Source organism: Scyliorhinus torazame, chromosome 28 (assembly GCF_047496885.1).
Source record: "Scyliorhinus torazame isolate Kashiwa2021f chromosome 28, sScyTor2.1, whole genome shotgun sequence".
Lineage (NCBI taxonomy): Eukaryota > Metazoa > Chordata > Chondrichthyes > Carcharhiniformes > Scyliorhinidae > Scyliorhinus > Scyliorhinus torazame.
In genome coordinates this window covers 25,059,542-25,636,257 of record NC_092734.1, presented here as the reverse complement: position 1 = coordinate 25,636,257, position 576,716 = coordinate 25,059,542, and the positions used below count along the sequence as shown (strand labels likewise).

At 48.8% G+C, this 576,716-nt stretch overlaps 7 protein-coding genes and 1 long non-coding RNA gene across 37 annotated transcripts; 5 read left to right on the top strand and 3 right to left on the bottom strand.

Annotated features, from left to right (window-relative positions):
- Nucleotides 1–18,568: 18,568 nt before the first annotated feature.
- Nucleotides 18,569–36,319, bottom strand: LOC140403607 (uncharacterized). Of its 2 annotated transcripts, none has more exons than XR_011938364.1 (3): nucleotides 36,162–36,319; nucleotides 23,099–23,249; nucleotides 18,569–18,821 (listed from the first exon to the last, which is right to left on the bottom strand). It is a non-coding gene; the product is annotated as an uncharacterized lncRNA (long non-coding RNA). The 2 variants fall into 2 exon arrangements; XR_011938365.1 differs by having other exon boundaries at nucleotides 23,122–23,249.
- Nucleotides 36,320–36,430: 111 nt separating this feature from the next.
- tmem72 (transmembrane protein 72) lies at nucleotides 36,431–83,544 on the top strand. Of its 3 annotated transcripts, none has more exons than XM_072491712.1 (6): nucleotides 36,431–36,447; nucleotides 36,684–36,788; nucleotides 77,415–77,481; nucleotides 77,578–77,649; nucleotides 79,869–80,017; nucleotides 81,861–83,544. In XM_072491712.1, exons 2-6 carry the CDS (start codon nucleotides 36,719–36,721, stop codon nucleotides 82,286–82,288), a joined length of 786 nt encoding a protein of 261 aa, XP_072347813.1. In that variant the 5' UTR covers nucleotides 36,431–36,447; nucleotides 36,684–36,718; the 3' UTR covers nucleotides 82,289–83,544. The 3 variants fall into 3 exon arrangements, with proteins under 3 accessions (XP_072347813.1, XP_072347812.1, XP_072347811.1); XM_072491711.1 differs by lacking the exon at nucleotides 36,431–36,447 and adding an exon at nucleotides 36,469–36,604; XM_072491710.1 differs by lacking the exon at nucleotides 36,431–36,447 and having other exon boundaries at nucleotides 36,629–36,788.
- Nucleotides 83,545–126,794: 43,250 nt separating this feature from the next.
- Nucleotides 126,795–454,050, top strand: rassf4a (Ras association domain family member 4a). 22 transcript variants are annotated; one of them, XM_072491693.1, is made up of 15 exons: nucleotides 126,795–126,885; nucleotides 150,748–150,906; nucleotides 197,669–197,803; nucleotides 204,344–204,408; nucleotides 259,583–259,625; nucleotides 298,146–298,243; nucleotides 309,143–309,218; nucleotides 374,043–374,191; nucleotides 376,863–376,966; nucleotides 379,329–379,492; nucleotides 438,565–438,666; nucleotides 447,220–447,271; nucleotides 448,125–448,246; nucleotides 448,345–448,442; nucleotides 452,795–453,344. In XM_072491693.1, exons 6-15 carry the CDS (start codon nucleotides 298,185–298,187, stop codon nucleotides 452,958–452,960), a joined length of 1,092 nt encoding a protein of 363 aa, XP_072347794.1. In that variant the 5' UTR covers nucleotides 126,795–126,885; nucleotides 150,748–150,906; nucleotides 197,669–197,803; nucleotides 204,344–204,408; nucleotides 259,583–259,625; nucleotides 298,146–298,184; the 3' UTR covers nucleotides 452,961–453,344. The 22 variants fall into 22 exon arrangements, with proteins under 22 accessions (XP_072347794.1, XP_072347796.1, XP_072347793.1 ...); XM_072491695.1 differs by lacking the exon at nucleotides 197,669–197,803; XM_072491692.1 differs by lacking the exon at nucleotides 204,344–204,408.
- LOC140403602 (growth-regulated alpha protein-like) lies at nucleotides 166,328–191,635 on the bottom strand. Of its 2 annotated transcripts, none has more exons than XM_072491685.1 (5): nucleotides 191,469–191,635; nucleotides 184,567–184,661; nucleotides 184,287–184,401; nucleotides 176,830–176,910; nucleotides 166,328–167,916 (listed from the first exon to the last, which is right to left on the bottom strand). In XM_072491685.1, the coding sequence occupies exons 2-5, from the start codon at nucleotides 184,637–184,639 to the stop codon at nucleotides 167,811–167,813; spliced, it is 375 nt and encodes a 124-aa protein (XP_072347786.1). In that variant the 5' UTR covers nucleotides 184,640–184,661; nucleotides 191,469–191,635; the 3' UTR covers nucleotides 166,328–167,810. The 2 variants fall into 2 exon arrangements, with proteins under 2 accessions (XP_072347786.1, XP_072347785.1); XM_072491684.1 differs by lacking the exon at nucleotides 191,469–191,635 and adding an exon at nucleotides 186,577–186,720.
- Nucleotides 454,051–459,196: 5,146 nt separating the features above from the next.
- On the top strand, nucleotides 459,197–493,025 carry paox (polyamine oxidase). Its single transcript, XM_072491676.1, has 7 exons — nucleotides 459,197–459,592; nucleotides 476,176–476,665; nucleotides 481,875–482,074; nucleotides 483,816–484,071; nucleotides 489,401–489,513; nucleotides 489,598–489,755; nucleotides 490,546–493,025. Exons 1-7 carry the CDS (start codon nucleotides 459,421–459,423, stop codon nucleotides 490,687–490,689), a joined length of 1,533 nt encoding a protein of 510 aa, XP_072347777.1. The 5' UTR covers nucleotides 459,197–459,420; the 3' UTR covers nucleotides 490,690–493,025.
- A 1,218-nt stretch (nucleotides 493,026–494,243) lies between these two features.
- On the top strand, nucleotides 494,244–528,710 carry mtg1 (mitochondrial ribosome-associated GTPase 1). Of its 3 annotated transcripts, none has more exons than XM_072491677.1 (11): nucleotides 494,246–494,425; nucleotides 498,144–498,210; nucleotides 499,042–499,144; nucleotides 500,346–500,432; nucleotides 501,575–501,631; nucleotides 505,024–505,114; nucleotides 506,560–506,621; nucleotides 509,283–509,379; nucleotides 521,694–521,775; nucleotides 523,790–523,902; nucleotides 524,900–528,710. In XM_072491677.1, exons 1-11 carry the CDS (start codon nucleotides 494,332–494,334, stop codon nucleotides 524,995–524,997), a joined length of 951 nt encoding a protein of 316 aa, XP_072347778.1. In that variant the 5' UTR covers nucleotides 494,246–494,331; the 3' UTR covers nucleotides 524,998–528,710. The 3 variants fall into 3 exon arrangements, with proteins under 3 accessions (XP_072347779.1, XP_072347778.1, XP_072347780.1); XM_072491679.1 differs by lacking the exon at nucleotides 494,246–494,425 and adding an exon at nucleotides 496,001–496,935; XM_072491678.1 differs by lacking the exon at nucleotides 500,346–500,432 and having other exon boundaries at nucleotides 494,244–494,425.
- sprn (shadow of prion protein) lies at nucleotides 528,373–536,380 on the bottom strand. Of its 3 annotated transcripts, none has more exons than XM_072491682.1 (3): nucleotides 536,116–536,380; nucleotides 531,915–532,048; nucleotides 528,373–530,529 (listed from the first exon to the last, which is right to left on the bottom strand). In XM_072491682.1, the coding sequence occupies exon 3, from the start codon at nucleotides 530,508–530,510 to the stop codon at nucleotides 530,055–530,057; it is 456 nt and encodes a 151-aa protein (XP_072347783.1). In that variant the 5' UTR covers nucleotides 530,511–530,529; nucleotides 531,915–532,048; nucleotides 536,116–536,380; the 3' UTR covers nucleotides 528,373–530,054. The 3 variants fall into 3 exon arrangements, with proteins under 3 accessions (XP_072347783.1, XP_072347781.1, XP_072347784.1); XM_072491680.1 differs by having other exon boundaries at nucleotides 531,574–532,048; nucleotides 536,116–536,379; XM_072491683.1 differs by lacking the exon at nucleotides 531,915–532,048 and having other exon boundaries at nucleotides 536,116–536,377.
- A 2,741-nt stretch (nucleotides 536,381–539,121) lies between these two features.
- Nucleotides 539,122–556,692, top strand: echs1 (enoyl CoA hydratase, short chain, 1, mitochondrial). The gene is made up of 8 exons (XM_072491675.1): nucleotides 539,122–539,290; nucleotides 543,529–543,726; nucleotides 547,298–547,425; nucleotides 549,464–549,563; nucleotides 552,557–552,661; nucleotides 554,376–554,495; nucleotides 555,740–555,807; nucleotides 555,892–556,692. The coding sequence occupies exons 1-8, from the start codon at nucleotides 539,194–539,196 to the stop codon at nucleotides 555,955–555,957; spliced, it is 882 nt and encodes a 293-aa protein (XP_072347776.1). The 5' UTR covers nucleotides 539,122–539,193; the 3' UTR covers nucleotides 555,958–556,692.
- The last annotated feature ends 20,024 nt before the right edge of the window (nucleotides 556,693–576,716 follow it).

The following is a 576,716-nucleotide window of genomic DNA, read 5'->3' as shown; positions in this document are numbered from 1 at the left end:
TGAACTTTTTCAGATTAACTGTTAAATTGCTCAGGAAAAATCGCAACATCAAAATAAGCTCCCATTTTCTATTCTTCTTTTGCACGAGGAAATTGTGCAAACTTTGCAGAGATTTGGGACTACTGGTGCCAATATACCAGCCACGCCATTGCTGGACAAGCACACACGGTGAAATTCTCCCACTTTGAGGCAAAGTGCTGTGGCGGGGGTGGGAATATGGAGCGTGTCCCGCTGTGGCGGCCGGCGGGAAAACAGGTCAAACGTTCCAGCCCCAACCTCATTAATTATGAACCCGGATGTTTTACGCCGTAGTCAGTGGTGGGGTAGGCCTGATGCTGCGTAGTTCACAATTGTGTTTGGAGGTCACATTCGAAGGGCGCCCCAATATCACTGGCCCACTATTGAAGAAAGAAGGTGGATATCCTGAAAATGGAGGTAGATTTTCAGGAGCACCCAGACGCTGGTCCTCCTGAGAAAGGAGATGGGTCTCCCGGAACATTCTGAGGCTGGAAGATGGACCCCCTCCAGGACATCTGATCTAGGAGGTCCACCTGCAGATGCTCCCCTCCACCCATTGCAGTGATGTTCCAGGGTCGTGGGCGGACTCCACCCCGAACTCTGGAGGTAGCCCCAAGCATTGATCAGATGAGTCCCGACATCCGCAAGCCATGTTGTTCTTGATTTCTGGGCCTCGCAGAATTCTCCCACCATGCCGGCCATTGAACCCGTTCGCGAAGACTTGGGCGAATTCCGCCCGCAGCCTCCTGTCATCGCTTCTGGACAGAGGACTCTCGAGGGGGAAAAGAAATGTGTTTATCTCTATCGCACATGCAACCAAGCTATCACCTCAATTTAAATTTTACAGAAAATTAATTGTATCCCTAAAATCGTAGGTAAAATTGAAATCGCCCATTATTATCGCGTCATGGTCTCTTGTGCTGGGTTCTGGGTTTGCTTAAGCTCGTATTTATTACACATCATTTATACTCTCAATATTGATTCCTCCAAATTGTTTTCCCCTTCCACGTTGAGGCCATGATGATCATATTGAGTGTCGGAGCAGGCTAATCTACTCCTGCTCCTAGTTCTTTTGTTCTAAGAAAGAACTATTCTAATTCCACCTTCCAGCTCTTGGGCTGTAGCCCTGTAGGTATTAGCACCTCAAGCACAGATCTGATGTTCTTGATGAATAAGGGGATTTAATGAATAATAAGGGGATCAGGGGTTATAGAATCATAGAATTTACAGTGCAGAAGGAGGCCATTCAGCCCATCAAGTCTGCACCGTCTCTTTGAAAGAGCACCCAACCTAAGCCCACATCTCCACCCTATCGCCATAAACCAGTAACCCCACCCAACCTAAGGGCAATTTACCACGGCCAATCCACCTAACCTGCACATCTTTGGACTGTGGGAGGAAACCGGAGCACCCAGAGGAAACCCACGCAGACACGGGGAGGACGTGCAGACTCCACACAGACAGTGACCCAGGCCGGGACTCAAACCTGGGACCCTGAGCTGTGAAGCAACTGTGCTAACCACTGTGCTACCATGCCTATGGGAAGGATGCAGTAGATTTTCGATTTAGGGTTATTGTCATGTGCACCGACGTACAGTGAAAAGTATTGTTCTGCGTGCAGTCCAGGCAGATCGCTTCACACATGAAAAACAGGGCATACTATCAACACACAATGTAAATGCATAGACATCGGGTAAAGCATCGGGTTTATAGTGCTACAACTGTAGAGAAGATGCGTAGAAAGATCAGTTCAGTCCAGAAGAGAGCCGTTCAGGAGTCTGGTAACAGAGGGGAAGAAGCTGTTTGTGAAACAATTTGTGTGTGTTCTCAAATTTTTGTATCTTCTGCCCAATGGAAGAAGTTGGAAGAGAGAGTAACCTGGGTGGGAGGGGTCTTTGAATATGCTGCCCACTTTCCCAAGGCAGTGGGAGATATAGACAGACTCAATGGATGGGAGGTGGGTTTGCGTGATGGACTGGGCTGTCTTGACGACTCTCTGGAGAATGAGGAACATATCAGCCACGATCGAATGGCGGAGCAGACTCGATGGGCTGAATGGCCTAATTCTGCTCCTATGTCTTATGGTCTTCCCCCCATATCTTACCCTCTGTTTTTCCAGAAGGCAACCCTCTACCTGGCCGTAGATTCTTCTTGCATATCACCCTTTGTACTTCAGCACTACTACCAACTGGATATACATCCGTTCCACAATAGGTCATTGCTAATGCTTCTTGCCTCCGGATTGGATTGCACTGAGCTCTGCTATGTACCACAACACCACAGAATCAGACCGCATTTGGGGAGGTCATTCGGCCCATCCGGCCAGTGCCATCCCTTTGGGGAAAACGTCCCACTCCTGGGGCGGGATTCTCCGACCCTGCACGGGGTCGGAGAATCGCCGGGGGGGGGGAGGCGCGAATCACGTGACGCCGCTCCGACGCCGGTCCAATGGCACCGGCGTGGCGCCGGTCGGGGGCCGCTCAACATGGCCTCCCCGTATCGACAGCTGGAGCAGCGTGAGGCTCGCCAGTGCCGTGCTGGCCCCCTGTGCAGCGCAGGATCGCTGATCCTCGGAGCCAGATAACACCATCGTAAAACACTCCGGCATTTACGACGGCGTCAACACTTAGCCCCAGGATCGGAGAAACCCGCCCCTGTTTATTCCCCATTGCAAATTTCTCCCTTCCAAATGTTTGTCCAGTTCCCTTTCGAAAGTAACTCTTGAATGTGATTCCACCAACAGTGCATTCCTTAACGGAATTCACGATGGCCTCTGGCGGGTTTTCTGACAAGCCGTAGTGGGCACCAGCAGAAGATCCGGCTATGAATTCACACTGGCATGAAACTGATTTCTGGGCCTCCCGCCATATTCCCCACAATGCCTGCCATTGTACACACCGAGATCACACCTCACTGTGTGAAAATAAATTCTCCACCTCTCTTCTCTGGTTCCTTTGCCAAGTATTTTCAAATGTGTATTCATCTATTCTACCAAAAAAATAACCTTCTCCACTTTGAACGCCTCGGTTAAATCTCTCTCACCGTTTCTGCTGTCGGATGTGCAGGTTCAGCAACTCTGGTTTCCCCGCAGAACTGAAGCCCCTCCCTCATCCTTGATATCACGGAACGTACTAGAATGTCAATGCTCGCTGGAGCCAATTTGGTTGGAAGTTCGCGGGCGCTCCCGCGGGATCTTTGGGTCCTGCCGAAGGCGACCCACCCCCCACCCCTCCGCCCCACTGCGGGTTCACCAGTGGCAGAGGTGCAAACAGCGGGAAAACCAGTCGCGACGGCGGGACCAGAATATCCCGCCCACCGGCCAATGACGGACAATCGGGGGAATCCCGCATGGATGGGCTGGATTCTGCAATGCTCTTCCCCCTCCAAACCGGCATCATCGTGACGCATGCCTGCGTCGTTTCAGCGCCGTTCGCGTGCTATCGTCCGACCCACCCGTGATGCTCCGCCCCCGATGGGCCGAGTTCCCGACGGCGCGGGCCACGTGTGGTCCCAATCGTGCCGGAACCCGGTGTGCCGGCTGCGGACAGTGTCCAGCGCCGCCACCCTCGGCCGGGATCCGTGCCGCTGGCGCGACCAGTGCAGGTTGTCAGCCGTGCGAATGCGTGGCCAGGGACCCAGCCATTCTCCGGCTGTTTCCGCCGCAGTCTGCGGGAGGTTCACTCGCCGCCGGTGCTAGCCCCTCACCAGTACCGGAATCGGTGAGGGTTTCGCAACAAATTTCCTGTCGTGAAAGTCCACACATGCTCCGCTGGCGTCAACACTTAGTCTCCCAAACGGAGAATCCAGCCCGATGGCTTTCCCGTTAAAATACCAGAGAAACGAGAATCATAACTACGGGATCACGGAGATGAAGTGAGAAAACGAGGGGAAAAAGTGTTTATATCAACAATAGCGCTTAAAACGTGATAACATAACGATACAGTATTAATTTACTCTTTATATATTAAAGAAGCCCTTTTTATTTATTACAAGAAAATGAAAATAACACGGGCTGTGCTTTGTCCCAATATTTGTGGGCATAGCACGACCTAGTGGTTAAAGTAAATTAAACTGTGCTCAAAATGTGAATAAATGGACATGGGAAGGAGTGAAATGACCAGGTTAGTCCTCAATTGAAAGAGACCTTTACCTTGAGTATATAGCTACCCAGGAAAGCCCAGGGCAGATATTAATGCAAAAGTAGCCCTCACATTCGGCTAGAAAGTCAGCTGTTGTTCAACGGGTCGCACACACTATTCTGAGACAAAGGTTTGTGGATTCAGGTTCCACTCCAAGCACCGAACCTAGCCTGGAACCCTATTCAGTACTGGAGGAGCCTTGCACTGTTTTTTAAAAAGAAAATGTTTATTTAGAATTTTTAAACAAAATTTTCAACCATACAAACAAACCCCCCCCCCCCCCCCCCCCGTAACACAAAAGAAAGAAAGCTCGCATAGCAAGGCATGAACATGGCAAGTCAATATGATACAGAACTTTGTACATTGGATTCCTCCCGTACATATCAGTTGGAGCGCTGCACTGTTGTGGTGATGTCTTCCTGATAGCCCGATGGACCCCAGGAAACATTTGAAAGGAGACCAGAGGCGCTCTCCCCATAAGGGTCACCCCTGGCTGATATTTATCCATCAACCAACATCGCTGAAATAGACAAGAGACTGGATTCTCCGGTCCCCCAGCCGCGTGTTTCTCGGAGGCGCGCTGCTCGACAGTGGTTGGATTCTCTAATCCTGCCATTTGTCAATGGGATTGTAGCGCAACAATTACTCACAAGTCGAGAAGTGATGAAGTCAATCGAGGCTTTATTAAGCAAGACTTGTTCCCCAGCAGCTCAGTTACAGAATGCGGCTGCTGGGAGAACCGGGGCTCTTATACTCCACCTTGCAGGGTGGAGCCAGCTGGCGGCAGATCCAACCAGGACCCAGTGTCCATCAGCCAATAGCCTCTCGGCTTCACAGGTACCTTACTACCCCTAATACATACCACCACATTCACCCCTTGTTAAAAAGGAACCCGACGGGGTGGTGGGTCACATGGTGGTAGGGGTTTACAAAGCTGGTCCTGGAACTAATTTCATACAGTGGCTATGCATTTAGCTCAACAGTTAACTATTTACAGGTTTTGTCAGAATTATTTACAGATTTTTGTCACGCGGATTCCACGAGTCGAGCAGGTGCCCTGGTCGTCCTTGTCGATCGCCTCAGCCCCGGTGGTGGTGCAGGTGCTGGCTCGGGCACTGTCGTCTCTTGGAGTGTTGCGCTGTTCGTCCCTGTTTCTTTACTCCTGGGCAGGCACGGGAGGAGGCCCGATCCGCCCTGGAAGGGAGCGACCGTGGGGTGCACCGGTGGGAGGGAGGGGGTGATTGGTGTTGGGGGTATGTGTGTGGTTCCAGCGGGCGCCAGGCCCCGCAGGGAGACCGTGTCCTGTCGGCCGTCGGGGTACGCCACGTAGGCGTACTGAGGGTTTGCGTGGAGAAGGTGAACCCTCTCGATCAACGGGTCCGATTTGTGCGCCCACACATGCTTTCGGAGCAAGATGGGTCCTGGGGCTGCCAGCCAGGTCGGCAGCGACGTTCCAGAGGAGGACTTCCTGGGGAAGACAAGGAGGCGCTCGTGAGGCGTTTGATTAGTGGTGGTACACAGCAGCGACCGGATGGAGTGGAGGGCATCCGGGAGGACTTCCTGTCAACGGGAAACTGGGAGATTTCTAGATCATAGGGCCAGTAGGACGGTCTTCCAGACCGTACCGTTCTCCCTCTCTACCTGACCGTTCCCCCGGGGGTTGTAACTGGTCGTCCTGCTCGAGGCAATGCCCTTGCTGAGCAGGAACTGACGCAGTTCGTCGCTCATAAAGGAGGACCCCCTGTCGCTATGGATGTACCGGGGAAACCGAACAGGGTAAAGATGGTGCCGAGGGCTTTAATAACTGTGGCCGCGGTCATGTCGGGGCAGGGGACGGCGAAGGGGAAACGGGAGTATTCGTCCACCACGTTTAGGAAGTACGCGTTGCGGTCGGTGGAGGGGAGGGGGCCTTTGAAATCCAAACTGAGGCGTTCAAAGGGACGGGAAGCCTTTATCAGGTGCGCTCTATCTAGCCTGAAAAAGTGCGGTTTGCACTCTGCGCAGATTTGGCAGTTCCTGATGGCTGTACGGACCTCCTCAACAGAGATGGGGAGGTTGCGGGACTTCACAAAATGGTAGAATCGAGTGACCTTCGGGTGGCAGAGGTCTTCGTGGAGGGCTTGGAGGCGGTCTACTTGTGCGTTGGCACATCTACCGCGGGCAGGGCATCGGACGGCTCGTTCAGCTTTCCGGGATTTTGCCCCGCTGTGCATTATCGAACATAAAGGCTACCGACCGTTGGTCAGTGAGGAGAGTGAATCTCCTGCCAGCCAGGTAATGCCTCCAATGTCGCACAGCTTCCACTATGGCTTGGGCTTCCTTTTCCACTGAGGAGTGGTGGATTTCAGAGGCGTGGAGAGTCCGGGAGAAAAAGGCCACGGGTCTGCCCGCTTGGTTGAGGGTGGCCGCCAGAGCTACATCGGATGCGTCGCTCTCGACTTGGAAGGGGAGGGACTCGTCGATAGCGTGCATCGTGGCCGTTGCGATATCCGCTTTGATGCAGCTGAAGGCCTGGCGGGCCTCTGTCGACAGGGGGAAGGTAGTGGACTGGATTAACGGGCGGGCCTTGTCTACGTATTGGGGAACCCACTGGGCATAGTATGAGAAGAAACTCAGGCAGCATTTCAGGGCTTTGGAGCAGCGGGGGAGGGGAAATTCCATAAGGGGGCGCATGCGTTCAGGGTCGGGGCCTATCACTCCATTATGCACTACGTATCCCAGGATGGCCAGACGGTTAGTGCTAAAAACGCATTTTTCCTCGTTATAGGTGAGGTTCAGGGCGTTAGCGGTCTGGAGGAATTTGCGGAGGTTGGCGTCGTGGTCCTGCTGGTCATGGCCGCAGATGGTTACATTGTCGAGGTATGGGAACGTGGCCCGCAAACCCTGCTGGTCAACCATTCAGTCCATCTCCCGTTGGAAGACCGAGACTCCGTTCGTGACGCCAAATGGGACCCTTAAAAAATGGTAGAGCCGCCCGTCTGCCTCGAAGGCCATGTACTTGCTGTCACTCGGGCGGATGAGGAGCTGGTGGTATGCGGGCTTGAGGTCCACGGTGGAAAAGACTTTGTACTGTGCAATCCGATTGACCATATCGGATATGCGAGGGAGAGGGTACGCATCTAGCTGCGTGTACCTGTTGATGGTCTGACTATAGTCTACGACCATCCTCTGCTTCTCCCCGGTCTTCACAACTACCACCTGGGCTCTCCAGAGACTATTGCTGGCCTGGATTATGCCTTCCTTCAGCAGCCGCTGGACTTCAGACCAGATAAACGTCCGATCCTGGGCGCTGTACCGTCTGCTCCTAGTGGCGACGGGTTTGCAATCCGGGGTGAGGTTCGCAAACAAGGAAGGCGGTTCAACCTTGAGGGTCGCAAGGCTGCAGATAGTGAGGGGGGGTATTGGGCCGCCGAATTGGAACGTTAGGCTCTGGAACTTACACTGGAAATCTAACCCTAAGAGAGTGGGAGCGCAGAGGTGGGGAAGGACATAAAGCCGATAATTCTTAAACTCCCTCCCTTGCACCGTTAGGTTCGCGATGCAGAACCCTTTGATCTCTACGGAATGGGATCCCGCTGCCAGGAAAATCTTTTGGGTGCTCGGACGAATGGAAAGAAAACTTTCCGTGCTCTCAGAGTCGATCAGGCATGGCGTCTCGTACCCGTTGAGCAGCACCGTTGTTGTTGCCGTTTGGAGCATCCGGGGCCGCGATTGGTCCAGGGTCACCGAAGCCAGTCGTGGTTGTTGCATCGCGGCGTTTTCTTCAAACCCCGTGGAGCCGTCTATGCTGGGGTCCTTGGCTATCAGCCAAGATGGCGGCATCCATGGATCGCACGCGGTCGGGGGCGGACAAAATGGGCGCCCCCATGGATCACACATGGCCGGGGTGTCACAAGATGGCGGCGCGCATCCTCCCCGCGTGGTGTCCGGGACCCAAAATGGCGGCGCCCGCGGGCCGCACATGGATCATTGGGGGGGTTGAGTCTGCTGTCCCCGTTCTCCCCCCGGAGATTGCGGTGACCCCCCGGGACTGACACACCGCTGCGTAATGCCCCTTTTTGCTGCAGCTCTTACAGATAGCTGAGCGGGCCGGGCAGCGCTGCCGGGGGTGTTTTGCCTGCCCGCAAAAATAGCAGCGGGGCTCACCCGGATGGCCCGGTGCTCTGGCCGCGCATGCTTGCGGGGGGGTGGGGGGTGCCAGGGAGTCAGTCGCAACGGGGGCCAACGGAGCCCAAGGGGCTGCCGCGCGGTCGGGGCCGTAGGCGCGGGCATTTTATGAGGCCACGTCGAGGGAGGCCGCAAGGGCCCGTGCCTCTGTGAGTCCTAACGAGTCTCTCTCTAGCAGTCTCTGGCGAATTTGAGAAGAAGCCATACCTGCCACAAAAGCATCCCTGATTAGGAGCTCCGTATGCTCGTTTGCGCTCACCGACGGGCAGTTGCAGTTCCTTGCCAATATCAACAGCGCGCTGTGGAACCCATCTAGCGATTCTCCGGGGATTTGCCATCTCGTCGCGAGTTGGTGGCATGCGTAGACCTGGTTTATGGGCCGAATGTAGACTCCTTTCAGCATGATGAGCGCCGTCGGGAAATCCTCCGCGTCTTCGATGAGCGTATAGATCTCCGGGCTCACCCTGGAATGCAGGACCTGCATTTTCTGGTCTTCCGTGGTCCGGCCGGGGGCCGTTCGAAGGTAACCTTCGAAGCATGCTAGCCAATGTTTAAACACGGCCGCCGAGTTTGCTGCATGGGGGATGATTCGCAGACACTCCGGGGCGATCCGGAGCTCCATAGTCTTTTTAGGTCTGCATAATAAATTGTAGCGCAACAATTACTCACAAGTCGAGAAGTGATGAAGTCAATCGAGGCTTTATTAAGCAAGACTTGTTCCCCATCAGCTCAGTTACAGAATGCGGCTGCTGGGAGAACCCGGGCTCTTATACTCCGCCTTGCAGGGTGGAGCCAGCAGGCGGCAGATCCAACCAGGACCCAGTGTCCGTCAGCCAATAGCCTCGCGGCTTCACAGGTACCATACTACCCCTAATATATACCACCACAGGGATTTCCCATTGAAGCCACCCCACATCACTGGGAAATCCGCAGGCGAGTGCGCTGCCGACAGAAACAGAGATCCCAGCGGCCTGGGAACCGGAGCCATAAAAACAGATGCCTCACAGCGTCTGGGTTCAGTTCCAGCCTCGGGTGACTGTCTGTGTGGAGTCTGAACGTTCTCCCAATATCTGCGTGGGTTTCCTCCGGGTGCTCCGGTTTTCTCCCACAGTCCAAAGATGTGCAGGTTAGTTGGATTGGCCATGATAAATTGTCCAATGGTTGGGTGAGGTTACGGGGATCAAGCGGGGGAGTGGACCTGGGTGGGGCACTCTTTGAGAGGGTCGGCGCAGACTCAATGGGCTGCATAACCTCCTTCTGCGCCGTAGCAATTCTAATTCAGTGATTTGATGAAACACAGAATTGTTACAGCGCAAAAGGGAGCATATCGGCCCATCGTGTCTCCACCCGCTCTCCCAACGAGCATCATGATGTCGTGCCGTCCCCCTTCCTTTTCCCCATACCCCTGCAATTTGTTTCTATTCAAGTAATTATCTAACACCCTCTTGAACGTCTCGATTGAATCTGCCTCCACCACGCTTCCAGGCAGTGCATTCCAGACCCGAGTCATTCGCTGTGTGAAGAGGTGTTTTTCTCACATCAGGGCAGCATCTGAGAAGAGAGAAACAGTTAGCAGTTCAGGCCATGACCTATCATCAGAGCATTTGCTGAAACATAGTTGTTGTTGCTTGTAGGATCTTCCTGTGCGCAGATCGGCTGTGGCAGTTCCTACACTTTAACTCTGGCCACCTCTCAAAAATAGCTTCATTGACTGTAAGACGCTTTGGGCCATTCTCTGTTTTGTTTTTAAAACCACGATAGAAATGCATGTCTTTCCTTTTCATTTTATGCTTTTGATATTTGAAGTGCTCAGCGTTAAATCTTACTGCTTCTCGCCTGATTTAAATAAGTTGGAATTCACGGTCCTCGTGAATTAAGAATGCGCTATATGAAAAGGAAGTAACAGATATTAACTGCAGATAATAACATAATTCTTCCAAAGTTGTAATTGAAAACAGTCTGAATTAAGAAGAATAATGAATACACGTAGAGTGAACCCTGTGGAGTATGATCAAGAATGTGGCAGGATTGTCGCACCACGATTGCCTGGTAATCTACTGGGACTTGCCTTGCATACATTTCTGAAAAATTAATTATGGGATGTGGGAGGAGCAGGGCAGGGGTGGTGCTGTCACTGGCTGGGTTAGTATTTATTGCCCACCCCTAATTGCCCTTGAACTAAATGACATTGCAGGTGGCATTTTAAGAGTCAACCACATTGCTGTGTGGGTCTGGAGTCACATGTAGGCCAGACCGGGTAATGAAGGCAGATTTCCTTCCCTAAAGGACATTAGGGAACCAGATGGGTTTTTACGACAATCAGCAACGATTTTATGGTTATCATTAGACTTGTAATCCCAGATTTTTTAACCAGAGCGAATAGGATCAAACCAATTAAAAGATGAAGAACTATATAGTATATAAGATGTAATCTCCATGACTTGCAGACTGTATGGATGGGTACTTTACAAACATGCCCACGGTCAGGTTTTAGCATTTCTGCACCAAACTAATGTTGCTTTATGTTCGTTATACTTAAAGCTTTCCAGATATTTTGGGGGCTTTTGAACATACTTTATTGGGCATCCGTTGCAGTATGTTGCCCTCTGCAGGGGATCTTGGATCAGTGGGAATACCACAAGTAATTGGATGTCTTCTCAACCAATCAGATTGAAGAATCCTCACAGAAGTGCGCAGTAGCTGAAGCAGGAAGTGTAAATGGGAAGCTCAGAGGGATCTTGGGGTGCTTGTCCACAGATCCCTGAAGGCGGAAGGACATGTTAAGGACAAGGATAGCTAAGAAGGCAGATTGGCCGGGAGTGAGATTGACCAGGTGGTTAACAGTGAGGTTGAGTGTCTTGGGTTACAGGAAGATATCGACAGGATGGTCAAATGGGCAGAAAAGTGGCAGCTGGAAGTTAACCCTGAAAAGTGTGAGGCGACACACTCTGGAAGGAGTAATTTGACAAGTAAGTATTCAATGAACGACAAGACACTGGGACATTCCGAGGAACAAAGGGACCTTGGAGTGTTTGTCCAGGGATCTCTGAAGGCAGAAGGGCAGGTTAATAGGCCGGTGAAAAAGGCATATGGGAAACTTACCTTTATCAATCGAGGCATAGTTTATGAAAACAGGGAGGTCATGTTGGAGTTGTATAGAACTTTGCTAAGTAGTGTATACAGGAGGTGGAGGGATGTGGGGCTGGTCAAGGTGAGGGATCTGTATTTGGAGGAAGGGTTCGCCAGTCTGGAGGAGCTAAGGGAGAGGGTAGAGCTGCCAAGGGGGAGTGAGTTCAGGTATCTGCAGGTAAAGGTCTGGAGGGGGTTCCCTAGGTTGTCGGGATACACCCTGCTGGAGCGACTGCTGCTTACGGATGTGGAAGGGGAGGGAAGAATTGGGAATATATACAAGTGGCTGGGGGAGCAGGGAGGCGAGCGGTGGTGAAGATCAAGGAGAAATGGGAAGCGGAGGTGGGAATGGAGATCAATTGGGGAGTATGGAGTGAGGCACTGCGAAGGGTAAACGGGACCTCCTCTTGTGCAGGGATGAGCCTGATACAGTTTAAGGTGGTGCTCAGGGTGCATATGACTTGGGCGAGAATGAGTGGGTTCTTTCAGGGGGTAGCAGATGAGTGTGAGAGGTGTGGGCGGGGGCCAGCGAATCACACGCACATGTTTTGGGGTTGTGAAAAATTGGGACGATTCTGGGCGGGATTGTTCGTGGTCTTAGCCAGGATATTGGAGGATGAGGTGGTGAAATTTGGGGTTTCAGAGAAGCCGGAGCTCACTGAGAGGAGGAAGGCCGATGTCGTGGCCTTCGCCTCTCTGATTGCACGGCGTCGAATTTTGTTGGAGTGGTGGTCGGCATCGCCACCGGGGGTAGCGGCTTGGTTGGGTGACCTGTATGACTTCCTGCGATTAGAGAAGATAAAGTATGAGTTAAGGGGCCCTTCAGGGGCGTTTGAGGAAAGGTGGGGGATGTTTGTGACCGTGTTTGAGGAGCTGTTCGTCGCGGGGGGGTGGGGAAGAGGTGAAAAAGAGGAAAAATCTGTGCAGACTGTTTAGTTGATTGTTGGGAAGTATGTTTCCCGGGGTGTTTATTTGCTGTAACCTGTTTTGATACATGTTTGTAATACGATGCATTGTTAAAAAAAGATCCACTTATATTGGAATTATTGGACGGCACGGTGGCGCAGTGGTTAGCACTGCTGCCTCTCTGCGTTGAGGACCCGGGTTTGATCTTGACCCTGGGTCACTGTCCATGTGGAGTTTGCACATTCTCCCCTTGTCCACATGGATGTCACCCCCACAACCAAAGATGTGCCGGGTAGGTGGATTGGCCATGCTGAATTGCCCCTTAATTGGAATTTTTTAAATTAATAAATAAATATTTGAATTGTCAATTCCAACTTTTTCTGACCGGAATTCTCCGGCGGTTGGGATTCTCTTTTCCCACCAGCAGCGCACCTCCACCCATGGGTTCCCAAGCCTTGTAGGATGGCTTCAATGGGAAGTTCCATTGACAAGCGGCGGGAATATAGAATCCGACCGCCAGCGAACGGTGCACCGCCAAGAAACACGCGGCCGGGGACTAGTGACGCATGTGGCAGAATACGGGACTTTGGAAAGTAACTTCCTAATTTCCACATTTCTAACTGTGCACACATAAACACCAGAAATGACTGTCCAATTTACTCGATAATAAGAGCCAGCTGATAGCCTCACCATTATTCAAACAGCAAAATCCGAACCAACGTGTCCAATGGCCCAGTGAATAGCACTCTTACCTCTGAATCAGAAGATTGTGAGATCAAATCCCACTTCAGAAACTTCCGCTCAAATTCTAGGCTGACACTTTATTACTGAGGGAGTGCCGCACTGTCAGAGGTGCTGGCTTTCAGGGTGTTTAGCCATTTTCTGGATGTAGGCAACTCCATGAAACTACTTCAAGGACGAGTGAGGAGTTGTCCCTGGTGTTCTGACCGATATTCAATCTCGATTTGCTGAAACAAATTACCTGGTACTTATCGCATTGACGCTTGTGGGGGATATGTTATGCACAAATTGGCTATTGCATTTTCTACAGTACAATCTCAATAATACATCAGGGCTTTCAGATGTGCTGAGGATGTGGAAGTGCTATATAAATGCAAGTCTTTCTAATATGTGCAGGGATTTTAGCAAAATCGCAGCACCAAATTCAGGAGGTTGCCTGTACCCGCAGTTGCAAAGATTCAAGGAGATTTGATTAAACACCGATAATGTACTTCCACCAGGGAGCTAAGAAGGAGCAGATAGATTGAAGGATTTAGTCAGACAGTCTCATCCTTCAATCAGTCGATCTAGCCTCAGTTCCTTGCTACAGTACACACAGGCATCCATTATTGCTTAATTATAACAGTGGAAGACATAGAATGTAATAAAAATTATTAAAGTGATAAATGATACCATTAAAATATTCATTATATGCAATGTACTCCATTCACATCGCACTCTATTCAGTTAATAAAAGTGTCCTAACATCGTTTAGTGCAAAGCTGGATTGATCACATTTGTCTTTTTGATACAGTCCTTAACACTGCCTTGAGGTAAAAGCTTCTCCAGAGAACTACAGTGTTTGAGGTCACCTTATTAAAAAGAACAAAGTTAGATTCCTCCAGTAATTGCATTAAGGGCATCCCTGGTAGTTTAATGCTACATTTGCCAATCCTTTCAAATGCCTTTAATAGCAGTTTTAGATCTTTTTGAAGACCAGCTCAGTGGTATAATGAAGAGCAATGCAGTCTAGCAGAGCACAGAGCAGAATGATTACTCAGTTCTTATGTAGTAAAGTCTTTATATTCTGGGGCCCGATTTTGTATTCAATATTCTGTGGCGTTACCATCGCTGAATCCCCCACATCCTAGGGATTACCACTGACCAGAAACTGAACTGGACCAGACATATAAACACTGCAGCTACAAGAGCAGGTCAGAGGCTGGGAATCCTGCAGCGGGTAACTCACCTCCTGACTCCCCAAAGCCTGTCCACCCTCTACAAGGCACAAGTCAGGAGTGTGATGGAATGCTCTCCAATTGAGACTGTCTGTGTGGAGTCTGCGCTTCCTCCCAGTGTCTGCGTGGGTTTCACAGTCCAAAGATTTGCAGGTTAGGTGGATTGCCCATGCTAAATTGCCCCTTAGTGTCCAAAAGATTAGGTGGGGTTACTGGATTATAGGGATAATAGGAGGTGTGGGCTTAAGTAGGGTGCCCTTTCCAAGGGCTGGTGCAGACTTGATGGGACGAATGGCCCACTTTTGCACCATAAATTCTATGATTCTATGATAAAGTGGCCACGCAGAACGGTTTCCTCCCACAAGTCCCGAAAGACGTGCTGTTAGGTAATTTGGACATTCTGAATTCTCCCTCCGTGTACCCGAACAGGCACCGGAGTGTGGCGACCAGGGGCTTTTCACAGTAACTTCATTGCGGTGTTAATGTAAGCCTACTTGTGACAATAAAGATTATTAGAATTATTATTATTGTGTGATGAGTGCAGCTCCAACAACACTCAAGAGATTTGACGACATCCAGGGCAAAGCAACCCGCTTTATTGGCACCAGCACCTTAAACATTCGTTCCCTCCACCACCAGCGTACAGTAGCAGCGATGTGCACCGTCTACAGAATTCACTGAAGGAACCTTGCCAAGGTTCCTTGGACAGCATCTTCCAAATCTGCGACCTCTACCATCTTGACAGACCTCGAAAAGTTTTTTTTTTAAGCAATTCCCCATTTTGTTCCGCAGAACCCTCAAGAGTATTGACAGTCGGAGAGATCTACGTGTACAGGTCCACTGGTCACTGAAAGGGGCAACACAGGTGGAGAAGGTAGTCAAGAAGGCATACGGCATGCTTGCCTTCATTGGCCGGGGCATTGAGTATAAGAATTGGCAAGTCATGTTGCAGCTGTATAGAACCTTAGTTAGGCCACACTTGGAGTATAGTGTTCAATTCTGGTCGCCACACTATCAGAAGGATGTGGAGGCTTTAGAGAGGGTACAGAAGAGATTTACCAGAATGGTGCCTGGTATGGAGGGCATTAGCTATGAGGAGAGGTTGAATAAACTCAGTTTGTTCTCACTGGAACGACAGAGGTTGAGGGGCGACCTGATCGAGGACTACAAAATTATGAGGGGCATAGACAGAGTGGATAGTCAGAGGCTTTTTCCCAGGGTAGAGGGGTCAATTACTAGGGGGCATAGGTTTAAGGTGCTAGGGGTAAGGTTTAGAGGAGATGTACGAGGCACGTTTTTTATGCAGAGGGTAGTGAGTGCCTGGAACTCGCTACCGGAGGAGGTGGTGGAAGCAGGGACGATAGTGACATTTAAGGGGCATCTTGACAAATACATGAATAGGACGGGAATAGAGGGATACGGACCCAGGAAGTGTAGAAGATTTTAGTTTCGACAGGCAGCATGGTCGGCACGGGCTTGGAGGGCCGAAGGGCCTGTTCCTATGCTGCACTTTTCTTTGTTCTTTGAAATGAAAATCGCTTATTGTCACAAGTAGGCTTCAAATGAAGTTACTGTGAAAAGCCCCAAGTCGCCACATTCCGGCACCTGTTCGGGGAGGCTGGTACGGGAATTGAACCCGCGCTGCTGGCCTGCCTTTGTCTGCTTTAAAAGCCAGCTCTTTAGCCCTGAGCTAAACCCCTTTGTAGAACTACTTGATTCACTGTTGGGATGTGGGCATCACTGGACTGGCCAAGTCATTGCCCATACCTAATTGTCCTCAAGAAGGTGATGATGAGCTACCTTCTTGACCTGTTGCAAGTGTAGGTACACCACACAGCACCAGGGACACAGGTTCATTTCTAGCCTTGGGTCACTGTCTGTGTGGAGTTTGCACATTCTCCCCATGTGTGTGTGGGTTTCCTCCGGGTGCTCTGGTTTCCTCCCACAGTCCAAGGATGTGCAGGTTAGGTGGATTGGCCATGCTAAATTTCTCCCTAGTGTCCAAGGATGTGCAGGTTAGGCGGGGTTGTGGGGTTACGGGGATAGGGCGGGGGAGGGGGTCTGGCTGGGGTGCTCTTTCAGAGGGTCGGTGCAGTCTCAATGGGCCGAATGGCTTAATTCTCCACTGTGGCAATTCTTTGATACTAAGACAGTGCTGTTAGGGAGGCAGTTCCACGATTTTGACCCAGTGACAATGAAGGGAGGGCGATATAGTTCCAAGTCAGGATGGTGAGTGGCTTGGAGAGTAACTTGCATGTCGTGGTCTTCCTGTGAATCTGCTGCCCTTGTCCTTCTAGGTGATAGAGTTCGCAGGTTTGGAATTATTTACAATAACCTTTTAAATGCATGAAGGCATTAAAAGCAATTAGCATTAACGAAACAAAAATCAGGCAAACTAAAATGAATCTGGAGAGGATTGTCAGAACAACGGGGAGTGGCGTATCCAAAGGGTTAGGTGGGGTTACTGAGTTGTGGGGTACGGTGGGCCTTTCCGAGGGTCGGTGCAGTTCCGATGGGCCAAGTGGCCTCCTTCTGCAATGTAGGGATTCTAAGATTTCTATGATGACTAAATTGATGGGGCTAATCGTAAACAGCAGAACTAGATTGAATTTAGCCCCGGCAGTATAGTCAGCAATGGCAGAGATTTTAATCCTGATTTTTGTGGTGAATATTTTCAATCGCTTAGTAGAGCGGACGGGTCAGGGGACGAGGGGGGGAACATTCTACAGTGAAGTGGCAGTCGGTGGCTGGTAACCACAATGGGAGCACAAATGGATCAGCCCATCAGCTCTGATTTTTTTCTGACAAAATTGTGCCTCATGGTTTAATTTGTTCTTCCCCTCAGAGAGGAGATATTGGCAAGGCCGACCGTGTCATTTAGCTTTTCATACTTCTCGGGGTAGGATCTGATTTCAGCAGGGTTTTCAAAAGAAATCAGATCCTCTTTCCCTCTTCGGGCTGCTTTTGTATAAAAGTATGAATACATTCGGAAAGTCAGTTCCTTTTCTCTGCCGTTTAGGCTGATTAATCCTACGCACAGCTGAGCACTTGACAAAGGCCCCATGAAATCCCATGCTCTACCTTGCGTTCAGTCAATCACTGCAGCACTACCCAAGCAGAAATTTTAGCTGCGTAGTATGTTTGTTCAGAAAGAGTATCTTTGTGGACAATTTATGTACAAAGATTGAACTGTATGAGAGAAATGACAGATGTGGGAGTCCACTTTAATTTTCCATTTTCTTTTTAATGTTGCTGTTTTTGCACAGTAACATATGGTCTTAGTTAGGAAAGTTGTTCAATGGCAATTGAGGTTTAATCCCAGTCCCTTAGCAGCTAATACAGAAATGCAGTAAACACAACTGGGGACAAGGTTACATCCCAATGGTTTTCCTTTCCACTTCAGCTTGGTGGAGGGGAACATTATGTTCTGTTAACAAAGGGGACACAACTTTTGCAGTCTTCTTTCATGTTTGGTGTTATCCATGGGATACAGGCGTTTCTGCGTTTGCAATTTTTCAGCGAATTGTCTCTCCCAATGTTTCAAAGGGTTGCCTGCTGTTGTGAAGTAGGAATGCACAGGGAGGGGGGGGTCGCAATTGAGTTAATGTGTCACTGCTGGCTTGTAGAAGTCGGCCGGGGGGGGATGTCAGCTTTCTTACTCATAAGATCTCTGTCCAGTGATCACTGCCATTCCATTGTTATAGTTGGATCTTTGCCTCAGCTCTCAAAGTATGGCCAGCTACTGGGCCACGCAAGCTTAGAAGGCCACTGATATCCATTGAACAATACCCCAGCATAGATTGGTACCTTCACTGAAGAGAGCTGCCAAATCTGAAACAAATTAGAGCAATTTTGGTGCAATGTTTCAAACTTCTGGCGATTGGAGCTAGGCTAAGCTTCCGCAAACAGTTCACGAGGCATTTGGCCTTGTTAGTTCCCTGTACCATGGCTTGCTCAACATGATCTTGGTGTTCTTGGGATCAAATTTCTTGAAAGAATGGTTCAATGGGCCATGCTACGAGAATAAAACACATTCAGAATTTTATCTGAAGATTATAGTAATTGTGCCTCAATCGCGCAATTCTCTCGCAAGTTACTTTGTGCTGACCAGGAGCCCACTGTGCTAATTTCCTGAATTAAATTGAGCCTTAATAATTGCAGTAGCGGTGTAAAGCTTTCTTGTGACTTGCCAGCCAGCCAATTCAGTGTGAACGCCTCAGTTAAAGAACAGAAGATAGAAGGAATTCACGATATTTTTGAAACGACTACGTTTTATTTCTATCAACTCCACAGTGATGATTCATAAAATCCTATGTTGTGTAAAAACAGCTTCATTAGCTCAGGGCATGTGATTCCTGGCGACGAATTAACATTCGTCCTGGAGCACACATGCAATTTTCCAGTATAATTTGCACAGGGCCGTTGCAAGAATATTCATCGCCCTGCGTCCACATCACCATTCACTTTTGAAAATGAATATCGTGTATTCGTATGAATGAAAATTCTGCAATTATAATAGTGAGAAAGGAGAATATTATGCCACTGATTGTGCTGTTCCACACACATTTCATGGGATAAGTATTGAAAGGAATGCACATTATTATGTGTAATGTGGCCCACAAGTTGGAATACTGTGCATTCCTACAACAGTTACGAGATGAGTTTATACACAATTTACACAATCAATAATCATTACGATTGGTGTCGGACATCGACAGTGAGTTGACGGAGAGGGAGGGTGCTCCGGTGGAGGAGGTTAAGAGTAAATAGGAGGAGGAGTTGGCTGGACAGGTGCCGTGCCGTGTAAAGAGGCCTTGCGGAGGGTGAACGCGTCCTCGTCGTGTGTGAGATTAAGCTTCATCCAGTTTAGGGTGGTGCAAAGGGCCCACATGATGGTAGTGAGGTTGAGCTGGTTCTTTGCTGGGGTGGAGGATAGGTGTGGACGGTGTGAGGGGGAGCGGGGGGCATGAATCACGTTCACGTGTCCTGGGCGTGTCCGAGGTTGAGGGGCTCCTGGCGGGGGTTCCCGGATGTGATGTCCGAGGTCCTGGGTGTAGAGGTGGCCCCGGATCCTGAGGTGGCGGTATTCAGTGTGTCGGATGTTCCGGGAGCCCAGGTGGGGAGAGAGGCCGATGTATTGCCCTTTGCCTCCCTGATAGCCAGGAAGCAGATCACGTCGTACTGGGGATACTCAGAGCCGCCGAAAGCGGAGGTATGGGTCAGTGACCTGGAAGAATTCCTGTGTTGGAGAAGGTCAAGTTCGCCTTGCGGGATCGGAGGAGTTCACCTGGAGGTAGAAACCATTCATTGATTTCCTCAAGCGGAATTGACGGGTCAGTGGGGTGGGGTGGTGGGGGGTGGGGGGGCGGATAAGGGGGTAAAATTAGGAAGGCGGGTGGGTTGGGGTGTTGGTATCAGTCGATGCTCGGGATCCGTGGTTTCTGTTCATGTGGATTTTGGTCTTCTGATATTTCCAGGCATATATGTAAAATGCAGTTAAAAGAAATACAATAAAATAATCATTCCGATAGTGTAGGCTAGGTTAAATTACATTCTTTGATATTATTTACTGGTTCGTGATTTTAGAATAGTAATGTAATTGTCCAAATTGTCACTCAAACACATTGAAAAATGTAATATGACATTTTGGGAAAGACTGAAATGCAATGTAAATGCATGGAAATCTATATACCTGTCAGTATATGTGGATTGTTCTGTCAATAATGCATGAAAAGATATTCAGAACTGTGTCTATCAAAACTTGATTCTTTTTGCTCTTTTAAAAATTGACTTTCTGCTGAACCAATAAAGATGGCTGCTGCAAGTCACCTGATCATACAATTGGCCCTTTATTCCGGAAGCTACCAACAGGAGTTGCAAGAACAAAAGAATCCTCCTCTCATTGTGGTGGAATCTCACAGCCAATTGTGACATTAAGGTCAGGGTGCCTCCAATCTGAGTTTACCCCGTCAACACTGCCAGCGAGAACAGAGAATCAGCCAAAACTCCATTCACTGCAGCGGGAGCGGAGAATCCTGCCGGCATGAACAGACGGAGAATTCCGGCCTGTAAACGCAAAACCCCGGCCTCGCAGATCAAAATTCATTGTGCCTGTAGATTTGTTAAAAGGTCCATCTCACACCTGGGACTATCCAGGTTCATTTCATTGAGGGGACAATGGACACCATTTGCATCTTGATAAGCGTATTCCTCTAGCAGAGTCAGAGGGACAACCTAGACAATGGCTTCCTGAGACAAGGACCTCAATGTGGATGGTAACCCTTCCAAAAGCTAAAACTGGGGTGTCATCGGTCCTAAAATCAAAGTCAGTTCCAGACACCAGTTAGGCATCTCTTTTGAAATCATTGTGGTGAAAGGTCACATGGCTCAAGTTGCCATTTTGAAATATCTATATTTCTTTGAGAACTGAGAAATCATCAGTCTGCTCGCTAACACCCAGCCAGTGAACACCATGAAGCAGAACTCCAAATTGAAAAACAGCCTGCTCTTCAAAGTCTGTCCCAGCTGGAGGATTTCCTACCATTGCCTGCAGAGCTGACCCGGTCTCTGTGTACCAACTTGATCTTTCAGTATCAGCACCAGCTGTAAAGAGAGCCCGACAATCCTGGTCTTCAACAAACTAAACTTGAGAGCTCCCACGTGAAAGAACTCTTCAATGGTCTCTGACTCTGGACTCTGATAATCGTGTGAACTGACATTCATTTCCGTGGTTCTTTTACTGTTTCCCCCATAGTTGTAAAATTGGCTTTTTCACTGTGTGTGTGTGCATATGTGTGTGCATGTGTGTGTGCACGTGTGTGTGCATCATGTGTACATGCACTAACCTCCTGAGTTAATCAAAACGTGAGTTTGTTGCAAGTTACTTAAAATTAGATCACATAAACTGATGGTATGGGTAACAGGCCACAGCCCACCTAAAACAATTCAAAAACACCTTCTACTTGGTGAGACGTTAAGGATGTCTTTTTCTCCTATGCGTATCAGGATGTCCATCAGCAAAACCTAGACCTTTCATTCCCATGACTGAAGCCTGTTTGTTTATTTACGTAGTTTAACTTATTCCAATTTTTTGCCGCCCCACAAATGTTAGCCCTCTTAGCCACTGTCTAGTTTGCCTAGTCGTAGAAAAGATTTCACTTTTATAATGAGATTAGATTACAACCCCAAGGAAATTATTTTCTGGTTTCTTTATTGGCAGTCACAATAAGACTTGATTTCAGGTCATGGTTGTAAGTTTGCAAACTGCTTTATACTATAGTCAGCTTACAGCCCAAGGCAACTTCAACACTTGTGTAATTGTGGAAATCCTTGCTCTCTGTCTTTTGATTATTTATATCCTACCTGGATACAGTACTGATTTCAGATCAATGAATCAAGCCACGTCATTCATTTCTGAGCTTGCCAGGTGACTGATATCCTGGGGTAGTGATTTTGATTTCCAGCCGGGCCTGGGGCCCGAGGCAAAGGCTGGTGACCTACCGAGTCCCACTCACCCTCCTTCCCACTCACCCTCCTTCCCACTCACCCTCCTTCCCACTCACCCTCCTTCCCACTCACCCTCCTTCCCACTCACCCTCCTTCCCACTCACCCTCCCTTCCCACTCACCCTCCCTTCCCACTCACCCTCCTTCCCACTCACCCTCCTTCCCTCTCACCTTTCACTCCTCTCACCCTTCCTCTGAGTGCTGGCTGACACCCAGTCTGGGAGAGCCGTTGAAATTCTCACCCTTGTTCTCAAGTCCCTCCATGGCCTCATCCATCCTCGTCCAAAGATGTGCGGGTCAGGTGGATTGGCCATGATAAATTGCCTTTAGTGTCCAAAATTGCCCTTAGTGTTGGGTTGGGTTGCTGGGTTGTGGGGATAGGGTGGAGGTGTTGACCTTGGGTGGGTGCTCTTTCCAAGAGCCGGTGCAGACTCGATGGGCCGAATGATTGCATGGCCAATCTACCTAACCTGCACATCTTTGGACTGTGGGAGGAAACCGGAGCACCCAGAGGAAACCTACGCACACACGGGGAGGATGTGCAGACCACGCACAGACAGTCACCCAAGCCGGAATCGAACCTGGGACCCTGGAGCGGTGAAGCAATTGTGCTAACCACCATGTTACCGTGCTGCCCACTCCCCCACCATATCCCCATAACCCCACCTAACCTGCACATCCCTGGACACTAAGGTGCAATTTAGCATGGCCAATCTACCTAGCCCATACCTCTTTGGACTGAAGGAGCACACGGAGGAAACCCACGCAGACACAGGGAGAAGGTGCAGACTCCATTTACCGAGATATGGGGCAGATGAAGGGACAGTTTCATCGGAGTGCAAGATTCTTTTGTGGAAATAGCCAGTTACACTGGCATGACTTCCCCAATGCCCAAAATCAAAAAGTCACTTTCTCATTGATGAGGTATAAAAATAAAATAATAAGGGGCCATTTTGTGATTAGTATTCATGGTTTCCTGGCTTTACATCTCTCCCACAGGCACGTTTGGAGTCCACAGATCCGGGTTCAGGTTTGTTCAGCTGCAAGGCCGAGAGTTGCTGGACTGGCCATGATTGGCCTGATCCCTGTGACCAGTTACCTTGGGGATGAGAAAAATATCAGCCATGATTGAATGGCGGAGCAGACTCGATGGGCCGAGTGGCCTAATTCTGCTCCTATGTCTTATGATCTTATGGTCTTATGGATACGGCCAGTAATCTCATGGAACTCAAAATACTCGGATCAATTTGCGATTGCATAGAACGTCTTTTCAAACCTTTCTAAAGAACTAGTGCAGACCTCAGGTAGCTAATGCAGCAAGTCCGACGCTCGATCTGCAAAAACCATTGAGAAGGTTGAATCTCCTGCCCCACCCATTGCCAATGGCCTTGCGCTGGCCCAGGCTTCCTTTTCACACATTCCGATATCTGAAAAACACAATGCAGCAATCCAGGAAATGGTGCTCGGCAGCATATTTTCCCTATTTTTAATCAGCCACAGGGCCCGCCGCTCATTATTGTTATTTTCACAGATTCTCAAAGGAAATTAAATCATTTTCCACAATTACAGCAGCAAATTATGTGGCAAGTCCCCAGTTTTTTTCTCTCCCTCCATTGGAGTTTCTGTACTCAGTCCTCCTCTCCGCAGAATGGTGCCTGAAACTGAAAATGAGCAGGAACGGTTTCATCACCCTGCCCTGTTATGCGGGCCTTGACGGCGGGTTTCGGTTGGCCGTTTGACCATGGGGCCCAGAGTTCTTAGGTCAGCTGTTCAACCAGGAGCCACGCCTGAACCTCCAGCAGGGAGGGACCACTGGATCGCAACAGGCATTGTAACCTTTCCTTTCTCGACATTGCGACCCTGTGATTCATAACACACAGGGGTTATAACCGCAGGGTTTGAGAGTGCCAATGGTTGGCAATATAATCCATGAGTTTCAGGTATGAGTCAGCACCTGAATCATTTGCTTTCTCATCCAAGCTGTTGTAAGTTCTAGACTTGACCATTGCAATGCTCTGTCTGGCTAATCTCTCTCGTACTACCCTCAAAGATTTTGAGATCAATGTGTGCCTCGCTGTGTCCTAACTTGCACCAAGCCCAGCACCTTTGCGCTCAATGATCTAAATTGTCTCCCGACGACCTGGCGATTCAACCCTTAACACTGCCGTCTTGGTCAAGCTTTTAATCACCTTCCCAAAAAATTCCTTTTCTGGCTTAATGTGAAATTTGGCATTATAACGCTCCTGTGAACTGCCCTGGATATTTTATTACACTAAAGGCACTATGTATCAATCCAAATTACTCTTGTTTACAGTTTCTAGAAATCCTGTATCTTGAGAGTACCCTGGATCTTATTCATCAAGACACAAAAGGTACATTCAGAGCCACTCAAAACATTCAGATCCACTCGAAACATTCAGGTCCACTCAAAACATTCAGATCCACTCAAAACATTCAGATCAGCTCGAAACATTCAGATCCACTCGAAACATTCAGATCCACTCAAAACATTCAGATCCACTCGAAACATTCAGGTCCACTCAAAACATTCAGATCCACTCAAAACATTCAGATCTGCTCGAAACATTCAGATCCACTCGAAACATTCGGGTCCACTCGAAACATTCAGATCCACTCGAAACATTCAGATCTAACCGAAACATTTAGATCCACTCAAAACATTCAGATCCACTCAAAACATTCAGATCCACTCGAAACATTCAGATCTACTGGAAACATTCAGATCTATTCGAAACATTCAGATCCACTCGAAACATTCAGATCTACTCGAAACATTTAGATCCACTTAAAACATTCAGATCCACTCGAAACATTCAGATCTACTGGAAACATTCAGATCTACTCGAAACATTCAGATCCACTCGAAACATTCAGATCTACTCGAAACATTTAGATCCACTCGGAACATTCAGATCCACTCAAAACATTCAGATCCACTCGAAACATTCAGATCTACTGGAAACATTCAGATCTACTCGAAACATTCAGATCCACTCGAAACATTCAGATCTACTCGAAACATTCAGATCCACTCGAAACATTCAGATCTACTCGAAACATTCAGATCCACTCGAAACATTCAGATCCACTGGAAACATTTAGATCCACTCAAAACATTCAGATCTACTGGAAACATTCAGATCTACTCGAAATATTTAGATCCACTGGAAACATCCAGATCCACTGGAAACATTCAGATCCACTCAAAACATTCAGATCCACTGGAAACAATCAGATCTACTCGAAATATTCAGATCCACTGGAAACATTCAGATCCACTCGAAACATCCAGGTACACTCAAAACATTCAGATCTACTCGAAACATTCAGATCCACTCGAAACATTCAGATCCACTCGAAACATTCAGATCCACTCGAAACATTCAGATCCACTCAAAACATTCAGATCCACTCGAAACATTCAGATCTACTTGAAACATCCAGGTCCACTCGAAACATCCAGATCCACTCGAAACATTCAGATCCACTGGAAACATTCAGATCCACTCGAAACATTCAGATCCACTCGAAACATTCAGATCCACTGGAAACATTTAGATCCACTCAAAACATTCAGATCTACTGGAAACATTCAGATAGACTTGAAATATTTAGATCCACTTGAACATTCAGATCCACTCGAAACATCCAGATCCACTCAAAACACCAGATCCACTCGAAACATTCAGATTCACTCGAAACATTCAGATCCACTGGAAACATTCAGATCCACTCGAAACATCCAGATCCACTCGAAACATCTACGTCTACTCGAAACATTCAGATCCACTGGAAACATTCAGATCCACTGGAAACATTCAGATCCACTCGAAACATTCAGATCCACTCGAAACATTCAGATCCACTCAAAACATTCAGATCTACTCGAAACATTTAGATCCACTCAAAACATAGAACATAGAACATAGAACAATACAGCGCAGTACAGGCCCTTCGGCCCACGATGTTGCACCGAAACAAAAGCCATCCAACCTACACTATGCCATTATCATCCATATGTTTATCCAATAAACTTTTAAATGCCCTCAATGTTGGCGAGTTCACTACTGTAGCAGGTAGGGCATTCCACGGCCTCACTACTCTTTGCGTAAAGAACCTACCTCTGACCTCTGTCCTATATCTATTACCCCTCAGTTTAAAGTTATGTCCCCTCGTGCCAGCCATATCCATCCGCGGGAGAAGGCTCTCACTGTCCACCCTATCCAACCCCCTGATCATTTTGTATGCCTCTATTAAGTCTCCTCTTAACCTTCTTCTCTCCAACGAAAACAACCTCAAGTCCATCAGCCTTTCCTCGTAAGATTTTCCCTCCATACCAGGCAACATCCTGGTAAATCTCCTCTGCACCCGCTCCAAAGCCTCCACATCCTTCCTATAATGCGGTGACCAGAACTGTACGCAATACTCCAAATGCGGCCGTACCAGAGTTCTGTACAGCTGCAACATGACCTCCCGACTCCGGAACTCAATCCCTCTACCAATAAAGGCCAACACTCCATAGGCCTTCTTCACAACCCTATCAACCTGGGTGGCAACTTTCAGGGATCTATGTACATGGACACCTAGATCCCTCTGCTCATCCACACTTTCAAGAACTTTACCATTAGCCAAATATTCCGCATTCCTGTTATTCCTTCCAAAGTGAATCACCTCACACTTCTCTACATTAAACTCCATTTGCCACCTCTCGGCCCAGCTCTGCAGCTTATCTATATCCCTCTGTAATCTGCTACATCCTTCCACACTATCGACAACACCACCGACTTTAGTATCGTCTGCAAATTTACTCACCCACCCTTCTGCGCCTTCCTCTAGGTCATTGATAAAAATGACAAACAGCAACGGCCCCAGAACAGATCCTTGTGGTACTCCACTTGTGACTGTACTCCATTCTGAACATTTCCCATCAACCACCACCCTCTGTCTTCTTTCAGCTAGCCAATTTCTGATCCACATCTCTAAATCACCCTCAATCCCAGCCTCCGTATTTTTTGCAATAGCCTACCGTGGGGAACCTTATCAAACGCTTTGCTGAAATCCATATACACCACATCAACTGCTCTACCCTCGTCTACCTGTTCAGTCACCTTCTCAAAGAACTCAATAAGGTTTGTGAGGCATGACCTACTCTTCACAAAGCCATGCTGACTATCCCTGATCATATTATTCCTATCTAGATGATTATAAATCTTGTCTCTTATAATCCCCTCCAAGACTTTACCCACTACAGACGTGAGGCTCACCGGCCTATAGTTGCCGGGGTTGTCTCTGCTCCCCTTTTTGAACAAAGGGACCACATTTGCTGTCCTCCAGTCCTCTGGCACTATTCCTGTAGCCAATGATGACATAAAAATCAAAGCCAAAGGTCCAGCAATCTCTTCCCTGGCCTCCCATAGAATCCTAGGATAAATCCCATCAGGTCCCGGGGACTTATCTATTTTCAGCCTGTCCAGAATTGCCAACACCTCTTCCCTACGTACCTCAATGCCATCTATTCTATTAGCCTGGGGCTCAGCATTCTCATCCACAACATTATCTTTTTCCTGAGTGAATACTGACGAAAAATATTCACTTAGTATCTCGCCTATCTCTTCAGACTCCACACACAATTTCCCATCCCTGTCCTTGACTGGTCCTACTCTTTCCCTAGTCATTCGCTTATTCCTGACATACCTATAGAAAGCTTTTGGGTTTTCCTTGATCCTTCCTGCCAAATACTTCTCATGTCCCCTCCTTGCTCGTCTTAGCTCTCTCTTTAGATCCTTCCTCGCTACCTTGTAACTATCCATCGCCCCAACCGAAACTTCACACTTCATCTTCACATAGGCCTCCTTCTTCCTCTTAACAAGAGATTCCACTTCCTTGGTAAACCACGGTTCCCTCGCTCGACGCCTTCCTCCCTGTCTGACCGGTACATACTTATCAAGAACACGCAGTAGCTGATCCTTGAACAAGCCCCACTTATCCAGTGTGCCCAACACTTGCAGCCTACTTCTCCACCTTATCCCCCCCAAGTCACGTCTAATGGCATCATAATTGCCCTTCCCCCAGCTATAACTCTTGCCCTGCGGTGTATACTTATCCCTTTCCATCATTAACGTAAACGTCACCGAATTGTGGTCACTGTCCCCAAAGTGCTCTCCTACCTCCAAATCCAACACCTGGCCTGGTTCATTACCCAAAACCAAATCCAACGTGGCCTCGCCTCTTGTTGGCCTGTCAACATATTGTTTCAGGAAACCCTCCTGCACACACTGTACAAAAAACGACCCATCTATTGTACTCGAACTATATCTTTTCCAGTCAATATTTGGAAAGTTAAAGTCTCCCATAATAACTACCCTGTTACTTTCGCTCATATCCAGAATCATCTTCGCCATCCTTTCCTCTACATCCCTAGAACTATTAGGAGGCCTATAAAAAACTCCCAACAGGGTGACCTCTCCTTTCCTGTTTCTAACTTCAGCCCATACTACCTCGGAAGAAGAGTCCCCATCTAGCATCCTCTCCGCCACCGTAATACTGCTCTTGACGAGCAGCGCCACACCTCCCCCTCTTTTGCCTCCTTCTCTGAGCTTACTAAAACACCTAAACCCCGGAACCTGCAACATCCATTCCTGTCCCTGCTCTATCCATGTCTCCGAAATGGCCACAACATCGAAGTCCCAGGTACCAACCCACGCTGCCAGTTCCCCTACCTTGTTTCGTATACTCCTGGCATTGAAGTAGACACACTTCAAACCACCTACCTGAACACTGGCCCCCTCCTGCGATGTCAAATCTGTGCTCCTGACCTCTATACTCTCATTCTCCCTTACCCTAAAACTACAATCCAGGTTCCCATGCCCCTGCTGCATTAGTTTAAACCCCCCCAAAGAGCACTAACAAATCTCCCCCCCAGGATATTTGTGCCCCTCAGGTTCAGATGTGGACCATCCTGTCTGTAGAGGTCCCACCTTCCCCAGAAAGAGCCCCAGTTATCCAAAAATCTGAATCCCTCCCGCCTGCACCATCCCTGTAGCCACGTGTTTAAATGCTCTCTCTCCTTATTCCTCATCTCACTATCATGTGGCACGGGCAACAACCCAGAGATAACAACTCTGTTTGTTCTAGTTCTGAGCTTCCATCCTAGCTCCCTGAAAGCCTGCCTGACATCCTTGTCCCCTTTCCTACCTATGTCGTTGGTGCCAATGTGGACCACGACTTGGGGCTGCTCCCCCTCCCCCCTAAGGACCCGGAAAACACGATCCGAGACATCACGTACCCTTGCACCTGGGAGGCAACATACCAAACGTGAGTCTCTCACGCTCCCACAAAATCTCCTATCTGTGCCCCTGACTATAGAGTCCCCAATTACTAATGCTCTGCTCCTCTCCCCCCTTCCCTTCTGAGCAACAGGGACAGACTCCGTGCCAGAGGCCCGTACCCCATGGCTTACCCCTGGTAAGTCGTCCCCCCCACAAGTATCCAAAGCGGTATACTTGTTTCTCAGGGGTACGACCGCAGGGGATCCCTGCACTGACTGTTTTTTCCCAGTCCCTCTTACAGTTACCCACCTATCTCCAATCTTTGGTGTAACTAATTCCCTGAAGCTGCTATCTATGACCCCTTCTGCCTCCCGAATGATCCGAAGTTCTTCCAACTCCAGCTCCAGTTCCCTAACTCGGTCTTGGAGGAGCTGGAGATGGCAGCACTTCCTGCAGGTAAAATCAGCAGGGACACTAACTGCATCCCTCACCTCAAACATCCTGCAGGATGCAGGAAAACATTCAGATCCACTCAAAACATTCAAATCCACTCGAAACATTCAGATCCACTCAAAACATTTAGATCCACTCGAGACATTCAGATCCACTGGAAACATTCAGATCCACTCGAAACATCCAGATCCACTCGAAACATTCAGATCCACTCGAAACATTCAGATCCACTCGAAACATTCAGATCCACTCAAAACATTCAGATCCATTCGAAACATTCAAATCCACTCGATACATCCAGATCCACTGGAAACATTCAGATCCACTGGAAACATTCAGATCCACTGGAAACATTCAGATCCACTCGAAACATTCATATCTACTAGAAACATTCAGATCCACTCGAAACATTCAGATCCACTGGAAACATTCAGATCCACTCGAAACATCCAGATCCACTCGAAACATCCAGATCCACTGGAAACATTCAGATCTACTCAACACATTCAGATCCACTCGAAACATTCAGATCCACTCGATACATCCAGATCCACTGGAATCATTCAGATCTACTCAAAACATTCAGATCCACTGGAAACATTCAGATCCACTGGAAACATTCAGATCCACTCGAAACATCCAGATCCACTGGAAACATTCAGATCTACTCAAAACATTCAGATCTACTCAAAACATCCAGATCCACTGGAAACATTCAGATCTACTCAAAACATTCAGATCCACTCGAAACATCCAGATCCACTGGAAACATTCAGATCTACTCAAAACATTCAGATCCACTGGAAACATTCAGATCCACTCGAAACATCCAGATCCACTGGAAACATTCAGATCTACTCAAAACATTCAGATCCACTCAAAACATTCAGATCCACTGGAAACATTCAGATCCACTGGAAACATTCAGATCCACTGGAAACATTCAGATCTACTGGAAACATCCAGATCCACTCGAAACATTCAGATCCACTTGAAACATTCAGATCTACTGGAAACATTCAGATCCGCTCGAAACATTCAGATCCACTCGAAACATTCAGATCTAATCGAAACATTCAGATCCACTCAAAACATTCAGATCCACTCAAAACATTCAGATCCACTCGAAACATTCAGATCCACTGGAAACATTCAGATCCACTCAAAACATTCAGATCCACTCAAAACATTCAGATCTACTCGAAACATTCAGCTCTACTCGAAACATTCAGATCTATTCGAAAAATTCTGATCCAATCGAAACATTCAGATATCCTCGAAACATTCAGATCCACTGGAAACATTCAGATCTACTCGAAACATTCAGATCTACTCGAAACAATCAGATCTACTCGAAACATTCAGATCTATTCGAAACATTCAGATACAATCGAAACATTCAGATCTACTCAAAACATTCAGATCCACTGGAAACATTCAGCTCCACTCGAAACATTCAGATCTACTCAAAACATTCAGATCTATTCGAAACATTCAGATCCACTCGAAACATTCAGATCTACTCGAAACAATCAGATCTACTCGAAACATTCAGATCCACTCGAAACATTCAGATCTACTCGAAACATTCAGATCCACTCGATACATCCAGATCCACTCGAAACATCCAGATCCACTGGAAAAATTCAGATCCACTGGAAACATTCAGATCCACTGGAAACATTCAGATCCACTCGAATCATCCAGATCCACTGGAAACATTCAGATCCACTGGAAACATTCAGATCCACTGGAAACATCCAGATCCACTCGGAACATTCAGATCCACTGGAAACATTCAGTTCCACTCGAAACATTTAGATCCACTCGAAACATTCAGATCCACTGGAAACATCCAGATCCACTCAAAACATTCAGATTCACTCGAAACATTCAGATTCACTCGAAACATTCAGATCTACTCGAAACATTTAGATCCACTCAAAACATTCAGATTCACTCGAAACATTCAGATTCACTCGAAACATTCAGATCTACTTGAAACATCGAGATCCACTCGAAACATCGAGATCCACTCAAAACATTCAGATCCACTCGAAACATCCAGATCCACTCGAAACATCCAGATCCACTCAAAACATCCAGATCCACTCGAATCATTCAGATTCACTCGAAACATCCAGATCCACTCGAAACATTCAGATCCACTGGAAACACTCAGATCCACTGGAAACATTCAGATCCACTGGAAACATTCAGATCCACTCGAAACATTCAGATCCACTCGAAACAGTCAGATCCACTGGAAACATTCAGATCCACTCGAAACATTCAGATCCACTGGAAACATTCAGATCTACTCGAAACAGTCAGATCCACTGGAAACATCCAGATCCACTCAAAACATTCAGATCCACTGGAAACATTCAGATCCACTCGAATCATCCAGATCCACTCGAAACATTCAGATCTACTGGAAACATTCAGATCTACTCGAAACATGCAGATCCACTGGAAACATTCAGATCCACTGGAAACATTCAGATCCACTGGAAACATTCAGATCCACTCAAAACATTCAGATCCACTCAAAACATTTAGATCCACTGGAAACATTCAGATCCACTGGAAACATTCAGATCCACTGGAAACATTCAGATCCACTGGAAACATCCAGATCTACTCGAAACATTCAGATCCACTGGAAACATTCAGATCCACTGGAAACATTCAGATCCACTGGAAACATTCAGATACACTCGAAACATTCAGATGCACTCGAAACATTCAGATGCACTCGAAACATTCAGATGCACTCGAAACATTCAGATACACTCAAAACATTCAGATCCACTCGTAACATTCAGATCCACTGGAAACATTCAGATCCACTGGAAACATCCAGATCTACTCGAAACATTCAGATCCACTGGAAACATTCAGATCCACTGGAAACATTCAGATCCACTGGAAACATTCAGATACACTCGAAACATTCAGATACACTGGCAAAGGTGACTGAGCCAATTCAGGCAGCTGTGGACAGGGTGGAACAATAGTTAGAGGTATAGGGCTTGACAATTTGGAGAATGGAGGAGACGGTCAAGGATCATGATGATCAAATCGCCTCCTTGGAGGTGGTGTTGTTGGCAGAGGGACAGAAGACATTGAAGGTTGATGACCTGGTGAATCGCTCCAGACGCCAGATTTTGAGGATCGTTGGACTGCAGGAGTGATAGAAGAATGCTACAGAATGGGAAAGATGTTCAGGAAGTTGGTGGGGGAAAGGGGTCTTCGTAAACCCTGCAGAAGTGGACTGGGCCCACCAGTCGTTGCGACAGATGCCCAGATCTGGGGAGCCGCCACGTGTGATCATAGTCTGCCTCCACCGGTACTTGTACAAGAAAAACATCCTGAAGTAGTTGAAGGAAACACAAGAATGCAGATGGGAAGGTCACACCGTCAGAATTTACCAGGACGTTGGGACAGAATTGACCAAAAGGCGGGCAGGGTTCAATAAGGCCAAGGCGGCTCTTTATAAGAGCAATTTGAGGGTCAGAGTGGCATACCCAACTCATCTGCGGGTCACGTTTGGAGACAGGACCATTACTTTGATACGCCGGAGGAGGCAAATGACTTTGTTTAAAAAACATGGAGGGGGTGTAGTTTGAATGAGGTAGATAGTTTCACCTGACCGGTGAGGTTTTGTTATTTTTCTTGCTGTTTATATTCTATATTTTATTTGTTATGTCTTTGATCTTGTATCCGGGTAATGGGCTTTGGGGGAGTTTTTCATAGTATTGGTGGAAATGGTTCAAAATGTTGTGTGTGGTGTGGGGGGGACGGACGGACGGACGGGGGGGGGGGACGGGGGGACGGGGGGGGACGGACCGAGGGAGTGGGTGAGTGGATGGGTTTGTATAAAGTTCAATGTTAAATTTGAGTTTCGGTAGGGGGGGTTTTGGGGGGGTGGGGCAGAGACCCCCAATCAGGCTGGTTACATGAAACGTAAGGTGGTTGAACGTAAGGGGGTTGAACGTAAGGGGGTTAAATGGGCCAGTTAAAAGATCCCGGGTATTTGCCCATCCAAAGAGTTTGAAGGTGGACGTTGTTTTCTTGCAGGAGACGCATCTGAGAGTTCAGGACGAGACCTTTTACTGGGGGCTGTACATGTCTGAGCCTCCAGAGGAAGACTCAACGATGGTACAGTTCTTGGATGGATTGATTTTCCCAAAGGTGGAGAGGGAAAGAGGGCAGGAACTGGAGGTGCCACTCGGCTGGAGAAAATGTAGAAATGTATCGGTTCTAGGCAGTCCAGGAAGGCACCGGGCCCAGATAGATTCTTAGATGGATTGGTTTTCTCAGTGGTGGAGAGGAAAGAGGGCAGGAACGTATGGGGCGGGATTCTCTGATCCTGAGGCTAAGTGTTGACGCCGCCGGAACCGCCATCACGTTTCTCGACGGCGTCAACACGGCCTCAGGATCAGCAATTCTGACCCCTACAGGGGGCCAGCACGGCATTGGAGCGGCCCACGGCCCTCCAGCTGCTGATCCCGGCGTCAATTGGACGCCGCGGAGTCCGCGCATGCGCAGTGGCGCCGAGGTCCGGCCGGCTGAGAGCAGATTAGAAATGCGCCGCCGGGACTCGGGTGTTTTGCTGCGGCCGCTCAGCCCATCCCGGGCCGGAGAATCGCGTCCCGGTGTCGGAGTGGCGTGGCGCGATTCGCGCTGGTCACGGGGATCCTCTGGGCCAGCCCTGGGCTGAGAGAATCCCGCCAATGATCTGAATGAGTAATTGAGGGTCAAACAAATGGAAGTGTGTGCTGATAAGGGTAGATGAAGTGGGATCAGAGGAGGTTCCCATGGAGGATGAACAACAATCTAAACCAGTTGAATTGAACGGCCTGTTTCTGTGCTGCCAATCGAGTTCCCATGGATGAGGATTGGCAATGGGAGAATACACAAGGCTGGGGAGAAAGGAGGCAGATTCGAAGTGTGGAGAAAAACACCTGAGAATAAACCTCTTCAGTCTCCATTCTCGCTCTATTCTGGTGGAAGCACAACATAAGAAATGGTCGCAAAACATACACTGAGCAAGAGAACGAGTCACCAGTGGAGAAAATATCCTTACGCACAATGCACTTCACCAATCTGAATACACTAATTAATAATTCACAAATTTATTGCCACATTCTACTCTTCAGACAAAACGTTTTTGTGCGCAAGCTATTTGGCACGTACGCACTGAATATTCATTCGCAATGACTGAGAAAGAGGGATTTGATGTTATTCTGCCCTTTCAGCCCTGCTTGCAATGTTACAATACCCTAGATTGTGCACAGGATATGTTGCCTTAGCAGGTAGAGTGTTCCAGCCTAGTTTTCCCTTCATGCATTACTAACGAGGGGAAAATTCCGCCCCGGCCAGGAAAATGGTAAACTTTTCCTGTCATAACCTTTCCGCTCCACTCCGTTCCTCAAACATTATATGTCTCTCTCTCTATTTTTGCAAATTGGATTACGCACATTTGGTTTATCATTACCCTTGTTGTAAAAATACCAACTACACGTGAGAATATGAAGCTTTGAACTGAGGTACAAAAGGATCTATCCATTCGTAAGAAATGAGGATACTAAGAATCAATACGGAGGGCCGGATCATTTTTCTGAATTTAAAGCTTTGGGCTGCAGGGGACTGGTGACCACCGTGGAGCAAGATGGGTCTTCTCCACCCGAACAGGCGGTGGAGACTAGGGGCTTTTCACAGTAACTTCATTTGAAGCCTACTTGTGACAATAAGCGATTTTCATTTCATTTCATTTCCTGAAGTCTACTTTTAATCTATCCATAACAGCAAAATTGCCATTTTAAGTTGGCGTTCTCCACCCTCACCCCATGACTAGAAGTTGAGTCAGGATTCACAATGCCTCACCCGAGTGGGCTTTTCGTCACTTTTACTGTGATGGTAAAGCGATGGTATTGTTGGTAAAGCGTTTGTCCTGATCCATGGCCCATCGCTCATCCCTAGCCTTCAGCCCTCTTGTCCTTTACGGTTATAGCAATACCATCAGCCGAATCGCCACAGAACTTCTGTCGTTGGGGTCTCAGCTCGGACTGCGCCGCCGTGCAGCCTTTTCCCCCACCTTTCAGCCCATTTTGAACACAGCGGCCAATCGACCCCGTAAAGAATCGCAACGGCAGTGACAGAATCTGCTTCCTCCAAGGCCGAATGCGGTGACAGACTGGGGGGGGGGGGGGGTGGGGGGGGTACCATTTCCAATATCAAATTAATGAAATTAGACCAAGACTGCGCAAAGGAATGAGTCAAAATAGAGGGTGAGAATGATTTATAGTTACTGTCAGAAGCATTTCTTTTTTTTAAAATAAATTTAGTGTACCCAATTATTTTTTTCCAATTGAGGGGCAATTTAGCGTGGCCAGTCCACCTACCCTGCACATCTTTGGGCTGTGGGGGTGAGACCCACGCAGACACGGGGAGAATGCGCAAACTCCACACGGACAGTGACCCGGGGCCGGGATCGAACCCGGGTCCTTGGCACCGTGAGGCAGCAGTGCTAACCACTGTGCCGCCGTGCCGCCCTGTCGGAAGCATTACTGAAAGACAAACTGTACAAACCTCCGCCTCGCATGTCGCAAAACACAAAGCATGAAATAGCAGAAACAACTGAGAGGGGATTGTTCTCTCCGTAAGTCCCCTTGTGATCCTGACTGGAGACTTTAATCTTTGAAACCTGGTCAACAATTGCTGAAAGGTTTAATTCACCGACTGAGTGTGCGACAGGGGGGGCAAGCGAATTGCCGCAGGGAGCAATTAACCCTACTTGTACAATGTCTTTGGGTAATGATTAAACAAATTGGATTTTCGAAAACAAACAGTGAAGTATTGTTGCTGTAACCTTGGGGTAGGTTGTAGCCGTGTTAACTGGTTAGGAGTGGTGAAATCCACGGTCTGATGGGTAAACCCCTGAAGTCTCCTTGTTGGCAAAACACACAGTGTGTGCGAGGAGAGGCAGAGGGCTAAGTCACAATCAAATCTTGGGAAGGATATCTGCTTTCAAAGTGAGTGGGATTCTTATGAATTACCGCCTGACTTGTAACTATAGCCACTTGAAGATTGATTTATCTGTTTGATTTTAAGAGATTGCTGGGACAACTGGTAAGATATCGACCCGAATGGCTGCTGCGAGATTTTGGGCAGTGCTGGAGCACATTTGCAGAATCCTTGGGATTGTAACGGCTGCAGGTATGAACAACACCAATATCAGCCATCAGTAACTATATACCAGGGGAATTGAACCTCAGACATCCCTCATTATCTGAGCAATGTATTTCCCGTTCTTTCAGACTTTGTATCGAAATGACAATTGCCCAACACTTCCCGGAAGCTCTGAACTATATCGCAAGTTGTTCCATTTGCACTGATGGCTCCATTGGGACCTACTGTAAATGTCGAAATGTTCTTGCGTCTAACTTTGAGCAAGGAACTCCAGCTACCGAAAGGAAAATATGGCTATTGTCACCAAGATAATTTGACAGCAGCAGACTAAGCGGGGAGGGGCAAGGTGGGGAGAGTAGACATCAGAAACACAATGATCTTACAAACGTCTGGGAGCTTCCCTTCATTCTACTGCCCCTGTCTGAAAGCCTTGGTGATTATAGGTGCCAAAATGTAGGTAGTTGGCTGTGGAATTGTAGGATCGCTGCCTAAGGTCAGAGTAAGACCACGAGATGTCGGAGCAGATCCATTCAGCCCATCAAGTCTTCTGCGCCATTCAATGGGTTCGTGACTAATCTGAAATTATAATTCTCAACTCAACTTTTCCGCCTTATCCCCAGTTCCCTTACTGATTAATAATCAGCCTACCTCAGACTTGAACATATTAAATCCCCCAGTCTCCACAGTCTAGAATTCCACAGATTCGCTACCCTCTGAGAGAATAGATTCTCCCTCATCGTCATCTGCAAGCGTAGGCTGTAGCTGATTTAAGTTTTCTTCATTTCTTTCATGGGATTCAGGAGGGGGGCACAGTGGTTAGCACAGTTGCTTCACAGCTCCAGGGTCCCGGGTTCGATTCCCGGCTTGGGTCACTGTCTGTGCGGAGTTTGCACTTTCTCCCCGTGTGTGCGTGGGTTTCCTCCGGGTGCTCCGGTTTCCTCCCACAGTCTAAAGATGTGCAGGTTAGGTGGATTGGCCATGATAAATTGCCCTTAGTGTCCAAAAAGGTTGGGTTGGGTTGGGTGAAGTTGCTGGGTTATAGGGATAGGGTGGGGGTGGGAATGTGAGCTTGGGTAGGGTGCTCTTTCCAAGGGCCAATGCAGACCCGATGGGCCAAATAGCCTCCTTCTGCGCTGTAAATTCTATGATCACTGGCCAACATTCGTTCCCCATCCCGAACTGCCCTTGAACTGAGTGTCTCACTCGGCCATTTCAGAGACGGGCAGTTAAAAGTCATACGCATTGCTGTGGGTCTGGAGACACATGTAGGCCAGACCAGGTAAGGATGGCAGATTTCCTTCCCTGAAGGGGCAACAGAGAACCAGATGTGCAGCAATCAATGATTGTTGCCACGGTCACCATCAGCGAGAGTAGCTTTAATTGCAGATTTATCAATGCAACGTAAATTCCACAAGTTGCCGAGGTGGGATTTGAACCCACGTCCCCAGAGAATTATCCTGGGCCTCCATTGAGCTGTAAAATATGGAGCCTTAGTTTAAAATAAAGTGGTTCAACAGAGCAAACATACAAAAATGGTTCAGTTCGTGGATCTGAATATAGCGAATGGAGATTGAATAAAGGTGGTGTCATTTCTATCATCACCTATGTGGAGAGAGATGACAATAATTGCTTGCCTATAGTGTATAGTATGCAGACCATGTTAAATTGTCCCTTAATTGGAAAAAAAGAATTGGGTATTCTAAATTTATTTTTAAAATATATAGAGTGGGATTCTCCTTTGCCCGATGCCGAAATCGCGGCGGGCACCGGGTCGTGATGCCCCGCCCCCTCCAAATCAGCGCCATCACGACGCGCGCAGTGGCTACCGCGTTCGCATCTCATTAATGGGCTGCAGTGAATAGTGGGGGTGGCCAGAAGGTGGGCTGTGGGGTCGGGGTGAACAGGTACGCGATCGGTCCAGCACAACAGGCACCATCTTTCCGGGCGCGATCGGTGCGTGTGTGGGGGGTGTAGGCGTAGGTGCGGCTGCAGCCAGGCGGCCCTGCGCTTGGCCAGCACGGTCCCGCCGATTCTCTCACTGTTTTCCGCGTGTTCTGTGGGTGGTTCGCGCGGCGCCGATGCCAGCCCCTCACCGGTAGCGAAATCGGTGCGGGTGTGCCGCCGATCTTTGCGTCGTGGAACTCCACGCATCCTCCGTTGGCGTCAGCACTTAGCCGCAGGAACTAGAATCCAGCTCAGAGTGTGCAGTATATCTCTAAACCCTTTCGGTATCTTTCCTGAGATGTGGATAGGCTAAAGACTAAAGATCCTACATTTCGGAGTTTCTTTGATTCTCCGATAATGGGGCTATATCCCCAGGCCCGCCAGAAAACGGGCGCGAATCACTCCGGACATTTTTCAAAAATTCCGGAGTGATTCTCTGGTTTTAAGAGGGATCGCAGGGCATCGGCTCCTGCTGCCGATACAAGGCCCTGCACCTCCGGCCGCGGGTCCGTGCATGTGCGTGGCAACATGGCGGAGCCACACAGCAGGCCAGCGCGAAGGTAGGTAGGCCCCCCAGATCGCGCAAGCCCTCTGATCGGTGATCGGAGGCCCCCGATCGCGGGCCTGGCCATCATGGAACCCCCCCCCCCCCCGGAGACTGGTTCTCCCCCCCCCCCCCCCCCACCCCCCCCCCCCTCCCCCCCCCCCCCCCCCCCACCCCCAACCAGGACGGCCACCGCAGCCGCGACGCCGAGCTCCAGCCGGGTGGAACCATACGGGAACCACGTCAGCAGGAACTCAGACGGTCGATCGCGGTGAATCGCCGTGGCAGCCTCTTTCAACGGGCCCCGATCGGCGCCGCGTCGACCGCGCGCGCCCGGCTGCGGTGATCCTCCCGTCGCCAGAGGTTCGTGTCCCGGCGTCGGACACGATCGCAGGACTGACGCCCAATTCTCCGCCCCCGCGGCGAGCGCGATTTCGGCACGGAGGCTCGGAGAATCCCAGCCAATGAACCAAAGTCCGTAATGCAGAATGTCACCGTGGGTGAAGGAACCAGGACGGCGGTTATAACCGAGGAGAGATTGGGTGATACCAGACTAGTTCCACAGTGCTGAGGTCCTGAGGAGGAATGAGTTGAAATCGAACACAGTCTGGATTCCAACACAGCTCAGTCGTAGGTACCAGGAGCAGTTGTAGTAGCAACCTTACCCGGAACAGAGAACGGTCGGAGGGTCAGTGCCAACAGTTTTGCCAACAGATTAATGAGGAACAAGATAGAATGCGGCAGAGAAGTCAAAGGCTAGAGATGCATGAGCGATAGGTTGTATATCCAACAAGTTTCCCCTTGACTTTGATCCGAGGCAGAAAAGAGCTGGTGGCTGACTCACTCCAGAAATGGGAAACCTTTTTCAACTTTTGAGCCGAAATGGAGAATATTTACTGAGCGGATTGAGCCCTTGGCAATCCGTAGTGAAGCCAAAACCAGTTCACAAACTTCCGACATTCCACATAAATCTGTAATTCATAGGAAATTCTGTGAAAAGGGAAATCATTGAATGCTAGCTGCAGCGTGTTGACAGCTAAACATTCCCAAAGCTGAAAAACCGCTCGCACACACTTACAAATGCAATAGTATGCATAATTATAAAAAGGTAATGATGTTTACTTTAGCAATTTATATCCGGCTAAAACACTAATGCGTCGAATCCCCTCAGCTCGCTAATTAGGTTCAGCCTTTGTTGAAAAACTTTGTTGAAATCTTGTACAGGAGAATTTCCATCACTGATTTGTCTCATTTTGATCACGCTAATATGGTTATTATTGAATTGGCCCTCTGTATTACGAGAGCCATCACCATCAATATTCCACATCCCACTAATTCCCCTCTCGCCATAAATGATGTGAAGGGTGAGTAAATACATTTTTTTGAAGAACACATTTGCAATCAGTTAAAGGCTCTAATCTAATCTCCAGGTCCAAATAATGTTTACAAGACACTTAAACTTTGCCGTCCCTTTATATGGCATCGGTTGAATTCCATGCGATTGGTTTACAATCCAGTAACCCGGTGATCCATGATCCTTTCATGCAATAAATGTTTGAATAAGATTTCTCCAGTGCTGCGGAGGTTAATTACTTTCTTTAACTCTTCCCTGGCCAAAGGCGCGAAACAGAATTATGCTCACCCATTCAATCCGGTGTCGGAAAGTATGGAGTCTCCCTCTGTCCAAAGTTCTGCATTTGTTTCCTGTAAAATCTCATCAAATAAACCCTCCCCGAACTTGTAAAAAAAAATGAATAAAATAAATGAAAAAATAAAAATAAAATGAATAAATTAAATGAATAAAACCCCCCCCCAAACTTGTAAAACAAAAAGCTGCGACCGTTTAAAAAAAAAAGCGGCCACACTGCGCATGCGTGCCAGAGAATCGGCGTGCATGCGCAAAACTATGCGCGCAGTGCGGCCGCATTCTTTTTACATGTTCACGGCCATTTTGAAGGCCGCCTGCCGCTGGCGTTATTAACAGCCGGCTGCTGCGGCTGTTGCACGCAGATTTGCGCGATCGGGAGCGCCGCGATGGACAGCTCCGCGACCCTCCCGACACCCGCCCGCGATGCCCCCGAGTTTGACAACGCCTGGTCTGAGTCACGCTGCTAACAGAACTGGCCGCACCTTTCATTTTGTGTTCAGCTCCAGCCTTTACACTGCACGCAGTTCAATCTTGTACAGTGCTGTACACAATCTTGTGTAAAATACCAAGTACAGGGTTGCGTACAATTTAGTGCAGATGTGGAATTCTTAGTGAAGGATGTGGGTCTGCAGAGACAGAATGATGGAGGTAACCTACAGTAAAGTACAGGAACATCCAAGGGCAGGTGGGGAGAGAAGTATGCAAACGAAGGATTGGAAATGCTCTTTTTTTTATTGGTCCGTTTGCCCTGTTATATATTGGCTACAATTACTGTCCTTTCATTGGTTTAAAATGAAAGTTCAACTGTGATATTATTGGTGTGTTGACAAGCAAATGAAGGATTAGACTGCAACTGTAATTCTATTGGTTGAAAAAGCTATAAGTGTTTCTGCTTCGCTGGACTCAGACAGAACACTGCCGTGAATTCCAATGAGCTGTTCTCCTTGTGCTCAAATCAATAAAGATTGATCAGAGAGTACATCCGTGTATTCCTTGCAATAATTCTGACATAGACAATGCTGTATGCAATGTTGTACAGTAAACACAGTGCAGTATAGAACAAAGAACAAAGAAAAGTACAGCACAGGAACAGGCCCTTCGGCCCTCCAAGCCCGTGCCGACCATGCTGCCCGACTAAACTAAAATCCTCTCCACTTCCTGGGTCCGTATCCCTCTATTCCCATCTTATTCATGTATTTGTCAAGATGCCCCTTAAATGTCACTATCGTCCCTGCTTCCACCACCTCCTCCGGCAGCGAGTTCCAGGCACCCACTACCCTCTGTGTAAAAAACTTGCCTCGTACATCTACTCTAAACCTTGCCCCTCGTATCTTAAACCTATACCCCCTAGTAATTGACCCCTCTACCCTGGGAAAAAGTCTCTGACTATCCACTCTGTCTATGCCCCTCATAATTTTGTAGACCTCTATCAGGTCGCCCCTCAACCTTCTTCGTTCCAGTGAGAACAAACCGAGTTTATTCAACCGCTTCTCATAGCTAAGCCCTCCATACCAGGCAACGTTCTGCACCCTCTCTAAAGCCTCCACATCCTTCTGGTAGTGTGGCAACCAGAATTGAACACTATACTCCAAATGTGGCCTAACTAAGGTTGTACACAGCTGCAACATGACTTGCCAATTCTTATACTCAATGCCCCGGCCAATGAAGGCGAGCATGCCGTATGCCTTCTTGACTACCTTCTCCATCTGTGTTGTCCCTTTCAGTGACCTGTGGACCTGTACACCAAGATCTCTCTGACTGTCAATACTCTTGAGGGTTCTTCCATTCACTGTATATTCCCTACCTGTATTAGACCTTCCAAAATGCATTACCTCACATTTGTCCGGATTAAACTCCATCTGCCATCTCGCCGCCCAAGTCTCCAAACAATCTAAATCCTGCTGTATCCTCTGACAGTCCTCATCGCTATCCGCAATTCCACCAACCTTTGTGTCGTCTGCAAACTTACTAATCAGACCAGTTACATTTTCCTCCAAATCATTTATGTATACTACGAACAGCAAAGGTCCCAGCACTGATCCCTGCGGAACACCACTAGTCACAGCCCTCCAATCAGAAAAGCACCTTTCCATTGCTACTCTCTGCCTTCTATGACCTAGCCAGTTCTGTATCCATCTTGCCAGCTCACCTCTGATCCCATGTGACTTCACCTTTTGTACCAGTCTGCCATGAGGGATCTTGTCAAAGGCCTTACTGAAGTCCATATAGACAACATCCACTGCCCTACCTGCATCAATCATCTTTGTGACCTCCTCGAAAAACTCGATCAAGTTAGTGAGACACGACTTCCCTTTCACAAAACCGTGCTGCCTCGCGCTAATATGATTCCTTGCTTCCAAATTGGAGTAGATCCTGTCTCGAAGAATTCTCTCCAGTAATTTTCCTACCACTGACGTAAGGCTCACTGGCCTGTAGTTCCCTGGATTATCCTTGCTACCCTTCTTAAACAAAGGAACAACATTGGCTATTCTCCAGTACTCCGGGACATCACCTGAAGACAGTGAGGATCCAAAGATTTCCATCAAGGCTTCAGCAATTTCCTCTCTTGCCTCCTTCAGTATTCTGGGGTAGATCCCATCAGGCCCTGGGGACTTATCCACCTGAATATGTTTCACAACACCCAACATCGTCTTTTTGGATCTCAATGTGACCCAGGCTATCAACACACCCTTCGCCAGACTCAACATCCACCAATTCCTTCTCTTTGGTGAATACTGATGCAAAGTATTCATTTAGTACCTCGCCCATTTCCTCTGGCTCCGCACAGATTCCCTCCTCTGTCCTTCAGTGGGCAAACCCTTTCCCTGGCTACCCTCTTGCTTTTTATGTCCGTGTATGCAGTGCTGTGTGACATTTCGACACAAATAGCCAGTTCCCCCTGTTTACCGACTTTGAGAATTAAAGAGTTTAAGGAAGTAATTAATTAAAACAGGTTTTGAGCCATGTAATGGAAACAAATAAGCTCATACCAAAGAAACCAAGCACGCTCTATTGTTACACTGCTAAGCCATACTAGACTGAAATGGAGATGATGATGGTTGGGGGACCACATTGGGAACATCAGGCATTTCTCACTCTAGTTGTATGCAACATTATGGGAGGAATGCTCTGGCCGTTCGGATTCTCTGTTCCCACCGGCAGCGCACCCATGCCTGGGGGTTTCCTGGTGACGTGGGGTGGCTTCAGTGGGAAATCCCATTGGCAAGCAGCGGGAGTAGAGAATCCCGCAGCCAGTGAACGGCGTGTCGCCAAGAATCACGCGGCGGGGTGAACCGGAGAATCCGCCATTTTATGTACAACTGTTCTTGGTATTCTATACAACATTATCTATAGCACTAAACCTGGCATTACATACAATGCTGTCTATTGCACTGTACTTGATACTCCACACTACATTGTATATAGCACTGTACTTACATTCCATGCAACACTGTACATACAGCTCTATGCTTGCTACACAATATTGAGGTGGAGATGCCGGTGTTGGACTGGGGTGGGCCCAGTAAGAAGTCTTACAACGGACGACTTCCGGTTGCGGCTATGCGGAGCTAAGTCGCACGTTCGGCAGCTCCCGCTAAAAACAGACTTTTGAGCTCTTTTTAGGGCCCGTAACGGCGCTTGTTCGACGTTTCCCGGTGTGGGAAGGGGACAGCAACATTCCCCCGATAGTGTATGGATTGGACCAGGAGTGGGGCGATTTAAAAAAGTGGTATTGAAGCAAAGAATGGTGCGAGGGAGGAGGACCAAGATGGCGGTGGGCGGAGACCAGGCAGCGTGGAGGCAGTGGGCGCAAGAGCAGCAGGAGCGTCTCCAGCGCTGTTTTAAGGAACTGAAAGCAGAGCTGCTGGAGCCGATATAGGCTTCAATCGATAAGCTGCTGGAGACCCAGGCGGCCCAAGGGGCAGCGATCCGGGAGGTCCGGCAGAAGGTCTCGGAGAACGAGGACGAGATCCTGGGCCTGGCGGTGAAGATGGAGGCGCACGAGGCGCTCCACAAGAAATGGCAAGCGAGGTTCGAGGAGATGGAGAACCGGTCGAGGCGGAAGAACCTGCGGAGCCTGGGTCTCCCGGAGGGGCTGGAGCGATCGGACGTGGGGGCCTATGTGGTCACCGGGCTGAACTCGCTGATGGGAGCGGGGGCCTTTCAGGGGCCCTTGGAGCTGGAGGGGGCCCACCGAGTGCTGGCGAGGGGGCCCAAGCCCAGCGAGCCGCCGCGGGCGGTGCTGGTGCGGTTCCACCGGTTTGCTGATTGAGAGTGTGTGTTAAGGTGGGCCAAGGAGCGGAGCAGCAGGTGGGAGAACGCGGAGGTCTGGATCTACCAGGATTGGAGCGCGGAGGTGGCGAAGAAGAGGGCCGGTTACAACCGGGCGAAGGCAGTGCTGCACAGGAAGGGGGTGAAGCTCGGTATGCTGCAGCCGGCGCGTCTGTGGGTCACCTATCAGGATCGACACCACTATTTCGAGTCCCCGGAGGAGGCGTGGCCTTTGTTCAGGCCAAAAAACTGGACTCAGACTATAGGTCGGGGATGTGGGGTCGCGGTGGAGAGATGGTTGGGGATTGTTGGATTGTGTTTCGAGGGGGGGTTCTTTGTTTTTCGGGGGTTGATTAGGCATTGTTTTAATTAGATCCGCCGAGCGGGCTCGGGGGTGGGATAGGTAAACTGCTTGGGGGGTTGATGGTCAGTAGGGGAGATGGGGCCCCGCGGGGGGGGAGGCCTGAGTTAGGGGTAGTGGGACCGGGCCTGGAAAGGGTGCTGCGCCGGGGAGGCGGGGCCGGGCGAGTGGAAAGCGCGGGCTTTTTTCCCACGTTTAGGGCTGAAGGGACGGGGCCGGAGCTGGGAAGTGCAGGCTTTTTCTCCCATGCTGGGAGTGTAATGGGTGAGATCCCGCTGGTGGACGGGGGGGAGGGGAAGTTCCACACTGGGGGGGGGGGGGTCGATGGAGCGGCGGGAGTGACTCATGGGTCAGCAGGAGTCAGCTGACTTAGGGGAGTGCAATGGGGGGAGCAATGCAGCAAGGGGGGGACCTAGCTGGGGCGGGGGGGGGGGGAGGGACCGGGTTGCTGCTGGAATGGCCAAGGGGGAGCTGGAGTTGGTAGAGGAGGTCGGGGCGGGGGTCTGCCACTGTGGGGAACGGGCCGTGCGGGGGGCGCGGGTACGTGGCTGGCCTAGGAAGGGATATGGCTAGTCGGTGGGGGAGAGGGGTGAGCCCTGATCCAGCTGATAACCTGGAATGTAAGGAGACTGAATGGGCCGGTCAAGCGGGCCAGGGTGTTCACGTACCTGAAGGGGCTGAAGGCGGATGTGGCCATGCTTTAGGAGACGCACCTGAGGGTGGCGGATCAGGTAAGGTTGAGAAAGGGATGGGTAGGGCAGGTGTTTCATTCGGGTTTGGCTATTCTCCAGTACTCCGAGTCATCACCTGAAGACAGTGAGGATCCAAAGATTTCTATCAAGGCTTCAGCAATTTCCTCTCTTGCCTCCTTCAGTATTCTGGGGTAGATCCCATCAGGCCCTGGGGACTTATCCACCTGAATATTTTTCAAGACGCCCAACATCGTCTTTTTGGATCTCAATGTGACCCAGGCTATCTACACACCCTTCGCCAGACTCAACATCCACCAATTCCTTCTCTTTAGTGAATACTGATGCAAAGTATTCATTTAGTACCTCGCCCATTTCCTCTGGCTCGCACAGATACCCTCCTCTGTCCTTCAGTGGGCCAACCCTTTCCCTGGCTACCCTCTTGCTTTTTATGTCCGTGTATGCAGTGCTGTGTGACATTTCGACACAAATAGCCAGTTCCCCCTGTTTAACGACTTTGAGAATTAAAGAGTTTAAGGAAGTAATTAATTAAAACAGGTTTTGAGCCATGTAATGGAAACAAATAAGATTGTACCAAAGAAACCAAGCACGCTCTATTGTTACACTGCTAAGCCATACGAGACTGAAATGGAGATCATGATGGTTGGGGGACCACATTGGGAACATCAGGCATTTCTCACTCTAGTTGTATGCAACATTATGGGAGGAATGCTCCGGCCGTTCGGATTCTCTGTTCCCACCGGCAGCGCACCCCTGCCTGGGGGGTTTCCTGGTGCCGTGGGGTGGCTTCAGTGGGAAATGTTGGAAAGGTTCGGGTTCGGGGAGGGGTTCGTCAGGTGGGTGAGGCTGCTGTATGAGGCCCCGGTGGCGAGTGTGGCCACGAACAGAAGTAGGTCAGAGTATTTCCGGCTACACCGGGGGACGAGGCAGGGGTGTCCCCTGCCCCCCCTGCTCTTTGCACTGGCGATTGAACCCCTGGCCATGGCATTGAGGGAGTCGAGGAACTGGAGGGGGCTGGTGCGGGGTGGGGAGGAGCATCGGGTGTCGCTCTATGCGGATGATTTGCTGCTATATGTGGCGGTCCCGGTGGGGGGAATGCCGGAGGTGATGAGGATCCTTAGGGAGTTTGGAGATTTCTCCGGGTACAAGCTTAATATGGGGAAGAGCGAGTTGTTCGTAGTGCACCCGGGGGACCAGGAGAGGGGGATTGGTGAGCTCCCACTAAAAAGGGCGGAGAGGAGTTTCAGGTACCTGGGGGTCCAGGTGGCCAGGAGCTGGGGGGCCCTGCATAAGCTGAACTTCACGAGGCTGGTGGAGCAAATGGAGGAGGAGTTTAAGAGGTGGGATGTGCTGCCACTCTCCCTGGCGGGTAGGGTGCAGTCAGTTAAAATGACAGTGCTCCCGAGGTTTTTGTTCCTGTTCCAATGCCTCCCCATCCTGATCCCTAAGGCCTTCTTCAGGCGGGTCAACAGATCCCGAGGGTGAGAAGGGTGTTTCTGGAGCGGTGCAGGAATAGGGGGGATTGGCGCTGCCTATCCTCTTTAGGTATTATTGGGCCGCCAACGTGGCGATGGTGCATAAGTGGGTGATGGAGGGGGATGAGGCGGCATGGAAAAGGCTGGAGATGGCGTCCTGTGTGGGCACGAGCCTGGAGGCGCTGGTGATGGCGCCGCTGCCGCTTCCTCCAACGAGGTACACCACGAGCCCGGTGGTGGCGGCTACCCTCAAATTTTGGGGGCAATGGAGACGTCACAGGGGGGAGGTGTGGGCCTCGGTGTGGTCCCCGATTCGGGGGAACCACCGGTTTGTCCCGGGGAGGATGGACGGAGGGTTTCTGAGCTGGCACAGGGTAGGTATTAGAAGGATGGGGGACCTGTTTGTGGATGGGAAGTTCGCGGCATGGGTGAGCTGGAGGAGAAGTTTGGGCTCCCCCCGGGGAATACCTTCAGATATATGCAGGAAAGGGTGTTTGTTTGGCAGCAGATGGTGGAGTTCCCACAGCTGACACCACGCGGGGTCCAGGACAGGGTGCTGGCGGGGGTGTGGGTTGGAGAGGGAAGGATCTCGGCAACGTATCAGGTGATGCAGGAGGAGGAGGAAGCCTCGGTGGAGGAGCTAAAGGGTAAGTGGGAGGAGGGGTTGGGTGAGGAGATTGACGAGGGTATGTGGATGCCCTGGGGAGGGTGAACTCTTCCTCCTGTTGCGCGAGGCTTAACCTCATACAATTTAATGTCACATGACCGGGACAAGGATAAGCCGGTTCTTTGGGGGTGAGGACAGGTGTGTTAGGTGCTCAGGGAGCCCAGCAAATCACACCCATATGTTCTGGGCCTGCCCAGCGCTGGAGGAATTTTGGAAGGGTGTAGCGAGGACGGTGTCGAGGGTGGTAGGTTCCAGGGTCAAGCCGGGCTGGGGACTCGCAATATTTGGGGTGGCAGAGGAGCCGGGAGTGCAGGAGGCAAAAGAGGCCGGTATTCTGGCCTTTGCGTCCCTGGTAGCCCAGCGAAGGATTCTTCTTCAGTGGAAGGATGCGAGGCCCCCAAGCGTGGAATCCTATCAGCGATATGGCGGGGTTTATTAAATTGGAGAGGGTGAAATTCGCCTTAAGGAGATCGGTGCGGTGGCAACCGTTTCTAGACTTCCTGGCAGAACATTAGAAGATGGTCGGCAGCAACCGGGGAGGGGGTTCTTTTCTTTCTGTATTTTGTTGTTGATATATTGTGAAAATTTGAATAAATTTTTTTTTTTTTTAAAAGAAGTCTTACAACACCAGGTTAAAGTCCAACAGGTTTGTTACAAACACTAGCATTCGGAGGAAGGAGCAGTGCTCCGAAAGCTAGTGATTTGAAACAAACCTGTTGGGCTTTAACCTGGTGTTGTAAGACTTCTTACTGTGCAATATTGTATACACAGCTCGGTGATTGGTATTCAACACTAAATTGTGTACAGCACTGTAGTTGGTATTTACACAATATTGTATACAGCACTGCACCAGTCTTCCATACAACACTGTATGTAACAACATACTTGATATTTTACCCACGATTGTACACAGTTCCGTATACAGATTGAGGCATACATTAGGGCAGGTTCAAGTAATTGCAAGAATCTGATTGTAGGATTAAGTGGATGTTTTCAGGTTGGTCTGGATGTTGGTAATGATTTGGGCAAACATCTGTTGTTGGGCGGCACGGTGGCATGGTGGTTAGCACCGCTGCCTCACAGCTCCAGGGTTCCGGGTTCAATTCTGGCCTCAGGTGACTGTCTGTGTGGAGTTTGCACCTTCTCCCCGTGTCTGCGTGGGTTTCCTCCCACAGTCCAAAGATGTGCAGGTTAGGTGGATTGGCCACGCTAACTTGCCCCTTAGTTCGGTCGGGTTACTGGGTTATGGGGATAGGGTGGAACCTGGGTTCAAGTAGGGTGCTCTTTTCTAGGGCCATGCAGACTCGATGGGCCGAATGGCCTCCTTCTGCACTGTAAATTCTATCATTCTCCTCTGTGCATCACTATATATATAATCAGGACTTGAAGGGGCTGGTTTAGCACATGGCTAAATAGCTGGCTTTCAAGGCAGGCCAGCAGCACGGTTCAATTCCCGTACCAGCCTCCCCGAACAGGCGCCGGAATGTGGTGACTAGGGGCTTTTCACAGTAACTTCATTTGAAGCCTACTTGTGACAATAAGCGATTTTCATTTCATTTAATAAAAAGAATTAAGGAACAAACCATATATGTATCATTGCACTATCTTCCTCGGACTGAATGATCGGTCTCCTCTGCCACATTAACCCACACAATTACCAAGTGGAGCATCTGATGGTCAAATGGTTTTGGCCATCTTGAAGTGGACTCTGACTATCCAGAATAAAAGAGGAAATTAAGTTACTATTTAACTTCAGGATTCCGAGTCAAACGTCACTATAAAATCAATGAAGGTTTGCCACAGATTACAAGCTGGAGAAGGTGAGTAACTGATTCAGAACCAAGGAGGAGAGATGAAGAGGCACTTTTTAAGCAGCCAGTGTTATAACCAGTGCAAGAAAGAATGGGTGGAGGGATGCAGATTCAGTAGTAAATTACAAAATTGAAATTGAATAAATACTTGATCAGGAAATATTTGCAGGACTGTGGGGAGGGAGCAGGGAAGTGGGATGAATGGCATAGCTCAATGGACTGATTGTCCTCTCTCCGTGTCGGATGATTCCCAAAGAAAAGGTTTCTGCTGAAGGCGAGGGCTGTGACTTCAGGGCAGACCCACTCTCAGCAGCTGGAGCATTCACACCCAAAGCAGATCCCAGACTGCAGTATAGTTCAGGTGCAAGAGTGCGGGGCAGAGTAAGAGCGTGACTGGGATTACGAAACTCAGACAAGTGAAAATGGAAACTAAAGGATAAATAATTCGGCATTTCTGTTCGAGATATTGAATGGAATATTTTTCAGTGTTGTGCAACCCTGCGCTCACAAGGCAACAAATCCTTTGCATTTAAACAGCACCTTTAAGGTTGCGAAGCTTCACAGGAGCACTACCACCAAGAAAGCCCAGCAGCGCCTTTACTTCCTCAGGAAACTAAGGAAATTCGGCATGTCCACATTGACTCTTACCAACTTTTACAGATGCACCATAGAAAGCATCCTATCTGGCTGCACCACAGCCTGGTATGGCAACTGCTCGGCCCAGGACCGCAAGAAACTTCAGAGAGTCCTGAACACCGCCCAGTCCATCACACAAACCTGCCTCCCATCCACTGACTCCATCTACACCTCCCGCTGCCTGGGGAAAGCGGGCAGCATAATCAAAGACCCCTCCCACCCGGCTTACTCACTCTTCCAACTTCTTCCATCGGGCAGGAGATACAGAAGTCTGAGAACACGCACGAACCGACTCAAAAACAGCTTCTTCCCCGCTGTCGCCAGACTCCTAAATGACCCTCTTATGGACTAACCTCATTAACACTACACCCTGTATGCTTCACCCGATGCCGGTGTTATGTAGTTACATTGCATATCTTGTGTTGCCTTATCATGTATTTTCTTTTATTTCCTTTTCTTCCCATGTACTTAATCATCTGTTGAGCTGCTCGCAGAAAAATACTTTTCACTGTACCTCGGTACACGTGACAATAAACAAATCCAATCCAATCCAATATAAAACAAAGTATCACAATGAGACACGCAAGGAGGTATTAGGTCAGATAACCAAATGTTTGAGCAAAGGAGTGTCTTAAAGGGGGACATAAGGAATATATGACACAAAATGCTTACAGGTTTGAAATGAAAATGAAAATCGCTTATTGTCACAAGTAGGCTTCAAATGAAGTTACTGTGCAAAGCCCCTAGTTGCCATATTCCGGCGCCTGTTCGGGGAGGCAGGTACGGGAATTGAACCGTGCTGCTGGCCTGCCTTGGTCTGTTTTAAAAGCCAGCAATTTAGCCCAGTGTGCTAAACCAGCCCCATCTTGAAAGCTGGTAAGTGAAAAGGATTTTTATCCCGAGTATGAATGTCTACATGTGAAGTGAATGAGGGAGCGGTTCTCTCTTGGTTAGCTTGAAGTGTGAAAATAAAACGTCAGTAGACTAAGTCGCTACAAAGTAAACTATATCCAAAAGAAATCAGGAAAATTGAGATAAAAATACTGAACCAAGCTCAGGGGCGGGATTCTCCCCTACCCGGCGGAGCGGGGGGTCCCGGCGGGATGGAGTGACGGGAACCACTCCGGCGTCGGGCCGCCCCAAAGGTGCGGACGTCTCCACACCTTTAGGGGCCAGCCCTCACCTTAAGGGGCTAGGCCCGCGCCGGAGTGGTTTCCGTTCCACCGGCTGGCGTGGAAGGCCTCTGGCGCCGTGCCAGCCGGGGCCGAAAGGACTTCGCCGGCCTGGGTAAGTCCACGCGTGCGCCGGAGCGTCAGCAGCTGCTGACGTTATCCCCGTGCATGCGCAGGGGAGGGGGTCTCTTCCGCCTCCACCATGGTGAAGACCATGGCGAAGGTGGAAGAAAAAGAGTGCTCCCTCGGCACAGGCCCACCCACGGATCGGTGGGCCCTGATCGCAGGCCAGGCCACCGTGGGGGCACCCCCCCCCCCCCCCGGGGCCAGATCGCCCCGCGCTCCCCCCCCCAGGACCCCGGAGCCCGCCCGCGCCGCCTGCTCCCGCCGGTAAGGTAGGCGGTTTAATCCACGTCGGCGGGAGAGGGTTGACCGCGGCGGAACTTCGGCCCATCACGGGCCGGAGAATCGCCAGGGCCCACCCCGCCCCGCCGAATCTCTGGTGGCGGAGAATTCGGGACACAGCGGGGGCAGGATTCACGCCAACCCCCGGCGATTCTTCGACCCGGCGGGGGGTCAGAGAATCCCACCCCATGTTCTTCTTTTTTTAAAAAAAATGCTTTTAAAGTCGCTGATTACTCATTTAAGAAAAAGAGAGGCAGTGAAATCTATAAAATCCCAACAGTGCAGAAGGAGGCCATTCGGCCCATCGAGAGCACCCCACTCAGGCCCATTCCCCACCTTCTCCCCATATCCTCGTAACCCCACCTAACCTGCACATCCTTGGACATTAAGGGCAATTTATCACGGCCAATCCACTTAACCACCCACCTTTGGACTGGGGGAGGAACTCGGAGCACCCGGAGGAAACCCACGCAGACACGGGGAGAACGTGCAGGCTCCGCACAGACAGTGACCCAAGCCGGGAATCGAACCTGGGACCCTGGTGCTGTGAAGCAACAGTGCTAACCACTGTGCTACCGTGCTGCCTTCATCATCCTCAGAGCAAAGACCAACAGAAGCAGCTGTGTAAGGCTCTTCACGTTTTTTCTCAGACATGGACTGCAAGAGGCACATAATGGTGAAAAGAACCATAACATCCTTGTGCAAATCTACAGGTCAGAGGCATTTCCAAACCCCACCTTGGAAAGCTCTCTGAGGTCCTCCCTTCCTTTGAATTAACAATAACTGTGGTTGAAAAAAATAGCGAAAAGTTGCTGCTGCTTTTTTTAACAAAAATTAGTAATGGTACAAAAATGCTCAATGGATAAAAGTAGACAAGCCTATCACAAATTGTGGATGCTGCAGGCAAATGTTATTACAGGGCTTTGTGGAAAGTTGGGACCTCTTTGTTTTAGCTCCTTTATCGAAGATATCAAACCGTTTGCTCCAAGAACAGATACCAACGGCCATTGGGCTGGACTCTCCGCAGCACCACACTGTAATCGTGGCCGGCGCCGGGGCGGGGAATCCAGTTTTGCGACGTGATCGGGCTCACCGCCGGTCTGGCAATTCTCCGGGCACCGGAAATCGGCGTCGTTGCGGAGTACGCCACGCGGTCGGGGGCCCATTGCCCAGTAAACCTACCCTCCCAACCGGCTGAGTTCCCGACAGCGTGGAGCTAACCACCTATTGCCTATCATGGCGTGGCGGCTGTGGGCTCAGTCCGTCGCCGCCCTCGTCGGGGCGGGCGGATCGGAGACCAGGTGGCGGTCGGCGATTAAATGTACATGGTTAGATGCCCGGGCACGTGGCCGATCGGGGAGTTTATTTTTTTCGTCTGGCTCCGCTGTCTGAGTCCGCCATGGAGCATGGCACGGCCGCTGGTCCAGATTCTGTCTTCATCTGAGGTCCAGATCGCCACACCTTCATATGGAGAAGGAACCATGGCTGATTGTAAATTCCCCCCCTGACCCTACTCAGAGTTTTGGGCCAGTAGAACAATACGGGGCTAGCTTAGTGCCCCCCAGGTCAGAACCATTGATGCAAATGGCCCCATTGGAGATGACCACTAATGTACAAATGGTTCATCCAAACTGATGTGTGGAAATATCCAAAGAAAAGTGAATCGTAACCTGGATTGTCTTCTTTAGCACAAGGAGCATCCTGTCGTGCTCACCAGCCATGGAAGATCTTGCCCAAAACTGACGAGTACTATGAGATCCCTCTGCAGAGTCACGTCAGTGCACTCAGATACACAGAGGTGTGGCGAGCAGCCAGAGCAACCCTCCTCAGAGGGGTCCTGTCAATCTCGGGCCCGTGATCGACCCTCTCGGCCAGTCTCCGGAGCACATTCTAAAGGAGACCCTCCAACCTGCTCACCTCTTTGCTCACCAGGCAAGTCGAGGTCAGGAGCAGCAGACTGAAGTCTAGTCAAAGAAAGGGGGAGCAGCCACTTTAACCAGTGGAACAGGAGCTGCAATGTATCAAACTGGGCATAAATGAGAACAACTTCCTTGTTTGGGCTATAGACCCATAGTCTGGATAACTTCAAAGTGGCCAATGTGATATTTGATGCCACAGCCTCGAGATAACACTTTCCATTCCTGTGGTACAGAAGTGAGTCCCCAAATTTAAGGCCGCATAAAATGGATGTACTACCGGGACATTCCACTAGTCTCCGCTGGCGCCCAGCACGGTCTGCCGCTAATAGGTTTGCCCCCCGACTCCAGTGACTTCCACCGCAAGTGTCCTCCTCACTGCCAGTGACAAAGCTGACCTCACAGAGATGAGGGGGAGGAGGGGGGGGGGGGGGGGGGCGCTTACGGCGGGACAGTCCGTACAAAATGGCTGCTGCCTCTGAACGGGAGCGAGTGGGAGTCAGGGCTCCCGTTGGAGGAAACCCTCCACAACTCTCGGCGAGCCCCAGTGAAAAAGAGGCAGCTGTTCTGACGATCCATCTCTGCCCTGTGATCGTTGATTGTGTTCTACTGGCTGAAGGAAACACCATTTCAGGGGGAACTTTCATGAACTGGTAACCCTGCAGGGCTGGCAGACGGAACGTCGCGCCTGGGTGCCAATGTACACCTGTGGCAGACCACGAGTCTATGGCTTGGTCCCACCCCGTACAACATGCTTATTCGCATTTTCTTGAATAATTTCTTTGCCACTTTTCGGACTGGAAAGGGGGGGAGGACCTCTCTGCCCAATTCCAGATGCTCACCTCCCATTTTGACAGAAACTTTGCATAGCGCCCCTGTCCAAAGATGTGTGGGTTAGGTGGGTTGGCCATGCTAAATTGCCCTTAGTGTCCAAAAAATGGGGGTGACTGGTTTACTTCGACGGGACCCTGATATTCCACTGGGCAGGAATGGATGTAAACGCCTGGCCAAAACCTTCGTGTAGGCTTCAAGAGGGTGCTCTTTGTAAGGGCCGGCGCAGACCCGATGGGCCGAATGGCCTCAAGGTAAGGTATTGGAAATCAATATTCTTCATACACGAAGATTTTGGCCATTCCTGCCCAGTGGGATATCAGCGTCCCATCGAAGTAAACAGCAATTTAAATGGCATGGCCCATCCACCAGGGGGAGACACACCACAGCAGGGCCTTAAAATCCTGGCCTTTGAATTATGCTTATCCAAATGTTATTTTTGTCCAGAACGTACACGTTTCAATCCATCAATGGAGAGATTTAATGAAATGAAACGAAATGAAAAGCGCTTATTGTCACAAGTAGGCTTCAAATGAAGTTACTGTGAAAAGCCCCGAGTCGCCACATTCCGGCGCTTGTTCGGGGAGGCTGGTACGGGAATTGAACCGTGCTGCCGGCCTGCCTTGGTCTGTGTGATGAACGGTTACTGCCTTATCATCATGTAAGGTGATGTCCCCTTTAAGACCGGGCTTGGAACCCTGGGGACTCCGCCTCTGGCTCCGCCCATCTGGGAGCCATACATAAAGGGCTGCCTCATGGTCTGTGTAACAGTCAGCTCTCGTCTCTAGCTCTAGCATAGTTATTAGTCTAATAAAGCCTTCTTTACAGTTTAATCTCTAAGCGTCATTATTGAGGGTACCTCAGTCTGCTTTCAAAGCCAGCGATCTTTCAAAGGAAGGTGCTGTTATGTTTGCTTTACATCTGACTGATGCACACTAATCGCCTTTATTATCGAAAATTAGATCAAATTAGAGCAGGACACCCCCTATGCAGCAGAGAATCATAGGATGGTGACAGCAGATAAGGTGGGAACCCTCATTGCCATGCTGGCTCTCCGCAATGCACTGACTGCCACTCCCTCGCTTTTCTCCCCCTATAATGCCCACGTTTTGCAGCTGAGAGGCTTGGTGGATGCAATAATAGAGCAATAAACCCGGAGATTTAAGCTCAAAGTCAAACTAAAATCTCTTGGACTGACCGTGCAGGCAAAGAGATTCAACAGTGTCCCCTGCTGGGCTGAACAAGCAACAGCACCAATAGCATCTAAAACAAGTCTTGACAACCTACGGCATGCACAGAGGCACAAAACAAACTGTGATCTGAATGTTCGACTTCAGTGCTCCCCAAGAATATTGGCACACGGCAATTGCTTTCAGAATCCCATATTTAACGACATCAGAGTTCCTGATTCCCGCTGACAATTAAGTCTTTGCAGCACAGAAATTAGTCATTTGGCTCAACCAGTGTTCATGCTCCACATGAACTTTCTCTCACTCGGATTTGTCTAGCTCGGTTAGCATTTCTCCCTCATGTGCTTATCTTCTTATGACCGCTGAACATTATCAGATGGTTATGTTTTAAACTGTCTCTTTTAATTCAAGGTAAAGCGGAGTAATGGGGAGGAGGTGCAATCTCACACTGGTTCTGCCTGTCAACAGTTTATGTGACCTGGTTGCCGTGGGGACAAGGTACCCAGGTCAAACCCTATTGAAACTCACTACGTGTGGATCAGTCACTCCGTGTGGATCAGTCACTCAGTGTGGATCAGTCACTCAGTGTGGATCAGTCACTCCGCTGGATCAGTCAATCACTGTGGATCAGTCACTCCGTGTGGATCAGTCACTCCGCTTGGATCAGTCACTCAGTGTGGATCAGTCACTCCGTGTGGATCAGTCACTCCACGTGGATCAGTCACTCCACGTGGATCAGTCACTCAGTGTGGATCAGTCACTCAGTGTGGATCAGTCACTCAGTGTGGATCAGTCACTCAGTGTGGATCAGTCACTCCGCTGGATCAGTCAATCACTGTGGATCAGTCACTCCGTGTGGATCAGTCACTCCGCTTGGATCAGTCACGCAGTGTGGATCAGTCACTCCTTGTCGATCAGTCACTCCGCTTGGATCAGTCACTCCGCTTGGATCAGTCACTCAGTGTGGATCAGTCACTCCGTGTGGATCAGTCACTCCTTGTCGATCAGTCACTCCGCTTGGATCAGTCACTCCGCGTGAATCAGTCACTCAGTGTGGATCAGTCACTCCGTGTGGATCAGTCACTCCGCGTGGATCAGTCACTCCGCGTGGATCAGTCACTCCGCGTGGATCAGTCACTCCGCGTGGATCAGTCACTCCGCGTGAATCAGTCACTCCGTGTGAATCAGTCACTCAGTGTGGATCAGTCACTCCTTGTGGATCAGTCACTCCACGTGGATCAGTCACTCCACGTGGATCAGTCACTCAGTGTGGATCAGTCACTCCGTGTGGATCAGTCACTCCACGTGGATCAGTCACTCCGCGTGGATCAGTCACTCCACGTGGATCAGTCACTCAGTGTGGATCAGTCACTCCACGTGGATCAGTCACTCCGCGTGGATCAGTCACTCCACGTGGATCAGTCACTCAGTGTGGATCAGTCACTCCGCGTGAATCAGTCACTCCGCGTGCATCAGTCACTCCGCGTGGATCAGTCACTCCGCGTGGATCAGTCACTCCGCGTGGATCAGTCACTCCGCGTGGATCAGTCACTCAGTGTGGATCAGTCACTACTTGTGGATCAGTCACTCCGCTTGGATCAGTCACTCAGTGTGGATCAGTCACTCTGTGTGGATCAGTCACTCCGTGTGGATCAGTCACTCCGTGTGGATCAGTCACTCAGTGTGGATCGGTCACTCCGTGTGGATCAGTCACTCCGTGTGGTCAGTCACTCAGTGTGGGTAAGTCACTCCGTGTGGATCAGTCACTCCGCGTGGATCAGTCACTCAGCGTGGATCAGTCACTCAGTCTGGATCAGTCACTCAGCGTGGATCAGTCACTCAGTCTGGATCAGTCACTCCGTGTGAACCAGTCACTCCGTGTGGATCAGTCACTCCGTGTGGATCAGTCACTCAGTGTGGATCAGTCACTCTGTGTGGATCAGTCACTCAGTGTGGATCAGCCACTCCACGTGGATCAGTCACTCAGTGTGGATCAGTCACTCCGCGTGGATCAGTCACTCCGCGTGGATCAGTCACTCCGCGTGGATCAGTCACTCAGTGTGGATCAGTCACTCTGTGTGGATCAGTCACTCCGCGTGGATCAGTCACTCCGCGTGGATCAGTCAATCAGTGTGGATCAGTCACTCCGTATGGATCAGTCACTCCTCGTGGATCAGTCACTCAGTGTGGATCAGTCACTCCGCATGGATCAGTCACTCCGCGTGGATCAGTCACTCTGTGTGGATCAGTCACTCTGTGTGAATCAGTCACTCCGCGTGGATCAGTCACTCTGTGTGGATTAGTCACTCAGTGTGGATCAGTCACTCTGTGTGGATCAGTCACTCAGTGTGGATCAGTCACTCCGCGTGGATCAGTCACTCCGCGTGGATCAGTCACTCCGCGTGGATCAGTCACTCAGTGTGGATCAGTCACTCTGTGTGGATCAGTCACTCCGCGTGGATCAGTCACTCCGCGTGGATCAGTCAATCAGTGTGGATCAGTCACTCCGTATGGATCAGTCACTCCTCGTGGATCAGTCACTCAGTGTGGATCAGTCACTCCGCATGGATCAGTCACTCCGCGTGGATCAGTCACTCTGTGTGGATCAGTCACTCTGTGTGAATCAGTCACTCCGCGTGGATCAGTCACTCTGTGTGGATTAGTCACTCAGTGTGGATCAGTCACTCTGTGTGGATCAGTCACTCAGTGTGGTTCAGTCACTCAGTGTGGATCAGTCACTCTGTGTGGATCAGTCACTCCGTGTGGATCAGTCACTCCGCGTGGATCAGTCACTCCGCGTGGATCAGTCACTCCGCGTGGATCAGTCACTCAGTGTGGATCAGTCACTCCGCGTGGATCAGTCACTCCGTGTGGATCAGTCACTCAGGGTGGATCAGTCACTCCGCGTGGATCAGTCACTCCGTGTGGATCAGTCACTCCGCGTGGATCAGTCACTCCGCGTGAATCAGTCACTCTGTGTGGATCAGTCACGCCGCGTGGATCAGTCACTCAGTGTGGATCAGTCACTCTGTGTGGATCAGTCACTCCGTGTGGATCAGTCACTCCGCGTGGATCAGTCACTCCGCGTGGATCAGTCACTCCGCGTGGATCAGTCACTCAGTGTGGATCAGTCACTCTGTGTGGATCAGTCACTCAGTGTGGATCAGTCACTCCGCGTGGATCAGTCACTCCGCGTGGATCAGTCACTCCGCGTGGATCAGTCACTCCGTGTGGATCAGTCACTCAGTGTGGATCAGTCACTCCGTGTGGATCAGTCAATCAGTGTGGATCAGTCACTCCGCGTGGATCAGTCAATCAGTGTGGATCAGTCACTCCGTGTGGATCAGTCACTCCGTGTGGATCAGTCACTCCGTGTGGATCAGTCACTCTGTGTGGATCAGTCACTCAGTGTGGATCAGTCACTCCGCGTGGATCAGTCACTCTGCGTGGATCAGTCACTCCGTGTGGATCAGTCACTCAGTGTGGATCAGTCACTCCGTGTGGATCAGTCACTCCGTGTGGATCAGTCACTCTGTGTGGATCAGTCACTCAGTGTGGATCAGTCACTCCGCGTGGATCAGTCACTCCGTGTGGATCAGTCACTCCGTGTGGATCAGTCACTCTGTGTGGATCAGTCACTCAGTGTGGATCAGTCACTCAGTGTGGATCAGTCACTCCGCGTGGATCAGTCACTCCGCGTGAATCAGTCACTCCGTGTGGATCAGTCACTCCGTGTGGATCAGTCACTCAGTGTGGATCAGTCACTCCGTGTGGATCAGTCATTCTGTGTGGATCAGTCACTCAGTGTGGATCAGTCACTCCGCGTGGATCAGTCACTCCGCGTGAATCAGTCACTCCGTGTGGATCAGTCACTCAGTGTGGATCAGTCACTCCTTGTGGATCAGTCACTCCGTGTGGATCAGTCACTCAGTGTGGATCAGTCACTCCGTGTGGATCAGTCACTCAGTGTGGATCAGTCACTCCGTGTGGATCAGTCACTCCACGTGGATCAGTCACTCAGTGTGGATCAGTCACTCCGTGTGGATCAGTCACTCCACGTGGATCAGTCACTCCGCGTGGATCAGTCACTCCACGTGGATCAGTCACTCAGTGTGGATCAGTCACTCCACGTGGATCAGTCACTCCGCGTGGATCAGTCACTCCACGTGGATCAGTCACTCAGTGTGGATCAGTCACTCCGCGTGAATCAGTCACTCCGCGTGCATCAGTCACTCCGCGTGGATCAGTCACTCCGCGTGGATCAGTCACTCCGCGTGGATCAGTCACTCCGCGTGGATCAGTCACTCAGTGTGGATCAGTCACTACTTGTGGATCAGTCACTCCGCTTGGATCAGTCACTCAGTGTGGATCAGTCACTCTGTGTGGATCAGTCACTCCGTGTGGATCAGTCACTCCGTGTGGATCAGTCACTCAGTGTGGATCGGTCACTCCGTGTGGATCAGTCACTCCGTGTGGTCAGTCACTCAGTGTGGGTAAGTCACTCCGTGTGGATCAGTCACTCCGCGTGGATCAGTCACTCAGCGTGGATCAGTCACTCAGTCTGGATCAGTCACTCAGCGTGGATCAGTCACTCAGTCTGGATCAGTCACTCCGTGTGAACCAGTCACTCCGTGTGGATCAGTCACTCCGTGTGGATCAGTCACTCAGTGTGGATCAGTCACTCTGTGTGGATCAGTCACTCAGTGTGGATCAGCCACTCCACGTGGATCAGTCACTCAGTGTGGATCAGTCACTCCGCGTGGATCAGTCACTCCGCGTGGATCAGTCACTCCGCGTGGATCAGTCACTCAGTGTGGATCAGTCACTCTGTGTGGATCAGTCACTCCGCGTGGATCAGTCACTCCGCGTGGATCAGTCAATCAGTGTGGATCAGTCACTCCGTATGGATCAGTCACTCCTCGTGGATCAGTCACTCAGTGTGGATCAGTCACTCCGCATGGATCAGTCACTCCGCGTGGATCAGTCACTCTGTGTGGATCAGTCACTCTGTGTGAATCAGTCACTCCGCGTGGATCAGTCACTCTGTGTGGATTAGTCACTCAGTGTGGATCAGTCACTCTGTGTGGATCAGTCACTCAGTGTGGTTCAGTCACTCAGTGTGGATCAGTCACTCTGTGTGGATCAGTCACTCCGTGTGGATCAGTCACTCCGCGTGGATCAGTCACTCCGCGTGGATCAGTCACTCCGCGTGGATCAGTCACTCAGTGTGGATCAGTCACTCCGCGTGGATCAGTCACTCCGTGTGGATCAGTCACTCAGGGTGGATCAGTCACTCCGCGTGGATCAGTCACTCCGTGTGGATCAGTCACTCCGCGTGGATCAGTCACTCCGCGTGAATCAGTCACTCTGTGTGGATCAGTCACGCCGCGTGGATCAGTCACTCAGTGTGGATCAGTCACTCTGTGTGGATCAGTCACTCCGTGTGGATCAGTCACTCCGCGTGGATCAGTCACTCCGCGTGGATCAGTCACTCCGCGTGGATCAGTCACTCAGTGTGGATCAGTCACTCTGTGTGGATCAGTCACTCAGTGTGGATCAGTCACTCCGCGTGGATCAGTCACTCCGCGTGGATCAGTCACTCCGCGTGGATCAGTCACTCCGTGTGGATCAGTCACTCAGTGTGGATCAGTCACTCCGTGTGGATCAGTCAATCAGTGTGGATCAGTCACTCCGCGTGGATCAGTCAATCAGTGTGGATCAGTCACTCCGTGTGGATCAGTCACTCCGTGTGGATCAGTCACTCCGTGTGGATCAGTCACTCTGTGTGGATCAGTCACTCAGTGTGGATCAGTCACTCCGCGTGGATCAGTCACTCTGCGTGGATCAGTCACTCCGTGTGGATCAGTCACTCAGTGTGGATCAGTCACTCCGTGTGGATCAGTCACTCCGTGTGGATCAGTCACTCTGTGTGGATCAGTCACTCAGTGTGGATCAGTCACTCCGCGTGGATCAGTCACTCCGTGTGGATCAGTCACTCCGTGTGGATCAGTCACTCTGTGTGGATCAGTCACTCCGTGTGGATCAGTCACTCAGTGTGGATCAGTCACTCCGCGTGGATCAGTCACTCCGCGTGAATCAGTCACTCCGTGTGGATCAGTCACTCCGTGTGGATCAGTCACTCAGTGTGGATCAGTCACTCCGTGTGGATCAGTCATTCTGTGTGGATCAGTCACTCAGTGTGGATCAGTCACTCCGCGTGGATCAGTCACTCCGCGTTAATCAGTCATTCCGCGTGGATCAGTCACTCCGTGTGGATCAGTCACTCCGTGTGGATCAGTCACTCCGCGTGAATCAGTCACTCCGCGTGAATCAGTCACTCCGTGTAGACCAGTCACTCCGTGTGGATCAGTCACTCCGCGTGAATCAGTCACTCCGTGTAGACCAGTCACTCCGTGTGGATCAGTCACTCAGTGTGGATCAGTCACTCCGTGTGGATCAGTCACTCAGTGTGGATCAGTCACTCCGTGTGGATCAGTCAATCAGTGTGGATCAGTCACTCCGCGTGGATCAGTCAATCAGTGTGGATCAGTCACTCCGTGTGGATCAGTCACTCCGTGTGGATCAGTCACTCCGTGTGGATCAGTCACTCTGTGTGGATCAGTCACTCAGTGTGGATCAGTCACGCCGCGTGGATCAGTCACTCAGTGTGGATCAGTCACTCTGTGTGGATCAGTCACTCTGTGTGGATCAGTCACTCCGCGTGGATCAGTCACTCAGTGTGGATCAGTCACTCCGCGTGGATCAGTCACTCCACGTGGATCAGTCACTCCGCGTGGATCAGTCACTCCGTGTGGATCAGTCACTCAGTGTGGATCAGTCACTCCGTGTGGATCAGTCAATCAGTGTGGATCAGTCACTCCGCGTGGATCAGTCAATCAGTGTGGATCAGTCACTCCGTGTGGATCAGTCACTCCGTGTGGATCAGTCACTCTGTGTGGATCAGTCACTCAGTGTGGATCAGTCACTCCGCGTGGATCAGTCACTCTGCGTGGATCAGTCACTCCATGTGGATCAGTCACTCCGCGTGGATCAGTCACTCTGCGTGGATCAGTCACTCCATGTGGATCAGTCACTCAGTGTGGATCAGTCACTCCGTGTGGATCAGTCACTCCGTGTGGATTAGTCACTCTGTGTGGATCAGTCACTCAGTGTGGATCAGTCACTCCGCGTGGATCAGTCACTCCGTGTGGATCAGTCACTCCGTGTGGATCAGTCACTCTGTGTGGATCAGTCACTCAGTGTGGATCAGTCACTCAGTGTGGATCAGTCACTCCGCGTGGATCAGTCACTCCGCGTGAATCAGTCACTCCGTGTGGATCAGTCACTCCGTGTGGATCAGTCACTCAGTGTGGATCAGTCACTCCGTGTGGATCAGTCACTCCGTGTGGATCAGTCATTCTGTGTGGATCAGTCACTCAGTGTGGATCAGTCACTCCGCGTGGATCAGTCACTCCGCGTGGATCAGTCACTCCGTGTGGATCAGTCACTCCGTGTGGATCAGTCACTCCGCGTGAATCAGTCACTCCGCGTGAATCAGTCACTCCGTGTAGACCAGTCACTCCGTGTGGATCAGTCACTCCGCGTGAATCAGTCACTCCGTGTAGACCAGTCACTCCGTGTGGATCAGTCACTCAGTGTGGATCAGTCACTCAGTGTGGATCAGTCACTCTGTGTGGATCAGTCACTCCGCGTGGATCAGTCACTCCGCGTGGATCAGTCAATCAGTGTGGATCAGTCACTCCGTATGGATCAGTCACTCCTCGTGGATCAGTCACTCAGTGTGGATCAGTCACTCCGCATGGATCAGTCACTCCGCGTGGATCAGTCACTCTGTGTGGATCAGTCACTCTGTGTGAATCAGTCACTCCGCGTGGATCAGTCACTCTGTGTGGATTAGTCACTCAGTGTGGATCAGTCACTCTGTGTGGATCAGTCACTCAGTGTGGTTCAGTCACTCAGTGTGGATCAGTCACTCTGTGTGGATCAGTCACTCCGTGTGGATCAGTCACTCCGCGTGGATCAGTCACTCCGCGTGGATCAGTCACTCCGCGTGGATCAGTCACTCAGTGTGGATCAGTCACTCCGCGTGGATCAGTCACTCCGTGTGGATCAGTCACTCAGGGTGGATCAGTCACTCCGCGTGGATCAGTCACTCCGTGTGGATCAGTCACTCCGCGTGGATCAGTCACTCCGCGTGAATCAGTCACTCTGTGTGGATCAGTCACGCCGCGTGGATCAGTCACTCAGTGTGGATCAGTCACTCTGTGTGGATCAGTCACTCCGTGTGGATCAGTCACTCCGCGTGGATCAGTCACTCCGCGTGGATCAGTCACTCCGCGTGGATCAGTCACTCAGTGTGGATCAGTCACTCTGTGTGGATCAGTCACTCAGTGTGGATCAGTCACTCCGCGTGGATCAGTCACTCCGCGTGGATCAGTCACTCCGCGTGGATCAGTCACTCCGTGTGGATCAGTCACTCAGTGTGGATCAGTCACTCCGTGTGGATCAGTCAATCAGTGTGGATCAGTCACTCCGCGTGGATCAGTCAATCAGTGTGGATCAGTCACTCCGTGTGGATCAGTCACTCCGTGTGGATCAGTCACTCCGTGTGGATCAGTCACTCTGTGTGGATCAGTCACTCAGTGTGGATCAGTCACTCCGCGTGGATCAGTCACTCTGCGTGGATCAGTCACTCCGTGTGGATCAGTCACTCAGTGTGGATCAGTCACTCCGTGTGGATCAGTCACTCCGTGTGGATCAGTCACTCTGTGTGGATCAGTCACTCAGTGTGGATCAGTCACTCCGCGTGGATCAGTCACTCCGTGTGGATCAGTCACTCCGTGTGGATCAGTCACTCTGTGTGGATCAGTCACTCCGTGTGGATCAGTCACTCAGTGTGGATCAGTCACTCCGCGTGGATCAGTCACTCCGCGTGAATCAGTCACTCCGTGTGGATCAGTCACTCCGTGTGGATCAGTCACTCAGTGTGGATCAGTCACTCCGTGTGGATCAGTCATTCTGTGTGGATCAGTCACTCAGTGTGGATCAGTCACTCCGCGTGGATCAGTCACTCCGCGTTAATCAGTCATTCCGCGTGGATCAGTCACTCCGTGTGGATCAGTCACTCCGTGTGGATCAGTCACTCCGCGTGAATCAGTCACTCCGCGTGAATCAGTCACTCCGTGTAGACCAGTCACTCCGTGTGGATCAGTCACTCCGCGTGAATCAGTCACTCCGTGTAGACCAGTCACTCCGTGTGGATCAGTCACTCAGTGTGGATCAGTCACTCCGTGTGGATCAGTCACTCAGTGTGGATCAGTCACTCCGTGTGGATCAGTCAATCAGTGTGGATCAGTCACTCCGCGTGGATCAGTCAATCAGTGTGGATCAGTCACTCCGTGTGGATCAGTCACTCCGTGTGGATCAGTCACTCCGTGTGGATCAGTCACTCTGTGTGGATCAGTCACTCAGTGTGGATCAGTCACGCCGCGTGGATCAGTCACTCAGTGTGGATCAGTCACTCTGTGTGGATCAGTCACTCTGTGTGGATCAGTCACTCCGCGTGGATCAGTCACTCAGTGTGGATCAGTCACTCCGCGTGGATCAGTCACTCCACGTGGATCAGTCACTCCGCGTGGATCAGTCACTCCGTGTGGATCAGTCACTCAGTGTGGATCAGTCACTCCGTGTGGATCAGTCAATCAGTGTGGATCAGTCACTCCGCGTGGATCAGTCAATCAGTGTGGATCAGTCACTCCGTGTGGATCAGTCACTCCGTGTGGATCAGTCACTCTGTGTGGATCAGTCACTCAGTGTGGATCAGTCACTCCGCGTGGATCAGTCACTCTGCGTGGATCAGTCACTCCATGTGGATCAGTCACTCCGCGTGGATCAGTCACTCTGCGTGGATCAGTCACTCCATGTGGATCAGTCACTCAGTGTGGATCAGTCACTCCGTGTGGATCAGTCACTCCGTGTGGATTAGTCACTCTGTGTGGATCAGTCACTCAGTGTGGATCAGTCACTCCGCGTGGATCAGTCACTCCGTGTGGATCAGTCACTCCGTGTGGATCAGTCACTCTGTGTGGATCAGTCACTCAGTGTGGATCAGTCACTCAGTGTGGATCAGTCACTCCGCGTGGATCAGTCACTCCGCGTGAATCAGTCACTCCGTGTGGATCAGTCACTCCGTGTGGATCAGTCACTCAGTGTGGATCAGTCACTCCGTGTGGATCAGTCACTCCGTGTGGATCAGTCATTCTGTGTGGATCAGTCACTCAGTGTGGATCAGTCACTCCGCGTGGATCAGTCACTCCGCGTGGATCAGTCACTCCGTGTGGATCAGTCACTCCGTGTGGATCAGTCACTCCGCGTGAATCAGTCACTCCGCGTGAATCAGTCACTCCGTGTAGACCAGTCGCTCCGTGTGGATCAGTCACTCCGCGTGAATCAGTCACTCCGTGTAGACCAGTCACTCCGTGTGGATCAGTCACTCAGTGTGGATCAGTCACTCCGTGTGGATCAATCACTCCGTGTGGATCAGTCACTCTGTGTGAATCAGTCACTCTGTGTGAATCAGTCACTCCGTGTGGATCAGTCACTCTGCGTGGATCAGTCACTCCGTGTGGATCAGTCACTCCGCGTGGATCAGTCACTCCGCGTGAATCAGTCACTCCGTGTAGACCAGTCACTCCGTGTGGATCAATCACTCAGTGTGGATCAGTAACTCAGTGTGGATCAGTCACTCCGTGTGGATCAGTCACTCTGTGTGAATCAGTCACTCCGTGTGGATCAGTCACTCCGTGTGGATCAGTCACTCCGCGTGGATCAGTCACTCAGTGTGGATCAGTCATTCCGCGTGGATCAGTCACTCCACGTGAATCAGTCACTCCGCGTGGATCAGTCACTCCGTGTGGATCAGTCACTCCGTGTGGATCAGTCACTCCGCGTGAATCAGTCACCCCGCGTGAATCAGTCACTCCGTGTAGACCAGTCACTCCGTGTGGATCAGTCACTCCGCGTGAATCAGTCACTCCGTGTAGACCAGTCACTCCGTGTGGACCAGTCACTCAGTGTGGATCAGTCACTCAGTGTGGATCAGTCACTCCGTGTGGATCAGTCACTCCGCGTGGATCAGTCACTCCGTGTGGATCAGTCACTCCGTGTGGATCAGTCACTCCGCGTGGATCAGTCACTCCGCGTGAATCAGTCACTCCGTGTAGACCAGTCACTCCGTGTAGACCAGTCACTCCGTGTGGATCAGTCACTCCGTGTGGATCAGTCACTCCGTGTGGATCAGTCACTCCGTGTGAATCAGTCACTCCGCGTGGATCAGTCACTCCGCGTGGATCAGTCACTCCGCGTGGATCAGTCACTCCGCGTGGATCAGTCACTCAGTGTGGATCAGTCACTCCGTGTGGACCAGTCACTCCGCGTGGATCAGTCACTCCGTGTGGATCAGTCACTCCGTGTGGATCAGTCACTCCGCGTGGATCAGTCACTCCGTGTGGATCAGTCACTCCGTGTGGACCAGTCACTCCGCGTGGATCAGTCACTCCGTGTGGACCAGTCACTCCGCGTGGATCAGTCACTCCGTGTGGATCAGTCACTCCGTGTGGATCAGTCACTCCGCGTGGATCAGTCACTCCGTGTGGATCAGTCACTCCGCGTGGATCAGTCACTCCGTGTGGACCAGTCACTCCGCGTGGATCAGTCACTCCGTGTGGACCAGTCACTCCACGTGGATCAGTCACTCCGCGTGGATCAGTCACTCAGTGTGGATCAGTCACTCCGTGTGGATCAGTCACTCCGCGTGGATCAGTCACTCCGCGTGGATCAGTCACTCCGTGTGGATCAGTCACTCCGTGTGGATCAGTCACTCTGTGTGGATCAGTCACTCCGCGTGGATCAGTCACTCCGTGTGGATCAGTCACTCCGTGTGGATCAGTCACTCCTCGTGAATCAGTCACTCCGCGTGGATCAGTCACTCCGTGTGGATCAGTCACTCCGTGTGGATCAGTCACTCTGTGTGGATCAGTCACTCCGCGTGGATCAGTCACTCCGTGTGGATCAGTCACTCCGTGTGGATCAGTCACTCCGCGTGGATCAGTCACTCTGTGTGGATCAGTCACTCCGTGTGGATCAGTCACTCTGTGTGGATCAGTCACTCCGTGTGGATCAGTCACTCTGTGTGGATCAGTCACTCCGTGTGGATCAGTCACTCTGTGTGGATCAGTCACTCCGTGTGGATCAGTCACTCTGTGTGGATCAGTCACTCCGCGTGGATCAGTCACTCCGTGTGGATCAGTCACTCCGTGTGGATCAGTCACTCTGTGTGGATCAGTCACTCAGTGTGGATCAGTCACTCCGTGTGGACCAGTCACTCCTCGTGGATCAGTCACTCCGCGTGGATCAGTCACTCCGTGTGGATCAGTCACTCCGTGTGGATCAGTCACTCTGTGTGGATCAGTCACTCCGCGTGGATCAGTCACTCCGTGTGGATCAGTCACTCCGTGTGGATCAGTCACTCCGTGTGGACCAGTCACTCCTCGTGGATCAGTCACTCCGCGTGGATCAGTCACTCCGTGTGGATCAGTCACTCTGTGTGGATCAGTCACTCAGTGTGGATCAGTCACTCCGTGTAGACCAGTCACTCCGTGTGGACCAGTCACTCCGCGTGGATCAGTCACTCTGTGTGGATCAATCACTCCACGTGGATCAGTCACTCCGCGTGGATCAGTCACTCCGCGTGGATCAGTCACTCCGCGTGGATCAGTCACTCCGCGTGGATCAGTCACTCTGTGTGGATCAATCACTCCACGTGGATCAGTCACTCCGCGTGGATCAGTCACTCCGCGTGGATCAGTCACTCCGCGTGGATCAGTCACTCCGCGTGGATCAGTCAATCAGTGTGGATCAGTCACTCCGCGTGAATCAGTCACTCCGCGTGGATCAGTCACTCAGTGTGGATCAGTCACTCCGTGTGGACCAGTCACTCCTCGTGAATCAGTCACTCCGTGTGGATCAGTCACTCCGCGTGGATCAGTCACTCCGCGTGGATCAGTCACTCCGCTTGGATCAGTCACTCCATGTGGATCAGTCACTCCACGTGGATCAGTCAATCAGTGTGGATCAGTCACTCCGTGTGGATCAGTCACTCCGTGTGGATCAGTCACTCCGTGTGAATCAGTCACTCCGCGTGGATCAGTCACTCAGTGTGGATCAGTCACTCCGCGTGGATCAGTAACTCCGCTTGGATCAGTCACTCAGTGTGGATCAGTCACTCTGTGTGGATCAGTCACTCCGTGTGTATCAGTCACTCCGTGTGGATCATTCACTCCGCGTGGATCAGTCACTCCGCGTGGATCAGTCACTCAGTGTGGATCAGTCACTCCGCGTGGATCAGTCACTCCGCGTGGATCAGTCACTCAGTGTGGATCAGTCACTCCGTGTAGATCAGTCACTCCGCGTGGATCAGTCACTCCGCGTGGATCAGTCACTCCGTGTGGATCAGTCACTCCGCGTGGATCAGTCACTCCGTGTGGATCAGTCACTCCGCGTGGATCAGTCACTCCGTGTGGACCAGTCACTCCGCGTGGATCAGTCACTCTGTGTGGATCAATCACTCCACGTGGATCAGTCACTCCGCGTGGATCAGTCACTCCGCGTGGATCAGTCACTCCGCGTGGATCAGTCACTCCGCGTGGATCAGTCACTCCGTGTGGATCAGTCACTCCGCGTGGATCAGTCACTCCGCGTGGACCAGTCACTCCTCGTGAATCAGTCACTCCGCGTGGATCAGTCACTCAGTGTGGATCAGTCACTCCGCGTGGATCAGTCACTCCGCGTGGATCAGTCACTCAGTGTGGATCAGTCACTCCGCGTGGATCAGTCACTCTGTGTGGATCAGTCACTCAGTGTGGATCAGTCACTCCGTGTGGACCAGTCACTCCGTGTGGATCAGTCACTCCGCTTGGATCAGTCACTCCGCGTGGATCAGTCACTCCGCTTGGATCAGTCACTCTGTGTGGATCAGTCACTCCGCGTGGATCAGTCACTCCGCGTGGATCAGTCACTCTGTGTGGATCAATCACTCCACGTGGATCAGTCACTCCGCGTGGATCAGTCACTCCGCGTGGATCAGTCACTCCGCGTGGATCAGTCACTCCGCGTGGATCAGTCAATCAGTGTGGATCAGTCACTCCGCGTGAATCAGTCACTCCGCGTGGATCAGTCACTCCGCGTGGATCAGTCACTCCGTGTGGATCAGTCACTCCGCGTGGATCAGTCACTCAGTGTGGATCAGTCACTCCGTGTGGACCAGTCACTCCTCGTGAATCAGTCACTCCGCGTGGATCAGTCACTCCGCGTGGATCAGTAACTCCGCTTGGATCAGTCACTCAGTGTGGATCAGTCACTCTGTGTGGATCAGTCACTCCGTGTGGATCAGTCACTCCGTGTGGATCATTCACTCCGCGTGGATCAGTCACTCCGCGTGGATCAGTCACTCAGTGTGGATCAGTCACTCCGCGTGGATCAGTCACTCCGCGTGGATCAGTCACTCAGTGTGGATCAGTCACTCCGTGTAGATCAGTCACTCCGCGTGGATCAGTCACTCCGCGTGGATCAGTCACTCCGTGTGGATCAGTCACTCCGTGTGGACCAGTCACTCCGCGTGGATCAGTCACTCTGTGTGGATCAATCACTCCACGTGGATCAGTCACTCCGCGTGGATCAGTCACTCCGCGTGGATCAGTCACTCCGCGTGGATCAGTCACTCCGTGTGGACCAGTCACTCCTCGTGAATCAGTCACTCCGCGTGGATCAGTCACTCAGTGTGGATCAGTCACTCCGCGTGGATCAGTCACTCTGTGTGGATCAGTCACTCAGTGTGGATCAGTCACTCCGTGTGGACCAGTCACTCCTCGTGAATCAGTCACTCCGCTTGGATCAGTCACTCCGTGTGGATCAGTCACTCTGTGTGGATCAGTCACTCCGTGTGGATCAGTCACTCCGTGTGGATCAGTCACTCCGCGTGGATCAGTCACTCCGCGTGGATCAGTCACTCAGTGTGGATCAGTCACTCAGTGTGGATCAGTCACTCCGCGTGGATCAGTCACTCCGCGTGGATCAGTCACTCTGTGTGGATCAGTCACTCAGTGTGGATCAGTCACTCCGCGTGGATCAGTCACTCCATGTGGATCAGTCACTCCGCGTGTATCAGTCACTCCGAGTGGATCAGTCACTCAGTGTGGATCAGTCACTCCGTGTGGATCAGTCACTCCGCGTGGATCAGTCACTCTGCGTGAATCAGTCACTCCGTGTGGATCAGTCACTCTGTGTGGATCGGTCACTCCGCGTGGATCAGTCATTCCGTGTGGATCAGTCACTCCGCGTGGATCAGTCACTCTGTGTGGATCAGTCACTCTGTGTGGATCAGTCACTCCGCATGGATCAGTCACTCTGTGTGGATCAGTCACTCCGTGTGGATCAGTCACTCTGTGTGGATCAGTCACTCCGTGTGGATCAGTCACTCCGTGTGGATCAGTCACTCCGCGTGGATCAGTCACTCAGTGTGGATCAGTCACTCCGTGTGGATCAGTCACTCCGCGTGGATCAGTCACTCAGTGTAGACCAGTCACTCTGTGTGGATCAGTCACTCCGTGTGGATCAGTCACTCTGTGTGGATCAGTCACTCCGTGTGGATCAGTCACTCCGTGTGGATCAGTCACTCCGCGTGGATCAGTCACTCAGTGTGGATCAGTCACTCCGCGTGGATCAGTCACTCCGCGTGGATCAGTCACTCAGTGTGGATCAGTCACTCCGCGTGGATCAGTCACTCCGCGTGGATCAGTCACTCTGTGTGGATCAGTCACTCAGTGTGGATCAGTCACTCCGCGTGGATCAGTCACTCCATGTGGATCAGTCACTCCGCGTGTATCAGTCACTCCGAGTGGATCAGTCACTCAGTGTGGATCAGTCACTCCGTGTGGATCAGTCACTCCGCGTGGATCAGTCACTCTGCGTGAATCAGTCACTCCGTGTGGATCAGTCACTCCGCGTGGATCAGTCACTCCGTGTGAATCAGTCACTCCGTGTGGATCAGTCACTCCGCGTGGATCAGTCACTCCGCGTGGATCAGTCACTCTGTGTGGATCAGTCACTCTGTGTGGATCAGTCACTCCGCGTGGATCAGTCACTCCGTGTGGATCAGTCACTCCGCGTGGATCAGTCACTCTGTGTGGATCAGTCACTCCGCATGGATCAGTCACTCCGCGTGGATCAGTCACTCCGCATGGATCAGTCACAACATAGATTGAAGGAAATGGGTCTCAGGGATTTCATTTCAAGCTCGTTTCCTGCTTTTTGTGTTAGTTTCTTAGTGAACCTGTCCATGGTCCTTTTAATGCGTCTTTATGTTGTTGCAGCACTAAATCTGATTGCTTTTGGAACTGCATCTTTTATTATGAGCAATTTACACCGTTTATTAAAATGGATTATTCTGGCTCATCGCCAATACTGTTACTGAACCAGCAGACTCTCTAGATAATTACTGTCTTCATTATTCTGCTATCTCGCTGATTCATGGGTGAAGCAGAATCAAGGGTTTAACCCTCAATGGGATGCATAGGCAACATCTCTTGTTAATTTTGCGTTGCTTCATTTCAATGTGAAATGGAACAGTTTGATTCTCGGCTTGGGTCGCTGTCTGTGCGGAGTCTGCACGTTCTCCCCGTGTCTGCGTGGGTTTCCTCCGGGGGCTCCGGTTTCCTCCCACAAGTCCCGAAAGACATCCTTGTTAAGTTAATTGGATATTCTGAATTCTCCCTCCGTGTGCCCGAACAGGCGCCGGAATGTGGCGACTAGGGGCTTTTCGCAGTAACTTCATTGCAGTGTTAATGTAAGCCTACTTGTGACAGTAATAAAGATTATTATTATTGAAATGGATAATTTGGCACCTCGCTTACAAAGGGAGAAAATGACATGCAACCTCAACCCAATGTGCACTGACCTGTCCAAGGACACATCTGCAGAGCTTTGGGCACGGTCAACAGCTCAAGTAGCTTTTTCCTTAACATCTACATCATCGATGTGTCTCAGAATTCCTCCCCCCCAACCCTCCCCGAGTCCCCATTTCCACTGGATGTAAAGTCCAATTCTCCAAGTCCCTTATAATTAAGGGGCGAGATTCTCCGACCCCCCGCCAGGTCAGACAATACCCGGGGGGGGCGGCGCGAATCCCGTGCTGCCGCTCCGATGCTGGCTGCCGTATTCTCCGCCGCCGGTTTTCGTGCGGGGTTCACGCCACGCCGGTCGGGGGCCGGTGGGAGCGGGCCCCCCCCCCCCCGGCAATTCTCCGGGTCCCGATGGGCTGAGCGGCCGTCGGTTTTTGGCCAGTCCCGCCGGCGTGGATTAGACGTGGTCCCACACTGCGGGACCTGGCAGGTAAGTTGGCTGGGGCACTACTCCGGGGGGGCGCGGGGGAAATCCGACCCCGGGGGGGGGGGGGGGGGGGCCACCATGGCCTGGCCCGCGATCGGGGCCCACCGATCTGCGGGCGGGCCTGTGCCGTGGGGGCACTCCCTCCTTCCGCGCCGGCCCCTCTAGTGCTCCACCATGGCCGGCGCGGAGAAGACACCCCCTTACGCATGCGCCAGAATACGCCGGCGGTTCCGCGCATGCGCGGGATCACGCCGGCCCTTTGAGCATGCGCGGACACGCGCAGTCCCTTCGGCAGTGGCTGACACGGCGCCAAACCCTCCAGCGTCCACCTAGGATTCCGCTACTTCCGGTCAGCCTGAAGCCGGAGTGGTTCGCACCGTTTTTGACGCTGGCGTCGGTCCATCGCGCCGATTCCGGAGAATCCCACCCAAGACCTGCGTGAGCATTCAGCATAGAATCACAGGGATCAAGCCAAGGGTTGGAACCTATGATCATGAGGAAGGTCTTGAAATACTGCAAGAAGTTCCACTTGAGTAGATAAGATTCAGAGTGATTTAATTGAGGGTTTCATTATTCCGAAAAGTGTTGATAGGGTGACTTGGGGAATGGACTACTTCCTCTGGTTGGAAAGATGGTGAGTGATCTTCAATTTAAAGTTGTCCCGGAATGAGTTAGAAGAGTTCTTTCACACAGAAGGTAGTTTGGACAATGAAATGTTTTTCCAAAAGGAAGAGTTGAGCAATTGCCACTTTGAAGGGCAGTCGGCTAAGTATTTGTGGCAGTGAAAGTGAAGGGTTTATGGAGAGGGAGTAGTGGGGGGGGGCAGTGGGATTCCCTGAACCGAGAAAAGAGCTCCAAGCTCCAAAATAATTAGGCTCCATACTATAGAATCCCATGCTCATCACGCTCTGACATCTTTAGAACATATTGTTATCATTTTGAAGGTAGCAGTGTGCCCAAAATTGCATGTAATATTCAAGGATGACCTGTACCTGTGGTCTAAGCAAGACAAGAACTTCAAAGATTCACTTGTTACCATGAAAGAACTTTGAATGTAATTTGTTGGCAGTTCTCCTTCTTCAGCGATCACTCGCTAACGAGTGTGTTTGTCCACCTAAAAAACTCTGTTACTGGTCATGGGTTCTGTGAGTTCTTGCATGGCAGAGGAGCCCAATCCTAGAGCCACATCTTTGACCGCACGCTTGGCAGGTGTTTCCGAGAGGTGGGATCGGTCATTGGACTCGAGATCGCTGATATTCCTTTCTCAGGCTCCTTTTTCCAGATCTCCTCTTGCTGTCCTCGAAGAATTGTGTCCCTTCAACCAGGAGGTTCCTCCAAATAGGTCTCCCCCGAGCAAGCGTCATCCAGGCAGATGTTGCATTTCTTGGGGTGAGCCTTTGAAGTGAAACGCTTCCGTTGTCCTCATCCTGTTCCTAACCCTAACCTTCTTTGAGCAGAAACTTGAATAGAGTGATCAATGTTCTCAACGAGCTTGCCAGGGTAAATCCGATGGGAGTCTTACTATTACTGATAAGCTGAGTGCTCACCGGCAGCTTAGGCATCTGCTCAGAATGCTGGGTTTGGGCTGAGAGTTGAAAGTAACGAGGGGAGCGCATTCTATCGGGGGAATTAATCGCAAAGCACCATAACACACAACCAATGGAAAATTCGAGTTCGTACTAACAAGAGCTGACGGGTACAATTCCAACATTGTAACTGGATTACGACAAATAGGCATCACCGTATAAGACTGTGCTACGTGTAGCCTTAACTTGCATTCTTTCCCATGTCGGCGTTCATTCCTGTTGTCTCCAAGGAAAATATAAAAGGCAAGTCAGAAGACTTCAGACAGGTCCTCAGGAATAGTCTGCTGATGATCTATGAATATTTTGCTCAAGTCTGCAAAAAGACTCAAAGGGTTAATCTAACTACTCCCAAAGTGACTCCATTACCCAGCAAGTAGTTGAACCACTAAGACCTGCCTTGATTCCTACTCTTTGCGAGGTTAATTAAAGCGTTACAATTTGAAATATCGCCCTCGTTCCGCGGGTACATTTAACAGGCTTCGACAGGCTCCTTTGGCCTGGGCTACATTTGAATGGTAAACACTCAAAACAATCCTGGTACATGAGCTCCGGAATGATTTTTTTTCTGATCAGCCTCTGCCATCTACCTGTTGCAGTGTGAAAATGCTACTTTAATCTGTTCCAGTGTAAGAATATTGAATACAGTTGACCATGTTTCTTTTTTGCATGCACTCGTTGGGATTGATTGCAGCCACAGATTTGAAACTCTTGGTCACGTGGTTTAGATGACACTGGCGAGGCTGGTGATTATTCCGAATCCTTCATCGCCCTGAAATGGTGAAAAATGAAAATGAAAATCGCTTATTGTCACAAGACGGCTTCAAATGAAGTTACTGTGAAAAGCCCCTAGTCGCCACATTCCGGCGCCTGTTCGGGGAGGCTGGTACGCGAATTGAACCGTGCTGCTGGCCTGCCTTGGTCTGCTTTCAAAGCCAGCAATTTAGCCCTGTGCTAAACCAGCCCCTGGTAGCTGGTGGGTTTTACCCCTGATCAGCTGGAAGTCTGCTGGGGCCATGATTGTGTTAGGTAGGGAACCCTTTGATTTTGGCCCCGAACCACTGTACTGTTAGGGCGCAAAAGGAAGCCATTCGGCCCACCATCTCTGATCCGGCTTGCCAATCGAGCATCGTGACTTAGTGCCGTCCCCCTGCCTATTCCCCGTACCCCGGCGCATTGTTTATTGTCAAATAATCATCTAACGCCCTCTTGAATGCCTAGATTGAACCTTCCTCCACCACACCTCCTGGTAGCGCATTCCAGACCCCAGCCACTCGTGTGAGAAAGCTTTTTCTCACACCGCATTTGCTTCTTCACTTTAAATCTGCGCCCTCTCGTTCTCGATCCTTTTAGGAGGGGGGACAGTTTCTTCCCGTCTACTCTGTCCCGCCCCCTCGTGATTTTGAACACCTCTATCAAATCTCCTCTCAGCCTTCTAGTCTCCCAGGAAAACAGCCCCAGCCTCTCCAATCTATCCTCACAACTGACGAAATGGGCCAGAAGCTTTGACTGAGTGGCAGTACACATTCAAGCCTTTTATTTTTGAAGTATGCCCTGAAAATCACCTAAATTGCCCGTGCAGAGAGCAGACAGGGACACAATGCAGCAAGTGTCCCCCTATAGTGTTGCAACCATTCTATGATTCAATAATATTATGATATTAGAAGGCCGGATTCTCCGTCGACGGGATTCCCCGTTCTGCCGGTAGCGCACCCACGCCCGCGGGGAATGGGAAACCCCATTGTCAGGTGGCCGGAACAAAGGATCCCGTGGACGGTGAGGACGTGCCGTTGAAGAACACCGGAGAATCCCGCAGCATATCTTGGTTTGAAGTGCCAACTCTGGTGAATACCCTGCCTGCCAACCTTGATGTGAGACCACTGCCCTCTGTAGTGATCGATTGAAGGTTGGCTGGGTTGAACTATACGAAGTTTCAATCTGAATTTAATTGGTAGGAGACAGGGAGAACTGTTTAACTAGCGGTAAATTATTATTAATGATATGCTTTCTACCCATTTAACACAGTGCTTCTGGGAGTGGGGATAGACACGGCAGTTCAAGGGCAGTTCAGGAAGTTGGCTGCTTATCTGCTGTAAGTATAATACGACTCGATTCCCTTCTTATTTGTGGAAGATTTGTATCTATGCCAGGAGAGATTGGGTTGTTGACTATTTTGTTTTATTTGAAGATTTGCCGCAGCAGTCCTCACCATTTTGGAAGGCCCGTATTTCATCGATGCTGTGTTAGTCGGACGTTATCCGTAAGTAGAGATATGTGTTTCGAAGGAGCCTTTAACAATCCCACTGCTACAGTAATCCTGTCTGCCTCAATAGCAGATACTGACAACAGTATCTGATTCCACTCGTCCAGCACGGAACATAAATACTTAGCAGGGAAAAGGTGGGAAAAATGCCGAAGGTCAATGGAGGACCTTTGATTGGGCCGCCATATCCCTCGCAGTGGGTCCCACTGCAGCAGGACTGGAAAATCCAGGCCTGGGTTGGCGGTTCAAATCCCCAAACGACTCTTCTCCTTCGGTTCCGAAGGAGAAGTCAAAACAATACCTCCAATTTTCTCTCGCCCCCACAGATTCTGCCAGACCTGCTGAGTTTTTCCAGCACTTACTGTTTCATTTCTGACCTTTAGTGTCCGCAGTTCTTTTGCTTTCACTTTGCTAGATCTGCTCATACGCTGTGAGTGGCCACCTCAGTTTCAGTAACATCAATGGAAACACTGTTTACATGTATAACCCAGGTTGAATTCCGGCCTCGGGTGTCTGTGGGGAGTCTGCACATTTTCCCCGTGTCTGCATGGCTTCCTCCGGGTGCTCCGGTTTCCTCCCACAGTCCAAAGATATGCAGATTAGGTGGAGTGGCCATGCTAAATTGCCCCTTAGTGTTCAAAAAGGATGTGCAAGTTAGGTGGGGTTACGGGGATAGCTTGGGGGAGTGGTGCTCTTTCAGAGGATCGGTGCAGACACTATGGGCTGAAAGGCCTTCGCCTGCAGTGTAGGAAATCTATGGGATTATTCCATGGTTCTATAAAATGTATTCAATCATATTTAAGGCTCACAGTTAGTGAACATGACCCGATTTCAATCTTTGGACCCACTCATGCGGCCCACTCACTAATCTAGGTGTCCATTACTGCCCTGTGGGGTGGCTACAATGGGAAATCCCATTGGACAGCAGCGGGAACGGGGAATCCCGCTGCCAGTGATGACGCGCCGCCGAAGTCATGCAGCTGGGTTGGCGGGGAATTCACCCGAATGTTGTGAGCAATCACCATGAACCTCACTTCACTTACCCTTGCTTCACGTGCATCTCACTTCAGCCATAATGGGAGGGAAAAAGCCACACGGATGGAAACCAGCGGAATGTGGAAACCCGGCCGCTGGGCAACGGTTAACAAAATGTCTCATGGGCTGCACTCAGAACCCTGACGGGCGCATGTGGCCCCCACCACCAGACTATGGCCTCTGTTAAAATTACACCAGCCAATTGGAAGCTCCTCTCACCCCACCCAACCCCACCACCTCTCACCAAGAAATATCACCCCCTTGACCTTTATTTTTATCTATTTTCATCCTCATTGATTTTTGTCCCCTCATCACAGACTCTGAAACACGCGGGTGGACACACTGACAGCACACATTCAAAGGTGACAAAGCATCATCCAGCATCTTGCCACTGATGCTGTCCGACCTACTGAGATTGTCCAGCATTTTCCGTTCTTGTTCTAAAAGTGACACTTGTGTCCATTGAATCACATCCTCAACACTCATTCACAGTGAGAAAATGCGCACACATTTCCACGGTAAATCCGATCGTTTATTTTTTTCTCATTTATTTTTGTGCACTAAACAACTGTTGACTCCGCACACGCTGAACGTTTCGTGGGAAAGTCCATGGATTAAACAACAGCCAATAAAAGCCCTTCATTTCAGAGGAACTATATAAATAATAATCTTCTAATAATTTTTATTGTCACAAGTAGGCTTACATTAACACTGCAATGAAGTTACTGTGAAAAGCCCCTAGTCGCCACACTCCAGCACCTGTTCGGGTACACGGAGGGAGAATTCAGAATGTCCAATTCATCGGACAAGCACGTCTTTCGGGACTTGTGGGAGGAAACCGGAGCACCCGTAGGAAACCCACGCAGACACGGGGAGAACGTGCAGACTCCGCACAGACAGTGACCCAAGCCGGGAATCGAACCTGGGACCCTGGAGCTGTGAAGCAACAGTGCTACGCACTGTGCTACCGTGCTGCCCCAGGGTATTTACATAGTGCGGTTGCAGTATCTTGTCAGATTGTCCCCTTGGTCTAGGAGAGAAACATCATGTTATAGGGGGAAAAAAGAAACCGTGTCCTTAAATCCACCAGGTAAAATGAAGTGTTTGACTTGGTTTCTTGTGCTGTCTCTTGTCTTGCGCTAATTACTGTAAAATTCTAAATGTTACTCTTGTCCTCTTAGCACGCTTTTTGACAAAATGGACAGCAAGGTTTGGAACATCTGGAAGAAAGCTATGAGGCCGAATGGTTTACAGAAGTGTCTTACTTTCACCTTCTTGTCCGTTGCTTGCTTCTTGCACCCAGTTCTTATCTGGCACGCAACTATTCCAGGCAAGTGAAAGCTATATTGAATTATTAACTTGAAAGCTGAATTTCCAGTTTTCTCTTTCTGACCCCTTGGCATTTTCACGTGGCCACTTTGCAAACCGTGCCGATAACAGGCGGGCGGCAACAAGATTATGCACCATTGTGTTATGATCCCCATTTGGAACCAATAGCTTTAATAAAAAGGTATTTGAATTTCTGTTTGGAAGGATCACACAAAAAGATTGCAAGTTTTAAAAATTAAACAAACTCAAAGTTACATTGCCTAAGCAACATTCAGGTGATGACTTATTCTCTAAGCCACAGCCCATTTAACTTTTGAAATGACTGAAAATCCATCGCTGCAATTATGCCTTATTTTGCCCCTTAGGTAGACAATTCATTCTCCTGGAATCAGTGGTAAATTATTCCCCACTCCCAATGGCCTGCTTCCTTTTTCCTTTCCCAGCTGAGTCACTTCTAATCCCAGCACCGGCTTTCACTCTGAGGGTTACACTGGAGATACCCACCCTTGAACCCAAGCTAGGCAAATCCTCTAGTATCCTTTAAATCCTCACAAACTCAATCTCTTTAATTTGAGTGCAAGCTACAGTCTACCTAGAGAATAATAGGGTCATTAATATAACGCAGAGCAGCAATGTTCTTTCTCGAATGGAATCAGGAGCCTTTCACCTCCACTTGAGAGGACAGGACAGGGCCTTGTTCAACATCTCACCCAAAAGCCTATGACAATGCCGCACTCCTTCAGTGATGCACTGAATGTCAGCTTAAATCATGTGCTCTCGGGACTCTGGAGGAGGACTTGAAGCTATAATCTTCTAACCCAAAGGCAGAAAGGAGTCCTACCGCTGAGCCGAGTCTGGGGTGGGCACATTCCGGGAGATATCAGTGGACATGACTCACGGGAACCTGACAGTGTGGAGCGAGTGGTTTCAAGGTCACCTACCCAGCATCTGAAAACTATCCGCTCCACAGAATGAATTCACAGCCTGTTAGATTCAAAAAGTGGAGAAGACAATCGCGTATCATCACACAAAACAGATATTAACCTGAATGACTAAAACTTTGTACATGCACAGTGTTCTTTTCAATCTAATTTCTGGTCTATGTTATTAATCTTGACACCGTTAATCGCCTTGGTTACTTTTTTATTTGTCTCTCTACGTGATCCTGTTTCTTTTAACTCTCTCTCTGAACCTTTCATGTCTGCGCACTGATGAACCTTGCTGATCTCAAAACTCCCCAAGAATTAAAAATAAAAAGTAAATCATGGGTTTTTTTTTTTTGCCCGGCAAATCTAAAAAGACCAGAGCTAAAATCTGTTTCTCTTATAACACAGAGCTCCCCAGTGCCCAGAGGCACATTAATGCCCGTACTGAGGCTCAGGGTGGGATTTTCCGCAAACCCCTACCCCCACCCCGCGGCAGGTTTTACGGCTCCCCATTGGCCGCCAGTAGGATCTTCCGGTTCCGCCGGAGTCAACTCGCCGCTGGGGAATCCGCCGTGTGGGTAACCTCACTAGGCTGGGGACCCACTCAGCAGGAAAAGTTGCGTGTGCACACAAGCACAGTATATGCACCATGCTGAGAATTGATTCGGAGGACGTGTCCCAAGTGACACACTTACCAAGAATAGGGAATGCTGGAAATAGACAACATTTTGTTCCAAGAAAACGGCATTCCAATCTCCTGGAAGTTGGCAAAGCCTTTCATGGGAACGTTCGTGTTTTATCTGTTTTTCTTTAGTCCAAAAAGAAAACAATATTTTACAGTTGAAACTTTCGCCTTTGAATGTGGCCAGGAACATAGGAGGGTTGCAACACTAATGTTGCCATGACAATCTCTTCCAGGGACCATGTTAATCGTGAGCGGCCTGGCCTACTTTGTGCTCAACCTGCGAAAACGGTTTCAAACAAACATGCCGGACGGCACACAGAGATGTTCCCAGGAGTATATCACTGCTGTGACTCTGACAGATGCCAGTGGGATGGAGCAGACGTACAGCTTCCACCGTGACATTGAAAAGAGAAGGTTCGCTGTTGCAAACTGTGTGCGTAATGTCTTCAAGCTCAACAATGGAAGGCCTCTCTCCGATGAAGGTGTGAGGACACTTCAAGATAGCGTTGCCTGTAATGCAAGCATGAACGTGAAGAGCAGACATGTACCATTTGAGGAAAGTGTGATTAAGATTATACCGTCAGAGCCTGATGCCCTGGAAGAGCAAAAAATGGAAACAGTAGAAACAACATCTGACAAAGCACCAATTTTACCAAAGTGAGGGCATATTTCATACTACAGTATCGTCAAAGACCGCCATTGTGACCGAATATTGACATCAACAAATTGATGACTTCAAAATATATGCAGAAAGAAAGCTTTCTTTTTGTCTAAAGCATTTTTACATCTCCAGGTATCTGCAAGCAATTCAAAGCCACTGTGCTACTTTTTGAAGTATAGTCATGGTTGTTTTATAAGCAAATGTTGTAAGGCGCTGGATGCATTTCAGCACAGCTGAATTAGTCTTTGGAGTCATACATAGGCGAACTGTAAGCCTCTATTGACTCTCAGAACTATCTACCGATGTACAGGAAAGGATACAAGCTGGGAGCTGTCTCCATGCTTGCTCTGTCCAACACTAGACTGATATTGATTGTGGGTCATGTGCCTTCTCACATCACTGTGTGGGCGGTACTGCACATTAACCCTATATGTGCCAGGCCTTTATACTTCAGCGAATAATTTGTGCACAGTAAGGTCCTATAATCAGCTGTAAGGCCAGTGGGCTTTTTTGTCGTAATGTCGGTTGGAGGATCAATGTTCGCCAGGACACATTGAACAAATGTGCCATGGGGATCATTCACGTTTAGCTTACCAGTAAGCTGGGGACTCAGATGAATGTCTCGTTCGATAGATTGCACCTCTGCAATGCAGCTCTCCGTCAATACAGAACACACGTTCTGGTATTATCTTAATGACTTGAAGCATGACTCTCCAATTGCAAGTGACACTGACACCTATAACCAATAGCAATAAATACTTGATTGCCCAAGCATGATTGTGAGACTCACTAGGCCCGGAATGTTGAATCCTGCCAGTGGGGTTAGGGATATGATTGGAGGTGCGGGGGAGTGCCAAGTGGGAGCAAAGTGCCTCCCTCCTGGATGAAGAGGAGGGTCGCAGTGGTGTTATAACTCTGTAGCTGCAATTTCTCTTCTTGTGACAGTTTAAGACAGCACTACATTCATTCAGGAACACTGGGGCGAAAGGGATTTTGCACCGCTAATATATAGACTAACAGAAAAAATATTGTTGCTATCTGTAGCAAAGACATAATCACATGATTTGTTAATGCATTCTCAATCACACTAGTTAGAATAGCTGGAACAAGTCTTATCTCTTGGTTATGTTTCTAACCTAACTATAGGAGAACAACTCCTCGTTGAAGACAATTAATTGGACAAAGTTGGCTGATGATTGAGTAGCTGAGCATGAAATGTATACATTAATTGCGACTAAAGGTCAACATTAAGATCACTTTTATTGGTTCACTTTTTTATTTTTGGCTCATCCTATTCCTTTTCGGATTCCTTGTTCTTCCTTCCCGTTTCACATCCAACAATTAAACAAATTCTTTCAAATGGTTAAAAATAAAACAATTAGCTTTGCTGACATTCCCAATGAGAAGATGGTTCGCCTGGTCCTAACAAAGAACAATACAGCACAGGAACAGGCCCTTCGGCCCTCCAAGCCTGTACCGGTCATCATACCAACCTTTGCCAAAACCCTCAGCACTGCCTTGTGCCGTATCCCTCTATACCCATCCTATCCATGTGTTTGTCAAGATGCCTTTTGAACTCTGTTAATGTATCTGCTTCCACAACCTCCCCTGGTAATGCGTTCCAGGCACTCACCACCCTCTGCGTAAAAAACCTGCCTCGCACATTTCCTCTAAACTTTGCCCCATGGACCTTAAACTAATGCCCCCTGGTGACTGACCCCTCCACCCTGGGAAAGAGTACCTGCCCATCCGCTCTATCCATGCCCCTCATAATCTTGTAGACAGCTGTCAGGTCACCACTCGACCTCCGTCTTTCTAATGAAACAGTCCGAGTCTATTCAGCCTCTCTGCATAGCTAACACCCTCCAGACCAGGCAATATGCTGGTAAACCTCCTCTGACTGGTTTAGCACAGTGGGCTAAACAGCTGGCTTGGTAATGCAGAACCAGGCAGCAGCGCGGGTTCAATTCCCGTACCGGCCTCCCCGAACAGGCGCCGGAATGTGGCGACAAGGGGCTTTTCACAGTAACTTCACTGAAGCCTACCTGTTACAATAAGCGATTAGTATTATTATTATCCAAAGCCTCCACATCCTTCTGGCAGTGTGGCGACCAGAATTGAGCTGGTGTTAACTTGCCTTGATAAACCCACTTGAGGCACGGAGTCCTCCTTTCCTTCCTGTCTCTCTGCCCTGCCACAGCTAGGCCTCATTCCCTTCTCCCATTTTCCGTCCAGGCCAAGGGGGGCTCCCGGAAAGGTGCCGAAGACCAAACACTTTCGTTCCACTGGTTACTCCCATCAGATGGAGTAGTATGACTCTTACTATTTTTCGGTCAAGTCCTCAAATAGTTTCCTGAATAAATGTTGATAGAGACTACTGACAAAGTTCTTTTTTTCTCCAAAAATGCACTTAATTCACAACGGTACATTACAAAATTGAAAATTACAGCAAGTCCCATTAAAATTTCTCCAAACAGTTATGTTACATTCCTCGATGCCTGTATCCAATTGGAATGCTCTTGAAATTTACAATCTACATTCCCTGTCGAGCATACAGCCTGGGGGCAAAACCTTTCAAATTGAAAAAAAATCAAAATGTGAAATAAAATTCAACTTTCCTTCATGTAACGTGTGCCTCTCCCAGGTCCCTCAGCGCAACTTCAATTATCTTGATAACCGCAAAATACATTCAATGTCAGACAAGGTGTCCCATAAAGTTTCTTGATGTGGTGCAAAAGTCCCCAACAAGCCTTTGCAGTGGACGAACAGGTTAGGGTGGTGTAACGTTAAGCAGCGTTTGACGCCCTCAGCAATGATTCATCTATTTTCAATCAGCCAATCACTGTTAGGAGAACGCTTTTGGAAAAAGCACTAGCCACCAAAATGGTGGGCAGCCTCTTCGATGAGTGCTAACGGGCAACTGAATTGTCGGTCAGCCCCCTCAATAATTCTCCAGACAGCCAGTCCTTGGAGCTGACTTAAATTCCTTTGCCAAGTCGCGGGTTAGGTGGGTTGGCCAATCTTAATTGACCCGAAGTGTCCAAAGCCTAGGTGGGGTTAGGTGGATGGGGTGGGGGCGGGGGATTGGGCCTAGGTAGATTGCTCTTTTGGAGGGTCGGTGCAGACTTTTTGGGCTGAATGGCCTCCTTCGGCACTGTAGGGATTCTAGGATTCTAGGATGGGATCTTGAGGGGAAAGAGGAGCTAAACCAACATTGCAGCTTAAGATTCCTTCTTGGCCTCCTCAGAATCTCTTCAGCACCTAAAATTTCAAGGGGATGTCCACCGCCCCAGCCAATCCTTCGAGGTGGCATTGCAAAAAATGGCCGAACAGTTGAAAATAATGTCAATGGGGTTCAAATGGATCTAACTGTTATGGTGGCCACGAAGGACATGGGGGATCTTCAATAGATCTGCTCTGGAGCTCTTGGGAAGGGTGGGCTCACATGGCCCAGGCGTTGAAGGGGGGGGGGTAGGTAGGGTGACCGTCGCTCATTGCGATTTTCAAAGAGCCATCCCTTTAATTGACATGGAGACCAGTTCAGGGGCTCGCTTAGCACACAGCTATATCGCTGGCTTTGAAAGCAGACCAAGGCAAGCCAGTAGCACGGTTCAATTCCCAGACCAGCCTCCCCGAACAGGTGCTGGAATGTGACGACTAGGGGCTTTTCACAGTAACTTCATTGAAGCCTACTCGTGACAATAAGCGATTTTCATTCATTCATTCCTTGCACATCTAAGAGTGGCCATGGGCCCTTGAAGCCTCAAGAGCAATCAGACGCCTACCGGCCCTGATCCCATCTTGGCTAAAATGGTGAGTGCCAGGAATTCTGACATGCCAACCAGCACCCTTATTTTACCTCCCCGTAATTGCTCCCAATGATCAGCCCACTGTACTAGTATAAAACACCCATTCTATGTACTGCTCGGCCTCCTAACATAGGGCTGGAAGCAATATCTAAAGTCCAGGCAAGCCCCTTCTTTACAGTCGTTCAACCACTCAAGTTTATGAGGTTGTTGAATGTTTTCCTCTTCAGTGTTGAAATCGCTTTTACAGGAATATAGAACATACAGTGCAGAAGGAGGCCATTCGGCCCATCGAGTCTGCACCAACCCAGCCAAGCCCTCACTTCCACCCTATCCCCATAACCCCCCCCTCCGCACAGTGACCCAGTGGGGAATCAAACCTGGGACGTTGGTACTGTGAGGCCACAGTGCTAACCACTTGTGCTACCATGCTGCCCAATATGTTTGATTAGTGTAAATGTACCTATTGTAGAAAAATACTCAGAGGTTAGCATGTTAGCAGAGGTTAACACCCTGGTCTGCTGTGACATACCTTTAACCTTAAAGCATATTACAACATGTTCCATAGCCCAGAAATTACAGTTGACGATTAAGGTTTTTTCATGGTGGCATTTGCCCTGGTTAAAGTAAATAAGTTAGTTATAATGCAGATGGCTTTTGTTAAAAGAAAGCAGAGAGCTGCCCTGTGAATGTGCTAAGCACTCATCTACAATCATTTACAGGATGTTTACACGCTCTCTAGTGAGGGTCCGCGGGAAAGTTTCAAGAAGTTCACTGCCAAAGGATTGCACAAGAATACAAAAAAAAGCTGCTGCTTAATATGACTGATCGAACACAGAGTGGTGCTGCCACCTAGCGGCTCTTTCAAAACCTGCAGCAGTAAAGTTCTCACATTGAACACAATTTCAGTCAGCCTCTGGTTTATTCACTTTCAACAGAGCCCCGCGGGACATTCTTCATCCACAACCATGCAGGATTAGAAACTGATCTTCTGACGGTTCCCCCTTCAGGCAATGGGCGGCCTGTAGGATTGGGCCTGGTGATCAAAGAGAAGCAGATTAAACTGTTGTTCGGATTTATATTGTATTTCTCAACATCACCTCATGCCTCTGTGGCAACATGTCTACAATGAAACACTGGGATTCACAGTCACAGAGTGGTTAAAATGCTTTACCCGCAGACCAAAGAAAAGCAGAACGTTCTCCCGTGTCTGCGTGGGTTTCCTCCGGGTGCTCTGGTTCCTCCCACAGTCCAAAGATGTGCAGGTTAGGTTGATTGGTCATGCTAAATTGCTCCTTAGTGTCCACAAGGTTAGGTGGGGTTACTGGGTTATGTTGATAGGGTGGAGACGTCGGGTGCTCTTTCCAACAGCAGGTGCAGACTCGATGGGCCGAATGGCCACCTTCTGCACTGTAAATTCATGGAGTATCATCATCATCATAGAATTTACAGTGCAGAAGGAGGCCATTTGGCCCATCGAGTCTGCACCGGCCCTTGGAAAGGGCACCCTACCTAAGCCTACAACGCCACTTTATCCCCATAACTCAGTAACCCGACCTAACCTTTTTTGGACATTAAGGGCAACTTAGCATGGCCAATCCATCTGACCTGCACATCTTTGGACTGTGGGAGGAAACCGGAGCACCCGACTTGGAAATATATTGCCGGTCCTTCACCGTCGCTGGGTCAAACTCCATCCCTAACTGCACTGTGGGTGTACCTACACCACATGGACTGCAGCGGTTCGCGAAAGAAGCTCACTGCCACCTTCTCAAGAGCAGTTAGGGATGGGCAAAAAATGTTGGCGTAGCCAGCGAAACCCACATCCCGTAAAAATGAATGTTAAAAAAGAAGCAAGTTGTACCAAAAACAACCGTCACGCCCGGAATGCATTGCCATCCACCCCTCGCAACTCGAGACCTGGTCCCTATTTTAAAGAAAATATTTATTCACTATTGGACTCGATTCTTATGTTGAATCTGTATGACTGATGAATCGTGTGTTTTACCATTTCTCCTTACCCTTTATTGGTAGTGAATAAACTTACTCTATCTTAACCTGAGAAAGCCTACATAAGGGCAGCACGGTAGCACATGTGAGTAGCACTGTGGCTTCACAGCGCCAGGGTCCCAGGTTCGATTCCCCGCTGGGTCACTGTCTGTGCAGAATCTGCACGTTCTCCCCGTGTCTGCGTGGGTTTCCTCCAGTTTGCTCCCACAGTCCAAAGACATGCAGGTTAGGTGGATTGGCCATGGTAAATTTCCCTTAGTGACCAAAAAAAGGTTAGGAGGGGTCATTGGGTTACGGGGATAGGGTGGAAGTGAGGGCTTAAGTGGGTCGGTGCAGACTCGATGGGCCGAATGGCCTCCTTCTGCACTGTATGTTCTATGTTAAGTCGGCTCCTTTTTAAACATAATTATTAGATCGGACTGGATTATTGTCATGTGTACCGAGGTACAGTGAAATGTATTGTTCTGCGTGCAGCTCAAACAGATCATTCCGTACATTAAATGAAAATACATAACAGGGCAAACATAAAATACACAATGTAAATACATAGACACAGGCATCGGGTGAAGCATACAGGAGTGCAGTTCTATCCAGAAGAGATCAGATCAGTCCATAAGAGGGTCATTGAGGAGTCTGGTAACAGTGGGGAAGAAGCTGTTTTTGAACCTGTTAGTGTGTGTTCTCAGACTTTTGTATCTCCTGCCCGATGGAAGAAGTTGGAAGAGAGAATAACCCGGGTGGGAGGGGTCTTTGATTTTGCTGCCCGCTTTCCCAAGGCAGCGGGAGGTTTAGACATTTGGGTTTAGACAACTGGGGTTGGTTTAGCACACTGGGCTAAATCGCTGGCTTTTAAAAGCAGACCAAGGCAGGCCAGTAGCACGGTTCGATTCCCGTACCAGCCTCCCCGAACAGGCGCCGGAATGTGGCAACTAGGGGCTTTTCACAGTAACTTCATTGAAGCCAACTCGTGACAATAAGCGATTTTCATTCATTCATTTCATTTCAGAGTTAATGGGTGGGAGGCGGGTTTGTGTGATGGACTGGGCTGTGTTCACGACTCTATAGTTTCTTCACATCACGGGCTGAGCAGTTGCCATACCAGGCTGTGATGCAGCCAGATAGGATGCTTTCTACGGTACATTTAAAAAGTTGGTAAGAGTTAATGTGGATATGCTGAATTTCCTTAGTTTCCTGAGGAAGTATAGGCGCTGTTGTGCTTTCTTGGTGGTAGCGTCGACGAGGGTGGACCAAGACAGATTGTTGGTATGTGCACACCTAGGAATTTGAAGCTGTCAACCATCTCCACCTCGGCCCCGTTGATGCTGACAGGGGTGTGTACGACACTTCACTTCCTGAAGTCAATGGCCAGCTCTTTAGTTTTGCTGACATTGAGGGAGAGATTGTTGTCATTACACCACGCCACGAGGTTCTCTATCTCCCGCCTGTATTCTGACTATTGGGTCTTTGTTCGATCAAACCTTGTTGCAAACCCACCAGCAGAGGGAGGCTTGAGTAAAGACACTGAGCCAGTCAATCCCTCCTCACCCGGGTTTGTGATGCTTAGGGAGTATCCTGACCAGGTCGGGAGAACTCGAGAAGTCTTGCCTGGATCAATGGCCTGTGGGCACCCTGTCTGGGGCTGCCCGTAACGCTTTACACAGAATGGTACTTCCTCAAGATCTAAACTAAACTGATGCAAAACTAAAACTCCAATCGTGACTAAATGAAATTGCTTTTTTTCAAATGAATAATTTTCTATTCACCGTTTCACAGTGAAGGTCATCCAACATTGAATGGGGTAATAATAAGAAGGCCATCGTAAACTATCCAAACCACGCTGCCTGTCTGTCCGCTGAGATAATAATACTCCACCCTTAATGACAGGGAGCGTAGTGAATCCTTCACTATGGTTTTATACATTTCTTACAGATTTTAGTACATATAAGGTATGAGTATCTTTAATTGGGCGGACCAATAGATGCATATTTGCTGCAGGGGTGTCCTCCACAGGCCTTAGAGCTTTCTGCACAATGGTGGATAGAAAATGAATCAAGTATTGAAATAATCTGCCTCCGCGCCCGTTTCCAACCCCGACTGGTCTGACACCCCGAATATGGCCTCCCGAGGACCTGGGTCCAGTTTCACGTGCACCACTTTAGAGATTACCCTAAATACCTCCTTTCAGTACTCATTTGGACAGGACCAAAACATGTGAACGTGGCTTGTGGACCCCCCCCCCCCCCCCCCCCCCCCCCACCCCCCCCGCAACATCTTCTACCTCCTCAAAGAGCCGGCTCATCCTTGCCCTTGTGAGGTGTGCTGTATATACCACCTTCAGCTGTACCAGCCACAACCTCGCGCACCCCATATTCAGGGTGGAAACGGGCGCGGAGGCAGATTATTTCAATACTTGGTTCATTTTCTATCTACCAATGTGCAGAAAGCTCTAAGGCCTGCCGAGGACACCCCTCCAGCAAATATGTATCTATTGGTCCGCCCAACTAAAGATACTCATCCCATTTCTGTACTAAAATCTGTAAGAAATGCACCTCACACCAGACCCCCTCCTCCAGACCCTCTCCCAACTCTTCCTCCCACTTTGCCTTGATCCCTTCCAGCGGTGCCTTCTCCTCTTCCAAAGTAGCCGCGTAAACCACCGACACTACCCCCTTCTCCAGTCCCCCTGTCATCAGCGCCTCCTCCAGCAATGTGGAGGCCGGCTCTACCGGGAGAGCTCTGTATCCCCTTTCTGGCAAAGTCTCAAACCTAATCTAACTCCAAATTAAACGCCACAAAAGGTTACACTTCCCTGCCTTCCTTCGTGACATCCGGAAAATCAGTTACGTCTGGAACTTGAAATGTTGGATTATTACGGCCCTGGGGTCACAGTGAGTAGAGTCTAACTCTACTGTCCGTCTCCTAAGTGGCACCAAGTCCTATTCACCCATTACCCCTGTGCTGTGCTGACTGATCCACCTTGGCTCCCAGTACAGCAATGCCTCAATTATTGCCCTTTGAGTTCAGGTCCCTCCGTGGCCTCGCGCCCCTCTATCTCCGTAATCACCTCCAGTCTTAAAGCCCCCCGGGATCTCTGTGCTCGTCTCATTCTGGCCATTTGTGCAGCCACGATTCTCATTGCCTGGCCACTATTGGTGACCATCATTGGCTGCCAAGGCGTTCATTCAGCTGCCTCACACCCTAAAGCCTGGAATTCCCTCCTTCCTCCTTCTCTCTCTCTCCACCTGTTAGTCGCCTTGGGACATTTTTGTTGTAGCCGTGTTAAAGTTGCTATACAAGTGTAAATTGTTGTTGTTGGATAATCATCAGCGGGGAGCAGTCAGGAGGAGGCCGGGCACTCCCACGGCTGGGGGCAGAGAGGATGCCCAGGAGGCATTCAGTCCATGGGTGGGGGTTTCCACCCCCGCGGGGTGCTTTGCGGAGCCGGCCGGGAGGTGGGATTTTCCAGTGCCGCCGCTACCGACGGGGTTTCCCGTTGACCGCACCCTCCGCTGCCAGGGAACGCGGGGCGGGGGGGGGCGGGGGCGCTGTCGGCATCGCCGGAAAACCCTGCCGATGGGAACGGCTGGAAGATCCCGTCCATTAGGTACAAGGCACCAAAAAAATGGCACCATATAATTATGTGCTGGATTCACAGGGTGATTTACTCTGACTGCAATGGTGCGATCGAGATCAGTATTCACCCCCACTTAATGCAAAAAATTAGCCCCCGTGTGAAACTTGCCGTGCCTGAGTCCTCAGGTGTCCAATTCACCCGTCTCACAGCTCAGCTGCTCACAAAGGGGAGCCTCATTTAAACAGTCCCCCAGCACTCACTCCCTGAATGACAGTATGGGTGGCAGTGTGGGCCTCATTGTAACGGCACTCCGCCTCGGTCTCAGGCCTCCGAATTGGCGTCATCAGCCATGACCTCAGCGGGTATCCCTTGTCCCCCACGAGCCAGCCCGTCAGCCTGGGGTGGTCCTCAAAGACACCGGGGATCTCCCAGGGCCCAGGATGTAGCTGTATTGCACACTCCCGGGATAGCGTGCACACGAGTGCATGATCCTGAGGCAATGGTTGCACAGGATCTGTACATTTTTTTTTTTTATAAATATTTTATTGAAAATTTTTGGTCAACCAACACAGTACATTGTGCATCCTTTACACAATATTATAACAACACAAATAACAATGACCTATTTTATAAACAAAAAATGAATAAATAATAAATAACAAAAATGAAAACTAACCCTAATTGGCAACTGCCTTATCACAAGTAACACTCTCCAAAAATATAATTTAACAGTCCAATATATAATTATCTGTCGCAACGACCTATACATATTATACAGTATATATTAACAACCCTGAGAGTCCTTCTGGTTCCTCCTCCCCCCCCCACACCCCCCCCCCACCCCTGTCGTCGTCCCCCCCCCCGATCCTGGGCTGCTGCTGCTGCCTTCTTTTTTCCATTCCATCTATCTTTCTGCGAGGTATTCGACGAACGGTTGCCACCGCCTGGTGAACCCTTGAGCCGACCCGCTTAGAACGAACTTAATCCGCTCTAGCTTTATAAACCCCGCCATGTCATTTATCCAGGTCTCCACCCCCGGGGGCTTGGCTTCTTTCCACATTAACAATATCCTGCGCCGGGCTACTAGGGACGCAAAGGCCAAAACATCGGCCTCTCTCGCCTCCTGCACTCCCGGCTCTTGTGCAACCCCAAATATAGCCAACCCCCAGCTTGGTTCGACCCGGACTCCTACTACTTTTGAAAGCACCTTTGTCACCCCCATCCAAAACCCCTGTAGTGCCGGGCATGACCAAAACATATGGGTATGATTCGCTGGGCTTCTCGAGCACCTCGCACACCTATCCTCCACCCCAAAAAATTTACTGAGCCGTGCTCCAGTCATATGCGCCCTGTGTAATACCTTATACTGAATCAGGCTTAGCCTGGCACACGAGGACGACGAGTTTACCCTGCTTAGGGCATCTGCCCACAGCCCCTCCTCGATCTCCTCCCCCAGCCCTTCTTCCCATTTCCCTTTTAGTTCATCTACCATAGTCTCCCCTTCGTCCCTCATTTCCCTATATATATCTGACACCTTACCATCCCCCACCCATGTCTTTGAGATCACTCTGTCCTGCACCTCTTGTGTCGGGAGCTGCGGGAATTCCCTCACCTGTTGCCTCGCAAAAGCCCTCAGTTGCATATACCTGAATGCATTCCCTTGGGGCAACCCATATTTCTCGGTCAGCACTCCCAGACTCGCGAACTTCCCATCCACAAACAGATCTTTCAGTTGCGTTATTCCTGCTCTTTGCCACATTCCATATCCCCCATCCATTCCCCCCGGGGCAAACCTATGGTTGTTTCTTATCGGGGACCCCCCCCCCAAGGCTCCAGTCTTTCCCCTATGCCGTCTCCACTGTCCCCAAATCTTCAGTGTAGCCACCACCACCGGGCTTGTGGTGTAGTTCCTCGGTGAGAACGGCAATGGGGCTGTCACCATAGCCTGTAGGCTAGTCCCCCTACAGGACGCCCTCTCTAATCTCTTCCACGCCGCTCCCTCCTCCTCTCCCATCCACTTACTCACCATTGAAATATTAGCGGCCCAATAATACTCACTTAGGCTCGGTAGTGCCAGCCCCCCCCTATCCCTGCTACGCTGTAAGAATCCCTTCCTCACTCTCGGGGTCTTCCCGGCCCACACAAAACCCATGATGCTCTTTTCAATCCTTTTTAAAAAAGCCTTCGTGATCACCACCGGGAGGCACTGAAACACAAAGAGGAATCTCGGGAGGACCACCATCTTAACCGCCTGCACCCTCCCCTGCCAGTGACAGGGATACCATGTCCCATCTCTTGAAATCCTCCTCCATTTGTTCCACCAACCGCGTTAAATTTAACCTATGCAATGTGCCCCAATTCTTGGCTATCTGGATCCCCAGGTAACGAAAGTCCCTTGTTACCTTTCTCAACGGTAGGTCCTCTATTTCTCTACTCTGCTCCCCTGGATGCACCACAAACAACTCACTTTTCCCCATGTTCAATTTATACCCTGAAAAATCCCCAAACTCCCCAAGTATCCGCATTATTTCTGGCATCCCCTCCGCCGGGTCTGCCACGTATAGTAGCAAATCGTCCGCATACAAAGATACCCGGTGTTCTTCTCCTCCTCTAAGTACTCCCCTCCACTTCTTGGAACCCCTCAACGCTATCACCAGGGGCTCAATCGCCAGTGCAAACAATAATGGGGACAGAGGGCATCCCTGCCTTGTCCCTCTATGGAGCCGAAAATATGCAGATCCCCGTCCATTCGTGACCATGGGGGGATCTGTACATTTAACACTCCCTGATGCCCCAGTGCTTGCAGGACAACATGTGTGCCATTGATCGCCCCCAGACCTGAGGCAACCCAGCAATGGCGGCAAATCCTGCATCTTGGTGGGCCTGGTCCAGACAGAAGGTTATATAGTCTGATGCCTGGGTATGCAGAGCATCCATAACCTCCCATGGGTTGATGACTGCGAGATGCCACACAGGTCCCTGCTAGAGCACTGGAATGACCCGGTAGAGTAAAATTGTACGACCATTGAGCCGTGTACACCCTCACTCATCATTGGTCTCCCCTTCTGGCCCCCTCCTGGGGGGCTGGGCGGCTGGGTGGCTGGGCCTTGAGGGTGTGCGGTGGCCCCCGAATATGTCGTGTAGGCTCTGGCCTGCACTGGCTTTGCAGCCTTCGGTGACATCTGCCCAGCTCATTCTGCGCCAAGCAGAAAAATGGCAACCTCCACGGGGTCAACTCCAACATTCACCTTTGTCTCTGGAAGGATTTGGAGAGGAAGAGAGACGGATAATCAGATTGGTCTTCCACCCCCACGGGACCCTCATATCCTCAAGCCTCCCCCACCCTTACCATTACTGTCCCAGCCATGAGTGTGCACAGCCTTCTCTCAGACTGCTATCCAGCGAGAAAGTTGTGCTGGCAATCTTTGCTGTGCACACTCACTCATGGCCAGATCAGGAGCCACTAGACTCCCGACCTCTGCCAGCAACATGAGGGAGATCATACTCAGCTGTTATCCACTCATCCAGAGACTTGCTCTTTGGACGCTAGAGGAGCCTCAGTGGCGGACCCCTTGCTCTTTACTGTTTGATTGTTGGCAGCTGTCCCCATGGTGCTGACGCTCCTTGAGTACAGGCAAGTGGCAGGACATCCATTGCACTAATCATACTTTCATACATGGCACCTATTACTTTGTGGAGGCACTTGAGAATTCAGGGGCAATGAAGTGCTCTCACAACGAACAAGGCAAATCCCTCCTTTGAGGTAGCCTTGAGCTGTCAAGCTAGAGGTTTGATGCCTTCGGTGACCCCAATCAAAGAGGTGTGATATAGGCATGTGAACACCCAAGTACAAAGGTAAAAAAGAAGGCACACTGCAACAGTGAAACCACAGAGCTGCTTGGAACCTCAAGGGAGGAGGTGAAAAGAGTTTTCATAAGACAAGCTGCAGCAGGGATCTGCCTTGGGATAGTTTGGTCGGACAGATAGGCTGCAGAATGAGAGTTCTGCGATAGTTTGGTAGGACAGACAGGCTGTAGCTGTGGCTCTGTCCTGGGGAGTTTGGTAGGACAGGCTGCAGTATAGCTCTGTCCTGTGATAGTTTTGTAGGACAGACAGGCTGCAGACGCAGATGCCCCTGTTATGGGGCTCCACAATATTTAAAAATGGCTTGAATGCCACACATGTGCAAGCCCCTCTCTTCCGGCCCAGGGGCAACCCCTCACCCGGCCCCCTCCAGCCTTCCCCCCAGCCCAACAACCGCAACCTCTTGAAGGGCCCCCCACAGCACTGGGGCAATCAGCTACGGTGCCCTTAAGCTGCATGCCAGTAATGGAGAGGACTACTCACCTCCTCTCTTCCCCGTGGTATCCATGATGGCAGGTCACTGCTTTTGTAGAGGAGTATTAAACAGTGCCCACGAGATACTGATCACACCATCGCGAGCGGACTGGGAGAATGGCAAACGGTTTGGCGCCTGGCACGAGTCCCATTTTTACCTCTCCCGCTATTCCCCCGAGGTAACGGGATAGAACACTGTCTCAGTCATAGCACTTGGGGATATCTCAGCAAAGGCAGTGAAGTCAGAACCGCTGGGCAATGGAAAGGTGAGTAAGAGGGGAGATTAGAGGAGGTAAATGGATGGCAGGGATAGGGTGGTGAAGGAAATTACTGAATGGAAAGCAAATAATAAGGCAGATTGGTTTGAAATGTCATTCTGAGAAATAATGGAAAGGGGTAATTGGGCCTTTCATTGAGTTTAAACCAAACCCACCACAAACAGGTCAAAATCACTATTGTCTCCTGAACAGAGTCTATAAATTTAAGTATCCATTTCACAATTTTGTGGGGGGGGGGGGGGGGGGGGGGGGGGGGGGGGGGGGAACCACAGGAAATAGAATTGAGATCAAATTTGAAAAGATTGGCCTGAGCTGGTATATTCACAATGCTGCTTTAAACAACCTCGGGCGGCACGGTGAGCTTTACACTTGTTCAAGGCTGTGGGAATTTTACAGCGTCCAAAAAAATCCCACATTCTCTAAAAACCTGTTCTTTCTAAATCACACCTCCTGCACCCCTCCCAATTCTGGGCTCCTTGCAGAACGAAAAAATGCTTGTGTTATAAAAGGGATCCCCCCCCCCACCTCCTCCATCCCATCCCCAATTGAATAATTTTAATTCTTCGTCATGGAGAATAACACCCTGGGGGGTTTTAATTCATTGCAGGCGTAATTAACACCGTCTTTAACATCAGAAGACACTCCAGCCCCAGAAGATTTTGCAACCTGTAAATGATTTCCTTTGTTACCTACAGCTGGCATCTGTCCAGTACCCTTAACATCGTCATGTTAACATCTGCAAGAAAATCTTGGGCAATGTTACTACTGTTCTCCACCCTGCGTGAATATAGCGACAGGAACAAATCTACTCCCCCCAACCCCAACCCCTCGAGACAGACAGGAATCACTGAATTATCGCTGGGTTGCTGAGCAGTAATTATTGCTCAGTTCTTCTTTTGTTGCAGTCTGTCCTTGCGCGGATGATAGCTAGGGCAGCATGGTAACACTGTGATTAACACTGTGGCTTCACAGCGCCAGGGACCCGGGTTCGATTCCCGGCTTGGGTCACTGTCTGTGCACAGTCTGCACATTCTCCCCGTGCCTGTGTGGGTTTCCTCCGGGTGTTCCCGTTTCCTCCCACAAGTCCCGAAAGACGTGCTTGTTGGGTGAATTGGACATTCTGAATTCTCCCTCTGTGTACCCGAACAGGGGATTTTCACAGTAACTTCATTGCAGTGTTAATGTAAGCCTACTTGTGACACTAATAAAGATGATTATTATTCATGCATGAACCTTCAGGTGGGCAATGCGGCGGCGGGAACTGGGCAGCATCTTGTCCTCACCTCTCTACCCCAAACAGGGGTCTCCAGACAGCTATCAGAAACAGCCATCAATCCTATTGTGGTGCGCGTATCGCCATCCTGGTTAAGATCAGTCAAGTAGCACACACTGGGGGGGGTGATCTTTCCATTTTAAATACTGTATATTGTGCAGTGCGATTAATAATGACATACTGTAAAGTGTGGGATACCGATCTCAAATTTATAGGCCCCGCACTGTCTGACCTGCTCCTGTAAGGTTTTCCGCCAGCCATGTTGCTGGTCTTGATCTCGCTATACAGAAAGATGTCATTCCACCATGTTCGTATAGCCTTATCTTCTTCCCTCCCCACTCTCTGATGAATCCCTCGTGTAATTAAAGGCTCAAGTTCTTAAGGACTGTAGTTTTGAAATTGTCCTGTCCTGTCCTATAATGATATGTATATAGGTACGCCAGTGAAGGGTTCATTATTACATCTCAGTGTAATTCAAACACCAGAGGGCACCACCAGTTCCCAGTATAAATATCAGACCTCAGGGAATGCTGGGTAGTTAGCAAAGGAGAAGTATTGATCACAGCACGAGGAGTAGTTTAGATTAGAGAGAGTTAACACAACGTCATCATTAGTTAATACTAATTAATTCATTAATTATAGATTAATGTTTGACAGATTCAACCTTACTTTATTAGTAATTATAGCTCAGTAGTGTGTGCGAACTTTATTTAATTAATCGTTATTCAATAAATTAGTTTTGCTTCAATCTAAAGATTGGTGGTTTCTTTTATCATCAACTCATCAGACCATTCTGGATCACAAGGCCATGAATAATGACATATTACCACAAAGTGTAATATAACACCTTTCTCTGTTCTTACGTTTGCAAAAGCAATTGTTCTGTACCGTACCAGTTTGTGTCTTGAAAGTTTGTTGCGTTATCTGCAAAAAATGATTAAACTCTAATAAAAATATATATTTTTTAAATGATGGACAGAAGGTTTGTTAATTTATACTGTTTGTTGCATCTTCAGCTCTGCAGTTTAGGAGGGGGGGGTGGCACAGTGGTAATGTCACTAGCCCCCCCTCCCCCAATCCAGAGGCCTGAGATAATGTGCCATGGACGTGGGTTCAAATCCCACCACGTTATGCATCAGATGTAATTTTATGTCAGTATTAAATTTAACTTCAATTTCATTTGATCAAACACTTCTAGTTTCAATCCATTAATTTATATTGCTGTGTCATTTACAGATAGCAATAAAGATAGTTCAAGCGCTGTCTCTTAATAACTACCTCCCATTTTTCTAATGTAAAGATAGATTTGGATTCAAATCCCATAACTGATCAGGTTGCTAGACAGGCACGCAATTAAGGGGGGGCGGGGGGGGGGCGAGGGGGGGGGCGGGGAGATGGGATAAGGGAACATTTCTTGCTATGTCTCAAGTACCAAATTGAAAACAAAACCGTGACCAGCGCTGGGAAGGATGGTCGGAACCAATCTTCAACCAATACCTGGAATTGGGAACGTGGAGAACAGTCCGTTTCTTAATAAGAATGTGCCAGAGGTCACATTGCAGGAGGCGCACCAAAGGAAGAGTGGCTTCCTTGGACCAGACTGCCAGCTCTTGTCAAAACAGAAGCAGGACCTGCTTGCATTGAGAGAGCAGGGGTCCACACAACCTGGGAACAGGTTTGTTTCATGGTGACACATGGAGTGCAAACGTAAGTGCAGCCATATGTATATATACATGTGTATTCAGGAACACTTTTATCTGCCCAGAATGCATGAGTTGAGGTCAGGTGAGATGTAAAAATGTTTTGAGATCCTGACCTCCAACCCCCTTTGAATCATTGGCTTTTGGAGGCGACAGGGGTGGGGGAGGATGTGGGAGGGGGAGGGGGTCTGGACAGCCGATCCTCGACCACAAGGGCAATTTAAATATTATAATCAGGCTGAGCAGGTTTAGCCTTGGTTGGGTCCCCCCAGGCCTTGGCTCTTCCAAGCTCACCAAGCAAGCTTCTTCCCCACCGTCGCACCTCCCTCTCCTGTAGTGGAGGACCCGACTTCCCCCCCCAACCACCCTCGCTAAACCCCCGGAGCGGGGATCCACCCTCTGAAAAATGAAAATCGCTTATTGTCACAAGTAGGCTTCGAATGAAGTTACTGTGAAAAGCCCCTAGTCGCCACATTTCGGCGCCTGTTCGGGGAGGCTGGTACGGGAATTGAACCGTGCTGCTGGCCTGCCTTGGTCTGAATTAAAAGCCATCTATTTAGGCCTGTGCTAAATCAGTCCCTTCCTCTGTGGTGCTGTCCCCAGAACAGAAATGGGCATGCCCTTCCCCTCCTCAGCAGGTCGCTGGTCCTGCCTGAGTGCAGTGTCACATCTCTGTCTGTGCTGCTGCTCTATCGCAAGTAGTAGAAACGCCAACTCGGCAAGCTCCATGATTCTCCAGAGTCAGGCACTGAAAAGAGAAGAACACCAAAGTGAGCGGTGAGGATTCCTGAGAAAGCCCTGCCCTTCAGCCCTCCACTCTTCTGGGACCTAACCCTATCTTGGCATAGCCCCATAGCTGTCCCTCTCAACTCCACCATGTTTAGGTGCCTGGGCCATCAAGAGTCTCACTGGCACATTTCTCTTGACATTTTCCAAGCCCCTCCCCCACAATCCTGACGGTAGGCAACAGGGCAATTGAATGAATGCATGGGACCCGTGTCTGCATCCTCACGGGGCATCTCAAAGACACCTCCCGTCATGACCTATAACAGAGTGAGTGATGACAGACTTCACCATGAAGCCTTGCATTGGGGCTCATATCAGTGTGTCCTGTGTGATGTTAACTCTGTATGAGCATTGCAGTTCAATGCTCAGACAGTGAGAGGCTGAATAAACTTGGTTTGTTCTCACTGGAATGAAAGAGGTTGAGGGGCGACCTGATAGAGGTCTACAAAATTATGAGGGGCATAGACAGAGTGGATAGTCAGAGACTTTTTCCCAGGGTAGAGGGGTCGATTACTAGGGGGCATAGGTTTAAGGTGCGAGGGACAAGGTTTAGAGGAGTTGTACGAGGCGAGTTTTTTACACAGAGGGTAGTGGGTGCCTGGAACTCGCTGCCGGAGGAGGTGGTGGAAGCAGGGACGATAGTGACGTTTAAGGGGCATCTTGGCAAATACATGAATAGGATGGGAATAGAGGGATACGGACCCATGAAGTGTAGAAGATTTTAGTTTAGACGGGCAGCATGATCGGCGCAGGCTTGGAGGGCTGAAGGGCCTGTTCCTGTGCTGTACTTTTCTTTGTTCTTTGTTCAATGCTTGGGGCTTCAGTGGCAGTGAACTTTAGCTGTGCCGATTTCATTGGTTCAATTGAATTGTCAATGAAGGGTGTCTAGCACATCAGGCAGATTGCTGCCTCTTCTGGTAGTCGAGACACAGTTGATTAGAGTGAAGCCTGCAATTAGCATGACAAGTACAAACCTCAAGGGCACCCTCATTCTCCCATTTCACAGCCTTGCACACTGATTCCTGACAGACAAACCTCCCATGAAAAATAGAATAGAAATTCAATAGAGCTTTAACCCCTTGGTCCTCTGAATGCTGCCTGAGTGTGGGGCTCTACTCATTGTCAGTTATACTTCCCCAAGTGAGAGGGTCTTCATAACTCATGAGGCAGGGATGCAACCTACTCCTGAGAACCCCACTCTGCCCCTGCAGTCTGACTGTCATGGGACCCCACCCAAGAACCTCACCGTCATCCCCAATGCTATCCCTCAGCATTCACTTCCTCCTACCCACTTTCCGACTCCCACTGAGGATGGGTACTCCCTCAGCGATGCTATTGGCCACAAACCCAGCAAGGTGGACACAGGAAGTGATCCCTCCATGCCAGCCTCTAGATGCCCTTAAAGCAACAAGCACCCCCCCCCCCAAAGTGAATGGAGTGTCAGACCAGCTAGTGACCCCTTCCCCGAGATTGTGTGACGGAATTCTGGGTCCGGCGCCTAATTGAACGTATCAGTGTCCCCCTCTCTGCTGCACCCCGCACAGCCACACAGTGAAGACCCTGGGGAATCATGCCTCCTGAGCACTCACTTCCAATATACCCCTCCGAGGTGAGGCAGCCAGGTTCACGCTTTTGCAGACCAATGACATGCTAGTGTATTACATAATAATAATCGTTATTAGTGTCACATGTAGGCTACATTAACACTGCAATGAAGTTACTGTGAAAAGCCCCTAATCATCACACTCTGTTCGGGTACATAGAGGGAGAATTCAAAATGTCCACTTCACCTAACAAGCACGTATTTCGGGACATGTGGGAGGAAACCGGAGCACCCGGAGGAAACCCACGCGGACACGGGGAGAACATGCAGACTCCGCACAGGCAGTGACCCAAGCCAGGGATCGAACCCGGAACCCTGGCGCTGTGAAGCAACAGTGCTAACCCCATTGAGGTTCCCGGGCTCCGGCACTACTCCACCAGAAAGGAGAGGTGAAAATTTGCGAAACCCAATCACGCTGGAGAGAATCATGTTTTTCGATTCTCTCCGGATTTTGAGCCCAGGCCGATTGTCCCATGGGCGGAGAGTGCGAGCCCAAAATCGCCCCAAATCTATTCTCAGTCCTTCTTTCGCTCTTCTTGGAGGGGCTATCCAAGATGACGTGATGAGAACTTGGGCAACGAGGAAGGGGCCACTTCACAGCAAGCTGTGTCATGCAATGCACTGGACACACAGACCACACCACAGGTCTAAACACGGCAGGACATTCAAATAAGTGGGGACTCTGGGTGAAATACTGATCACTAGTGCAGAGGACCAAGTAGTGGAGAGGAACCAAAGCTGCTGATTAAGCGAATCCCCCCCTTTCGTAAAAGTTATCTGTAAGTCAGTCACGATGACATAGGTCAATGGTAACCTTGCCAATAAAGTGGAGTTGGTGAAGGCATTCTGCTTTGACACAGCTATAAATATGGATCACGGGATAAGAACATAAGAACGAGGAGCAGGAGTAGGCCATCTGGCCCCTCGAGCCTGCTCACCATTCAATGAGATCATGGCTGATCTTTTGTGGACTCAGCTCCACTTTCCGGCCCGAACACCATAACCCTTAATCCCTTTATTCTTCAAAAAACTATCTATCTTTATCTTTAAAACATTTAATGAAGGAGCCTCGACTGCTTCACTGGGCAAGGAATTCCATAGATTCACAACCCTTTACGTGAAGAAGTTCCTCCTAAACTGAGTCCTAAATCTACTTCCCCCTATTTTGAGGCTATGCCCCCTAGTTCTGCTTTCACCCGCCAGTGGAAACAACCTGCCCGCATCTATCCTATCTATTCCCTTCATAATTTTATATGTTTCTATAAGATTCCCCCTCATCCTTCTAAATTCCAATGAGTACAGTCCCAGTCTACTCCACCTCTCCTCGTAATCCAACCCCTTCAGCTCTGGAATTAACCTAGTGAATCTCCTCTGCACACGCTCCAGTGCCAGTACGTCCTTTCTCAAGTAAGGAGACCAAACCTGAACACAATACTCCAGGTGTGGCCCCACTAACACCTTGTACAATTGCAGCATAACCTCCCTAGTCTTAAACTCCATCCCTCTAGCAATGAAGGACAAAATTCCATTTGCCTTCTTAATCACCTGTTGCACCTGTAAACCAACTTTTTGCGACTCATGCACTAGCACACCCAGGTCTCTCTGCACAGCAGCATGTTTTAATATTTTATCATTTAAATAATAATCCCTTTTGCTGTTATTCCTACCAAAATGGATAACCTCACATTTGTCAACATTGTATTCTATCTGCCAGACCCTAGCCCATTCACTTAGCCTATCCAAATCCCTCTGCAGACTTCCAGTATCCTCTGCACTTTTTGCTTTACCACTGTGCAGACATAACATCTCAGGTGTTGGCGCACCTGAGTTCCGTCCTTTCACAAACTTGGCTTCCTCATCTAAATGTGGAGTTGCCACCATTGGCACAATGTTGCAACTTTAATTCATAAATTCATAAGTAAGAAGTTTTACAACACCAGGTTAAAGTCCAACAGGTTTGTTTCGATGTCACTAGCTTTCGGAGCGCTGCTCCTTCCTCAGGTGAACCGGGTTCCGGGATCCGGGATCCGGGTTCGAATCCCGCCAGGGCAGATGGTTGTAGCACCATCGATCACACACGAGGCGAGACGTAAAGAACTTCAATCGAGGCTTTATTGAGCAGACTTGTTCAGACTTGTTCCCCAGCAGCTCAGTCACAGGATGCAGCTGCGGGGAGTAAACCGGGTTCTTATACCCCGCCTATCTGGGTGGAGCCCAGTAGGCGGCAGATCCAATCGGGACCCAGCATCTGTCCTCCAATAGCTCCTTGGCATTCATGGTGTACCTTATTACCCCTAATACATACCACCACAATGGTGAAATTTGAATTCAATTAAAAAATCTGCAATTTTTGGTGAAACCATTGTCGATTGTCGCAAAAAACCATCTGGATCGCTAATGTCCCTTTAGAGAAGGAAATCTGCCATCCTTACCCAGTCTGGCCTAGATGTGACTCCAGAGCCACAGCAATGTGGTTGACTCTTAAATGCCCTCAGTGATGGGCAATAAATGTTGACCCAGCCAGCGATGCCCACATCCCATGAACGAATAAAAAAAATTATAAATCTGTCTACCTTCTCCTTAAATTTACTCACTGTCCCAGCATCCACCGCACTCTGGGGTAGGGAATTCCATAGATTCAGGCCGGGATTCTCCGATCCTGCAACTGATCGGAGAATCGCCGGGGCGTGGGGGCGTGTACCCCACCACCCCGCTCCGATGCATGGCCGCCGATTCTCCGGCCGAGGCGCCAGTTGAGGGCCGTTGAAAGCCCCCCCGCCCCGCGGCGATTCTCCGCACTCGACGGGCCAAAAGCCCACCGAGTCCCGCCGGCGTTGTTTACATATGGTCCGACCCGGCGGGACCTCGGCGTTCTGGCTGTGGGGGCCGTCCTGGTGGGGGGTGGGGGGGGGCGGGGTGAGCCGACTCGGGGGGGGGCCTTCACGGTGGCCAGGCCCGCGATCAGGGATAACCGATCGTCGGGCGGGCTCATTCCGGGGGGGGCTATGTTCCTCCGCGCCGGGTCCCTGCAGGGCCCCGTCACGTTGCCCGCAGGCCGGCGCGGAGACGGCACGCACCCGCGCGGCCGTGGCTGGCCGGCTTTCAGTGGCGGAGCAGCACACAGCACTCTGGCGCTGTCCTTGCCCCCGAGGAAGGGGTGGTTGCCTGGGCCTGGAGGCCCATTGAAGCTGGAGTCGCTTGCACCGGTTTTGACGCTGCGTCAACACTTGGCCGGGATTTCGGAGAATACCGGCTGCAATCTTTGCGAAATAAACATATCTCGAGTTTTGTTCAATTCCTGCAAAAGCAAACAACAATACTGGCAAAAAGACATTCCTAACATTACATCCCCCTGGTTTATACACTCACCTTCCTTACACACACCCCTGGTTTATACACTCACCTTCCTTACACACACCCCTGGTTTATACACTCACCTTCCTTACACATCCCCCTGGTTTATACACTCACCTTCCTTACACATCCCCCTGGTTTATACACTCACCTTCCTTACACATCCCCCTGGTTTATACACTCACCTTCCTTACACATCCCCCTGGTTTATACACTCACCTTCCTTACACACACCCCTGGTTTATACACTCACCTTCCTTACACACACCCCTGGTTTATACACTCACCTGGCTTACTCATCCCCCTGGTTTATACACTCACCTGGTTTATATATCCCCCTGGTTTATACACTCACCTGGCTTACACACATCCCTGGTTTATACACTCACCTTCCTTACACATCCCCCTGGTTTATACAATCACCTGGCTTACACATCCCCCTGGTTTATACACTCACCTGGCTTACACATCCCCCTGGTTTATACACTCACCTGGTTTATATATCCCCCTGGTTTATACACTCACCTGGCTTACACACATCCCTGGTTTATACACTCACCTGGCTTACACACACCCCTGGTTTATACACTCACCTGGTTTATATATCCCCCTGGTTTATACACTCACCTGGCTTACACACATCCCTGGTTTATACACTCACCTGGCTTACACATCCCCCTGGTTTATACACTCACCTGGCTTACACCCCGCCCCCCCCCCCCAGGTTTATACAATCACCTGGCTTACTCATCCCCCTGGTTTATACACTCACCTGGCTTACTCATCCCCCTGGTTTATACGCTCACCTGGTTTATATATCCCCCTGGTTTATACACTCACCTGGCTTATACACACCCCTGGTTTATACATTCACCTGGCTTATACACATCCCTGGTTTATACACTCACCTGGCTTACTCATCCCCCTGGTTTATACACTCACCTGGTTTATACATCCCCCTGGTTTATACACTCACCTGGCTTACACCACACACCCCCCGCCCCCCTCCCCCCCCCCCCCCCCCCAGGTCTATACACTCACCTGGCTTACACATCCCTCTGGTTTATACACTCACCTGGTTTATATATCCCCCTGGTTTATACACTCACCTGGCTTACACCACACCCCCCCCCCCCCCCCCCCAGGTCTATACACTCACCTGGCTTACACATCCCTCTGGTTTATACACTCACCTGGTTTATATATCCCCCTGGTTTATACACTCACCTGGCTTACACACACCCCTGGTTTATACATTCACCTGGCTTACACATCCCCCTGGTTTATACACTCACCTGGTTTATACATCCCCCTGGTTTATACACTCACCTGGCTTACTCATCCCCCTGGTTTATACACTCACCTGGCTTACACACACCCCTGGTTTATAGACTCACCTGGCTTACACATCCCCCTGGTTTATACACTCACCTGGTTTATACATCCCCCTGGTTTATACACTCACCTGGCTTACTCATCCCCCTGGTTTATACACTCACCTGGCTTACACAATCCCCTGGTTTATACACTCACCTGGCTTACACGTGCCCCTGGTTTATACGCTCACCTGGCTTACACATCCCCCTGGTTTATACACTCACCTGGCTCACACACCCCTGGTTTATACGCTCACCTGACTTACACACAACCCTGGTTTATACACTCACCTGGCTTACACACACCCCTGGTTTATATACTCACCTGGCTTACACATCCGCCTGGTTTATACACTCACCTGGCTTACACATCCCCCTGGTTTATACACTCACCTGGCTTACACCCCCCCCCCCACCCCTGGTTTATACACTCACCTGGCTTACACACACCCCTGGTTTATACACTCACCTGACTTACACGTGCCCCTGGTTTATACGCTCACCTGGCTTACACATCCCCCTGGTTTATACACTCGCCTGGCTTACACCCCCCCCCCCCCTGGTTTATACCCTCACCTGGCTTACACATCCCCCTGGTTTATACACTCACCTGGCTTACACACACCCCTGGTTTATGCACTCACCTGGCTTCATCCACAACATTGTTTATATACGAAGCTGCTTTAACCACTTCCAATTAGACACTGCACTGGTTCACAGTCTCTTGTTGTGCACACCCCTCTGGTTTTACACTCTCCCCTGGTTCAACACATTCTCCTAGTTTCGCACTCTCACGTTTACAAATTACTTTATTATGCACAGCCTCCTGGATTTAAGCTCCTCAGAATTGATGTATGCCTGTATTGTGTAATTTCCTGTTTTAACGCAAGCCACTCATAAACTCACCCCTGGACAAAGAACAAAGAACAAAAAACAATACAGCACATGAACAGGTCCTTCGGGCCTCCAAGCCTGCGCTGACCATGGTACCTGCCTAAACGAAAACTGTCTGCACTTATGGAGTCCGTATCCTTCCTTTCCCACCATATTCATGTATTTGTCTAGATACCCCTTAAATGCCGCTATCGTACCTGCTCCCACCCCCTCCCCAGGCAGCGCGTTCCATATCTTTACCACCCTCTGTGTAAAAAACCTGCCTCGCACATCAGTTCTAAACCTTTCCCCACCCACTTTAAAACTTTAAACCTATGTCCCCTAGTACTTGACCCTCCTACCCTAGGAAAGAGCATCCGACTATCCACTCTGTCCATGCCACTCATAATCTTGCAGATCTCTATCGGGTCGCCTCTCAACCTCCATCGTTCCAGACCGAGTTTATCTAATCACTCCTCATTGCTAATGCCCTCCATACCAGTAACATCCTAATAAACCGTTTCTCTACCCTCTCCAAAGCATCCACATCCTTCTGGTGTGTAGCGAGCAGAATTGTACACCATATTCCAAATGAGGCCGAACTAAGCTCCTGTACAGCTGCAACATGACTTACCAATTTTCATATTCAATGCTCCAACTGATGCAGGCCAGCATGCCGTATGCCTTCTTGACCACCTTATCCACATGCGTTCAGTGATCAGTGGACATGCGCGCCCAGATCTCTCTGCTTGTCAGTACCCGCAAGCGTTCTACCATTCACTGTTTAATTCCTACATGCATTGGACCTTCCAAAGTGCATTACCTCACACTTGTCCGCATTAAACTCCATCTATCGTTTCTCTGCCCAAGATTCCAACCAGTTTATATCCTGCTCTATCCTCTAATAATCCTCTTCACTATCCACAACTCCACCAATTTTTGCATCATCTGCAAACATCCTAATCAGACCAGCTACATTTTCTTCCAAATCATTTAAATACACCACGCACAACAAAGGCCCCAGAACTGATCTGGGCACGTGTTATCAGCATGTTAGCATAGTGGTTAGCACAATTATGTCACAGCTCCAGGGTCCCAGGTACGATTCCCTGCTGGGTCACTGTCTGTGCGGAGTCTGCACGTTCTCCCCGTGTCTGCGTGGGTTTCCTCCGGGTGCTCCTGTTTCCTCCCACAGCCCAAAGATGTGCAGGTTAGGTGGATTGGCCGTGCTACATTGCCCTTCGGATAGATGGGGTTGCTCGGTTGTGGGGATAGGGTGGAGGTGTGGGCTTGGGTAGGGTGCTCTTTCTAAGAGCCGGTGCAGACTCGATGGACCGAATGGCCTCCTTCTGCACTGTAAATTCTATGATTAAGCAGAAATTGAGTCCTCCACTACTAAATTTATCATGCGAAGGCAGATGAAACTGAATTCCAATGCATCTCAGAAAATAGGCACAACCATAGGACCAACTTACATGTCAGAAGCCAAGCTTTAAGAATCTAATCACAAATGGCCCAAATCATTGGGCTGTTCCTTTGTTTATCTTGTACAGGCCAGGGCAGGAAATGTGAAGGACGCAATTTGGTGTGAAATTTAATTCATACTGCCATTTTGCTGTGATGCTAATGTCGGCCACCAACACACTGGCTGCCGTATCTCTTCCTAGAAACTGAAAATTGGACACCTCTCCGCACACTCACGATGCCAGCTTTTCACTGATGGGCCTCTAACTCCCCCTTGTGGGGGGAGTTTAGAACTGATGGGCACTGTTTAAAAATAAGGGGTCTCCGATTTAAGAGGGGGAGGAGAAGGAGTTTCCTCTCTCAGTGGGTGGTTAGTCCATTGAATTCTCTTCCCCAGAGAACAGTGGAAGTTGAATCGTTGATGATATCCCAGGCACATTTTTGACCGACAAGTGAGTAAATGGGGGGCAGGCAGGGAAGTGGAGTTAAGACTACACGATTAGCCAAGTTTTTTTGAATGGTGGAGTAGCCTCGATGGGCCGAATGGCCTACACCTGCTCCTGTTTGTTCCAGACTATGATCACATCCTTAAAGTGGTGCAAGGTTCGCTGTAATCCATGCATTGAATGAACACAGCTGGATACAGCTAAGAATAACCCGCTTCCTGTTTGTAGTCTTTCTTTAGTTCTTTACACATCCGAAGATTATTGCACTGGACACAGCGAGGAACTTCCTCTCCAGCAGAAAAGTAATGGGATGCAATTTTCAGCTGGCCTCCAACCTTAACAGTTATCCAGCCAAATTCCCCAGTGGGACTGATGCTGATGGCCCCCAGCATGTACTGGGAGCTGGAAATTGCTGCTGTACCAGGCCATATCTGCATTAGTTAAAGCAGTGTTTTTGCCCTGGCTCCATTTTTACCAACCAGCCATCCTTCAGGACCCACGCCGGTCGACCTTCGCGACCCACGGCAGCCGACCTTCGCGGCGCACGCCGGCCGACATTCGCGACCCAACATTTCCACTTACCTTTAATGTGACAGGTGAGCTTGCTCGGTCCTCACGATCTCACTTGCTTTGTTATTCAATGTTACATTTCTGACAATGACTTCAGCTGCTGATTTAAGATCTCACTGCATTGTTGAAAAAATTCAAGAGGTTTGTCCTCGAACTCCCCATGTTTAGTCTTCAAACTAAATTTTTGAGGCTTTCAAGCTTTCATTTGCCAGAGGTTCCCTGCATATAACACACACGAACTTTGAATGCTGATTTGCAGTGGAACCCATACCTCAAGTAATCATCTTTATGCTGCTTTGTTCCTGATTTCAGCTTCCTCTTCATGGGTTGTTCACCAGAGGTCCTGGAGCTCACACCGGCAATGCAGGCAGCGACAAAATGGAGGAATCTTGTCCAGAACACATGACGTCAGTGTACAGGACGCGTGACCTGCTCTCTGCCACCGCTCTGGACTGTGCACTGATGAGGGGGCACGCATGCGCGGAATGGCCGCCATTCCGAAAGCCGGACGTGGCCGGCGTTTTTAAACGCTGGTCGCGCTGTTGGGCACCACCTCCAGCGATTGGAACGCTGTGACGCATGGCCCTGTGACTATCCCAACCCCCGCCCACGACCCACCAGGTCGTAACCCTGGGTTTGAAAATGAGTTAAAGAGACGAGCTGTGAACAGGGCAGTGAAGTAGGAGAGAATGACTTGACGGCCAATGTCCAATTGTATTCCCCATAGTGAGTTGTTAATTTGTCATATAGCTCTGGTGGCCATGACAAAAAGTGTGACTTTTAGCTTCACGCCTCCTGAGGCACGATCAATTTGACTAAAGATGAAAGTTGAATCCAAACTGAGGTTTTATTGGTATCAGATGTGTGGCCTCCCACAGCAGCTGGCGAAATGGCAGCGAGCTGGAGGACACGCATATTTAAACCCCGCCTCCTGGGAAGAGCCAGCAGGCAGGGGCCACAGGCGAACCTGTAGTGCAGGTTCTACCGTACATCCTCTAATATAAATACAACAGTAGTTTACCACATTCACTCCCTGTTAAAATTGAGTCCGGCTGGGGTGGTGGATAACTATATACAATCATGATTTTAGTATTTACATAGCAAAACAAATGTCTCTTGGCGTCCGGTGGACCGGTCAGAGGTTCAGCCGGTCCGGGGCCTTGATGGTCCTTTGAGAGCGACAAAGTGGTGACGGCGATGTTGGTGCTGACCTGGTCGAAGGTGACTCTGGGAGCGTGCCAAAATCTTCTTCATCAACGGATGAATATGGATTTATATGGATGATAATGGCATAGTGTAGGTTAGATGGCTTTTGTTTCGGTGCAACATCGTGGGCCGAAGGGCCTGTACTGCGCTGTATTGTTCTATGTTCTATGTTCTATAACGGGCGTGGGCAGGGGGAGGACGGACGGTCCTGGGGGGGGGGGTGGTGTTGTGAGCGACGGGGGAGGGGTGGGTGGCGCCGGGGGTGGTGTGGGGGTGGAACCTGCTGGTGCCAGGTCCCTGAGGGAGACAGTATCCTGGAGGCCGTCGGGGAACGCCACGTAGGCGTACTGGGGTTTTGCTTGGAGCAAGTGCACCCTCTCCACCAATGGGTCCGCATTGTGGAGTCGCACATGTTTACGGAGAAGCACGGTTCCCGGAGCTGTGAGCCAAGTCGGGAGCGACACCCCGGATGTGGACTTCCTGGGGAAGGCAAAAAGATGTTCATGCGGTGTACTGTTAGTGGCAGTGCAGAGTAACGAGCGAATGGAATGTAGTGCATCAGGGAGGACCTCTTGCCAGCGGGAGGCCGGGAGATTTCTGGACCGTAGGGCCAGCTGGACGACCCTCCATACTGTCCCATTCTCCCTTTCTAACTGGCCGTTTCCCGGGGGTTGTAGCTTGTCGTTCTGCTGGAGGCGATACCCCTGCTGAGCAGGAACTGACGCAGCTCATCACTCATGAATGAGGATCCCTGTCACTGTGGATGTAGGCGGGGAAACCTAATAGAGTGAAGATCGAATTGAGGGCTTTAATGACGGTGGCAGACGTCATGTCGGGGCAAGGGATGGCGAAGGGGAACCGGAGTATTCGTCGATCACACTGAGGAAATATATGTGACGATCGGTGGATGGGAGGGGGCGTTTGAAGTCCATGCTGAAGCGTTCAAAGGGGTGGGAGGCCTTCACCAGGCATGCTCGGTCCGGCCGGTAGAAGTGCGGCTTGCACTCCGCACAGACCTGGCAGTCCCTGGTGATTGTCCTTACTTCCTCGACGGAGTAGGGCAAATTTCGTGCCTTAATGAAGTGGTACAACCGTGTGACCCCTGGGTGACAAAGGCTGTTGTGCAGGGTCCGGAGTTGGTCTAGTCCGCTGGCACATGTACCTCGGGATGGGGCGTCTGGGGGCTCGTTGAGTTTGCCAGGGCGATACCTAATCTCATAATTATAGGTGGAGAGCTCGATTCTCCACCGCAAGATTTTATCATTTTTGATCTTGCCCCGCTGCGTGTTGTTGAACATGAAGGCTACCGACCGTTGGTCAGTGAGGAGTGTGAATCTCCTGCCGGCCAGGTAATGCCTCCAATGCCGCACAGCTTCAACAATAGCTTGGGCATCTTTTTCGATGGATGAGTGCCGAATTTCAAAGGTATGAAGGGTCAGGAAAAGAATGCCACGGGTCTGCCTGCTTGGTTTAGAGTGGCGGCAAGCGCGACATCTGAAGCGTCACTTTCTACTTGGAAGGGCAGTGTTTCATCTACAGCGTACATTGTGGCCTTGGCGATATCAGCTCTGATCCGGGCGAAGGTCTGTTTGGCCTCGGCCGTCAGGGGAAACTGGGTGGACTGTATGAGTGGGCGGGCCTTGTCCGCATAGTGTGGGACCCACTGCGCGTAATATGAAAAGAACCCCAGGCAGCGTTTGAGGGCCTTGAGGCAGTGGGGGAGGGGGAGCTCCATGAGGGGGCGCATGCGGTCGGGATCGGGCCCCAGAACTCTGTTCTGGACCACATAGTCGAGGATGGCTAAGCGGTTTGTACGGAACACACACTTCTCCTTGTTATACGTGAGGTTGAGGAGAGTAGTGGTGCGGAGAAATTTAGCAAGGTTGGCGTTGTGGTCCTGCTGATCATGGCCGCAGATGGTGACATTGTCTAGGTACGGAAACGTGGCCCGCAAACCGTACCGGTCGACCATTCGGTCCATCTCCCTTTGGAAGACCGAGGCGCCGTTAGTGACGCCAAAGGGGGCCCTAAGGAAGTGATATAGACGGCCGTCTGCCTCGGAGGCGGTGTACGGACGGTCCAATTTATGGATGGGGAGCTGGTGGTCGGCGGATTTCAGGTCCACCGTTGAGAAGACCCGGTACTGTGCAATCTGGTTAACCATGTCAGATATGCGTGGGAGGGGGTACGCGTCAAGCTGCGTGTACCTGTTGATGGTCCACGACCATTCGGTGTTTCTCCCCAGATTTAACCACTAGGACTTGAGCTCTCCAGGGGCTGTTGCTGGCCTTGATGATGCCTTCCTGAAGCAACCGCTGGACTTCGGACCTGATGACGGCCTTGTCCTGGGTGCTGTACCGCCTGCTCCTACAGGCGACGGGTTTGCATTCTGGAGTTAGATTAGCAAAGAGGGAAGGTGGGTCGACCTTTAGGGTCGCAAGACCGCACACAGTAAGGGGTGGTAAGGGTCCGCCGAATTTAAGGGTTAGGCTCTGGAGGTGGCACTGGAAATCCAGGCCGAGGATAAGTGCAGCGCAGAGGTTAGGGAGGACGTAGAGGCAGAAGCCGTGGAATTCTACGCCCTGGACCATGAGCGTGACCGTACAGTACCCCCGGATCGCTACGCAATGGGTTCCGGAGGCCAGGGAGATTTTTTGGTTGGCAGGGTGTATCGTGAGGGAGCAGCGCCTTACCGTATCTGGGTGTATAAAGCTCTCGGTGCTCCCGGAGTCCAGCAGGCAAGAGGTCACATGGCTGTCGACTTTCACGCTGGTGGATGCGTTGGTCAGGTTATGCGGGCAAGACTGGTCGAGTGACATGGAGGCGAGCCTTGGTTGGTCGTCGGGTAATGGGGCAGCCGTTGAGTTCAGAACACTGGTGGTGTCCATGTGCTGAGTGGTAGACAAGATGGCGTGCCCAGAGATCTTGGGGGTTACAAAATGGCGGCGCCCATGGAACACACGTTGCGGGGGTGGAGCAAGATGGCGGCGCCCATGAAACGCACGTGTTGCGCGGGGGGGGATCGCGGCCATTGAGCGGGCCTGGCATACTGCGGCGAAGTGGCCCTTCTTCCCGCAGGCTTTACAAAGGGCAGCGCGGGCCGGGCAGCATTGGCGGGGGTGCTTTTGGTGGCCGCAAAAGTAGCATCGTGGGCCCCCGGGGTTTGCTGGCTGGCGTATAGCGCAGGCGTATTGGGTGCCCCCAAAGCTAGGGCGGCTGCCTGTGAGGTCCATGAAGCGTTGGAGGGGTGGGCCGTGCGGTTGGGGGCGTAGGACTGGACGTTGCGCAAGGTAACCGTCATGGAGAGCGCTAGCGTTTTAGTCTCTGCGAGGTCTGGCGTGGCCCCTTCTAGGAGCCGCTGACGTATGATATCTGACCCAATTCCAGTCACAAAGGCGTCCCTCATAAGGAGGTCTGAGTGTTCCTTAGCTGTAACGTCCTGGCAGTCACAGTCCCGGGCTAGTGGGATTAGGGCCCTCCAGAAGTCTTCTATGGACTCACCTGGTAGTTGAGAACGTGTTGCGAGCGCGTGCCTGGTGAAGAGCGTGTTTGTCTTTTGCTCGTAATTGTCCTTGAGTCGAGTCATGGCTTCGGCGTAGTTTGGCGCATCCTGGATCAGCGGGAAGACTTTGGAGCTCAGCCTGGAATATAACATCTGGATCTTCTGAGCCTCCTGAACAGGGGTCGACGCCGCGTTGATATATGCTTCAAAGCAAGTTAGCCTGTGCTGGAAGTCCTTTCTGGCGTCGCTCGAGTGCGGATCCAGCTGCAGGCGATCTGGTTTAATACGGAGGTCCATCCTTCGAAACTGATACCAATAAATTGAGACACGATCAATTTGACTAAAGACGAAAGTTGAATCCAAACTGAGGCTTTATTGGTATCAGATGTGTGGCCTCCCACAGCAGCTGGCGAAATGGCTGCGAGCTGGAGGACACGCATATTTATACACCGCTTCCTGGGCTGAGCCAGCAGGCAGGGTCCACAGGCGAACCTGTAGTGCAGGTTCTACCGTACATCCTTTAATATAAGCACAACAGTGGTTTACCACACCTCCATGACCATGTAATTTGACTGTGGCCACATTGGCGGGCACTCCTGGTGCCCGCAGCCATTTCCCGAGGAAGACTACAATATTGGTAAATTAGCGTCACTTCAAGGTAGAATCGCCCCAGCAAGCGTATCCTTCTCAAATCCCAGGTCTGGGAAGGAGAGGTTGCAAACCTGGCTCGTCAGCCATGGTTAGTGGCAGGACTCTCACCTCTGAGTCCGAGGGTTGTCACCTGAGCTGAGGATCCAGGCTAAGACTTCAGTGCGGCTCTGAGCGAGATGACTCATTCCTCGTTCGAAACCATCAAAACTAATTAGCTGGTTGTCACAGTGCAGTTTGTGAGCAATGCTGTGTGCAAATTGGCCGCCACGTCCTCTACATTACAACAGCAACAACATTTCCAAATGTACTTCATTGACTGTAAGGAACAAAAGCCCATCCTTGAGTTGTGAAAGCCATTATATAAATGTAAGCTTTGCTTTTAAACATCTAATGTAGTATCAGGACACAAATAATTTTACCCAGCTCCGCACCAGTAGGTTTCACAAAACTGCCCCGATGTTGCCTTGTTTCGGTGATGGAGGAGATGAAAAGTTGTTCATTTACCAACCCTAATCTATGGTCTAAGCGATGATGCTCCATTGAGCAACACCATTGGAAGATGTACATTTAGGGGCCTGTTACTTAATGGATAATATAATCCACATTTTACAGTAAAACTGAACCAAGCAAAATTATTTCTATTGGGCACATTACAGCCTTCTGGACTTAGCATTGAGTTCAACAACTTCAGACGATGAAGTCTTTCCCCCGTCTTGACACCTTTTAAAAAAATTGAACTTTTCCCCCCCTAACAGCAGCAGCTCCTCCCCGCGGGGCCATCTTTCACTTAATCTCAAGTTTAGCATTCATGGAGCACTGACCTTCGTTCTGTTATTAACACATTTAGATTTATCGTCACGTGTACCGATGTAAAGCGAAAAGTATTGTTCTATGTGCAGTCCAGGCAGATCACTCCATATATGAAAGCATAGAACATATGATAAATAGACGATGTAAATACACAGACATAGACATCGGGTGAAGCATATGGAATGGACTGCTACAACTGTAGAGAAGATGCATAGAGAGATCAGTTCAGTCTCTAAGAGGGTCATTCAGGAGTCTGGTAACAGCGGGGAAGAAGCTGTTTTTGAATCTACACATTCTTCTATCTTTTTGTTATGCCACGATCAGCACCTTCTTTCGTCTTTAATCCTATCATTAACACTCTCTTTGTCCTGTGGCCAACTACATCTTTGCCAAATCTCTCCAGAGCTCCCACCTATCCTTTGACTTTCTATTTTACTCCACCCGCACGCGCCACCACCCCCCCTCTTAAACAGTACAGAATCCATCACATTTCTCCCTCTGCTTATTTCTGAAGATGTCACAGGGACTTGAAACGTTAACCCTGTCCCTATCTCCACAGATGCTGCCCGACCAGCACTTACTGTTTTTATTTCAGCTGAGACCTGACTCTATCTTAGGGCTTCACCAGGCTTAAACTTTGCAAAAGTAGCCATTTAAACTCTTCCATACAAATTGCACAATCAGGAATCCACACGGATTCGCTTCCCAATTATCAGCTGGGAATTAAATTTTGTGAGATACTGGAATCCATGCCAGAAAGGGAAGAATTCTGCTGACGTAAATAGCCATGGGATCGGGTTCCCCGTTGGACCTTCATTTAATACGTGGTCCTTACTTTGAGTTTCATTTTGAATGTTGCAGTAGAGCACTGCGCTCTTACCTATGGGAAGCTGGCCTAAATCCTCATGTCTCGCATGTGTCTCAGGTTTCCCTCAGAGAAGGCGATCAGCCTCCCAATGTCTGGCGAGATTGGGGGAGGAGGGTTGGTAAACTGTGCAAGGGATTGCTTCTCACATTACTCAAGCAGTTTTTCATTGCCACCACCCAGAGAGATTTCTGTGGCCAGCTCTGCTGGATAATAATGAGAATTGCAGAGGGAGCCATGCTTGGGTAGAGTACAGGTTTTTATAACAAAATCATGAATGTTTGGCTACAGTTCTTATCAAAATTAATTCCGAGGAAGAGCAATTTCACAACAAAATTAATAATAATCTCTATTAGTGTCAAAAGTAGGCTTACATTAACACTGCAATGAAGTTGGTTGATTGATTGATATTTATTTGATTGATATTTATTGTCACATGTACCGAAGTACAGTGAAAAGTATTTTTCTGCAGCCAAGGGAACGTACACAGTACGTACATAGTAGACAAAAAGAATAATCGACAGAGAACATTGACAAATGGTACATTGACAAACAGTGATTGGTTACAGTGGGGAACAAGCCTCCCCGAACAGGCGCCGGAATGTGGCGACAAGGGGCTTTTCACAGTAACTTCATTGAAGCCTACTTGTGACAATAAGCGATTTTCATTTCATTTCATTTCAAGGGCCAAAGCAAATATATGAGCAAGAGCAGCATAGGGCGTCATGAATTATTTAATAAATTTATTAATAACATTTATTGTCACAAGTAGGCTTACATTAACACCCGCAATTAAGTTACTGTGAAAAGCCCCAGTCGCCACATTCCGGTGCCTATTTGGGTACACAGAGAGAGAATTCAGAATGTCCACATTACCTAACAGCAGTCTTTCAGGACTTGTGGGAGGAAACCGGAGCACCCGGAGGAAACCCACACAGACACGGGGAGAATGTGCAGACTCCACACAGACAGTGACCCAAGCCGGGAATCGAACCTGGGACCCTGGAGCTGTGAAGCAACAGTGCTACCTACTGTGCTACCGCGCTGCCCTTACAGGGGACAGATCCGTCCGAGGGAGAGGTGTTGAGGAGTGTAGTAGCTGTGGGGAAGACACTGTTCCTATGTCTGGATGTGCGGGTCTTCACACTCCTGTATTTTCTGCCTGATGGAAGCATCTGGAAGATGACAATGCCTGGGTCGGAGAGGTCTCTGACAATGCTGTCTGCCTTCCTGAGGCAGCAGCAGATGTAGACAGAGGTTACTGTGTGTGCATTGATCATCTAAATTTAAAGCAAACATTTTACTCTGCCATTTCACTGGTATATTCAAAGGTGCTGTTGCATTTATAGCAAGCTATTCTTGGGGAGTGAGAACGCTTTTTATGGCTCTGTCCCTTTCAGCTAATATGCAAGGAAGTCCAGCAGTGGTTTTAATTTACTTATTTTAAGAAAAAAAGAAGTGTGTGTTTTATAATTCCCTGGTTGTCCATCCAATGTAAATCTCTCATGCAGCTTCAGAAAATGGCATGTGCTTTTGTGTTTTCCACCTCCAGCTATCAGTGTGACTTTTTATTACTGCGTTGCAACCTACGTCACATCACCACCTGATCGCTTTGAAGTGGAAAAATGCAAATATTTCAATTCAGCTTAATTTGTGACTGAACTCAATGCTGGTAAATGGAGAATTTGAATAGAAATGGTTAGCATTTACACAAGTTCAGTCCATAATCTTATTTTACTGCTTCCAATATTACAAGATGACGACTTTTAAACCTTTGCAACAATATGTACAGTGGTTTGATAAATTCCCTCGGAGTTCTCTTACCTTCTGGTTAAAATCTGAGACCCAAGGGCAGCACGGTGGCGCAATGGTTAGCACTGCTGCCTCATGCCGCCGAGGTCCCAGGTTCGATCCCGGCCTTGGGTCACTGTCTGTGTGGAATTTGCACATTCTACCCGTGTTTGCGTGGATTTCACCCCCATAACCCAAATATCTATTTTCTTTTAAATTTAGTGTACCCGATTCAGTTTTTCCAATTAAGGGGCAATTTAGCGTGACCAATCCACCTACCCTGCACATCTTTGGGCCATGGGGGCGAAACCCACGCAAACACGGGGAGAATGTGCAAACTCCACACGAACAGTGACCCAGAGCCGGGATCGAACCTGGGACCTCGGCGCCGTGAGGCAGAAGTGCTAACCACTGCACCTCCATGCCGCCTTCATAACCCAAAGATGTGCAGGGTAGGTGGATTGGCCACGCTAAATTGCCCCTCAATTGGAAAACAAAATGAATTGAGTACTCTAAATTTATGGGGAAAAAAATCTGAGACCATTCGATGTTGCTAATGTTATGTTTCGATTTCTCTTTGGTACCTTGGGGAAAATGATGATACTTTTGTGATAGGCTTCTATCGTTTCTACAAAAACAAAGTTTACTGACTTAATTTTTCTTTAACGCTTGTATTTTTGTCAATTCAGTGCAGTTGCTTCAGAAGGACAGTGTACAGTGCAAAACAACGGATGCGCTGTTTTTTATTCTGGTAGCAGCTGCTGTCACTGCACACACTGACTTTGTGTTATTGATGTGTAAGGATGCTCCTGTGAAAGTACTAATGACTGTGAGAGCTTAATCACAGTTAATTAGCAGGAGATACTAGTGGATAGCGTGATTACATGAAAATAATATTGCCCGGAATGAAAGATTTTGTTCGGATGATGACACTTTAAACAGTAAGAATGAAGATTTGAGCATTAATTGTAATCCTGCTCAATTAGAGTGTCGGATCTGACTCTGCAGGGAGCCCCGTTGCCTCTGACACAGCAGGTCATGGGTTCAAGTTCCACGCCCATATATTTGAAGACAAAATCTTGGCTGGCAGTCTGGAGGTACCATCCTTTAGACGAGATGTTAAACCGAGACCCCATCTCTGTTCACAGGTGGATGTGAAAGAGCTTGTGGTACCATTGTGAAGAAGAGCTGAGGAGTTGACCCCACTGTCCTGGACAATATTTACCCCTCAAACAACATCAAACAATAAACCGATTGTCGTTATCACATTGCTGTTTGTGGGAACTTGATGTGTGTAAATTGGCTGCTGTGTTTCCTGTTAATAGTTTGTTAAATAACTACTAAAACATACAGGTGAAGGGCATTGTTTAATGAGGTTCATTGAGCATATGCAAATAGGGGACTAGGCCTTCCGTGCCCAGTGAGCAACGGGTACTGGGGTGCATCTTCAACCATTAGGAATGACATTTTAATTTGAATTAGTTAAGTTTTCTTTTGACATTCTGCTTTAGTTACAGTGTCCCACCAGGGGCTGTCATCTCTGTCATTTTTGTTTAATGCATTAACACCTTTGTTATATTTAAGATAGTATAAATAGGGGGCAATTGGGGCACTGCGTGGGTGAGGGCAGAGAGATGTGTGACTAAAGTCAATAAACTCTATAAAGAAAATCTCAGTGACTTAGTTTTGACTTCACCAACTGGCTTGGATCTTATCCTCCCCGACCCTCACTTTTCTCCCACCAGCCGCCGTGTTCAAAAACTCATCCTCTGTCATTTCCGCCAACTCCAGCATGATGCCAACCACTAAACATATATTTCCCTCACTCCCCCGTCAGCATTCCACAGGGACCGTTCCCTCCGGGATATCCTGGCCCGCTCCCCCATTACCCCCAACACCACACCCTCTTCCCACGGCACCTTCCCATGCAATCGCAGAAGGGGCAACACCTGCCCCTTTATCTCCTCCCTGCTCACCATCCCATGGCGTAAACACTCTTCTAGAGTGAGGGAGCGCTTCACATGCACCTCCTTCAATCTGGTCTATTGCATTTGCTGCTCCCAATGTGGTCTCCTCTACATTGGAGAGACTAAACGCAGACTGGGTGACCGCTTTGCAGAACACCTTCGGTCCATCCACAAGCAGGACCCAGATCTTCCTGTTGTATGCCAGTTGAACTCACCGTCCTGCTCTCACGCCCACATGTCCGTCCTTGACCTGCTGCAATGTCCCAGTGAAGCCCAGCTCACACACTGGAGGAACAGCACCTCATCTCCCAATTAGGCACATTACAGCCTTCTGGACATAACATTGAGTTCAACTTCTCCTCCACCTTCGCCCCATTTTCATTCTTATAAATTTATATTTATTTCTTCCATTGATCTGTTTTTTCCCTCACCATTGTCCCCCCTTCCCCACCCCACTTGGGCCATCCGTTCCCTGTTCCTAGTTGCCCTTTGACACGCTGCTCACCTTTGTTCTGCCATGCACACATTCTAATCTCTTCATGTGCCACTATCCGCAGCCTTCTTGGCCTTTATCACCCCCAGTCATGTTCCTTTTGTCTTTCTGTCCATGACATATTTGTCAATCTCCACCTATCACTGGCCCCCTATTCAGCCTCACCACTCCACCCTCCCCCCCCCCGCCCCTTCAAAAGTATAAATCTGACCCTATTTCCAGTTCTCTCCAGCTTTGACAGAGAGTCATCCAGGCTCGAAAGTTTAGCTCCCTTCTCTCTCCAGACACGCTGACAGAACTGCTGAGATTGTCCAGTAGTTTCTGTTTTTTGTTTCAGATTCCAACATCCGCAGTAATTTGCTTGGACCTTATTAACATTGCCTACTCACTGCAACAACAACACTTGAACAGAGGTGCTTCATTGCCTGCATGAAAGGTGCTACGTAAATGCAGATTTTTTTTAACCCAGAGCTCAAGAAAATAAAAATGCTCCAATAGTAATGCTCCACTGGCAGTTTTATGTACGATGGTAAGGGACCAGGAGCCCCATTAAATTCTTTCTTGATGTCCTCACTGCAAGATTAAATAATGTTATTTTGCTTATTTTTTGTTATTTACAGCACAGAAGCAGGCCTTTCAGCCCATCGTGTCTGCACCAGCTCCCAAAACAGCAACCTAGCGAGTTCCATTCCCCAGCCCCTTCTCTGTAACCTACTAAAGTAATCATATCCAAATATCTCTTTTGAAACCTCCTATGGAATCCACCTCCACACTCTCCCAGGCAGAGCATTCCAACACAACAACTCCAAGACGTTTCTCCGCATCTCACTCCTAACTCTCTTGCTGACCACCTTGAAATTGCGACCTCTATTGGAAACAGAATATCCTTTACCCTGTCAAAATTGTTCAGAATTTTGAACACCTCAATAAAGTCGCCTCTTAATCTTCTCTGCCCCAAGGAGAACAAGCCCAATTTCTCCAATCTTTCCTTGTATCTAAAATTCCTCATTCTTGGTATCATTCTAGTAAATCTCCTCTGCACTCTCTCCAGGGCTTTAACATCTTTCCTTAAAAAAAAGTGACCAGAACTGAACACAATACTCCAAATGTGGTCTGAGCAATGATTTATAGAGGTGTTGCATCACTCCCTTGCTTTTATACTCTATGCCTCTATAAACCCAAGAATCCTTCCTATAAACATTCGTAACATTTGTTTCAACTCGCCTTGCCACCTTCAGAGAATAATGTTCTGCATGATCCTCATAAATGTTAGCTGCATTGCATTACTGGGGAATAATGGTACTTCGTACCAGTCATGGTCCATGCATGGACCAACCATGTAAACTCCCAAGTCTTTGTACAGTTGCATTTCTTGTGCATTCCGAAATTTCACACATACACCCATAGAGTGCGGCACTTGTCAATTTCTTTTAGGTCATCTTAATAAATTAATCTGGTTTCAGTTTAAGAATAAGCGAAACATTTTTCCAAGGCATGCACATTCATGACAATATGCTGCATCAGTTATTTGTTGAATAGTTATTTTGAAACACAGTTATCAGAAAGGATTTATATTGCATTTTAGCCTGTTAAAGTAATAAAGGAAAAATAATTACTTCACTAATGATGGAGCTGGGAATTACTGATTCAGTTGCACAATCAATTTCTTCCTGAAGTTAGATGCTCACTGTGTACACTTCTTACTTGCTTTTTGTTGGTTCTTTTTCGTAGTTTGTGGTAAGATATCCATTTCAAAGAACACACTGGATGGTCCAATAGATAAGGGAGTTGTCTCTCACTTTTAACACTTGGGTTGGGCGGCACATGGTGCAGTGGTTAGCAGTGGGACTACGGTGCTGAGGACCCGGGTTTGAAACCCGACCCTGGGTCACTGTCCGTGTGGAGTTTGCACATTCTCCCTGTGTCTGCATGGGTTTCACCCCCGCAACACAAAGATGTGCAGGTTAGGTGGATTGGCCACGCTAAATTGTCCCTTAATGGAAAAAAAATAATTCGGTACTTTAAATTTATAAAAAGAGAAAAAAAACACTTGAGTTAAAATGCAGCTCAAATGCACAGGATGAAAGTTTTGTCTACTTCTGACTGTAGGCTATATGAAATAGTTTTAATTTGGTTCCTGAAGCCAGTTTAACATCTGCTTCAACACTTTATATTATATCTCCTAATCAGGCAACTATCTAATTCCCTGCTAAAATAATTTATGGATTCTGCATCAACCAATGAATTCTGGCAAGGGATTTCCATATTCTAACCATCCCCTAAGTAAAGAACCTTTACTTATCATCACCGCCCACCCACCCAAGCCATACAACACAAACTTTATTATCCACATCTGTCAACAGATGAAAAAGACCCGTGATGAATGAGTGCAATCATTGCACATGTAAAAAAAAGTAATCTTTTTGATTTGCTTACTTTATTCTTTTCCGTGCTAATGTTCCTTTCACAGAGAAACAGCAGTACCTGACAAAACGACAATGTCCTGGGTCAGGCGGACACAGTTGCCATAGTGTGTTGCTAGGTACCCACCAACTCTGTGAGTGGCTATTCAAACACAGGGTCAAGAAGGGTCATTTTCACAGTATAAAATTAATTAATCAGAAAATACTATTTTAATAAGTGGATTCACAGAGTACGTTGACGTATGCTTAACATTTTCTAAAAATGCCCGGCGCTGAATGGGTTTTGGAGGGGTTTTGCGAGGACTATGTCCAAGGTGGTGAATACCTGGGTCAAGCCGAGCTGGGGATTGGCATTATTTGGGGTATCGGACGAGCCGGGAGTGCAGGAGGCGAAAGAGGCCGGTATTCTGGCCTTTGCGTCCCTGGTAGCCCGACGGAGGATTTTGCTATTCTGGAAAGATGCAAAGCCCCCTACTGTGGAAGCTTGGATCAATGACATGGCAGGGTTCATCAAGCTGGAGAGGATAAAGTTTGCCTTACGAGGGTCTGTGCAGGGGTTCCTCAGGCGGTGGCAACCGTTCCTAGACTATCTCGCGAGGAGATAGGAGGAGGTCAGCAGCAGCAGCCCGGGGAGGGGTTCTTTTGGGGTGGCGTTTGGGTGAAGGTGGGGGGGGGTTTCCCTATTTGTGTTTTTAAATGTTATATGGGGGGTTATTGTATATGGGGGAAATCCAATGTATAATTTCTGATTGTTTGTGTTCGTGTTTCTTTCTTTTTGTTGTGGGTGGGGGTTTTGTTAAAAATTTGTTGAAAAATTTGAATAAATATATTTAAAAAAAAACATTTTCTAAAAAGATATTTTTTGTTCGTGGGCCATGCAGAATAAACTTAAACGTTAAAGTACCCCAGGGTGTAATGTAAAGGATAAAAGTTTGCAAAGTACGTGAAATACAAAATTTAAAATGTCGGGTGATTTTTGCATCAATGTTACTGCAATCATTGCACTAATGCCCCTTGACACTTGGCACAACAGTATTATGACCCATCTTTCTTTTTCAAAGACTGACTAATTTTGTGCATTTCCAGCATTTATCGGATTTTATTTCAGTTTCCCAGCCTTTACAAGTTTTTGAGTTTGGTAAACAAGTTGTTGAACAAACAAATAAAGGTTCTACCAATTACGTTTTTTCAAAATAAGAAGTATTAATTAATTAAAATCCATTAAATTACATGTTTTAACAAAATATGTCTTGATTTGTTTTTCTGCATGCGCCTGTTCATATATAGATTGCCATTAAAGTTTCATCGGAACATAGGCACATCGGAACAGGAGTAGGCCTTTCAGCCCCTTGAGCTTGCCCCGCCTTTCAGATCATGGAATTAGTTTATATTTATCTACCCTGTCTTCCCCTGTTAATATCTTGAATACTTCGATCAAATTACCCCTTAATCTTCTAAATTCTAGCGAAAACTAGAATTTTCGGAGTGCAGCTCCTTGATCAGGTGAGTGCTTTGGTCCGAAAGCTAGTGATTCGAAACAGACCTGTTGGACTTTAACCTGGTGTAAGACTTCTTACTGTACTCACCCCAGTCCAACGCCATCATCTCCACATCCTAAATGCTTTGGGGCATTGAGTTTGTAAACGACAGTATATAAATGCAAGTTCTTTCTTTTATACACTTTGGTGACATAGCCCAAGCATAAAATTAGCAGGTAATAGCCCTGAGCTTAATCTCTCCTTTTCTTCTTCAAAGGCAGTCCCTCAGAGTCGAGGGTGACTTGCTTCCATGTGAAATATGAGTTCTCAGGTGATTGAGGAGTCTAATGCGCGGCCTACAGCCTCTGTCACAGGCGGGGCGGACGGTGGTTGGAGGAGCAGGTGGGGGGGGTTCCACGCACACGCTACCGACGCTTGGATTCAGCTTTCTCTCGGCGATGAAACTCGAGGCATTCGACTCCTTTCTAGATGCTTTTCCTCCAACTGGTTCTGGGCCAGGGATTCCCACCAAGTGTCAGCGGGTATGTTGCACTTTTTCAAGGATCTTACCTACTCTTCCGGCACCCCCGAGGTTATAACCAATCTCTCCCACTGCTTGCCTGATATCGAAAACCTTATGGGCCGAACCAAATATCAGCAAAATGAAGCCACTTTCTTTTGCCCAGCTTTTGTCTCGTTGCTCAAACTGGCGTTTCCAAACTTTGGTGCCACGCTGGTTCCTCGCTCGCATCTCCATCGAAGCCTGGCTGGCCCTTATTCCCTTTCACATAATCATCCGTCAACTCCAACCAACCCTCTGTGCCTCTTTCGTCAACCAGAAGTGAATTTCTGGAAACTGCAACTCATCCACAACAACAACCCAGCCTTTCCTTCTTATTTTCATCAGTGCCAGGTGACACAATGCCCATTTCATCTGCTCGATGTGAACACGAAAAAAGAACATGTTTGCAGATGTGTCAGTGGTTGGCAGGAAATAATGATTAAACTCGACTCATGGTCTGAGAACCAGCACGAATCCCCTCCCCCAACCCCCTCACTTCTTCAGATTGCCATGGTGACAGCAAACAACCCAAAATAAAACGGGGAAAGCGAGGGGCAGTGCAGCTGATGGAGAAAAGGATTGACTCAGGTCGAGTAACCCCCAGTAATCTAACCATGGGGGGGGGGGCTAAAAAAAAATATTTGGAGGGGGGTAAAATAAAAAGCTTTTATTTGGAGGGGGTAAAATAAAAAGCTTTTGTTTGGAGGGGGTAAAATAAAAAGCTTTTATTTGGAGAGGGGGTAAAATAAAAAGCTTTTGTTTGGAGGGGGTAAAATAAAATGCTTTTGTTTGGAGGGGGGGTAAAATAAAAAGCTTTTGTTTGGAGGGGGTAAAATAAAAAGCTTTTGTTTGGAGGGGGGGGGGGTAAAATCAAAACCTTTTGTTTGTTGCTAAGATTATTTTAGGCTGCATTGTGTCACATCCTGACACAGGAGGCAATTCCCTGGAGGAGGTGGAGGGGAATGAAGGCAGCCAGAGATTGAGTGCAGCCATTGAGGGAGAGATCTGCACAACTCCCTGTGGGCAGAAGGGTTTTAAAGTGAGTGTTTCCACATGAAAGTCCCTGAGAGAGAGAGAGGAAAAATGATTGCTACCACAGAACAAATGTGAGAAAGAGAATTTGATACCACACACAAAAAAAGTTACCTTGAGGAGGAGGAGGGGCGGGAGCGGGGTGGGGTGGGGGGGGGGAGCGCTCCGCTTTCTGATTGGCGGAGAGGCGGGGACTAATCTGCATTTCGAGTCCTGATTGGCTGAGGCGCCTGTCCATCAGGTAGCGGGCGAGTGCGCGCGCCGATAGCTTGTGGCAATTTGTTTGCTGAGGCGCGCGCGTGGGGAAGGACAGACATGTCCAAATCAGTGCTGAGCAGGAGATTGCCAATTTGCAGGAGTTAGATGGTAAAGTAAGAGTTATGTGCATAAGATATCATGAATGTGATGGGATTGGGGGTGCTGAGATGGGATGGGGCTGGTGAGATGAGATGAGATGAGATGAGATGGGATGGGATGGGATGGGGGTGTTGGTAATGGAAGCAATATTTATTATGCATTTTACTGTGTTTTAGACCTGACCAGTACATCGCAAGTGAGCCAGGTGATTTTAAAATTGCAGGCAGCAAGGCAGGCAATGCCTGCAGAATTATTGTTCTGCACTTCTAGCTAATTCACCAGCATTACTAACTTTTTTGGGGCAGTTTTTGACCAGATATTTACAACCCTCATCCAGGATAGAGAGGGCAAGAAAGCAGTAGCTTCATTTCTCAACAATGTTTTTAACATCTTCTCCCTGTTGGCGTTACTGCACCTCCTGGAATGCTTTTAGTTGTGCCGAGCAGATAGAGAGAATCTGTAAAGATCAGGCTGCATTTGACATTTGTGTTTGTTGTGCAGTAATTTAAGGGCAGTTTTTTGTCAGCGGTTATTGGATGAAGGCCGCAGATGTGTGAGCTACCTAATTGCCCACAAACTAATTCTGCTGGCAGAGAACAGGTGGAGGATGACCCCCCCCCCCCGGACTGTGAGCTCAGGGTGCCATTCATTTAAGAGAAGGGACCGCTGAATGGGGATGATTGTGATAATTCAGCATTGTGAATTTTCATCTCATTTTGCACCTCGAGAGAGACTTCTGCAGTTGCATAGAAAGTTAATTTCTGCTGTTTGGGCATGCTGCATGCGAGGCACCATGGTTATCAGAAGCTAATGCGTGTTGCCCTTTTTATCCCCAAAACACTGCTGGAAATAAAACAAATCCTTTTCTGTAAAACAATAGTTGTCCAATTTGTTTGTGGAGTGGGAGGAAACACATTACTTTTAGAAATGCTCCACACTGGTGAATTGATTTACATCACTGAATTGTGCGTTTAGAAAACAAGCAAAAAAAAAAGGACCAAACATTAGTTTGATACCATTCACAAATTCACTCCTATTTTCTGACGTTTAGTTGTTGTTTAACCACTCTTACAAAACACAAGATCATTTTTCAATTACTTCAAATCATTGCCTCGGGGACAGCTTCATATTGTGCATAGAGTCTGTTCCTGATAATTCAAACTAAAATTGAATTATCCAATAATTTGAATGAAGCTACGTTGTGTGTTTTAAGGGTACATTGTGACGATGTAATTAATCATAAAAATTGTGGTACAGAAAATCACATCAATAAATTGTTGGTCGGTCAGCCTGCCATTATGTACAGATGTATAGCGCTTGGGTCTACTGCTGATGGTGCTATATGAACTCGCATGCTTCGAAATGATGCTTTAAACCCAATTATATATTTCAGATATGATGATCTAGGCAGTTGATGTAGTGATTACTGAATGTTTGCTTTCATTTGTTTGATACCACAATGATAACCAGGACGGTTAATGGTTCAACATCTTTCCATGTCAAATGTCACAATATTGCATTAAGTGTTTGGCCGTTCTTAGCACACATTAAAGTTAAAGTCAGCCTATTTCTCATTCCATGTTGTCATTTATAAAATCTTACCAAATATTTGTACAGAAAAGATATACTGGCATTGGAGGCAGTCTAGTGAAGGTTCACTGGGTTGATCGTAGGTATGGAGGGATTTTCTTATGGGAAGAGGTTGAGTAGGTTGGGCCTGTGCCCTGTTTAGGGCAGCACGGTATCATAGTGGTTAGCACAATTGCTTCACAGCTCCAGAGTCCCAGGTTCGATTCCCAGCTTGGGTCACTGTCTGTGCGGAGTCTGCGCGTTCTCACCGTGTGTGCGTGGGTTTCCTCTGGGTGCTCCGGTTTCCTCCCACAGTCCAAAGATGTGCAGGTTAGATGGATTGGCCATGCTAAATTGCCCTTCGTGTCCAAAATTGCCCTTAGTGTTGGGTGGGGTTACTGGGTTATGGGGATAGGGTGGAGGTGTGGGCTTGGGTAGGTGAACTTTCCAAGAGCCGGTGCAGACTCGATGGGCCGAATGGCCTCCTTCTGCACTGTAAATTCTATGAGTACTCACTAGAAGAATGAGAGGCGACCTTATTGAGTCACATAGGATTCTCAGGGGGCTTGACAGGGTAGATGCTGAGTGGTTGTTTACCCTTGTGGGAGAGTCTAGGACCAGTGGGCATCATCTCAGAGTAAGGGGATCACCCATTTATTAAGTAATTAATAACTGCTTATTGTCACAAGTAAGCTTCAATGAAGTTACTGTGAAAAGCCCCTAGTCACCACATTCCGGCACCTGTTCGGGGAGGCTGGTACGGGAATTGAACCGTGTTGCTGGCCTGCCTTGGTCTGCTTTCAAAGCCAGTGATTTAGCCCTGTGCTAACCATAGCTTGGATAAGAAATAGGAGGGTTAAGCCACCTGGTCACTCCAGTCTGGTCCTCCATTCAATGGAATCATGGCTGACGTTCTACCTCAATTACACCTTCCTGCACTATCCCCATAGCTCATCGTCAAGTAACCAAAGATCAATTGATCTCTGATTTGGAATTGCTGATCAATTTGAGTATCTGTGTCTTGCTGTGGTGGAGAATTCACAGATTCACAACTCTTTTTGAATGAAACTATTTGCTGCTCGCCACTGCTGTTTTTTGTTAAGCCTGTTATGACCCGATTCCTTCTGTTCAGAAAGTAATTTCAGTCGCCTTGAGCGAAGACAATGACGATGAGACAGTGTAGAAGATAAAGAAAAGCTGAATAAGTCTCAAGCGGAGAGTAGGTGTGAAGTGAGTAGACGGGAAAAGATGGATGTAGGTTTTTTGTAAATTATCCTTTTGAAAATCATTTTGGAAATTGTACCTTGATAAAAGTGGTTGTAAGCTGGTAAATTAAATTAGGTTGGATTTCTCATGAAGGGTTATGGCCGTTGCTTCTTTGGTGAGGAAGAAACATTTACAAAGTTATATTGTGGAGCCATGTGTAATTTTAGGCATACATTGGTCCTTTAAAGAATGATATTTAAATATATTGAACTGTATTTAAATTTGAAGATATTTAAAGAATGGTGGCACAGTGGTTAGCACTGCTGCCTCATCGCGCCAGGGACCCGGGTTCAATTCCGGTCTTGGGTGACTGTGTGGATTTTGCACTTTTCCCCGTGTGTGCGTGGGTTTCCTCCGGGTGCTCCGGTTTCCTCCCACAGTTCAAAAATGTGCAGGTTAGGTGGTTTGGCCATGCAAAATTGACCGTCTGTGTCCAAGACGGGCAGGTTAAGTGGGGTTATAGATATAGGGCGGGGGAGCGGGCCGAGATAGCATGCTCTTTCAGAGGGTCGGTGCAGATTCAATGGGCCAAATTACCACCACCTGCATTGTAGGAATTCTGTGGCTCTACGGATATAACGCAAGGCTTGTCAATTGAGCTGAAAATACTTTCTCCAAATCGAAGCTGTAGCAATGGGTACCCGCATGGGTCCTAGCTACGCTTGCTTTTTTATGGGGTATGTGGAACACTCCTTGTTCCGGGCCCCCTCCCACAACTCTTTTACCGATACATTGATGACTATTTTGGTGCCGCGTCATGCTCTCACCCGGACCTGGAAAAATTCATCAACTTTGCTTCCAGTTTCCACCCCTCCATCACTTTCACCTGGTCCATCTCTGACACTTCCCTTCCCTTCCTTGATCATTCTGTCTCTATTTCCGGCAATAGACTATCCACTAATATCCACTACAAGCCCACTGACTCCCACAGCTATCTGGACTACAGCTCTTCGCACCCTACACCCTGCAAGGACTCCACCCCTTCCTCTCAACTCCTTCGCCTCCGTCGCATTTGTTCCGATGATGCCACTTTCCAAAATGGTGCTTCGAAAATGTGTTCCTTCTTCCTCGACCGTGATTTCCCACCTACAGTTGTGGACAGGGCCCTCAACAGTGTGAGGTCCATCTCCCGCGCCCCTACCCTCGCCCCCTCCAAACCCTCCCAGAACAAGGATGGAGTCCCCCTCGTTCTCACATGTCATCCCACCAGCCTCCGTATGCAAAGCATAATCCTCCGCCATTTTCGCCAACTCCAGCGTGATGCCACCACCAAACACATCTTCCCTTCACTCCCTCTGTCAGCATTCTGCAGAGACCGTTCCCTCCGAGACAATCTAGTCCACTCCTCCACCATACCCAGTACCTCTCCCATCACCCATGGCACCTTCCCATGCAATCGCAGGTGTAACACTTGCCCCGTTATCTCTTCCATGCCTAACATTCCAGGCCCAAAACACTCATTCCAGATTAAGCAGTGTTTCACTTGCATCTCTTCCAATTTGGTTTACTGCATTCGCTGCTCCCAATGTGGTGTCCTCTATATCGGAGAGACCAAACGCAGACTGGGTGATCGCTTTGCTGAGCATCTTCGGTCTGTGCGCATCCAGGACCCTGACCTTCCTGTTGCGAGCTGAGAATACATTGATTTCCGGATCTGGAGATGGACAAAGAAAATGAGGATTTCTTTTTCCTGGGCTGATCAATACCTGATGGAATGTGAGTCGGCCATTATTGGAGCAATTTTCCCCTGGGTGCATTGAACAGAGGTTAGCGATTTTACGCTCTTGAACGATGCCACCATCCAGACCATGGGGAGTCTGTGCCTACCCTCGTTATCGGAACATGACTGTGAACAGATGCATTTCAAAAACGAAAAGGCTTGAAGCAAATTGCACGAGTCACCAGAAGATGCCTGATTTTGTTTCATCCTTTTCTTTTCGGACGTGACCAGATGGTTTAAAAGAAATGATAGAAAGGTTTGGAATTGAGGCTTTTTAGTGGAGAATTAGTGTGCTCAATTATTTGGTTTAGCAGCTGATCAATTGAAGCTATTGCATGCAACATCAAGATGAGAGCTCATCTACTCATTTGCCATAACACTGCAAAATGATGGGCAAGGAAACTACTCTGTGCATTGATTGCCGCTGAACACAGGGATCAGAATGAGGATTGCATCAAATATGAAAGATACCTTGAGATTTTCCAGCCTGAAGGGTGCCTTTTTTGTGATTGCATTGAATGGAATTACTATGTCCGTCTTCACTCTGTTCAACTTTTGCCACGTGTGGACTTTTTCCCTCTCTGAAGTGAGAACAATGTAGTCGGGTCGATCAGTCATGCAACTGAATCCAACCATCTGGAAATACTGCTTGTATTGTTTGTAGGTGGATGTGGCCGTTTGAGGATATGAGACTTTACTGAACAAATTGGAAATACCTGGACTTTAATGTGATGAAGAGTTCAGAACCACTATTACATGTTAAACCAACGCTGGAGTTGCTCGGCTCTTTCATTCAACTCCATGACATTTTAGGCAGCACATTAGTCTCGCATAATCCACTGACCTAATGTACAGGAGTGTACACTGGAGGCTGAGTATTCACCAGACCCTTTTTAAAAAAACAAAAAACAAATACGGTGTTCATTTGTGCTTGTAAATCTTTGTCGAATTGACAGTGAAAATTCTGATCTCTAAAGTGACTTTTAAAATGTATTTATCCGTGAATGGCTCATTTAGACCAAGGTTGGTATGACTGATCAACTCCTGATCTTCCTCACACTGTGGTAAATCGCCATGTCTCGCTGTACAGCACATGGTGGCTTTGAAGGGCTATCAGATGAACAGGGGAGCCTATTCAGTTTGAGCTGCTGTTGTGCTTGATAATGTGAGATATCTACCGCGTACTTGCTTTCCTCCACAAGCTCCGACTGTGAAACCTTTCGTGAAGATTGTCACCTTGCAGTCTACACTTTTTATAGCTGCTGGCTTAAAGTCTTAATTGGAGAGTTGGTACAGCCACTGGGGGATCATAATCGCAGAGTTATATTACCATCATAATGGTGCAGAGAGGCAAAGGCACTGCTGTAAATCAGTCATCAGACATCATAATGATTATTCCAAGCAATTAAGCTACAGGGCCGCCACTGATATTGATTTTGTGGTGGGTATTGACAACTGTGACTGTGTACATACCAATCGATTGCAGCTGCTTTGGAAGATCGAATGCTACACTATCGCTTATTGTTGCCACTGAGGGGAGATTCTGCTTTTGGTATAAGAGTTTAAGGTCGTGTGTCCACCTTTTGACTTGTATTGTCAAATTGTAGTTCAGTCAGAGCCCGACTGACCAATTTAGAAGCCACTTGACAGTTGCAAACAGCCAGGTAGCCACTGAATTGGAGAATTTCAACTAATGCCATCCGGTCTTACAAGCCCCAAGAATTCTACATACCTCCAACACCGGCCAGTTGTCCATCCCTCATTTCCTTCAGCCCACCATTGGCTGCCACGAATGTGCTGCACCAACCCCGCTTTTCTCCTTTAAGATTACCCTAAAAAGTTATCTCTTTCGCAATTATTGTCTGATTACGATGAAGTGGTCAGAGGGGAGTTGATGACGCAGTGGTAATGCCACAGGGCTAGTTATCCAGAGGCCCAGGCTTGGAGACATGGGTTCAAACACCAGCGTAGCAGCTGGTGGAATTTAAATTCAATTAAGACATCTGGAATTCAAAGCTAGCCTCAGTAATTCAGTAGTGGTGATTGTGATACTGACATTGATTGTTGTAAAAACTCACCTGGCTCTGGTAAGGAAAGAAATCTGCCATCTTTACCCAGCCTGGCCTACATGTGACCCTGGAGCTGGTTTAGCACAATGGGCTAAATCGCTGGCTTTTAAAGACGACCAAGGCAGGCCAGCAACACTGTTCAATTCCCGTACCAGCCTCCCCGAACAGGCGCTCGGAATGTGGCGACGAGGGGCTTTTCACAGTAACTTAATTGAAGCCTACTTGTGACAGTAAATGATTTTCATTTCATTTCATTTCGGATGCAGCAAAGTGGTTGTTAACTGTCCTCTGAAATGGCCTAAGAATACATTAAGTTAGGGATGGGCAACAAATTGCCAGCGATTTCCACCTCACCTAAAGACCAAAGAAGAAGTACCTTGGAACACTTTACTATGAAGTGCAAGTTCTTTGGGTAAACTCAACCCAGTAAAGATTGGTTTTGAGTGCAAAGGAATTTTCTCCTCATTTTAAAATGTTGCCTATTGCATAAGTCAATCGGTCCAACTTTGTCAGAGTTGGTCAAGATGCTATCTGCCAATTGATTCCTTGGGAATTAGTTGAAAATGCTCTCTTTGCTACTCCCTGCCAAGCACACATTTACACCAAAGACACTGCAGGAAAGACAACAGACTGGTACAAGAAAGGATTTAGTATTGGTAACGAGACAGACAAGGACAGAGAGATAGAAGGAGAAAAAGATGCCTGTACAAAGAGCAATTGTGCGGCCAGACAGACGTTTACACAGCAGAACTGTACAATGAGAAATGGTATTTGTTTAAAGGCAGCAGATGCAACAACAAATGATTACATTAATAAAGTGGAATTAACAGACAAAAGCGTCCAAATAATAAAACTAAAAGGGTGAATTAGGTGGCATGATTGTTTTGTCACAGTGGTGGAGTTTTAAGGAAGATATTGAAGCAGGTTTGGCTTGCGGGATCTTGCTGGCTCGAATCGTTGTCAGTGGTAAGGAGGAGGGAGACAGGAGACCAGAGTCTGAGGAGTGAAGTATTTTGAGAGAATGGGATGGCAGGGGCCTAAGGAAGCTATAGGAATGGGGTGGGCTGGGGCCAAGTGGAATTTCAGCGTAAGATTGAGAACTTCAAATTTTGCGGCAGTGGGGAAGTTGCAGGGTCCAATGTGAAAGGTGGGAGCGAGTGCGCAGGCAGCAGAGCTTTGGATGAGCTGGGGTTATTGCAGGGTGAATCATGGGAAGTTGGTCAGGCAAGCAAAAGGAGAAAGACCTCTAGTAGTCGAGCTCTTTTCATAACTTCTTGATTCAACCAATGAAGTACTTCTTGAAATGTAGTCACTAATGGAACGCAGGAAATGGCTTGAGGCTGACAAAGGCATGGATGACGTTTCAGTGGTTGGCAGAGAGGTGCCGTTAGAGATTTTGGGGGACATTATGGTGGGAAGAATCTGGGGCCGTCAGCTCAGATAGGCGTTGAGTAGGACACTAAAATCGTGAGCAGTCGTGTTCATCCTGGGTATATCGACACCACATGGACTGCCACGGTTGAAAAAGGTAGCTCACCATCACCTTCTCAAGGGGACGAGGGCAGGACAATAAACGCTAGTCGAGCCAGCGACTTGCCTAGAATGAATAAAAGAAAAGTTGTCTTCATAGATTATCATAGAATTTACAGTGCAGGAGGCCATTCGGCCCATCGAGTCTGCACCGGCTCTTGGAAAGAGCACCCTATCCGAGGTCAACACCTCCACCCTATTCCCATAACCCAGTAACCCCAGCACACACTAAGGGCACTTTTGGACACTTAAGGGCAATTTATCATGGCCAATCCACCTAACCTGCACATCTTTGGACTGTGGGAGGAAGCCGGAGCACCCGGAGGAAACCCACGCACATACGGGGAGGATGTGCAGACTCCGCACAGACAGTGACCCAAGCCGGAATCGAACCTGGGACCCTGGAGCTATGAAGCAATTGTGCTATCCACAATGCTACCGTGCTGCCCGTCTTGGTCACCATTACTGAAATTGAGCTTTATAATTCCACATTTATTAATTGCATTTAAATTACACAGCTGCCGAGGTGGGATTTGAACCCACATTCAATGTTATTACCACTATGCCACCAGCCCTACTCTAGATCCCCCCTCCTCCATTAAGTAAATAAAAACAGACCTATACAAAATCGTGACCATGAAACAACTGGATTGTTGTAAAGTCTAAACTAGGGAAGTAAACCTGTTATCCTTAACCTATCTGGCTGATGGAGGTCGACAGAACGTGGTTGACTTCTGAAATGGCCCAGTAAGCGAGTCATCAGTAGATAGGGAGTGCAATAAATGACCTACATAAGAAATAGAAGCAGGAGATGATCGTTGAGCGCACTCTGCCATTCTGCATGATCGTGGTAGCGCTAGGACTTCAACTCCATTTTTCCTGTTCACTCCCCATATTCCTCAACTCCCCAAGAGATCGATCACCTGTCCACCCTAATGTTAAGTAGAAACAGAGAAAATTGAACAAAAGAGCTAAGAACAAAGAAATGTACAGCACAGGAACAGGCCCTTTGCCCCTCCAAGCCCGTGCCGACCATGCTGCCCGTCTAAACTAACATCTTCTATACTCCCTGGGTCTGTATCCCTCTATTCCCATCCTATTCATTTATTTGTCAAGATGCCCCTTAAACGTCACTATCGTCCCTGCTTCCACTACCTCCTCCGGTAGCGAGTTCCAGGCACCCACTACCCTCTGTGTAAAAAAAAAAAAAAAACTTGCCTCGTACATCTCCTCTAAACCTTGCCCCACACACCTTAAACCTATGCCCCCTAGTAATTGACCCCTCTACCCTGGGGAAAAGCCTCTGACTATCCACCCTGTCTATGCCCCTCATAATTTTGTAGACCTCTATCAGGTCGCCCCTCAACCTCTGTCGTTCTAGTGAGAACAAACCGAGTTTATTCAACCGCTCCTCATAGATAAGCCCTCCATACCAGGCAACATCCTGCTCGCTCTCCAAAGCCTCCATATCCTTCTGGTAGTGTGGCGACCAGAATTGAACACTATACTCCAAATGTGGCCTAACTAAGGTTCTATACAGCTGCAACATGACTTGCCAATTCTTATACTCAGTGCCCCGGCCAATGAAGGCAAGCATGCCGTATGCCTTCTTGACTACCTTCTCCACCTGTGTTGCCCCTTTCAGTGACCTGTGGACCTGTACACCGAGGTCTCTTTAACTTTCAATACTCTTGAGGGTGCTACCATTCACTGTATATTCCCTACCTGCATCAGACCTTCCAAAATGCATTACCTCATATTTGTCCGGATTAAACTCCATGTGCATTCTCTCCGCCCAAGTCTCCAAACGATCTAAATCCTGCTGTATCCTCTGACAGTCCTCATCGCTATCCGCAATTCCACCAACCTTTGTGTCATCTGCAAACTTACTAATCAGACCAATTACATTGAAGCAGGAGTAGGCCTTCTTGACTACCTTCTCCACTTGTGTTGCCCCTTTCAGTGACCTGTGGACCTGTACACCCTAGATCTCTTTGACTTTCAATACTCTTGAGGGTTCCACCATTCACTGTATATTCCCTACCTGCATTAGACCTTCCAAAATGCATTACCTCATATTTGTCCGGATTAAACGCCATCTGCCATCTCTCCGCCCAAGTCTCCAAACGATCTAAATCCTGCTGTATCCTCTGACCGTTCTCATCGCTAACCGCAATTCCACCAACCTTTGTGTCATCTGCAAACTTACTAATCAGACCAATTACATTGAAACAGGAGTAGGCCATTTGGCCCTTCGAGCCTGCTACGCCATTCATTATGATAATGGCTGATCATCAAGTTCAATACCCTGATCCTGCCTTCCCCCCACCCCCTCCCCTCCCCCATATCCCTTAATCCCTTTAGCCACAAGAGCCAAATCGAACTCCTTGAAATTACACAACGTTTTGACCTCAGCTACTTTCTGTGGTAGCGAGTTCCACAGATTCACCACTCTCTGGGTGAAGAAATTTCTCCTCACTTCAGTGCTAAAAGGTTTACCCCCCCCTCTTATTCTCAAACTAGTTCTAGACTCCCCACTATCGGGAACATTCTTTCTGAATCTACCCTGCCTAATCGTGTTAGAATTTTGTAAGTTTCTATGAGATTCCCTCTCACTCTTCTAAACTCCAATGAATATAATCCTAACCGATTTAGTCTCCCCTCTTATGACCGTCTCGCCATCCCAGGAATCAACTTGGTAAGCCTAGGCTGCACTCCCTCCATATATCCGATTACCACATTAACAGCAACGCTTGAGGTAGAGAGGGCGGCATGGTGGCACAGTGGTTAGCACTGCTACCTCACGCCGCTGAGGACCCGGGTTCGATCGCGGCCCCGGGTCACACTCTGTGTGGAGTTTGTACATTCTCCCCGTGTCTGCGTGGGTCTCACGCCCACAGCCCTAAGATGTGCAGGGTAGGTGTATTGGCCACGCAAAACTTCCCCTTAATTGGGGAAAAAAAGAATCTGGTCCTCAAAAAAAAAAACATCGAGCTAGAGAATTCTGAAGATTGACCATCCTTTGAGTGAAGAAACTTTGGCGTATCTCCATTCTAAACCATTAGCCCCTTATCTTGAGACTGTACTGGGTCTAGATTGCACTGGAATGCACTGCCTGGACATGCGGTGGAGGCAGGTTTAATCGAGGCATTCAGAATAGCATTATAGAGCACCAACAATGTGCGAGGTTACGGGAAAAAGGCAGGGGAACGCCACTACGTCATAATGCCCATTTGGAGAATCGGGGCAGACACGATGGCGGTCTCCTGCGCTATATCAGTTCTGAGATGTTCTCGATTCCCCAGCAGTAGAAGCAACCTGTATCTACTCTGTCTAGCCCCTTCATAATCTCTGAATGTTTCAAGGATGTCACCTCTCATTCTTCTGAACGCCAGAGAATATAGGCACGTAGCCTCTCATTATAGGACAATATCCGATCCCAGGTACCAATATCGGGAATATTTGCTGCACCACCTCTAATGCAAGTATATCCTTCCTTAAATATGTGGACCAAAATTGTACTTCCAATCCCCTTGTAGTAAAGGTCAATTTCCTAATTGCTTGCTGTATTTTCATACCAGCTTTTTGTTCCTTGTACAGTATGAGTGCACCCAAGTCGAACATTAACATTTGGAGTTTGCACACCTTTTTTAAAAATAGATTCGGACGACCATACTTCCTTGCATTATACTACATCTGCCAGCCCGTTGCCCGCTCATTAGCCTGTCCACTTCTCTCTGCCACCCCTTTGTGTCCTCTTCACCGCTCGCACTTCCACCGAGCTTTGTATCAGCAAAACACTTGGGGTACATTATTTTGTCTCTTCATTTAAATCATCTTTATATTTTGGAAGTTAAAAGGAAGCGGGGGACAATGGAATTGAAAGAAGAAAGGGAAAAATGATATTAAGGAAAGAAAGAGAGTTGTGTTCAGTTGGCTGTGTGGGGAAGACCCCTTGGGAACAGCTCTGTGCGGCGAGGAGGTGCAAAGTTTCAGTCAGCCATCCAGTCATGCCGGAAAAGCCGCATGAAAGCTGCAGAAAACCGTCTTGTTTCTGACGTTTCTTGGATTTCCACAGAAGAATGGAAGGAAGGTTGTGGGCACGTGTGGCATACCTTTACTATAGCAACAACAGTTTTGCCTTCGATAATATTATTGGATTTTTATCGTTAAACATCGATAAGGGAGTGTTGCCTGGAAGGTGTTTACTTGTGGGTCGGACCAAGTCAGGAATCTTTTGGGGAGGCATTTGTAAGATTAATTTCAACGGTGCAAGTGTAATCTTGAGTGCTTAAGTTTTCTTTTCTTCTTGTTACTAAATCTTTTACTTTTAATTTTTTTAATGCGAAGTGTGTTACTGGACTTCTAATGAAAAATGAAAATCCCTTATGGTCACAAGTAGGCTTCAAATGAAGTTACTGTGAAAAGCCCCTAGTCACCATATTCCGGCGCCTGTTCGGGGAGGCTGGTACGGGAATTGAACCGTGCTGCTGGCCTGCCTTGGTCTGCTTTCAAAGCCAGCGATTTAGCCCTGTGCTAAACCGCCCCTATGCTGCTGAAATCTGTAGGGTTAATGTTCCCAGAGACTTGGGTGCACTTATACTGTACAAGGAACTTTGTGTTTAAAGAATACAAAAAAAGTTATCGTCCGTAAGCCAAGTTTCCCCCTGGGGTTTGGTTTGCTGAGCAATTAACATCTGCTGTGGTCATAACATTGACTCGATTAGTTACATTCCCAAAAATCTCTTCATAAATTTGTTAAACAGGATTTCCCTTTCCTAAAACCATGTTGGCATGTTACAATCATAATCTGCTTTTCTAAGAGCATTGTAAAGTCTTCCTTAATATATACCAGTGATTTCCCAACAGTGGAAGTCCCAACAGTAGACTGACTGGCCTATTGTTCCCTGTTTTCTCTCTTTTTCCCCACCCCTCCTTTCTTGAATAGTGGTGTTACAGTTGCTAACTTCCAATCTTCTAGGAGCATTTCAAAATCTCAGGGAATTTTGGAAAATCGTGGTTCACCCACCATCTCTGCAGCTATCTCTTCGAGGTCATCACCTTTGTGGATTTATCAGATTTTAGTTCCTTGATTTTCTCCAGTACTTTTTCTCCGGTGATGTTAATTACATTAATTTTCTCTGTCTTAACGACTGGTGCCCTCAATTTCAGGTTTATAACTTGTGCCTGTCTTCACAGTAAAAGACGCAATATTTGTTCAGTGCTTCAGCCATTTCCTCATTCCCAATGATAATTTTCCTGTCACTGTTTCTAAAGGACCAATGATTACTTTAGCTACTCTCTTCCTTTTTATATACTTGTAATCTCCCCCTCTTTTTAACAACGTTTTGGTGGCCCGTTGCTGGTTCCTACAACACTCCCAATCTTCAAACTTACTATTATTCTTTGCAACATAAGGGCAGCACGGTGGCGCAGTGGGTTAGCCTCACGGCGCCGACGTCCCAGGTTCGATCCCGGCTCTGGGTCACTGTCTGTGTGGAGTTTGCACATTCTCCCCGTGTTTGCGTAGGTTTCGCCCCCACAACCCAAAGATGTGCAGGCTAGGTGAATTGGCCACGCTAAATTGCCCCTTAATTGGAAAAAATGAATTGGGTACTCTAAATTTAAAAAAAAAAAATTCTTTGCGACATGATAAGCTTCTTATTTTAATCAAATACTATTCTTGACCTCCAGAGTAAGTCACTGATGGATGTTTCTTTCTGAGTTTTTGTTTTTCAATGGAATGTACTTTTGTTAAATGTTTTGAATTGTTTCTCCCAAACGTTTCCCACTGTTTATTTATCTCCATGCCTTTTTAGTCCATTTACCCAGTCAACCGTAGCCAGCCCTCCCTCATACCAATGTAATTCGCTTTGTTCAATTTTAAGATTCTTGTTTGCGATTGGAGTATGTTGTTTTCAAAGCAGCACGGTAGCATTGTGGATAGCACAATTGCTTCACAGCTCCAGGGTCCCAGGTTTGATTCCGGCTTGGGTCACTGTCTGTGCGGAGTCTGCATATCCTCCCCGTGTGTGCGTGGGTTTCCTCCGGGTGCTCCGGTTTCCTCCCACAGTCCAAAGAAATGCAGGTTAGGTGGATTGGCCATGATAAATTTCCCTTAGTGTTCAAAATTGCCCTTAGTGTTGGGTGGGGTTACTGGGTTATGGGGATAGGGTGGAGGTGTTGACCTTGGGTAGGGTGCTCTTTCCAAGAGCCGGTGCAGACTCGATGGGCCGAATGGCCTCCTTCTGCACTGTAAATTCTATGATAACTATGATAACCTTAAAGTGGAATTAAATTGTGTTATGATCGCTATTTCCCAATGGTACCTTTACTGTGATATTACTAATTAATCCAGTCTCATTGCACAATAGTAGATCTAAAATGGTGTTGTCCCTCGTTCGTCCCACAACAATGCTTTGGGGAAAAATGCTGATCTTGCCTGAGTTGCTTACATCCTCGTGATTTAATAAATAAAAACAAAGGCAGTGAGCGTGTGGCGGATTTGGTGGAAAGGTAGATTGTGTGTCGGTTGCATACATATGGAAACTGACCCCATGTCTTTGAATGATGCTGTCAATGGGCAGTATGTCGATGAGAACTAGGAAGGGACAAGGGACACATCCTTGGGGAATAACAAGTAGTGGTGTGGAGTCACGAAGAAAGACATTGCTGGAGATCCTTTGACCCCATTTTTAGCAGTGCAAACAAAAGGGATTCTTCTGTGATTGGAGAACAGAGGAGAGAGATTACAGGAGGTTGGTGCGATCAGCAATTTCAACGCTGCAGAAATATCGATGAGGGATAATACACCACAGCAACGGTCACCCTTTGTAATTGATTAGGACTGTTTCAGTTCTGCGACTGGGGTGGAAAGCTGATTGGAGGGGTTCTAACTCCGAACTTTGGCAAATATTAACATGAAAACATAACAAAAAGAAGCAGAAATAGACCATACAACCCCCTGAGCCCGCTGTGCCGTTCAGCACGATCATAGCTAGGAATTAGGCCAGCCTGTAGGTTGAAGGAACCGAGAGTTCCTGTACTGAGATGAGCAGCACTCCTTCCATTTCTAACAATAAAAAGAAATTGTTCCCATTGCTCCACTTTTATTTTAGAAATATCACCAGGTTAGGCAGCATCTGTAGCGAGAAAGAGAGTTTCAGGTGGGTGATGACCCGTCAGTTTGCTTACCGATGAGTCTGCATCTTTGACCGCACACTTGGCAGGTGTTTCCGGTTGGGATCAGTCCTTGGATTCTAATCACTTTCTCAGGCTCCTTTTCTGGGCCTCCTCTTGCCTCGTCTCCTCAAAAAATTGTGTCCCTTCAATCAGGAGGTTCCTCTAAGTAGGTCTCTTCTGAGCAAAGGTCTCCCAGGCATTAACGTCAATGTTGCATTTCTTGAGGTGAACCTTCAGGGTATCTTTGAAGCGCTTCCGTTGTCCTCCTCTTGTTTGGGAAGATTTTCATTGGCAGTGGGAACTCTGACATCCTGAACACACGGTCGGCCCAGCGGATTTGGTTTTCGCTGATCATGGTCTCAATGCTTGTGTTCTTGGCTCCTTCAAGGATGCTGATGTTAGTACACCTGTCCTGCCAGCTGATGCGGAGAATACGTCTCAGGCAGCATTTATAGTCCAAGTTTCTGTGCCGTATAGAAGAGTTAGGAGAAGACTGCCTTTACACGAGGACCTTGCTGTCAGCATGGATGTCGCGCTCATCAAAGACTCTCGTCCTTGGGCGTCCGAAGGATGAGCTCATAGATTGTGCACATTGCTGGATCCACATCGATGTCAGCCTTAGTTGAGAGGTGACTTCCCAGGTAGAGGAAATGTTCCATGTTTGGTAGGGTTTCTACATTGATCTTGATAGAGGGAGAGTCCGGATCTTGCCCTGCGGTGGGGCGGTAAAGGACCGAGTCTTGTTGAGGCTGAGAACCCAGTCTTTGGTATGCTCCCGCGAAGGTGTCCAGCATGGCATGGAGATTCACTTCTGAGAGAGTGGAGGTGGCGATGTCATCCACGTGCTGAAGCTCCACGAGTGATGTCAGTGTCGTTTTCTTCTTGGATTTCAACCGGTTGAGGCTGAAAATGTTTCCGTCCATCCTGTAGACGATGGCCACTCCACTGGGAAGCTTGTTCTTGACAAGGTGAAGTATGGTGGCGATGAAGATGGAGAAAAGGGTGGGGACGATGACACACCCCTGCTTGACTCCAGTCTTGACCTCGAAGGTTTATGTCTTATTTTCATTCATGAGGACTGTCTCTGACATCTTGTCATGGAGTAGTCGGAGGATATTTAGGAATTTCTATGGAGAGCCGGCATTTAACAGGGTCTTCCATAGCACTTCCCGATTTACTGAGTCCAAACCCTTGGTCAGATCAGTGAAGGCCATGTATATTGGGTTGATGTTGCTCCTGACATTTCTTTGGAAGTTGCCGAGCAGTGACAATCATGTCCGCTGTTCCATGATTTGGTCGGAAGCCACACTGGCTTTCCGGAAAGATTTCCTCCGGGACTGGGAGAAGGCGGTGAGCAAGAATTTGGGAAATGATCCTCCCGGCAACAGAGTGAAGGGAGATTCCTCGGTAGTTCCCACAGTCCACTTTGTCTCCTTTCTTGAAGACCGTGGCGATGACAGCGTTCCTCAGATTGGCAGCAATTTCTTGTCTGTCCCAGATTTTCAGCAACAGCTGATGGAGATGACTTCTCTTCCAAGTTTGAAAATCGTCGCTGGAATCCAGTCCACTCCTGCGACTTTTCCATTCTTCATCTGTTTAATGGCGGCTTCAACTCCCACCATGCTTGATGGGAGTCCAAAATCATCTTTTCTGGGGAGTTGGGGGATTTCCTCAAACATGTCCTCGTCTATGATTATATCACGGTTTAGGAGTTCTTTGAAGCGTGTTCTCCATCGAAGGCTGATGTTTTCTCTGTTTTAAGAGAGTTCCGTCCTTGCGTGAACCGGTTTGCGGCCTAGTGTTTTGGGTCCATATATTTCCTTGGTTCCCTGCTTGACAGCGAAGAGTTGCAGCTTCTTAGCTTCCTCAGTCCACCATTGGTCCTTGGTGTCCCTAATTCTTCTTTGTACCCGTGCCGTGGCTAATTGATGAGCTCTCCTTTTTGCCTTGTTGGTTATGTCGGTTTGCCAGGCGTGGAGAGCTTTCCTCTTCCTGTCAATGATCTCTTGGATGGTGTGGTCATTCTCGTCGAACCAGTCTTGGTGTTTCCTGGTCTTGCAGCCAATGGTTTCTTCACAGCTTGAGATGGGGCCATCTTCAGCTCTTTCCACTTTTCCTCCACTCCATTATAATGGACACTGTGGAGAAGACACTGCTGGAGGTTCACCAGCATCCTTGGCTCTTGAAGCCGGTCAACCTTGATTGTTTTTCTGAGCTGTTTTTTCATCTCCCGCTGCTTCTGGTGCAATTTCATGGACATAGAGGAGCAAATGAGTCAGTGGTCTGTCCCGCAGTCAAGTGCAACATATTGCACATGTTGGCAGCTATTTAACCCTGAGGGCTACATCAACCAAACAGATTGTACGACACTCGCTGATGGACTCCACTCTCTTGTGGACCTGGTGGGAGTGGAGGTTTTTTTTACGTTTTACAATCAGATGAGTTCTTTATTATGGATAGTACAGGCAGAAAGGGGAAATCTAGGTTGCCTTCACCTCTGCGCATCTTCTTGCTCTGTGATTTCCACCTATTTTATAGTTGCGGGCAAGTGCTCTGCTCTCATGATGATGAGGTTGTGCAGCATTCAGGAGACCACGATGAATCTTGGCCACTCGGTCTGCCGTATACCGCAGGGCTCCTGGCCCAGGCAGCAAATATTTCCGTTTCAGCACACTGGATGGTTTAATCGCTCACATTTCAGGTAGTAGTATGGATTTCATTGAATGTCTGCTTTGCATGTGTCCCTGTGTTGTTCACCGGAGTAGCCAGCGAATAACAATTTCCGTCCAGTAGCCAGCCTTTGGTTTGCCCTGGAGGCTGAAGGCATCATTGCTGCCGATAGACATTTGCAATGTGAAACAACTCCAAAAGCGTAGCAACAAATTGATCACTCTTCAGCAACGGGTCCTCCTGCTAGCCCTTTGACGTAATGATCTGGCTGCTTCGCTTGCGTCTGACAGCCATTCGCTGCGTTTGTGCAAACAACCTAACCAGTACGGAATCCAATGTGACTTGCCCGTAACTCCCGTGTATGCAGCGATGTGCGTTTTCAGCTCTCAGCACCCAGAAAAACAGCTGCTAATGGGCCCAGTTTCTTGTCCTAACAGGTATAACGGAGCCAAGGCAGATGGAGTTAAGATCTACGTCAACCATGAGTCCAACTGAATGGTGGGTGGAACAGATCTGAGGGGCTGAATTGCTTACTCCTGTAACTATTGAGATGATCTAACCTAACGTTTAATTGTTTGATACCATAAGACATAGGAGCAGAATTAGGCCACTCAGCCCATCAAGTCTGCTCCGTCTACAAACTTATGAGGGGCATAGAGTGGATAGTCAGAGGCTTTTCCCCAGGGTAGAGGGGTCAATTATCAGCGGGCATAGGTTTAAGGTGCGAGGGGCAAGGTTTAGAGTAGATGTACGAGGCAAGTCTTTTTACACAGAGGGTAGTGGGTGCCTGGAACTCGCTACCGGGGGCAGCAGGGACGATAGTGACATTTAAGGGGCAGCTTGACAAATACATGAATAGGATGAGAATAGAGGGATACGGACCCAGGAAGTGTAGAAGATTTTAGTTTCGACAGGCAGCATGGTCAGCACAGGCTTGGAGGGCCGAAGGGCCTGTTCCTGTGCTGCACTTTTCTTTGTTCTTTGTTCTTTGTTTTTTTTTTGCCATTCAATCATGGCTGATATGTTTCTCATCCCCATTCTCCTGCCTTCTCCCCATAACCTCTGATCCCCTTATTAATCAAGATCCTATCTATCACTGTCTTAAAGACACTCAGTGATTTGGCCTCCACAGCCTTCTGTAGCAATGAGTTCCACAGATTCACCACCCTCTGGCTGAAGAAATTCCTCCTCATCTCCGTTTTAAAGGATTGTCCATTCAGTCTGAGGCTGTGCCCTCGGGATCTAGTCTCTCCTACTAGGGGAAACATCCTCTCCATGTCCACTCTATCTACTGTAAGTTTCAATAAGAACCCCCCTCCCCCCATATCCTTCTAAACTCCAACGTGTACAGGCCAAGAGTCCTCCACATCAGATCAACATTGGTAGAGAAATGGTGCTGGGAAAACTGATGGGATTGAAAGCGGATAAATCCCCAGGGCCTGAGAATCTGCATCCCAGAGTGCTTAAGGTGGTGGCTCTGGAAATAGTGGATGCATTGGTGGTCATCTTCCAGGATTCTATAGACTCTGGAGCTGTCCCTGCAGATTGGAGGGTAGCTCACGTCACTCCGATATACAAAAATGGAGGTAGAGAGAAAGCAGGGAATTATAGACCAGTAAGCCTAACATTGGTAGTGGGGAAAATGTTTGAATCCATTATCAAGGACTTTATAGCAGAACATTTTGAAAGCAGTGGCAGGATCAGTCGGAGTCAGCATGGATTTATGTCCTGCTTGACAAATCTGTTGGAATTCTTTGAAGAGGTAACCAGTACAGACGACAAGGGGGAGCCAGTCGATGTGGTATATTTGTACTTTCAGAAGGTGTTTGACAAAGTCCATCATAAGCGATTATTGTGCAAAATTAAAGCGCATGGGATTGCGGGAAATGTATTGAGGTGGATAGAAAACTGGTTGGCAGAGAGGAAACAAAGAGTAGGGATTAATGGGTCCTTTTCAAATTGGCAGGCAGTAACCAGTGGGGTACCACAGGGATCGGTGCTGGGACCCCAGCTATTCACAATATATATTAATGATTTGGATGAGGGAACAAAATGTAATATCTCAAAGTTTACAGATGATACCAAATTAGGTGGGAGGGTGAATTGTGACGAGGATGCAGGGATCCTACAGCAAGATCTGGACAGGTTGGGCGAGTGGGCAAACCAATGGCAGATGCAGTATAATTTGGATAAGTGTGAGGTTATTCATTTTGGAAGCAAAAACAGGAAGGCAGATTACTACCTGAATGGTTGTAAATTGGGAGAGGGGAGTGTGCAGCGGGACCTGGGTGTCCTTGTGCACCATTCGATGAAGGTAAGCATGCAGGTGCAACAGGCGATAAAGAAGGCTAATGGTATGTTGGCCTTCATTGCAAAAGGTTTCGAGTATAGAAGCAGGGATGTGTTGCTGCAATTGTACAGCAACTTGGAGTATTGTGTGCAGTTTTGGTCTCCTTCTCTGAGGAAGGATGTTCTTGCTCTCGAGGGAGTGCAGCGAAGGTTTATCAGTCTGATTCCAGGGATGGCGGAACTGTCGTATGAGGAGAGATTGACTAGGTTGGATTGTTCTCGCTGGAGCTCAGAAGAATGAGGGGGGGGGATCTCATAGACACTTATAAAATTCTAACAGGACTAGACAGGGTAGATGCAGGGAAGATGTTGCCAATGATGGGTGTGTCCAGAACCAGGGGGTCTCAGTCTGAGGATTCAGGGTAAACTATTTCGGACAGAGATAAGGAGACATTTCTTCACCCTAAGAGTGGTGAGCCTGTGGAATTCAGTACCACAGGAAGTAGTTGATGCTAAAACTTTGAATATATTCAAGAGGCGGCTGGATATAGCACTTGGGGAGAATGGGATCAAAGGCTATGGGGAGAAAGTAGGATTAGGCTATTGAGTTGGATGATCAGCCATGACCGTGATGAATGGCGGAGCAGGCTCGAAGGGCCAAAAGGCCTCCTCTTGCTCCTATCTTCTATGTATCTATGTAACCGCTGCTCATTTGACAAGCTCTAAAATCCAGGGATTATTCTTGTGAGCCTCCTCTGAACCCTTTCCAAGGCCAGCACATCCTTCCTTAGATACAGGGCCCAACACTGCTCACAGTACTCCAAAATGTCCTGACCAGAGCTTTATACAGCCTCAGATGTACATCCCTGCTCTTGTATTCTAGCCCTCTCGACATGAATGCCAACATTACATTTGCCTTCCAAAATGCCGACTGAACCTGCAGAGAATCGTGAACTAGGACTCCTAAGTCCCTTTGTGCTCCTGATTTCCTAAGCCTTTTCCCATTTAGAAAATAGTCTTGCATCCTAAAGCTACGTGAGCAGCTGTTGAGGTACAAAGAGCTGAGCTGTACTTCAACAGATTATTTTCCTCATGTCACAAAGACTATATCTTGGGGCGTATAAATCATTACACTGGAACATATCCTTTCCTACTGTTCAATGTAGGAGGAAAAAAATAAATAACTTAATCACTTCATGAATAGTGTCGAATTACTAGTCAAACAAGCAAATAGATTACTAAACAGTACAGACAAAATAAAAGATTATAAATCGGCGGAGCTCCTGCTTGAACTCGGCAGTGCATTAGTCAGACTGCACCTCGGTGCTTGACCCAATTCTGGTCATGGAGTGAAAAAGGGAGATGCCTGAGCTAACAAGGCAATGCAGAACGACAAGACTATCCCTGACATTAGGGGAAAGACTAATAATTGGCTTTGCAACGTGTAACTGGGACAGGTAAGTAAAATAAATGAAAGATGAACTTGCATTCATGTAGCCCCTTTCATGACTCCGGGATCCCCTGTAGCACCGTGGAGCCAATTAAATATTTCTGATGTATTAGCCACTGCTGTGTCGGCAGTGTGTCAGTCAATTTGCACACAGCAACCTCCCACATTCAGCACTGTGATAATGACCACATTGGTCCAGGACACTGGAGAGAGTTTCCCTGTCCTTCTTTGAAATCGTGAAATGGGATCGTGTACATTCATTTGAGAGGACAGAATTGGTCACCCAATTCCTGTGAATTGACCAAGGTGAATGAATGTATTTGCACATTCGACAAGAGAGGAGGTGAGAAAAGTCACCAAGGAAAGTACTGATGGAACGCAAAGTCGAGTAACTGTGAAGTTACTTTGCAGTTATCCGAGGGTAAGTTGTTGAGTGAATAAGCTGAATGTGGTGTGGTCAAGTATAGCAAATCTAGTATCTGATAGTTCATCTCACTTGTATAATACATTTGGCAATTTTGAGATTGCAGCATGCTTGAGACACCCTTCAACAGGTAGTCCTGCACAAATACAAATGTGTATCATAACTTTTGTACAGGATAACCTCTGAGCTACATGATGTAAAACACAACAGGCCTTCCCCCTGTATTGTCACATTGTTCTTACTTGCATTCCTTTGTGAGCTTAACTGACTTCCTTTGGAATTGGGTAGAGCACCACACACCTGTGACTAATGCACTGCCGAGTTCAAGTTTGAATCTTGTGAGATTCTCTACCGTAGGTTCTCCAGTTGGCTCAGTGGATAACAGCCTTGAATTTAATCTCTGATCTGCATCAAGCTATTTAATCTCATCTATTCTATAAGCTATATTGCAGTGGTGGTGACTCATTGAGGTCTTGAGGTGTGTGTGGTCAGCTTTAACTATTTACAGTTCCAAGTATGGTCTTGCATGGAGTTGTTTTGAGAAGATCAAGTAACCAAGTAAACTAAATCAAATAAACTGAGGCACAAATTAAAGGGATGCTGTCTTAAACAAATCACGAATGAAACTTAAAACGCTAGACCAATACGCGAATACGAGGGTTGGTAATGCACCTCAGTCGCCACGGTGCCCACTGGGCGTGGAACGCCTTGACCATGCTGGTGGACACCGTGTGCTCCCCCTCCAGGGGCACCCAACCACAGATATAGCCACAGTAGAGAGGCAGACACTCAGGTCGGCCACTGCCTGGACCTGTTGATAATGTGGTTGTTACCACTATGCGGACTAGCTGTTTACATGCTCTGTTCCAGATCGCTCCCTGTCCATGTGACTGCACACAGCACTTTGTGGACGGTGCCACTCTGCAGTCCCACATTTATCCCTTGCTCAGCCAAGCATCTTGCATTATGATGCGCGCAGGCACACGTCATCACATCAGCAAGAATGTGGGAACTCAGAAAAGTGGTGCTGGACTAGGAAGGTGAATGCATAGCGAAACTTTATGCTTGTGGCTGCAATCAAGTGACTCGACCAACATCCCCAAAGTTACATTCTCTGGTCATTCATTCATTTATTTGTTCTTTATCGTTCTTTATTGTGTGCAAAAAAGGCTGCCCACGTAACAATCGTGACTACATTCCAAAAGTAATTAGTGCTGCAGACACGTGGACAGATGAGAAGTGGTGATGGACAGGTAAAGGCTATCTGGTTTGCCCAGCTTGCCTCGTACAGTTGTAACTCTTTAAGCAGCAGGAAAAGACCCACCGCACACAAAATATGAAAAGTGCTAAATAAATGTGAATTCACATTTCCTTGCTGGCTCACAAGTTTGTTTGGATGTTGGGAGATAACATGAACATATCTATCTGCATTAATCTCGGAAAGGAGGAAAATTGGGTATGGGGCGGGGGGGGGGGGGGGGGGGGGGGGGGGGGGGTCAGGCTCCAGTTTGAAACACTAGTGTGAGAGACAAGAGTCTGGGGTGTGGGGAGAAATCTATGGTGTGTCATTTCATGAAAAGTTCTGATCCAGTCTGTTTATAGACTTCTCCTACTTAGCCCCTCGACTAATTTCCATTAAATTGTTGGGTTTCTTCCCTCTTGTAAAACTATTACTGTAAATGATTTTGTTCCGTTCTTACAGATTTATTTTTTCCAACCCAAAACAGACTGGTTTCACCCCATCAGAATTTCCTAAATCAAACGTTTTGGGCGTCTTACGAGAGTTGGCTCTGAATGATTGAGTTACATGTAAAGATGGTTCCCACTGAGGTTGTCTGATCTCCAGAATACCATCAATAAGGTATGTCGAGTAAGTGGCAATTTATCTTTTTAAATGTATTTTATTCCAAACACGGGTAAAACAGTAACATATGCAACACACTTCACCAACTCGCAGACCACAGTTTGTACAATGTTTCCCCTTTTATCCCTACCCTCTCTTCCCCCACCCCCCCGCGACGAACAGTTCCTCAAATATTGTCACGAACAGCCCCCAGCATGTCTCAAACAGCCCCCAGCATGTCTCGAAGCCCTCCTCTGACTCCCTCCACTTCCGTTCGGAGAAAGTCATAAAAGTCCCCCAGCCAAGCCGCCACCCCTGGTGGTGTATCCGACCTCCGAATCCGCAAGATCCTTCGCCGGGGAATTAGAGAGGCCATCGGCCCTTTTCCTCTCAAGCAGCTCCGGCATTTCCGACACACCAAAGATCGCCGCCATTGGGACTGGCCTGACCTCCACCCCCGCAGTCTTGGATAACGTCCCAAACACCGCTTCCCAATAATTCTCCAACTTCCCACAACCCCAGAACATGTGGGCATGATTCGCCCACCCTCGCCCACACTTCTCACACTCATCGGCCACTCCTGGAAGAACCCACTCATCCTCACCCGGGTCATATGTACCCTATGCACCACCTTGAACTGAATCAAGCTCATCCTCGCGCAAGAAGAGGTTGAATTCACCCTCCCCACTGTCTCGCACCACAGTTCCCAGCCTATTACCCCCAACTCCTCCTCCCATTTGTTCTTGCCACCTGCAGCAACGCCCCCCCCCCCCCCCCAACTGCCCATATATAGCCTCAATCTTACCCTCTCCCGATTCATCCAGGAACAACAGTTGCTCCAATAGGGTATACTCTGGTAACCTGGGAAACCTCCTCCACTCTTTCTGCGCAAAGTCCCTCGCTTGCATGTATCTAAATTCACTCGAACCTCTCCCTCAACTCATCCAGACCTGCAAACTGCCCTTCCAAATACACTTCCCTCGCCCTCACCCGGCCCTCCTCCCTCCACTTCCTGTACATCCCATCCATCTCCGCTGGCTTAAACCTATAGTTTCCACACAGCAGCATCAACACCGACATCCCTTCCAACTTGGTGTTCCTGATTCCACACTCAAACCGTCACCTGTACCACCGGGCTCCCATATACTTCCTCGGAGCTAGCGGCAGTGGAGCCGTCACCAAAGCCCACAAACTACATCCCCCACAGGTCTCCTCCATTTTGACCCCCCACCGTCTCCTCGCCTTCTTCACATTCGCTGCCCAACAATAGTGCAGCAGGTTCGGGAGCGTCAACCCTCCTTTCTGCCTTTGCTCTGTAGCCGAGGCCTCTTTACCTTCGGCACCTTCCCCATCCATAAAAACTCCAAAATTAGTGCTCCAATTTCCGGAAGAAGGCCTGAGGGAGAAAGAACGAGAGGGTCTGGAAAACGAACCGGAACCATGGCAGCACATTCATTTTTACCACCTGCATCCTCTCTGCCAGAGCCAGGTGCAATGCATTCCTTCTCTTAAAGTCTCCCCATATCTCCTCCACCAACGTTGTCAAATTTCACCTGTGCATCGTCGCCCATTCCTCGCCACCTGAATTCCTAAGGACCTGAACCTTTCCCTAGCTACTTTAAATGGCAACATCCGCAGGTTGGCCCCCGATCCGCCACATTCACCGGAAACACCTCGCTCTTCCCGACATTTAACTTATACCCAGAGAAGGCCCTGAAACTCTCCAAAATTTCCATGACCCTAATTTCCATGATCCTACCCATACTCTCCAACAGGTCCGACACGAACAGCAACAGATCATCCATATACAACGACATCCAGTGCTCCCTGCTCCACCTCACAATCCCTTGCCAATTTACAAACCCTCCTAAGGGCCATCGCCAAGGGCTCAATCGACAGCGCGGACACTCCTGTCTCGTTCCCTGCACAAAGAACAAAGAACAAAGAAATGTACAGCACAGGAACAGGCCCTTCGGCCCTCCAAGCCCGTGCCGACCATACTGCCCAACTAAACTACAATCTTCTACACTTCCTGGGTCCGTATCCTTCTATTCCCATCCTATTCATATATTTGTCAAGATGCCCCTTAAATGTCCCTATCGTCCCTGCTTCCACTACCTCCTCCGGTAGTGAGTTCCAGGCACCCACTACCCTCTGCGTAAAAAACTTGCCTCGTACATCTACTCTAAACTTTGCCCCTCTCACCTTAAACCTATGCCCCCTAGTAATTGACCCCTCTACCCTGGGGAAAAGCCTCTGACTATCTACTCTGTCTATGCCCCTCATAATTTTGTATACCTCTATCAGGTCGCCCCTCAACCTCCTTCGTTCCAGTGAGCCCAAGCTCTGTACACGCATCCCATTTGTACATACACTTGCCACCAAGGCTACATATAACAGACACACCCACCCCACAAACCTCAGGCCAAAGCCAAACCTACCCAAGATCTCAAATAAATACCTCCACTCCACCCGATCAAAAGCCTTCTCTGCATCCATAGAAACAGTGATCTCTGGCACCTGCCCCACTGATGGAGTCATAACCACATTTAACACCCTCCTGATGTCACTGGTGACTCCCTGCCCTTCACCAAACCCATTTGATCCTCAGCTACCACTCCTGGCACACATCCCTCCATTCTCCCACCACCATCCCAGCCAGCACTTTCACGCCTGTGTCAGTGTCTCTGACAACTCCCCCTTCTCCAACGCCTCACTAAACATCCCCAACAAATGTGGTGTCATCTCTTGTCGCAAACGCCTTTTAAAACTCCATTGGAATGCCGCTAGGCCCTGGAGCATTACCCGACTTCATCCCCCGAATACTGTCAGTCGCCTCCCTCAGTCCCAGCGGCTCCTCCAACGCCTGCCTCCTCTCTTCCTCCAGCCTTGGAAACTCCAATCCATCCAGAAATCATCCCAACTCTCCTTCCTCTCCACCCAGCCTGCCCCTGAACAGCTTCTTGGAGTGCCCCTTGAACACCTCATTTATCCTCCCTGGCTCTGACACTACCCTTTCTCTGTTCGCACCCTTAAAATTATGCTGGGTGCTGCCTGCTCTTCAACTGATGGGCCAGCATATGGCTCGCCTTGTATGTGGCAATTTCTAATTAGCCTTCATTGGGATTTGTCTGAATATCGACCAGCTGCTTCCTTGCTAGAAATCCTGCTCTGCGCGTCTCTGTTTCACCTGATCGCCTCTTAGTCTCTCCCTCCCTTGGTCTTTGCCCGACTTTGATATTTCAGCCGCATCTATGTATGTTGAGGTCAGGGATAGGTGTGTGAATGCTCTTGAGAATGTCAATATAACCAAAAAAAGGGGCAGCACGGCAGCATTGTGGATAGCACAATTGCTTCACAGCTCCAGGGTCCCAGGTTCGATTCCGGCTTGGGTCACTGTCTGTGCGGAGTCTGCACATCCTCCCCGTGTGTGCGTGGGTTTCCTCCGGGTGCTCCGGTTTCCTCCCACAGTCCAAAGATGTGCAGGTTAGGTGGATTGGCCATGATAAATTGCCCTTAGTGTTCAAAATTGCCCTTAGTGTTGGGTGGGGTTACTGGGTTATGGGGATGGGGTGGAGGTGTTGACCTTGGGTAGGGGGCTCTTTCCAAGAGCCGGTGCAGTCTCGATGGGCCGAATGGCCTCCTTCTGCACTGTAAATTCTATGTTAATCTATGTCAATCCTCTATTGCACCAAGACAGCCTTCACACGACTCTTATGTAATTCGAAAAATGATGTTTTTAAGATGACCTCAATTTGCTTCACAGGCTTGGACTTTCTGACTATTATAATTATGAAAGTTGGCAGTCACTGGTTTGGGATTGGGAATTTCCTGGAATCTAATCCTATTCTGTGCCAGGAATGTTGAAGGGAAAATCCCAGCTGCATTCTCTACATGAATGACCTTCTTTTCAAAAGAAAGGCATTTTGAATCAACTCCTATTCCTCCATAAGATATCTCTTGTTTTGTTTCTGTTTGCTCCCTTTGCCCGGCTTTCCGCGAATTATCAGTGTCAGCTGTTACTCCTCTGTGTGCGGTCCCTTCAGACGTTTATCTACGCTAAGATCGTCCCGCATTTAACGATAATGATTTGGGGACACAGGATAAAGTATCAAAGCTGGTGCTTTACAACCTTTCACGCAGTGGAGTAGTTTTCGGTCTGGAATGCGCTGCCTGGGATTGTGTTGGAGGCAGCTTCAATCGAGGCATTCAAGACGCTTATGTGCAAGGATTGCGGGGGAAAAAGACATCAGAGCGGCACCAAGTCATAATGCTCATTCGGAGAGCCAGTCGGTACAGACACGATGGGCCGAATGGCCCTCTTCTGCAGTGTTAGCAGTTCTGTGGTCAGCCATTTAGCCATTAAAAATAATGCGAGTATTTAAAGGGACCTCGCAACCATTAACGTTTAGTTGGAGATGCGTGGCCCACTTTGCTGCATCCGAGCCCCACTGGGGGTCCCATCCCCATCCCTTTGGAAAATCCTGACCAATGAAAAGGTGAAGGAAAAAGTGCAAGTTTTAGGACTCCTCAAAAGTTACATTTTCCCCTGCTTTCTGCCGGTTAATCGATGCAAATAAAAATTTTTTAAAAAATTCAAAACGAGAAATGAATCCAACAATTGTTAGGTCTCCCAATAATTACAAATGGAGAGTGTTTTTAGGAGCTATGGGCTGGATTCTTCGGCCGTGTCTGCTGCAAGATTGCCCCAGCGGGACGCGGACTGTGGACAGGCCCGTTGACCTTGGGCGAGAGTTTCCTGTAGCCGGGTAGGCCCGGCTGAAGAATCCCGCCCGATATCCCTTCAGTTTGAATGTTTGTTTCAACTCCATTTAGCTCCCTATGTTTTGACAATCTGATTCATTGGGGCAAAATAGCAAAGTACCGCCACTGTCGGAATCCTGAACTGGAAACCAAATGCTGGAAAGACTCAGCAGACCCGGCAACAACCCGTGGATGGTTAATTGGAAGACCCGGTTGAAAGCAAAACTTGCTGGTGATAGGGAGTTCCCCTCGGACGATCTCGACTCGCCGCATGGTACTCACCTGAGTGCCCCACAGAGAGGTTTTCTCAATTCCAATGGAAGCGACACGTGACGCTTCCTTTTGTTTGCCGGCTCGATGACACTTCCTGCCCCGCACCAACCCGTTCAGCTCTGTGAATGTGGCCAGGAAAACAAAATGTAGCCTGCACTACAGACTGAACTTTCAAACAGAACAAGGGGGAGCCAACCTTCAGAGCTTTTAAAGTTTGAAAAGAAAAACCTCAGCAGACCCAGAGTGTTATAAATTAAAATAAATATGTGATTGCCAGGCATGGACTCTTGACTTGAGGAATGTTAAGGGCCAGAATTTAGAAATCTCCATGGAGTTCACTTGACATACAACTGTTTATTAATTTTGGTTATGAGGAGCATAAGGGCCTACTTTCCAGATTGTATTCAACAGAGGACTTGAGCACTTTTAAACAATACAAAGTTTATTCTACGAATACAGGTAACATTTTATAAACACACAGTAAGCATTTTTTATCAACTACAAACATAAATTCCCCACACAGCTACAGTTCTCTATATATATAATATATATATATATATATATATAAAAGCCCTAATAACTTCCCTTTCAACTGTTTCAATTTGATAACAACATCCAATAAATCAAAAAAACCTTTTACCAAAACAGTAGGTTTGAATTATTTCTAGAAAACAGGTATCACTGTTAAATTATCAAGTGATCTGGACACCTTTTAACATACAGAGAGAGAGAGAAAGAAGATAAGCCTTCTTTGTCTGAATGCAGCTTCCAACAGTGTAAACCGAAAGTAAAAGCCAGAGCCTCAGCCCAGCTCCACCCACACAATGACATCACTGAAGCCATGTGACAAAAGAACGCATTTCTTAAAGGGACACTCGCATGACAGGAAGTTGCTGGAAATATTCACTGTGGGGGAAAACAGATGAGTTAATTTTTCAGTTCCCGTCTCACATCGGGAATATAATTATTTAACTGACCATAATTTCCCAATAAGCCTCCATAAGCAGCCTCACCGTAGGTTTTTATTGTGTGGGTTACCGGGATAGCGTGGGGGAGTGGGCATAGGTAGGGTGCTCTTTTGGACGGTCAGTGCAGACTCGATGGGCCAAATGGCCTCCTCCTGCACTGTAGGGATTCTATGAAAAGAAATGCTGGCTATATCCTGGTTTTGTTAAACACTCCTTTGGTTGAACAATACTTGCGTAAATGTTGATGATTTGTGCCATGCAACCTGTGAGTATTTGCTTTAACAATTACTTTGATCAATTGAGTTAAGTGAATCTTGTGGCTAGGAATTGTCGATGACTATATTCAAATGAAGAAAAAAATGCATTAACTAAATCGTTTTGTCTTTTCACAACCTCAAATGTAATTTTTAAAGCCTAATATTGAGATCCATGTTTGCAATACCATAAAACCAAGACTCCTCTTGTTTAACTCTTCATTTACAGTACCTTGTATGCAATAGGCTTCTCATTCACTTGAATAAAATAAATAGTAAACATCAAGACAGATTGAAATAATCTTATAAATAATCAGTGAGAGCTTAATTTATACAATTTGCCTGACATCTTGAAGAAGGCAACTTTGTCACATTCAAACTGTATAAATCTTGAGTCAGAATGCAGCTTGAATACTTTGCCCAGTTCTGGTCACCAAGACGTGAATGAGGAATTTAAGCCCTAGAGGTATTTTAGAGAAGAGTCATGAGGCTAATCTCCTCCAGAGCCAAAGAAAAATTAGTCTCTCTTTCTCTCCCTTTTCTCTCTCTCACTTTTTCTCTCTCTCACTTTTTCTCTCTCACTTTTTTCTCTCTCTCACTTTTTTCTCTCTCTCACTTTTTTCTCTCTCTCTCACTTTTTTCTCTCTCACTTTTTTTCTCTTTCTCTCACTTTTTTCTCTCTCACTTTTTTTCTCTTTCTCACTTTTTCTCTCACTTTTTCTCTCTCTGTTCCTCTCTCTGTCGAGCTTAAAAATCTTAAAACGAGGCACTGCGAAATATCTTAAAGCAGTGAATGAGGGATTAATAGTGGATCGGTCGATCTGCGACAACACTTAAAACAAAATTGTTTCTCTACTAAGTAGTAACAAGCAAATTTATGGCTAACGTTAGACGATCTTTGTGTAGCAAAACAGACCAACATGGGGCAAGGACCCCCGGGTAAAATTACAGGTGTGAAACCCTTGGAATTGTTGAAGAAGTAGTTGACTTATGTGCTGAGATATTTCTGTCAAACACTTGATTCATGGTGTGAAATTACTTCGAACATGGAACATGGAATCCCTACAGTGCAGAAGATGGCCATTTGGCCCATTGAATCTGCACTGGCTCTTCGAAAGAACACTCCACCCAGGTCCACTCTCCCATCCACCCCGTCCTATCCTCGTAACCTAATCTGCACATCCCTGGACATTAACGGGCAATTTAGCAATTTAACCTGCACATCATTTGACTGTGGGAGGGAACCGGGGCAACCGGAGAAAACCTATGCAGACACGTTGAGAACGTGCAAGCTCCACACAGGCAGAACCACTGTGGCATCATGCTGCCCTCGCACCAATACTTCACCCTGGTACCATACAACTCGAAGCACTCTGTCCAGGTACAAACCAAGTTTGGAGAGAAAAATTCTGTAAGCTAAACTGTGCTGCCGGGCGCTTTTCAATCCATAAGCAACAGCTTCACATGCTCGTCAATGCACTTCACTAAAATCCTGCTGTTTGAGCTGCTTTTGCAAAGCCTGATGTACACGCTCGTCTCTGCTCACGGTTGGCATCTTCGGAGGGAAATACCAAGGACGTACCGCTGCCAACTTCGACATATGGTTTGTATTTTGCAATGAGGATGATTGAATATCTCGTAATGCTGGAGTTACTTTTGGTGCCAGCATCTCACTGGGACATGTGTTGTGGTGAGAAATGCAATGTCGAGCACTCTGGCTGCCGACCTGACCTGACCTCTTGTTGCCCGTAAGTGATTGGCACATGTGTGTTTCTAACTCTGGCTGGCCGCTGCAAATCCTGCCTCTTTTTTTTTTAAATTTGTTTTGGCTTTGCAGGGGTCTGCCTTCCTTTATCTTCCCTGGTTGCCCAGCCAACTCCCGCGTTGTTTAATTGGCAAAGAGTCCAGGAGCAGTCGAGCGTGCCATTGTAAAGCTTTCCCACACTCTGCGCCAAGATACGTTGCAGGTACTGCTGCCGGTTATTTCTCAGCTTGCCTTTACCCAATTTTTTAAAAAAATGACAGCGTAAGTCACAAGTTGTAACATCTCGTCATCCATCGCACAGCAATTTGGTGTTTATCTCACATGATGGTTGAATAAGAATGAAAAATAAACAACAATACTTGGCAATATCAATGTAATTTACACCAGTTTGAGTTTTCAGACCCACATGTGGTTTGATAAATCATTTCCTGATTCTCAGACACTGCTAGTGCAGCAACCCTGTGTCCCGGATATGCCCGGGCTAGTTTCTACTGAAGTCCCACCGATTATTAATGATCCAGGTGTTTGCTCACATGCCGCCAAAAGTAATCAAAAGATTCCAGACTTGAGCTGTCCAATGGCTTAACTGGTCGAGGTAGTGGGTTGCTGAGAATCTCACACCCAAGAATGGCCCACTGTCAGATTCCCAGGCTGGTGCTAAGTCGGCCGATCTTGGGTGGGTTGGTAATCTGCCTGCGTAGTGGACGCCCACACCCATGAGTTGAAGTGGTCAACCAAGGTTCTCACATCTGATTGCTACCTGTGAAAACACTGTTGACATGGCTGCTGATGCTCCCTGTCAATAGCTAAGCGGGCGGAGTACGGACGACGAACTGACACCTGTGGAACTGTACTGCGGCAAGAAGTCAATAAAAGGGAGGGGGATGATAAATTTAACCACTTACAAGGTCAGAGTCAAGAGATGAGTCACTTGCTGCAAGACAGGGACGTTAGGATCCCAGTGGCTTTTATAACTGGAAATGTATTCCTGGCTCAATAAATCACATCTTTTAAAAAATAAAATGTGGAGCAACAGAATCACAGTATTATTAATTCATTTTGACAAAAAGAAAAAAATATTTACTAAACATGGAAAAATTGGTTTATAATATAACACTCCTTTACTCCCCCCTTAGTTTAACAGATACACACGGGTTTACAGATTAATGTGGATTACAAAGTACATCTTAAGCTACAATGGTCTAATTAAGACAAAAAGTCCCTTTTAAGTACAGAAGACTGTGGTAAGATACAGTCCTCTCTGAACCCCCCAAATCCCTCCAGATGATTCTTATACCCTGCGCCACATTATCTCACTGAATTCCGGATTCCACACCTGTTCAAATTCCGCTTTCTAAAGTCACACTTTCAAACCTTCTTTTAAATTACGCTTTCCCCCTCCGCTGCTTCCATCAAGGGTCCGCTCTCGGGTTTGACATCTCTCCTTTCAGATTTCCTTTGTCTTAAACGCTTTTACACAAACTCCAAGGTCCAGCCTCCGAATGCCACAATTATTTCAAATAGTGTCTCCCAAACGGTAGTAATTTCTCGCAAGCCGTAGCACTGCAGTTATCTTTCAGGCCTCTCTAGATCCAAAGCCTTTTCAACTCTCCGTGACTTTACTGAATAGTAATTTGTTCTGGTTCCCAGTCCCCTCTGTTCTGTTAACTTCAGACTGCTTAAAAACTTCTCTTTGTTTCTCTAGTTTCCTTAACTGGCTGGACTTTAGGTTTCTGCCATTTGTTTCTGAAGCATTACCCCATAGTATGGCTTTTCTTCTAGCAAGGCTGAGAGAGATGTTCCCACTTTAGCCTTCTAAAACCAATTATTTCAGCAGGACTGTGAGAGCTGCCTTCTCTCTCACTACCGATCCCCGTCTGCAGTCAAATTAGCTAAACTAAAAAAACTTTTTAATAAATGTTTTATTAAAGCTTTTCCAACCAACGTTTTTACATAACAAAGATAGAAGTACAAATAATAATAAAAATAAACAAGAATTATTAAACAGAACAAGGTGGGTGTTGTCTTCATATAAAACTTACATTATATCAACAGTCCCCCCCCCCCCCCCCCCCAAGGATGATGCAGCTGCTGACAATTACTGCTCCCCTAGAAAGTCAAGGAAAGGTTGCCACCGCCGGGAGAACCCCATCAAGTACTCTCTCAAGGCGAACTTTATTCGCTCCAGGCTGAGGAACCCCGCCATATTGCCAGATCTCCACACTCTGGGGTTTCGAGTCCCTCCACATTAACAAGATCTGTCTCCGGCTGTCTTCGCTGTATTAGCGAAAGGCAGCATGGTTTTGAGAAGGGGAGGTCGTGTCTCACTAACTTGATAGAGTTTTTCGAAGAGGTCAAAAAGATGATTGATGCAGGTAGGGCAGTGGATGTTGTCATGGACTTCAGTAAGGCCTTTGACAAGGTCCCTCATGGTAGACTAGTACAAAAGGTGAAGTCACACGGGATCAGGGGTGAGCTGGCAAGGTGGATACAGAACTGGCTAGGTCATAGAAGGCAGAGAGAACCAATGGAAGGATGCTTTTCTAATTGGGGGGCTGTGACTAGTGGTGTTCCGCAGGGATCAGTGCTGGGACCTTTGCTGTTTGTAGTATATATAAATGATTTGGAGGAAAATGTAACTGGTCTGATTAGTAAGTTTGCAGACATCACAAAGGTTGGTGGAATTCTTTAATCCGGACAAATGTGAGGTAATGCATATTGGAAGATCTAATGCAGGTAGGGAATATACAGTAAATGGTAGAACCCTCAAGAATATTGACAGTCAGAGAGATCTTTGTGTACAGGTTCACAGGTCACTGAAAGGGGCAACACAGGTGGAGAAGGTAGTCAAGAAGGCATACGGCATGCTTGCCTTCATTGGCCGGGGCATTGAGTATAAGAATTGGCAAGTCATGTTGCAGCTGTGTACAACCTTAGTTTTTTTTAAATATATTTTATTGAAAATTTTTTCCAAACAACAATTTTTCCCTCTTACAAAGCAAACGAAACAATAACAAAACAGAAATTTTTAACAATACACAGGTAACAAAACCCCTTTATCTTTGACCTAAACTAAACTAAACCCCCCCCCCCCCCTCCCCCTGGGTTGCTGCTGCTGGTCATCTGTCTTCCCTCTAACATTCCCCGAGGTAGTTGAGAAATGGCTGCCACCGCCTGGTGAACCCTTGAGCCGATCCTCTCAGGGCAAACTTTATCTGCTCCAGTTTAATGAACCCCGCCATATCATTTACCCAGGCCTCCAGTCCGGGGGGCTTCGCCTCCTTCCACATGAGTAGGATCCTGCGCCGGGCTACGAGGGACGCAAAGGCCACAACATCAGCCTCTTTCGCCTCCTGCACTCCCGGCTCTTCCGCAACTCCAAATAGAGCTAACCCCCAGCCTGGTTTGACCCGGGCCTTCACCACCTGCGAAATCACTCCCGTCACTCCCTTCCAATACCCTTCCAGTGCCGGGCACGCCCAAAACATATGTGCGTGGTTTGCCGGGCTCCCGCCACACGCCCACATTTGTCCTCCACTCCAAAGAACCTGCTCAATCTTGCCCCCGTTATGTGTGCTCTATGTAGCACCTTAAATTGAATCAGGCTAAGCCTGGCGCATGAGGAAGAGGAATTTACCCTGCTTAGGGCATCAGCCCACATACCCTCCTCTATCTCCTCCCCTAATTCTTCTTCCCACTTTCCTTTTAGTTCGCCCACGGACTCCTCCCCCTCTTCCCTCCTCTCTCTATAAATCTCTGACACCTTGCCCTCTCCGACCCACACCCCTGAAAGCACCCTGTCCTGTATCCCCTGTGTCGTGAGCAACGGAAATTCCCTCACCTGTTGTCTAGTAAACGCCCTCACCTGCATATATCGCAAGAAATTTCCCCGGGGCAACTTATACTTTTCCTCCAATGCTCCCAAGCTCGCAAAAGTCCCATCTATAAATAAATCTCCCACCTTCCTAATTCCCAACTGGTACCAGCTCTGAAATCCTCCATCCATTCTTCCTGGGGCGAACCTATGGTTGTTCCTGATAGGGGACCCCACCAGGGCTCCCCGCACCCCTCTCTGTCGCCTCCACTGTCCCCAGATATTCAGTGTTGGTGTAGAACCTTAGTTAGGCCACACTTGGAGTATAGTGTTCAATTCTGGTCGCCACACTACCAGAAGGATGTGGAGGCTTTAGAGAGGGTGCAGAAGAGATTTACCAGAATGTTGCCTGGTATGGAGGGCATTAGCTATGAGGAGAGGTTGAATAAACTCTGTTTGTTCTCACTGGAACGAAGGAGGTTGAGGGGCGACCTGATAGAGGTCTACAAAATTATGAGGCGCATAGACAGAGTGGATAGTCAGAGGCTTTTCCCCAGGGTAGAGGGGTCAATTACTAGGGGGCATAGGTTTAAGGTGCGAGGGGCAAGGTTTAGAGTAGATGTACGAGGCAAGTTTTTTACACAGAGGGTAGTGGGTGCCTGGAACCCGCTGCCGGAGGAGGTGGTGGAAGCAGGGACGATAGTGACGTTTAAGGGGCATCTTGACAAATACATGAATAGGATGGGAATAGAGGGATACGGACCCAGGAAGTGTAGAGGATTGTAGTTTAGTCGGGCAGCATGGTCGGCACGGGTTTGGAGGGCCGAAGGGCCTGTTCCTGTGCTGTTTTATTCTTTGTTCTTTGTTCTTGTTCTTTGCTACCAGGGAGGCAAAGGCCAGTACCTCGGCCTCTTTCGCTTCCTGCACTCCTGGATCCTCCGACACCCCAAATATCGCTAGTGTTGGACTCTCCTTCACCCGTGTGTCCAAAATCCTAGACATCACCCTCGCAAACCCCTGCCAGAATTCGTTAAGCGCCGGGCATGCCCAAAATGTATGGGCATGGTTCGCCGGACTCCCTGCACATCTCGGGCACCTGTCCTCCACCCCAAAAAACGTACTCATTCTTGCCACCGTTATATGCGACCGATGCACCACCTTAAACTGAATTAAACTGAGCCTGGCACATGATGAGGAGGAGTTCACTCTGCCCAGGGCGTCGGCCCACAGGCCCTCACCCAGCTCCTCCTCCCACTTGCCCTACAACTCCTCCACTGAGGCTTCCTCCACTTCCTGCAGCTCCTGATATATGTCCGACACCTTCCCCTCCCCTACCCAGATGCCAGACACCACCCTGTCCTGGATCCTACGCGGGGGCAGCAGCGGAAATGGCCCCACCTGTTTTCTAAGAAAGTCCCAAACCTGGAGGTACGTGGACGCATTCCCCGGGGGAAGGCCTTAACTTCTCCTCCAGTGCCTGCATGATTGGGAAAATCTCATCTATAAACAGGTCCCCCATCCTCCTAATACCTGCCCTATACCAGCCTTGGTACCCCCCCATCCAACCTACCTGGAGCAAATCTATGTTGATTCCGTATCGGTGTCCTTCTGCCTGTCTCTCCTCCACTGCCCCCAAATCCTCAGTGCCGCCGTGCCGCCGTCACCACCGGACTTGTGGTGTATTGTGCCGGTGAGAACGGCAGCTGAGCCGTGCATCCCCCCCCCCCCCCCCCCCCCCGGGGCTACGCTCCAAGAATGGCCTTTTAACTCGCGGGGGTTTATTCGCCCACACAAATCCCGTAACAATCCTATTCACCCGCTTAAAAAAGGACTTGGGGATGAAAATGGGGAGGCACTGAAAGACGAAGAGGAACCTGGGGAGAACCGTCATCTTCACAGTCTGCACCCGTCCCGCCAGGGAAAGCGGGAGCATATCCCACCTTTTAAACTCTCCCTCCATCTGCTCCACGAGCCGGGTTAAGTTGAGCCTGTGCAGGGCATCCCAGTTCCTGGCCACTTGTATCCCCAAGTACCGAAAGCTCCTCTCCACTATCTTGAGCGGAAGCTCCCTCAGTCTCTCCTCCTGGCCCCTAGCATGGACCACGAACAGCTCACTCTTCCCCACGTTCAATTTATAACCCGAGAAGCTCCCAACGTCCCTCAGGATCCGCATGACCTCCCCCATCCTTTCTCGCGGGTCTGAAATGAGCTAAACTAATATTTAAAAGCTTCTCTATCTTACAAGGCCCCAGCTGCTAAGCAACGCCCACATACTCTGCTGGCCTATTCATTATTCACGCCATAGCCCTGTCTAAGCACAATAGAAACACATCCTGAACTTAACCAACCCCCACACATATGAACATCTTTGTCCATGATGAATTCAAGGTTCGACATTTCCATGCACAGAAACATCAAATTAAATCCACTTAAAACCATACTTTATTTCTAATGTTTACCATTACAAATATAAATCCCTTAAAACTACCTTTGTTTTCCTAACCGGTAGCAGTGGTAAAAGGGAGTTATTCTGAATCATGGGACCACTGTAATTTATATTAACGATGTAGGGCTTGGTAGCAACACATTGGGTGATCTGGCCTCATCTTGGGAATGTTTCTCGGCAGCAGGAGGCGAGAACAGCCGGAAGATCCCATCCATCGATTCTAAGCTTGCTACCAAGGGGAGATGTTGAGGCGAATAATATTCAATGGTAGATAATCGCATGAGTGAGAATGCAATAGCGGGGTTATGCTGGTTGATGAGGAAGGATGGGAGGAAGTTTGAGTGGATCATCCGTGCTATACATTTTATGCAGTTAAAAATTACATGGCAGACTTCCGGTGACGGGGATGTGCTGAACCGATGCACGGAAGATGGCTCCCCTCCTAGGAAAGTAATTTAGGCACTTTTAAAACAGTGCACCAGAACCGAGGAGAAGAAAAAAAAGCATCCCCTCATCACCCTCTTAAAAACGAAGATCTAAAATATGAACCAAAATGTCGAACAACAGCTGCACCAGAGGCCGCAAGGAAATGAGAGACAACAGGAACCTGGAGAAAACGGTGAGCGGGACGACGAACCCACGAGGTGAGGAAGCTCGGGCCGCACCTGAAGGAGAGCGGCCAACATGCCCTGCAAGGAACTCGTCCCTCGCCGGAGGGCGGTTGGAGAAAGTTCCTCACCAGAGAGCTAAAGGGGGTGAGGGTGGAGCCGTGCCCAAAAGTGCCAGAACTCTTTATGGGGTGTGGGGGGGGGGGGGTGATGCCCTAGCCTTTGCCCCCTATTCGCCTGCTGATGAATTCTGCCCGGCTGGCTGCGATCGGCAGAACCACCCAAAGCTGGCAGACCGCTGGTTGACCCGTCGGAATAAATACGGGAAGCTAACCGGGATTGATTTATCTCCATGTAATATATGTGTCATGATACAACCTTGTTATGAATGATCGGGAAAAACCAATAAAGAAAGCATTCTATCTCATAAAAATAAAGAAGGGGATTTAGGTGCTGGAAGTTATTTCTAATGTTTGGCTTTTGTAAATTGCATTTGGTTGGCACAGATTTGTTCGCTTTGTGTTGTATAAAATGAAAAACTCCAAAATATTAAAAAAAAACTTTATTTGGCAATTGTAGAAACCTCAATCGAAACACAAAGCCGATTTGGCAGTCTGCTGGCACATCAGTCTGTGCCTCCACCTCACTGTAAAAGAGTAGTTTGCAATCCATAATCTATGTCATTGCAAAGAATTATATCGTCACCTGTAAGTTGCGAACTTTGTCGCTTCTCCAAATCGAGAATAGAGTGAAATTGTAATCCTTTATTCTGCTTGGGGAGAGACTGAATTGGGTGCCTAGAATCCAGGATAAATCTCTTGAGTAAATTAAAACGATCTCAGATTCCTTGGTATCATTTGTTTTATTAAACTATCTGTCCTTTCAAATATCAGGCATTATAAATCTCCTTTTCAAAAAAAAAAATTGTGATGCAAAATGAACACCTTGAGGACACGCTGGTTTGGTAATACATCATTTCTCCAGTCCATTGAAAAAAAACTTTTAATGGCTAACGTGACAGCTTGGAGAACTGCGGTGTGCGACAGTGGGGCTTCATTTTCTTTTGCTTCCATTTGCCAGATTTAGCCGTGATTCCCTGGCCGACTCTTTCCCCACAAGGCTAGAAAAGCCTCTTGTGAAGAAACTCTTGCCTACCTAGCAGCCAGCTCCGAGCGCAGTGTTGTGGAGTGGATCCCTCCCAAAGTGAGTGGTGGGGAAATGTACGCGGAGTAAGTCTGTTGCTGTCTAGCTTGACCTGTACAATCTTGCTACTGCAAAGAAAATACATAATAGCAACAACAACAAAACCAGTTTGTCTTGAGGATTGGTGATTTAAAACTTGCCAATTAAAAATGAATGGTGACATGATGAGTGTGTTTAATGCTGCGTCCAAACCGTCACAGTCCTCTTGTTCACCATGAGGCGGAATGGAGGCACAGTGGTTAGCACTGCTGCATCACAGCGTTAGGGACCCGGGTTCAATTACGGCCTTGGGCGACTGCGTGGAGCTTGCACATTCTCCCCGTGTCGACGTGGGTTTCCTCCGGGTGCTCCGGTTTCTCCCCCACAGTCCAAAGATGTGCAGGTTAGGTGGATTGGCCGTGCTAAATTGCCCCTTCGTGTTCAAAAGCATAGTTGGGGTTATTGGGTTATGGGGATGGGGTGGGAGCGTGTGCCCAGGTAGGGTGCTCTTTCTAAGGGTTGGCGCAGATGGGCTGAATGGCCTCCTACACTGGAGGGATTCTAGGAGTCTGTGGCGGATAATAGCTTCTATCCTGGCTCCATTTGTTGCAGTATAAAGAGATGATGTGGAACCTCGGTAACAAACTAAATGTGTAAAGATATATCCATAAACATACGCAGCCTTTTTAAAAAAAAAAAAAGTGGAGCAGGGATCAAAATATATTTTCAAACATTGTAAAGCGCAGTTCAGGGTCAGAGTCCCAGGATTGGCCCCTTGTATTCCATCATCTTCATACGTCGGATAAAAGCATCTGGGATGAAGAGAGCAGAGTTAAAGCTGTTGACGTTTAGACTGTGCCGCTGACCTTGCGCCCTCTTTTCTTTCTTGGCTTCGGAACCTTCTTTGTTTTTCTTTTAATACATTGGCTAATTTTGCATGGATCGTGCTGAATTCTGTAACAGAGAAAAAGAAATACCGCCGGGTGAATTGGAGTTTGCACGTTCTACAATTCGTGCTCGTGTTCGGGTTTCTTGAGAATCGTTTAAAAATCTAACAGTTCTGAAGATGGATGAGAGGGATGCAAAGAGCACTTTTGCCCCATCAATTCCTTTGCTGAGAAGCGCTGCAATGTTGTATTTACGGCCTATTTATCTCTCCTTTCTTCTTGCGTCCCACATTTTCCCCCTGACAACGTGGAGGGGAGAGAGAGATGAGCAAAAGCATCAAAGCTCCTCTGCAAATATTTGACGTTGAGTCTGATCCTAGAATCTGGGCCGGAACAGCTGAAGCGTTCCGGATTAGGATGGCTTCTGCTCGCTTGTATGTGGAAGCCCTCTCTGAAAAGTGTCCGGATGTCTGCGGATTCTGGACGAGGACAGGACTGGGCTTGACTGTGGTGCTGCCACGGTTGAATGACGCATTTGTGCTCATCGCCTTGAGGCCATAATTGAGGAATGGCAAGGCAGGGGATGACTGCTGGGGCTGGAGGAAGACTGTTGCCCTCCAGTACGAGTCGGCTCCTTCAGGGAAGAACTGGAGAGGAATATAGGAACAGGAGTAGGCCATTCAGCCCCTTCAGTTTCCCCCTCCCCCTTTGGCTGATCTGTGGCCTGAGGTGGAAATGAAAATAGCTGAGAACCACCGGGTTCAGAAGCTGCGATCTGCACATATTTTTCCCACGATCAACTGAGATAGATGGTGCTGCCTGCAGAGCTAGGGTGCTCTCATTACTTAAATGTGGAAGCTGCACCTCTACATGGGAAGGGACGATTTCCAAAGGAGTACTCCTGAGCATGGGGTTTCCCCTGGGGAAAAAGTGTGGAGCAGGGAATCACACATTCCCCAAGATTAGGGCAGCACGGTAGCATTGTGGATAGCACAATTGCTTCACAGCTCCAGGGTCCCAGGTTTGATTCCGGCTTAGGTCACTGTCTGTGCGGAGTCTGCACATCCTCCCCGTGTGTGCGTGGGTTTCCTCCGGGTGCCCCGGTTTCCTCCCACAGTCCAAAGATGTGCACGTTAGGTGGATTGGCCATGATCAATTGCCCTCAGTGTCCAAAATTGCCCTTAGTGTTGGGTGGGGTAGCTGGGTTATGGGGATAGGGTGGAGGTGTTGACCTTGGGTAGGGCGCTCTTTCCAAGAGCCGGTGCAGACTCGATGGGCCCAATGGCCTCCTGCACTGTAAATTCTATGATAATCTATCTCCAGCCCGCAGTAGTTTACGATTAAGGGGATTACAGTCATGGTTAGCTGTTGCGCATTGAGCAACTTGGCCTTGAGCAGCTTCAAAGATAGGAAGGAAGTGACCATCATTGATTCACAGACAAAATATGGACCAAGTTGGCAAAACCAGAAGGAAGCTATGCTGTGGGTGAAACCCACTCAAACAGAAAATGCAACAGTTATTCATCCAGCGACTTTTCTGAATTAAAGCAGCGAACGTGCTGTTCTTACTCTTTGTTGTTGCTGCCTGCCATTCAAACTGGGGCCTTGTGGGCGCGGGACGAGTGCACAATGGGTTCAGCTGTTGCCTTGCTTAAAATAAGTTGAATTAATTTCCAGATTAACCGGTGAAGTTATTTCCCGAATCCCGAAAGGGTTGACTGATGTTGAAGGTGTGCACGACCGGCCCAGGAAATCCTTCGCCTTGACCGCTTGCCTGTCGGTGTGTATCTTGGCTTGGATGCCTGAGAAAACTATCCTGCGATTCATTGACACACAAAAAAATATCTCCTCCTATCAAGTTTGAAACTGTTCGTGGTGCAGCAAAGAAATCATACTGTCCTATAATCGGCAGCTGCTAAATGAGCAGCAAGCTTCTAAAAGGCTTTTTCTAAACACAAGCCAATATAATAATCTTTATTAATGTCAAAGTAGGCTTGCATTAACACTGCAGTGAAGTTACTGTGAAAATCCCCTAGTCGCCACATTCCGGCACCTGTTCAGGTACACAGAGTGAGAATTCAGAATACCCAATTCACCTAACAAGTACGTCTTCTGGGACTTGTGGGGGGAAACCGGAGCACCCGGAGGAAACCCACGCAGACACGGGGGAGAACGGGCAGACTTCGCACAGACAGTGACCCAAGCCGGGAATCGAACCTGAGCGCCTGGCGCTGTGAAATTTCTACCTTGCGGGTTCAATTCCCCGACCGGCTGAGTTTATTCATGTAGGCCCCGCCTTCTCAACCTTACCCCTCGCCTGAGGTGTGGTGACCCTCGGGTTAAATCACCACCAGCCAGCTCTCCCTCCCTCAAAGGGGAAAGCAGCCTAAGGTCAATTGGGACTGTGGCGACGTTACCTTTACCTCACAACTGATAAATTGGAGGAATCGTGTTGCCTTGCACATTCTCCATCTACCCCACAGGACAACTTTACAGACAAAAATATCTTTATAGCGCCTCCTCGAGATGTCCCAAAGTGTTTCAAGATGACTGAACCATTTCGAAGTATTGTTACTCATGTGCAGCAATGTCGATTTGCCTCACAAGCAGTAAATTAAATAATTCTCCCACTGTTTTCCGTTACATGATTGTGTTGAGGAATGTCGGTCAGGGTATGAGCAGTTTTTGCTTTTTTCAGTGGGACACCTCGGGCGCGATTCTCCGATATGGAGGCCAAGTGTTCGCGCCGTCGTGAACGCCGTTGCGTTTAACGACGACGCGAACAGGGTCCGGGCCCGACCTATTCTGGCCCCCCAGAGGGGGCCAGCACGGCGCTGGAGCGGTTCACGCCGCTCCAGCCTCCTTACGCGGCGCCAAATGGGCGCCACGCCAACCCGCGTATGCGCAGTTGGGCAAGCTCAATCCTGCGCAGGGAACTTCTTACGCTCGCCGGCCCCGACCCAACATGGGGTCGGTGTTCAGGGGCCGGCGGTGCGTGGGCCAGACCCCATTGGAGCCTCCCCCCCCCCGGTGAAGGAGCCCCCCTCCCCCGAGCCGCCCCCCTCGAGCGTTCCCACAGAGTTCCCGCCGGCAGCGACCAGGGGTGAACGGCGCCGGCAGGACTCTGTCGTATCGGGGCGGCCGCTCGGCCCATGCGGGCTGGAGAATCGGCGGCCCTGGCGCCGTGCCAAATGCGCCGATTCTCCGCACCTCGGGGAAATCGCGCGCAGGCGTCGTGGCGCGGTTTGCGCCGATTCTCCGGCCCGGCTCGGAGATTCGCCCCCCTCATCTATGGGGAAAAATGGGCATTTGACTCTGTGTAACCTCCTCAGTGAAGAATCAGCTGAGGTTAATTTAAAAACTTTGCATGCAAATGTACTTCCTGAACCACTAAACTGTTAGATGAGAATAGCATACAGTGTGGAAAAATCTCAAGTTGCTTGTTCCAAATCGTTTTTCCGACATCCTGTTTCGATGTAAATGTAAAAGCTGCTCTAGCCTTTCCGTGTGAAGCAACGAGGGGACCATCCCCTCTGCGACATCCTGCTTCACTCCTCAGCTGCCCGCCACACCCACTCCGCTTCCATGACACCTCCCCGTACGAGTGTAGGGCATGAAATGTCTGCCTCCTCACCGCCTGAGGAAGGGACCTATTTCTTTCCAGGTACATTCCAGGATTTAGATTGTTTGGAGACTTGGGCGGAGAGATGGCAGATGGAATTTAATCCGGACAAATGTGAGGTAATGCATTTTGGAAGGTCTAATGCAGGTAGGGAATATACAGTGAATGGTAGAACCCTCAAGAGTATTGAAAGTCAAAGAGATCTAGGAGCACAGGTCCACAGGTCATTGAAAGGGGCAACACAGGTGGAGAAGGTAGTCAAGAAGGCATACGGCATGCTTGCCTTCATTGGCCGGGGCATTGAGTATAAGAATTGGCAAGTCATGTTGCAGCTGTATAGAACCTGTGTTAGGCCACACTTGGAGTATAGTGTTCAATTCTGGTCGCCACACTACCAGAAGGATGTGGAGGCTTTAGAGAGGGTGCAGAAGAGATTTACCAGAATGTTGCCTGGTATGGAGGGCATTAGCTATGAGGAGCGGTTGAATAAACTCGGTTTGTTCTCACTGGAACGAAGGAGGTTGAGGGGAGACCTGATAGAGGTATACAAAATTATGAGGGGCATAGACAGAGAGGATAGTCAGAGGCTTTTCCCCAGGGTAGAGGGGTCAATTACTAGGGGGCATAGGTTTAAGGTGAGAGAGGCAAGGTTTAGAGTAGACGTACGAGGCAAGTTTTTTACGCAGAGGGTAGTGGGTGCCTGGAACTCGCTACCGGAGGGGGTGGTGGAAGCAGGGACGATAGTGACATTTAAGGGGCATCTTGACAAATACATGAATAGGATGGGAATAGAGGGATACGGACCCAGGAAGTGTAGAAGATTGTAGTTTAGTCGGGCAGCATGGTCGGCACGGGCTTGGAGGGCCGAAGGGCCTGTTCCTGTGCTGTACATTTCTTTGTTCTTTGTTCTTTACATTCCAACAAGAGGAAAAGGCAGGAGATCCAAAATCGGGGCCCCTTGAGTGAAGAAGGGAGACGGAGAATGTGATGGAACAAGAGAAAGAGTGGACGGTGCGTGTCGGGTGGCTCCTTCAAGTAAGCGCCGGCCCGGATACGATGGTTGAGAGGAAATGCGAGACTGGCATCTCAAAAACCTTTCCAGTTCTGATGATCATGGACCCGAAATGTGAACTCTCCCAGATTGCTACCTGACCTGCATTGTGTCTGTCTTTAACAGGCTGATTTCGGTGTCGATTTCTTTGTCCACAGTGGGGCACTGTTAGTCAAAGTTCAGCTTGCGCCAGCAATCGGGAAAGTTTGTGTACGCTTTTCCTTTTAATAAGTGCTCTGAAAGATTTGTTACCGCGAAGGCCTTGCTGCCTAAGTGTCTTGCATTTCATTGCAACACAGCTTGTATAAATAATGTGTGCCTGTCCCATTTTAGGGATGCGCTGGTACCACATATCCCAGCTTTAGGAATACAAATGCAGCTGTGTACTTAGGGGGGGGGGGACGTTGTTGACTAATGTGTTTCTGCATGCAGACAATAAACTTTGTACAGCTCAAGTGGATGATGTTCATGCCAAGTTAATACATGTGCAGCAGACTTTACCTTCAATAGTGTTCCACCAGTTTGAATATGTTCTGTCGATATCCTCAAACAGCTTTGCATTGTACAGAAGGAAAGCAAGCACTAATGGGAAAAGGTGTCAGCAATGCCCACTCCCCTCACTCCCGCCGGCCTGTGGTTTCGCCAGAAGGAGGCGATCAAGAGCTGGAAGGCAAGGGCAGGCGCCACGCTGCCTCATCGATCAGAGGGCCAGCAGCCACTGCAGTGCCACTGAGAAGGGCAGCAGAGGAAAGGAAAGGTGTGGGCACCTCCAGAGGAGAGGGCTGGCAGAGAATTGTTTATTTTTGGCGGGGGCGGGGGGGGGGTGCAAGGAGAGGGTCAGATGGCTGGGGGATGTGTGGGGAAGAGATCTTATTCCCTCTCCCCGCCTACAGCTCCTTGTGCCTTTTCGCCTGTGATCTCCCAGGCCTCATTGCCTGCCCCAAGAGCTGACCAGAGCGGGGGGCATTCCAATGAGGTCCTCCCACTTCAATTTGGCATGACCCCTGCCTTCCTGGTATTTCTGGGTTCTCTCGGCACAAACACATGTCCTTGCTTCAACTTACTTGGTCTGCTGTAGCTGCTCGGCTGGTCTCTTCGCTGAGAGCCAAAGGAAAAAGATTCTCCCTTGGGTGATACCTCTTGTACTGCAAAGGGCTTCGCACTCTTTTGAGCAGGCCTTGAACTTGGCCTCAACTAAATCGTGTCTTTCCCAATCATCTGTATTGATTTTCCTCCAATAGAGGGGTGGTTCCCGGATCGCTGGGCGTGTCCTGGTGACTGTCAGTCAGCTTTGTCTTAGCTTCTTCTGGCACCGGGGAGTGGGGAGTGTATCCTAACATTGTGTATCTAAATGTTTCCCTTTTGTCCCCGGAGATGGCTCATTAGTGTGGAAATCGTTTGGTGGTTTCTGTCCTGTCTGAGCGTTCAAGGTTCTAATCAACAGCCAGGGCTTGCACCTGCTTGTTTCTTAGCATTGTCCAATTTTCCCTGCAGTCTTTGCAAGTGTCCATTTTGTAATCGGGACGGGGCCATCCCAGATGGCTACAGTTGATATTAAAATGCATTTGCATTGCTTCATAAGTTTTTGTATTCTTTGTAATTATTATTTTTCCTTGGGCTGTGGGTGTTGCTGGCTCGGCCAGCATTTATTGCCCATCCCTATTTGCCCTTGAGAAGATAATGAACGGCTGCAGCCCACGTCATGTAGATACACCCACAGTTGCTGTTAGGGAGGGAGTTCCAACTTTTATTGATCGAATTAACTTCTTTTAATAAAGCATTGCCGAGTTTTGCTGTGGGACATGCCACTGTGTGAATGACCGTCAGTTCAAACCAGAAAGATGCTGAGGTTAATCCAAAGGTCGGCGGAGTCGGGTGCTCCAATTAGCCTTTGCACCAGAGATCTCGCAGGTTTGGTCTGCACTGATGCCAAACCCATGTCGTCTAAATTGTTGGGTCAATCCAAACTGATTCTGGTGTAAACCCTCTCCCTGGATGCGGTTTATTGCCTCCCGGTGTTGCTTTGGGCCACAGAACTGGATCAGGCTGCATTTGGAGTGTGAAAGTGTCTTAAGAGATTCTGTTGCTGCAAATCAGCAGCTAGTGTTGGTAACTGTGTGCATATGAAAGTCAGCTGGGGACCGATGACACTTGGCTGCATGGTTCTGAACCACATCCACAAACCGTGACATTGCAAATCGCTGATGCATAAATGGAGAATGAGTAACTCTCCAGTCTGTGAGTATGGTCATGTGACTAAATAACGGAATGCAGAACGATTCGACACCAGACTCACAAATGAAAAATGTGCCGCAGCGACACACTCTGCAATTATCTGGCTTAAACACCTCCACATAATGTGTGATGTGAAGCAATAACTGGCATTATAGGCATTGTGAGTGAGCCAAATAACTTGCTCCATTCACTGGGCTGGATTCTCCATTTCAGAGACAAAGTGCTGACACCAGGACTGAATAATAATTAATCATCTTTTAATGTCACAAGTACATTAACACTGCAATAAAGTTACTGTGAAAATCCCCTAGTCACCACACTCCGGCGCCTGTTCGGGCACACTGAGGGAGAATTCAGAATGTCCAATTCACCGAACAGCACGTCTTTCGGGACTTGTGGGAGGAAACCGGAGCACCCGGAGGAAATCCGCACAGTCACGGGGAGAAGATGTAGACTCCATACAGACAGTGACTCAAGCCGGGAATCGAACCCGGGTCGCTGGAGCTGTGAAGCAACAGTGCTAACCACTGTGCTACCACGCCGCTCACTCTAAGACCACTAAAGTGGTGCCGGTACTGGAGCATTTCATGATCCGTTAATGGGCTAGCACCGGAACCAGGTGGAACTCGAGCCCCCTGGCCCTGTCGGTGCCTGTGTCCCCAGCACCCATCCCTACCAGAAGGGGTACTGGTGGCCTCCAGCCGGCACCTTTCTATAGGAGCTATCATGGGCATTCCCCTTGGGAGGGCCGCGTGATGTCCGGCAGGCGGGTGGCGTCCGGTTGTGGGCTGGGGGCGGGACATCCATTGATCAGTGTCACTCTGCTCAACCATGGGCCGCGATGGGTGGTCATTGGGCCGTGGAGGAATATGGCTGCAATGCAGGCCGCGGCAATGGCGGTTCATGCCTGGACACTATCCGGTCCCGAGGGTCACCCCGATGCCACAACCCATTCCCTGGTTTACTGTACGTGCGGAGTAGAATGAATTGATCCTGCAGTCAAGGCACTAGAGCATGGCATTCCACCGGGCAGCCGATGCCAGCCACAATTTCCGGCTCATGCACGATTCGCCACCCAATCGCGTTTCCCGATACCGGCGAAGCTGGACTGAGAATCCCGCCCACTCTCTGGACTCGCAGATAGAAATGTTGCTGCATCTGTCGCGCAATGCGAGAAGGGGTAAAGTGTCTCCGAAGATGTGGTTAGCTCGATGAATATCCAACTCTTTGAGGAAGATCTCTGAATTCATTTTCAGATTACTCAAGTTGGTCTGATGGAGGTTATTTCATGATTATTGATGTCCAGAAAGAATTTGGATTTCTGGAATTGGCCACTGACAGTAGGTTTAAACGAGAATGGAACATTTGACTGCACCTCAAGGTGGAGATAAACCATGTCAAAGGATTTAACCCTTTGGCCTATTCAATTAATCCTCCCTCACTCCCGTCCTTCAGCTTAGTGCAAGCTTGACAACGCCATCAATCACTCACTGCACCCTTTACCCTCCCGTGTCAGGTATCTAGGTGTTTCCTGGGTATTTTGTTTCCTGTTGAACATATCTTTCAAGATAATTCTGTTTTGTAACGTTCACAATCGGGCAACCACACCAAGGTTTTCTCCTCACTCAACTCACGCATGAACTTGCACAAGCAGCAAGGAAGAGGTAGCCGGTAACCCTTTCAATGCTACTTTTGGTCCTTCAAAGGGATATGTACAAGGTTGCCAAACAAATCCTCCTTCCCCCCCCCCCCCCAAATCTTGTACAGTCTGAGCCAAATTTGTGCAATCTGTCCACATTAACTTAGCCACCTCGGTCCCCGCCTCAGGAACATGGACTGTCTCTGCTTTGGCCTGGGAACATTGAGACGTAGCTCCTTGCGTGCCCCGTGTAATTCTTAGCGTTGCGAGACCAGCTCGTCCTGCCATCCTAAATTGTAAAACCGTTTTGCGCTTTTTCAGAACAGAATGGCTACACCAGCAGCGTGAATCCTTTTAAGCAGGCTCCAATTGTTATTGGGTGGAATTGAGCCGATGTCCCAGTGGTCAGGAAACATGAATGATTTGTACTGACCTTTCCCAGCAGTCTTGTAGTTTCTTGCCCTGCCTCGCTTCTGGCTGAAGGCAAACCTCTTCATTCCGTCGCACAGTTAATCTGAAAATGAAAGAGAACACTTGTAAGTGCCTTGTTTGCACCCTGCCACGTGCATTCACATGGGACGACGCACAATAAGTGTGTCGCTGACCATAACTCTAAAGGCAGTTTCAACCGATGGGGAAAAAATGACACAAAAGCAGGTCAGCTGGTGCTAACATTCCACTCAAGCCTCCTCCTATCCTTCCTCATCTAATTCGATCAGTATTTCCCTTAATTCCCTTCTCCCTCATGCTTTCCAGCTTCCCTTTGAGTACTTGTCCCAGCTACGCCGTGTGGTACGAGTTGCAAATTTTCTCCACACTACTGGTAAAGAGCTTTCTTCTAAATTGCCCATTTGATTGCTTGATGGCTTACTGATATTTATGGTCCCTAATGTGCTCCACTCCTACTCTGCACTCACTCTCTCTCTCTCTCTCTGATGTCCTGAACCACTTGAGCATTTTCGTCATTGATTCATTTAAGGGATAAGTCCTCAATGAGTAATTCATAAAGGAATAGAGGGCTGATGGAGCAAATACGGAGTAAAGGAGGAGGTGGCACACTGGTTAGCACTGCTGCCTCACAGCACCAGGGACCCGGGTTGAATTCCGCCCTCTGATGACTGTGTGGAGTTTGTACGTTCTCCCCGTGACTGCGTGGGTTTCCTCCCACAGTCCAAAGATGTGCGAGCTTGGTGGATTGGCCAGGCTAAATTGCCCCTTAGTGTCCCAAGGTTAGCTGGGGTTACAGGGATGGGGCGGGGGAGTGGGCCGAGTTAGGGTGCTCTTTCAGAGGGTTGGTTCGACTTGATGGGCCGAATTATCTCCTCCTGCACTGCAAGAATTCTATTCTACTCTAAGGAGGAGGCTGATGGTGGATATCAAGAGAAAAGAATTTGGACAATGGAAATTATGGATTTGTGAGCGCTTGTCCCATTAGGCTGTTGGAATATGCAATGCACACCAGTTAACCAGAAGCTGTGGTTTTAACAAAGTAGTGAAAGCATGCGTTGCAGTAACCCAATCCAATGAATCCATAGTACAATACAATCATGTAAAATTCATGCCGAGGAAATGAATGGTTCCGAATTTTGTTTGAGTAATGTTTATTGGCCAATCTATCAGTGTAAGAGTTGAAACTTGCATGTACCTGTCTGTGTGTGAGAATCATGCTATTGCTGCGGATGAGAGGATAGTTTAACACTTAGTTTTTAAAGATATGCCAAAAACCTCCCCAGGCGTTACAATCTTCAGGCACAAAGCAAGTTGGAAACGAATAATCTATATTTTTCTAGTACAGAAAGACTTAATTTTTGAGATCTGCCTTTAGTGCGATCCTTCTCACATACCCCAACTTATGATCCAGTCTTTATTAGCGGCAATTGGCTTGTATCATTGGCTACATGATTCTACCCAAAACTTTGTGGCGGGTTTTTCAGAGAGTTCCCCGCCCGCTCTGCCAGTGAGCTCCGCACCGCTATTCAATGACACTTGAGTCACGTTTTTGGGCCCTGGGGAGCTTCTCACCGGTTTAGCCCACACTTAGAATTTTTGTTTAGCACTGGGGAGCTGAACTCTGAAATCGGGCCGCCAATTTGAAAGGGTACCCCGATCGCTAAGTACGCTCGAGGGTCCCCCACCCACATAGACACTACCCCACACTCCCCAAGTGAGGGCACCCTGCTATGGGGTCCCTGCCCCCCCCCCCCCCAACCTCACGGAGGCCCGTACTATCCTGCCCTGCACACTCCCATCCTTCAAACACCCCCTCCACCCTGCTTTCATGGGCTTGGCCCCCCTCGGGCCCTGACCCTTGGCAGGGCCACTGTGGTACCTGGGCACCCTTGCACTGGCACCCAGGCAGTGCTCCAGCCAGCTTGGCAGTGCAGAGTGGCAATGCCAAGGTGCCAGCTGGGCAGTGCCAAGGTGCCCATGTTCTGAGGGGTGGGCCAGAGGGCCACCCTGCACTATCTCTGACCACCCAGGGGTCTCTGCTAGCCCGGTAGACCCCACGGGTGGCGTTCTGCCTGGTCCATGTTCTTGTGGACCAGCACTGATCGGCTCCCGGCTGCAACCTCTCTGTGGAGGCCGGAGAATCGAGGGAGACTGGTGGATATCTGATAGGGAGGTCTTAAGTAGATTTAAGACCTACTTCCGTGAATGCCCTTTGGGAATTGGGTTCGCGGGAATTGGGTGAATCCCGCGAGGCGCGGACGCTACCGGGAAGCCTGTGAGAGGGCTCTCCCGGGATTCTCCGGCTACGTTGTACTCTCGCTCGAGTGCAACGTGGCTAGAGAATCGCGCCCTATGTAACTAAATTTTAATTATTGACCTTTTTAATTCTTGCACTTAATTGCTCTCGAGGCATATTTCCATTTTGTACTTCTGGTAAGTTGGACTAAGATAAGAAATTAAGGGCTGGAGTATTTAATCGAGCAGAACCGAGATGGGTTGGGGCCCGGTTGCCTCTGTACCCAGATCTAAGCCTGTTGCGGGAAGGCCCATGGATGGCCTTTTCGCCCAACCACCAAATGAGGTGCTGAAGTGGACAATTAATACCCACTTAAAGACCTCATCCCACTGCCGCTGGTACTCGCCCGGTGGTGGGTGGGAGGGATCGTGCCATGCAAGGAGCATGGGAAGTACAGCCTGGCATGCTTGCTTTTAGACTCTTGAGGAGGAGTGCCTGATTGAGGGACTTGGCATTGGGGTGGGGGGTGAAAGCCACCCACTCCCATGCCCAGCTGTGAGCCTGCACCTCACTCACTTAGGCTGAACCCCCATCCGGCCACCATTTACCTGTATCTGGCTCCCCCCTTGATCTTAGGCGTTGGGTGGGCGGGTGTAGTACCAGGAACAGCTCTCAGTGGGCAGCCTGTCCGCTTCCGCAATCCTTGATCCTGGGGGCAGGCCCACCTCTGGCCTGCCAAGAGCCCGAGTGGCAAAATGGGCCTTCTCCAAAAATGGAGACCTCCACCAGATTTCCTCCAGCCCACACCAGACATTACAAGGGCCTCGAGCAGTCAAGGCTGAACAAACTGTGGATCCTGGTCATTGAACATACATGGGGAGGAATTGTAACCTCTCCGACCTTCTCCCTCCAACCTAACGGTGGGAAAGTTGAGGATGGGGGGGGGGGGAATGGGGGGAGAGAGAGAGAGGTGGCAGGGGTTAAATTGGCATCCACATGAAATCAAGCTCAACCCAATACAAACAGGCCTACATAAATTCTAACTTAGGGGGGACAGGGAGCATCCAAGGAGGCCTAAAATGCAGGAATCCTGGGCTAGATCAGTGGAGACATAGAATATAAAATCCAGGGAATGATCCTAAATCTTTTATAAAGCACTAGTTTGGGCCTCAGCCAGAGTATTGTGCCCAATCCTGGGCACCACACTTTCAGAAGGATGGGCACGATAGAAATACAACACAAGAGATTTACACAAGGTGTAATTTTGATCTCTTTGCCATCTAAAGACTATCTCTAGATCATTTGGTGAATTCAGAGTGATAACTGCGCTCAGTAGAGAATTTACATTTTTGAAAGACTTGGATAAAGTAAATGAAATGATTTCCAAAGGTTGAAGGCTCGATAACCAATGGGCAGGGGTTTAAGATGGTTAGCATAGAGACCGAGACGAGAAAAGTCTCTGGTGAGTTATTAGGAACTGAAATGCAGTCTGATAGGGTGGCGGATACAGATTCGATAGTATCCTTCACAATGGGAGCAGAATACTGCAGATGCTGGAAATCTTAAATAAAAAGCAGAAAATGCTGGAAAAAACCCAGCAGTGTTGGCAACATCTACGGAGAGAGAGAGACAGTTAACGTTTCGAGTCCACTACAATTCGAAGAGAGGTAGAAATGTGGTGGAGGAAAGGATGGAGGGGCAGGTGGAGCAAATTAGATGGGAGGAAAGATTGATGGGCAGAAGGGATCAGGGATCACAAGACTAAGGGAGTGATAATGATGGTATTGTCATGTGAGAGTACCTTTAAGAAATGGGTGTTTATAAAAATAGCTGTAGTGAATGTCGCTTTAAGAAATGTTTGTCTGCTCAAGTGGCTGCAGTGATGTCAGAGTGTGGGTGGAACCGAGCTCTGGCTCAGCTTTTTAGTTTCGCTTTGAGGAAAAGCTTGGGTGTGTCTGCGCTTTTGAGTTTTGTTTTACTGTTGGAGCTGAAGCCAGCCAAAGAAGGTGTAATTTTGATCTCTCTGCCATCTAAAGACCATCTCTAGATCATTTGGTAAATTCAGAGTGATAACTGCTCTCAGTAGAGAATTTAAACCTGTTGTGCTTCTGTAAAAGGGTTTTTTGTCTTATGGATGTTAAAAGGAAAGTTTAAGGATTACTTAATGTTGTATTCTTTGGGGGGTGTATTCAAATTGATGGTTGCTACGATGTTCACTATCTTTTAAAAAGGTTAACTGAGTTCATGGAATAAACCTTGTTTTTCTTAAAAAAATTACTTTTAGATTTCTGCTGTACCACACCTGTAGAGTGGGCCGTGTGCTCCCCATACCACAATCTATTAAAAGTTATGGGTCAGGTGAACTCCATGATACACTTTGGGGCTCTCTAAACCCTGGTCCATAACGGTATTAAAAACTAAAGCATCGCTCCAGAGTCGGTGTTAAGAGCAGACAATCGGTTCAAAATGGGATTGGATGTTTTAAGCTGAGGGGATTTGGGGGATGCGGGGGAATGACATGAACTGGATTGCCTTTCGAAAGAGCCGGGGGGGGCAAACTTGATGGGGTGGGATGGTTTTCTGCTCTGTGCTGTTTGTTCATTTATTATGTGTTTCGCTGGCACCCATGATGAAGCGGGAAGTATCTGAGCGCTTTTAAGCCATTTATTATTAATTTTTAAGTCCATGATCTTCTTGCTCGCTGAGGATATGGCTTGCGGTATTCTTTTGAATTATGCGCTGGCAGTCAGGATTTCAGTGTAAACAGAGAGAAAATGGTGCCAAAAACTGGATAACACTGTGGGAATTTACCAAGTTAAGAGCAAACAGTGGAAAGTATGATGAATCAATTGCACACGGATGACTAAACGTGCCAGTAACGGGTCTAGGCAAGTCATATATTTCAACTCCCCTCGCCTGTTGGCAGCTCCAGAAAACTGTCCCATTTGAACATGGGAACCGAGAACCATGAGCTCTCTTGCTCTCTGACCGACGTTGCTCTCTGACCGACATGGCTACTTATTTTGCCAGTGGAAGTGAGGCACCAACAGAGGAAGATATGAGTTTTTAAAATGAAAGAACTTGCATTTGCCCAGCGCCTTCCATTCATAGAATCTCTACAATGCAGAAGGAGGCCATTTGGCCCATCGAGCCTGCACCGATCCTCTGAAAGAGCATCCGACCTAGGCCCAATCCCCCGCTCAATCCCTGAAACCCCACTTAACCTGCACATCCTTGGACTGGGGGAGGAAACCGGAGCACCCGGAGGAAACCCACGCAGACATGGGGAGAATGTGCAGACTCCGCACAGACACTCACCCAAGGCCGGGATTAAATCTGGGTCCCTAGCGCTGTGAGCCAGTATTTGCCCAACACCATTAAAACCGATTTTCAGGTCATTTATTTCACGGATGTTGGATGCTTTCTATGCCCCTTTCCTGTGTTTTCTGATGGTGAACTATGTTTTAAAAATACTTAAATTAGCTGTGAAGCATTACGGGATGTCCAAAGGAGATTCGAGGCACTGTACGAATGGAAGTTCATTCTTCCTTTGTATGAATTCTGTCCTTGCACAATACTCGTTAGCAAGCACTTCGCACAGTGTAAGGCCCATTGTAGCCAGCAGCCGGAATCTAGCCTACGGGTGACTCCTGGCCTACAGCAATGTGGGTCACTTTTAACTGCCCCCGAAATGGCAAAACCATTCAGTTCAGGGGCAGTCAGAAATGGGCAGCAAATATTGGCGCAGCCAGTCATGTCCACAGCCCATTACAGAATAATTTCTTACTGAACTTAAAATTCCTTTGGTTATCCATGCTGCCAGTTTAATTAACAGTACATGTATTTATTTACATTTAGTCTGCTTGCGTTCAAAGTTCTTTGTGCTGTTCCTAATCAAGTCTGGAAATGATGCAGAAGGAGAGCTTGTTGTGACACCACATGTGTCACCTTGCATCACAGAGAGTCCTGTGACAAACAGTGCAGCAATTATTTGAAAAATGCAGCAAATTATATGATGACATTTAATCATTAGGTGATATTTTTCTCACGTTAACACTGGAACAGAAGGGGAAACTTGCTTCGCGTACTCCTTTTCAGTGCCTCATTTAGTTTCTCTCCATGTTGCCGCCATTCCCACATTCCATACAACCTTTGTCTGACGGACTATTGGTAATATCCCCACACGGGCAGCGCACCTTGCTGAGTGTCACAGTGCCCAACTTGCACGTTTCCATGTGATTGGTCTGCATGACGCAACTCTGCTTTGAATTTACAATTATTCTTCAAGTTCCAAAGTCAGTCCTCGAGTATTCAGGGCCAAGCCCTCCCTCCATCTCATTTCCTGCTCCAGAAAAGAATCTGGATTCGAATTGAACCCAATTCTTGATCTCCACAAGAGAAAGAGATATACAAGATCCAAGCTGACAAGAAAATGCAAGGGGCCTCACCTTGGGCTTGGCACTCGACCTTAGCCCAAAGGCCAATAAGCAACTCTGCAATATGAATTTGGTCTCACATGGCTTACCCAAGTAGAGGAGATCACTGGGCTTCGAAGTGGCTGCACTTTTAAAATGCAACCAGTTTGTTAAAATTTAAAAAGGGATACCATGCTTTCACGGACTGTTTATGTAAAGTGTTGGTAACAAACTGGTCTTCAGAAACATTGTACCCAGGTGAGATGGGAAGTGGACCTTTCCACAAGTGCGTCCGGTATCATGAGGGAGGTACGAAGTGATCAGCAAGCCTGTGCGATTCCCACTGGCGTGGCCGTCACCTGCGTGAACCTGGTGTGGTACAACTGCGGCACAGAAGATTATTCTCCCAAGTTCCTCCCTGATGGGTTGGCAGATGTATCCAGTGAATAGATGGCCTGATGTCGCATCAGGAAGATGCCGGGTTCAGTCGCTGGTCGATGCAGAGTTCGCAAATGCAGCAATGCAGGCATTCCATTTTAAATAGGCACTCCTGGTTTTGTGCGAGTTACCATTCCTAATCATTCTTTGTGCATTTGGATGCCGGGTGAAGCAACCAGCACTGACCGTCATGGGAATAATGGCCACCTGGGCAACTGCAACAGGGCTATGCACCAGACATGACTGGGTATGGGGGACGACAAAAGTGGCTACATGTTTATTTTTGAAAAGCTCATTCTTGATTTAAGTAGTATTAGCTTGCAAACAATGACTAAGACATGTCGTACTTACATAATTTCAGTTCTGCTGCAGTGAGTTGATTTTGGAAATATCTCAAACTTCTTGATCATTTTGGGGGGCACCATGTCCGCAAATTGGAAACACTGACATCGCAATGGTACTGCCGCTGTATCAACAAGGAGAGGCAAAAGAATTGAGAATAGTTTACAACAGGCGTGTGAAAACTGCTCAGGTCATTTACTGGACATTACTTCTCAACCAAAGTTAGGATTGCTCAATGAAATTCAAAGAAGCTATAATTGTAAAAAAAAGTTCGGGTTTCTGTACTCACCCTCACTCACAAAGAAATGTTGAAGGAGAAAGAATATTGTAATAGGAGCCGCAAGCTGAAGTCTAAAATTCATTGTTTTGCAGATGTTTGGCTGGCTGAAGAAAATAAGAAAATAAATTTAAACATGCACTGAATTAGTACAGAACTTCCAAGCAGATTAGTCGGTGGCACAGTGGTTGGCACTACTGCCTCACAGTAAGTGTGTGGAATTTGCATGCTCTCCCAGTGTCTGCGTGGTTTGCTCCCACAGTCCAAAGATGTGCAGTTTTGGTAGATGGGCCATGCTAAATTGCCCCCTAATGTCCAGAGATGTGCAGGTTAGGTGGGGGTACGGGACAGGGTGCTCTTTTGGAAGGTCGGTACAGACTTGATGGGCCGAATGGCGGCCTCCTTCACTGTAGGGATTCTATGAAAGGAAGGAGCCTGCAGCAAGTAGGAGAGGAATTATAGGGAGACATAGGACGGAATTGCCCTGCCCTTCTTGCCAGGGGCACTTTGTGGAGGGTGCAGGCCATGCAAAACCCCACAGACATCGGCAGGACTGGACAAGCCCGTCGTTGGCCAATTTCAGGCTACCTTCGCTATTGAAATTCATGTCGCTGGGGCAGGGGGGTGGGGAAAGAGAGAAGATCCTGCCAACCAGTCCAGAAGGTTGGTTTTGATGAGCAGTTAGGAGACAATATGAAGGATCCAGGAACAGCGTTCCTGTGTCCATGGGGCATGATGGCTAAGGGCTCTGCCACCAATGGTGGAGTAGCTGGAGGGATATGCAATTACCCACAAACGTGTCTATTTGCAGCAGGAGTGGGCCATTCGGCCCCTCGAGCCTGCTTTAACATTTGACAAGATCATGACTGATTGTGGTCTCAACTCTACTTTGTTAAGGTTGAGGAGGGGGGGTTGAGGATGCGGTGAGATTGAGAGTGAACAGATGGAAGGAAAGTTGAGGATCGAGCACGCGTTCCATTTGAAGCTTGAGCAGTACCCTGAAGCTGGGTGAGATTGGCACCAGGGGGGTAGGATTGGTGTCCAAGGCAGGTTTCTGGCTTGAATTGGACAAGGTGGCTACCATGGAGCAAGTTCTGAATCATCCAGGGAGCGATGTTGCACAAACACTTAAAACAGCATAACAGGAGTTGAGGGTCGTGCCAGAGGGGTAAAGTTGATTCCATTAATATACACCTGAAAACAGGTCCTATGTTTATAGATGATGTTACTAAGGAGCAAAAAATAGATAAGGAAAGGGGAGTTACAGGTCAAGCCCAAAGCGACTATGGAGGTCGAGCAAAAGAAAACATGTTGAGAAAGGCAGCGATGAAACCAAGAGAGTGTGGTGCCGTGTAAAAGGAGGATGAGGTGATGGACTGTTCGAAGACACAAACATGAAACTCCATGAACCAGGATCACATCACGTTGTGGGTGACCATGGCGGTCTCAGCACTGTTAGCACAGAAAACAGGATTTGAATAACGTGGGTGGGGAGTTGGATAGAAACATTATCTTCCAGCACCCTAGCGTGAAAGAGCATTTGTTCTCCTCGCCCCTCGGTGAGGTACCGCTCTCAACATTAGAGTTGTTACCTGGGTTAAAGCCGTACCTTGATGGGAGCCTGGAACTGAGATTGAGACTTTTGCAGAGTGGTGAGATGACAGCAGTTTTAAAATGAGCATTGAGGAGATATAGAGGGGTTGCAGATTGGGTGTCGTCAGGCTGGAGAGGGGCAGTCACGTGATCTTGAGGGGCTGAGGGCGTGTGGGGGAACCTCGTGAAAGTGAAACCGAATCATGGGCGCTACATCAGGAATTGAATTGTTGCAAGATTAAGAAAGTTATTGTGCTGAGAGACCCCCATTCAGGCAAAACCGAACACGGGCTTGGGTGATTAAAATTAACGCGTTTACGAAGGGTGCATCATGTTAAATGCAAAAACATATCACAACAATTTTTGAACCACAATACGAATATCTCCTGCTTAACAGTTAACGTGCATGTCAATGTAATAGGAGCTGACCTGTCTGGAGAAACGAGATTGAGAACCGCACGGTCAGCCAGCGTCTTGGGTCCCAGTCGGAAGAATTGAGAGGCTCGCACACACAGAGAGAGAGTTTGATTCTGAACTCCTTATGAGCTTGGCGGGCAGCTGTGTATAATGGGTCGATGATCACATGATTTCTTTGAAATTATCTACAGCCTGGCTTAAAGCCAGATTTCTTTCTGAAAACGTAAATGGATCAGCTTTGTGGCGAGTCGGCAGCAATTAGTGAGCTTGTCCTGCTGCAGGACAACATTGTGGAATTCACCATGACTGCTGCAGCAAAGAGCTGTGATTTTGGAAATTCCGTTGGGAGTGGTGACCAGGCTCCCTTTTTATTGTTACTTTTATAGAATTTCCGAGTTCAAGAACAACCATGGAGCAAAATGCGCTTTTTAAATAAAAAAAAAAATTGGCTGGTCACTTAATTAAGAATCAACAAAGTTACTAAAACTGGTCAGAAAACTTAAAAACAACAAACCGCCGTGAAAGGATAAATGTTTAACTTGGAAATGCAACAAATCCACAGCATGTCACAGCCTTTTGGCTGGTCCACATTTCGGGAATAAATCCTGGGTCAAAATCTAAAATGGAAAAGTTAGATGAAATGAAAAATGAAATGAAAAATCGCTCATTGTCACAAGTAGGCTTCAAATGAAGTTCCTGTGAAAAGCCCCTAGTCGCCACATTCCGGCGCCTGTCCAGGGAGGCTGGTACGGGAATTGAACCGTGCTGCTGGCCTGCCTTGGTCTGCTTTAAAAGCCAGCTATTTAGCCCTGTGCTAAACCAGTACATTAGATTTATTGTCACGTGTACCGAGGCGCAGCAAAAAGTATTGTTCTGCGTACAGTCCAGACAGATCGCTCCATACATGAAAACATGGGACATACGATAGGTACACAATGTAAAGACATAGACATCGGGTGAAGCATACAGTGTGTAGTATTACTCAGTAGAGAAGGTGTGGAGAGATCAGTTCAGTCCATAAGAGGGTCATTCAGGGGTCTGGTCACAGCGGGGAAGAAGCTGTTTTTGAACCTGTTAGTGTGTGTTCTCAGACTTTTGTGTCTCCTGCCCGATGGAAGAGATTGGAAGAGAGAATAATCCGGGTGGGAGGGGTCTTTGATTATGCTGCCCACTTTCCCAAGGCAGCGGGAGGTGTAGACAGAGTTAATGGGTGGGAGGCGAGTTCCCATGATGGACCGAGCTGTGTTCACGACTCTAGTTTCTTACGGTCTTGGGCCGAGCAGTTGCCATACCAGGCTGTGATGCAGCCAGATAGGATGCTTACTATGATGCATCTATAAAAATTGGTAAGAGTCAATGTGGACATGCCAAATTTCCTTAGTTTTCCGAGGACGTATAGGCGCTGCTGTACTTTCTTGGTCATAGTCACGACGTGGGTGGACTAGGACAGATTGTTGGTGATGTGTAGACCTAGGAATTTGAAGCTGTCGACTACCTCCACCTCGGTACCATTGATGCAAACAGGGGTGTATATGTCACTTGGCTTCCTGAAGTCGATGACGAGCCCCTTCGTTTTGCTGACACTGAGGGAGAGATTGTTGTTATTGCACCATGTCACTAGATTCTGTATCTCTCTCCTGCACTCTGACTCATTCTGGTTTGAAACCCGACCCACTATGGTCGTGTCATCGGAGCTGAATTTTGCCACAAAGTCGTGTGTTTATAAAGAGTTTAGTAGGGGGCTAAGTACGCAGCCTTGCGGGGCCCCGGTATTGAGGACTATCGTGGGGGAGGTGTTGTTGTTTATCCTTACTGATTGTGGTCTATGGGTCAGGAAGTCAAGGATCCAGTTGCAGAGGGTGGAGCCAAGTCCCAGGTTTTGGAGTTTGGATATGAGCATGGCTGGGATTTTGGTGTTGAAGGCGGAGCTGTAGTCAAATGAATAGGAGTCTAACATAGGAGTCTGACATAGGAGTAATTGTTTTTAAGATGCTGCAGGGGATGAGTGTAGGGCCAGGGAGATGACATCTGCTGTGAACCGGTTGTGTCAGTATCCAAATTGCAGTGGATCAAAGCAGTCTGGTTTGAAGTTGATGTGCCTCATGACCCATCTCTCGAGGCACTTTACAATAGATGTCAGGCCCACCGGTCGGTAGTCGTTGCGGCACGTTGCCTGGTTCTTCTTTGGCACCAGTACAAGTGGTCTTGAAGCAGGTGGGAACTTCGGAAGGGAGTAGGGCGAGGTTGGGGATGTCTGCAAACACACCTGCCGGTTGTTCTGCGCAGGATCTGAGTGCACGACCAGGGATTCCGTCAGGACCCATTACTTTCTGTGGGTTCAGTTTCAAGAAAGCCGATCTGATTTCTGAGGCTGTGACAGTAGGTATGGGTGTGCCTGAGGCTGTTGGGGCAGTTGACAACGGTTCATTGTCATCCGTTTGTGGTTTGTTACACCCCTCGACAGTATTGAATACAAAATAAAGTGTGGGGCATAGTCCATCTGGTCCAGGTGGCTTATCCACCTTTGGACCCTTCAGTTTTCCCAGAACCTTCTGCTTAGTGATGGCCACTACACTCACCTCTGCCCCCAGAAATTCTGGTCTTCCACCGTGAAGACGGAAGCAAAATAACTATTCAGTTCCTTTGCCATTTCTTTGTTTCCTATTACTGCTTTGCCAGCCTCATTTTCCAGTAGCCCAATGTCTATTCTTGCCTTTCCCTTTTATATAGTGAAAAAAATCTCTTGCTATCTTCTTTTATATTACTAGCGAGCTTACACTCATATTTCATCTTCTCCCCCCTTATTGCTTTTTTTTAGTTGTCCTCTGCTCACTTTTAAAGGCTTCCCAATCCTCTGGCTTCCCACTAATTCTCGCCACCTTGTATGCTTTTTTGCGGTCCATGACTTCTCTCATCAGCCATGGATGCCTCATCTTCCCCTTACCATGTTTCCTCCTCCTTGGGATGAATTTCTGTTGTGCCTTCTGAATAAACCCCCCCCCCCCAAAAAAAAAACTCCTGTCATTGCTGCTCCACTGTCTTCCCTGCTAGGCCCCCTTCCAATCAACTGTGGCCAGCTCCTCCCCCATGTCTTTGTAGTTACCTTTACTCAATTGTAATACCATTACACCGGATTTCAGCTTCTCCTTCTCAAACTGTGGGGTAAATTATACCAGATTGCAGTTACTGCCCCCAAGAGTTCCTTCACCTTAAGTTCCCTATTCAAGTTAGCCTCATTACACATCACCAAATCTAGAATTGCCTGTTTCCTAGTGGGCTCTGTCACAAGCTGCTCCAAAAAACCATCTCTTAGACATTCCACAAATTCCTTTTCTTGAGATCCACTACCAGCCTGATTTTCCCAGTTCACCGCCATGTTGGAGTCCCCCATGATTGTTGTGATATTGCCTTTTTTATATGCCTTTTCTATCTCCTGATTTATTTTCTGCCCCACATCCCGAGTACTGCTGGAGGGCCTGTACAGAACTCCCTTCAGGGTGTTTTTTCCTTTGCAATTCCTCAACTCTACCCACACAGATTCTATGCCTTCTGATCATATAATCACTGCTTGCTATCGAAAAAATGTCATTCCTTACTAACGATACAACCCCGCCCCTGTACATCAGTCTGTCCTTTCTGTAGGACACTGCCTTCGATATTTCGATCTCAGCCCTGGTCCCCTTGCAGCCACGTTTCTGTAATGCCGAAAATAAAAACATCGTACAACAAGCTCAGTTACCTCGTCCGTATACTACGTGCATTTAGGTACAACATCCTCAGTCCTGCATTGACCACCTCCCTTCCCTTCTCTTATTTGTCTCTGCCCCACCCCCCACCTTCCCCATCATCCCTTAGCAGAACCTCTGTCCTTGTTTTACCTATTTTGCTTGTACCGACGTGGATCACGACAACGGGATCTTTACCCTCCCTCTCCAAGTTCCTCTGCGGCCCAGCTGAGATAGCCCAAACCTGAGCACCAGGTCTGCAACATAAGCTTTGGGCTTCTTGATCTTGTTCATAGAGAACAGTGTTAATGCCCCGAACTATACTATCCCCAATTACGACAACATTTCTTTTCACTCCCCCCACTTGAATGGCTCCCTGTACCATGGTGCTGTGGTCAGTTTGCTCAACCTCCCTGCAGTCCCCATTCCTGCCCAGACAAGGGAGTAAGAATCTCAAACCTTGTGGACAGGGACAAGGGCTGAGGCTCCTGAGACCCTACCTCCTGGATCCCTTTATCTGCCTCAATTGTAGCCACACTCTCCTGTCCCTGACCACTGGCTAAATTCAGGATAGCCAATCAAAAAGGGTATGACTGCCTTGCGAGTGTCCAGGTATCTCTCTGCCTCCCTGATGTGTCGCAGCATCCCAAAGCTCAGACTCCAGCTCATCAACTCTTGAGACAGACGTCCTCGAGCAACAAAACCTTACTTCAGACATGCTCACTCAGAACCACTATGGAGTCCACTAGCTTCCACATCGTGCATGAACAACACAAAACCTGACCCTCCATCTCAATTTTATTTAATTAGTTTTTAAAGTTTTAAGATTTTTAAAAAACGTTTTTATTGTAATTCTCCTTATTAACTCAGTCTGAAAGCAATTTATTACCAGTAATTAAAAGTGGGTTTGTGGATCTAGCACAGCTTCACATTTGCCAATAAAATCCAAGCCCCCTTGTGATGTCAATTCAGTTTTTACCCCCAGTCGGAACACTCAGGGAATCAGGAAAAGAGAACATCTCCGGTTAAACCTCCTGCCTTCCTTTGTTGCACTCCGGTTCTCTCCCGATCTGCTCAGCTCGCTCCTCTCTCGAATAAATCAACTTTGTCCATGCCCTTGCTAAAATGATGACTTATCATTCAGTCTGGTTTGAAAAATACCCACCAGGGCTTACTCACCAGTCAGCTGCACTCTTTGCAAACTCCCGGCTCCCCTCACGCTCTTTGAGGAAATGAAAGGAACACCTCACTCCCTCCTCACCGAACTCCCTCAGTCACAAAACTCCCACTTTAGCACTCCAATGCAGCCCGAAGTCCGCACTGCAAGATGGCCCACTTTTGTACTGCCTGACTCTACGCCTCTGAAAACTGGTTGAAGCCAGTTACCTAATTAACAAGTTGCAGCTGCCGGGGGAGCCTGAGTAAACTCTGTTTAAAGCTGGTCTAAAACTCACCTTCCTCCAACCTAAACGGCAACTTTTAAGTTAATTACTAAGTAAAAGAAAGACAAGACTTTAGATATAAATGACCCCTTAATTAATCCTTAATTTCCCTCAGTCACAAAACTCCCACTGTCGCACTCTAATGCAGCCCGAAGTCAGCACTCCAGTTTTTAATCTAGTTCCCCCCTACCACTTTCGGGTGACCTTCTTCCTCTAACACTTAAGTCATCCAAAATTGGATTTACGTTGTGCAGCGCATCCAATCCTATCTCATTGATTGGCTTCAAATGGAAGATTTTCCAAGAGTAAAGAGTAGAGCAGATGGCCCTCTTGATACAAAATTGTTTGCAGTACCTGCAGTGTGTCCTGAAATAAGATCAAAAATCTCCACATTAATCTTGGGTGTCTTTTTGACAAGTTTACCTTTGTCTTTTTGAATGTCCTGCCCTTAGCGCGCATCATGTTGCGTGTGGTCGAGAACGGATGGGATGGAAGGAGTCCAGAAACTCAAGGGGGGGTAACGTCGTCTTATTCTAACCCCATGATTAGCATGTGCCTGGCTGCCACTGGAAGCTACGAACAGGGCTTCAGCTGGGACAGGTCTCCAGCAGAACACTGGACCTGCAAAGGTGCACATCTCAGCGTACACATTTCTCCTACCCAGGAGCCATGACCACGGCCGCCTCTCACAAACATCTCTCACCACGCTGATCAGAAAAAGATAAAAATGCGTTTGCAATTCCTCGTGTTTATTGTTGTTTATATCAACAATCCATCTGGCCCTGACATTGTTGAGTTAACCAGCACAAACAAACTTTGATCCAATGACATGTCCACAGTTAAGCTGCAGATTTGGCAAGGAAACAAGAATGGTAGTTTGTTCATTCTGAAACAAATGTAAACTAAGGAACCATTAGATTGTTACTGGTAGTCTGAGTATTAATCATCATTATATGTTCATCTGAGCGTCAGTTTCTTCTGAAATAAATCTTTCATTCCTTCAACCAGATCGCTTGCTTCATAGAATCTGTACATGCAGAAAGTGATCATTTGGCCCATCGAGCCAGCACCGGCCCTTTGAAAGACACCCTACTGTCATAATATACACCAGTATATTATGGTGCAGACACACACACTGGTGGACATGCAGTGGGACCAATCAGCATACACAACACCGCAGCCAATCACCAGTGAGAGCCCACGCACTATAAAGACAGGGGACAGGAGAGTTCCCGCTCATTCTAGTAGCAGCCAGCTCGGAGCACAGAGCTCACAGCCTGCAACACAGGCTCCACCTCCAAGGCTGCAGCCTGGATGAGGGCGGCCATTTCGCTCGCTTTTCGCGGCCTCCCGCTCTTGTATGCACCAAACGAGGGGACGGTGATGTGGAGGAACGTGATGCGCAGGCGAGCACCATGCAGGACCACACTGCGCATGCGCGGTGGCGCAACGAGCGTACTGACGTCACGATGTGCATCAACTGTGGCTCCGCCCATTTAATGCGGCAATGTCCTGCAAAATCGCGACAATGCCTACAATGTGGCAGACTTGGCCACTATGCTGCCTGCTGTCGAGCAGCTCAGCCTGCCAATTCGCATCGCTTCAGCCAGTCTCGCAGGAACGTTCGGGCAATTCAACCCACGTTCACCGATTCCGACTTCCCGCAGATCAGTGACACCGAGGACCCGAGGGAGTCTTTTCGAGTCGCTGTTATGACAAAGAACAGGCTTTCCCCGAATCAAAACCACCAGCCATTGTCGGTGCACAGCATTGATCCAGACGACGAGTGGTGTGCCACCCTGACGGTAAACCAGAATTCGTCGCCCACCTCAGAGACTTGACTTATGAGTTTTACAATATTGGACTCTTTGATCTGTTCTGTTATCCTGTTTCATCGTTCCAGTAGTTTGTATATAATGTTCATTTCGTTGTTGGTGTGACACCCTATTTCTCTGCACCAGGCACCTTCCCGTGTAAATAGATTAGCCTTATGTACATAGTCATGTAAATAACACGCACACACATAGTCAGGCACATTCACTACACAATATTTATTGTCACACAGGCACATGCTCTTTATATAAAAGGGGGGATGTCATAATATACACCAGTATATTATGGTGCACACACACACACTGATGGACATGCAGTGGGACCAATCAGCATACACAACACTGCAGCCAATCACCAGTGAGAGCACACGCACTATAAAGACAGGGGACAGGAGAGTTCCCGCTCATTCTAGTAGCAGCCAGCTCGGAGCACAGAGCTCACAGCCTGCAACACAGACATTCACCATGTGCTGAGTGCACCACCTGGTTAGGACTAGGCAAGGGTCAACAGTAAGAGCTGGTATTGCATTTACCCACAGTTCAAGTATGGTAATATAGTTCACCTTATAACAAAATAGAGTTGTACCACTGCCAGCGTTGGTGACCTGTTTGTGATCCAGAACACCCAACACATCATCTACCTAGGCCCAATCCTCCACCCTATTCCCGCAACCCTAATCTAGAGAGCAATTTATCATGGCCAATCCACCTAACCTGCGCATCTTTGAACTGTAGGAGGAAACCGGAGCACCCGGAGGAAACCTGCGCAGACACAGGGAGAAAGTGCAAACTCCACACAGTTACCCAAGGCCAGAATTGAACTCTGGTCCCTGGCGCTGTGAGGTAGCAGTGCTGGCCACGTGTCGCCCTTATTTTTTTACACCCCGTCCCTTCATACCCCCCTCTTCATACCAACCCACCCTTCATTCCCCCACTTCATGCCCCGATTCTTCATATACCCCTTCAGGCCTCCCCCTCCTCCCCTTGTCTTCCCTTGCTACGTAGAATGTTTTTATTTTACATGATAATTAATGGTTCAATAATCAACCTATATTAACAAGGCTTATTATATGCGATTGACTTCATGGTATCACCAACGTGAATATCTTACTGCCGAGAAAAATGAACAAAACATACCGAACTGTGACAACGGGCCCAGTTTGTGAGTTTCTTCAACCTGTTGACTTTATTTCAGTCTGCTAAGACTAAAAAAAAACCATATTAGCACTTATTAAATTACGACAAGCTTTTCTACTCAAAGCTACAATGTTATAATTAAGAAACCTTGGGCCCCAAAATCCTCAAGGACTGCTTTACTCCATGTTCTATCGATCCCTCGCCAATTGTTGAGATACGAGACCGGATAGTAACATCTTTCTTAAGAACAGCTTTAGTCACAGGATGCAGCATTACATATTTCTGCTTCTTCGCTGCCAAAATGTGTCCAAGCAGTCCCTCCTTATGGTCTTTTGTGTGAAAACTAATTGCTTCACTCGTAACGCATGGGCAAACCGGCAAGTCAAATTTTAGTAATAGCCCTTTAAAGGGGAACTGTAATAAAAGACAAGAATCTTGAGTGAGTCAGCATTGCTGTCTCACAGCGCCCAGGGACCAGGGTTCAAAATTTAATTTGATGGCGCGAGGGAGCACTCCCGCTCCCATGGTGTCCACCAGTTACGGAACGCTTTAATCGTACTGGTGGGCATTGCATACGCCCTCTCCAAGGGCACGCAGTCTCTCTCCTTGTATTCCTTTTTGTTCATTTTATTCCCTGACCGGGAATTGAATCCAGCCTGCGCCACGAGAGTGTTTAATCCTAACCACTAGACCGTCAGGGAAGCATCTTTATACATTCTTTTTGAGTGCCGGTGGAAACTTCAGAACTAATTAACCAATAAAGAGAAGTCAGCTGAACCAATTGTCGGCACTTCAGGGCGCAGTAACTAAATTGCAATTTATTGTTACTTAAATAATTAAACGAGTGTCATTTTAGGGGCATGGGAAGCACCCTATCCCCCGTGGTGCTAACCGGTCTCGGAAAGTGTCTCTTTATATGTGCTCCAAGTACTTAACTGGACAATGCCCGTCACCTGTGTACCTTAGCCGTGTAACTAACATACCATTGACCCTCCTACTCACCTCCACCTATCAGCCCACAAGAGTTGGGACATTCGTGGTGGAAACTTAGGGGGTTGTCGTTTTCCGGGTAGAAACAAGGCAGTTCCAGCTCCAATTTCTTCCCAACTTGCTGATTTTCACCAGGCATATGCCACGTACACTGAGCAAATTCAGGGAAGATTTATTTGGTAGTAAGGAGAGCCACGTGTAACTTTTATCACAATTATTTCATGTGTGGGCAACACAGGGACATGTTTTGAAACTTGCGGTGTTGTGTATTACGTCTTTCACAAAATAGATTGTTTGCCAAATAGCGCTTTTCCCACAAAGAATCGTTTAATACCACCTTGGCTAAGATGAGCCGATATGGTGAGTCAGTTGTTAGGGTGTTTTTTTCTTTAGGCAGCAGGTGACCTGTTGAGATCAGCAGTGTGTGAATCACTTCACAATGAAAATTGATCAGGCAATTCATTACTGCACAAAAACAAGAACACCTCCTCAGGGTAGCAGACTGGAAAATCTAGTTATGATTTCACATAAGTTGGATGGACAGAGAAGCTCTGGGGTTGAAATTGGAGATTTATTTGCTACCTCACCATTGTTTTGTAGTGGCACTTCACGCACATTCTCTCCATGTTTGCGTGGGTCTCACCCCCACAACCCAAAAAGAAGAGCAGGGGAGGTGAACTGGCAATGCTAATTTGCCCCTTAATTGGGGGAAAAAAAGAATTGGGTACTCTGAATTTATATTTAAAAAAATAAATAAACAAATATGAGGGAGACTGAAATTGTTATTTTCGTGTTCAGTCACACAGCTCCCGAAATGTGCCCTCCTTTCCACTCCCCGGCAACTGCCTTGGAGCTGAGCCAGACTGTTTGTAACCTTGAACCCAAGGTGAACTTACTGATCTCACGTCTGCCTGATCACTGAGGAAGGAGCAGCGCTCCGAAAGCTGGTGATTCGAAACAAACCTGTTGGACTTTGACCTGGTGTTGTAAGACTTCTTACTGTGCCCACCCCAGTCCAACGCCGGCATCTCCACATCAAGATCACTGAGACAACCTAGTTGCACCTCCGTAACATTGACTGATTCTGCTGCTGACGTTTCCGGCCACGCCTGGGTTTGACTATTCTCCCGCACTCCCACATTCGATCATTCATGAGCTTGAAGCCATCCGAAACACTGGCCTCACACCAGGTTTGCAAGATGTGGAGCTGCCGGTGTTGGACTGGGGTAGGCACAGTAAGAGGTCTTACAACACCAGGTTAAAGTCCAACAGGTTTGTTTCGAACCACTAGCTTTCGGTGTGCAGCTGCTTCTTCAGGTGAGTGCTTCGGTCCGAAAGCTAGTGATTCGAAACTGACCTGTTGGATTTTAACCTGGTGTTGTAAGACTTCTTACTAAGTTTGCAAAAATACTGCGGAAGCTGGAATCTGAAACAAGAACAGAGGAAGCTGGAAAAACTCAGCAAGTCCGGCATCTCCTGATAGATGCTGCCGGACTTGCTGAGTTTTTCCAGCTTCCTCTGTTCTTGTTTCAGATCCCAGCTTCCGCAGTATTTTTGCAAACTTAGTAAGACGTCTTTTTACTAAATCCGCACCTCGATCTAGGGCGAGGACTGAGATTTGTGCGGCACGGTCACAGTAGCACAGGGGTTAGCACTGTTGCTTCACAGCTCCAGGGCCCCAGGTTCGATTCCCCACTGGGTCACTGTCTGTGCGGAGTCTGCACGTTCTCCCCGTGTCTGCGTGGGTTTCCTCCGGGTGCTCCGGTTTCCTCCCACAAGTCCGAAAGACGTGCTGTTAGGTGAATTGGTCATTCTGAATTCTCCCTCTGTGTACCCGAACAGACGCCGGAATGTGGTGACTGGGGGATTTTACAGTAACTTCATTGCTGTGTTAATGTAAGCCTCCTTGTGACAATAAAGGTTATTATTATTATTAGCGTTTTTCTATTACAATATATTAATCTTTTTTTAAAAACAGGTCCGCAGCAACTCTTCCCTTGAGGGAGCACATTGGAAGTGCCAGGCCGCACCCTCCCTTTTCTTGGTGCCCGCCCTCTTCTTGCCCTCCCCCTTGGTGCTCCGCCTTTCACAGAGTATATCGGGCCCATCTCTGGTAAGAACTGAGCGTCTACGGATCAGGAGGAGAGGGGACAAATAGGAAATGGTGTTTGTAAAGAGGAGATTGGAAGAAACATGATGGGGCAATTTTCTGGCCGCATTACGCCCGGCGCGAATGCCCTCGAGTCGGGAAAATCTTGCGCGGGGCCCAAAACGGGATTTGTGCCGAGCACGAATCAGTTTGCGATCTTCCCGAGCTCTTCACGCTGACGTGATCCGAATCTCGCCCAGAAAGAGCGAGAACCTGATTAGCACCAATTTAATTAATTTTAATCTCATGAACGAGATTAAGGTCGGATGTTCCGGCCTCACGGAAACTTCCCGCCCACCAGCGCGATGTCAAGCGGACGCCAATTACTACTTGTCTTTTAAAAATGGGGGCCAGTCGCCCTGGACTCCGAGAGGGAGGAAGGAGTTGAGTATCCCTCTCCACTTAGTGCCAGGGTGCAAAGTAGCTGCTTGCCAGATGCCTTGTTGGGGGGGGGGGATCTTGCAAGAGAACTGTGCGTTGGGGGACTCGGATTGGGCTGGAAAGGGCCAGGTCAGGGGCCTCCCCCGGGATGGGGGTTGAGGTGGGTTTGTGAATCCTGCGTTCTTTCATGTTTAACACCCCTCAACGCACAGCACAGCTGCAGCCTGTCAGTCCAAAACTCCTCTCACAGGACAGATCCATTCTACAGGTTGTCTCTTGGAGAAGCATTTCACGCCCCCTTTTTCACTGTTGCAGTATGCCTGTTGACCGTTGAACTTGCTTGTTCATATTCCATTTCACGCCCCATTAACCTTTGGGAGCATTTGCGGTTTAGCCAGCTGCTTTCTGCTTCATGGACCTGGGGAGGTTGTTTGTTTACACTGCATTTCATGCCTCATTAACTGTGCAGAGTTTCCTGGATTGCACACCAGGGGCCTGGCTGAACTCAATGCTTTTTTTTTCTATTCTCCCATTACCACAGAGCTCTGTGGCTCCAAGCAGTTGGCTGAACTCAGACATTAGAGTGCAAGGGTTCTCGAATGGTGACCTTCTCGCAGCCACTGTTGAAGCTTGAGAGCCAGAGAGCTGAGCAGATTTTGGCTGCCAGTGGTCTGGGAGACGAGGGCACCTGATTTGGACGGAATAAGACTGTAGGTTGCCATCCTAAGGGGCTGGCTGTCAGGGCGAGAAGGTGGGACAGTAACATTCTGGGGTGGGCGCAATATGCGATGTGTCATTGGGCTTCAAGTCATACATCACGCAGTGGCTGCCCAGGTGTTAAATGTAAAGGCATGACAGCAATAAGATTGCAAGATGTCTAAACCTGAGTATCTATTGTCTATTGGATTTGCCCTTCTCTGCCTCTGAGACATCTTGTGTCTTCTTACATTCCTGTGATTCATGCTCGCCCAAGCAATTGACCATCATCAGTTATCCTTCACCACGCTCAGCTGCCCTCATTCTCCTAATCAGGGATAGGGGTTAAATCCTTGAGTGTCAAGGGTTTAAAGTTGGGTGCTAGGCATCAGGAGGGAGAGGCTAGCACCTCGCAGCAACGACCACCCGACATGCATTGGGATATCCAGGAGCCCTCAAGGTTCACGTGGGCGCCCACAGGCCACAAGACGTGTTGGAGCCTACTGCTGTTGATGTAAAGGGAGGGAACAAGCAGACGGGAACACGTTGGCGAAAATGAAGGGGCATGGACAGTGACCATGGCAGTTGAAGCGACTATGGGTTTTGAAAAGCTACGAGAGGCGGTCTAGGCCGCGGTGTGGTCTAAGCAAGGTTCAGTACAAGCTTGAGAAGCACCAAGCATCTGGTCAGCACTTCTGCTCGCCAACCCTGAAGAGGAACTTGGGAGTGAGGAATCATGGGATTTGCCTGGTTAAGGTGAAGCTAACACAGGGGCCAGGATTCTCCAACCCTGCGACGGGTCGGAGAATCCCCGGGGGAGGGCGCAAATCCAGCCCCGACGCTGGCTGCCCTATTCTCCGGCACCGTTTTTCGGGATTCCCGCTATGCCGGCCCTCCGGCGATTCCCCGGGCCCCGATGGGCCGAGTGGCCGTCAAGTTTTGCCCAGTCTCACCGGCGTGAATTACTCGCCTCACACACGGCGGGAGCTGGCAGGTAAGTGTGCAGGGGCCGTCCGGGGGTTGAGGGGGGCGGGGACCACCCCCCTTCTCCCCCCCCCCCCCCCCCCCCCCCCCCCCCGTGGGGGTCTTCTTTCCTCCGTACCGGGCCCCTTTACGGCTCCGCCATGTTGCCCGGGGGCCGGCGCGGAGAAGGGAACCGGCGCGCATGCGTGGAAGTACGCCAGCCGGTCGGCGCATGCGCAAGATCACACCGGCTGTTCTGCGCATGCGCGAACTCGCGCCGGCCCTTCGGCGCCGGCTGGAGCTGCGGGAACCACTCGGGCATCAATCTAGCCCCCGAGAAAGTAGGGGTTCCTCACTTTCGGGGGCCGTTGACGCCGGAGTGGTTGCCGCCGGTTTTCACGCCGGCGTGGGAACATAGCCCCATTATTGCCGAATCCCGCCAAGAATCTGAACCATACAAATATGGAAATTCCTGAGACTTGGTCTATTTCTGCTTTGCCTGGGGTCCGCTATGCGATAATACCTTTACCCAACTACACCCAGCTCACCTTTCGTCCAGGTGAATAAAGTTGCCCAGGGTTCCCCATTCTGACCACCACCGTGCAAATCTTACTGAGCACGTGTCCTATGTGCCCACAGATTTGGACTCGGCCATAATGCCCATGAATAAACAGTTACTGGACGTTCATAGTCAAGGTTGCCATGCAGTGCTCACTCAGATGATGTGCCAGTGCGCTGCATGTTTGATTGGAACTGTATTCTGGCATAGAGTCAAACAATACCTTTGGGAAGGAAAAGAAAAAGATAGGATGAGAAAAGATGATTGCAAGCCAGCTCCCCAGGTCAACGTTCGAATGCTGCTTTGATCCACTGCACAAGCTAATTGTTCATAAATTTACTAAAGTATGTATAGCTCGGGGACCTACTACACATTTTAAACTGTTGAACAAAACTTTGCTAAAATGTAGCTGCTCTGATTAGTAACTTTGCAGATGACGCAAAAATTGGTGGAGTTGCGGATAGTGAAGAGGATTGTCAGAGGATACAGCAGGATATAAACTGGTTGGAGTCTTGGGCGGAGAAATGGCAGATGGGGTTTAATGCGGACAAGTGTGAGGTAATGCACTTTGGAAGGTCCAATGCATGAAGGAATTACACAATAAATGGTTGAACTCTTGTGAGTACTTACAGAGAGAGAGATCTGGGCGTGCATGTCCACCGATCACTAAGTGGCAACGTTTGTGGATAAGGTGGTCAAGAGGGCATACGGCATGCTGGCCTTCATCGGTCGGGGCATTGGATATAAAAATTGGCAAGTCATGTTGCAGCTGTACAGGACCTTAGTTACGCCTCATTTGGAATATTCTGGCCTCCACACTACCAGAAGGATGTGGATGCTTTGGAGAGGGTACAGAAGCCGTTTACTAGAATGTTGCCTGGTATGGAGGGCATTAGCCATGAGGAGCGGTTGGATAAACTCTGTCTTCTCACTGGAATGACGGAGGTTGAGAGGCGACCTGATAGAGGTCGACAAGATTATGAGTGGCATGGAAGGGCAGCACGGTGGCACAGTGGTTAGCACTGCTGCCTACGGCGCTGAGGACCCGGGTTCGAATCCCGGCCCTGGGTCAGTGTCCGTGTGGAGTTTGCAAATTCTCCCCGTGTCTACGTGGGTTTCACCCCCACAACCTGTGTAGGGTAGGTGGGTTGGACACGCTAAATTGTCCCTTAATTGGAAAAAATAATTGGGTACTCTAAATTTATAAACATAAATGAGTGGCATGGACAGAGTGGAAAATCGAGTACGAGGGGACATAGGTTTAAAGTGCATGGGGAAAAGTTTAGAACAGATGTGCTAGGCAAGAATCTTTGCACAGAGTGTGGTAACTAAATGAAACGCGCTGCCTGGGGAGGTGGTGGGAGCAGGTACGATAGCGGCATTTAAGGGGGATCTAGACAAATATATGAATCGGGTGGGAAAGGAAGGATACGGACTCCATAAGTGCAGACAGTTTTCGTTTAGGCAGGTACCATGGTCAGCGCAGGCTTGGAAGGCTGAAGGGTCTGTTCCTGTGCTGTATTGTTCTTTGTTTTTGCCAAGTAACTTAACGTCTGCCATTGAGCATGTTTGGACACATCCTAGTGATTAATGCAAGCAGACTTGCAATCTCAATAAAGCATTATATAGAAAGGCTATGAGCTGCAGTGTGGAATTTCGCATGTGTTTTGACATCATTGTTGTCCCGTGATCCCAACCAGACTGGGCCATTCAGTGTAAAGTAATTGTTGCAGTGAATGATTTTACATGAACAAGAAAAGTGGGTCTACCAATGTGCGGGCCACGTTAAGCCTCTCCGTCTCAGTAAATGGAGCAGTTGAGCACCCAACAATGATACACTAGCTTGCTTTCACAACTTAGCGTAGGGCAAAACCTTGTGAACAATGAGATTTGTGTGGCACAATATGCAATCCCTGCAGGTGAAACATCATCACCGTAAGTCAGTAACTATAATTACTGAGGCTCCCATTGCAACATATTGGGTTCGAATGCAAACCAAGTGTTTGTAGCGACATGTACTTAGCAAATATATGCACCTTCCAATTTTAATTTTTCCCCAGGTGCAATAAGATGTAGAAATTGAACAGAAAGCATTTTAACTCCTGTTCATGTAGGTCTAAATGTCAAATCGAATGCCAGATACCCTATTTGATTTATTTAAAGGTCCGTCGTAACTAGTTTATTTGATTTTTTAATAATTCATTTACGGGATGTGGGTGTTGCTGGTTAGGCCAGCATTTGTTGCCCATCCCTAGTTGCCCTTCAGAATGTGGTGGTGAGCTGCCTTCTTGAACCGCTTGAGGTGTAGCCACTGTGCTGTTAGGGAGCGGGTTTCAGGATGTTGCTGCAGCGACTGTGAAGGAACGGTGATACATTTCCAAGTCGGGGTGGTGAGTGACTTGGAGGGGAACCTCCAGGTGGTGGGGCTCCCAGGCATCTGCTGCTCTTGTCCTTCTGGGATTTGCCGATTAATTTTATGTAATAAGCTATGTGAGGTGTTAGAGGATGTAGATTGTGAGTCCAGTGACTGAGCTGCCATAGTGTAGATCTTGCAGGGGTTCGTTGTTGCTGGTAGCTATGATCTGCGAAGTGGACAACGGAGCAATAGGAGGAAATGGTGTTTGAAAGATAAGGGGCGAGATTCTCCGACCCCCCGCCGGGTCGAAGAATCGCCAGGGGCTGCCGTGAATCCTGCCCCCGCCGGTTGCCGAATTCTCCGGCACCGGAGATTTGGAGGGGGCGGGAATCGCGCCGCGCCGGTTGGCGGGCCTCCCCCGCGATTCTGCGGCCCGGATGGGCCGAAGTCCCGCTGCTAGGATGCCTGTCCCGCCGGCGTGGATTGAACCACCTACCTTACCGGCGGGACAAGGTGACACGGGCGGGCTCCGGGGTCCTGGGGGGGGGGGCGCGGGGCGATTTGGCCCCGGGGGGGTGCCCCAACGGTGGCCTGGCCCGCGATCGGGGCCCACCAATCCGCGGGCGGGCCTGTGCTGTGGGGGCACTCTTGTCCTTCCTCCTTCGCCACGGTCTCCACCATGGCGGAGGCGGAAGAGACTCCCTCCACAGCGCATGCGCGGGGATGCCGTGAGTGGCCGCTAACGCTCCCCCTTTTCAGGCCTTCCCATACCTACCTTTCATAGCCCCCCCTCAACCCTCCTTTCATCAGCATGGCCGCCCCCCCCCCCTCAGGCGCTGACCTGTGGCAGTGCTACCCTGGTACCCGGACACACTGCCAGCCTGGAAGTGTCACCCAAGCACCTTGACAGTGCCAGCGTGGCTGTGCCAAGGTGCCAGCCTGATGGTGCTAGGGGGAGAGCCAGGAGGCCACCCTGTCCTGGCCCTCACCATCGGGGGCGTCCAATGGCATGGGAGCACCCCCCTCCCCCCCCCCCCCCCCCCCCAACCACTCCCGCCCAGGTGCCATTGTGAAACGTGGCCCAGTATTAACCGGCGCCCAGCTGGGGTCTCCCTGGGAGGCCTATAGATGCCGGTAGCTGGTTAGATCTGGCGTCAGCACAGTTGAGTGGGTACTTAAACCCACGTTGACATGCGATACTGGAATCCCACCCATTGTGAGCGGGAGCATGACACCTGGCGAGATCTGCTTACATCTCGCAAAAAGCAACAACTGTCGCGAAGCTTGGAGGAGGCCACTCCCAGCCGCTTCACACCCCCTTTGGGGCGGGAGGCAGCTGCTGGATCATGCCCAAGGGTTCTAGAATGTCCTGTTGTACTGTGAGGGACATATGTTTCAACTTGGGCAGCAGCATTCCACCCACAGGATTACCGTAACCCCAGGAAAAAAGGATATCTCCCCGCACCGGCCACCACATTTATTTACGCAGTTCATATTCTACTTTCACAATTGCTGTTTTTTTGTTGCTGACTTCATCCCTCCGTTTCAGTGCCCTGAAGGAAGAATTGGAAGAGCTCAGGAGCTGTCTCAGGCCACCTTACAATAAGGAGGAAGGTAATAATGCAGCAGTGGGCAGAAATGGAGCATGACGAAGCAGGAGGGGAATGGTCAGAGAGCTCCAGAGGGTGGAATAAAGTGGCTGAACAATATTAAAGTAGCCCCTTGTTTCACCCAGCTATGCCAAAAAATCTTATTCAAGAGCTTGAGGATGCTGATGTGGAGCATAAAGACCAACATGGAGCAGATATAGGGCAGCATCTGGCGCAGTGGATAGCACTGGGACTACGGCGCTGAGGACCCGGGTTCGAATCCCAGCCCTGGGTCACTGTGTGGAGTTTGCACATTCTCCCCGGGCCTGTGCAGGTTTCCTCAACCCAAAGATGTGCAGGTTAGGTGGACTGGTCATGCTAAATTGGCACTTAATTGGGGGAAAAAACATAATTGGCTACTCAATTTATAAAAAAAACACTGAGCAGAAAAGCTTAAATATATGCTTTAGATACTATCTAATTATTGCAGAAAATACTGCAAATTCAGTGGTAAGGTAGGCATCTGGCAAGGTGCCGACCGTTTTGAATGTCTCCGACAGACCCAGGTGGGGGGGGGGGGGGGGGGGGGGGGAAGGGCAAGGCCAAACAGCAGGCGAAGCGGACCCCAAACCTGATCTTCCCACCCAGCCACCGACATCATCAAACGCCCCCTGCCTCACTCTGTGCCAGGGTAGGAGGTTCCAGCAATGATTTTTTTACGTCACCTCCGCCAACCCCAAAAGTTCCAAAGGACTGCAGAAGAAGAAGATGGAGGAAGTGTTAAAGGGTTAGGGTGGAGAGTATAGATTTAACACCAGCAGGGGAAAAGTGCCCTGAATATCAGGGTGACAGTGATTTAGACTTTACACCTCCTGACTCTCTCCTTTACTCATCAAATCTCGTTAGTGAGCTATGCAAATATCTTTAAACCCTCAGGCTAGGCGGGTGGCTGGGCCTCTGCTGCAGGATCAGTTGCAAAACAATGTTTTGTCGGCTTGACCTGATCAGTGTTCCATTGTGCCAACTAATTTTACTGTCGGTTGTGTGTGTACATTCCAGACCTGACAGCTTCAAGGCCGACTTGCCTGCCCGGGTTAACTGTTAAATAAAGACACCCAATGATAATTGATAAGATGCTGTCCATTTTACAGTGCAAGTCACACATCAACCACTGGATCACCAAATTAATGTTGTCCCCAATCATTATTTTGAAGAGAGTACTTTTATTTTCCTGCAGGACGGACATAGTTGCCAAGCCAAAGAAGTGATTGTGATGTTTGACTGAAAGTTTGGTCACAGGGCGGCACAATGGTTAGCCCTGCTGCTTCACAGCGCCAGGGTCCCAGGTTCGATTCCCGGCTTGTTGTTCCACTATCTCAAAACATGCTACATAATTTACATAATGGGAGTGTTGAACATTCCACGTTCTCCCCGTGTGTGGGTGAGTTTCCTCCGGGTGCTCCGGTTTCCTCCCACAATGTCCCGAAAGACGCGCTGTTAGGTAATTTGGACATTCTGAATTCTCCCTCAGTGTACCCGAACAGGCGCCGGAATGTGGCGACTCAGGGCTTTTCACAGTAACTTCATTGCAGTGTTAATGTAAGCCGACTTGTGACAATGAAGATTATTGTTATTATTAAAAGAGGCAAATTTTTGGGAAGTTGTTAAAGGATGAGAGTTTGATAGAGATGTTTAGGGAGTGAATTCCACATGGCACAGTCATCACAAAAACTCGAAAACATCTCATTTTAAAAAAAAACACTTTTTTTTATTATAAAACATTTCAAGAAATGCAGGATTGACCACAACAAAACACGTTCAAAACACGTCGATTTATACTTGGCAAAACCACCAAGTTGGAAAAATAATTACTCTGTTCCACAAAACAATTTGGAAAATGTTACTGTTCTATAAAATAACTTCTGTGCAATATTAATCAATATATAAATAAAATAAGGCTTGAAATGAACATCTGTTAGAAGTGCATTATTTTTCAAATGCACAATCGTTTCTTCACGTGCACACTGATCCGCTTGACTCGGTCTACGATTAATCGGTTCAGCAATGCAAACTGCAGCAGGTCTACATTCAGTCAGGCTGAGTTCATTATTTGTGAAGGCTTTGGGCAAGCCTTCGGTTACATATTACCACCGCATGCTATATTATCTGATTTTATATGGTGCCCTAGACAAACCTGACGTGGAAGTGCTAATAATAGTTTTTTTTTAGTATCATTGTACCTTATGGAATTAAATGACAATATATAAATAACATTTTTGCTTCACTGCACTAACACATCCTGAAATTTAATATCAGTAGCCGACTTTTAGATTTAATCACAGCGGATGACAATAGGAGAGAATAATTCTTCGCTCTTGATGCTGAAATGGCTACTAACAAAGTAATAAATCTGAGTACTTTTTGAATTGCCTGTCCCTGTAATGTCAATTCCGTGGGACATCAAAAAGGTCCATCTCCCTTTTTTTTTTTCTTTTAATCTTCTCTGGTGACACCATACTTCCGACACTTCTACTTTTGGGACCGAAATCCTTTGCTCATTATTGGGTCGTTCTCCTTCTTGACACAATGCATTCTCCCTTCCTTGCCAGGTCGTGGCCAATTCTGGATGGAGGAGGAAAAATAGAGCAGAGTTTCAAATGGTGTATATCCAGGACAGCGATTGAGAGTTTGACATGCTTTATCAGATTCCAATTGCCTTAATCCCTCAGAATCGCAGATTACCAAACCTTTTCAATTCTTTCAAATCAACTAAATTATGTAGCATGTTTTGAGATGGTGGAACAATAAGGAAATAACTTTTGTGGAAGCTGCCTTCAGCTTTGGGATTGAGTTTGCAGCATACAAAATGGCTACAAATTCTCTTTTTGTGTATTTTAGATTATTTTCACTGGTTTGCACAAAGTGTCGTACGATTAGGCAAAGAAGTGGGCAAAATATTTGAGATCTAGGCACAGAAAGATATTCCGTGCTCAATAAAGAGGCGGGATATTTTCTTGGGAGTGGTGCCAACAGAGAGTGTTGAATGAGCATCAGTCACCACTCAAATTAAATAATCCTGGTGTGTGGGAAAAATACAGGTCAGGTTATGGATTTACTTTTATGAGGACTTAAGACACTACTCATTTACGGGTAGACATGTTAAAGCATGTCCTATAACATGAGCCTGCACATTTTGCGGCCAGCTAACCTTTGTTTTCTGTTTTGCGAGTGCTAATCTGTTGATTGTGAAATGCTTAATTCTACTGCTGATGCACTGTTACAGAATATAACATGACACTGTAACAGCTAACTGTTCTTTGTCTGATGGATCAAATTTCCACAATAATGTTGAGGCTAAATTTTGGACGCTGAACAACACTTCAAAAGCAATCTAATCCAAATTGATCATTTGGTCTGTTAGCCCTGTGTGTGCCAAAAGCCTGTCGATGGCACTGTCATTCACACTAAAGTATATCTTGTATTTACTCCTAAGCATGAACAATCATTTGTATGAATATCAAATGTTGCACTATTAATATTGATTTTAAATTTCTCTTTTTTCCATTTAGTTAGCCCATTAAGAATGCAGTCTATTCCTGTTGATTAATAGTCTATAACCCCCCCTCCCCCAAGTTTGCCAATTATCTAATATTTGAATTACATTTCCTAATTCAATGCTGAACCTTTGCATTTCTTTGAATCAAGAGGATAGACTGTAATTCACTGTCTCTGTTGCAGTAACCAGTCACTTGAGCTCACCTTTCCCAACATGCGATGAATGCTTTGCCTTGTTTTGCTGTAGGGCTCAGGCACACTTCCATTTTCAAGTTGTCCTTATTGACTGCAAGTCTGAGGGAAGACAATGGATAGAAATGTTAGCGACCTTATCCACGTTACAGGTCTTTGCCATTGAGATTGTGTTGGGCAGTCGACCCATTCAAGTGTCCAAACAAATCAATGAAGTATATATAAAATCATCAGTAAGGATCACTCAGCAATTATCGATAATGCATCAGAATTTTAAACTTAATTGGGCGAAAAGAACATTTGTCTCCTCCTTTCCCCCCATTTTATGTTCTTGTGTCAATGATCATATTGTTGAGCGATCTTGGAATCTGTACGTCTCTTGGTGATACTTTTTTAACCGTTCTTATACACAATCCCAGATCTTTTTAACTTCTCTGGTCATTTCCTCTAACCTGTGAAACACTCAGCTCTCCCAACCCCTACCATTTGGAAAGAAGCTAAGTTCTGACTGAAGATCGTTTTCCTGACTCTTGCAAATCTGCTATTCTGATGCTTGGGCCTTTGTACGTCGAAGTTGGAATGAATTCACTTGTACACAAGCGGGGGGTGGCGGGCGGGGTAATGCAGATGACATTGAGGTTGTGTTTCCATCAGGCGCACTTAAAGTGCTGTGCCTATAGAAGATTTCTAGACTCCCTTTGGGAAATACAGACTGCCAGCAGAAAGCAACAGCAAGCTCTGCACCTCAGAGCTAAGTTATAGTTGGCAACTCTCTCTCTCCTGGCAGGTGGGAGACTTATTGTCTTCTGAGCTCCCCTTCACTATGGTGAAGTGGGTGGAGGGAATCCTCTGTAAGGTTACAGAGCAGGCCACTTCAACTGAAACGTTCCTTTCGTCGAAGACTTCATATTTAGTTACCGTGGGTTCTTTTTGAGCAACATTTTCATTGACAATTAAATGTTAACCCCCCCCCCCATCCCTCACAATTAACCCGGTGAGTGCGCACTTATTTACACTCTTTGGTGAATATTAGAAGCTCTCCTCATCTTCACCACTCCCTTAGCAGTAAAAACTGTGGGCGGCACGGTAGCACAGTGGTTAACACTGTTGCTTCACAGCACCTCGGTCCCAGGTTCGACTCCCGGCTTGGATGTCTGTCTGGAGTCTGCACGCTCTCCCCGTGTCTGCGTGGGTTTCTTCCGGGTGCTCCGGTTTCCTCCCACAAGTCCTGAAAGACGTGCTTGTTAAGGTGAATTGGACATTCTGAATTCTCCCTCAGTGTACCCAAACAGGTGCCGGAGAGTGGCAACTAGGGGCTTTTCACAGTAGCTTCAGTGCAGTGTTAATGTGAGCTACTTGTAACACTAATAAAGATTCTTATTCTAAGAACTCTTCACATTGTACTCACATGATTTGCGTACGTGGGCAGTGTCCTTCTTCTGGGATGATTAAGTAGTCCTCAATGTATCTGAAAGGCACTAATCTAATGGTTTCCAAGCAGAGACATCTCGGTGGATTGGAGGCACTCCCTGTAAACAAGACATTTAAAGTTGTTAGCACAAAGGAGCTAAGTAACGGAACATGACCCATCTGTTTTCACTTATAACTGAACCGGTGACTAATCAGAACTTCATTACTGACCTGTGGGGGTGTTTGCACAGACAAATGCTAGAGCCAAGAGAGTTGCTGTCTGGATTTTGCAGATCATTTTGTTGTTGGATTTGTAGATGTCCCCTGCTGTCCGTAAAACAAGAAGGCACGTGTTAATTCCGGTGCATTGAAAACGACAAAATCCTACATGTGTGGCAGCATTCCCAAACCAATGGGCTGATTGAATTCCATTCATACCAACAGCATTTCTAGATAGTTACGTGAATCACTATCAGCTCTTTAGAAAATTAACTAAAAGTGTTCTTTTGCAAAAAAAAAAAAGGTTTCATCCAGTGGTACTTAAGCATCTGGAACGCACGGTTAAAGGGTGCACTGAGGAAATAGAATAAAAATGGACTTACTCGTAGTGGTTTGTTGGTGACTGGTCCGTATGAGTGCCTCGTTTTAATCTGCTGAATGTTGTCTTTCCTCTGCGAATTGGGCTTGCTCGCAGCTGGAGTCCCCTGAAATGTTTCGGACCAGGCGAGATGCTTGTACTGCTGGAACTTGCAGTTTGAGACCTGTGCCTGTTGCCGCTTTTCCCGGCTTATTTATACAGAGCTCGGCACAGCTGTGAGTCATAAGGTTTCCTGGAAAAAACCCAAAAATGATGAAATCTTGGAGATTCCAGCTCACTCTGGGCCAAAAGCAAGAGCAGCAAGCAGACTCCACAGAGAAGCAACTTGCTGCCTCAAGAGTTACATAATTTAAAAAAAAAAGTAAAATGTAACTTCTCCATTTCAGCTAGTTTCTGCTCCCTGTCAGCTATCTCTACTGATCTCGCCATGTGCCACAGTCTGATGGTCATGCCAGTTCCCTTTTGGGCTATTTAGAGATGGGACAGCGGAGTGCCCACTGGGGTTTCCCCACTGGCACCTGCACAAATATTACAAACACTGATAGGAAGAGGGGCGGGGAATTCATTCCCTCCAGCCTGTCCTATCACTCGGTTTGATCACAGACGATCTCTGGGCTGGATTTTCCGATCCCGCCAAGGTCGGGAACAGAGGTGGATGGATCCTGAAAATGCCGACCCTTTCCTAATTGCCAGACAGTTTTGGCGCAGTGGATGCAGGGGGTGAACTGGGATTTTGTTTTCAGTTGACTTTCGCAACGGGAATTGGTTTAGCCGCCTGGAGACATCACCCGATGGCAGCTCGAGGGGGATGACGGGGAGGGGGTCAGCGTTCTCCAATCCCATTCCGTGCTGACCTGGCTGCTGAATCCGTAGTCTATTTAAAGATTCGGATTGGTGAGAGGGGGGCACCTCTTGTGTTGAATTACCTTCTCTCCCTTACTTACCTGTCGTGACCGCTGACTCGCGCTCCCCTGAAGCTGGGAGCCCTATAATTGGTTCTCCAGCTTCGATTGCCCTGCGGCCTTTGGTTGAACCTGGCTTCTACCTCTGGGCTACTTAAAATGTGGGGGGGGGGAGTCTCCGTGAAATTCCAAGGACTTACTGTTTTGCCCTGGGAGGAACCTGGTTCGGAATCTGGAAAGTGTCCCGATTGTGCCCCCACGAAGGGAAATTTCAGCCCAACATCTCAACTCCATTTACCCGAACTTTGACTTCATGCCTCTTAATCCCGTTAGCTCTGAAAACTTGCCCTTTTGTTTTCGATTTCCACTCGTGTGGAAGGAAATGTTTACTCAAACTCAAATATTTGCAATTAAAGCACGGCCATCTTTCATCACTGATACAATATTCTGTTATTGAGAGGAAAGAGGTTCCTGGTTAACATGGGCTCAATAGGGAAGCGATAGTAAAGAAAGCTTGCCAACGTATGATCCTGTGGTACGGTCGGAATGATCAGCAAATGAGTATGGCCACGTTGACCCTCTCAGGTGAACATCGAAGAACCTGAGGCACTTTTTCGAAGAAGAACAAGGGCCAATAGTCATTCTTCAATCAGCATCACTAAACTATCACCAGATTACCTGCTGTTTATCACATTGCCGTTTGTGGGAGCTTGCTGTGCGCAGATCAGCCGCTGCGTTTCTTGCATCACAGCAGTGACTAAACTTCAAAGTGTTTAATTGTCTGTAAAGTCCTTTGGGACATCTGGGGGTCTAGAAAGATGCTACATCAATGCAAGTCTTCCCCTTTCCTTGCTGTGGGTGGAGCGAGGCGCCATAGAAAATAGGGGCAGGAGGAGGTCATTCACACTTTGAACCCGCTGTGCCGTTCATTCTGATCACGTCTGATCATCCAACTTAGCAACCTGTTCCTGCTTTCCGCCCCCCCCAAATCCGTTGATCCCTTTATTCCCAAGAGACATATCCAACTCCTCCATGAAAACATACAATGTTTGACCTCAAATGCTTCCTGTGATATCGAATTCCACAGGCTCACCACACTGCGGGTGAAAGGATTTATCCCCATCTTAGTCCTGAAAGGTTTACCCTGTATCCTTAAGACATGGACGTTCCCACTATCCTGCATCTCCCCTGTCTACTCCTTTTTCAATCTGTAATCCTAACCAGCTCAATCTCTCCTCGTACTTCAGTCCCGCCATCCCAGGAGTTAAACCTTCTCTGCACTCCCGCTATAGCACGAGCATCCTTCTTCGCATAAGGAGACCAAAACTGCACACAATTTCCCAGGTGTGGTTTCACCAAGGTGCCCCTGTTCCTGCTACGATTAACATATTTTAATTGTGCCCATGCGAGTGTGCTTTTAAACCCTATTCGAAATTACTGCCTGCTGCGCACTTCTCCCAGACTCTCCGAAACCAGAGTGATGAGCTGCCCGAGGTGGATGATTCTTTGAATGCACTTATTTGTCATTCAGGAGTGACCCACACTCCCAGAACCTTCCAGAAAGCCTTCAGCCACTCCATACCATGATTTGACGTCTCGAGCCCCCCCCCCTCACTCCAATTGGTGAGCAGAGCTTCCTTTTCCCCATGGCTGACAGCGACAGTCCCCAAAGGCCCTCTGTTGTCACTTGTTGTCTCTCCCTTCCCTCACCCCCACATCCCTGGCCAAGCTGCCTCTTTGACCAGACGTTCTGATGGCTGGCCGGGTGGCTGGTGAGAACATACCAAATGAGGGCCCGTCTGTAACATCGACAGGAGGTCCTCGTCCCTGGTCGAGTCAGTTTCTTGGCCTGGTTCCTGTGCTCGTCCCGGAGACATGGGGCGGGATTCTCCGCGAACTGGTGGGGCGGTCCACTCCGTCGCCGAGGAGTGGCGTGAACCACTCGGGCATAGGGCTGCCCCGAAGGTGCGGAATCCTCCGCTCCTTCAGGGGCTAGGCCGGCGCCGGAGTGGTTTGCGCCGCACCAGCCGGCGCAGAAGGGCTTGGCGCCACGCCAAACGGCGCTGAAGGGCCTCCGCCGGCTGGTGCGAGTTGGTGCATTCGCGGGAGCGCCAGCGTGTGCTGGCGTCATCGCAGTGCATGAGCAGGGGGGATTCATCTCACCGCCGGCCATCGCGAAGCGTTACAGCGGCTGGCGCGGAGGAATAGAGTGCCCCCGCGGCACAGGCCCGCCCGCGGATCGGTGGGCCCAGATCGCGGGCCAGGCCACCCTGGGGGCACTCCCCCGGGCCAGATCCACCCGAGGACCCAGGAGGCCGCCCTCAGAGTCAGGTCCCGCCGGCAAGTACCTGTTGTAACATACGCCGGCGGGACCGGCCAAAAACGGGCGGCCACTCAGCCCATAGCGGGCCGGAGAATCGCCGGGGGGGGGGGGGGGGGGGGCAGCAGCCGCCGACCGGCGCAATTCCCGCCCCCGCCAAATCCCCGGCACCGGAGAATTCGGCAGCCGGCGGGGGCGGGTTCACGCCCCCCCCCCCCCCCCCCCCCCCCCCGGCAATTCTCCGACCTGGTGGGGGGTCGGAGAATCCCGCCCATGGTGTTCGAAACCCCACCCTGCTGCAGTACTGGCAGAAACGTCTGCATTTTGAATTGCCAGTGGGGTCTAAGATGACCAGCAAGAAAACTGGGAGGGGGAAAAAAGTGCGAACTCAACAAAGTGGCACATGATTGGCATGAAACGTCATGAAAGAGATCACGAGAAGAAAATGATTTATTGAGTGATGCAATAAGTACCCACTGGTTGTCATGTCTGTTCAGTGTCCAGCATGTGAGTGAACACTAAAACCTGAAACTCAGTCACTCCGACTATTAAAATTGAGACAAATGTTTTTATAAATTCAACACCAAGCAGTTTTTCCGAAAGATATACCCCTTGCATCTTCGATCAAGGTTGAATAATGGGAATTCTCGAAGAGATTCGCCGTGGCCATGAACAGTCACTGCAGTAGTCAAGTCAATACCTGGGCACAGCTCTCGATTCTGCTTCCTATTTTTTGCACAGAGGCTCGTCATTGATATCTTTGCGGGGTGCAACCATCAACTTTCACAAACTCTTTTAAGCCCATGTTCTTGTCTGCCGTTTTCACCAAGAGCCAAAGGCGATGGCTCCAGTCCCGTTGTTCAAGGATAGGAAATTGTGGCTTGCCCCGCACAGGATGTTGGACAAGCAGGCTGAGGGTTTGGAGAGGTGGAGCTGTCACAAATGCGCGTTGGGGGAGGGGGGGGGTGAGGGAAGTGCCAAGGATACATTCTTTTGTAATGTCGCAGGGATCAGAAGAGAAACCATTGCTGAAGATGGTTAGCACTGTTGCTTCACAGCTCCAGGGTCCCAGGTTCGATTCCCCGCTGGGTCACTGTCTGTGCGGAGTCTGCACGTCATCCCCGTGCCTGCATGGGTTTCCTCCGGGTGCTCCGGTTTCCTCCCACAAGTCCCGAAAGACGTGCTTGTTAGGTGAATTGGACATTCTGAATTCTCCCTCTGTGTACCCGAACAGGCGCCGGAGTGTGGCAGCTAGAGGCTTCTCTCAGCCACTTCATTGCAGTGTCAATGTAAGCCTACTTGTGACAATAATAAAAGATTATAGATTAGGGGCGCGATTCACCGATCGCGGTGTACTTTGGAGAGGGACTTGTTCTTCCATGCACCTGCTGTGTTTACCTTCTAGGCAGGAGAGATCATGCGTTCAGCAGGTGCCGTGGCAAGTTGGTGCAGGACAGCTTGGCTGTGATACGCACTGCTGCAGCTGGTGGTTGAGGGAGTTTTCAGCGGAGCTGGGTGGTTGGTATTGAAATTTACTGTTGCAACTCAGTGATATTAATGGAGTGGTGGTGAATTTCTGTCACATCCGAGCACTCCTCTCCTCGGTAAACCAGCAAACTAATGATCCTAGATGGAGGCATTTGCATTCCATACCTTTGAAATTCCCTCTCAGATATGCAAATGTCAGCAATTCAAGGGACAGTTTTTTTTCCCAATGTACATTACTTGGTGCGGTTGGCTCTGGTCGTAGTTAGCTCTGGGGCGGCACGGCGGCACCGTGGTTAGCACTGCTGCCTCACAGCTCCAGGGACCCGGGTTTGATTCCGGCCTTGGGTCACGGTCTGTGTGGAGGTTGTCCGTTCTCCCCCATGTCTGCGTGGGTTTCCTCCGGGTGCTCCGACTTCCTCCCACAGTCCAAATATGTGCAGGTTAGGTGGGGATAGGGTGGGGAAGGGGCCGAGGTGGGGAGCTCTTTCAGAGGGTCGGTGCAGACTCGATGGGCCAAATGGCCTCCTGTACTGTAGGTACTCTGTGGTATCATCTATCTAACCCCAACAGCATTGGTGTAAGAGCACCATTGACAGAAGTTTGGCAGCAAGTCCAGTATCTGCTCACTTGCCCGGAGCAATGTAAAAGACGGAGACATTTATTTCCCAGTTGAGCAGGAGGGATCATGGTGAATGGACTGAAACAAAATTATCTTGCAACATTATTGAGATCGCAGCTTTGTGTCACAGTCCCTGGTTAACAAAGCAGTCCTGTCTCTCCACACACAGTTGACATGACGGCAGAGCAAGTCAAAAGTTCTTTTGTAGAGAAAGGGGGGGGGGGATCCATGTTGCATACGAGAGAAGACTGAGAGCCAAGAAAAGCACTTCAATCTAGTGTGCTTTCAGTATTTGGTTTCTGTGGCTAAGAAGATTTGTTTACATTAGTGTGGGAGCAGAAGAAATAATTTCAGTGCTTAAGGAAATGCTTTGCAGTATAGGCGCAAATATTCCAAAATCAATAGAAAAGTCCTTGTTATTTAAGGGTTACGTTTGACGGTACAGGGGTGGGGGGCGGAATGCAGGTTTATTTTCCCCCAAAGTAAATTAGTTTAATTCTTGACCCCACGACAGAAAATGGAACTGAAGAAAGCAATGTGACATAATGAGGCCAAAGTTAATATCCAGATTCTTTGGGCAGAATCCATGGTGTCAGCATGGATGTCCTTGGGCGTCCGAAGGAGGCGCTCACGGATTGGATATGATGACCGGTCACCACATCAATGTCAGCCTTAAAGGAGAGGTGGCTCCCTAGGTGTGGGAAATGTTCCACGTTTGGTAGGGTTTCTCCGTTGACTCTGATGGAGGGAGACACTGGATTTTGCCCTGGGGCGGGGCGGTAAAGGATATGAGTCTTGTTGAGGCTGAGACCCAGTCTTTGGTATGCTCCTGCGAAGGTGTCCAGCATGGCATGGAGATTCACTTCTGAGAGAGTGGAGGTGGCGATGTCATCCACGTGCTGAAGCTCCACGAGCGATGTCAGTGTCGTTTTCTTCTTGGATTTCGTCCGGTTGAATCACAGGCTCGTGAAAGGTATTGCTCTGTGAAGTTGAATGGAGGTTTCGCATTTCGAAGGGTGTCAGGGGATTTGAAGCCCTTTCAAGTGTTGTGGGCTTTCGAGGAAGCTGTTGACGCTTGTAACCGTTGCAGCTTTAAAGGTGTATGGCTGAGGAAGTAAACATGCGGGAAGGGAAAGTGGACCTGCATTGATTCTTCACTGGATTACTCATCAGCTGTCAGGCAGAGCAGTTCGGGCTGAGGAGGAATTAACAAACTCTGACCAGGAGGATCCTGTTGAGCAGAGGGCTGCCTGAGATCACCATGCCAAGGGTGATCCACAGCCTCACCCACCCAATCCACCGTGACCCTGGGGGGGACTACTGTTGGCAATCGCCACCAGAGTCAGCAATAATGTTGCCAATTAATAATGATGCTCTTTAGAGTCGCCATGTATAAAATGATACCACCACAAGGCTTTACCGGATATCAGTCAAAGGACCACACAACCAGTTAGTCAGTTCAAGTTCAAAGATGGTTTATTTACACACAAGGATTACTTCGACATGCAACACAAAACATTACAAGTTAAACTACACCTAACAACTACAATAACCTATACTTAACTTCAGGGCAACCGGCTCTATGCAGATGGACAAGGCCTTTGTCCGGATCTTGCGTGGCTGGGTGGAAGAAGTGGCTCTGTTTCTGCTGGACTCATCCGTCTGGTAGCAATCGTTGGTCTTGAACTTGTCTGTCTGGTCGTTATGCTGCACTTGGGTTGGCACAGGCCGGGGCCAAGAGAGACCGAGCACATGGCTGTGTCTCTTCTTATCCCTCTGGGATTTCACGCTCTTTGGGACAGTCCTTAACTTGGACCCAATAATTCGACAGGCTTCGATCACTGCCTTCGATTTTGACCAATAAAGGGGCGGGTGCCTTGATGGCTGGAGAACCTTGCGTCAGTGGTAAGAAGATTATTGGAAAAGATTCTTGGCAACAGGATTTATTCACATTTGGAAACAAGTGGACTCATTATAGGAAGGATGTGGATGTTTTGGAGAGGGTACAGAGGAGATTTACCAGGATGCTGCCTGGACTGGAGGACATGTCTTATGAGGAAAGGTTGAGGGATCTAGGGCTTTTCTCACTGGAGCGAAGAAGGCAGAGAGGTGACTTGATAGAGGTGTACAAGGTGATGAGAGACATGGATAGAGTGGATAGCCAGAGACTTTTCCCCAGGGTGGAAATGACTGTCATGAGGGGACATAATTTTAAGGTGTTTGGAGGAAGGTATAGGGGAGATGTCAGAGGTAGGTTCTTTACACAGAGAGTGGTGGGTGTGTGGAATGCACTGCCAGCAGAGGTGGTGGAGTCAGACATTTAGAGACTCTTGGATAGGCTCATGGACAGCAGTAAATTGAAGGGGTGTAGGTTAGGTTGATCTTAGATTAGGACAAATGATCGGCCTTCAACATCGTGGGCTGAAGGGCCTGTACTGTGCTGTACTGTACTATGTCTGCACAGCCTCCCCGTGTGTGCGTGGGTTTTCTCCGGGTGCTCCGGTTTCCTCCCACAGTCCAAAGATGTGCAGGTTAGGTGGATTGGCCATGATAAATTGCCCTTAAATGGCCTCCTTCTGCACTGTAAATTCTATGATAAATTCTATGATGTTCTATGTTCTATGTCTATTAGCGATAAGCAGCATGGTTTTGTGAAGGGGAGTTTGTATATCACTATCTTGATCACAAGATTTTTGAGCAAGTGACAAAGATTACATCTATATGGACCTCAGTAAAGCCTATGACAAGGTCCCTCATGGCAGACTGGTACAAAAGATGAAGTCACACAAGATCAGATGTGAGCTGGCTCAGTCATAGAAGACAGAGGATAGCAGTGGAAGGGTGCTTTTCTGATTGGAGGGCTGTGACTAGTGGTGTTGCAGGTGGATAAGGCTGTCAAGAAGTCTTACAGCATACTTGTCTTCATCAGTCGAGATGTGGAGATGTGGAGCGTAACAGACATCTACAGACACTGAAAGATGCCCTCGTACGAACGGGATATTACGCTCGACTCATCGATCGACAGTTCCAACGCGCCACAGCAAAAAACCGCACCGACCTCAGAAGGCAAACATGGGACACAACCGACAGAGTATCCTTCGTCGTCCAGTACGTTTCCGGAGTGGAGAAACTACGACATCTTCTTCGCAGTCTTCAACACGTCATTGATGAAGATGGACATCTTGCCAAGGTCATCCCCACACCCCCATTACTTGCCTTCAAAAAACCGCACAACCTCAAACAAACCATTGTTTGCAGCAAACTACCCAGTCTTCAGAACAGTGACCACGACACCACACAACCCTGCCATGGCAATCTGTGCAAGACTTGCCAGATCATCGACATGGATACCACCATTACATGTGAGAACACCACCCACCAGGTACGCGGTACATACTCGTGCGACTCATACGCTGCAGGAAAGGATGTCCCGAAGCGTGGTACATTGGCGAGACCATGCAAACGCTGCGACAACGAATGAACGGACATCGCGCAACAATCACCAGGCAGGAATGTTCCCTTCCAGTCGGGGAACACTTCAGCAGTCAAGGGCATTCAGCCTCTGATCTCCGGGTAAGCGTTATCCAAGGCGGCCTTCAGGATGCGCGACAACGCACATGAGTGCGGCCTCAACCGGGACCTGGGATTCATGTCGCATTACATTCACCCCCCCACCATCTGGCCTGGGCTTGCGAAATCCTACCAACTGCCCTGCCTTGAGACAATTCACACCTCTTTAATCTGGGGTTACCCCTATCTCTGGATATGTTTTGTAAGGGCCACGAAGAATCGAGCACGCGTTTTAAGTATACAAAGTAATAACATTTATTTACAATAACATATATATATATATATAACAGCAGCAGCAACTTCCCTTGCTGCACACTCCTTCCTGCTGGTTCCAAACTGGCCAGCTTTATTTGTAGATGGAGTTTACTAATGGTTTCTCCGCCCCCCTCATTGGGGAAGCTCATACTCCCACAGGATTGTGGGATTGTCATTAGTCCCCAGCCAATGGTAAGCAGGCAGGTTATAACATCATGTAAACACTTAATTAACAGCAAATGCTCGCATTCTAAGCATTATCTTGCATCTTTGAATTTGTCTATATATATGTTTCTGGAACATACCACTTCATTCACCTGAGGAAGGAGCAGTGCTCCGAAAGCGAGTGTTTGGAACAAACCTGTTGGACTTTAACCTGGTGTTGTAAGGCTTCTTACTGTTCATCAGTCGAGACATTGAGTATAACAATTGGCAAGTCATGCTGCTGCTGTACAGAACCTTGGTTAGGCCACATTTGGAATATAGCGTACAATTCTGGTCGCCACAGAAGGATGTGGATGCTTTACAGAGGGTACTGAAGAGGGTTACCAGGATGTTGCCTGGTATGGAGGGCATTAGCTATGAGGAGAGGGTGGATCAACTTGGATCATTTTCACTAGAACTACAGAGGTTGAGGGGCGACCTGCTAGAGTTTAACCAAATTGAGTGGCATAGGCAGAGTGGATAGTCAGATGCTTTTTCCCAAGGTGGAAAAGTCAATTGCTTGCAGGTGCAAGGGGTAAAGTTTAGAGGAGACGAGCAAGGCAAGTTTTTTTACACAGTCGGTGGTGGGTGCCTGCAACACGCTGCTGGGGGAGGTGGTGGAAGCAGATACGATAGCGCCGTTTAAGAGGCATCTTGCGAATACATGAATAGGATAGGAATAGAGGGATACGCACCCCGCAAGAACAGAGGGTTTCAGTTTAGACAGGTATCATGATCGGCGCAGGCTTTGGAGGGCCGAAGGGTCTGTTCCTATGCTGTACTGTTTTTTCTTCAGTTTAATGTGTCCCATTCTGTATCGGGCCGAAGATTCAGTCCGTTAGCCATTTTACCACAAGTGCACACGACATTCATTTTAAGAAGAGTGTGTTTCCGAAGGGTTAAAGGAAGCGCTGCTTCCGAACTGGGATCAGTGTGTGTATTACTGGAAGACGCAAGCTTTCCTCCCAATTATGTACTCCTGACCCAGAGCTGTGATCCCATCCTGCACAGATTTCACAGCCATATATAAAAATCTTTTTTTTTAAATTGAGCGTTGCTTTATTTTCCTGACCTACTTCAGTCCACATGTTCATGCCTGCGATCTTCAGCTTGCACCTTAAAAACACAAACCCTGGTGTCTGCACAGCTCATGTCAAATCTTCCACCAGCTTTTTGTTGTAACCTGTATCTTGGTCACATTTTTGGAAATTCCCTTTCCACTCTCCTGTAACGCTTCAGAACCCACTGTTGCATGTCCAGGGAAGGGGGGGAAGTGCAGCGTGCACAGCCAAGCTCCAGCTGCAGCTTGTGCTCCCTTGTGTCAATAGTTTACAGCTTTCCTGCCCTTAAGGGGTGGGGGGGGGGCTTTCCAGATTGAAGACTTTCCAGCGGCCAAAACCGTTGTTTTTAAGTTGAGTTTAAGAACTGGTCAATTCAACATCAGCCTAAAAGTGGCAACGTTCTCACGTCAACCAGTGCGGAGCTTAGTGTGGTTTCCTCGCTGTTGTAGGCAGCCTTCGGGGGAGGCATGAGGCATCCGGGGGCATTCAGAGGGCACACTGCGGGCAGCCTGTAAATGTGACACACGCGTTCCACTGAAGACAATGCCACTTTGTGTGCGCTTGTGATTCACCCGTTGCAGCCAATCTGAAATTAAAATCCCAATCTGTTAGTCACAATTGTACTTAACACTTGCAATGAAATATATTTAGAAAGTGCTCAAGGTTCGATCAGAGGATATGTGACATGACCCAATAAACCTCCGACCCATTAGTCTCCGTGACTCACCAGGTAGTGCATTTAGCAGCTGAGATACTGGGAATTGGATACTCGTTTAAGAGAAGGGGGCGGCACGGCGGCGCAGTGGTTAGCACAGTCGCCTCGCGGCGCCGGAGGACCCGGATTCGATCCCGCCCCCGGGGTCACTGTCTGTGTGGAGTTTGCACATTCTTTCGGGGGAGTCAAACGGAAATGGGGGGAGGAATTGGGAAGGGCGGGGGGAGGGGAATAGGGGCCGGGATGTGGGAGGAGGCCCTGAGGAGGGTGAGTGCATCCTCGTCGCGTGCGAGGCTCAGCCTCATCCAGTTCAAGGTAGCGCATAGGGCGCACATGACGGTGGCTCGGATAAGTAGGTTTCCCGAGGAGCTGAAGGATAGGTGTGTACGGTGTGCAGGGAGGCCAGAGAACCATGTTCACCTGTTCTGGGCATATCCGAAGCTGAAGGAGTTGTGTCAGGGGTTCGCGAACGTGGGCCGGGATTCTCCTGCAGTTGGCGGGACAGCCCGACGCCGGCGCCAAGAGCGGCACAAACCACTCCGAAAGTCGCCATGTCCATTTCACGCTGGCGGGACTGGCCAAAAACAGGCGGCCGCTCGACCCATCGGGGCCCGGAGAATTACCGGGGGTGGGGGGGCGGGAGACGGGGACGCTGCCAACGGCCCCCAGCCAGCGCGCCGCGATCCCCGCCCGGAAACCGGCGCCGGAGAATTCAGCAGCCGCCATCGGAGCGGCGGGGCGGGATTCATGCCGCCGCCCGGGGGTTCTCCGACCGGCAGAGGGTCGGAGAATCCCGCCCGTGATGTCCGAGGTGCTGAAGGTGAAGGTAGTCCCGAGTCCAGAAGTGCCAATATTCGGAGTGTCGGAAGACCCGGGAGTTCAGGGGGCAAGAAAGGCCGAAGTCTTGGGCCTTTGCCTTACAGATGGCCCGGATTTTGCTCGGATGGAGGGACTCGGAGTGGGGGGGCATGGGTGAGCGACTTGGTGGAGTTCCTAAGGTTGGACAAAATCAAGTTTGTCTCGAGGGCGTCGGTTGATGTCATGATATGCAAACATGCAACCAATGAACACTCAGAATAGGACACAGCCAATGGGCAGTCAGGACACTCCGAGGTGGCATCACCACAAGGGGGCATGACATAAACACTATAAAAGGGATGAGGCACTCACACCCTGCCTCTTTCCACAGACAGACATCTAGAGAGTTAGACAGGGTTGATCAGCAGCATCACACCCCAGCACGTGGCTTAGAGCAAGCTGGCACAGTTAGACTGAGTTACTACAGTTAGATTAGCAGAGAGTCAAACTCATTTGAGGGGCGTCATTCTCCGACCCCCCGCCAGGCTCCCGCGCATGCGCCGCCCCGACATGTCATTTCCGCGCCAGCTGGCGGGGCAACAAAGGCCGTTTCCGCCAGCTGGCGGGGCGGAAATTCGACCGGCGCCGGCCTAGCCCCTCAATGTTGGGGCTCGGCCCCCAAAGATGCGGAGCATTCCGCACCTTTGGGGCGGCGCGATACCCGTCTGATTGGCGCCGTTTTGGGCGCCAGTCGCCGGACATCGCGCCGTTTCGGGAGAATTTCGCCCGAGAAGTGTGTTAATAGTTCAATAAACACGTTGAACTCATTTCAGAGTCTGGAGCATCCTTTAGTTAAGACTGCATCAAGTAGCAGCCCGTGTTATCCGAAGCAGCATCACACAACAGGTTTCACCCCCACAACCCAAAGATGTGCAGGTTAGGTGGATTGACGCAGCTAACTTGCCCCTTAATTGGAAAAATTAATGAAAAGAGGGAAGGACAGCGAAGAAAGTATGATGGTTGAAGGCCACCTAATAACAATTTGCGTTTCTACGGCTGTTTTCCATGTAGAATATGTCCGAACAGGTGTGATGGTAAATGGACTCAGAACTGAGGAGAAAAGTGACCAAAAGCTTGATTGAAGAGGGGGTCTTGAAGGTGGGGAGTCAATAGGGTTTATGGAGGCGATTGCAGAGAATGAGGCCAAGGCAGCTGCTGGCATCACCACCACCACCAATGGTAGGACAGATGGAAAGGGGGAGGCGGAAGAGGTTGGATTCTGAGATGTGGAGAGTTGGGTGAGGGTGGATGGCTTGCCAGGCGCGGGGAGATGACAGAGGTAACTCATTTGTTAAGATCAAAGAAGGCTTTGGACAAGAGGATCGGAATTTTAAAATGAGCCATTGGAGTGGGGAAGAGGTGTAAGAAGAGGCTGAATAGATCAGCGAAGAGGAGAATGAAGTGAACCATGACATAGTGGATGGGAGGCACGTTGATGTATTTAGTATTCCTCATGTTAGAGTGAGGGAGCTGGCTCCAGGATATTAGTTCAGGTTGGTTTTGCACACGCAACAGAACCATTGTCAGCAACCTTTGATCCATACTTTCAGGCAGGCAAAGGTGCGTGCCACAAGAAAAGCTGAAGCAGTGACAAAACATGTTAAAATAACAAGTATTTCTAAAATTCATAGCCTGCAATTCCGACTCTTCCACACTTCAAATGTAACGAGCACTGAAGTGTTGTTACAGAGGAACAATTGTCCTGACTCCATTGCGATTGCCCATTCAAGGGCAACTCAGTCGAAGAGGGTCACCTCGCTTGGGGGATTAATTGAGACTGAGTGTGGGTAATCACCCCAAGGGACGAAGTCCTCTCTTAGGCAGGAGACATGTAGGGACTGGGGCAGCCGGGTGTGGGTTGCTCCAGGGCAGCTGTGTAGGCTGCTGGCCTCTGTTCAGTTTTTCTTATAAGGAAATACCTTGTGTGTTTCCAGTGAAGCTTGTGAGTGTACGTCATTACATCTGGCGACGAGGATAAAATTATGATGACAGTTAATCTCTCATTGACAAGTTTCCCTTCTTCAAACTCTTATTCTCCTGATTTAATTCTTCACTATTTTCTAGATGCTTTTTCATGGAGCTCACTTATTCTCTATGATTTCATTAATTGCTTGCTGTCAGCCATTTCATCTTATTGTTTTAATGTCTCCTCGAGATCTTTAATTCTTTTTGCTGATTCCTGTTTATGTTCGATAGTTCCTAGTTTATTTTGAAGTCTTTAACTTCTGCCATTCCGAGGGGAATCCATCATGTTCTTACTGAACATACACATTTCACAAATGGTACCTTCAGTTTACTTGCCTTCACTTCAGCTAAACCCTGACTCTTGGGTCAGGTATGTCCCCAATGAAGTGTCGACTTGTTTCCATTCTGCAATTCTGTCGATGATCTTCTTGTGGGGTCTTTCATTGCTCTTCTTCTGGGGTCTCTCATTGCCCTCCTTCTGGGGTCTTTCATTGCTCTTCTTCTGGGGTCCTTTTACGGCCCTCCTTCTGGGGTCCTTTTACGGCCCTCCTTTCAATTGAAATTGACAGTGAGAATCAGCAAACCAGAAAGGGCGATTCCGTGCCAGAACAAGATTGCTGAAATGGTCACGTGAGTGGAAAAGCACTAGAACCTATTTGATAAAACGGTCAATGATAAAAAGATTGAATTAAAATGCTTGAAAGGGAAGAAACTGTATCACCCGACCAAAGTACCGGAAACAGAGTACTGCGACCATTCCTTCACACATCCCCATCTCTGGATCTGTAAAGATTTAATCACCTGCTAATGGTCGCATTCCAAGCATTGTTTGGCATCTTTGAATTTGTCTATATATGTGTTTCTGGAACAGACCTCTTCATTCACCTGAGGAAGGAGCAGCGTTCCGAAAGCTAGTGACATCAAAACAAACGCCGGCATCTCCACATCTTAGTTACTGAAGACTGTATAAACATAGAACATAGAGCATAGAAAAATATAGCACAGAACAGGCCCTTCGGCCCACGATGTTGTGCCGAACCTTTGTCCTAGATTAATCATAGATTATCATAGAATTTACAGTGCAGAAGGAGGCCATTCGGCCCATTGAGTCTGCACCGGCTCTTGGAAAGAGCACCCTACCCAAGGTCAACACCTCCACCCAACACTAAGGGCAATTTTGGACACTAAGGGCAATTTATCATGGCCAATCCACCTAACCTGCACATCTTTGGACTGTGGGAGGAAACCGGAGCACCCGGAGGAAACCCACGCACAAACGGGGAGGATGTGCAGACTCTGCACAGACAGTGACCCAAGCCGGAATCGAACCTGGGACCCTGGAGCTGTGAAGCAATTGTGCTATCCACAATGCTACCGTGCTGCCCTTAAGAACAAATTAATCTACACTATATCATTCTACCGTAATCCATGTACCTAGCCAATAGCTGCTTAAAGGTCCCTAATGTTTGCGACTCAACTACATCCACAGGCAGTGCATTCCATGCCCCCACTACTCTCTGGGTAAAGAACCTACCTCTGACATCCCCCCTATATCTTCCACCATTCACCTTAAATTTATGTCCCCTTGTAATGGTTTGTTCCAGCTGGGGAAAAAGTCTCTGACTGTCTACTCTATCTATTCCCCTGATCATCTTATAAACCTCTATCAAGTCGCCCCTCATCCTTCTCCGTTCTAATGAGAAATGGCCTAGCACCCTCAACCTTTCCTCGCAAGACCTACTCTCCATTCCAGGCGACATCCTGGTAAATCTCCTTTGCACCTTTTCCAAAGCTTCCACATCCTTCCTAAAATGAGGCGACCAGAACTGTACACAGTACTCCAAATGTGGCCTTACCAAAGTTTTGTACAGCTGCATCATTACCTCACGGCTCTTAAATTCAATCCCTCTGTTAATGAACGCTAGCACACCATATGCCTTCTTCACAGCTCTACCCACTTGAGTGGCAACTTTCAAAGATGTATGAACATAGACCCCAAGATCTCTCTGCTCCTCCACATTGCCAAGAACTCTACCGTTAACCCTGTATTCCGCATTCATATTTGTCCTTCCAAAATGGACAACCTCACAGTTTTCAGGGTTAAATTCCATCAGCCACTTCTCAGCCCAGCTCTGCATCCTATCTATGTCTCTTTGCAGCCGACAACAGCCCTACTCACTATCCACAACTCCACCAATCTTCGTATCATCTGCAAATTTACTGACCCACCCTTCAATTCTTTCATCCAAGTCATTAATGAAAATCACAAACAGCAGAGGACCCGAAACTGATCCCTTCGGTATGCCACTGGTAACTGGATCCAGGCTGAATATTTGCCATCCACCACCACTCTCTGACTTCTATCGGTTAGCCAGTTTGTTATCCAACTGGCCAAATTTCCCACTATCCCATGCCTCCTTACTTTCTGCATAAGCCTACCATGGGGAACCTTATCAAATGCCTTACTAAAATCCATGTACACTACATCCACTGCTTTACCCTCATCCACATGCTTGGTCACCTCCTCAAAGAATTCAATAAGATTTGTAAGGCAAGACCTACCCCTCACAAATCCGTGCTGACTATCCCTAATCAAGCAGTGTCTTTCCAGATGCTCAGAAATCCTATCCTTCAGTACCCTTTCCATTACTTTGCCTACCACCGAAGTAAGACTAACTGGCCTGTAATTCCCAGGGTTATCCCTAGTCCCTTTTTTGAACAGGGGCACGACATTCGCCACTCTCCAATCCCCTGGTACCACCCCTGTTGACAGTGAGGACGAAAAGATCATTGCCAACGGCTCTGCAATTTCATCTCTTGCTTCCCATAGAATCCTTGGATATATCCCGTCAGGCCCGGGGGACTTGTCTATCCTCATGTTTTCAAAATGCCCAACACATCTTCCTTCCCAACAAGTATTTCCTCGAGCTTACCAGTCTGTTTCACACTGTCCTCTCCAACAATATGGCCCCTCTCATTTGTAAATACAGAAGAAAAGTACTCAGCCTGTCCAAATCCACATCAGCGGGACTTCGGTCCATCGCGGGCCGGAGAATCGCCGGGGTGGGGGGGGGGGGGGCTCGCCGACCGGTGCACCGCGATTCCCACCCCCGCCAAATATCCGGTGCCGGAGAATTCGGCAACCGGTGAGGGGTCGGATAATCCCGACCCTGAACTCCAGTGGCTATAATCCTCATCAACTTCGTCTCTCCTCATACGACAGTCCTGCCATCCCAGGAATCAACCTGGTCAGCCTTCGCTGTACTCTCTCTATAGCAAGAGCATCCTTCCTCAGATAAAGACACCAAAACTGCTCGCAATACTCCAGGTCTGGTCTCACCAATGCCCTGTACAATTGAGGTAAATACTCAAATCCTCATGCTGTGAAGGCCAACGTACCATTTGCCTTCGTCACTGCCTGCTGTATCTGCGCACTTAGTTTCAGTTACTGATGCATCTCTCTCGATTTACACTCCTTTAAATAATTATCTGCCTTCCTATTTTTGCTACTGAAGCGGATAACCTCACATTTATCCACATGCATATGTCCACTCACTCAGCCTGTCCAAATCCTGCTGGAGCATCTCTGTATCCTCCTCACGGCTCACCCTCCCGCCCAACATTGTATCATCTGAAAATTTGGAGATAATACATTTAGTTCCCTTGTCCAAATCATGAATATATATTGTGAACAGTTGGGGTCCTGGCACTGATCCCTGCGGTACCCCACTAGTCCCTGCCTGCCATGCGGAAAAAGACCCATTTATTTCAAATGCATGCTTGGGTTTTAGAACTTTGTGTCCGCAAACTTGCTGGAAGGGGGAGCTGACGGTAGCACAGTGAAAGGTCATGGGGCATCTAGGCAATCTGGAGACCAGGACCGGCACTGCATCTCTCCGATCAATGAGACTTGAGGGTTGAGCAATAAACACGAGGAAGGACCGAGGAGCAGGATGATTTATTTAGAGTTGGTGAGCTCATTGTCAAATCAGGTACAGAGAGAGAAGTAATGGAATGGAAGTAAACATTTGATGGAGAAGCGAAAAAAGAGAAAGGGAAAGTAAAGGGAAATGTAATTTAAAATTTGAGGTTTTTAAAAACCTGCTAAAAGGAATCCAGAGCCTGAAGGAGACTTAATTTCAGCTGCTTGTTTTCTGGGCCAGATAGGTTGATTGGCAGTCACTAATGATTATGGCCCTTGAGAGGCAGTGGCGTACTGGTATTGTCACTGGACTAGTAATCCAGAGACCCAGAGTACTACTCTGGGGTCCCAGGTTCAAATCCTGCCACGGCAGATGGTGAAATATGAATTCAATAAAAATCTGGAATTAAAAGTCGAATGATGACCTTGAAACCATTGCCGATTGTCGGGAAAACCCATCTGGTTCACTAATAGGGAAGGAAACTTGCCGTCCTTACCCGGTCTGGCCTATATGTGATTCCAGACCCACAGCAATCTGGTTGACTCTTAAATGCCCCTCAAGGGAAATTAGGGATGGGCAATAAATGGAGGCACAGCCTGCCGTGCCCAGTCCCATGAACGAATAAGAAAAAAGTCTACACTCATGCTAGACTTCCATTTCTAGAGTAGGTATAACGGGCAACTGCTGTGCAAACCAAACAACCTTGCGAAAAAGTTCAGCGCAAAATGCCATTTTAACGGACCGGACAAATTAGCCAGGCACTTGTGGCGCTTCACGGGGTTTCTCTCCGTTCTCCCCACAAGTTGCCGGACAGTTTTCAACTTTACGATAATAGTGGTAACCCCATTTGCGTGCCGTTATTTCTTTTCAGCAAAATCTGACCCCTCGTCTCTCATTTTTTGCATCGCTTTGAAAGGCCAAAATCATTGGTGTTTGTAACCGTACAACATGGACCTTCAGCCGTGGTTTACAATAAAGAATCAAGGGCGCGGCCTACCGGCTCTTCACGCTGGCGGAATATTCCGGTCCTGCGCTGGCGCACAGGTTCCCAGGTGATGAGGGGGCGCAGTCACGGGGAGACCCCATTGACAACGCCGGGTTGGTTGCTAAATGCCACCCTGATTCAATCTAACTCCAGCGTGTCCTGAATAATGACAAGTTTTTGAACGGAAATAACATGATTGTTGATAAGAATTTTCTGTAAATAAGAATAACAAATCCTCATGCCAATCAGCTAATTATTGGAAAAAACAAATTACACACTTGGCTGGAGGCAGGAAATGTTAAAATTGGGCTCAAGTGTTCAAAACGCTGCTGCTGGCATGAATTTGGTTAACATTTACCTTGCACACTTCATTTTAAACTTTTTTTAAACTTTGTAATAAATTATTAATTTATGAGATTTTAGGAGGTATAATTTGCATTCGGCTTATCTATACTTAACAGTCCACCCTCCGCAGCCACTTTCCCTCCTTTTCAGAAATACTTTCTTCCCTTTTCTTCACCCCCTACCCATGCACAACTCACCCCGTCCCTTCAAAAAATACAGATGACCTGGGACTATTGTAACCACCCCAGCCCCCAATTCCTCAGTTCATGCTGCGCATTTCCTCCTCCCTTGGCTCACGTCCATCTCTGGGAAATATTCTGCTGCCGGCCAGAATCGCTTTCCACCAAAACCTGGAACTGAAAACTCTCGTCCATGTCCCATGTTGGATCCGACTGAATGGGAGGGGAGTCAGTAACGTCAGAGCTTGGATCAGCCAAACTCAGTTACATATCCAGGCTGGGAAATGGTCCACCGCATTTAGCAGAAACCATTCCATGTGTATAATGATAGCACTCAGATCAATTCTGGGATTCAACTGTCCAGTAAAATGAGCAGATTTGAGGAAAGATAGAGACAGTGACAATAAATCACTATGTAAGGCACACACTACCCTCACTACACACACACACACACGCACACACACTACCCTCACTACACACACACTACCCTCACTACACACACACACACACACACACACTACCCTCACGACACACACACACACACACACACACACACTACCCTCACTACACACACACACTACCCTCATTACACACACACACACACACACTGCCCTCACGACACACACACACTGCCCTCACTACACACACACACACACACACTACCCTCACTACACACACACACACACTACCCTCATTACACACACTACCCTCATTACACACACACACACACTGCCCTCACGACACACACACACTGCCCTCATTACACACACACACACACACACACACACACTGCCCTCACTACACACACACACTACCCTCACTACACACACACACACACACACACTGCCCTCAGGACACACACACACTGCCCTCATTACACACACACACACACTACCCTCACTACACACACACACACACACTGCCCTCACTACACACACACACTACCCTCACTACACACACACACACACACACACTGCCCTCACGACACACACACACACACACTACCCTCACTACACACACACACACTGCCCTCACGACACACGTACCACACTATTTCTTGCACACGCACCCACACTCTTACACAAGTACCCACACTCTTTTCCAATGTAGACCACACACACACACAACACTTTCACACACACAATATCCTCTCTCACACCGCACTCTCGATCTTGCACACACCACCACTCTCCCTCACATACCACCACACTCCCTCTCTCTCTCTCTCTCTCATACCACACTCTCGATCTCGCACACACCACCACACTCTCTCACACACCACCCTCTCTCACACACCACACTCACACACCACCACTCTCTCACTCTCTCACACACAGACCATCCTCTCTCACACCTCCCTCTCTCTGTCTCTGTCTCTCTCTCTCCCTCTCTCTCTCTCCACCACAGTCACTCTCACACACACACCACCACAGTCTCGCTCTCACACCACCACACACTCTCTCACACAGACACACCACCTCTCACACACACCACCACACTCTCGCTCAACACACATATTGCTCTCTTTCTCTCGCTCCCTCTCTCTCACACACACACACACACACACACACCACCACACTCTCTCACACAGACACACCACCTCTCACACACACCACCACACTCGCTCAACACACATATTGCTCTCTTTCTCTCGCTCCCTCTCTCTCTCACACACACACACACACACCACCACACTCTCTCACACACAACACCACATTCTCTCACACCACCACTTTCTCATACACCACTGCAGTCTCTCTGTCTCTCTCTCTCTCTCACACACAAAACACCACACTCTCTCTCACGCACCACCACACACAGTCTCGCTCACACACACACACACCATACACACTTTCTCTCACACCCCACCCTCTCTCACAAACACCACCACAAGCTCATTCTCAAACACACATACACACCGCTCTCTCTCACACACCACCCACTCTTGTAGGGCAGTCCCCCTCATAGTGTTTCCCCTTGTAAGTCTAGAATGAGAGATCACAGATATAGGTTGAGAGAACTGAGATAAGGAGGCACTACTTCTCGCACGGGGTGGTGAATTTGTGGAACTTGCTGCCCCATAGTGCGGTAGAATCTAAGTCGTTAAATGGTTTCAAGAAGGAGATAGATATATTTCTTATTTTTTTGGAAAACGAGTTAAAGGGATCTGGGGAACAGGCAGGGAGGTGGATTTGAGACCAGGAAGAGATCAGCCAGGATCTGATTGAATGGTGGAGCAGGCTCGATAGCCTACCTGCTCCTAATTCCGATGTTCCTCCTCACACACACCACAATCTCTCACACACACCACTTTCTCTCTATCTCTCTCTCACACACACGCTCACACTAATTTCACATACACATCTCACACACTCATCTCGCACAAACTCACACCTGTTCTCACACACTCACTCCCCCTCACAGACACACACCACAGTCTCTCTCACAAACACACACACACACACACACCACACTCTCACACACATCACACTCCACTCTCTCTCACACCTCTCTCTCTCTCTCTCTCTCACATACACACACAACACCACACACGCGCTCTGACACACACTCGCACACACGTGCAATCACATACTCTCACTCACAGACTCTGCTGCTCGATCACTCACTCACCTCACACTCTCACCACACACACACCTACACACACTCTCACACATGCTCTCTCTCTCTCTCACTCACTCTCTCTCTCTCTCTCTCTCTCTCTCTCTCTCTCCCCTCAAATAGCACACAGCTGAATGTCCAACTTGTAAACATACAACAGAAACGGTTTAACGCTCAGAGTAGGATTAGATTCTTCCCAAGCAGAACCAAAATCTTGGGCACAATTCTCTCACCGAGTAGATCAGAGTGATCCTTCACACAATCAACCCACACGTAGAAACCTTTTTTGGAGCTGTGGGTGAACTGCTCCTTGAATGAAGGGAACAGAATGTAAAGACACCGGCAGGCTTGTCTACTCAGAGAATGGGACGCCATTTTTAAAGGGTACCCCAATCTCAGACTAACGTTTCACCCCATTGCTTTCTCGCCAGCAAAGATCCCCTTGCCCTCGCCAATCTGCAGCATCAGCCCCCAGCCCCCACTCCCCCCACTCGCCACCCAGGTGAGCGACACTGTGCAATGGGTTCGCCACATGCCCTGCCCCTTAGAAGCCACCCTTTCAGCTAACCTGGCGGTGCCAGAGGGGCGCGCCAGGGCCCTGGCATGTCTCCGACCACCCAGGGACTACAATGACCCCTGAACCCCATGGTGTGGTCAGCATGTCCATTTGTGGAGACCAGCAGTGATGTGCATGCCGGCCTCACGGAGAATCTGGCTTAAAACAAACCCTGCACACTTAAATGTGGATTTAAATATGCTAATCTGATTCATAAGAACATAAGAACTAGGAGCAGGAGTAGGCCATCTGGCCCCTCGAGCCTGCTCCGCCATTCAATGAGATCATGGCTGATCTTTTGTGGACTCAGCACCACATTCCGGCCCGAACACCATAATCCTTAATCCCTTTATTCTTCAAAACTATCTATCTTTATCTGAAAAACATTTAATGAAGGAGCCTTTACTGCTTCACTGGGCAAGGAATTCCATAGATTCACAACCCTTTGGGTGAAGAAGTTCCTCCTAAACTCAGTCCTAAATCTACCTCTCCTTATTTTGGGGCTATGCCCCCTAGTTCTGCTTTCACCCGCCAGTGGAAACAACCTGCCCGCATCTATCCTGTCTATTCCCTTTATGTGTTTCTATACGATTCCCCCGCATCCTTCTAAATTCCAAAGGGTACAGTCCCAGTCTACTCAACCTCTCCTCGTAATCCAACCCCTTCAGCTCTGGGATTAACCTTGTGAATCTCCTCTGCACACCCTCCAGCGCCAGTACGTCCTTTCTCAAGTAAGGAGACCAAAACTGAACACAATACTCCAGGTGTGGCCTCACTAACACCTTATACAATTGCAGCATAACCTCCCTAGTCTTAAACTCCATCCCTCTAGCAATGAAGGATTCATGCCCAGCGAGGGTGTGAGCCAGATCATGCCAGCTGGAGCAGGCCGGGAACATGGGAAACTTGTAAATCCTGTTTCAGGCCTCGCCCGGAATTCTCCCGACATAGCGGGATTTTCGCCCGAGGCACGCAGCCGAAGAATCGTCCCCTGTTATTGTTCCTATGGTGAGAAGAGCGAGCCCATATCTTTATTCATTTAACAGCCTCTCCTAACAGTGACTGACGGACCTGGGGCGTGATTCTCCGACCCCCCACCGGGCCGGAGAATCGCCGGGGGCCGGCGTGAATCCCGCCCTCGCCGTGTCGCGAATTCTCCGCCACCGGAGATTCGGCGGGGGCGGGAATCGCGCCGGTCGGCGGGAATCCCCCGGCGATTCTCCGATCCGTGATGGGCCGAAGTCCCGCCGCTGTCAACCCACGTCAGCCGGCGTGGATTGAACCACCTTTGGGATTGCGGGACACGGCGGCGCGGGCGGGCTCTGGGGTCCTGGGGGAGCACGGGGCGATCTGGCCACGGGGGGTGCCACCACGGTGGCCTGGCCCGCGGGCGGGCCTGTGCCGTGGGGGCACTCTTTTCCTTCCGCCTTCGCCATGGCCTCCACATTAGCGGAGGCGGAAGAGACCCCCTCCACTGGGCATGCACGCGGATGCCGTGAGCGGCCGCTGATGCTCCCGCGCATGTGCCGCCCGGCAAAGTCATTTCCGTGCCAGCTGGCGGGGCACCAAAGGCCTTTCCCGCCTGCTGGCAGGGCGGAAATCAGTCCGGCGCGGGCCTAGCCCCTCAAGGTGAGGGCTCGGCCCCTCAAGATGCGGAGAATTCCGCACCTTTGGGGCGGCGCGATGCCGGACTGATTCGCGCCGTTTTTGGCGCCGGTCGGCGGACATCGCGCCGATATCGGAGAATCCCGCCCCTGGTGTAAACCAGACATCAATGAGGATGTTGAGCTCCACTTGAAGCCACGATTAGCTTTCAGTGTTGACTCACTGTTCAACATTTCATTTGAAAGCTGGCTCCTGCAACACTGCAGCACTCCGTCAGCCCTGCACTGGACGTGTCAGCCGATCTCTGGAGTGGGACTTGAACCCATGACCTTTTGATTCAAGAGTGCCACCCATTGAGCCGCACCCAACTCTCGCCATCTCTTGCTGCCAACGGCAGAATCCCAGCCAGTGTCTTGAATAGGAGACACCCAATGCACTCGTGTTTGAACCAATTAACCTCGGCATCCTCGGTTACCGCTGGTAGGGAAGAGTCAAAAGAGATAAAGGTGGGTTCACGGTTTTACGGTAATATTAGGGCCAACAATATAATTACTCCAGAAAGTAATTTGTGTGGAGCAACTCCGAGGAATAAGTTGATCTTTACAGGAAATCAAGCGACTTAAATCTAAAAGTCTGATTCACCTTCTAACTAATTGGAGACTAAGGACTTTTTCCACTTATCAGGGAGCTATGAAGCCAGTTGCCTCGGATTACACTAAGAATGAGCTAATCCAAATGCTTTCGACTGTGCCAGCGAAAGCCTTCTACATTCTTGCTCCGTCACAGAATGGGTAAAATAAACATGCTGGAGTTGTTAAATCATGCGATAGCTGTTCAGTGTCATATGCCACCTGCAAGGAGAATACTGCATTGGGAATGGTAATGGAATGGATCTGTAACCCATCATAGAATCTACGGCACGGAGAAATTGGTCCAAGCCAACCAGAAAGCGCATCTCGGCTAGCCCCATTTGCCTGCATTTGGCCCATATCCCTCTCAACCTTTCCTATCCGTGGATCTGTCCAAATGCCTTTTAAATGTTGTCAGTGTCCCTGCCTCACCACTTCCTCCGGCAGCTCATTCCACATATGTCCCACCCTCTGTGTATAAAAAAAAAAAAAAAGTTGTTCCTCAGGTTTCCATTGATTCATTCCCATCATAACCAAAATCTCTGCCCTCGATCCCCAACCCTGGGAAAAAGACTGAGTGCATTCATCCTATCCATGCCTCTCATGATCTTATGCACCTCTGTAAAATCATCCCTCAGTCTCCTACGCTCCAAAGAAAACAGCCCTAGCCTGTCCAATCTCTACCTATAACTCAGTCCCTTGAGTCCTGACAACGTCCTTGTAAATCTCTTTGTACTCTCTCCAGTTTAACAACATCTTTTCTATAGCAAGGCGACCAAAACTGAACACACTATTCCAGTGTGGCTTCTCCAACGTCCTGTACAATTGCAACATAACTTCCCAACTTCTATACTCAAAGCCCTGACTGATGAAGGCCAGCATGTCAAAAGCCTTCTTCACTGCCCTATCTTCCTGTGACTCCACCTTTAGAGAATCGTGCACCTGAACTCCAAGGTCCCTCTGTTCCACGATACTCGCCAAGGTCCTACCATTCATCATAAAAAGTCCTACATGGATTTGACTTTCCAAAATGCAACACCTCACACTTATCTGTATTGAACTCCATTTGCCATCTCTCGGCCCACCACCCCAGCTGATCAAGATACTGTTGCAATTTTTAATATATTTCCTCACTGTCTACAATACCATCTATTTTAGTGTCATCTGCAAACTTTACTGATCTAGGGCGAAATTCTCCCCCAACGGCGCGATGTCCACCGACTGGCGCCCAAAACGGCGCCAATCAGACGGGCATCGCGCCGCCCCAAAGGTGCGGAATGCTCCGCATCTTTGGGGGCCGAGCCCCAACATTGAGGGGCTAGGCCGACGCCGGAGGGATTTCCGCCCCGCCAGCTGGCGGAAACGGTGTTTGTTGCCCCGCCAGCTGGCGCGGAAATGACATCCCCGGGCGGCACATGCGCGGGAGTGTCAGCGGCCGCTGTCAGTTTCCCGCGCATGCGCAGTGGGGAGAGTATCTTCCGCCTCCGCCATGGTGGAGGCCGTTACGGAGGCGGAAGGGAAAGAGTGCCCCCACGGCACAGGCCCGCCCGCGGATCGGTGGGCCCCGATCGCGGGCCAGGCCACCGTGGGGGCACCCCCCGGGGTCAGATCGCCCCGCGCCCCCCCCCCCCAGGACCCCAGAGCCCGCCCACGCCGCCTTGTCCCGCCGGTAAATACCTACTTTAATTTACGCCGGCGGGACAGGCAATTTCTCGGCGGGACTTCGGCCCATCCGGGCCGGAGAATTGAGCGGGGGGGCCCGCCAACCGGCGTGGCCCGATTCCCGCCCCCGCCCAATCTCCGGTACATGGAGCATTTCTAAATCCAAACGGCATCACTTTTCACAGATACAATTCCCTTAAGAGTCACAAAGGCTCTTTACCCCTGGGCATTGAGGACCTGCCATACCACTTTAACAGATCAATTTTCGAAAGACATGAGGCACTGCCTATCCTATCGATACAGACCCCCAACTTGGGAATCGGATACAAGTCCGGTTTGGCGATGGCATTCACCTTCCAGTAGTCTAGACAGAATCGGTTGCCCCATCCGGCTCAGGTACTAACACGACTGGTGAACTCCGTCTACTCTTTCTCGGCTCAATTAAATGATTCTCCGACATGTATTAGATTTCCGCTACAATCTGAGCGTGTTTCTGTGGGTTCAGTCGATATGGATGCTGTTTTATCAGGTTGGACTCACCAATGTCTATATCATGCTCTGTTACGGTGCTGCACTCTACTGTGTCGCTACAAATCTTCTCAAGCTTTTGCTGTAGCCTTATGTGATCTTTATGTTGCTCTTCCAAGTTTGCAAACTCAGTATTTAACTGTTGTAGTATTACCGTATTTGCTTGTCGTGACATTGGAGGGGCCGCTCTGTGAACTGTTGACCTCTTCCCCACCTCACTCTTACTATCTCTGTCCTTTTCTACTCCTTCTACCGCCTGACTCACTGGTTGCTTCCTATCTTCTTCCCCACGGTGATATTTCTTCAACATATTTGGCACAATCGATCCTTCTTCCTACGGGGTGGAGTATCTATCGGGTAAGTCACCTTACCCACCCTCCTAACTATCTTATAGGGGCCGCTGAATTTCGCTTTCAAACGTTCGCCCCGCAAAGGCAACAATACCAGCACCTCATCTCCAGCTTGGAATGTTCGGGACCTGGCATGTTTGTATGCCCACATTTTCATTCTTGCTCCCAAACCTTTAAATGCTCTTGGTCTACCAGACCAGCTCCTGGGAGTCTTTCCAAAAACATGGACACGTAATCCAACATTGAGGATTCGTCTTAGAAACTTCTCTTTCGTTAACTTTAATGGACCCAGTACCTCATGGCCAACCGAGCAACTCAAATGGACTAAGCCCGGGAGATTCTTTCGGAGAATCCCTGGTGGAAAATAGTTTAAAAATCCAATCCCTAATCTCTCGGTATTCACGGCACTTGGCCCTAATCATGGTTTTGAGAGTTTGATACTATCTCTCCAATGCTCCCTGAGTTTGTGGGTGATAGGCGGGCAACATTAACTGCTTGATACCTAAACTACGAATTATACCCTGGTAAATTTTAGACATAAAATTAGAACCCAGGTCAGATTGTACTTCAAAGTGTAGGCCATAGTGTGTGAAGAACTGCATTAACCTTTCCACCACTATCTTAGCTGCAATTGTTCTCAAAGGTATGGCTTCCGAAAATCTGGTGGTCATGTCCATGACTGGAAGAATGTACTGATGCCCTGCCCTTGTTTTAGGCAATGGTCCTACACAACCTACCAACACCCGACTAAATGGTACTTCAAACACTGGTATGGATATTAACGGTGCTGGTTGTAGCGCACAAAGACTCCCGAGAGACGAATAGAGGTGAAGTCGATGAGGCTTTATTAAGCGTGACTTGTTCCCCGCAGTTCAGCAACAGACTGGCCTGCGGGGGAGAACTCCTGGTTCTTATACTCCGCCTTCAGGGCGGAGCTAGACGTCAACAGCCAACCAGGACCTGGGATCTGTCAGCCAATGACATCACGGCTTCACAGTCCCACATGACCCCTAATGCATACTACCACATTCACCCCTTGTTAAAATTGAACCCGGCAGGGTGCTTCGCATGGTGGTAGGGGTTTACAAGGCTGGTCCTGGGAGGAAAAAAAACTTTTGCATGTCATCACAGTGCCCGACACTGGGCTATTACAGGGTTTTTTTGTTTTGAACTATTTACAGTATTCGTAAGAGGGAAAAAAGGAAAAAAATTCTCGTTAAAGTCCACAACATTCTAGCGTGACACCGATGCCACAAGTCGGTCGGGCGGTATGGTCGTCCTTGTCGATCGCCTCAGCCCCGGTGGTGGTGGTGCTTGTTCCAGTGTTGTCGTCTCCGGGAGCTTTACGGTTTCTGCTTCAGCTTCACTTCTGGTCGGACCTGGGAGGAGGACCGATCCTCCCGGGAAGGGGGCTGTCGCGGCGTGCGCCGGTGGCAGGGAGGGGGTGATTGGTGTCGAGGGGGTGTGCGTGTTGCCGGCGGGCGCCAGATCTCGCAGGGAGACCGTGTCCTGTCGGCCGTCGGGGTACTCCACGTAGGCGTACTGCGGGTTCGCGTGGAGGAGGTGAACCCTCTCGACCAACAGGTCCGACTTGTGCGCCCGCACATGTTTCCGGAGCAAGATGGGTCCTGGGGCCGCCAACCAGGTCGGCAGCGACGTTCCAGAGGAGGACTTCCTGGGGAAGACAAGGAGGCGCTCATGAGGCATTTGGTTAGTGGTGGTACACAGTAGCGACCGGATGGAGTGGAGGGCGTCCGGGAGGACCTCCTGCCACCGTGAAACTGGGAGATCCCTGGACCGTAGGGCCAGTAGGACGGTCTTCCAGACCGTGCCGTTCTCCCTCTCTACTTGCCCGTTCCCCCGGGGGTTGTAGCTGGTCGTCCTGCTCGAGGCTATACCCTTGCTGAGCAGGAACTGGCGCAGCTCGTCACTCATGAAGGAGGACCCCCTGTCGCTACGGACGTATGCGGGGCAACCGAACAGTGTGAATATGGTGTTAAGGGCTTTAATGACTGTGGCCGCTGTCATGTCAGGGCAGGGGATGGCGAAGGGGAAACGGGAGTACTCGTCCACCACGTTCAGGAAGTATGTGTTGCGGTCGGTGGAGGGGAGGGGCCCTTTGAAATCCAGACTGAGGCGTTCAAAGGGACGGGAGGCCTTGATCAGGTGCGCACTATCCGGCCTGAAAAAATGCGGTTTGCACTCTGCGCAGATGTGGCAGTTCCTTGTGACTGTACGGACCTCCTCCACGGAGTAGGGGAGGTTGCAGGACTTTATAAAATGGTAGAACCGAGTGACCCCCGGGTGGCAGAGGTCCTCGTGGAGGGTTTGGAGACGGTTAATTTGTGCGTTGGCACATGTGCCGCGGGATAGGGCATCGGACGGCTCGTTCAGCTTTCCGGGACGGTACAAGATCTCATAGTTGAAGGTGGAGAGCTCGATCCTCCACCTTAAGATCTTGTCATTTTTAATTTTGCCCCGCTGTGCATTATCGAACATGAAAGCTACCGACCGTTGGTCAGTGAGGAGAGTGAATCTCCTGCTGGCCAGGTAATGCCTCCAATGTCGCACAACTTCCACTATGGCTTGGGCTTCCTTTTCCACTGAGGAGTGGCGGATTTCTGAGGTGTGGAGGGTTCGGGAGAAAAAGGCCACGGGTCTGCCCGCTTGGTTAAGGGTGGCCGCTAGAGCTACATCGGAGGCGTCGCTCTCGACCTGGAAGGGGAGGGACTCGTCGATGGCGCGCATCGTGGCCTTTGCGATATCCGCTTTGATGCGGCTGAAGGCCTGGCAAGCCTCTGTCGACAGGGGGAAGGTTGTGGTCTGTATTAGGGGGCGGGCCTTGTCTGCGTACTGGGGGACCCACTGGGCGTAATATGAAAAGAACCCCAGGCAGCGTTTTAGGGCTTTTGAGCAGTGAGGGAGGGGAAATTCCATGAGGGGGCGCATACGTTCGGGGTCGGGGCCTATTATCCCATTGCGCACTACATATCCCAAGATGGCTAGCCGGTTTGTGCTAAAAACGCACTTGTCCTCGTTGTATGTGAGGTTCAAGGCTTTCGCGGTCTGGAGGAATTTTTGGAGATTGGCGTCGTGGTCCTGCTGATCGTGGCCGCAGATGGTTACGTTGTCGAGATACGGGAACGTGGCCTGCAACCCGTGTTGATCAACCATTCGGTCCATCTCCCGTTGGAAGACCGAGACCCCGTTTGTGACGCCAAATGGGACCCTTAGGAAGTGGTATAATCGCCCGTCTGCCTCGAAGGCTGTGTACTTGCGGTCACTTGGGCGGATGGGGAGCTGATGGTAGGCGGACTTGAGGTCCACGGTGGAGAAGACCTTACATTGGGCAATCCGATTGACCATGTCGTATATGCGGGGGAGAGGGTACGCATCTAGCTGTGTGTACCTGTTGATGGTCTGGCTATAGTCTATGACCATCCTTTGCTTCTCCCCTGTCTTTACTACTACCACCTGTGCTCTCCATGGACTATTGCCTGCCTGGATTATGCCTTCCTTCAGCAACCGCTGGACTTCGGACCGAATAAATGTCCGGTCCTGGGCGCTGTACCGTCTGCTCCTAGTGGCGACGGGTTTGCAATCCGGGGTGAGGTTTGCAAACAAGGATGGGGGCTCAACCTTGAGGGTTGCGAGGCCGCAGATAGTGAGTGGGGGTATTGGGCCGCCGAATTGGAAAGTTAGGCTCTGCAGATTGCACTGGACGTCCAATCCCAGTAATGTGGGCGCGCAGAGTTGGGGAAGGACGTAGAGCCTGTAGTTTTTAAACTCCCTCCCTTGCACCGTTAGGGTCACTATGCAGAAGCCTTTGATCTGTATGGAGTGGGATCCTGCAGCTAGGGAAATCTTTTGTTTTGCACTGGGACGGATGGTCAAAAAACAGCGTCTTACCGTGTCGGGGTGGATGAAGCTTTCTGTGCTCCCGGAGTCGACCAGGCATGGTGTCTCGTGTCCGTTGATCAGCACCGTTGTTGTCGTCGTCTGGAGCGTCCGGGGTCGTGCTTGGTCCAGCGTCATTGAGGCCAGACGTGGTCGTAGTGCTTCAGCGCCTTCCTCGAACCCCGTGGAGCCGTCGATGCTGGGGTCCATTGTTGCCGCCCAAGATGGCGGCGGGGTTGAACAAAATGGCCGCCCCCATGCATCGCACATGGCTGGGGGGTCACAAGATGGCGGCGGGGGTGGACAAAATGGCCGCCCCCATGCGTCGCGCAGGGCTGGGGGGTCCCAAGATGGCGGCGCCCCTCCCCTCGTGGTGGCCGGGACCCAAAATGGCGGCGCCTGCGGGTCGCACATGGGGCGCTGGGGGGGGTTGGGGAGCGTTTGGAACGCGCAGGACTCCTTCTTCTCCGGGGACAGCGGCGACCCCCCGGGACCGGCACACAGCCGCGAAATGGCCCTTTTTCCCGCAGCTCTTGCAAATTGCTGCGCGGGCCGGGCAGCGCTGCCGAGGGTGTTTCGCCTGGCCGCAGAAATAGCAGCGGGCTCCCCCGGGACGACTTGGTGTCTGAACCGCGCAAGCCTGTTGGGGGGGGGGGGGGGGTTTTCGCGACGGGGGTCCACGGAGCCCAAGGGGCTGCTGCGCGGTCGGGGCCGTAGGCGCGGGCGTTTCGCGCGGCCACATCTAGGGCCCGTGCCTCTGAGAGTCCTAGCGACTCTTTTTCTAAAAGTCTTTGGCGTATTTGGGGAGAGTTCATACCAGCACAAACGCATCGCGAATTAACATGTCCGTGCGTTCAATCGCGTTTACCGGCGGGCAGCTGCAGGCCCGTCCCAAAATTAGCAGCGCGGCGTAGAATTCGTCTAGCGATTCTCCGGGACTTTGCCGTCTCGTTGCGAGTTGGTAGCGTGCGTAGATCTGGTTCACTGGGCGAACATAGATGCTCTTTAGTGCTGCGAACACCGTCTGGAAATCCTCTGCATCTTCTATGAGAGGGTAAATTTCCGGGCTTACCCTCGAGTGCAGGACCTGTAGTTTCTGGTCTTCTGTGACCCGGCCGGGGGCCGTTCGGAGGTATGCTTCGAAACAAGTCTGCCAGTGTTTAAAAACTGCTGCTGAGTTCACTGCGTGGGGGCTGATCCTCAGGCATTCCGGGACGTTCCTGAGCTCCATAGTCCTTTAAGCACGCTTAATAAATTGTAGCGCACAAAGACTCCCGAGAGACGAATAGAGGTGAAGTCGATGAGGCTTTATTAAGCGTGACTTGTTCCCCGCAATTCAGCAACAGACTGGCCTGCGGGGGAGAACTCCTGGTTCTTATACTCCGCCTTCAGGGCGGAGCTAGAGATCAACAGCCAACCAGGACACGGGATCTGTCAGCCAATGACATCACGGCTTCACAGTCCCACATGACCCCGAATGCATACTACCACACTGGTCTAATCACGTGTTGTGGTTTACCTATTACCTGACAGTATGACAGATTCAGCAAACTTGCACTACATCCTTATGCAGTTATGGCCAGGAAACATGCCTGCTAGCTGCCTATCTCATGTGCCACCCGCAGTATTTCCCTGCGAAATCTGGGCAGTACCACTATCTGATGAACAATCATCCATTCCTCATCCGTAGGTTTATGAGGATGTCTCCACTTCCTGATCAGTACTTCTCCTTTAAATATAAAACTTGGGAATGCCGTGTCCCGGCAAGCAGGCTGTTTCAACTTTGAGTCTTCTGCTTAAAGGCACGTCCCAATTATAGGTTCACGGACCAAAATAATAAAATTAAATAAATTGGAACAAAGGAAATAAACAGAAAGGACCCTTACAGGAATCATAGAGAAACACTTGTCAATGTATTTTAGCTCCGTGAGTGTCATAATATAAACTTCCAAAAGCTGGCAGGATAAACATTCTGTATCAGTCTTGTGTCTGGCCAAAAGCTACGGCGCAGTTTGTCATGTGAGAGTACCTTTAAGAAATGGGTGTTTATAAATGGGTGTGTATATAAGTATCTGTAGTGAGAGTACCTTTAAGAAATGGGTGTTAACTACTGCAGTGATGTCAGAGAGTGGGTGGAGCTGGACTGTCTGTCAGCTTTTTACTTTTGTCTTGGGCTGTTTGCTGCAAGGTGTGTTTTAGTTTAGTTTTCAGTGTTGGAGCTGAAGCCAGACAGAGAAGGTGTACTGTTGATCTCTCTGCCATGAAAAGACTATCTCTTAATCATTTGGTGAATTCAGAATTATAAATGTTCTCAGTAGTGAATGTAAGCCTGATGTCTTTCTGTACAAAGGTGTTTTTAAGTCTTATGGATGTTAAAAGGAAAGCTTAAAGGGTTACTTAGTGTTGTATTCTTTGTAGGTTGTATTTGAATTGATGGTTGCTAAGATGTTCACTTTATGTTTTAAAAAGGTTAACTTGAGTTCATAGAATAAACATTGTTTTGCTTTCAAAAATACTTTTCCATTTCTGCTGTACCGCACCTGACGAGTGGGCCGTGTGCTCCCCATACCACAATGTATTAAAAGTTGTGGGTCAGGTGAACTCCATGATACACTTTGGGGTTCTCTAAACCTTGGCCCATAACAAGTTTTATTGACCATATGAGATAAGCGGTATCCAGAACAATACAGCACTCAGCACTGTTTTCAACAGATCTTTTAACTCACACTTTCTCCTAAAATGTTAAAATAATAAAAGACTCCACGTGAGCTGTACTGATGCCAAACGTAAGGAATGACTAACCCACTACCATCAGATTTCAAGCCGACAGTGAAACTTTATCGCACCCCGTAGCATTTCCGGCTTTTCTAAGTGGCCTTCAAAGAGCCGGTGAACTGCAATCAAGTTTCCTTCGACTTTGACTTTTAGTCAGGATCAAATAAAGTTGGCAAACAAGCGTCTACTTTGATGATGTCGGCAATGTTCACTTTGTGTCTTGTCGCTTAGTTGGAAATTATTTCAGTCTTGATGGGCCATCCCCAGAACAAAGGAGGCGATTATGCTCAGTCGTGGTATATTGAAGCTCACCTACTCTTTTTTTCCCAAATAAAATTAATAAGTAATAATATCCCCTTCCATGCAACTGATGATTAAATTAGAATTCATCTCCTGTGTCTTGTGTATTTGTCATCATTGTGAACCGCGGCAGTAACCAAATTTCAAATGACTCCCAATCTACTTTGGCAGACATTTCAAGATATATAGACTCATTGGTTAGCACTGAATCCAAAAGCCACACATTCGTCACTGGGCTCCAGGAAGTGGAATCCTATTAAACATTAATGCCGTGTTTGGTAATGTTGACATTACTTACTGATGTTGGCTGCTGGGTCATACGTTTTTATAGTGAATGCCCATTTTATTCACAGAAGTCATTAAAAAAATATAGTGTTATCACCGTTACCATGGTGACATACAACACAGGAGGAGGCCATTCGGTCCTTCATTCCTGTGCTGGATCGTTGAAAGGGTTATCGCCGAGTACTTGTCCAATTCACTTTCAAACCTATTTAATGGAATCAACATCAACCACACTGCAGATCCCAACAGCCTTTGAGTGATAGAAACAAATTACTGCAGATGCTGGAACCTGAAACAAAAACAGAAAATGCTGGTGGGGGATGTTTGTGACCATGTTTGAGGAGCTGTTCGTCGCTGGGGGTGGCGGGGGGGGGGGGTGAAAATGGGGGAAAAAAAGTTGTACAGACTGTATAGTTGATTGTTGGGAAGTATGTTTCCCGGGGTGTTTATTTGCTCCTGTTTTGATACATGTTTGTAATAAAATACATTTTAAAAAAAATAAAAAAACAGAAAATCTCAGCAAGTCTGGCAGCATATGTGGAGAGAAAGGGAAGCAAATGTCTTGAGCCTGGTTGACCCTCTGTCAAAGACCTTGAGTGAATTTATTTTCCACGTTTCTCCTCGAGATCTGTGATTTTAAATCTAGCACCCGTGGTTACTGACCATTTGCCAGAGGGAGTAGATTTTTGGCATCTACTCAAATACCTTGAAATCTATGTGGTCACATCTTGGCCCTCTCTTTTCCACAGAGAACAGTCCTAACTTTCCATGAAGTGTTTTGGCAGAGGTATTCACAAAGGCAGGAAATGATGGTGTTTAGTATTAAAATGCGCATAAAACCCTCACAATCTGCCATCCTTCCTGTATTTTCTGCTCCAAATGACAGCGACTGATTTGGTTTGTTTCTACCCACCCTGGGAATGGGCAATAAATACAGGCCCAGCCCACGACATCATGAAGGAATTTTTTTAAAACTTTGTTCGGGTTTCCATGCTTCTGTGTTGAGATACCTTTCATAGGTCATCCTCATTCCTGCTTGCTCGCAGGAATATCTTCACTAACCCGAGTGATAAATTTGGAAATGCCTTCAGGAACCTCCAAAATAATGGTGGCATTTTCCACGTGTCCCCCTCCCCATGTGTTTTGCAAGGGGGTAGGCGGCCCAACGTTTGGGGGGGGGCCAGCCGTAAAATCCCGCCCACCATTCTTGCTGATTACTTTGGCTACTGGTATCACCCTCTGTTTCTACAAGGGCCGGGCTCCTCCATCGCCAGTCCGCCCCCTCCTGTTGCTGGCGAAGACGAAGAATTTGGCGCGCCGTTCGCTGGCAGGGGGGATTCTCTGATCCCAGTGCCGTCGATGGAAATTCCCATTGAAGTTACCCCATGCCACCGGGAAACCCCAGATAGGGGTGCACCTTCCAGCGGGGCCAGAGAATCCCGCCGCCAGCAAAAGGCCGGAGAATTCCGGCCAAGGTCTTTTCCCCTATCTATAAAATGTGGAGGACCATTAAATCCAAAGCACGGTAGCGCAGTGGTTATCACTGCGGTCTCACGGTGCTAAGGACCAGTGTTCGATCCCGGCCCTGGGTCACTCTCCGTGTGAAATTGCACATTGTCTCCATGTCTGTGTGGATCTCACCCTCACAACCCAAAAGATGTGCAGGCTAGGTGAATTGGCCACTCTAAATTGCCGCTCAATTGGAAAAAGTTATAATTGGGTACGCTAAATTTATTTTGAAAAATATATATATGTAAATAAATAAATCCTCAGCCCAAAACTGTTTATTTAATAAATTACAGTAATATAAAGCTCAGTGGCACAGTGGTTAGCACTGCTGACTCACAGCACCAGGGACCCGGGTTCAATTCTGACCTCGGATGTCTGTCTGTGTTGAGTCAGCACTTTCTCCCCGTGTCTGCGTGGGTTTCCTCCCACAGTCGAAAGGTGTGTGGGTTAGGTGGATTGGCAAAGCAAAATTGCCTCATAGTGTCCAAAGATCAGGTGGATTGGCCATGATAATATTGTCCAAAGGGCCGTTGGGGATACGGGGATCGGAGCGGGGATTGGGCTTAGGTAATGTGCTCTATCGGAGCAAGGGCTGTGCAGACTCAGTGGGCCGAATGGCCTCCTGCGCTGTTGGAATTCTATGATTCAAATCATATTTGCTTTTGGAATAGAACAAAAACAGGGAGCGATTCTCCAAAATGGAGCCCAAGTGTTAAACACGACGGCGCGAAACGGCACGGGGGAACGGCCAATTCTGTCCCCTACAGGGGGCCAGCACGGCGCTGGAACGGTTCACGCCGCTCCAGCCTCCCTGCCCAGCGCCAAATGGGTGCCGCGCCAACCCGCGCATGCACGGGGGACTTCTTCAGCGCGCCAGCTCCGATTCAACTTGGCGTGGGGGTCCATGGGCCAGCCGCGCAACAAAGTAGGCCCGGGGGGGGGGGTGGGGGGAGAGAGGCCGGCCCGCCGATCGGATGCCCCCCTCGGTGAAGGAGCTCTTTTCCCTGCCCCACAGGCCGCCTCCCCCCCCGACCGTTCGGGCAGAGTTCCCGCCGGCAGCGTCCAGGTGTGAACGGCACCGGCGGGACCCTGTCGTATCCGTGTGGCCGCTCTGCCCGTTTGGGCCGGAGAATCGGCGGCTCTGGCCGATTCCAGCGGCCCGCAGCCGGCGCAGCGCCAAACGCGCCGGCGTAAATGGCGCCGATTCTCTGAACCTCGGAGAATCGGGCGTCGGCCGCGTGGCGCAGTCGCGCCGATTCTCCGGCCTGGCGCGGGGCTCGGAGAATCACGCCCCAGATGTTTGCAGCTTTTCCACTAAACATCATTTTTTCTGAATTAATGTCTCATTGATGCAGTAGGATATCTTTCCAGCTTACCGAATGTAGATTGGCCAGAATGGAGATTAAAATTGTGGAGTTTTTCGAAGAGGTGACTGCTCACTTTGCACCTGGGCGGTGAGTAGAGAATCTACCCCACTGCAATTCTTTGTTTCCTTCATTTTACTCAGCACTTTGCGAGCCACGCTGGCCTCCAAACTAAAATGTTTCCAGACTGATTGATTGATTGATTTGATTTATTGTCACAAGTACGTAAGTACAGTGAAAGTATTTTTCTGCGGCCGAGGGACGTACACAGTACGTACATAGTAGACAAAGAGAATAATCATCAGACAACATTGACAAGGGGCCAAACGAAGCAAATACATGAGCAAGAACAGCATAGGGCGTCGTGAATAGGGAACAGATCAGTCCGAGGGGGAGTCGTTGAGGAGTCTTGTAGCTGTGGGGAAGAAGCTATGTCTGGATGTGCAAGTCTTCAGACTTCTGTACCTTCTGCCTGATGGAAGGGTCTGGAAGAAGGCAATGCCTGGGTGGGAGGGGTCTCTGATAATGCTGTCCTGCCTTCCTGAGGCAGTGGGAGGTGTATACAGAATCAATGGGAGGATGGCAAGCTTGTGTGATGGGCTGGGCTGAGTTCACCACAGTCTGCAGTTTCTTGCGATCTTGGACTGAACAATTGCCATACCAGACTGTGATGCAGCCGGATAGGATGCTCTCTATGGCACATCTGTAGAAGTTTGTGAGAGTCGATGCAGACATGCCAAATTTCTTTAGCTTCCGTAGGAACATAGAACAGTACAGCACAGTACAGGCCCTTCAGCCCACGATGTTGTGCTGATCATTTATCCTAATCTCAGATCAACCTAAAAGTAGAGACGTTGTTGGGCTTTCTTGACTGTTGCATCAACGTGAGGGGACCAGGACAGACTGCTTGTGATGGTGACCCCCAGTTGGTAAACCCATCCCATTCGAACAATTCAACCAATGCGCAGGGCTGTTGGACAAAGGTGTTGGGGATTTTAGTAATGGACTGACAACGGGACTGAAAAAGGAGCTGTCAGTCTTAACTGAGTAATTCACAGCATTATTTCTCTCTCAATTTTGTGCATTGGCTCCTCTTTCAATCCAGTAATTTTGGTGTTACTTGACAAAACCTCACTGTTGCTGTTAATTTAGGTTGGGACAGGAAGTGACCTGGAAATGTGTGTGTCGGTGGGTGTGTGTGTCGGTGTGTGTGTGTCGGTGTGTGTGTGTCGGTGTGTGTGTGTCGGTGTGTGTGTGTCGGTATGTGTGTGGCCAGTGTGTGTCGGTGGGTGGGTGTGTCGGTGGGTGGGCGTGTCGGTGGGTGTGAGTGTCGGTGGGTGTGTGTGTCGGGTGTGTGTCGGTATGTGTGTGTCGAGTGTGTGTCGGTATTTGTGTGTCGGTGTGTGTGTGTGTGTCGGGGTGTGTGTGTGCCGGTGTGTGTGTGTCAGGGTGTGTATGCCGGTGTGTGTCGGTGTTTGTGTGTCGGTGTGTGTGTACCTGTGTGTGTGTCGGTGTGCATGTCTGTCGGCGTGTGTCGGTGTGTCTGTGTGTCGGTGTCTGTGTGTGTCGGTGTGTGTGTGTGCCGGGGTGTGTGTGTGTCGGTGTGTGTGTGTGTCGGGGTGTGTGTGTGTGTGTGTCAGTGTGTGTGTATCGGCGTGTCGGTGTGTGTGTCGGTGTGCGTGTGTCGGTGTCTGGGTGTCGGTGTGTGTGTGTCTGTGTCGGTGTGTGTGTTTCGGCGTGTGTGTGTCTGTGTGTGTCAGTGTGTGTGTGTCGGCGCATGTGTGTGTCGGTACGTGTGTGTGTGTGTCGGTGCGTGTCTGTGTGTGTCGGTGCGTGTCTGTGTGTGTCGGTGCGTGTCTGTGTGTGTCGGTGCGTGTGTGTGTGTGTCGGTGCGTGTGTGTGTCGGTGCGTGTGTGTGTGTGTGTGTCGGTGCGTGTGTGTGTGTCGGTGCATGTGTGTGTCGGTGCGTGTGTGTGTGTGTACCTGTGCGTGTGTGTGTGTGTCGGTGTGCGTGTGTGTCGGTGTGCGTGTGTGTCGGTGTGCGTGTGTGTCGGCGTGCGTGTGTGTCGGCGTGAGTGTGTCGATGTGTGTGTGTCGGGGTGTGTGTGTGTCGGGGTGTGTGTGTGTCGGGGTGTGTGTGTGTGTCGGGGTGTGTGTGTGTCGGTGTGTGTGTGTGTTGGGGTGTGTGTGTGTCGGGGTGTGTGTGTGTCGGGGTGTGTGTGTCGGGGTGTGTGTGTCGGGGTGTGTGTGTATCGGTGTGTCGGTGTGTGTGTGTGTCGGGGTGTGTGTCGGTGTGTGTGTATCGGTGTGTCGGTGTCTGTTTCGGCGTGTGTGTGTCTGTGTGTGTCAGTGTGTGTGTCAGTGTGTGTGTGTCGGCGCATGTGTGTGTGTGTGTCGGCGCATGTGTGTGTGCGTCGGCGCGTGTGTGCGTGTGTCGGTGCGCGTGTGTGTGTGTGTGTCGGTGCGTGTGAGTCGGTGCGTGTGTGTGTGTGTGTGTCGGTGCGTGTGTGTGTGTGTCGGTGCGTGTGTGTGTGTCGGTGTGTGTGTGTACCTGTGTGTGTGTCGGTGTGCGTGTGTGTCGGCGTGAGTGTGTGTCGGCGTGAGTGTGTGTCGGCGTGAGTGTGTGTCGGTGTGCGTGTCGGTGTGTATGTCGGTGTGTTGGGATCTGTGTGTGTGTGTGTGTCGGTGTGTGTGTGTCGGGGTGTGTGTGTCGGTGTGTGTGTGTGTCGGGGTGTGTGTGTCGGGGTGTGTGTGTTTGTCGGTGTGTGTGTGTTTGTCGGTGTGTGTGTCGGTGTTTGTGTGTGTCGGGGTGTGTGTGTGTCGGGGTGTGTGTGTCGGGGTGTGTGTGTGTGTCGGGGTGTGTGTGTGTCGGTGTGCGTGTCGGTGTGTATGTCGGTGTGTTGGGATCTGTGTGTGTGTGTGTGTGTCGGTGTGTGTGTGTGTCGGTGTGTGTGTGTGTCGGTGTGTGTGTGTGTCGGCGTGAGTGTGTGTCGGCGTGCGTGTGTCGGTGTGCGTGTCGGTGTGTATGTCGGTGTGTTGGGATCTGTGTGTGTGTGTGTGTCGGTGTGTGTGTGTCGGTGTGTGTGTGTCGGTGTGTGTGTTTGTCGGTGTGTGTGTGTGTGTGTCGGGGTGTGTGTGTCGGGGTGTGTGTGTTTGTCGGTGTGTGTGTGTGTCGGTGTGTGTGTCGGTGTTTGTGTGTGTCGGGGTGTGTGTGTCGGGGTGTGTGTGTGTCGGGGTGTGTGTGTGTGTCGGGGTGTGTGTGTGTGTCGGGGTGTGTGTGTGTGTCGGGGTGTGTGTGTGTGTCGGGGTGTGTGTGTGTCGGGGTGTGTGTGTGTCGGGGTGTGTGTGTCAGTGTGTGTGTGTGTCGGCGCATGTGTGTGTGTCGGTGCGTGTGTGTGTGTGTCGGTGTGTGTGTGTGTGTGTCGGTGTGTGTGTGCGTGTGTCGGTGCGTGTGTGTCGGTGCGTGTGTGTGTGTGTCGGTGCGTGTGTGTGTGTCGGTGTGTGTGTGTACCTGTGTGTGTGTTGGCGTGCGTGTGTGTCGGCGTGCGTGTGTGTCGGCGTGCATGTGTGTCGGGGTGTGTGTCGGTGTGTGTGTATCGGTGTCTGTGTGTCGGTGTCTGTGTGTCGGTGTCTGTGTGTCTGTGTCGGTGTGTGTGTTTCGGCGTGTGTGTGTCTGTGTGTGTCAGTGTGTGTGTCAGTGTGTGTGTGTCGGCGCATGTGTGTGTGTGTGTCGGCGCATGTGTGTGTGTGTGTCGGTGCATGTGTGTGTGTGTCGGTGCGTGTGTGTGTGTGTGTGTGTCGGTGCGTGTGTGTCGGTGCGTGTGTGTGTGTGTGTGTGTGTCGGTGCGTGTGTGTGTGTCGGTGCGTGTGTGTGTGTCGGTGTGTGTGTGTACCTGTGTGTGTCGGTGTGCGTGTGTGTCGGTGTATGTGTGTGTCGGTGTGCGTGTGTGTCGGCGTGAGTGTGTGTCGGCGTGAGTGTGTGTCGGCGTGAGTGTGTGTCGGCGTGCGTGTGTGTCGGTGTGCGTGTCGGTGTGTATGTCGGTGTGTTGGGATCTGTGTGTCGGTGTGTGTGTGTCGGGGTGTGTGTTTGTCGGTGTGTGTGTCGGTGTGTGTGTGTGTCGGTGTTTGTGTGTGTCGGGGTGTGTGTGTGTCGGGGTGTGTGTGTCGGGGTGTGTGTGTCGGGGTGTGTGTGTCGGTGTGTGTGTGTGTCGGGGTGTGTGTCGGTGTGTGTGAATCTGTGTGTCGGTGTCTGTGTGTCGGTGTGTGTGTGTCTGTGTCGGTGTGTGTGTTTCGGCGTCAGTGTGTGTGTCAGTGTGTGTGTGTCAGCGCATGTGTGTGTGTGTCGGCGCATGTGTGTGTGTGTGTCGGCGCATGTGTGTGTGTGTGTCAGTGCGTGTGTGTGTGTGTCGGTGCGTGTGTGTGTGTCGGTGCGTGTGTGTCGGTGCGTGTGTGTCGGTGCGTGTGTGTCGGTGCGTGTGTGTCGGTGCGTGTGTGTCGGTGCGTGTGTGTGTGTGTGTGTGTGTGTGTGTCGGTGTGTGTGTGTGTGTCGGTGTGTGTGTGTACCTGTGTGTCGGCGTGAGTGTGTGTCGGCGTGAGTGTGTGTCGGCGTGCGTGTGTGTCGGTGTGCGTGTCGGTGTGTATGTCGGTGTGTTGGGATCTGTGTGTGTGTGTGTGTCGGTGTGTGTGTGTCGGGGTGTGTGTTTGTCGGTGTGTGTGTCGGTGTGTCGGGGTGTGTGTGTGTCGGGGTGTGTGTGTGTCGGGGTGTGTGTGTCGGGGTGTGTGTGTATAGGTGTGTCGGTGTGTGTGTGTGTCGGGGTGTGTGTCGGTGTGTGTGTATCAGTGTGTCGGTGTGTGTGTGTCGGTGTGTGTGTGTCTGTGTCGGTGTGTGTGTTTCGGCGTGTGTGTGTCTGTGTGTGTCAGTGTGTGTGTCAGTGTGTGTGTGTCAGCGCATGTGTGTGTGTGTGTCGGCGCATGTGTGTGTGTGTGTCGGTGCGTGTGTGTGTGTGTCGGTGCGTGTGTGTCGGTGCGTGTGTGTCGGTGCGTGTGTGTGTGTGTGTGTGTCGGTGCGTGTGTGTCGGTGCGTGGGTGTGTGTGTGTACCTGTGTGTGTCGGTGTGCGTGTGTGTCGGTGTGCGTGTGTGTCGGTGTGCGTGTGTGTCGGCGTGAGTGTGTGTCGGCGTGAGTGTGTGTCGGCGTGAGTGTGTGGCGGCGTGAGTGTGTGTCGGCGTGAGTGTGTGTCGGCGTGAGTGTGTGTCGGCGTGAGTGTGTGTCGGCGTGCGTGTGTGTCGGTGTGCGTGTCGGTGTGTATGTCGGTGTGTTGGGATCTGTGTGTGTGTGTGTGTGTCGGTGTGTGTGTGTCGGGGTGTGTGTTTGTCGGTGTGTGTGTGTGTCGGTGTTTGTGTGGGTGTTTGTGTGTGTCGGGGTGTGTGTGTGTCGGGGTGTGTGTGTGTCGGGGTGTGTGTGTGTCGGTGTTTGTGTGTGTCGGGGTGTGTGTGTGTGTCGGTGTTTGTGTGTGTCGGTGTTTGTGTGTGTCGGTGTTTGTGTGTGTCGGGGTGTGTGTGTGACGGTGTGTGTCCGTGTGTGTGTGTGTCCGTGTGTGTGTGTGTCCGTGTGTGTGTGTGTCGGTGTGTGTGTGTCGGTGTTTGTGTGTGTCGGTGTTTGTGTGTGTCGGTGTTTGTGTGTGTCGGGGTGTGTGTGTGTCGGGGTGTGTGTGTGTCGGGGTGTGTGTGTGTCGGGGTGTGTGTGTGTCGGGGTGTGTGTGTGTCGGTGTGTGTGTGTGTCGGTGTGTGTGTGTACCTGTGTGCGTGCATGCCGGTGTGCGTGTATGTCGGTGTGCGTGTGTGTCGGTGTGCGTGTGTGTCGGTGTGCGTGTGTGTCGGTGTGCGTGTGTGTCGGTGTGCGTGTGTGTCGGTGTGCGTGTGTGTCGGTGTGCGTGTGTGTCGGTGTTTGTGTGTGTCGGTGTTTATGTCGGTATGTGTGTGTGTGTACCTGTGTGTGTGCATGCCGGTGTGTGTGTGTACCTGTGTGTGTGTCGGTGTGTGTGTGTGTGTCGGGGTGTGTGTGTGTGTCGGGGTGTGTGTGTGTCGGGGTGTGTGTGTCGGGGTGTGTGTGTCTGTGTCGGTGTGTGTGTTTCGGCGTGTGTGTGTCTGTGTGTGTCTGTGTGTGTCAGTGTGTGTGTGTGTCGGCGCATGTGTGTGTGTGTGTCGGCGCATGTGTGTGTGTGTGTCGGTGCGTGTGTGTGTGTGTCGGTGCGTGTGTGTGTCGGTGCGTGTGTGTGTCGGTGCGTGTGTGTCGGTGCGTGTGTGTGTGTGTGTGTGTGTGTGTCGGTGCGTGTGTGTGTGTCGGTGCGTGTGTGTGTGTCGGTGTGTGTGTGTACCTGTGTGTGTGTCGGCGTGCGTGTGTGTCGGCGTGCGTGTGTGTCGGCGTGCGTGTGTGTCGGCGTGAGTGTGTGTCGGCGTGAGTGTGTGTCGGCGTGCGTGTGTGTCGGCGTGCGTGTCGGTGTGTATGTCGGTGTGTTGGGATCTGTGTGTCGGTGTGTGTGTGTCGGGGTGTGTGTTTGTCGGTGTGTGTGTGTGTCGGTGTGTGTGTCGGGGTGTGTGTGTGTCGGGGTGTGTGTGTGTCGGGGTGTGTGTGTGTCGGGGTGTGTGTGTCGGTGTGTGTGTATCAGTGTGTCGGTGTCTGTGTGTCGGTGTGTGTGTGTCTGTGTCGGTGTGTGTGTTTCGGCGTCAGTGTGTGTGTCAGTGTGTGTGTGTCGGCGCATGTGTGTGTGTGTGTCGGCGCATGTGTGTGTGTGTGTCGGTGCGTGTGTGTGTGTGTCGGTGCGTGTGTGTCGGTGCGTGTGTGTGTGTGTGTCGGTGCGTGAGTGTGTGTCGGTGCGTGAGTGTGTGTCGGCGTGAGTGTGTGTCGGCGTGAGTGTGTGTCGGCGTGAGTGTGTGTCGGCGTGCGTGTGTGTCGGTGTGCGTGTCGGTGTGTATGTCGGTGTGTTGGGATCTGTGTGTGTGTGTGTGTCGGTGTGTGTGTGTCGGTGTGTGTGTGTCGGGGTGTGTGTTTGTCGGTGTGTGTGTCGGTGTGTCGGGGTGTGTGTGTGTCGGGGTGTGTGTGTGTCGGGGTGTGTGTGTCGGGGTGTGTGTGTCGGGGTGTGTGTGTCGGGGTGTGTGTGTGTCGGTGTGTGTGTGTGTCGGGGTGTGTGTCGGTGTGTGTGTATCAGTGTGTCGGTGTGTGTGTGTCGGTGTGTGTGTGTCTGTGTCGGTGTGTGTGTTTCGGCGTGTGTGTGTCTGTGTGTGTCAGTGTGTGTGTCAGTGTGTGTGTGTCAGCGCATGTGTGTGTGTGTGTCGGCGCATGTGTGTGTGTGTGTCGGTGCGTGTGTGTGTGTGTCGGTGCGTGTGTGTGTGTGTCGGTGCGTGTGTGTCGGTGCGTGTGTGTGTGTGTGTCGGTGCGTGTGTGTGTGTCGGTGTGTGTGTGTACCTGTGTGTGTCGGTGTGCGTGTGTGTCGGTGTGCGTGTGCGTCGGTGTGCGTGTGCGTCGGCGTGAGTGTGTGTCGGCGTGAGTGTGTGTCGCGTGAGTGTGTGTCGGCGTGCGTGTGTGTCGGTGTGTGTGTGTCGGTGTGTGTGTGTCGGTGTGTGTGTGTCGGTGTGTGTGTGTCGGGGTGTGTGTTTGTCGGTGTGTGTGTGTGTCGGTGTGTGTCGGTGCGTGTGTGTGTCGGTGCGTGTGTGTGTCGGTGCGTGTGTGTGTCGGTGCGTGTGTGTCGGTGCGTGTGTGTGTCGGTCAGTGTGTGTGTGTCGTGTGTGTGTGTCAGTGGGAGGGGGGTGGTCGCCAGCATGGGCGGAAAGGCCTCCCCCTGCTTTTTGTCCCTATGTTCATATCGGGCTTGGCTTTGAACAGGTGAATTACCGACGCTTGACATTCTAGGCTGATGCATAGCTGGTTGGTTGAGATACTATGGGCTACTGGTACTGGAGTACCATGGGTGAAAATGTTTAGATAGTAGATGTGTCTGGCTTAACCATCAGGAACGTAAGTACTGTTGCACCTCCCTGTCGCTGGACCTTTCCAGAGGTGCGCTGACTACTGTGCTGATCCCCTTTGTGTTCTGTCAAGGTTGGTGCGGTTTAAACCGTTTACCAGATGAATTTAGAATTTACCTCAATTAGTAAAATGAGGCATTACCTTAAACTGTGCTGGTACTAATTCCACTATCAGGGATTTGCTTCCTGTTTCCAATTTATGATTCAAATCGGACGGTATAATCTCCCCTCCAGATGTGCTCTGCTTTCCTTTGACAACCTGCTGCAGGAAATTTGTATCCCGTGACCATATACAGTGAAGGTCAGAAGTCCTGATGTTTGACTTTCAACAGTCTGTCATCCTTTCCCAGTGGATTCTTTTGGAATCCGCTCGAGTTCTTGGATATTTTGCTTCACTCATTCCTACTTGCACCTGTTAATAACATCAGTTTCTGTAACTTGAGCTGGTGAGCTGTCCTTTCAATGGATAAATTCCGAAAGAAAATCCCATGCTGCTTCATGATTCCTGGCAAGGGTTATTACAAAACCTTGTGTATTCTTCCTGCATAGATCATGGAATTTACAGTGCAGAAGGAGGCCATTCGGCCCATTGAGTCGGCACCGGCCCCTTGGAAAGAGCATCCTACTCAAGCACATACCTCCACCCTATTTCCGCAACACAACTTTTTCTGGCTACTTCCGGCAATTTATCATGGCCAGTCCACCTAACCCGCACGTCTTTGGACTGTGGGGGGAAACCGGAGCACCCGGAGGAAACCCACGCAGACACGGGGAGAACGTGCAGACTCCGCACAGACAGTGGCCCAAGCCGGGAATCGAACCCGGGTCCCTGGCGCGGTGAAGCGACAGTGGCTCTAGCCACTGTGGTACCGTGCCGTCGCTGCAGTCGGCACTCTTCTCGGTAAATTATGTAAGATAACAATTAATAAATGGCTAAGACGGTGGGATTTACCGGCCTGTTCACGCCGGCGGGATATTCCTTTCCCTCCGACGGCACACGGATTTCCCATCGGCATGGGGTGCAGTCAATGTAAATTCCCGCTGGCGGGCCGCCTCCGCTGCCGGAAAACGCACGGCAGGTTGGTCGGCAAATCCCGCCACCGTGTTTCTGGACCTAATTTCAAAAGAGTATAAAGTGTTCCGGGGGCAGCACGGTGGCGCAGTGGTCAGCACGGCTGCCTGGCGGCGTCGAGGACCTGGGTTCGATCCCGGCCCCGGGTCACTGTCCGTGTGGAGTTTGCACATTCTCCCCGTGTCTGCGTGGGCGTCACCCCCCCAAAAAAAAAAGCTGTACAAGGGAGGTGGATTGGCCACGCTAAAAAATTGGCCCTCCATTGGGAAAAAAAATAATTGGGTACTCTAAATTTATTTAAAAAATAAAGTGTTTCGGGAGTATCTGCAAAACAACCATTTGATTCTAGAATAGACCTGTTCACTTTAAATAAAGATTTATTTAAAATGTAAGGCGGTGTTCAGAGTTAATGTTCTTCAGCAGAGATTTTCCTTCCGTTAATTTTAATCAATTGTATCCAGTTTTGTGGTGACTGCAGCTGTCTTGGTGATTAACACGTTGCATCTTCCACAGACACTCGTGTCAGTTGTGGAACACGGCTCAGTTATTACTCAGTGGGCCACTGAGTCAGATGGTTAGAAGTTCACATTATAACTGAGGGAATTGTCATGTGGTCAGAGGTGCCACCTTTTGGATGGGATGGGGCACTTGCAGGGCCTTCTCGGGTGAATGTACAAGATCCCATCGCTCTATTCGAGGAAAAAAACAGTAGAGTCGTTCCTGGTGAATTTTTGTTCCTCAACCAACATTGCTGAACCTGGTTTACTGGTCATTGTGATATTGCTCTTTGTGGGCACTTGCTGTGCACAAGTTGGTTGACAGGTTTCCCTACATTCATGATGGATTCTCCCATCGCGTTGATGGATTAGTGTTCAGCAAGGGGACGAGTTGTTCATCATCCTGTCTCGTGATCAGCGAGGATACTCGCAGGGCAGCAGAACCCTTTAACCGAGTTGGGGGGGGGGGGGGTGTATTGTTGATTGTGACTATGGGGCGTGGGAGTTGGTGGGCCGATGTGGGTTGGCGCAAGATCTGCCCTTTTTCGGACTTGTGAGGGCCGAAGCGTCCTGAGCTTTGGGCTGAGCGGTCAGCAAACTGTTGGATGACCTCCAGTGTGTGCTACGAGAGTGCCCTGCTCAGCAAACAAGGGCTCACGTGAGGGCTGTGATTGCTGCGTGAGTTGGAGGTTGTGAGGAGCAAATTGGAAAGTAGAGTTGACGCCAAAGGTCAGTCATGGGCAGCGCAGGCTTGATGGACTACCTGGTTCCGCTCCTATTTCTTACGTTAACATCAAAAGTGCCCTTCATGGGGATGTAATGTAAAAACAAGATGTTGATCAAAGAGGACATGTGATGTGATAAAGGGTGGGGGGGGGGGGGGGGTGGGGGGGGTAAGGAAGCGAGGTAAGTGGAGAAGCAGTAGGGCTGGCAGACAGAATTCCAGAACACAGCATCCAGCTGGCTGAAGGAATTGCTGCCACTGCTACAGCAAAGGGTGAGGTTTCCACAGGTGGTCAGAAGAATGTTGCTGAAGAGTTGAAAGGGGTTACAGAGTCTGGGAGAGGCAAAGCCATGACAAGATTTAAACAGTCGGGGGCGTTTAAATGGGGTCGGAGGGCTGACGAGTGAGCGAGACCTGTTGCAGTGCATTGGCAGCAGAGGTTCTCCCCTTAACGTCACACGGCACGGTAGCGCGGTGCTTAGCACTGCTGCCTCACGGCGCCATGGACCTGGGTCGATTCCAGCCGTGGGTGACTGTGTCGAGTTTGCACGTTCTCCCCGTGTTGGCGTGGGTTTCCTCCCACAGTCCAACGATGTGCAGGTTAGGTGGGGTTACAGGGCTAGGGCGGGAGAGTGGGACTGGTTAGGGTACTCTAGGAATTAGAGTCCGTGCAGACTCGATGGGCCGAATGGCCTTCTTCTGCACTGTAGGAATTCCGTGATCTCATTTTCATTGACTGTGCCCAAGGATCCTGGTGCTCGGAACATTGGGAACAGGAGAAGGCCATTCAGCCCTTCCAGCATGGTGGCCTGCACTTCAAGTAGATCATGACTGATCTCCAGCCCAACTCCAATTTCCCACCAATACTACACGTCCATTAGTACCCTTATCTAACAGTAACCCCTCTAACTCTGCTCTGAAAGTCCTATTGTTTCACTATCAACAGCCTGTGTTGTGGAAAGAATTGCAGATTTCTCCGACCCTTTGTGTAAAAGTGTTTCTTGACTCCACTCCTGAGTGGCTTTGCTCCAATTTTACGATGGTGCCCTCTCCTTGAAGACTTTGGATGCAGTGTAAAGATAATAAACATTTTAGCCCATCATAGTATATATCTGAATTTCCTAACCGTGAAAGGATTGTTTTTCAAAAGTCTAATAGTTATTAAATTCTACATTCTGGGGTTGAGGGGTATCATAAACAGGGAGCTGTTCTGTGCAAGCAAAAGGAATATGTTCAAGCCGTGCACCTTTTTTGAATTGCCCAGGAGCTCCGGAAGCCTATAGTTTCCCCCATTGGGAACTCCAAGGGAACCCTCAGCCAATGAGAGCCACCTTGCCATCCAGTGAACGCCCTTTTCTCCTGCAGTATAAATTGCTGTGATTATTTGTTTGAAATATGGTGTTCTTGCATTTGTCCTGATGAGTGCAATATGAAAAACTTCAGCAACAAGTCTCTCTTTACAGCAATATTCTAGCTTCATAATTATGATGGTGGCAATCCTTGTCTGTAGCCACCTGGACTGTCCGTGATCTGAGCTTTTTGTCTCGAGTAAAGTAGTCGGGGCGCATTTTGACTCGAGTCTGTACAGGTTAACTAATCTAAGCTAATGGCAGAGTAGGGGCGAAACTCAAACTTCTCTTTCCTTTTCTCCATATTTCAGAGCGGTTTGGGAGTTTTCCAGAGGCAGCAATGAATATCTAAAAGTGAGTGCAAAGCAGTAATAACACTTACATCCAATCACGCTTTATTGTGCTGTCGCGTTGCGAACCACTTCACCATTGAATTACATTTGCCCAAAGCAACAGCTCTTCAAATGGAGCCTTCCTTCCACCCTAGCCAGGTCCCACACGGGTGAATGAGGCAAGTGGCTGGTCGATATTCTCTCGTTGGATGAACAAGGTGATGGTTTTAAGGATAGGTCGCAATTCATGCGGAATTTAAGGGGAAAGTGCCATTTATAATTTTAAACACTACGCACTAGTTAAACATTAGCAGACTAGCTTGAAGGTGCATCTTACTATAATGCGAAAACATGTAATAAAAGTCTCACAGTCCTAGGTCTGTAATTGTTGTGGTAAAGTTCAGTACAATTAACGAGGAATATATTTGTATTGAAATGATGAAGTCACACCCAAAAACTGCTTGCGGAATAATTTGCAGGTCATCCCTGGCTATGTACGTTTCCAGGATAAATGACTGAAAGGCATTGGTGAATGCAAGATTAGTGGCATGGAATTTAGATAGCACAGAAGCTGGCCCTTCGGCCCATCAGATCTATGTTGGCTGTTTCCTTTTCTGCTTAAAGCGTCTGTTGCCTCTATCTATTCAGAGACCTCAGCATGACATGCCGCCCTTTATATCGCTTGGCCGGTCGCTGATGGCACTTTGAGTTTGTGTAGCCGTTGAGCTTGCAAAGGCACATCCCCGTCTGGCCCGGGTTGTATCTGTGCCTGAAACAAACATTCGAATGTTAAACAGTCATAGTTCACCGACGGCACACCAACAGATCAGCCCGTTTGCTACAAACCTTTTTGTAATTGTCACAAGTGATCATCCAATGCAGCCACTTTGGAGTGGAACAGAACCGGGGGAGTATTCCTAAACTAGATGCTTGTCACCTCCAACCATTGCAAACAGCAGCGATCGACACAAGGTAAAACTACGCAACCGGAACATCAGGCGGAGGAAGTCTTGACTACTGTGTCCAGTTCTGGTCGCCAGGAAGCCTGGCGGAAGTTCCAATACTGGAGGCAACACAGAAAGGATAGCACCACGTCCTGTTGTGATTAGCACTGTTGCTTCACAGCGCCAGGGTCCCAGGTTCGATTCCCGGCTTGGGGTCACTGTCTGTGCGGAGTCTGCACGTCATCCCCGTGTCTGGGTGGGTTTCCTCCGGGTGCTCCGGTTTCCTCCCACAGACCAAAGGTTAGGTGGACTGGCCGTGATAAATTGCCCTCAGTGCACAAAAAGGTTAGGAGGGGTTACGGGGATAGGGTGGAGGTGTGGGCTTAAGTAGGGTGCTCTTTCCAAGGGCTGGTGCAAACTCGACGGGCCGAATGGCCTCCTTCTGCACTAACTTCTATGACTGGAGGTGCCTGAATTTTTCAGACGAGAAGCGAGATGTTTGAAGGGCAGAAATCTTGAAGCGGACAAGATATTTAAAGGAATGGACAGTGGTGAAGTTGGAAGATATATTAAATTGAGTGTGACAAGGGAATGTGGGTTCAAACTAATGAAAGGTAAGTGACTAATATCAGAAAAATGTCCATCCCACAATGAATGATCAGTATACGGAATAAAGTTTGACAGGGAAAATGTGTAGAATGAGTTAACTTCAAGGTCCTTCTTGATAGAAAAATAATAGTTCTCACTCATAATTATAATGCAACCTTGTGAAAACACTGGATTAATAATAATAGCTTACACAGCTTCTTTGCACTAAAGAAAGACTCCAATGACGATAAAATGGAGGGTTGGTCAATCATCTTCCATTTTGAGACTAAAGTTCCATGGCGGAGGCGGGAACGCCCAGTTTGTTCCTGCAGTGGCGGCCGGCAGGAAAACACACTAAACCCTCGGGCCCTGATCTCATTAATTATGCACCCGGATGTTTAACCCCATGTTCAGTGGTGGGTCAGGCCTGGGTGCTGCATAGTCCACCACCGTGCTCGGATGCCACGTTGAGAAGACGGCCAACATCACTGACCCACGGCTGGAGAAAGGAGACGGACGGACTGAAAATGAAGCTAGAGCTCCGGTGGTGGGGGGGGGGGGGGGGGGTTCATTGACCTTCTTTGGCACTTGGGCTGGTCATGCTGCCCGAGCTGACTGCCACTGCCTCCAAGGCAGCACTGGCTGCCCTGTGACGGACCCTCTGGGGAACAGGACATCCCTTCTGGCCTCGACCGCCTCTCGAAGCCGCCCCAGGTCGGCATCCCATACCATGGGGCTGGTCATCTCGGCGCCATGGCTACAGGCTGAGTAGGGTTGGCTGTGCAAAGTGCAGTTGAGTGCTGCTCGACCTTGTTTGCAGGGGGGGCCGACGAATCGGCTGACGAGCCTTCAATTGCTGCGTGAAGCCCGTGGGGCCTCCTTAAATGGACCAATTATCGTCTGAATGCGGTGGCGGACGCCGGGAAGCTCGCATCAGTTCCTGCTCGCTACCACACTTAGAAACCTTTTCATTGAATCGCGCCCTATCTTTTGGGGCTGTTTAGCACAGGGCTAAATCGCTGGCTTTGAAAGCAGACCAAGGCAGGCCAGCAGCACGGTTCGATTCCCGTAACAGCCTCCCCGAACAGGCGCTGGAATGTGGCGACTAGGGGCTTTTCACAGTAACTTCATTTGAAGCCTACTTGTGACAATGAGCGATTTTCATTTCAGTCATTTGGCCCTACGCTGTAGTTTCCCAAACAATTGCACTAATCCACTCTAATCCAGATAAAAACACACTTGTCAAAACATAAAATTCCACAGCACCAAGCCATTTCCCCTTCAAGAGAAGATCCTTGACTGGAATATCTATGAGTAACCGCCACTTCCTACAAACACCAACATGTTAGGACGTTGAATCAGGTCTGGTTTTTCACATTGCTAACTAGCCAAATACCTTGTGCAAACAGCTGTTAAGTTCTGTTCTGTTGCTGCAATATTAGTAGATTGTCATTGAAGGTTTCATGGGCCTGATCATAAGCTACTGAATCACAAGGAAAACGCCCCAATTGTTTAACTTTCTTAATATATATATAATTGATTCTTCTGTTTTATACAATCTCCTTTTACAGCGAGGCTGATTAGAGCGTGGAATTCTTTGTCACAATCTGTTATTGGAGTGAACGCCATAAATCGTTCTAGAAGTCAATTGTGGGTGGGATTTACCTAGCAACCCACCGTGTGTTTTTTGCCGGCAGAGGCAGTTCAACGGGATTCCCTGTTGAATGCCCCCCTCGTCGCTGGGAATCCAGAGGCGCGGGTGCGCCGTCGGTGGGACTGGAATATCCCGAGGCCTGAACAGCCGGTAAATTCCACCCTATTTGCCTCCGAGGAAGGAATGGTAAATGGTGTGGGGCGTGAGTAGGACAGTGTGAATAGACTTGGCAGATTTTTGTATAACTCATGGAGAGTAACAACAGTGTTATCTTGATCAGTTGAACAACCTGTTTCTGTTTGGCAATGTTTAATGATGGGCGATGATCATTTGTCAATGTTGATCAACACGGGCGGCACGGTGACACAGTGGTCAGCACTAGTGCCTCACGGCGCCAGGGACCCGGGTTCAATTCCGGCCTTGGGTCACTGTCTGTGCGGAGTTTGCACGTTCTCCCAGTGTCTGCGTGGGTTTCCTCCGAGTGCTCAGAGTTCCCTCCCACGGTCCAAAAATGTGTGCAGGTTAGGTGGATTGGCCATGCTAAATTGCCCCTTAGTGTCCAAAACGTTGAATGGGATTACAGAGATATGGTGGGTGAGTGGACCTGGGAAGGGTGCTCTTCCGGAGGATTGGTGTGGATCCATGGGCCTCCTTCTGCACTATTGGGGTTCTATGAACACAATGGTCGAACAGAATGAATTTCTGAGCACTTTATCCTGTTTTCATCTTCTATTTCAGTTATTAACAATGCTTTATTATAACTAAAATAGATCTTTAATGTGCCATAGCAAGGAAACTCTCTTCTGCTTACCTTTGCGCACAGGATAGCAATCTCTTTGCCAGCGATGTATTTGGATCAAGACAAGATGGCGTTTTTTCACCCTTCAACCAAACACTGAAAGAAAATACACCATGAGTGGCTTATTTACAACTTTGCTTTAACCTATGATCATCGCTCAACGGGAGGACCGCAGTGTCGGAAGCCAGGACTTTGTCTGGCCGTCCAACGTGGGTTATATAAAGGTGGGAATGCCACAGTTAGAGATTTATTCTGGGTTATCACAACCAAAATTGTTTCATTAGCAGCAGCATCAAAACCCCACGAATGCTCGACCGCTTTCACAGATGGCAAAGACGTTGTTCCAATAACTTACATAGTGCCTCTTTCCGACGAAAGGGTTTCCCCACACACGCAGATGGAGTTTGAATTTTCAGGTCGCGATTGAAATGAAGTGGGCAGAAAATGGAAAGCACTTGGCTAATCAAGGGCGATAAAAAAGTGCGATTGTTGAGTAATCTATTAATGAATCCCCAACAGTATGTGATGGCCCCTGATGAATCCCAAACCAGAATTCTAACCAGCTGGCTACTTTGCATTTACTTGGGAAAAACTACATTTTTCCATTTGCTTTCGTTAGCAGCCCGTCAAGAATAGCGGCAGAAAATGTTTCGTTGATAATTGATCAATGACTGAACAACTGTGCCGTTGTGGGTTTTTTAAAAATTTAGAGTACCCAATTCTTTTTTTTGCCCAATTAAGGGGCAATTTAGCGTGGCCAATCCACCTACCCTGATCATCTTTGGGCTGTGGGGGTGAAACCCACGCAAACGCGGGGAGAATGTGCAAACTCCACACGGACAGTGACCCAGGGCCGGGATCGAACCTGGGACCTTTTAAAAAAATATATATATTTTATTCAAATTTTTCGGCCAAACAAAACAGTACAAAGGTTTTTCCCTTTTTACAACAATAAAACAATATAAATAACAGTGACCGTTTTTAACAAGTAAATAAATAATATATAAACTAAATGGCAACTTCCATAACAAAATTAATAACTCTCCCAAATAATAAAATCAAACAATCTAATATACATAACCAAGTACAAATATCTATACAAAAACCACCCCTGAGGACCCACCCGAGCCCTCCCCCCTGGGTTGCTGCTGTTACCTTCCCATTTCCTTTATCGTTCTGCGAGGTAGTTAATGAACGGTTGCCACTGCCTGGTGAACCTTGAGCCAAACCCCTTAGTACAAACTTTATCCGTTCTAGTTTTATAAACCCTGCCATGTCATTTATCCAGGTCTCCACGCCCGGGGGTTTGGCTTCCTTCCACATAAGCAATATCCTTCGCCGGGCTACTAGGGACGCAAAGGCCAAAACATCAGCCTCTCTCGCCTCCTGCACTCCCGGCTCTTCTGCAACCCCGAATATAGCCAACCCCCAGCTTGGCTCGACCCGGACCCCCACCACCTTCGAAAGCACATTCGCCACCCACACCCAGAACCCCTGCAGTGCCGGGCATGACCAAAACATGTGGGTGTGGTTTGCTGGGCTTCTCGAGCATCTCCCACACCTATCCTCTACCCCAAAAAATTTACTGAGCCTTGCTCCGGTCATATGCGCCCTGTGCAAAACCTTGAATTGTATCCGGCTAAGCCTGGCACACGAGGACGAAGAGTTTACCCTACATAGGGCATCTACCCACAGCCCCACCTCAATCTCTTCCCCCAGCTCTTCCTCCCATTTTCCCTTCAACTCATCCACCATGATCTCCCCCTCGTCTCTCATTTCCCTGTATATATCCGACACCCTACCATCCCCCACCCATGCCCCCAAAATCACTCTATCTTGAATCTCCTGCGTCGGGAGCTGCGGGAATTCCCTCACCTGTTGCCTCGCAAAAGTCCTCAATTGCATATACCGAAATGCATTCCCTTGGGGCAACCCATATTTTTCCGTCAACGCTCCCAGACTCGCAAACGTCCCGTCTAAGAACAGATCCCTCAGTTGCACAATCCCAGCTCTCTGCCATGCTCTAAATCCCCCATCTATTCTCCCCGGGACAAACCTATGATTATTTCTTATCAGGGACCGCACCGAGGCTCCCGTCATTCCCCTATGCCGTCTCCACTGCCCCCAAATTTTCAGTGTTGCCACCACCACTGGACTTGTGGTGTATTTCTTCGGGGAGAACGGCAACGGCGCCGTCGCCAGTGCTTGTAGGCTGGTTCCTTTGCAGGACGCCATCTCCAATCTCTTCCACGCCGCTCCCTCCCCTTCTCCCATCCACTTACACACCATTGAGACATTGGCGGCCCAGTAGTACTCACTTCAGCTCGGTAGTGCCAGTCCCCCCCTATCCCTGCTACGCTGCAAAAATCCCCTCCTCACTCTCGGGGTCTTCCCAGCCCACACAAAACTCATGACACTTTTCTCGATTTTCTTGAAAAAAGCCTTCGTGACCATCACCGGGAGGCACTGAAACACAAAAAGGAATCTCGGGAGGACTACCATTTTGACCGCTTGCACCCTACCCACCAGTGACAGGGGCACCATGTCCCATCTCTTAAAATCCTTCTCCATCTGTTCCACCAATCGTGTCAGATTAAGCCTATGTAAGGTTCCCCAACTCCTGGCTATCTGAATCCCTAAGTACCGGAAATCTCTTGTTACCCTCCTCAGCGGTAAATCATCTATTCCCCTGCTCTGCTCCCCCGGATGCACCACAAACAACTCACTCTTCCCCATATTCAATTTGTACCCCGAGAATTCCCCAAACTCCCTGAGTGTCTGCATTATCTCAGGCATCCCCTCCACTGGGTCCGCAACATACAGCAATAGATCATCTGCATACAATGATACCCGGTGTTCTTCTCCTCCCCTGAGTACTCCCCTCCACTTCCTGGAGCCCCTCAGTGCTATGGCCAGGGGCTCAATTGCCAATGCAAACAGTAACGGAGACAGGGGACACCCCTGCCTCGTCCCTCTTTAAAGACGGAAGTAGTCAGACCTCTGCCTGTTCGTGATCACACTTGCCACCGGGGCCCTATATAGCCGCTGTACCCATCCAATAAACCCTTCTCCAAAACCAAATCTCCTCAACACTTCCCACAGGTAGTCCCACTCCACTCTGTCGAATGCTTTCTCGGCTTCCATCGCCACCACTATCTCCGCCTCCCCCTCTGGTGGGGGCATCATCATCACCCCTAGCAGCCTCCGTATATTCGTGTTCAGCTGTCTCCCCTTAACGAACCCAGTTTGACCCTCGTGGACCACACCTGGGACCTTGGCGCCGTGAGGCAGCAGTGCTAACCACTGCGGCACCGTGCTGCCCCATTGTTTTTTTTTAATTTATTGATTCACGAGACATGGGTGTCGAAGCCAACCGTTTCATTGCCCATCTCTAACTGTCCTTGAAAAGGTGGTGGTGGTGGGGCGTCTTCTTGAACCTCTGCCGTCTACCTGGGTTTAATCACACAGATTGTTCCAAAAGTAGAGGAGTCTAAACCTAGAGGGCATAGGTTTAAGGAGAGGGGGGAGAGATACAAAAGGGTCCAGAAGGGTAATTATTTCACACAGAGGGTGGTGAGTGTCTGGAACGAGCTGCCAGAGGCAGTAGGAGAGGCGAGGACAATTTTGTCTTTTAAAAAGCATTTAGACAGTTATATGGGAAAGATGGGTGAAGAGGGCCAAATACGAGCAATTGGGAGTGGCTTCGTGGCAAAAACTGGGCGGTACAGACAAGTTGGGCCGAAGGCCCTGTTTTCATGCTGTAAACCTCTATGACTCTGTGAATTATTTCTATATGTAACAGAAGGTATTCCCTGGAGAAATCTTCTGAAATTGGGAGGGGAGAATGTGTGCATTTTCCCTAAGGGACTTGAGTACCGAGCAGAAAATTGGGGACACTGCCCATCATTCTTCCTTCGCCTCTCGTTTGTCTCGTTTTTGAAGCTGAATCTCAAGTTCCAGCAACATGTCTCGACACAGTTGAACGTTTCCATTTTTCACACTGGGTGTCCTGGTGGACAATCTGAGTCAGAGCCCCTAGTCCGTGAATTAGTGCTGAATCACGGGAACCTTTTACAGAATGTATGCTTATGCATCATTCGGTATTTGTCACGCCACCATGCAATAGCATCTAGTCTGTCGTGCTTATTGTGTCAGTACTCTGCATCTGTTCAGAAGCACAGACCGCAGAGAATCGCAGGAGGTTCCTCTTTCTGCTGGGTGACTCCCTGCAGCAGTTTTGATCCTGGCGCAGAGTTTCCACTCCACTGCTATTTGTAGTGCAATTCAGACAAAATGGGATTCTCCGCCGGCGGGATGCTCCGTTTAGCCGGCGCCCGGGGGTTCCCCGACGGCGTGGGGCTGCCCCACAACGGGAAACCCCATTGACCGACGGGCGTAACGGAGCGTCCCGCCGGGGGGTCGAGACTGAAAAGTGGCGCGGCGGGGAATCCTGCCCAATGAATGCAACATGCACAAAAGATCAAAGTGCAAACGATGTTCAGTGTAACTTTAGGTTCTGCAATCTTTTGCGCGAGGTTGACAAATAGCCTGCTGCAAACATGCCCCGTGCACAAAATTGACCGAATGGAACATCAATACAGAGTTTCTCCTGTTTTGTTTTATTCATGCTATGGGGCATCGCCGTCTCGGCCCAGCATTTCTTGCCCATCCCTAATAGCCCTTGGGAAGGTGGTGGTGAGCCGCCGCCTTGAACCGCTGCAGTCCATGTGGTGTAGGTACACCCACAGTGCTGTGAGGGAGGGAGTTTCAGAATTTCTCCTCAGCGACTGTGAAGGAAGACAACCACATAGTTCCCACGTCAGGATGGTGAGTGACTTGGAGGGGACCTTCCCCGTGTGTCTGCTGCCCTCGTCCTTCTAGATAGTGTTATGGGCCAGGGTTTAGAGAACTCCAAAGTGTATCATGGAGTTCACCTGACCCACAACTTTTAATACATTGTGGTATGGGGAGCACACGGCCCACTCTACAGGTGTGGTACAGCAGAAATGGAAAAGCATTTTTTAAAGCAAAACAATGTTTATTCTATGAACTCAAGTTAACCTTTTTAAAACATACAGTGAATATCTTAGCAACCATCAATTCAAATACACTGCTGCATTTGGACATCGAGTGCTTCAATGTCTGAGGAGTCGCAAATGCTAATTAACATTGCACAAACATTAGCGAACATCTCCACTTTTGACCTTGGATGGAAGGAAGGTCATTGATGAAGCATCCGAAGATGATTGGGCTTAGAACAATACCCTGAGGAACTCCTGCAGTGATGATCTGAGATGGTTGACTTCCAATCACCACAAGCATCTTTCCTTTGTGCCGGGTATGATTCCAACCAGTGGAGAGTTTCCCCCTGATTCCCATTGACTTCAGTTTTGCTCTTGCGCCTTGATACCACACTCGGTCAACTGCTGCATTGATGTCAAGGGCAGAGAGGGGCGGCATGGCGGCACAGTGGTTGGCACTGCTGCCTACAACGCTGAGGACCTGGGTTCAATCCCAGCCCTCCACACTGTCTGTGAGGAGTTTGCACATTCTCCCCGTGTCTGGGTGGGTCTCGCCCCCACAACCCAAAGATGTGTCGGGTAGGTGGATTGGCCACGCTAAATTGCCCCTTTATTGGAAAAAAATGTATAATTGTGTACTCTAAATTAATTTTTTTTAAAAAATTGATGTCAAGGCCAGTCACTCGCACCTCACCTCACCTCTGGAGTTCAGCTCTTATTGTCTATGTTCAAACCAAGGTTGCAATGAGGTCTGGAGCGAGTGATCCTGGCAAAACCCAAACTGAGTGTCTGTGAGCAGGTTATTGCTCAGCAAGTGATAGCTTTATAGCACTGCCGATGACCCCTTCCATCACCTCACTGATGATCGAGAGTAGACTGATGGGCAGTAATTGGCTGGGTTGGATTTGTGCAGGACATAACCTGGGCAATTTTTCACATGTCCGAGTAAATTCTAGTGTTGTAGTTGTACTGGAACAGCTTGCCTCGGGGCACGCAGGTTCTGGAGTGCAAGTCTTCCAGTACTATTGCCGCAATGTTGTCAGTATACAGTGCATTCAGCCATTTCTTGATATTGCATGGAGTGAATGAAATTCATAAGGGGCTTTTCACAGTAACTTCATTGAAGCCTACTTGTGACAATAAGCGATTATTATTAAATTGGCTGAAGACTGGCATCTGTGATGCTGGGGAAATTCTGAGGAGGCTGATTTAGATCATCCACTCGGCATTTTGGCTGAAGATTGTTGCAATCCTTCAGCATGTTTTCAAGCCTTAGAGGACACGATAAAAATCAAGGTTGTTCTTTTGGGAGCAAAGTCAATAACCGGCAAGATTTTTAAAAAATTTGAATGTAACTTGTTAAAAAGTTACTCAGGGGCTGGTGATACTGCCCGACCGTTACTAGAAACTGGTTCTGTATATTTTTTAAATGCCCCTTCCAGTCACTTAAAATTGAGTTACTCACAGGTGGTGGATCAACACTGACTGAATGCTTATTTTTTGTGATAAACTCATTCCTAGCTTTGCTACTCAAACTATTGACACTGCCCGATTACACTCGTTCATGGCCGACTTTGTCTTCAGCAGTTATCAAATTAATTTGGCTGGAAACCCCTCTGGGTGGGGGAAGGGGGGGCGGGGGTAGACATTTTCAAAATGAGCGCAAATCACTGGCTTGTGTCAAAATCAGAATCACAAACCCACCCGTTTTAGTATCGTGGAGAACTCCGAACCAGGGGCGTCATTCTCCGACCCCCCAGAGGGTCGGAGAATGGCCGTTGGCCGCTGAGAATCCCGCCCCCGCCGGTTGCCGAAGTCTCCGAAGGGAGAAAAGTCGGCGGGGCGTTAATGGCGCCGCTGCCGTCGGAGAATGGCACGGGTCTGCGCAAGGCAGCCGATTTTCGGCCTGCCGATATTCTCCCTTCCGGATGGGCCGAAGTCCCGTCGACGTGATGACCGTTCACGTCGACGTAAATTAAACCTCCTTTTCATCGGCGTGACCCTGTGCTCCAGGTTCACGCCGACCAGCGTGGAGGTGAGTGACGGCCTGGGGGGTTGGCTCTGGGCAGGCGATGGCGTGGCCACAGTCTGAATGTGTGGGGAGAGGTGTGTCTCGGGATGTGTGTGTGTGTGTGCGGCAGGGGGGGGTGGTTAGAGTGGGCTGGGCTCCGGGGGAGTGCCGTGAGGGGGGTCCGTGCCGGGGAGGAGGTTGGGGGGGTCCGTGCCGGGAGGGGGATGGGGGGGGTCCGTGCCGGGGAGGAGGTTGGGAGGGGGTCCGTGCCGGAGAGGGGGATGGGGGGTCCGTGCCGGGGAGGAGGATGGGGGGTCCGTGCCGGGGATGGGGGGTCCGTGCCGGGGAGGAGGATGGGGGGTCCATGCCGGGGAGGGGGGTGGGGGGTCCGTGCCGGGGAGGAGGATGGGGGGTCCGTGCCGGGGAGGAGGATGGGGGGTCCGTGCCGGGGAGGGGGATGGGGGGTCCATGCCGGAGAGGAGGTTGGGGTCCGTGCCGGGGAGGAGGTTGGGGTCCGTGCCGGGGAGGTGGATGGGGGGTCCGTGCCGGCGAGGAGGTTGGGGTCCGTGCCGGGGAGGAGGTTGGGGGGGTCCGTGCTGGGGAGGGGGGATGGGGTTCCGTGCCGGACAGGAGGTTGGGGTCCGTGCCGGGGAGGAGGTTGGGGGGTCCGTGCCGGGGAGGGGGATGGGGGGCGGTCCGTGCCGGGGAGGAGGTTGGGGGGGTCCGGGGAGGGGGATGCAAGGGCAAGTGAGTTGATCCACCTGGCCAGGTGCCAGCCTCCAACAGTTGGACCCATGCGGTCCATGCCATCTGGCTGGGGGGAGGAGGGGATATGGGCAATGATGACATGTCGTCGTTCCCCCCCCCCCCCCCCCCCCCCAACCAGGCCGTCATGTTTTCCGATCATCCAGCGATATTGGCCGCCGTGGCGGCAGCCGCTAATGTCTATGTTGCCCTGGATGAGGAGGAGGAGGAGCGTGCCAGAGAGGCGGCACAGGCTGCCGCAGAGGGACAGGCGGCAGTCGCCCAGGCTGGAGGGACACCTGACCGACAGGACGAGGAGGGGGAGGAGGACGTCGCGGCCCCACGGCAACGGAGGCACCCGAGGGCGCCCCGTGTGTACCGGCCCCGGCAGTCATACCAGGACCTCACGGACCGGGAATGCAGGAGGAGACTCCGGATGAGGCGGGAAACCGTGGCACACATCTGCCACCTGCTGGCACACCTGTCACCGCGTGGCACTGGCGGGGGACACCCTCTCCCCGTGTCCGTCAAGGTTACGGTGGCCCTGAACATTTATGCAACGGGGTCATTCCAGGCACCGAGTGGGGACCTGTCCGGCATATCGCAGACATCGGTGCATCCGGGCAGTGACAGATGCCCTATATGCCATGGCGCACCGCTACATCCGCTTCCCTGTGGACCGGGCCAGCCAAGATGCCCGGGCCGTGGGCTTCTCTGCCGTGGCCGGGTTCCCCATGGTCTAGGGCGCGATTGATGGGATGCACGTCGCCGTGCGGCCACCTGCAGATAACAGGGCCGTGTTCACCAATAGGAAGGGGACCTATTCGATGAACATACAGGTGGTCTGCGACCACCGCATGATGATCCTGCACGTCTGCGCCCGTTACCCAGGGAGTGTACATGACTCATACGTGTTGTCGTGGTCATCCATCCCCGGCATGTACGAGGGACGCCATCCCCGGCTGAGGGGCTGGTTGCTGGGCGACAGGGGCTACCCATTGCGATCGTGGCTGATGATGCCTATACGGAGGCCACGCAATGAGGCGCAGAACCGCTACAATGATGCCCATGTAGCGACAAGGGGAGTGATAGAGAGGTGCTTTGGCGTGCTGAAGGTGCGTTTCAGGTGCCTGGACCTCTCTGGGGGCGCCCTCCAGTATCGGTCTGATAGGGTCGGCCGCATCATTGTGGTGTGCTGCGTCCTGCACAACATAGCCCAGCAGAGGGGCGATGTGCCGCAGGCAGAGGAGGGCGGAGTGGAGGAGCAGCAGGAAGAGGCGCAGTCCTCCCCAGATGATGGGGATGGGGGTAATGATCAGGGCAGACGGGGTAGACACAGGCGGGTGGCTGTCCACCGTTACCGGCTGGCCCAGCGGGCACGGGACAGACTGATAGCCGCCCGCTTCACTGACTAGATGGGCGTGGGAATCGGGTAGTATGGCCACAGACCGCACACCATGGCAACAGCCGACCACCCACACCCCCCACCCATCCACCCACCCAGCACCCTCACCCCCCTCCCCAACCCCACCCACCCCACCCGCATGCACACCACCACCCCCCATTGCCGATCCACCTGCGGCACAACGGGCCGGGCTCACACAGTTGCGGGTGGACACGTGTCTATTGCAGGCCATGGAGGATGATGCCAACCCGCCCTGCGGTGAGCTCCTGGCTCCACATCGTTGGACTATGTCTGACCCATGGCCACAATACCACCATCCACCCGGACCATCCCTGCATGCGGCTGTGACACTGCAGCGCACGGTCCCGTCCTCAGCCCGGGGGGATGTTGATGGCAGCCCAGGGGGAACGGGGCAGACTCACCTGGGGCTGAGGTAAGACCACCCCTCACACACACACTTGCGCTCAACGTACATGACACCCCCGCACGCTTTGGACAGAGCACAAAGGCAGCTTCTGTAGGTGTAACATTGACTTTAATAACCAAAGGAGTTCATGTACGTGCCCTAGCCCCTAAAACTCATCTGTGCCCTGCACCCGTGCCAACTTACTCAGTGTCTAATTGTTTGGCCTTACGGGCCCTTTGACTATGTCTACGTGGTTCCCCAGACGGTACAGCAGAACTGGAGGTGAACTCCTGTGATTCCTGCCCTCTGACACTGGATCCCTTTGGCAGCCGTTTCCTGGGGCGTCCTGGCCTTGATGGGCCAGGCTGCGGCCCGGGCGACTGGGATGGCGAGCTGCCAGCCTGTCCTGCCCGTTGCCCACCCGATGCACCTGGGACGGAAGGGGGGGGAGTCCGCGGTGTTCCCGGACCTCCCCTACAGGGGGAGCCGGGACGGACCACACCACCTCCTCCTCCCTTGGGGTGCCCGATGGCCCCCAGGCCTCTACATGGGTGGGGGATGCGAACAGACTGGCCATCCGACGCCCCCCCCGGCATCTGGCGCTGCCAGTCCTGGAGGCCCGTGCTGGTATCGACAGGGGTCTGCAGGTTTGCAGCCATGGAGCCCAGGGGGTTGGCAAACCCTGTCTGTGACAGTGCGACGCCGGCTCGCACATGGCCACTGGCGCCGATGCCCTCAGCGATGGCCTGCAGAGACTGGGCCATGGCCTGCTGAGACTGGGCCATGACCTGCAGAGACTGGGCTATGGCGTTGAGCGCCTCTGCCATCTGGCGCTGGCACTGGCTCATGGCCTCCTGTGAGAGGGCAGCCATGTCCTGGGCCACAGACGCGGCCTGCACGGAAAGCCCCAGGCCTCGCAAACCGTTCCCCATGTCTGACACCGTCGCACCCATTGCCTCCACCGCGGACGCCACCCGTGCGATGTCGGCCTGGGTGGCACGTATGACCGGCACCACTTCCAGCTCCTGGACGCGGGTGGACTCCTCCACCTGCGACTGCAGCCGCCGCAAGCCGGCCGTCACCCTCTTCGCTCGTCTCCGGGTCGGTAGTTGCATCGGATCTATGTGTGGGTGTGGAAACTCCAGGAACCCGGGATCCATCTGGGCGGCAGATGTTCGCTTGGGCTGGGCTGCCCTCCGACCGCCCGGCCCCTCTGCTGCTCCTACCTCCACCTGCTGTACCGGGACGGCTGTGTTGTGCGCACCAGTGAGTGTACCAGACGCCTCATCACTAAAGTGCCCAACCGAGGTGAGTGTTTCTGCGATGGTGGAGGGTGTTGGTGACAGCAGTGGCGTTGTGTCATGCTCTTCGTCCCACTCTGAGTCCATGGCACTTTGGGATGGGGGTTCGTCTCCACCCATCCACTCTGAGTCACTGTCCGGTATTTCGTCTCCCTGGGTAGTGCTGTCCCGGGTATGGGTGTCCTGGGCAGTGCTGTCCCGGGTCGTGGTGTCCTGGGTAGTGGTGTCCTAGGTAGTGGTGTCCTGGCTCGGATGTGACGGGGGCCTGTGGCTGCTCCCCTCATCGCTGGGTGGTCGATCCCGCACGTGACGGGGGTGTCGTCTCCCTGTTGCTCCAGGTCTCTCCGTCTCCCGTGGTGTGCAAGGGGCATCCTGCGGGCGTCACATGCTGGAGGGTCCGGGTCTCTCTGTCTCCCGTGGCCTCCGAGGGACATCCTGCGGGCGTCGCATGCTGGAGGGTCCGGGTCTCTCTGTCTCCCATGGCCTCCGAGGGGCATCCTGCGGGCGTCGCATGCTGGAGGGTCCGGGTCTCTCCGTCTCCCGTGGCCTCCGAGGGGCATCCTGCAGGCGTCGCATGCTGGAGGGCGCGGGTCTCTCCATCTCCCGTGGTCTCCGAGGGGCATCCTGCGGGCGGTCTGCATCTGCGGTGATGGGTGCCTGGACGTTTGGTCCTGCGATACACAATGAAGCAGGCATGGTTAGACACGCAGGCAGTGATCAGGTGATATGGGGGAGGGGGGATATGGGGAGGGGGGATATGGGGGAGGGGGGATATGGGGGAGGGGGGATATGGGGAGGCTCACCCTGCCTGCTCTGACAAGGTCGTTCACCTTCTTGTGGCACTGGGTGCCTGTCCGTGGTGTCAGGGCCGCAGCGGTGACGACCTCTGCCACTTCCCTCCACAGACGCCGGCTGTGGCGTGGCGCAACTCTGTGGCCGTGCCCGGGATACAGGGCGTCCCTCCTCTGCTCCACCGCGTCCAGGAGCGCCTCCACATCCCGTGACTCGAACCTCAGGGCTGAGCGGCGGCCATCCATCCAGTCGGGTGTTCCGGTCGGGTGTTCCGGTCGGGTGGGGGGGAGCAGCGCGGCCTTATGAGCCGCCACGCCGTGCGGCGCGTATGACGCTGCACGGCGTGAACCACGTGCGCAAGCGCGGATCCCGTTACGTCGCTGCTAGCCCATTTCGGGCCGGAGACATTCGACCCATTTTTCCGACGTGACGCAAGTCGGAATTGCGCCGTTTTTTGCGCCGATAACGGAGAATTTCGCCCCAGATGTTGTTGGAATGTGAAACATTTGCCACCATTTACAATATATTGAGTGTTCACATACGTCCCTCTGTGTTGAGGCTTCAAAACATTTTGGCATTTGCTCCGTCTGACGATGAATAACAGGCGCCTGACTATTAATTTACATCGCACAACGGACTGCATCCTCCAAGGGACAAGCATCATAATGGGTGATGCTCTCTCGTGCATAATGGTGCTTACCGAATTTCCGGGGCTTTGCAATTGACCGTTTGCTGTGTGATGGAGTAGTTCACAATCTGCCTCTGCTTCCTGAACTTTATTGGCTGGTGGCATTGACATCTGTCTGGAGACTGAGCTGAAAGACATTAATGTGTTACGCTGGTGATGGCGTCAGAATATATTGAAATTGAAGCGATAAGACGTTCACTACTTACCGTTGGAGAAATGTGTGCTGCATAGAATCATCATCAGCGTCAAACTGGGAAGCGCGCAATCCATTCTACAGCTTTACGTCCACACCGTGGTATCTAAGAAAGATTTTGCAAAGCATCAGTTTTCATTCTGCGGCGTGAATAGAGTGTTTATAACTGATCAGCTATAGAGCCATTAAGGCACAGACGGAGGCCATTTCGCACATCATCTCCATGCTGTCTCTGTAGAGAAATCCTATCCCTTCCCCACTCTATCCCTATAGCCCCGCAAATTCACTTTTTCAAATGCCTATCTTTTAAAAATATTTTTATTCTCCTCCTTTTCCACTTTTTCATCAAATATACACCCACCCAACAAAAGATAACCAACAATAATAAATAAAATTGCGATCCCCCAACCAGCATCTCCTTCAACATACAAACCCAAACCTTCCCCCTACATCCGAAATACAAAACAAGAAAGACCAAAAGAGAATCCACAGTCATCCCATACATGGTAAACAATAAACCGTACACTCAACTCCCCCCCCCCCCCCCCCAAAAAAAATGTTCGATGGCACCCAATTCTTGAAATTGCAGGATAAACAAGGCCCATGAATTGTAGAACCCTTCCATCCACCCCTTAACTCAATCTTCACCTTCTCGAGCAGTAAGAATGGCTGCAGGTCCCCCCTCCCCCCGCCACGCCAAGGCACAGGGCGGAGAAGCTGACCTCTGCCCCAACAGGACCCGTCTTGGGGCAATCAACGAGGCGAAGGCTAAGACATCTGCACCCGCCTGTAGCCCAGGCTGGTCCGACACCCTGATTGTGGTTACTAGGGGCTCTGGTTCGAACCTCACATGCACCACCCCAGAGATTACATTAAAGAGCTGCCTCCAATACCCCTCCAGTTTCGGGCAGAACCAAAACATGTGAACATGGTTTGCGGGGCACCTCCCACTGCACTCACACACGTTCTCCACCCCTCAAAGAGTCAGCTCATCCTCACCCTCATGAGGTGCGCCCTACATACCACCTTCAATTGTACCTGCCCCAACCTCGCGCACAAGGTTGAGGTGTTTACCCTCTGGAGCACCTCACACCACAGCCCGTCCTCCATTCCCTCCACAAACTCTTCCTCCGACTTTGCTTTATTCCTTCCAATGGTACCTTGTCCTCCCCCAGAATCTTCCCATAAATCTCCCCTTTCTCCATTCCCCCTGTCATCAATGCCTCCTCCAATAATGTGGAGGCTGGCGCTATCGAGAACCTCTGAACCTCCTTCCTGGCAAAATGCCAGAACTGCAGATATCTAAATACCACCCCCTGCCCCAGTCCACATTTCTCCCCCAACTCTTCCACCTCACAAAAAGACCTCCCAGAAACAAATCCTTTAATAAATTAACTCCCCTCTCCTCCCATCTCCGGAATCTCCCTTCCCACTTTCCGGGTTCAAACCCATGGTTCCCCCTGATCGGCATCTCTCTTCATCCCGCCCACAACTTTACGTGCTGCCTCAATTGCCTCCAGATCTTCAACATCACCACCACCACCGGACTCCCTGAATAGTTACCCGGGGCCATCGGGAGCGGCGCTGTGGCCAATGCCCTCAGCCCCGACCCCCTGCACAGACTGTCCTCCATTCGAACCCATTGGGACTCTCTTTCCCCCCCCCCCCCCCCCAACACAACTCCTCACCTTTTCAGCATTTGCTGCCCAGTATTAATACAATAGATTTGTGAGGCCCAACACCCCCTGCCTGCCGTCCTCTCTGCAGCAGTACCTTCCTAATCCTGGACACCTCTCTTCCCCCCCCCAAAAAAAAATAACTGAGGTAATCATCATCTCCACCTCCTTAAAAAACGCCTTTGATAAAAAGTTTGGCAGGCACTGAAAGATAAACAAAACTACAGCAACACATTGATTTTAATCACCTGCACCCGACCTGCCAGCGACAGAGGAAGACCATCTCACATTGCCAAGTCCGCCTTCACCCTCCCCACCAAACTAGTAAGATTGTACCTACAGAGCCGTCCCCCAGTCCCGCTCCACCGGCATCCCCAGATATCTAAAGTGGGTCGCAGCCCTACGGAATGGCAGTCCCCCCCCCCCCCCCCCCCCCCCCCCAACCCCGGCCGGGACACCACAAAGTATTCACTTTTGTTCAAATTTAACTTCTGCACCGAAAAGGAGACAAATGCTCTGAGCAGCTTCACTATACCCTCCATCGACGCACTCGGCTCTGACACACAATAACAAGTCATCCGCATACATAACGACCCTATGTTCCACAACCCCCCCCCCCAACACCCTTCCACACCCCCAAACACCTCAATGTGATAGCCAAAGGCTCAATCGCTAGTGCAAATAGCAGAGGGGACATTGGACACCCCTGCCTCTTTCGCCAGTGCAGAGCAAAATATCCTAAACTCAAATGCCTATCTAATGTATGTTCAAATCATACATTGTCTCTGCTTTCACCATCCTCATCGGTAGCCACTTCCAGGTCATTGCCACTGAACTGCATACAAAAATGGGTTCTTCCTCATATCGCCCCTGCATCTTTTGTCGAAAAACCTAAATCTGTATCCCTTAGTCCTTGCACCATCAGTGAATGGGAATATTAAGCAAATTGATCCGTTTCTAATTCCTTCCAGGTTGAGACTTCTTAATTTGCTCCGGAATCGTAAAACGTGGGCGGCTGGGTGGCGCAGTGGTTAGCACTGCTGCCTCGCGGCGCCGAGGTCCCGGGTCCGATCCCGGCCCCGGGTCACTGTCCGTGCAGAGTTTGCACATTCTCCCCGTGTCTGCGTGTGTCTCACCCCCACAACCCCAAGATGTGCAGGGTAGGTGGATTGGCCACGCTAAATTTCCCCTTAATTGGAAAAACAAAGAATTGGGTACGCTAAATTTTTAAAAAAAAAGAATCGTAAAACATTCGGCAAATTCCTTACAATGTCCAAGACTGGTTAAAAACTGTAACACCTGATTGAGACGGACCTGAAGTTGTAAGAGCACAATTAGCAATGTGAAATTGACCTGACTTAAATCATTCATTAAATCAACAGCAGTGATCCAGCATTTTTGCATGCAACGTATCGGAGAAAAATCTGTTTAGATCACAGAACGTACATCTATAATTGGTTACATTACCTGTTCAATTGCATTTCAGCATTGTTCCAAATTTATTATACACCAACCTTTTAGCTGTGTTTCAGATAGTTAAAGGACTTCACTCTTGTTCTATTGATTGCAGTACATCGTAAAAACGGTGCTATTCTAAAGACGATAGTGGACTGTTGGAGCCTTCTATTTATACTGGAGGGGTTTATGACTGTTTGGTAATGAATAGATGCCAGTCACATGGTCTAAAAATTGCCAGAGCACATTGTGCCCCTGTAAATCTTTTACTGGGGAAAGTGGAGACACTGGGATGCTGGATTCTTTATGTTAATTTTAGTTTTCTTTGATCTATGCATCCTTATGCTATTAATAAACCATTGGATGTAACTTTTTATTTATCATGTTTTTATTAACACTTGTATATTGAAAGCTCCTTGTTAAAAGTGATGTAGCTTCAGACAACGGGAGTGAAAGATCTTTGGTTTACTATTGCAAAAGCTGCTTAGGGTCAGTGTTGAATTAATGATTTGAAACAAAATTATGTCAGTAAACCTCGGTTAGAACATAGAACATAGAACATTCAGCGCAGGAGGACATTCAGCCCATCGAGTCTGCACCGACCCACTTAAGCCCTCACTTCCACCCTATCCCCGTAACCCAATAACCCCTCCTAACCTTTTTGGTCACTAAGGGCAATTTATCATGGCCAATCCAGCTAACCTGCACATCTTTGGACTGTGGGTGGAAACCGGAGCACCCGGAGGAAACCCACGCAGACACGGAGAGGACGTGCAGACTCCACACAGACAGTGACCCAGCGGGGAATTGAACCTGGGACCCTGGCGCTGTGAAGCCACAGTGCTACCAACTTGTGCTGCCCTGATATATCTGACTCTTTCCCCCCCTTCACTGCAAGAAACGTTGGCCGGATTTATCCACACTCTGCACAGACAGTGACCGTGGGGAATCGAACCTGGGACCCTGGCGTAGGAAGCCACAGTGCTATCCACTTGTGCTACCGTGCTGCCCGACAGTGGAGCTGGAGGGTGGAGGTAAAATGATATCGTTATCATCTTGTGTCCAATAAGTTTTGTGCAACCTTGGTTTTGATTTCATTTTCAATAGCTCTCAGAACGAGCCCTGCCCCTAACCAATCTCTTCCAGTACAGCTACAGCACAGGCATCTACCCGACAGTATGGAAAATTGCCCAAGAGTGTCCTATCCACAAAAAGCACGGCAAATCCAATCCAGCCAATTATCATCCCATTCGGCTCGATCATCAACAAAGTGATGGGAGATGTCATCAACAGTGCTATCAATGGTACTTGTCCATCGATGCTTAGTTTGGATTCCACCAGGTCCACACAACCCTTGACCTCATTACGGCCTTGGTCCAAACATGGGCAAAAGAGCTGAAATCCTGAGGTGAGGTGAAAATTACTGCTCTTGGCATCAAGGCAGCATCTGACTGTATGTGGCACCAAGGTTCCTTGGCAAAACTGAAGTCCGTGGGAATCGCAGATAAAACGCTCCACTGGTTGGTGCCATAGCTGGCACAAATGAAGGTTGTGATTTGGGAGGCAATCCTCTCAGCCCTAGGATATCATTGCAAGAGTTTCTAAAAATAGCGGCCTAAGCCCAACTATCTTCAACTGCTTTATCATTGACCTTCTCTCCGTCATAAGGCCAGATAGATAGAAGTGGGGTTGTTCGCTGATGGTTGCACAAAGTGTGGCATAATTGCTACTTGCCACTTAAATGTCAGGCGATGACCCAACAAGAGAAAATGTAGCCAACTGCCCATGGCATCCAATGGCATTACCATTACTAAATTTCCCCACCATCAACATCTTGGATGTCACCATTGATCAGAAACTTTAATGAACCAGCCATCTAAATACTGTGGTGACAAGAGCAGGTCAAAGGTTGTGAATTCTACAGCACATAACTCGCATCCTGACTCCCCAAAGTCTGTCCACAAGGCACAAGGCAGGCGCGCAATGGAATAATCTCCACTTGCCTGGACGAGTGCAACTCCGATGACAATCGAGATGCTCGACACCATTCAGGACAAAGCAGCCCACTTGGTCGACATGCCATCCACCCACATTAATCATTCTGCCGCCACCGGCATAGTGTGTACCACCTACAAAATGCACTGCAACAACTCGCCAGGGCTCCTTCGACAGAACCTTCCAAACCCACGACCTCTACCACCTAGAAAGGAAGGCACAAGAGGTGCACAGGAACACTACTACCTGCAAGTTCCCTTCCAAACCACACCCCTCTTGACTTGGAACAATATCAATGTTCCTTCATTGTTACTGGGTCAAAATCTTGGATTTTCCGTCATACAACACTGCGGATGTACCTACACGCATATGGGCTTCAGTCCAAGAAGACATTTCACCACTACCTTCTCAAGGGCAATTAGGTATCGAAAACAAATGATGGCCTTGCCAGCGATGCTCACACCCCAGGAACAAATAAAAATTACTGTAACTATAAGTGTCAGGATTGGAAACGTTTTGCATAACACTTTTTTTCCTATTGAACGTGTGTGTTTAATAGCTGTTTGCCCCATTTCGTAAACCAGGATTAAGCTCCCCCAACCTTTGGTGGCCAAGAGAGACCTCCATCCCTTGACGCGCATAATTCAAAGGATCTTGTAAGCAGCAGCCTTTGATCAGCTGTAATCTGGGTGGAATCATGACTGCGTTCTCTCTGAGAAGTGGAGATAGAATAATAATCTTTTATTGTCGCAAGTATGAAGTTACTGTGAAATCCCCTATATGTTTTTATGCCTATGGCATATTAGCAACTAAGTACTAATAACTAGACCAGTCAATCTGTCTGCATAATAATTAAACCAACTATGTTAGTCTTACATGTTGGAACAATTCTATGATTATTTTTCCATTGTTGACTTTTATTTGTTCTGATTGCTCTTCGTTAGCTGTCATTCTCTTTGATCATTTCAATTTTAGTCCTTCCGATTTCAGTGTAATTTCACTTATTTTAGTTTCCTATTGCTGTTTTCACAACTATTTTTCTTTCCCCTTACTTAAGCCCCTGGTATGGATAGAGCCTGCTTTCTTGTGACCAGCTATTTCATTTGGACATCTCGGGTGCCTGATTTCCAGCAGTATCCCTCCACGAAGGGCTGAGCCTGCGGTATGCTAACGAAGCTCAAGACATCGGCCCTTCAGCCTCCAGGGCTTCTGACTTGGGCAGAGTGCTACCACCTGGGTGCTATTCACACGTGTGGGTGGAGTGGTGGTATGAGAGTTTGCCCACTTACCGGGCCACCCATGGACCAAATGGGGATTTGATAGAGGTATTCAAAATCATGAGGGGTCTGGACAGAGTAGAGGGGGAAATCCTGTTCTCAATGGCGGAGGAGCCCGGAACCAGACAACACTGATTTTAAGGTGATTGGCAGTAGAAGCAATAGTGATATGAGGAAAACCATTTTATGCGATGAGTTGTTAGGATCTGGCATGCACTGCCTGAGCGTGTGGTGGAGGCAGAGCACAGTGGTTAGCACTGTCGCTTCACAGCTCCAGGATCGCAGGTTCGATTCCCCGCTGGGTCACTTTGCGGAGTCTGCACGTTCTCCCCGCGTATGCGTGGTTTTCCTCTGGGTGTTCCGGTTTCCTCCCGCAAGTCCTGAAAGATGTCTTGTCAGGTAATTTGGACATTCTGAATTCTCCCTCTGTGTGCTCGAACAGGCGCCGGAATGTGGCGACTAGGGGATTTTCACAGTAACTTCATTGCAGAGTTAATGTAAGCCTACTTGTGACAATAAAGATTAATATTATGGGGGGAAAAAAAGAGCTTTGGATAATTACCTGAAAATAAACTATTTGCAGGGCTACATGGAAAAGGCAAGGACTAGGTTGCTCTTGCAGAGACCTGGCATGGACATGACGGGTGAATGGCCTCCTGTGCTCCAGCCATTCCAAAGATTCTGAGACAGAAAAAACACCTGCCCAATTCTCATGGGCGAGTTGAGCATAGCAAATCTGACGTCTCTTGCGTGTTTTGGGTGATGGCGTGCAGCTTACCTGCTGGGTGAGTTGCAATTATCATGCTGGCATTTATTTGCATGGGCACGGCCGGATGAACGAATCAAGGTTGGCACTAGTTTTAGTATAAAACGGACGGAATCGATTCAGCGATTGTTACCATCGAGAGGTAAAGCAGACAGCTGAACAGATGGAAGCTGTTTTACAATCCGCTGAGGTCAAAATGATCCCTCTTAGGTTTTCCTACACTGAACATTTCCTTATACTTATTTACACATTTGGCATAGACACCTTCTTGAGTTCATTTCCCAGGCGTGTGGAGAACAGGTTTGATCGCTGGATATTTTTCTTGCACCAGTGCCCGTTAAGCAGCAAGATGTGACGAGGTGCATCATCTCACCCAATGCAGATGCACCGGGAGCTGAACCATTAACAGGATGGAGCCAGTTTCTAAGCTGGAATAAGCACGTTTACTTCAACTCCAGTGACATTTGTTTTCCATTGAAGAGTACAAGAGATCCAATGATATGGTCAACACCAACAGGATAGAGGTTATTTGGGCAGCACGGTAGCATTGCGGTTAGCACAATTGCTTCACAGCTCCAGGGTCCCAGGTTCGATTCCCGGCTTGGGTCACTGTCTGTGCGGAGTCTGCACGTTCTCCCCGTGTGTGCGTGGGTTTCCTCCGGGTGCTCCGGTTTCCTCCCACAGTCCAAAGATGTGCAGGTTAGGTGGATTGGCCGTGATAAATTGCCCTTAGTGTCCAGAATTGCCCTTCGTGTTGGGTGGGGTTACTGGGTTATGTGGATAGGGTGGAAGTGTGGACCTTGGGTAGGGTGCTCTTTCCAAGAGCCGGTGCAGACTTGATGGGCCGAATGGCCTCCTTCTGCACTGTAAATTCTATGATTCTATGATTTCTGAATCATGCTGTAGATTGCTGCCCAATCCCACTGCCTACACTCAATTCATGCAAAACCTCTGCAGGCAGCACGAGTACGTTCACGGACTGATGGCGTTAGGTTCAGTACTCAGTGGTTTGAATACCTTTTCCGAAATAATTACGTCGCCAATTGTTACGTTTTTCTTCCCCGAACTGATTTGTTCATGTGTTTAGCCTCGATCAGTATGGCAGTGTTGATTGGATCAGTATTACGTCAAACCGTGTGAAAACGGTGGGCAGGAAAAGACCAGCGAGGCGAATTGGACCTGTGGGGTAGACACCTCCCATTCCCCCGTAATCATGGGAGAGGCTCAAAAAAGGGTTTGGATTTTACCCTATTGGAACCACATTATACCAGAGCATAACTCGCAAGGGTTGGGAATTAGTGGGGTAAGAGTGTTATGGGCCAGGGTTCAGAGAACCCCAAAGTGTATCATGGAGTTAACCTGACCCACAACTTTTAATAGATTGTGGTATGGGGAGCACACGGCCCACTCTACAGGTGTGGTACATCAGAAATGGATAAGTATTTTTTAAAGCAAAACCATGTTTATTTGTGAACTAAAGTTAACCTTTTTAAAACATACAGTCAACATATTAGCAACCATTAATTCAAATAAAAACCCCAAAGAATACAACACTAAGTAATCCTTAAACTGTCCTTTTAACATCCATAAGACTTTTTAAAAAAACTATAAAATACAAAGATCAGGTTTAAATTCACTACTGAGAGCAGTTATTAGTTTTAAATCACCAAAGGATCGATTTACAGTCTTTAGATTACAGAGATAGAGACTAATACCCCTTCTGGCTGTGACTGCAGCTATCCAGCTCTGAAAACGAAACTAAAACACACCCTGCAGCAAACAGCCTAAAACGAAAGTAAAAAGCTGACAGACAGCCCAGCTCCACCCACACTCTGACATCACTGATAAACACCCATTTCTTAAAGGTACATTTTTTAAACACCCATTTCTTAAAGGTACTCTCACATGACAAGAGACACCCACTTCAAACAAGCGGACAATTCATCTAAATAGCCATGTGGGATGAGCCTGTCTTGTCCACCATTCTACTAAGCAGTACCTAATTTCTCGAAGTGAAACAGCCATTCAGCATTGCTAGGAAATCGACAATGTTGGTAGCTGATTCAACGGGAATGGAGAGTTGCATTGCATCTTTCAGTCCGTTTTGACCACTGACTCTTGCATCCCGATGAACCTTTGTGGCAATTCTTCAAAAGTCTTGTTTGCCCCAAGGGACCATGACTGCCATCCATTTGTTTCCCAATGTCAAATCCCTCCCGGCGTCTGTAATAGAAATAGAGCATCTGACGAGCCAACCGCCCATGTTGGAGGGGAGGTACTCTGTGCCCTTACCTCATGGCCCGGCCATCCAGATCTGTAAACGTCGATAGCTTGGGGGATAGTTAGTATGTGCGTAGGCGTCCCAAGGGAGGCAGGCACAGCAGGTCCAGATGCTTCACAAGTATACGAGAGCGCTCGACTGGCCGTTTAACTGTTACAGCAGCAAAATACTGCGGCTGCTGGAACTCCTAAATAAATACAGGAAACGCTGAAAAAACGAGTGAGAAACAGTTTGCTTATCGGATTGATGTTGGATACCCTAGTTGCAGTGTGCAAGGGGGTTGTGACAGAAAACAAGCCAGAGTGCCCACAAGTGGTGTTCCATGATCAGATACACTTGCTAAGAATGGCTTTAATAATGTGCCTGCATCTTGGCATACCTACCTGGTTGTGGGTAGGGTCAACAGTGGGGCAGGCCACAAGGGCATCTGCAACTGAAAAATTGGCATGTCCAAACAGTGCATTCTTTGTGTGCAAATACAGAATTATTGGCAATCATGTAATGTATCTTTTGCTGCTATTGTGCATTAATGCTGGACTTGTTCTTTGTGATGTTACATGAATGAGTGAGCATTGAAGGCACTTGCAACAACGAGAGAAACTCAATGTTATTGCAGTGTTAAACTAGAGCTAAACATGCATAGCCACTTTCAACGATGAACAAACAGGAGCTTTTATTGCAGCCTTGAAAATGATCATAGAAGATTAGACAGAACAATGAACGCTAGCTTTGCTGTGTTACCCAACCCCTGTTGCGGGGACAGAAGTACAGAATGAGATTCTTTATTGAGTATAGGGCAATAAAAAGTTTAATAAAGACAGCCATGGGTGCCAAAAGAGATAAGGTAACTAAATGAAAAATGAAAATCGCTTATTGTCACGAGTAGGCTTCAATGAAGTTACTGTGAAAAGCCCCTAGTCGCCACATTCCGCTGCCTGTTCGGGGAGGCTGATATGGGAATTGAACCGCGCTGCTGGCTTGCCTTGGTCTGCTTTAAAAGCCAGCGATTTAGCCCAGTGAGCTAAACCAGACAATTGAAAAAGAACAACCATACAGTAATGTAAAGATGGGCACAGACCCTGATAACTGGGACACAAGGAGGAACAAGTGTTGACAACACAGTGAGAGCTACAGAAAGGGAATAATGAAAATAAACTTAGCAAGGATATCAAAATCAACACCTATTAGAAAAAAAAAGAGGGTGGCCTGGAGAAATGTGGGTCCCTTGACAACAGACAAGGATGACAACAATGTACCATCCCCCCCCACCTTCTCCCGGAATCCTCCACATTCTTAATTCCTAGTTTAAAATAAAAAATATTTGCGGGATGTGGGTGTCACCGGCTGAGCCAGCATTTATGACCCATCCCTAATTGCCCTCGAGAAGGGGGTGGTGAGCTGCTTGCTTGAACGGCTGCAGTTCCTCTAGTGTAGGTACATCCACAGTGCTGTTGGGAAGTGAGTTCCAGGATTTTGACTCAGCGACAGTGAAGGAACAGCGATATATTTCCAAGTCGAGATGGTGGGGTTCCCAGGCATCTGCTGCCTTTGTCCTTCTAGAAGATAGTGGTTGTGGGTTTGGAAGGTAGCGGTTGTGAGTTTGGAAGGTGCTGCCTAAGGAACCTTGGTGAGTTGCTGCAGTGCATCTTGTAGATGGTACACAAGGCTGCTATTGTCTGTCGGCGATGGAGGGTTTGACTGCTTGTGGAAGAGGGAGCAATCAAGCAGGCTGCTTTGTCCTGGATAGCGTTGAGCTTCTTGAGTGTTGTTGGAGCTGCACTCATCCAGGCAAGTGGGAAGTATTCCAACAGACTCCTGACTTGCGTCTTGTAGATTGTGGACAGGCTTTGGGTAGTCAGGAGGTGAGTTACTCACTGTAGGATTCCTAGCCTTTGACCTGCTCTTGTAGCCACAGTATTTATCTGGCTAGTGAATAACTATCTAATTCCCTTCTCTAAGTCTTGATTGAACCTGCCTCCCCCACACTCTGGCACTACATTCCAGATCCTAACCACTGTAGCTAGTAGAAGAGACATGCTGTCAAAGCCTTTGGTCGTGCACTCATCAGGATTGATATAAGAATACCAAATTTTAAAGAAGGTACAACAATTTGTACCTTTTCTCATGGAATAGTGTCTGGACATAGTCCTCTTGTCTGCGGAGGACAGGTCCTTAGCATATGTCTACATCTAGATTCCAACAAGCTTACTTGAGCTATATTGTGAATCTGGCTGCTAATCCTAAATTGACTGTTACCTTAATTATTAGCACACTTAGGGTTGTTCAGCAAATATTGCCCAATCACCGAATCGCATCTAACGTTAGACACTGTTTCGACCAATCGAAGGCAACTTACGAACAAGTTTCTCTGTGTCCCACAGTCCATAGGAATCATAGTACAGTGGTTAGTGACTTCCATCTTAAGTTGGCTCTTGAGTCGGACCCCTTCAAGGCCCACCACCATAACAATGAAGCATCTATTGTTCTGGTGGTGGGCAGGAATGTGTTGTCGTGTCCCGGAATGTCATCTAAGAGCAAGGTCGCTTTGATACAAGTGAAGGCCTTTTCTTGGTGTGTGTCCCAGCACGGTGCCTGATCGTTCTTGAGTAAGTCCTTCGGGGATTCTGTGACCTGCGCCAGACCTACAGGTCCAAAATCCAGAATGGGTTTGGGAACTCTCTGATGGCTTTTGTTTTCTGTAGGTCCACTCCTTCCTCATCTCAGTGGGACAAAACTATCCAGCACTCGCAGCAAGTGCTCCTTAAACAACCCCCGCATTACTGTTATGCATTTCCCTGACAGCATATGTTCCCAACTTATGCTCCCCAGCTCCTGTCTAATAGCAGCATAATTTCCCTTCCTCCAATTAAATACCTTTCCATACTGTCTGTTCCTATCTGTAGCCACCTGAGTTGGCCAAGTCCTGATTTAAAATGGCGAACGGCAAAGGCTGAAGGGAAATTCAGCCAACACAGGCAGAAACCAGCAGGTGCAGGTTTGCTGTGTATTTAACTCTGCAAAAGCCCAGACAGCATCAATACCAGCGGCCATCAGCATAATAATGTAGCAGCCGTCTACGTACTAATGAGCAATCCCCGGGAACAATAGCAACATTTGGGACACACAAAACTAAGCCAGACTCCCCGGCGCCAACAGGAGCCAACACAAAAGAGGTTAACGAACACCTCAAGACCGCCCATCGATCAGGGAACCGCTCCAGTATTGGAGAAATCGAACCAAGCGATTGGAACAAAGTCCAATCACCTAGAACCAGGTACGGGGTCCGCCCCGAAAGGCGGGAAGCCCCTGGGGACTATAAAGTTAAGCCCCAAGTTCAAATCGTTCTCCTTGACCGGGTCACTCAGCAACGCGAAGCAACCCCTGAGAGTGAACGGTCCAAGCTGCTGCATCCCTGAAGTAAGTCTCAAGTCAACGCTCGCTACGAGATAGGCGGTCCTAGCTACCAGTCCATACCGGCTTTGAATCCCGCAGTTGCAGTTTCCGAACGAAAGGCCATTCGTTTCCCTGACCTGGTGGGCCAGTCCGAAGTTAAGTATAGGCCTGTTAGTTGTAGAAATAGCTTAGACGTAGAATTTGTGCATGAGTAGCGATTACTGTGTATAATAAATCTGCTTTAATTTGAATCTTACTAATTGGTGTGTTGAGTTATTGATCATTACTTGAGAACTTGAACCTCGTGGCGGTATCATAAAGATATCTGGTGACTCGAGAGCAAAGGTTATAAAACAGAGCCAATTGAACCAACCAAAAGTTAGCAACATATCCCCCTCCATGACTATGGTAAAGGTCAAGGAGCTGTGGTCACTTTAACCAAAATGCTCTCCCACCGAGACATCTGACACCTGGCCTGGTTCGTTGCTAAGCACCAAATCCAATACGGCCTCCCCCCTAGTCGGCCTATCTACTACATATTGAGTCAGGAATCCTTCCTGGACATGCCTGACAAAATCTGCTCCATCTAAACCATTTGCACTAAGGAGTTCCGGTCAATATTAGGGAAGTTGAAGTCACCCATGACAACAACTCTGTTACCTCTGCACCTTTTCAAGATCTGCCATCAAATCTGTTCCTCCATCTCTCTGCTGCTATTGGGAGGTCTATAGAAAACTCCCAATAAAGTGACTGCCCCTTTCTTGTTTCTGCCTTCCACCCATACTGACTATGGTAGTGGGGGTGAATGTGGTAGTCTGTGTAGAGGTATTACGGTACCTGGTAATGCTGGAACACCATTGGTATATATTGTATGTTTCCTATTGGTCAAGCTGTATGGTAGCTCCACCCTGCAAGGCGGGGTATAAGAGCCCGTGCCGCCCCAGCCGCCTTCATTCTGTACCTGAGCTGCTGGGGGAAACATCTAGCTTATTAAAGCCTTCAGTTGGACTACAACCTCGCTTTAGTGGTCATTGATCGTGCATCACTGACTCAGTAGACAAACCCTCTTCGACTACCTCCTTTTCTGCGGCTGTGAAGCACTCTCTAATTAACAGTGCCACTCTCCCTCCTCTTTTACCCCCCTCCCTATTCTTCTCAAAACATCTAAACCCCGGAACATCTAACACCCATTCCTGCCCCTATGAAATCCATGTCTCTGTAATGGCCACAACATCGTAGTTCCAAGTACTGATCCATGCTCTTGAGTTCATCCCCCTTGTTCCTGATACTCCTTGCATTGAAACAGACACACTTTAACCCATCCCACTGAGTGCAACTTTGCCCTATCAACTATCTATCCTTCCTTATAGACTCGCTGCATGCTATTTTTGCCCGTTCAACAGCCACCCTATTTATGATGCGGATAGGAGGAGTATTGTGTGTAGCAATCGACCCCGGCCCCGGGTCACTGTCCGTGTGGAGTTTGCACATTCTCCCCGTGTCTGCGGGAGTTTCACCTCCAGAACCCAAAGATGTGCAGGGGAGGTGGATTGGCCACACTGAATTGCCCCTTTAGTGGAAATTGTTTTTGATAAAAAGGATGGAAATGTTTTGTGTAACACATTCGTGTTGAACATGTGCGCTTTGGCAAGCTGTTTGTCCCATTTTGTAAACCAGGATTAAGATCCCCCACCTTTGGTCATCAAGAGAAATTTTTTATCCTTTATATCCTTTTTCCTTTATCCTCATAATTCAAAGGATAGTGCAGCGTGGGTGTCACCTTTGATCAGCTGTAGTCTGGGTGGAATCAATGGTTGTGTTCTCTGAGAAGCGGAGATATGATTTTATGACTATGACACATTAGTAACTAGATACTGTTGCTCTTATTAGCATTCGTTTTATTAGCTCTAATTCTGTCACCTTTGCTCACGAGTCGCCTGGTATCTTTCTGATACCGCCACGTGGTTCAAGTTCATGTTATGATTAATAAGTCAGCACACCGCTTAGTAAGAATTAAATCAACGGTCATTTATTATATACAGCAATTAATACTTATACAATAATCCTACTATCTATATTGAAACCTACCACTACTGGCCAATACTGAACTTTAGGAATGGCCCACCAGGTCAGGGAAACGAATGGTCTTTCGAATTGGATCTGGCCTGCGGGATTCAAAAGGCTGATACGGGTCGATGGCGAGGAGTCTCTATCGGGTAGCAATCGCTGGAGTCAAACTTACAGTTTCTTTGTCGAAGGTTCTTGCGAAGGTTGCGAGCAGGAAGAGAAGGGTCGATCTGAACTTGGCCCCTATTTTTATAGTTCCTAGGGGCTTCCCGCCTCTCGGGGAGGGTTGACCCTGGTTCCAAGTGATTGGACTTGGTCCCAATCACTCGGTTCGATATGCTCCAATAATGGGGCGATTCCTTGATCGGGGGGTGGTTGCCCACCTTTCTTTGTGTTAGCCTCTCTTGGTGCCGAGAGGTCTGGAGTAGCTTTACAAATGCTAATGTATAGCAATTGTTCCCGGGGATGGCTCTTCACTATGCAGATGGCTGGATTGTTGTGATGTTAAATGGCTGCATGATTTGATCTGCCTGGCTTCCCCCAGAGGGGCTGTTTTACCTGCAGCCGTCCGTTTGAGTCCTGTTTGCTGCTTTTCCCATCAGCCTTTTCGGTTAGCCATTTTATATCGGGTTTTGGCCAAATTAATCGGGAATCAGCCATTTTAGGTGGCTACAATACTTAATCAGGCAATCTGTTAGTCTTGCAATGAAAAATTCTTTGATTCTTTTTCCATTGTTGACTTATTTTTGTTCTGATTGCTCTTCTTCAGGCGTCACTTTCTTTGATCATTCCAGTTTTAGTTTTCCTGATTTCAGTATCATTTCACTTACTTTAGTTTCCTATTGCTGTTTTCACAATTATTTTTCTTTTCCTTTACTTAAGCCCCTTGTATGGAGAGAGACGGCTATAATATTATTAGTGGCACAAGTAGGCTTACATTAACACTGCAATGAAGTTAGTGAAAATTCCCTAGTCGCCACACTCCGGCACCTGTTCGGGTACACAGAGGGAGAATTCAGAATGTCCAATTCATCTAAAAAGCATGTCTTTCGGGACTTGTGGGAGGAAACCGGAGCACCCGTAGGAAACCCACGCAGACACGGGGAGAACGTGCAGACTCCGAACAGACAGTGTCCCAAGCCGGGAATCGAACCCGGGCCCCTTGCACTGTGAAGCAACAGTGCTAACGACTGTACTACCACGCCGCCTCTCTTGCAACCGGCTATTTCATTCAGACATGTCACGCGCCTGATCTCCACCGCTAACCCTCCAGGAAGGTTAAACTTAATGCCCAAAACTTAATGCATTCCCTGAGGTGTCTTGTGTTCTACCTGGATAAATCATTTGGTGCTCAAGCCTATAATATGATCAGCTTTACTGGTTGCGCTTTTGGTGTGGTATCCACTGCTGGGGTGATTGTCTGGGTGGGGGTGTAGGAGCAGTTTCAAGACCTGTGTATTGAGTCAGCTTCCAGGTGGGGTTATTCCCTGTGACTCAGCTCAGTGCAGAGAGGAACAAAGCATCACAACCTGGACAAGATGGCTTATTTAATCAATCTTGTTACGTGTACACAGAGAACAGATGTTGATATCGTCCAAGATCTGTTCTGCCGAACAACGTTCAAATTGGGCGCGATCCAATCCCTGAAGCTGCTACTTTTAAACGTACTAAATAGAATTGCAAGCAGTGTTTAAACTTCACCCAATAGAATCGCAAGCAGAGCATTATTGATCCTCATCCTGACAGTTGTGTACAATCCCAGCAGCTTGCTGACTGTGAGGAACAGAACAACAGAACCAGCACCCTTAATTTTTTTCACAAACACAAGGGGCGGGATTCTCCGACCCCCCCGCTGGGTCGGATGTGGCGTGAGTCGTGCCGCCCGCCTCGGAGAATGGCAGGGTCCGGCGCGACTCAATGGGCCCCGGGGCCGCCCAAATTCTCCGGCCCGCGATGGGCCGAAGTCCCGGCCGCCTGTAGCCGGTCCCGCCAGCGTAAATTGGGGTTGGTCCCTTACCGGCGGGACCTGGTGGCCGTGGGCGGCCTCCGGGGTTATTGGGGGGGGGTCGCGGGGGGATCTGGCCCCGGGATGTGTCCCCACGGTGGCCTGGCCCGCGGTCGGGGCCCGCCACTCCACTGCGCCGTTTCTGCCCGTCCTGCCGATTCCCAGAGAATCCCGCCCAAGATGTCAGAAGTAATGTCCTTTTGGTCAAGTTCGCTATCCTAAATCCCATTTGATTACATATTACTGCTACGTCCTAAAAATACATGTTTAATGGTTAATAATGATTACACAGTCCGATAATTCATCGTTGAACCCCCCCCCTTCAGCGGGTGGTTTAAGTGTGAGTCGCTCAGTCCTAAATGGGGTCTGAACGCCTAACCTTGTGACTCCGAGTAAAGAGCACTGCCATTGGTAACTCCTGTTTGCAGACTGAACTGAATGAAAAATGTCAAGAGTTCATCCAAGTTAAACTGGTGAGATCGTCCAAATGTATTTAAAATAATGCAATTAGTCCGTTAATTATCATAAACATTGGGGTTTTAACTCGCAACCTTCTAACTCGAGGGAAGACTGCTACCACCGAGTGAGTACTTGGTACTTAAGGGAGGAGTGTTGACATGAGAATTTGCACAATTCCTGTGCCATCTCTTCTATGATGGTGATGAAGACAGAAAGGGTACCTGACTGATTCTCTGGCGTGAGTTGAGCACAGCAGGTAGAATGATGCCTGTCACAGCTGGATGAAAGGCGGAACCTTCTTATGACAAAATGCCTTTTTTTTATTTGTGGGACAGGGGTATTACATTTACAGCTTAAGAATGGATCACTTGCCCTGAAACAAGTCTCTTTTCACTTTACTTCATCTCACCCCATCCAATGGTCTCTTAGAATATAGAATCTACTACAGTGCAGAAGGAGGCCATTCCGCCCTCAAGTCTGCACCAGCCCTTGGAAAGAGCGCCCTACATAAGCCCACACCTCCACCCTATACCTGTAACCCCACCTAACTTTTTGGACACTAAGGGGAGAAAGTGCAAACTCCGCACAGACAGTCACCCGAGCCGGTGGTTCCATCTTGATTCACTGTGCCTGAAAAAGAGATGACTAAATGGTGATTTTGTTTGAAGCGAGGAAATGAAAAATTTCCAATGCACTCAACAAAATGTAACCATTTGACCAGTTAACGTGGGCACTGTGTAATGTGTAATATATCAAACCTGCCGTGTTCAGAACTCGTCCATGGTTTCTCTGCTGGCTGGCAAAGGAAGTGATTTATTATCCTGTAGGATTGTGTCAGTCTCTATTCAAGCCTACCTTGGATTGATGTTGCCTTTCGCCTCTAGTTGCTTCGGTTGGCTTTTCCTCCAGCTAGTGCAAGCTCCCTTCTTGATATTAGATTGATGTGGCGATGTCGGCGTTGGACTGGGGTGAGCACAGTACGAAGTCTTACAACACCAGGTTAAAGTCCAACAGGTTTGTTTCAAATCACTAGCTTTCGGAGCGCTGCTCCTTCCCCAGGTGAATGAAGAGGTATGTTCCAGAAACATATAGAGAAATTCAAAGATGCAAGACTATGCTTAGAATGCGAGCATTTGCAGTTAATTAAGTGTTTGCATATCCAGAGGTAGGGGTAACCCCAGGTTAAAGAGGTGTGAATTGTCTCAAGCCAGGACAGTCGGTAGGATTTCGCAAGCCCAGGCCAGATGGTGGGGGATGAATGTAATGCGACATGAATCCCAGGTCCCGGTTGAGGCCGCACTCATGTGTGTGGAACTTGGCTATAAGTTTCTGCTCGGCGATTCTGTGTTGTCGTGCGTCCTGAAGGCCACCTTGGAGAACGCTTACCCGGAGATCAGAGGCTGAATGCCTTTGACTGCTGAAGTGTTCCCCGACTGGAAGGGAACATTCCTGCCTGGTGATTGTCGCGCGATGTCCGTTCATTCATTGTCGCAGCGTCTGCATGGTCTCGCCAACGTACCACGCTTCGGGACATCCTTTCCTGCAGCCTATGAGGTAGACAATGTTGGCCGAGTCGCACGAGTATGTACTGCGTACATGGTGGGTAGTGTTCTCACGTGTAATGGTGGTATCCATGTCAATGATCTGGCACGTCTTGCAGAGATTGCCATGGCAGGGTTGTGTGGTGTCGTGGTCACTGTTCTGAAGGCTGGGTAGTTTGCTGCAAACAATGGTTTGTTTGAGGTTGCGCGGTTGTTTGAAGGCAAGTAGTGGGGGTGTGGGGATGACCTTGGCAAGATGTTCATCTTCATCGATGACATGTTGAAGGCTGCAAAGAAGATGTCGTAGTTTCTCCGCTCTGGCAAAGTACTGGACGATGAAGGGTACTCTGTCGGTTGTGTCCCGTGTTTGTCTTCTGAGGAGGTCGGTGCAGTTTTTTGCTGTGGCGCGTTGGAACTGTCGATCGATGAGTCGAGCGCCATATCCCGTTCGTAGAGGGCATCTTTCAGTGTCTGTAGATGTCTGTTACGCTCCTCCTCGTCTGAGCAGATCCTGTATATACAGAGAGCTTGTCCATAGGGGATAGCTTCTTTAATGTGTTTAGGGTGGAAGCTGGAGAAGTGGAGCATCGTGAGGTTATCCGTAGGCTTGCGGTGAAGCGAAGTGCTGAGGTAACCGTCCTTGATGGAGATGAGTGTGTTCAAGAATGCAACTGATTTTGGAGAGTAGTCCATGGTGAGTCTGATGGTGGGATGGAACTTATTGAAGTCATCGTGTAGTCGTTTCAGTGATTCTTTGCCGTGGGTCCAAAGGAAAAAAATGTCATCGATGTATCTGGTGTATAACGTCGCTTGAAGGTCCTGTGCGGTGAGGAGGTCTTGTTCAAACTTGTGCATGAATATGTTGGCGTATTGGGGTGCCAATTTGGTCCCCATGGCTGTTCCGTGTGTCTGGATGAAGAACTTGTTGTCGAAGGTGAAGACGTTGTGATCCAGAATGAAGCGGATGAGTTGCAGAATTGCGTCTGGAGATTGGCAGTTGTCGGTGTTGAATACTGAGGCTGTTGCAGCAATGCCGTCGTCATGGGGGATGCTGGTGTAGAGTGCCGAGATGTCCATTGTGACGAGAAATGTTCCTGGTTCAACTGGTCCATGGGTGCTGAGTTTCTGTAGGAAGTCCGTCGTGTCGCGACAGAAGCTGGGCGTACCTTGTACGATGGGTTTCAAGATGCCCTCGATGTAGCCAGAGAGGTTCTCACACAGGGTCCCATTGCCTGAAATGATAGGACGGCCTGGTGTGTTGGCCTTGTGTATTTTCAGGAGGCAGGAGAGATCTCCAATGCGGGGGAGTACGTGGGATGAGAGCACGTAGGGTGCTCTGAAGGTCTGGATCCAACGTCTTAATCAGACTGTTGAGTTGGCGGATGTGTTCCTTGATCGGATCTGCGGGTAACTGTAGTGTTCCTGTAGTGTTCCTGGTTGTTGAGTTGCCGGTATACTTCTTTGCAGTAGTCCGTTCTGTTCAGTATGACGGTGGCCCCTCCTTTGTCTGCTGGTTTGATGATGATGTTGCGGTTGGTCTTGAGAGTTGCGTTGTGGTTGGATGACGTTCGGGGCTGTCTTGTGAATGCGACTGATGAATCTGGCATTGACGCGACTCCTGACGGCCTGAGCATACATGTCGAGTCTAGGGCAGCGGCCTTCCGGAGGGGTGCAATTCGACTCTTTCCTCTCCGGTTGTCGTACCGCAGTTCCAGATCGACAGTTCCAACGCGCCACAACAAAAAACCGCACCGACCTCCTCAGAAGACAAACACAGGACACAACCGACAGAGTACCCTTCGTCATCCAGTACTTTGCCGGAGCGGAGAAACTACGACATCTTCTTCGCAGCCTTCAACACGTCATCGATGAAGATGAACATCTTGCCAAGGTCATCCCCACACCCCCACTACTTGCCTTCAAACAACCGCGCAACCTCAAACAAACCATTGTTTGCAGCAAACTACCCAGCCTTCAGAACAGCGACCACAACACCACACAACCCTGCCATGGCAATCTCTGCAAGACATGCCAGATCATCGACATGGATACCACTATTACACGTGAGAACACCACCCACCAGGTATGTGGTACATACTCGTGCGACTCGGCCAACATTGCCTATCTCATAGGCTGCAGGAAAGGATGTCCCGAAGCGTGGTACATTGGCGAGACCATGCAGACGCTGCGACAACGAATGAACGGACAATGCGTGACAATCACCAGGCAGGAATGTTCCCTTGCAGTCGGGGAACACTTCAGCAGTCAAGGGCATTCAGCCTCTGATCTCCGGGTAAGCGTTCTCCAAGGCGGCCTTCAGGACGCGCAAGAATGTAGAATCGCCGAGCAGAAACTTATAGCCAAGTTCCGCACACATGAGTGCGGCCTCAACCGGGACCTGGGATTCATGTCGCATTACATTCGCCCCCCCACCATCTGGCCTGGGCTTGCAAAATCCTACCGACTGTCCTGGCTTGAGACAATTCACACCTCTTTAACCTGGGGTTACCCCTCTCTCTGGATATGCAAACACTTAATTAACTGCAAATGTTAGCATTCTAAGCATTGTCTTGCATCTTTGAATTTGTCTATATATAAGTTTCTGGAACCTACCTCTTCATTCACCTGAGGAAGGAGCAGCGCTCCGAAAGCGAGTGTTTGAAACAAACCTGTTGGACTTTAACCTGGTGTTGTAAGTCTTCTTACTGTGATATTAGATTGAGCAGCTATAAGAGAATTTGCAGCAGCTTGCTTCCAGATGAAGAGTCATTTCTGAAGAAGATTAAATTGTGGGTAAGGTCCTTAGCCGTAGGCCGTGAGTGGTCCATAGGCATCTCCCTGCATTGGAGAGAGACGATTGGTTATATGCGGGCACCTCTCCGCAATTGTGGGGCAAGGTGAGGAGTTGGGGGCATGGCCTTCATGAACTATCACAGCTGGAATAGGGAATTGAGCCATTGGCAATATTCTGCATCACACTCTAGTGACCTAACTAAGTTAGCTAACCAACCCGTAGAAGATTAAATTGTTGTCAACAGGCAATAAGTTGCTCGGTTCTGATGAGTTTTCTTTTGTTTCAAGGCAGACTAATTTTTATGAGCGAGTCCAAGACAAAGAGATATGGAAGGAAATCAACTCATGACTTCTGTGAAAATCAGTGAAGGCAAACGTATTTCCAAGTAAGTATCGGCGTGCAGAATTCTCCTTTTTTGAAATGCAGACTTGTGTTTTTGATCTTCAGCATTCCACCAAGAACTATTCGTTGCTTTCTTGAGCTGGGAGAATCTGATTCATGAGCTTTTTTTCTGAGCATTGCTAATACGGATCCACCAGGGTAGACATGGGTAGACATGGCCCAAATCAACAGACCTCACCGATGAATCTTCGTTTCCATTTGCTTTGGTGATGCGAGGACTTCGACCTAGTAGCCTGATGAAATAATCTGGATTGAATTAAACAGGAAATAGTCCTGGGTCGTTCTGAAAGGCAAACTAAAGCCTTCTAAATTGTCGAGAAAGGGGACAAGCTCTTTAACCTGTCCAGAACAGTAAAACCAGGGAACATGACCTGACTTGAAGGGAGCAGATTTCGCAAAGTAACCTACAAAAACAGTATTTCATTGAGTGAATTCTCAATGTCTTTATCTGTTACATTGTTAAAGTTTGTTAACGTCAATTACATTATTGAAAAAAATGGGTGATGGGTATTTGAGCAAAAATAAAAGGGGGCAGCTGGGTGTGTGGAGTGTTGATACTGAACAATGTCAGTAAACCTTCTCAACACGGAAGGGCTCTGTGTCTTAGTTTTGACCTCACCAGCTTGCTGGGGTCCTGTGAACACGAGCGGTCAATCTGTGGAACAGAATCCCTGAGGAGATGCTGAAAGCATTGGTTAAATCAAGTGCAAATTAAATAGACCAGAAGAAGATGATATTTCTTGGTAAATTGAAGCATAATATTTGTGGTGAGTCGTGGGACAGATGCTTCCTCTTGTGGGGAATTCTAGAACGAAAGATAATTTTCTTGGGATAAGGGGTAGCAAATTTAAAAGAGATTTGAGGAGAAACTACTTCTCCCAAAGGGTTGTGAATCTGTGGAATTCGCTACCCCAGAGTGCAGTGGATGCTGGGACAGTGAGTAAATTTAAGGAGGAGTTAGACAGATTTTTATTTGGTAATGGGTTGAAGGGCTATGAAGAACGGGCAGGACAGTGGGGTTGAGGCCAGGATGGGATCAGCCATGATCAGACTGAAGGTGTTTAGGCTCGGGGGGCTAACTTGCCTACTCCTGCTCCTAGGTCAGGTGTTCCAGGGAGGAGATGCTCTGGCTGATCCAGCCCTTGGTCTGCAGTATTGATATTTATTGTCACGTGTACCGAAGTAGAGTGAAAAGTATTTTTCTGCGGCCAAGGGAACGTACACAGTACGTACATAGTAGACAAAAGAATAATCGACAGAGAACATTGCCAAATGGTACATCGACAAACAGTGATTGGTTACAGTGCGGAACAAGGGGCCACACAAAGCAAATACATGAGCAAGAGCAGCATAGGGCGTCGTGAATAGTGTTCTTACAGGGAACAGGTCAGTCTGAGGGGGTATCATTGAGGAGTCTAGTAGCTGTGGGGAAGAAGCTGTTCCTATGTCTGGATGTGCGGGTCTTCAGACTTCTGTACCCTCTGCCTGATGGAAGGGTCTAGAAGAGGGCAAAGCCTGGGTGGGTGGGGTCTCTGACAATGCTGTCTGCCTCCCTGAGGCAGCGGGAGGTGTAGACAGAATCAACGTGAGGGTGGCAAACTTATGTGACGCGTTGGGCTGAGTTACAAAGAACAAAGAACAAAGAAATGTACAGCGCAGGAACAGGCCCTTCGGCCCTCCAAGCCCGTGCCGACCATGCTGCCCGACTAAACTACAATCTTCTACACTTCCTGGGTCCGTATCCTTCTATTCCCATCCTATTCATATATTTGTCAAGATGCCCCTTAAATGTCCCTATCGTCCCTGCTTCCACTACCTCCTCCGGTAGCGAGTTCCAGGCACCCACTACCCTCTGCGTAAAAAACTTGCCTCGTACATCTACTCTAAACCTTGCCCCTCTCACCTTAAACCTATGCCCCCTAGTAATTGACCCCTCTACCCTGGGGAAAAGCCTCTGACTATCCACTCTGGCTATGCCCCTCATAATTTTGTATACCTCTATCAGGTCGCCCCTCAACCTCCTTCGTTCCAGTGAGAACAAACCGAGTTTATTCAATCGCTCCTCATAGCTAATGCCCTCCATACCAGGCAACATTCTGGTAAATCTCTTCTGCACCCTCTCTAAAGCCTCCACATCCTTCTGGTAGTGTGGCGACCAGAATTGAACACTATACTCCAAGTGTGGCCTAACTAAGGTTCTGTACAGCTGCAACATGACTTGCCAATTCTTATACTCAATGCCCCGGCCAATGAAGGCAAGCATGCCGTATGCCTTCTTGACTACCTTCTCCACCTGTGTTGCCCCTTTCAATGACCTGTGGACCTGTACTCCTAGATCTCTTTGACTTTCAATACTCTTGAGGGTTCTACCATTCACTGTATATTCCCTACCTGCATTAGACCTTCCAAAATGCATTACCTCACATTTGTCCGGATTAAACTCCATCTGCCATCTCTCCGCCCAAGTCTCCAGACAATCTAAATCCTGCCGTATCCTCCGACAGTCCTCATCGCTATCCGCAATTCCACCAACCTTTGTGTCGTCTGCAAACTTACTAATCAGACCAGTTACATTTTCCTCCAAATCATTTATATATAGTACAAAGAGCAAAGGTCCCAGCACTGATCCCTGTGGAACACCACTGGTCACAGCCCTCCAATTAGAAAAGCATCCCTCCATTGCTACTCTCTGCCTTCTATGGCCTAGCCAGTTCTGTATCCACCTTGCCAGCTCACCCCTGATCCCGTGTGACTTCACCTTTTGTACTAGTCTACCATGAGGGACCTTGTCAAAGGCCTTACTGAAGTCCATATAGACAACATCTACTGCCGTACCTGCATCAATCATCTTAGTGACCTCCTCGAAAAACTCTATCAAGTTAGTGAGACACGACCTCCCCTTCACAAAACCGTGCTGCCTCTCACTAATACGTCCATTTGCTTCCAAATGGGAGTAGATCCTGTCTCGAAGAATTCTCTCCAGTAATTTCCCTACCACTGAAGTAAGGCTCACCGGCCTGGAGTTCCCGGGATTATCCTTGCTACCCTTCTTAAACAGAGGAACAACTTTGGCTATTCTCCAGTCCTCCGGGACATCCCCTGAAGACAGCGAGGATCCAAACATTTCTGTCAAGGCCTCAGCAATTTCCTCTCCAGCCTCCTTCAGTATTCTGGGGTAGATCCCATCAGGCCCTGGGGACTTATCTACCTTAGTATTTCACCACACTCTGCAGTTTCTTGCGATCTTGACCATTGTAGGTAACAGATGAGGAACGTATCAGCCATGATAGAATGGCGGTGCAGACTCGATGGGCCAAATAGCCTAATTCTGCTCCTAAACCTTATGAACTTGTGAACTGATTTGCAAAGCTGTCCACTTCTGAGGCTTTCCCCAGTTTATTACCAGATTTTATGTACACCAGTTGGTTGCCATGATTAGTCAACAACTGTGTCACCACTGTGTCATGAAACTAGCAGAATGGTAGAAGTTGAACAGCGTGATCCTTGGTCATTTTATTGTTAGGCAATTCCTTAGTTTCTACATTAAAAATGAGGAGCCGTGGTCTTTACCAATGCTGAGGCATTTTTAGTCCAAGACTTTGAAAGGAGCTGTTGCTTTATTTGCTCCTGGGGTGATCCGGAAAATCCTTCCTCATGAGAATATATCTGCTTCAGATCAGGGCTTGACTGAAGATTTGCAAATGGCGGATGACAGGAGCCCTTCTGACCTTCCTTCTGCCTTCACTATGAGTTTCTCACTGTGCCGTTGCTACCGTCACATATATGATCAATTCTTTATTGTTTATACAGCTTTTATAACTGAACAACTTTCCTCCGATATCTACAATAAGCATCATTTTTAAAATATTATATCAACTTCAAAAAACACTGCACTAAATTATTTTTCTTGCTAAAGATGGTGAATGCAAATCTTTGCAGAAGGATAGATCTGAGGGGAAATGATATCAACGGTCTTCTGACTTCCAGTTTCCCTATTGACGATGCTTATTTTAGGGCTACGTAATGCTGTAACTGTGTAAACTCTGGAGAAGTAGTGTCTGACCGCACTTCGGACTCAAATAGTGCCAACAGAGAAGTTTCCATTCTTGAAATTATTGTCTATGTGACCGCAACCATTGAACTTTTAGACTGAATGAAAAATGCATTGTCTCGTAAAAGTAAAATCGCCATCGTCCCCAGATGACCATAGGCCGATTACTCCTTTGAGGGGGGAGAGCTGACTGGTGGTGATTTAACCTGAGGGTCACCACACCTCGGGTGAGGGGTAAGGCTGGGAAGGCGGGGCCTTCATGGATAACCTCAGTCGGTACAGGGATTGAACCCGCCGCTGTTGGCCTCGCTCTGCCTCACGGACCAGCTGTCCAGCCAACTGAGCTAAAGTACGCCCATCAACATTAGTACAAACAGCACCTTGCTTGGAAAGTGCGCTTGCTAGAAAGCCTGAAAACATGTGTCCCTTTGGAAACTCGAAAGATGTTTGTCAGACTTCATGAGTGACCCTTTCGCATTGATATTATTCTGGGCAATTCCTGAGCTGAACCTGCTTCGCTTAAGGCATCGCCGAATATGCAGGCGTCGTATGTTGCTGGAGCAAAATAAGCAGGAGGCCTCCCTACCCCCGGGAGAACCCAAAAATCCTGTGGTGTTGCAGGTGAGATGTCGTGGGTGGGGGAAGGTGGGGGTTGACGGAGGCCAAGTGCAATGGGGCTTTGCCATTTTTTGTTCGACTAAGTTATCAACAACTGAGCATTTTCTAGCCACAAAGAAGAGCCAACGTCTTCCCTTTTCACCCTGTGCAAAATAGATCTGTTGGGCGAAGCTAGGCCTTGATGGACCTGATTGCAGGAAGCACAAATGAGAGCCTTGATACAAGGGAAATGGCCTGTTTGTCTTTCCTACTTTGCAGCACATCATTCTGTGTCTGGCATTCACTGTGTCTTGTGGCTCAACCACCTCGCTGATCAATTGTGGCCCAACATCACTTCCGGGTGCGGCGATGACCAGCTGAGTCGCACGTTTCGGCAGCTCCCGGTGAAACGGACTTTTGGGCTCTTGATAGGAGCCCCAACGGCAAGTTTGACGGCTAAAAACACTGTGCGGTAAACCAGAAGTGAATCCCCCCTGGATACGGATGAAAAAAGGAGGAGAAAGTGGCAGTATTGCAGTGGATCCTTTAGAACAGCGGCAAGGAAGGCAAGCAAAAACCAAGATGGCGTCGGAAGGTGGCAGTTTAACATGGGGCCCTGAACAACAAGAGTTCTTGAAATGCTGTGTGGAAGAGCTCAAAAAGGAAATGAAGAAAGAGCTGTTGGCCCCGATACTACAGGCGATTGAAGGGCTAAAGGAGGAACAAAAGACCCAGGAGCAGGAGCTTCGGGTCGTGAAGGCAAAGGCAGCCGAGAATGAGGACGACATACAGGGCCTGGTGGTGAAGACGGAGACGCATGAGGCACATCAGAAACGATGTGTGGAAAGGTTGGAGGCACTGGAGAACAACGCAAGGAGGAACAACCTGAGGATTCTTGGTCTTCCTGAAGGTGTGGAGGGAGCGGACGTCGGGGCATATGTGAGCACGATGCTGCACTCGTTAATGGGAGCGGAGGCCCCGGCGCGTCCATTGGAGGTGGAGGGAGCATACCGAGTGATGGCGCGAAGACCGAGAGCAGGAGAAATTCCCAGAGCCATAGTGGTGAGATTCCTCCGTTTTAAGGATAGAGAAATGGTCCTTAGATGGGCAAAGAAAACTCGGAGCAGTAAATGGGAGAACGCGGTGATCCGCGTTTATCAAGACTGGAGTGCGGAGGTGGCGAGAAGGAGGGCGAGCTTTAATCGGGCCAAGGCGGTGCTTCATAAAAAGAAGATAAAATTTGGAATGCTGCAACCGGCAAGACTGTGGGTCACATATCGAGGGAGGCACCACTACTTTGAGACGGCGGATGAAGCATGGACTTTTATTGTGGAAGAAAAACTGGAATGAGCGGGTTATTATAAAGAACGTTTGAACAAAGTGGTGGGGCGAATGTGGGGGGCAAAGAGGGGGGTTAAAAAGGGGGGAAAGAGGAGTTTTATGTACTAATCCTGCGATGTGGTAACTTTTCTCTCTCCCACAGGTGGTGATGGGGGGAGGAGGGGAGGTGGAGGAGATGGGGCGTTGGCCATTGGGGGCGGGGCCAAGGGAGAAGCGCGGGCTTGGTTCCCGCGCTATGATAATCATGGCGGGAATAGAGAAGCAGGAAGGAGGGGGCGTTGCACGGTGCGAGCCGAGGTCACGGGGGGAAGCCGAGGTCGGCCAGAGTTTGCTGACTTCTGGGAGCAACATGGGGGGAGTAATTACGCTAGCGGGGGATCTAGCGGGGGGGGGTGGGAGGGGGGAATTACTGGGTTGCTGCTGCTGGGGAGAGGGGGGAGCTGGTATGGGAGAGGATGGGCGGGGGGGCACCGCCTGGGGGAGATACAGCTGCGTGGGAACCGGGTGAGGAGCTGGAAAAAGGGGATGGCTAATCGACAAGGGGGGGGGGGTAGGAAGCCCCCCAACCCGGCTGATCACGTGGAACGTGAGAGGGCTGAACGGGCCGATAAAGAGGGCACGGGTACTCGCACACCTTAAGAAACTTAAGGCAGATGTGGTTATGTTACAGGAAACGCACCTGAAACTGATAGACCAGGTTAGGCTACGCAAAGGATGGGTGGGGCAGGTGTTCCATTCGGGGCTAGATGCGAAAAACAGGGGGGTGGCTATATTAGTGGGGAAGCGGGTAATGTTCGAGGCAAAGACTATAGTGGCGGATAACGGGGGCAGATATGTGATGGTGAGTGGCAAACTACAGGGGGAGACGGTGGTTTTGGTAAACGTATATGCCCCGAACTGGGATGATGCCAATTTTATGAGGCGGATGCTAGGACGCATTCCGGACCTAGAGATGGGAAAGCTGATAATGGGGGGAGATTTTAATACGGTGTTGGAACCAGGGCTGCATAGGTCGAAGTCCAGGACTGAAAGGAGGCCGGCAGCAGCCAAGGTACTTAAAGATTTTATGGAGCAGATGGGAGGTGTAGACCCGTGGAGATTTAGCAGACCTAGGAGTAAGGAGTTCTCGTTTTTCTCCTATGTCCATAAAGTCTACTCGCGAATAGACATTTTTGTGCTGGGAAGGGCATTGATCCCGAAGGTGAGGGGAACGGAGTATACGGCTATAGCCATTTCGGATCACGCTCCACACTGGGTAGACTTGGAGATAGGGGAGGAAACAGGAGGGCGCCCACCCTGGAGAATGGACATGGGACGAATGGCAGATGAGGGGGTGTGTCTAAGGGTGAGGGGGTGCATTGAAAAGTACTTGGAACTCAATGATAATGGGGAGGTCCAGGTGGGAGTGGTCTGGGAGGCGTTGAAGGCGGTGGTTAGAGGGGAGCTGATATCAATAAGGGCACATAAAGGGAAGCAGGAGAGTAAGGAACGGGAGCGGTTGCTGCAAGAACTTTTGAGGGTGGACAGACAATATGCGGAAGCACCGGAGGAGGGACTGTACAGGGAAAGGCAAAGGCTACATGTAGAATTTGACTTGCTGACTACAGGCACTGCAGAGGCACAATGGAGGAAGGCACAGGGTGTACAGTACGAATATGGGGAGAAGGAGAGCAGGTTGCTGGCACACCAATTGAGGAAAAGGGGAGCAGCGAGGGAAATAGGGGGAGTGAGGGATGAGGAAGGAGAGATGGAGCGGGGAGCGGAGAGAGTGAATGGAGTGTTCAAGACATTTTATAAAAAATTATATGAAGCTCAACCCCCGGATGGGAGGGAGAGAATGATGGGCTTCTTGGATCGGCTGGAATTTCCCAAGGTGGAAGAGCAGGAAAGGGTGGGACTGGGAGCACAGATCGAGGTGGAAGAAGTGGTGAAAGGAATTAGGAGCATGCAGGCGGGAAAGGCCCCAGGACCGGATGGATTCCCAGTCGAATTCTATCGAAAATATGTGGACTTGCTCGCCCCGGTACTGACGAGGACCTTTAATGAGGCAAAGGAAAGGGGACAACTGCCCCCGACTATGTCTGAAGCAACGATATCGCTTCTCTTAAAGAAGGAAAAGGACCCGCTGCAATGCGGGTCCTGTAGACCTATTTCCCTCCTAAATGTAGATGCCAAGATCCTGGCCAAGGTAATGGCAATGAGAATAGAGGAATGTGTCCCGGGGGTGGTCCACGAGGACCAAACTGGGTTTGTGAAGGGGAGACAGCAGAACACGAATATACGGAGGTTGTTAGGGGTAATGATGATGGCCCCACCAGAGGGGGAAACGGAGATAGTAGTGGCGATGGATGCCGAGAAAGCATTTGATAGAGTGGAGTGGGATTATTTGTGGGAGGTGTTGAGGAGATTTGGTTTTGGAGAGGGGTATGTTAGATGGGTGCAGCTGTTGTATAGGGCCCCAATGGCGAGCGTGGTCACGAATGGACGGGGATCTGCATATTTTCGGCTCCATAGAGGGACAAGGCAGGGATGCCCTCTGTCCCCATTATTGTTTGCACTGGCGATTGAGCCCCTGGCGATAGCGTTGAGGGGTTCCAAGAAGTGGAGGGGAGTACTTAGAGGAGGAGAAGAACACCGGGTATCTTTGTATGCGGACGATTTGCTACTATACGTGGCAGACCCGGCGGAGGGGATGCCAGAAATAATGCGGATACTTGGGGAGTTTGGGGATTTTTCAGGGTATAAATTGAACATGGGGAAAAGTGAGTTGTTTGTGGTGCATCCAGGGGAGCAGAGTAGAGAAATAGAGGACCTACCGTTGAGGAAGGTAACAAGGGACTTTCGTTACCTGGGGATCCAGATAGCCAAGAATTGGGGCACATTGCATAGGTTAAATTTAACGCGGTTGGTGGAACAAATGGAGGAGGATTTCAAGAGATGGGATATGGTATCCCTGTCACTGGCAGGGAGGGTGCAGGCGGTTAAGATGGTGGTCCTCCCGAGATTCCTCTTTGTGTTTCAGTGCCTCCCGGTGGTGATCACGAAGGCTTTTTTTAAAAGGATTGAAAAGAGCATCATGGGTTTTGTGTGGGCCGGGAAGACCCCGAGAGTGAGGAAGGGATTCTTACAGTGTAGCAGGGATAGGGGGGGGCTGGCACTACCGAGCCTAAGTGAGTATTATTGGGCCGCTAATATTTCAATGGTGAGTAAGTGGATGGGAGAGGAGGAGGGAGCGGCGTGGAAGAGATTAGAGAGGGCGTCCTGTAGGGGGACTAGCCTACAGGCCATGGTGACAGCCCCATTGCCGTTCTCACCGAGGAACTACACCACAAGCCCGGTGGTGGTGGCTACACTGAAGATTTGGGGACAGTGGAGACGGCATAGGGGAAAGACTGGAGCCTTGGGGGGGTCCCCGATAAGAAACAACCATAGGTTTGCCCCAGGGGGAATGGATGGGGGATATGGAATGTGGCAAAGAGCAGGAATAACGCAACTGAAAGATCTGTTTGTGGATGGGAAGTTCGCGAGTCTGGGAGTGCTGACCGAGAAATATGGGTTGCCCCAAGGGAATGCATTCAGGTATATGCAACTGAGGGCTTTTGCGAGGCAACAGGTGAGGGAATTCCCGCAGCTCCCGACACAAGAGGTGCAGGACAGAGTGATCTCAAAGACATGGGTGGGGGATGGTAAGGTGTCAGATATATATAGGGAAATGAGGGACGAAGGGGAGACTACGGTAGATGAACTAAAAGGGAAATGGGAAGAAGAGCTGGGGGAGGAGATCGAGGAGGGGCTGTGGGCAGATGCCCTAAGCAGGGTAAACTCGTCGTCCTCGTGTGCCAGGCTAAGCCTGATTCAGTTTAAGGTATTACACAGGGCGCATATGACTGGAGCACGGCTCAGTAAATTTTTTGGGGTGGAGGATAGGTGTGCGAGGTGCTCGAGAAGCCCAGCGAATCATACCCATATGTTTTGGTCATGCCCGGCACTACAGGGGTTTTGGATGGGGGTGACAAAGGTGCTTTCAAAAGAAGTAGGGGTCCGGGTCGAACCAAGCTGGGGGTTGGCTATATTTGGGGTTGCACAAGAGCCGGGAGTGCAGGAGGCGAGAGAGGCCGATGTTTTGGCCTTTGCGTCCCTAGTAGCCTGGCGCAGGATACTGCTAATGTGGAAAGAAGCCAAGCCTCCGGGGGTGGAGACCTGGATAAATGACATGGCGGGGTTTATAAAGCTAGAGCGGATTAAGTTCGTCCTAAGGGGGTCGGCTCAAGGGTTCACCAGGCAGTGGCAACCGTTCGTCGAATACCTCGCAGAAAGATAGACGGAATGGAAAAAAGAAGGCAGCAGCAGCAGCCCAGGATCGGCAGATGGGGGGGGGGGGGGGGGAGGAACCAGAAGGACTCTCAGGGTTGTTAATATATACTGTATAATATGTATAGGTCGTTGCTACAGATAATTATATATTGGACTGTTAAATTATATTTTTGGAGAGTGTTACTTGTGACAAGGCAGTTGCCAATTAGGACTAGCTTTCATTTTTGTTATTTATTATTTATTCATTTTTTGTTTATAAAATAGGTCATTGTTATTTGTGTTGTTATAATATTGTGTAAAGGATGCACAAGGTACTGTGTTGGTTGACCAAAAATTTTCAATAAAATATGTATAAAAAAAAATAAAATTGTGGCCCAACATTAACTGAGCGCAAGCTTCCCCTCCCCTCCCTTCCCCTCCCCTCAGCGGTTGGGGTTAAGTGGGCTGTTTCGCAAGCTGCTAATGACATTCAGCCAGGGTATTAACCCCACCCCACAGTGTAACTTCAACCCTGTTATATTTTTGTACAATAGCCTGCCCTTTATATTTAATAAAATTATCATTATGCTTTGCATTCAGGTCTGAATTGTTGATGCTTCTGAAAACGTACAACTGCTATCAAGAAGGGAAAAGTTTCCAGTTAAGACATCGAGAGGTAAGGTACTTAACTGAACTCCAGATACCTAAAGTGGTTCAGCCGCTGGCTGCCTCCTGTAACCTCACGGCATGGCCAGCGAATAACTGATTCACACTGTGCACTAGTCTTGCCCAATGTTTGGTCACGTCACGTTTCAGATCTGTGGAAATAGTTTCCACACGGGTCTCGACAATTTCAACTGTTTCTTTCCTTCTCCATATCCCAATTTCTGCCATTTGACAGTTTTGGGAAGTGAAACTGTCTAACTTGTATTTATAACCATATAACTGGCAGCGGCATTTATCCGAATTGTCCCCGATACTGATCTTTGTGGAATTAGGAGTTCAGCACCTTGAGCCTGCGGAACCATTTAATTATTTTTTCACCTTTTCCAGTCATAGGCTTATTGGAGTTTTAGTGTCACAGCTATGTAATTGTTAACACAGAGCAGGTGGTCCTTCTCTGACCTTGAATAGGAGAAACATTTCTGCCAAAATGTGCCCTCCCAGGTTGCTTCACAGCGCCAGGGTCCCGGGTTCGATTCCCGGCTTGGGTCACTGTCTGAGCGGAGTCTGCATGTTCTCCCCGTGTCTGCGTGGGTTTCCTCCGGTTTCCTCCCACAAGTCCCGAAAGACGAGCTTGTTACGTGAATTGGACATTCTGAATTCTCCCTCAATGTACCCGAACAGGCACCGGAATGTGGCGACTAGGGAATTTTCACTAACTTCATTGCCGTGTTAATGTGAGCCTACTTGTGAGACTAAATAAGATTATTATTATTATTAGTTGCTTCGACCTGACATTGATGCCAGCAAGCTATGACGTGAGATGTTCTTCTCACATGTTTGTTCGAGAAAAGTCAACACAAATCCATTAATAAAATTCAAGAGCGTTATTAAATTACTGTCTCTCTGCTTTTCTCTTTCACAACCTTCTCTCTCTCTCTCTCTCTCTCTCTCTCTCTCCTCTCTCTCTCTCTCTCTCTCTCTCCCTTTCTCAGTTGTGGGACTTGTCAAGTTGTCCCATTTTTCCTTTTGTTCTCCCCGACCGGTGAATGACCCTCTTGAGAGAAGGAGGAAGAGAGGCGACATCTTGGAAACCGGCGTTCCGCGTGGGCTGCCCGTGAGCGTCTCAATAGTCTCGGGTTGTGCTAAGAGAAAAAAAATCTACAGCCCACCATTGCTCCCCCAGCTTTCCACTCCCCCTGTTGGAAGCCATCGGGTGGTGGACCACCTGTAAATAAAGACACTTCAAACTGACCAATCCATCCCAACCATGCCGAGCGCACCTGCCTTTGCCAGACCTCTCTTTTTCCCAGGTGCAGCTATCACAGTGGCTGCAGAATGGGGAGGGGTTAGTGGTGGTGGCGGGGTGGGGGGGGGGGGGGGGGGGGGGGGGACTGCAGCTGACCTCTTGTTTGAGGGCCCGGCTCTGCAAGGCACCTCTTCAGCATGGGTGGCAGAAGTCTGGGCTTGCTGTGTGATGGACATTTACAAGGGCATTGACGGCAACATGAATGATGAGAGAGGACAGAAGGTTCATGTAGCATGGAGCCAGGCCAATCCCCCTGAGGCGCTGCCCCGCTTCCATTGGAAGACAGATTGGTGAATAGCTGAGAGACCCTGCAAACCCCCGCTTTTAGCACTGGTATCTCATGCGTGACCATGAGCTGAGACCTCCCAACCTCATTCTGAGCTTCCACTGCGGCACTCCGACATAGGGTGGCTTCTGTCTTGTGTTGCAACGAATGCTGAAATACCGGCCATCAGACACTGCACCGCGGCTGAAATACCGGCCATCAGACTCTGCACTACAGCTGAAATACCGGCCATCAGACGCTGCACCTTGTGTCATAAGACAAATCTTTCATCCCAGAAATTTACCAAGTGAATCTTTTTTGAATTGTTCCAGTGTTCCAATACATGTATGTCCTTAAATAAATATGATGCGGAGATGCCGGCGTTGGACTGGGGTGAGCACAGTACGAAGTCTTACAACACCAGGTTAAAGTCCAACAGGTTTGTTTCGATGTCACTAGCTTTCGGAGCGCTGCTCCTTCCTCAGGTGAATGAAGAGGTATGTTCCAGAAACATATATATAGACAAATTCAAAGATGCCAGACAATGCTTGGAATGCGACCATTAGCAGGTGATTAAATCTTTACAGATCCAGAGATGGGGTAACCCCAGGTTAAAGAGGTGTGAATTGTGTCAAGCCAGGACAGTTGGTAGGATTTCGCAGGCCAGATGGTGGGGGATGTGCGGAACTTGGCTGTAAGTTTCTGCTCGGCGATTCTGCGTTGTCGCGCGTCCTGAAGGCCGCCTTGGAGAACGCTTACCCGAAGATCAGAGGCTGAATGCCCTTGACTGCTGAAGTGTTCTCCGACTGGAAGGGGCATTCAGCCTCTGATCACCGGGTAAGCGTTCTCCGAGGCGGCCTTCAGGACGCGCGACAAAGCAGAATCGCCGAGCAGAAACTTATAGCCAAGTTCTGCACACATGAGTGCGGCCGCAACCGGGACCTGGGATTCATGTCGCATTACATTCATCCGCCACCATCTGGCCTGCAAAATCCTACCAACTGTCCTGGCTTGACACAATTCACACCTCTTTAACCTGGGGTTACCCCATCTCTGGATCTGTAAAGATTTAATCACCTGCTAATGCTCGCATTCCAAGCATTGTTTGGCATCTTTGAATCTGTCTATATCTGTGTTTCTGGAACATACCTCTTCATTCACCTGAGGAAGGAGCAGCGCTCCGAAAGCTAGTGACATCGAAACAAACCTGTTGGACTTTAACCTGGTGTTGTAAGACTTTGTACTTAAATAAATAGACCACAATTGTACATGGTATTCTAAGTGTAATGCCTCAAGGCCCTGTACTTTAGTAACAAGACTTTCCAACTTGCATACTCCATCCCCCTTGCCATAAAGACCAATATTCTGTTTGACTTCCTAAATGCGTGCTGTACCTGCATGCTAACTTTTTGTGAGTCATGTAGGAGGACACCCAGATCCCTCTGTACTGCAGAATTCGACAATGTCTCTGCATGTAAATTTTATTTTGCTTTTCTATTGTTCCTGCCCATTTTCCAAAATTGTACTCCACGTTCCAGATTTTTGCCCACTCAGTTAACCTATCTATATTGCTTTGCAGACCCTTTGTGTTGTCAATATTGAATTCTTTACCCGTCAGTCTGGCCTCAATAAAACTCGAGATGGATTTGTAGGTATAGTATTATTTATTTTAACCAACTTGCAAGGCTGACTCGCTTCACAGAGACTCAGAACACAGAAACTGTCTCCTGGACCCCTCGGAAAACGAATGAGGTCAGAGACAAAGGGATCTCTGCAAATACATTCAAATGGCATCAAGTTTCACATACACGATTCCCATAGGTCATCCTATACCCCTCCTGACCTGGCCATACATCCTGATTGGCTCACTTCGTATTCCTTTGCATTCCTTAACCCTGGGCCTCTTGTTCCCCAGCATCCTTTTCCCCTCCTCCACCAGACACCCCTCCCCCCTTCCTTGCCATGCTTTCTGAAATCCTTTGTGCTTTGTCCTTTGTGAACTCACTAGAATTAAACTGGCCTACATCTACATTACTGTAACTAATATTTAAACTAACTATTTTATATCACATTCGTCAGTGTCCTCCTCACAACTTGCCTTCCTGCCATACTTAGTATCATCAGCAAAGTCGGTACAATGCAGTTGGGTCCTCCGTCCAAGTCGTTAATATAAACCAGAAATAGTTGAGCCCCCAGCACTGACCCCTGTGCCACTTGGCCAGTTACAGTTTGCCACTCTGAAAATGACCCATTTATCCTGACTCTGTTTCCTGTGAGTTAACCAATCCTTTGTCCATGCTAATATCCCCAACACCCAAAGCTGTCATCTTGTTTAGTAACCCTTTCTTCAGCACCTTATCAAATTTCCTTTGGAAATCCAAATGAACTGGGCGCAATCTACCGGCCACGCTGCGCCCAAAAACAGCTCGCCGTGGCACAACGTGGCCAGGAAATGCCAGCAGATCCCGCGCCCGGAATCTACCTGGCTCGTCACGACTTGCGAGAGCCAACGTAATCTAGCAAGGTGTAGCGATGTGAAGCCCACCCATTGTGGGTGGGATCATTTGCATGTCAGAATGCGACAGCTAGTCTCAAGATAATTTGCAGTTCCCTGAGGTAACCAAGGCGTTGGGATCTGACCCTCTCCCCTTGGAGATCTCGGGCGAGCGCCATTCAGGACTGGCCTCCTCGAACGGGGACCAGATGGAACGGCGCTCGTGGGGGTCTTCCAGGGGATCAGAGGCCCCCAGGTGCTTGCCCACTGGGCGGGGTGGCACACTGGCACCCTGGCAGTGCCACCTGAATGCCAGCCTGGAAGTGCCAATCTGGCATTTGTTGCGGGGCAGTGATCGGGCCCAGCGGTGGGGTCTGGTGTGGGCCATGGACCCCCTTATTAGGTGAGTTGGGGGGCTTTGGGGAGGTTCGGGCATCATGTCCGGGGGTCGAGAGATCGGGGTGCCATTTAAAAAATGGCGTCCCGATCTCTCACTGAACTGAAGATTCGGCGAGCGGGGCTCCTTGATTCAGGAAACGGGACTAAGTGTAGCCTCGGCTGCCTGTTCCCCGCTTAGGCCCCGTTTCTAACCGGAGTCGCGTTAGATAGCGTTGTGTTTCTCGACGCTGCGAGCACTGGGAAACACGTGGCTAAACGCGTAGGCTGTGGGTCAGAGTTGCCACCTGGTTCAGTCGTGCCCACTATATCTACTGCTACCCCTTTAACCATCCTGCTTGTTCCATCCTCATGCCAAGCAGTGCCAAATTCTTCCCTCTCCAAGCTCAGTTCCCAATTGCCGAATAGATTTTTGAAGGTCGTTTATTCTGCACTCCTGTACCTTGAAATTAGTTCAAAGTTCTCCTTAATGTCACTCCGACATCCTTATTGCATTTGCCAATTGTACAAAGGTTCACGTGGCAAGTAAAAGTAAGAGTGAATGATTTCCTTGGGCTTTTAAGAAAAATGAGTTGCGCCCAGGGCCAACATGTCTGAGCAGATTGCAGTGGAGTTAGCTCACATGGTTTCCTGGAAACAGATTCTCTTCTTGCAAACTGAAAGCAGAATGTTTAATTTCTTAATTCCTAGATCATCGAGTCTTGCTCGCATAAAACAATTAAACTCTGTCAGATGAGCTTGTTTGACTTTCTCCTTGTCGGTTTGTGGTTGAACAGACAGTAATCCAAACCAGACACTCTGCACAAAGGAGGCAGTCATAACACTCCAGTCCCACGTGAGTCCATTCATGGAATGCCCCCACATTGTTGCTGCCCATAATTGTGCTCCAACAGATCCCACTGGGAGGCAGGGGGTTGGATCCCGAGGGTCGGAATTTCACAGAGCCGGAGCGATTTAAAGGTGACAGGAGGGACAGAACTCCGGGATTCCTGGAAACATCTGGCCAGCCCGCGGTAAGCCTGTGCTTCCGACCTTGCCAGCTCCACAGTGGGGGGTGGGCATCTCCCACCCACCCACCCAAGTATATTTGGTGGAGTTGGGCAGGCTTCTCCATGATGAGTGGTTCATGAACCATCGTCTGGACTTGGGAGCATTTTGAAGGGTAAGTTTAAAAGGTCTTACCCAAGACTCCTCAATCTCTCCATGCCAACATATGCCTCCCAGCCGCTCCCCATACTCTCCATGCCAACTCATTACCAACTGATGCCTACCAGGTACCCCCGCCTCCTCTTAATCCACGAGAATTCATTGCCCCTGCCATCGCCTATGTACATAACCAATGAGCGGTATGGTAGTGATGGCATATGTGGACCTGCTGGAGGAAGAGGACGCACGTATTCCTAAATGTGTTCCCACAAACTTACATGTTCAATGAGTCAGATTATTAAAGTATCAACAACAGAATCTTCAAGCACTTCACACCTCTTAACCTTAACAAACAAAGCAACAAACCACAGGAATGATACAGCACAGCAAGCGAGGAAAAGGCTCAGCATACATGAATACAGGGCGGGACAGAGAACAGCAGTGTAACAAGCTCGATACAATCATTAAACATAACTTGATGCCTCTATAAGCCCAACCAGGTGAAACCGTGCACATCTTCCCACACAGCCATTGCTCGCAATTGCCATAGGAGTTCAGGATACATTTTCGCCGCCATATCCCTCAGCTCTAGCAGCACCAGAGGCGCCAATGACACACTGCAACGTCCTCCTCTCGGATACCAGACCCACCTGTACCCCTGCAGGAGCCACAGATTTTTATACAAACTCTTTTTAAAAAAAAAAGAAAAATACAAAGAAAATACATGAGAACCATAGTTCTGAAAGGACATTAGACATATACCACGCAGCGCAACATAACCACAGTCTCAAGCCTCATACGGAACCAACATCATTCCACATATTTATACAGAGAGGACCAGCAGCTGTATGTTTAGATTATGATCAGGGTCGGGCCTCCCAACAAACCCATCGAGACAGGCTCGCAAAAAAGAGGACGGAGAGGTACCTGTAGTGGATCACTGGATGAAAGAGGATCAGGGCCCAGCCTGGGTTTGCATTCCCTGGCGCACGGCCATTCTCCCATTGATGAAGAAGAGAACAAACTGACCACAAGGAGCGGGGTGGGGGGGGGGAGCAACAGGGTATCAATCAAAGAACAGGACTCAGCCAACCCCCAGGCCCTGCGCACAGAAGAATCTATTGGTCAAGGATATTTAAACACCTCCAAAGCAAATCCCAGCATCTCTGGCTGTCCTCAATAAGTACTTTGGAGCAGGGACATCCCAAGCTCCAGGGGGCAACAGGATACCAACCTGGCTGGGCGGTGGGTGGTAGGGGGTGCTGATTCCCTCCCTTCCAGTACAATAAAGGGAACCCCTCATGGACCACTGAACCAGACTAGGATATTTACCAGCACACTACTCACCCAGATGAAGGAAAGAAGACCTCCCAAGGAAGGAACGCCCGAGCTGATCGAAGAATATTAGCCACCGCCCCGCTCTGCACGCAATCGCAAGAAGGATATTGAGGGATACGGTAGCGGTGCGGCAACAGGTACGCAAACACGTCTTCCACATGGAAAGCCCAATCACAACGAGGAGGACACTCAGGAAACCAACATGTGAGAGCACTTGGAGAGGATGCCTAACTCCCCCATCAAACCTACCCCCAGTCAAGGGATGGGCTCCAACACCATAAAGGCTTGGTCAACAGTCTCCCTCTTCAACTCCGCCACTCATCTCCTCCTATTCTAATGGCTCGTTCAAAAAAAATACCAACCAAAGTGCCATCCTCCAGGAGGAGTCAGCAGGAACCCAGTCCTCCCCGGATACATAATCAGCCCAGGCCATCGAAGAAGATAGGCACGGATTCTTAAAATTCAAAATGACAGAAAACAAAATTAAATTCCAATACAATTGGGTCTAACTGGGGGGGCTATCATCAATCTCAGTGAGACCCTAACTAACCCAACCCCACACCAACTAACCACCAGCCACCCTGTCGTGGCTCCACTCATCTTCACTATCAATGAGATACGGGGATTCAAAATGCACTCCCTTCCCATAACCACAAGGATTACAGCACATTAAAAATCACAGACCACATGTCACATAATCAACTCAATATGGATTTTGCTCGAACAGTGTAACAGGCGACACTTTCCCTCGTATTCACACCACGCGGAACAACAAATTGGCAACCCAATCACAAGGGAGTAACGTCCAGGATCATCCAATAACTGCGGGATAATAACACCATCTGTGTTGCTTGGAATGGTCAAAGCCATGGCAGGATCATCGAACACTCCTCAAGATCTCTCGAGGACACCAACAAACGAAGCACCCTCACTTCCACCATGCCACTGGTCTGACACCCGAGCGATCCACAACCTAGGTCCTGGCCGGTGGGGATGACTCGATAAGATCAGCCACCTCCCACCCCTCACAACGAGCATCGAGAACAGGATAATACAGGACCAGTGGTTGGGGGGCCCAATCGACCCCAGGCCAGACACACTGTGCTCCGTCGAACCTGATGCGTCCAACCTCCAGATCAAGATTATTAATGCATGGCAGACAATTAATCGGGAACTCACCTCCCGCTTCTCCCCAGAGACTGGGCTCACCCTTGTCCAGCCCCATGCCGTATGAGCCCTTCAGGATGGACGACACACCATGCAGCAGGATCTCGATGAACTGAAGGCAGGTCCTTACCAGGAAGAGTGCTCTGTCGGATACAAGGATTCTTTCCTGCGCTTCCTCCGTTGTCCCAAGGAAGCCTCGCAGTTCCTCAAAGTGAGATCCAAAGACCTGCAGCATGTAGGTGAGACCATCATTCCGATCGTCCTCAATGGCGGCCATTGTCTCGATGCACGCAGCATCGCCGGGGCGAAGTCCCGCTCGCCAGTAGCAATGCCAGTGCAAGCTGGGTCCCATCCCAGCCAACTCCAACCACCGCAATCAAACGCAGATTCTCCAAGATTTAACTCGGCTCCTCATCGCAAAGCTCCAATCGGGATCATCCAGGGACAATGGTGCAAGACCTACATCCCCCAAAAAAGACAAACATGAATTGTGCGCTTGGATAAAAGACAGGATTGAAAGATGAGCAGAGTCAGAACTCGCGAAAATCGCAGCCGCCTCCATGCTCACATCTCGTGAGCCCCCCCCCCATATTTATTTGATCCTGCAATAGTGAACAGTTTTGGCACAGGTTCCCTGGACCCGATAGTTTTTTAAAAATCTGGTCTTGCCAGATCTGGCCGTCAGTGGCTAAACAAGCCTTGTGGCAGGAATATCCGTGTACTTTGCACTTGAGAAGGAAGTAGATTTCTGGACTCTGTGCAGACCCGATGCGCCAAGTGGCCTCCTTCGACACTGTAAGTTCTATCTATTCTATGAAACACAAGTGGCAAGTGCGTAGTCAGCGCATTAAACAATACTGAGAGCAGCAATTTGATAAATGTGTCTCTAGTTTGAGTAAGGTGATTTTTACCTCAAATATTACAGATGCAATTAAGGGGAAGCTTGATTGAGAGAAAAGGGAGCAGAGGATAATAGTGATACAGTTAGATGGCAAAGAATGAGAGGAGGCTTGGGTGGGGCACAAACTCAAGCATGGGCTAGCTGGGCCGAATGGCCTGTTTGCAAACTGTGTATCCCACATAGGTGACTTCTACTTTAATAAACTTGCCAATTGCTACAAAACAAGCTGGTAAACACCTAGATTTCATAGAATCATAGAATTTATGTGGCAGAAGGAGGCCATTCGACCCATCAAGTCTGCCCCAGCCCTTGGAAAGAGCACCCTACCCGAGCCCACACCCTATCCCCGTAACCCAGTAACCTCACCCCACCTTTTTGGACACTAAGGGCAATTTAGCATGCAGACTCCGCACAGACAGTGACCCAAGCCGGGAATCGAACCTGGGACCCTGGAGCTACAGAGCAACTGTGCTAACCACTGTGCTACTGTGCTGCCCACATTTTAGTACAAGTATGTGAGGATTGTTCAAAGGGAGACGATGTCAATCAGGATACATACATGGACGTATTCTAACCCATGGAGAAGACGTGTAAACAGAATTTTATACAGCATAAGGTGCAATACCAGTGTGCCTCATGAGCTGATTTTTAAGTTTTTCAGAAGATGCCTGGTTTTCAAATTGATTCAGTCTCTGGACAGTCAACCAATACGGTCACCCGTCATTGCCACATATTTTGACTGCAGCCACAAAGACCTCCTCAGTTCCCTAAAGGCTTCCCAGTTCATTCAGAAAAGTAGCTCGTCGCTCGAAAAGCCGGTGGTTTATATTTAGGACGATGCCTCAGCTGCAGTCCAGTTCCCCAGACTTACCGATATTGCTTTGCAATTTTTGAGAACTAAGACCGGGTTGCACAAGTTGATATTGCAGACATGTGCCAGAGTTTCATTCTGGATCACAGCACAACAATGGAAAGCAGAAGTGACTTCAGACGTTTCTCCTTGCAAGCAAGATTAAGAACTGCAGGGGAACAATTTGCCTGCTTCCCTCCCCTGAAATTGCGATTATTTTGCGGAGGCATTTGGAAGGCTGTTACTTGTGCCTCGCAAGGTGTTCCTTTCTATAGGGGTCTGGCCATTTCCAAGAACAGCTGGTTTTCCTGAAGCCATCTGCATGTTTATAATGATAAACACAAAGTTGCCCTGTCGACCGAGGCCTCGTAACACGATGTTTCCTCGCATGTTGAGGTTGTCATGAAATTGAAGTATCAGAATTGTAACCAACATAGTTAGCCCCGCTGCCTCACGGCGCCGAGGACCCGGGTTCGATCCCGGCCCCTGGTCGCTGTCCATGTGTTTCATAGAATAGATAGAATTTACAGTGCAGAAGGAGGCCACTCGGCCCATCGAGTCTGCACAGGCCCATGGAAAGATCACCCTATCCAAGCTGACGCCTCCAACCTATCCTAGTAACCCCATCTAACCTTTTGTGGACACTAAGGGCAATTTAGCATGGCCAGTCCACCTTACCTGCACATCTTGGGATTGTGGGAGGAAACAGGAGCACCCGGATGAAACCCACGCAGGCACGGGGAGAAAGTGCAGACTCTGCACAGACCCAAGCCGGGAATCGAACCTGGGCCCCTGGAGCTGTGAAGCAACTGTGCTAACCACTGTGCTGCCGTGCTGTACCGTGTGGAGTTTGCACATTCTCCCCGTGTCTGCTTAGGTCTCACCCCTCACAACCCAAAGATGTGCAGGGTAGGTGGATTGGCCGCACAAAATTGTCTCTTAATATGAAAACAAAAGAATTGGGTACTTCAAATTTTAAAAAAATAATTATAATCAACACTTCTAAAATGCAAGGGCAGCCTTTGTGAAAGTGAATCTTTGATTGGTGGCTGCTTTCGTACTCCGTGGCTCAATGCAACAACCCCAGAGAATTGTCTGGATTGAGTCGACTCCTCTCGAGAGGAACTTCAATTGTTCTGAATCTCCGTCTAGGCAGGCGGGAAAAATAGCAAATATTATGATCTCTCATTGTCAGCTTGTGATTATTGCTTAGAGTACAAGCGGGATTCTCCCTTCCGGGGACTAAGTCCCCACGCCGGCGGGAAAACCGGTGCCAACGACTCCGGCATCAACGGGCCCCCAAGGTGAGGAATTCCCACCTGTCTCGGGGGCTAGGTGGACGGCGGAGGGGTTGGCGCCGCTCCAGCCGGCGCCGAAGGGACTGCGCGAATTTCGCATGCGTGGAACGGCCACCATGATCTCGTGCATGCGCGGACCGGCAGTCGTATTTTGGCGCATGCGTGGGGGGTTCTCTTCTCCACGCCGGCCATAGTGGAGCCCTACATGGGCCGTCGCGGAAGGAAGAATGCCCCCACGGAACAGGCCCGCCTGCAGATCGGTGGGCCCCGATCGTGGACCAGGCCACCGTGGGGGCCCCCCGGGGTCGGATCCCCCCCCCCCCCCCCCCCCCCCCCCGCGCCCTCCTGAGGACCGCCCACGCCGACGTTCCTGCCTGGTCCTGCCGTGTGGGACCATACGTAACCCACGCCGGCGGGACTGGCCCATCGGGGCCCGGAGAATCGCTGGGGGGCTGGGGGGTGGGGGGGGCGTTGCCAACGACCCCCGACCGGTGTGGCGGGAATCCCGCCCCCACCCGAAAAACGGCACCAGAGAATGGGGGATTCGCGCCACCCCCCGGGGATTCTCTGACCCGGGGGGGGGGGGGGGGGTCGCAGAATCCCACCCTAAATGTGGGGGTTTGAAAAGTCTGCGGAAAATTGATGATCCTGTTATTGCTGCTGCTTTTCCATCAAAGCTCTGCTCAATTCGAATACGAGCATCATGTGGTTTTATTTGAATGTCTTTCCATTAACTGAATATAAGATGTGCACAATTAGATGTTTTTTACCCATCGCAAATGTATTGGGTGGCACAATGGTTAGCACAGCTACCTCGCAGCATCGGGGACCCTGGTTCGATCCCGGCCCTGGTTCCCAGTCCGTGTGGAGTTTGCACATTCTCCCCCATACAACCCAAAAACGTGCAGGGCAGGTGGATTGGCCACGTTAAATTGCCCCTTTTCGGAAAAAGGAATTGGGCACTCTAAAATTTTAAACAAAATAAAAGTATGTATTGATAATTTTTTTTGTTTGTTTTCAAATCGAACACAACTGCACGGTGGCGCAGTGGTTAGCACTGCTACCTCACAGCTTAATGGTCATGGAGGATCACATGATTGAATGAGTAAGTACAGAGACTGACCGGGTTTTTCTGTTTGACCCCGGGACTCGCTTCAAATCAATGAGATGTTGGCGTGGTAACTATACACTCGGTTTATAGGGAGTGAAGCTCACCTCTGACGGTCATCGCAGATACAGAACCTGAGAAAACTACCGCTTCATACCTGAAATTATAATAGTTAGCTATGATGATTTTTCATGAAACTGGACCCATTGCACCCAAAGAATTCTACTGAAGCAATTTTAAATCAAAGCTGTGAACACCTACATATGAAATGTCTCCTTTTCTTGTAATTCAATTTAATTAAATTTAATTTGTAAGATATATTCTGACTTGGTCACCTTAGTTACAAACAAAGAACAATACAACTCGGGATCAGTCCCTTCGGCCCTCCAAACCTGTACCGGTCATGACATCACCTATGGCCAAAACCCTCAACACTTCCTAGTGCCGTATCCCGCAATACCCACCAAATCATACCCATCTGTCTCTGTTTGTGCTGTCAGCTCATTGAACTTATTCGAAATACTTTTTTTAAAAATAAATTTAGAGTATCCAATTATTTTTTTTCCCAATTAAGGGGCATTTTAGCGTGGCCAATCCACCTACCCGGCACACCTTTGGGTTGTGGGGGCGAGACCCACGCAGACACAGGGAGAACGTGCAAACTCCACACGGACAGTGACCCAGGGCCGGGATCGAACCTGGACCTCGGCGCCGTGAGGCAGCAGTGCTAACCACTGTGCCCCCCCATGCTGGGTGGGTCCTATCCACTCTGGCTTCACAGACCGGACGCATTGTGCTCTATTGAATCTGATGCGCCCAGCCACCAGATCAAGAATACCAAGGCAGGCCGGTGGCGCAGTGGTTAGCACTGCTGGCTCACGGCACCGAGGATCCGGGTTGAATCCCGGCCCTGGGTCACTGCCCGTACGGAGTTTGCGCATTCTTCCCATGTCTGCCTGGGCCTCGCCCACACAACCCAAAGATTTGCAGGTGGATTGGCCACGCTAAATTGCTCCTTAAAAAAGAGTTTAAAAAAAAGAATACCAAAGCATGGTAGCCGATTCTCACAATCGGGAATTCATGACCCAGCTCCCGCCAAGAACCAGGTTCGGGGGACCTCTCGCCCGGCCCTCATCACCCAAATCCACCAGGAGACCTGGCACACCGTGGGATTCAATGACATGATGGCACGCGGAGCCAGGGACAGTGCGCTGAGTGCAAGAACCCTCTCGAGTGCCTCTACTGCTCTTCTGAAGGTAACCCGCAATCCCTTGGAATGAGTTTTCACATCCTGCATCGCAGAGCCGTCATTTTCCCTCAAGACAGCATCAACTTATTCTTTGTTATTGTCCGAAGCACTGCCAAGATGAGAGCCTGCTCAGCGTAAACTGCGCCACTTCCAGCTGGGCCCCAGCTCCCAACGACCGCCACAAGATAAAAAAGACAAGGTTTTGAGCATTTGTTTCTCTGCTTTTTCTCACAGAAAGACCAATCAGGAACTTCCTGGGACATGGCAAAAGATTAAGTAAGATATGTGTATCAGGCTTAAACGATGAATATAAAGATGGTCAGAGCCAGGGTTTGCGGAAATGTTTCCACACTCCCATCAAGTGACCCCCTACAATTTTATTAGGCAGGTTTCAGGGCGGCACAGTGGCGCAGTGGTTAGCACTGCTGCCTCACGGCGCCAAGGACCCAGGTTCGGTCCCGGCCCCGGGTCACTGTCTGTGTGGAGTTTGCACATTCTCCCCGTGTCTGAATGGGTCTCATCTCACAACCCAAAACGATGTGCAGGGTAGGTGGATTGGCCATGCTAAATTGCCCCTTAATTGGAAAAAAAAGAATTGGGTGCTCAAAAAGTTCGGGAACACAAACATTAGGACGTTTCACACCATGCTAAGCAGGGTTAATACATCCTCATCATGTGCCAGGCTTAGCCTGATACAATTTAAGGTAGTCCACCGGCACACATGACAGTGGCTAGGATGAGCAAGTTTTTCGGGGTAGAGGACAGGTGTGTGAGGTGCGCGGGAAGCTCAGCAAATCAAGTCCACATGTTATGGGCATGCCCGAAGCTTAAAGAATTTTGGCAGGGTTTTGCTCAGGCAATGTCCACGGTACTAAAAATACGGGTGGTGCCGAGTCCGGGGGGGGGGGCGATCTTTGGGGTGTCGGAAGAGCCGGGAGTTCAGGAGGCGAAAGAGGCCGACGTCTCGACCTTTGCCTCCTTGGTAGCTCGGAGACGGATCTTGTTAATGTGGAGGGACTCGAAGCCCCCGAGTGTAGAGACCTGGACTAGTGACATGGCTGGGTTTCTCAGTCTCGAGAAAATAAAGTTTGCCTTGAGAGGGTCAATGGTTGGGTTCAACCGGATGTTCGTCGTGTTTTATGGTTGGGGTGTGTGAAGATTGTGATGGGGTGGAAATGTTTATTGTACCATGTTTATGTCATTGTTATTATTATTATAAAAACTTTCAAATACCTTAATAAAAATATATATTTTTTAAGTTTCACACCATGCACTCATTCAGAAACCTTGCTATCGTCGCATGTGACAATGCCCCACTTAACCAACTGGTTCAATGAGCCTCAACATCACGAGAATGATGTCAACTCCAAGGCTTCTTTGAAAACCTCAAAACCCTGACTTGGACACACACCACATCATCAGTATGACCTCTAAATTCTAGGTCTACCTAACACCATCATAGCGCATATCGCCACCACAGGAACCGGAATGGACCCAAAAGATCAATTGCCACTTTCTCCAATCAAGAAATTGATGGGCGATAAATGTGGTTTTGCCAGTCTCACCCACATGCCAAGAGCAAGTAATAAAAACGAAATGAAGATAAAAATAACTTTCTGAATACTGGTTTATTCGTGCCGTTTTAAAAATACTCCAACTAATACAATTATACATTTGTAAAAAGTGTGCCAAGCTCGACAATAGTACAAACTAGCTTCACGCGTGTATGCCGTGTTGGACAAGTGGGCCGTTTAGGTTCAAAAACATTTGTTCGAGACCAGCATTGAGAGTTTTCTGAGTGGTTGACAACATACTCTTGCAACACTGTTGTCACCACAATTGTCACAAATTTCTGGTTTATCATGTTTCCTCCCTCCCTTCCGAATGCCTGTAAATTATCTGAGAGACGCCCCACCCGCCTTTTATGGACCTCATTCTGTGCAGCTGCTACGAAACAAACAATTAACACCGTGTAGTCAAAGTCATTTGAGTGTTTGAGGATGACATTGCAACCATGGAACCTGTTAGTTAAATTGGGTATTGACAGCTGTGTTATGATGAGAAACAATAGAGTGTTTCTAATTGAATGCAGACTGGTGCTGATAAATCAGATAATGCACTCATGTCAAAAGTAAAATTGCTTTTCATTTTTTAGATAATGTTTTGAATTGGTTCTGTGTCAATACCTAGTTTTCCCAGGTCTGATATATATCTGATAACATGCAGACTTCAATGTGCCACTGTTTGGCCCAGGTTTAGAGCACCCCAAAGTGTATCATGGAGTTCACCTGACCCACAACGTTTAATAGATTGTGGTATGGGGAGCACACGGCCCACTCTACAGGTGTGGTACAGCAGAAATGGAAAAGTATTTTTTAAAGCAAAACAATGTTTATTCTATGAACTCAAGTTAACCTTTTTAAAACATACAGTGAACATTTCAGCAACCATCAATTCAAATACACCCCCCAAAGGGTACAACACGAAGTAATCCTTAATAACTTCCCAAACAACATCCAGAAGACAGAAGAAATACCTTTTAACAGAAGCACATGAGGTTTACGTTCACTACTGAGAACATTTAGAATTCTGAATTCACCAAATGATCAAGAGATAGTCTTTTGATGGCAGAGAGAACAGCAGTACACCTTTTTGGTCTGGCTTCAGCTCCAACACTGAAAACAAAACTATAAAACACCCTGCAGCAAACAGCCTAAAACGAAAGTAAAACGCTGACAGGCAGCCCAGCTCCACCCACTCTCTGACATTACTGATAAACACCCATTGCTCAAAGGTACATTTCTTAAACACCCATTTCTTAAAGGTACTCTCACACAACACCATAAACACACCTTGAACCTAATTCTTGCAGAATAGACATAGATTAGACATTAGCCTCGTGCCTTTAGTTTCGACACCATCTCTGATGGCCGTGTAGTTGTGCAGTACCTGACTTGAGAGTACGCGATGTTGATGTTTTGTGCAATGTGGGGAAGGACTCCATTCCCCAGAATTAACAGCCATTTAGACCGAATGGCTTCTTTCTACGTGGTAACCGATATGTAGTAATTGCACCAAACATCCAGGAAAAATTCCAACTCCAGTCTTCTTTATTGTCAACAGTGAGAGTAATTTAGTGCCAAACTGAGGAGAATTTTTGTGCCGTAAATTGAAGTTACGATCTGATTCAGGAGAGAGACCTGCACAAGGGCCAACATTCTGAGGGACAGGAAGCCCAGTGAGGCTGACAGACACGATGATGAGAATATTAAATTGGAGGCGTGTTTAGGGACCTGGTGCCAATGTAAAACAGGTGGGCAGCATTGCAAGATAAGGACAGGAAAGCTCTCAATGCGCTGAGGTGGAGTTTTACGACAGTTGCTACTCCATACTATAGGCAAGTGAGATGACCCCCAAAAACACATGCAAATGCATCCTGACAATTGGTGAGTGCAAGTCTTGTTTCCGGTGGTATAATGGCGGTGCAGCACATGACTCCCTGAGTGAACCACGTGGCACGTTGGAAGAAAAGGTGGGAGGCGCAGTCATTCATTGAACGATGTTGAACTACCTAGAGAAGAGGTTGAAAGAAATGTGGGCGTATTAGTGCAATCAACGCTCAACATTATAAAGCAGCAATTGACAATGTCAACACTGCTGACTTGTACGAGAAGAAACCCATGAATTAACTGTTGGAGACTATGTACCACACAACAGCAGGCTGAGCTGATTTGTTATGTTGTAGGTGTAATATAAGCGGCTTCCTTGTGATGCACTTGACAAAGGAAGGTTCAGATGTGGAGATAACTTCAACACGTTTATTAAACTATTTACACTTCTATTACTCAGGTTCGACAATACTGCTAACCCTACCATAGCTACCCAGTCTGACTAACCAGTTGCTGCAATCCACGTGGTGGGTGTAATACTGAATCAACCCTGTGTCTCTACTCACTGATTGTCTCCACTGGAAAGAGGCAGATCATGTGTGTGGTGTCCTTTATATATGGGTTGGTGTAATACCCCCCTGTGGTCGTGTCACCTCCTTGTGTATCGTGAATGTATATTGGTCATGTCCTATCTACTTGATCTATTGTTTGAGTGTGTGCGTGAGATGTCTCTTCTGCTCCCTCTAATGTCTAGCTAGCATACATTGATGCACATCACCACATGAGCCATTTATTATGTTCCTCAAACTGCAGCGCACATGTTTTGTATGATTTCGCCATAGAATCTACAGTGCAGAATGAGGCCATTCGGCCCATCGAGTCTACACCAGCCCTTGGAAAGATCACCCTACTTAAGCCCACCATATCCCCGCCTAACCTTTTGGACACCAAGGGGCAATTTAGCATGACCAATCCACCTTACCTGCACACCTTTGGACTGTGGGAGGAACCTGCAGCATATGAATTGATTTATTCTGAATTCCTTTGGAAATCTGAGAAGGGTGAAGATTTTGCGCAAAGGAGGGAGAGCCCAGCTTTTCTTTCCATAAGAGGGAATTCAGTATTGCTGCAGCTTTATATTATATCAGCTGACATGGGACAGATCAACAACCTGCAGGTTCAATGGTGCTCCTCATAAAAGACTAAATGTAATTGACGACCAAGAAAAATGCATGATATTGACTTTACAAACACAGTGGGTCATGTATCCTGAACTCAATGCTGTGTTCCTGGAAATTGCCTGTGAGATGAGCTCCTCATGTCAGCCGAGGACATCTGGATAACTGCTGAATAGCTGATGGTTGAGCAAGTCCCTCGAGGCAGTTCATCGTCTCATTATTTTGTGGCAAACCTCCCTTGCCAGGCTGATTGCCTGGTCACCGTCTTGGATTCTTTACAGTGAACTTAAAAACAGTTTTAAAAATTATTTTGCTGTCTTTCTTAATGGCATGAGACTTTAAAACCTAACTGTTGAGCTTACATTGAAGCAAGGAAGGTAGAACTAACCTGATTCTCCGCCTCCATCCCTTAATCCTTCAATCTAACTTTGTAACATTGACCTATAAGTTGAGACATATATTTTTATATATTTAAAAATGGGGGGAAAACATTAGGTCATTTAAAAATAGAAAATCTTAAGTATTTTTAAGTATGGTTTTATTTCAGTTTCTATCCGTCTCTATGCAAATTTAACAAATTCCGTCTGGCTTCCTTTTGGGAAATTCTGGCTCATTACAATAGCTAAAATAAATAAATACCAATATGGTGAAATATTTTTATTACATCTAATATTCTGTTTTGGACAAATTCCACTGATCTAAAGCTTTCCTGTGTCCTTGCAAAGCCTTCATGTAATTCCAAAAATAATATGTGCACTTCTCTGACCAGGCTTATCACAGGCTGCAGAAGCCCTTTACAAAAAATTCAGATGGTTCAATTCTAGGACAATTTGACAAGAAGCATCCATAGTTTCCATGTTTCAATTTCCAAATGGGCAGAAGTGTTATCGTGGGGGCAGCACGGTGGTACAGTGGTTATTACTGCTGCCTCACGGCGCCGAGGACCCAGGTTCGAGCCCGGCTCTGGGTCACTGTCCGTGTGGAGTTTGCACATTCTCCCCGTGTTTGCGTGGGTTTCGCCCCCACAACCCAAAAATGTTCAGGTTAGGTGGATTGGCCAGGCTAAATTGCCCCTTAATTAGAAAAAATGAATTGGGTACTCTAAATGTATTTTTAAAAAAGGAAGTGAAATAGGGCAATAGAAATCCATAAGGAAACGTAATTTTAATTTATTTAAATGCGGAATTCGAGCTACCACCGATTCATTAACAGGAGACCTTCAAACATAAAAACGATATATATATAGATAATGAATAATTTTGTCTGTGATCATGCTTTTTGTAAATTAATGCACTGCAGTATAAATTTTATTGAGGATCCAATTATTTATTTTCCCAATTAAGGGGCAATTTAGCGTGGCCAACCCACCTAACCGGCACATCTTTGGGTTGTGGGGGTGAGAGCCACACAGACACGGGGAGAATGTGCAAACTCCACAGAGACAGTGACCCAGGGCCGGGATTGAACCTGGCAGATAGGATGCCTGACATCGCAACACCCTTGACCGTTACTGCCTCCAGTGGGGTTCAACTCTCTGTGGTGCTGCCCCCGGAACAGCAATGGGTCCGGCCTCCCCCTCCTCAGCAGGTCGCTGGTCCTGCCTGCGTGCAGTGTCACATCTCTGTCTGTGCTGCTGCTCTATCGCAAGTAGTAGAAACACCAACTCGGCAAGCTCCATGATTCTCCAGAGTCAGGCACTGAAAAGAGAAGAACACCAATGTGAGCGGTGAGGAGTCCTGCTCCTCAACCCTCCACTCCTCTGGGACCTCCACCCATGCACTTCCTCCTTAGTGATACCTCTCCACTGACCTTCACATCCTCCCCCCTCACACAGGCATATCCCAGAGCAGTACCTCTCAACTTCACCACGAGTAACTGCCTGGTCCATCGAGGGTCCCACTGGCTCATTACTCCCGACAGTTCGCATACCCCTTCACCCCCAGTGCCGACCCTCTTGTGTTCATCTCCTCCCAGTCGTTTTCCAGCTCCCAACAAGGACGGACACTCCCTCATCGGTGATTGGGACACAGGCGCTACAAGAAGGATGCAGGAAGCGATGCCCGCCTCCAGACCACTCCTTGGAGTAAGGGGTGCCCCGAAGTGAATGGAAGGTGAGGCCTGATAGCGACCCCACCCTTCGAGATTGAGTGACTGAACCCCTGCCTCGGCCGCCAGTTGAACATATCTGTGTCCCCCACGTCCTGTCCAGTGAACCCCGAGCAGTGAAGACCTTGGAGGATCAAGGCTGCCTGAGCACTCACCTCCGATATCCCCCTTGGAGCTGACGCCAGCTCATCCTTTTGTAGACCAATATTCCGTGAGGGTGGAGAATCTGGAGAGGGTGCTCTCTTAAAATTAAGTTCCTGGGACGGCACGGTTGCACAGTGGTTAGCACTGCTGCCTATGGCACTGAGGAACCGGGTTCAATCCAGGCCCCGATCACTGTCCGGGTGGTGTTTGCACATTTTCCCCATGTCTGCGTGGGTCTCACCTCCACAACCCAAAGATGTGCAGGGTAGGTGGATTGGCCACGGTAAATTGCCCCTTAATCGGAAAAAAATAATTGGATAGTCTAAATTTGTGGGGGGGAAATTAGGTTCCTGGACCCTGGAGGTGTAATTCTCATGACTCCATCGGAGAGGAGGGGTGAAAATTGCAAATCCCAATCTCGCCGGAGAGAATCAGTTCTCTCTGGATTTTGAACCTGTGTCGATTTTCTCCTGGATGGAGAGTGCCGGCTCAAAATCACCCCAAATGTCTTGCGCAAATGGGCCAAAGACTATTTCCTTTAGACCTGAGAAGTACCTCAAATTACCCTGGAAAGGCAAAGTATCTTAAAAATCTGACCAACAGGTGAAGCAATTTTTTTCACGCTGCTACTCTGCTGTCGCAACAAGAGCGGTATCTTCCACGAACAGGATGTTGACATCAATCCAAAATGACATTTTGCCTACCACACAACGTCATATGTGAATTTCAGCGCCAGTGTGGTGTCAGGTATGTAGTCCATACGTCCCCCGTCATTGTTGATCGATTAGTTGATCGATCTCTATGGAGTATCGGTTTAATGTCCAGTCGGACAACTGACCGATCGAGCACTGTAGCACTCCCTCAGTACTGTACTGAAGTGTCAGTCTGGACAATGTGCTCCGGAGTGGGAGTTAAACCCACAACGTCCTGGCTCAGATGAGAGTGCTGCGCACTGAGCTGCTGCTTAAATCTGACCGGTGCATTGGGTGAAATTTTACTGGGTCCTGGAGAGCGGGCTGGCAGGCAGAGACCAGTTAACGGCCACATATGCGGGCCTCTTCCCGCTGCCTTTGTCAGGAGGTGCCCACGTCAACATTGCACCCTGGAGGCCTTTATGCAGGACAGTGTGTGTAGTTACCCCTGGGCAAGCACCCAGTGCCCACCAGAGACCTCTCATGGTACTCCCAATCTCTACGGTACTCACTCCCATATGTTACTCCCACACCCGCATGTTCCAGACTGGTCCTAGCAGAGGGCACCAAATTACCTCGTCATCTTTTTCCATCAACAATTGTCTTTGAGGAGCAGCTGCAGTCCCAGCAGTGGCCACCGCTTCTGTTGGCACTGTTGAGACTAGACAACTGCTGGCTATCTGATTGGTTCACAGCTCTCCGAGGCAAGACTGCCTCCCAACTGGGGCAAATGAATCCCCTTGAGATCCTGTCAATGGCCCATTGGCGTAAAATCAACTCAGGGTGACCTGGCCAAGCGAAGGCGGGCTCTCCCCCCAACCTTCCAGCTGGGGGGGTCAGTGGGGCCACTATCCCCACATAAAATCAGCCCGTTAAATCTATGTCACCCGATTACTGGCCCTGCTGCCACTGGGACCAGTTTCTCCATCATACTGTTGAAAGAGGTTTTGATTTTGAACACTTCTTCTATTGAAAACAGCAGCAGCCAGAGCAGTGGCACCACGGCTGGCTCTGATGTTCAGAAGGGAGGGTCAAAGCGCAGAAGAGTAATAGTAATAGGGGACTCTATAGTCAGGGGCACAGATAGGCGCTTCTGTGGACGTGAAAGAGACTCCAGGATGGTATGTTGCCTCCCTGGTGCCAGGGTCCAGGATGTCTCCGAACGGGTAGAGGGAATCCTGAAGGGGGAGGGCAAACAGGCAGAGGTCGTTGTACATATTGGTACTAACGACATAGGCAGGAAGGGGCATGAGGTCCTGCACCAGGAGTTCAGGGAGCTAGGCAGAAAGTTAAAAGACAGGACCTCGAGGGTTGTAATCTCGGGATTACTCCCTGTGCCACGTGCCAGTGAGGCTAGAAATAGGAAGATAGAGCAGATAAACACGTGGCTAAACAGCTGGTGTAGGAGGGAGGGTTTCCATTATCTGGACCACTGGGAGCTCTTCCGGGGCAGGTGTGACCTGTATAAGAAGGACGGGTTGCATCTAAACCGGAGAGGCATAAATATCCTGGCCGCGAGGTTTGCTAGTGTCACACGGGAGGGTTTAAACTAGTATGGCAGGGGGGTGGGCACGGGATCAATAGGTCAGAAGGTGAGAGCATTGAGGGAGAACTAGGGAATAGGGACAGTGTGGCTCTGAGGCAGAGCAGACGGGGAGAAGTTGCTGAACACAGCGGGTCTGGTGGCCTGAAGTGCATATGTTTTAATGCAAGGAGCATTACGGGTAAGGCAGATGAACTTGGAGCTTGGATTAGTACTTGGAACTATGATGTTGTTGCCATTACAGAGACCTGGTTGAGGGAAGGGCAGGATTGGCAGCTAAACGTTCCAGGATTTAGATGTTTCAGGCGGGATAGAGGGGGATGTAAAAGGGGAGGCGGAGTTGCGCTACTTGTTCGGGAGAATATCACAGCTGTACTGCGAGAGGACACCTCAGAGGGCAGTGAGGCTATATGGGTAGAGATCAGGAATAAGAAGGGTGCAGTCACAATGTTGGGGGTATACTACAGGCCTCCCAACAGCCAGCGGGAGATAGAGGAGCAGATAGGTAGACAGATTTTGGAAAAGAGTAAAAACAACAGGGTTGTGGTGATGGGAGACTTCAACTTCCCCAATATTGACTGGGACTCACTTAGTGCCAGGGGCTTAGACGGGGCGGAGTTTGTAAGGAGCATCCAGGAGGGCTTCTTAAAACAATATGTAGACAGTCCAACTAGGGAAGGGGCGGTACTGGACCTGGTATTGGGGAATGAGCCCGGCCAGGTGGCAGATGTTTCAGTAGGGGAGCATTTTGGTAACAGTGACCACAATTCAGTAAGTTTTAAAGTACTGGTGGACAAGGATAAGAGTGGTCCGAGGATGAATGTGCTAAATTGGGGGAAGGCTAATTATAACAATATTAGGCGGGAACTGAAGAACATAGATTGGGGCGGATGTTTGAGGGCAAATCAACATCTGACATGTGGGAGGCTTTCAAGTGGCAGTTGAAAGGAATACAGGACCGGCATGTTCCTGTGAGGAAGAAAGATAAATACGGCAATTTTCGGGAACCTTGGATGACGAGTGATATTGTAGGCCTCGTCAAAAAGAAAAAGGAGGCATTTGTCAGGGCTAAAAGGCTGGGAACAGACGAAGCCTGCGTGGAATATAAGGAAAGTAGGAAGGAACTTAAGCAAGGAGTCAGGAGGGCTAGAAGGGGTCATGAAAAGTCATTGGCAAATAGGGTTAAGGAAAATCCCAAGGCTTTTTACACGTACATAAAAAGCAAGAGGGTAGCCAGGGAAAGGGTTGGCCCACTGAAGGATAGGCAAGGGAATCTATGTGTGGAGCCAGAGGAAATGGGCGAGGTACTAAATGAATACTTTGCATCAGTATTCACCAAAGAGAAGGAATTGGTAGATGTTGAGTCTGGAGAAGGGAGTGTAGATAGCCTGGGTCACATTGTGATCCAAAAAGACGAGGTGTTGGGTGTCTTAAAAAATATTAAGGTAGATAAGTCCCCAGGGCCTGATGGGATCTACCCCAGAATACTGAAGGAGGCTGGAGAGGAAATTGCTGAGGCCTTGACAGAAATCTTTGGATCCTCGCTGTCTTCAGGGGATGTCCCGGAGGACTGGAGAATAGCCAATGTTGTTCCTCTGTTTAAGAAGGGTAGCAAGGATAATCCCGGGAACTACAGGCCGGTGAGCCTTACTTCAGTGGTAGGGAAATTACTGGAGAGAATTCTTCGAGACAGGATCTACTCCCATTTGGAAGCAAATGGACGTATTAGTGAGAGGCAGCACGGTTTTGTGAAGGGGAGGTCGTGTCTCACTAACTTGATAGAGTTTTTCGAGGAGGTCACTAAGATGATTGATGCAGGTAGGGCAGTAGATGTTGTCTATATGGACTTCAGTAAGGCCTTTGACAAGGTCCCTCATGGTAGACTAGTACAAAAGGTGAAGTCACACGGGATCAGGGGTGAGCTGGCAAGGTGGATACAGAACTGGCTAGGCCATAGAAGGCAGAGAGTAGCAATGGAGGGATGCTTTTCTAATTGGAGGGCTGTGACCAGTGGTGTTCCACAGGGATCAGTGCTGGGACCTTTGCTCTTTGTAGTATATATAAATGATTTGGAGGAAAATGTAACTGGTCTGATTAGTAAGTTTGCAGACGACACAAAGGTTGGTGGAATTGCGGATAGCGATGAGGACTGTCGGAGGATACGGCAGGATTTAGATTGTCTGGAGACTTGGGCGGAGAGATGGCAGATGGAGTTTAATCCGGACAAATGTGAGGTAATGCATTTTGGAAGGTCTAATGCAGGTAGGGAATATACAGTGAATGGTAGAACCCTCAAGAGTATTGAAAGTCAAAGAGATCTAGGAGTACAGGTCCACAGGTCATTGAAAGGGGCAACACAGGTGGAGAAGGTAGTCAAGAAGGCATACGGCATGCTTGCCTTCATTGGCCGGGGCATTGAGTATAAGAATTGGCAAGTCATGTTGCAGCTGTATAGAACCTTAGTTAGGCCACACTTGGAGTATAGTGTTCAATTCTGGTCACCACACTACCAGAAGGATGTGGAGGCTTTAGAGAGGGTGCAGAAGAGATTTACCAGAATGTTGCCTGGTATGGAGGGCATTAGCTATGAGGAGTGATTGAATAAACTCGATTTGTTCTCACTGGAACGAAGGCGGTTGAGGGGAGACCTGATAGAGGTATACACAATTATGAGGGGCATAGACAGAGTGGATAGTCAGAGGCTTTTCCCCAGGGTAGAGGGGTCAATTACTAGGGGGCATAGGTTTAAGGTGAGAGGGGCAAGGTTTAGAGTAGATGTACGAGGCAAGATTTTTATGCAGAGGGTAGTGGGTGCCTGGAACTCGCTACCGGAGGAGGTAGTGGAAGCAGGGACGATAGGGACATTTAAGGGGCATCTTGACAAATATATGAATAGGATGGGAATAGAAGGATACGGACCCAGGAAGTGTAGAAGATTGGAGTTTAGTCGGGCAGCATGGTCGGCACGGGCTTGGAGGGCCGAAGGGCCTGTTCCTGTGCTGTACATTTCTTTGTTCTTTGTAAATCTCTTCCAAATATCTGCTGTAAGAGAATGACGCCAGCTTCTCCAGTCTCTCCACATAACAAAGCCCTCCCCCCATTAGAACATAGAACATTACAGCGCAGTACAGGCCCTTCGGCCCTCGATGTTGCGCCGACCTGTGAAACCACTCTAAAGCCCATCTACTCGATTCCCTTATCGTCCATATGTCTATCCAATGACCATTTGAATACCCTTAGTGTTGGCGAGTCCACTACTGTTGCAGGCAGGGCATTCCACACCCTTACTACTCTCTGAGTAAAGAACCTACCTCTGACATCTGTCTTATATCTATCTCCCCTCAATTTAAAGCTATGTCCCCTCGTGCTAGACATCACCATCCGAGGAAAAAGGCTCTCACCGTCCACCCTATCCAATCCTCTGATCATCTTGTATGCCTCAATTAAGTCACCTCTTAACCTTCTTCTCTCTAATGAACACAGCCTCAAGTCCCTCAGCCTTTCCTCATAAGATCTTCCCTCCATACCAGGCAACATTCTGGTAAATCTCCTCTGCACCCATTCCTGGTACAATTCTGGTAAGTCCCTTCTGCACCCCATCTAGGAACTTGTGGCAACATGAGGAAAATGAAAGGGTTCAAGGTGTCTTTCAAAAGAGAATTTGATAAACACTTCATAGAATCAGAGAATTTACAGTGCAGAATACATAACATTGGCCCTTCGAGGCTGCACCGGCCCTTGGAAATAGCACCCCACTTAAGCCCACACCCGTGACCCACCTAACCTTTTTTTGGACACTGAGGGCAATTTAGCGTGGCCAATCCACCTAACCGGCACGTCTTTCGGGACTTGTGGGAGGAAACCGGAGGAAACCCACCCAGACACGGGGAGAACGTGCAGACTCCGCACAGACAGTGACCCAAGCCGGGAATCGAACCTGGGACCCTGGAGCTGTGAAGCAACTGTGCTAACCACTGTGTTACCGTGCTGCTCCAGGGCCCTGAGGTAACAGCAGAGAAGTGAGACTAAGTGTATTGCTGTAACAAAGACCCAACACAGGCAGTTTGGGCTGCATAGCCATCTTCAATAATGTGTCGTTCTGACATTCAGGGTGCTAATGGAAAATTTTAATTACTGGAACTATAACTAAAATATCCTAGACCTAGGCTGAATGTAGTGTGAAACAATTATTACTTTGAATTACACTGTACATTTAAACAATATTATAATGAGGTTGATGATCTGCGGTACAGTATTTCGGATGTGAAATCCAGATGTCCTTCGTCTGACGGGAGTGAACTTCTGTTCTTCTTGGCCCACAAGCAGTGCTGTGAAGGCACTCCTGTCATGCATAACCTTGGGTTAAGCAAGTCCTGGGACACCAATGAAACCTTCAGCAGGTCCTGGGACACTTACGAGACCGGGGAATTGATATTCCCAAAAGGATATGGGGAATACACACTCCTCCACTGAAGGGCGGGCGCCTCCTTCTACATCCTGCATAAAAGTAGAGGGCAATGAACTGTGAGTGGGCGGCTGTAGTACAGTATCTGCTCTGTACTCTTGTTCTGTTGCATTAAACCTTTTTCCTTTTGATTCAACCTGTTCGGCTCGATGTGGACTCCTTCCATGTAATACTTACCTTCTCCGCAAGGATGTTCTCAGCTTGCTTCAGTTGTCAGCTTGTCTGTGGCCGCAGTAGGGTCAGCAAAGCAGGGTAAATCGAAGGCCGCTTCATTAGCCTGCATAGAATGCCAGCCTGCCTCCTCGGAATGGGGTGACCTCCTGCCCTTTGTTCCATAAAAGCTGAAAGGTGACGGGTTGAAGCCAACTTCCCAACATGCTCCAAACATTTCCCCGATTTTTACAAAAATAATTCCGAGTACCCGATTATTTTTTTTTGGTCCAATTAAGGGGCAATTTAGCGTGACCAATCCACATCTTTTTGGATTGTGGGGGTGAGACCCACGCCGACACGGGGAAAATGTGCAAACTCCACACGGGCAGTGACCCGGGGCCGGGATCGAATCCGAGTCCTCCGTGCCGTGAGGCAGCAGTGCTAACCACTGTGCCGCCCCTACATTTTCCCAATTTAACCACCCCACCTGCACCCAATCCCACAATGCCTTTCTTTCTAGGGAGGAAGTGCTGAGAAATTCTATGAATTCTTGCAACATGTTCTCCCTGCAATAAGTTAACAAATATACAGTGATGCACTATCTGACCTCTAGTTACTCATGTGGGTCGTGATAAATGATGGAAAGGTTCTGCAAAATAGCCAGATGCATTCCAAATTCAAAGAACTAACCCTTGTTTGTTACTGAGAATGCAAAATAATATTTTTTGCTCCCCTAAGCATTTCAAACCAATCTGGTTCATATTAGATTTTAATGCTGTTTGTGTGGCCTGATTTTCATTTAACTCAGCACACCATGAAACAGATTACTATGCTGCTTTGAGTACCTTTGACTTTGATGTTTTTTATGTCCATTTTCTGAAATATTGTTTCTAATTAGTTTCAGGTTCTTCCTCCCCCACCACAACCCCCAATAGGCATAGGTGTAGCAGGAAGACCTGTGGATCACAGTACAGTAAAATATTCATTGATATTAAAGATTGCATGAAATTTAGAAAACATGAATGGAAGTAGAATCTCTGATTTTAATCACCCAGACCATGTTTTGAGTTACCCAAGGCCTAAATGGTGGAATCTTCTGGTGAGAGCTGCTCAGGAGAGTCCAGGACGGGACAGAGCAGTGCTGGTGTTAGCTCTGTGCAGAGCTCCAGGGCATCTGGTTAGCAGCCTACAAAGAAGAAACTTAACTCGGGAACAAAACAGTATTAAAATGATTTCTTGAGGTCTGGTTTATGCCAATGCAAATAAGGTGCAACACCCGTGTGTGTTATATGCTGGGAAGTACTGACAAAAGAGAGGAGAAATTTCAGATTTTGAAAGAGGAAGTGGTGGGTGAAAAATTCCTGTTAAGGTTGAGACCCCAGAGTCAGTTATTAACTTAGAGCTGACTCCAAATAGAAAGATTATGCTGATCTGTGATTCCACATTAAAAACACACCAAAAGTCCATGAGGCTGTCAGCATTCTGGAGTAATATCTCTCAGGAGTATCCAGTGCTGAGTAAAACAAGCATTTTGTTGCTATTGCCCTTCACGACGACCTACATGTGTGAGGTTGGACTTTCCGTTTTCATAAAGATGAAGACGGCACAAAGGAACTGACTCAAGTCTGCTCCTGATACGCAGATTGCCCGCTCCTCCTGCGAACCTGATTCAAGTGAGATCATGAGGAATGGGCTTCCCTTTCGCACGAAAGGGAACCAAACGCCGCGTGTGTTGTGTAGGTCAGCCGGCCGGCGTGAGTCCTGAAGATCGGCTGGTTAGCAAAAGTGGGTCCCAGGAAAAAAAGGTTTGGAAAATACTGCACTAGGTTCTTCCCGGATATGGAGGAGTTTTCCTATGAGGATGGGTTGGGCCTACTCCGGTTTAGAGTTTAGAAGCATGAGACGTGACCTTATTGAGACAAATAGGATTCTCAGGATCTTGGCAGGATAGATGCTGAGAGGTTGTTTTCCCTTGTGGGAGAGTCTAGGACCGGATGGCTCAATCTTAAGAGTAAGGGGTCTAACATTTTTGACATATGACGAGGAATTTCTTCTCTGAGAGAGTTGTGAATCTGTGGATTTCTTTACCGGAGGAGCTGTAGGTGCTGGGTCGTTAAGTTCAAGTCTGAGAGAGACAGAGTTTTAATCAGTCAGGGAATCGAGGGTTCTGGGGATAAGGCGGAGTTGAGGATTATCAGACCAGATCAGTCATGATCTCATTGAATGGCGGAGCAGACTCGATGGGTTGAATGGTGTACTTCTGCACTTACATCTTATGATCTAATAATCTTTAGCGGCTGGCATGAAAGTGGGACCGTCAGGCAACAAGTTATTATAATTAGTGTTTTTTCTTGAAAGAATGCGGTATCTGAACCCTGGAAGTGACTGGCTTTAACCCAAAAAAGAAGATTGAGCTATCAGAGTCCCAGTTACGCGAGGGTTTTGTTTGGCAAAGTGCTGAATAACATATTTTACTGCCTGTAGTTTAATTGATCTTTCAACCAAAACTGAGTTTTATTCCAGTTTGAATTATGGCCCTATAATCCCTGAATGCTTCCAGATTAGCCTGTCTCTTTTACAATCAAATCCTGCGACAGAAACTTGGCAAAAAAGCAACAATGACGCAGGTTGTAGGTTTCGCTAATGGCCTCCTTCAAAGCAAAGTGAAAGTTCTGATGTTCCTCGGGCTGTTAAATTAGGTGAACAGAAGCAAAACAGGTCTCACCTCCTGCATGTGTGGAGATGTGAGAATATGATCAGCCCTTTGTTTCTGTTTGTTCTGTAAGAATCACATTGTGCCTAAGTACAACAAAATATTACAACTTTCTTTGAAATCGGTTGTTGGCACTTCCTGTATTTTCTTACTTTTAAAAAAAAATTTTGCCCCCATGTTTCATCAAAAAAAAAAGAAGCAAGCTTTAAAACAAAACAGTGGATCTATAAGCACAAAGGAATTAAAGGAACGTGATTAGATTTTACTACAGTAAAAAGATCGATTCTTCTGAGATTGCAACCATAGGTTAACGGAGAATCTCGCCATATGCTGAGCACCACCAAAAAGGTTCATCCTCCGCAATAATAGTAATCTTTCTTAGTGTCACAAGTAGGCTTATATTAACACTGCAATGAAGTTACTGTGAAATCCCCTTGTCGCCTGTTCGGGTACACTGAGGGAGAATTCAGAAAGTCCAATTCACCTAACAGCACGTCTTTCGGGACTTGTGGGAGGAAACCGGAGCACCCGGAGGAAACCCACGCAGACACGGGGAGAACGTGCAGACTCCACACAGACCGTGACCCAAGTCGGGAATCGAACCCGGGTCCCTGGTACTGTGAAGGAACAGTGCTAACCACTGTGCTGCCATGCCATTTATTCAGTCAGGTAAAGGGAGAAGATTTTAATCTAGCAGCTCGAAAAAGGTCCGAACGACACTGATCGATTTCCCATGACTTAGTCTAGGCAAGTGCCAGATCAGAATGATGCAAAAAATTGGAAGGGGATTAGAGCCAATGGCAACACTTTGCCAGTGTTTCATCATTTAATACCAGAAATACACTCTTGCATTTCAGTCAAACATGAGAGAAATAAATCGAAAATAAAAGTGAGAAATAAAAACCAATACAAAACTCCATCCCTTCAAATTAGACCACAGTGCTAACCACTGTGCTACCATTCCCCGCTATCCAAATCCATCTATCCAAAAAGGATCTGTCTAAATTGCATGTCCAGGACGACAAAGATCTATTATTTTTGAGATCAGGCCAGGCAGTAGGTAATACTGAGGAGTCCTCATAACCCCTTCCGCTATCTATTGGAATACGATAGAATGCTCTCTACTTACTGCATGGGTGCAGCTGCAGCAACATTCAAGAACTTGACAATCCAGGGCAAAGTATTTTGGTAAATCCACTTGTCGAAGCGCCACCATTAGCTTGCTGTGGCCGTACTGTGTACAGGATATTCAGCAACAAGTCAACCTGTGAAGCACCTGCTGAACCAACCACCCAGAGTAGCAGGTGCGTGGCAACACCATCACCTGTAAGATCCTCTCCAAATCGCACAGCAGCCTGACGTGGACATGTCTCATCGTCACTCCTTCAATGTTGCTGAGCCAACGTGCTGGAACCCGCAACCCTTCCCCAGTTGGACTGCAGCGACTCGAGAAGGTGGCTCAGAACAACCTCCGCCCCTGGGCAGTGAAGGTTGGGCAGTAACGGTGATCTCGCTAGAGGCACCTGCATCCTGAGGATGAAGGCCAGAACCTCAACATGCCTGTGAAACCCATGTTAAATTTGAGGGAGACACAATGAGGTTGCACAACTTGTGAGGTTTGGCTGGGAATGGAGGGAATAGAGAGAACTCTGACTCTCCTGCGTTTGAGCCTCTTTGTTTCAAGCCTGACTGCCCTGAACCGTTTTGTTTATTAGTTATGACCACAAGAAGAAGAGGGGCAGTAAATATGAGTGCTGTAGATCCTGGTCGTCTTGCTAATGGATTCCGGGTTTGAGACTGGAGATGTGCGCTGTAGACCGAGTGGCCATGTGATAACGAGGCGACTAAAAGGGTCACGTGATGGGAGTCCTCCCCGGAGCGCAGGCAGCGTACAAGCATTGAGTGGCTGCTCAGCTAGTAAATAAAGTATTATTTGTTGCAAGTCCTTGACTGCCGGTCTTTGGGGACCCAGCAATCCTACACCTGCTGTATCAGTTTAAAGGCCTCTCAGCTGCGGCACTCCTAAAGAAATTGCTTGTCTGGTTTTTAATTGACACCCTTAACGTAGCCCGCGTCGGCCGGCCTTGCGTTTCAAATCTGCGCAAATTAATTTTGTTTTAATGTACAACAATTAAACGTAATCCAATCCCAAAATAGGGCAGCACAAGTGGATAGCACTGTGGCTTCACAGCGCCAGGGTCCCAGGTTCGATTCCCCGCTGGGTCACTGTCTGTGCGGAGTCTGCACGTTCTCCCCGTGCCTGCGTGGGTTTCCTCCGGGTGCTCTGGTTTCCTCCCACAGTCCAATGACGTGCAGGTTAGGTGGATTGGCCACGATAAATTGCCCTCAGTGACCAAAAATGGTAGGAGGGGTTATTGGGTTACAGGGATAGGGTGGAAGTGAGGGCTTAAGTGGGTCGGTGCAGACTCGATGGGCCAAATGGCCTCCTTCTGCACTGTATATTCTAAAAATATATATATTTTTGTGAAGGAAAGTAAATGGTCAGAAATCCGGGTGAAGAGAGATATAGTCTCGAAATTCAGGTTTGGAAGCAGCCACTCATCTTTCTGGTTTAAGTCCTGATTACTTGCAGACATGCAATTTTATAATTGCGACATCAGTTGTTTTTCAAAAACAACATTCTCTACACGAGTGACTGTAACACGAGGGTCATTTCTTATCAGTTTGACTGGTGGTGGCTGAAGGGGAAATTTGAATTTAAATACACCTTCCCTTGCAGAAGTCTGTTGCCATTGATCACAACAAGTGATCTAATGGTCCCTGCGCTGGTTAAAACCTCCTGAAATGTGGGGCGTCATTCTCCGACCCCCCGCCGGGTCGGAGAATGGCCGTTGGCCGCCGTGAATCCCACCCCGCCCCCGCCGAAGTCTCCGAAGGGAGAAAAGTCGGCGGGGCGTTAATGGCGCCGCTGCCGCGGAGAATGTCACGGGTCTGCGCAAGGCAGCCGATTTTCGGCCTGCCGATATTCTCCCTTCCGGATGGGCCGAAGTCCCGTCGACGTGATGACCGTTCACGTCGACGTGAATCAAACCTCCTTTTCATCGGCGTGACCCGGTGCTCCAGGCTCACGCCGACCAGCGAGGAGGTGAGTGACGGCCTGGGGGGTTGGCTCTGGGCAAGAAATGGAGTGGCCGCAGACTGATTGCGTGAGGAGAGGTGTGTCTCGGCTTGTGTGTGTGTGTGTGCGGCGGGGGGGGGGGGGGGGTTAGAGTAGGCTGAGCTCCGGGGGAGTGCCGGGAGGGGGTCCGTGTCGGGGTGGAGGTTGGGGGGGGGGTCCGTGCCGGGGTGGAGGTTGGGGGTTGGGGAGGGGGTCCGTGCCGGGGTGGAGGTTGGGGAGGGAGTCCGTGCCGGGGTGGAGGTTGGGGGTTGGGGGGGGGTCCGTGCTGGGGTGGAGGTTGGGGAGGGGGTCCGTGCCGGGGTGGAGGTTGGGGAAGGGGTCCGTGCCGGGGTGGAGGTTGGGGGGGGTCCGTGCCGGGGTGGAGGTTGGGGGGGGGTCCGTGCCGGGGTGGAGGTTGGGGGTTGGGGAGGGGGTCCGTGCCGGGGTGGAGGGTGGGGAGGGGGTCCATGCCGGGGTGGAGGTTGGGGGTTGGGGGGGATCCGTTCTGGGGTGGAGGTTGGGGAGGGGGTCCGTGCCGGGGTGGAGGTTGGGGAGGGGGTCCGTGCCGGGTTGGAGGTTGGGGGGGGGGGGTCCGTGCCGGGGTGGAGGTTGGGGGGGGGGTCCGTGCCGGGGTGGAGGTTGGGGGTTGGGGAGGGGGTCCGTGCCGGGGTGGAGGTTGGGGAGGGGGTGCGTGCCGGGGTGGAGGTTGGGGGTTGGGGGGGGGTCCGTGCTGGGGTGGAGGTTGGGGGGGGGGGGTCCGTGCCGGGGTGGAGGTTGGGGGTCGGGGAGGGGGTCCGTGCCGGGGTGGAGGTTGGGGGTCGGGGAGGGGGTCCGTGCCGGGGTGGAGGTTGGGGAGGGGGTCCGTGCCGGGGTGGAGGTTGGGGGTTGGGGGGGGTCCGTGCTGGGGTGGAGGTTGGGGAGGGGGTCCGTGCCGGTGTGGAGGTTGGGGAGGGGGTCCGTGCCGGGGTGGAGGTTGGGGGGGGGGGTCCGTGCCGGGGTGGAGGTTGGGGGGGGGTCCGTGCCGGGGTGGAGGTTGGGGGTTGGGGAGGGGGTCCGTGCCGGGGTGGAGGTTGTGGAGGAGGTCCGTGCCATGGTGGAGGTTGGGGGTTGGGGGGGGGTCCGTGTTGGGGTGGAGGTTGGGGGGGGGGGTCCGTGCCGGGGTGGAGGTTGGGGGTTGGGGAGGGGCTCCGTGCCGGGGTGGAGGTTGGGGAGGGGGTCCGTGCTGGGGTGGAGGTTGGGGGTTGGGGGGGGTCCGTGCTGGGGTGGAGGTTGGGGAGGGGGTCCGTGCCGGGGTGGAGGTTGGGGAGGGGGTCCGTGCCGGGGTGGAGGTTGGGGGGGGGGGGTCCGTGCCGGGGTGGAGGTTGGGGGGGGGGGGTCCGTGCCGGGGTGGAGGTTGGGGGGGGGGGGGTCCGTGCCGGGGTGGGTGATGGGAGGGCAAATGAGTTGGTCCACCTGGCCAGGTGCCAGCCTCCAGCAGTTGGACCCATGCGGTCCATGCCACCTGGCTGGGGGGAGGAGGGGATATGGGCAATGATGACATGTCGTCGTTCCCCTCCCCCCCCCCCACCAGGCCGTCATGTTTTCAGACCATCCAGCGATGTTGGCCGCCGTGGTGGCAGCCGCTCATGTCTATGTTGCCCTGGATGAGGAGGAGGAGGAGGAGGAGGAGGAGGAGCGTGCCAGAGAGGCGGCGCAGGCTGCCGCAGAGGGGCAGGCGGCAGCCGCCCAGGCTGGAGGGACACCTGACCGACAGGACGAGGAGGGGGAGGAGGACGTCGCGGCCCCACGGCAACGGAGGCACCCGAGGGCGCCCCGTGTGTACCGGCCCCGGCAGTCATACCAGGACCTCACGGACCGGGAATGCAGGAGGAGACTCCGGATGAGCCGGGAAACCGTGGCACACATCTGCCACCTGCTGGCACACCTGTCACCGCGTGGCACTGGCGGGGGACACCCTCTCCCCGTGTCCGTCAAGGTTACGGTGGCCCTGAACTTTTATGCAACGGGGTCATTCCAGGCACCGAGTGGGGACCTGTCCGGCATATCGCAGACATCGGTGCATCCGGGCAGTGACAGATGCCCTTTATGCCATGGCGCACCGCTACATCCGCTTCCCCGTGGTCCGGGCCAGCCAAGATGCCCGGGCCGTGGGCTTCTCTGCCGTTGCCGGGTTCCCCATGGTCCAGGGCGCGATCGATGGGATGCACGTCGCCGTGCGGCCACCTGCAGAGAACAGGGCCGTGTTCACTAATAGGAAGGGGACCTATTCAATGAACGTACAGGTGGTCTGCGACCACCGCATGATGATCCAGCACGTACGCGCCCGTCACCCAGGCAGTGTACACGACTCATTCGTGTTGTCGCGGTCATCCATCCCCGGCATGTACGAGGGACGCCATCCCCGGCTGAGGGGCTGGTTGCTGGGCGACAGGGGCTACCCATTGCGATCGTGGCTGATGACGCCTATACGGAGGCCACGCAATGAGGCGGAGAACCGCTACAATGATGCCCATGTAGCGACAAGGGGAGTGATCGAGAGGTGCTTTGGCGTGCTGAAGATGCGTTTCAGGTGCCTGGACCTCTCTGGGGGCGCCCTCCAGTATCGGTCAGATAGGGTCGGCCGCATCATTGTGGTGTGCTGCGTCCTGCACAACATAGCCCAGCAGAGGGGCGATGTGCCGCAGGCAGAGGAGGGCGGAGTGGAGGAGCAGCAGGAAGAGGCCCAGTCCTCCCCAGATGAGGGGGCAATGGTCAGGGCAGACTGGGTAGACACAGACGGGTGGCTGTCCACCGTTACCGGCTGGCCCAGCGGGCACGGGACAGACTGATAGCCGCCCGCTTCACTGACTAGATGGGCGTGGGAATCGGGTAGTATGGCCACAGACCGCACACCATGACAACAGCCGACCACCCACACCCCCCACCCATCCACCCACCCAGCACCCTCACCCCCCTCCCCAACCCCACACACCCCACCCGCATGCACACCACCCCCCCACCCCCAATTGCCGATCCACCGGCGGCACAACGGGCCGGGCTCACCCAGTTGCGGGTGGACGCGTGTCTATCGCAGGCCATGGAGAATGATGACAACCCGCCTCCGATGAGCTCCTGGCTCTACATCGTTGGACTATGTCTGACCCATGGCCACAGTACCACCATCCACCCGGACCATCCCTGCATGCGGCTGTGACACTGCAGCGCACGGTCCCGTCCTCTGCCCGGGGGATGTTGATGGCGGCCCAGGGGGAAGGGGGCAGACTCACCTGGGGCTGAGGTAAGACCACCCGTCACACACACACTTGCGCTCAACGTACATGACACCCCCGCACACTTTGGACAGAGCACAAAGGCAGCTTCGGTAGGTGTAACATTGACTTTAATAACCAAAGGAGTTCATGCACGTGCCCTAGCGCCTAAAACTCATCTGTGCCCTGCACCCGTGCCAACTTACTCAGTGTCTAATTGTTTGGCCTTACAGGCCCTTTGACTACGTCTACGTGGTTCCCCAGACGGTACAGCAGAACTGGAGGTGGACTCCTGTGATTCCTGCCCTCTGACACCGGATCCCTTTGGCAGCCGTTTCCTGAGGCGTCCTGGCCTAGATGGGCCAGGCTGCGGCCCGGGCGACTGGGATGGCGAGCTGCCAGCCTGTCCTGCCCGTTGCCCACCCGATGCACCTGGGACGGAAGGGGGGGAGTCCGAGGTGTCGCGGTGTACCGGGACCTCCCCTACAGAGGGAGCCGGGACGGACCACACCACCTCCTCCTCCCTCGGGGTGCCCGATGGCCCCCAGGCCTCTACATGGGTGGGGGATGCGAACGGACTGGCCATCCGACGCGCCCCCGACATCTGGCGCTGCCAGTCCTGGAGGCCCGTGCTGGTATCGACAGGGGTCTGCAGGTTTGCAGCCATGGAGCCCAGGGGGTTGTCGAACCCTGTCTGCGACAGTGCGACGCCAGCTCGCACATGGCCACTGGCGCCGATGCCCTCAGCGATGGCCTGCTGAGACTGGGCAATGGCCTGCAGAGACTGGGCCATGGCCTGCAGAGAGTGGGCTGTGGCCTGCTGAGACTGGGCCATGGCCTGCTGAGACTGGGCCATGGCCTGCTGAGACTGGGCTATGGCGTGCTGAGACTGGGCTATGGCGTTGTGCGCCTCTGCCATCTGGCGCTGGCACTGGCTCATGGCCTCCTGTGAGAGGGCAGCCATTTCCTGGGCCACAGACGCCGCCTGCACGGAAGGCCCCAGGCCTCGCAAACCGTTCCCCATGTCTGACACCGTCGCACCCATTGCCTCCACCGCGGACGCCACCCGTGCGGTGTCAGCCTGGGTGGCACGCATGACCGGGACCACTCCCAGCTCCTGGACGCGGGTGGACTCCTCCACCTGCGACCGCAGCTGCCGCAAGCCGGCCGTCACCCTATTCGCTCGTCTCCGTGTCGGTGGTTGCATCGGATCTATGTGTGGGTGTGGTAACTGCAGGAACCCGGGATCCATCTGGGCGGCAGATGTTCGCTTGGCCTGGGCTGCCCTCCGACCGCCCGGTCCCTCTGCTGCTCCTACCTCCACCTGCTGTACCGGGACGGCTGTGTTGTGCGCACCAGTGAGTGTACCAGACGCCTCATCACTAAAGTGCCCAACCGTGGTGAGTGTTTCTGCGATGGTGGAGGGTGTTGGTGTCAGCAGTGGCGTTGTGTCGTGCTCTTCGTCCCACTCTGAGTCCATGGCACTTTGGGGTGGGGGTTCGTCTCCACCCATCCACTCTGAGTCACTGTCCGGTATTTCGTCTTCCCGGGTAGGGGTGTCCTGGGTAGCGCTGTCCCGGGTAGTGCTGTCCCGGGTAGTGCTGTCCCGGGTAGTGCTGTCCCGGGTAGTGCTGTCCCGGGTAGGGGTGTCCTGGGTAGTGGTGTCCCGGGTAGGGGTGTCCTGGATAGTGGTGTCCTGGGTAGTGGTGTCCTGGCTCGGATGTGACGGGGGCCTGTGGCTGCCCCCCTCATCGCTGGGTGGTCGCTTCCGCACGTGACGGGGGTGTCGTCTCCCTGTTGCTCCAGGTCTCTCCGTCTCCCGTGGTGTGCGAGGGGCATCCTGCGGGCGTCGCATGCTGGAGGGTGCGGGTCTCTCCGTCTCCCGTGGTCTCCGAGGGGCATCCTGCGGGCGTCGCATGCTGGAGGGTGCGGGTCTCTCCGTCTCCCGTGGTCTCCGAGGGGCATCCTGCGGGCGGTCTGCATCTGCGGGGATGGGTGCCTGGACGTTTGGTCCTGCGATACACAATGAAGCATGCATGGTTAGACATCAGGCAGTGATCAGGTGATACAGGCGAGGGGGATATAGGGGAGGGGGGATATGGGGACGGGCTGTTGGTGGCTCACTTGCTCGTGGGGCCCCGACCTCTGCATCAGCAACCTCCCGGTCCTCAGGTCCGCCAGCCAGTTCCAGGGCCCTTTCCTCGTGTACGGTCAGTGGCCTCTCATCAGCGGGCCCTCCTCCAGTCCTCACATGCTCCCTATTGTTGTGTGCGCGCTTCTCCTGGGGGGGGGGGGTGGTGGCAGGGGTAAAAGGCAACAGTGTTAGGCAGGTATATGAATGCACGCCATCGGTTGCACGTGCATTGCATAGGTTAAGGTTAGGGCTGGATTCACTTGGGGATATGGGGGATATGGGGGAGGGGGGGATATGGGGGAGGGGGGATATGGAAGAGGGGGGATATGGGGGAGGGGGGAATATGGGGGATATGAGGGATGGGGGATATGGGGGAGGGGGGATATGGGGGAGGGAGATATGGGGGAGGGGGGATATGGGGAGGGGGGATATGGGGGAGGGGGAGATATGGGGAATATGGGGGAGGGGGGATATGGGGGAGGGGGGATATGCGGGATATGGGGGAGGGGGGATATGGGGGAGGGGGATATGGGGGAGGGGGGAATATGGGGGAGGGGTGATATGGGGGAGGGGGGCATATGGGGGATATGGGGGAGGGGGGAATATGGGGGAGGGGGGGATATGGGGGAGGGGGGATATGGGGGAGGGGGGAATATGGGGGATATGGGGGATGGGGGATATGGGGGAGGGAGGGATATGGGGGAGGGGGGGATATGGGGGAGGGGGGATTTGGGGGAGGGGGATATGGGGGAGGCTCACCCTGCCTGCTCTGACGAGGTCGTTCACCTTCTTGTGGCACTGGGTGCCTGTCCGTGGTGTTAGGGCCACAGCGGTGACGGCCTCTGCCACCTCCCTCCACAGACGCCGGCTGTGGCGTGGGGCAACTCTGCGGCCGTGCCCGGGATACAGGGCGTCCCTCCTCTGCTCCACCGCATCCAGGAGCGCCTCCACATCGCGTGACTCGAACCTCGGGGCTGAGCGACGGCCAGCCATCAAGTCGGGTGTTGCGGTCGGCTGTTCCGGTCGGGTGGGGGGGAGCTGCGCGGCCTTATGAGCCGTCACGCCGTGCAGCGTGTATGACGCTGCACAGCGTGAACCACTGCGCAAGCGCGGATCCCGTTACGTCGCTGCTAGCCCATTTCGGGCCGCAGAATATCGGCCCATTTTTATGACGTGACGCAAGTGGGATTTGCGCCGTTTTTTGCGCCGATCGGCGGAGTTTCCGCCGATAACGGAGAATTTCGCCCGTGGTGTCGAAAATGTATGAGTCATGGGGGTCACATTCCATGTGCGAATATGGAGAGCGGGTTTCAGCAAGTTGCGTCCGCTTGGAGTGAGGCATGGGCCACAAAGGAAAAAATAATCTTGGTCTCGGGGTCCGTGTTACGTATTATGCTTTGCAACAGAAGTTTCTTGTCGCTCTCGGGGTTCCTGTTCCCCATTATAAAGGAACTCCGTTGTGACACAATTCAGCAAACAAAACAGGCACAGAACTTTTGATTTCCTGATTTTCTTGGCTGAGTGACTTAGCTGGCCATTAGAGAAACCTTCTAATTGTACTAACACCCATTTTATTCGTTCATTCTGAGACACTGCTGGGCAGGGTCGGATTTATTATCTGCCCGTCCCTAGTTGCCTGAAGAGGGTGGCGGTTGAGTTGCTGAACATACCTACATCCACCTAACGCTTAGAGGCGGCGGTAAGAGAAAACCTGCACTTCACACATCTCCGAACAGGCAGTGTTGCACTGCCCAGTCCTCATTATCACTGGATTTGGCTCATTAAACAACATGTAAGCTCCATGTTCCACAGTGATGCACAACTGTGATAATGTTCAAAGATCTTTGTTACTCATAATCACTATATGTCAGTGAAGAAGATGCATCGCGAGAGGACTCCAGCATATTTAAAATAGCTTATAATCAACTGTTGTCCAACAACAGCAATGGTATCCAAAAATGAGCGTGAGAATTATCCAGTGAATACTTGGGCTTCAAAAGTCCACGTGTGAATCTTCGGTTTAGACCTCTGGAAGGCATACTCGTTAAGTTTCTCTTAGGGAGTATCATAGAATTTACAGTGCAGAAGAAGGCCATTCGGCCCATCGAGTCTGCACCGGCCCGTGAAAAGAGCACCCTACTTAAGCCCACAGCCTCCACCCTATCCCCATAACCCAGTAACCCGATCTAACCTTTTTGGACACGAAGGAGCAATTTAGCATGGCCAATCCACCTAATCTGCACATCTTTGGTCTTGAGTTTGTGGAGCTCGCTTACCCAGAGAATGGTGGAGGCGAGGTTATTGAATATTTTTAAGGCTGGATTGATTGACAAGAGCCGGTCGGGGGTAGGAAGGAGTTACTGCCACAACTAGATCAGCCACGATCGTCTTTGAATGGCAGAGCAAGCTCAAGGGGCCGAATGGCCTATTCCTGCTCCTGTTATAACCCTTACGAGGCCTGCAGGGATACACTGTTCAATCTCCCGTGGGACTCGTGGAATACGAACTTTCTCGCTGATGGGTGGAGGCCCGCCCAGCTGGAGCTTGTTACCTCGCTCTGTAAAAGCCAAGTTTGCCAAGTGTTATTTAAACATTTCAACAAGTTTAGACTAATAAGCTGTAGCTAGTACCACATCAGTGAGAGCATGGTTTTATTTCATGTGGCTCAGTATTGGTTGACCAAAGCCGTACTACTTCAGCTAAATACTCTCCAGATTGATCTGCCCTTCATATTGATTGTGTGATGAATGTACAAATTGATATATATTATATTTCAGATTTGTGGCAGGTATGTTAGTTAAGAAACTTGGACAAAAATACATACAGACAGTGAGTCTACTAAAGATGTAATTAAAGGGTCATAAAAAGTGAGGTAATTATTGTTTCAAGTATTTACTTGGTTATAGACAAAGGGCTAATGGGATGTTGTTATGATTGCCCGAGATTCCCTGGAGAATAGATCATTTAAGGGGGATTGTATTTAGTCCTAGCTAAGCAGGCCTAGGATCTTAGTGGGATACAGGTGATGTAGTTAATGGGAGGAGCCAGGTCTGTCTGTAATTCTGCAGTATGTTTGTTGAACATCAGTTTTGTCAAATGCTGTTAGGTTGAGCAGAAGTGTATTGGATTTGCACTTGAAAGGAACTGTCACCTGGGGCGTCATTCTCCGACCCCCCCGCCGGGTCGGAGAATGGCCATTGGCCGCCGTGAATCCCGCCCCCGCCGAAGTCTCCGGTACCGGAGATTGGACGGGGGTGGGAATCGGGCCGCGCCGGTTGGCGAGACCCCCCGCTCAGTTCTCCGGCCCGGATGGGCCGAAGTCCCGCCCAGAAATTGCCTGTCCCGCCGGCGTAAATTAAACCTGGTATTTACCGGCGGGACCAGGCGGCGTGGGCGGGCTCCGGGGTCCTGGGGGGGGGGGCGCGGGGTGATCTGACCCCGGGGGGTGCCCCCACGGTGGCCTGGCCCGCGATTCGGGCCCACCGATCCTCGGGCGGGCCTGTGCCGTGGGGGCACTCTTTCCCTTCCGCCTCCGCCACGGCCTCCACCGTGGCGGAGGCGGAAGTGACTCTCCCCACTGCGCATGCGCGGGAAACTGTCAGGGCCGCTGACGCTCCCGCGCATGCGCCGCATTCCCGCGCCAGCTGGCGGGGCAACAAACGCCATTTCCGCCAGCTGGCGGGGCGGAAATCCCTCCGGCGTCGGCCTAGCCCCTCAATGTTGGGGCTCGGCCCCCAAAGATGCGGAGCATTCTGCACCTTTGGGCCGGCGCGATGCCCGTCTGATTGGTGCCGATTTGGGCGCCAGTCGGCGGACATCGCGCCGTTGGGGGAGAATTTCGCCCCAGATGTCTGTGCACAGCTAAGAAAATAACCTGTTTTGTTAACTTTATTTATAAGTAGCATTTGAACTGAATTGGGTTGCTCAAATGGAATTAGCGACAGGTATAGTATATTCAAGTTTTTTTTCCTTTTGTTTAAGAATAGTTCAACTGATAATTGTAAAGCTATTTCTTTGATGTTAATGTAATTAATTCTGTGTTTAAATTAAAGTTTGTTTTAACATAAAAGATACCTTAACATAATAGAAACCTATCATACTAGAATTTAAATTTCAGATTGAGCGAGAGAAGACCGAGGACCATACTAGAGTTTTAGCGTTGGGCAGAGGTAATTATACAGACCTGAGGAAAGAGTGGGCCCAAGTAGACAGGGCACAAATAATTGAGGGTCGGACAGTTGAGGAACAATGGCGGATGTTCAGGGAGATATTGAATACATCCAATTAAAGTACATTCCTGAGAGAAAGAGGAATTGTAAAAGGGAGAAAAACGTTCCATGGCTAAACAAGAAAGTAAAGGAAGACATCAAGGCAAAAAACTGGGGCATAACATCCTGCAAAGGCTAGTGGTAAGCTGGAGGATTGGGAGAGCTTCAAGGTTCAGCAAATGGCTTCTAAAAATAAAATCAAAAGAGCTAAGATGTTTTACGAAAGGAAACTAACATAAGCACTGATACCAAAAGCTTCTATAAGTATATAAAGAGGAAGAGAATAGCTGAAGTAAATGTTGGCCCTTTAGAGAACGATACCAGTGAGGTAATAATGGGGAACACAGAGGTGGCGGAGGCACTAAACTAATATTTTGCCTCTACCTTCACGGCATAGGATAATATTTTGCAAAAACTAGTTAATGCAGAGTAACTTGGTGCAATAACCATCATTAGGGAGAAGGTATTGAATAAACTAAGGGGTTAACGGCAGATAAGTCTCTGGAGCCTAATGGCTTGCACCATAGGATATTAAGGGAGGTGCAGTGGAGATAGTGGATGCATTGGTTATGATGGGCGTGATCCAAAGGCCACACTTCGCCCGAAATGCAGATCGCCGCGGCGTGGCCAAAAAAGCTGGGAGACCCCGCTCCCGGGATCTACCCGGCTCGCAACACTTCACGAGATCTAACGCAATTTCGCGTGACGTTGCGATGTAAAATGGCATCCTGATCTCTCACGAAACTGCGGATGAAAGGGCTGACGTATGCAGAGCGATTAAACAGAGCAATTGGGATTATACTCGGAGTTTAGAAGGATGAGAGGGGATCTGATCGAGGTGTATAAAATACTAAAAGTGATTGATAAAGTAAATGGAGACCACATGTTCCCCCTCATGGGACAATCTAGAACAAAGGTCACAGGTATAGGTTGAGAGGCGGTCGATTTAAAACTGAGATGAGGAGGAACTACTTCTCGCAGAGGGTGGTGAATTTGTGGAACTCGCTGCCCCATAGTGCGGTGGAATCAGCGTCATCAAATGGTTTCAAGAAGGAGATAGATGTATTTCTGATTTTTAAAATGGGTTAAAGGGATATGGGGAATGTGCAGGGAGGTGGTTTTGAGACCAGGAAGAGATCAGCCATGATCTGATTGAATGGTGGAGCAGGCTCGAAGGGCTGAATTGCCCACTGCTGCTCCTAATGCCTATGTTCCTATGTATTGGTCAGAGACATCACCCCTGGGTGAAGCATCCTTTCCTCAGTTTTACAAAGTAAAAGAAAATCGTTTAGGGTTCTTGCCCAGTATCCTTACAAATGTTGGGGCCTGATCCGGTATCTTAACAATCGGTTGATGATGACAGCAGGCTTCAAGAACTGCAAAGATTGTCTTGGATCCTTTAGGACAGCATGGTAGCATTGTGGATAGCACAATTGCTTCACAGCTCCAGGGTCCCAGGTTCAATTCCCGGCTTGGGTCACTGTCTGTGTGGAGTCTGCACGTTCTCCCTGTGTGTGCGTGGGTTTCCTCTGGGTGCTCCGGTTTCCTCCCACAGTCCAAAGATGTGCGGGTTAGGTGGATGGGCCGAGCTAAATTGCCCCTTAGTGTCCAAAAGCTTAGGTTGGGTTACTGGGTTACGGGGATGGGGTGGAAGTGTGGGTCCAGGTACGGTACTCCTTCCTAGGCTCAGTGCAGACTCGATGGGCTGAATGGCCTCCTTCTGCACTGTAGGGATTCTATGATTTTACGGTCAGTGGTGGCAGCAAACTTTCCATTTCCTTTGAGAATTATCGAATGACTCATCCTTTTACAGATGGTGAAAGCTCATGCGATGACAGTTTTGATAGGAAACGAGGCACGATCCCTATGGGCCTGATAAACCTTCAATAACTGCAAAACGTGGGCTGTAGGAAAGGGCAGAGAGATCAAGCATGATCATGTCACTTGTGGTAGATGGAACGCTGCTCGAATGTTCTGTTCCGGAACTCCAAGTCGATGATAGAACCGGGATGGATTTGAAACTAGCTAATTGTGTTTTCAATGCGTTAAAGCAGCACTCATATTCTGAACAATGTCACAGTGCCGGGATTCATGAAAAGAAAGAACTTCTGACCAAGCTATAGACTCAAAACCCTGTTGACTGAGGTACAAAATGGTGAATGTTGGGGTCTTGGAAAGCATCAATGGCTGCATCACCACAGGCAAAGCGTGTGAGATCTTCCACACCAATGGAGGAAGTGCGGAAGACAAAATTGTTCCCGCAGAATGTGCAATCACTTAATGAGTTCAGAAACCATGTTAAGTACATCAAAGACGATTATAGGTTCAGAGACCACTTTAGCCATTTCCACCCTCGCAAAATCATTCACTTGTAGGCTGGGAAGGAGGTTGAAGGATTCCTACCATTCGGTTACTAGTAGCACTTTGCGATTACTGGAACTCAGCAGAAATTTAAGTTAAAACTTCTCAGGTGCCAATAAGAATTGTTTTATTTGTCTTCCATTGATTACAATTTGAAAGTCATTTAAAAGGCATTTCGTAGACAATTTGAAGCTTTTAAAAGAATTACAGACATTATCTTCTTGCTTAGGCAAACAGCTCAACAATTACTTTTAAAAGTCAAAGTCTGAAAATGAAATATGAAAAAGAGAAAGAGAGAGAGAGAGAGATAATCTAAAACTAATCTTAAACTAAACTCCAACATAACTAAAACACCAAAAACACACAAAAAACACACTCACTCAATATGGCGGGCCGAAACCGCTTCAGTTATACCCTTTCATATCTGTCTTAAGTCATCTAATCACACCCCAATATAATACTAATTGGTTTGGGTTAGACTCTTAAACACATTTGATTTAACGGCAAGCCGTCCATCTTCAATGTGCAACATTAGTTTTAATTGTTTCATGTCTGAATACTTGTGCATGTTATGGAATGCGATTCTGTGCTATTATCTTTACCAGCTTAAACTGGTCTTCTGCTGACTTAGCTGTTATCTGCATTGTGAACAATGGTGCCTTCATATTACTGTGGCATTGCTATGGTGTAGCTCTGTCCTTGATCTGACAGCACAAGTATAGTGTCAAACTGTCTTGCAACTGTGCTGTTTTAATCTATGATGGAATTATGCTGTTTCATGCTGTTTTGTGTCTCTGTATGTTCAGAGATGACCTGAGGTTATAAGCGAATTTAAAATGGGTATTTAAAACTGGGGCTTAATATTTATGCTTAAACAGCTATCTTTTACCTATATTAGTTGTATTAGAAATACCTGGCTTCTACAGAGGTACACAACTTACTTGATCAGAATTCAGGATTCTTCAATTCCCTGTCCAGAGATGGTTATAATTTCTCCCCGTAACTGCGTGGGTTTCCTCCGAGTGCTCCGGTTTTCTCCCACAGTCCAAAGATGTGCAGGTTAGGTGGATGGGCCGAGCTAAATTGCCCCTGAGTGTCCAAAAGCTTAGGTAGGGTTACGGGGATGGGATGGAAGTGTGGGTCCAGGTACGGTACTCCTTCCTAGGCTCATGGCAGATATATGGGCTGAATGGCCTCCTTCTGCACTGTAGGGATTCTATGATTTTACGGTCATTTCAGCCAGAAATAGCAACCTCCCAACGAGCAGGCTCCAGTCGAATAGGAATTGTCGCCCAAACTCTGAATGTTTATTGAGTCAGCAGAAAAGGCAATTGGGCCTGATTGAGCACGGTCCCAGCGTTAAAGCTGCATTGTCTATCATAAACGGGATTTTTGTAATACTTTTTTTAAAGAGAAAAGTGAAGAATGCAAACTCCAACTGTGCAGTAAACATTTGCACGACAAGAGAAAATCATAACCAAAAAACAAGTGGTCATTATGTGGCTAATTGAAACCATCACATTGTACAGAAACTCTTTGTCTGATCCGCATTGAAACAAGTTGAACTCGGCCGTTAGGACACCATGTTTTTTAAATTCACCATAAAAGTTTTGCAAGATCTTGGAACGGGTTCACAAACAAGAGATGGCCTCCCGGAATAATGGGCTCTGATCTTGGATGAGGAGCAAGAAGTCAACCGTTTGTTGCTGTACAAGTCATTTAGCTCCGGAGATAAATTCTCAAACTCGAGGAGGACTATGAAGTAACCTAATTTTTTTGTTTTGTTTTTCTAGTTGGTAACTAAAATGTACTGCTCACACTTGTGTGTCCTTGCGGTGTGATCGTTGTGAATGCAAAATGTGTTCCTTAGCGAAATAGAATCAAAAGCCCCCTGTGTTGACTCTTCATGCACACCATTTTCTGGGTTTATAAATTCACGAGGGACTAAGGAGCCCAAGGTTTTCCTGGTGGGATCAGCTGAGATGGGGAGGAAGGAACCTCGTGCGGGGCTTACACCCCGGCTTGGATCAGTTGGGCTGAATGGTCTTGAGCCTGTGTTGAAATTGGAAAGCAGCATTCTGCTCCAACACGCGAAAGGAATAATGAGGAAGGGGCCTTCCATGTTTTCCGGCCTTTTATTGATTTGGGGGATCACTCATTCGCGTGGCAGATTCGGAATGCTCAAACGTTTCCTCAGTTACAAAAGAACTTCAGCGGCGACAATGAAGGTTGAGCACCATCATGTGGCCAAGTAATATATATCCCTGGTACTTTTTCTAAAAGAAATTCAGCTGAGAGATGGGGAGAGTAAAGTTGGTGGAATTTAATACATGGCAGAAAAGGACACTCATTGGATTTTGGAGCTCGCAAAATCCAAAGTATTTCCAAACTGCTCTCTCCAATCCGACCATAATTCAAAGCCTATTTTATGGGCATGTGCATGCATCGTTGAAGGTGATTGGACATACTGTGAGAGTAGTTAGCAATGCATATGGGATCTTGGGCTTCAGAAATAGCAATGTTGGACTGGATCTTCACGTCTTCATCAATGGCGGCATGGAGGTGAGGGGATTTTATAAATGGTAGGTGGGACCTGATTCTGGGATTCTTACTGCCATTCCTCTCTTGTGGGATTGTTACGGCCCTGGGATAAGCCTGCAGATAACCAGCCCGCACTCAGCAATCACGCCCTTGTCAACTCCTTTGTGGGGACCTGAAATTCAGACTCCTGCAATTTTGATGCATGTGGCCGGCTTTTGCAGGAGACATGATTCATGACTTCTAAGAGCAATCATGTACCACAGTGGCCGGGGGGGGGGGGCCTGGTCTGGAGTCAGGAAGCTTTTGACAGATAAGTTAAAAAGTGACTTACTTTCAGATGGGGTATGATAATTTAATTGAGTGATTCATGATTGGGCTTTATTTTTAAAAAGCAAAGGACCATTAAATTGACAGGCACTGTGAAAGTGTTCAAATGCATTGGAGTATTTTCTTCAGTGGAGAAAATGCTCCTATGCACTCTGCAGCATGGAGAATCAAATATTAATGCATTTGGGGACCTGTGATTTTCATATTAATTTGACGTCTCGACAAATGCTGAGCCTTTGAAGCAATATATGTTATTATCCACTAGGTAGAGAATCAATAGATTCACTTATAACACCGGCAAGTCTTTGAAAATCCCTTTGAAGAAAGTTTCCCTTCTTACAAGCTCATAAAACTGACAAAAACAGTCATTCATACTCCCACTGAGGAAAGATTCAATCTTTTAATACACACTTCTTCATATTGTCCAACTAACCGAACTGGCATTGACAAAACACTTTAAAGAAAGATAAACCTTATTACAAGCTGATAAAATGCCACTGAAACAAAGCTAAAAGATCTGTGGACAGCTGACAAAAGCCAAATCCAATAGTGGGCCTTGGATCTTAGCCAGGCACTCATAATGAGAATCTATAATAGATGACCAGCAAACCACCGGGAGCAGTAAAACAGAGTCTGCTATTAGGTCAGGCAGCCTGTTCCAGCAGAGTAAATGCAGGGAAGGTATGTTTTGCCCTACACACACATTGGGAAAACAAATGAGATTGGGTGCAAAAGCTGATTTGCAACTTGCCAGGTAGAATTGTCCACTCAACTAATAGTGGGTGGGTGTAAAACCAACCTTCCAGTCAATCCTGGACGTTCTCCATTCTGGATATTAGGTTAAAATTACACCAGGAAGTAATTTGGACTTATTAGGTTGGCTTCCCGGTGGATTTGTGAAATGTCCGGACTTTTGGCGAAATGTTGTATGGGTCTTCATTGCTTCAGGAAGAAAGGCATTGAAACCGCTTCCCCATATATTGTGCAAATACCATTCCCCATTATCGAAGGGTGAGATGGGTAGGGGGCTGGCTGGCTTATCCAAACGAAGTCCTGCTTTTAGGCCCATCCTTGAATGGGGCTCAGGGAGACCAGAACAAAGGGACAGTGTACATGGGGGAGAGCAAAGTCAGAGAGAAAAATAGGGTGAGCTGCCCAGTAAGGAGCCACATCTCACATTCCACTCTGAACTGGGTGCGTCAATTCAGCTCATTTCAAATAGAACACGAACGGATACAAAATGTTTCAGCACTAAGCCTGGAATGGAGTTCAACTCCTATCAAGGTGAGAGGGCAGTATTCCTAATGCCAGACAGTGCTGGGTCACTCTGAGTGGGGAGTAGAATTGCCATTTTTTTGATCAGGAATCAGTGACCTTTGCGCAATCGAAATTAAGTTTTTCTACGATAGAAAACTGCTTGGACCTCCGAAGGCACTTGGACATGCTGCGCTACTTATCGCCAGATCGATGGCGTGAAAACAGTTCTGAAGATTCAAGTTTTCATAATGTTAGCAGTGTCCCATTGAGGGTGCCCTGCCGTGGGGTGGTGATGATTGCTTTGCATGAGCTCGGTTTGCTGCCGCGATCGCGTGGTCAGGAGAGAGCCAGTGGGACCTTCCGGAGATGTTCATTGGGGTAAATGACCTGAGAACGCTGTGGTGGAAATTGTTGGCTACTTCTATGGTTTCCTTTATCCGACTGCCCGAAGAGCCAGGAAAATGGATTGGAGTTGTTTGCTCGTGTCTGACTGTAATGCTGGCCGTTAACCACAATTGTAAGAGCGTCCCGAGAGAAAGCATCTGCCGGCACAGGGAGGCGATTGCCTTTTCTTCTGCCTCTCGGTACGGTCACGGGCGAAGGAGGCTCGGCCCGATGTGTCTGCTTGGGAGACCTGAGTGAGGGGTCTGCGTGACTTGAGTCCTGTGTCTTGGAAGATGTGTCACAAAGGAAAGTGGGCTGTGCCAGCTGGCAGATAGATTTCAGGTAGTCGTCTTGGGTTTGGGAAAGACTGCAGCCACTGCTGAGACCCCCGTCTTTCGTATACAGAGCATCGTGGTACAGCCCGTCGTGAGTTTCAAAGATCGTGGGCAAGTGGTCCACAGGAATCTGCTGCTGAAACCTCATATCCTAGCAAAGAATCGGGGAGAAGAGAAAAATGTGTTAAACTCTAGACTTCAAACATTAGTGCAACCTACAGTTCTACTTCAGGACACGAGACCGCACCGGGCAGGATTCTCCGGCCACGTCCGCCCGGCGACTGGAGAATCCCACCCGACATCAGTGGATTTCTCCATTGTGGCGTTCTTGCAGCGGGCGTAGTGGAGGAATCCAGCCCATAATCGTTCCGGTGCAGAAGGAGACCATTCGGCCCATCGAGTCTGCACTGGCTCGCTGAAAGAGCATTCTGCCTAATCCCACTCCCTTGCCGTCTCCCCGTAACCTTGCACATTCTCTCTTTCCAGATAGCAATCCAATTCCCTTTTGAATACCTCGTTCCAGCCTGCCTCCACTGCTCTCTTGGGAAATTTGACCCAGACACCAGTTATTATTATTATCAATCACCCTCTGGGTGAAAAGGTTTCCCCCCGCATCACTTCTCCTCTTGCCCATTATTTGAATCCGTGCCCTGATGTACTCTTGGGTGGGAACAGTGGGCGGGATTCTCCGCAATCGGCGCGATGTCCGCCGACCGGCGCCAAAAACAGCGCGAATCAGTCCGGCATCGCGCCGCCCCAAAGGTGCGGAATTCTCCGCATCTTGAGGGGCCGAGCCCTCACCTTGAGGGTCTAGGCCCGCGCCAGAGTGATTTCCGCCCCGCCGGGTGGCGGGAAAGGCATTTGGTGCCCCGCCAGCTGGTGCGGAAATGACTTTGCCATGCGGCACATGCGCAGGAGCGTCAGTGGCCACACATGGCATCCCCGCGCATGCGCAGTGGAGGGGGTCTCTTCCTTCCTTCCGCCTTCGCCATGGTCTCCACTATGGCGGAGGCAGAAGGAAAAGAGTTCCCCCACGGCACAGGCCTGCCCGCGGATCGGTGGGCCCCGATCGCGATTCAGTCTTGTGAATCTCTTCTGTACTCTCTCCAAAGCCTTCACATCCTTCCTCAAATGTGGCCCAGAACCGGACGCAGTTCTCCAAATGAGGCAAACGTACAAAAGTCTATTTTACTATGAAGCCACACGAGCCCCCCGCCAATTTAAATGTTATTTCCATTTCAGAATCCCCTCAAGAAATCAGTCCTTGAGTTAAATCAGTTCTGTCTGGCAGGATCTTGTCACTGTGGTACTTGTAATGAAATGAATATTATGTCTATGTATTTACATTGTGAATTTATCATCTGTCCTATGTTTCCATGTGTGGAATGATCTGTCTGGACTGTACGCAGAACAATACTTTTCACTGTACCTCGGTACACGTGACAATAAATCTAAATCTAAATGTTAGAGTTTTAAAAGATGACCGCAACATTGAAAATCTGAAATCAAAACAGAAATGGGGCAGCACGGTGGGGCAGTGGTTAGCACTGCTGCTTGACGGTGCCGAGGTCCCAGCTTCGATCACACCTCTGGGTCACTGTCCGTGTGGAGTTTGCACATTCTCCCCGTGTCTGCGTGGGTTCCGCCCCCACAACCCAAGGATGTGCAGGGTAGGTGAATTGGCCACGCTAAATTGCCCCTTGATTGGAAAAGAATAATTGGGTACTCTAAATTTATAAAACAACAACAGAAATCAAAATAGGAGATTTGTTAACGTCTGTAATGTAAAAATGGATGTATATTTCTGTTGTAACCTGCCAGTAGAATCCTAATCTGAAGTCCTATTTCCAGTATTTTAACCTACCCTTCCCTTTTGAATGCTGTGTGACCTGTCACAAAAAGCACCGTATATTTTGTCCTTACCTCCCTCAGCTCCCAATGTGCCAAGTTCAATGAAAAGATGATAAAATCATGGGAGCGTGGTATGTACATACAGCATGTAAATTAGTCCAGTGTCGAGCCTTGACGGTCTACCTGCAAATAAGAATTTTGGGCAATGTCCACCTGGCTCCCGGCATGTGTTGCTGAGCTGTGAGAGATACTGCAGCTTTGAGTTGCCCCATAGAACGGCTCTGTTCTATTTATAGACACAAAAGGCCAAAGCAAGTGGCAAGCTGTGCTGTTCAGCATTTCAAATGTACAGGCATTGCAGCCAAGACATGGATGTGCAGCTCATCCCCATAGCAATGTCATTGGCAAAATCTAAATTGATTAAATAGTTTTATATAATTTCTGCAATATTTTTCTGCAGCCAACGCAATAAAACATCCAGTGCAGAAGGAGGCCATTCCGCACCGACCCACTTAAGCCCTCACTTCCACCCTATCCCCGTAACCTCTCCTAACCTTTTTGGTCACTAAGGGCAATTTAGCATGGCCAATCCACCTAACCTGCACGTCTTTGGACTGTGGGAGGAAACCGGAGCACCCGGAGGAAACCCATGCAGACACGGGGAGAACGTGCAGACTCCGGACAGACAGTGACCCAGCGGGGAATCGAACCTGGGACACTGGCGCTGTGAAGCCACAGTGCTAGCCACTTGTGCTACTGTGCTGCCCAATGTTAAATAAAAACAGCAAATGCTGGGAGTGCATTTCTATTAAGCAATTTCCGATTTATTAAATTCATTAACTTTATTACTACAGTTTAACCTAATCTGTTTTCTCCGCTCTCCCCTGCTATCTCTTTCTTTTTTTGTAGCCCTACTTACTTCACATTATTTAAGTAAGCAGTCTTACAACACCAGGTTAAAGTCCAACAGGTTTGTTTCGATTTCACTAGCTTTCGGAGCGCTGCTCCTTCCTCAGGTGAGGAAGGAGCAGTGCTCCGAAAGCTAGTGTTTGAAACAATCCTGTTGGACTTTAACCTGGTGTTGTAAGACTTTTTACTGTGCTCACCCCAGTCAAACGCCAGCAGCTCCACATCACATTATTTAAAGCTAACATGGATCAACATAACTTTGTTGTCCTTGGTCTCCGAGGAAGAATGTCCAGGATTTAAAGGGCCACTCCAGAGATAAGTAATCAATCCAGGCTGACACTCCAGGGCAATACTGGGGGAGGGCTGCACTGTCAGAGATGTGAGCCTTCACACTGAGCCCTGGAATGGTGGACAGGAAGCGCTTGTATATGCCATCATTTATGCTAAGGACAAACGAGGCATCATTCACACGTGCTTGAAGTCAACATTGGTCTTTTTGCAAATGGAAATTAGGGCTCTAACACGTGGTTGAGATCGCTACCCCAACACCGATTTTGCCCCAACGCAGCCAGAATATTTGTGGGCTGCATTGTTGGAAACCAGCCCAACTAAATGCCAACCAAGCAAGAATGTGCATGAAAGTGGCTTTTGGAAGTTCGGGAAATCATCGGATTTCCTTTTACAAGACCATCAGCAACATCAATTTCCTGATGCAGCGCCCCCTCCCCTCGGCTCAGCCGGGTCAGCAGTTGCTGCTCAGGGCAGCCTCTGGCGGGAGAACTTGGGCGAGCGGCGTTCAGTGCGGGTCCCCACAAGAGAACCCAGACAGAACGGCGCTCCTGGGGGTCTCCCAGGGGATCGGAGACCCCCAGGTGCTTACCCTAAAGGGCAGGGTGGCACCCAGCACTGCCAGTGCCAGCTGGGCACCTTGGCACCCCCGGCCTGGAGCCCTGGCAGTGCCATCAGGTTGCCCGAGTGGCAGGCTGGCGCTGCTGGGGTGTCAGGCTGGCAATCTTCCTGCGCTGTGAATTGGGCCTGGGGGTGCCCTGTATGGGTGCAGGGGGTGCGGGGTAACCTGAGGACCCCTCTACCAGTGAGTTGGGGCTTGGGGGGAGGGGGGGGCCTGGTGTCAGGGTTTTGAAAGAAATGGCGTCCCGATTTCTCCCGGCACTGAGGCGCTCCGGCAGGGTAGGGTTGCTCAGTACAGAGAACTGGAGTAAGTGCGGCCTCGGCCACACATTCCCCGCTGAGGTTTTATTAAAAAATGGGCAGCCTCCGCCCCAGTGACCATATATGCCACACAGACCTTTAACGGTGGGGCACAGTTAGGGGATCATCCATCGGAGGGGTTGGGGGGGAGGGGGTTCTTGTGAGGTAACATTTCAGGATGGAGGAAAAGAGGATTTCTGGGATATTGGGAAGGGGAGGCTCTATTCCCATTCTCTCTAGTGGAAGAGAATGGGAATAGAGAATGGGGAGGCTCAGAGAAGGGAAGGGGCGGTGGAATGTAGGCCAAAGGCAGTTGCCTAGGCTGCAATTGTTCAGCTTCTCTTTGTCTACTCTAGGGTTGCCATGCACGTGCAGCTTATTATGCTACAGGTGCTGGTATGAAACCAGGAGCAAAAATACTCAACTAAGGGGACTCGGCCTTTTTATGAGGTAGATGCAGGAACATTTGGAGTCATCATGTGATCCAGTTTCTCATGATTGGGTGACATGAGAAGGCTCCTCTGCAGAGAGAGAGCTGACTGGTGGTGATTTAACCCGAGGGTCGCCACACCTCAGGCGAGGGCCAAGGTTTAGAAGGTGGGACCTTCATGAATAACCCTCGGCCAGTAAGGGAATTGTTAGCATCGCTGTGTGGGCAGCACAGTGGTTAGCACGGCTGCCTCACAGCTCCAGGTACCCAGGTTCAAATCCGGCCTCAGGTGACCGTGTGGAGTTTGCACTTTCTCCCCGTCGACATGGGTTTCCTCTGGGTGCTCCGGTTTCATCCCACAATCCAAATATATGCAGGTTAGGTAGATTGACCATGCTACATTGCCCCTTGGTGTCCAAAAGGTAAGGTGGGGTTACGGGGAAAGGGTGGGGGAGTGGGCTTAAGTAGGGTGCTCTTTTCAAGGGCCGGTGTGGACTCGATGGGCCGAATGGCCTCCTTCTGCACTGTGGGGATTTTATTCCATTCCAAGCCAGCCGTCTAGCCAACTGAGCAAACCTCTACTCAGTACAGAGTGAGAAGATCATCACTGCACAGCAACTGCGAACAAGGACAGTGAGCATTGCTCTCTTCTCTCAGATCAGCCACCTGAGCTGGTCACTGGTGTCTTCGACCGCACTTTCCAAATCCCCGACCTCTACCATCAAGAGGGACAAGGGAAGGAGATACACAAGAGCAAAGTACCCCTCCAAATAATCCCGTAACTAGGGAAATATATCCTTGCCCTAAAGGGAGTGCAACGAAGACTCATTGGATTGGCCTTGAGTGGAGAGAGATTTCCCAATGAGAAAAGATTGAGTAGATAAGGCCTCAATTGCCTCTTAGTTTAGGAGAATGAGAGTTTATTTAATGGAACTAATTGTATAACATTTTTAGTATCTTCACAAAGTGGGTGCTGGGGGAAATGTTTCCCCTGGCTGGGGAATCCAGAACTAGCGGTCACAGTTTCAGAATAAGAGGTCGGTCATTTTGAACTGAGGTGAGACATTCCTTCACCTAAAGGCTTGTGAATTTTTGGAATTCACTGTCCCAAACTGTGGTTGCTCAGTGCTTGAACGTATTCAAGATTTGGGGATACAAAGGGACTTAAGGGTGATGGTGTGGGAGGGCGGAGCTGAGGTAGAAGATCACCTGTGATCTTGTTGAATGGTAGAACAGACTCGAAGGGCAGAATGGGTTACTCTTGTTCCTGTTTCTTACAATCTTATCATTGCTCATGATCCCTGGTTTTCTACTTTTGCAGTGTTTTGTTATTTGTAACTTGTTACACTAACTTATAACTTGCAGCGGGATAGAAGAATTGTGGTGACTAGAACCCCTACCGTGAACAAGAAGGCCGCTCCGTCTATCGGGCCTACACTGATCTCTGAAGGAGCATCCTACCTAGGCCCACTCCCCTGCCCTGTCCCCATCTAACCTGCACCTCTTTAGAAAATAAGGGGTAATTTTAGCACTGCCAAGCCACCTAACCTGCACATCTTTGGACTGTGGGAGGAAACCGGAGCACCCGGAGGAAACCCACGCAGACACGGGGAGAAAGCGCCAAATCCACACAGACCACTCTGAGCCGGCACTGCTAACCACCGTGCCACCCCACATGTCTGTTTTACTTCTGGTGAATAACTGCATCTTCCGTTTCCTTTTCATCTCTCTTGTTCACCTGTCCCTTCAGCCATAGCAAAGGATGACTACAGGTTGAGATACTTTTGAGATTTCCCCAGGACTGACAGATCTTTTGTTCCCTGTTATGACCACTCCCCTTTAATTGACCCGATCTCTCTCACTGTGCTTCCCTCCAGTATTCCACTTCCGACGCTCACATCCTTGTGATTCTGCACTGAAACCTTGGAATTGGGCTAACTATCAAAACGTTGGGTGGCAACGTCTAGCTTCTATTTTGTTTGGTCCAGTCGCCAACTTTTGAGACTGTATAGAAAACCTAGATCGTAACCAGCTGGCTACGGAGGAGTCTTATCATCTGTCAAATGAAGCCAATTGTGGCGTGCACTTTCCTGCTTGTTAAAACAGTTACTTCACATCTTTTCAAATTATTCTATCTGAATAGTTTGCAGTTAGGAATGTATCAGATTTTATTGAGAAAGATGGTTCACGACGAATGCTTCACACACATTTCCTGCTGAAAACCTAGCGGGATAAATAACTAGCGATTTTATTCGGCTCATACGCCTGATAGATTACTGATAAGTATGCATGGTCGACATAATTAGGAAGTAAATATGCTAAGCAGCTTACATGAGCTGTAATCTCATTTGTTTGCATGGAACGCAATTTGCATTGTGTCCTTTTGCTTTCCCTATCTCCCCCTCCTTTCTCTCCTCATTTTCTGGTGCCTGTTATATGGTTGAGATGTTGGGTTACTTGCTGCCTTTGTCACTGCATGGCTTAAGGAAGAAGGAACGTTTGCAGTGTGCTTCCCATTTCAGCCCCTCCAAGACTGGCCATGTGAGGAATTTGGAAAGTTGAGACCTTGTTACCAGCGGGTGCGAGTGCACCTCTTCGTTTTTTAACTAGAGGGCGGGGAGTGTACCTCAACTACCGCAGACGTTTTGAAGTGAACCTTCAGCATTCTTAAAGGCGGCATGGTGGCACAGCGGTTAGCACTACTGCCTCACAGCGCCAGAGACCCCAGTTCAATTCCGTCCTTGGGTGCTGGGATAACAGAAGGTGGCATCATGGTAGGAACCCCACCATTTTGAATAGCCCTCTATTTCCTGTCACGGTAAAATCAACCACGAAAACTACTGAAGATGAATCCTTGGGTAAACGCCTTGCATTCTGATTGAAGCTAATTTTTGTTTTTGTTAATAAAAATGCCACATGTTAAGTTACATTTCTGAAGCAGAACTAGCCGTGTCTTAATATATAAGGAAATTATGAATCTTCCAGAAATGGGAAACCAAGATGAAAACCTGATGACTAATAACGTGTTGCAAAAGGTTCAGGGCTAAGGCATTGGGTCGTTCCTCTCCCATGTGTCTATCTCGGCAGTGCAGAAATATCTCAAATTTCCCTCTCACTCGATTCGGATTTGGTACATCGGGGCCGGCATATCAACGGGAGTTTGACGTGTGAGGTATAACTAGACGTCAAACAATTAATGAGGTGTAACGGTGCACCACCTTCTCAGCCACAGGCACAACAATTAGAGCTGGCTCCTGTCCAGCGCTGAGTTCAGAATCTCACTGTCAGGCCCGGAATTCTCCGGCCGTTGGGAATCTCTTTTCCCACCAGCAGCGCACCCCCGCCTGCGGTTTTCCCGGAAATCCCATTGATAAGCAGCGGGAAGAGAGAATCGCGGCTGTGGCATCGGAAAATCCCACCTGGAGTCTCTGAGCCGGGCCTCTGATTTTATTATATGAAAAGTTTGCATTAGAATGACCATTAGGAATGCTTTTAATTAGGGGCAGCACGGTGGCGCAGTGATTAGCACTGCTGCCTCACGGCACCGAGGTCCCAAGTTCGATCCCGGTTCTGGGTTACTGTCCATGTGGAGTTTGCACATTCTCCCCGTGTTTGCGTGGGTTTCACCCCCACAACCCAAAGGTGTGGGTTCTCTCCGTGTCTGCGTGGGTTTCCTCCGGGTGCTCCGGTTTCCTCCCACAGTCCAAAGATGTGCAGGTTAGGTGGATTGGCCATGATAAATTGCCCTTGGTGTTCAAAAAGGTTAGGAGGGGTTATTGGGTTACAGGGATAGGGTGGAAGTGAGGGCTTAAGTGGGTCGGTGCAGACTCGATGGGCCGAATGACCTCCTTCTGCACTGTATGTTCTATGTGCGGGGTAGGTGGATTTGCCATGCTAAATTGCCCCTTAATTGGAAAAAATGAATTGGGTACTCTAAGTTTATTTTAAAAAAGAAAAAAAGGACTCTTTTAATTGTAAAGATAACAAGCTACTAATGCAAGGCATGTATACTCAGCAGTTGTGAATGCTTAGCAATCAAAGGAAATGTACAGTCCTGATACTAGCTTAGATTTACTTAGCTCTCAAATCCTTGTTTACATCAGATGTGTTCATTTTGTTTGATCAGTGTCTTCCAGAGATTAATTAGCATTTTCCTTCGTAGACTATAATAATAATAATATAATATAATAATCGATAACTAACGTTTCCTGAAACTGAAGTGAGTTCAGGTAATTACTGCCGACCCACCTCAGAATTATACAGCAAGTGTTATTTATCCATCTGTATGGACCTGCCCATCTTAATAAGCCACCCTGACAGATGGAAGGAAAGGAATACACATCCACAAGAACACGCAATATCAATAAATCGGCTCCATTTCGACAGATTAAGATGCATTTTAAAGTAAAACCTTACCTTTATCAGAGATTAGAAGTTCTGTTACACTCCGGCATGTCTGATGTTTAATTTTGCTTTTATAAAATACTTGATCCTAAATAATAATGTAACTCTTGATTACTGTGCACCCATTCACATAGAGACAAACAGCTTTTGGGGATGCTTCACATTATATTTCTGTAAAGGTGTCTGATCCTATTGGAGCAACAGCATAAAGCTCACTGCAGCTGTGACCTCAGAAGACCCGAGATAAAATGTAGTTGACAAAACCTGGAGTGGATTTAGGTTTCTTTGGCGGAGAAATCTCTCCAGGGTTCCCCCACGGCTCTGGAATTTATGCAGTGTTTCATGGTTAGGTTCATAGATGTTTACAACGCAGAAGGAGGCCATTCGGCCTTTGTGTCCGTGCCAGTCATCAAATATGATCCCGTTTTCCAACGCTTGACCCATAGCCCATCGGTTACGACAACGCAGGTCAAATCTATGTACTTCTTAGAATGTGTCAGCACAGTGGTTAGCTCTGCTGCCTCCCAGCGCCAGGGACCCGGGTTCGATTCCAGCCTTGGGTGTCTGTGTGGCGTTTGCACGTTCTCCCCGTGTGTGTGCGTGGGTTTCCTCCGGGTGCTCCGGTTTCCTCCCACAGTCCAAAGATCTGCAGCTTAGGTGGATTGGCCAGGCTAAATTGGCCCCTGAGTGTCCAAAAGGTTAGGTGGGGTTATGTGGATAGGGCGGGAGGGTGGCCTAGGTAGGGTGCTCTTTCGGACGGTCAGCACAGACTAGATGGGCTGAATGGCCTCCTTCTGCACTGTGGGGATTCTATGAGAGTTTCTGACTCAACCATCCTTTCAGGCAGTGAGTTCGAGACTCCCTTCACCGTTTGGGTGAATAAGTTTCTCCTGTACTCTCCTCTTAGCCTTCTATCTCTTATCCTAAATCTATGCCCCCTGGTTATTGACCCCTCTACTAATGGAATTGTGCCTTCCTATCCACTGTATCTGTGCCCCTCATAATCCTATACACTTCTATTTGGCATGTCTCATGGGCAGACTTCTGTCTCATAAGATGATGGTTTGTGCCTGGTGGTAAACTCTGGGTTCACCATCACCTGGTGTGTCTCACAAGCCCCACTCTGGCACGGCAATCTCTGCCGCGTTTGTTGTAGTGGAAGTCAGTGGGCTGAGAAGGTATATGGCCTCTGTTTTCTCCAGGTCCGCTTCTCGGCCGGCTGAGTTTTTTTGTTTCCGCTCACCTGTTCCGAAGACCCTCCAACCAATCAGCCTCCAGAGATCACGGCCATCGGCAACCATCTCCCAGCTGCCAATCAGATTGACATTGGCAAGCCCCTAGTGTCCGGGTGAAGAGAGTTGGCATGCCTGCCACTTTTGTGCGCTGGCTTGCACACAATGCGATAAGGGAGCTGAATGTGTAAGCTTCTCCCTGACAGTACACACCCTCTCCATCGGCAAGCCCCTCCTCGTGGTGACACACGGAACCTGGATCTCCCGCAGTCCCAGGCTTAAAACATTAGAGGGACGCGGAGGAGGTTTGATCCCCAGTCATACAGTGAGCAGGCCCACCAAACACGCCATGGCATAGGGCCAGAAACCCCCAGCTGTGGGCAAGTAGCTCCACTATCCTGTGGATATTTCAGCTTGTTCTTCTTTGGAGGTGGTAGAGGCGGGCACGATAGCGTCATTTAAGATGTATCTAGACAGATACATGAATGGGCAGGGAGCAGAGGGATACAGATCCTTAGAAAATAGGCGACAGTTTTAGATAGAGGATCTGGATCGGGGCAGGCTTGGAGGGCTGAAGGGCCTGTTCCTGTGCTGTAATTTTTCTTTGTTCTTTGTTCTTCTTTGAGAGCCGAAGGCTAAGGATTAAACCTTGACAAAACTCGAGAGTGGAGCCGAAACTGGACTGCTGCAGAGAGTGGTTCAATTATATAGATTAGGAAGGTTCCATGTTTTATCCAAAGTACGCACAGAGCTAAAATAGTCCCAGCAGTGGGCATCAGTTAGACCTTATTTAGGGAGGAGAAAAGCAGAAGGAGTTTCCTTCTCCTAATCAGTGACATGTGTTGAATGGTGTTGCGTGAGGATAAGGCCATGCTATTTCTATCACGTCCCGTGTGATTAATTGGTGCAATGATCATCACTTGTCAAAACTCACATGTGAATAATGTCGACTTGTGCAATGATCAGAAGCTCTGAAATATATTCCCGCAAGAGTTCAACATATACCAGGGGGAGGTAGGAAGAGAAAGATCTGGTCAAGATAAAATTCCTCCAGGCCAATTTCTCTATTTAATGGATTTCCTGAACGATACCCAAACATTTGTAATTGGATTTAAAACCGTTCCTAAGATAGTTTATAGGACTCTATGCCCTGTTATAGAATTGTTATTATTTATAGGACTCTAAGCCCTGTTCTAGAATTGTTATTATTTATAGGACTCTATGCCCGGTTCTAGAATTGTTCTTGTTTATAGGACTCTATGCCCTGTTCCAGGATTGTTATTGTTTATAGGACTCTATGCCCTGTTCTAGAATTGTTATTATTTATAGGACTCTAAGCCCTGTTCTAGAATTGTTATTATTTATAGGACTCTATGCCCGGTTCTAGAATTGTTCTTGTTTATAGGACTCTATGCCCTGTTCCAGGATTGTTATTGTTTATAGGACTCTATGCCCTGTTCTAGAATTGTTATTGTTCATCGGACTCTATGCCCTGTTCTAGAATTGTAATTGTTTATAGGATTCTATGCCCTGTTCTAGAATTGTAATTGTTTATAGGATTCTATGCCCTGTTCTAGAATTGTTATTGTTTATAGGACTCAATGCCCTGTTCTGGGATTGTTATTGTTTATAGGACTCTATGCCCTGTTCCAGGAGTGTTATTGTTTATAGGACTCTATGCCCTGTTCTAGAATTGTTATTGTTTATTGGACTCAATGCCCTGTTCTAGAATTGTTATTGTTTATTGGACTCAATGCCCTGTTCTGGGATTGTTATTGTTTATAGGACTCTATGCCCTGTTCTAGAATTGTTATTGTTTATTGGACTCAATGCCCTGTTCAAGAACTGTTATTGTTTATAGGACTCTGTGCCCTGTTCTAGAATTGGTATTGTTTATAGGACTCTATGCCCTGTTCTAGAATTGGTATTGTTTATAGGACTCTATGCCCTGTTCTAGAATTGTTATTGTTTATAGGAATCTATGCCCTGTTCTAGAATTGTTATTGTTTATAGGACTCTATGCCCTGTTCTGGGATTCTTAATGTTTATAGGACTCTATGCCCTGTTCTAGAATTGTTATTGTTTATAGGACTCTATGCCCTGTTCTAGAATTGTTATTGTTTATAGGACTCTATGCCCTGTTCTAGAATTGTTATTGTTTATAGGACTCTATGCCCTGTTTTAGAATTGTTATTGTTTATAGGACTCTATGCCCTGTTCTAGAATTGTTATTGTTTATAGGACTCTATGCCCTGTTCTAGAATTGTTATTGTTTATAGGACTCTATGCCCTGTTCTAGAATTGTTATTGTTTATAGGACTCTATGCCCTGTTCTAGAATTGTTATTGTTTATAGGACTCTATGCCCTGTTCTAGAATTGTTATTGTTTATAGGACTCTATGCCCTGTTCTGGGATTGTTATTGTTTATAGGACTCTATGCCCTGTTCTAGAATTGTTATTGTTTATAGGACTCTATGCCCTGTTCTGGGATTGTTATTTCTGTATTGCAAATCAGTAGCCGTCCATCAGGAATTGGGTTAATTAATCAAAGCCAGACACAGTCCATTGATTCCTGCAGTATTTTACTTGCTTTCTGAAGACCCGCTTCTCTTATGTATCTGCTGCACGCATTCAGATGTAATGCTATGGGAATTTTGGTAAAATTGAATTTTTGTTCTGATTTAAATATTAAATTGGATAAAAAGACATTTATGTGATTTTGTCAAAGATGCTGAGTAACAATTCATTCACAATTTGTAGCATTAAAAGATTGTAGGTGTAGAGTTATATTTCGACAAGAGCCGCCTCGATGAGGAGATTTGCAAACCTTCCTTGATAATAATTGTGTTAATCAATATTTAAGGTTTCAGGACACCTTTAAATATCCTTAATTAAAAAGGTGAGGGGTGGGGACAAAATTGCTGCCATTTGATGAAATATGAATGCTGACATTCTGTTCAGCGCGAAGGATGTTGAATCAATTGCGTAATGCACTATTGTGAACTCTTTTAGTACTGAAGAAACCTGAGATTTCTGTTATGGATTTGAGAAGTGTGTCTCCCAATAACTAACCCCCAAAATGAGGGAATACCCTTTTGTCTTTAGTGGACAATATTTTGACTGCACCCTTCAGCCATCCCAAGGAGCGAAGATTGCGCCATACAGGAATCCCCACCGCCCACCCCCCCATTTGGCCCATTGAGTCTGCACTGACCCTCTGAAACAGCACCCTACCCTGGCCCACACCCCCACCCCATGCCCATAAACCAACCTAACCTTTGGACACTAAGGAGCAACTTAGCATGGCCAATCAATCTGATGAAAATCCAGCCCATCATAGTTCATTAATTCTGCAATTTTCACAATGTCTTGATGGAACCTCTACAAGTTAGGAGGAGACCATTGGCCCTGTCGATTCCACGTCGCGGTGGCACAGTGGTTAACACTGCTGCCTCACAGCCCCAGGGACCCGAGTTCAATTCCGGCCTTGAGTGACTGTCTGTGTGGAGTCTGCACGTTCTCCCCGTGTGTGCGTGGGTTTCCTCCGGGTGCTCTAGTTTCCTCCCACAGTCCAAAGATGAGCAGGTCAGGTGGGTTGCTCATGCTAAATTGCCCCTTAGTATCCAATGGTTAGGTGGAGTTTTGGGGAAGGGGCAGGGTGTGGACCTGAGTAGGGTGCTCTTTCAGAGGGTCAGTGTAGACTCAATGGGCCGAATGGCCTTCTTCTGCATTGCACTGCAGATATTCTATGTCGTATGTATTTTCTGTCTGCACTGATCCTTTGAAAGAGCACTCTACCCATGTCCATCCCTGCCCTTTGCCCTGTAACCCCATAACCTAACCTGCACATCTTTGGACACCAAGGAGCAATTTAGCACGGCCAATCCACCTAACCTGTACACCTTTGGACTGTGGGAGGAAACCGGAGCACCCGGAGAAACCAACGCAGACACGAGGCAAACGTACAAACTCCACACAAGACAGTCACCCAAGGCTAGAGTTGAACCTGGGTCCCTGCAGTGAAGCTGCAGTGCTAACCCCTGTGCCACCACAGTTAGACATTGCGTCACCCATTCACTTGGACTGTTCTGTTCACTCAACTCAACAGAACAAACACATGAAGCTCCACTCAGGCAACACACAGGAGCAGCTTGTAAAAAATAGACTCAGAACAACCGACTGTGCAGATTAAAGGACTTAACACGAATCAAGGTACAAGGTCAGTAGACAAAAGCTGCTGAAGCCTGTGTCAAAATCCTGGACAGAGGAATCATGGCATTAACTCTACAACCGATCTGCCCTCAACATTCTGAATTATATCCAAAGAAATTGGTGATGGGGAACGGAGTTGAACATTTCTGAGATCGGTGTGGATTCATTTCATCGTGGCGCAAAAACGTAATTCACGTTTCAGGAATTCAGAACATTAACTACCCGAACCCTTCTCTCACACCTAATCTTAAGGTGAATGGACGGAATATAATAGGAACCATGTGCCTGTATTCCCATTATGTCTCCCAGCAAACATCGATTAAATGCAGCCATGGGGGCTGTTGAGTGGCGAGGCTAGGGTGTTTAAAAGGACTACCTCAGTTCTCTGGCACTGCCATTAGCATTCTTTCCCTGTGGTTTCTGTGGCTATTAGCACTCTGTTCCCTTGGTTTCTGTGGCTATGACTCATCTTTCGTTCTCTCATCCCACAGTATAAATATTTCCCACTTTCTCTGTCTTTAGCTTTGACAAAGGGTCACCTGGACTCGAAATGTTAGCTCTTTCCTCTCCCTACAGTTGCTGCCGGACCTGCTGAGATTTTCCAGCATTTTCTCCTTGCTGGCATTTTTGGAATCGTCTGTTGTCGGTTTACAGGGTGGCAGGCCGTACCTCTTGTTTGCTGATGATTTTTATACAATTGTCTTTGCTTTAGGATGGAGCAGAGCTGATCATTGAGGGCCTTTTGAACATATCCTGGGGGCTGAGAAGACCAATACGTCTCCAGATGCACGACGATAACGAGCGCATGTGTTTCTCAGGCTCCAAACTGCTGCGAGTAGGACAACAGACTGGTTTGTACAAGTGAGTCATAAGGAAGAGTTTTCTTTGTAAGATGTTGGGTATGCAGCCAGCAGTGCGTTACGTTGAGCAAACAGGAAAGAAGAGTTTTGATGGAAAGAGCGTGATCTCACTAGAACTCTGGAATGGCTGTCGCCCAGACCCTGGCCTTGTTTTCATTTTATTCTTTCACAGTATGTGGATGTCGCTGGCTAGGCCCATCGTTTATTGCCCGTCCCTAATTTCCCTTGAGCAGGTGGTGGTGAGCAACTTCATTGAGACCGGGTGGCGTAGGTACACCCGCAGTGCTATTAGGAAGGGAGTTCCAGGATTCTGGTCTGCTCGTGCCAGGTTTCCCTCTTTCCTCAGGAAAATCACTGCTTCCAAAGACACCAGAAACACTGAGCAGCGTTAACTGTCTCCAGCGAACCTGTAAACAAAGGAAATATATTTTAACAAGTAGCTCAAAATCGCCACGCATTTCTCTCATGTTTGACTGAAATGCAAGAGTGTATTTCTGGTATTAAATGATGGAAAGCAGGCAAAGTGTTGCCATTGGCTCTAATCCCCTGCAACTTTTTGCATCATTCTGATCTGGCCTTTGCCGAGGCTCAGTCATGGGAAATCAATTAGTGTCATTCGGTTCTTTTTCGAGGGGCAGGATTAAAATCTTTTCCCTTTACTTGATGAATAAATGCCATGGTTTCCGCCCACAGGTCCTGAAAGACATGCTTGTTAGGTGAATCGAACATTCTGAATTCTCCCTCCGTGTACCCAAACAGGCGCCGGAGTGTGGCGACTTGGGGATTTTCACAGTAACTTCATTGCAGTGTTAATGTGAGCCTACTTGTGACACTAATAAAGATTATTATTATTAATTATTATTAGAAGTTGAAGTGATTATCAGCACCTTTCTCACAAAAAACAGGTGTAAATGTTTACGTTCTTGTTTCTAACACCTGTCAATGATTCCCCTAAAAATGCAAACTTTAAAAAAATAAATTTAGAGTACCCAATTCATTTTTTCCAATTAAGGGGCAATTTATTGTGGCCAATCCACCTAGCCTGCACATCTTCGGGTTGTGGGGGTGAGACCCACGCAAACACGGGGGGAATGTGCAAACTCCACACGGACAGTGACCCAGAGCCGGGATCGAACCTGGGACCTCGGCGCCGTGAGGTAGCAGGGCTAACCCACTGCGCCACCGCGCTGCTGAAAATGCAAACATTTAGGCATTGTGATTAATGGACACCTGGTCTCATCATCTGGATCTGGGCAAGTACCGGTGATTTGTACATCTTCCATATTGTATGTAGAATTGTATGTTCAGATGCGCCTGATGCAGATATTCACTGGTGAATTTTTAACGTCCTTTATGAAGGAAATAAAGAGCTTCAATTTTTATTACTTTTCCAATATAAAGAGAAATATAGATACTGAGACACTATAGGCCTGGTTTTCCTCTGTCTGCTCCCCTTCTGTACCCATTCCTAGGAAGGGAGGAGAGGGCCAAGTCTTTAACCTGCTCTGTGCAAGATGTCCATGTTTTTTTGGAAACATCTCCGGCAAAGACACGAGACTCCACCCAAAACGGCCAGCAGCATTCAAATGGTGTGTGAATGCTGGAACATTTCATGCATCATTTTCCTGGGCTGTGCCTTTCCCGAAACCACTTCAGGTCGCCAAGTCTTTCTCCTGAAAGAGATTTGTTCTGTACAGTTTGAAAATGCTCCACGATGTAATTTGCGATCAACCTCACTCTTGCTGATCAGAAATCTCACTCCAAACGTCGTCACCAGCACCACCCGTGCTTTGGAAAAATTCTTATGTTTATACAGAAACTAAACAACAACAAGAAGAATGACAGCTGTTCCGCCCTCTGTGAGGAGCAATTATATTCTAGTATATTCATTGTTATTTGCCAAAGATATTCCTCCTCAAATTTTTTAAGGTTCCGTAATGCAATTTTACCTTGTTTTCTGGATCGGAGGTCGTATGGCGCAGTGGTATCACCCCTACTGCTGGACCAAAAGCTCTGGGTTCAAGTCCAACACCAGGCTTGTTCTCCACAGAGGAGGGTTCAACGTGGGTCAAAGGGCTTATAATCAGCTCGGATATCCTTCCACCACTTGCCTCATTATTCCCCAAAGGCTTACAAAACATTAGTCTATGGGTGTGAGGAAACGCAAACAAGAACAAACCTTGTTTTCTGAAAATTATAATACGGCTACCGTTCTATGACATGCAGTGATACCTATTACACCTTCAGTTCTGCTGCTTCATCCAGAACGGTATTTTGATGGATGGGCGGCACAGTGGTTAGCACTGCTGCCTCGCAGCGCTAGGGACCCAGGTTCAATTCCGGCATCGGGTCACTGTCTGTGTGGAGTTTGCACGTTCTCCCCGTGTCTGCGCGGGTTTCCTCCGGGTGATCCGGTTTCCCCCCCCGCAACGGTCCAAAGATGATGTGCAGGTTAGGGTGGATTGGCCATGCTAAATTTCTCCTTAGTGTCCGAAAAAAGATGAGCAGGTTAGATTAAGGAGTTAATGGGATAGGATGGGGGGGGGGAGTGAGCTTGGGTGAAGTACTCTTTCAGAGGGTCGGTGCAGACTCGATGAGCTGAATGGTCTCCTACTGCACTCTCGGATTCTATGACTGTTGACCTGAGTTTTTTTAATATTAACCTTTTGTAGAAAAGGACCAATGCCACAGACATTGACAAATTCATCTGAAGCCGAAAATGAATCAACAAATACAGATGACTTTCCACAAAACATGAGCAGCAGCAGTATTGCAGGTAGGTGAAGCTACTGATGTTAATATAAAACCCAGGAATCTTTACTTTAAGAAGGTCAGGTAGGTAGAAGGTTCTTTGGTAGTATATTGAAATTCTGCGATCATTGTTTCCCATTCGAATTCGGCGGGCTTTTTGCTGGAAAATAGATTTGGCACGGCGCTTGAAGGATGGGGTAGAAAATGTCGCCATTCACAATTTAATTGCCAAATCCCACCTTGCCCGCCAGAGGAATTTACAGCGAAAAGGCTTCCACACTCGATGTCCTGCCTGAAACGTTTTTGAAACCCGGATTAAATGTAATTAACTCTTTTTCTAAAATTCAATCACGGGATGTTGGTGCCTCTGGCTGGCTAGGCCAACATTTACAACCCATCCCTGATTTCATTTGAGAAAGTGGTGGGGAGCCACCTTCTTGAACGGCCGCAGTCCACGTGGTGAACACACACCCGCAATGCTGGTAGGGAGTGAGTTCCAGTACTTCGACCCAGTGACGATGAAACAACAGCTATTTCTTTCCAAGTCCAGATAAGTGCCAGACTTTGAGGTGGTGGTGTTCCCCTGCATTTGCTGTCCCATGTCCTTTCAGGTGGTCGGGATCTTGGGTTTGAAAGGTGCTTTCTAAGAAATTGGATACTTTTTTTGCCAAAAGAAATAAAGCTCATTTTCAATTCTATAAGCAAGCAACCAAATGAAATAATACTGAATGTAACAGTCTAAAATCAAGAGGCAATGACTGTTGGTTAGCACCAGTTGATGAAAGGTCATTATGAGTGCTTTGTTACAATCGCAATTAAATTCTTTGAACAATTTATCATAGAAGGGAGGCCTGTGCCAGCTCTTTGAAAGAGTTTTTTTAAATATAAATTTAGAGTACCCAATTCAAATTTTCCAATTAAGAGGCAATTTAGCATGGCCAGTCCATCTACACTAAACACCTTTGGGTTGTGGGGGCGAAACCCACGCAAACACGGGGAGAATGTGCAAACTCCTCACGGACAGTGACCCAGAGCCGGGATCGAACCTGGGACCTCAGCGCCGTGAGGCAGCCGGACTAACCTACTGCGCCACCGTGTTGCCCTTGCTCTTTGAAAGAGTTATCCAATTGGTCCCACTCCCCTCATCTTCTCCCAGGCTGCTCATTTACTCCCTACGTTCTGGCGATCTGCTGTGGGATTCTTTCCCAGTTGTTCTCGCACGTACACGGTAATGAAGCGTGCAAGTCTTAGAATTCAGGTGGGGAGTGACATTCAAGTAGCTTGATATTCAAGTGGCGGCTGTAGAATCTATGCTTTTCTCCCTTGCTTTATCTCCGAAACCATCGAAGATGCTGGAGCTTTTAGTTTGCAATCCCATAAGAAAGGAAGAATGTGTGAGCTTTTCACAGTCTCTCTCTCTCTCTCTCTCTCTCTCTCTCTCTCTCTCTCTCTCTCTCTCTCTCTCCCCCCCCCCCCCCCCCCTCCCCCCCCCCCCCCACACACACACACACAGCACTGCCTCAACCAGTGCAAGTGGGGAATGCCCGGTCATGACCCTCGCCCCACTGGCTGCCATACACAACTGTGCGCCCCGGACAGGTTTTGCTCACCAGGTACACACCATGGGGCGGGCCTATCATGATTCACATCAGCAAGCATGAACAGTCTAGTGTGGGCGGGGGGGGGGGGGGGGGGGGGGGGGGGGGGGGGGGGGACAACGCTATGTTTCGCCAATTAGATGTAGAGGGGGATCCCGACTTTTAAAGTCACAATCCCCGTTACGTCATTGACAGGGGGCAGGGACAATCGAGGGGGGAAATCCCACTGGCACAAAGGCTATTTTGGGTCTCCCGCACGATCCTCCGCCTCCTCCGCTATTCCCACCCTCTCTGCAGTTCGGGGAGGTGGAAAATTCCCCCCATAGTCACTGTTGCAGTGTAGGAAAGACAGCGGCCGATTTGTACATGGCAAAATCCTGCAAACAGCAAAGAGATAATGACCAGATTGTTTTTGTATGGTGATGTTGATCAAGGAGTAAATATTGGTCAAGACACTGTGTATAATTCCCCTGTGCTCCTTCAAGCAGTGCCACAGAAGGTTATATGTTCACCTGGAAGGGCAGATGGGACCTCAGTATAAGGTCCTAACTGAAAACCCTCCAACACTCTCTCAGTACTGCACTGAAATGTGCTGGAGTGGGACTTTCACCAATAATCTTCTGACCAAGAGGCGTGAGTGTTGCCACTAGTCCTACACAATTAACTTTCCCACAGTCTTTTTATAGCTTATTTTCTCATTCCTTCCAAAAATCGTTAGGGTAGATGGGGCACTGTGGAGCGAGTCTCTATTTCTGTATTGGCTACCATTCAGTCTTTATTTTCATACAGAGTGTGATACCGACAATTGTGAAGATGAAGTTCCACAGCTCATGCGGACAAAAAGTGATGCTAGCTCTTTGATACAGCGGAGAACAAAATATCGCACGTCAGGTGAAAATCAACGCATAAAACGGCACAGATTCTCCATCAATGGGCACTTCTACAATCACAAGGTACATTTCGAAAACAGGGCGGCAGGGTGGCGCAGTGATTAGCACTGCTGCCTACGGCGCCGAGGACCCGGGTTCGACCCCAGTTCCAGGTCACTGTCCGTGTGGAGTTTGCACATTCTCCCCGTGTCTGCATAGGTTTCACCCCCATTACCCAAAGATGTGCAGGATAGGTGGATTGGCCACGCTAAATTGCTCCTTAATTGGAAAAAAATAAGAGGGCACTGTAAATTTTGAAAAGAAACTTTAGAAAACAGTAATGGTTCAGGCCGGTCAGCTTGCCCACAAGTCAATATGCTGCAAAGAGTGACGGACTCTGGATAGCTCCTTCACTGTCTCAGCTTGGTTCAGTGGCAGCAATCAGTCAGGAGATTGTTCATGACCCGCTCCAGAACATGAGCACATGATCGAAGCGGACTCTAGTACAGTACGGCTGACTCTCTAGTACAGTATCCAGGCTGACTCTTTAGTACAGTATCCAGGCTGACTCTCTAGTACAGTACGGCTGACTCTCTAGTACAGTATCCAGGCTGACTCTCTAGTACAGTATCCAGGCTGACTCTTTAGTACAGTATCCAGGCTGACTCTCTAGTACAGTACGGCTGACTCTTTAGTACAGTATCCAGGCTGACTCTCTAGTACAGTAGGGCTGACTCTCTAGTACAGTATCCAGGCTGACTCTTTAGTACAGTATCCAGGCTGACTCTCTAGTACAGTACGGCTGACTCTCTAGTACAGTATCCAGGCTGACTCTCTAGTACAGTATCCAGGCTGACTCTTTAGTACAGTATCCAGGCTGACTCTCTAGTACAGTACGGCTGACTCTCTAGTACAGTATCCAGGCTGACTCTCTAGTACAGTATCCAGGCTGACTCTCTAGTACAGTATCCAGGCTGACTCTCTAGTACAGTATCCAGGCTGACTCTCTCGTACAGTATCCAGGCTGACTCTCTAGTACAGTATCCAGGTTGACTCTCCAGAACAGTACCCAGGCTGACTCTCTAGTACAGTATCCAGGCTGACTCTCTAGTACAGTATCCAGGCTGACTCTCTAGTACAGTACGGCTGACTCTCTAGTACAGTATCCAGGCTGACTCTCCAGTACAGTATCCAGGCTGACTCTCCAGTACAGTATCCAGGCTGACTCTCTAGTACAGTATCCAGGCTGACTCTCTAGTACAGTATCCAGGCTGACTCTCTAGTACAGTACGGCTGACTCTCTAGTACAGTACCCAGGCTGACTCTCCAGTACAGTACCCAGGCTGACTCTCTAGTACAGTATCCAGGCTGACTCTCTAGTACAGTACCCAGGCTGACTCTCCAGTACAGTACCCAGGCTGACTCTCTAGTACAGTACCCAGGCTGACTCTCTAGTACAGTATCCAGGCTGACTCTCTAGTACAGTATCCAGGCTGACTCTCTAGTACAGTATCCAGGCTGACTCTCTAGTACAGTATCCAGGCTGACTCTCTAGTACAGTACCCAGGCTCACTCTCTAGTACAGTATCCAGGCTGACTCTCTAGTACAGTACCCAGGCTGACTCTCTTGTACAGTACCCAGGCTGACTCTCTAGTACAGTATCCAGGCTGACTCTCCAGAACAGTACCCAGGCTGACTCTCCAGTACAGTATCCAGGCTGACTCTCTAGTACAGTATCCAGGCTGACTCTCTAGTACAGTATCCAGGCTGACTCTCTAGTACAGTATCCAGGCTGACTCTCTAGTACAGTATCCAGGCTGACTCTCCAGAACAGTACCCAGGCTGACTCTCCAGTACAGTATCCAGGCTGACTCTCTAGTACAGTATCCAGGCTGACTCTCTAGTACAGTATCCAGGCTGACTCTCCAGTACAGTATCCAGGCTGACTCTCTAGTACAGTATCCAGGCTGACTCTCTAGTACAGTATCCAGGCTGACTCTCCAGAACAGTACCCAGGCTGACTCTCCAGTACAGTATCCAGGCTGACTCTCTAGTACAGTATCGAGGCTGACTCTCTAGTACAGTATCCAGGCTGACTCTCTAGTACAGTATCCAGGCTGACTCTCTAGTACAGTATCCAGGCTGACTCTCTAGTACAGTACGGCTGACTCTCTAGTACAGTATCCAGGCTGACTCTCTAGTACAGTATCCAGGCTGACTCTCTAGTACAGTATCCAGGCTGACTCTCTAGTACAGTATCCAGGCTGACTCTCTAGTACAGTATCCAGGCTGACTCTCTAGTACAGTACCCAGGCTGACTCTCTAGTACAGTATCCAGGCTGACTCTCTAGTACAGTACGGCTGACTCTCTAGTACAGTATCCAGGCTGACTCTCTAGTACAGTATCCAGGCTGACTCTCTAGTACAGTATCCAGGCTGACTCTCTAGTACAGTATCCAGGCTGACTCTCTAGTACAGTATCCAGGCTGACTCTCTAGTACAGTATCCAGACTGACTCTCTAGTACAGTACCCAGGCTGACTCTCTAGTACAGTATCCAGGCTGACTCTCTAGTACAGTATCCAGGCTGACTCTCTAGTACAGTACCAATGCTGACTCTCTAGTACAGTATCCAGGCTGACTCTCTAGTACAGTACCCAGGCTGACTCTCTAGTACAGTATCCAGGCTGACTCTCTAGTACAGTATCCAGGCTGATTCTCCAGTACAGTATCCAGGCTGACTCTCTAGTACAGTATCCAGGCTGACACTCTAGTACAGTATCCAGGCTGACTGTCTAGTACAGTATCCAGGCTGACTCTCGAGTACAGTATCCAGGCTGACTCTCTAGTACAGTATCCAGGCTGACTCTCTAGTACAGTGTCCAGGCCGACTCTCTAGTACAGTACCCAGGCCGACTCTCTAGTACAGTATCCAGGCTGACTCTCTAGTACAGTATCCAGGCTGACTCTCTAGTACAGTATCCAGGCTGACTCTCGAGTACAGTATCCAGGCTGACTCTCTAGTACAGTGTCCAGGCCGACTCTCTAGTACAGTACCCAGGCTGACTCTCTAGTACAGTATCCAGGCTGACTCTCTAGTACAGTACCCAGGCTGACTCTCTAGTACAGTATCCAGGCTGACTCTCTAGTACAGTACGGCTGACTCTCTAGTACAGTATCCAGGCTGACTCTCTAGTACAGTATCCAGGCTGACTCTCTAGTACAGTATCCAGGCTGACTCTCTCGTACAGTATCCAGGCTGACTCTCTAGTACAGTATCCAGGCTGACTCTCTAGTACAGTATCCAGGCTGACTCTCTAGTACAGTATCCAGACTGACTCTCTAGTACAGTACCCAGGCTGACTCTCTAGTACAGTATCCAGGCTGACTCTCTAGTACAGTATCCAGGCTGACTCTCTAGTACAGTACCCAGGCTGACTCTCTAGTACAGTATCCAGGCTGACTCTCTAGTACAGTACCCAGGCTGACTCTCTAGTACAGTATCCAGGCTGACTCTCTAGTACAGTATCCAGGCTGATTCTCTAGTACAGTATCCAGGCTGACTCTCTAGTACAGTATCCAGGCTGACACTCTAGTACAGTATCCAGGCTGACTGTCTAGTACAGTATCCAGGCTGACTCTCGAGTACAGTATCCAGGCTGACTCTCTAGTACAGTATCCAGGCTGACTCTCTAGTACAGTGTCCAGGCCGACTCTCTAGTACAGTACCCAGGCTGACTCTCTAGTACAGTATCCAGGCTGACTCTCTAGTACAGTATCCAGGCTGACTCTCTAGTACAGTACCTAGGCTGACTCTCCAGTACAGTACCCAGGCTGACTCTCTCATACAGTACCCAGGCTGACTCTCCAGAACAGTACCCAGGCTGACTCTCTAGTACAGTACCCAGGCTGACTCTCTAGTACAGTACCCAGGCTGACTCTCCAGAACTGTACCCAGGCTGACTCTCTAGTACAGTATCCAGGCTGACTCTCTAGTACAGTACCCAGGCTGACTCTCTAGTACAGTATCCAGGCTGACTCTCTAGTACAGTACCCAGGCTGACTCTCTAGTACAGTACCCAGGCTGACTCTCTAGTACAGTATCCAGGCTGACTCTCTAGTACAGTACCCAGGCTGACTCTCTAGTACAGTATCCAGGCTGACTCTCTAGTACAGTACCTAGGCTGACTCTCTAGTACAGTATCCAGGCTGACTCTCTAGTGCAGTATCCAGGCTGACTCTCTAGTACAGTATCCAGGCTGACTCTCTAGTACAGTATCCAGGCTGACTCTCTAGTACAGTATCCAGGCTGACTCTCCAGTACAGTACCCAGGCTGACTCTCTAGTACAGTATCCAGGCTGACTCTCTAGTACAGTATCCAGGCTGACTCTCTAGTACAGTACCCAGGCTGACTCTCCAGTACAGTATCCAGGCTGAATCTCTAGTACAGTATCCAGGCTGACTCTCCAGTACAGTACCCAGGCTGACTCTCTAGTACAGTATCCAGGCTGACTCTCTAGTACAGTATCCAGGCTGACTCTCTAGTACAGTATCCAGGCTGACTCTCTAGTACAGTATCCAGGCTGACTCTCTAGTACAGTATCCAGGCTGACTCTCTAGTACAGTACCCAGGCTGACTCTCTAGTACAGTATCCAGGCTGACTCTCTAGTACAGTACCCAGGCTGACTCTCTAGTACAGTATCCAGGCTGACTCTCTAGTACAGTATCCAGGCTGACTCTCTAGTACAGTATCCAGGCTGACTCTCTAGTACAGTATCCAGGCTGACTCTCTAGTACAGTACCCAGGCTGACTCTCTAGTACAGTATCCAGGCTGACTCTCTAGTACAGTATCCAGGCTGACTCTCTAGTACAGTATCCAGGCTGACTCTCTAGTACAGTATCCAGGCTGACTCTCTAGTACAGTACCCAGGCTGACTCTCTAGTACAGTACCCAGGCTGACTCTCTAGTACAGTATCCAGGCTGACTCTCTAGTACAGTATCCAGGCTGACTCTCTAGTACAGTACCCAGGCTGACTCTCTAGTACAGTACCCAGGCTGACTCTCTAGTACAGTATCCAGGCTGACTCTCTAGTACAGTATCCAGGCTGACTGTCTAGTAGAGTATCCAGGCTGACTCTCGAGTACAGTATCCAGGCTGACTCTCTAGTACAGTATCCAGGCTGACTCTCTAGTACAGTATCCAGGCTGACTCTCTAGTACAGTATCCAGGCTGACTCTCTAGTACAGTACCCAGGCTGACTCTCCAGAACTGTACCCAGGCTGACTCTCTAGTACAGTACCCAGGCTGACTCTCTAGTACAGTATCCAGGCTGACTCTCTAGTACAGTACCCAGGCTGACTCTCCAGAACTGTACCCAGGCTGACTCTCTAGTACAGTATCCAGGCTGACTCTCTAGTACAGTACCCAGGCTGACTCTCTAGTACAGTATCCAGGCTGACTCTCTAGTACAGTATCCAGGCTGACTCTCTAGTGCAGTATCCAGGCTGACTCTCTAGTACAGTATCCAGGCTGACTCTCCAGTACAGTACCCAGGCTGACTCTCTAGTACAGTATCCAGGCTGACTCTCTAGTACAGTATCCAGGCTGACTCTCCAGAACAGTATCCAGGCTGACTCTCTAGTACAGTACCCAGGCTGACTCTCTACTACAGTATCCAGGCTGACTCTCTAGTACAGTACCCAGGCTGACTCTCTAGTACAGTACCCAGGCGGACTCTCTCGTACAGTATCCAGGCTGACTCTCCAGTACAGTATCCAGGCTGACTCTCTAGTACAGTACCCAGGCTGACTCTCTAGTACAGTACCCAGGCTGACTCTCTAGTACAGTATCCAGGCTGACTCTTTAGTACAGTATCCAGGCTGACTCTCTAGTACAGTACAGCTGACTCTCTAGTACAGTATCCAGGCTGACTCTCTAGTACAGTATCCAGGCTGACTCTTTAGTACAGTATCCAGGCTGACTCTCTAGTACAGTACGGCTGACTCTTTAGTACAGTATCCAGGCTGACTCTCTAGTACAGTACGGCTGACTCTCTAGTACAGTATCCAGGCTGACTCTTTAGTACAGTATCCAGGCTGACTCTCTAGTACAGTACGGCTGACTCTCTAGTACAGTATCCAGGTTGACTCTCTAGTACAGTATCCAGGCTGACTCTTTAGTACAGTATCCAGGCTGACTCTCTAGTACAGTACGGCTGACTCTCTAGTACAGTATCCAGGCTGACTCTCTAGTACAGTATCCAGGCTGACTCTCTAGTACAGTATCCAGGCTGACTCTCTAGTACAGTATCCAGGCTGACTCTCTCGTACAGTATCCAGGCTGACTCTCTAGTACAGTATCCAGGTTGACTCTCCAGAACAGTACCCAGGCTGACTCTCTAGTACAGTATCCAGGCTGACTCTCTAGTACAGTATCCAGGCTGACTCTCTAGTACAGTACGGCTGACTCTCTAGTACAGTATCCAGGCTGACTCTCTAGTACAGTACCCAGGCTGACTCTCCAGTACAGTACCCAGGCTGACTCTCTAGTACAGTATCCAGGCTGACTCTCTAGTACAGTACCCAGGCTGACTCTCCAGTACAGTACCCAGGCTGACTCTCTAGTACAGTACCCAGGCTGACTCTCGAGTACAGTATCCAGGCTGACTCTCTAGTACAGTATCCAGGCTGACTCTCTAGTACAGTATCCAGGCTGACTCTCTAGTACAGTATCCAGGCTGACTCTCTAGTACAGTACCCAGGCTCACTCTCTAGTACAGTATCCAGGCTGACTCTCTAGTACAGTACCCAGGCTCACTCTCTAGTACAGTATCCAGGCTGACTCTCTAGTACAGTATCCAGGCTGACTCTCTCGTACAGTATCCAGGCTGACTCTCTAGTACAGTATCCAGGTTGACTCTCCAGAACAGTACCCAGGCTGACTCTCTAGTACAGTATCCAGGCTGACTCTCTAGTACAGTATCCAGGCTGACTCTCTAGTACAGTACGGCTGACTCTCTAGTACAGTATCCAGGCTGACTCTCCAGTACAGTATCCAGGCTGACTCTCCAGTACAGTATCCAGGCTGACTCTCTAGTACAGTATCCAGGCTGACTCTCTAGTACAGTATCCAGGCTGACTCTCTAGTACAGTACGGCTGACTCTCTAGTACAGTACCCAGGCTGACTCTCCAGTACAGTACCCAGGCTGACTCTCTAGTACAGTATCCAGGCTGACTCTCTAGTACAGTACCCAGGCTGACTCTCCAGTACAGTACCCAGGCTGACTCTCGAGTACAGTACCCAGGCTGACTCTCTAGTACAGTATCCAGGCTGACTCTCTAGTACAGTATCCAGGCTGACTCTCTAGTACAGTATCCAGGCTGACTCTCTCGTACAGTATCCAGGCTGACTCTCTAGTACAGTACCCAGGCTCACTCTCTAGTACAGTATCCAGGCTGACTCTCTAGTACAGTACCCAGGCTGACTCTCTTGTACAGTACCCAGGCTGACTCTCTAGTACAGTATCCAGGCTGACTCTCCAGAACAGTACCCAGGCTGACTCTCCAGTACAGTATCCAGGCTGACTCTCTAGTACAGTATCCAGGCTGACTCTCTAGTACAGTATCCAGGCTGACTCTCTAGTACAGTATCCAGGCTGACTCTCTAGTACAGTATCCAGGCTGACTCTCCAGAACAGTACCCAGGCTGACTCTCCAGTACAGTATCCAGGCTGACTCTCTAGTACAGTATCCAGGCTGACTCTCTAGTACAGTATCCAGGCTGACTCTCCAGTACAGTATCCAGGCTGACTCTCTAGTACAGTATCCAGGCTGACTCTCTAGTACAGTATCCAGGCTGACTCTCCAGAACAGTACCCAGGCTGACTCTCCAGTACAGTATCCAGGCTGACTCTCTAGTACAGTATCGAGGCTGACTCTCTAGTACAGTATCCAGGCTGACTCTCTAGTACAGTATCCAGGCTGACTCTCTAGTACAGTATCCAGGCTGACTCTCTAGTACAGTACGGCTGACTCTCTAGTACAGTATCCAGGCTGACGCTCTAGTACAGTATCCAGGCTGACTCTCTAGTACAGTATCCAGGCTGACTCTCTAGTACAGTATCCAGGCTGACTCTCTAGTACAGTATCCAGGCTGACTCTCTAGTACAGTACCCAGGCTGACTCTCTAGTACAGTATCCAGGCTGACTCTCTAGTACAGTACGGCTGACTCTCTAGTACAGTATCCAGGCTGACTCTCTAGTACAGTATCCAGGCTGACTCTCTAGTACAGTATCCAGGCTGACTCTCTAGTACAGTATCCAGGCTGACTCTCTAGTACAGTATCCAGGCTGACTCTCTAGTACAGTATCCAGACTGACTCTCTAGTACAGTACCCAGGCTGACTCTCTAGTACAGTATCCAGGCTGACTCTCTAGTACAGTATCCAGGCTGACTCTCTAGTACAGTACCAATGCTGACTCTCTAGTACAGTATCCAGGCTGACTCTCTAGTACAGTACCCAGGCTGACTCTCTAGTCCAGTATCCAGGCTGACTCTCTAGTACAGTATCCAGGCTGATTCTCTAGTACAGTATCCAGGCTGACTCTCTAGTACAGTATCCAGGCTGACACTCTAGTACAGTATCCAGGCTGACTGTCTAGTACAGTATCCAGGCTGACTCTCGAGTACAGTATCCAGGCTGACTCTCTAGTACAGTATCCAGGCTGACTCTCTAGTACAGTGTCCAGGCCGACTCTCTTGTACAGTACCCAGGCCGACTCTCTAGTACAGTATCCAGGCTGACTCTCTAGTACAGTATCCAGGCTGACTCTCTAGTACAGTATCCAGGCTGACTCTCGAGTACAGTATCCAGGCTGACTCTCTAGTACAGTGTCCAGGCCGACTCTCTAGTACAGTACCCAGGCTGACTCTCTAGTACAGTATCCAGGCTGACTCTCTAGTACAGTACCCAGGCTGACTCTCTAGTACAGTATCCAGGCTGACTCTCTAGTACAGTACGGCTGACTCTCTAGTACAGTATCCAGGCTGACTCTCTAGTACAGTATCCAGGCTGACTCTCTAGTACAGTATCCAGGCTGACTCTCTAGTACAGTATCCAGGCTGACTCTCTAGTACAGTATCCAGGCTGACTCTCTAGTACAGTATCCAGGCTGACTCTCTAGTACAGTATCCAGACTGACTCTCTAGTACAGTACCCAGGCTGACTCTCTAGTACAGTATCCAGGCTGACTCTCTAGTACAGTATCCAGGCTGACTCTCTAGTACAGTACCCAGGCTGACTCTCTAGTACAGTATCCAGGCTGACTCTCTAGTACAGTACCCAGTCTGACTCTCTAGTACAGTATCCAGGCTGACTCTCTAGTACAGTATCCAGGCTGATTCTCTAGTACAGTATCCAGGCTGACTCTCTAGTACAGTATCCAGGCTGACACTCTAGTACAGTATCCAGGCTGACTGTCTAGTACAGTATCCAGGCTGACTCTCGAGTACAGTATCCAGGCTGACTCTCTAGTACAGTATCCAGGCTGACTCTCTAGTACAGTGTCCAGGCCGACTCTCTAGTACAGTACCCAGGCTGACTCTCTAGTACAGTATCCAGGCTGACTCTCTAGTACAGTATCCAGGCTGACTCTCTAGTACAGTACCTAGGCTGACTCTCCAGTACAGTACCCAGGCTGACTCTCTCGTACAGTACCCAGGCTGACTCTCCAGAACAGTACCCAGGCTGACTCTCTAGTACAGTACCCAGGCTGACTCTCTAGTACAGTACCCAGGCTGACTCTCCAGAACTGTACCCAGGCTGACTCTCTAGTACAGTATCCAGGCTGACTCTCTAGTACAGTACCCAGGCTGACTCTCTAGTACAGTATCCAGGCTGACTCTCTAGTACAGTACCCAGGCTGACTCTCTAGTACAGTACCCAGGCTGACTCTCTAGTACAGTATCCAGGCTGACTCTCTAGTACAGTACCCAGGCTGACTCTCTAGTACAGTATCCAGGCTGACTCTCTAGTACAGTACCTAGGCTGACTCTCTAGTACAGTATCCAGGCTGACTCTCTAGTGCAGTATCCAGGCTGACTCTCTAGTACAGTATCCAGGCTGACTCTCTAGTACAGTATCCAGGCTGACTCTCTAGTACAGTTTCCAGGCTGACTCTCCAGTACAGTACCCAGGCTGACTCTCTAGTACAGTATCCAGGCTGACTCTCTAGTACAGTATCCAGGCTGACTCTCCAGTACAGTACCCAGGCTGACTCTCCAGTACAGTATCCAGGCTGAATCTCTAGTACAGTATCCAGGCTGACTCTCCAGTACAGTACCCAGGCTGACTCTCTAGTACAGTATCCAGGCTGACTCTCTAGTACAGTATCCAGGCTGACTCTCTAGTACAGTATCCAGGCTGACTCTCTAGTACAGTATCCAGGCTGACTCTCTAGTACAGTATCCAGGCTGACTCTCTAGTACAGTATCCAGGCTGACTCTCTAGTACAGTATCCAGGCTGACTCTCTAGTACAGTACCCAGGCTGACTCTCTAGTACAGTATCCAGGCTGACTCTCTAGTACAGTACCCAGGCTGACTCTCTAGTACAGTATCCAGGCTGACTCTCTAGTACAGTATCCAGGCTGACTCTCTAGTACAGTATCCAGGCTGACTCTCTAGTACAGTATCCAGGCTGACTCTCTAGTACAGTACCCAGGCTGACTCTCTAGTACAGTATCCAGGCTGACTCTCTAGTACAGTATCCAGGCTGACTTTCTAGTACAGTATCCAGGCTGACTCTCTAGTACAGTACCCAGGCTGACTCTCTAGTACAGTACCCAGGCTGACTCTCTAGTACAGTACCCAGGCTGACTCTCTAGTACAGTATCCAGGCTGACTCTCTAGTACAGTATCCAGGCTGACTCTCTAGTACAGTACCCAGGCTGACTCTCTAGTACAGTACCCAGGCTGACTCTCTAGTACAGTATCCAGGCTGACTCTCTAGTACAGTATCCAGGCTGACTGTCTAGTACAGTATCCAGGCTGACTCTCGAGTACAGTATCCAGGCTGACTCTCTAGTACAGTATCCAGGCTGACTCTCTAGTACAGTATCCAGGCTGACTCTCTAGTACAGTATCCAGGCTGACTCTCTAGTACAGTACCCAGGCTGACTCTCCAGAACTGTACCCAGGCTGACTCTCTAGTACAGTACCCAGGCTGACTCTCTAGTACAGTATCCAGGCTGACTCTCTAGTACAGTACCCAGGCTGACTCTCCAGAACTGTACCCAGGCTGACTCTCTAGTACAGTATCCAGGCTGACTCTCTAGTACAGTACCCAGGCTGACTCTCTAGTACAGTATCCAGGCTGACTCTCTAGTACAGTATCCAGGCTGACTCTCTAGTGCAGTATCCAGGCTGACTCTCTAGTACAGTATCCAGGCTGACTCTCCAGTACAGTACCCAGGCTGACTCTCTAGTACAGTATCCAGGCTGACTCTCTAGTACAGTATCCAGGCTGACTCTCCAGAACAGTATCCAGGCTGACTCTCTAGTACAGTACCCAGGCTGACTCTCTACTACAGTATCCAGGCTGACTCTCTAGTACAGTACCCAGGCTGACTCTCTAGTACAGTACCCAGGCGGACTCTCTCGTACAGTATCCAGGCTGACTCTCCAGTACAGTATCCAGGCTGACTCTCTAGTACAGTACCCAGGCTGACTCTCTAGTACAGTACCCAGGCTGACTCTCTAGTACAGTATCCAGGCTGACTCTTTAGTACAGTATCCAGGCTGACTCTCTAGTACAGTACGGCTGACTCTCTAGTACAGTATCCAGGCTGACTCTCTAGTACAGTATCCAGGCTGACTCTTTAGTACAGTATCCAGGCTGACTCTCTAGTACAGTACGGCTGACTCTTTAGTACAGTATCCAGGCTGACTCTCTAGTACAGTACGGCTGACTCTCTAGTACAGTATCCAGGCTGACTCTTTAGTACAGTATCCAGGCTGACTCTCTAGTACAGTACGGCTGACTCTCTAGTACAGTATCCAGGCTGACTCTCTAGTACAGTATCCAGGCTGACTCTTTAGTACAGTATCCAGGCTGACTCTCTAGTACAGTACGGCTGACTCTCTAGTACAGTATCCAGGCTGACTCTCTAGTACAGTATCCAGGCTGACTCTCTAGTACAGTATCCAGGCTGACTCTCTAGTACAGTATCCAGGCTGACTCTCTCGTACAGTATCCAGGCTGACTCTCTAGTACAGTATCCAGGTTGACTCTCCAGAACAGTACCCAGGCTGACTCTCTAGTACAGTATCCAGGCTGACTCTCTAGTACAGTATCCAGGCTGACTCTCTAGTACAGTACGGCTGACTCTCTAGTACAGTATCCAGGCTGACTCTCCAGTACAGTATCCAGGCTGACTCTCCAGTACAGTATCCAGGCTGACTCTCTAGTACAGTATCCAGGCTGACTCTCTAGTACAGTATCCAGGCTGACTCTCTAGTACAGTACGGCTGACTCTCTAGTACAGTACCCAGGCTGACTCTCCAGTACAGTACCCAGGCTGACTCTCTAGTACAGTATCCAGGCTGACTCTCTAGTACAGTACCCAGGCTGACTCTCCAGTACAGTACCCAGGCTGACTCTCTAGTACAGTACCCAGGCTGACTCTCTAGTACAGTATCCAGGCTGACTCTCTAGTACAGTATCCAGGCTGACTCTCTAGTACAGTATCCAGGCTGACTCTCTAGTACAGTATCCAGGCTGACTCTCTAGTACAGTACCCAGGCTCACTCTCTAGTACAGTATCCAGGCTGACTCTCTAGTACAGTACCCAGGCTCACTCTCTAGTACAGTATCCAGGCTGACTCTCTAGTACAGTATCCAGGCTGACTCTCTAGTACAGTATCCAGGCTGACTCTCTCGTACAGTATCCAGGCTGACTCTCTAGTACAGTATCCAGGTTGACTCTCCAGAACAGTACCCAGGCTGACTCTCTAGTACAGTATCCAGGCTGACTCTCTAGTACAGTATCCAGGCTGACTCTCTAGTACAGTACGGCTGACTCTCTAGTACAGTATCCAGGCTGACTCTCCAGTACAGTATCCAGGCTGACTCTCCAGTACAGTATCCAGGCTGACTCTCTAGTACAGTATCCAGGCTGACTCTCTAGTACAGTATCCAGGCTGACTCTCTAGTACAGTACGGCTGACTCTCTAGTACAGTACCCAGGCTGACTCTCCAGTACAGTACCCAGGCTGACTCTCTAGTACAGTATCCAGGCTGACTCTCTAGTACAGTACCCAGGCTGACTCTCCAGTACAGTACCCAGGCTGACTCTCTAGTACAGTACCCAGGCTGACTCTCTAGTACAGTATCCAGGCTGACTCTCTAGTACAGTATCCAGGCTGACTCTCTAGTACAGTATCCAGGCTGACTCTCTAGTACAGTATCCAGGCTGACTCTCTAGTACAGTACCCAGGCTCACTCTCTAGTACAGTATCCAGGCTGACTCTCTAGTACAGTACCCAGGCTGACTCTCTTGTACAGTACCCAGGCTGACTCTCTAGTACAGTATCCAGGCTGACTCTCCAGAACAGTACCCAGGCTGACTCTCCAGTACAGTATCCAGGCTGACTCTCTAGTACAGTATCCAGGCTGACTCTCTAGTACAGTATCCAGGCTGACTCTCTAGTACAGTATCCAGGCTGACTCTCTAGTACAGTATCCAGGCTGACTCTCCAGAACAGTACCCAGGCTGACTCTCCAGTACAGTATCCAGGCTGACTCTCTAGTACAGTATCCAGGCTGACTCTCTAGTACAGTATCCAGGCTGACTCTCCAGTACAGTATCCAGGCTGACTCTCTAGTACAGTATCCAGGCTGACTCTCTAGTACAGTATCCAGGCTGACTCTCCAGAACAGTACCCAGGCTGACTTTCCAGTACAGTATCCAGGCTGACTCTCTAGTACAGTATCGAGGCTGACTCTCTAGTACAGTATCCAGGCTGACTCTCTAGTACAGTATCCAGGCTGACTCTCTAGTACAGTATCCAGGCTGACTCTCTAGTACAGTACGGCTGACTCTCTAGTACAGTATCCAGGCTGACTCTCTAGTACAGTATCCAGGCTGACTCTCTAGTACAGTATCCAGGCTGACTCTCTAGTACAGTATCCAGGCTGACTCTCTAGTACAGTATCCAGGCTGACTCTCTAGTACAGTACCCAGGCTGACTCTCTAGTACAGTATCCAGGCTGACTCTCTAGTACAGTACGGCTGACTCTCTAGTACAGTATCCAGGCTGACTCTCTAGTACAGTATCCAGGCTGACTCTCTAGTACAGTATCCAGGCTGACTCTCTAGTACAGTATCCAGGCTGACTCTCTAGTACAGTATCCAGGCTGACTCTCTAGTACAGTATCCAGACTGACTCTCTAGTACAGTACCCAGGCTGACTCTCTAGTACAGTATCCAGGCTGACTCTCTAGTACAGTATCCAGGCTGACTCTCTAGTACAGTACCAATGCTGACTCTCTAGTACAGTATCCAGGCTGACTCTCTAGTACAGTACCCAGGCTGACTCTCTAGTACAGTATCCAGGCTGACTCTCTAGTACAGTATCCAGGCTGATTCTCTAGTACAGTATCCAGGCTGACTCTCTAGTACAGTATCCAGGCTGACACTCTAGTACAGTATCCAGGCTGACTGTCTAGTACAGTATCCACGCTGACTCTCGAGTACAGTATCCAGGCTGACTCTCTAGTACAGTATCCAGGCTGACTCTCTAGTACAGTGTCCAGGCCGACTCTCTAGTACAGTACCCAGGCCGACTCTCTAGTACAGTATCCAGGCTGACTCTCTAGTACAGTATCCAGGCTGACTCTCTAGTACAGTATCCAGGCTGACTCTCGAGTACAGTATCCAGGCTGACTCTCTAGTACAGTGTCCAGGCCGACTCTCTAGTACAGTACCCAGGCTGACTCTCTAGTACAGTATCCAGGCTGACTCTCTAGTACAGTACCCAGGCTGACTCTCTAGTACAGTATCCAGGCTGACTCTCTAGTACAGTACGGCTGACTCTCTAGTACAGTATCCAGGCTGACTCTCTAGTACAGTATCCAGGCTGACTCTCTAGTACAGTATCCAGGCTGACTCTCTAGTACAGTATCCAGGCTGACTCTCTCGTACAGTATCCAGGCTGACTCTCTAGTACAGTATCCAGACTGACTCTCTAGTACAGTACCCAGGCTGACTCTCTAGTACAGTATCCAGGCTGACTCTCTAGTACAGTATCCAGGCTGACTCTCTAGTACAGTACCCAGGCTGACTCTCTAGTACAGTATCCAGGCTGACTCTCTAGTACAGTACCCAGGCTGACTCTCTAGTACAGTATCCAGGCTGACTCTCTAGTACAGTATCCAGGCTGATTCTCTCGTAAAGTATCCCGGCTGACTCTCTAGTACAGTATCCAGGCTGACACTCTAGTACAGTATCCAGGCTGACTGTCTAGTACAGTATCCAGGCTGACTCTCGAGTACAGTATCCAGGCTGACTCTCTAGTACAGTATCCAGGCTGACTCTCTAGTACAGTGTCCAGGCCGACTCTCTAGTACAGTACCCAGGCTGACTCTCTAGTACAGTATCCAGGCTGACTCTCTAGTACAGTATCCAGGCTGACTCTCTAGTACAGTACCTAGGCTGACTCTCCAGTACAGTCCCCAGGCTGACTCTCTCGTACAGTACCCAGGCTGACTCTCCAGAACAGTACCCAGGCTGACTCTCTCGTACAGTACCCAGGCTGACTCTCTAGTACAGTACCCAGGCTGACTCTCCAGAACTGTACCCAGGCTGACTCTCTAGTACAGTATCCAGGCTGACTCTCTAGTACAGTACCCAGGCTGACTCTCTAGTACAGTATCCAGGCTGACTCTCTAGTACAGTACCCAGGCTGACTCTCTAGTACAGTACCCAGGCTGACTCTCTAGTACAGTATCCAGGCTGACTCTCTAGTACAGTACCCAGGCTGACTCTCTAGTACAGTATCCAGGCTGACTCTCTAGTACAGTACCTAGGCTGACTCTCTAGTACAGTATCCAGGCTGACTCTCTAGTGCAGTATCCAGGCTGACTCTCTAGTACAGTATCCAGGCTGACTCTCTAGTACAGTATCCAGGCTGACTCTCTAGTACAGTATCCAGGCTGACTCTCCAGTACAGTACCCAGGCTGACTCTCTAGTACAGTATCCAGGCTGACTCTCTAGTACAGTATCCAGGCTGACTCTCTAGTACAGTACCCAGGCTGACTCTCCAGTACAGTATCCAGGCTGAATCTCTAGTACAGTATCCAGGCTGACTCTCCAGTACAGTACCCAGGCTGACTCTCTAGTACAGTATCCAGGCTGACTCTCTAGTACAGTATCCAGGCTGACTCTCTAGTACAGTATCCAGGCTGACTCTCTAGTACAGTATCCAGGCTGACTCTCTAGTACAGTATCCAGGCTGACTCTCTAGTACAGTATCCAGGCTGACTCTCTAGTACAGTACCCAGGCTGACTCTCTAGTACAGTATCCAGGCTGACTCTCTAGTACAGTACCCAGGCTGACTCTCTAGTACAGTATCCAGGCTGACTCTCTAGTACAGTATCCAGGCTGACTCTCTAGTACAGTATCCAGGCTGACTCTCTAGTACAGTATCCAGGCTGACTCTCTAGTACAGTACCCAGGCTGACTCTCTAGTACAGTATCCAGGCTGACTCTCTAGTACAGTATCCATGCTGACTCTCTAGTACAGTACCCAGGCTGACTCTCCAGAACTGTACCCAGGCTGACTCTCTAGTACAGTACCCAGGCTGACTCTCTAGTACAGTATCCAGGCTGACTCTCTAGTACAGTACCCAGGCTGACTCTCTAGTACAGTACCCAGGCTGACTCTCTAGTACAGTATCCAGGCTGACTCTCTAGTACAGTACCCAGGCTGACTCTCTAGTACAGTATCCAGGCTGACTCTCCAGTACAGTACCTAGGCTGACTCTCTAGTACAGTATCCAGGCTGACTCTCTAGTGCAGTATCCAGGCTGACTCTCTAGTACAGTATCCAGGCTGACTCTCTAGTACAGTATCCAGGCTGACTCTCTAGTACAGTATCCAGGCTGACTCTCCAGTACAGTACCCAGGCTGACTCTCTAGTACAGTATCCAGGCTGACTCTCTAGTACAGTATCCAGGCTGACTCTCTAGTACAGTACCCAGGCTGACTCTCCAGTACAGTATCCAGGCTGAATCTCTAGTACAGTATCCAGGCTGACTCTCCAGTACAGTACCCAGGCTGACTCTCTAGTACAGTATCCAGGCTGACTCTCTAGTACAGTATCCAGGCTGACTCTCTAGTACAGTATCCAGGCTGACTCTCTAGTACAGTATCCAGGCTGACTCTCTAGTACAGTATCCAGGCTGACTCTCTAGTACAGTATCCAGGCTGACTCTCTAGTACAGTACCCAGGCTGACTCTCTAGTACAGTATCCAGGCTGACTCTCTAGTACAGTACCCAGGCTGACTCTCTAGTACAGTATCCAGGCTGACTCTCTAGTACAGTATCCAGGCTGACTCTCTAGTACAGTATCCAGGCTGACTCTCTAGTACAGTATCCAGGCTGACTCTCTAGTACAGTACCCAGGCTGACTCTCTAGTACAGTATCCAGGCTGACTCTCTAGTACAGTATCCAGGCTGACTCTCTAGTACAGTACCCAGGCTGACTCTCTAGTACAGTACCCAGGCTGACTCTCTAGTACAGTACCCAGGCTGACTCTCTAGTACAGTATCCAGGCTGACTCTCTAGTACAGTATCCAGGCTGACTCTCTAGTACAGTACCCAGGCTGACTCTCTAGTACAGTACCCAGGCTGACTCTCTAGTACAGTATCCAGGCTGACTCTCTAGTACAGTATCCAGGCTGACTGTCTAGTACAGTATCCAGGCTGACTCTCGAGTACAGTATCCAGGCTGACTCTCTAGTACAGTATCCAGGCTGACTCTCTAGTACAGTATCCAGGCTGACTCTCTTGTACAGTATCCAGGCTGACTCTCTAGTACAGTACCCAGGCTGACTCTCCAGAACTGTACCCAGGCTGACTCTCTAGTACAGTACCCAGGCTGACTCTCTAGTACAGTATCCAGGCTGACTCTCTAGTACAGTACCCAGGCTGACTCTCCAGAACTGTACCCAGGCTGACTCTCTAGTACAGTATCCAGGCTGACTCTCTAGTACAGTACCCAGGCTGACTCTCTAGTACAGTATCCAGGCTGACTCTCTAGTACAGTATCCAGGCTGACTCGCTAGTGCAGTATCCAGGCTGACTCTCTAGTACAGTATCCAGGCTGACTCTCCAGTACAGTACCCAGGCTGACTCTCTAGTACAGTATCCAGGCTGACTCTCTAGTACAGTATTCAGGCTGACTCTCCAGAACAGTATCCAGGCTGACTCTCTAGTACAGTACCCAGGCTGACTCTCTACTACAGTATCCAGGCTGACTCTCTAGTACAGTACCCAGGCTGACTCTCTACTACAGTATCCAGGCTGACTCTCTAGTACAGTACCCAGGCTGACTCTCTAGTACAGTACCCAGGCTGACTCTCTAGTACAGTACCCAGGCGGACTCTCTCGTACAGTATCCAGGCTGACTCTCCAGTACAGTATCCAGGCTGACTCTCTAGTACAGTACCCAGGCTGACTCTCTAGTACAGTACCCAGGCTGACTCTCTAGTACAGTATCCAGGCTGACTCTCTAGTACAGTACCCAGGCTGACTCTCTAGTACAGTGTCCAGGCTGACTCTCTAGTACAGTACCCAGGCTGACTCTCTAGTACAGTATCCAGGCTGACTCACTAGTACAGTACCCAGGCTGACTCTCTAGTACAGTACCCAGGCTGACTCTCTAGTACAGTATCCAGGCTGACTCTCTACTACAGTATCCAGGCTGACTCTCTAGTACAGTACCCAGGCTGACTCTCTAGTACAGTACCCAGGCTGACTCTCTAGTACAGTATCCAGGCTGACTCACTAGTACAGTACCCAGGCTGACTCTCTAGTACAGTACCCAGGCTGACTCTCTACTACAGTATCCAGGCTGACTCTCTAGTACAGTACCCAGGCTGACTCTCTACTACAGTATCCAGGCTGACTCTCCAGTACAGTACCCAGGCTGACTCTCTAGTACAGTATCCAGGCTGACTCTCTAGTACAGTACCCAGGCTGACTCTCTACTACAGTATCCAGGCTGACTCTCCAGTACAGTACCCAGGCTGACTCTCTAGTACAGTACCCAGGCTGACTCTCTAGTACAGTATCCAGGCTGACTCTCTAGTCCAGTACCCAGGCTGACTCTCTAGTACAGTATCCAGGCTGACTCTCTAGTACAGTACCCAGGCTGACTCTCTACTACAGTATCCAGGCTGACTCTCTAGTACAGTATCCAGGCTGACTCTCTAGTACAGTACCCAGGCTGACTCTCTACTACAGTATCCAGGCTGACTCTCTACTACAGTATCCAGGCTGACTCTCTACTACAGTATCCAGGCTGACTCTCTAGTACAGTACCCAGGCTGACTCTCTACTACAGTATCCAGGCTGACTCTCTAGTACAGTATCCAGGCTGACTCTCTAGTACAGTATCCAGGCTGACTCTAGTACAGTACCCAGGCTGACTCTCTAGTACAGTATCCAGGCTGACTCTCTAGTACAGTACCCAGGCTGACTCTCTAGTACAGTATCCAGGCTGACTCTCTAGTACAGTATCCAGGCTGACTCTCTAGTACAGTATCCAGGCTGACTCTCGAGTACAGTATCCAGGCCGACTCTCTAGTACAGTACCCAGGCTGACTCTCTAGTACAGTATCCAGGCTGACTCTCTAGTACAGTATCCAGGCTGACTCTCTAGTACAGTACCCAGGCTGACTCTCCAGAACTGTACCCAGGCTGACTCTCTTGTACAGTATCCAGGCTGACTCTCTAGTACAGTACCCAGGCTGACTCTCTAGTACAGTATCCAGGCTGACTCTCTAGTACAGTATCCAGGCTGACTCTCTAGTGCAGTATCCAGGCTGACTCTCTAGTACAGTATCCAGGCTGACTCTCCAGTACAGTACCCAGGCTGACTCTCTAGTACAGTATCCAGGCTGACTCTCTAGTACAGTATCCAGGCTGACTCTCCAGTACAGTATCCAGGCCGACTCTCTCGTACAGTACCCAGGCTGACTCTCTAGTACAGTACCCAGGCTGACTCTCTACTACAGTATCCAGGCTGACTCTCCAGTACAGTATCCAGGCTGACTCTCTAGTACAGTACCCAGGCTGACTCTCTTGTACAGTATCCAGGCTGACTCTCTAGTACAGTATCCAGGCTGACTCTCTAGTACAGTACCCAGGCTGACTCTCTAATACAGTATCCAGGCTGACTCTCTAGTACAGTATCCAGGCTGACTCTCTAGTACAGTATCCAGGCTGACTCTCTAGTACAGTACCCAGGCTGACTCTCTAATACTGTATCCAGGCTGACTCTCTGGTACAGTATCCAGGCTGACTCTCTAGTAAAGTACCCAGGCTGACTCTCTAATACAGTATCCAGGCTGATTCTCTAGTACAGTATCCAGGCTGATTCTCTAGTACAGTATCCAGGCTGACTCTCTAGTACAGTATCCAGGCTGACTCTCTAGTACAGTATCCAGGCTGACGCTCGAGTACAGTATCCAGGCTGACTCTCTAGTACAGTATCCAGGCTGACTCTCTAGTACAGTGTCCAGGCCGACTCTCTAGTACAGTACCCAGGCTGACTCTCTAGTACAGTATCCAGGCTGACTCTCTAGTACAGTATCCAGGCTGATTCTCTAGTACAGTACCCAGGCTGACTCTCCAGAACAGTACCCAGGCTGACTCTCCAGTACAGTATCCAGGCTGACTCTCTAGTACAGTATCCAGGCTGACTCTCTAGTACAGTATCCAGGCTGACTCTCTAGTACAGTATCCAGGCTGACTCTCTAGTACAGTATCCAGGCTGACTCTCCAGAACAGTACCCAGGCTGACTCTCCAGTACAGTATCCAGGCTGACTCTCTAGTACAGTATCCAGGCTGACTCTCTAGTACAGTATCCAGGCTGACTCTCCAGTACAGTATCCAGGCTGACTCTCTAGTACAGTATCCAGGCTGACTCTCTAGTACAGTATCCAGGCTGACTCTCCAGAACAGTACCCAGGCTGACTCTCCAGTACAGTATCCAGGCTGACTCTCTAGTACAGTATCGAGGCTGACTCTCTAGTACAGTATCCAGGCTGACTCTCGAGTACAGTATCCAGGCTGACTCTCTAGTACAGTATCCAGGCTGACTCTCTAGTACAGTACGGCTGACTCTCTAGTACAGTATCCAGGCTGACTCTCTAGTACAGTATCCAGGCTGACTCTCTAGTACAGTATCCAGGCTGACTCTCTAGTACAGTATCCAGGCTGACTCTCTAGTACAGTATCCAGGCTGACTCTCTAGTACAGTACCCAGGCTGACTCTCTAGTACAGTATCCAGGCTGACTCTCTAGTACAGTACGGCTGACTCTCTAGTACAGTATCCAGGCTGACTCTCTAGTACAGTATCCAGGCTGACTCTCTAGTACAGTATCCAGGCTGACTCTCTAGTACAGTATCCAGGCTGACTCTCTAGTACAGTATCCAGGCTGACTCTCTAGTACAGTATCCAGACTGACTCTCTAGTACAGTACCCAGGCTGACTCTCTAGTACAGTATCCAGGCTGACTCTCTAGTACAGTATCCAGGCTGACTCTCTAGTACAGTACCAATGCTGACTCTCTAGTACAGTATCCAGGCTGACTCTCTAGTACAGTACCCAGGCTGACTCTCTAGTCCAGTATCCAGGCTGACTCTCTAGTACAGTATCCAGGCTGATTCTCTAGTACAGTATCCAGGCTGACTCTCTAGTACAGTATCCAGGCTGACACTCTAGTACAGTATCCAGGCTGACTGTCTAGTACAGTATCCAGGCTGACTCTCGAGTACAGTATCCAGGCTGACTCTCTAGTACAGTATCCAGGCTGACTCTCTAGTACAGTGTCCAGGCCGACTCTCTAGTACAGTACCCAGGCCGACTCTCTAGTACAGTATCCAGGCTGACTCTCTAGTACAGTATCCAGGCTGACTCTCTAGTACAGTATCCAGGCTGACTCTCGAGTACAGTATCCAGGCTGACTCTCTAGTACAGTGTCCAGGCCGACTCTCTAGTACAGTACCCAGGCTGACTCTCTAGTACAGTATCCAGGCTGACTCTCTAGTACAGTACCCAGGCTGACTCTCTAGTACAGTATCCAGGCTGACTCTCTAGTACAGTACGGCTGACTCTCTAGTACAGTATCCAGGCTGACTCTCTAGTACAGTATCCAGGCTGACTCTCTAGTACAGTATCCAGGCTGACTCTCTAGTACAGTATCCAGGCTGACTCTCTAGTACAGTATCCAGGCTGACTCTCTAGTACAGTATCCAGGCTGACTCTCTAGTACAGTATCCAGACTGACTCTCTAGTACAGTACCCAGGCTGACTCTCTAGTACAGTATCCAGGCTGACTCTCTAGTACAGTATCCAGGCTGACTCTCTAGTACAGTACCCAGGCTGACTCTCTAGTACAGTATCCAGGCTGACTCTCTAGTACAGTACCCAGGCTGACTCTCTAGTACAGTACCCAGGCTCACTCTCTAGTACAGTACCCAGTCTGACTCTCTAGTACAGTATCCAGGCTGACTCTCTAGTACAGTATCCAGGCTGACTCTCTAGTACAGTACCCAGGCTGACTCTCTAGTACAGTACCCAGGCTCACTCTCTAGTACAGTACCCAGTCTGACTCTCTAGTACAGTATCCAGGCTGACTCTCTAGTACAGTATCCAGACTGACTCTCTAGTACAGTACCCAGGCTGACTCTCTAGTACAGTATCCAGGCTGACTCTCTAGTACAGTACCCAGGCTGACTCTCTAGTACAGTACCCAGTCTGACTCTCTAGTACAGTATCCAGGCTGACTCTCTAGTACAGTATCCAGGCTGATTCTCTAGTACAGTATCCAGGCTGACTCTCTAGTACAGTATCCAGGCTGACACTCTAGTACAGTATCCAGGCTGACTGTCTAGTACAGTATCCAGGCTGACTCTCGAGTACAGTATCCAGGCTGACTCTCTAGTACAGTATCCAGGCTGACTCTCTAGTACAGTGTCCAGGCCGACTCTCTAGTACAGTACCCAGGCTGACTCTCTAGTACAGTATCCAGGCTGACTCTCTAGTACAGTATCCAGGCTGACTCTCTAGTACAGTACCTAGGCTGACTCTCCAGTACAGTACCCAGGCTGACTCTCTCGTACAGTACCCAGGCTGACTCTCCAGAACAGTACCCAGGCTGACTCTCTAGTACAGTACCCAGGCTGACTCTCTAGTACAGTACCCAGGCTGACTCTCCAGAACTGTACCCAGGCTGACTCTCTAGTACAGTATCCAGGCTGACTCTCTAGTACAGTACCCAGGCTGACTCTCTAGTACAGTATCCAGGCTGACTCTCTAGTACAGTACCCAGGCTGACTCTCTAGTACAGTACCCAGGCTGACTCTCTAGTACAGTATCCAGGCTGACTCTCTAGTACAGTACCCAGGCTGACTCTCTAGTACAGTATCCAGGCTGACTCTCTAGTACAGTACCTAGGCTGACTCTCTAGTACAGTATCCAGGCTGACTCTCTAGTGCAGTATCCAGGCTGACTCTCTAGTACAGTATCCAGGCTGACTCTCTAGTACAGTATCCAGGCTGACTCTCTAGTACAGTTTCCAGGCTGACTCTCCAGTACAGTACCCAGGCTGACTCTCTAGTACAGTATCCAGGCTGACTCTCTAGTACAGTATCCAGGCTGACTCTCCAGTACAGTACCCAGGCTGACTCTCCAGTACAGTATCCAGGCTGAATCTCTAGTACAGTATCCAGGCTGACTCTCCAGTACAGTACCCAGGCTGACTCTCTAGTACAGTATCCAGGCTGACTCTCTAGTACAGTATCCAGGCTGACTCTCTAGTACAGTATCCAGGCTGACTCTCTAGTACAGTATCCAGGCTGACTCTCTAGTACAGTATCCAGGCTGACTCTCTAGTACAGTATCCAGGCTGACTCTCTAGTACAGTACCCAGGCTGACTCTCTAGTACAGTATCCAGGCTGACTCTCTAGTACAGTACCCAGGCTGACTCTCTAGTACAGTATCCAGGCTGACTCTCTAGTACAGTATCCAGGCTGACTCTCTAGTACAGTATCCAGGCTGACTCTCTAGTACAGTATCCAGGCTGACTCTCTAGTACAGTACCCAGGCTGACTCTCTAGTACAGTATCCAGGCTGACTCTCTAGTACAGTATCCAGGCTGACTTTCTAGTACAGTATCCAGGCTGACTCTCTAGTACAGTACCCAGGCTGACTCTCTAGTACAGTACCCAGGCTGACTCTCTAGTACAGTACCCAGGCTGACTCTCTAGTACAGTATCCAGGCTGACTCTCTAGTACAGTATCCAGGCTGACTCTCTAGTACAGTACCCAGGCTGACTCTCTAGTACAGTACCCAGGCTGACTCTCTAGTACAGTATCCAGGCTGACTCTCTAGTACAGTATCCAGGCTGACTGTCTAGTACAGTATCCAGGCTGACTCTCGAGTACAGTATCCAGGCTGACTCTCTAGTACAGTATCCAGGCTGACTCTCTAGTACAGTATCCAGGCTGACTCTCTAGTACAGTATCCAGGCTGACTCTCTAGTACAGTACCCAGGCTGACTCTCCAGAACTGTACCCAGGCTGACTCTCTAGTACAGTACCCAGGCTGACTCTCTAGTACAGTATCCAGGCTGACTCTCTAGTACAGTACCCAGGCTGACTCTCCAGAACTGTACCCAGGCTGACTCTCTAGTACAGTATCCAGGCTGACTCTCTAGTACAGTACCCAGGCTGACTCTCTAGTACAGTATCCAGGCTGACTCTCTAGTACAGTATCCAGGCTGACTCTCTAGTGCAGTATCCAGGCTGACTCTCTAGTACAGTATCCAGGCTGACTCTCCAGTACAGTACCCAGGCTGACTCTCTAGTACAGTATCCAGGCTGACTCTCTAGTACAGTATCCAGGCTGACTCTCCAGAACAGTATCCAGGCTGACTCTCTAGTACAGTACCCAGGCTGACTCTCTACTACAGTATCCAGGCTGACTCTCTAGTACAGTACCCAGGCTGACTCTCTAGTACAGTACCCAGGCGGACTCTCTCGTACAGTATCCAGGCTGACTCTCCAGTACAGTATCCAGGCTGACTCTCTAGTACAGTACCCATGCTGACTCTCTAGTACAGTACCCAGGCTGACTCTCTGGTACAGTATCCAGGCTGACTCTTTAGTACAGTATCCAGGCTGACTCTCTAGTACAGTACGGCTGACTCTCTAGTACAGTATCCAGGCTGACTCTCTAGTACAGTATCCAGGCTGACTCTTTAGTACAGTATCCAGGCTGACTCTCTAGTACAGTACGGCTGACTCTTTAGTACAGTATCCAGGCTGACTCTCTAGTACAGTACGGCTGACTCTCTAGTACAGTATCCAGGCTGACTCTTTAGTACAGTATCCAGGCTGACTCTCTAGTACAGTACGGCTGACTCTCTAGTACAGTATCCAGGCTGACTCTCTAGTACAGTATCCAGGCTGACTCTTTAGTACAGTATCCAGGCTGACTCTCTAGTACAGTACGGCTGACTCTCTAGTACAGTATCCAGGCTGACTCTCTAGTACAGTATCCAGGCTGACTCTCTAGTACAGTATCCAGGCTGACTCTCTAGTACAGTATCCAGGCTGACTCTCTCGTACAGTATCCAGGCTGACTCTCTAGTACAGTATCCAGGTTGACTCTCCAGAACAGTACCCAGGCTGACTCTCTAGTACAGTATCCAGGCTGACTCTCTAGTACAGTATCCAGGCTGACTCTCTAGTACAGTACGGCTGACTCTCTAGTACAGTATCCAGGTTGACTCTCCAGTACAGTATCCAGGCTGACTCTCCAGTACAGTATCCAGGCTGACTCTCTAGTACAGTATCCAGGCTGACTCTCTAGTACAGTATCCAGGCTGACTCTCTAGTACAGTACGGCTGACTCTCTAGTACAGTACCCAGGCTGACTCTCCAGTACAGTACCCAGGCTGACTCTCTAGTACAGTATCCAGGCTGACTCTCTAGTACAGTACCCAGGCTGACTCTCCAGTACAGTACCCAGGCTGACTCTCTAGTACAGTACCCAGGCTGACTCTCTAGTACAGTATCCAGGCTGACTCTCTAGTACAGTATCCAGGCTGACTCTCTAGTACAGTATCCAGGCTGACTCTCTAGTACAGTATCCAGGCTGACTCTCTAGTACAGTACCCAGGCTCACTCTCTAGTACAGTATCCAGGCTGACTCTCTAGTACAGTACCCAGGCTCACTCTCTAGTACAGTATCCAGGCTGACTCTCTAGTACAGTATCCAGGCTGACTCTCTAGTACAGTATCCAGGCTGACTCTCTCGTACAGTATCCAGGCTGACTCTCTAGTACAGTATCCAGGTTGACTCTCCAGAACAGTACCCAGGCTGACTCTCTAGTACAGTATCCAGGCTGACTCTCTAGTACAGTATCCAGGCTGACTCTCTAGTACAGTACGGCTGACTCTCTAGTACAGTATCCAGGCTGACTCTCCAGTACAGTATCCAGGCTGACTCTCCAGTACAGTATCCAGGCTGACTCTCTAGTACAGTATCCAGGCTGACTCTCTAGTACAGTATCCAGGCTGACTCTCTAGTACAGTACGGCTGACTCTCTAGTACAGTACCCAGGCTGACTCTCCAGTACAGTACCCAGGCTGACTCTCTAGTACAGTATCCAGGCTGACTCTCTAGTACAGTACCCAGGCTGACTCTCCAGTACAGTACCCAGGCTGACTCTCTAGTACAGTACCCAGGCTGACTCTCTAGTACAGTATCCAGGCTGACTCTCTAGTACAGTATCCAGGCTGACTCTCTAGTACAGTATCCAGGCTGACTCTCTAGTACAGTATCCAGGCTGACTCTCTAGTACAGTACCCAGGCTCACTCTCTAGTACAGTATCCAGGCTGACTCTCTAGTACAGTACCCAGGCTGACTCTCTTGTACAGTACCCAGGCTGACTCTCTAGTACAGTATCCAGGCTGACTCTCCAGAACAGTACCCAGGCTGACTCTCCAGTACAGTATCCAGGCTGACTCTCTAGTACAGTATCCAGGCTGACTCTCTAGTACAGTATCCAGGCTGACTCTCTAGTACAGTATCCAGGCTGACTCTCTAGTACAGTATCCAGGCTGACTCTCCAGAACAGTACCCAGGCTGACTCTCCAGTACAGTATCCAGGCTGACTCTCTAGTACAGTATCCAGGCTGACTCTCTAGTACAGTATCCAGGCTGACTCTCCAGTACAGTATCCAGGCTGACTCTCTAGTACAGTATCCAGGCTGACTCTCTAGTACAGTATCCAGGCTGACTCTCCAGAACAGTACCCAGGCTGACTCTCCAGTACAGTATCCAGGCTGACTCTCTAGTACAGTATCGAGGCTGACTCTCTAGTACAGTATCCAGGCTGACTCTCTAGTACAGTATCCAGGCTGACTCTCTAGTACAGTATCCAGGCTGACTCTCTAGTACAGTACGGCTGACTCTCTAGTACAGTATCCAGGCTGACTCTCTAGTACAGTATCCAGGCTGACTCTCTAGTACAGTATCCAGGCTGACTCTCTAGTACAGTATCCAGGCTGACTCTCTAGTACAGTATCCAGGCTGACTCTCTAGTACAGTACCCAGGCTGACTCTCTAGTACAGTATCCAGGCTGACTCTCTAGTACAGTACGGCTGACTCTCTAGTACAGTATCCAGGCTGACTCTCTAGTACAGTATCCAGGCTGACTCTCTAGTACAGTATCCAGGCTGACTCTCTAGTACAGTATCCAGGCTGACTCTCTAGTACAGTATCCAGGCTGACTCTCTAGTACAGTATCCAGACTGACTCTCTAGTACAGTACCCAGGCTGACTCTCTAGTACAGTATCCAGGCTGACTCTCTAGTACAGTATCCAGGCTGACTCTCTAGTACAGTACCAATGCTGACTCTCTAGTACAGTATCCAGGCTGACTCTCTAGTACAGTACCCAGGCTGACTCTCTAGTACAGTATCCAGGCTGACTCTCTAGTACAGTATCCAGGCTGATTCTCTAGTACAGTATCCAGGCTGACTCTCTAGTACAGTATCCAGGCTGACACTCTAGTACAGTATCCAGGCTGACTGTCTAGTACAGTATCCACGCTGACTCTCGAGTACAGTATCCAGGCTGACTCTCTAGTACAGTATCCAGGCTGACTCTCTAGTACAGTGTCCAGGCCGACTCTCTAGTACAGTACCCAGGCCGACTCTCTAGTACAGTATCCAGGCTGACTCTCTAGTACAGTATCCAGGCTGACTCTCTAGTACAGTATCCAGGCTGACTCTCGAGTACAGTATCCAGGCTGACTCTCTAGTACAGTGTCCAGGCCGACTCTCTAGTACAGTACCCAGGCTGACTCTCTAGTACAGTATCCAGGCTGACTCTCTAGTACAGTACCCAGGCTGACTCTCTAGTACAGTATCCAGGCTGACTCTCTAGTACAGTACGGCTGACTCTCTAGTACAGTATCCAGGCTGACTCTCTAGTACAGTATCCAGGCTGACTCTCTAGTACAGTATCCAGGCTGACTCTCTAGTACAGTATCCAGGCTGACTCTCTAGTACAGTATCCAGGCTGACTCTCTAGTACAGTATCCAGACTGACTCTCTAGTACAGTACCCAGGCTGACTCTCTAGTACAGTATCCAGGCTGACTCTCTAGTACAGTATCCAGGCTGACTCTCTAGTACAGTACCCAGGCTGACTCTCTAGTACAGTATCCAGGCTGACTCTCTAGTACAGTACCCAGGCTGACTCTCTAGTACAGTATCCAGGCTGACTCTCTAGTACAGTATCCAGGCTGATTCTCTCGTAAAGTATCCCGGCTGACTCTCTAGTACAGTATCCAGGCTGACACTCTAGTACAGTATCCAGGCTGACTGTCTAGTACAGTATCCAGGCTGACTCTCGAGTACAGTATCCAGGCTGACTCTCTAGTACAGTATCCAGGCTGACTCTCTAGTACAGTGTCCAGGCCGACTCTCTAGTACAGTACCCAGGCTGACTCTCTAGTACAGTATCCAGGCTGACTCTCTAGTACAGTATCCAGGCTGACTCTCTAGTACAGTACCTAGGCTGACTCTCCAGTACAGTACCCAGGCTGACTCTCTCGTACAGTACCCAGGCTGACTCTCCAGAACAGTACCCAGGCTGACTCTCTCGTACAGTACCCAGGCTGACTCTCTAGTACAGTACCCAGGCTGACTCTCCAGAACTGTACCCAGGCTGACTCTCTAGTACAGTATCCAGGCTGACTCTCTAGTACAGTACCCAGGCTGACTCTCTAGTACAGTATCCAGGCTGACTCTCTAGTACAGTACCCAGGCTGACTCTCTAGTACAGTACCCAGGCTGACTCTCTAGTACAGTATCCAGGCTGACTCTCTAGTACAGTACCCAGGCTGACTCTCTAGTACAGTATCCAGGCTGACTCTCTAGTACAGTACCTAGGCTGACTCTCTAGTACAGTATCCAGGCTGACTCTCTAGTGCAGTATCCAGGCTGACTCTCTAGTACAGTATCCAGGCTGACTCTCTAGTACAGTATCCAGGCTGACTCTCTAGTACAGTATCCAGGCTGACTCTCCAGTACAGTACCCAGGCTGACTCTCTAGTACAGTATCCAGGCTGACTCTCTAGTACAGTATCCAGGCTGACTCTCTAGTACAGTACCCAGGCTGACTCTCCAGTACAGTATCCAGGCTGAATCTCTAGTACAGTATCCAGGCTGACTCTCCAGTACAGTACCCAGGCTGACTCTCTAGTACAGTATCCAGGCTGACTCTCTAGTACAGTATCCAGGCTGACTCTCTAGTACAGTATCCAGGCTTACTCTCTAGTACAGTATCCAGGCTGACTCTCTAGTACAGTATCCAGGCTGACTCTCTAGTACAGTATCCAGGCTGACTCTCTAGTACAGTACCCAGCTGACTCTCTAGTACAGTATCCAGGCTGACTCTCTAGTACAGTACCCAGGCTGACTCTCTAGTACAGTATCCAGGCTGACTCTCTAGTACAGTATCCAGGCTGACTCTCTAGTACAGTATCCAGGCTGACTCTCTAGTACAGTATCCAGGCTGACTCTCTAGTACAGTACCCAGGCTGACTCTCTAGTACAGTATCCAGGCTGACTCTCTAGTACAGTATCCATGCTGACTCTCTAGTACAGTACCCAGGCTGACTCTCCAGAACTGTACCCAGGCTGACTCTCTAGTACAGTACCCAGGCTGACTCTCTAGTACAGTATCCAGGCTGACTCTCTAGTACAGTACCCAGGCTGACTCTCTAGTACAGTACCCAGGCTGACTCTCTAGTACAGTATCCAGGCTGACTCTCTAGTACAGTACCCAGGCTGACTCTCTAGTACAGTATCCAGGCTGACTCTCTAGTACAGTACCTAGGCTGACTCTCTAGTACAGTATCCAGGCTGACTCTCTAGTGCAGTATCCAGGCTGACTCTCTAGTACAGTATCCAGGCTGACTCTCTAGTACAGTATCCAGGCTGACTCTCTAGTACAGTATCCAGGCTGACTCTCCAGTACAGTACCCAGGCTGACTCTCTAGTACAGTATCCAGGCTGACTCTCTAGTACAGTATCCAGGCTGACTCTCTAGTACAGTACCCAGGCTGACTCTCCAGTACAGTATCCAGGCTGAATCTCTAGTACAGTATCCAGGCTGACTCTCCAGTACAGTACCCAGGCTGACTCTCTAGTACAGTATCCAGGCTGACTCTCTAGTACAGTATCCAGGCTGACTCTCTAGTACAGTATCCAGGCTGACTCTCTAGTACAGTATCCAGGCTGACTCTCTAGTACAGTATCCAGGCTGACTCTCTAGTACAGTATCCAGGCTGACTCTCTAGTACAGTACCCAGGCTGACTCTCTAGTACAGTATCCAGGCTGACTCTCTAGTACAGTACCCAGGCTGACTCTCTAGTACAGTATCCAGGCTGACTCTCTAGTACAGTATCCAGGCTGACTCTCTAGTACAGTATCCAGGCTGACTCTCTAGTACAGTATCCAGGCTGACTCTCTAGTACAGTACCCAGGCTGACTCTCTAGTACAGTATCCAGGCTGACTCTCTAGTACAGTATCCAGGCTGACTCTCTAGTACAGTACCCAGGCTGACTCTCTAGTACAGTACCCAGGCTGACTCTCTAGTACAGTACCCAGGCTGACTCTCTAGTACAGTATCCAGGCTGACTCTCTAGTACAGTATCCAGGCTGACTCTCTAGTACAGTACCCAGGCTGACTCTCTAGTACAGTACCCAGGCTGACTCTCTAGTACAGTATCCAGGCTGACTCTCTAGTACAGTATCCAGGCTGACTGTCTAGTACAGTATCCAGGCTGACTCTCGAGTACAGTATCCAGGCTGACTCTCTAGTACAGTATCCAGGCTGACTCTCTAGTACAGTATCCAGGCTGACTCTCTAGTACAGTATCCAGGCTGACTCTCTAGTACAGTACCCAGGCTGACTCTCCAGAACTGTACCCAGGCTGACTCTCTAGTACAGTACCCAGGCTGACTCTCTAGTACAGTATCCAGGCTGACTCTCTAGTACAGTACCCAGGCTGACTCTCCAGAACTGTACCCAGGCTGACTCTCTAGTACAGTATCCAGGCTGACTCTCGAGTACAGTACCCAGGCTGACTCTCTAGTACAGTATCCAGGCTGACTCTCTAGTACAGTATCCAGGCTGACTCGCTAGTGCAGTATCCAGGCTGACTCTCTAGTACAGTATCCAGGCTGACTCTCCAGTACAGTACCCAGGCTGACTCTCTAGTACAGTATCCAGGCTGACTCTCTAGTACAGTATTCAGGCTGACTCTCCAGAACAGTATCCAGGCTGACTCTCTAGTACAGTACCCAGGCTGACTCTCTACTACAGTATCCAGGCTGACTCTCTAGTACAGTACCCAGGCTGACTCTCTACTACAGTATCCAGGCTGACTCTCTAGTACAGTACCCAGGCTGACTCTCTAGTACAGTACCCAGGCTGACTCTCTAGTACAGTACCCAGGCGGACTCTCTCGTACAGTATCCAGGCTGACTCTCCAGTACAGTATCCAGGCTGACTCTCTAGTACAGTACCCAGGCTGACTCTCTAGTACAGTACCCAGGCTGACTCTCTAGTACAGTATCCAGGCTGACTCTCTAGTACAGTACCCAGGCTGACTCTCTAGTACAGTGTCCAGGCTGACTCTCTAGTACAGTACCCAGGCTGACTCTCTAGTACAGTATCCAGGCTGACTCACTAGTACAGTACCCAGGCTGACTCTCTAGTACAGTACCCAGGCTGACTCTCTAGTACAGTATCCAGGCTGACTCTCTACTACAGTATCCAGGCTGACTCTCTAGTACAGTACCCAGGCTGACTCTCTAGTACAGTACCCAGGCTGACTCTCTAGTACAGTATCCAGGCTGACTCACTAGTACAGTACCCAGGCTGACTCTCTAGTACAGTACCCAGGCTGACTCTCTACTACAGTATCCAGGCTGACTCTCTAGTACAGTACCCAGGCTGACTCTCTACTACAGTATCCAGGCTGACTCTCCAGTACAGTACCCAGGCTGACTCTCTAGTACAGTATCCAGGCTGACTCTCTAGTACAGTACCCAGGCTGACTCTCTACTACAGTATCCAGGCTGACTCTCCAGTACAGTACCCAGGCTGACTCTCTAGTACAGTACCCAGGCTGACTCTCTAGTACAGTATCCAGGCTGACTCTCTAGTCCAGTACCCAGGCTGACTCTCTAGTACAGTATCCAGGCTGACTCTCTAGTACAGTACCCAGGCTGACTCTCTACTACAGTATCCAGGCTGACTCTCTAGTACAGTATCCAGGCTGACTCTCTAGTACAGTACCCAGGCTGACTCTCTACTACAGTATCCAGGCTGACTCTCTACTACAGTATCCAGGCTGACTCTCTACTACAGTATCCAGGCTGACTCTCTAGTACAGTACCCAGGCTGACTCTCTACTACAGTATCCAGGCTGACTCTCTAGTACAGTATCCAGGCTGACTCTCTAGTACAGTATCCAGGCTGACTCTAGTACAGTACCCAGGCTGACTCTCTAGTACAGTATCCAGGCTGACTCTCTAGTACAGTACCCAGGCTGACTCTCTAGTACAGTATCCAGGCTGACTCTCTAGTACAGTATCCAGGCTGACTCTCTAGTACAGTATCCAGGCTGACTCTCGAGTACAGTATCCAGGCCGACTCTCTAGTACAGTACCCAGGCTGACTCTCTAGTACAGTATCCAGGCTGACTCTCTAGTACAGTATCCAGGCTGACTCTCTAGTACAGTACCCAGGCTGACTCTCCAGAACTGTACCCAGGCTGACTCTCTTGTACAGTATCCAGGCTGACTCTCTAGTACAGTACCCAGGCTGACTCTCTAGTACAGTATCCAGGCTGACTCTCTAGTACAGTATCCAGGCTGACTCTCTAGTGCAGTATCCAGGCTGACTCTCTAGTACAGTATCCAGGCTGACTCTCCAGTACAGTACCCAGGCTGACTCTCTAGTACAGTATCCAGGCTGACTCTCTAGTACAGTATCCAGGCTGACTCTCCAGTACAGTATCCAGGCCGACTCTCTCGTACAGTACCCAGGCTGACTCTCTAGTACAGTACCCAGGCTGACTCTCTACTACAGTATCCAGGCTGACTCTCCAGTACAGTATCCAGGCTGACTCTCTAGTACAGTACCCAGGCTGACTCTCTTGTACAGTATCCAGGCTGACTCTCTAGTACAGTATCCAGGCTGACTCTCTAGTACAGTACCCAGGCTGACTCTCTAACACAGTATCCAGGCTGACTCTCTAGTACAGTATCCAGGCTGACTCTCTAGTACAGTATCCAGGCTGACTCTCTAGTACAGTACCCAGGCTGACTCTCTAGTACAGTACCCAGGCTGACTCTCTAATACTGTATCCAGGCTGACTCTCTGGTACAGTATCCAGGCTGACTCTCTAGTAAAGTACCCAGGCTGACTCTCTAATACAGTATCCAGGCTGATTCTCTAGTACAGTATCCAGGCTGATTCTCTAGTACAGTATCCAGGCTGACTCTCTAGTACAGTATCCAGGCTGACTCTCTAGTACAGTATCCAGGCTGACGCTCGAGTACAGTATCCAGGCTGACTCTCTAGTACAGTATCCAGGCTGACTCTCTAGTACAGTGTCCAGGCCGACTCTCTAGTACAGTACCCAGGCTGACTCTCTAGTACAGTATCCAGGCTGACTCTCTAGTACAGTATCCAGGCTGATTCTCTAGTACAGTACCCAGGCTGACTCTCCAGAACAGTACCCAGGCTGACTCTCTAGTACAGTATCCCGGCTGACTCTCTAGTACAGTATCCAGGCTGACTCTCTAGTACAGTACCCAGGCTGACTCTCTAGTACAGTATCCAGGCTGACTCTCTAGTACAGTACCCAGGCTGACTCTCTAGTACAGTATCCAGGCTGACTCTCTAGTACAGTACCCAGGCTGACATTCTAGTACAGTATCCAGGCTGACTCTCTAGTACAGTATCCAGGCTGACTCTCCAGTACAGTATCCAGGCTGACTCTCTAGTACAGTACCCAGGCTGACATTCTAGTACAGTATCCAGGCTGACTCTCTAGTATAGTATCCAGGCTGACTCTCCAGTACAGTATCCAGGCTGACTCTCTAGTACAGTACCCAGGCTGACATTCTAGTACAGTATCCAGGCTGACTCTCTAGTACAGTATCCAGGCTGACTCCCTAGTACAGTATCCAGGCTGACTCTCTAGTACAGTACCCAGGCTGACATTCTAGTACAGTATCCAGGCTGACTCTCTAGTACAGTATCCAGGCTGACTCTCCAGTACAGTATCCAGGCTGACTCTCTAGTACAGTACCCAGGCTGACATTCTAGTACAGTATCCAGGCTGACTCTCTAGTACAGTATCCAGGCTGACTCTCCAGTACAGTATCCAGGCTGACTCTCTAGTACAGTACCCAGGCTGACATTCTAGTACAGTATCCAGGCTGACTCTCTAGTACAGTATCCAGGCTGACTCTCCAGTACAGTATCCAGGCTGACTCTCCAGTACAGTACCCAGGCTGACATTCTAGTACAGTATCCAGGCTGACTCTCTAGTACAGTATCCAGGCTGACTCTCTGGTACAGTATCCAGGCTGACTCTCTAGTATAGTATCCAGGCTGACTCTCTAGTACAGTATCCAGGCTGACTCTCTAGTACAGTACCCAGGCTGACATTCTAGTACAGTATCCAGGCTGACTCTCTAGTACAGTATCCAGGCTGACTCTCTAGTACAGTATCCAGGCTGACTCTCTAGTACAGTACCCAGGCTGACTCTCTAGTACAGAACCCAGGCTGACTCTCTAGTACAGTATCCAGGCTGACTCTCTAGTACAGTATCCAGGCTGACTCTCTAGTACAGTACCCAGGCTGACTCTCTAGTACAGTATCCAGGCTGACTCTCTAGTACAGTATCCAGGCTGACTCTCTGGTACAGTATCCAGGCTGACTCTCTGGTACAGTACCCAGGCTGACTCTCTAGTACAGTACCCAGGCTGACTCTCTAGTACAGTAGCCAGGCTGACTCTCTAGTACAGTATCCAGGCTGACTCTCTAGTACAGTACCCAGGCTGACATTCTAGTACAGTATCCAGGCTGACTCTCTAGTACAGTATCCAGGCTGACTCTCCAGTACAGTATCCAGGCTGACTCTCTAGTACAGTACCCAGGCTGACATTCTAGTACAGTATCCAGGCTGACTCTCTAGTACAGTATCCAGGCTGACTCTCTAGTACAGTATCCAGGCTGACTCTCCAGTACAGTATCCAGGCTGACTCTCTAGTACAGTACCCAGGCTGACATTCTAGTACAGTATCCAGGCTGACTCTCTAGTACAGTATCCAGGCTGACTCTCCAGTACAGTATCCAGGCTGACTCTCCAGTATAGTACCCAGGCTGACATTCTAGTACAGTATCCAGGCTGACTCTCTAGTATAGTATCCAGGCTGACTCTCTAGTACAGTATCCAGGCTGACTCTCTAGTACAGTACCCAGGCTGACATTCTAGTACAGTATCCAGGCTGACTCTCTAGTACAGTATCCAGGCTGACTCTCTAGTACAGTATCCAGGCTGACTCTCTAGTACAGTACCCAGGCTGACTCTCTAGTACAGAACCCAGGCTGACTCTCTAGTACAGTACCCATGCTGACTCTCTAGTGCAGTACCCAGGCTGACTCTCTAGTACAGTATCCAGGCTGACTCTCTAGTACAGTATCCAGGCTGACTCTCTAGTGCAGTACCCAGGCTGACTCTCTAGTACAGTATCCAGGCTGACTCTCTAGTACAGTATCCAGGCTGACTCTCTAGTACAGTACCCAGGCTGACTCTCTAGTACAGTATCCAGGCTGACTCTCTAGTACAGTATCCAGGCTGACTCTCTGGTACAGTATCCAGGCTGACTCTCTGGTACAGTACCCAGGCTGACTCTCTAGTACAGTATCCAGGCTGACTCTCTAGTACAGTATCCAGGCTGACTCTCTAGTACAGTACCCAGGCTGACTCTCTAGTACAGTATCCAGGCTGACTCTCTATTATAGTATCCAGGCTGACTCACTAGTACAGTATCCAGGCTGACTCTCTAGTACAGTACCCAGGCTGACTCTCTAGTACAGTGCCCAGGCTGACTCTCTAGTACAGTATCCAGGCTGACTCTCTAGTACAGTACCCAGGCTGACTCTCTAGTACAGTGCCCAGGCTGACTCTCTGGTACAGTATCCAGGCTGACTCTCTATTATAGTATCCAGGCTGACTCTCTATTATAGTATCCAGGCTGACTCTCTAGTACAGTATCCAGGCTGACTCTCTAGTTCAGTACCCAGGCTGATTCTCTAGTACAGTACCCAGGCTGACTCTCTCGTACAGTATCCAGGCTGACTCTCTGGTACAGTACCCAGGCTGACTCTCTAGTACAGTGCCCAGGCTGACTCTCTGGTACAGTATCCAGGCTGACTCTATTATAGTATCCAGGCTGACTCTCTAGTACAGTATCCAGGCTGACTCTCTAGTACAGTACCCAGGCTGACTCTCTAGTACAGTATCCAGGCTGACTCTCTAGTACAGTATCCAGGCTGATTCTCTAGTACAGTATCCAGGCTGACTCTCTAGTACAGTACCCAGGCTGACTCTCTAGTACAGTATCCAGGCTGACTCTCTAGTACAGTACCCAGGCTGACTCTCTAGTACAGTATCCAGGCTGACTCTCTAGTACAGTATCCAGGCTGACTCTCTAGTACAGTATCCAGGCTGATTCTCTAGTACAGTATTCAGGCTGACTCTCTAGTACAGTATCCAGGCTGACTCTCCATTACAGTATCCAGGCTGACTCTCTAGTACAGTACCTAGGCTGACTCTCTAGTACAGTATCCAGGCTGATTCTCTAGTACAGTATCCAGGCTGACTCTCTAGTACAGTATCCAGGCTGACTCTCTAGTACAGTATCCAGGCTGACTCTCTAGTACAGTACCCAGGCTGACTCTCTAGTACAGTACCCAGGCTGACTCTCTAGTACAGTACCCAGGCTGACTCTCGAATACTGTATCCAGGCTGACTCTCTGGTACAGTATCCAGGCTGACTCTCTAGTACAGTACCCAGGCTGACTCTCTAATACAGTATCCAGGCTGATTCTCTAGTACAGTATCCAGGCTGATTCTCTAGTACAGTATCCAGGCTGACTCTCTAGTACAGTATCCAGGCTGACTCTCTAGTACAGTATCCAGGCTGACTCTCGAGTACAGTATCCAGGCTGATTCTCTAGTACAGTATCCAGGCTGACTCTCTAGTACAGTGTCCAGGCCGACTCTCTAGTACAGTACCCAGGCTGACTCTCTAGTACAGTATCCAGGCTGACTCTCTAGTACAGTATCCAGGCTGATTCTCTAGTACAGTACCCAGGCTGACTCTCCAGAACAGTACCCAGGCTGACTCTCTAGTACAGTATCCCGGCTGACTCTCTAGTACAGTATCCAGGCTGACTCTCTAGTACAGTACCCAGGCTGACTCTCTAGTACAGTATCCAGGCTGACTCTCTAGTACAGTACCCAGGCTGACTCTCTAGTACAGTATCCAGGCTGACACTCTAGTGCAGTATCCAGGCTGACTCTCTAGTACAGTATCCAGGCTGACTCTCCAGTACAGTACCCAGGCTGACTCTCTAGTACAGTATCCAGGCTGACTCTCTAGTACAGTATCCAGGCTGACTCTCTAGTACAGCATCCAGGCTGACTCTCCAGTACAGTATCCAGGCTGACTCTCTAGTACAGTATCCAGGCTGTCTCTCTAGTACAGTACCCAGGCTGACTCTCTAGTACAGTATCCAGGCTGACTCTCTAGTACAGTACCCAGGCTGACTCTCTAGTACAGCATCCAGGCTGACTCTCTAGTACAGTACCCAGGCTGACTCTCTAGTACAGTTCCCAGGCTGACTCTCTAGTACAGTATCCAGGCTGACTCTCTGGTACAGTACCCAGGCTGACTCTCTAGTACAGTATCCAGGCTGACTCTCTAGTACAGTACCCAGGCTGACTCTCTAGTACAGCATCCAGGCTGACTCTCTAGTACAGTACCCAGGCTGACTCTCTAGTACAGTACCCAGGCTGACTCTCTAGTACAGTATCCAGGCTGACTCTCTGGTACAGTACCCAGGCTGACTCTCTAGTACAGTGCCCAGGCTGACTCTCTGGTACAGTATCCAGGCTGACTCTCTAGTATAGTATCCAGGCTGACTCTCTAGTACAGTATCCAGGCTGACTCTCTAGTACAGTACCCAGGCTGACATTCTAGTACAGTATCCAGGCTGACTCTCTAGTACAGTATCCAGGCTGACTCTCCAGTACAGTATCCAGGCTGACTCTCTAGTACAGTACCCAGGCTGACATTCTAGTACAGTATCCAGGCTGACTCTCTAGTACAGTATCCAGGCTGACTCTCTAGTACAGTATCCAGGCTGACTCTCCAGTACAGTATCCAGGCTGACTCTCTAGTACAGTACCCAGGCTGACATTCTAGTACAGTATCCAGGCTGACTCTCTAGTACAGTATCCAGGCTGACTCTCCAGTACAGTATCCAGGCTGACTCTCCAGTACAGTACCCAGGCTGACATTCTAGTACAGTATCCAGGCTGACTCTCTAGTGCAGTACCCAGGCTGACTCTCTAGTACAGTACCCAGGCTGACTCTCTAGTACAGTATCCAGGCTGACTCTCTAGTACAGTATCCAGGCTGACTCTCTAGTACAGTACCCAGGCTGACTCTCTAGCACAGTACCCAGGCTGACTCTCTAGTACAGTACCCAGGCTGACTCTCTAGTACAGTACCCAGGCTGACTCTCTAGTACAGTACCCAGGCTGACTCTCTAGTACAGTATCCAGGCTGACTCTCTAGTACAGTACCCAGGCTGACTCTCTAGCACAGTAACCAGGCTGACTCTCTAGTACAGTACCCAGGCTGACTCTCTAGTACAGTACCCAGGCTGACTCTCTAGTACAGTACCCAGGCTGACTCTCTCGTACAGTACCCAGGCTGACTCTCTCGTACAGTATCCAGGCTGACTCTCTAGTACAGTATCCAGGCTGACTCTCTAGTACAGTACCCAGGCTGACTCTCTAGTACAGTACCCAGGCTGACTCTCTAGTACAGTACCCAGGCTGACTCTCTAGTACAGTATCCAGGCTGACTCTCTAGTACAGTACCCAGGCTGACTCTCTAGTACAGTATCCAGGCTGACTCTCTAGTACAGTATCCAGGCTGACTCTCTAGTACATTATCCAGGCTGATTCTCTAGTACAGTATTCAGGCTGACTCTCCATTACAGTATCCAGGCTGACTCTCTAGTACAGTACCTAGGCTGACTCTCTAGTACAGTATCCAGGTTGACTCTCTAGTGCAGTATCCAGGCTGACTCTCTATTATAGTATCCAGGCTGACTCACTAGTACAGTATCCAGGCTGACTCTCTAGTACAGTACCCAGGCTGACTCTCTAGTACAGTGCCCAGGCTGACTCTCTAGTACAGTATCCAGGCTGACTCTCTAGTACAGTACCCAGGCTGACTCTCTAGTACAGTACCCAGGCTGACTCTCTAGTACAGTGCCCAGGCTGACTCTCTAGTACAGTATCCAGGCTGACTCTCTAGTACAGTACCCAGGCTGACTCTCTAGTACAGTGCCCAGGCTGACTCTCTGGTACAGTATTCTGGCTGACTCACTAGTACAGTATCCAGGCTGACTCTCTAGTACAGTACCCAGGCTGACTCTCTAGTACAGTGCCCAGGCTGACTCTCTAGTACAGTATCCAGGCTGACTCTCTAGTACAGTACCCAGGCTGACTCTCTAGTACAGTGCCCAGGCTGACTCTCTGGTACAGTATCCAGGCTGACTCTCTATTATAGTATCCAGGCTGACTCTCTATTATAGTATCCAGGCTGACTCTCTAGTACAGTATCCAGGCTGACTCTCTAGTTCAGTACCCAGGCTGATTCTCTAGTACAGTACCCAGGCTGACTCTCTCGTACAGTATCCAGGCTGACTCTCTGGTACACTACCCAGGCTGACTCTCTAGTACAGTGCCCAGGCTGACTCTCTGGTACAGTATCCAGGCTGACTCTCTATTATAGTATCCAGGCTGACTCTCTAGTACAGTATCCAGGCTGACTCTCTAGTACAGTACCCAGGCTGACTCTCTAGTACAGTATCCAGGCTGACTCTCTAGTACAGTATCCAGGCTGATTCTCTAGTACAGTATCCAGGCTGACTCTCTAGTACAGTACCCAGGCTGACTCTCTAGTACAGTATCCAGGCTGACTCTCTAGTACAGTACCCAGGCTGACTCTCTAGTACAGTATCCAGGCTGACTCTCTAGTACAGTATCCAGGCTGACTCTCTAGTACAGTATCCAGGCTGATTCTCTAGTACAGTATTCAGGCTGACTCTCTAGTACAGTATCCAGGCTGACTCTCCATTACAGTATCCAGGCTGACTCTCTAGTACAGTACCTAGGCTGACTCTCTAGTACAGTATCCAGGCTGATTCTCTAGTACAGTATCCAGGCTGACTCTCTAGTACAGTATCCAGGCTGACTCTCTAGTACAGTATCCAGGCTGACTCTCTAGTACAGTACCCAGGCTGACTCTCTAGTACAGTACCCAGGCTGACTCTCTAGTACAGTACCCAGGCTGACTCTCTAATACTGTATCCAGGCTGACTCTCTGGTACAGTATCCAGGCTGACTCTCTAGTACAGTACCCAGGCTGACTCTCTAATACAGTATCCAGGCTGATTCTCTAGTACAGTATCCAGGCTAATTCTCTAGTACAGTATCCAGGCTGACTCTCTAGTACAGTATCCAGGCTGACTCTCTAGTACAGTATCCAGGCTGACTCTCGAGTACAGTATCCAGGCTGATTCTCTAGTACAGTATCCAGGCTGACTCTCTAGTACAGTGTCCAGGCCGACTCTCTAGTACAGTACCCAGGCTGACTCTCTAGTACAGTATCCAGGCTGACTCTCTAGTACAGTATCCAGGCTGATTCTCTAGTACTGTACCCAGGCTGACTCTCCAGAACACTACCCAGGCTGACTCTCTAGTACAGTATCCAGGCTGACTCTCTAGTGCAGTATCCAGGCTGACTCTCTAGTACAGTATCCAGGCTGACTCTCCAGTACAGTACCCAGGCTGACTCTCTAGTACAGTATCCAGGCTGACTCTCTAGTACAGTATCCAGGCTGACTCTCTAGTACAGCATCCAGGCTGACTCTCCAGTACAGTATCCAGGCTGACTCTCTAGTACAGTATCCAGGCTGTCTCTCTAGTACAGTACCCAGGCTGACTCTCTAGTACAGTATCCAGGCTGACTCTCTAGTACAGTACCCAGGCTGACTCTCTAGTACAGCATCCAGGCTGACTCTCTAGTACAGTACCCAGGCTGACTCTCTAGTACAGTTCCCAGGCTGACTCTCTAGTACAGTATCCAGGCTGACTCTCTGGTACAGTACCCAGGCTGACTCTCTAGTACAGTATCCAGGCTGACTCTCTAGTACAGTACCCAGGCTGACTCTCTAGTACAGCATCCAGGCTGACTCTCTAGTACAGTACCCAGGCTGACTCTCTAGTACAGTACCCAGGCTGACTCTCTAGTACAGTATCCAGGCTGACTCTCTGGTACAGTACCCAGGCTGACTCTCTAGTACAGTGCCCAGGCTGACTCTCTGGTACAGTATCCAGGCTGACTCTCTAGTATAGTATCCAGGCTGACTCTCTAGTACAGTATCCAGGCTGACTCTCTAGTACAGTACCCAGGCTGACATTCTAGTACAGTATCCAGGCTGACTCTCTAGTACAGTATCCAGGCTGACTCTCCAGTACAGTATCCAGGCTGACTCTCTAGTACAGTACCCAGGCTGACATTCTAGTACAGTATCCAGGCTGACTCTCTAGTACAGTATCCAGGCTGACTCTCTAGTACAGTATCCAGGCTGACTCTCCAGTACAGTATCCAGGCTGACTCTCTAGTACAGTACCCAGGCTGACATTCTAGTACAGTATCCAGGCTGACTCTCTAGTACAGTATCCAGGCTGACTCTCCAGTACAGTATCCAGGCTGACTCTCCAGTACAGTACCCAGGCTGACATTCTAGTACAGTATCCAGGCTGACTCTCTAGTGCAGTACCCAGGCTGACTCTCTAGTACAGTACCCAGGCTGACTCTCTAGTACAGTATCCAGGCTGACTCTCTAGTACAGTATCCAGGCTGACTCTCTAGTACAGTACCCAGGCTGACTCTCTAGCACAGTACCCAGGCTGACTCTCTAGTACAGTACCCAGGCTGACTCTCTAGTACAGTACCCAGGCTGACTCTCTAGTACAGTACCCAGGCTGACTCTCTAGTACAGTATCCAGGCTGACTCTCTAGTACAGTACCCAGGCTGACTCTCTAGCACAGTACCCAGGCTGACTCTCTAGTACAGTACCCAGGCTGACTCTCTAGTACAGTACCCAGGCTGACTCTCTAGTACAGTACCCAGGCTGACTCTCTCGTACAGTACCCAGGCTGACTCTCTCGTACAGTATCCAGGCTGACTCTCTAGTACAGTATCCAGGCTGACTCTCTAGTACAGTACCCAGGCTGACTCTCTAGTACAGTATCCAGGCTGACTCTCTAGTACAGCATCCAGGCTGACTCTCCAGTACAGTATCCAGGCTGACTCTCTAGTACAGTATCCAGGCTGTCTCTCTAGTACAGTACCCAGGCTGACTCTCTAGTACAGTATCCAGGCTGACTCTCTACTACAGTACCCAGGCTGACTCTCTAGTACAGCATCCAGGCTGACTCTCTAGTACAGTACCCAGGCTGACTCTCTAGTACAGTTCCCAGGCTGACTCTCTAGTACAGTATCCAGGCTGACTCTCTGGTACAGTACCCAGGCTGACTCTCTAGTACAGTATCCAGGCTGACTCTCTAGTACAGTACCCAGGCTGACTCTCTAGTACAGCATCCAGGCTGACTCTCTAGTACAGTACCCAGGCTGACTCTCTAGTACAGTACCCAGGCTGACTCTCTAGTACAGTATCCAGGCTGACTCTCTGGTACAGTACCCAGGTTGACTCTCTAGTACAGTGCCCAGGCTGACTCTCTGGTACAGTATCCAGGCTGACTCTCTAGTATAGTATCCAGGCTGACTCTCTAGTACAGTATCCAGGCTGACTCTCTAGTACAGTACCCAGGCTGACATTCTAGTACAGTATCCAGGCTGACTCTCTAGTACAGTATCCAGGCTGACTCTCCAGTACAGTATCCAGGCTGACTCTCTAGTACAGTACCCAGGCTGACATTCTAGTACAGTATCCAGGCTGACTCTCTAGTACAGTATCCAGGCTGACTCTCTAGTACAGTATCCAGGCTGACTCTCCAGTACAGTATCCAGGCTGACTCTCTAGTACAGTACCCAGGCTGACATTCTAGTACAGTATCCAGGCTGACTCTCTAGTACAGTATCCAGGCTGACTCTCCAGTACAGTATCCAGGCTGACTCTCCAGTACAGTACCCAGGCTGACATTCTAGTACAGTATCCAGGCTGACTCTCTAGTGCAGTACCCAGGCTGACTCTCTAGTACAGTACCCAGGCTGACTCTCTAGTACAGTATCCAGGCTGACTCTCTAGTACAGTATCCAGGCTGACTCTCTAGTACAGTACCCAGGCTGACTCTCTAGCACAGTACCCAGGCTGACTCTCTAGTACAGTACCCAGGCTGACTCTCTAGTACAGTACCCAGGCTGACTCTCTAGTACAGTACCCAGGCTGACTCTCTAGTACAGTATCCAGGCTGACTCTCTAGTACAGTACCCAGGCTGACTCTCTAGCACAGTACCCAGGCTGACTCTCTAGTACAGTACCCAGGCTGACTCTCTAGTACAGTACCCAGGCTGACTCTCTAGTACAGTACCCAGGCTGACTCTCTCGTACAGTACCCAGGCTGACTCTCTCGTCCAGTATCCAGGCTGACTCTCTAGTACAGTATCCAGGCTGACTCTCTAGTACAGTACCCAGGCTGACTCTCTAGTACAGTACCCAGGCTGACTCTCTAGTACAGTACCCAGGCTGACTCTCTAGTACAGTATCCAGGCTGACTCTCTAGTACAGTACCCAGGCTGACTCTCTAGTACAGTATCCAGGCTGACTCTCTAGTACAGTATCCAGGCTGACTCTCTAGTACATTATCCAGGCTGATTCTCTAGTACAGTATCCAGGCTGACTCTCTAGTACAGTATCCAGGCTGACTCTCCATTACAGTATCCAGGCTGACTCTCTAGTACAGTACCTAGGCTTACTCTCTAGCACAGTATCCAGGTTGACTCTCTAGTGCAGTACCCAGGCTGACTCTCTAGTACAGTGCCCAGGCTGACTCTCTAGTACAGTACCCAGGCTGACTCTCTAGTACAGTATCCAGGCTGACTCTCTAGTACAGTACCCAGGCTGACTCTCTAGTACAGTATCCAGGCTGACTCTCTAGTACAGTATCCAGGCTGACTCTCTAGTACAGTATCCAGGCTGACTCTCTAGTACAGTACCCAGGCTGACTCTCTAGTACAGTACCCAGGCTGACTCTCTAGTACAGTACCCAGGCTGACTCTCTAGTACAGTATCCAGGCTGACTCTCTAGTACAGTACCCAGGCTGACTCTCTAGTACAGTACCCAGGCTGACTCTCTAGTACAGTACCCAGGCTGACTCTCTAGTACAGTACCCAGGCTGACTCTCTAGTACAGTATCCAGGCTGACTCTCCAGTACAGTACCCAGGCTGACTCTCTAGTGCAGTACCCAGGCTGACTCTCTAGTACAGTACCCAGGCTGACTCTCTAGTACAGTACCCAGGCTGACTCTCTAGTACAGTATCCAGGCTGACTCTCTAGTACAGTATCCAGGCTGACTCTCTAGCACAGTACCCAGGCTGACTCTCTAGTACAGTATCCAGGCTGACTCTCTAGCACAGTACCCAGGCTGACTCTCTAGTACAGTACACAGGCTGACTCTCTAGTACAGTACCCAGGCTGACTCTCTAGTACAGTATCCAGGCTGACTCTCCAGTACAGTATCCAGGCTGACTCTCCAGTACAGTATCCAGCCTGAATCTCTAGTACAGTACCCAGGCTGACTCTCTAGTACAGTACCCAGGCTGACTCTCTAGTACAGTATCCAGACTGACACTCTAGTACAGTATCCAGGCTGACTCTCCAGAACAGTACCCAGGCTGACTCTCTAGTACAGTATCCAGGCTGACTCTCCAGTACAGTACCCAGGCTGACTCTCTAGTACAGTATCCAGGCTGACTCTCCAGAACAGTACCCAGGCTGACTCTCTAGTACAGTACACAGGCTGACTCTCCAGTACAGTATCCAGGCTGACTCTCTAGTACAGTACCCAGGCTGACTCTCTAGTACAGTACCCAGGCTGACTCTCTAGTACAGTACCCAGGCTGACTCTCTAGTACAGTATCCAGGCTGACTCTCCAGAACAGTACCCAGGCTGACTCTCTAGTAGAGTATCCAGGCTGACTCTCCAGTACAGTATCCAGGCTGACTCTCTAGTACAGTATCCAGGCTGACTCTCTAGTACAGTATCCAGGCTGACTCTCTGGTACAGTATCCAGGCTGACTCTCCAGTACAGTATCCAGGCTGACTCTCTAGTACAGTATCCAGGCTGACTCTCTAGAACAGTACCCAGGCTGACTCTCTAGTACAGTATCCAGGCTGACTCTCTAGTACAGTACCCATGCTGACTCTCTGGTACAGTACCCAGGCTGACTCTCTAGTACAGTACCCAGACTGACTCTCTAGTACAGTATCCAGGCTGACTCTCCAGATCAGTACCCAGGCTGACTCTCTAGTACAGTATCCAGGCTGACTCTCCAGTACAGTACCCAAGCTGACTCTCCAGTACAGTATCCAGGCTGACTCTCTAGTACAGTACGCAGGCTGACTCTCTAGTACAGTACCCAGGCTGACTCTCTAGTACAGTACCCAGGCTGACTCTCTAGTACAGTATCCAGGCTGACTCTCCAGAACAGTACCCAGGCTGACTATCTAGTACAGTATCCAGGCTGACTCTCTAGTACAGTATCCAGGCTGACTCTCTAGTACAGTATCCAGGCTGACTCTCTGGTACAGTATCCAGGCTGACTCTCCAGTACAGTATCCAGGCTGACTCTCTAGTACAGTATCCAGGCTGACTCTCTAGAACAGTACCCAGGCTGACTCTCTAGTACAGTATCCAGGCTGACTCTCTAGAACAGTACCCAGGCTGACTCTCTAGAACAGTATCCAGGCTGACTCTCTAGTACAGTATCCAGGCTGACTCTCTGGTACAGTATCCAGGCTGACTCTCCAGTACAGTATCCAGGCTGACTCTCTAGTACAGTATCCAGGCTGACTCTCTAGAACAGTACCCAGGCTGACTCTCTAGTACAGTATCCAGGCTGACTCTCTAGAACAGTACCCAGGCTGACTCTCTAGTACAGTATCCAGGCTGACTCTCTAGTACAGTACCCATGCTGACTCTCTGGTACAGTACCCAGGCTGACTCTCTAGTACAGTACCCAGACTGACTCTCTAGTACAGTATCCAGGCTGACTCTCCAGTACAGTACCCAAGCTGACTCTCCCGTACAGTATCCAGGCTGACTCTCTAGTACAGTACCCAGGCTGACTCTCTAGTACAGTACCCAGGCTGACTCTCTAGTACAGTACCCAGGCTGACTCTCTAGTACAGTATCCAGGCTGACTCTCCAGAACAGTACCCAGGCTGACTCTCTAGTACAGTATCCAGGCTGACTCTCCAGTACAGTATCCAGGCTGACTCTCTAGTACAGTATCCAGGCTGACTCTCTAGTACAGTATCCAGGCTGACTCTCTGGTACAGTATCCAGGCTGACTCTCCAGTACAGTATCCAGGCTGACTCTCTAGTACAGTATCCAGGCTGACTCTCTAGAACAGTACCCAGGCTGACTCTCTAGTACAGTATCCAGGCTGACTCTCTAGTACAGTACCCATGCTGACTCTCTAGTACAGTACCCAGGCTGACTCTCTAGTACAGTATCCAGGCTGACTCTCCAGTACAGTATCCAGGCTGACTCTCTAGTACAGTATCCAGGCTGACTCTCCAGTACAGTATCCAGGCTGACTCTCCAGTACAGTATCCAGGCTGACTCTCTAGTACAGTACCCAGGCTGACTCTCCAGTACAGTACCCAGGCTGACTCTCTAGTACAGTATCCAGGCTGACTCTCTAGTACAGTATCCAGACTGACTCTCTAGTACAGTATCCAGGCTGACTCTCTAGTACAGTATCCAGGCTGACTCTCTAGTACAGTATCCAGGCTGACTCTCTAGTACAGTATCCAGGCTGACTCTCTAGTACAGTATCCAGGCTGACTCTCTAGTACAGTATCCAGGCTGACTCTCCAGTACAGTATCCAGGCTGACTCTCTAGTACAGTATCCAGGCTGACTCTCTAGTACAGTACCCAGGCTGACTCTCTAGTACAGTACCCAGGCTGACTCTCTAGTACAGTATCCAGGCTGACTCTCCAGAACAGTACCCAGGCTGACTCTCTAGTACAGTATCCAGGCTGACTCTCCAGTACAGTATCCAGGCTGACTCTCTAGTACAGTATCCAGGCTGACTCTCTGGTACAGTATCCAGGCTGACTCTCTAGTACAGTATCCAGGCTGACTCTCTAGTACAGTGTCCAGGCCGACTCTCTAGTACAGTACCCAGGCTGACTCTCTAGTACAGTATCCAGGCTGACTCTCTAGTACAGTATCCAGGCTGATTCTCTAGTACAGTACCCAGGCTGACTCTCCAGAACAGTACCCAGGCTGACTCTCTAGTACAGTATCCCGGCTGACTCTCTAGTACAGTATCCAGGCTGACTCTCTAGTACAGTACCCAGGCTGACTCTCTAGTACAGTATCCAGGCTGACTCTCTAGTACAGTACCCAGGCTGACTCTCTAGTACAGTATCCAGGCTGACTCTCTAGTACAGTACCCAGGCTGACATTCTAGTACAGTATCCAGGCTGACTCTCTAGTACAGTATCCAGGCTGACTCTCCAGTACAGTATCCAGGCTGACTCTCTAGTACAGTACCCAGGCTGACATTCTAGTACAGTATCCAGGCTGACTCTCTAGTATAGTATCCAGGCTGACTCTCCAGTACAGTATCCAGGCTGACTCTCTAGTACAGTACCCAGGCTGACATTCTAGTACAGTATCCAGGCTGACTCTCTAGTACAGTATCCAGGCTGACTCTCTAGTACAGTATCCAGGCTGACTCTCTAGTACAGTACCCAGGCTGACATTCTAGTACAGTATCCAGGCTGACTCTCTAGTACAGTATCCAGGCTGACTCACTAGTACAGTACCCAGGCTGACTCTCTAGTACAGTATCCAGGCTGACTCTCTAGTACAGTATCCAGGCTGACTCTCTAGTACAGTTCCCAGGCTGACTCTCTAGTACAGTATCCTGGCTGACTCTCTAGTACAGTATCCAGGCTGACTCTCTAGTACAGTACCCAGGCTGACTCTCTAGTACAGTTCCCAGGCTGACTCTCTAGTACAGTATCCTGGCTGACTCTCTAGTACAGTACCCAGGCTGACTCTCTAGTACAGTATCCAGGCTGACTCTCTAGTGTAGTACCCAGGCTGACTCTCTAGTACAGTACCCAGGCTGACTCTCTAGTACAGTATCCAGGCTGATTCTCTAGTACAGTACCCAGGCTGACTCTCCAGAACAGTACCCAGGCTGACTCTCTAGTACAGTATCCCGGCTGACTCTCTAGTACAGTATCCAGGCTGACTCTCTAGTACAGTACCCAGGCTGACTCTCTAGTACAGTACCCAGGCTGACTCTCTAGTACAGTATCCAGGCTGACTCTCCAGTACAGTACCCAAGCTGACTCTCCAGTACAGTATCCAGGCTGACTCTCTAGTACAGTACGCAGGCTGACTCTCTAGTACAGTACCCAGGCTGACTCTCTAGTACAGTACCCAGGCTGACTCTCTAGTACAGTATCCAGGCTGACTCTCCAGAACAGTACCCAGGCTGACTCTCTAGTACAGTATCCAGGCTGACTCTCCAGTACAGTATCCAGGCTGACTCTTTAGTACAGTATCCAGGCTGACTCTCTAGTACAGTATCCAGGCTGACTCTCTGGTACAGTATCCAGGCTGACTCTCCAGTACAGTATCCAGGCTGACTCTCTAGTACAGTATCCAGGCTGACTCTCTAGAACAGTACCCAGGCTGACTCTCTAGCACAGTACCCAGGCTGACTCTCTAGAACAGTACCCAGGCTGACTCTCTAGTACAGTACCCAGGCTGACTCTCTAGTACAGTATCCAGGCTGACTCTCTAGTACAGTACCCATGCTGACTCTCTGGTACAGTACCCAGGCTGACTCTCTAGTACAGTACCCAGACTGACTCTCTAGTACAGTATCCAGGCTGACTCTCCAGAACAGTACCCAGGCTGACTCTCTAGTACAGTATCCAGGCTGACTCTCCAGTACAGTACCCAAGCTGACTCTCCCGTACAGTATCCAGGCTGACTCTCTAGTACAGTACCCAGGCTGACTCTCTAGTACAGTACCCAGGCTGACTCTCTAGTACAGTACCCAGGCTGACTCTCTAGTACAGTATCCAGGCTGACTCTCCAGAACAGTACCCAGGCTGACTCTCTAGTACAGTATCCAGGCTGACTCTCCAGTACAGTATCCAGGCTGACTCTCTAGTACAGTATCCAGGCTGACTCTCTAGTACAGTATCCAGGCTGACTCTCTGGTACAGTATCCAGGCTGACACTCCAGTACAGTATCCAGGCTGACTCTCTAGTACAGTATCCAGGCTGACTCTCTAGAACAGTACCCAGGCTGACTCTCTAGTACAGTATCCAGGCTGACTCTCTAGTACAGTACCCATGCTGACTCTCTAGTACAGTACCCAGGCTGACTCTCTAGTACAGTATCCAGGCTGACTCTCCAGTACAGTATCCAGGCTGACTCTCTAGTACAGTATCCAGGCTGACTCTCCAGTACAGTATCCAGGCTGACTCTCCAGTACAGTATCCAGGCTGACTCTCTAGTACAGTACCCAGGCTGACTCTCCAGTACAGTACCCAGGCTGACTCTCTAGTACAGTATCCAGGCTGACTCTCTAGTACAGTATCCAGACTGACTCTCTAGTACAGTATCCAGGCTGACTCTCTAGTACAGTATCCAGGCTGACTCTCTAGTACAGTATCCAGGCTGACTCTCTAGTACAGTATCCAGGCTGACTCTCTAGTACAGTATCCAGGCTGACTCTCTAGTACAGTATCCAGGCTGACTCTCCAGTACAGTATCCAGGCTGACTCTCTAGTACAGTATCCAGGCTGACTCTCTAGTACAGTACCCAGGCTGACTCTCTAGTACAGTACCCAGGCTGACTCTCTAGTACAGTATCCAGGCTGACTCTCCAGAACAGTACCCAGGCTGACTCTCTAGTACACTATCCAGGCTGACTCTCCAGTACAGTATCCAGGCTGACTCTCTAGTACAGTATCCAGGCTGACTCTCTAGTACAGTATCCAGGCTGACTCTCTGGTACAGTATCCAGGCTGACTCTCTAGTACAGTATCCAGGCTGACTCTCTGGTACAGTGTCCAGGCCGACTCTCTAGTACAGTACCCAGGCTGACTCTCTAGTACAGTATCCAGGCTGACTCTCTAGTACAGTATCCAGGCTGATTCTCTAGTACAGTACCCAGGCTGACTCTCCAGAACAGTACCCAGGCTGACTCTCTAGTACAGTATCCCGGCTGACTCTCTAGTACAGTATCCAGGCTGACTCTCTAGTACAGTACCCAGGCTGACTCTCTAGTACAGTATCCAGGCTGACTCTCTAGTACAGTACCCAGGCTGACTCTCTAGTACAGTATCCAGGCTGACTCTCTAGTACAGTACCCAGGCTGACATTCTAGTACAGTATCCAGGCTGACTCTCTAGTACAGTATCCAGGCTGACTCTCCAGTACAGTATCCAGGCTGACTCTCTAGTACAGTACCCAGGCTGACATTCTAGTACAGTATCCAGGCTGACTCTCTAGTATAGTATCCAGGCTGACTCTCCAGTACAGTATCCAGGCTGACTCTCTAGTACAGTACCCAGGCTGACATTCTAGTACAGTATCCAGGCTGACTCTCTAGTACAGTATCCAGGCTGACTCTCTAGTACAGTATCCAGGCTGACTCTCTAGTACAGTACCCAGGCTGACATTCTAGTACAGTATCCAGGCTGACTCTCTAGTACAGTATCCAGGCTGACTCTCTAGTACAGTACCCAGGCTGACTCTCTAGTACAGTATCCAGGCTGACTCTCTAGTACAGTATCCAGGCTGACTCTCTAGTACAGTTCCCAGGCTGACTCTCTAGTACAGTATCCTGGCTGACTCTCTAGTACAGTATCCAGGCTGACTCTCTAGTACAGTACCCAGGCTGACTCTCTAGTACAGTTCCCAGGCTGACTCTCTAGTACAGTATCCTGGCTGACTCTCTAGTACAGTACCCAGGCTGACTCTCTAGTACAGTATCCAGGCTGACTCTCTAGTGTAGTACCCAGGCTGACTCTCTAGTACAGTACCCAGGCTGACTCTCTAGTACAGTATCCAGGCTGATTCTCTAGTACAGTACCCAGGCTGACTCTCTAGTACAGTTCCCAGGCTGACTCTCTAGTACAGTATCCTGGCTGACTCTCTAGCACAGTACCCAGGCTGACTCTCTAGTACAGTATCCAGGCTGACTCTCTAGTGTAGTACCCAGGCTGACTCTCTAGTACAGTACCCAGGCTGACTCTCTAGTACAGTATCCAGGCTGATTCTCTAGTACAGTACCCAGGCTGACTCTCCAGAACAGTACCCAGGCTGACTCTCTAGTACAGTATCCCGGCTGACTCTCTAGTACAGTATCCAGGCTGACTCTCTAGTACAGTACCCAGGCTGACTCTCTAGTACAGTACCCAGGCTGACTCTCTAGTACAGTATCCAGGCTGACTCTCCAGTACAGTACCCAAGCTGACTCTCCAGTACAGTATCCAGGCTGACTCTCTAGTACAGTACGCAGGCTGACTCTCTAGTACAGTACCCAGGCTGACTCTCTAGTACAGTACCCAGGCTGACTCTCTAGTACAGTATCCAGGCTGACTCTCCAGAACAGTACCCAGGCTGACTCTCTAGTACAGTATCCAGGCTGACTCTCCAGTACAGTATCCAGGCTGACTCTCTAGTACAGTATCCAGGCTGACTCTCTAGTACAGTATCCAGGCTGACTCTCTGGTACAGTATCCAGGCTGACTCTCCAGTACAGTATCCAGGCTGACTCTCTAGTACAGTATCCAGGCTGACTCTCTAGAACAGTACCCAGGCTGACTCTCTAGCACAGTACCCAGGCTGACTCTCTAGAACAGTACCCAGGCTGACTCTCTAGTACAGTACCCAGGCTGACTCTCTAGTACAGTATCCAGGCTGACTCTCTAGTACAGTACCCATGCTGACTCTCTGGTACAGTACCCAGGCTGACTCTCTAGTACAGTACCCAGACTGACTCTCTAGTACAGTATCCAGGCTGACTCTCCAGAACAGTACCCAGGCTGACTCTCTAGTACAGTATCCAGGCTGACTCTCCAGTACAGTACCCAAGCTGACTCTCCCGTACAGTATCCAGGCTGACTCTCTAGTACAGTACCCAGGCTGACTCTCTAGTACAGTACCCAGGCTGACTCTCTAGTACAGTACCCAGGCTGACTCTCTAGTACAGTATCCAGGCTGACTCTCCAGAACAGTACCCAGGCTGACTCTCTAGTACAGTATCCAGGCTGACTCTCCAGTACAGTATCCAGGCTGACTCTCTAGTACAGTATCCAGGCTGACTCTCTAGTACAGTATCCAGGCTGACTCTCTGGTACAGTATCCAGGCTGACTCTCCAGTACAGTATCCAGGCTGACTCTCTAGTACAGTATCCAGGCTGACTCTCTAGAACAGTACCCAGGCTGACTCTCTAGTACAGTATCCAGGCTGACTCTCTAGTACAGTACCCATGCTGACTCTCTAGTACAGTACCCAGGCTGACTCTCTAGTACAGTATCCAGGCTGACTCTCCAGTACAGTATCCAGGCTGACTCTCTAGTACAGTATCCAGGCTGACTCTCCAGTACAGTATCCAGGCTGACTCTCCAGTACAGTATCCAGGCTGACTCTCTAGTACAGTACCCAGGCTGACTCTCCAGTACAGTACCCAGGCTGACTCTCTAGTACAGTATCCAGGCTGACTCTCTAGTACAGTATCCAGACTGACTCTCTAGTACAGTATCCAGGCTGACTCTCTAGTACAGTATCCAGGCTGACTCTCTAGTACAGTATCCAGGCTGACTCTCCAGTACAGTATCCAGGCTGACTCTCTAGTACAGTATCCAGGCTGACTCTCTAGTACAGTATCCAGGCTGACTCTCCAGTACAGTATCCAGGCTGACTCTCTAGTACAGTATCCAGGCTGACTCTCTAGTACAGTACCCAGGCTGACTCTCTAGTACAGTACCCAGGCTGACTCTCTAGTACAGTATCCAGGCTGACTCTCCAGAACAGTACCCAGGCTGACTCTCTAGTACACTATCCAGGCTGACTCTCCAGTACAGTATCCAGGCTGACTCTCTAGTACAGTATCCAGGCTGACTCTCTAGTACAGTATCCAGGCTGACTCTCTGGTACAGTATCCAGGCTGACTCTCTAGTACAGTATCCAGGCTGACTCTCTAGTACAGTGTCCAGGCCGACTCTCTAGTACAGTACCCAGGCTGACTCTCTAGTACAGTATCCAGGCTGACTCTCTAGTACAGTATCCAGGCTGATTCTCTAGTACAGTACCCAGGCTGACTCTCCAGAACAGTACCCAGGCTGACTCTCTAGTACAGTATCCCGGCTGACTCTCTAGTACAGTATCCAGGCTGACTCTCTAGTACAGTACCCAGGCTGACTCTCTAGTACAGTATCCAGGCTGACTCTCTAGTACAGTACCCAGGCTGACTCTCTAGTACAGTATCCAGGCTGACTCTCTAGTACAGTACCCAGGCTGACATTCTAGTACAGTATCCAGGCTGACTCTCTAGTACAGTATCCAGGCTGACTCTCCAGTACAGTATCCAGGCTGACTCTCTAGTACAGTACCCAGGCTGACATTCTAGTACAGTATCCAGGCTGACTCTCTAGTATAGTATCCAGGCTGACTCTCCAGTACAGTATCCAGGCTGACTCTCTAGTACAGTACCCAGGCTGACATTCTAGTACAGTATCCAGGCTGACTCTCTAGTACAGTATCCAGGCTGACTCTCTAGTACAGTATCCAGGCTGACTCTCTAGTACAGTACCCAGGCTGACATTCTAGTACAGTATCCAGGCTGACTCTCTAGTACAGTATCCAGGCTGACTCTCTAGTACAGTACCCAGGCTGACTCTCTAGTACAGTATCCAGGCTGACTCTCTAGTACAGTATCCAGGCTGACTCTCTAGTACAGTTCCCAGGCTGACTCTCTAGTACAGTATCCTGGCTGACTCTCTAGTACAGTATCCAGGCTGACTCTCTAGTACAGTACCCAGGCTGACTCTCTAGTACAGTTCCCAGGCTGACTCTCTAGTACAGTATCCTGGCTGACTCTCTAGTACAGTACCCAGGCTGACTCTCTAGTACAGTATCCAGGCTGACTCTCTAGTGTAGTACCCAGGCTGACTCTCTAGTACAGTACCCAGGCTGACTCTCTAGTACAGTATCCAGGCTGATTCTCTAGTACAGTACCCAGGCTGACTCTCCAGAACAGTACCCAGGCTGACTCTCCAGTACAGTATCCCGGTTGACTCTCTAGTACAGTATCCAGGCTGACTCTCCAGAACAGTACCCAGGCTGACTCTCTAGTACACTATCCAGGCTGACTCTCCAGTACAGTATCCAGGCTGACTCTCTAGTACAGTATCCAGGCTGACTCTCTAGTACAGTATCCAGGCTGACTCTCTGGTACAGTATCCAGGCTGACTCTCTAGTACAGTATCCAGGCTGACTCTCTAGTACAGTGTCCAGGCCGACTCTCTAGTACAGTACCCAGGCTGACTCTCTAGTACAGTATCCAGGCTGACTCTCTAGTACAGTATCCAGGCTGATTCTCTAGTACAGTACCCAGGCTGACTCTCCAGAACAGTACCCAGGCTGACTCTCTAGTACAGTATCCCGGCTGACTCTCTAGTACAGTATCCAGGCTGACTCTCTAGTACAGTACCCAGGCTGACTCTCTAGTACAGTATCCAGGCTGACTCTCTAGTACAGTACCCAGGCTGACTCTCTAGTACAGTATCCAGGCTGACTCTCTAGTACAGTACCCAGGCTGACATTCTAGTACAGTATCCAGGCTGACTCTCTAGTACAGTATCCAGGCTGACTCTCCAGTACAGTATCCAGGCTGACTCTCTAGTACAGTACCCAGGCTGACATTCTAGTACAGTATCCAGGCTGACTCTCTAGTATAGTATCCAGGCTGACTCTCCAGTACAGTATCCAGGCTGACTCTCTAGTACAGTACCCAGGCTGACATTCTAGTACAGTATCCAGGCTGACTCTCTAGTACAGTATCCAGGCTGACTCTCTAGTACAGTATCCAGGCTGACTCTCTAGTACAGTACCCAGGCTGACATTCTAGTACAGTATCCAGGCTGACTCTCTAGTACAGTATCCAGGCTGACTCTCTAGTACAGTACCCAGGCTGACTCTCTAGTACAGTATCCAGGCTGACTCTCTAGTACAGTATCCAGGCTGACTCTCTAGTACAGTTCCCAGGCTGACTCTCTAGTACAGTATCCTGGCTGACTCTCTAGTACAGTATCCAGGCTGACTCTCTAGTACAGTACCCAGGCTGACTCTCTAGTACAGTTCCCAGGCTGACTCTCTAGTACAGTATCCTGGCTGACTCTCTAGTACAGTACCCAGGCTGACTCTCTAGTACAGTATCCAGGCTGACTCTCTAGTGTAGTACCCAGGCTGACTCTCTAGTACAGTACCCAGGCTGACTCTCTAGTACAGTATCCAGGCTGATTCTCTAGTACAGTACCCAGGCTGACTCTCCAGAACAGTACCCAGGCTGACTCTCTAGTACAGTATCCCGGTTGACTCTCTAGTACAGTATCCAGGCTGACTCTCTAGTACAGTACCCAGGCTGACTCTCTAGTACAGTATCCAGGCTGACTCTCTAGTACAGTATCCAGGCTGATTCTCTAGTACAGTACCCAGGCTGACTCTCCAGAACAGTACCCAGGCTGACTCTCTAGTACAGTATCCCGGCTGACTCTCTAGTACAGTATCCAGGCTGACTCTCTAGTACAGTACCCAGGCTGACTCTCTAGTACAGTATCCAGGCTGACTCTCTAGTACAGTACCCAGGCTGACTCTCTAGTACAGTATCCAGGCTGACTCTCTAGTACAGTACCCAGGCTGACATTCTAGTACAGTATCCAGGCTGACTCTCTAGTACAGTATCCAGGCTGACTCTCCAGTACAGTATCCAGGCTGACTCTCTAGTACAGTACCCAGGCTGACATTCTAGTACAGTATCCAGGCTGACTCTCTAGTATAGTATCCAGGCTGACTCTCCAGTACAGTATCCAGGCTGACTCTCTAGTACAGTACCCAGGCTGACATTCTAGTACAGTATCCAGGCTGACTCTCTAGTACAGTATCCAGGCTGACTCTCTAGTACAGTATCCAGGCTGACTCTCTAGTACAGTACCCAGGCTGACATTCTAGTACAGTATCCAGGCTGACTCTCTAGTACAGTATCCAGGCTGACTCTCTAGTACAGTACCCAGGCTGACTCTCTAGTACAGTATCCAGGCTGACTCTCTAGTACAGTATCCAGGCTGACTCTCTAGTACAGTTCCCAGGCTGACTCTCTAGTACAGTATCCTGGCTGACTCTCTAGTACAGTATCCAGGCTGACTCTCTAGTACAGTACCCAGGCTGACTCTCTAGTACAGTTCCCAGGCTGACTCTCTAGTACAGTATCCTGGCTGACTCTCTAGTACAGTACCCAGGCTGACTCTCTAGTACAGTATCCAGGCTGACTCTCTAGTGTAGTACCCAGGCTGACTCTCTAGTACAGTACCCAGGCTGACTCTCTAGTACAGTACCCAGGCTGACTCTCTAGTACAGTATCCAGGCTGACTCTCTAGTACAGTACCCAGGCTGACTCTCTAGTACAGTATCCAGGCTGACTCTCTAGTACAGTACCCAGGCTGACATTCTAGTACAGTATCCAGGCTGACTCTCTAGTACAGTATCCAGGCTGACTCTCCAGTACAGTATCCAGGCTGACTCTCTAGTACAGTACCCAGGCTGACATTCTAGTACAGTATCCAGGCTGACTCTCTAGTACAGTATCCAGGCTGACTCTCTAGTACAGTACCCAGGCTGACATTCTAGTACAGTATCCAGGCTGACTCTCTAGTACAGTATCCAGGCTGACTCTCTAGTACAGTATCCAGGCTGACTCTCTAGTACAGTACCCAGGCTGACATTCTAGTACAGTATCCAGGCTGACTCTCTAGTACAGTATCCAGGCTGACTCTCTAGTACAGTACCCAGGCTGACTCTCTAGTACAGTATCCAGGCTGACTCTCTAGTACAGTATCCAGGCTGACTCTCTAGTACAGTTCCCAGGCTGACTCTCTAGTACAGTATCCTGGCTGACTCTCTAGTACAGTATCCAGGCTGACTCTCTAGTACAGTACCCAGGCTGACTCTCTAGTACAGTTCCCAGGCTGACTCTCTAGTACAGTATCCTGGCTGACTCTCTAGTACAGTACCCAGGCTGACTCTCTAGTACAGTATCCAGGCTGACTCTCTAGTGTAGTACCCAGGCTGACTCTCTAGTACAGTACCCAGGCTGACTCTCTAGTACAGTATCCTGGCTGACTCTCTAGTACAGTATCCAGGCTGACTCTCTAGTACAGTATCCAGGCTGACTCTAGTACAGTATCCAGGCTGACCTTCCACATTGCTTGAGCTGCATTGATGCACTTTCTGGGGCAAGTGTATCGAGTGAAAGAATTCTAAATGGCGATAGCTTTTTCCAAGTGGATTCGTTGTAAATGTATTGCTTTTTCCTCCCCATTAAACAGCACTTACAGTCTTGTGTTGTTCTTTCTCCTCAGACATCTGTGTTCACACCAGCCTATGGGTCTGTGACAAATGTGCGAGTTAATAGCAGCATGAACACTTCACAAGTACTGAACTTACTGCTCAACAAGTTTAGGGTAAGTGAGTCCAGTGTAAAAGCAGACTAAAAATATGATACATTGGGCTGGATTTTGTGAAACTAACTGCACTCACAATTGTAAATCAGACAGCAACTATCAACGACTGCATAGGTGTGACTAAACACCAAGTCTGGAGGTTGCTCTCCTGAGATGCCTTACTCCAGCTACTTTGCACTAATGTTATCTCACTGATATATCCAAGAGGTTGAATTGTCCCATGCTACTGCCGGCAAGTTCAATATTGGGCAGAGGCTGGGGCTGAGTATTGAGTGGGTGCCCCAAAAATCAGGTTGATGCTCGCGTGAATTTCCTGCAGAATGTTCCGTTAGTGCCAGTCATGGTGGATCTGTCTGGAATGCAGCGGGAAATTGATTTGTATCCTGCTAATGGGATGCTGATAAAGGCCCAACTAGAATCTTTCGCCCAAGTCCGATTCTCCGCGCAGTGGGAAAACCCGCCGGTCCAGGACATGTCTGGAACAACGCGGCTTGCAGAAACCCGGACTTACATAAAGAATGCCTGGGGCTGTCTGCGTAGATGGGGATGGAGGCCGCCCGTGACCCTGAATCGGCAGTGGGTGGGGAGGGCATCTTTCAGTGTCATCGAGGAGGTCCACCTTCCAGCCTCAGTGTGTTCCTGGAGATCCATCTTTTTTCAGGTGGTCCATCTTCCTTCTTCCTTTTTAAAAAAAAATATTTTATTGAACGTTTTTGGTCAACCAACACAGTACATTGTGCATCCTTTACACAATATTATAACAACACAAATAACAATGACCTATTTTATAAACAGAAAATGAATAAATAATAAATAACAAAAATGAAAACTAACCCTAATTGGCAACTGCCTTATCACAAGTAACACTCTCCAAAAATATAATTTAACCGTCCAATATATAATTATCTGTAGCAACGACGCCCCCTTACAACGAACTTAATCCGCTCTAGCTTTATAAACCCTGCCATGTCATTTATCCAGGTCTCCACCCCCGGGGGCTTGGCTTCTTTCCACATTAGCAATATCCTGCGCCGGGCTACTAGGGACGCAAAGGCCAAAACATAGGCCTCTCTCGCCTCCTGCACTCCCGGCTCTTGTGCAACCCCAAATATAGCCAACCCCCAGCCTGGCTCGACCCGGACCCCCACTACTTTTGAAAGCATCTTTGTCACCCCCATCCAAAACCCCTGTAGTGCCGGGCATGACCAAAACATATGGGTATGATTCGCTGGGCTTCTCGAGCACCTCGCACACCTATCCTCCACCCCAAAAAATTTACTGAGCCGTGCTCCAGTCATGTGCGCCCTGTGTAATACCTTAAACTGAATCAGGCTTAGCCTGGCACACGAGGACGACGAGTTTACCCTGCTTAGGGCATCTGCCCACAGCCCCTCCTCGATCTCCTCCCCCAGCTCTTCTTCCCATTTCCCTTTTAGTTCATATACCATAGTCTCCCCTTCGTCCCTCATTTCCCTATATATATCTGACACCTTACCATCCCCCACCCATGTCTTTGAGATCACTCTGTCCCGCACCTCTTGTGTCGGGAGCTGCGGGAATTCCCTCACCTGTTGCCTCGCAAAAGCCCTCAGTTGCATATACCTGAATGCATTCCCTTGGGGCAACCCATATTTCTCGGTCAGCGCTCCCAGACTCGCGAACTTCCCATCCACAAACAGATCTTTCAGTTGCGTTATTCCTGCTCTTTGCCACATTCCATATCCCCCATCCATTCCCCCCGGGGCAAACCTATGGTTGTTTCTTATCGGGGACCCCCCCCAAGGCTCCAGTCTTTCCCCTATGCCGTCTCCACTGTCCCCAAATCTTCAGTGTAGCCACCACCACCGGGCTTGTGGTGTAGTTCCTCGGTGAGAACGGCAATGGGGCTGTCACCATAGCCTGTAGGCTAGTCCCCCTACAGGACGCCCTCTCTAATCTCTTCCACGCCGCTCCCTCCTCCTCTCCCATCCACTTACTCACCATTGAAATATTAGCGGCCCAATAATACTCACTTAGGCTCGGTAGTGCCAGCCCCCCCCCCCCCTATCCCTGCTACGCTGTAAGAATCCCTTCCTCACTCTCGGGGTCTTCCTGGCCCACACAAAACCCATGATGCTCTTTTCAATCCTTTTTTAAAAAACCTTCGTGATCACCACCGGGAGGCACTGAAACACAAAGAGGAATCTCGGGAGGACCACCATCTTAACCGCCTGCACCCTCCCTGCCAGTGACAGGGATACCATATCCCATCTCTTGAAATCCTCCTCCATTTGTTCCACCAACCGCGTTAAATTTAACCTATGCAATGTGCCCCAATTCTTGGCTATCTGGATCCCCAGGTAACGAAAGTCCCTTGTTACCTTCCTCAACGGTAGGTCCTCTATTTCTCTACTCTGCTCCCCTGGATGCACCACAAACAACTCACTTTTCTCCATGTTCAATTTATACCCTGAAAAATCCCCAAACTCCCCAAGTATCCGCATTATTTCTGGCATCCCCTCCGCCGGGTCTGCCACATATAGTAACAAATCGTCCGCATACAAAGATACCCGGTGTTCTTCTCCTCTAAGTACTCCCCTCCACTTCTTGGAACCCCTCAACGCTATCGCCAGGGGCTCAATCGCCAGTGCAAACAATAATGGGGACAGAAGGCATCTCTGCCTTGTCCCTCTATGGAGCCGAAAATATGCAGATCCCCGTCCGTTCGTGACCACGCTCGCCATCGGGGCCCTATACAACAGCTGCACCCATCTAACATACCCCTCTCCAAAACCAAATCTCCTCAACACCTCCCACAAATAATCCCACTCCACTCTATCAAATGCTTTCTCGGCATCCATCGCCACTACTATCTCCGTTTCCCCCTCTGGTGGGGGCATCATCATTACCCCTAACAGCCTCCGTATCTTCGTGTTCAGCTGTCTCCCCTTCACAAACCCAGTTTGGTCCTCGTGGACTACCCCCGGGACACATTCCTCTATTCTCATTGCCATTACCTTGGCCAGGATCTTGGCATCTACATTTAGGAGGGAATTGGTCTATAGGACCCGCATTGTAGCGGGTCCTTTTCCTTCTTTAAGAGAAGCGATATCGTTGCTTCAGGCATAGTCGGGGGCAGTTGTCCCCTTTCCTTTGCCTCATTAAAGGTCCTCGTCAATACCGGGGCGAGCAAGTCCACATATTTTCTATAGAATTCGACTGGGAATCCATCCGGTCCCGGGGCCTTTCCCGCCTGCATGCTCCTAATTCCTTTCACCACTTCTTCTACCTCGATCTGTGCTCCCAGTCCCACCCTTTCCTGCTCTTCCACCTTGGGAAATTCCAGCCGATCCAAAAAGCCCATCATTCTCTCCATCCCATCCGGGGGTTGAGCTTCATACAATTTTTTATAAAATGTCTTGAACACTCCATTCACTCTCTCCGCTCCCCGCTCCATCTCTCCTTCCTCATCCCTCACTCCCCCTATTTCCCTCGCTGCTCCCCTTTTCCTCAATTGGTGTGCCAGCAACCTGCTCGCCTTCTCCCCATATTCGTACTGTACACCCTGTGCCTTCCTCCATTGTGCCTCTGCAGTGCCCGTAGTCAGCAAGTCAAATTCTACATGTAGCCTTTGCCTTTCCCTGTACAGTCCCTCCTCCGGTGCTTCCGCATATTGTCTGTCCACCCTCAAAAGTTCTTGCAGCAACCGCTCCCGTTCCTTACTCTCCTGCTTCCCTTTATGTGCCCTTATTGATATCAGCTCCCCTCTAACCACCGCCTTCAGCGCCTCCCAGACCACTCCCACCTGGACCTCCCCATTATCATTGAGTTCCAAGTACTTTTCAATGCACCCCCTCACCCTTAGACACACACCCTCATCTGCCATTAGTCCCATGTCCATTCTCCAGGGTGGGCGCCCTCCTGTTTCCTCCCTTATCTCCAAGTCTACCCAGTGTGGAGCGTGATCCGAAATGGCTATAGCCGTATACTCCGTTCCCCTCACCTTCGGGATCAACGCCCTTCCCAGCACAAAAAAGTCTATTCGCGAGTAGACTTTATGGATATAGGAGAAAAACGAGAACTCCTTACTCCTAGGTCTGCTAAATCTCCACGGGTCTACACCTCCCATCTGCTCCATAAAATCTTTAAGTACCTTGGCTGCTGCCGGCCTCCTTCCAGTCCTGGACTTCGACCTATCCAGCCCTGGTTCCAACACCGTATTAAAATCTCCCCCCATTATCAGCTTTCCCATCTCTAGGTCCGGAATGCGTCCTAGCATCCGCCTCATAAAATTGGCATCATCCCAGTTCGGGGCATATACGTTTACCAAAACCACCGTCTCCCCCTGTAGTTTGCCACTCACCATCACGTATCTGCCCCCGTTATCCGCCACTATAGTCTTTGCCTCGAACATTACCCGCTTCCCCACTAATATAGCCACCCCCCTGTTTTTCGCATCTAGCCCCGAATGGAACACCTGCCCCACCCATCCTTTGTGTAGCCTAACCTGGTCTATCAGTTTCAGGTGCGTTTCCTGTAACATAACCACATCTGCCTTAAGTTTCTTAAGGTGTGCGAGTACCCGTGCCCTCTTTATCGGCCCGTTCAGCCCTCTCACGTTCCACGTGATCAGCCGGGTTGGGGGGCTTCCTACACCGCCCCCTCCCCCCCCCTTGTCGATTAGCCATCCCCTTTTTCCAGCTCCTCACCCGGTTCCCACGCAGCTGTATCTCCCCCAGGCGGTGCCCCCCCCGCCCATCCCCTCCCATACCAGCTCCCCCCTCTCCCCAGCAGCAGCAACCCAGTAATTCCCCCCTCCCCCCCCCCCGCTAGATCCCCCGCTAGCGTAATTACTCCCCCCATGTTGCTCCCAGAAGTCAGCAAACTCTGGCCGACCTCGGCTTCCCCCCGTGACCTCGGCTTGCACCGTGCGACGCCCCCTCCTTCCTGCTTCTCTATTCCCGCCATGATTATCATAGCGCGGGAACCAAGCCCGCGCTTCTCCCTTGGCCCCGCCCCCAATGGCCAACGCCCCATCTCCACCTCCCCTCCTCCCCCCATCACCACCTGTGGAAGAGAGAGAAGTTACCACATCGCAGGATTAGTACATAAAATTCCTCTTTCCCCCCTTTTTAACCCCCCTCTTCGCCCCCCACATTCGCCCCACCACTTTGTTCAAACGTTCTTTTTAATAACCCGCTCATTCCAGTTTTTCTTCCATAATAAAAGTCCACGCTTCATCCGCCGTCTCAAAGTAGTGGTGCCTCCCTCGATATGTGACCCACAGTCTTGCCGGTTGCAGCATTCCAAATTTTATCTTCTTTTTATGAAGCACCGCCTTGGCCCGATTAAAGCTCGCCCTCCTTCTCGCCACCTCCGCACTCCAGTCTTGATAAACGCGGATCACCGCGTTCTCCCATTTACTGCTCCGAGTTTTCTTTGCCCATCTAAGGACCATTTCTCTATCCTTAAAACTGAGGAATCTCACCACTATGGCTCTGGGAATTTCTCCTGCTCTCAGTCCTCGCGCCATCACTCGGTATGCTCCCTCCACCTCCAACGGACCCGCCGGGGCCTCCGCTCCCATTAACGAGTGCAGCATCGTGCTCACATATGCCCTGACGTCCGCTCCCTCCGCACCTTCAGGAAGACCAAGAATCCTCAGGTTGTTCCTCCTTGCGTTGTTCTCCAGTGCCTCCAACCTTTCCACACATCGTTTCTGATGTGCCTCATGCATCTCCGTCTTCACCACCAGGCCCTGTATGTCGTCCTCATTCTCGGCTGCCTTTGCCTTCACGACCCGAAGCTCCCGCTCCTGGGTCTTTTGTTCCTCCATTAGCCCTTCGATCGCCTGTAGTATCGGGGCCAACAGCTCTTTCTTCATTTCCTTTTTGAGCTCTTCCACACAGCATTTCAAGAACTCTTGTTGTTCAGGGCCCCATGTTAAACTGCCACCTTCCGACGCCATCTTGGTTTTTGCTTACCTTCCTTGCCGCTGTTCTAAAGGATCCACTGCAATCCGGCCACTTTCTCCTCCTTTTTTCATCCGTATCCAGGGGGGATTCCCTTCTGGTTTACCGCACAGTGTTTTTAGCCGTCAAAATTGCCGTTGGGGCTCCTATTGAGAGCCCAAAAGTCCGTTTCACCGGGAGCTGCCGAAACGTGCGACTCGGCTGGTCATCGCCGCACCCGGAAGTCCCATCTTCCTTCTTCAACGGTGGGCCAGTGATGTTGGTCGCCTTTTAAATATGGCACCCAAGCTTGGCCTGTCCTGGAATGCGACGCTAAACTCCCGGATACATAATTAATAAGGTAAGGTTTGGAAGATATGGCCATGGTGGTCCTGTTGACCTCTTCAGCGGGCAACACTCCCTGTCCCTGCCCCCATCACGGGGCTTAGTCCCAGATGGGAGAAATCTACCCATCGTTGAATCATATGGAATGGTGTGAAGTTGCTGTACTTGCTTGATTTTGTACACAATAGGTTTGCCAGAAATTGTTCCATTCCAATGGAAGGACCCTTTCAATTTATGCCAGGCAATCTCTCTGGCACACAAAATTAATTTGTTTTAACAAGTGTGGATCACCATTTCATCTAATTTCTTTTGAGTGCCCGGGTGACTTATTGAAGTGTGCAGCCACTTTTAATGTTTCTGCATGTGTGGTCATTTAAAGGAGCCAACTTGTGCACGGTCTGCGCACAGGGACTTTCGGGTTGTGGGTCACGTTGGAGTGGATTCTCAGCATTGCCGGAGATTATATATACTTTTTCAATTTCTTTCTGCCTCTTATCTCTCTCGATTCAATCTTTTGTTCCCTCTCCATTTCACTTTCTACAATTGTTTAGACGTTGAGTTAAATATTTTTTTGCTGACAGTTCCTGTTTCAGACTTCATTGTTCAGTCACGATTCTTCAATTTTATTAGTTAGGGAGATAACACAGTTCTTTGTCCCTATCTCGAGGTTCTGTAGGGCACACTGAACCCGCAGGATGTTGGCTGACCTGAACCTCCGGTGTCAAGGTCTATGGGCGAGATTCTCTGGCCTGCATGCTTTTCGTGGTGGGATGTGACCCGGCGTTGGCCGGTGACGGTGTGTTCTTGTCCCACCGCTGTCAACGGGATTTCCCGTTGAATCCACCCCGGGGTGCGCTGTCGGCGGGACCAGAGGATCTTGCCATATGAGCGGGTTTAACAAGCAGCCGGCACCTACCATTGGCACTCGAGCCACCTTGGAGCCAATAACCTTATTGTAAAATCAGACATTCATGTACTGATTGTTAGTCCTGAAGAAAGACCACAAAATTAATTGTAGGATTGCTGGTTGATGAGGTTTTTTTAAACATAATTTCAACACATGAGCAGATTACATGTAAAAAAAACCATGATTTGCAACACATTGTTGCGATGTAACTATGCATTCTGTATTAAGCAAAATAAATTAAAAGGGACAAATTTCATTATCAGTATGGGAACAGCGCCATCTGGAAGTCACTCATCATCCTGACTTGGAAATATATCACCGTTCACTGTTACTGAGTCGAAACCCTGGAACCTGCTCCCTAACAGCACTGTGGGTGTACCTACACCACACAGACTGCAGCGATTCAAGAAGGCAGCTCACCGCCACCTTCTCAAGGGCAATTAGGGATGGGCAATAAATGCTGGGCCTAGCCAGCGAAGCCCGCAGCCCTTGAATGAATTAAAAGTACACTGTGGATGAAATAATAATCACGGAAAATTCGTAGATTATTTTCAGGTCAGTTGGAGAAAGATTATGTCAGAAACATAGTCCGGGATATTCTGGCCAACACACGGCGGAGTTTCCCACAGCGAGGGTGGCTCGCCAGTGGGGTCTTCCCGTCCCACCGAAGTCGATGACATTGCCCACCAGCCATGCCACCAGGGCATCCGCCGCGATGGAGCAGAAGGCCGCCTTCGGCTGGACCGGAAGATCCCCAGCGGGAAGAGCCAGAAAATCCCATCATTTATCATGAAATTAATAAAGGGCGGCACAGTGGTTAGCACTGCTACCTCACAGCACCAGGGTCCCGGGTCCAGTTCCAACCTCGGGTGACTGTGTGGAGTTTGCATTTTCTCCCCGTGACTGCATGGATTTCCTCCGGGTGCTCTGGTTTCCTCCCACAGTCCAAAGATGTGGCAGGCTAGGTGTATTGGCTATGCTAAATTGCCCCTAAGTGTCCAAAAGATTAGGTGGGGTTACTGGTTTACTGGGATAGGATGGAGGCGTGGGCTTAAGTAGGGTGCCCTTTCCAAGGGGCGGTGCAGATTCGATGGGCCGAATGGCCTTCTTCTGCACTGTAGGGATTCTATGATTCTATGAAAAGTGGGAAAGCAACTGTATAAGTATAGATTTGTGTTTAAAGTCATTAAGAAAACGCTTGGTCCTATCTCAGATTTATATTGCCGACAGTGAGTGAAGGGGCAGCTACATGAAATCAGTCTTGCAGAAGTAGATCACTTTATGGTGTTACAGATACCCATCATAAGAAACCCACCGTAAGACCATGTGGCCCTACTTCATTTCACCTGATTATCTTGTTTTTTTTTACAGGTGGAAAATACTGCAGATGAATTTGCTCTGTATGTTGTCCACGAAAGTGGAGGTAGGTTTACCCATTCAAACGAAAAGAGTGTCACCGACACTGAAGAGGCACCAAATAGGACTTTTTTAAAAGTTCCTCCAGGCCTGCTCAAAGTAAAGTTTTACACATGATACCTCTCAGTTTACGACAATAGATTTTGCTCAGAAGGGGTCCTTGGGTTAGGGCAGAGGGGAAAACGAATCAACGGTATAAGTTTCCCAAGGATAATGGCTGTTTGGTGGCTCTCGCTGGAAGTTCAACATGCATGGATTCAAATAGATTGCTTAATAAATCTAAAAACGCAGACGTGGGAACGTGACACAGCCGACTGTCGCAAGCACTTGTACAACAGTCCAGTCCAGGCTGCTGAATTACAGTTTCTGTATATCACGTAATGTTTCCCTCAAGGCAGTTGGGAGCCCCAATTATTTATTGCATGCTGTAAGAAGTGATCGGAACTTGAAAAGTAATAACCTGCTCATTTGACATGTTGTGGCTCTCCTGGAGTATAATTATGATAAGGTCAGAAACGATCTTTTTAACTTTAAATAGTGGCAGGTGAGGGATATAGGTCAGCTCGAGAAAGACCAGGCAAGTTACTCCCAGCGGTTATTTTCAGGCAAGTCATGACAGAAACAGCAGGACTGATTGCCATATTTCATTTTCAGTCAAGGGAGTGGACAGTATTGCGAGACAGAGAGTCTGCACTATGTTAGTGAAAGGCGGATAAAATTGATCGTGGCTTGTCACAAATTACGCTGCCCTTTTTTTTTGATGTGCTGAGGGCTTTTTGTTTTGCTCGATTCTGAATGAGATAACCGGCTCTTTTAATTAAACGAAATCATCGACCTTAACGTTTCTCCTCCTATTTCAGAGAGGACCAAATTAAAAGATTCCGAATACCCACTTATATCGCGGATCTTGCACGGCCCCTGTGAAAAGATAGCACGAATATTCCTGATGGAGAAGGATCTTGGAGAGGAGATCACATACGATGTAAGTTCTGTGCTGTTTAAAATGACTACATTTTAAATCCAGGTTCGTGCTTAATAATATGCTTGATTTATGTGTGTCTAATGATCTTTTTCCCCAAGGTTGCTCAGTATATTAAGTTTGAAATGCCAGTCCTTGATAGTTTTGTTGAAAAACTGAAGGAAGAGGAAGAAAGGGAGATTAACAAACTAACTACAAAGTAAGTACAAATAATATTCGGACTTCACAATTGTCAGCGACTATTGTAAAATATTGAATAGTGGTTAAAGGTTGCTGTCTGATTGAATAGATAATGAGGAAACAGTGAGAGAAAACTTCAAGCGGTGTGCATCACCTGATTCCGAAGATTAAATTACAACCCGGGAAGCAATCCTCCCTGTCAATTGGTATTATGATAGTCAATGCCATACGTTAATTTCCTACTTTTATTAGTTTGGTCCTGAAGCTGTTCGAGGTAAAGAAAGTGGAAAAGGTTTTCTCTCTTTTTCTTGCACAGCCAAGTTTGATTTTTTTTTTGTGTTGGCCGGCACAGTGGTTAGCACTGCTGCCTCACGGCTCCAGGGACCTGTGTTCGATTCCGGCCACGGGTGACTCTCTGTGTGGAGTTTGCACTTTCGCCGCGTGTCTGCGAGGGTTTCCTCCAGGTGATTCAGTTTCCTCCCGCAGTCCAAAGATGTGCAGGTTAGGTGGATTGTTCCTTAGTGTCCAGGGATGTACAGGTTCGGTTACAGGGATAGGACGGGGGAGTGGGCCTAGGTAGGGTGCTCTGTCAGAGGGTTGGCGCAGACTCGATAGGCTTCCTTCTGCACTGTAGGAATTCTATGGTTCTATCTCGTCTGCCTTGCAAAGATGCCTGGAGCCGAGAGCTGATAACACCATGTACCGGACCACCACCACTCAGCCCCAAAATCAGTCGGCTTGAATCGCCATCACTGTTCAAGAATGACCTTACCTGCCCCATTTCAGGAAAATGCACCTGGTCCATCCCTACATGGGATTCACAAATTGGGAGCTGCACAGAGTGCGACTTTAGTTGGTGCCCTTCCACACTGTGTGGTACTCCAACCCCATTGTGCTACATTCTATTTAAATTCTCACACTGGTAGGTTATTAATGCCTCTCCCCTCATGGGTGGCGGGCACTGAGAAAAGCTGGAAGAAATACAGTCAGATGTTTACCTTGCTTCTGCGGTAGTCTTGACAGTGCTCGCCCGTAAAAAGAGAATTGAGAGCAGAGCATTGGAACATTCACAGAGGAAGAACAAAATATTTTATAGTGTCATTATTGTAGCTGACAGCAAAATAACCTGAATACAGAAAAATTATAAATCACATTATGTACAACACATTATTTTAAGCGAGAAAAGGGCTAATGAAAATCTCAGTCCAATGAGTCGACACAATTCACTTTCTTCTGCATCTGCAAGAGTTGTTGGTAAAATACAAATCCCTCCCACAATATAAATCAGGAGCACCAAGTAGAGGGATATAGAAATTATTGACTGTTGTGACAAGTAAGGTTTCCAGATGGATGCAAGGTTAAAGCTTGAAGCCCTTCATACAACAAGTGGGAAATGCAGTTATACTTGGGAGATATTTAATGAGAGAACTCACAATTACAAAGAGCCTGATCACATCCTTGGGATGGTCCGACACGCTCTCAGCCAACTAAAACCTTTAGAAATGCGGTTTCAGTTATTTGGCAAATAAGGCAGCCACTTTCATCACAGCAAAGCATAGTGAAGAACAGAAGGGATCCCAGAGTGATGTGTGAATGACCTATTTTGTCATCGTACTGAGACCAAAGTGATAAATGAAATCCAAATCAACTGCGACAATAGGCACTCAATCCATCCTCAAACTGTCTAGCCTTTGACACAGCTGACCATGAAATATAACAGCAACAGTCCTCCACCATCATCCGGATGGGTGGGACTGCACTTTCATTTTTATCTATCATGTCATAGCCAGACAGTCGCTTGCAATGGCTTCTCTCCTCACTCCTGCTAAATTGCCTCCAATATCCTGGAAGGACCCATACCTGGCCCCTCCTTTTTCAAACGTACATATTATTCTTGGGCAACATCATCAGATATCATGGTTATCAAATGGATGCTGATGATACTCATCTCTTCTGCTTCCCTTCTCTCTCTAAGTTGTCAGACTGAATGTTTGACATCCAGCACTGCATGAGAATGAAATCTCTCCAATTAAGTGTTGGGAAGATGGACAACATTGTCTTCAGTGCTAGCCTGAAACTCTCTTACCTCACCACTAATTCCATTTGTCTGCCTGAAGCTGAACCTGACTGGTCACAAACTTGGTCTTATATTTGGTGAACTTCCTACCATGCATCCACACCATCAGCAAGACCATGTATTTCCACCTCTGTAACATCGCCTAACTACAACTCGATCTCGGCTTATCTACCACTGAACATGTTACTCATGCCTTTGTCTCATCTAGACGTGATTACTCCCACATGCTACTCTACGCAAACTTGAGATCATTCAAAACTTTGTTGCTTATTCCTAATTCACATCAAGTTCCACTCAATCTACTTTCACTGGTCCATATCGGCTCCAGTTCAGGCAGAACCTCAATTTTGAATTCTCAGTCTTGTTTTTGAACCCCTCCTTATTCCTGTAACCTCCTTCAGCCCTACAACTACCCCTCCCACCTCCATCTCCCCAGACCCCTTCACTCTGCAAATCCTGGCCTCGTGAGCATCCCGGTTGTAATAATTCCACCATTGATGGTTGTGAAATCAGCTGCCTAGGCTCTTTGCAATTTCCTCTCTATATTTCTCCACCTGCATTCCCTCCTTTAATACATTCCTTAAAATCTACCTCTTTGACCAAACCTTTGCTTAACTGGCCGAATATCTCTTTATGTGGCTCGGTGTCAAATTTTGTTCCATAAATTTCCAGTAAAGTGTCTTGTGACGTTCTATTGTATCAAAGGCACTATATAAATGATAATTGTTATCCATGCTATGGTAATGATGACTGTGCCACAATATTCCTTAATATTGATGCTGTATTTGATCCCAAAATGGGCTTGTAACCACATATCCTCGCCGTCACCGAGACTGCCTACTTCTTTTTTTTTCACCCCGTGGCCAGAGAGGAATTGAAACTTTGGGTCAGAGCCCCTGCAGTCTCCTCCCTCGCCTCCCACAGCACCCTGGGACACAATTCATCCAGACCTACTAATCTACTAATCTTATGGGCGGCATGATAGCACAGTGGTTAGCACTGCTGCTTCACTGCGGCAGGGACCTGGGTTCGATTCCTGGCTGAGTCACTGTCTGTGCGGAGTCTGCACGTTCTCCCCCGTGTCTGCGTGGGTTTCCTCCGGTTTCCTCCCACAAGTCCCGAAAGATGCGCTTGTTAGGTGAATTGGACATTCTGAATTATCCCTCTGTGTACCTGAACAGGCGTTGCAGTGAGGCGACTACGGGATTTTTATAGTAACTTCATTGCAGTGTTCATGTCAGCCTACTTGTGACACTAATAATAAAGATTATTATGAATGGGCCGAAGGGCCTCTTTCCATGGTGTAAAACTCTATGATTCTAAAAATAGAGGTGGTAGAGGGAGGGAGGGAAAGACTTTATAGAGAAACTGCCAAAGCCCCAACATTCACCAGCTCTATGGACACACCTTAGCTCCCTTTCCAATCTGAAAGCAGCCTGAGCTGGATTTACATTCCCCTTAATTCATCATTGCTGGGTGATAATCCTGTACTTCCTTACCTCACACCACTGTGACAGCACCTTCACTACACAGACTGCAGCAACTGACCAAACATCACCTTCCCAGTTATTCCTGAAGGCACCGCCTTCCCAACCTGGCCCCTTGCCTGAGGGGTGGTGATCCTCAGGTCACATCACCGCCGGTCAGCTCTCTCTCTCTCGAGACTGCCTACTTCTAACACAATGGCATTGTCCAACTCTGAATTTGTCTTGCCTCATCTGCGGCTGAAACCCTCATTCATGCCTTTTAGCTATAGCCATGACTATTTCAGTACTTTCCTGACTAGGTTGTCACCTTCTTCCCTCTGTGAAGTTTAATTGATCCAAAGTTTTGCTGTCCCTGTCTTAGGGACAAGTCCAGTTCACAAATCCTCCATTATTGCTGGTCTTCACTGTCTGCTTGTTTTTAAAGGTCTTACTTATCCTTGTTTTCAAATCCCTCCATGACATTGCCCCATCCTTTCAGATGACCTTCAGACCATTGAGACCTCTGCGGTCCTCCAGTAAGGACCTCTGGTGCATTCCCGCTTGTCAATAACTCCACCATTGCCGATTATACTTCAGCTTCCTTGGCCCTAAAGATTGGAATTCCCTCCCTGCTTCTCAACCTCTCAGCCCTCCCCTAAGATACTCCTGAAAGCTCATAATTGTTTGACCAAGCTTTTGGATGTCTGCCCTAATATCTCCTTCTGTGCCTCAATGTCAAATTCTGACTCGAGTCTAGTGCATCAGCGTTTTATTTTGCGGTGTGAGAGCTGCTACGTAAAGGAAAGTTGTTGTTTGTAATGTTTACAGCTCAGCCAGACTAAAGGTGGGAGGATCACACTGGAGACATCCTAGGCTGTATTCTCCATTGGCGGGATCATCCGTTTCGCCGGCATCGCACTCACGCCCGCAGATTTCCCGATGGCACGGGGATGCCCACAATGGAAAATGTTATTGGCCAGCTGCCGGGACGTAGAATCCCGCTGCCGGCGGGGGCACACTGCACCAGAAAATAGAGAATCCCGCCCCCTGTGTTTTAATCGGGCTAATGGTAGGAAGCACCCATTGCCATTAAGAACGTTACAGGGAAGAATGAAGAGTCAAAGAGCAATTGCAATCAGATTGTTGTCATTTTCCAAGCAGTGGCATTGATACTTGGCGTTGGCTAACCTCCCTGACATGAGCTGACACATACCACAAAAGAGGAGGTGAAACGTTTTTTAAAAACACAGACAAAATATTGTGTATAGCCATAAAGATTTATGGGTAATATAATTTCAAGTTGCATGTAAATTAGTTTAATAGTTACACCCATGCTAATTATTAACAGCAGCATATCTGATATGACTATTTTCTTTCTGGATAGAAAATGTAAACTCAGTGCATAAAATGTGTTGGGTGCTTAAATTGAACGTAAAATAAACACTAGTAAATAAACACCAGTTTATGTCATTCTTGCTTTGAAGATACAGTGCATTGCGATCCATGATACATCAGCAGTTGGAAGACCTCACCGAGACCGAAGACACTATTTGAACAACTTGCAGCTTTAAAATGACACTGAAGCACGAGGAATCCAGTCTGGACGAATTCAACCTAAATCAAAAACTTTGTTTTACAAGTTCGATTCGTTCAAAATTACATTGCCCTTTTTTTTAACCATGAGTTTTGTCATATGGTGATTTTTTTTTCTGATTATTGCCACGGGAAGCTTTTTTTTTCTGGCAAGTATTCTTTTGGATTAATATTTTAAACGTGTATGACGCGTCTGCAGAAAGCCACTTTTGTACTTTAAACACTGCCTTAATTACCATTTTTTAAAAAGAATAATTCTGTGAAACTGAGCTGTTAGTGGACCAAAGCAAGGTTTTGAGTGTGGATGTATAATTCAAGAGGGATTTTTTTTTTCAGAATTTGAACTATTTTTGTGAATAATTGCATTGGCACCCCTTGGTGATATGGATAAGTTTCAATTAGTCTGTTCGTTTGAATGTATCTTAACATTGGGATAAAGATACTGCGGCCTTGTCTCCAAGCAACAGTAAAAATTGACTACCTTACAATCATCCTTTTCTGTTCCCTGTAACTTTTCCAATTATTCATTGTTTTATGGATAATTCAATTGGTATAAATAGCTAAAAGGTTTCATTTAGTTAAGAAAGGGTGATTGGTGACATGCAGGTTACTGAATGGTGAATTTGTTGAAAACAGGGAACTGGACGCTAATTGAACTGGCTTGAATGCAAGTTGGTGCAGGAACCTCCCCATAGCAACGTAATAACATACCTGAGTTTGTAAATCAGTTGTGGTCCTCCACGAGTTGGCGAGTATATTTGTTTGAAATGTCAATGTATTAAGTACAAAAATACTGACAATTGATACTCAACTCGTGAATACTCAGTAACAAAGATTGCTGGTAGGACTTTGGGTGTTGTTGAACTCTATGATCTTGATGGAAAGAAGACTGGTCTCTACTGTTACAAGTGAACTGATCAAAGAACCTGGACAACATATCACAGACATGCCACTTATTTTGATCACTGATGGAGCATGTGGAAATGTGTTTGATCTCACAAAGACTAATCAATGCCAGTGCCCCTCTCAGTGGCATGATGTGAAAACTAAGAATTACCCGAGCCACAGAGATTCCCATGTATCAGCTCCCTCCTGCCAGACAGTTACCGGTGCTCCAGCATTTGCTGATCAATTTTTTTAAAATTCTGGCGTCAACTTTCACCAGTTCATTGCACTTCAGATGCCAAGCTTCAAGGTGTCCGATGTATTCAGAAAAAGAAAACCAATCATATGCTGCTGGTGTTTGGGCCTTGATTATCTAGTTTTACCCCAAAGTCAGAGATTTATAGGCAGCTACCAATCTTCCTCAACAGTGTGACATTAACTGTGGTATGTGTCTATTTAGATAACATGAAGTATCTAAACACTGTTAAGTAAATCTCTACCTCGAGCGCCAACTCTTGCTTCCGACCTGTGGGTAGATTCGCGGTTCCAAATTTTCTCTTTCAAAAAACCTGCTGGGAAACCATTTATCTGCCAAAGGTCGGACGCAGCAGTTCCCACCTGCAGCACCGACGGTTACAATTTTTTGTTAAAATGCTGTTCAACCACGTAGCTACTCTGCCTTTTCTCCTCTTAACAACTGTCAGCTCCTTTTTAAACAAAAGGAACCATTGACTGTCAGTAATTCTGTCAGTTGCTGAGAGCAGGAACTGACAGCAGGGCAGTGGTCGGAGGAGCATCAGGTGCAGGAAAGACCGAGGTGTTCCTCCAATGCCAGATGCAGCCCACGCAGGATATATGCAAGTTCTGCTTTTCATTCTTCGATTTCTGGCGATATGCTTGCCGAGCTGGTTTTCCAGTCACTCTGCGTGGTGCTGCCTGTTCCCCGCTCCCTCATGCTGATTGATCTGCAAGGGTCACCTTGTATAAAAATGGAATGAACGAGTTATAATGTATGAACAGACCTGCATGCTACTGAGGGCTTTCTTTTGAAGCTCTCATGTTATCTTCCCTTGATGTTGCTAAGACCTGTTGAATGCAATCTACAGAGCAAACCAATCAGACAACACTGTGCGTTCAGTGTTCAATTTAGTCATTGCTCCACTTCCTCAAATCACAGTTTCCCTCTCTCCTGATCTTGCTACTACTCCAGAGATAGAATCCTTGATTGGAGGAGCGGCAAGGATGGGGGGTGGGGGGGAGGGAGGTGGGGGCAGGGAAGTGGGGGAGGAGGGTGGGTTGGGGGGGGGGGAGGGTGGGTTGGGGGGGGGGGGGGTGGCAGTCGTTCTGACCATTCCTGTTGGTCACCATGCAGAGTCTTTCAGCTGAACGGAACGATTTTTGACAACATCGTCCAGGAGGCCATAGAGAAAATTAAAGAATAGGAGGCGGTCTGCTCTGGTAACGAGGCTGAAGCAGGCCCGAAGGAGCAGTCACTCAGCCTCACGCCAAACCTCTCTGTCAGCCTGTGGTAGTCGGTATTAGGGGTATTACAGTACCCAGGTTGATGCTGTAAGACCATTGGTGTGGGAGGTACCTGAGACAGGAAGAGCATTGGTGAAGCCTGCGTGCTGGTTCCGCCCAGTAAGGCGGAGTATAAGAGTCTGTGTCTCCTTAGCAGCTGCATTCTGTCCCTGCGCTGCTGGGGGAAACATCTAGTCCAATAAAGCCTTCAATTGTCATCCAATCTCGCTTCTGGAGTTATTGATCGAGCATCACAGCCCCATCCACAGCATGAGCCACTGCTAGGGAACTGGAACTTGTCTTCTCAACATACTGAGTTACCTTGAGCGAGGTGAGGAAGTGCGGTGCCAGTGCCCACCATGGCACGTTTTCCTGTGACAAGAGGTGGCTCGCCATTGGTGAGGTTGGCCGGTCCCGCCGAACTCAATGGCCGTAGGCGTCGTTCACCAGCCACAGTGCCGGAGAACCCACTGGAGGGGGGATCACCTTCGGCAGGACCGAAAAATCCCGCCGGCAGGAAGGGCCGGAACCCCCCCCCAGTGTGTCCAGGGAGGGAGTGTCAGCAGTAGCAAGTGAATGGGACAGCCTTCCCCTCCCTCCCAACCTCTCCTCCCTCCCTCTTTCCTTGTACAACTCTCCAACAATGGAATAATGCAAACTGCAGCATGGAGAGACGGTCTTTATTTTCTATCACAAAACAGAATTTCAACCAAATGATTGAAATATATGAAACAAAGCCCGACAATCTGGGTTTCCAACGTTGAATCTATCCCCCAAATGTGAATTTACCGTCTCCGTATACATATGGTGCAACGCACAAAACAGGTGTAGAATTTACCGGCTGTTTTTGCCAGTGGAATATTCCGGTCCCACCGACGGTGCACGGTGTAGTAGTCACCACTGTTGTATTATATTGTATATATGGGTATTACGGTAAGGCCCCTGTACTACAGGTATGGGGTAGATCCCTGCCTGCTGGCTCCGCCCAGGAGGCAGAGTATAAAAGTGTGTGCTCTCCGAACAGCAGCCATTTCGTAAGCTGCTGTACGAGGCCATACAACTCTGTGTAATAAATTGATGCACTATCAATTATGACGAGACGAGAGTAGAATGTAATCGAGGCTTTATTACACAGAGATGTGTGGCCTCCTACAGCAGCTTACGAAATGGCTGCTGTTCGGAGAGCACACACACTTATACTCCGCCTCCTGGGCGGAGCTCTGCCCCTGTCGAAACTCATGAATTTTTCCTTCTTCCACTTTGAATTGTGTCGCTAATGCCGTTGGAGCATCTTTTTGAATTTACACTTGCTAATTTTGCACACTTTCGCCTTGCATCATCTTCTGTACGCATTTTTAGATCCTCCTTTGTTGCGCGCAGTGGTAATATTAAACTCTCCCTCAGCCAACCTCTTTCAGATTCTAGCTGGTCTGCCACATTCTACCCCCCGTCAACTTGTGGTCGTCAAAACTCTTTAAAATTCTCACACTAGTTTTCAAAATCCTCCGTGGCTATGCCTCTCCCTTTACTGTAATCTCATCCAGCTCCACAACACTCGCCAAGATATCTGTGCTCTTCCAACTCTGACCATCTGTGCATTCCCGGTTATAATTGCTGTAGCAATTCCCTCCCTTCAGCTCTCTTTATCTCGCTTTCCAGCTTTAAGGCATTCCTTAAAGTCTACCTTTCTGACCAAGCTTTTACTCATCTGACTTAATAACTCCTTTTAGTGTCATGGTGTCACACTTTAGGACGCTTCATTACATTAATGCTGGCCTATAAATATAAGTTGTTATGCTCTCTCCCCCTTAAGTGATGGCCAAAGGCCAAAACAACACTGAATTAATCAGCAGCAGATGTGGGACATGATAGTATTCAAGTTGGAAATAGACTGCGGAAGATAAAAGGCAACATGTTACTTTGCTTTGACTTATTCACGATCCTATCAACTGTGAGTCAGATGGAGGAATTGGCAAAACCTCAAACTAAATTCTGGACTGGAGTCAGATGGGATAAGGGGATTAATATTCGACTGATTATGATTCCCAGCCTCGATAGATTAAATTTAAGGCAAATGAAGCCTGGGACTTCTACAAACTTTGGCTGCAGGATTCAGGTTACGAAGCAGCTTCTTGTGAATTCAACTTGAGAAGCAGGCAGAGTGCATTGGGATGTCAGAGGATGGTATTAAGGAATATACTCCATCATTGTAGATAATTAATTGTTTAAGAAATGCTAATTTGAAAGTAATTCCTGCAGGAAGACAGCTGTTTTTTGACATCAACGTTGTGAGTTGAAAAGAAAACAGACTACATCCCAAAGTGCACTTTCACTTCCCAAGAGGGGCAAATGGAATTTGTTGAAAGCGGAGTGACACCAGTGTTACCTGGAATCTTTTAACCATTGAAGCTTCATTCGTTTCGCCGAGATTGGTGATATTGGGCAGCACGGTAGCACAGTGGGTAGCATTGTTGCTTCACAGCGCCAGGGTCCCAGGTTCGATTCCCGGCTTGGGACACTGTTTATCTGGAGTCTGCACGTTCTCCCTGCGTCTGCGTATTAAGTCCCAAAAGCTGTGCTGTTAGGTGAATTGGATAGGAATTCTCCCTGTGTACCCGAACAGGCGCTGGACTGTGGAATCTAGGGGCTTTTCACAGTAACTTCATTGCAGTGTTAATGTAAGCCTACTTTTGACAATAAAAATTATATTTGGGAAATAGTTCATAGAATCGCTACAGTGCAGGAGGCCATTTGGCCCATCGAGTCTGCATTGAACCTCCAGAAGTGCACCGTACCTAGGCCCACTCCCCCACCCTTTTTACAGTCTCAGCAATACATCCCTGCTCTTGTAGCCCGCTCGACATGAATGCTAACATTGCATTTGCCTTCCTAATTGCCAACTGAACCTGCAAGGTAACCTGAAGAGAATCTTGAAGCAGGACTCCCAAGTCCCTAGCCGAGGGAATGCCACACTGTTGAGAGGTGCAACATTTTCGATGGGACATTAGCCGAGGGAATGCCACATTGTTGAGAGATGCCACGTTTTGGATGAGACGCTGGAGAGGAGGAAATGCCGCGCCGTCGGAGATGCCATCGATAGTAACCTCATTGCAGTGTTTATGTAAGCCGACTTATGACAATAAAGATTATTATTAGGTAGGAGGAGAGGCGGCAGAACGCGGGGGTGGGGTAAGAAAAGCCATTGACCCGCCCCAGCACCATCTTTTCTGCCTCCTGTGGGATCTTGCTGTGCCAACTGGCTGCAGCATTTCCTTGCAGTTGAGCCGTTTGGCCAAGTGCCTGGCTGGTATCTGCGGAAGGAGCTTTCATGAGTTTCGCGATGCCGGCTCATTAACCACGCCCGGCGGACCACTCTGCTCTGACCCAGGCGAGGGCGCAGAATCGGAGAGCCGGCCCAGCCCGGGGCGGTAACGGCAGCGGCAGCGGGGAGACACATGGCCCGGCCGCACCCCGGGCGAGAGGCCGACCCCAGCGTCGTCATCGTCGGCTGCGGCATAGCGGGGCTGGCGGCCGCCGGCAGGCTCCGAGAGCGCGGCTTCCCGGGCGAGCTGCGGCTGCTGGAGGCGGGCGGCCGGAGCGGCGGCCGCGCCTGGAGCCGGGGGTTTGGTGAGGCGGCGCCGCGGGCGGGGGGGGGGGGGGAGGCGGCATTTAATACTGGGTGGAATAGAGAGTGAGGGGCAGCATTTATATACTGGGTGGAATAGAGAGTGAGGGGGCAGCATTTATATACTGGGTGGAATAGAGAGTGAGGGGGCAGCATTTATATACTGGGTGGTATAGAGAGTGAGGGGGCAGCATTTATATACTGGGTGGAATAGAGAGTGAGGGGGCAGCATTTATATACTGGGTGGTATAGAGAGTGAGGGGGCAGCATTTATATACTGGGTGGAATAGAGAGTGAGGGGGCAGCATTTATATACTGGGTGGAATAGAGAGAGAGGGGGAAGCATTTATATACTGGGTGGAATAGAGAGTGAGGGGGCAGCATTTATATACTGGGTGGAATAGAGAGAGAGGGGGAAGCATTTATATACTGGGTGGAATAGAGAGTGAGGGGGCAGCATTTATATACTGGGTAGAATAGAGAGTGAGGGGGCAGCATTTATATACAGGGTGGAATAGAGAGTGAGGGGGCAGCATTTATATACTGGGTGGAATAGAGAGTGAGGGGGCAGCATTTATATACTGGGTGGAATAGAGAGAGAGGGGGAAGCATTTATATACTGGGTGGAATAGAGAGTGAGGGGGTAGCATTTATATACTGGGTAGAATAGAGAGTGAGGGGGCAGCATTTATATACTGGGTGGAATAGAGAGTGAGGGGGCAGCATTTATATACTGGGTGGAATAGAGAGAGAGGGGGAAGCATTTATATACTGGGTGGAATAGAGAGTGAGGGGGCAGCATTTATATACTGGGTAGAATAGAGAGTGAGGGGGCAGCATTTATATACTGGGTGGAATAGAGAGTGAGGGGGCAGCATTTATATACTGGGTGGAATAGAGAGTGAGGGGGCAGCATTTATATACTGGGTGGAATAGAGAGTGAGGGGGCAGCATTTATATACTGGGTGGAATAGAGAGAGAGGGGGAAGCATTTATATACTGGGTGGAATAGAGAGTGAGGGGGCAGCATTTATATACTGGGTGGAATAGAGAGTGAGGGGGCAGCATTTATATACTGGGTGGAATAGAGAGAGAGGGGGAAGCATTTATATACTGGGTGGAATAGAGAGTGAGGGGGCAGCATTTATATACTGGGTGGAATAGAGAGAGAGGGGGAAGCATTTATATACTGGGTGGAATAGAGAGTGAGGGGGCAGCATTTATATACTGGGTAGAATAGAGAGTGAGGGGGCAGCATTTATATACAGGGTGGAATAGAGAGTGAGGGGGCAGCATTTATATACTGGGTGGAATAGAGAGTGAGGGGGCAGCATTTATATACTGGGTGGAATAGAGAGAGAGGGGGAAGCATTTATATACTGGGTGGAATAGAGAGTGAGGGGGTAGCATTTATATACTGGGTAGAATAGAGAGTGAGGGGGCAGCATTTATATACTGGGTGGAATAGAGAGTGAGGGGGCAGCATTTATATACTGGGTGGAATAGAGAGAGAGGGGGAAGCATTTATATACTGGGTGGAATAGAGAGTGAGGGGGCAGCATTTATATACTGGGTAGAATAGAGAGTGAGGGGGCAGCATTTATATACTGGGTGGAATAGAGAGTGAGGGGGCAGCATTTATATACTGGGTGGAATAGAGAGTGAGGGGGCAGCATTTATATACTGGGTGGAATAGAGAGTGAGGGGGCAGCATTTATATACTGAGTGGAATAGAGAGTGAGGGGGCAGCATTTATATACTGGGTGGAATAGAGAGTGAGGGGGCAGCATTTATATACTGGGTGGAATAGAGAGTGAGGGGGCAGCATTTATATACTGGGTGGAATAGAGAGTGAGGGGGCAGCATTTATATACTGGGTGGAATAGAGAGTGAGGGGGCAGCATTTATATACTGGGTGGAATAGAGAGTGAGGGGGCAGCATTTATATACTGGGTGGAATAGAGAGTGAGGGGGCAGCATTTATATACTGGGTGGAATAGAGAGTGAGGGGGCAGCATTTATATACTGGGTGGAATAGAGAGTGAGGGGGCAGCATTTATATACTGGGTGGAATAGAGAGTGAGGGGGCAGCATTTATATACTGGGTGGAATAGAGAGTGAGGGGGCAGCATTTATATACTGGGTGGAATAGAGAGTGAGGGGGCAGCATTTATATACTGGGTGGAATAGAGAGTGAGGGAGCAGCATTTATATACTGGGTAGAATAGAGAGTGAGGGGGCAGCATTTATATACTGGGTGGAATAGAGAGTGAGGGAGCAGCATTTATATACTGGGTAGAATAGGGAGTGAGGGGGCAGCATTTATATACTGGGTGGAATAGGGGGGAGCAGCATTTATATACTGGGTGGTATAGAGAGTGAGGGGGCAGCATTTATATACTGGGTGGAATAGAGAGTGAGGGAGCAGCATTTATATACTGGGTAGAATAGAGAGTGAGGGGGCAGCATTTATATACTGGGTGGAATAGAGAGTGAGGGGGCAGCATTTATATACTGTGTGGAATAGAGAGTGAGGGGGCAGCATTTATATACTGGGTGGTATAGAGAGTGAGGGGGCAGCATTTATATACTGGATGGAATAGAGAGTGAGGGAGCAGCATTTATATACTGGGTGGAATAGAGAGTGAGGGGGCAGCATTTATATACTGGGTGGAATAGAGAGTGAGGGGGCAGCATTTATATACTGGGTGGTATAGAGAGTGAGGGGGCAGCATTTATATACTGGGTGGTATAGAGAGTGAGGGGGCAGCATTTATATACTGGATGGAATAGAGTGAGGGGGCAGCATTTATATACTGGGTGGAATAGAGAGTGAGGGGGAAGCATTTATATACTGGGTGGTATAGAGAGTGAGGGGGCAGCATTTATCTCCTGGATGGAATAGAGAGTGAGGGAGTAGCATTTATATACTGGGTGGAATAGAGAGTGAGGGAGCAGCATTTATATACTGGGTAGAATAGGGAGTGAGGGGGCAGCATTTATATACTGGGTGGAATAGAGAGTGAGGGGGCAGCATTTATATACTGGGTGGAATAGAGAGTGAGGGAGCAGCATTTATATACTGGGTAGAATAGAGAGTGAGGGGGCAGCATTTATATACTGGGTAGAATAGAGAGTGAGGGGGCAGCATTTATATACTGGGTGGAATAGAGAGTGAGGGAGCAGCATTTATATACTGGGTGGAATAGAGAGTGAGGGAGCAGCATTTATATACTGGGTGGTATAGAGAGTGAGGGGGCAGCATTTATATACTGGGTGGAGTAGAGAGTGAGGGGGCAGCATTTATATACTGGGTGGTATAGAGAGTGAGGGGGCAGCATTTATATACTGGATGGAATAGAGAGTGAGGGAGCAGCATTTATATACTGGGTGGAATAGAGAGTGAGGGAGCAGCATTTATATACTGGGTGGAATAGAGAGTGAGGGAGCAGCATTTATATACTGGGTAGAATAGAGAGTGAGGGGGCAGCATTTATATACTGGGTGGAATAGAGAGTGAGGGAGCAGCATTTATATACTGGGTAGAATAGGGAGTGAGGGGGCAGCATTTATATACTGGGTGGAATAGAGAGAGAGGGGGCAGCATTTATATACTGGGTGGAATAGAGAGAGAGGGGGAAGCATTTATATACTGGGTGGAATAGAGAGTGAGGGGGCAGCATTTATATACTGGGTAGAATAGAGAGTGAGGGGGCAGCATTTATATACTGGGTGGAATAGAGAGTGAGGGGGCAGCATTTATATACTGGGTGGAATAGAGAGAGAGGGGGAAGCATTTATATACTGGGTGGAATAGAGAGTGAGGGGGCAGCATTTATATACTGGGTGGAATAGAGAGAGAGGGGGAAGCATTTATATACTGGGTGGAATAGAGAGTGAGGGGGCAGCATTTATATACTGGGTAGAATAGAGAGTGAGGGGGCAGCATTTATATACAGGGTGGAATAGAGAGTGAGGGGGCAGCATTTATATACTGGGTGGAATAGAGAGTGAGGGGGCAGCATTTATATACTGGGTGGAATAGAGAGAGAGGGGGAAGCATTTATATACTGGGTGGAATAGAGAGTGAGGGGGTAGCATTTATATACTGGGTAGAATAGAGAGTGAGGGGGCAGCATTTATATACTGGGTGGAATAGAGAGTGAGGGGGCAGCATTTATATACTGGGTGGAATAGAGAGAGAGGGGGAAGCATTTATATACTGGGTGGAATAGAGAGTGAGGGGGCAGCATTTATATACTGGGTAGAATAGAGAGTGAGGGGGCAGCATTTATATACTGGGTGGAATAGAGAGTGAGGGGGCAGCATTTATATACTGGGTGGAATAGAGAGTGAGGGGGCAGCATTTATATACTGGGTGGAATAGAGAGTGAGGGGGCAGCATTTATATACTGAGTGGAATAGAGAGTGAGGGGGCAGCATTTATATACTGGGTGGAATAGAGAGTGAGGGGGCAGCATTTATATACTGGGTGGAATAGAGAGTGAGGGGGCAGCATTTATATACTGGGTGGAATAGAGAGTGAGGGGGCAGCATTTATATACTGGGTGGAATAGAGAGTGAGGGGGCAGCATTTATATACTGGGTGGAATAGAGAGTGAGGGGGCAGCATTTATATACTGGGTGGAATAGAGAGTGAGGGGGCAGCATTTATATACTGGGTGGAATAGAGAGTGAGGGGGCAGCATTTATATACTGGGTGGAATAGAGAGTGAGGGGGCAGCATTTATATACTGGGTGGAATAGAGAGTGAGGGGGCAGCATTTATATACTGGGTGGAATAGAGAGTGAGGGAGCAGCATTTATATACTGGGTAGAATAGAGAGTGAGGGGGCAGCATTTATATACTGGGTGGAATAGAGAGTGAGGGAGCAGCATTTATATACTGGGTAGAATAGGGAGTGAGGGGGCAGCATTTATATACTGGGTGGAATAGGGGGGAGCAGCATTTATATACTGGGTGGTATAGAGAGTGAGGGGGCAGCATTTATATACTGGGTGGAATAGAGAGTGAGGGAGCAGCATTTATATACTGGGTAGAATAGAGAGTGAGGGGGCAGCATTTATATACTGGGTGGAATAGAGAGTGAGGGGGCAGCATTTATATACTGTGTGGAATAGAGAGTGAGGGGGCAGCATTTATATACTGGGTGGTATAGAGAGTGAGGGGGCAGCATTTATATACTGGATGGAATAGAGAGTGAGGGAGCAGCATTTATATACTGGGTGGAATAGAGAGTGAGGGGGCAGCATTTATATACTGGGTGGAATAGAGAGTGAGGGGGCAGCATTTATATACTGGGTGGTATAGAGAGTGAGGGGGCAGCATTTATATACTGGGTGGTATAGAGAGTGAGGGGGCAGCATTTATATACTGGATGGAATAGAGTGAGGGGGCAGCATTTATATACTGGGTGGAATAGAGAGTGAGGGGGAAGCATTTATATACTGGGTGGTATAGAGAGTGAGGGGGCAGCATTTATATACTGGATGGAATAGAGAGTGAGGGAGTAGCATTTATATACTGGGTGGAATAGAGAGTGAGGGAGCAGCATTTATATACTGGGTAGAATAGGGAGTGAGGGGGCAGCATTTATATACTGGGTGGAATAGAGAGTGAGGGGGCAGCATTTATATACTGGGTGGAATAGAGAGTGAGGGAGCAGCATTTATATACTGGGTAGAATAGAGAGTGAGGGGGCAGCATTTATATACTGGGTAGAATAGAGAGTGAGGGGGCAGCATTTATATACTGGGTGGAATAGAGAGTGAGGGAGCAGCATTTATATACTGGGTGGAATAGAGAGTGAGGGAGCAGCATTTATATACTGGGTGGTATAGAGAGTGAGGGGGCAGCATTTATATACTGGGTGGAGTAGAGAGTGAGGGGGCAGCATTTATATACTGGGTGGTATAGAGAGTGAGGGGGCAGCATTTATATACTGGATGGAATAGAGAGTGAGGGAGCAGCATTTATATACTGGGTGGAATAGAGAGTGAGGGAGCAGCATTTATATACTGGGTGGAATAGAGAGTGAGGGAGCAGCATTTATATACTGGGTAGAATAGAGAGTGAGGGGGCAGCATTTATATACTGGGTGGAATAGAGAGTGAGGGAGCAGCATTTATATACTGGGTAGAATAGGGAGTGAGGGGGCAGCATTTATATACTGGGTGGAATAGGGAGTGAGGGAGCAGCATTTATATACTGGGTGGTATAGAGAGTGAGGGGGCAGCATTTATATACTGGGTGGAATAGAGAGTGAGGGGGCAGCATTTATATACTGGGTAGAATAGAGAGTGAGGGGGCAGCATTTATATACTGGGTGGAATAGAGAGTGAGGGAGCAGCATTTATATACTGGGTAGAATAGAGAGTGAGGGGGCAGCATTTATATACTGGGTAGAATAGAGAGTGAGGGGGCAGCATTTATATACTGGGTGGAATAGAGAGTGAGGGAGCAGCATTTATATACTGGGTGGAATAGAGAGTGAGGGAGCAGCATTTATATACTGGGTGGTATAGAGAGTGAGGGGGCAGCATTTATATACTGGGTGGAGTAGAGAGTGAGGGGGCAGCATTTATATACTGGGTGGTATAGAGAGTGAGGGGGCAGCATTTATATACTGGATGGAATAGAGAGTGAGGGAGCAGCATTTATATACTCGGTGGTATAGAGAGTGAGGGGGCAGCATTTATATACTGGGTAGAATAGAGAGTGAGGGGGCAGCATTTATATACTGGGTAGAATAGAGAGTGAGGGGGCAGCATTTATATACTGGGTGGAATAGAGAGTGAGGGGGCTGCATTTATATACTGGGTGGAATAGAGAGTGAGGGGGCAGCATTTATATACTGGGTGGTATAGAGAGTGAGGGGGCAGCATTTATATACTGGGTGGAATAGAGAGTGAGGGGGCAGCATTTATATACTGGGTGGAGTAGAGAGTGAGGGGGCAGCATTTATATACAAGGTGGAATAGAGAGTGAGGGGGCAGCATTTATATACTGGGTGGTATAGAGAGTGAGGGGGCAGCATTTATATACTGGGTGGAATAGAGAGTGAGGGGGCAGCATTTATATACTGGGTGGAATAGAGAGTGAGGGAGCGACATTTATATACTGGGTTGTATAGAAAGTGAGGGGGCAGCATTTATATACTGGGTGGAATAGAGAGTGAGGGAGCGGCATTTATATACTGGGTGGTATAGAGAGTGAGGGGGCAGCATTTATATACTGTGTAGAATAGAGAGTGAGGGGGCAGCATTTATATACTGGGTAGAATAGAGAGTGAGGGGGCAGCATTTATATACTGGGTGGAATAGAGAGTGAGGGGGCTGCATTTATATACTGGGTGGAATAGAGAGTGAGGGGGCAGCATTTATATACTGGGTGGTATAGAGAGTGAGGGAGCAGCATTTATATACTGGGTGGAGTAGAGAGTGAGGGGGTAGCATTTATATACTGGGTGGTATAGAGAGTGAGGGAGCAGCATTTATATACTGGGTAGAATAGAGAGTGAGGGGGCAGCATTTAATACTGGGTGGAATAGAGAGTGAGGGGGCAGCATTTAATACTGGGTGGAATAGAGAGTGAGGGGGCAGCATTTATATACTGGGTAGAATAGGGAGTGAGGGGGCAGCATTTATATACTGGGTGGAGTGGAGAGTGAGGGGGCAGAATTTATATACTGGGTGGAATAGAGAGTGAGGGGGCAGCATTTATATACTGGGTGGTATAGAGAGTGAGGGGGCAGCATTTATATACTGGGTGGAATAGAGAGTGAGGGGGCAGCATTTATATACTGGGTGGAGTAGAGAATGAGGGGGCAGCATTTATATACTGGGTGGAATAGAGAGTGAGGGGGCAGCATTTATATACTGGGTGGAATAGAGAGTGAGGGGGCAGCATTTATATACTGGGTGGAATAGAGAGTGAGGGAGCAGCATTTATATACTTGGTGGAATAGAGAGTGAGGGGGCAGCATTTATGTACTGGGTGGAATAGAGAGTGAGGGGGAAGCATTTATATACTGGGTGGAATAGAGAGTGAGGGAGCAGCATTTATATACTGGGTGGAATAGAGAGTGAAGGGGCAGCATTTCTATACTGGGTGGAATAGAGAGTGAGGGGGCAGCATTTATATACTGGGTGGAATAGAGAGAGAGGGGGAAGCATTTATATACTGGGTGGAATAGAGAGTGAGGGGGCAGCATTTATATACTGGGTAGAATAGAGAGTGAGGGGGCAGCATTTATATACTGGGTGGAATAGAGAGTGAGGGGGCAGCATTTATATACTGGGTGGAATAGAGAGTGAGGGAGCAGCATTTATATACTGGGTGGAATAGAGAGTGAGGGGGCAGCATTTATATACTGGGTGGTATAGAGAGTGAGGGGGCAGCATTTATATACTGGATGGAATAGAGTGAGGGGGCAGCATTTATATACTGGGTGGAATAGAGAGTGAGGGGGCAGCATTTATATACTGTGGCATAGAGAGTGAGGGAGCAGCATTTATATACTGGGTAGAATATAGAGTGAGGGGGCAGCATTTATATACTGGGTGGAATAGAGAGTGAGGGGGCAGCATTTATATACTGGGCGGAATAGAGAGTGAGGGGGCAGCATTTATATACTGGGTGGAATAGAGAGTGAGGGGGCAGCATTTATATACCGGGTGGAATAGAGAGTGAGGGGGCAGCATTTATATACTGGGTGAAATAGAGAGTGAGGGGGCAGCATTTATATACTGAGTGGAATAGAGAGTGAGGGGGCAGCATTTATATACTGGATGGAATAGAGTGAGGGAGCAGCATTTATATACTGGGTGGAATAGAGAGTGAGTGGGCAGTATTTATATACTGGATGGAATAGAGTGAGGGGGGACAACATTTATATACTGGGTGGAATAGAGAGGGGGTCCCCAAAATCGATGTTTGTTGGTGGAAATCGGTTTGGGGAACTCTCAGAAGATTGTGGTTAACTGCTTCGGATGTTGAAACTGAGCAAAACGGCACGAAGTGAACACTTTGAAAGCTGGGATTAACTTTGGCCTGTTCCTGCAGCAATGACACTTCAGCTGAGAGTAGCGCAATGGATAAAAGTGTGGACTTGGCGACCTTGTCAGGGACATCTTTTCTGTAGCTTAAATGATTGGTTGCCAATGAAGTAATGTTTAGTTGATGTTGATTTTAGTTTACTTGTGACAGTAAATGTCTTAAAACTTGAAATTTTATTGGTGATCCTTTTAGTCGACCACCAGATAATCAAATCAATTTTTTTTTAAACAAACAATTTTATTGAGGTATTTTAGGCATATAGAAAAAATGACATTGTTCAGTAAAAAAATGACATTGTTCAGTAAAAAGACACAAATGACACATTAAATATAATGCAAACCACGGCTCTGTTCACGCACGGACCTGCCTCAATATCCCCCTACTCTACTTTACTCTACCCTAGCCCGCCCCCCCCCCCCCCCCCCCCACTCCTCTGCGAAGAAGTCAATAAATGGCTGCCACCTTCAGGCGAACCCTAGTAGCGAACCTCTCAAGGCAAACTTGACTTTCTCTAGGCCAAGAGAGCTCGCCATGTCCGATAGCCGTACCTCAGCCCTCGGGGGCTTTGAGTCTCTCCATGCTAACAGTATTCGTCGCCGGGCTACCAGGGAAGCAAAGGCCAGAACGTCGGCCTCTCTCCCTGGACTCCCGGGTCCTCCGAAACCCCAAAGATTGCCACCTCCGGGTTCATTACCACCCCAGTTTTCAACACCCGGGACATGACATCTGCGAATCCCTGCCAATACCCCCCCGAGTTTAGGGCACGACCAGAACATGTGTACATGGTTAGCCGGCCCCCCGGCGCATCCAGCACACTTGTCCTCCAGCCCGAAGACTCTGCTCATCCGGGCCACCCTCATGTGGGCCCGATGCACGACCTTAAACTGGGATCAGGCTGAGCCTGGTGCATGTTGCGGTCGTGTTTACTGTGATCAGCGCTTCTGCCCAAATACCATCCCCATTCCGCCCCCCCCCCACAACCTCCCACCCCCCCGAGCTCCTCATCCCACTTAAGCTTCAGGTCCTCGATCTGCGTATCCTCAGCTCCCATTAGCTCCTTGTAGACGTCTGAAACTCTACCCTCTCCCACATCTCCCCGAGAAACTACCCTGTCCTGCCTCTCCTTCGGCGGGAGACGTGGGAAGGACGGCACCAGTCTGCGTACAAAATCCCTCACCTGCAAGTATCTAAAGTCGTTCCCTCGCGTCAGCCCAAACTTCTCCTCCAGCACCCTCATGCTCGGACAGCTCCCTTCCAGGAACAGATCCTCACAATCCTCACAATCCCTGCCCTCCTCCACAGTCGATACCCTCCGTCCATGTTCCCCGGGGCAAATCGGTGGTTGCCACAGATTGGGGTCCACACCAATGCTCTTGCCTCCCCTACATGCCTCCTCCACTGGCCCCAGATCCGAAGAGCCGCCACCACTATCGGGCTGGTGGAGTACCGTGCTGGCAGAAGCGGCAGGGGCGCCATGACCAGGGCTGCTAAGCTAGTGCCCCTGCACGAAGCAGTCTCCATCCGCTCCCAAACCGACCTCGCACCCATCATCCATTTCCTTATCATTGCTATGTTGGCCGCCCAGTAATAGTTGCTGAGGTTCGGCAACACCAGCCCCCCTTCTCCGCTGTTCCTTTCAAGCATCACCCGCGGGGACTTCCCTGCCCATACAAATCCCAGAATAATTTTATTCCGGGTCTTAAAGAAGGACCGCGGGATAACGACGGGGAGACACTGAAAAACAAACAAGAACCGCGGGAGAATCGTCATCTTAACAGTCTGCACCCTCCCTGCCAATGATAGTGAGAGCGCATCCCACCTCGGGACCTCCTCCCTCACTCGTTCCACCAGTCGGGACGTTGAGCTTGTGCAACCTGCCCCAGTCCCGTGCCACCTGAATCCCCAAATATCGGAAACTCTCCCTCACTAGCCTGAACGGCAACCCCTTCAGCCCACTCTCCTGCCCCCTCGCCTGAATTACAAACAACTCGCTCTTAGCCATGTTCAGTTTGTATCCAGAGAACCGGCCAAATTCCCTCAGGATTGCCATAATACCTTCCATCCCCACCATTGGGTCCGATACATATAACAGCAGATCATCCGCGTATAACGAGACTCCATGTTCCACTCCCCCCCCCCCCCCCCCCCCCGGACCAGCTCTTTCCAGCCCCTAGAAGCTCTCAGTGCGATTGCCAGCGGCTCTATGGCCAGCGCAAACAGCGGTGGGGAGAGAGGACAGTCCTGTCTTGTCCCACGGTGCAGTCTAAAGTAGTCCGATGTCGTCCTGTTCGTCCTTACACTCGCCTCCGGGGCCTGATACAATAGCCTAACCCAGTTGATGAACGCCCCCCCCGAACTCGAACCGTCCTAGTACTTCCCACAGATAATCCCACTCGACCCGGTCAAAAGCCTTTTCAGCATCCATGGCTACCACTATCTCCCTACTCTCCGGGGGCATCATAATCACGTTGAGCAGCCTTCTTATGTTGGCCACCAGCTGCCTCCCCTTTACAAACCCGGTTTGGTCCTCCCCAATTACATCCAGTACACAGTCCTCAATTCTGGTCGCCAAGATCTTGGCCAGTAACTTGGCGTTTACGTTAATCAAAGAGATCGGCCTGTATGACCCACAGGTCTCCGGGTCCTTATCCCATTTCAGAATGAGCGAGATGCCCCCCCCCCCCCCAGGTCTCCCGGGTGGTTCCGAAGTGTACAGCTTCCTATAAAAGTCCCTAAAGACCTTGTTCAGCCCTGCTGGATCACCCACTAGATTACCTTCCCCATCCACTACCCTCCCTATTTCTCGAGCCGCTTCCCTCTTCCTCAGTTGTTGTGCAAGCATTCTACTGGCCTTCTCCCCATGCTCATAAATCGCGCCTTTCACCTTTCTAAGCTGCTCTACAGCCCTGCCTGTAGTCAGCACCCCAAATTCGGCCTGCAGCCTCTGTAGTCTCCTGAGTAACTCTGGCCTCGGGGATTCCGCGTAACTCCTGTCCGGCCGTAGAATTTCCTCAATCAGTCGGTCCGTCTCTGTCCTGTCCCTGTACGCCCGGATTGAAATCAACTCCCCTCTACCACTGCCTTCAGTGCCTCCCAGAGCACCGCTGCCGAGACTTCCCCAGTATTGTTCACCTGCAGGTAATTCTGCATGCATTTCCTCAGCCTCTCGCACACCACCTCGTCTGCGAGTAGTCCAACTTCCAGCCTCCATGGTGGGCGCTGAAAGCTGTCCTTACAAAACTGCAGGTCTACCCAGTGCCGAGCATGGTCCGATATGGCGAATATTCAGCCCCCACCATTCCGGCCAGCAGGTCCCTACTCACAACAAAGTAGTCAATTCGGGAATACACCTTGTGGACGGGGGAGTAGTACGAGAACTCCCTCGCCGTCGGCCGGCTAAATCTCCAGGGATCTGCTCCCCCCATTTGCTCCATGAACCCTCTCAGTTCCTTTGCCATCGCTGGCAACCTGCCTGTTCTTGAGCATGCCCGGTCCAGGCTTGGGTCCCGGACTGTATTAAAGTCCCTGCCCATGATCAGCTGACGCGAGTCCAAGTCGGGGATCTTCCCTAGCATCCTCCTGATAAAATCCACCACGTCCGAATTAGGGGCATTCACACTGACCAGCTCTACTCTCACCCCTTCGAGCTTACCCCTCACCATGACGAACCTGCCACCCCCATCCACGACTGTGCCCTCCGCCTCAAATTGTACCCTTTTATTAATCAGGATCGCAACCCCCCCCTCGTCTTAGAATCAAGCCCCGAATGAAAGACCTGACTGACCCAGCCCTTCCTTAACCTAACCTGGTCTGCCACTTTCAGGTGCGTCTCCTGCAGCAAGACTATGTCCGCCTTCAGAACCCGCAGATGCGCAAACACACGCGCCCTCTTCACTGGCCCGTTTAACCCTCTAACATTCCAGGTGATCAGCCTGGTTGGGGGGCACTTTGCCCCCCCCCCCCTTTGCCGATCAGCCACCCCTTTCCTTGGCCAGCCCCCCCAGCCATGTGTCACGCTTCATCAGGCCCGCCTCCTGGCCAGCTCCACCCATGACCTCCTCACTTGCCATGCCCAGTTTCCATCCCCGTCAGCAGAACGACTCCCCCCCCCCCCCCCCACCTCCCCCCCTAGCAACACCATCCTATCACCTAACCCCTGCTCTAATCTAACTATATGCACACCCCCCACCTCGGCTCCCGTTGACTAGCCCCACTCAGCGAGCCTGGGGCTCCCAGCCTCGGCGCCAGCGCGTCTCCCACCCATTGTTCCCAGTCACCCCTCCCCCGACCCCTCCACACCACTTCCCCAGATCAGCCCTACTTAAGCAAACACTCTATACCAGTCATAAACAACCCCCACAATAGCACAATTCAAGTGAAACAAGAAGAAAAAAGAGATAAGAAATAACAGGCTCTCTCAGTCCTTCCCATACAGACACAGCAAAATATTGCACAAAGTTCCTCTGAAGCATCTATTTTTACCCAACCCTTTTAACTGTTTTCTTTATTAATTCCCCCCAGCCAAACTCCAACTAAGCAAAGAGCCCAAACAGGAAACATTCAGGTACACCACGCAAAAAGCAGCAAAAAAAAAGATACATCCCAAAACGGGAGAGACGCCACATATACTTAAAAGCTCTAACATGAGTCCAAACGTCCTCAGCTCAGGGCCAGCTCTCGCTTCTTAACGAAGTCCATCGCCTCTTCGGGTTCCTCGAAATAGTGGTGCTGACCCTCATACGTAACCCACAGTCGCGCCAGAAAACGCAGCCCGAATTTCACCTTGTTTTTATACAGTATCTCCTTCACCTGCCTGTAGCCTCCCCTCCTCCTGACCACCTCCGCGCTCAAATCTTGGCACACACACAGGGTGGTATTGTCCCAAGTACAGCTTCGTAAGCTCTTTGCCCATTGCAGCACCCGCTCCATGTCCAGGTACCTGTGAGAGCGTACCGCCATCGCTCGTGGGGGACCCCCTTGTCGCGGCTGCCTCACCTGCACTCTGTGTGATCAAATCATTTTTTAAAAGGTATCGGTCTGTTTTAGTATTGTAACATGTGGGGCGAAATTCTCCCCCAACGGCGCGATGTCCGCCGACTTGCGCCAAACACGGCGCCAATCAGACGGGCATCGCGCCGGCCCAAAGGTGCGGAATGCTCCGCATCTTTGGCGGCCTAGCCCCAACATTGAGGTGCTAGGCCGACGCCGGAGGGATTTCCGCCCCGCCAGCTGGCGGAAATGGCGTTTGTTGCCCCGCCAGCTGGCGCGGAAATGCGGCGCATGCGCGGGAGTGTCAGCGGCCGCTGTCAGTTTCCCGCGCATGCGCAGTGGGGAGAGTCTCTTCCGCCTCCGCCATGGTGGAGGCCGTAGCGGAGGCGGAAGGGAAAGAGTGCCCCCACGGCACAGGCCCACCCGCGGATCGGTGGGCCCCGATCGCGGGCCAGGCCACCGTGGGGGCAGCCCCCGGGGTCAGATCGCCCCGCGCCCCCCCCTGGACCCCGCCCATGCCGCCTGGTCCCACCGGTAAATACCAGCTTTGATTTACGCCGGCGGGACAGGCAATTTCTGGGCGGGACTTCGGCCCATCCGGGCCGGAGAATCCAGCGGGGGGTCCCGCCAACCGGCGCGGCCCGATTCCCGCCCCCGCCCAATCTCCGGTACCGGAGACTTCGGCGGGGGCGGGATTCACGGCGGCCTACGGCCATTCTCCGACCCGGCGGGGGGTCGGAGAATGACGCCCGTGAAGTTCTTTATAGCCAATTAGTTATTCCTGAAGTGTTGTCACTGTTTTAATGTATGGAACCCTACAGTCAACTTGTGCACAGCAAGCTCCCCAGAAACACCAATCGGACAATGACCAGATAATCATGTTAATTAAGGAATAAATATTGGCCAGGGCACTTCCTCTTCTTTGAAATAGTACCATGGGGTAATTTATGTCTAATTGACAGAACAGAGAGGTTTAATATCTCACCTGACAGGTGGCCCCCTTCGGCAGTGCAGTACTCCCTCAGTACTGCACTGAAGTAGTGGCCTAGACTTTTGTAAATGGGATTTGAACTCACAACCTTATGATTCAGGAGTGAGAGTGCAACCGGCAGAGACACTGATATGAGGGCCATTGAAGCACAATCATGATATGGAACCTAAAATATGTCACCAAGCCTCTGGTAGAATATTCTCTTCACTGGTGTGAGTGCAGCTGCAAAAAGACTCGAAACACGATGCTTGGTCAACATCCCACCTGCGGACTTCAATACACATGTCCTCCTATATTGACTTGGTGAGGCTGTGCTATGTAAAATCCGCAGGTTACCCTGGAGCAACTTCATAAGACTTCTTCAACAAAACCTGCCAAACCTCTTGAGCTCCACTGCCGAGAAGAGTGCCATTGCATTAATTGCAAATAGCTCATCAGTAACAACTTCTTGCAATGAGGTTCATAAGAAGAATGCACTTGACCTTTATGCTGGGTGCAAATATTATCTGGCGAGTACACAATACACACTATATGTCCCGCCTGTAACACTCTTAATGTGTTCCCGGAAAACGCATTCCCACAAGAAAGCATTTAATGGGTAATGTTCTTTACCTGTCGTTTTTAATTTAAAAACCTATTGGCTGCCTTGAACCAATCTGGCCCCCAAACCCTCTTTCTATTTAATTCCCACTCACTGCATCCCGCCTCCTGTCCACTGCTTTCCGCTCGCTACTCGCTGACTCTCCTGTTTCCTGCCAGTTGCCACTCCTTTTTCCGCCTCTCGTTGGCCGTTTCCTCCTCCTCCCTACCGCTCGCTGCCTCACAGAGTGGGGCAGTAAGCGGGCTGGAATGAGGAAGTCGAGAAATGGAAGTGGAGAGCAGAAGGGAGATGGGCAAAATGGCGAGGAGGTCTGAGCAAGGGGATTGGCGTAGGGGTGCCGAGCAGGTCAGGATAGAGGTGGCAAATGGGAGGGAGCAAGGGGAGATTTGGATAGAGGCAGCCAGTGGGAGGGAACGCGAGGATCAGGATGGAGCAACCACCAGGAGAGAAGAAAGCATCGAGAGAGGCCAGAGAGTGTAGGTGTTGGGAACAATGTTAAAATAAACAACTGAACATACACAATTTCAATGTGGTTCTTGACACATGCACTGTTATGGTGCTAAAACGCAAATGGAGGTCAAGGCTAGCACACTATTTGAGTAAGTTCCTGAATTGACAAACCACATTAAAAAATGCATTTTAAACAGGGGATATCTGTCATACATTTTTCGAACCCAGAATTTTGTGTGGGTCACCAATAAATGTGTCATAATAGTTGGGGCTTCTAGTTCAATCCTTCACAACATTGTGTTGTCGAACACAGCAGTATTGGCCTTTAGGTATTAGTAATGCAAGCCCAAAATATTGTTAAAATATGTTAGCAAGAGGGTTAGATTTTTCATCTGTTGACTATGAATAGACGGATAATCAAACCCAGCTCAAAAGTCATTTTAATGAATGCAGTTCTTTGTAATTTTTCATGTAGCCAGAGGGCTGGTGGAGATTGGAGCGCAGTGGATCCATGGGCCATCCAAACAGAATGCTGTTTTTCAGTTGGCCAGCCAATACGACCTTCTGGATGAAGAAGCAATGTCCGAGGAGAACCAGGCTGTACAAATGGGCGGGCATCCACCTGACATGTCCACCTATTACACCAGCTCAGGAAAGAGAATAGGGCCAGAAATAACCGCCCCCGTGGAAGAGTTGTATGCAGCACTTTGTCTGAAAAGCAGGGAGTTCTTCCACTCAAAGACAGAACCTGCCCGCAGTTTGGGTGAATTTCTAAAGCACGAAATTGCCAGGCGTGCAGAGGAATGGAAAGGCGATGTGGAAACGTGCAATCTTAAACTTGCTCTGCTGAACGGGGAATTTAAACTGGAGTGTTGCATTTCTGGGACAGACAGTCTGGATCTCGTCGCACTCCAGCCTTTTGGAGAGTATGTGCCGTTACCTGGAATTGATTGTGTTTTTCCTGGGTACGTATTCAAAGCAAAACTATGTTTTTTTTTAAATAAATGTTTTTATTCTCCATTTTCACATTTTCCTTCAAAGTTTACACCAAACCAACAGTCAACAAACGGTAACAAATACAAAGTCAATACCCTTAACATCAACAACGATCCCATCCTCCCACCACCCCACCCAACTGTCAATATATGCCTCAAATAAAACAAACCCTCCCACGGTGGAAAAAAAAACAAAAAAGAAAAAGGAGTCCGGAATCGCCCTTGGCCACCATTAACCGATAGCCCACGACAACACTCAATCCTATCCAACCTCCAAAAGAGTACCGTAAATGACACCCAAGAGTTGTAAACCCCCCTCCCCAACTCCTCCCCCTCCTCTTGTAAAACTCCTCCCCCCAACCTCGGTTCCTTCCCCCCCAACTTTCCACCCCGGCTAGACCACTCGGACCCTGTTCTGCCAGGCTCCGATGGCCGCAGCCCCTCCCCCCACCTCACTCCCGTTCACTGGCTGGCTTAAACCGGCCAGCGTGGAGGCCCCCGCCCGGGTCCCTTTCCCCCTTGCCCGGCCCCAGGAAAAACCCAGAAGTCCCCTTTTAGCACACAAACCCCGCATATCCACCTACACCCCAAAGAGCCCTCATTTCGACTGAAGCCCCATTTCTTCTCAATCCAAATATACACAACATTGGCTCCTATAGCCCATACACCCGCGCGCAGTGAAACAAAAAAGAAAAAAAAATACAGTCATGAGGCTACATGACCATTTCTCAATTCTGCCACAGTCCTTCTGCCTTCACAAATTCTCCGCTGCTTCTGCCGTCCCGAAATAAAAGTCCTTGAACTTGTAAGTCACCCTCAGCTTCGCTGGATATATATACAATGCCGCACTGCACCCTGCTAACGTACAGTGCCCTCTTCACCCGGTTGAAGGCAGCCCGCCTCCTCGCCAGCTCCACCGTAAAGTCCTGGTATACCAGCTCCAGCCCACTGCACCACCCACTTCTGCTTGGCCCAGCTCAGGACCTTCTCCTTCACACTGTACCTACGGAAGCAGAGAGTCACTGCCCTTGGCGACTCACTCGACTTTGGTACAGGCCTCCACGACCGATGTGCCCGATCCAGCTCATATCGGGAGGGATCCTCCCCCTCCCCCAATAGTTTCGCCAACATCGCGGCAAAATACTCAGTCGGCCTCGGTCCTTCAACTCCTTCGGGCAGCCCCACAATCCTCAAATTCTGTCGCCTGGATCTGTTTTCCAGGTCTTCCATTTTTCCTCGCAGATCCTTGTTAATGTCCATCACCTTCCGCATCTCCTTCCCCATCGAGGCAAGTTGATCAGCGTGCTGCAATACCGTCTCCTCCACTTCCTTCAGCGCCTCCCCTTGCTCTCACACCTCCGCCACTGCGCTCGCCACCTCCGTCCTCACCGGGGCAATCGCCTCCTCCACCAGCACTTTCAATATCGCCCCCATCTCCTTCCTCATTGCCTCCATATGTTTCGTAAACTGCCTTTCGAATTCCACCACCATCCCCTTAGTTATTTCTTCAGCCATAAGCAATGCGGCCTCCCCTCGCGCTCCAGCCTCCATTTTCTTTACCGACCCCGCGGTGACCTTTTCACTCCCCGACGGACTTTCAGCCGCTTTTTTCACGGCCGTTTTTTTGCCGGTTTTCGACATTCCCCTCCTCTGTGCTGTCTCCCGACTTTCACTGCCTTCGCTGGCCCCAAGACCGGGCATTAACCCCCGACAATGTCGTTCTCGAACGGGAGCCCTCCAACGCGCGGCTGCCTCCCGCCCGCCGTCACCGGATGTCCCACAGAGAGGGAATCCTTTTGGCAGTGTTCGCTTCACCAATCTGCCCCCAAAAAGTCTGTGGAAACTCCTGAAAAAGGTCTGAGAGTCCGTTCCAGACGGGAGCTGCCGAATGCGCGACCTCCTCCTCCATGGCCGCCACCGGAAGCCTCGTCCCCGCTTCTTCAATGGCCTTGGTGAGATCTTTTCACAGTTGTTCCCTCTGCTGCTAGAATTCACCTTTAATAAAGGCCCTCAAGTCAGCTTGAAGCCTTTAAGTTTGCCCTTCCCCCGCCTGCGTGCTGGAAGAGGCTTTTGTCTTTACTGCAGTTCCAGCCAAATCTTTTACTATTTCTGCTGGGTCTGGTAACCAAGAGACATACCATTCCTGGGGGAAAGTACCCCTCCAACATTCACCTACGTCTTTTCATCAAAATTCCATCCCGGATTGATTAAAAAAAGAGCTCTGTTCTGTAACCTTGGGCAGGAGCTGCCTTGTGTGTGACCACTTACTCCATAGTCCACACCGGAAGTGAAAGCAAAACTATGTTACTACATTTTCTTTTTATTACATCAAGGGTTTCCAATCCGAAGAGCAGTGCTAGGGTAAACAAAGGCTGCAAAAGACATATGGGCCGGAATTCTCCGGCCATTTGTTGGCAGCGGGATTCTCCGGTCCCGGCAGCAGCGCACCCCCACCCGTGGGTTTCCCAGCGGCGAGGGGTGTCTTCAATGGGAAATCCCATTGACAGCAGGGGCGAGATTCTCCGACCCCCCGCCGGGTCGGAGAATCGCCGGGGGCGGGCGTGAATCCCGCCCCCGCCGGTTGCCGAAGTCTCCGGCACCGGATATTTGGCGGGGGCGGGAATCGCGCCGGTTGGCGGGCCCCCCCCCCCCCGCGCGATTCTCCGGCCCGGATGGGCCGAAGTCCCGCCGCTAAAATGCCTGTCCCGCCGGTGTACATTAAACCACCGACCTTACCGGCGGGATAAGGCGGCGCGGGCGGGCTCCGGGGTCCTGGGGGGGGCGCGGGGCTATCTGGCACCGGGGGGTGCCTCCACGGTGGCCTGGCCCGCGATCGGGGCCCACCGATCCGCGGGCGGGCCTGTGCCGTGGGGGCACTCTTTCCCTTCCGCCTTCGCCACGGTCTCCACCATGGCGGAGGCGGAAGAGACTCCCTCCACTGCGCATGCGCGGGAATGCCGTCAGCGGCCGCTAACGCTCCCACGCATGCGCCGCCCGGAGATGTCATTTCTGTGCCAGCTGGCGGGGCACCAAAGGCCTTTTCCGCCAGCTGGCGGGGCGGAAATTCATCCGGCGCCGGCCTAGCCCCTTAAGGTTGGGGCTCGGACCCCAAAGATGCGGAGCATTCCGCACCTTTGGAGCAGCGTGATGCCCGACTGATTTGCGGTGTTTTGGGCGCCAGTCGGCGGACATCGCGCTGTTTCCGGAGAATTTCGCCCCAGAGGTGGGAACAGAGAATCCTGCCGCCAGGGAGCAGCGCACCACCTCCTACTGCCGAGAATCACGCGGCTAGGGGACTGGAGAATCCAGCCCATGAATAGGTTAAGTCAGTGGACAACAAGGTGGCAGATGGGGTCTAATGTGTGGTTTACTGTGGTCGTCAGAATAGAAAAGCAGAATATTTTTTTCATGGTGTGAAACTTATAACTGTTGGATTTGTTTATTGTCACGTGTACCGAGGTACAGTGAAAAGTATTTTTCTGCGAGCAGCTCAACAGATCATTAAGTACATGGGAAGAAAAGGGAAGAAAAGAAAATACATAATAGGGCAAGACAACATATACAATGTAACTACATAAGCACTGGCATCGGATGAAGCATACAGGGTGTAGTGTTAATGAGATCAGTCCATAAGAGGGTCATTTAGGAGTCTGGTGACTGGGGAAGAAGCTGTTTTGAGTCTGTTCATGCGTGTTCTATTGTTGATGTTCAGAGAGACTTTTCTAAGGAGCACAAGGTGGTGCAGCAAGCAATTCCAAAGCAAATGGCGTGTTGGCTTTTACTGCAAGGGGTTTGGCGTGCAAGAAGAAAGACGTCTTGCTGCAGTTGTACAGGACTTTGGTGAGGCCACATCTGGAATATTCTGTGCAGTGCAGTACTTGCATTGGAGATGGTATAGCAAAGTTTCACTAATTTGGTCCCTGCGGTGAGCTGGTTGTCCTTTGATGGGAGGCTGCTCCATATGGTTTGTGGTCTCATAAAGTAGAGTTGAGGATTAAGACATCCGATCACTGAATGGTGGAGCAGACTCGATGGGCCGATTGGCCTACTTCTGCTCCTCCGTCTTATGGCCTTAAATTGGGTCTATGTTCTTCAGTCTTGGGTCTATATAAGAGTGAGAGATGGTCTCATTGATACCTACAAAATTCTGAAGGGTCTTGATAGGATTGATGCTGAGAGATTGTTTCTGCTGGTTGGGTAATATAAAATACGAGGGCTCAGTTTTAGGATAAGGGGCCAATCATTTCGGACTGAGAAGGGGAGAAATTCATAGAATAGAATAGAATCCCTACAGTGCAGAAAGAGGACATCCGAATGGCTCATTTAATTATCATTATCTGGATCACACCCAGCGAGGGTGACTCGCGATCGGCGGCTAGCACGATTTGGACCTCGTCTGCGATTCACCCGTCGTGCCCGGCTCTGCACCGCGCGCAATGCGGTGGCTGAATTGCATCCATAATGTCTATTTCTCAGTTGAATGAACCTGGATCGGGGTGATTTTTGTACACCCCCTGCCTCATTCAGACTGGACAAACAGGTGATCGATATATCGAGCCAGCTGCCCCAGGCCTGTTCGAATGAACGATTAAGTAGGTCCCATTAAATTACTTCAATTGGGATTCTGTGCTGTTTGCTGGAACCTTCTACAATTAGAAATATAGGACCACGAGTAAGTTTAATTCCTTGAGCTTCTACCGTCATTCAGTGAAATCATGGCTAATCTGCAACCTAACAGACATATATATATATATATATATATATATATAAATATACTCATTTATCCATCTTTCGGATGGAGCCTGCATTCTGCCCAATAAAATGTACACTTCTAATGTCAGCGAAAGATGGATATAGGGGAAAAGAGAGCACAGGCGCTCAAACACGGTGGTACCATTTTATAAAATGTAAGAGGAGGTGGGAATCTCAGTCAGGTTCTGCTGTTTGTGAAATGACACTAGACCATTTTGTGTAGCAAAGTCTTTTAATCCAATGCCGAAATTCACAATGGTTTCTAATGAAATTCCAATCAGCACATCGTAGGTAACCGTTACCAACCTTTATACTGGAAGCACTTGATTCTCAAAAGTAAACTTCACTGTAAGAGGCAATTATTGGTCAAAGTAGTTGACTGTTCAGCACTGACATGATCATAACTGATATTTCTATACATTTACAGTGGATTTAAAAGCCTCATTGATGCAATGATGAAATCCTTGCCAAAGGATATTGTGTCGTACAACAAACCAGTCAAATGCATCCATTGGAACGGATCTTTCAAGACCTCTAACACACAGGAACACGCTTATCCAGTTCTGGTGGAGTGTGAAGATGGGGAGACTATACCAGCCGATCATGTTATAGTCACTGTTTCTTTAGGTAATAAATGAGTTCAGTTTTCTTCTGCCTCTTTCAGAAAATTGATAGAGGAGCTTGGTGTGCGTATGTGCAGAGATCTGGCCTTTCAGGTACAAGTTAATGTCATGTGTACAGTACTGACACTACTTTATTAATGATGTTACAGTGAAACACCTTTAAGTGAGTTGCCGTTAGGCAAGACTTGCGGTATGCCTGGAATGAGCATTGGAAGTTCAATATCCACTGCATTCTCAATGCATACGCTGTGTATACTTTTATATCAATTTGACATTCTAGTAAACCCTATTAGGGAAGCCAACTTAGAGGAGTTAATGAACCTGGCTGTGTAAATTCTCCGTTTGGGAGACTTGGGTGTTGCCGCCGGGACTGAATGGCGTGCGATTCGCATTTCGGTTGGGGTCGCTATTCAGTAAGCAAGTCAGGTTTGCAATGGGTCAGCGCTCTGCCGGCGCGAATTCAGAGCAATTCCCGGCCCAGCGAGCGTTGTAACTGCTGGGCCTGGATTTAGCGCCAAAGAACCTGACAGCTGGAGCTGTTTTTAAGCGTTCCACTTACCTCACACTCACTGCAGGCACAAAGGTGGCTCACAGGAGACCTGCCCCCTCTATTTGGGAGTCGGAGGGGGACCCACAGCTCCATGCCAATGAAGAGAGGAGGGACACCCTTTTCCCCAGGGTGGTCCGCAGACTCAAGCCTATCCTCCTGAGCAGCACCTGTGATGTGGGGGCAGAGGCAGTCAGCGCTGCCAGCCTCACCAGGACGAGACAGCTGGTGATCCTGAGGTGTGGGTGTCACTGGTGAGGCCACTGCCCTGAGAGGAGCAGAGAAGCAGGGAGGGTTCCAAAGGCCACGGCAGGTGTCCTCTGGTTGGGGTGAGCTCTGCCGTTTCTCTGCAGTGGGGCAGCTTTTCTGAGGACTGCCAACACCTGGTGGGCCCCTGATTGAGTTTGGCCACACCCATACCCTTGATGAAACAGCTGGGGTAGGAGGGTGTCCAGAGGGGTGGCCTGGGTGGGCTCCCACATCATCAGAGACTCTCTAAGCATTTATAGGACAAAGTGAGCAGTCAGCAGTGTGAATAGCCAGGAGCCTGTAAGTAGCATCTGCACTTAAACCACACACTGCAGTTTAGGTGGTCTGAGCCAGGCCCCCGAGGGGGACAGCCCGAGTCCACGGGCTTGGCACAAAGTTCTTCCCTGCTACTTCTCCCCCCCAGCCCGGGCAGCTACCCCCTCCCCCTCTCCCAGCAAGCCCAACAATTTTTAAGGCTTTTCACAATTTTCTTAGCCTCCCGCTCCCCAGCAACAACCATGGCACCCAGGCCTCATTTGTAAATACTTTCACTAATTAGCGCCCGCGTGTCTTCCAAATAAGAGGGGTGGAGCATCGCGGAGGGGTGGAGTATCAAGTGTCCAAGCTGCTAATGATATTAAAATCAACGCAAATGATGGATTTGCGTGGATCTGCCGGTGCGACGCACAAACCTTGATATCACCGCCAGCGAGGGACCCAGAACATGGGGTCAGAATTGGCCCCGCAAAACGTATTCTTTCCATCCCGCGCGATTCTCCGCCCGATCATGATTCCCGCTTCCGACGTCGCGAAGCGGAGAATCCAGACCCTGATCAATGCAGGGTATCAAAGGTTCTATGAACGGTTTCCTTTAAACCCCAAGTCTGTATTTAAAAAGTTTGGATGCAACTAACTCTTCAAGATGATACGATTTTCTTTTTTTTTTAAGGTTTCCTTAAGGAACATTATCAAACCTTTATTCGTCCCCCGCTTCCTGCCAGTAAAATTAATTCCATTCAGAAACTGGGCTTTGGGACACATAATAAAATCTTCCTTGAATTTGAGAAGCCGTTCTGGGAACCAGAATGTCAACTGATCAGATTGGTCTGGGAGGATGAATCTCCACTGCTCAGCAAACGGCCAGATCTGCAAAAAGAATGGTTCAAAAAGATCTTTGGTTTTATTGTTCTACGGCCCATGGAAAGGTAATTGTGGATTTTCTTTCTAACACTAGATTTCATTCTGACCCTCTTCTTTCTTGCGAATATAATTTCTAGAATATTTTTAGTGTATTCATTGCGTATTCTAACACAAAAATAATATGATCTAAAGTAGTGTTTTGCTGTCATTTGCTGTAATCAACCAGTTATCCATGTACAAGGATTACTACTTCTGCCACTGCTACCTGGAGACCTGCTGCCATGTTGTGGCAGGCTCGTCCATCTTGCCCCATCCTCGCGCATCCGCTGTAACTCGTCTTCAACCAATCTGTGACGTCCGTCATCCAACCCCACCGAGGCCGACCCCTCTTTCTGCCGCCTCCACTTTGCCCTCCAGAAGGGATCTCTGTAGCTCTTCAGCTCTGATCCAGTGGCTGAAATCCAGATTCCTTTTCTGGATGTCAGTTGTTAAGAGTTCCTTCTGCTCTTGTGTTTTAAAGCACTTCTGGTCTGTATGTGGAATTTTAAGCATACGTCTTCACATCCACATTTTAAAAGCCTTGTTGACTTCTATCTCTTTTACTAATAATAACCACAGTGTGTGAGGGTACCCCGTGTATTGGACAAATGACCACACAAGTATTTAGTATAATCACAGTTTATTGTTGAACATAGGATTAGTTCTATACTTAATGAATCCCACGCTACTACACATTAGACTACAACTATCAGTGTAAACAACCGTGACTTAACTTCTAAATGACCGGCTCTGTGCAGGGTAGATAAAGCCTTTCTGTTTCCTCACGTGTGGCGGCTGGATCGTCTGTGCTGAGTGTTGTCTTCAGGTGGAGGTCGCGGGTCCTTGAACTTAGTTGGCAGATGTGCTGCAGTTGGCGGGCAGAAGCCAGTCCAAAGGACACTGAATGCTGGTTGCGCAATTCTTCTTATCCTCCGATCTTTTGCGCTCATTTGGGCGGTCCCAGGTGGGGATCCATTTTTGCACTCATTTGGGCGGTCCCAGGTGGGGATCCAATGGATCGATAGGGTTTTGATCACCCTAATCGATCCTGGCCAATTAGGGGCGAGTACCTTGATGGCTGGGCGGGTCCTAGTCGGCCATGGCCATTAGTGTCCAAGGCACGTAGGCCCTCCCAAATAAGGCAGACAGACGCCCCTGAGTCTGCCACTTATGTTTAGTTTCTATCTGGAGCCCACTACCCCGGGAAGACCTTTGAGTGGCCTTTAGCAGGTGTGAGTTTCTGCATAAGTCTTGTTGTTTGCGAAATACACAAGTTGTTTCTTGTCTGTGTCTCAACCTGACCACAATTCCCATCATTTTTTGCGGGTGGCCATTTTAGTTGGCCACAGCCTCTATTTTCTTCCACAGATCTTTACTCATTGTCCAGGTTTCTGAAGCAAACAGGAAAGTGAATAAAATGTAGCACTTTGAGTTTTTTTCCTTGTTACAAGTTTGGGTTTTCTTGTTTACACATTCTCGATCATCACAAAATTATTTCTGCTTTCTCTAGACTTCTCCTAATGTTGGTATCACATTTGCCATCTTCTGTTATCCTTTGTCCCAAATAAACAAATTCAGCTACTTGTTCCAGTGTGACACCATTCACTTCAACCTTCTTTCCAGATTCCTTTCTGTATTCCTTCCATTTGTCTTTTGGTGCTCTTACTTAATCCAGATTCTAAACTTCTAGATTTTACTTAATCTCCAATACATTGTTCGGCCTCTACTGTTTCTACACGTCATGCTGAGTGATCAGTGTACCACAAGTAAGTTATGTTCTTGCCTTCAATTATTACCCCTGGGAGTACATCATATCCTTTGAATATTGGTTCTGTGAACAGACTGAAAACTTTTTGGCGATAGTACACAGCCTCGTCGTACGCCACTCTTCACATGAAACTTGCCTGCTATCCATTGTCAAACCTGATGTCGCTATTTGGTCCCAGTATAAACTCTGGATAAATCTCACATCTTTACTGCCGATCTCACATTGCAGCAACATGTCTATTTACTTTTGGTGATGAGCACGATCAATATCGTCTGTGAAGCATATGTAACTGTTCATGTTTACTTCTAGATTTTTATTGAAGATTATTCTTAAGTCCCTTTTCTTGTTCCTCCTCCGGACATAAATCCAGTCTGTGTTTCACCAATTCCTGCTTCAAATATGTTGCTATTTCTTTCTATTTTGATTTTCAATATCACTTTAATGAGATGACTCATTCAGTTTACAGTTCTAAAATGATTGCTTTGAGTTTCTTAGCTTACTTGACAAATGATGGATGTCTCAAATCACTTGGAATGTATGCTTTGGTATATAATTCACCCAGAAATTCTGTTATCTCTTCTAATTAAAAAAAAAAATTTAGTGTACCCAATTATTTTTTTCCAATTAAGGGGCAATTTAGCATGGCCAATCCACCTAACCAGAACATCTATGGTTTGTGGGAGTGAGACCCACGCAAACATGGGGAGAATGTGCAAACTCCACACGGACAGTAACCCAGGGCTGGGATCGAACCAGGGTCCAAAGCGCCTAGGCAGCAGTGCTAACCACTGTGCAACCATGCCGGCCATCTCGTCTAATTATTTTTCTCCAAGGCATTTTAGATGTTCTATTGCTACTTCCTCTATGCCTGGAGCTTTTCCTGAACTCATCAGTTTCAAAGCATGGCAAGTCATATGGCGCAATTTAATTTTTTTAAAAGACTCAGTTCTAGGTGGGATTAGCGGGGTTGTTCCGGGTACTTGAAGCACCAGGATTAACCCTGCTTTCGAACAACATTCTGTTGTGTTTCCGGGCCCCGACAGGGAACGCCCCGAGGCTGCACTTTAGCTTCATTTCCTGCACCGAGAAGCTCCGGTGAGTGGAGCTCCTCCGTAAAAGTGTTTGCCTCTATCGGGTCTTTTTCTTGATTGAATTATAACAGTCTCTCTCTTCTTTCATTCCTCAATTCAAGCTCTTATTGACCAACACGCGTTCCTGATGTTCCTTCACTGGATTAAAAGCTTAAGCGGCCCATTACAGTTATCACATCCGTTGATTTGACTTGATCAGAACATTTGAGGATATCACCATAAAATGCCTTCATTTCCTGCTCACTGTCCTTGGGTCAGGGCATAAAGTGGCATCACAATCAGATCAAAAGGCTTCTTTCCCTTTGATCTTTCTGATGATGGCCTGTAACCTTGAACTGATCTCTTCTTTGCTATTTTGTGTTCAAATGGATTCCTACTTCGTTCCTATTCTTCTCAACACCCCGCGAGGTAAACGCATGATTTTCCTTGTCCAGCTGATCAAATTCTAAACATCTCACTAAAGTCCTAGTAAGTCAACACAACATCTTTCCATTATCTGTACGCAATTATCAAGCTTTCCTGACTGATATAAGATCCTTAGATTCCATGTTCCAAGGGCAACTGCTATGAAAACAGTGACACTTCTGTGAGCTGATGAGTGGAAGGGGGAGTATAGATTGAACCAGCAAACACTGCATTGTTGGTACGGTTGTTACTGTCAACCAATAGCAAAGGATGGGAAAAGATGCGTCCCAGATGGCATTTTGTCTTTTAACACTGGCTAGAGTAATACTATGGACGGCACGGTAGCACGGTGGTTAGCACTTGCTTCACAGTGCCAGGATCCCAGGTTCAATTCCCAGCTTGGGAGATTCGATTCCCGGCTTGGGTCACTGTCTGTGCAGAGTCTGCACATTCTCCCCGTGTCATCGTGGATTTCCTTCGGGTGCTCCGGTTTCCTCCCAAAAGTCTCGCAAAACTTGCTTGTTAGGTGAATTGGACATTCTGAATTCTCCCTCGGTGTACCCGAACAAGCGACGGAGTGTGACGACTAGGGGATTTCACAGTAACTTCATTGCAGTGTTAATGTAAGCCTACTTGTGACAGTAATAAAGATTATTATTATTGTAATATATATGGCTAGAGTTGAGGATGCAAAATCAAAATCTGCAAGCCATCTGCAATTTACTTTCCAACAATAAAACATACTTTTCCCCTTCCCCATTTAAGATAAGTGAATGAAAGATCTCCATAGGATCCCTACAGTGCAGGTGGAGGCCATTCGGCCCATTGAGTCTGCACAGACTCTCTGAAAGAGCACCCTGCCTAGATACCATTCCCGCCCCATGCATTAATCCTGTTCAATCCACCTAACCTGCACATCTTTGGACTGTGGGAGGAAACTGGAGCACCCGGAGGAAACCCACGCAGACACGGGGAGAAAGTGCAAATTACACACAGTCACCCAAGGCTGGAATCGAACTCGGGTCCCTGGTGCTGTGAGGCAGCAGTGCTGCCTAAATAAAATTTTAGATGCCACGTTATACATGATTAGCATGATTCAAATTCAGTTATTTAGAGTTGAAAGCTGATTCTATTTACCTTTTGGGCAACCTGACCAGAGAACGATTATTGGTTTTCAAAATACAAAGTGTTTCTTTCATATGAGCTCAATAAAACTGATGATGTACACTTTATTGCAAAATAATGTGTTTTGCATGACATTGAATTAATTTACAGAGACTACTCATGACCTCCTAGTAAAGTGGTAATGCACAATTTTAATTTCCTAATGGATAATACTTCAGGTCCATTTAATTGTAATGATTTGACTTTTAAAGATCATAGAATTTACAGTGCAGAAGGAGGCCATTCGGCCCATCGAGTCTGCACCGGCTCTTTGAAAGAGCACCCTACCCAAGCCCACACCTCCACCCTATCCCCATAACCCAGTAATCCCACCCAACACTAAGGGCAATTTTGGACACTAAGGGCAATTTAGCATGGCCAATCCACCTAACCTGCACATCTTTGGCCTGTGGGAGGAAACCGGAGCACCCGGAGGAAACCCACGCACACACGGGGAGAACGTGTAGACTCCGCACAGACAGTGACCCAAGCCAGGAATCGAACCTGGGACCCTGGAGCTGTGAAGCAATTGTGCTAACCACAATGCTACCGTGCTGCCCACTAAGATATTTCCATTAGCATGATTTTATTATGTTCTGGTCATGTAGAATTATACTTAGTGAGTTGTCCTCAATCAAGAAGACTAAATAACGTATAGGACTGAATAGATTGGGATAAACATAGGGTATTAAATTACTAACAAATGTTTCTGTTATATAATAAGTAGTACTAATTTCCTTAAATGGCTCAACTGCTAAACAACATTTGACTAATGTACAAAATTAAGAAAATTAGGAACTCTTGGAATTAACAGTATTCAAATATTTGTTGATGAGTTTCCGTTTAATTTTGATGTGCAGGATGAATGCAGGAAAATTAATATTCATAGCTTTTCCAGACTTCATGTCTCTTGTGTTTGATCTGCAGGCATGGCCATGTCCTTTTAGCTGTGCTTGCTGGAGAAGAAGCTAACTTTATGGAGAGCCTATCTGATTCTGATGTGAAAAATTGTTTGACACAAGTCCTACGTAGATTCACAGGTACTTTTTCTGACATATATTATGGCAATGTGTAAAGACAAATTCTAACGACTGCACAAAGTACTTACAAGCTCTTTTATTTAGGAAACCCATTGATACCTGAACCAAAGAATATTATACGATCAAAATGGTATAGTGATCAATACACAAAGGGATCTTATACTTACACCGCAATTGGGAGTTCGGGAGATGATATAGATGCCATTGCACAGCCTCTCCCACTTGCCTCTACAAAAGCACAGGTATTGTATGCATTTTTCTTAATTGAGTGTAGTGAACATTTATATTATATATTGCAAATAATTAAGTTACTTTATTGGATATTTGGGAGGATAAAACAGACAAATGTCACACTTGAATTTATTACAGCAGTTTGCTCTTTTAATTCTTAAAAGATCTCCTTGTGGAGTTTATTGAGAGTGAGGGAGATGTTAAAATTGGCCTCTAGACTATTTGAAAAAAAACAGTCTACAGAAATGAGGTGTTAAGCAGCAGCAGCTTTAGGGCTGCTAAAACATTCACTAATATGTGGAATGGTCATATATGAACAAAAGCTCTCGAGCCATTATCGAGATAATTGTAATCAGTGTCAATTAATGGATACTGAACATAAATGAGACAACTAATTGCAATGTCTCTTAACCCATTACTTAAAAAGTGTGCATCTTGCCTTTCTCCTCTTGTCTGAAATATTAACTTTTTATACAATATTTACATTTCTGTTTTCTATTGGCTCACCTTCTGATGAAAAATTAACAGGGTGATTTAATAATATTTTTATAGGGCAGCACGGTGGCGCAGTGGTTAGCACTGCTTCCTCATGGCGCCGAGGTCCCAGGTTCGATCCTGGCTCTGGGTCATAGTTCATGTGGAGTTTGCACATTCTCCCTGTGTTTGCGTGGGTTTCGCCCCCATAACCCAAAGATGTGCAGGTTAGGTGGATTGGCCACTCTAAAATTGCCCCTAATTGGAAAAAATGAATTAGGTACTCTAACATTTAAAAAATATATATATTTTTATTGTTACCATTAGCCTTTGCAGGTTCTTTTCGCTGGTGAAGCTACGCACCGGACATTTTACTCCACTACCCATGGTGCCCTGGAGTCAGGATGGAGGGAAGCAGATCGACTAAATGATCATTATTTGCCTTTCTCTTCCATGAATGCAAAACTATAAGACTTTCTCATAATCTACCATAGTCCATGTATCAACTCTTATCTTTAATAAAATCCTTATAAGTGTCCAAACTTACAATCTAATTTGTGTTAGAAATTGGAAGGGTTAATCGCCAAAGAATTTTAAAAATTAATTATATTGCGTGCACGAACAGCAAACTCTTATTTTCACAAATTAAAGTCTTATGGTAGAGACCCTTTAGCCTTAGCTGACCGTCCAAGATTGAGAACTTGGTGGCACCTGGAAGAAAATATTTGAGAAACGCTGTTTAGAAAGAACAGGGTGGCACGGCGATGCAATGGTTAGCACTGCTGCCTCACAGCGCTGAGGACCCGGGTTCGATCCCAGCCCCGGGACACTGTCCGTATGGAGTTTGCACATTCTCTCCTGACTGCATGGGTCTCACCCCCAAAACGATGTGCAGCGTAGGTAGATTGGCCACACTAAAATTGCCCTTTAATTGAAAAAAAAAGAATTGGGTACTCTAAATTTAAAAAAAAAGGAAAGAAGGCATTCCAGACGTTATCTAATCAAGATGTATAACCTATCTAGGCACCTTCCACAGTAAGACTTGCAGGTCCAAGATTCAGGCCTGGTTGTACTGTGTCTTTGAGCTATACTCCATTCTCTCTTCGGAGCTTGTTTCTATATCTATCCCTATCCTCGAATTTCTCCATTACCGCTGTTCTGTCTTTCTCACTCCCCTAGCCTAGACAATGCTCCTGCTGGCTCTTTCCCTCTCCTCTTGCACCCTTTTTACAGACTAGGATCTGCCTAAACTTTCAGTGGCAGCAATTCTCTGTGCCACATGAGGCTGAGCAGCTCATTTCTAGTCAGTCAATGCCACAGAATGGTGGGCCCTCAGTGGGGAAAGGTATCGCGTGATGGCAGCCACGCAACTTGGAGACAGTGCAAGTGGATATTTCACATGGACGGAGGCCATTGTGAAAAGTAAAGCAATAAATCACATGACTGAAATATTACACATATTACTGATACACCAATATTGAATGATACAGGCCTCCTAGATATTTTGAACTACTTTTTTAAAAACTTGATTAAGCTGTCAATCGCTTGGTTTTCCTCTCCCCAGAAACTTGTTCCCAATTACATTTGCCGTTGTGCATTACATATAGTGGTGATACTGAATATGTGTTTATGAAGAACACATTTATAAACTCACTGCGTATAGAATACAGAGGAAGTCTTTGCAATAAATGTTTGCAATAATAATTCACCAAACACATGGGGATGTTGAAAATATAGTTGAACACCAGACTAGGAGCGAGTTTTTGAGACAAGTTTCCTTCGGCCTAAAGGGTCATTTTAATTTCATTTTTCTACGCCATTTACAAATGTTTCCATGGTCATCTAGTATATAATAACAAAAAAGCATTTGTAGTGTTCCTGCAGTAGGGTACTGTACTCCAGATTCGTCCTGCAGCAACTTTACTTCCTTAATATGAGGTCGCAAGATAAATATAGGTGAGGAAGGCGATTTAAATCAACTTAGTTCAGCCACCCACAAAAAAAATCTACATTTTTCTTTCTCATTGCATCTTCAAACTGGCTCTTGAATTAATCTAATGTCTTCATCTCCAGCACTCCATTTTGGAATACCGTGGATTGACTTTGCTAAATTGGCCTTGAGTGTCCAAAGATTAGGCAGGGTTACGGGGATTGAACGGGGGGTTGGGCCTAGGTAGGGTGCTGTTCCGGAGGGTCGTTGCAGACTTGATGGGCTAAATGGCCACACTGTAGGAATTCAATGATTCCATGTGTTTGTCTAGGTACTTGTTGGAAACTTTCTCCTCTGCTTTAACCAATGCTTTTAGTATCCTGGTGAATCTAGAAGTAATGCTCTGGATTAATCTTATCCATGTCATTTTGTTATTTTCTATATCACCCCACCCCATGCACTCCTACCCAGTTTCCCATTTGAAGGCTAGAGGGGCCTTGAGTTTCTAGTCAGCCTTGTAACTAAATCCTCTGGTAGTAGTGACCAGCTTTTTGGCTCTTTTCTGCATCATATATACCTATCACTAATCAACAAATTCTTGATGCCAGAATACCTGACTCTAAATTGTTTTGACGTACAGACTGTGAATCATGAAACCAATGTTGTAATTTGCTGGAATTGAAAATATCTTTGTACTTAATATTGCTCCAAAGACTCTGTATTTATCAACCTTTAATCAACATTAGAAATTTATTTAAAACGATTGCACTTTACGGACAAATGGTTTGAAGTGACATTTCTTGCTCTGATTTGCACAGAGAGTAAATCTGTTTTCTATTTCCAAAAACAAAAAAAATAAAGCTAACATCTGTACAAATCTCTTGTCAATTTTTACTGGACTCTACAAGTTTTGCCTATCTAATTGTACATAGATGTCAGTTTGAAACACATTTGAGAATATTTAGTAGTAAATGGAAGTGGTAAAAAAGCAAAACTTGCTGCAAATACTGGAGACGCTCCCCGGGATGATTTGGAGATGCTCCCTGGGGTGATTTGGAGACGCTCCCCGGAGCTCAGGTGATTTGGAGATGCTCTCCGGATCTCGGGGTGATTTGGAGACACTCCCCAGGGTGATTTGGAGATGCACCCGGTCCCCAGGACGATTTGGAGACGCTCCCCGGGCTGATTTGGAGACGGTCCCCGGGATGATTTGGAGACGCTCCCCAGGGTGATTTGGACACCCTACCCGGGTGATTTGGAGACATCCCCAAATCTCAGGGTGACTTGGAGACACTCCCCGGGGTGATTTGGAGACACACCCCAGAGTGATTTGGAGACACTCCCCGGGATGATTTGGAGACGGCCCCTGGGATGATTTGGAGACGCTCTCTGGCCCCAGGCTAATTTGGAGATACTCCCAGGGGTGATTTGGAGACGCTTCCTGGCATGATTTGGAGATGCTCCCCGGTAGCCGGGCTGATTTGGAGACGCTTCCTTGGCTGGGGTGATTTGGAGATGCTCCCCGGATCTCCCGGTGATTTGGAGACACTTCCAGGCTGGGAATGATTTGGAGACACTTCCCGGGCTGGGAATGATTTGGAGACGCACCCTGGGCTGGGAATGATTTGGAGACGCACCCTGGGCTGGGGGTGATTTGGAGACACTCCCCGGGCTGGGGTGATTTGGAGACGCTCCCCAGGCTGGGGGTGATTTGGAGACGCTCCCCGGGCTGGGGGTGATTTGGAGATGCTCCTCGGGCTGGGGGTGATTTGGAGACGCTCCCCGGGCTGGGGTGATTTGGAGACGCTCCCCAGGCTGGGGGTGATTTGGAGACGCTCCCCAGGCTGGGGGTGATTTGGAGACGCTCCCCGGGCTGGGGGTGATTTGGAGACGCTCCCCGGGCTGGGGGTGATTTGGAGACGCTCCCCAGGCTGGGGGTGATTTGGAGACGCTCCCCAGGCTGGGGGTGTTTTGGAGACGCTCCCCGGGCTGGGGGTGTTTTGGAGACGCTCCCCGGGCTGGGGGTGATTTGGAGACGCTCCCCGGGCTGGGGGTGATTTGGAGACGCTCCCCGGGCTGGGGGTGATTTGGAGACGCTCCCCTCGCGCAGGCGCGGGGCCCGCTCTCGGTCTCGCTGCTCCTGTCCGGGGCGGTGAAGCGGCGGCTCCCGGGCCCGAGGCTCCATGAAAGGCCCCGCGGCGCGGGCCGCGCTCCGGCGCAGCTTCGACTTCGGGAACCGGGAGCTGACCAAGTGGTTCCCCGGACACATGGCCAAAGGTGCGGGTCAGGGGGCATTGAGTGAGGGTCCGGGGGGTCTCTGGGTCCGGGGGGTCTCTGGGGCAGTGAGTGAGGGTCAGGGGGGTCTCTGGGTCAGGGGGGTCTCTGGGGCAGTGAGTGAGAGTCGGGGGGCAGTCAGTGAGGGTCCGGGGGGTCTCTGGGGCAGTCAGTGAGGGTCGGGGGGTCTCTGGGGCGGTGAGTGAGGGTCAGGGGGCAGTCAGTGAGGCTCAGGGGGTCCCTGGGGCGGTCAGGGGGGTCTCTGGGGCAGTCAGTGAGGGTCCGGGGGGTCTCTGGGGCAGTGAGTGTGGTCAGGGGGGGTCTCTGGGGCAGTGAGTGAGAGTCGGGGGGGCAGTCAGTGAGGGTCAGGGGGGGGGGTCTCTGGTGCAGTCAGTGAGGGTCCGGGGGGTCTCTGGGGCAGTCAGTGAGGGTCAGGGGGGGTCTCTGGGTCAGGGGGGTCTCTGGGGCAGTGAGTGAGGGTCAGGGGGGTCTCTGGGTCAGGGGGGTCTCTGGGGCGGTGAGTGAAGGTCAGGGGGCAGTCAGTGAGGGTCAGGGGGGTCTCTGGGGCAGTCAGTGAGGGTAGGGGGTCTCTGGGGCAGTCAGTGAGGGTCAGGGGGGGTCTCTGGGGCGGTCAGGAGGGTCTCTGGGGCAGTCAGTGAGGGTCAGGTTGGTCTCTGGGGCAGTCAGTGAGGGTCAGGAGGGTCTCTGGGGCAGTCAGTGAGGGTCAGGGGGGTCTCTGGGGCAGTCAGTGAGGGTAGGGGGTCTCTGGGGCAGTCAGTGAGGGTCAGGGGGGTCTCGGGCGGTCAGGAGGGTCTCTGGGGCAGTCAGTGAGGGTCAGGAGGGTCTCTGGGGCAGTCAGTGAGGGTCAGGTTGGTCTCTGGGGCAGTCAGTGAGGGTCAGGAGGGTCTCTGCGGCAGTCAGTGAGGGTCAGGGGGGTCTCTGGGGCAGTGAGTGAGGGTAGGGGGTCTCTGGGGCAGTCAGTGAGGGTCAGGGGGGGTCTCTGGGGCAGTCAGTGAGGGTCAGGAGGGTCTCTGGGGCAGTCAGTGAGGGTCAGGGGGGTCTCTGGGGCAGTCAGTGAGGGTAGGGGGTCTCTGGGGCAGTCAGTGAGGGTCAGGGGGGGTCTCTGGGGCAGTGAGTGAGAGTCGGGGGGCAGTCAGTGAGGGTCAGGGGGGGGGTCTCTGGTGCAGTCAGTGAGGGTCCGGGGGGTCTCTGGGGCAGTGAGTGAGGGTCAGGGGGCAGTCAGTGAGGGTCAGGGGGGTCTCTGGGGCGGTCAGGAGGGTCTCTGGGGCAGTCAGTGAGGGTCAAGTTGGTCTCTGGGGCAGTCAGTGAGGGTCAGGGGGGTCTCTGGGGCAGTCAGTGAGGGTAGGGGGTCTCTGGGGCAGTCAGTGAGGGTCAGGGGGGTCCCTGGGCAGTGAGTGAGTGTCAGGGGGTCCCTGGGGCAGTGAGTGAGTGTCAGGGGGTCCCTGGGGCAGTCAGTGAGGGTCAGGGGGGTCTCTGGGGCAGTCAGTGAGGGTCAGGGGGGCCCCTGGGGCAGTGAGTGTGGTCAGAAGGTGTGGGTTGAGTGGTCTTTGAGTCAGTGAGTGTCGATCGGGGTGAGGTGCGGGTCTGCAGGTCAGGGAGTCAGAGTCTCTGGGTCAGGGTGCCTTTTGGTTAGTGAGTCCATGGGTTGGTCAGGTGTCAGTGAGCTTGCGAATCAGGGTTAGTGAGTCTGTGGGTTAATAGGCCTAAATGCCAGAGGGGACTGCAAGCCAGTAAGTTGGGCTATCTGTAGCCTTATGCACTGTCCCAGTTCTTGAACCACTGTGTCACAATACACCTATACTCTAACAAGCATCGGAGCAGAATGTCTAATATTAGATGCATTTCTGCAATTGAACAGCACCTGCACAATTCCTCGCGTACCAAGAATAACACTAACAACCAACTTAAGATCATTAGCCCTGCTCACACTGTAACTCACTGCTTGTTACATGTGTCTTCATGGAAAGCTCTCTTGGCCTCTGAACCAGAAGGTTGATGATCAAGTCCCACTATGGAGACCTCGGTGAAAAATCTACGCCTGCTAGAAGCTACATATATTTGCATTCAGGAATCTGAACTCTTCATGCTGAAGGAATTTATCCAGGCATTGCATCTGGTTTGAGTTAATAATCTATTGTCGCAAGTAGGCTTACTTTAACGCTGCAATGAAGTTACTGTGAAAATCCCCTAGTCGCCACATTCCAGCACCTGTTCGGGTACACCAAGGGAGAATTCAGAATGTCCAATTCACCTAACAAGCTCGTCTTTCGGGATTTGTGGGAGGAAACTGGAGCGCCCGGAGGAAACCCACGCATAGAGAGAGAAGGTGCAGACTCCGCACAGACAGTGATCCAAGCCGGGACTCTTGACGCTGTGAAGCAACAGTGCTAAACACCACTACTGTGCCGCCCATAAACAAAAGTACAGGGACCTTAAATGTTCCTTAGGCAGTACCTTCCAAACTCATGATCACTGCTTTCTAGAAGGACAAGGTTAGTAGATACCGGAGGTTCCCCTCCAAGTCACTCACCATCCTGACTTGGAAATACATCATAGATTATCATAGAATTTACAGTGCAGAAGTAGACCATTCGGCCCATCGAGTCTGCACCGGCTCTTGGAAAGAGCACCCTACCCCCATAACCCAGTAACCCAACCCAACACTAAGGGCAATTTTGGACACTAAGGACAATTTATCATGGCCAATCCACCTAACCCTCACATCTTTGGACTGCGGGAGGAAACCGGAGCACCCGGAGGAAACCCACGCAGACACGTGGAGGATGTGCGGACTCCGCACAGACAGTGACCCAAGCCGGAATCGAACCTGGGACCCTGGAGCTGTGAAGCAATTATGCTATCCACAATGCTACATCGCCATTCCTTCACTGTCATTGTGTCAAAATTCTGAAACTCCGTCACTAACTGCACCCGGTGTGCCTGCACCTCGGGGACTGCAGCGGTTCAAAAAGGCAACTCACCACCACCTCATGGGCAAGGGCAATTAGGGACAGGCAATAAGTGTTGGCCTAGCCAGTGAGGCCCACATCCAATAAATAAATAAATAAATAAAAGTGATGTTACTGAGGTGGAAATAGTCGTGGTGATGATTGGCATGTGGTCGGAAACTCATTTCAAGGTCAAGGTTTTGAACAGGCTGGTTTAGGCTCCGACAATTGCCAGGGAAGAGGGATGGAGTTGGCGGCCATGGGGCAGAGTTTGTGATGGGGTCAGAAAACATTAGCTTTGTTCTTCCCAAGGGGTTCCTGCTCATCCAGTGCACAATGAAGGGCAACTAGGGATGGCAATAAATGCTAGCCTAACAGCGACGCCCACATTCTGTAAATGAATTTTAAAAACCTTCCTGATGTATTCTCTGTGGCAACACCTGGACCAATCTGACTTGACAACAAATCAACATCCTTTTCACACGCAGTAGAAATTGATGCTCCCTTTGAAACTTGATATTCTTGCATCTGTCCTGATGAAGCTTCAACATCATATGTCTTTTCTCAGCAATACTCAAAAATGAATATCGGGGGAGCGTCTCCAAATCACCCCGGGGAGCGTCTCCAAATCACCCCAGGGACCGTCTCCAAATCACCCCGGGAATAATGGGGATACCTTGTGGGTAGATTCTATATACGTTACAGGTCCACAGTGCGTAATCTGATGCCTGTTCTGTTGTGTTTCACTCTAGGGCTTAAAAAGATGCAAGCCAGTCTGAAAAACGTGGATTGTATTATTGAAGTTCATGATGCCAGAATATCCTTTACGACTTTGCTTTTCAACAATTTACCACAAAATCTACTTGGGGTATGAAACATCTGGAAAATTCGCAGTTAAAAATGACAATGCACTAAACTGGTAGCTAATCCCCCCTCCCCCCCCCCCCCCCCCCCCCCCCAAACCCTCTTCCCACTCGACTGCTTCCCCACGCTAGCTGATGTTAGAAAACAACATTTTTCTCAGTACAAGGTGTTGATATTGTTAACGATTCTCTCTCCTCCAATACTGTTCCCAATCTTCAAATCGGCACTCCTCAACCCTCTGGGGAAACACCCCCCCCCCCCCCACTCCTTGTGATTCTAGACCCCTTCTGTCCTTGCAAACTACCAACTCATCATCAACTTTCTTTCCCAAGTCCTTGAACGTATCATTGTCCCTCAATTCCATGCCTATATTCTCCAGGGTTTCATGTTTAAATCTCTCTAATCGGGTTTCTGCCCTGCCACGTTACAGAAATGGCTCTTATCAAAGTCATCCTACGTGACTGTGATGCTGTATTGGTAAACAATCCTGTCTGCACCCTTTCATATGGTTGACCACCCCATCCAGATCCAGCTGGGTGAGAGTCTATTCGTACCTATTCCATTGTAGCCAGAGAATCACTTGCAATGGCATTTCTCCCTGCTATTCCTCAAGAGCCTCGACATGCTTCTATCCATTCCCTCGCCCTATAGATAGCTGATTCCCATGGTGATGAGTCATTGATGACTGCAGAGGAACCGTTCATCGTGTCTTTAATTAAAGTTTCAGTTTGTTTCTGGCTATAAAACACATTTGTACACACTGATCCTTGACTATCAATATTACATTCCTTTATCTGGACGTAACCCTGTGTTTGAAGAGGCCTTGGGTGTCAGACCTCATCTACTGGTGCTAAACAAATTGGATTTAGCTGATTTAACAAATAAACAGGTACGTACTGTAACGAGCTAAGCTGTAGATTCCGCTGTAACGGCATGCTATTTCCCAATTTCTCCATGAGATACCTGTATTTCTATTTGAGGGGGGGGGGGGGGAAGAAATGTAAAAGTTTGTGCGCATCAACCCCAAAGGAGCTAATCAGTGATGCAGTGCACTAACTCTGCCACCTTGCTGCACTGTGTTTTTCTAATTGAGCTATAAGAATCTGGCCACAGTCCTACAGGTTCCATGGAGAACACTGCTAGGCTAGGCTGTCCATGCCTCACCCTGCTTACTCTATCACGGGCCCATAATCTGCAGATCTGCAACCACAGAACCAAGGTTGCATTTCTCTGACGCAATATCCTATCATTAAATGGAATGCATAAATTCACATTTTTAAAATAGTTAGCTTGGGAATCACCCCATGTTACGGTGTAGGATCTCGTGGACAAGGAGATCTGAGACCAGCAGTGTCATGGATATTTTAGATGACACGTTATACAAATATTTGCTGTTCTTTAGTAGCCGATCGTTATGAAGCTTTTTTTTTTTGTTTCTGGATTCCCAAATCAAATGCAACTTATCAAAATGGGAGCCAGATTCCTCCCTTCTGAAAGTAACGCACATGAAAGAAAGACAGAGAGGTTTGTATTTTTATAGCGCCCAGTTATGTCCTTGGGGTGTCCCAACGTGCTTTATAGAGCCAAGTGCGGTTGTCCCTTTTGTAGGAAAAAACCTGGCGTTCTCAGCAGAACACAAGGACAGATGTGCAAACTGTATTTGGTGGTTTGTAGTCCTGAGACGCATTGAAGTGAGGGTTGCAGAATAAAGCTTAGCATTTGACTGAAGCCAGATATATATATATTTTTAAAATTTAGAATATCCAATCCATTTTTTCCAATTAAGGGGCAATTTAGCGTGGCCAATCCACCTAGCCTGCACATCTTTTGTGTTGTGGGGGCGAAACCCACGCAAACACTGGGAGAACGTGCAAACTCCACACGGACAGTGACCCAGAGTCGGGATCGAACCTGGGACCTCGGCGCCGTGAGGCAGCAGGGCTAACCCACTGCGCCACCGTGCTGCCACTCCAGATATAAATATGGCCACACACGATATCAGTAATGAGTTGTTTTCAAGCCATAAACAGTATAAAAAAATTAAAATAAATGTTTTGCCTCACTGAGGTCACACTCTGTTTATTATTTAGAGAGTCCTAAGCCAATTGGAACAACAAGGAATCCAAAATGTTCTCTTCACAGACTGCCTACGTGAGAGGGATGTACATGTAAAGAAAGTAAGTTCTTAACTTGCAGTCAAATTTGTTTGCAGGGGAGGGGGGGGGGGGGGGGGGAGGAATCTACTGAGTTGCATATTCTCCCTGTGTCTGCGTGGGTTTCACCCCCACAACCCAAGATGTGCAGGTCAGGTGGATTGGCCATGCTAAATTGCCCCTTAATTGAAAAAAATAATAATTGGGTACTCTAAATTTATAGGAAAAAAAAGAAAATCTATTGGGGAGGTATCCTGCTAGTTCCCTGTTGGCCAGTCCCACCTCCAAGAATTTCCACTGGAAGAGTTGACGGCCATAAATGGATATCCACTCAAAAGTATTCGGAGTGAAAATAATGATAAGAGTGGTGGGTCGACTCCCTCCTGAACTCCTGCTTCATTTATACCTTCAGCTGCCCTGAGAGACAGCCTCCTCCTCCCTCCCCTCGTGATGAACTACTTGCGACCGCCAATAATCCTGCCCCACCATATTTAAAAAAAATTTAAAGTACCCATTTTTTTTTCCAATTAAGGGGCAATTTAACACGGCCAATTCACCCATCCTGCACATGTTGTGGGGGTGAGACACACGCAGACACGAGGAGAATGTGCAAACTCCACACGGACAGTGATCGGGGGCCAGGATCGAACCCGGGTCCTCGGCGGCGTGAGGCAGCAGTGCTAACCATCATGCCACCCTCCCTGTCCACCATATTGGCCAGTGCCAGGAGTGGGCTAAACAGGCCACGTGAAATCCCAAATCCACTAGAGGAAAATCTCTGCTAACTTTCCCCCGTATGATATTGTTGTGGCCCGCATTTTGTCCCCAAATGGTGAACATATACTGCCTCGAATGCAGTTTACTGCAATTCTTGCTCTGTCCCCAGCTAGAGCCTTGCAGTGTTATGTCGTTTAATCTACCAAATCATTGCTGGTAAGTACAAACTGAGCAAGAACACAGAGACCATAGCACACAAACGTGCCCGAGTATGTTTTTCTAAACCACATTTAACATTTGCATTTAACTCACTTTGATGTTTAACATAGCACCAGAAATAATGTTGTTTTCAAACAATTAAAAGTAATTTTTCTAAGATGCAGAACTTTATAAAGGTTTTTTTTTGTCGTTGCTTTATTCGTTAATTGCTGCTTTTGGCTTTTTGACAGATTGTCCCTGCAGTTACAGAGCTCATTCAGAAAAGTGATCGCTTTCACAGAGCAGAGGTAAGCAACTTGAGTTTTTAAAAATAATCAATGGGATGTGGGCATCACTGGCTCGGCCGGTGTTTATTGCCCTTGATAAGGTGGTGGTGAGCTGCCTTCTTGAACTGCTGCTGTCCAAGGTACACCCACAGCGCTGAGCGGTTTGATACAACCAAGTGGCTTGCTCGGCCATTTTAGAGGGCAGTCAAGAGTTAACCCATCGCCGTGGGTCTGGAGTCAGATTTCGGTCAGACCGGATAAGGATGGCAGATTTCCTTCCCCTAAAGAACATTGGTCAACCAGATGGGTTTTTACAACAATCGACAATGGTTTCATGATCATCATTAGACTTTTAATTCCAGATATTTCTTTAATTAATTAAAATTCCACTATCTGGGATTTGAACCTGGGTCTCCAAAACATTACCCTGGCTCTCTCGATTTCTAGTCCACCGCCTGTCCTGAAGTTGCTGTTTATAATATGCATTCAATGGCTTTTAATGTCACAGCTGCCAGCTCATGCATGTACGGCATACAACAATCAAATACTCAGGGGCAAGCTTCATAGAATCTCCACAAAGCAGAACAAGGCCATTCGGCCCATCGAGTCCACAGCAACCTCCCCCGAAAGAGCATCCCAATCAAGCCCACTACCCCACCCCATCCCTGTAACCCCACCTAACCGTTGTACACTGCGAGCAATTTATCATGGCCAATCCAGCTAACCCACACATCTTCGGACTGTGGGAGGAAACCGGAGCACCCGGAGGAAACCGACACAGTCACGGGGAGAACGTGCAAACTCCGCACAGACAGTCACTTGAGGCCGGAATTGAACCCGGGTCCCTGGTGCTGTGAGGCAGCAGTGCTAACCGCCATGCTGCCCCGTGCCGTTTGTATGTAAACCACATGATTCTAAATTGGAGGTTACAGATACCAGGAACTGCGTATGTTCAGGAATGTTGAGGTCACCAGAGAGCGACAGGGGTGTTGAGGGGTCTCAATGGGTCAAACCTCCTGTGTGCACAGCTGCACAGAGTCTAGAAGGTTCAACACAGCCGTGCCTTGCTGCTACTGTTACAGTCAGGTGAGGAGGGGTCGAATGGGGCGCCCCTTTTAAAAAATTTGTTCATGGGATGTGGGTGTCGCTGGCGGGTCCCATCCTTGAGGGACTTTGCCATGGATCTGGAGTCACATGTAGACAAGATCAGGTAAGAACGACAGATTCCTTCCCTAAATGACATTAATGAACTAGATGGGCTTTTAAGATAGTCGATCCATGGTCATCATTAGACTTTTGAATTCAATAAAAATCTGGAATTACATTTCACCATCTGCCGTGATGGGATTTGAACCTGGGACCCCAGAACATTATCCTGGGTCACTGAATGTCTAGTCCAGGGACAATACCACTATGCCACTGCCTCCCCTCTTTCCCTTCTCCACGTTTGACTGCAGCAGGTTGTTTATTTAAAATGGATATACTTGCCAAGTCAGTGAATGCTTAACAAAAACAGAAAGTACTGGACCATGTCAGCAGGTCTGACAGCATCTGTGGCGAGAGAAGAGAGCTAGCGTTTCATAGAATCCCCACAGTGCAGAAGGAGGCCATTTGGCCCTTCGAGTCTGCACCAACCCTCTGAAAGAACACCCTAACCTATCCTCCACCCTATCCCTGTAACCCTACCAAATTTAGCATATCCAAAGAAATCAAGTGTATATAAGCTATAGCTTAGTGGCTCAGCTAGCTTCAAGCTGAATTTGGTGCACTTTTGATTCTCCTCGGGTGATCCCGATGCTACTGATTTATGTAGACGGCTGGTTTGGCTGTTCTACTCGAGGCGGCGGCACTGGGTTGAATTCTTTTAAGTCTCGATCTGTAACGTGAGCGTCCCTGCATGGTCACGCTCAGCAGAGCGAGGTGTAGGTTTGCAAGGTGGGTTGGCGAGAGTGGGAGGAAGTAGGGCTCCCACTTGAGTGTCTTCTCAACAGCGTCTCAGCCGCTTGTTTTCATGACACAGAGAAAGCAGAAGTTTAGCCACACAAAGGCTGGGTATGTCACACGACTGTCACCGAGTGATTCAAACATGGTTACGTCCACGCTGTTCCTCTGGAGTATAATCCGTTTGTGCATGGGACCCCTCTCTCTCAGCCAGTGTCCCATTATTCGAGGGATTGGGTTTAGCGCATTGTAACTTGATGAGTTAATGCCTGGGTGGCCCTGTTAAACATTCCAGATGAGCTTGCCTTGATGCCTTGCTAATGGTGATAGAGTAATTGTGGCTCACTCATTCTCCTGAGGACAATGTCCCTGACAGGTCTTTGCAGATGAGTTCCCTACATCTCAGTGGGTTGCAATGTGGAGATGACGGTGATGCAAATCGGGTAGCCATCTTTGTCGTGAGCTCAAGTCACACTTTACTCTCTTTTCTTTTTAAAGTTCAGTTTGGTTATCCAGCTGGTCATTTTCGACATAAAGCATGTTTTTGTTACATAACTGAAATGGTTTACAGTTCCTACATGTTCAAAAGCCATTCTCGCCAGCGGGATCTTCCAGTCCTGTCGACAGCGCACCCCACCCCCAGGGGCTTCCCAGCAGGGGTGGATTCAATGGACCAGAAGATCCCGCCACCGAGAAACACATTGCAAGAGACGTGGGAAATCCACCCCCCCCACCCCCGCATTGACCCACGGCTGTGATCAAAACTCCCTGTTCATCACTAATTAAGTAGATTGATGAGTATCCATGGGTACAACATTGAATAGATGCACTGTGGGCGGGATGGTAGCACAGTGGTTAGCACAGTTGCTTCACAGCACCAGGGTCCCAGGTTCGATTCCTGGCTTGGGTCACTGTGCAGAGTCTGCATGGTCTCCATGTGTCTCCTCCGGGTGCTCCGGTTTCCTCCCACAAGTCCCGAAAGACGTGCTGTTAGGTGAATTGGACATTCTGAATTCTCCCTCCGTGTACCCGAACAGGCACCGAATGTGGCCATCAGGGGCCTTTCGCAGTAACTTTATTGCAGTGTTAATGTAAGCCTACTTACAATAAAGTAGAATTCTGTCACATGAACTCCAAATCAGAATGGAAGTTAGTGAGAAATAGCTTTCGTAATAGTTCTTCAGACGAGCGATCGATTTTGTTTTGAAAGAAATCACTGGTCAGGGAATCAGGAGTAAAATCGTTGGCGGAGTTGAGAATGAGGTCAGTAGCTCCAATAGGAGAGTTGGAATACCCGGGGGGGGGGGGGGGGTAGCCTTTTCTCACGATGTTGTATTTCTCTACTGACTGGTGTATCTAAGTTACATTGATACAATATGTGTCCCAGCCCAATCGTTTAGAACTAGGGCGTGCTCGGTCAACTAGAACGCCAGGTGATGTTAAATATCCTCATTTATCTTGTTTCCCCGCAGAATTTGGAATATTGCCTGATGGTAATCGGCGTACCAAATGTTGGGAAGTCATCCCTCATTAATGCCATGCGAAGAATGTATTTAATGAAAGGTGCAGTATATTTCTCCAAGCTTCCTACATGGGCTTAAAATGGTCTGAATGTGTGCGGAGATTACCGTTGACAACAGTGCTAACTCTACCTGTTCTTGATTTTGTCTTTAAGCTGCTAAGTTCTTTTTCAGAACTCGTGGGAGAATGAAGTGAATAATGGGAGGATATGGGGTACTGCAAACCCCACCCAAGGCCAGAATCGAACCCGGGTCCACAGTGCAGTGAGGCAGCAGTGCTAACCACTGTGTCGCACTTAAACATTATTGGACAATTCTTTTCACAATTATGTTTATCTCTTCACTGTTCCTGGTTGGGGAGGCGGGGGGGGGGGGGGGGAGGGGGGCGTTCCCGGTGTGAAATGTGGGACCAGACACTTGCACATACCGCACTGAAATTTCCCACTACAAAATACGCAATTGTGTCCTGGGACGACTGTTCAATCTACCCGGCCCTCTGCTTAAGCCCTCCACCAGCGGCACGCTGACTTTGGAGGGTGCCGCTTTCCCTGATCACCAAGTGGCACCTTGTTCTCGACCCTCCAAAAACGCAACTGCTTAACCAATCACATAGAGTTTTTATCAATGGCCTGAACTACCTTGGCCAAGGCGTTTTTAACCCTCTCTATCTGGGGAAAGTACAAGGTCTATCTGGGGAAAGTACAAGGTATCTCACTTCTTCCCCCAACCTCCCTTCCTTCTGACCACATGTTCACCCCATCACCTTCTAGTCCCGCCTCTAACATTTCCCAATCCAGGCCCTGCCTCGGCCCACCCATGCCTCTTACACAACTGGTCCTGACTTTTCCAACACTCCCCGGGTCGGCCTCCCGTCTTTGATCTTTATAACTTTTGAGCTCATTCAAAGCTCTGCTGCCCTTGTTTCTGAACTGCAGCAAGTCCCATTCGCCTGTCAGCCCAGTGCCCGGCTTCTGATCCAGCGACATCTCAATTACGAAACTCTCATCTTGATTTTGTCCCTCCGTGCCTTGGCCCTCCATCCCTCTGTAACCTCCGGCAGTCTTGCAATTCTCCCAAGGTTTCTGCACTCCTCCAATCCTGACCCCTTGCACAAACCGTCACGCCATCGCTGACGGCCATGCCTTCAGTTACCAAGGTGCTAAACTCTGAAATTCCCTCCCTAGACCTCTCCACCTTCCTCCTCTTTGAAGACACCCCCTAAAACCTTCTACTTAGTCTTTGCTCACCTGTTGTAGCACATTATTGTGAGTCTGTGCCACATTTTGTACAAAGATGTTCCTGTAAAGTACTTTGGAAAATTTTGCAACATTAAACTTATTATAGAAATGGACGTTGCTGAAGAGATGTAGTTAGAAGTGTACTTTGTTGTGCCATTATTTATATTCTAATAATAACCTCGACTTTCACAGGCAGCAGGGTCGCTCAGCACTGGCCGTTTCCCATGTTTGTTTGGGGTTTTTTTTGCAGGCAAAGCCTCCAGAGTTGGTGGGGAACCAGGAGTTACCAGAGCCGTCCTCACAAAGATTCAGGTAAGCATAAATGAAATGAGGCTTCCGTTGCTGAGGCCTCCCCCTCCCATGTAGGGGCAGGATGCTCGATAAGGCGTTGTTCAGATAAGGATATAAATCATACTGCGCAGCACCCTGTACATGTGTCTGCACAATATATTGAGTGGGTAATTGAAATTAAATAGTTAAGTTATATGCAAACAATCAGTTCAAATGTTATTGATAGTACATGGCATGTCGTTTACAACAGTACCATCTTTCTGAACTGCCAAACAATATCTGATGAAGGTGCTGTCAGGTGGAATGATTCTCCCTCTCGTCATAGAAAGTAGACACAATGTTGTCACCGTGGATTGACAATGAGGAAAATGTTTCCCCACCAGTCCCTTGTAGTCACATATATACACACAAACATAGCCATACATAATAATTATGCAGCTATTTGACCCATGTGGTTCACCAATAATGTCCATTAGGGAAGGAAATCTGCCATCCTTGCCCGGTCTGGCTTACATATGACTCCAGATCCACAGCAATGTGGTTGACTCTCAAATGCTCCCTAAAAATGGAGGACAGCAAGTGACAGGCAATAAAAGCTGGCCCAGCCAGCGACACAGACGTCCCGTCAAATAAACATTAAAAAAAAAATGAATACACACGATGTTCATTTTTGAATGTTTGCCCTCCCCTTGCATTGAGATGTGTTTGAGACCTCTAGTGGTAGCAAGTGGTTTTGTATCTTCGGCAAAGAATTTGTACAGAATTTGACACGTTCAGAGTTTTATCCCTTCCCCTTCCCTTCTGCCACCACCAGAAGTTCTTAATTCTCGTGCCTTGACGCCATGTGAGCAGAGCTCACGGGCAGCATAGTGGTTAGCACTGCTGCCTCACGGCGCTGAGGTCCCAAGTGTTCAATCCCGGCTCTGGGTCACTGTCCGTGTGGAGTTTGCACATTCTCCCCGTGTTTGCGTGGGTCTCGCCCCCACAACCCAAAGATGTGCAGGGTAGGTGGATTGGCCCCTTAATTGGAAAAAATGAATTGGGTACAGTAAAAAAAAAAAATTTTTAAACATGAGCAGAGCTCCTACATCTGCACAAGGTTCCTCCTACAGCTGGAATCAACCCGCCATCTACACAATTCTATTTTGTGTGAAACGGAATTAAGTTAGAATGGAATTAAGTTATTTGCCAAAATAATTGCAATGGGAGGCTGCGTTGGAATGTGTGTGACATGGCTGAGAGCGTGGAGAGGGCTTTGAGTCTGACGGGGACGGACAAGCTTTCACCCACAACCTGAGGCAGAGTTTGTAGATTGTATCTCAGGATGGCTTCCCTAAGCCATCTGACTCGGCGATACCTGCAAGATATTAAGTCACTTTTTCAGTGAAAGATCTGCGATAAATGCATTTTCAATAGTTCTTGAAACTTCTTTTAAATAATGATAATTATTGTCACAAGTAGGCTTACATTAACACTGCAATGAAGTGACTGTGTAAATCCCCTAGTCGCCACACTACGGCGCCTGTTCGGGTAGACAGATGGAGAATTCAGAATGTCCAATTCACCTAACAGCACGTCTTTCGGGACTGGTGGGAGGAAACCGGAGCCCCCGGAGGAAACCCACGCAGATACGGGGAGAACGTGCAGACTCTGCACAGACAGTGACCCAAGCCGGGAATCGAACCTGGGACCCTGGCACTGTGAAACAACAGTGCTAACTACTGTGCTGCCGTGCCGCCCTAAAAGAGAACCCAACAGAGATAAAAAAAACTTTTTAAAATTTAACCTGCACTATATATATATATATTTAAATTTAGAGTGCCCAATTCAATTTTTCCAATTAAGGAGCAATTTACCGTGGCCAATCCACCTACCCTGCACATCTTTGGGTTGTGGGGGCGAAACCCGCGCAAACACAGGAAGAATGTGCAAACTCCACACGGACAGTGACCCAGAGCCGGGATCGAACCTGGGACCTCGGCGCCATGAGGCAGCAGTGCTAACCACTGAACTCATTGGTTCCTGAAGTCCCTTGCTGTAGGTAGCCTTTACTATTAGAACGATATTGAGAGAGTGATTGATCAATAGATCAAAGAATGCTTTGTTTTTAACGTTTATTATTTGGATAGCGTTAACCCTTTTGGTCCAGTCTGTTACGGCCAAGGAAAACTTTGCAAACAGCTGGAATATTTAGTTAACAATTAGGCTGGATACTCCGGCACCAGTTTAAACAGCGAAATGGCCGTGGTTGTAACAGCTGCCACCCCAACCCTTCCTTCAGTACTCATTTTAGTTCATTAACAAATCCTTAAAAGAAAAATATATTCTTTAGAAGTAGCTTTGTTACTGAGGCCTATAAGAATGGGGAGGGGGGGAAATTACTAACGTTGTGACGATTACGAGGAGCGGAGAGTTGATTTAATTTGCCCTGTCGTTATGGAGCAGCTTAAGATAAAGGTTTGTGGATCGGTCACTTTGTTTGGCAATTGTGGAGAATAGCAGAAGGTTTCGCCTCGACGTGGCCTGGCTCTATGCTGTTAATAGCACCCTTGCATTGGCTTCCTATCTTTGCAGCCCAGAAGTAAATTGTGCCTTGTGCTCAAATATAGGGCATGCATTTTCCTGGCCACCTTCACCTTGTCCTCCAGACAGGAGATAAATCTTTAACGTCTGTTTCTGCAGGTCTGCGAGAGGCCCCTCATATATTTATTGGACACTCCTGGTGTATTTTCTCCACGCATCGGGAGCTTGGATGTTGGCATGAAGCTGGCACTGTGTGGTATGTTTCTTAACCTACATTTTTGTGTAAGTTTGCTGACATATGATAGAGTTTGTGAATTAATGCTAATATAGTAAAAGTACATATGTCGGGTTTATACAGTGACTAGTAAAATTCTGTTAGCATTTAAAGGATGCAAGGTTAAAATCATGTTTTACGGATTGAACAATGTTAACCTCTCAATGCATTACCCAGAGAGTGATCAAGCACAAAGTTGTCCTCTTTTCCTTGTGTGACAATGGAGACAAACAGTATTTCCCCGCCAGAATGGGAGTGTGATTTAGAGGGCAGGTTCCCCATTTCCTGTTGGCAAGAGCTGAGAAACAGGCCACCTTTCCTCTACCACCCCAGGCAACATGACCAATTACTACCAAAACGTTTTAAGGGCCACGTTAACATCAGCTTGAACCAGAGAGGGGTTTTGGTTGGGGGGGGGGGGGGGAGAGAGGGGGAGGTTGCTCATACACAAAGCTTGAACGTCTCAAATACACCAGAAACGCCTCAAAACAACCAGTAAACGGAGATAGAGTCGGGCATGGGCCAAGGGTCGGTGCAGACTCAATGGGCCGAACGGACTCCTGCACTGTAGGGATTCTATGATTATTCATCGCTAATAGCCCCTGCGAAGGTGGTGGTGAGCCGCCGCCTGGAACTGCTGGCGTCCATGTAGTGTAGGTACACCCACAGTGCTGTTAGGGAGTGAGTTCCAGCATTCTGACCCAGCGACAATGAAGGAACAAAGAAAATTACAGCACAGGAACAGGCCCTTCGTCCCTCCCAGCCTGCGCCGATCCAGATCCTTTATCTAAACCTGTCTTCTATTTTCCAAGGATATACTTGCCTCTGTTCCCTGCCCGCTCATATATCTGTCTAGATACATCTTAAATGATGCTATCGTGCCCGCCTCGACCACCTCAGCTGGCAAAACGTTCCAGGCACCCACCACCCTCTGCGTAAAAGACTTTCCACCAAATCTCCCTTAAACTTTCCCCCTCTCACCTTGAAATCGTGACCCCTTGTAATTGACACCCCCACTCTTGGAAAAAGCTTGTTGCTGTCCACCCTGTCCATACCTCTCATAATTTTGTAGTCCTCAATCAGGTCCCCCCTCAACCTCTGTCTTTCCAACAAAAACAATCCTAATCTACTCAACCTTTCTTCATAGCTAGCACCCTCCATACCAGGCAACATCCTGGTGAACCTCCTCTGCACCCTCTCTAAAGCATCCACATCCTTCTGGTAATGTGGTGACCAGAACTGCACGCAGTATTCCAAATGTGGCCTAACCAAAGTCCTATACAACTGTAACATGACCTGCCGACTCTTGTACTCAATACCCCGTCCGATGAAGGCAAGCATGCTGTATGCCTTCTTGACCACTCAATCGACCTGCGTTGCCACCTTCAGGGTACAATGGACCTGAACTCCCAGATCACTCTGTACATCAATTTTCCCCAGGACTCTTCCATTGACCGTATAGTCCGCTCTTGAATTAGATCTTCCAAAATGCATCACCTCGCATTTGCCTGGATTGAACTCCATCTGCCATTTCTCTGCCCAACTCTCCAATCTATCTATATTTTGCTGTGTTCTCTGACAGTCCTCCTCGCTATCAGCAACTCCACCAATCTTAGTATCATCTGCAAACTTGCTAATCAGACCACCTATACCTTCGTCCAGATCATTTATGTATATCACAAACAACAGTGGTCCGAGCACGGATCCCTATGGAACACCACTAGTCACCTTTCTCCATTTTGAGACAGTCCCTTCCACCACTACTCTCTGTCTCCTGTTGCCCAGCCAGTTCTTTATCCATCTAGCTAGTACACCCTGAACCCCGTACGACTTCACTTTTTCCATCAACCTGCCATGGGAAACTTTTATCAAACGCCTTACTGAAGTCCAGGTATATGACATCTACAGCCCTTCCCTCATCAATTAACTTTGTCATTTCCTCAAAGAATTCTATTAGGTTTGTAAGACATGACCTTCCTGCACAAAACCATGCTGCCTATCACTGATAAGTCTATTTTCTTCCAAATGTGAATAGATCCTATCCCCCAGTATCTTCTCCCAACAGTTTGCCTACCACTGACGTCAGGCTCACAGGTCTATAATTCCCTGGATTATCCCTGCTACCCTTCTTAAACAAAGGGACAACATTAGCAATTCTCCAGTCCTCCGGAACCTCACCCGTGCTCAAGGATGCTGCAAAGATATCTGTTAAGGCCCCAGCTATTTCGTCCCTCGCTTCCCTCAGTAACCTGGGATAGACCTGGGGACCTGTCCACCTTAATGCCTTTTAGAATACCCAAAACTTCCCCCTTCCTTATGCCGACTTGACCTAGAGTATTTAAACATCCATCCCTAGCCTCAACATTCGTCATGTCCCTCTCCTTGGTGAATACCGATGCAAAGTACTCATTAAGAATCCCGCCCAAGGGCGGCATGTGGCGCAGTGGTTAGCATTGGGACTGCGGCGCTGAGGACCCGAGTTCGAATCCCGGCCCTGGGTCACTGTTCATGTGGAGTTTGCACATTCTCCCCATTTCTGCGTGGGTTTCACCCCACAACCCAAAGATGTGCAGGTTAGGTGGATTGGCCATGCTAAATTGCCCCTTAATTGGAAAAAATAATTGGGTACTCTGAATTTTTTTTTTTAAAGAATCACACCCATTTCCTCTGACTCCACGCATAAATTCCCTCTTTTGTCTTTGAGTGGGCCGATCCTTTCTCTAGTTACCCTCTTGCTCCTTCTATACGAATAAAGGCTTTGGGATTTTCGTTATCCCTGTTAGCCAAAGATATTTCATGACCCCTTTTCGCCCTCCTTATTGCGGGTTTGAGATTTGTCCTACTTTCCCGATATTCCTCCAAAGCTTCATCAGTTTTAAGTCGCCTAGATCTTATGGATGCTTCCTTTTTCATCTTAGCAAGCCTCACAATTCCACCCGTCATCCATGGTTCCCTAATCTTGCCATTTCTATCCCTCGTTTTCGCAGGGACATGTCTGTCCTGCACTCTAATCAACCTTTCCTTAAAAGACTCCCACATTTCAAATGTGGATTTACCCTGAAACAGCTGCTCCCAATTCACATTCCCTAGCTCCTGCCGAATTTTGTTCTACTTGGCCTTTCCCCAATTTAGCACTCTTCCTTTAGGACCACTTTTGTCTTTGTCCATAGTATTCTAAAACTTACGGAATTGTGATTGCTATTCCCAAAGTAATCACCGACTGAAACTTCAACCACCTGGCCGGGATCATTCCCCAATACCAGGTCCAGCATGGCCCCTTCCCGAGTTAGACTATTTACATACTGCTCTAAAAAAAATCTCCTGGATGCCCCTTACAAATTCTGTTCCATCTACGCCTCCAACACTACATGAGTCCCATTCAATGTTGGGGAAGTTAAAATCTCCCATCATGACCACCCTATTGCTCCTACATTTTTCTATAATCTGTCTACATATTTGTACCTCTGCTTCACGCTCGCTTTTGGGAGGCCTGTAGTAAAGTCCCAACAATGTTAGTGCACCCTTCCTATTTCTTAGCTCGACCCATATTGCCTCAGTGCTCAAATCCTCCATTGTGCCCTCCTTAATCACAGCTGTGATATCATCTCTGACCAGTAATCCAACTCCTCCACCCCTTTTACCTCCCTCTCTATCCCTCCTGAAGCAGCTATACCCTTGGATATTTAGTTGCCAGTCTTGCCCTTCCCTCAACCAAGTCTCAGTGATATTAATAACATCATATTCCCAGGTACTAATCCAAGCCCTAACTTCATCTGCCTTACCTGCTACACTTCTCGCATTGAAACAAATGCACCTCAGACCACCTGTCCCTTTGCGTTCATCATTCTTCCCTGTCTACTCGTCCCCTTAGTCACATTGAGTTTATTATCTAGTACCTTACTGGCTTTAGTTGCTGCCTCTTTACTGACCTCTAACTTCCGAATCTGGTTCCCAGCCCCCTGCCACATTAGTTTAAAACCTCCCCAACAGTTTTAGCAAAAGCACCCCCTAGGACATTGGTTCCAGTCCTGCCCAGGTGTAGACCATCCGATTTGTAATGGTCCCACCGCCCCCAGAACCGGTTCCAATGTCCCAAAAATCTGACCCCCCTCCCTCCTGCACCATCTCTCAAGCCACGTATTTATTCTGACTATTCTTGAATTTCTACTCTGACTGTCTCGTGGCACTGGTAGCAATCCTGAGATTACTACCTTCTGAGGTCCTACTTTTTAACTTATTTCCTAACTCCCTAAATTCTGATTGTATGACCTCATCCTGTTTTTTACCGATATCGTTGGTGCCTATATGCACCACGACAACTGCTGTTCACCCTCCCCCTTCAGTATGTCCTGCAGCCGATCTGAGACATCCCTGACCTGTGCACCCGGGAGGCAACATACCATTCGGGAGTCTCGTTTTCGACCACAGAAACTCCTGTCTACTCCCCTTACGATTGAATCCCCTATGACTGTCGCCCTGACAGTCTTTTTCCCGCCCTTCTGTGCAGCAGAGCCAGCCACGGTGCCATGAGCCTGGCTACTACTGCCTTGCCCTGGTGAGTCATCTCCCCCAACAGTATCCAAAACGGTATACCTGTTTTGGAGGGAGATGACCGCAGGGGACACCTGCACTGCCTTCCTGCTCTTTCTCCGTCTTTTGGTCATCCATTCCCTGTCTCCCTTATCAATCCTAATCTGCGGTGTGACCAATTCACTGAACGTGCTATCCACGACCTCCTCAGCATCGTGGATGCTCCAAAGTGAGTCCATCCGCAGCTCCAGAGCCGTCATGCGGTCTAACAGGAGCTGCTGCTGGACACACTTCCTGCACATGAAGGAGTCAGGGGCATCGGCCGCGTCCCTGAACTCCCACATTGAGCAAGAGGAACATAACACGGGTCTGGGATCTCCTGCCATTTTTACACTCCGAGCAGTAAGTTTTTGAAAACTTTACTCCCCTTCTCTTTTTTTTTTAAATATATTTTATTCAAAATTTTTGGCCAACCATAACAGTACATTGTGTATCTTTCACACAGTAATATAACAATATAAATAACAATGGCCAGTTTTTTAAACAAGAAATAAATAATATATAAACAACATCAAAATTAAAAAACAAAACTAAATGGCAACTGCCTTGTCCCAAATAAATACCCTCCAGTCCAGTGTACAATTACCTATAACAACAATCTATACATATTATACTTATACACTAACATCCCTGAAAGTCCTTCTGGTTCCTTTCACCCCCCCGGGTTGCTGCTGCTGTCTTCTTCTTTTCCATTCCCTCTATCTTTCTGTGAGGTATTCGACGAACGGTTGCCACCGCCTGGTGAACCCTTGAGCCGATCCCCTTAGGACGAACTTAATCCGTTCCAGCTTTATAAACCCTGCCATGTCATTTATCCAGGTCTCCACACCCGGGGGCTTGGCTTCCTTCCACATCAAGAGTATCCTGCGCCGGGCTACTAGGGACGCAAAGGCCAAAACATCAGCCTCTTTCGCCTCCTGCACTCCCGACTCGTCTGCAACCCCGAATATAGCCAACCCCCAGCTTGGTTCGACCTGGACCCCCACCACCTTCGAAAGCACCTTTGTCACCCCCACCCAAAACCCCTGTAGTGCCAGACATGACCAGAACATGTGGGTGTGATTCGCTGGGCTTCTCGCACACCTACCCTCTACTCCAAAAAATTTACTGAGCCGTGCTCCAGTCATATGCGCCCTGTGTAACACCTTAAATTGTATCAGGCTTAGCCTGGCACACGAGGACGATGAGTTTACCCTACTTAGGGCATCAGCCCACAGCCCCTCCTCAATCTCCTCCCCCAGCTCTTCTTCCCATTTCCCTTTCAGCTCGTCTACCACAATCTCCCCCTCGTCCCTCATTTCCCTATATATGTCTGATACCTTACAGTCCCCCACCCATGTCTTTGAGATCACTCTGTCCTGCACCTCCTGCGTCGGGAGCTGCGGGAATTCCCTCACCTGTTGCCTCGCAAAAGCCCTCAGTTGCATATACCGGAATGCATTCCCCTGGGGCAACCCATATTTTTCGGTCAGCGCTCCCAGACTTGCAAGCGTCCCATCTACAAACAGATCTCTCAATTGTGTTACTCCTGCTCTTTGCCATGTTTCAAATCCCCCATCCATTCTCCCCGGAGCAAACCTATGGTTATTTCTTATCGGGGACCACACCGAGGCTCCCGTCTTTCCCCTATGCCGTCTCCACTGCCCCCAAATTTTCAGAGTAGCCACCACCACCGGGCTTGTGGTGTATTTCTTCGGTGAGAACGGCAACGACGCCGTCACCATAGCTTGTAGGCTAGTCCCCCTGCAGGACGCCCTCTCCAATCTCTTCCACGCCGCTCCCTCCTCTTCTCCCATCCACTTACATACCATTGAGATGTTGGCGGCCCAGTAGTACTCACTCAGGCTCGGTAGTGCCAGCCCCCCCCTATCCCTACTACGCTGCAAAAATCCCTTCCTCACTCTCGGGGTCTTCCCGGCCCACACAAAACTCATGATACTCTTCTCAATCCTTTTGAAAAAAGCTTTCGTGATCACCACCGGGAGGCACTGAAACAAAGAGGAATCTCGGGAGGACCACCATTTTAACCGCCTGCACCCTCCCTGCCAGTGACAGGGATACCATGTCCCATCTCTTGAAGTCCTCCTCCATCTGTTCCACCAACCGCGTTAAATTTAACCTATGCAATGTACCCCAATTCTTGGCTATCTGGATCCCCAAGTAGCGAAAGTCCCTTGTTACCTTCCTCAGCGGTAAGTCCTCTATTTCTCTGCTCTGCTCCCCTGGATGCACCACAAACAACTCACTTTTCCCCATGTTCAGTTTATATCCTGAAAATTCTCCAAACTCCCCAAGTATCCGCATTATCTCTGGCATCCCCTCCGCCGGGTCCGCCACATACGACAACAAATCGTCCGCATACAGAGATACCCGGTGTTCTTCTCCTCCCCTGAGTACTCCCCTCCACTTCCTGGAACCCCTCAATGCTATTGCCAGGGGCTCTATCGCCAGTGCAAACAATAATGGGGACAGAGGACATCCCTGCCTCGTCCCTCTATGGAGCCGAAAATACGCAGACCCCCGTCCATTCGTGACCACGCTCGCCATCGGGGCCCTATACAGCAGCTGTACCCATCTAATATACTCATCTCCAAAGCCAAATCTCCTCAACACCTCCCACAAATAATCCCACTCCACTCTATCAAATGCTTTCTCGGCATCCATCGCCACCACTATCTCCGCTTCCCCCTCTGGTGGGGGCATCATCATTACCCCTAGCAGCCTCCGTATATTCGTATTCAGCTGTCTCCCCTTCACAAACCCAGTTTGGTCCTCATGGACCACCCCCGGGACACAATCCTCTATCCTCATTGCCATTACCTTGGCCAGAATCTTAGCGTCTACGTTCAGGAGGGAAATAGGCCTATAGGACCCGCATTGCAGCGGGTCTTTTTCCTTCTTTAGGAGAAGCGATATCGTTGCCTCTGACATAGTCGGGGGCAGCTGTCCCCTTTCCCTCGCCTCATTAAAGGTTCTCATCAGTAGCGGGGCGAGCAAGTCCACATATTTCCTGTAAAATTCAACTGGGAATCCATCCGGTCCCGGGGCCTTCCCCGCCTGCATGCTCCTAATTCCTTTCACTACTTCCTCCATTTCGATCTGTGCTCCCAGTCCCACCCTCTCCTGCTCCTCCACCTTAGGAAATTCCAGCTGGTCCAAAAAACACATCATTCTCTCCTTCCCATCCGGGGGCTGAGCTTCATATAATCTTTCATAGAATGCCTTGAACACTCCATTCACTCTCTCCGCTCCCCGCTCCATCTCTCCCTCCTCATCCCTCACTCCCCCTATTTCCCTCGCTGCTCCCCTTTTCCTCAATTGGTGGGCCAGCAACCTGCTCGCCTTCTCCCCATATTCGTACTGTACACCCTGTGCCTTCCTCCACTGTGCCTCTGCAGTACCCGTTGTCAGCAAATCAAATTCTACGTGTAGCCTTTGCCTTTCCCTGTACAGTCCCTCCTCTGGTGCCTCCGCATATTGCCTGTCCACCCTCAGAAGTTCTTGCAGCAACCGCTCCCGTTCCCTACTCTCCTGCTTTCCTTTATGTGCCCTGATTGATATCAGCTCCCCTCTAACCACTGCCTTCAGCGCCTCCCAGACCACTCCCACCTGGACCTCCCCATTATCATTGAGTTCCAAATACTTTTCAATACACCCCCTCACCCTTAGACACACCCCCTCATCCGCCATTAGTCCCATGTCCATTCTCCAGGGTGGACGCCGTTCTTTTTCCTCCCCTATCTCCAAGTCTACCCAGTGTGGAGCGTGATCCAAAATAGCTATCGCCGTATACTCCGTCCCCCTCACCTTCGGGATCAACGCCCTTCCCAAAACAAAAAAGTCTATTCGCGAGTAGACTTTATAGACATAGGAGAAAAACGAAAACTCCTTGCTCCTAGGTCTGCTAAATCTCCATGGGTCTACTCCTCCCATCTGCTCCATAAAGTCTTTAAGCACCTTGGCTGCTGCAGGCCTCCTTCCAGTCCTGGACCTCGATCTGTCCAGCCCTGGTTCCAGCACCGTGTTAAAATCTCCACCCGTTACCAACTTCCCCACCTCTAGGTCCGGGATACGTCCTAACATGCGCCTCATAAAGTTGGCATCATCCCAGTTCGGGGCATATACGTTCACCAAGACTACCGCCTCCCCCTGTAATTTGGCACTCACCATCACGTATCTGCCCCCACTATCCGCCACTATGGTCTTTGCCTCAAACATTACCCGCTTCCCCACTAATATAGCCACCCCCCTGTTTTTCGCATATAGCCCCGAATGAAACACCTGCCCCACCCATCCTTTGCGTAGTCTAACCTGGTCTATCAGTTTCAAATGCGTCTCCTGTAACATAACCACATCTGCCTTAAGTTTCTTAAGGTGTGCGAGTACCCGTGCCCTCTTTATCGGCCCGTTCAGCCCTCTCACATTCCACGTGATCAGCCGGGTTGGGGGGCTCTTTACCCCCCCCCCCTTGTCGATTAGCCATCCCCTTTTATCCAGCTCCTCACCCGGTTCCCACGCAGCTGTGTCCCCCCCAGGCGGTGCCCTCCCGCCCCGCCCACCCCCTTCTCCCCAGCAGCAGCAACCCAGTAAATCCCCCCCCCCCCGCTAGATCCCCCAGTAGCGTAGTTACACCCCCCATGTTGCTCCCAGAAGTCAGCAAACTCTGGCCGACCTCGGCTCGCACCGTGCGACGCCCCCTCCTTCCTGCTTCCCTATTCCCGCCATAATTATCATAGCGCGGGAACAAAGCCCGCGCTTCCCTTTTGGCCCCGCCCCCAATGGCCAACGCCCCCAGCTCCTCCACCTCCCTTCCTCCCTCCCCCACAACCTGTGGAAGAGAGAAAAGTTACCGGGTCGCAGGATTAACAACATAAAAATCATCTCTCCCCCCATTTTCCCCCCTCTTCGCCCCCCATATTCGCCCCACCACTTTGTCTCAAACGTTCTTTTTTAATAACCCGCTTATTCCAATTTCTCTTCAACAATAAAAGTCCACGCCTCATCCGCCGTCTCAAAGTAGTGGTGCCTCCCTTGATATGTGACCCACAGTCTTGCCGGCTGCAGCATTCCAAATTTAATCTTTTTATGAAGCACCGCCTTGGCCCGATTAAAGCTCGCCCTCCTTCTCGCCACCTCCGCACTCCAGTCTTGATATACGCGGATCACCGCGTTCTCCCACCTACTGCTCCGAGTTTTCTTTGCCCATCTGAGGACCATCTCTCTGTCCTTAAAACGGAGGAATCTCACCACTATGGCTCTGGGAATTTCTCCTGCTCTCGGTCCTCGCGCCATCACTCGGTATGCTCCCTCCTCCTCCAACGGACCCGTCGGGGCCTCCGCTCCCATTAACGAGTGCAGCATCATGCTCACATATGCCCCGACGTCCGCCCCTTCTGCACCTTCAGGAAGACCAAGAATCCTTAAATTCTTCCTCCTCGCATTATTCTCCAGCACCTCCAGCCTTTCCACACATCGTTTATGGTGTGCCTCGTGCATCTCCGTCTTCACCACCAGGCCCTGTATATCGTCCTCGTTCTCGGCAGCCTTTGCCTTCACGACCCGAAGATCCCGCTCCTGGGTCTTTTGCTCATCTTTTAGCCCTTCAATCGCCTGTAATATTGGGGCCAACAGCTCCTTCTTCATCTCCTTTTTAAGCTCTTCCACGCAGCGTTTCAAAAACTCGTGTTGTTCAGGGCCCCATATTAAACTGCCACCTTCCGACGCCATCTTGGTTTTTGCTTGCCTTCCTTGCCGCTGCTCTAAAGGATCCACCGCAATCCGGCCACTTTCCTCTCCTTTTTCCATCCGTATCCAGGGGGGATTCCCTTCTGGTTTACCGCACAGTACTTTTAGCCGTTAAAATTGCCGTTGGGGCTCTTATTAAGAGCCCAAAAGTCCGTTCCACCGGGAGCTGCCGAAAAGTGCGACTTAGCTGGTCATCGCCGCACCCGGAAGTCCTACTCCCCTTCTCAGCAAGCACTCACTCAGCAACCACTGCGCCCCGCACGATAACACCTCAGGGAAAAGAAAAACGACTTACCAGTCACAGCCAATCACTTACCTGCAGACAGTGACGTCACGGTTCAACTTCTTTTTACTTCTACCGGCCCTTGAGTCTCCCTCTTGATCTTTACTCGGCTGGGTTCCTTACAATGATTGTCTTTTTTTTTTGGTTAGAGGAGGAGGTAGGGAGGGAAACACTGAAGAAGTGTTTCGGGTTTAACTGTCACTTGACAACAGCTCCTCCACAAACCACCTTTTGGACGCAGTGACCGCAATGCACGGATGCAAATTTTCCCCGCAACAGCCAATCAGCAGCTTTGCTCTACTGCCCTCTGCTGGATGCTTGCCTTGACTTGAACACCTAGGGTGTCTTGCTCAGGTACACTTTCTGGATGCAGTGACCGCAATGCATGGATGCAGATTTTCCCCGAACGGCCGATATATTTCTATGTCAGGGTGGTGAGTGACGTGGAGGAGACGTTGCAGTTGATGCTGGTCCAATGCTGCCCTTGTCCTTCTAGATGGAGAAGCCTCTCGGTCCAAAAATGTACAGGTTAGGTGGATCGACCATGTTAAATTGCCCTTAGTGTCCAAAAAGTTAGGTGGAGTTACTGGGTTATAGGGGTAGGGTGGGGGCATGGGGGTTCTTTGAGATGGTCAGTGCAGACTCGATGGGCCGAATAGCTTCCTTCTGCACTGTAGGAATTTTATAACACTGGAAGTTCTAATGAAGGTTAATGAAGAATTGAAAAACATGGTCCTTATAATTCATACGCCATGCTCCTATCTTTAACCTTTAATGGATATAACTCTTGAGATTGTAACATACTAAATTCCTTCTCATCTCAATTTGACTCCGTAACAGCACCCTTCCCTTCGAGCTGGATGATTGTGTGTCCAAACATCACTCTGGAACACTCAACCTAGGCTGATAGTTCAGTGCTGTACTGAGGGAGTGCTGCAAGACCAGAGATGGAACCATAGGAAATGGGAGCCGGACGAGGTCTTTCAGCCCTTCAAGTCTGCTCCACCATTCAATATGCTGTTCCATAACGCCATATTCCCACCCTCTTCCCATACCGAGTAGTGACTTGGCCTCCACCGCCTCCTGTGGTGGATAATTTCACAGATTCACCACAATATTGGTGAAGACGGTTCTCCTCATCTCAGTCCTGAATAGTATCTCAAGACTGTGACTTCTTGTTCTGAACCCTCCTGGTCAGAGGAAACATCATCGCTGCATCCACTCTGTCCAGCCCTGTCAGACATTTAAACCTTTCAATGGGGTCGCCTCGCATTCTTCTAAACTCCAGTGGATACAGACCCAGTCGACCCAATCTCTTCTCCAATGACAGTCCTGCCATCCCAGGATGCCAACCTGCCGGTGAGCTGTGAAACCAAAGGTCCTATCTACCCTACCAGATTTGTTTAAAAGATCCCATGGTACTACTTGAAGAAGAGCAGGGAAATTCTCCCAGTGGCTAACCAATATTTAATGTTCAATCAACCAAGACCTGGTTATTCAACTCATTGTTGTTTATGGGATCCTGCTGTGTACCCGTTGGCTGCCGAGAACTGTGACTACCTTTTGAATGTTAATCTCTTTACTTTGCAGTGCCCCGAGTATGTGAAAGACGCTATGTCAATGCAATATTTTTCTTTCTTCTTCAGCAGTAACTCTGTAAATGTTTTATTTCCACCAGGAACTATATTGGACCACTTGGTAGGAGAAGAAGTAATCGCTGATTACCTACTTTTCACACTGAACAAACAGCAGAAGTTTGAGTAAGAATTGTTTTCTAAACAACTTTGAATTAGTTGCATTTTTAAAAGTACATTCACTAGTCTGGAAATTGCACGTGCGCACAGTGCGAAAGGAAGGTATTGGTTTATAACATACACTCGCAGTAATGAGGGTCCTGGAATAGTTTGGATAGTTATGTTTTAAGTTAGGAGAAACAATTCTTTGCTCTTCGGATCATCAAACCACCGGTAAGTGTTTGGGTGCTTTATTTATAAGAATCTGTGTCCCTCTCTTTGGCTCAAATCTGCGAATCCATTTGGCTGCCACTGGTTTAGTAATCTAGAGCCCCAGGGTAATTGTCTGATTTGAATCCCAACACACCAGACGGTGGAAATTGAATCCAGTAAAAATCTGGTATTAACGGTCTCACGATATGCGTGAAATCATTGCCGATTGTCGTTAAAGCCCATCTGGTTCACTGGTGTCCTTTAGGGAAGGAAATCTGCCGTCCTTACCCGGTCTGGCCTACACGTGACTCCAGACCCACAGCTATGTGGTTGACTCTTAAATGCCCTCTGAATTGGCCGAGCAAACCAGTCAGTTCAAGGGCAATTGGGGAGGGGCAATAAATGCTGGGCCCAGCCAGGGACGCCCACATTCTATGAAAGAATAATGTGTGCAACATTTGGTAAAGACAAGCCCAAGACTACCTCTGATAATATCCACCATTACTCCCTGTCAAGACTCACTTTCCAATAGCAAATAGTTATTATTTACCAGTGTCTATGCAAAGCAGAATGTTGCCATTCAAATCCTATCGAATATTAAGTCCATCTCATTCATCATCCCTGGGTTTGCTACTCGCTGCTCCATTTTCAAGAAACTTGATTTGAAAATCCTCTTTTTGTATCAGTTCTTGCTTGACTTGGCCCTACTCTATTTCTGCATCCTCCTCTAACTATGTTTCTCAAGCATTCCCCCATCCACCTGCTTCCCGATCCATATTTGTTGGCAGAGCCTTCAGTCATCAGATCAGTCATAATCTCATTGAATAATGGAGCAGCCTCGAATGGCCCACTTCTGTTCCTCCGTCTTAATCTTGCACCCTGCCCAAATTCCTCCACCTTGCTACTTCGTCTCCTGTCCTCAAGACCCTATCCTTGACCTGATTTTGGTTATCCCATGCAATGGCGCAGTGGCATTGTCACTGGACTAGTCATCCAGAGACCCAGAGTAATGCTCTGGGGACCCATGTGAAAACCCATCTGGTTCACTAATGTGCTTTAGAGAGGGAAATCTGCCGTCCTTACCCGGTCTGGCCTACGTGTGACTCCAGACCCCTCAGCAATGCGGTTGATTCTTAAATGCCCTCCGAAACGGCCTAGCAAGCCACTCATTTCAAGGGCAATTAGGGATGGGCAATAAATGCTGACCCAGCGATGCCCACCACATCGCATGAAAAAATTTTGCAAAGCAATTTGGGACAACTTTTGCTGCATTAATGTTGAACATTGTTGAGGCGTTCATCAGTGGGGAGAAGATTGGGAAGAAGGGTAGACCGTCGCAACCTTCACAGCCGCAAGTCGTCACAGCTCGCTTCACAGCCAATGAAGCTCCTTTGACTAGGAGTCAGTGTTGTATTGCAGTGAGCCATGGCATCTGAAAGATGCACAGCAAGCTCCCGCAAGCAGCAGCAGTGAGATTAATGACCAGATCATTCTGTTTTTATTGTTGTCAGCTGAGGGATTTAATGTTGGGAGAGGGTCGCTGCTCTTTCAATAGCGCCGTTGGACCTTTGGCATGATTTAGAAAGTACCTTGGTTTAGCATCTGATCCGAATGGCAGGGACCTTCAGCAGTCCAGCACTTCCGCAGCACTCAAACGTCCGCTTGGACTTTGCACTCAAATATGTGGGTTAGTGAGCTTCTTCCTCGGAGAGTGCAACTACTGAACCAGGGCGGACTTTAAAAAGAAAGCATTCATTGGGTATTTGCCAGATAAATTAGTCAGGTTTTGATTCCAATTACTGAGCAGATTGCTGTGCCTTTCTTTCAGTTACGTTGAACGATACCAGCTGGGCGAGCCCTGTGATGATCTCCCGACTGTGCTCAAAAAAATAGCCATCAAACTGGGCAAGACACAGAAAGTGAAAGCCATCACTGGTGTCGGTAAGTGGAGAATTGTGCTTTGCTATTGCTCCTTACTGAAATGAAATCCAAATGGTTTGGGGGTGACAGGTTATCGGGGGGTGAGTGGGAATGTGGCGTTGAGGTTACAGTCAGATCAACCATGTTCTTATTGAATGGCGGAGCAGGCTCGAGGGGCCAAATGGCCCACTCCTGCTCCTAATTTGTCAGATAGAATATTCAGTGAAAGGGGCGGCGCGGTGGCACAGTGGTTAGCACTGCTGCCTCACGGCGGCAAGGATCTGGATTCGATCCCGGCCCCGGGTCACTGTCCGTTTGGAGTTTGCACATTCTCCCCATGTCTGCATGGGTCTGGGCAGCACGGGGGCGCAGTGGGTTAGCCCTGTTGCCTCTCGGCGCCGAGGTCCCAGGTTCGATCCCGGCTCTGGGTCACTGTCCGTGTGGAGTTTGCACATTCTCCCCGTGTTTGCGTGGATTCCGCCCCCACAACCCAAAGATGTGCAGGTTAGGTGGATTGAACACGATAAATTGCCCCTTAATTGGAAAAAATGAATTGGGAAATCTAAATTTATTTTTTAAAAAATAACCAAAAAAATGTCTGCATGGGTCTCACCCAACATCCCAAAGATATGCAGGAAAGGTGGATTGGCCACGTTAAATTGCCCCTTCATTGGAATTTTAAAAAAAAATAGATTCAATGAATAACTATGCATCACTATTATCCCAATCACGAGGAATCTGCAGATAACTCACGTAGAACGTTACACGATCTGTATTCTTCATTGTGCCCATCCGTTTTATGTTGCGATATCTCTTTGTTTAGACTTAAGAGTCTCATAAAAAGCATGAGTGCTTTATCAAAATGAGCAATAAATCACATATTGGTATTATCGAATGAAACACCCAAATGTATTGGTGCCTTTTAATTGTTGATACTTGATGTGATTAGCTTTTGATGACATTTGATTGAATCTCCATCCGACTGGATTAAAATAACAGTCAATGCTGCCATTTCCAGGTAATGTGAACATTCTCATGCCGAACTACAGTGCAGCGGCATATGACTTCATCAGAACGTTCCGGAAAGGAGAACTGGGGAAGATTATGCTGGACTGAGGTTAACACTGCACTTTTTTTTCAACGTTGAAGAGCAGGAAATCTTGCCGGAGATTTGAGGCACCCTGGTTTGGAAACTGCACTGCGATGGTGGTTGTATCAACAACAAAAAGCTGAATAATTAATCCATTGTGGCTACCTTTTCTGATCAAATAGTGACGGCTAAAAACGTGCTTGCTCGCTCTTTGCAAGTCGGTGAGCAGGTCTTAACGACTGGACGAGGATAAATGAGGAACTTTCACATCCCATTGCCTTTCAGTCAACGTTGAGAATCTGATTAAATTTAGCAGCTTTTTTTGAATATTAGTGAAAGCAGCAAGTGCTGATGCTATCACTGGAGGATCAGATTTGGAGGAATTACTGCTCAGGCACATTGGAATGCTGTGCATGTTGGGGCAGCGCAGTGGTTAGCACTGCTGGCTCACGCCGCCGAAGACGCGGGATCGATCCCGGCCCCGGGTCACTGTCCATGTGGGGTTTGCACATTCTCCCTGTGTCTGCGTGGGTCTCACCCCCACAACCCAAAGATGTGCAGGGAAGGTGGATTGGCCATGCTGAATTGTCCTTAGTGTCCAAAAAAAGGTTAGGAGGGGTTATTGGGTTACGAGGATAGGGTGGAAGTGAGGGCTTAATGTGGGTCGGTGCAGACTAGATGGGCCGAATGGCCTCCTTCTGCACTGTATGTTCTATGTAGCTGGAATAAATAAACGTTGATTTGGTTGGGGTACCCTGTGCTATATAACAATTTACATCATCCTAATAACCACTTGCTTCAAATTTGTTCAAAGTCGGAATTGAATGCACTGAAAACAATCACAGCCGGAAGAGAAAGAGAGGTGTCATGTCACTGTGGATGTGCCGTACGGGATCCCTTTTACTGTCTGACAGCAGCGTACCAACTTGCTATTTTTGCAATAGTATTAGATGCCTTCCAGCTGCCATGAGGAGTTACACATCATTTGGACTGAAACACTTGAATATGACGCCGTAAGCCATTTAAATGTTGCGTTTGCCCTGTTTCGTATATTAATTTCAATAAACAAAAGGCAGCTGTTACATCTATCCTCGATGAACACGTGACACAATTCAACTGGACAACACGGGACAGATTTTGCAGTCGCCGGACACAACAGTTAACTAGGACAATCTAATGTCACGGAGGTCTCTACAATGAAGGAGCAAAAACGTGACCGATTCCGGTGAAAGAAGCGTGAATCTGGGTCAGTGCAGAGCGAATTTGGGTCTATCACACACACAGGACACACAACAATAACTGGCCAAGTTGGGTGCGTGAATGGAAACTAAAACTTTTAATCCTTTCGGAAATCACATTCAACATTGTAACACACAATTCACCTCAAACAGTAAAAGAATATCAGCCATAATTAGAGGATGCATTCCCATTGGAAGCTTTTCCCAAAGGACGGAATTAAGAAACTATACAAAATATTTATTCTTGCTTAAAAACGATAAGTAATAAAGGCCACATGACAATGGGATGAAAAGGGGCACGTCTTTGGACTGTGGGAGGAAACCTCAGCACCCGGAGGAAACCCACGTAGACACAGGGAGAACATGCAGACTCCTCACAGACAGTGACCCAGCGGGGAATCGAACCTGGGACCCTGGTGCTGTGAAACTACAGTGCTATCCACCTGTGCTACCGTGCAGCATATATCTCTGCTGTATATAAAATGTTAATTACGGAGAACAAGATAAAAATTGGTTCTATCAATTTTTAAGGCATCACATCATGTGGCAAAATAGTTAATTTTCACTTCCTTATAATTACTGTCTCCATACCTACTTTAAGATCATAGAATTCCTACAGTGCAGAAGGCAGCCATCCGGCCCATCAAGTCTGCACCGACCCTCTGAAAGAGCTCCCCACCTCGGCCCACTCCCCAGCCCTATCCCCGTAACCCCATCTAACTGTTGGACACTAAGGGGCAATTTAGCATGGCCAATCCACCTAACCTGCAAATCTTTGGACTGTGGGAGGAAACCGGAGCACCCGGAGACACGGGATGAAGGTGCAAATTCCACACACAATCACCCAAGGTCGGAATCGAACCCTGGTGCTGTGAGGCAGCAGTGCTAGCCACTGTGTGCTGTACTAAACCAATACTACACCATAATTTAACGAATGCCGTGTGCCTGGTTCTAGTGTAACCATCAACATAAACTCTTGGAAAAGATTTTGTCAAATATTGGGTGTGATAATCTGACGGAAGAGCATTTCATTTTGCAACCATGGTATTTTCTTGTCTGTTTTCAGTACTAATGTGCTCTCTGCTTCTCTGAGTACCCCATCGTTCTCAGATCCCAGTCCACCAAATTTGAAGCAAGTGGTTATTAGGATGATGTAAACTGTCTGTTTCTTCTGCTCGTTATTGAAAGTCAGACTCATCAAAATAATAATAATAAAATGTGGAGGGAGCTGATTTTGGGACCAGGAAAGGTTTGTTTGATGTTCCCTGCCTTCTGTAATATTCTCTTATAAAATCCAATACTGATATCAGCAGCTCGCTAATTTTTGATTTTTCCCTCATTTCTCCATTTATTTTCAGTCTTGGTGGTATCCTGCACTTAGGGACCTTCTAAATTCACCTAGATTTTAACATTTTGAAGAAACCACTCCTTGAAAAGATCAGCCTAACTACACAGTTGTATTGGCATGGAGGAATTTATGGCTTGATTGCTGAGTCACCCAGCCAAAGGGTGCCTTATAGAGATGATCGAACCCACAGCATGCCCCAACCATAGGGGCTGGTTTAGCACACTGGGCTAAATCGCTGGCTGTTAAAGCAGACAAAGGCAGGCCAACAGCACGGTTCAATTCCCGTACCAGCCTCCCCGAACAGGCGCCGGAATGTGGCGACTAGGGACTTTTCACAGTAACTTCATTTGAAGCCTACTTGTGACAATAAGCGATTTTCAGGGGCTGTTTAGCACAGGGCTAAATCGCTGGTTTTGAAAGCAGGCCAGCAGCACGGTTCAATTCCCGTAACAGCCTCCCCGAACAGGCGCCGGAATGTGGCGACTAGGGGCTTTTCACAGTAACTTCATTGAAGCCTACTTGTGACAATAAGCGATTTTCATTTCATTTCATGCAGCCTGTGTTGCTGCAGCCTTACTACTAAGGACAGCAATGTTATCTACTAGTACAATCTGTGTTCCGAATCGTTACTTATGGAGCCATAGGGTAACACCATGTCAGTCATGTGGCTGTTTCGGGAAAGGCCTCATGTAGTCGAGACACTAACAAGGACGTGTAAGATAAGCCCCGTTCGCACAAGGACGTGTAAGACCAGCCCCGTTCGCACAAGGACACTTCAGGCCTCCTCACTGAAATAGATCTTAATCATGACAAAACACTGTGCCTAAAGTATTTTATTGTAAGGAAATATTTTTCGTACAAATGTGTTCCAAACAATGAAATGAAACAGTCACCAAACACAAATTATTACAACGTATTAACAATGCAAAGTATTGCTGCATGTAAGCTACATATTTTCAGTTCACATTTTTTGTCACATGATAATTTGACAATCTTTTATGAAGTATGCGCTATATAAATTCATAAAACAATGCATTCTCTGTGTAACGATACTTCAAAGAATAGCTCTGTCAGTGTATCTTGAGCACTTGCCTATATAAAATGGAAACATGTTCTTCCTGCAACATTACTTTATAAAATATTTTCAACCATATTACCGACACTTAAGTGCTATTTACTACTGTATAAAATGTTTCAAACATCACCTTCACTTTTAAAATATTGAGTAAACTACAGACAGGTTACAAATCGATCCACCACGTGGTTTGACGGCCTTGTATTGCGAAGCCCAAAGACACTCACTCCATTATATATATGCAGCGTTTAAGTCCCCACTTTTCCCCATAAGGGGTTTTAATATTTATTTAAATCCTACTAAGAGAAAGAAACTTTTAAAATTTCAAGGTGGAAAAATAATTCGGGAATTAAAATCCTGCATTTAATGCCATTTGGAAATTTTCAAGCGAGCGAGTGACTGATTTTGTTACATTCGGTAGTTACAGTCGGGGCAAATTTACAGCCAATTGACCAAAGTGTCTGGTATTTGCATAATGCTGCCTTGAGTAACAATAATGTAGGGGCCAACACCATCGACACAGACTCAAAATGATTCCTCGGATTGAAAATACGTCGAATGTGAGGTAAAATAGGCCCCGTTTTAATGTTACATTTAAAGATTTCCCAGTGGGGTAAAAGCCCAGTCTCATTCTCGCCACTCTGAATAATAGAATTCCTCTGACCTCCTCATTGGACTTAGCAGTAACACTTAGATTTCTGGTCCCTAATTTTTGATTCTCCCACAAGTGGAACCACCATCTCAGCATATCTCCTAACTATTAGGCTCATAACGAACACGCTAGCTTCTAATAAAAGTATTGACAGGGCAATTCAAATTCTGCAGTGGAGTGATGCATGTCAGCCTGTACAGCCTTGACTTTCTACCGATTACCGTATAATATCCATCGGAGTCGCGCCAAATTTTAAAACTTTCCTTGGAGTCTGCCTCACATCAAACTTTTAAGAGGCTGAAATTCCACTTTGCCTCTTTGGGGGGTGGGGGCAAGTAGCTTTCTTTATAAAGTGCTGCAATGGCGCCTTGTGCTAGCAACTAAACTTTTGCTAAGGCAAACAGTTTGGATATCAGAAAGTGACTGGCGGGGCAGTTAGCTTTCCCTGGAATTGGAGGTGAGTGGTAGCACATACTTTTAAAGATAACTTAGCAATAATTCAGTGTATTTACATCAATTGCTACATAGAATATACCATTAATTTCAAACCAATGACTGTTGGCAGCAAAAATCACCTGACAAATGGATACCGTGGCTTGATTCTTTTGGGAAACTATTAGAATGCACACAGTCTTCTAAGCAGCCTAAACCGAGCAGTGCTAGAAACAAATAGGATGTCTGTTAACATCTAGAATGGTACTAAAATGTTAATAATAATTGTAGATGTGATAAAACACTGAGGACACGGTTTAATACTGCTTTCTACAGTTTTAAAGTTGTAAATATTTGAAGGTAAGGACAGAGCAAATGAATGACAAGCTGAAGGAAGGCCAGAATGATGTAGCTGAGGATGTCCAGGCCCTGTAGCTGAAGACCCCTCCCTCGGATGTGCAGTTTTTGGCCGGGGAGCAGGTCACGTTCACGTAGCGCTGCGCCGCCACGTCCCAGGTCAGCCTCGATCCCCTCAGCCTCCCAGCCGCGTATCCGACCGCAAGTCCAGCCGCCGCCCCGGCCGCCGCTCCTGCCACTGCCACCCGGGCGTTGGAGCCGTAGGACCGGTAGCGACTGGGGTACTTCACCCGTACCCGGGAAGCACGGAAACGCCCGCGGGCTGTGCCCCGGGCTGAGCCTCGGGCTCCTCCTCTCCCTCCCTTACAGGCGACGTTTTCGCAGAAAATGGCTACCAACAGAATGACCGCCCAACATGTTGCTGTGGTTCTATTCATGATGAAGCATTCAAGAGACCTGGAAAGATTAACATTATTTAGCGACATGAAAAAAATCCAAGGTGGCTTCTTTTTGAAGCAAATGGTGCTGACATCCAGAGTATAACCAGACCAGCAAAGTCAAAGGCTGGCAACATTTTTGTAGATTAAAATTAACATTTTCTGAGGCCCCACTCACTGTGGCATTTTTGATGTGGAGATGCCGGCGTTGGACTGGGGTGGGCACAGTAAGAAGTCTTACAACACCAGGATAAGTCCAACAGGTTTGTTTGGAATCACTAGCTTTCGGAGGACTGCTCCCTCCTCAGATGTCTCACCTGATGAAGGAGCCACACTCCGAAAGCTAGTGATTCCAAACAAACCTGTTGGACTTTAACCTGGTGTTGTAAGACTTCTTTCTAGAACGTTTTTGGCCTGCATCGGAATATCAGAGGCCTCATTTTCAATCCTTAATTTGTACAAATGGAGCATGGTTGGCAATATATTCCCAGCATGCGTTACCCCATCACAGGTGAGAACTCAGAAAACCTACCCTGGAAAGTCAGTTGTGTAAATCCAATGATGGTGTTATTAGTTCATCCAATTCTCTCCACTTTTGCTGGATTATTGTTCCGTTGGATTATGTATTACTCGTTGTGCCGACTTCCAGCAACATTAACCCTGTAATACCACATGTAAATCCAGCCAGCAGAGGAACTCTGTCCTAAAATGCTTGGTTCAGAAGGATGCTACCATGATGCAGTGAGCTAGTCTACAGGTCAGTGCACTGGAGTTGTCTATGCTAAGCCCGAGAGTGAACTACTGAAGTCACAATGGACAGGAAATATATTATTGTGCATGGGAGAGGCACTGTCCAGCTATCCGGTATTGCAACTTTGAATAAAGCAAGTCCACATTTTCTACAGGTGTTTTATTGAACAATCTTCTCCAGTAAGCTACTATGTAGAAATTACCGTTCAAAATCTGGACTGCCACACATTCACAGATCAAATTCATGACTTACAGCCAAGAAAAGTAGTTGAAAATCACAAATTATCTCCGTTTAATTATCGTCTATACTTACTCATTGAGGAGGAAGTCTTGTGGCACAGTGGGTTAGTGTCCCTGCCCCTAAGCCAGAAGGTCCGGGTTCGAGTCCCACCGCAGGACTTAATGGCCAAGGAAGATGCGTCATAACACGGTCAAACAGGTTGTGTGCGTTAACCGGCAAATCCTTCCGAACACGCCAATGGCTGGCGGCGAGAGCGGGAGAGATCTCTGGCCAGCCACGCTCGATGTGGAGTGATCCCCCCTCAAGCTAGAAGCCTCCCACCTGATCCGGGAACGACTAGTTATGGAAACAGACGAAAGTCTGTCTTCGAGTACCACGAGGAGTGGGAAGAGAATTGGAATTGGAATACTTACTCATACAATCAGTGCGGAGATATACTTTTTTAAAATGTGTTTTAATCACATTGACCTTCATGTGTCTAAACATTCTGACGTCACCTGTCCTACTCTACCCTCAATGGAAATGTCTTGCTCCCTTCTCTCTGTCCCTGCAACACAAAGTGGAAATGGTTAAAGACAGCCCAAAAATAAAATAGTACACTCATGATATACACAGAATATTACACATTAGAACATTTGACGCAACTCAAATTTTGTTTCTTGAAGCAGACTGATGTAAACGCACAGAATGAAAATATTGTATAACATTCTTCCACCAGCACGTATATGTTGAAGCAGTGCGTAATTGGTAATCCAACACGGGTAAAATAGATTTCCGGGTAGAACAATGGCACAAATATACAATGGTTAAATCATAGAAATGGAATTGAAGAGCAATCATTTGAACGGTAAGCAGCAGGCCATGACCTGGGTATTTTGACTGTTACTCACCTCTATTATATATGTTCAACCCTGACTAAAATAGCTTCTCTTTTGAGTGGGAATCTGGACAGAGAAAGCCACAAAGAGGACAATGGGATTCCAAGATGAATAAGCATTGATGACCATATTAACAGTGGCGCAGTGGTCCGCACTGGAGTTTACGCGTTCTCGCAGTGTCTACGTGGGTTTCCTCCCACAGTCCAAAGATGTGCAGGTTAGGTGGATTGGCCATGCTAAATTGTCCCTTAGTGTCCAAAGATGTGCAGGTTAGGTTGGGTTACGGGAATAGGGCGGGGGAGTGGGCCATGGTAGGGTACTCTTTCAGAGTATCGGTGCTAACTCCATGAGCCAAATAGCCTCCTGTATGTAGGGATTCTATTACTATAACAAAGCAATAATGTTCAACTTGAAAAGATGTCCACTATGTTACAGTTTGAATATTATTCAGTTATAAATGTTGTTTTTCTATATTTGCTTAATACAAACTTAGCAATCTCACAAAGGACTGGTAAATTAAATGTAGGTTTGTGGTCCAAGATTGTTCATTAGATGGATTTACTATAAGGATTCAACTGCTATTGTTGATGGAAAGTACGAACTGCAATTCCTCTACACTACATGCTGCGAGCTAAACTGAAAGTTGGCCTGAACTGAACAATGTCTGCCGATCACATGGTTTACATCATTACGCATTAGCATATTCTCTCTTAAAGCAATACCACAATTATAACTGCCCTACTGTATGAAGGGTGTGGTGAAGATTTGTTGAAATGCTGTTGGAATTAAGGGTTATGAGTTATAAAGAAACATTTGAAAAGTTGTGCCTTTAGTCACTAGAAATGTTTTGAAAGTGTAAATAGTGAAAGATTGTTTCTACTGATGATGCATCAGTAACATGGGGATATAGACTCAGGGTTACCACTAGCAGGAAGTTAGGAGGCTTCTTCCGTACAATTATTCAAACACGAGATAATTTACAATAAGTGACTATTAAGACAGAGACTGTAAATGAATGACCAATGTGGAACCCTGACACACTGGGCTCCACACTGAGGTTCTACCGAAGGTGTCTTATCTCCCATCCCAGGCAGTAACATTCACCTATAAACAATGAAAGTAATGGAGGCAATCACAAGAGGGTGCGATGAATACAGAAAGGGGAAGAGAAGGGAGAAATGTGGGTCACAAATAACCCGTTAAAGTCCTCCAAACAAGTATTTATACTGGCAAATGGTGGGCTTCCCACTGAATCCGCACAATGAGATGCAATTGGGTCATGAATGTTTTTGGTTCTCTTCACTGCTTAATTCATTCATTTATGACGGTGAGATTTTTCACAATAGATTTTCTTCAGTAAAAACTCAGAAATGGATATTCTAATTCCATTCTAATGCCCGTAATCAGAATAAAAACATGGCATCTAGAATCCGATTGTATGGATGAACAATAACATTATAATGTTTACACTGTTCTATATATAACGTTGTCCCCGATCCATGTGCTTTTCCTCTATGCCCTGCTTATTTTTGCAATACAATTTCACAAATCATAAAACAGTGTTGTCTGTATCTTGAGAATTTAACAGCGTTGTGCTTAAGACCACATCACTATGGTGATCTTTCATTGCAGAAGACTGCACTCATAGCAAAATTACAAAAACACAAATATAACAATCATTCTTATTTTAGAAGTTTGAAACACAACGTGCATACTGATAATTTCAATCATTCAATTTCTATATTACATAAAGTCTTGTGGCTGCATTTCCAGTCAGATTTTGCCAATATAAATTTGTCTGTAATTATAATGGAAACTGCCATGCAATATACCACACTGTAATTACACATTCCCGCAAGCAGAGTGTGTAGAACACCTCCAGTGGCAGGGAGGTATAATTACAGTGTGATAGGTTGGCACGAGCAGGTTCGATTAGAATCACAGAATCTCTACAGGGTAGAAGAAGGAGCCCAATCAGCCCATCAAATCTGCATCGACCCTCTGAAAGAGCCCCCTCCCCCCCCAACTAAACCCACTTCCCTGCCCTAACCCCATCTAACCTGCACATTCCTGGACACTAAGGGGCAATGTAGCACAGCCAATCTACCTAACTTGCACCTCTGTGGACTGTGGGAGGAAACCAGAGTGCCCGGAGGAAACCTACGCAGACACGGGGAGAAAGTGCAAACTCCACAAGGACAGTCATCCGAGGCTGGAATTGAATGGTGCCTCGTAACCACTGTGCCACCGTGCTGCCCCATAGGATGTGGGCGTCATTGGCTGGGCCAGAATTTGTTGACCCTCCCTAATTGCCCCTGAACTGAGTGGCTTGCCGAGCCATTTCAGAGTCAACATGTAGAGATCTGGAGTCACACGCAGGCAGATTTCCTTCCCTAAAGAACATTAACAAACCAGGTGGGGTTTTTATGACAATCGACAATAATTGTAAATCCAGAATTTTATTGAATTCAAATTTCACCTGCTGCCTTGGTGGGGATTCGAACTCGAGCCTCCAGGGCACTGTCCTGTGTCACTCAATTACTAGTCGAGTGAAAATACCACTACACCACCCCATATCCCCACATTATAAATGTTGACATAGGAATTCATAATAGAAATTTAAAGTAACAAAACGCATGATATAAAATGGAGGCCAAATCACTTCTCAGCCCCCTTGACCCAATTACCCACCTTCTAATCATGCTGCAACTGAAGACTTGGACTTAAATCTTGTCTCATCCTGCAGCGTTACAGGAGATGTACTAGCACATAATTAATACAGTTGCTAAGAGGTTTAACACACACACCACACAAAAACACCATGAAATATTATGGGCATCAGTCTTCTGTGACGTTTCTCAACACATTCCGTGGATTAATTGTGTAAGCTGATAAGCATGAGTATGTTGCATTGATATATCAGCATATTCAGTTTATTGACCAGCCCGTTGTATTCTGCCCCAGGCCAGGACCTAACCTACTTCAAATCTCACACAGGGGATTTTTAAAGTCACCTAGTAGGGAAGGGACTGCCGAGGTCGCTTATAATCAATGAAGATTTACATCTCATTCAACACCTAGGCTCTTGTGACATCCCCTGTTGGATTCAGATCCCTCCCACATACACACACATACACCTTGGAGGGGGGTGTTTCGAGTGGGGCGTACATTTTAGGCTCATATATTGACAGATATCAATGTTACTGCCACATTTCTGTACACGCATTGCTTAAAATATACCATGCTTCGGTGGACCGGGCAATTCTCCCATTCACATTGTCGAAACACTCTTGTCCCTGTGCATTAATGAAACACTGACATCTCTCAGTGCATTGATTGTATAAACAATGCATAGGTAGAATTTGCTTTCCTAAAACAATGACCCCCAAATTTAAATTGCTAACCTGTTATTCAAAGAATTCCTAATTCTCCCTATGTTCCATTGCAGCTCAAATCTGAATCTAACCCAGCAGTCAGCTTATCGCCCATGTTTTCTTTTTGTCTATGCAAATTGCTCACTTGGTTATTATTTTTGCAATTACTGGAGGTGATTAGGGCTATTTTTTTAAGTCTTACGTTTCATTTATTGAATAAATTAAGCGTTGCAATTTTTTTTGTTGCAAATTGGGCTTTTTGTCCCAGAAATGTCAACTATCCTCTCTCTCTCTCTCTGTCTTTCTGCTTGACAGTCCTTGCATTACCCAACCTTAAACCGAGTGCCCAGCACTGTGCTCACCTCTGGCAGGGGTTCTGGAGTCCGAGTTGAGCTGAACTGCAGTCAATGGCGATGGAGATGGATTCCCTTTCTCTCCAAAACCCGAATCGGGTTATGATTTACACCAGGGGACGGTCCTCAAATAAAACAGCCGACCTGTAATATCAGCCGGGTTCACAGTCCACGGTTCTGGGAGTGAAATGAACCTGTCACAAGCACACCAGGCGAGAAGGGCGAACGAAATGGGAATGACTGAACAGTAGGAGGAGCTTTGCAACCAGCCCCCAGGCTGCACGTCCCCTAGTTACAGCTGCAAGCGAAGCACCTCCGCACTGAAAATGAATTCTCTTCAACGTTTTAATCTTCACCATTTGAAGGATTGCACACATCTCCTTACACTGCCTCATTCTATCTCGAATTGTGAATTTCACTGATTTCTTTATTTTTGCTCTCTTGCTTTTGTATATTGGATCAATATTGACCTGTTCTGTCTTCAATTCAGAACTCCCATTTTCTTCTTTTATATAAATTCACAGTACCCAATTCATTTTTATCCAATTAAGGGGCAATTTAGCGTGGCCAATCCACCTTCCCTGCACATCTTTGGGTTGTGGGGGCGCAACCCACGCAGACACGGGGAGAATGTGCAAACTCCACACGGACAGTGACCCAGAGCCGGGATCGAACCTGGGACCTCGGCGCCGTGAGGCAGCAGGGCTAACCCACTGCGCCACCGTGCTGCCCACTGGAGGTCACTCTTAACCATGGGTAAAACAAACACATCCCAAAAGCAAAACCATCTCGAAGGCTCTAACAACGGACTCAAGCGAGGCAGCCTCTAAGCCCTGTACACCCGCTCCATGCAAATGTGGAGGGACAGGAAGTTTGGACACCGTCATGTGGTTGGAGGTGTCGCTCTGAGGATTGAAGCAATGTGGGCAAGGGGGAATGCTAGCTTAGTGTTATTATACTTGGAATAATTTTAAGATCGTGTTGCAATTATTTTTTTAAAAACAAATTAAATGTCCACCAAATGTTAAGCATCGTAGAGGATGTTTCTGCTTGTGAGGGCAGTCCAGGGCAGATGTAAGATAGCCAATAGCACATCCAATGGTGTGTACAGGAGAATACACTTCACCAAGAGAGTGGTTAGAATGTGGAACTTGCTGCCATGCAGCGGAGCTGAGGTGAATAGCACAGACACATTTAAGGTCAGGCTAGATAAAAACGAGGGAGAAAGGAATAGAAGGATAAGTAGAGAGGGTGAGATGAACTAGGGTGGGGAGGAGGCTCATTTGGAACATAAACACTGGTCCCCAGTCGGGGCTATTTTATGCTGTGAACTGTATTTAACAGATGGCACCATCTACTCTACTGCTTTAACATTTTAAACTGGCATTAGTGCATCAGATAAGATTACTTCTGCAGCATCCAGGGTGTTTTCTGGAGCACAGACACCTCTAGCTCCCAGAAGATGATGTGACAGTTCATTCAGTATCAGAGATGAGGGATTTTGGTTACGAGTTTAGCTTGGAGGATAATAGAAACATAGAGAAACTGGAATTGCTCTCTCTGGAGCAAAAGGTGATTGATTGACAGGATGTAGAAATCCAGGAGGCATGAAGAGGCAGGTTCCAACAGATTCTAAACTCAAAAAGGCTCACCCCTGGCGCACAGCACTAACAGAACGCCCGACCAGGGCCTGGGACCGCATTTAAAGGGCTCGCTAATGGGTCCTGACTGGGCTGGCATCTGCCCGTTACCATGGGAACTCGTACTCCACCAACCCCATGAGGAGATCGGTGAGTGACTCCCCGTTGTCCTCGTGAGGGTTATCACAGAGGAGATCTGCTGGGAGTGTGACAAGAGGATGACAAGTTTGGATAAGGTAAGCGAAGGAAAGCTGTTGCTCTGTTGGCTGAAGACGGGGGACACAGATTGAGGGCAAGAGGTGGAGCTGGGATGTGACGAAGACCTTTGGACAGAGCAGAATGTTGAGAAGATGGACTTTGCTATCCACCGGAGGAGGTGACAAAAGGAAATTGTGCGGGTCCATGGGGGTAGCAACTTGCAGATCTTTGGGGGTTACAGCAAGGAAAAGGGGCTGATTTGATCGCTCTACAGAGAGCCTGCATGGAGCCGTTGGGCCGAATGATCTCCTCCTGTACAGTGTTCACATCCTGGTCAATTGGAAAGCACGTCAGTCCCCAAATCCTCTTGAGTGCAGCTTGAAAATGGAAAACAGAGGAACAAGCTTTATTTTAACACTGAACATTTTTCACTTGATATCAGAAGCTTCATTACCTCCACCCCAAAAATTAGAAGTAGGCAACGAAGAGTGAGACCACATCATAGAATCACTCCAGTGCAGAAGGAGGCCATTCGGCCCATCGAGTCTGCACCGACCCTCTGAAAGAGCTATCCTACCTAGGCCCACTCCCCCCACCCTATCCCCGTAACGTAGCCTGACCTTTTGGACACAATTTTAGCGTGGCCAATCCACCTAACCTTTTGGACTGTGGGAGGAAACCGGAGTACCGGGAGGAAAGCCACCCAGACACGGGGGCGAACGCGCAAACTCCACACAGTCACCCGAGGTCGGAATTGAACCCGGTTCCCTGGCGCGGCGAGGCAGCAGTGCTGACCACCGTGATACCTCTGGGGCCACTGTGCTGCCCCTGGGTGAAGGAGGCAGCCCTCGGAACATGCCCCAACCCAGTCCAGCAAAATTGCAGAAACTGATGGAAATATAAAATAAAATTAGACACTGCTGGAAAAATGCGGGGTGAAGAGACAGGTTGTAACATTTCGATCTGCCCAAGAAGTTGCGTTGAAGCCAGAAACTACCTGTTGCAATTTATTGTTACAGAGGATTTGGATACATCATTTTGTTTGTTGCACTTGGACAGAGTAACTAGCGCTCAATTGAATCCATTCATTCATTAACCTGCCAGAAATGTCAATCATTAAATTGAGGGAGGGTGAAATTTGGGTGATTGACAGCTCTTCCCGGGGAGGGCGGTGCTAACGGGCTCTCGCGATGCTCTCAGCTTGCGGGGCCGAGGCACAGGCAGAGCCCAGGACAGGGCAGCAGGAGAGATGTCCTTCTTGTGCAGAGTGGCTGCCTCCTCCTCCTCACTCTGCGCCTTCAGGAGCTGGCCATGCACCCTTAATGCAGCCAGAGCGTACAGCGCAGGTAAGCTGTGCACCTTCTCTCTCCCCCCCCCCCCAGTCACTCCGCCGGGGCGGGGGGTATAGGCACATGCACACAGGCTTTGCAAACCCGAGCTCAGGGCCTCCCGTGCATTATTGCACAAGACGTGGTGAATGCAAACTGCTGCAAAGGAGCGAGTGACCTTCCAAAAGCCAGCAAACCCCCCGCAGACCCTGCCTGCAACTCAACTATTCCTGGCTAATATATTGCAATGACAAAATTCCACTGCAAACATTTTCTATGAACTCTTTCCCCCCACTCACTTATTAAAAAAACTAACCGAACATTAAGTTGTCCTTTTGCAAACCATTCCCCCCTTTCAACCTACAGGAATAAACGTGACGCTGCAGTTTGCAATCAGCCCCAGACCATTGAGTGAGATTTTTAATTTTAACCCATTCCAAACCAGTCACTGGAAGGCAGTTAAAATTGGGCTGGTTACCACTGGAGTGTGATCTGCCCCCTCCCCCCCCCCCCCAAGGTAAAGTGGGACCTGGGACGAGGCAGATTATTCAGTCTTTGGATGGGCATGTCACTCTGACTGCTGGCTGATTTTAATGTTAAAGAGGGAGAGGGGGGTAGGGAGGTGGGGGGTGCAATGGGTGCTGAGATTGTGACATTTTCAGTTTGTACGTCCTGAGCAATTTTATGCTTGATCTGCGGGTTTAAAATGTGACTTTCCATCAGGCTTGGAGGTTACTGTCTGACTACCACATGCACCCAGTTGTGTGTAACGCGTTGAAATTATCAGACCTGGGGTGGCACGGTGGTGCAGTGGTTAGCACTGCTGCCTATGGCATTGAGGACCTGGGTCACTGTCTGTTTGGAGTTTGCATATTCTCTCTTTATCTGCATGGGTTTCAACTCCACAACCCAAAGATGTGCAGGGTAGGGGGATTGGCCATGCTAAATTGCCCCTTAATTGGAAAAAAAATTAATTGGGTACTCGTTTAAAAGAAAAAGAAATGATCAGACCGATCCAATTGTGAGACGCATTGAAAGGGAGCTCGTGTCACTTGTACACCGAGGAGGAGGCTCAGTGTAGTCAATGTGGATACAACCCTGCCCTCCCAAATCCTGAATTAAGGTAAAGTCACCATAGTCCCAGATGGCCATAGGCTGCTTTCCCCTTTGAGGGGGAGAGCTGGCTGGTGGTGATTTAAACTGAGGATCACCTCACCTCAGGTGAGGTTGAGAGGGCAGGGCTTTCATGAATACCCTCAGCCGGTACGGAAATTGAACCCGCGCTGCTGGCCTCACTCTGCATCACAAGCCAGCTGTCTAGCCTACCGAGCATCCAAACCCCGGACTATCTGGCAGCAGTGTCATGTTTGGATTGTGCAGAATTGTGGGCTGACAGCTCCCATTATTGATTATGGCTGGGGTGAAGTGTGTCAGTTTGTGCAACTGGAAAAAAACGTGTAATAGTCATTGGAGTTTAACAGAGCAGGAATAAGGCCCTTCAGCCCATTGCGTCTGTGCTGGCCGTCACTCTAATTGCAATTTTCCAGCACTTGGTGTGTAGCCTTGTGTGCTGTGGCGTTTCAACTGCTCATCTAGGAGGCCAGCTGTTATCGCCCCCATCACTGTCTCTGCACAATGGGCATGTAATAAATAAATACTAGAGGAGGAGAGCTGGCTGGTGGTGATTTAAACTGAGGATCACCTCACCTCAGGTGCAGCACGGTAGCATTGTGGATAGCACAATTGCTTCACAGCTCCAGGGTCCCAGGTTCGATTCTGGCTTGGGTCACTGTCTGTGCGGAGTCTGCACATCCTCCCCGTGTGCGCGTGGGTTTCTTCCGGGTGCTCCGGTTTCCTCCCACAGTCCAAAGATGTGCAGGTTAGGTGGATTGGCCGTGATAAATTGCCCTTAGTGTCCAAAATTGCCCCTTGTGTTGGGTGGGGTTACTGGGTTGTGGGGATGGGGTGGAGGTGTTGACCTTGGGTGGGGTGCTCTTTCCAAGAGCCAGTGCAGACTCGATGGGCCGAATGGCCTCCTTCTGCACTGTAAATTCTATGAAAAACAAATTCTATGAAATATCTGTCAGATCTTGTTTTCAATTTATGTAAAACAAAAAAAACTTCATTTTAAAGCTGGAATTCTGGCCCATTTGTCTGATAACAAAAGGAGTCGAGGTCTAACTTTATTGACTCTTTGCTGTATTGGAAGTAGCCTGATACATTGAAACATGTTTACAGCGACCAACTAACAGGGCTTGTCCCCACTGCATTGCCAGATGTAAACACAGGATTGAATCAATGTGTTGAGCCTGTGGACACATGAGGTCCTTAAGGTTATTTTCACTACATTCAGGTGTGAAATAAGAAAATACAAATAATCACCTTAAAACATATTTTAAAATAATTACTTCACAGGGTGCCTCAGTGACAAAGTGGTTAGCACTGCTGCCTCACAGCACCAGGTTCCCGGGTTTGATTCTCTCCTTGGGTTACTTTGTGGAGTTTGCACGTTCTCCCCGTGTCTGCGTGGATTTCCTCCGGGTGCTCTGGTTTCATCCCACGGTCCAAAGATGTGCAGGTTCGATGGATTGGCCGTGCTAAATTGCCCTTAGTGTCCAAGGATGTGTAGATTTGGTGGGATTACGGCGATAGGGCGGGGGAGTGAGCCTAGGTAAGGTGCTCTTTTGCAGACCCGATGGGCCAAATGGTCTTCTGCACTGTAAGGATTCTTTGGATTCAGGATCTGGCTGTCCCTGGCTAGGCCAGCATTTGTTGCCCATCCCTAATTGCCCTAGAGAAGGTAATGGTGAGCTGCCTTCTTGAACTGCTGCAGTCCATGTGGTGTAGGTACACCCACAGCGCTGACCCATTTTGAAGCAGGTTGAAAGGGTTGATCAATTTGATACATGGTTAATCATTGACGTCGGAGAAAAATGTACATTGTACATTTAAAACTGGACCAATGCCTAGTCCCCATAATTTGTGTTTCCGCGCGTTCTAAAGTTTATTTTAGACTGAATATTTAACAATCTGTTTCCCAATTTCTCCAAAATATCTTATTGTAAAATTGTGCTTTAGAAACCAATCTTTGTGTGGCATTTTGCGACATTTACATCAAGATGGGGTAGCACAAGTGATTAGCACTGTGGAGTCACAGCGCCAGGGTTCCAGGTTCGATTCCCCACTGGGTCACTCCCGTGTCTGCGTGGGTTTCCCCAGGTGCTCCGGTTTCCTCCCACAGTCCAAAGACGTGCAGGTTAGGTGGATTGGCCATGATAAATTGCCCTTAGTGTCCAAAAAGGTTAGGAAGGGTTATTGGGTTACGGGGATAGGGTGGAAGTGAGGGCTTAAGTGGGTCGGTGCAGACTCGAAGGGCCGAATGGCCTCCACTGTATGTTCTATGTACTATAAGATCTGAGCCAGCACATCATACCGGTTATTTTCCCTTTCCCTCAGGTTCTGCCCATTGCTGTCTTGTGTGGTTGCAGACTCACACCAACATCTTTGAATCTTAATAATAATAATCTTTATTGTCACAAGTAGGCTTACATTAACACTGCAATGAAGTTACTGTGAAAAGCCCCTAGCCGGAGCCTGTTCGGGGAGGCTGGTACGGGAATTGAACCGTGCTGCTGGTTTGCCTTGGTCTGCTTTCAAAGCCAGCGATTTAGCCCTGTGCTGAACAGCCCCTAATGAAAATTGCTTATTGTCACAAGTAGGCTTCAAATGAAGTTACCGTGAAAAGCCCCTAGTCGCCACATTCCAGCACCTGTTCAGGAAGGCTGGTACGGGAATTGAACCGTGATGCTGGGCTGCCTTGGTCTGCTTTCAAAGCCAGCGATTTAGCCCCTACAGTGCAGAAGGAGGCCATTTGGCCCATCAAGTCTGCACCGATCCACTGAAAGAACATCCTGCCTAGGCGCACTCCCCCGCCCTATCCCCATAAACCCCACCTAACCTGCACATCTTTGGACGCTACGGGGCAATTTTATCATGGCCAATCTACTTAACCTGCACATTTGTGGGAGGAAACTGGCGACCCGGAGGAAACCCACGCAGACACTGCAAGAAAGTGCAAACTCCACACAGACAGTCCCCCGAGGCCGGTACTGAACCTGGGACCCTGGCGCCGTGGGGCAGCAATGAATTACAGCAACTGTTTAAAGATCGCCGCAAAGCTTCAGTTCGATTTTGTCTTTTGCTTTATGTTATGTAAGTGATTATTAACATGCTGCTTTTATCATTTTCTTTTCAAGGTGGCCAGTATCAACATATATTAGTGGAGAAGAAGGGCGAGCAGAAGAATGTGGGGTTTATCCAGCTAAATCGGACGAAAGCGTTAAACGCACTCTGTGACGTATTGATGAAGGAGCTCAGCCAGGCTCTGGATGTGTTTGAAGATGACCCTGCAGTTGGAGCCATTGTCCTCACAGGAAGTGAAAAGGCATTTGCAGGCAGATATCTAGGAAGACATTCATTAATTAATTGTGTTTTCTAACATTGAGGAATGTTTCAGAATGCAGGAATTTATAGCTAACCCACCCAGATCATTTACCATCCTGGTAGCTGCCCGATAACAATGATTTGAATTATAGAATCGAATCGTAGAAATCTTACAGTACATTAGGAGGCCGTTCGGCCCATCGAGTCTGCACCGGCCCTCTGAAAGAGCACCCTACCCAGGCGCCCGCCCTGTCCCCACAACCAAAAGTATAATTTGTCTGAGAGCTTCATACGTTTGGTCTATATTCAAAGCCCTTATCCACCTATCAAAATTACTCTGAGCCTTTCAAACTCCATGTATGTTTGACCAAATTCTTTCCTTAAATTTCTAAACCTTTGTCTGTAAGCTTCAGGCACTAGTTCATATGCACCAGATGGATTTTTTCCCCTCATACGTCCCAGATACCTCCACCGGTAGTGATGCAAACACTTCACTAGCCCTACCTACCAGCTTTGTTTGAATCAGTAATACCCACATGTCCTGTGGCCATTTCATTTGTTTAGCCACCTTCTCAAATGAAATGAAAAAAGCTTCTACCTCCTTCTCGTCAAACCTTGGCACCAAGCTTTCGACTTTGACGCTCTTTCTCACTATCCTCATCACTATCATCCAACTGTACGTTTCCCTTTACGTCTGCCAATTTTAACTGACTGTCGTGTTTCATGGCCGTTTTCTGAAGTTCAAATTCTCTCTCTTTATCTTTTTTCCTGACCTGTATCTCTCTTTCTCTTTCTTTTTGTTCTGCTAGGGCTATTATTTCTTTTCTCCTTTCTTCGCTCTCCTTTTCTTTTTCCTCTCTCTCTCTTTCTTTTTCCGCTCTCTCTCTTTCATAAGCCATTTCATTTGTTTAGCCACCTTCTCAAATGAAATGAAAAAGGCTTCTACCTCCTTCTCGTCAAACCTTGGCAATGCTTGGACATATTTAATTAGATTCCCACCAAGCCTTCGACTTTGACGCTCTTTCTCACTACCCTCATCACTATCATCCAACTGTACGTTTCCCTTTATGTCTGCCAATTTTAACTGACTGTCATGTTTCATGGCCATTTTCTGAAGTTCAAACTCTCTCTATTTATCTTTTTTCCTGACCTGTATCTCTCTTTCTCTTTCTTTTTGTTCTGCTAGGGCTATTCTTTCTTTTCTCCTTTCTTCTCTCTCCTTTTCTTATTCCTCTCTCTCTCTTTCTTTTTCCGCTCTCTCTCTTTCATATTCAAGCTGCTTTAGTTCTTTCTCATATTCCATTTGTTTAATTTGCAACTGAACTTTTGCCATTTCCAATGAGTCAAACTGTATCTCAGGCAACTTTAAATGCTTAGCCACCGCCATAATTACCTCATCTTTTCGCATTTTGACAGGTAACGTTAACTGCAATGTTTTTGCCAAATCTAACAGTCTGCTTTTAGTTGCTGTCTGTAAGGTACTGTGTGTGACCGTCTCCACCCCCAAAAACTTCTGAGCCTTTGAAAGAGCCATTGTCCACAACAACGCCCCACTTAAACTAAAATACCACACCTGAAAAGCAACCACAATATGCTCACCCCTCACTGTCTTTAAGTTTACTAAGCCAATCCAATAGATAGACTTTTATCCCGGACGAGCCCCCAATTGTTATGGGTCAGGGTTTAGAGAACCCCAAAGTGTATCATGGAGTTCACCTGACCCACAACCTTTAATAGATTGTGGTATGGGGAGCACAGGGCCCACTCTCCAAGTGTGGTACTTCAGAAATGTAAAAGTTCTTTTTTTAAAGCAAAACAATGTTTATTCTATGAACTCAAGTTAACCTTTTTAAAACAAACAGTGAATATCTTAGCAACCATTAATTCAGTTCCTCCCCCCCCCCCCCCCCCCCCAAGAATACAACACTTAAGTAATCTGTATGCTGTCCTTTTAACACCCAGAAGACTTAACAAACCTCTAAACAGAAGCACATCAGGGTTCACATTCAATACTGAAAACATCTATAATTATGAATTCACCAAATGAATTCACCCACTTAACCTTTTGGACACCAAGGGGAAATTTAGCAAGGCCAATCCCCTTGCACATCTTTAGCCTGCGGGAGAAAACCGGAGCACCCGGAGGAAACCCACGCAGACACGGGGAGAAAGCGCAAAATCCACACAGACAGTCGCCCGAGGCCGGAATTGAACCCGGGTCCTTGGCGCAGTGAGGCAGCGGTGCTAACCACTGTGCCGCCCTGTCGCCCAACTTATTATAATAATCTTTTTGTCACAAGTAGGCTTCAATGAAGTTACTGTGAAAAGCCCCTAATCGCCACATTCCGGTGCCTGTTCAGGGAGGCCGGCTCGGGAATTGAACCCGCGCTGCTGGCCTTGTTCTGCATTGCAAGCCAGCTGTTTAGCCCACTGTGCTAAACCAGCCCCTTTGGACGATTGAAAGTGCTCAATCTCCATCGATGACTCTAGACTGCATTCAGGCATGACATTATTGCCAGTGGTGGAGAGCTTTGCGAATCCTGGGTCCAAATTTCCCCATTCCTCCTCAGCCATGCTAAAGGTAACACGTGGTGTCTCAAATGACTCGTATATCGTATCTCAAAAATGGATTATTACGGAAACAAGTGTAATTTTGCATTTGATTGTTCAATACATTGCCCTGTGTAAAAGTAAAAAAGGATATGTCATTGCAAAGCATGAGTATTTTAACTTGAGTGCCTCCAGAACCCTTGGACGGGATTCTCCACCCGGCGACCAGAGAATCCCGCCCAAGGACAATGGATGTCTCCATTGTCCGCGTCTCGCCCGTGACATTCTTGAGGCGGGCGGGCCAGAAGAATCCAGCCTCTTGTGTCTGTATTCTGACTTGAACCTGTCTAGCTCGTCCACCACCTCTGTGCTGGTTCATCCGTGTTGGCTCCTAGCCCAGCACTGCCTCGATTATCAAAATATTTTCATCCTCATGTTCCAAGTCCTTCCAGGGTCTCCTCCCTCCCTATTTCTGGTAGTCTCCTTCATCCCTGCAACCCTCCAAGAACTTTTCCACCCTTCCCATTTCCTTCACCCAGCCTAAGGCCTTCAGTCCTCTAGGCCTTAAGTTCTGTAATTCCCTGGGCAGCGCGGTGGCGCAGTGGGTTAGCCCTGCTGCCTCACGGCGCCGAGGTCCCAGGTTCGATCCTGGCTCTGGGCCACTGTCTGCGTGGAGTTTGCACATTCTCCCCGTGTCTGCGTGGGTCTCACCCCCACAACCCAAAGATGTGCAGGGTAGGTGGATTGGCCATGCTAAATTGCCCCTTAATTGGAAAAAATGAATTGGGCACTCTAAAATTTTTTTTAAAGTTCTGTAATTCCCTCTCTAAATGGTTTTCCTTCCATTTCTCCATCATTAAGAGGCTGAATAAAAACTGCCCGTTTGACCAGTTTTGGTGATGATTTTTGTCTGATTTATGGCCCGTGAAGCATCTTGGTCTTTCATTATGAAAAAAGGTGCGTGAAAGCAAGTGAATGCATTTTGTATTTGTCACTAACCTCCTGCTTGATCGTGACTTGTTGTTTCACAAGCTGGCGCTGATATCAAGGAGATGGAGAAGAAAACCTTCCAGGAATGTTACACTGGCAACTTCCTTTCCCATTGGAACCGGGTGGCCACGACTAAAAAGCCTGTGATTGCTGCTGTGAACGGCTACGCTGTAGGTAGTCCTGAGGGTTGAATGTTGACGCTTTGAGCTTGTTGAATGTGTGCCCACCTGACAGCCTGCTCGGGTACCATGTGATGGGCAGGAAAGGAACGCAGTATGATGTAACTAACTTAGCGGATTCCTCACGGGGAGACGCAATTCTAGATCCCATTCCTGACTGGGATTAAAAATAGAATACTTCTCTGAGGCAACCTGTCTGGGTTGGGTCATTTTTCAGGCGAGAAGGCCCATTGGCTGAGGGGAGCAGGCTGCAGCACAGATATATAGTAGTCTTGCATCTGTGTTTTTATATAACAGTGCAAGACTATATCTGAGCCTGCTATTATATTTATCCTAGAGAATTCTCTCCATGATGATGAGGGCAGTTTATAATTAAGCCCTCCCAGAATTGGAGGCCAATTCACTGAGTGTCTTTAAGACAGAGAAAAATAGGTTCTTGATCAATAAGGGGATCAGGGGTTATGGGGAGAAGGCAGGAGAATGGGGATGAGAAAATATCAACCATGATTGAATGGCGGAGCAGACTCAATGGGCCGAGTGGCCTAATTCTGCTCCTCTGTCATATGGTCTAAGTCGCCTAGCCAGGATGGTCCGATGTTCAATTCACTTGAGTTTACCGAGACTTTAGCAGAGGCACCTATGTTTGGTATTACTATTCCTGACCCAAGGCTGGGTAACATCAGTCCACGGTTTTCGCTCTCAGAGGGGCGGCACGGGTGGTGCTGTGGTTAGCACTGCTGCTTCATGGCGCTGAGGTCCCAGGTTCGATCCCGGCCCCGGGTCACTGTCTGTGGTGGAGTTTGCACATTCTCCCCGTGTCTGCATGGGTTTCACCCCCACAACCCAGAGATGTGCAGCGTAGGTGGATTGGCCACGCTAAATTGCCCCTTAATTGGGGGGAAAAAAGAACTGGTAGTCAAAATTTATTTTTAAAAAGGTTTTCGCACTCTGTTTTTGGCTTCTGGACAAGGACAGATGCCCTTCCCCTTCCTGCCCGTACCCAAGGTTGATTGTCCTGCCAATACTTATTCCCTCGACTTTACACATTAAGAATGAGCATTTAGACGAGCTACCGAAGAGTGAAGGGTGCCTGGGAAACGGTATCTACGTGAATGTGAACGCCTTCGGAAGAGGGGAGATATCGGGAGAAGAAAACTTGTTCGATGAAGACCGACTTGTACCATCTGTGATGAACCTCCTCCGCCACCTGCTGTGAGATTATCAGTCAGTATAACAGTCACCGCTGATACTGCACTGACCAAAACAGGGGAGTTGAAGCTGTCTATTCAATCCTCTCTGATTGCATAGCAAGTTATGGAATGGACACTTTCTTCCTTGGCTAAGGAATTCCCAGTTCAAGGGCAGTGTTGAAAACCGCCACCAGGGAAATGGAATAAATACTGCATGGACATTCCACTTGGGGGTCCAACCTGTGATAAATGTATCGGGTAGATGTAAGTGGTCAATCTCCTTTCTCGTAGTAGTAAGATAGTTAAATTCAGTACCTCTTCCGTCATTGAACTCACTCCACTCACCGTGTGTTCTGTCTGTTCTATCTCAATCCTCTGGCCCTGAAATTCAATCGCTGGACATTAGCTGTCTAATGAACTTCCTCTCCGCACTATCTTCAGTAATTAAATTCATCTGCTACTAATAGCAAAAGGTGGGCGTTCAGATGAGCCTTATTTCCACTAGTGTCATGTGGGTTAATTTCCGGGTCTTTTCCGACTTGATGCAGATCTTCCGCTGCAGCACCACATAGTTTTGGTGCCCGTCCGACAAATTGGGAAGATTTATAACCGCCACGTTTACCACGGCAGATTGGGGAATAAAAGAATGATATTGTGCGTTGCCCAAATGTAGATGTGAAGGGTTTGTAACTCATGTTGACATTTGGTTATAGCCAAGTGTCCAAGTGAACTGATGGCTTGCTCTGAAAATTGATGGGACCAAATAAAAAATGTGCACTTAAATACTGCAGATGTGTAGAGAACCTAGCGCATGATTGGATCATTGTTTTGTCCTATAGCTCGGAGGAGGCTGCGAGTTGGCCATGATGTGTGACATCATATTTGCGGGCGAAAAGGCGCAGTTTGGGCAGCCAGAGATTCTGTTGGGAACCATTCCGGGTAAATGCTCTGCACTACGTTATTAGTAGGTAATTGGTAATGTTTTATTGTTGGGCTGCAGTATTGTACACTGGGCGACTGCCCTGCGAAATCATGTTTCTTACCACCTATCAGTTTTAAAGCTTGTCCCTTCAGGGTCAAATGCGGAGTTGTTGGCAACGTTTACTGGCTCACCACAAACCTGGCACCAGCCGCATGCTCTATAGTGGGTACATGGAGTGTTCACCCACTGGTACAGGTCTGCCCAGCAAAAGTCATTTTGGATAAGCACTTCTGTCAGAAAACTGAACGTCTATTTAAAAATATACTAAAACTACAATATCTGTTGCATGGCATATAGAGGTTTACGTGTTTTGACCATGTGTATCTTTTTTGAAAATTGATATTTCCGTGTTGCAGTCTGATATTTCCCATGACTATTCCATCGCCTGCTGGGCAGATTTAATTGTGCTCTGAAACCCGAGAGACCACCTGACACTGAGTATTAAGGAAACCTCCTTTCCACTCTGTCATTCGCAGTCGATAATCCAAATCATATCTGATTTGTCTCACTCCCCTCCCCTTGTAATTCTTTCCAGGTATAGCTCAGATTCCCTTTTTGAAGTTAGTGTTGAATCTGCCTCCACCACCCTTTCAGGCAATGCGTCCCGAATCGCACAACTCGCTGCATAAATAATAAAAATAGCCTGTTACTGTCACAAGTATAAAGTTACTGTGAAAAGCCCCTAGTCGCCACATTCCGGCGCCTGTTCGGGTAAGCTGGTACGGGAATTGAACCCACGCTGCTGGCCTTGTTCTGCATCACAAACCAGCTGTCTAGCCCGCTGAGCTAAACCACCAGAAATATCTGTTCCCTCATCGAACAATGTATGATAAAATGTAATTTGCTGGTTTGTGGGAAATGTGACTGGATTAAGTGTTACCAGTGAAAGAGTATCCTTAGCTTCCATTCCCGTACCAGCCTCCCCTAACAGGCGCCAGAATGTGGCGACTAGGGGCTTTTCACAGTAATTTCATTTGAAACCTACCTGTGACAATAAGCAAATTTCTTTCATTTTCATTTCATTGTGTCCTTGTTAATCGTGACTTCACACACACCATTCTCACACCAACAGCTTTTGAAGAGACATTTTTAAGAGTGCAGATTCCTTGCGCTTGAGTTTCATCTTGCCAGGAGCGCAAGATACAATCTGTACTCCCAGGGGAGGAGCCACTCTCCAAAGAGATTGCACTAGCAAGATCGGCAGCAGTATACATGCTGAGCTTCCTGGTAGCACGGCTCCCCCTGTTGGTGCAGCTTCTCGGAACCTGTCCCTTTTCACTTGTTAAAATAAAATTGCACACAAAGTCCTGATTAGCAATTAAACTTCACACTTTTAAAAACTTAGTTCACCGTCTCCGAGTACGATCGACCCATCAAATCCCTACAGTGCAGAAGGAGGCCATTTGGTCCATCGAGTCTGCACCGATTCTCTGGAAGAGGTCCACTCCCCCGCCCTATCCCCGTATCCCCGCCCAACCTACACTTATTTGGACTGTGGGAGGAAACCCACGCATCCGGTGGAAACCCACGCAGACACGGGGAGAACGTGCAAACTCCGCACAGACAGTCACCCAAGGCCTGAATTGAACCCGGGTCCCTGGCGCTGTGAGGCAGTAGTGCTAACCACTGCGCCACCGGTAACCCAGGAAATAAGTTCCATTCTTGCCCCCTTGGTCTTGACGTTTTAATGCGCTGCACAGACTGAACTTGCACCGTGTTATGAAGCTCAATCAACTACAATGAAGCCCCCCCCCCCCCCCCAAAAAAAACTATTTATCAGTTGTGATCTTAACTGCGATTTAATACCATCATGAGGCTTAACTCGCACACCATTCAGCCGTTTGAAAGCAATAATACTCGAAACTATGCAATTCCAGAAGATATTGCTAATTGGAAAGGGTGATCAGGGAAGTACGATGTAGTTATATTTGTTCGTGTCTGATATTGGTCATACCCGGGGAGAAGCTGTTTAGGTCAGTAGCTGAACTTGCATTGGCCTCCAGTTAAGGAAGGTCCCAATTTTAAAATTCTCGCTGTTTTTTAATCACGGCCAGCCCACAGCTTCCTCCGCTGCTGTGTAGGAGAGACAGTGGCATTGTGGTATTGTCACTGGGCTAGTAACCCTGAGACCCTGGGTACAAAGAACAAAGAAAATTACAGCACAGGAACAGGCCCTTCGACCCTCCAGGCCTGCACCGACCATGCTGCCTGTCTGAACTCAAACCTCTTACTGCGAGTACCATATCCCTCTATTCCCATATCCCACTGTTCCCAATGCACTGGGGACCTGGGTTTGAATCCCACCACAGCAGACAGTGAAATTTGAATTCAGTTTTGAAAAGAATTCGGACCATGAACCCATTGTCATAAAAACCCAGCTGGTTCTCTAATGCTCTTTAGGGAAGGAAATCTGCCATCCTTACCCGGTTCTGGCCGACGTGACTCAAGATCCACAGCAATGTGATTGACTCTTAAATGCCCTCTGAAATGGCCCAGTAAACCATTAAGTTAAAGGGCAAGTAGGGATGGGCAATAAATCCAACCAGCGATACCCACAGCCCCGCAGCAATTGTTTTTTTTAAACCTCCCCCCCCCCCCCCACCCCGTGCAGAGATATAGAGATATCAGCAATCCTCTAATTCTTGTCCCCCTGATCGCACCACAATTAAAATTGGCGATGGTGCTTCCAGTTGCAAAGGCCCAGACCTCTGGAATCCCCTCCTGAAACCTCCGCGGCTCTCTACCACTTCTCCTCGCAGATATTCTTTGACCAAGATTTTGGTCGTCCGCCCCCTAATGTCTCCTTGTGTTTCGGGGTGACGAATTTTCATTTATGACGCTCATGTGAAGTGACGAGGGGTCTGTTGATGATGTTTCAAAGCGCTATGTAAATATGGCAATTAAGATGTTGACGAGAAGGTGACGGTAAAGGGCGGTGTCTTTGGCGCAGGTGCTGGTGGAACTCAGAGGTTGACGAAAGCAGTAGGCAAGTCACTGGCAATGGAAATGGTCCTCACTGGAGACCGGATTTCAGCTCAGGAAGCCAAGGCAGCAGGTACGGTGTATCGATTTGGATTGTTGTCGTTTCGTACTCTCGGGTTACCCCTTCCGCCAACACCAGCTTGACTCAGCTGGTAGCGCACTTTAATCGGCCTTCAGTACTGAGGGAGATGTTTATTAGTGAGCCTGCCTGCCCGTGAGAGTGTTAAAGATCCCACCATGTCCTGGCCAGAGTTCATTCCGCAGCTAACACCAGTGGAATCTGATGTCCGCTCACTCAGTGGCTGTGTGAGGGAGCTTGCTGTGTGTCAATTTGCTCCAGGTTTGCCAGCAGCAGTGGGATCTCATTAAGAGGGGAACCCCAGCTTGTGAAGTACTTTGGGATGTTGCAGGGATATTAGAAAAGCCTTCTCAATAAGTGCAAGCTTTAGCTGACCAGAGGCCAACGGGTCGATAGGGTTTTCAATCGGGACTACTAGAATTGATCCCGTTCCAGATTCCAAGAATATTTCTGCTCCGAGGTATCACCGCAGTTCTGTTCTAAGGTTTTGAGCGTACATTGAAACATGGGCCCTGCGAAAGCTATCGGCCCACATTTTCTTTCATGCTGTCTGAATGTTCATCGGACTTAGGAACAGGAGTAGGCCATTTGGCCCTTTGAGCCTGCTCTGCTGTTCGACAAGATCATGGCTGACGTGGTTGTGGTCCAGGATTGCGAGTTACAATTGATTTAAATGTATTCCTGGATGATTCATCTCATGACTTGGCCCGCAGGCTCCAGCCATTAGTCGGCCAATGTACCCCCACCCTTGTGACGTACGGCCTTCCTGCACCAATTGGAAAGTAAAACCATCCATTACCCAACTGGCTGATGCTTGACTGCCAGACTAACGTCCTGGGCAGGATTCTCTGATAATGGGGCAATGTCCCCACGCCCGCTAGAAAACCGGTGCGAATCACACTGGACTTTCCTGGAGAAAGTCCAGAGTGATTCTCTGTTTTGAAGTGGGCTGGCAGGGCCCTGAGTAGTCCTCGCAGCTCCGCCTGCCGATCCGGGGCCCTGCACTTCCGGCCGAGCGCGATTGCGGATCGGAGAATCCCGGCCCCTATCGTTCCCATTTTCAATATTTTTATATCTGCTAAAGAGAAATGTTCAAAGAAAATGGCAGCAGAGGACAAACTTTTTTGATATCCTGATGATTTTTCTCCAGGATGGCACAGAGCAGTGTCCTGGAGATTGATCTTCAATTCCTGGAGACACCTGGCCAATCCTGGAGAGTTTATGTCCCCGCTCCATTTTGCTGTGTGCTTCCCCACCATAACCCATGACTCCCTTGTGGATAACAATCTAACCCAGCCTTGACCACACTCCATACCCTAGCTACCAGTACTCTGCGGAAGTGAATCCTCACGCTAACAAGCCTTTGAGAGGAAAAGGATTTTCCTCCTCCTCCTCCTCCTGTATTAAAACGGAGACCAATATTTAAGTTGTCGAGCTGTGGGATTGTATTTTCCAAAGCACAAAGTGGTTTTGGCTTTGAAAACGCGCACAAGTGCTCAGACAAAAGGAGCAAAGTTAATGCGGGCTGCCGGGACATGTGATTTGCCAAGACAAAATAATACAGGGTGGACTATAATTTTGATACTCAAAATACGCAACTTTTGAATTGATAGATGTACGTCCCAGTTCCCATAACTTAAAAAGTTCAAGAAGCCTTTCCTGTGTAATGATAACGGAGCCTGGTGGGTTTATTTTTTTATTTCCAAAGGACTCGTAAGTAAAATATATCCAGCCGCTCAAGTGGTGGAAGAGGCTATCAAATGTGGAGAGAAAATAGCTGGCAACTCGAAACTTATCACCGCAATGGCGAAAGAGGCGGTTAATGGTGGTAAGCAGATTAATCCTTTAACCTCAGCATGTTTTCAAGTTGAGGCCCGAGATTAGTCTTGCCAGATGTTGGCTACTTCATAATGTAAAATGCTTTACTTCCTGCAATGAATTACAGCGTTTATGTATGATATGGAGGATTTACTTAATACCGAGATTTACTGCTTATAAATGTGTAATTAGGGGGTCAAACTTATTTATTATGGAAAATGATTGTGTGTCTCGTTTCGGAATTGTCAAATCAGTTACGTTGAATGTTTACCTGGTGAGACCACCCTTTGGCTCCCCTTTCCGATTGTTTCAAAATCCTAATTTTTAACAATCTGACCCAGCGCTCTGGGGACCCGGGTTCGAATCCCTCCATGGCAGATGGTGAAATTTGAATTCAATAAAAAAATAAATCTGGAATTAAAAGTCTAAAGATGACCGTGAAACCATTGTCGATTGTCGTTAAAACCCATCTGATACACTAAATGTCTCTTAGGGACCGAAATCTGCCGTTCTTACCTGGTCTGGCCTAGATGTGACTCCAGACCCACGGCAATGTATGTGGTTCACTCTTAAATGATGGCCCAGTCAACGACGCACCCATCCTATGAACGAATAAAAACAGAAATGACATTCCACTGCCTCAGCAGTGAGCTACACGTCAGTCCCTCGCCCCTATGTCTGAACTGGTGTTCACTTTGGCTTAATGATGCAATTGGATAGCCCACGCGGTGGAACAGGATGTCGGAGGTAGATTTGCTCTGCTCGCTCTTCTTGGTTTTACCCTGGGGCAAGGAGATCTGCAATTTCCTAGTGCGCAGAATCTCTGTAAAATTGAGATAGAACTTAAACCTCGGCCCTCGGAGGTCGTACAACACAGTCCAGTGCTGTAACCCATTCATTTTGGGTTGGGAGCTGAGAAGCACAAATAAGACTAAAACAAGGAATGTGACCAAAAGAAAAATCCCAAAATAAAACGATGGTGTTCAACAGTTTTAATGTAAAATCGGCTTTGTGTTAATTCTGTGAAGATTGTACGTTCCAGGCTTTATCTCTTAATGAATCACGTTGTTCTTATTTAATATTGAGATTTATTGTAAATGTTTTGTGTGTCTCACCGGGGTCCAGGTCCATTTATTTATTTAGCGCTGGCAAATTAAAAATGAGACTTGCAAGAATTTAAGGCCCCTCATGCAAGCCAGGGTTTAATAGCTTTGATTCACTGTGGCTGCTTAACAATTCTACTCTTCATTCCAGCTTTTGAATTGACATTGGCTGAGGGTAGCAGACTGGAAAAGCGTCTGTTTCACTCCACTTTTTCCACTGTAAGTAGCGGCATCTTATTAAAACAAATTGTGTTCTCGTCCGGCAAGAATTTCTAATTGGGCCGTGTCAACTCTTTGTTTCAGACTGATCGGAAAGAAGGCATGAGTGCATTTGTCGAAAAGAGGAAGGCTAATTTCACTGACCAGTGATTGAATGGATGGACTAAGACATCCTGAGCTGCAGTGGGAGCTCAATTATCAGTGTCACTCCGAGAGCTGCAAGTTGAGTAGATCACGAGTGAGGTTTTGAAAATACTGCGTATTTTATTTTGGTGCCCCTGTATTTTTTTTTTAACCAAGATAATTGAGGGGGAATAATTTAAATCTTTAGTGTCCTCGATTGAACAGCCAATTTGTCAAACCCTGTGCTGGCTTTGAAAGCAGACCAAGGCAGGCCAGCAGCACTGTTCAATTCCCGTAACAGCCTCCCCAAACAGGCGCCGGAATGTGGCGACTAGGGGCTTTTCACAGTACCTTCATTTGACGCCTACTTGTGACAATAAGCCATTTTCATTTCCTTTCATTTTTTCATAATCTCAGCTGATTTTCGTTTCATTTTTGCCCATGTTAAATGTGCAGCCTTTTAGAAAGCAGGTGAATCATAAATGTGTAGGGTTTGTGGAATAGTGTCTGTTACTTCAACAACCTAGCAGACAACAGCAAGACGAAGTTGACAATACAGGTCTACTCTTCAAATCAGCTTTCATTGCATTTGGGTTGCGTCCAGAAGATCTTGTAACGGAATTCTTACCGCTCAGTTGCTCTTAATTCTGTGGGAAGTCAAAGTGGGTTTTTTGTAAGGGGATGCTGTTTGTTAGTGATCCTTGATTCGCCAGTTATAAAAGATTGAAATAAAAATAATTTGCCCATTGAGGCTGTCAAAAACCTCAACTGTAACACTTTGTGTTTGAAAGGGGGAGTTGAAGGATGGATAAAGGATTAGCTTCTGAGAAGGTTTTAAAAGGCAGGAAGTGATATCAGATAGTGGTTAGTGACGACAGAGAGAGAGAGAGACTCCCAGAATGCAAGTGACAGGAAGTCATTCCATGAAAGAATTATGAATGAAGAGAATACTTAAAAAAAAAAAATTTAGAGTGCCCAATTAATTTTTTCCAATTAAGGGGCAATTTAGTGTGACCAATCCACCTACCCTGCACATCTTTGGGTTGCGGGGGCGAAACCCACGCAAACACTGGGAGAATGTGCAAACTCCCCATGGACAGTGACCCAGAGCCGGGATCGAACCTGGGATCTTGGCGCTGTGAGGCAGCCGTGCTAACCACTTCACCAAAGTGCTGCCCAGAACACACTCAATATTAACATTTATAGTTTTTAGTTCCATGGATCCTCATTTCTGCAGTGTGAATACTGCCATAGCATTCTGCACAATATATTGCAGCCTGCTTCTTTCAAGGCCAGATATTGGTCTAGCTTCCTTTAGAAGGAAAAGGAGACTTAATGTTTTTAACCCAATATGACTCCCATTCATATGGGGGCAGTGCGGTAGCACAAGTGGATAGCACAGTTGCTTCACAGCGCCAGGGACCCGGGTTCGATTCCCCGCTGGGTCACTGTCTGTGAGGAGTTTGCACGTTCTCCCCGTGTCTGGTGGGTTTACTCCGGGTGCTCCGGTTTCCTCCCACAGTCCAAAGACGTGCAGGTTAGGTGGATTGGCCGTGATAAATTGCCGTTAGTGTCCAAAAAGGATGGGTGGGATTACTTGGTTATGGGGATAAGGTGGAGGTGTGGCCTTAAGTGAGGTGCTCTTCCCAAGGGCCGGTGCAGACTCGATGGGCTGAATGGCCCCCTTCTGCACTCTAGATTCTATGATTCTATTCAGAACTCCTCTTGTAACCTGAAGAAGAATCACATTGGACTCAATGTTAACTCTGTTTCTGTCTCCACACACGCTGCCAGACCTGCTGGATTGTTCCGGCATTTTCTGTCTTTATTTCAGATTTCCAGCATCTGCCGCATTTTGCTTTCGTGCTTCTCAAGGGTGTTTGATTTTGTTTAAACCACACTTAGCCAGAACAGTCCATTTCTCTACCCCTTTTTTTTTTAAGGAGAGGCAAAGTGAAAATATCGCCCCTTATGTTTTCCTGTTCTGGTGTTCCCTTTAAGTATTAAGCATTCCAATGTAGTATGTTGAAGGCTTACGTCCTGTTGCTTAATACAGATGTACAGTGTTGCTCCTGACTGACTCTGTTACTGTTGTATGATGACCTGGTCCATTTTGTCTTTTGAGTACAGTGAGAACAGCTGTAGGTGAAAAGACATGTCCATTTGCCTCAACTGAGGAAGATCACAGGGAAAGAAGAGGAGGAACTGGTATATTTGAGGGATTGAGAACGTAATGACAATCCCCGGAAGGTTGATACTGTGCTGGGGTTAGGGGAAGAGCGAAATTGAAGAGCAGGGTTGAATGAGAGCAGCTCCGACACTAGACGACAGCCCCACTGGCTAATCGCAACTCTTCGAATAGAGATTACGCAATCACTATTAATGCTGGATAAACTTGCAATGATTTGATTCGGGTTAGAAAGCAGTGACGTTGTCACACATCATTGTGCGGAGTCCTCCATCCATTATCAGCTTTGCTGAGAGTTGTTTCCAAGATCCAAAATGAATGGACCCACCCAAGAAAATCACTTTATTCGATAAACTGAAAGTGATAATAAGGCTCACTTGGTACTCAAATCAGATGCAACACCCTCTGAATCTCACCCTCCCACCCAGATGCAACACCCTCTGAATCGCACCCTCCCACCCCATCCACTGATTAAATCCAGTGTCCCTAACAGACTCGCCTACTCCAACTTTCAAGCTGAGTATCCCTCATAAACTCCAACTTGCTCTCAGCCTTTCCATATTTATCCATGTTCTGCACGATATCCTGCTCATTACCACCCCCTTCCTCAATGATATAAACTATCCCACTATCTCCTGGACCGGATTTGTTTATTGCCACGTGTACCGAGGTACAGTGAAAAGTATTTTTCTGCGAGCAGCTCAACAGATCATTAAATACATGGGAAGAAAAGGGAAGAAAAGAAAATACATAATGGGGCAACACAACATATACAATGTAACTACATAAGCACTGGCATCGGATGAAGCATACAGGGTGTAGTGTTAATGAAGTCAGTCCATAAGAGGGTCATTTAGGAGTCTGGTGACAGTGGGGAAGAAGCTGTTTTTGAACCTGTTCGTGTGTGTTCTCAGACTTCTGTATCTCCTGCCCGATGGAAGAAGTTGGAAGAGTGAGTAAGCCGGGTGGGAGGGGTCTTTGATTATGCTGCCCGCTTTCCCCAAGCAGCGGGAGATGTAGATGGAGTCAATGGATGGGAGGCAGCTTTGTGTGATGGACTGGGCCTGTGTCCTATGTTGCAATAATCCCCATTCTCACCATCAAATCCTCCTGAAACCCTTCCTGTAATTTTCTTCAGCTCTGTGTCTCCCTTCGCACTCCAGCTATTGGTTTTATTGTCCACACCTTCAGCCTACTGCTGGTGGCACTACATGCATGTTCTGGAATTGCCTTCCTAAATCCTTCCGTCTCAAGTCTTTACCAAGCTCATGAAGATCTACCTCTTTGAACAAATGTGTAATCGTCCTTCAATGTTCAAGATGTTCTGTACGTAGAATCATAGAATCCCTACAGTGCCCTTCGGCCCATCAAGTCAACACCGACCCTCTGAAAGAGCACTCTATCCCCGTAACCCCACCTAGGGGCAATTTAGCTTAGCCAATCCACCTGACCTACACATCTTTGGACTGTGGGGGGAAACTCGCGCAGATACGGGGAGAACGATCAAACTCCGCACACATTCATCAGAGGTCTTAATTGGACCCAGGTCTCGGGCAATGGACGTTGCTGTCAGATGTGGGATGAGTACATTTTATTTTATTTACTCACAGGATGTGGGCGTTGCAGGCAAGACTGGCATTTGTTACCCATCCCCAATTGCCCTTGAGAAGGTTCCGGTGAGCTGTCTTTTACCAAACCAACTGAACAGCCTATTAGGCTATTTCAGGAGGCAAAGGCAGTCAATCAATGATTGTGACTCAAGACCCACTTTCGACCAAGCCAAGCGTGGTCCTGAAGCCAGCCATCATTACCGACACCAGCAATGTTGATTTGTGATGATTACATGGAAAGGCAACAGTGGATTATGATGGTCATTTTGGGTGATATGATGGAGTGAGCACACTCCCATTTCAACTCTTAACAAATTCAGTCCAGATGAATGGGAAGAACATCTCCTTTTGTGTCATATTAATCTCGTCTCTGAATGGGTGCAGAATGACAAGACTGCTATTTCAAATGTGATAGCAGTTGGCACCAACTTGCAAATGTAACTCATTGAGCGCCAAGGTGGTTGGTTAGTTTGTGAATGGAAAAGTCACGGTTGGGGGGGGGGGTGCACTTTGAACTCAACTGGCTTAGAAATGCTTGGGTGTTGATCCTGGATGCAGAAGTGCTGCACTCCTCACTATGATCTCCACACAAAAAAACCCTCAAAAAATAAAAAAGGTTCATTAAATTGCCGTGACAAATCTCAGCCACAGTAGGCTGGAGCAACTAAATTATCGTTGCTACTTCCTGTGCCCAACAATTGTCCAGCTCTAAATTAGAGAGGTGTGTAGCACTGTAAAGTGTATCAGGAGTGTTGGGATTTCTTTTGAGTCAACTGTTAAAAGTGTTTCAGGAATTCTATTACCTTTTGGTTTGCATGATCACGTTTGACTTTCGTTTCATTCATTATAAATGAATCGGTTGAATGACAATACTGAGAGTTGGTGGAATAAAGAAGCCTTCAGTCTAAAGCACAAACCTGACCCATCTCTCGGTGATAATGTGTCACGGTCTTGGGTTACCATTGTTACGGAGACTGTACAGAACTACATTTGCAGATTAAGTCCATTCATTTGTTTCCTAGTTTCCAAACTGTTTCATATAATGAGTGCTCCAAATGTTTAATTTAAAAAGTCTGGCACAATCCAAATATTCCCGTATCTAAGGAAGGATGTGCTGGCCTTGGAGTGGATCCAGATGTCGTTCACAAAAATAATCCCCAGAATGAAGAGCTTGTCAAATGAGGAGTGGGTCTGTACTCGATGGAGTTTAGAATGATGAGGGGGTGGGAGATCTCATTGAATCTTATAGAATACTGAGAGACCTAGTTAGAGCGGATGTTTCCACTGGTAGGAAACACTGGAACCCGAGGGCACAGCCTCAGACTGAAGGGACTATCCTTAGAACTGAGATGAGGAGGAATATCTTCAGCCAGAGGGTGGTGAATCTGTGCAACTATTTGCCGTGGAGGCCAAGTCACTGAGTGCCTTTAATCACTGAGTGCCTTTAAGACAGAGATAGATAGGTTCCTGATTAATAAGGGGGTTATGGGGAGAAGGCAGGAGAATGAGGATGTGAAACATTTCAGCCTTGATTGAATGGCGGAGTAGACTCGATGGGCAGAATGGCCTAATTCTGCCCCTATATCTCATGGTCTTATCTGTGCAGGGTCCACGGGTGATTTCCGCTGACATATTTTAAAACAAATTTTATTATTAACACAGAATTAAATGACATTAACATCACAGAAAGTAGCTTACAATTAACAGTTAAACAATTCTTAACAGTAAAAGGAATCACCTCAACTTCTAATACCTTCTCTATCTCCAATCAAGCAAAACCCATTACAGGTCAAAGGCCACTTGCAAATACAGTTAGCAAACATAGGGATACTTGCTGTCTTCAGGTTAGGATTTACTGGAAAGACTGCTTGAACGGAAAGAGAGATCCTTTCAGGAAACAGTACTACATATCCTGTGTGTCAGACTGCTGCTTAACCTGACAGTCTTTGGCAGAAGCTACTTCTCAGCTTGGAGCTCCTGGCAAACTCCAACAGCTTAAACATTTTTAAAATGTAGCCAAGGGACAATTTCGCGTGGACAATCCTACTACCCGACACATCTTATGGTTGGGGTGAGAGCCATGCAAACACTGGGTGAATGTGCAAACTTCACATGGACAGTGACCCGGGGCTGGGATCGAACCCGGGTGCCCGTGAGGCAGCAGTGCTAACCACTGTGCCACCGTTCCGCCCCCTGGAACTCCAAAAGCTAAACTGCCTGCTTCAAACCTGGCTCTTCCCATTAATTACATCATCTTTATCCCACTCAAATCACCCCACCTGCATACCTAAATCTAAACAGAATGTCTCAAATTATCTACGCTTAACTGAGTCTCCAGCAATCATAACAAAATTCCATCAGTTCTCTCTTTGTAACATGTGCAAGGTTGGAATGGAATGGTGATCTCACTATTATGACATCTTAATTGCACCATTTACAGCCATAGAGTCTGGATATCTCAACCTAGATTATGTAAAAATATTACTGCAACAGAGAGATATATATACCTGACCTCAGGCTTATAAAACATGACTGCAACAGATATAAAACACACTATATATACAAATTTTGTATTTCATCATAGCACACCCACTGTGCTGTTTGCGAGGGAGTTCCAGGACTTTGACCCAGCAATAGTAAAGGAACGGCAATATATTTTCAAGTCCAGATGGTGCCCGACTTGGAGGGGAACTTCCTGGTGGTGATATTCCCATGTATCTGCTACATGACCACTAAATCGGCCTTGTTCTGATGAATAAGGAAGAAAGGTTTGAAAATGATATCTGGAGAACTCTGCTCTTCCAATAGTACCAGTGAATCTTCAACATTCACCTGAACAATTCATAGATCATAGAACCCCTACAGTGCAGAAGGAGGCCATTCAGCCCATTCTCCTTGTGTAAATCCGCGAGCAAACCGTTCGACACAAAGCATTTCCAAAGAAAAATGAATGAGCGCATTTGTTTGTGTGGGTCGTGTCCAAAGATGTGTAGATTGGCTACACTAAAATTGCCCCTTTGTGTCTGGGGATGTGCAGGTTAGGTGGGGGTACGGGTATGGGGCGGGGGAGTGGATCGAGGTAGGGTGCTCTTTCAGAGGGTCAGTACAGACTCGATGGGCCACATAAGTTTATAAGGTTTAAGAACAGAATTGGGTAATTTGGCCCATTGAGTCTGCTCTGCCACTCCATCATGGCTGAACTCATCTTGGCCTTAACTCCACCGTCCTGCCCGCTCTCCATAACCCTTCACCAATTAAAAATCTGTCTAACTCCTCCTTAAAGTTACTCTGTCCCAGCATCCACGGAACTCTGTCGTAGCGAATTCCACAGATTCACAACCCTTTGGGAGAAGTAATGTCTCCTCAACTCTGTTTTAAATTTGCGAACTCTTATCCTAAGATTATGACCTCTTGTTTTAGAATGCCTCACAAGAGGAAGCATCCGCTCCACGTCTACTTTATCCACACCTTTGATCATCTTGTATACCTCAATGTGACCTCCCCTCATTCTTCTAAACTCTGGAGAGTAGAGGCCTAAACTGTTCAATGGCCTCCTTCAGCATTGTATTGTCCATTTTTGGTGCAGCTATGGAGCTCACGGCTTGTATTCCCCAGGTTGCCATTAGGTGGCGGTATTGAACCGAACAGCGTTTATACAAGATTCAGAAATGTCATAGGGACTCTGCAGCAACCTACAAAACTGCACAAGAAGCCGGGAAATATCGCTGCAGGTTGGTTAGGCGGCGAAGTGGCCTTCAAGACGCCGAAAGAGCTGCAAGGTTCATTAGATACCATCATTACAGCAATAATATATATTAAACCAGGCTGGCAGTTCCTCAGCACCACTTCACCAAGGTTTAGACACACCTGTCATTCGGCTGGACCGCCTGTATCAATTCAAGACTACAATGTCAAATTGGCAAAATGTAACGAAAGCTGGTATCTATTACAGCAAATGCAGGGTTCGGGCTAAGTGGAGAAGCCGGAGATCATTGAGTGAATCAGTCCCAGTAAGGACTCTCATTAAGTGAAACATGAGCAAGGTTTGCAGAGGTCATGGACAATCCTGGAATTAAAACAAAAACAGGACATGCAGTCGATCGTCCGCAGATTATAGATCCATGTCCCCTAGCATCGGAAAGAATGAGAGGTGATCTCAGTGAAACATATGAACTTATTAAGGGGTCTGATGAGGTAGATATTGGGGGTAAGATGCTGATAAGGTGTTTCTCCCCCCCCCCCCCCCCCCCCCATTGGCTGGGGGTTGCAGATTTAGACACTGGGATTAGAACTGGACACAATCTCAGAATAAAGGGACTGAGGTTAGGGGTTCCTGAACACAGAGAGGAGGGGGAGGGGGGGCTGCGTGTCTTTGAAATTCTGTGGCTGGGAGCTGTGCACATTCAGTCATTGAGTATATTAGAAATAGGGATCAATAAATTATGAGACATTGTGGGAATTAAGGGATAGGTGATAGTTTGGGAAAGTGTGGCCTTGTTGAATGGGTGAATGTCCTCCTCTGAATGGTATTTCCGGAGAGGGAGACCGCTCGCAGACATGAACTCTGTCTCCAAATGCTGCTGAATATTTCAGGCTTTCCTATTCCAGCACAGTCTTGCTCCTGGACAGTCTGAACGTTGCCACAATTCTGTCTGGAGCAAGATAGCCTGGAATATCTTCCAGTGATGTGAAAACTCAGGTTTAATTCGCAAAGACCAACGATCCAGTTGCGGGAGGTGTTAAAGTGCTGCCTGGGGTCCCACCGTATCCACATCTGCAAATCGACCACACGGGTTACTGGGAACTAAAGGTGTGTCCGTCCCTCTCTCTGTGTTGAGAGCAACCCGCCACCAGCAGAATTTAACAAAGTTCACTTAATAAACAAGAAGCAGTTAACCAGAGTGAGTGAGAAGTGACAGAATGATGGAGTGAGTGAGTGAGTGACACAGTGAGTGAGTGAGTGACAGAGTGAGAGTGACTGACTGACTGAGTGAGTGACTGACTGAGTGAGTGACTGAGAGAGTATCCTTCCCCTCCCCTTCCCCCCTCCCCCTTCCCCACCCCTCCACTTCCTTACCCCTCCACTTCCGTCCCCTTCCTCTTCCCTCCCCTCCCCTTCCCTCCCACCCCTTCCCTCCCTCTCCCCTTCCCTCCCCTCCCCTTCCCCCACCCCTCCCCTCCCCCCCTCCCCTTCCATCCCCTCCCCTTCCCTCCCCTACCCCTTCCCCCCTACCCTTTCCTCCCCCCCTTCCCTCCCCCTCCCCTTCCCTTCCCTCCCCCTCCCCCTTCCCTTCCCTCCCCCTCCCCCTTCCCTTCCCTCCCCCTCCCCCTTCCCTTCCCTCCCCCCTCCCCCTTCCCTTCCCTCCCCCCTCCCCCTTCGCCCCCTCCCCTTCCCCCCTCCCCCTGCCCTTCCCCCCCTTCCCCTCCCCTTCCCCCCTCCCCCTGCCCTTCCCCCCCCCTTCCCCTCCCCTTCCCCCCCTTCCCATCCCCTTCACCCTCCCCCTCCCCCTCCCCCCTCCCCCCCTCCCCCTCGCCCTTCCCTTCCCTCCCCCTCCCCTTCTCGTCCCTCCTCCTCCCCCTTCCCTCCCCCTCCCCTTCCCCTTCCTTCCCCGTCCCTTTCCTTCCCCTCCCCTTCCCTGCCCCTCCCCTTCCCTCCCCCTCCCCGCCCCTCCCCCTCCCCGCCCCTCCCCCCTCCCCGCCCCTCCCCTTCCCCTCCCCGCCCCTCCCCTTCCCTCCCCCTCCCTCCCCTCCTCTTCCATCCCCTCCCCTCCCCTTCCCTCCCCCACCCCTTCCCCCCTCCCCCACCCCTTCCCCCCTCCCCTTTCCTCCCCCCATTCCACCCCCCCCTTCCCTCCCCCTCCCCCTTCCCTCCCCCTTCCCTCCCCCTCCCCCTTCCCTTCCCCCCTTCCCCCCTCCCCTCCCCATCCCCCCTCCCCCTTCGCCCCCTCCCCCACCCCTTCCCCCCCCTCCCCCTGCCCTTTCCCCCTCCCCTTATCCCCCTTCCCCCTCCCCTTCCCCCTCCCCCTCCCCCTCGCCCTTCCCTTCCCTCCCCCTCCCCTTCTCTCCCTCCTCCCCTTCCCTCCCCCTCCCCTTCCCCTTCCTTCCCCGTCCCTTTCCTTCCCCTCCCCTTCCCTGCCCCTCCCCTTCCCTCCCCCTCCACCTCCCTCCCCTCCTCTTCCCTCCCCTCCCCTCCTCTTCCCTCCCCTCCCCTCCTCTTCCCTCCCCTCCCCTCCTCTTCACTCCCCCTCCTCTTCCCTCCCCCTCCTCTCCCCTTCCCTACCCCTCCCCCCTCCTCTTCCATCCCCCTCCTCTTCCCTCCCCCTCCTCTTCCCTCCCCCTCCTCTTCCCTCCCCCTCCCCCTCCTCTTCCATCCCCCTCCTCTTCCCTCCCCCTCCTCTTCCCTCCCCCTCCTCTTCCCTCCCCTCCTCTTCCCTCCCCTCCCCTCCTCTTCGCTCCCCTCCCCCTCCTCTTCCATCCCCCTCCTCTTCCCTCCCCCTCCTCTTCCCTCCATCTCCCCGTCACCTCCCCTCCTCCCTTCCCTCTCTCTCCACTCCGCTCCTCCCCTCATCCTGCCCCCTCCCGCCATCCTCTCCCTCCTCCTCCCTCCAACACTCCTTAACCCTCCTTCACTCCCCTCCTCCCACTCCATCTCTCCTCGCCCGCAATCCTAACTCCCTCCCTCTTCCTACACCCCTCCCACCACCTCCCCCACCCTCCTCTCCTCTTTTCTCCATCTCCTACTCCCCCCCCATCTCACCTCCCTACTCCGCTACCTCCTGCTCCTCCTACTTCCTACCCTCACACCTCCTCCCCTCCCATCTCTTCCCATCCTTCCTCCACCGCTCCCCTCCATCTCCTCTTCCCCTCACTTCCTCCCCCTCCCCTTCTCTCCCCCCTCCCCCTCCCCTTCCCTCCCCTCCCCCGCCTCTTCCCTCCCCCTCCCCTTCCCAACCCCCCTCCCCTTCCCTACCCCTCCCCCTCCACTTCCCCCCCCTTCCCTACCACTCCCCTTCCCTCCATCTCCCCGTCACCTCCCCTCCTCCCTTCCCTCTCTCTCCACTCCGCTCCTCCCCTCATCCTGCCCCCTCCCGCCATCCTCTCCCTCCTTAACCCTCCTTCACTCCCCTCCTCCCACTCCATCTCTCCTCGCCCGCAATCCTACCTCCCCCCTCCTCCTACACCCCTCCCACCACCTCCCCTCACCCTCCTCTCCTCTTCTCTCCATCTCCTACTCCCTCCCATCTCTCCTCCCTACCCCCTACTCCTCCGCTACCTCCTGCTCCTCCTACTTCCTACCCTCACACCTCCTCCCCTCCCATCTCTTCCCATCCTTCCTCCACCACTTCCCCTCCGTCTCCTCTTCCCCTCACTTCCTCCTCCCTTCCTCCTCCCTTGCCTCTCCCCCCTCCTCCCTTCCCTCTCCCCCTCCTCCCTTCCCCCTCCCCCTCCTCCCTCCCCTCCCCCTCCCTCCCCCTCCCTCCCCTCCCCTCCCCCTCCCTCCCCCTCCCCCTCCTCCCTCCCCTCCCCTCCCCCTCCCTCCCCCTCCCTCCCCCTCCCCCTCCCTCCCCCTCCCTCCCCCTCCCCCTCCCCTCCCCCTCCCTCCCCCTCCCCCTCCCCTCCCCCTCCCTCCCCCTCCCCTCCCCCTCCCTCCCCCTCCCCTCCCCCTCCCTCCCCCTCCCCTCCCCTTTCCCCCTCCCCCCTCCTCCCTTCCCCCTCCCCCTCCCCCCTCCCCCTCCTCCCTTCCCCCTCCCCCTCCCCCCTCCCCCTCCTCCCTTCCCCCTCCCCCTCCATTCCCCCTCCCTCTCCTCCGTTCCCTCTCCCCCTCCTCCCTTCCCTCTCCCCCTCCTCCCTTCCCTCCCCCTCCTCCTCCCTTCCCCCCTCCCCCTTCCCACCTCCCCCTCCCCCTCCTCCCACTCCTCCTCCCCCTTCCCCTCCCCCTCCACATCTCCCCTCCCCCTTCCCCCATCCCCCTTCCCCCTCCCCCTTCCCCCCTCCCCTTCCCCCCTCCCCCTCCCCTTCCCCCCTCCCCCTTCCCCCCTCCCCCCTCCCCTCCCCTTCCCCCTCCCCTTCCCCCCCTCCCCTTCCCCCCTCCCCCCTTCCCCCTCCCCTTCCCCCCCTCCCCCTCCCCCTTCCTCCCCCTTCCTCCCCCTCCCCCTCCCCCCCCTTCCCCCCTGAAGCAGACCCTAATTCCAATCAGTTGGCGAATATTCTCGTGTAACTTTAACTCGCCCGTTTCCCCACATTCTTCTCTCCACGCTTATCTTTCAGGTCGCATCTTGGGGGCTGGTTTAGCACAGGGGTCTAAACAGCTGGCTTGTAATGCAGAACAGGGCAGCACAGTAGCATTGTGGATAGCACAATTGCTTCACAGCTCCAGGGTCCCAGGTTCGATTCCGGCTTGGGTCACTGTCTGTGCGGAGTCTGCACATCCTCCCAGTGTGTGCGTGGGTTTCCTCCGGGTGCTCCGGATTCCTCCCACAGTGCAAAGATGTGCAGGTTAGGTGGATTGGCCATGATAAGTTGCCCTTAGTGTCCAAAATTGCCCATAGTGTTGGGTGGGGTTACTGGGTTATGGGGATAGGGTGGAGGTGTGGACCTTGGGCAGGGTGCTCTTTCCAAGAGCCGGTGCAGACCCGATGGGCCGAATGGCCTCCTTCTGCACTGTAAATTCTATGAGAATGAGAACAAGGCCAGCAGCACGGTTCAATTCCCGCACCGGCCTCCCCGAACAGGCACCGGAATGTGGCGACTAGGGGCTTTTCACAGTAACTTCATTGAAGCCTAATTGTGACAATAAGTGATTATTATTTATTCACTTTTTGAAAAAAATCCTCCAACGCGATTTGAATTTGTTCTCAATTTCGTTTGCATTTGTCTTTGGCCATGGACCCGAGGGGCCTGTGCAGTTGATAATTCTGACTCAGCCCTAATATCTCTTGATGCTTTATTCGTGATGTGGAAGTAGGATTTCTCTTTACCATTTGGGAAGATTCTAGGGTGTTTTTGCTGTTCATAGTCACCACCCCTGGGTCGTTATTGAGGGTCTGCAGCTCCTCCCTCACTTTCCCAAATTCAGTTAGAAGTCTTACAACACCAGGTTAAAGTCCAACAAAGGTGTTTTTGAAATCATTAGCTTTGAGAGAGTAACTCCTTCGTGAGGAAGGAGCTGAGCTCCGAAAGCTAGTGATTCAAAACAAACCTGTTGGATTTTAACCTGTTGTTGTAAGACTTCTTACTGTGCCCACCCCAGTCCAACACCGGCATCTCCACATCATTTCTCAAATTCAACCAATTTCTCTTCACACAATCCCTCATTCTGTTAAGCAATGGAGATCAATCTCTCTCTGTTACACCATGTCTTTTTTCCATCTCTTTTTTTCCATTACTTTCCAATTCCCATTGTTAATGTTGTTCTTCACTTTACTCCTGATATTGTCTCTCTCTCTCTCTCTCCTCCCTGTTCTCTTGGGTGACCATGTTGCTGCTCTCTGTATGGCCCGAGTATACCCGTGTCCATGAGTAGCTTCGAGCTCAGCTCAACATCCAAGAACCGGGGGTAGAGAAAGAGATTTGGTTCAACTCATGCCAATGAACCACTTTTAAAGTGTAGTCGCTGTTATAATGTAGGAGGCGCGAGCGCGGATTTGACCTGACAGAGATTCTCCCCTTTCAGTCAATGTGATTGAGGGATTAAAATTGGACAAGACGCCGGGAATTTCTTCAGAGCGGTGCCATGGTGGCATCTGTTGCATTCAACTGAGAGGGCAGATGGGGCGTTGCTTTATTGAGTCCTGTACCTCCAACAGTGCAGCACTCCATCAGCAGTGGAGTTTCAACCTAGATATTTGCCTTCAAGTCTTTGTGGAGTCGCATTTGGAACCAAACTTTCCAAAGGGAGAATGCTATCCCTTAAGAAGCAGAGTAAAAGATTGAATTGACGTTTATATATCAAAAATTACACTTAACAGCATAAAACCCATTGATTTTTTACGATGAAATTTTGTTGGCAACAATCATAGTTCTGCCTTTTTTGAATCATTTCTCCAGCACATCCAACAAAATCTAGGACAGTGCCTCTCTTTAGGTTGACTGTGGCTGTAGTTGTCTGCGTTGAGACTCGTTTAAGACATGAGATATCACCAAGAAAGTATGACCCGTTTTCTTTCTGTTGGACAATTTACTCCCTTTTAACATTGAAGCCAGACTCTGATATGCAGACAGAAATGACGTTCTAAAAACAGGTGGCTAGATCCTGTAATGGGAACACCTTACAGATCTTCAATACATTAAAGATGACTAAAGCGGTCTTTACAACATGGAACCCAATGATGTTAAAATGTTAGAGCTAAAGTATTCTCTGCCACTCACTTGGAAGGTTAGCGAACGTGTCAGGTTAAAGAACCCAACATTGTAATTTCTTAATTCTGCCCTCATATTCAAATCCCAGGCTGTTGTGTGGCAGATACATTTTAGAAGTGTTTTTTTCTCTTTCTCTTTCTCTCTCAGACGGTCAGAATGTAGGAACCCGCCGAAATCTCAGTCTGGCGCTCAGAATGGGGACGGGCTAAATCTAAAGAGTGAGCAATACTGCGAGAACCGAGAGATAAGTGTCTATAGGTGTACAGTATTGGAATACATAACAGGAAGACACGGGGCAAACGCTAGGACAATGCAAAACACCTTCTTCCATTACCGCCACCAACTAATTAACTAACTAACTGGTTGGACAATTGATCAATTTAATTTTGCTCTCCCCTGATTGTACAAACTCAAACACGTTTTGCCTCTCCCCCAGTCCCCTTATGCACACATTGCTGAGATTTGATTTTTTTTTTAAATTCTGAAGTAAATAATGGTATGGAGCACGCCAATGAGTAAGGAGCAAAGGACATGTCATACTGACCAGAGATTAGGATGAACGGGACTGTCATTATTCATGTTAAAATCTGCTCACCGTAATTGCCAAGTATCTAAACACAATGGATTTAACTTTGAGAATGCATTTAGTGTTCAAACGAGAGACGATGGATGATTCGGGACTTTTTGTGGAAAAGTTGTCGTTTTACTTGACTGTATTCTAAGTTGAAAGGACGATTATTTATCAGGATCACTGTTTCCGACAGATTGGTTTCGATTCCAGCTGCTTGTGTGCTATAGCCCCCCCCCCCCCCATGGATACCTGCACACTCTGAGAGCGCAAGAAGTAACCTTTGTTGCTTTGTCTCTTGTCCCTGCAACACATTTCCATATTAACCTCAGCCCCATCTCTGGCTGCCCATGGCCGATGTGATTACAGACAAGAGACGACACCCCTAACTCTCTCTCTCTCCCTCCACACCCACCCAGTTTTCTTATTACCATCTCCAAAAGCACAACCTCCTTTTTTTCCTCGGATCGCCCCCGTTTCTTCGTTGTATCTCTCTCGATGCGGGGGTAATTGATTCAAAAAGAAATCATCTATATGCTGATGGGGTGCTGGGTGGGGAGGGAGAGGGGGTGAGAAGGGGTAGGAAGGAGGAGGGGGGGACTCTTAAAGGAGGGATGGTTTTCTCTCCATCTTATTGAGCATCACAAAGCTCTCTGGAAAAATTGAATCGCGCCACTTTGATGTTGAGCCCACGCTAGCTAAAGGTCAAAATAATAAATGTATACTCAAATTGAAGCGTTCAGGCAGGACAATGGGGGCATAACGTTACATTTTGACTGTGTCTGTCCCTCAGAGCGTGATAAACGCGTTTGAGAAACGGGACCAAAGGGTGATCAGCATGGGTCCCTCGCCGAAGAATAGGGCTTTGAATGCTCCCAGACAGCACTGGCTCCCTCGGCCCGCATTCTTCTTTCTGTATCTGTCTCTGCATCATTCCACTTTGCAGCTGCAACGAGACTTTAACCCTCATTCACACACATACACACACGCAGAAATTCCCTTAAATTACCGCTTCGCCAGGGGGAGAGAGAAAAAAAAATCTCCTTTGCACTAGCAACAGCTGCACATTTTGTGAATCATTTCATGCTTTTTCCGGATGGTGTGAGTGTGTGTGTGAGTGTGAGGGAGGGAGTGAGGAGGGCTGTAGGGGCAGTAATAAAAAGACATTATTTATCCAATGGTTGTGTTTCCTCCCTTCGTGTTGTGCAAGGTAAGTGGGGAGACTGAATTAATCAGGGGTTGAATGCTCTCGGAATACATTGATTTGGATTGTCAGATAATTGATAACAGTCCTGGTGCAGATCAACAGGTTTGCACCTCTCCCTGTCCCATCGCCCTGCTTTAACCGAACGACACCGGCGGTTTTAAACGCAATTCTGATTCATGTGTGTCAGAGGGAGAAGGAAAGGAGACGGGAGAGGGTGACTGATGGAGCATCTTAAGCTATTGTGCAGGGACTCTTCAGGAGGAATAGACCAGGAATAAACTCCAGATATATCTGCATACTTGCTCACATTCACACCCTCTTCCAGGGAAAGCCTGAGATCACCTCATTGATCCACTGGGGAAATATCATTTCATAAAAACGTCGCTACTTCCAGCACTCCCATCAAAAAAAGACCTGATTTACCCCTTTATACATTCCCAGGAGGGCTTCGAAGATTCAGCAAATAATCTGCAAAGCAGGTCACACCATTTTTATCCCCCTCCCCCCAAATAATAATCAGCAAATACACTCAAAACTGGTTAAAAATAAGGGACAGGAACTGGGAAGGCGAAAAGTAAAAAAACAAAATTTCAAAGACCAATATTTCATGATGAAATCTTACAATTGCAGCTGAAATCGACTGTCCATGCACAAACTTAAAGAATGTATGATTTTTGAAAAAAGAACTAAGCATGTTTTTTCAAATTGCGGCCCCGCCACTGAGGGGGAGTTGGGGCGTGTGATTGGGGGGGGGGGGGGGGTTATATTGTCAGCCTCTGACCAGCAAGAATGTAAGAACTGTGAGCACTTTTGAAGAAGTGTAATTGATTGAAAACCGCGAATATGGCTTGTTGATAAATTGCTGACATCAAAGAAATTATAGAGAGTGGATCCAGAGAAAACTTCAGCCCCCATGGGCACTCCATCGGCGGAACAACAGAGTCATCCGTGGCTCAGTGAATGGATACTTTTCACAACAAATTAGCCGAATAATTATTGAAATATTCTCAAGCAGCGATATTAAAACCGCCGGCCTTTTAAAAATACCGCCTGATTATGTTTATGGCAAATGAAACAAAGTGGAGTTTACTGGCCGTGCATTCATGATCTACTCTCTATTTTCCACCTTCACCAGCCCCCCCCCCCCCCCCCCCCCCGCCCCTCTCTCTCTCTCCCCGAGCCCTCCCTCTCTGCCCTGCACTGTTTAATCGAGGTTAAATCGCCAATTCTTATACCGAGCCCACATTTAGGATTCGAAGTTTATTTTTCGAATCTGTTTTCCAAAGTCCACTTTATATCCCGGAGTTACAGTGGTTTAATCTAATAAATTTGTTTAATATAATTATTTAAACAGCAGCAATGACCAACCAGCTTTCAGGAAACGGGCAGTATATGTTCTATATATAAACCTGAAAATGGGTGAATTTAAACCTGAAAATGGGTGAATTTAAACCTGAAAACGGGTGAATTTAAACCTGAAAACGGGTGAATTTAAACCTGAAAATTGGCGGAACATATATATATATAAATCTGAATATATAATATATATATACATATAAACACCTGAAAATTGGCAGAATTAAACCTGAAAATAGGTGGAATATATAATATATATAAATCTGAAAATTAGCGTCATTAAACCTGAAAATGGGTGAAATTTATATATGTATATATCTGAAAGTGGGCGCAATATATTGTACATATATAAACCTGAACATTGGTGGAATTAAACCTGAAAATTGGTGGAATATATAAACATATGTGTGTGTGTATATACATTTATATATAACCTGAAAATGGGTGGAATATATCTATGTGTGTGTGTATATACATTTATATATAACCTGAAAATGCGTGGAATATATCTATATGTATGTGTATATACATTTATATATAACCTGAAAATGCGTGGAATATATCTATGTGTGTGTGTGTATATACATTTATATATAACCTGAAAATGCGTGGAATATATCTATGTGCTTGTATATACATTTATATATAACCTGAAAATGGGTGGACTATATGTGTGTGTGTATATTTATGTATAAACTCTTTCCACATGTTTCCCTATGTTCCTAACCAATTATATATATATATATATATAGCACATCCCGATAGATTAATCAGTATTTATTTCCACCTTCTCAAAATGCAAGCAGAACCGACACACAAGCATTCTGCTTAGGGTAATAGCAGGAGAAGCAACTTCAACAGAAGTCGTGTCTGGAGATAAAGGGAAACATTGGCCTGATATTTTCTATATTCTCCGCACCATTGCCCAGCAGTCGGAATAACTCGAATTGTGATGACAGAATTTATTGCCGATTGCTGGATTGCGATTCTAAAAGCCGATTGGGTGATTTGACCCAGGGGAGAGCGAACACTTGGGCCTCACCCGACAGGAGACAGAATCAAGAAAGTTCCTAATTTCAAAACGCCTGCAAACGGGGAGACAGAATTCAACTTGAACGCGGAGACTACTGAGAGGCGTTTGTGTCAACCCTCACCGTTTTATTTAGGAGTCGTTGTGTGAATGGGATTTGCGGATATGTTCTTATGGAAGGTTTGAGCTTCAGCAATTCTTGGTGGGTGTTTGCATTCCACATCAAACTGAAAAACAGAGAACAGCCGTTTGCCAAGGCAGTGTCACCATACAGGATCCACAGCACAGGTGTAATTCCGTCTCTCTGTCCCCACCACGGTGACACACGCCTCTTCCCTTTCCTCTGCGATTTGCTCTACCATGTGCTGATAATAATACCATCAACATATCAGTGTAGAGCTACCAGTCTTCGCCTGCTGCCGATGGATTTACAACTTAAGCCACTTGTGTGCGAAAGGGTGGATTTACAGTTGGGCACTCGCTTTAAACTGGAGCCTGATCTTGCGAGAATATTCACACGATGCACTGCCTTTCAACATTCCTGATTTTGGGTGGTTATAAACCGCCCTGGACTCATGTGCAATATTTCTACTGACGTGGAATATATATATAGGGGATTGTCACAGTAACTTCACTGCAGTGTTAATGTAAGCCTACTTGTGACACTAATAATTACATATGTATATGAATCGAAAATGGGTGGGATTATCCCTGGAAATTGGTGGAATTAAACCTGAAAAATGGGTGGAATATATTTATATTGTATATGTAGAAATGAACCTGATAATTGGCAGGGGACATAGATTCAAGATAAGTGGCAGAAGGTGTACCTCCTACATAATGAAGAATTCTTCACGCAGAGGGTAGTGGGAGTCTGGAATCCGCTGCCTGAGTTGGTGGTGGAGGCAGAGACCCTAAACTCTTTTAAAAAGGACCTGGGTCTGCACCTTAAGTGCTGGAAGCTACAGGGCTGTGGAGCGGGTGCAGGAAGGTGGGATTAGAAAGGACACCTGCATGTCCTCAGGCTGGTATGGACAAGATGGGCCAAATGGCCTCCTTCTGTGCCCTAACCTTTCTATGATTCTATGAATATAAATTAACTCTGGATGGAAGATGGGACTAAATGCTGTCCCACATAAACGGATGTTCCCATGTTTTGCAGGGACCCTCAAAATCTTTTCTGGAGTTTCTGCTATTCTCCATGCGACAATTAGAATGCCAGGAGTTAAATTGAAATGATGCCTGCAGCTTGTGAGCAAAGACTTCACAGAGCAAAGCCTGCATGGATCATTGAGTTAAAAATCAATGCATTGAATGGACAATTTGGTTACATCTCTACAGGGGATAGGATGATATATTGGGGGATAGGGACAGAAAGAGCAGCAAAGAGAAGCACTGTCAGGTCAAGAAAGGACAGAGTATCAGAGAAACTGAGAGAGAAAAGGGGGAGAAACAGGAATAGTAAGCTAGATATAAGTAAAAATAAAGATCAGAGAGAGAGGTGGAATAGCAAGAAACAAAAATCAATGGAAAGGAAAGAAAAGGTGGAACAAATTAAGAGATGGAAAAGCATGTGAAATAAAAAGGAAACGCTTACAACAATGAGGCAGTGCGCGTAGTGGTATTGTTGTTGGAACAGAAATCCAGCGTCATGCTCTGGGGACCAGGGTTCAAATCCCACCAGGGCAGAAAGGGAAATTTTGGAATTAAAAGCCGAAAGATGACCATGAAACTATTGTTGTAAAAACCCATCTGGTTCATTAATGTCCTTTAGGGAAGGAAATCTGTTGTCCTTACCTAGTCTGGCCTACATGTGACCCCAGATCCACAGCAATGTGGTTGACTTTTTTGTTTAATTAAGGGGCAATTTTGCATGGCCAATCCATCATTTTGGGTTGTGGGGCTGTGAGCCATGCAGACACGGGGAGAATGTGTAAACTCCACACGGACAGTGACCCGGGGCAGGGATCGAACCCGGGTCCTCGGGGCGGTGAGCAAGCAGTGCTAACCACTGCGCAACCGTGCCACCCTTGTGCTTGACACTTAAATGACCTCAGGGATGCCCTCAATGACCACTGCTAACAGGCTCACACGTGGCAGAAACTGCCTCTCACGGTCTCCTTGGCCATAAGTAAAAGTGCGCCATACAAAGCTACCCTCATCCACAGTGGATCAGCTGCATGTCCAGCATAGACTGTAGCTGCGAGACTGACCCCACTGCCACTGAAGAACATGTGGGTATGGGAAGGCATCCAAGGAATACACCAATATGAATTGTGTAATCATAGGGCCTAGAAGATATCAACTTACCATTTAAACGTCAATATCTTGGTTCAGACTGTGATCTGAGACCATTAGTTATTTTTAACATCTGACATCTGATAAAGTAACATTTGCAAAGAAGGCCTCAGGCTTAAACCTTCAAATTCCCTCCCACCGCCTCATTTCCCTCCTTTAACAAACTCCTT

What these genes read in the sequence shown, in the direction of transcription:
- tmem72 (XM_072491712.1), top strand. Translation starts at nt 36,719, where the DNA reads ATGGCTGCTGCGAGATTTTGGGCAGTGCTGGAGCACATTTGCAGAATC. An exon ending in TGGGATTGTAACGGCTGCAG is followed by an intron (nt 36,789 to 77,414) that starts GTATGAACAACA and finishes CATTTAACACAG; the next exon opens with TGCTTCTGGGAGTGGGGATA. An exon ending in CTGGCACGCAACTATTCCAG is followed by an intron (nt 80,018 to 81,860) that starts GCAAGTGAAAGC and finishes AATCTCTTCCAG; the next exon opens with GGACCATGTTAATCGTGAGC.
- LOC140403602 (XM_072491685.1), bottom strand. Translation starts at nt 184,639, where the DNA reads ATGAATTTTAGACTTCAGCTTGCGGCTCCTATTACAATATTCTTTCTC. An exon ending in TGCAGCAGAACTGAAATTAT is followed by an intron (nt 176,911 to 184,286) that starts GTAAGTACGACA and finishes TTTCATTTTCAG; the next exon opens with ATTAACTGTGCGACGGAATG. An exon ending in CTACAAGACTGCTGGGAAAG is followed by an intron (nt 167,917 to 176,829) that starts GTCAGTACAAAT and finishes TCTCTGTTACAG; the next exon opens with AATTCAGCACGATCCATGCA.
- rassf4a (XM_072491702.1), top strand. Translation starts at nt 298,185, where the DNA reads ATGGAAGGAAATCAACTCATGACTTCTGTGAAAATCAGTGAAGGCAAA. An exon ending in TCCAGTTAAGACATCGAGAG is followed by an intron (nt 309,219 to 374,042) that starts GTAAGGTACTTA and finishes TCTTTGCTTTAG; the next exon opens with GATGGAGCAGAGCTGATCAT. An exon ending in CAACAGACTGGTTTGTACAA is followed by an intron (nt 374,192 to 376,862) that starts GTGAGTCATAAG and finishes AACCTTTTGTAG; the next exon opens with AAAAGGACCAATGCCACAGA.
- paox (XM_072491676.1), top strand. Translation starts at nt 459,421, where the DNA reads ATGGCCCGGCCGCACCCCGGGCGAGAGGCCGACCCCAGCGTCGTCATC. An exon ending in ATTGATTGTGTTTTTCCTGG is followed by an intron (nt 476,666 to 481,874) that starts GTACGTATTCAA and finishes ATACATTTACAG; the next exon opens with TGGATTTAAAAGCCTCATTG. An exon ending in GTTCTACGGCCCATGGAAAG is followed by an intron (nt 484,072 to 489,400) that starts GTAATTGTGGAT and finishes TTTGATCTGCAG; the next exon opens with GCATGGCCATGTCCTTTTAG.
- mtg1 (XM_072491677.1), top strand. Translation starts at nt 494,332, where the DNA reads ATGAAAGGCCCCGCGGCGCGGGCCGCGCTCCGGCGCAGCTTCGACTTC. An exon ending in AAGAATGTATTTAATGAAAG is followed by an intron (nt 505,115 to 506,559) that starts GTGCAGTATATT and finishes TTTTTTTTGCAG; the next exon opens with GCAAAGCCTCCAGAGTTGGT. An exon ending in CATGAAGCTGGCACTGTGTG is followed by an intron (nt 509,380 to 521,693) that starts GTATGTTTCTTA and finishes TATTTCCACCAG; the next exon opens with GAACTATATTGGACCACTTG.
- sprn (XM_072491682.1), bottom strand. Translation starts at nt 530,510, where the DNA reads ATGAATAGAACCACAGCAACATGTTGGGCGGTCATTCTGTTGGTAGCC.
- echs1 (XM_072491675.1), top strand. Translation starts at nt 539,194, where the DNA reads ATGTCCTTCTTGTGCAGAGTGGCTGCCTCCTCCTCCTCACTCTGCGCC. An exon ending in TCAGGAAGCCAAGGCAGCAG is followed by an intron (nt 552,662 to 554,375) that starts GTACGGTGTATC and finishes TTATTTCCAAAG; the next exon opens with GACTCGTAAGTAAAATATAT. An exon ending in TTCACTCCACTTTTTCCACT is followed by an intron (nt 555,808 to 555,891) that starts GTAAGTAGCGGC and finishes TCTTTGTTTCAG; the next exon opens with ACTGATCGGAAAGAAGGCAT.